The sequence below is a fragment of the Macaca mulatta genome, chromosome 17 (assembly GCF_049350105.2).
Source record: "Macaca mulatta isolate MMU2019108-1 chromosome 17, T2T-MMU8v2.0, whole genome shotgun sequence".
Taxonomy (NCBI): Eukaryota; Metazoa; Chordata; class Mammalia; order Primates; family Cercopithecidae; genus Macaca; species Macaca mulatta.
The window spans coordinates 93,472,770-93,887,202 of NC_133422.1; the positions used below are offsets into that span (position 1 = coordinate 93,472,770).

At 42.9% G+C, this 414,433-nt stretch overlaps 1 protein-coding gene, 2 long non-coding RNA genes, 1 other non-coding gene and 1 pseudogene across 30 annotated transcripts; 2 read left to right on the plus strand and 3 right to left on the minus strand.

Annotated features, from left to right (window-relative positions):
* Positions 1-241: 241 nt before the first annotated feature.
* LOC144336171 (uncharacterized) lies at positions 242-23,280 on the minus strand. Of its 2 annotated transcripts, none has more exons than XR_013407696.1 (4): positions 23,146-23,280; positions 22,149-22,610; positions 16,961-17,149; positions 242-375 (listed from the first exon to the last, which is right to left on the minus strand). It is a non-coding gene; the product is annotated as an uncharacterized LOC144336171 (long non-coding RNA). The 2 variants fall into 2 exon arrangements; XR_013407695.1 differs by having other exon boundaries at positions 23,118-23,259.
* Positions 23,281-30,080: 6,800 nt separating this feature from the next.
* DOCK9 (dedicator of cytokinesis 9) lies at positions 30,081-330,066 on the minus strand. Of its 26 annotated transcripts, none has more exons than XM_077973889.1 (55): positions 328,226-328,709; positions 194,110-194,226; positions 170,977-171,066; positions 166,691-166,773; positions 164,169-164,238; positions 162,407-162,502; positions 161,317-161,451; positions 155,330-155,504; positions 154,330-154,397; positions 144,767-144,841; positions 143,125-143,265; positions 142,436-142,639; positions 141,929-142,051; positions 138,337-138,419; positions 137,646-137,768; positions 127,913-127,992; positions 127,645-127,832; positions 127,439-127,504; positions 126,122-126,214; positions 125,294-125,417; positions 124,556-124,677; positions 123,401-123,487; positions 122,636-122,725; positions 121,478-121,593; positions 121,142-121,211; positions 120,133-120,258; positions 119,450-119,521; positions 107,930-108,076; positions 107,628-107,711; positions 107,110-107,221; positions 103,110-103,288; positions 102,762-102,875; positions 100,479-100,596; positions 95,835-95,968; positions 93,368-93,482; positions 89,737-89,803; positions 88,277-88,324; positions 85,610-85,746; positions 76,891-77,006; positions 71,102-71,239; positions 70,804-70,986; positions 68,993-69,106; positions 68,657-68,872; positions 65,610-65,667; positions 64,659-64,727; positions 63,196-63,302; positions 48,650-48,772; positions 47,828-47,941; positions 47,106-47,141; positions 46,114-46,260; positions 41,560-41,770; positions 36,890-37,080; positions 34,003-34,103; positions 33,729-33,867; positions 30,081-31,336 (listed from the first exon to the last, which is right to left on the minus strand). In XM_077973889.1, exons 1-55 carry the CDS (start codon positions 328,352-328,354, stop codon positions 31,214-31,216), a joined length of 6,387 nt encoding a protein of 2,128 aa, XP_077830015.1. In that variant the 5' UTR covers positions 328,355-328,709; the 3' UTR covers positions 30,081-31,213. The 26 variants fall into 26 exon arrangements, 25 of the variants coding, with proteins under 25 accessions (XP_077830015.1, XP_077830020.1, XP_077830018.1 ...); XM_077973894.1 differs by lacking the exons at positions 47,106-47,141; positions 85,610-85,746 and adding exons at positions 85,016-85,059; positions 124,929-125,021 and having other exon boundaries at positions 328,226-328,459; XM_077973892.1 differs by lacking the exon at positions 47,106-47,141 and adding an exon at positions 124,929-125,021 and having other exon boundaries at positions 85,610-85,677; positions 328,226-328,459.
* LOC144336172 (uncharacterized) lies at positions 171,006-195,784 on the plus strand. The gene is made up of 3 exons (XR_013407698.1): positions 171,006-171,097; positions 184,855-184,932; positions 195,652-195,784. It is a non-coding gene; the product is annotated as an uncharacterized LOC144336172 (long non-coding RNA).
* On the minus strand, positions 188,262-189,236 carry LOC106994352 (ribosomal protein uL30-like pseudogene; annotated as a pseudogene).
* Positions 265,671-265,774, plus strand: LOC114673664 (U6 spliceosomal RNA). The gene has a single exon (XR_003724427.1). It is a non-coding gene; the product is annotated as a U6 spliceosomal RNA (small nuclear RNA).
* Positions 330,067-414,433: the final 84,367 nt, after the last annotated feature.

Here is a 414,433-nt window from a genome sequence, read left to right on the forward strand (position 1 = left end):
GCTACTCAGGAGGCTGAGGCAGGATAATTGCTTGAACCCCAGAGGGGAAGGTTGCAGTGACTGAGATGGTGCCACTGCACTCCAGCCTGGGCGAAAGAGCAAGATTCTGTCTCAAAAAAGAAAAAAAAGAAAGAAAGAAAAGAAAGAAATATAGGCTGGGCATGATGGCTCACGCCTGTAATCTTAGCATTGGGAAGCCAAGGAAGGAGGATCACTTGAGCCCAGAAGTTTGAGACCAGCTAGGCAACTTAGGAGACCTTGTCTTTACATAAAGTGCACACAAAAAGTTACCTGGGTATGGTGGAGGTCAAGGCTTCACTGAGCCGTGATTGTGCCATTGCACTCCAGCCTAGGTGACAGAGCAAGACCTCGTCTCTAAAAGAAAAAATACAAAAAGAAATACAGACACAAATGTCCTGTTTATTCACTTCGGGTTTAATTATACAATACCAGAACATATCTGACAACCTGCTTTAGTCAAGTTCTATACATTTAAAATACTATAGGTGATGGAATTGGGAGTTATTGTGAATAAATATACATCTTCACACCTTATTACTCATGCACAATCACTCTATGTTTATTATCTAGAATTACAAAAGACACGATCTCTCCAAATGCCACAGCTGACAAAGATTTTAGAAAATTTAGGTATTTCTGTAACACACTGCTTAATTTGTCTTTCAAATTTTCTTCTTCTTTTTTTTTTTTTTTTTTGTAATGGAGTCTCGCTCTATTGCCCAAGCTGGAGTGCAGTGGTACAATCTCAGCTCACTGCAACATCTCAGCTCACTGCAACCTCCGCCTTCCTGGTTCAAGTGATTCTCCAGCCTTAGCCTCCCAAGTAGCTAGGATTACAGATGGCACCACCACACCTGGCTAATTTGTGCATTTTTAGTAGAGATGGGGTTTCACCTTATTGACCAGGCTGGTCTCAAACTCCTGACCTTAGGCGATCTGCCCAGCTCGGCCTCCCAAAGTGCTGCAATTACAGGCATGAGCCACTAGACCTGGCCATCTTTCAAATGTTCTACCACTCATATCTGTATTAAATAACTGGCAAAAATCATGAGGGTTTTTTTTTTTTTGAGGAAAGTTGTTCATTTTCTACTGGTACTGGAATAAATTATCACAAACTTAGTGGCTAAGACAACACAACGTGCTGACAGTTCTGGAGGGCAGAAGTCCAGAAAGGGTCTTATGGGGCTAACCTCAAGGTGTTGGCAATCTGCGTCCTTTCTGGAGGCCCTGGGGTAGAACCATTGCCTAGGCTTTTCCAGCTTCTAGAGGCCACCTGCATGCTGGATCGTGTAGCCTTCTCCTCCATCTTCAAAGCCAGCAGCATAGCATTTTCCAACATCTTCCTTGCTCTCTGCTGCTTCCACCATCACATCTTCTTCTCTAATCCTGACTTTCCTACCTCCCTCTCATTGAGGCAGAAATTTAAAGAAAAATACATACTGCATTTATTCACTCCAAGGAAAGTAAGGGTTAAGCGAAAACCACAAGTTTTCCTCTACTGCAGGCAAGGCTATAGACAGGTCATGGTGACCTGGCCTGCAGAAATGAGCGCCACACACCCCCGAACAAGGTTAACACAGGAACAACAAATTCCTTTACTGTCTGTCCTGTACTGAACTGTTAGTTACGACTATGTTTGCCAATGCTTACATTTAGTAAGATTTGCAAAGTTCCTGTTTTTTGTTTGTTTGTTTGTTTTGCAGCTGCCAGGCCACTAGCTATGCAAGGCCATAAGTTATGCCAAGTTAGCAGTTATGCTATAGATGATGTGACTTGTCATTGTAAAATTTACTGTCTTTGTTTTGCTCTTGTACGCTAGCCTATACAAGCTAAACTCTGTTCAATGCTCAGCTTTTTAGATGTGAATCCACTGAGTCAGTGAGTACCTTAAAATAAACATCCTCCTGTTTTCCCATATGGGTCTCTCTGGTCATCAGTTTACCACAACATTTTGGTGAACCAGCTAGGAGTGGAGATGGCAGGTTTACTGTCTCCTTTGCCTGTGGGGCTGAAGCCCCGGGTCAAGGGAAACCTGTGACCCCAGGTGCCGCCAGGAGAACTTCAGCCTGAAGGGGAAATCAGCTCTCCTGTGACCTGGCGCCCCTACCCAGCAGCGCAGTGGAACCTGAGAGGGGCTACAGGATGATTGCCAGGAACAGCACACTACTGGACCGTGGTGAGGTTTTGGGGCCCAAGGCAGGACCCATCCCATAAGGATGGAAGGGGAGCCTGATCACCTCCCATGGTGTAACTAGTAGTCTGACCCGGAGAGGTTGGGGGCGGCAAGAGTGGCTCACCAGTTTGGATGAAACTCACACCCCAACCAACAAAGGATGCAAGAGAAGCTTGCCACCCCAATTAGGGACACAGGAACTGGGAGTGGAGAGGTATGTGAAAGAGACAGTTCCAAGAGGAACCAATGCGGGGAGTGATGTGGGGAGTCACAGACCTCTTAGCATGGACTGTGTGCTCTGAGTGAAGTGTGGGGCCGACCTGGACTAGTGGCAAACCGCATACAGCTAATAGGAGCTGCCCCACGGCTCAGAACTGTGGTGGGAATAAAGACTTCTCCAAAGCCAAGCAGCATCTGAAAACTCCCATAATAGGAGACGGTCTGGTCAGTCCGAAACAAAAGGAAGAGTGAGTGCACTGCACCATAAAAGGAGGAAAACAGGAGGAAAGCCATCAAAACCTACTCTGTTAGAGTGCATGTTATTGAACTTTAAGAAAGGTTATGCAGGGGATTATAGAGTTAAGCTAACCACCCAGAGGTTGCCAACTCTCTGTGAATTAGAATGGGCTTCTTTGGTGTTGGATGGCCAACCGAAGGAATTATAGACAGGGAAATAATTGACCGTGTATTAAAGGTGGTGACAGGGGTCGGAGGACAGCCTGGGCATCCAGATCAATTTCCTTATATTGACTCTTGGTTAAACATAACACGGACAAGACTGGCATGGATCCAGCCCTGTTTAATCAGCTTATTGCAAAAACACTTGTGGCCTGAGCTGAGCCAAAAATGAAAGAGCAGCTTCTCCGGCAGATGCAGAGTTAAAGGGAAAGTCCCAGAGGGAGGAAGAGAGGCCAGTCTTACAGGAGCCACCAGAGGGAGCAGAGATTCCTCCTCCATTTGTCCCAGCTTACCCCGCTTTACCGATGCCAACAGCCTCCAGGAACCAAATTCAGGGGCTAGCATGCCCCAAGTCTCACCCTGAAGGGAAGGATCGGAGCCTCAAGAGGCCAGGGAAGGAAGTTAACATGGTCAAGCAGGCCATCTCAGATCTGGCTGTGCTTGAGCTATGCAAATGTCTCTCAGGGAGATGCAAGGACTCATTTATTATGATGACCAAGGCCAAGTCCAGGGCAGGCAATGGACTTTCATCTATCAGCCCTTTACAACCACCGATCTCTTAAACTGGAAACACCATACTCCCTCCTATGTGGAGAAGCCCCAGGCTCTTATAGATCTGATGCAGTTCATCTTTCTGACACACAATCCAATCTGGCCAGACTGCAGGCAGATTCTTCTCACACTGTTTAACACTGAGGAGCATCAGAGAGTAACACAGGCCGCCCTCCACTGGCTAGAAGCCCATGCACCAGCAGACACAGTGAATGCTCAGGCATAAGCTCAGGGCCAGTTCCCAGACCAAGATCCCAACTAGGACCCAGAATATGCTACCCAGCTTCAGCGTTTGCAGACGCACCAAGAGGCACTTCTGCAAGGGCTAAGGGATGGTAGAAAAAAGGCAATCAATATAAGAAAGATCTCAGAGGGGCTTCAGGGAAGTGATGAGAGCCCTAGCCAGTTTTATGAAAGACTCTGTGAGGCATACCAGCTTTTCACCCATTTGACCCTAAGGCTGCTGAAAATCAGTGTACGGTAAATACAACATTTGTAGGACAGGCCTAGGGTGATATTAAGCGAAAGCTTCAGAAACTTGAAGGTTTTGCAGGCATGAACGCCACTCAGCTTATAGAAGTAGCCACCAAGGTGTATGTTAACGGTGACTAGGAGGCAAAGAAGGAAGCAGAATGGAGGCTTAAAAAGAAGGCAGATCTGTTAGCGGTAGCCCTCATAGGAAGAGAAACTAGCAATGTGAGAGGACATAGACGTGGACATGGAAGAGGTCAGGTTAGACAGGGATTCGAGAGCTGACCAAGACTAGAGAAGGATCAATGTGCACGATGTAAAAAGAAGAGACACTGGAAAGATGAATGTCCAGAAGGCAATGAAGGAAATGGCCAACGCCACAAAACAAAGAGGTCACTGACCAGGGGCTGCTGTACCCTAGGAGAACCAGATACTGATCTAATCAGGCTGGCAAGGGCTGAAGGACATGAAGGTGAGGACAGACTGGGCTCCTTCTTACTGGGCCTCCAGGAGCCTGTGGTCACACAGGCTTTCCTTTAGAAGTTGGAGGCCAATTGATGGACTTTATGGTAGATACTGGGGCTGAATGCTCAGTAGTAACTTGACCCATAGGGCCTCTATCCAAGAATTGTACAACTATTGTAGGGACTACTGGAGTCTCAGAGAAGAGGCCATTCTTCCAGTCAAGGAGGTGTGTTATAGGAGGATGAAAAGTTCAGCCTGAATTCCTATACCTCCCAAATTGTCCAATTCCCTTGTTAGAGAGAGACCTACTTCAAAAACTGCAAGCACAGATTACTTTTGGCCTGCAGGGAGATACGACTTTAAATCTAACTCACCTGAAGGCCATGGTGTTAACCCTTACCATCCCACAGGCTGAGGAGTGCAGACTTTATAGAAAGAAACTACAGGCACCAGTGTAGCCTCGTATGCAGGATGAAGAGAAATTATTATTTCAGTTAGTCAGAGAAATTCCTAGCGCATGGGCTGAAGACAATCCACCTGGGTTCGCTGTCAATCATGCACCAGTAGTAGCAGAATTAAAACCAGGAGCAACTCCCGTTCAGGTTCGTCAGTACCCAGTTCCCCAAAAGGCTGTATGAGGCATCTGTAAACACTTAGAGTGACTGTATAAACATAGGATTTTAGTCCAATGCCAGTCATCCTGGAATACTCCACTTTTACCAGTACAAAAGCCACTGCCAAGACCAGGGCCTGATGAGTATAGACCAGTGCAGGACTTGCGTGTCATGAACAGGGCCATGGTAACCATCCATCCCGTGGTACCCAACCCATTTACTTTAATAGGACTCATTCCAGCAAGTGCTACCTGGTTTACAGTCTTGGACTTAAAGGACACTTTCTTTTGTATCTGCTTGGCACCAGTTAATCAGCCTATCTTTGCATTTCAGTAGGACAAAGAAGCTAACACAGCTCACCCGGACTAGGGTCCCAGGAAGGTTTAAAAACTCTCCCACGATCTTTAAGGAAGCATTGGCCTCAGACCTCAAGGCCTATACCCCGCCAAATGATAACTAACTCTACCTTATTGTGGCACGTGGATACCTTCTTTTGGTGGCCCCAACCTGAGAGGACTGTTATCAAGGAACCTGAGACCTCCTCCATCTCCTATGGAAAGCAGGTCACAAAGTATCTAAAAAGAAAGCCCAAATTTGCCATGAAGACTTTACATGTCTAGGTTTCATAGTGAGCCACAAGGAATGCCAGCTTGGCGATGAGTGAAAGCAAGCCATTTGCGTACTCCCAACTCCGACCACCCGACATCAAATAAGAGAATTTTTAGGGGCAGCAGGATTCTGCCACATAGGGATTCCAAATTTTTCACTGATGCCTAAGCTGTTATATGAAACCACAAGAGGAGAAAAAGAGCCCCTCCTTTGGGAAACTAATCAGGAAATAGCATTCAAACAGATCAAGGAAGCTTTAACTCAGGCCCCAGCCTTAGATATAACTAAGCCTTTATTTCTGTAAGTTCATGAATGAAAAAGAATGGCTATAGAGGTTCTGACTCAAGTTACAAGATTTTGGCATTGCCCAGTGGCATATTTATCTAAACAACTGGACTCCATGGCGCTAGGATGGCCTCTTTGCCTTAAGGCATTAGCCGCTACCATCTTGTTAACACAAGAAGCTAGCAAATTAACTCTGGGACAGTAGTTAACTGTCTGGGAGCCACACTCAGTTATAACTTTGATAGATCAAAGAGGGCATCATTCGTTGTCAAACCCCAAAATGACTCAGTACCAAGGGCTTCTATGTGAAAACACGTACATTATCTTAGAAACAGTGAACACCTTCAACCCGGCTACTCTGCTCCCTGTCGAACTGGGAGTTCCCCTCCATGACTGTGTCGAAACAGTAGATGAGGTATTCTCCAGTCGGAAAGATCTTACAGACTGACCCCTCAAAGACCCAGAGGTCGAGTACTTCACAGATGGAAGTAGTTTTGTGCTAGAAGAGGTTCGCACGTGCCAGGTATGTAGTAGTAACATTAGACTCAGTAGTAGAGGCTCAGCCTCTGCCTAACAGAACATCAGCTCAAAGGGCAGAATTAATAGGCCTGACAAGAGCACTGTTACTAGCAAAAGACAAGAAGGTTAATATTTACACTGATTCTAAGTATGCTTAAATACTTTTCCTTGTAATACTGTTTTTCTATTGTTCTGTCACTGTGCTCAACCTCCTCCCCTGGGTAAGGACCTCTTCTGTCCTTGCCAGATATGGATAGCTGTACATTGTTTTGCTGTTGTTACCCCCTTTAACCATGCTAAAAGAAGCACCCGTAGAAGGGTGTCCCCACTATACACATACTACATGGTCAAGGAACAGTACCACTAGAACCCCATTGTACCAGACCTATTATGAGTGTACTGGAACCCACCTAGGAACTTGTACTTACAATCAGACCACCTATTCAGTCTGTGACCCAGAGGATGGCCAGCCTTATGTATGAGGATGAAAACACAAAAATGGTACACGAATATTCATTGCAGGATTATGTATTATAGCCAAACAATGAACACCCCAAATGTCTATCAACTGATAGTTGGATAAAGAAAATGTGGTATATTCATAAAATGGAATATGATTTAGCATAAAACGAATAAAAACACTGATACATACTACAACACGGATGAACCTCAAAACATTCTGCTGAGTGTATGAAGCCAGACACAAAAGGCCGCGCATTGTATGGGTCTGTTTATCTAAATGCCCAGGATAGGCAAATCCATAGAGACAGAAAGGAGATTAATGACTGTCAGGGGCTATAGGACGGGGAAGGGGAAACGACTCTTACTAGTTACAGTTGTCTTTCGAGAGCTGAAAATATTTTGTGATTAGGTAGTGGTGAGAATTGTGCAACTTTGCAGCTATACTAAAAATGACTGAATTGTGTACTATAAAAGTTGAATTTTCAACTTTTTCATATAAAATTCAACTTTTTCATATAAAATCTTTCTAAAATGATTCAGAAAGGTTGCACTGGAAGTTCTCAGCAAATCCTAAGCAGATAGCATAAGGGATTTTCACGCAAGGGAGCACATCACATAACCATCACCTCAATAAAAACTAGAACATTCCCAGAGCCCCAGAGGCACCCCTGGAGCCCCCTCCCAGTCACTCAGTCACTACTGCCACCCAAAGAGTAACAAAAGATGAGTTTGGGTGGTTTCTGAACTTCGTGAAATCACATGGAATATACTTTCTTTACGCCTGGCTTCTTTCATCCAACATGGTGCTATGAGATTCGTGCACACGGTTGTGTGTGCATAGAGCATGTGCATCCCATTGTGGGACAGAATTCCATTTTGAGTTCCTCTGTTCCATGCCACGCTTTACTTTCTTATTCTACTGCAGATGGACTTTTCGATTTGTTTCTAGCTTTTGGCTATTAGTGTTGCGAACATTTTTGTGCATGTCTTTTGATATATGTACGTACAATATTCCTCCTGCATGTATTCTGCAGATTGCTGGGTTGTAAGATATGTGGACAATAAGGTTTAGTGTACAATGCCAAATACCTTTCCTAAGTGTCTATACCAGTTTATACTCCCAACTGCAAAATATCAGAGTTCCAGGGGAATGCTTTAAAGCAAAAGTATAAAAATATGTGGTCCTCAATATGTCAAGAAAGGCAGGACGGTGGCCATACATTTTATAAATGAAAATAAATGAAGCAAGACAGAAGACACAATCTCCCGGAGAAATGGAGACGGTGTAGTAGTCCGTTTGCAACACTGCTATAAAGAAATACCCAAGACTGGCCAATTTATAAAGGAAAGAGGTTCAATTGACTTACAGTTCCACATGACTGGGGAGGTATCAGGAAACTTACAATCATGGCTGAAGGTGAAGGGAAAGCAAGTACCTTCTTCACAGGGCGGCAAGAGAGAGACAGAGCAGGGGAAACTGCCACTTATAAAACCATCAGATCTTGTGAGAACTCATATCACAAGAACAGCATGGGAGAAACCATCTCCACGATCCAATCACCTCCCACCAGGTCCCTCCCTCGAGATGTGGGGATTACAGTGCGAGATGAGATTCGGGTGGGGACGCACAGCCAAACCACAGCAGACAGAGTGCCACCTGCATGGGCCGTGTGACCCACACCTGCATCCTTGCGGCCTCTGCAATGTATGGCCTCATTGTGAAGGCAGATTTCCAGCTGCTTCTCCTGCCATGAAATTTTCTTGTGTTAACTGTGTCGCCAGATAGAATTCATCTTCTGTGGAATACTCTTGCTGTGTTCAGTTAGTCCCCAGGTGTCTTGGGAGCTCTTATTTTGGTTTCGGTCCTGTGGTAGGAACTCTGCATGATCCAGGAGGCAGTCAGATGATGTCTGCATCCGGGGCTCCAGTGGCAAGCACTGGACAGTGGAGCTGGCAGAGATTAAACAAGCATCCGTGCACTGATATCTACCGATCTCACGTCCCATGTTTCTCAGGCTATAAGATGGAGAACAGGCATAAAATGTCCCACCAAACTCAGAGAGAAAACAGTAGGCCAGATTCACAGTCAGAGGAGCAACCTTTATCAATGTGCTCTGATCCTGTCTTTGAAAATTTCCTGGGAAGGAGATGTCCTTCTTCCCTTTCTTCCTTTGTTTCTCCCCTAGCCCCATGCAAAGCTGAAAAAGAAAAAATTCTTCTAATGTCTCTGCACCAACATTGGGTCATGGTTGGTTGAGAGTCCACCTGTGCCAGGTGCCATGACAAGTGGTTTCATGGACACTGTCACACAATCTGCCTGGGGCAGGAGTTCTCATCTCCATCCTATAGGTGAGGGGACAGAAGACAACGATTAGGACAACCCGTTGAGATTCCTCAAATGAAGACACTCAAACACACACTTCCAGCTCTATTAAGGGGAAATCTACACACAACAGAATTCATCCATTATTCATGTATAGTATGATGAGTTTTAGGGAATTTGGGCCTAGGCCTTCAGAATAACCTAAAACCATGTGCACTACTAAACATCGATTTCAGCCATTTCTAGGCAGAGAGGACCTTGGCAGTTGCATCTTGAATAAGTAGCTGACCTTGGGATAGTTGGGACTCCAAAGGAAATACCGGAAATGTGAAGTTTTCTTGAGGTCATCAGACATCTCCAAATGTAGGCACTGTTTATTATGATAATTGAACTAGGACCCTCTTGCTTTTACAGAATCATGTGGTTCAGGAACCCAGTGAATCCCCTGCATTCCACAGCCTCCAATTCCATTTTGCCTGTCATTGAAGACTTCTGTTCCAATACTTATGGATTTGCTACATTTCTCTTGCTGTAGCATTTTGGTAGCCTGATCCAAGACCTTTTGGTGACCTATTTGAGAAATTTAAAATATTTTAAGTGGAAAACTTAGGCCTCAGGTTTCAATTTCAACACAATGCAGAACTATTTCTTCACCTGACATTCACTTTGCATAATGAGAAATCTCTAGAACCCTAATGGGCACACAGAAGGATCAGTTCATCTGAAAATAACACACCCCCTAGAACAGGAGTTTCACTTGTTGACTGGCCATAATGTCTTTTGGGCTGTTGATTACAACTAAAAAACTTGTTGAAATGATGCAGCTGAACTGACTTACATACATGGTGGGTCTAGCCCTCGGCCTCTTCACAGCCCCACCTCTGCTGGGCTACTCCAGTTATTCTGCAGAACTCAGAGGTGATCATGTCTCCCTCTCTTCCTATCCCACTGCCATGACAAAACCTTCAGGGGATTCTCCCTGGCCACAGGTGTAAACCCCAAACTCTGAAGGTTGCACATAACACACTTCACACGGCAGTGCCAGCTTGGTTTCCAGCACCCATTCTTGTCACTTCAGACTCTGAGCATGATGCTCCCTCCAAATAACCAGGTTTTTAATATCTCAGAACTATGCACAGGCTGCAACGTCTGCCAGAAACACCCTCCCCTATTTTGAAGTGTCTGTCTTTGTTAAGTTGGCCTGACTTCCTGGTGTGGTGTACATTGTTCTGGTACAGACACTGATGACACAGTATTGTTATTAGGGGTCCCCACAGTGCAGAACAGGACATGGCCCATAGTGGGTGGCCAGCATATGTGACCATAAGAGGCAGGAGGACTTGGGGTGATCCCCGAGGCAATTGTGTGGTCAACATGTGGCCGTGCTAGTGTGGGTGGTTCCATTTCACTATGACCCAGGCCGTTTCCTTCTCCTGGTTTCCTCGTTTGCTTTGAGAGAGGGCAGTGGGAAGGGAGGACTGCCAGGTGGAATGAATTGGATGTAGGAGTGGTGGCTCTGGCCTTGAGCATAACATTAGACTTTTCCAAATGACTGATAATAATACAAACAGTTACTGAAAACACGGTCAGCTCCTGCTCATTAACAAGACGGCATGTTTCACAGCTGCCTGGGCAATCGTGTGCCACTCAAACAGAATGATTTGATGTGAAATGAGCTTACTTTCAAAGTCACAAATTCATTGTTTATGAAGACCCAGACTCTTGCCAGAGTTTTTACTGGGTTGTCGGTTGTTTATTCAAGACCAAGTAAACAGAAAGTTGTACGCAGGACCACATGCTGGGATGGTGTAGCCCAAATGCCAGGAGGTTCTGCCTAGAGGAATAACTGTTCAACAGAGTCCCAGATGTCAAGCAGCCAGGTGTAGGGTTTCCAGCGGGGAAGGAGGCCTCCAAGCAGAAAGGTCAGGTGGGTAAGAACCCAGCAGGGATGGGGAGCACTGGGCCCCAGAGCTGTCCAAGTCACCCTAGAGCTGCAGGGAAGAGGTTGGGGTGGAGGCTGGGGCCATCAGGGATGGGCATGAAGATGTGAGGAAGCTAAGAGCGTAGCTGACATTGTTGCACATTGTTTAAGGTTGTTAATATGGAATCTGCTTTTTTCAAAATAATCAAGAGACCACATGGTCATCTTCACCTCTCAGGGTCTTGCTCTGTCACCCAGACTGTAGTGCAGTGGCACGATCACGGCTCACTGCAGGCTTGAGCTCCTGGGCTCTTCACAGGAGCTTAGGAAATACTTGTTGAATGGCTAAATCATCTCACTCTTCACAGGAAAGTAAACTCATAAGTAGGTGCTCTTTCTACCTCCATTTCCTAGGGGGAGATAAGCTCATGGCTCCAAGGCATTACACTCCACACATGCAGAGCCAGAACTCCAGGCCCCTTGGCTGTGGAGGCTGTGTGTGAGCCAAGATGGTGCCACTGCACTCCAGCCTGGGCGACAACAGCAAAACTCCGTCTCAAGAAAAAAAGAAATCAATTAAAATAAAACGATGGAGAAGCCAAAGCATTCAGACTTGGTTTTCTGCAGGTGGGAAAGTACCGCACAGAGGCCAGACCCCTTCAGACGTGCCTGCCCACTTACACAGCCGGCTCGGGAGCTAGGTGGCCATTTTCCCATGTGAAGGAGAACATCTCCCTCCTCATTCGGGGCATCTGGGGTCAGAGACCAGGACCCCCCTCTCCCTGCTTTTCCTACGTCCATCTGTCCAATGGATGCCAAGCTTTGACTGGTTGTCAGGCACGGGGCTGGGCCCCAGGAGAACCGGAGTGAGGACCAGACCTCTTCTTTGTCCTGGTGAAGCTCTGTTCCTGGGCAGGTTAGTCAGGTACCAGGACACCACAGAGGGCAGTGGGTGGAGGGCTTCAAAGCCATGCCCCCTGTAACTGGCCAGCAAGTGTTGCCACCAAGAGCCGTAAGGGGGCTTCAAAACGCTGGCACCTGCTACTGACAGGTTTGTGGAATCTTCTTGAGATTAAAAATGAAAATGCTGCTGGCCTCTGTCTCCACACATTCTCCAGCGCCTCTGTGTCTTCATCAGGGCAGATCATTCTTTACAATCTTGAAGGTGCTCAATGAGCTGGCTAGTTAGAGCTTCTCTGAAGCCTTGTGTTCAGGTGGGACACTTGACTTTTGCTGTCAGGCCCCTCTTGGCAATGGAGTCAAAGGGAGCAGTGATTCTCACACCCTAATATGCAGAGGAATCCCCTGGGGCTTGTCGGAATGTAGACGTCACGCTCTGGGTGTGGACGAGGACCCTCTGCCCGCAAGCTCCTAAGTGCTTGTCTGTTCGTGGCTGCTGGGCTGCAGGTCACCCCTTGACCAACAAGCGCTTAGATGGAGGCTTCTCTGCTGTGGCTGTACTGCCATCCTGGACGGATCACTGTCTGTTGTGGGAGCTGTCCCGTGCACTGTGACATGTTCAGCAGCATCCCAGCCCTCCACCCACAGGATTACAGTAGCGCGTCCCAGCCCTCCACCCACAGGATTACAGTAGCACTCCCACCCTCAATCAGGACAACCAAAAATGTCCGCAGACATTTCTGTTTGCACCCCGTGGGGGGCTGGGGCATGGGAGCGGGGTGTTGAGAACCCCCAATTAGGAGACTTTCAAAGACTCTCCCACATCCAGTTTTTTTATGATCAAAAGTCCATATCAAATCCTCTTAGTTGGAAAGCACGCATCACTCTAAGGCTGAAAAAGATAACTCCACAGCTGAACTCTAAATGTCCTCTTAAAAATATAAAATCCCAGTTCAACCTGTCTTCACAACGGCCGCATGTAGCAGCCCCTCCACAAAGGCTGGGCACAGTGGCATTTGCATCCCCTAAGGGACCCTGGAGTGCAGCCTGACTGAGAGAGTGGATGGGGAGGGGATGCTGGGTCTCTGGCTCAGGTGTTTCATGTTGGGGAGCCCACCAGGTAGAACAAGTATCCTCCACCCAACTCAGCACCACAGCCTTCCTTGAAAGGCAAGAGGGCAATTCATCTTGTGCCTCAGCAGAATCGTCCCTTCCTTTACAAGGGGACTTTGCTCCATGATCTGACAGACCCGGGAAGTGTGTGAAGGTTTTACACGATGACTCAGTGCACATCAGAGTCAGACAGGACGGCCGAACACTGATTCCAGAGATAGGCATGTGGGCCCCGCCTGGGAAGGAGAGTTGCCTGGGAGATGGTAAGCCGCAGAGAGCACCCAGAGGGGTCAATTTGCACAAGGCCACTGCATACACTGGTGCATGCTTCCTTGAAAATGTGACATTAGTTTTCTTTGCTCTGAAAGAAGCAATGTTTCAACTGTTTCAACAGTTGGGTAAATTACTGTGCTTCCAGTAACAAAGACAGGTTTTCAGATGCAAAGTGACATGTACAGCTACTGTGGAGAAATGTCCATCAGGTGGAGTGCTAAGTGGGGACAGTGTGCCACCACTGAGCCAAGAATGGAGGAGATGAATGTGTGTATGATATGGAAACAAATGGAAGGAGAATTCAGAACCTTTCAAATTTGTTTTATATAAGGAGTAGAGAAGAATAATGAAAACAAGCACAAAAATTAGACTTTTTTTTTTCTTTTTCTTTTTTGTGTTAGGCTCTTGCTCCTTAGCCCAGGCTGGAGTGCAGTGTCACAATCATAGCTCACTGCAGCCTCCACCTCCCAGGCTCAATTGATCCTGCCACCTCAGCCTTCTGAGCAGCTGGGACTACAGGCACACAACACCTCACTTGGCTAATTTTTGTATTTTTTGGGGAGATGGGGTTTTGCCATTTTGCCCAGGCTGGTCTCCAACTCCTGGGCTCAAGCAATCCTCCTGCCTGAGCCTCCCAAAATGCTGAGATTACAGTCGTGAGCCACCACACCCAGCCTAGACTTTTTAACATCTGTTTTCTTGCATAATTGGTTTTGGGGTCATGAATTTATAAAAAAAATTAATAGAATTTGTTTTTGGTTTTTGAGAAGGAGTTTTGCTCTTTGTTGCCCAGGCTGGAGTGCAATGGCGTGATCTTGGCACACCGCAATCTCCACCTCCCAGGTTCAAGCGATTCTCTTGCCTCAGCCTCCCATGTAACTGAGATTACAGGTGCCTGCCACCATGCCCAGCTAATTTTTGTATTTTTAGTAGAGATGGGGTTTCACCATGTTGGCCAGGTTAGTCTTGAACTCCTGACCTCAGGTGATCCGCCCACCTCAGTCTCCCAAAGTGCTGGCATTACAGGCATGAGCCACTGCACCCGGCCAGAAGTACTTTACAGATCTGTATTTCCTAGCTCTTCCACTATAAAAGCTTAAAATCCATGACCAACCCTCAGCCATGTCCAGAGGGTGCCTTGCAAATTTCTAACTTAAAAAAAACTCTGGAATCCTTGGAGAATGAGCTGAGTCCATGTTTGGGCCAGGAAATGTATAAGATGAGCTGCAATATCATATGCAATAGCAAAGATGTTCTCAAAGACCGTGAGGGTCAAGACAACAGGGCCCAGGAGCAACCTGGAGAAGCACCCACTGGCCAAGATAAGACCATTTAAACATCAACAAAAATAACTCAGTGCAACACATTGGATATGTTTAAATCCATTAAGTTCATTCTGGCACAAAAGGGAAAAACAAACTGGTCGCTGCAGGAGATGCAGGGAACTGACTCATTGTTTTGCGAACTGGAAATTAAAGGAAAACACTTATAATTCATCCTGTGGTGGCTGTACTGGTGGCTGACCAAATGGTATAGATAAGGGGAACTTTTCCTCACCAGGAGTATTCCAGTTACTAGGTAGAGGCAGACATCACTATTTTGCAGCCTGTAATCATGGAATCAAACATCATAGCAGCCCCACAGGACATTATCTGCCTTTGGATGGAAGACTACAGCACCATCTACCAATATTATCAGTAATCTTGCCAAAAAAATCCAAATCTAAATTTGGTGAAGCCTCTAGATCCAATGATCCATTTATAGGAAATACAAAGGAGAGAGGAAAGTGTTAAGAGACAGACTCTGGCCAGGCGTGGTGGCTCACATCTGTAATCCCAGTACTTTGGGAGGCTGAGGTAGGTGGATCACTTGAGGTCAGGAGTTCAAGACCAGCCTGGGGAACATGGCGAAAACTCATCTCTACTAAAACTACAAAAAATTAGCCAGGTGTTGTGGTGTACGCCTGTAATCCCAGGTACTTGGGAGGCTGAGGGAGGAGAATTGCTTTAACCCAGGAGGCAGAGGTTTCTCAGAGTGAGCTGAGATCACACCACTGCACTCCAGCCTGGGGACAGTGTGAGACTGTCTACAAAGAGAAAAAGAGAGAGAGAGAGAGACACACACTCTAGAGATGCCATCTGAGAAACCCAGCAGGAAACCCCATAGGACAAACACCCCATTTTCTTCAACAAATACCTTTCAGGGAACTCGAAGGTGGAAGGGAAATTTATAGGTTAGAAAAGGCTTAAAAGAAATACCCATTCAAAATATGAGCACTGATGAGAAAACTGAAAAAAATTAGTATGCATCAAAAGACAATTGGAGAGAACACTGGCTGGAGGTTTGATGACATCAGGGGATAACTGTGAATTTTTAAAGTCTAGTGAGTATCCTGATCTCTTAGATATGCCTTGAAATATGAGGGGATGGAATGAGGTGATGTCTGGGGTAGGCTTCAAGTCACACAGCAGGGGACCTAGCTAAGCACTGAGTGTGGCTGAAGCTGGATGGTTCATGGGGAGGCATTGGACAGTTTTGTCTCTTTTTTGTTTATTTCATTATATTTATGTGTATATATACATATATAATACAGATACACATATATATACGTATATTATACATATACACACACACACACACATATATATATATATATTTTGAGACGGAGTCTCGCTCTGTTGCCCAGGCTAGAGTGCAGTGGTGCGATCTTGGCTCACCGCAACCTCTGCCTCCTGGGTTCAAGTGATTCTCCTGCCTCAGCCTCCTGAGTAGTTGGGATTATAGGTGCATACCACCACACCTGGCTAATTTTTGTATTTTTAGAGATGAGGTTTTGCTATGTTGTCCAGGCTGATCTTGAACTCCTGACCTCAAGTGATCTGCCTGCCTCAGCCTCCCAAAGTGCTGGGATTATAAGCATAAGTGCCATGCCCAGCCTTTCTTTTTCATATGTTTGAAGTTCTGTATAATAAAAAAATAGAGGAGGCCGGGCGTGGTGGCTCAAGCCTGTAATCCCAGCACTTTGGGAGGCCAAGACAGGCGGATCAAGAGGTCAGGAGATTGAGACCATCCTGGCTAACACGGTGAAACCCCATCTCTACTAAAAAATACAAAAAACTAGCCGGGCGAGGTGGCGGGCGCCTGTAGTCCCAGCTACTCAGGAGGCTGAGGCAGGAGAATGGCATAAACACGGGAGGCGGAGCTTGCAGTGAGCTGAGATCCGGCCACTGTACTCCAGCCTGGGCGACAGAGTGAGACTCCGTCTCAAATAAAAAAAAAAAAATAGAGAAACACATAGATCAGAGTCAAGCACATATAAGAATCTTCAGCTCCAGAAGAAGTGGTGTCTTGGCCTTTGTTTGAATTTCCTTTCTGGCTCTCTCAGTATGTACCAGTTTCGTGATTTATAACCAGGAACAGAAGCAGCAAGGAGTATTTAGGATGGCTTGAATTTGGAAGAATCATGCGATGGATACACATGCAGACTCTGAAGCCAAGCTCATAGTTTCAAACCCTGCCTCCTAGCTGTGTGACCTTGGTCCCACTGTATACAATTGTATAGCCAATTTTTTTCCACATACCTCATCCTTGTATGCTGGTGACATCAGCTGGGCCAAGAAAGGCTTCATTTGTTGAGTGCTTTGCTTTGGTGCATGTGGAATTTCAGATCTGAGTCCATTTTCAAGTGGAGTGATTAAGTAGACAGGAAGACGTAACAGTTCGGAGTTTCAAGAGGTCTGTGCCAGAGATGTGCATTTCAAATTCATCACCTAGATGATGGATGTCAACATATAGTTAGCATAGACATGGAGGGGGGTCATCACAGAGATGGCGAATGTAGTCATATAGTCGGCATACAGATGATGGATGTTGTCAACGTCATCACACAGATGATGGACATCACTCTGTCGCTCAGGATGTCATCACTGTCATCACATTGGTGATGATCATCATCATGTAGTCCACACATAGACAATGGACGTCATCACATAGATGACGGGTGTCATTATAGTCATCACAGAGATGAAGGACATCGTCATATGGTCAGCATATGAATGAGATCAGGCAAGCCACAAGAAGTGAGCACTGACCCCAGGGGACCCGGGAAACAAGATGCTGGACAGCAGCACAGGAGGAACAGCTGTGGTGTGAAGGAGGAAGGAGGGGTGTGCAGCCAAGTAAGGATGGTACACAGGGCGGAGCAAGCTTTGGCTCCCACACTGCTGCTGGTCAGGTGAGGCAAGCTCTGAGGACCAGGCTCTGGAAAACTTGGCAAGAGCATCATGGGTTGACGGGGGAATCTGTGCTCCATGCATGGCTTGTGATGGTTAGGGACATGGAGCTTTGTACAAGGACCCACTTTCTGTCAGAGGACAGTAGAGTTGAGGTCACAGCAGCATGGTCAGAACTGGGATATCTCAGAGCGGGCCCCTGAGACCAGATAGGCTAGCTTTCTGGGTGCCTTGTTGGGATTGAGGACCTCCCGCCAATCATGGCCACTGCCCCTCCCTAGAGGTACACGGGAGGCACAGGCACAGGCTGCTGTGGGGGCTGTGGGGAACGAAGGGACCCACCACCTGCCACACTGAGGTAGATGCTTCCTCTGACTCCAGGAGTCCCAAGCGCTGGCCCCAGGGAAGTGTGTGGTGGCCCAGGAAGAGCGAGCAACTGCCATGTGGACAACTCAGGAAATGGAGAGCAAGTTCCTTATGTCCCACATACACTCAAGGAAGGTGACCTGCTCAAGTGATGGAGGTTGGCGGAGAAGGGGGTTGAGAACCTGGACTCCACAGGCAGGGGGTCTACACTGGCACCGGTGAAGCAGGCAGAGCCTCAGGCACCTCCCACTGCATCATTGTGTCCCGGGGACCCAGCAACCCGAGGGGGCTCTGTGGACTTTCCTTGCAGAGCCGCACAGAGGATTTCTTCCCTCTACTCAGTTCTAAAATGATGTCCCTTGCTCCCTTAAGTATGGCGACCCCTCCCATGGCGCAGCTAATATGTGTGATGACACAATCCACACGAGATCCACGCAGCAGATTTCTCTTAGGATGGAATTTCTCAATGACACGTGTTAATGTGTGTGAACCTCCTTTGGTGGAATTTCACGGGGTGAAATAGAAAAGGACAAGGAAACTCTGAGAGGTGCAGGAGGCTTTTTTGGCATGGTGATGAGACATCTTTCTCAAAGCTCACCCTGTCTCCAGGTAAACACTCACTGAGACAGTAGGAATAATGGGTGAAGGAAGTTACAGTGGATCAAAACTACACTTCTCACTCCACCAGGGGCTCTTACCATCTGCAAAGTAGAGCTCACATAGGGGGGTGGTGCGAATTGGAGTGATATTCTGGACCAGCTGTGCAGCGCTCCTGTTGCAGAGACAGCTGTGGACCCAAGGCTCACGTGGGTGGACAGAGCAAAGACGGCAGAAACCTGTTGCTCAATTTTTATCTTAAGGAAAATGACCTCTGAGTCAGCTGAAGATCTGGTAATTCTAGGTGCTCCTACACAGTATTTACCAGGAACCAAAACTTCTAGAGTTGAGGCAACCTCAACTATGTGGGTCAAGAAACAACAGGAAACTCAGAAGACAGAGAAAACGTGGGAATGGAGCCTAGTGAAGAAGCATCGATGGCAGTTATCTGGAAGGGATGAGGGCTGGAGGACTGTGGATATTTAAATTCTCATTTCTATTTTTCAGTATTTTATACACGTTCTACTAGGAGCAAGTACTGCTTTTATAATTAGAAAAAAGTGCAGAGGCTATTTCCATAACGAGAGGAAGGGGAAAGTTTACTGGATTTGCCTAGAACATGAGATTGTGACTGGAGAGAGACAACAGTGATAAATTCCTCTATTTTAAGCTATACAAATCTAGGAAGTCTACAGCATCTAGAAATGTAGGAAATCTGAGTGTAGAGCCTGGCCGTGGATTCTGTTCTTCATGTTTGGAATGTACACATTGAAAGAAAATTATCATTTTAAATTCTGTACAATGTTTTACTTTAAAAGAAGACTGTATCTTCTAAACTTCAAACATTTTTTTACCTACTTTTGAAAGTGTTTCCCTTTTTCACTTGACTGCCAGGATGCTCAGAGCTAAATTTGGGGCTTAGTCTGTGTTGTTAAGGATAACAACCATCTCTTCCCTTCTTTCTTTAATGTCCATTATTTTATGCTTTCTTGAATGATTTTATTATGTCTTTATTACAAGCCCCTATAATCCTTTTGGCTGGAGGTATAGTAATAGTAAATGATATTATTTGACAGAGAAACTGTGAAGTCAAGAGGAACAGGGATTTTCCTCAGTCACGGGTATCAAAGCTGGAGCTCAGATGGTGCTGGACTCCACACTTGGGTCACTGAGCTAGAATCTAGCCTCTCAGACTCCTCATCCAGTGCTCCTTTCACGCTGCCAAGCTAAGCAGAGGACATTGGGTGGCTGTCTGTGACAGCTTATCATGGATGGTGACAGAGGGGTCATATTACCTCCCACTCACTTCTGGTCATGCCCACCTGGAAAGGTGGGAAGTCATTTACCAGGCAGTGTGGGCCCTGCTGTTTCCCCACTCCTGGAAGCACCGGCTCAGAACCAGCTGGACAGGGCTGCCACAGCCAACGGTGACAATGTTTCCCAATCTTGGTTTCAGAGCAAGGCTAGTTCCTCCAGAAACTTGCTGTCCTCATCCTGTCCTGGTTTGGTGATGTTTCTGTTCAAACATCTGTCTCTGAGGGCCCGAGTCTCCCGACATGTCCTGGCGCCATCGCCCTGCGCGGTGTGCGCTCTGGCCGTGTTAGTCCACTCGGCTGCCATGACACAGCTCCACAGCCTGCGGTTTAAGCAGCAGACGTCACTGCCTCGCAGTTCTGGAAGCCAAAGTCCAAGATTAAGGCGTCAGCAGGGGCAGCTTCTTCTGAGGGCCGTGAGGAAGGGATCCGTTCCAGGCCTCTCTCCTTGTCCTGTGGATGGCCATCTTCCCTGCGTCTTCACTCACCTTCCCTCTGTGTGAGTCTGTGTTCAACCTCCTCTTCTCACAAGGATACCAGTCCTGTTGGATTGGGTTCCACTCTATTGACCTCATGTTGACTTAATCACCTCTCTAAAGACCCTACTCCAAATCCAGTCACTTTCTGAGGCGCCGGGGGTTAGGACTTCAACACAGGAATTTGGTGGGGGCACAGTGGAGCCTGCAGGGCCTGCCCCCATCTCCGCAGAGGCCGGTGTGGCCTGGAGGTGCTGAGCACCTCGGCCGACCAGGCCCCAGGTCAGACGAATCTCCTCATGTACCATGTGACTACGCCAACTTTCCCCAGCTCTCTGCCCATGGTTTCTTCACAGGAAGCCGCTGCCCACCTGGCAGCATTGTTCTGAGGATTAAGGGCCATGCTGGAAAGTGCCGGCACCTGACAGGAGTGCAGGAAGGTGTGGTGAGTGTCCCTGACACAGAGGGATCAGCCTTTGTGAGGAGGAGGCCCTGCCTGCTCTCCTCCTGAGCTGGTGGGTCAGTCACACCAGGACAAAGGTCTGCCCGGGGCTGTGTGGGTTCCTCCTCCCTGAGCCTCACACCAGCGTCTATGGAGCACCTTCTGGAGCTCAGCTCAGTGTCTTGTCTGGAGACACTGACACCTTTGGCTTCTCAGCAACTCTTGGATCTGGATCTGGCTCTAACCTCAGTGGCAGTCCTGCCCATTTCTAGGGCCTCGCAATTCAGCCTCGTGTCTTTACCTGTGGCTCTTTTGCAAGGCTCAGAAAGCTCTAGGGTCAGTTCCAGGTGACTCCCGCCAGCATGCGAGTAGGAGCCACCACCCCCTCTCAGCCAGTGCCACCATATTCCAGGCAAATTCCAACTGACACAGACTTCAAGAAATGACTGTAGCCATTGTTCCTGCTTCTTCCAAATGGAAGAGCACATTATTGGGGTCCCCTCTAGCATGCATTTCATTCCCCACCTTGAGGCAGGGGATGCCTGGGCTTTCCCCTGACTTGCACGGGGAGATATCAGAGTGAAAATGAATCTGCCCAAATCACATGTGGACAAGAAGGTGCAAACTCCAGACTCCTGTGCTGCATCCTCATCCAATGTATGCGTAGCATGACAAGCCCGGACCGTCACCCGTCATCAAGCCAACCTGTGCCAGGCAACCTCGTACATCAAGGGTGCAGGCTCAGCCCACTGGGGTGGGCAACCTGTGCCCCTTCAATCACTGCGTCTGGCTAAGCTGGCAAGGAGCCTCCCAGGTGGGGCAGGTGATGGCTGCACCCCTGCTCCTGGCTGGAGTCGCTAACCCAGCACCCTTGGGAGCCACCGTCTGCCACCAGGGAGGAACCGCAGCCAAGGAGGGAGGACACAGGCCCCGTCTGTGTGATCTCTGGAGTATTTCTCAGACAGCATTTGTGGGACCCTGGCCGCGGGCCAGGCTCTAGAGGAGCAGGTGTGCCTGTCAGTGGATTTGGGGAAATAGTCGTCAGCAGGAACCTGTCTTGGAAGCAAAGTTCATCCAAGAGGCTTTGAGGGATACTAAAGGAGAAGCTGCTTAATCTAACTTACTACAATAAGGAAACCTAACCTCCTCTTAGTTTTTTGTCCCTCAATGTCCCTATTAACATCCCACGTCCTTGGAACTGGTAATGTTCCCTAGAACGCCTGGGGGAAAACATGGGTCAAAGAGAGTATTGAGCAAAAATTAATGCTGAATTCTCTCCTCTTATTTGTGCTGAGTTCTGGTTAAAAATATAATAATAATAATAACATTTGCTCAGGACTTACCATGAGCCAGTCAGCAGCGTTTAGCCCATTTCCTCCTCAGGACTGCTCCAGGTGCTGCAGACTATTACCATCTCATTTTATAGATGAGAGGACTGAGGCAAAGGAAAGTCGAATAACTTGCCCAAGGTGAAACAAGCAGTAAGCGTGGCATGAAGACACAACTCACCCTTGGTGGCTTAATTTCATTGTCTTTTTCTGTTTGCTCAAGTCTAAATAATATTGTCAAGCTGTACCAGGCAGATTCCACAGGCTGTGAGTGCAAAGTGCACGGTAACCAGAACATTCGTCAGAACACCTTCAAAGACCGCCACGAACCCAGTACAGATGCCAAGGATTAAAGGAGATGAAATAATGAGCTTTGCCGGTTCACTTGTTATTTTGTGGAGAGCAGTTTGGTGATGCTGGTCAAGTTTAAAATGTGCCTTCCCTTTGACCCAGCAATTCCGTTGCTAAGAATGTACCCTTTGGAGATAAAGAGACACATGTGCAAAGGTGAAAATGTAAGTCGTGCATGTCTTTTCTCTCTACACCTTGTCCCTCTCTCTCCTTTCTTTTAGTGGATGACCCTGCTTTTCATTTCCCAAAGAAAACAGAAGCAACCAGCAGAGAACCGCATACCCCTCAGCCTGTGTCCAGCAGAGCCTCCCTCCTTTCTTCGTCTCCAGACCCAGCTCTGGCGCCCCTGCCCTCTGGTGCCCAATCTCCTCCCTCCTGCCTGCTGGAAGACATCACTCTTTTTTTGCATGGTCAGTTTTCTCCCTTTCTACCGGGCTATTTTCATCCCTCTGTACACCTGCTGTCATTCTGCCATTGAAAAAACCTGAGTCCTCTCTTTACCTGACCTAAAACTTCCCTCAATACTGTTAAAGTCTCCACTCCTCTTTATAAAGCAAAACACGAAGTGCTCGTGCTCACACTCAGCGTTCCCATCCTTCCTGGAACCCACTCCCATCAGGCTTTGGTCCATACCACTCTGTCAAGGGCTCCCTCCAGTCACCTCCTGATATGGTTTGGCTTTGTGTCCTGACCCACATCTTTTTTCGAATTGTAATCCCTGCGTGTCAGGGAGGGGTCTGGTGGGAGGCGATTGAATCATGGGGGCAGATTTCCCCCTCGCTGTTCTCGTGATAGCGAGTGAGTTCTCACGAGATCTGGTGGTTTGAAAGTGTGTGGCACGTCCCCCCTTTGCTCTCTCTTCTGCCGCCATGTGAAGAAGGTCGTTGCTTCCCCTTTACCTTCCGCCATGCTTGTAAGTTTCCTGAGGCCTCCTCAGCCACGCTTCCTGTGCAGCCTGCAGAACTGTCAGTTAAACTTCTTTCCTCATAAATTACCCAGTCTCAGGTGGTTCTTTGTAGCAGTGTGAGAATGGACTAATACACCTCCACTTTGCCAAATCCAGCGGCAGATTCTTGGGCCTCATTTTATTCTCATTAGATTTATTGGGTCACTGCCTTTTTGAAATACTTTATTCACTTGGCTTTTGAACGCCCCTCTCTTGGCCCTTGCAGATCTCTGCTTCTCTCTCATGGTCTGCATTGTTGGTTCCTCCTCCTCTCTGTGGCCTCTCAACACTGCAGAACCCCCAGGCTCCACCATGGACCTCTCTGTCCGCACTCACCAGGGCCCCAGCTGGTCCTCATGGCTTTACTATCATCTACATAGTGGCGTCTCCTCCAGCCCAGACGCTCCCCTGACTTCAACTTCTAAATCCCCCGCTTTCCTGACGACGCCACTCTCAGAGCCCTCTCAACCTTAACATGCCCCCAAAAGGGGGCCTGCTCACATCACTGCACCCTCCCAGTCCTCCTTTTCACCTTCTCCATTCTTCCAGTGGTTGATCCAAAATTTTGCATCCCTGACTCCTGTCCCTCGCCTGTTCCTCTCCCCTAATCCAGTCCCCAGCATATCCTGGCAGCACTCCCTTCTGTGCATCTTCAGAATCTAGTCCTTCTTCAGCTCCTGCACACTTGTACCCAACCTCAGCCCCCACCCCCAGGCCACGGCCCCTGCTTCACCCCTTGCTCCCAGCAACCTCTTCTCCAGAGAAGCCAACTGATCTTTGAAAAACCCTAAGTCTGGTCATGTCAATTCTGTGTTCAAAACCTTCCAACTGCTTTCCATTTTCACATAAAATGCAGAGTCCTGCCCAGGCCACCAGGACCCTCTGGGGGGCACCTCCTGTTCCCTCTGTTCCCATGCCTCCCCTCCCCTGGCAGCTCTGTGAACAGCCAGCACCCACCTCTGTTCCCTCTGCTGAAACACCTTTCCCCTCAGATCCCCCAAGGGGCTTGGCTCTCAGTCATGTCCCTCTCCAGTGTCCCTGATCAGAGGCCTCCATGAACCCCCCACAGACTGGCCAATGGAAATCCCTAGAGGATCAAACATACATGACAAAGTTTATTTACAAGTGTACAGTTCTGAGGCGTTAAGTACATGCACTTCATTGTTGCACAACCATCACCACCACCCACTTCAGGACACTTTTCATCTAACCAACTGAAGCTCTGCACCCGTTTAATACACACTCCCCATTCCCCCTCCCCAGTGAGGAAGGAAAATAGGGTCTGGAGGCAGGGAACATAAGGCTGGCTGATTCACACTTCAGCTATGACAGGAAATATCCTCTCCATAGGGTGCATGCCGAGTCAGTGAATTTATAACTTTACTTCATCCTCTTCATTTACATAGGGCGTATGCCAAGTAGCCAGTGGAAACCCCTAGAGGGTATTTAAACACCCACGAATTCTGTAACTGGGCTCTTGAGCCCCTACCCTATGCTCAGGCCCGCTCCCACCCTGTGGAGTGTACTTTCAATAAATCTCTGCTGTTGTTGCTTCATTCTTTCCTTGCTCTGTTTGTGTGTTTTGTCCAATTCTTTGTTCAAGACACCAAGAACCTGGACACCCTCCACCGGTGACACCAGCAGCCCCCATTCTACTTTGTCTCTATGAATTTGCCTACTCTAGGTATCCATATAAGTGGAATCACATAATATCTATTCCTTGGTGTCTGGCTTATTTCACTTTGCGTAATATCTTCAAAGTTCACCCACGTTGTAGAATGTGTCGGAATTGTTTTCCTTTTAAAAAGCTGAATCATATAATAATTCCATTGTATTGAGACTCCTTTTTTTAAACCCATTGATCCATTGATGGACGCTTGGGTGACTTCTACCTTTTGACTACTGTGAATAATGCTATGAACATCCTGTCTCTGTTCAAGTCTCTGCTTTCAATTCTTTGGTATTTATACCCAGAAGTGGAATTGCTGAACCATAGGGCAATTGTTGAATGTTTTGAGGAACCTCCATGGCATTTTTCATAGCGGTAGCACTATTTCCCATTCCTATCAGCAGTGCATAGGGTTCCAGTTTCTCTACCTTCTCATCCATGCATTTTGCTTTGTTTTTAAAATAATAGCCATCATAATAGGTGTGAAGGGGTGTTGACCTTTTTTTGTCTTTGACCATTAGCATTTCCATGTGGTTAGTTTCTTTGGCTCCAAGTATAAGCATGTATGAAGCAAAAAGAAAACCAGAGGATTCACAACTCATCACTCTCTGGGCCCAAGGCCTCTAGTGGGTCTGCCTTCTTCACTCCTCCTTCCAGGATCTTCTGTTGATGCCTAGTGTGCAGGGATTTTAGCTGTACTTAGTGGAGACATAGGGAAAAGTGTGTCTACTTCATATTCCTAGATGGGGAGCCCCAAAGTCTTTTTTAATGCATGGGTTCCCTCTCCATCTCTTTTTTCTTGAAATTTGTTTATTGAAGAAACCAGCGTGTTTATCCTACAGAGCTTTCCACGGGATGGACTTTGCAGATTGCATTTCCCGCAGTGTCACTTAAGGTGTTCCTCTGTGCCTTGTGTGTCATGGGGAATTGGTAGGTAGAGTCAGAGGCTTGATCTGAGTCAGATGCAAGTTTTTGGCAAGACTGCGTCATAGGTGGTGGTGTGTACTTCTACCAGGAGACACAAGAACGCTTCTTCTTTCTTGGTAATGTCAGCTCCTTTAATGGTTACCAAGCAGTTTTTCTTTCATTTCTTCTGGCACCACTATGAACTCACAGACTTAATTACATACTTTCAGTCCGTTGCAGTTATTATTATTATCATTATTGTTATTATTTTGAGATGGGGTCTGGCTCTGTCACTTAGGCTGGAATGCAGTGGCACGATTACTCTCACTGCATTGCAGTTATTCTTACTGATGCCCATTGCGCACCTTGCTAGTGGGAGCTTCTTTAAAATCCTTCTCACATGACCCCAAGTATCCTTGCTGGCACCCTTGATATGCAGTATGAAAAGATGTTGGCCAGGTGTGGTGGCTCACACCTGTAATCCCAGCACTTTGGGAGGTCGAGGTGGGTGGATCACTAGAGGTCAGGAGTTCCAGACCAGCCTGGCCAACCCAGTGAAACCTGTCTCTACTAAAAATATAAAAATAAGCTGGGCGTGGTGGTACACACCTGTAATCCCAGCTACTTGGGAGTCTGAGGCAGGAGAACCGCCTGAACCTGGGAGGCAGAGGTTGTAGTGAGCCAAGATCATGCTACTGCACTCTAGCCTGGGCGACAGAGCAAGACCCTGTCTAAAAAAAAAAAAAAAAAAAGGCCGGGCGCGGTGGCTCAAGCCTGTAATCCCAGCACTTTGGGAGGCCGAGACGGGCGGATCATGAGGTCAGGAGATCGAGACCATCCTGGCTGACACGGTGAAACCCCGTCTCTACTAAAAAATACAAAAAACTAGCCGGGCGAGGTGGCGGGCGCCTGTAGTCCCAGATACTCGGGAGGCTGAGGCAGGAGAATGGCGTGAACCCGGGATGTGGAGCTTGCAGTGAGCCGAGATCTGGCCACTGCACTCCAGCCTGGGCGGCAGAGCGAGACTCCGTCTCAAAAAAAAAAAAAAAAAAAAAAAAAAAAAAAAAAAAAAAGTTCAAGTTGCCCTGGACATTTTCCTAAATCCAGAATCAGACCTTCTCCAGGGAGCCTGGTTCACAATTTGGGCACTAGTGGTGCTCGGTAGCTGCTGGGTTGGTCATTGTTTTTAGGTCTTTTCCAGTGAACCAAGTTAGGAAATAATTGTGTGTTTAAGACAAAATACATCATGAGTCCCAGTTGTTATTTCCATATCAAGTTCAGACTAAAGTGTTTTAATTTAACCCTGCTGGTCTTATAGACACATCTTTTCTTTTCCCATGTAAAAACCTGGTTCCCAATGATACCAGCATAAATACTCATTTACTCTCTCTGGCAATAAACATAAAACAGTCTCAGAATAAAAACCAATGCAACACTTTTTGATTACTGAAACTAGTTTTTATCAATCAACCATTTATTTATTGATTGCCACTCTTCTTGACCTGAGGGCATATCACACTAAGAAAGCACAGTAAAATTACTGTATTTTACAGTTTGAAATAATTCCTTTCTGTATGTTACCAACATTGTATTATATGGCTAGGTTCATTTATCACATTTTGCCTTCAATTTTCTAGAAATTTAAAAATTCATTTGATAATTATGTAAATATTTTCATGGTTCTAAAGCCAAATCTATAGAGCAAATGATATTAGACAAGTGTATCTCTTAGCCCTGTCCCCTGTACATCATTCCTTCTCCCTTGCTGTAGGTAACAACTGTAAAACGTGTTATTTGCCTATATACATTACTGTTATTGTGCACTGACAAATTTGTTAAGAGGGTTGATCTCATGTTAAGCGTCCTTACCACAAAATAAGGGGGGAGCACGAGGAAACTTCTTGAAGTGATGGATATATTTACTATGCTTTTTTACCTCAATTGTGGTGATGGTATCACAGGTGTATGCGTGTCTGCTCTCATCAAATTGTATACATTATTATTATTTTTTGAGACAGAGTCTCACTCGTCACCTAGGCTGGAGTGCAGTGGTGTGATTTCAGCTCACTGCAAACTGCTTCCCGGGTTCAAGTGATTCTAGTTCCTCAGTCTCCCAAGTAGCTGGATTACAGGCACCTGCTACCATGAGTGGCTAATTTTTGAATTTTTGGTAAAGACAGAGTTTCACCATGTTGGCCATGCTGGTCTCGAACTGACCTCAAGTGATCTGCCCACCTCGGCCTCCCAAAGTGCTGGGATTACAGGTGTGAGCCACTGTGCCCAGCCAACTTATATACATTAAATGAGCAGATTCTTACAGCTGCACAGTATTCCACTATCTGGATGTACCATGGTTTATACAAACGATCCCCCATGGATGGAGATCACATTTTCTTGGAATGGAGTCACTACTTTGAGTTATATGATTAAACCGTTCCGAATGGCTGCTTCTCATCTCTCAGGTTACCTTGCCATCTTGCAGTCTGCTCTCAGCAGCTGTCTTCTGTGCTAGGGGCTGGCTCTATTTGTTGCCACCTGGCTAATATCTCAGATAAGGTACTAACTAGAGTTTTAATTCCAGTGTCGCCTCAAAAGCAGTGTTGGGGGGGAGGGAAGGAAGTTCCTGTTTAATGAGTACTGAGTGTGAGTTTGGGAAGACGAATATCTGGAGACGGAGGGTGGTGATGGTTGCACAACAATGAGAATCTACTTGATGCCAATGAAACTTACACTTAAAAATGGTTAAACTGATACATTTTATGTATACTTTACCTCAATTAAAAGAAAGAATAAGTAGGACCTATGGGAAAACCACCCCCATTTACCGAAGACTAGCAATACAAATTCCCAAGAAAATGCTCCGCCAGTTTGTACATAACGAAGGGAAGATTTAATTGATGTGAATGTTTCCCTGCAGGATGTTCCCAACTTAGAGATGGCTCCCCTCTCCACTCCTGTCATCAGCAAGGGCTGGCTGCCTTCCAGACTTTCCTTTATCTGATATGGGCTCTTTCTAGACTTCTATTTATCTTACTACATGGTGACTTGAGTTTTATGGTTTCTAGATGAGGCGTTTATGACTAGACAGTCCAGCTCAGCACCAGGCTCTTCTCCCATACCTGCTGATGTTTGCCTTCAGGTTTATTAGGCTGGGCTGGGATGTCAGCAACATGGAACAAACGTATGCTGGGTGAGTCCCAGTGGCGTCATGAGTGCATAAGTGGGCTGTCGATTCGGATGGGTCATGGTGACCCTTTGCCCCCTCTTCATCTCTTCCCAAGACCTCTTGCCTTACCATTGGTAGGTAGCAAATGTTTCAGATGTCACAAGACCCTTGGCTTCTGGGTGCTCAAGGGGTGCACAGCACCCCACGTTTTCTTTCCTTAACTGGTCACATAAAAAGACAGCCTTTACAGCCCTTCAAGGCAAAACTCCAGCTATTTTATTTTGTTCAGTATTTTATGTAGTTCCATCAATGGAACCATATGGGGCTGAGTGACAAGGGGCTGACCTACCTGCTGGGGCCACCAGGCACACCAGAAACAGGAACAGCACCTGCAACTGGAGCCATCATGTGACCCGGTTCAGGGATCTTGACCATGTGGGGCACAGAGGGTGTGCCTGGCTGCCTATGCATTATCCCAGTGTTCTCATCTTGGAAGCCAGTAAGGGAGGGGATAAAGATGGACGTCTTGCTACAGCCGAAGGGGAAAAAGGAAGAGGTAGCAAGGTATCCACGTGAACTTGGGAGTAACTGGTATGATTTAGATCCTGACCACGGTCCAGTAAAGCATTCATCCAGGTCCTCTGAAGACGTGACCCCTGCTTGGGAAATTCGTATCATGGAAACTTCCACAAAAGCAGAGAAGCGGGTATCATGCTTCCCCATGCACCCAACTTCAGCCTCAACAATGACTAGCATTCTGGCAGTCCTGTGGTCTCTACTCACTCTTTTTTTCCCCGCTCAAGTATACTAAAGAAAATTTCAGACCCCGTGTGATTTCACCCTCGAGGATTTTGGTATCCTGTTCCCTTAGGACTGCTGAACAATAAACACCCAGCAGTCACTCCCAAATAGTCAGCAATGTCTTTTTAATACAGATGTGGTACAGAATGTTTAATTACAGCAGGGCAGTGATTCCAGTTAAATAAAATTAAAAACCTTTATTTTCCCAAATATAAAATTACTAAATTAATGTCTTAACAGAAAATATAACATGGTGACAGCTTTAAATTACACCACCATTCACCACAGGATTTATGATTTACCAATTACATACTCCACCGTTTTGGCAAAAGGATGAAATTCTTAAAACCGTTTATAAACCTAATATAGTAAAGACTGTATACATCTCCATATTGCACATTTTTATGTACAAGAATAAAACATTAAAGTGTATTGCATATACTGGAACAGCACAGATTTATCACAATTAAACTTAATGCAGAAGCTCATGTATTAAAAATGTAGAAATGTAATACATATATGTACAGAGTGGCAGGACTGTATTAACAATGATATGTACATAACAATATACTGTACTACTTTGTACTTTTCAGCATAGTTGTGTTTATTAATATAGGCCTTTGGTTCTAAACTGCTTGACTAGTTTTAAGCTCACATAATTCCTTAAGCTTTCATATTTTTTTAAATGCAAGGAAATGAGTATAAAAGCACTAAATCTCCTGGTTCACTGATACAAAAATTACAATGGTCAGTTCCCTTAGGTCATCAAAAACTAGTCACAAAAATAGTTCTTGTATTCAACCTGAATGTGCCACAGGAAAAAAAAAAATATTTTCAAGATTTTCCAGCTTAGCCTCGAGGCAAAAGGTCCCCCAGGCATCAATGTCAGTGCGGCCCTCCCTGCCATGTAGATCCCAGAACCTTTTTTTCTGTAGGCCATTTATTCCAACACTATTCTGCAAGGAAGAATAAAATCTAAGTCCAGCTCAGGAGTGTCTACCATACCTTTGTTAAGACACAATGAAAACTTTGAATATTGCCAGTGAGATTTAAAAAAATATGTGCACCTTCTTACAACTCCTATAGAAAATCTGTTAAGAAATAACATAGTTCTTTATTTCCTTTCTCTCCCCTTCCCCTTGGTTCTCCCTGTGCTCGGTCTCCCCAGTGATTGGCTTTGGAAAGCATCCTGAGTTTGCAAATGACAAAGCAAGTCCCCACAATCGGGCCATGAGGTGTAATCACACGACCGAAGACGAGCTGGTCATCCCGTGAACCATTGTGCTTGTTGGCGTCCCACTGATGGCATTGAAGATGTGAAGGGAATTCGGTAAGACGCTCGTCTTCTCCTCCAGGGGGCAGATCTCCAGGACAGAAACACAGTGTTACTGAGTGCAACACAATGTTGCCATGTGTGACACAGTGTTACCATATGCAATGCAATGTTGCCATGTGTGACACAATGTTACCAAATATAACACAATGTTTCAGAGTTTAAGGCAATGTTGCCATGTGCAACACAATGTTACTGAGTGTAAGGATGCAGCAGATATTTCTCAAAGTGTTGCACCCCACATCACACACACAAGTCTACACTCACTCCATCACGTGAGTGATGAGTGCCCGAAAAGCCTGGCTGCTGGTTTACAGAGGGAGTCTTGCAGCTTATCTAGTGAATGCCTGTTCTCGGGTGAGATTATTAGGAGAAAGTCAAGAACAGCACATTATGTTTCCTTTACAAAGCTAGCGAATGGAGAGCCTTCTAGGCTCACCAGATCATAAGGCAACGTGAGGTCTACCTACATGTGCTTGACTGGGACACAACCTAGCCTTGACCTTGAAAAAGCCTTTAAAAATAAATCTGGAGCATTTGTGTTTCTCTCCTGCCTCCTTTTCTCAGGGTCTTACAGATTTTGTCTTGGGAGAGGGTGGCTACTCCTCTGACCCTGAACAAGTATTTTTCCATGCCCAGTGGTGCCTAGAAGGATCTGAGTGTAGGTCTTGACCTCCAGCAGAGGCTCCCCTGGAAACACCAAAGCAGGTCTACCCCCACTACAGCCCTTCAGGGGTTCAAAGGGGCTCAGTCTTCACAGCTGTTGGCATAATGGAAAGTTCAAGGTGCAGTTGACAGCAAGTGCATTAAATATCCCCGTACTCTGGGAGTTTGACAGTTTCAGCCCATGATCTCTTACGACTTCCATCTTCTCTAGTGCCCAATGTCAGCACCCACTGACCAAACTCTCCATTCTATAGGAATCTGGAGGCTCCACAGAAAAGACCTCAAGTTTTCTCCAAAAATTGGTTCCCATGAGTCCCTCCTGTTCTGCTTAATTATTCAGACATTCCTTCCTCTAATTGTTTCCATTTTTTCTTTTTCTTTTCTTTTTCTTTTTTTTTTTTTTTTGAGATGGAGTCTCGTTCTGTTGCCCAGGCTGGAGGGCAGCGGCATAATCTTGGCTCACTGCAGCCTCCACCTCCTGGGTTCCAGCAATTCTCCTGCCTCAGCCTCCTGAGTAGCTGAGACTAGGGTGTGCACCACTACGCCCAGCTAATTTTCATATTTTTTAGTAAAGATGGTGTTTCACCATGTTGGCCAGGCTGGTCTCGAACTCCTGACCTCAGATGATCCACCTGCCTTGGCCTCCCAAAGTGCTGGGATTACAGGAGTGAGCCACCACGTCCGGCCTCTACTTTTTAACATGTCCAGAAGATGGTGCTTTCCTCTGCCCATGTACTGTCATTATGCCAATGTCTGCAGCTGCTCAAACTCAAAAAAGTAACAGCTTTTTCTGAGTCAGATTATCAGAAAAATAAAATTTAAAAATGACATTACCATCCCAGCTGAACATGTTAGCATGGAGGAGAAAAAAAGCAAGTGAGTTAAAGCTCACACACTGATGTTCGTTTCCTGCAATGAAAATGTCCTAACTAAACTGTCAGGGGATAGGATAACTCCACAAATGGCCCTGGCTTCCACTGTGCCAGACTGAAGGACGGTAATGGAGGGGCCAGACAGAGCAGTTCTGTGTTATCAAGGTGCTAATGTCAATTATAGAGAAAGGACAGTGACTGAGACAGACCCCTCACAAAAAAAAAGAAAAAAAACAAACAAAAAAACAATGTGGATGCTGCTCTAGGCATTCCCTGGGTACGGGTCACCATCTCCTCTGTGACAGCTGAGCTCACACACAGAATCCTACTGAAGAAACCCACAGGAAGGAGATAACAGCAAAATAATCAAGGAAGATGCCCGTAGTGACAAGGAACTTAAAGGAAGAATTCACAATGCTAAGGCCCACTGTACATCGTCAAAAATGGAATCGGTCTGTATTTTTAAATGGCAAAAACATTGAATGCAACAGATAATTCCTTAAACTAGGTTGGCAAGTCCTGCTTTTTCCAAAGGATTAAAGGAATAAAGTTGTCAGAACAGTATGGATATTTTCGTGTGAGTTTTTCCTTTTCTTTTTGGCTAGATGGGGTGGGGAGAGAGAAAGCTTAGGAAACATGGCCACCTCTTAGAGCCACGAGGAGGCGGGCCTGCTCTCCCCTGCTTGTCGTGGATAACAGCGTATGGGCAATCTGTTCGCTGTTCCCAAATGACCTGGTGCTAGAACATGGCAGGAGTGTGGTATGCCACATTCTCCTTCAGATGCCACGGTTCTGGAAGGATATCAGGTGGCCTAGGTCATGATAGGGTGTACCTCACACCCCTAACCAAGAACTCCAAGTTGTCGGAGCCAGCACGGCCCTTACCTGCTCATGCATGATTTCAGAAAGCTCCTTCGCCATTTCCCTGTAGTTGGCTTTCATTTCTTCCTGATACTCGAGCTGGTCTTCTTTAATCAGACGTTCGTTTACCGCTAAGGCTTGCCCGCAAGCTTCCACAAATTGCCTGGAATGGTACAGGCGGGAGAAACAAAGGCACGCAGAGGATAAGGCATGAGTCCGACCAGCAGCATCTCTCTCCCGAAGGAGCGCAGAAATGCTCAATACTTGAAGAGAAAAAGATGCTTTCAGTGTGCTTTACCTGAAAACTTCCTTAAGCAGCTTCACTTTATTGTCGGGATATCGCTTTGTGTTTGTGTCATCTAAGAAAGCTCGCGCATAGGCCAGGGGACCAGCATTGACCTAGACAAAGAGCAAAGGTTTTCAGTTGCATTCGGTGGAAGATTACCACGATAATCTGCTCAGTTTCAGTGTGCAGGCACTAAAAAGCCTGTCGGTGTGAGCTACTCACAATCCCTGCCTTCCAGGAACTTAAGCCCAAAAAGAAACCATGAAGCTCACTCTGTTGCACACCGCTTGATTCCATGATCTCAGCCATCTTCGGGGCACTTGTGGTGATGGTTTATTTTACGTAAGAAGAAACCAATGCTTGGAAAACTTAGGGGCCTGTTCAAGTTTGAACAGCCAATAAGCAAAACATCAGAGATCACAGCCCAGGTCTTCCAAATCCAGGTCAAGGATTCTTACTTCCAAGGTGTTTAGTCATGGGGATTTGTGCCGCACTACACGGAACTAACAGGCCAATCTGGTGAATTCAGTGAAAAACTGAAAAATACAGTAACTGTTCATTTCATTGGATTGTATAGACAGCCACGGGCAAACTGATGTGCTATGCTTGGATGAAGTGAGCATTTGCGGTGTGCTGGAGAGCCAGAGGTTAGGAGCAGACAGCAGGCGTGAGTGAAGCAGAACCCTGCATCATCCTTCCAAGCAGCTAAGAAGAGTCTGCGGATTTTGGATAAGTAAGGAAAGGTAAGAATGTGGTGAGAAAGAAGGCTGGACACACTGAGATGGGAAGAAGAATGTTCCAGGCGTCTGAGACAGCCTGGGAAAGAATGTGACTATGTGGTCACTGCATGATATTTCCCGGAAGGTCTGGTGAGCTTAGCAAGGAATTAGGGGAGCTGTCCGTGTGTGGTTCTGACCCATGGTAGGCAGGACTTGTCTAGCAATGGCAGGAAAACTGAGCCACAGGAACTCACACCAGACGTGGGGAGACAGGAGGGTTCCAGCCACAGTGGTCAGAGGGGGGCCTCGGAGCCAGGAGCAATGGGTGAACAGCCCAAGATGCGTGAGGGTGGAACTCAGCACCAGGCTGGTGTGTGGGGGGAACCGTATTAATCACCTGAAGATGACCCAAATGACTGATCATCTAAAATGATACAAGACGGTCCATATTTGAAGAAGATAGAAAGAGGAAGGCTGATGAGACTCCATAAGGTCTGATAACAAGATCCTGGAGTGAAATACCAAGAAGCTCCACAGACGGCTCTGCCCAGTAAAGCTGCAGCGCCAGTGAGCTGCTTGATGAAACAATTACAGAGATACGCAAATAAAACGATAAAGTTAATTTCCTCTGGCTGCAACTTTGTTGTTACTTTGGTAGGTATGAGTATAAACTTAATCTTCTCATTTCAACACGGAATTTCTTGCTTTTTAAGATGATTGGGAATTTAAAACGCTAAGGTTACCATCAAATTAGCAGGGCATATTTTGCCTTTTAGAAAGCTCAATGGTCCAGCCCTACCCTGGACTGGTGCCACAGCCGTCTAGTGGCCTTTCCATAGGGACTGGATGTTCCCAGATCATGTCGATTGAGTGGTTTTGTTTTTAGCGACAGAAAATTGTGGCCTCTGGACCTGTTACGTAATCACTCACATTGCCGGAATACTTATGTTCGCTTGCTAACTTATTTGGTGCATATGTCTTTGAGAGTATCAGGAAAGAGATTAAAAACATCTGTAAATGCTTTTGTGGTGAATGACACAAAGATGTCTATTGAATTGTATAGGCAACAACTCATGGTTTTTTAGTGTGGATCTGATGGGAAGTTGACAAAATACAATTTCAGAAAATGAACCAAAAAAAACCAAAACCTATGTATTATAATCTACATGTAACTTTCATAAACATACCCTTCTTGAAAGATAAAATAATAGGATATACAAATAAATATATATACACACACACACATATATACATATGAACAAACATGTGCTTCAACTATCTACACTTAAAAATACCAAGAAAGTAAAGAGTCATACTTGTTACTGGAGGGAAGTGATTTAACATTTACCAATTAACTAGGAAACCATGTAAGAAAGATAACTTTTTAAAAACCTCTTATTAAAGTATAATATACGAACGGAAAAGTGCATATATCACAAATATATAGCTTGATGAATTTTCACAAACTGAACATATATGTTAGTATCTAGATCGAAGATGATCTTTTCAATAAATTGTGTACATCACTTGGAAGGTCATATGGAAAAAATATATCCTGACCCTCACACTATAACATATACAAAAATCAGTTCCGGATGGACTGCAGACCTAATGCAGATGCTGAGCGAAGGAGGAAAACCTGGGAGAATATCTGTGAAATCTTGGAGTAGACACAGATTTCTTAAAGAGAACATAAAAATGCTACCAATAAAGAAAAAATTGATTGACTGGGCTATATTAAAATAGTGAATTCATTAATCAAAAGATACCATTAAGAGTAAAACTTAAGGTACTTTTTTGGATACAATTTTCACAGAAAACAGAAAACAACAGTTTTATAGGAAAAACTACTGCTCTCCACACTTCTTTGTATTTGGAAGAGTCTTGATGCTTCTAATCAGGCACCCAGAATTCCCCAAATACTGACAAATGAGGGTAGTGTATGGAGATCTGGCGCTTGTCCCCACAGTCAGTCAGTCCTCATGGGGCGGGGGGTGGGGATCATGAGTTTTCCTCCCCTTCTGATATCAGGAGAAATGTCATAGACGTTGGGGGAAGGGAGCAGGGATCACTTGGTAAACCGAGGCTCTCAAGTAGACCTTGTTGGTGGAAATGACTCGCAAGTCACCCAGGGGCAAGGGCTTCCCCTGCCGCCCTCCGGCCTGCTGTGCCTGGCTCACCTGAACACTCACGCTGCCCTGGAGCTTGAGCTGCAGTTTGATCATGTCCACCTCGGCCGAGGAGCACAGCTGCCGGAGCTCTGCCACCTTCTTACTCATCTCGTCAATCGCCACCTCGATGGGGTTCAGGTCAGTGTGGTGCTGGTACATGACAGGGATGCGCTTCTTCACGTAAGGAAAGCAGTGTATGGCTGCAGAGGATGAGCCCCAGAATTACTCCATGGCTTGCATGAGCTTTAGTGTTACTGAGGTGATTATTATCAGAAATGATTATTACAGATGTCATTATTCCTCACATTTTAAAACAAGGAACTCGAAGCTTGCCAAAGACACATACTAGTAATTGGTGGAGCTAGAATATTGTCTTCCTTTACAATCGTGTATCTCACAAAGTCAAGAGAGTTGGGTCCTTGTTATCCTTTTAATGTGACAAGCGCGTCTTTAAATAAATCAGGTTATCATTCCCCACTCAATTTTCTCACTCCAAATGCCCTACCTTCCTTGGAAGCTCTGAGGTCTGAATGAGTTAGTGGATATAAGACGACTTTCACAACATAAAGAAGACTAAACAATCTTGAGATACTACATAACAGATTAAGTCCAGGAAATAGTTCCATAAAAATATCCTTGAGAAAATTCATTTTTGTCCATAGAATAACTTTGAATCACATGCTAAATTTGCACAAATCTGAGAAATGAGTAGAATATAAGAAATAATAATATATTCCTAGGGTGGGCACGGTGCTCACGCCTGTAATCCTAGCACTTTGGGAGGCCGAGGCTGGTAGATCACATGAGCCCAGGAGTTCGAGACCAGCCTGGGCAGCATGGCAAAAACCTAATTTTTGTAATTTTTACAAAATTTTTACAAAATTACAAAAATTAGCTGGGTATGGTGGTGTATGCCTGTAGTCCCAGCTACTGGGGAAACTGACGTGGCTGGCTTGAGCCCGGGAGGTCAAGGCTGCAGTGAGCTGTGATTGCGCCACTGTACTCCAGCCTGGGCTACAGAGTGAGACCCTGTCTCAAAAAAGAAAACAAAAACCACTCCTCCAAAACCCAAACCAAAAAAACACAAAGAATAGACTCCTAAGCAAAGGATTTCATGAACCAGAAATTCACAAACTTTTGGAGCTGTCGTGCAAATAAAGGTATTTTGAAACTTACAGCAATGAATAAGAAAGAAAAATAAAAGTATTTACTTTTTCTTATATGTTTTTAAACCAAAATAACTGATTAACATTGTTTTCCTTTATCATAATGAGATACCTAAACATCAACACAAAGGAGTTAATTTAAAAATGAACAGAAAAGCAGCAGGTTGTGATTTGCTGTTTCACATTTCTTACTGCTCTGTATAATATAGAAATATCTAATATTCTCACTTGACATATATTTACTAATAGATAGTAGATATGTACTTAAAAGCTTATTTTCTTTTTGAACAAGCAAATATCAGACGGGAGTGGTCCTGGTCTCTAGTTAGCAAGTGGCTAGGGAAGAGTTTAATTGGGAAGGACTCATCACAGGACGGGAAACAGGGCCAGCCCCTGGGAAACACAGGGCTCCGATGGGCCGTCCAACATCCAGACAAAGGTGCAAAACATGTCCGCCCTGAGGCAGCCTCATTTGTCACATACGTACAGGCCTGCTGCCTTTTCACAATGTTTTATCAGTGAAAGGTGAAGGACTCCTGACTTGGTTTCACAGATTTTAAGTGGTAGCGCCGGGGATCCATAAAGCTCCCTGGTAGGATGGCGAGGACTCAGCCTCCCAGGGAGGGAGCGCTGGCAGAGGCCTGCTTGTACTTGGACAGAGGGCTGTGCTTCAGGGGAGGAGTGGGCTGCCTTCCTGTTTCTGAGGAAGGAGGTCAACTCTAGGTTCCCAGTCTCCTTTTGCTTTCTCTGGAATACAGATCACGTTCCACCAGAGGTATATTTACTCACCTGGGTACTGTTTATCGTCTGTCTCCTCTGGCTAGAATGCCAGCTGCACAGGCCCACAGATGTGTTTCATTAGCGTGCCAATGGGCACAGTGTCAGTGTGCAATACATTTTGTTGAATGAATGAATGCATTACTGCCCAAATGACTGCATGAGAGTCCAACCTGGCTCTGGAAGGTGGACAATTAGGTGACCGACTGAGCCAGCCCTTTAGAAAGGAGGACAGGGCAGGCCCAGTGATGAGTATGGTGACTGCTGGTTTGTGTGTCTTGAATAGAAGGTGGAGGGCCGGAGGCTAACCCAGGTTTGGAAGACTCTGGAATAGTGACTGGGAAGAAACTCCTTGGCAGAAGTTCCATGAAAGAAGGCAGGGAGGCATCTCCCCGCCCCCCTTCTTTGGGACAGGCTCGGAAATTTCCACTGAAGGAGGCTGGAGGGTGATCATGAGGTTTTTCAAATGATCGCACAGTTACAGTCAGCTGACTGCGAACTACCCAGGAAGGTGAGCCTTTTCCTGGTGCAGAGGGCAGGGAAGGCCTGGGCTCCCTTTGACCTTTGGAAGGCCAAAGGTTAGGTACGAAGCAATGCAATGGAAGAGGAACCTGAGGGGTTGATAAGTTGAGGGAAAACCCTCAGGTCCAGCCTTCAGAATGCCCTGGTGTGTGTATCTAGCTCAACAGCAGATGAAATCTAGCAAAAAATGAAGAACTTTCTTTCCTCTGCTGCTTACTGTTTACAAACTTATGACAATATAATGAGTGTTCTAACTCGCATTTTGCAGATGAGGCAACTAAGGCACAGAGAGGAAGCGTGACCTGCCCAAGGTCACACAGTGAGGCTGTGACCCAGGCCTACAGGACCCCCAGGACAGCGTCGCCGCTGTGTAGGCTGCCTCAACCCACAGCTGTGGACGGCAATCCCTAAGCCAGCAACACAGGTGTCTGCCCCGCCTCTCCCTGCAGCGCACTCTCTGTCCCCTTGTTCCTGCAGATACAGAGCGTTGCTCATGTGCTTTATCTAATCTAAAGTAGTCCCTAACAAAACGATGGAGAAATGTGCCCTGGGAAAACAGCCTATCGTCATGAACGTTTATGAATCAGTACACTGCCTTAACAATAACCAACCCAAAACTCCTGACCCTGACTCAGCAGTGAACTAGGTTTATTACAGGCAGCAGTTCTCTAATCTGAGCGTGCACCAGGATCACCGGGAGGGCTTGCTGAACACAAAGAGCTGGCCCCGCCCCCAGAGTTTCTGATCCAGCAGTTTCGGAGGTGGGGACCTGGAACTTCCATCTCTAACAAGTTCCCTGGGCGTGCTGATGCTGCTGGTCCTGGACCAACCTTTGGTAACCACTGACTTAGCGGGTCAGAAGGGAAGTCATCACAGCTGAGCCATAAACACTGTAAGCTGGTGATTCCCATAAAGTGATTCCGTCTCGAAGAGCAGTTATCTTGCTTAATGAGAATTTGCTACTAATGTGTGCCTTAAAAAAATAATTATTTGGGGTGGGGTGATGTTTGTGAGGATAATATCATTTGTGCTTTACATATGCTATCTTCTTAAAAGCAGGAGTAGGGACACTTTAAGAACACAGTTTTGTTTGTTTTGTTTTAACTTTTATCTCATTTCCCTCATAGGGAGTGTGAAAAGCTCCCTGCAATACGTTGTCCTGGGCTAATTCATAAAAACCTGTATTTTTTTTTTGATAACAGCTTTACTGAGATTTAAACCCCACGCCATCCAATCTGTCTTTTTAAAGCATACACTTTGCGGGTGAGAGCTGATAAGCCCCTGGGCGCGGCATCTCCACAGCTCCTTCCACTCATCATGATAGTGCATATTATTGCCCAGATGGAAACTCAACAACCCCAACTTCCGGGAAGCAGGCCCTTTCCTGGTCTGACTTAACTAGGGCCACTCTTTGGAAGACGTGTGGTGAAAACTGGCACACCTGGCATTCTGAACGGCCCTCCCACTGATATTGCTTGGTCAAGGAAGCATTTTATGTTAGGTTACCCCAGTGATGTCGCTGACCCTAACGAGGCATGGATGGGTCAAGCTCTCCCCCAGAAGGTAAAAATCACCCGAGGATGACTGGACACTTGCCAGGGGCTGGGAAATGATGCAAAACACATTTCCCAGAGTGGGTTGTCACTGGCTCAACAGTGCCAAAGGGATCAGTGAGAACTGCCTAAGCTGAAATTGTGGACAGCCACTGAATGCAGTGAGCTTCCTGGCGGAGGAGGCATTCAAGTGGCAGCTGGCCAGCCCCCAGGGGCAATGATGTGGGTGATCCGAGCTCACATCCCGTTTACTCACAGCCTGAGACTGCTGAGCAGGTCCATGCTAGAACCTGAGACAGGTGTGTGAGATGGGTCCCTCCAGGACTGGGTGTGGCTGCTGGACCTGGAGTCCATAAGTCACCTTAGACTGTGTGCAAAAGCATCTGGGCACATAAGGCCTGCCATTTTCATCAGACTCTCAGAAGGGTAAGTGACCTTCGATTGGATATGAACTTCTGGTCTTGTGGAAGAAGGAAGTGTCAACAGAAAAACATCCCAAGTATTCAAAAGGAAGCACTAGATAAATGGGAAACTGAAATGGGTGTGGTGGTGGCTAACTGAGCTCGAAAGGCCCTTCCAGTCCTGAAGCTTCTGAATCCCTCTGGACAGCTCTTCAGCGAGGCGTCCAGGCTGGTGTCCATGAGGCTTCTGGGGCCCATACCTGTCAGGATGGTGCGCCGTTTGCACTGCTCTTCCACCCCGCCCTGCCTCTTCCCGGTCTGCGTAAACGGCATCTCAAACATGAAGCGGCGGATGTTGTGGGATCTCTCAAACTCTGTTTTCCTTTCTTGCAACTCTTTTTCGTCAAAGAAGGGGATGACGTGAGTCACCTGGATGTAGGCATACTTGGAATCCAGATCCTTAGGGTTGACCTTTAATTGAAACAGCACAATGGAAGATTGGTACTCCGTGAAGGAACTGCTCAGTCCTTACCTACGTGGTATTTTCCAACATTTTATTAGTAAATATAATGGAGAAAAGAGTACAACAAACATCCACATATCCACCACTTGGATCAACAACTGCTAGCAGTTTGCTCTATTTGTCTCAAATATACATACACATACACCTGTGTACGCGCGCACACACACACATACAGACTTTTCTTTCCAGTGGAACCATTTCAAAGCAAGCAGAGCACATCAGGATACTACAGTCAGCTTCTCCTAAAACTGAGGGCGTTCGCTTCTACAACCACAATACGTTATCATGCCCACCCAAATTAACACTGATTCCCTAATACCATCCAATACCCAGTCTACATTACCATTTTCTCAAATGTCTCCAGAATGTTAGTTATAGATACCTGTGTTTGGATCAGAATCTAATCAACAATCACACTTTACATTTAGTTGTTATGTCCCTAGTCATGTTTAATTTAGAAGAATTCCCTATCATTCATTTTTCCCATAACATTGAATTAATTAATTATTTATTTTTATTTATTTATTTTTTTTTGAGACAGAGTTTCGCTCTTGTTGCCCAGGCTGGAGTGCAATGGCATGATCTCAGCTCACTGCAATGTCTGCCTCCTGTGTTCAAGTGATTCTCCTGCTTCAGCCTCCTGAGTAGGTGGGACTACAGGTGTGTGCCACCACGCCCGGCTAATTTTGTATTTTTAGTAGAGACAGGGTTTCTCCATGTTGGTCAGGCTGGTCTCGAACTCCCGACCTCAGGTGATCCGCCCGCCTTGGCCTCCCAAACTGCTGGTTTTCTTATTGAATGACCTCCAGTCTGGATTTCCCTGATTGTTTCTTAAACTGCATTTTTAGTATATTTGGCTTAGAGAGACAAATGTTTATTTTAGGAATAATGTTTGGAAGCTAGGCCTCCAAATTATCATTACTCTATAGACAGCTGAGATTAGATGCAAATAGCTACATATTAATTAATTTAATACAGGTACCGATTAATCTAGACTATTCTAATGATAAATTTAGTTTCTGTTCAACACATAAATGCTTTTAAAACCACATTGCTAGAATTGGTGGTACTCTCATTTCTGTGACATGATAGAGAATTAAACATAGGCATTTCCTATGCAGAAACAAAAGCTAATTCACTAGGAAGACAAATGAATTTTGCACATTTTAATGTGTTTAACCTTCTAGAGCAATAAAAAGGGACACAAAAGAAATGACTGCAGAGAACATGGAGCCATACTGGTGTAAGCAGGCAAACAAAAGAGAGCTGTTCTCAAAACAGAGATGACTGTGAAGAAGAATGAAAAACAGATGGAAAAGTGCCTGAAACTTTAGAAGAAAATACATAAAGTCATAGAAAGTTATTATTTGGGCCAGACTCGGTGGCTCACGCCTGTAATCCTAGCACTTTGGGAGGCTGACGCAGGCAGGTCACTTGAGGTCAGGAGTTGGAGAACAGCCTGGCCAACATGGTGAAACCCTGTCTCTCCAAAAATAAAAAAATTAGCCAGGTGTGGTGGCGCACTCCTGTAACCCCAGCTACTCGGGAGGCTGAGGCACGAGAATCTCTCGAACCTGGGAGGCAGAGATTGCAGTGAGCCAAGATCGCGCCACTGCACTCCAGCCTGGGTGACAGAGTGAGACTCCATCTCAAAAAATAAAAATAAAAAAAAGTTATTATTTGTATTTTAGAAAAAGCCATTTGGCCATTCATTCTAATTTTATCCAAACCTATTAAAACTTAACTTTCTTTTTTTTTTTTGAGACGGAGTCTCGCACTTTTGTCCAGGCTGGAGTGCAGTGGCGCGATCTCAGCTCACTGCAAGCTCCACCTCCCAGGTTCACGCCATTGTCCTGCCTCAGCCTCCTGAGTAGCTGGGACTACAGGTGCCCGCCGCCACGCCCGGCTAATCTTTTTGTATTTTTAGTAGAGACAGGGTTTCACCGTGTTAGCCAGGATGGTCTTGATCTCCTGATCTCGTGATCCACCCGCCTCGGCCTCCCAAAGTGCTGGAATTACAGGCGTGAGCCACCACGCCCAGCCCAAAACTTAACTTTCTTTAGCAGAAATAATTTAAAGCAGAAAGAATTTAAAGGCAGTGGGAGTGAAGCTGTCTTGCCCATGTTTCAGTGGTATTTCCCTACATTTCGCTTTCTGGGCTGGACATGTGAATCAGGACAGGAAGGGAGGACTGGTGATTGGTAGAACAGATGATCCAGTAACTCAGCTGCTGCCTCATATTTAAAGGGGAAGGAGAATGACTGAGAACCTGGAGAAAAGGCTGTCCCGTTAAAGCAACCACTTGATCCAGACAAAGGTTTCAGTTTCAGAGAAAGAGGCAAATCTATGAAGCAAGGGGGTCATAATAAGGTTGAGTTAGGGTTTCTGGTTAAAAATTGACCCATATGTGTTCATCCTTTTTCCTTTGTGCAACTCTTTAAAAGGACAGTTAGGAATTAACCTGCATGGATCCAGGGACGGGGACAGAAGACAGCAGCAGAGGAGACGTGTCAATGAATTTTTGGAGGACAGGCACATTGAGGCGTTCTACCCAACTCAGCAAAGCAGAGAAACCTAATCCATGTTCCAATGAGGTGGGTAACAGAAGTAAGTCAGTGCAGCCCCCAGAAGCCAGCGGAGGCTTACCCTTGAAGCAATTCGAGAGACTGAGTGAGATGGAGGGCACAAAATGGGGACAGTGGCCCGAAGTCTCCATCTGGAGTCGGAATTCCAGGTTCCCTTCCCTAGCTCCACCGCACAAGAGAGAAGAGGTCGTTCTCTGAAAAAACTGGGCTGGACAAACACTGAGTGGGTCTACTAGGCTCAGTGCAATGTAGGCAAGGTACCGAGTGGGCAAGGGCGGGTACTTCTGCATCTGGAATCCAGCAGTCAGATGTGTACTCCTCCCCTGGCGGTCCCCTCCCCAGATCCCTACCCAGCTGGGCAGGAGAACTGAGGATTCTTCTTGGGAGAAAATGATGGGTCCCAAAGAAACAGATTCCAGTACTGAGGACTCCAAAGGAGGGTTCAGGAAAGAAGTAAGACAGGAGGTCGGTAGGACTGGTTTTGCAAGGTATAGGTCACAAAGACCCCACTGATAAAATGAGATGTGGTAAAGAAGCCAGCCAAAACCCATCCAAATCAAGATGGCAATGAAAGCGACCTCTGGTTGTCCTCACTGCTCATTGTACACTAATTATAATGCATTACCATACTACAAGACACTCCCACTGGCGCCATGACAGTTTACAAACACCAAGCCAACACCTGGAAGTTCCTCTATATGCTCTGAAAGGGGGAGAACCCTCAGTTCTGGGAATTCCCTGCCTCTTTCCTAGAAAACTCATGAATAATCCACCCCATGTTTAGCATCTAATCAAGAAATAATCATAAGTTTACTCGGTCAAGCAGCCCATGCCACTGTTCTGCCTGTGGAGTAGTCATTCTTTTATTCCTTTACTTTCTTAATAAACTTCTTTTACTTTACTCTGTCAGCTTGCTCTTGAATTCCTTCTGTGCAAAGCCAAGAACCCCCAGGGCCTTCCAGGCTGAACCCCAATTTTGGAGTTCACCCTGTAACTAAAGGAACTAAGGATCTCTCTAAAATGGTGTCTTTAGGAAGAGGCAGGGCTCATCACTGGTGAGAGCGGAGGAGGAGGTGCATTTCTAACACAAAGAACGGGGGCACTATCTTTGCTTGAGGGAGACCAGACCTCCTGGAGATGTCCTGAGGAGGGTGGGACACACAAAGGTACAGGACAAAGGTGCAGGTTCCAAAAGGGTCTTCGTGAGAACAGAATGCCAAAGGACAGCCTCTCTAAGCAGAAAGTGATTACTGTTCCCACAGTCATGCTGCTGGTGAGTTCATTCCTTGGCCTGTCCATGTATCCATTTGCCCATCCACCCATCTGTTCACCTGTTCTTACATCCAGCCATCAGTGACAGAGTGGCAAGTCATGTGCTATATGCAGGGAGAGGTGCAGTGAGTAACAGAGCCGTGGGCCTCATTCTGTCAGAGTTTCTAAATAGCTGGACTAAAAATGGCGTATTCCATCAGATGTTAATTATTTTGTAAAATTAGATGTTTTAAAAATTAGGCGATAAAGATTTTTTAATGTCAAGCATGTAATGGAAAGCACTAAAGGTATTAGGAAGAAAATACACCTGCCACTCGCGGGCAACCATCCTTAATATTTTTCTTGAGTTTTTTCCTATATACATTTAAATATATATAATATGTAATCAATCACAGCATTACATTGCTATGAAACTTATCCAAACATGGTCGTACCTTGCCAGAATCCTGTATCATTTTGACATTTTCAGAACCAAATTTATCCGAGTACAGTTTAAGGAGTCTCTGAGAAATTTCCGACAGCGGTGTGAGTTTGGGTTCCTTGTAAATATACTCCTTTCCATCTTCATCTTCAAAGAATCCCTGTGACATAAAGCACAATTAGAGCTATCCCTGAATGTAAGCCCAAGGTTTACCACCTAGGAAGGGTTCTTTTGTTACAAGGGGGAAAAAAAAGGAATGAGTCTAAAGATCCTACTTAAACGGGTTTTCTGAATGAGAAAGGAAATGGTAATAACATGAAGTCTAGGTGCAAAGATAAAGGAAAAACACAAAGTTGCAAACTTATTCAAGAATGCGGTCATTAAGTGTTGAGTGAAATGAGAGATTTTGGATACAAGACTGTGCTGTTCCAGGGAAGTCTAATGGGTGTCAAGCCTGTTTCACTTTCCCAAGAAGCAGAACTCACTAGAAAATGATACGCAGCCCGCAACAGGCAGGCTCGGAAGTGGACATGCCTCCCTTCTCCTGACGGCTCCCATGCACACAGGATTTTATGGCATGACCTGAAGCGTTTCGGGCTCTGGAGTAGGTTTAGTAAAAGTTATGTAAAGCTTGTATAAATTGTATTTTGCTTTACCGATGAGAAAAAAATATTGAAGACCTGTAGCTCAATATCAGAAAATATTTTCATCTCACCAGTCATCATCTGTTTTAGCACCAATCATGTTTGACTACAAGGCTTAGAATTGCATGGGAAGTGAAAAAGGTTGAAAATTAAAAAGTCCAACTGGGGTTAATGTTTAAAAGAAAATTTTTAAAAGTTTCTCATCTAAATTAAGAGAGAGAAAATGGTGCACAAAACAGTAAAAAAAAAAAAAAAAAAAAATGCAGGCTAGCATGAAACAAAAAACATCCACATCAAACTAGGAGTTTAGATGCAGTAATTTCGCTATATTACTTGCTTTTTAGGCATTTACTGTAATTACCTCCACATCTGTTTCACTGTCTGTAAACTGGTATTGCTATAAAGTTATAAAAGACAATAACAGAATAAATTGAAGGTTATATAATGCTCATAGAAAACCACACGCCCTAAATACATGTATTATAATTTATACCATTTAATAATGTTAGAGACTTGAAGGTTAAGATTTAAGTTAAATTTAGATAAATCCTTTTCTATAGGGTTTCTGAAATACTGTAATTGTAAATATACTTGTGGAGATATGATATTACAAAAGATAAAGATGCACAGGCACAAAGGACACCAGAAAGTCTTAATTTTGGTTTAAAACATGCAATATAGATGTATACGAAAACAGGTGATTTATTTCTGTAAATGGAATAAAATGTTAATTTTTTTGGAGTTTGTAATGACTAGACAGATATACATACAGACTTGGAAAGGAAACTTGCAAACCACACTGAAGTACCAAAGATGTTGCTAAGAATGTCTTATGGAGGAAGAACTTACCGCTGCCTTAAGAAAGTAATAAAGAAAAGACAGGAAGAAAGAAAAAAAGCAGAAAGTTTACTACTGAGGAAGGTAAGAATCATACTAAATATGACAAATTCATCAAATTAGCATTTGCAGAAAACAGAGAATTTATAAGATATAACTTTATTATAGTTTTTTTTTTTTTTTTTTTTTTTTTTTTTTTTTTTCCTTAAAGGACTTAGGACACTGCAGAACGGACAGGAGGCTCACCTGCCCGAAGAAGGCTACCCGGAAGTAGGTCCCCAGCAGCCTGCGGCCTGAGTGCATGACCTCGGTCACTTTGCTGTAGGCCCGGTGCAGCGTGTCATACAGATGGGCCAGCCTCTGGAAAGCAGAACAAAGCCCATTTCTTCCCATGTGCAAACAGGAGAATCGATTTTAAAATAACAAATGTGATAATGGAGGTGAAAGTCCTCGAACTTGAATAAAAATACACTCACGCACATCCTGGCTGCGCTGCTTGTAGTGATCATTAATGAATGGTAACGCTTCCTACCCAAAGGCCAGCCCACATGTGAGGACCCATCACATTTCCACATTATAGTAAGCAAGCCCTGTTTTCAAGTTAAGGTGCGATGTCAGAGATGGTTCCCCAACGTGATTCTTGGCCTTTGCTTTTCCTGCTCCATTTGATATGCCTAGAGAAACTGGATGAACTCCCAAGGCCAGCATGGGCGGAAGGGACACCATCTTTCCACGCAGGTGGAGTAAGGAAGAGTTCTGAGAAAGGGGACGCCTGGTGATCACAAAACTCTGTTCATGGCAGCCTTTCAAAAGTGGAGTGCCAGGTGGTTACCCTGTACTTTGAGATGTGGGGGTCTCCACAGAGGCGGGGCCCAGGTCTGGGTGATACCCGATGACTATTTGGCGATGATGACTGGCCACCACCTTCAGCGTCACGTGGAGGGTCAGAGACTCCCCCGCTCATCACCGGCCTGTGACCTGCTTCCTCTCTTGCATATGTGCAGGTCTGGCTATATGTCACAGCGTCATGCTTTCAAATAGGAAAAAAACAAAAAGGCACTCCCATACCTCAAAATCCCTCCGCTTCTCATAAATGGGGATGATGAGTTTGTAGATGTCGGCGATGAGCTCATAGCGCTCGGCTTTCCAGAGTCCATCTGCGCACTGCTCAAGGAGCTCCATCAGCACGTCCTGATCAAAGAGGAGGGCCAGCAGCAAGAGAAGAGCGTTAGGGGGACTGCGACATGGCACCCCTTGCAGAATGCTAAATGCTAAGACTGCGAGGAGGAACTTTTCACAACAGACACTTACAACATTCTTTTTTAGGGAGGCGTTTCTTCATCACCGCAGTTTTTTTTAGGGAGGCATTTTTTCAATCATGGTCACAAGCAAAAACGAAAAAGGATCACCCTGCACAACTGCGTAATACATGGAAAAACTGACACTGATACCATCACAGGGGCTCTCAATTTTTGTTCCTAGTCTTAATAAATACCATCTAGCAATTTTCCTTTTCTGAGGAACAATGACAATGCTACGACATGGAGCGTTGCTAAGCATGACTTTAACACAAATTAGAGTGATTTAGTGATGGAGTGTGGTGGGCACCGTGCCTGCTTCACCTTGGAAATTTCTACCAATTGAAGTTTAGGTAGTTACTCTGCTTCCACTAAAGCACTTGAACTTTGGAGGAAGTTAACACTATCCATGGCTCAAGAACTGTGGCCTGATGCACACATATGTTTATTGCAGCACTATTCACAATAGCAAAGACTTGGAATAAACCCAAATGTCCATCAGTGACAGACTGGATTAAGAAAATGTGGCACATATACACCATGGAATACTACGCAGCCATAAAAAAGGATGAGTTAGTGTCCTTTGTAGGGACATGGATGCAGCTGGAAACCATCATTCTCAGCAAACTATCGCAAGAACAGAAAACCAAATACTGCATGTTCTCACTCATAGGTGGGAATTGAACAACGAGATCACTTGGACATGGGAAGGGGAACATCACACACCGGGGCCTATTGTGGGGAGAGGGGAGTGGGGAGGGATGGCATTGGGAGTTATACCTGATGTAAATGACAAGTTGATGGGTGCTGACAAGTTGATGGGTGCAGCACACCAACATGGCACATGTATACATATGTAACAAACCTGCATGTTGTGCACATGTACCCTAGAACTTAAAGCATAATAAAAAAAAAAAAAAATTGTGGCCTGGACTTACACTAATCAGCACAAATCTATTTCCTGGCCACAGGCATTGCTTCATCATGGGTGGATATGTGACCTAAGCAGGCCAATCAGGGTGAATTTTAAGACCCCAGCTTGGAATTTGAAGAAATGCTCCTACCAGACTGTAGCTTGGCTAAGCTGGCATTCCTCTCATGGCCATGGAAGGGGGCCCGTCTGCCTTATTAGCAGAGTGAAGGGCCTCCCTTCTGCTGCCCAGCAAAGTGATCGTGTCATGAATAAAAAGGTTTGGACTGATTGATGTTAATCTCTCCGTGGCATTTCCTAGTGGGATCCAATACTTGACCTCTAATGTTTAAGCCCATTTTAGAGGGGTTTCATTAATGATGCTGAATTAATTTTAATTTGTTGATTTGTTATATATAGCTTTGGTAAAGTGTCTATTCAAATCTTTTGCTCATTTTTCTACTGGATTGCTTATTTTATTATTGAATTTTGAGAGTTCTTTATATACTGTGGATAAAAGTCCTTTACCAGATATGTGATTTGTAACTATTTCTCCCAATCTGTGGTTTGTCTCTAGGTTTTTTTTTTTTTTAAATTTAAAATTTATTTTAGCTTTTTTTGAGACTGGGTCTTGCTCTGTTGCCTAGGCTGGGGTACAGCAGCATGATCTTGGCTCACTGTAACCTCTGCCTCCCCAGTAGCTGAGATTACAGGTGTGCACCACCACGCCCAACTAATTTTTTGTATTTTTAGTAGAGATGGGGTTTTGCCATGCTGGCAAGGCTGTTCTTGAACTCCTGCCCTCATGTGATTAGCCTCGGCCTCCAAAAGTGCTGGGATTACAGGCGTGTGCCATAGTGCCCAGCCTATGTCTAGGTCTTCTTAACAGTGTCCGTTAAAGAGCCAAGGTTTTTAATTTTACAAAGTTTGATGTATCGAGTTTTTACTTTCTGGATTGTGCTTTATATGTTATAGCTAAATATTTATCTAACCCAGGTTCACAAAGATTTTCTCTTATGTTTTCTTCCAGAAGTCTTATAGTTTTACATTTTACATTTTAGACTATGATCCATTTGGGGTTATTTTCTAATGAAGTGTCAAGGTTCTTTTGTGCATATGTATATCCAATTGTTTCAATACCATCTGATGAGAGACTATGCCTTCTCTTGGATTGCCTTTGAACCTCTGTCAAAAATCAACTGATAACAAGTGTGTGGGTCCATTTCTGGACTGTTTTGTTCTATTGATATATGTCTCCATCCTTGTGCCAAACCACAGGATATTTTTTATGCTACTGTAAATAGCACTGTTTTAAAATTTTCTTGATCATTTTAAAGGAAAGTGCTTTTTGGAATAAGATTAAATATCATCCAGCTTATTTGTTTCTCAAAATTATATTAAATAATCATGAACTATATAGTAAAACCATAGTATAAGAACGAAGAAGGTTAATTTTTGTATATGAATCTTATATCCTGTGATCTTGCTAAATTGACTTAACAGTTTTAGTAGCTTATTTTCCAAGTTCTTTGGGATCTTCTCCTTATAACTATGTCTTATGTGAATATGAAAAGATTTATTTCTTTTTCTTGCCTTACTACACTGGCTAGAACCTCCAGCATGATATTGAATAGTCAGTAAAGCAGGTATTATGGTCTTGTTCCCAATTTTAGGGCAAAGCCGTCAGTCTTTCACAATTAAATATGATGCTAGCTACAGGTTTTTTGTAGACAGTCTTTTTGTTTTCAGGCTAAGGAAGTTCCTTCTATTCCTAGTTATCTTTTTTTAATTATGAATAGATGTTGAAGGTTGTCAAATACTCTTTATGCATCTACTGACAAAATCATATGGTTTTTCCTATTTATTCTGTTGATATGATTAATTAATTTGATTGGCTTTTCAATGCAGAGCCAACTATGCACTCCCAGAATAAACCCTACGTGGTCATGATGCATTTATGTACTGCTAGATTCAATTTACATATATATATATATATATATTTTTTTTTTTTTTTTTTGAGACAGAGTTCCACTCTTGTTGCCTAGGCTGGAGTGCAACGGTGCAATCTCGGCTCACTGCAACCTCTGCCTCCCCGGTTCAAGCGATTCTCCTGCCTCAGCCTCCCAAGTAGCTGGGATTACAGGCATGCACCACCATGCCTGGCTACTTTTTTGTATTTTTAGTAGAGAGAGCGTTTCTCCATGTTGGTCAGGCTGGTCTTGAATTCCTGACCTCAGGTGATCCACCCACCTCAGCTTCTCAAAGTGCTGAGATTACAGGCGTGAGCCACCACGCCCAGCCTTCAATTTACTAATATTTTATTAAGGGTCTTATGGATGCTTTTGAAAATATGTATATCCTTCAGAATATTGTAAATGAAGGGCAAGGCCTGTGTTTTTCATTACCAGCCCTAATGCTTCACTACAGGACTAATGCCTACAAAGTTTACAGATTCAAGGTAAATACACATTTTTAAAGCAGTTGTGAATCAATTTACCAGGAAACGCTATCTAAGCAAGACCATTTACCTCCCATGTCATATTTATAGCACACGAGTCATAAAAGTGTCATTTGTGTGACCAAACTCTGTACCGGTACTTATTAAAAGGTCCATCAGTTTTCTCCTGCTTTTATTGCAGGTCTCATAAATCCAGATACATGTAGTAACCACCATAGCAGCAAAAGACACGAATAAATCAGAAACGGTTTTCACACCAACTCTTTTCCTTTGTATCTGTATTATAAAGATGTACGCTTTTTTTTTTTTTTGAGACAAAAGTCTCATTCTGTTGCCCAGACTGGAGTGCAGTGGTGTAATCTTGGCTCACTGCAACCTCCGCCTCCTGGATTCAAGTGATTCTCCTGCCTCAGCCTCCCAAGTAGCTGGGATTACAGGCGTGTGCCACCACACCCAGCTAATTTTTATATTTTTAGTACAGATGAGGTTTCATCATGTTGGCCAGGCTGGTCTCGAACTGCTAACCTCAAGTGATCCACCCACCTTGGCCTCCCAAAATGCTGGGACTACAGGCGTGAGCCACTACGCCTGGTCAGATGTATGCCATTCTTAGTTTTGTCTCAAATCTTTTCCAATGGAAAATCTATCCGTACTAACCATAACAAATTTTTATGATTCTTTTCATGCTTCTCTGATTATAAAAAGCTAGATAAAAGCATAAAAATTATCAATAAACATTATAAATATATGTATTTCTTCATATTTGTAAAACCAGGGAATGTATTACAGGTCTAACCTAAATTGATGTTTGTGAAGATCACATAAAACTTTACCAATCAAAATGGTCTGAAAACTGCAAATTCTGCATGTTAATTCACAGGCTAATAAGCCTGTTCTATTACAATCATCACTTTCTTTCTTTTCTTTTTTGAGAAGGTCTTGCTCTATTGCCCAGGCTGGAGTCCAGTGGCATGATGATCATGGTTCACTGCAGCCTTGACCTCCTAGGCTCAAGTGATCCTCCGGCCTCAGCCTCCTGGGTAGCTGGGACTACAGGTGCATGCCACCATGCCCAGCTAAGTTTGTTTTAAACTTTTTTTTTGTAGAGACAGGGTCTCCCTATGTTTCCCAGGCTGGTTTCAAACTCCTGGGCTCAAGCAATCCTCCAGTCTCTGCCTCCCAAAGTGTTGGGAGTACAGGTGTGAGCCACTGTGCCCGGCCACTATCATCACTTTCTACTTTGTATTAAGTTTTTTGAAAAACCTTAGGCCAGGCACAGTGGCTCACGCCTATAATCCCAGCACTTTGGGAAGGCAAGGTGGGCGGATTGCTTGAGCTCAGGAGTTCAAGACAAGCCTCGGCAACATAGTGAAACCCCATCTCTATAAAAAATACAAAAAAAATTAGCTGGGTGTGGTAGTGCATGCCTGTAGTCCCAGGTACTTGGGAGGCTGAGGTGGGAGAATGACTTCAGCCCAGGAGGAGGAGGTTGCAGTGAACTGAGATCGCACCACTGCAGTCCAGCCTGGGTGACAGTCAGATCCTGTCTCAAAATAAAATAAAATAAAATAAAATAACTTTAATTTTTACTAGGCTATATAATCTATGTAATCCCACAGTGTCTCATACACATTGGGTAGTCAGTATCCATTGGATGAGTGAGTCAATGTGTACTTTTCTTAGTAATATTAATGATATTTACTAGATAATAATAGCTATCCTTGTCTGTAAGGAAATATGCTAAGATTCCCTTTACCAAAGCCTTGCATTTCTGGCATATCTTAGGTCAAAGACACTGCCAGTGTGTATTTATTATCTTAACTCTCGGCGGTGTTGTGGGACTGCAGTAGAGATGGAAGAATTCCAAGAGGACCTAATTTCCCATGGGGAAGACATATTGTATAACAAGGCATCCTTCTGATAACGAAACCATCAAGGGCATGGAACTTTTCCCATTTTAAAACTATCCTTAGGTTTACTTACAGACTAATCATTTGGTCCCTTTGGTTCTCATCATTGGGCCTTTTCAAAGAGAAATGTAAAGTTATTTTGTTTGTTTGTTTTTGTTTTTTGGTTTTTGAGATGGAGTCTCACTCTGTTGCCCAGGCTGGAGTACAGTGGCACGATCTCGGCTCACTGCAAGCTCCGCCTCCTGGGTTCATGCCATTCTCCTGTCTCAGCCTCCTGAGTAGCTGGGACTACAGGCGCCCACCACCATGCCCAGCTAATCTTTTTTGTATTTTTAGTAGAGACAGGGTTTCACCATGTTAGCCAGGATGGTCTTGATCTCCTGACCTCGTGATCCGCCTGCCTTTAACTCCCAAAGTGCTGGGATTACAGGCATAAGCCAGCCGAGAAATGTAAAGTTTTTGTGGAAAACTATAACCATGTAACTTACTAGTTACTATAACTAGTAAGCCATGGTCCTCACACTAGATGTAAATCTACAATGACACCCTGTCCATTGTGAATCAGATCGGAGATGTAAAGAGTCTTAACTCCTCGCCATACCAGTTATAGCATAATAAGAATCTGAATCAATTTTAATGCAATCTCATTAAAAATGAAAACGTATTCTCAAAGAGTTACCAAAGTTATGACTATGCACCCTTACCACCACATCATTGAGTCATCCATCTAGTGTATCATTTGTTCAAATATTTTACCAAGCATCTACTACATGCAAGGCACACTGCTTGACACTGGGGTTGTAACACAAATCTATATAAATATGATTAAGTTTCTATAATTTATAAAAATTGCTCAACAGATTTTTTTCCAAATGTGAAGGGCAGGTTTTGGATGGTCTGTTAGGCTATGTGTCATGAATGAAATTTGCTTCCTGAAAGACACACACGGTCATCCTCAGAGCAGCCAGAACTGACATACTAGAGGCTCAAGACCACCAACCAGAAGAGACGTGATATACATGGCAAGACACGGAGGACAGAGGAAAACCCAATGAATTCAAATACATGCCCAAACTGCAAGTCGCAGGGGCAGGCACTCTGACTTGAGAGCAGTGGGTACTGATTCATTTAATGAGCAGTCAGTGAGTCCCTGGGTGGTAGTGAGGAGGTCAGCTGAAGAAAGATCAGTCAGTTGAAGAAACACTCCCTGTCTCTTAGACCCTGGAGTCTCATGTGGGAGCTAGGTCCAGGAAGAGATGGTAAAAGATGGCGGTGAGTGTACTGATAATGAAATGTGCAGGGAGGCAGGAAGGAGCAGCATCTGTCCAGCTGGGACAGGGGAGGGAAGGCGAGGCATGGAAAGCTGAGGAGAGTGATGACCGGCTCGGTCTGAAAAGAGCATCGGGATAGTCAGGTGAAAGTGAAAGGCAGGAGTGGGAATAAGAAGGAAAAGAGAGGAGACAGCTCAGGTTGCAGGAAAACAGCCCAAGCAAAGGCAAGAGGGTGAAGGCAGCACAGCACGGGAGGATTTACATGAAGTTTGAGGGCCTGGAATCTAAAATCTCAGAGTGGTAAGAAATGAGGCTGTGGAGGTGGGAAGGGGTATGTTCACTGAACTGGCACACTTGGAGCTTTCTCAGTCAAACATAAACAATCAAATGTAGATAATTTTATGAGACATAAAAACATATGTAGACATACATCAACTATCGTAACAGACAATAAGGTATTATATAAGGAAGATCTTATTATTTGGTTTTAAAATGATGGTTTGTGTATCCAAGCAAGATATCTGTATACAGCAGCCTTTCAGGTATATTTTAAGTAGCCCTAGATTTAGTCAGTTATTAAATATATGTCAAACAATTTATGGGTGGTTTCCTGAGTCAAATGTTTTTAACTGATAGACTAAGATTTGGGTTTTTTCTTTTTTGTTTTTGAGACAGGTCTTACATGTGAGACCCTTCACCTTCTGCCATGATTGTAAGTTTCCTGAGGCCTCCTAGCCATGCTTCCTGTTAAGCCTGCAGAACTGTGAGTCAATTAAACCTCTTTTCTTTATAAATTACCCATTCTCAGGTAGTTCTTTATAGCAGTGTGAGAACAGACTAATACACCCAGCTGATTTTTTTTTTTTTTTTGGTTGGGATAGGGTCTCACTACATTTCCGAGGCTGGTCTTGAACTCCTGGGTTCACGTGATCCTCCAGCCCCTGCCTTCCAACTGCTGGGGTAACAGGTGTGAGCCACCACATCTAGCCTAAACTATGATTTGAATACATGCTATTTTTACTCTTGTGTAGTCAAGTTATAAACAAGTGAATAGTTTAATAACAATGAAACCTGAATTTAAGTGGCATATAAGTATTGATATATATGTATGTACCATATGATACAGATAATTGAGTTCATTATGGGAGAATCTGTTATATTTGGTAAAAAAAAAAAAAAAAAAAAAAAAAAAAAAGATGGCTTCAACAAGGGAGAGTCCCCAGAATGGCTGGGAAATAGGGAAGTTTGATAAAGTGAATAGAGCTTAGTAAGTCATTATGAAATAAGTCTCACAATTTGATGGTTATCAAGAATTAGGAAATAACAAATCATTAAGTTTTATACTCTACTGAACATTATTTTTTCTTCTTTTCTGACTCAGAGGCAGTTCAAATTCTATAGTTGATCGGTCCAAATATCACTTATTATTGTAAATAAATGGTATTATATATTATAAAAGGCAGAGTTAGCACAGATTTTACCCAATAACAAACTAAAAATAGCTTTTATATTAAAAAATAAGTCAATCTCTCATAAAAGTAGAGTGTGGATTACTGAACATTAAATCCTAATTTAGTAAGCTTAATTATTCTAGTTAATGTCAACTCTATACCTAATCCTTTACAGCTTCTGCATCAAGTAACAATTCTTTGAATAGAAATAACTGGTAATCACCGGCAGTTAAGTTTGAGAGACCATACATCAATACAAAATTATAAGTCACAAAGACCAAGACACAATAACGAAACATTGGAATATATATGAATAACATTATCAGCAGAAATTCCAGTTATTAATGTACTTTAAATTCTCAGCAATCATTGCACCTGAAAACCAGAACAAACCCAGACAATGGTCAGATAGTGGTAACCTTACAGGGCAGTCATATGGAGTGCCTGATGGTTTTACTGCTTTGCTTACAATTTAAATTCCAAGATTTTTTTTTCCCATATTGTTGACATATACAAAGAACTGTTCAGTAATAATTGGTTGGGGAAATATTTTATAATATATTTATATTTTTAATATTATAAAACATGTTATAATAAAAGGAACTCAGCACAACAAGTTCATAAGCCATCAAGGACGCTTTTAAAAATGTAATTAGCCAGGCCCATTTTAGTGTGCCTCAGTGATGCAGTTGAAGGCACTGAGCATCTGTCTCTGGAAACAGCACATTAACACTGTGTGTGTGTGTGTGTGTGTGTGTGTGTGTGTGTACGCACATGTGCATGAAAATGCCTGCATGAGCCTATGTCTGTGCAGGGTTTAAACATTTTTTCACTGAGATACCATTTGCTCTATTTTAGGATGAATTTAACTAATCTTACCTATGAAGCTAGATGCCGTCAGTATTACCTACCATTTGGGAATAACTGCAAATGTGTGACCTGGCTTAGGCAACGGTGTGCTATCACAGCATAATGCGCATTTCTACTATATCATCATCTCTCAAGGTACAGTTGAGGACCACTTACATCAGAGTAATCACCTTGGATGCTTATTAAAACACAGATTCCTGGGCCCCACACCCACCCAACTAAATCTGGGTTTGGGGGATAAGGATGGGAATCTGTATTTGTAGTAGGGATCCAAGTAATTCCTAAGCACCCGAAAGCTTGAGGATTCTTGCACTGGGTGAAACTCTTTGAGGCAGGGACTTTCACTTACACATCCCTGAGCTAGCACATGGCACACGGCCAGTCTATGGAATTCATCAACATGTGTCAATCTAGAAATTTTCAAGTCATTAAGAATTCAGACAACTTCCAGTTCAGACTGAAGGGACTGTGGTTGAGGTGTTTCTCCTCAGAGGGCGGGAAGCTGCAGCAGGAGTGTAGGGTGCTATGGCAGGGACCACAGCTTGCTCACTTTCCGACCTCCGGCCCCCAGCTCAGTGCCAAGGAAGCCCAGTCCACATTTGCAAAATGAAGCAGGGCAGTGTGATGTGCTGGCATCCAGCAAAGGCAGAACAGCTACCCAAGCTCCACTGGCCAAGTTCCCTACTCACTGCTACTACTGTTGTGGAGAATCGTTGTAACAGTGAGGACGTGCCATGTGACTTTCACGGCTCCAGGAGCACTGTCAGTCAAGGGTAAAGTGGAGATGAGCTGGCTCTAAAGGTTTTACTGCCACGCTTGGATGAGATGTAAACAGGCATCCCTGAATGTGTTCTGTTGATGTCTCTATCTCCTAGGATAGTCTAAGGATGTAAACACTAAGTTTCTTACTGGCAACTATTCCTGAATAGAAACAATTTTGACTAATAGAAGCCAGAGACTGGCCTAGTGAAGTTCACATAACGTTTGTTACATTCAGCAGCAATTCTGCAATGGCGAGACCTGTAGTTCTGTAAAAAAACAGTTTTGTGTGCTAGGTAGAGTCAGTTCTCATCATCCGAGGTAGTTATGTTCTGTAACATCACTGTGAATTAGCAAACACTTGCCTGCCTCCCAAAGAAAATGCAAGGTTCAGTTCCTGGGAGCCTCTGGTTACAATATTTTCATTAACCAATCAATACCTACACTTGTTTTATGTGTTTTGTTTAAAGACACCTAACTAAATACATATTGTTGATTCATTAACATTAAATATATAGCCAACAGCACTAGAACTCACACCTGAACAAAGCTTATGTAACTCACACTTGGCAGTGTTCTTGCACTTAGGAACTCCAGACAGCACTTAAGCGCTTCCCTGGGGCCATTTTAAACAGCGAACCACCAACAAAATCCACACAAATGTGAAAAACATGGCACTAAGTAGACCACCAAAGGAGGCTTGTTCGTGGTGTTATAGGAAAGTGGTCGTGATCCAGGTCCCAAGAGAGGGTTCTTGGATCTCGTGTAAGAAAGAATTCAGGGCAAGTCCACAGTGCAAAGTAAAAGCAAGTTTATTAAGGAAGTAAAGTGGTGAAAGTGCAGCTACTCCATAGAGTCGGGTGTTCCTGAAAGTCAGAGGAGGAACACATCCACCCTAGGTACATTACTCATATACATGGGGAGATGTGCTCTGCTATGAGGATTTGTGATAAAGGAATAATTTTCTTAATTAATGTGTTTTGCAAAAATCAATATTATCTTTAAAGAAAAATCAGGAATGCCTTTCTTCTCCAGATATTGGGATATCTGGACACTCCCCAGCCTGGGTCTGTCTAGTAAACATTATTAATTTGACCCCTTAACCGTAAACATCTAGAGGCTCAGAATGCCTGACTTTCTGGGAAGGCAGCCCAGCAAGTCTCAGTCTCATTTTCCCAGCCCTCACTCAAGATGGCGTCAGTCTGGTTTGAACGCCTCTGACCATGGGATGAGAGCTGTGACAAGAAGCAGAGCGTTGCCTGGTTCGGCCTCAGCTAGAAACACAGTGGAGTGGTAAAATCTTTTGATGTTCTGTACATATCCCTGAACGACCACAAAAGTACCATGGAGTATTGATTTGGGGGCTACAAAGAAATTTCAGCAGATAGGTGGATAATGAGGATCCACCTATCTGTACCTCCTACTTTTCCCTCTGGAGCTCCTCTGGGCCCTGTTCTCCCGGGCTCTGCTCTGGGAAGCAGACACAGCAGGACTTCTGCATGGTGACTTCCTGTCCGGTTGCTGTTGAGTTTGGCCAACGGCAGGCCCCAGCAGGATGCTGGGGGGGCAGGAGGAGAGTGAGGTGGGCAGTTACTCCTTCCCTCCCTGTGTGGGTGCCCTGAGGAGTCCTTTACTAAAAAGCTCACAGGTCCTGCTAGGTGGTCCTTCTATGTAATTTTTCCCTTTCTCCCCCTTTATTTCTGAGGTTAAGGGGCGACACCCAGCTGCTGCTAACCTCGGGGCACTGTAACATTCCTTGTTGGCTTCCCTAAACCCTCTCTGAACTTTTAAAAACAGTCCCTTTCTTAGACTTTCTTCAATCTCCCAACTATGCTACCTGCATCCTTCCAGGACCTTGGTCCTGCGTTCGTTAACAGGGGAGGGATCTCAAAACTACATGGGCCACGGGGAATTCTGACACCACAGGAAACTCTGAATTCTTCAATCTACACAGGCTCAGTCTTGCGAAACAAAATTGTAAATAGGAATTGGAGGTTTCTCTTTATTAATGAAAAGCAGCTGGAAACAAGTCTGCTCTTTGGATCAGAGTCAAGGAAGGTGGAACTGGTGCCAGTAAAAACTCATTTGAGGCCTGCTGCTAAGAGAATTGAGTATTTTTAGGTAGTGTCCCTTAAAAAATCACTTTAGGAGAACATCTCAGGCATTTAATTATATCTAATAATGTAGATTAAAAGGGCAATGCTTTTTATTAAACTGTTACACACTTATTTCCCATCAGATTTTCCCCAAAGTCCTTCCTCTCTGGCAGAGATTTTCATCTCTCTTTTTCTCGCAACATCCTGGCAGCCAATGCAAAAACGTGCCTGGTAATTTCAGATGTCTTGCCTTTTAGAACACGTTAGTCTTTCCACTCCCCGTTAGTTTCAATCTGGATGTGCAAGGCTCGCTCAGGACTTTATAACCCTGCTGTGTCACATCCTAATCACCACAGATTGTCATGTACTATGGACCTTGTTAAAGATTTACTAAGTTTATGCTTCAAGGACAAGGTGACGAATCCATCTTCTGAAAATAGCTGATAAAGGGGTCCTTGTCACAGGCTTAGTTATTACTTAGAGGGGGCGCCATTCACTATTTCCCCAAGGCTGTCTGCACTTGATATCACAGGCTAATTCATTAGGCGCTAACATAATAACTATCTCAGCCTATTACTCAATCAGATGAACAAATGCAAGCTTCCTTTTATCAGCTCTGCAGGATAGGTCACTAAAAATGGTCTACTTTCCAATCTTTAATTGTTCCTGGCATCGTTGCTTTCCTTCTTGAATTCTGAACAAAATGGCACACTCCAGAGGTCTGACTTGGCAGCGGTGCCAGGGGTGTTTCTGCAAGGAGACAATGCAGTCACGCCTCCTCTCAGAGAAAAACTCAGTCGAAATTCGCCTGAAGTGAGGAGTTCAAAGCCAGGAGTATGTGGGCCTTGATCCTTCGGTGGCAGGTTCCATATTTGAGAGTCAAAAGTAAAACAAACAAAAAAGACCATCCACCCAGGCCTTTCAAGGTAAAGAAACAGCAGAACTGTTAATACCATGTAATAACCCATCTCTTTCTTTTTTTGTAGGATACCTAGAAAACTTTATTGGGGTTTAAATTATCTTAATATTTAAACATGAAGTATACTCAATATGTTATCCTTTTAATTCATGCTTAGTTTTTAATTTTGAGGGCCATTTGAGACTAGACAATTTACAACAGTGGTTCTTAAACTTTTTGAGCTCAAGACCCCTTTGTAGATTTTAAGATTTATGGAGGACCCCAAAGTTTATGTGAATGGTCTCCCTCAATATTTACAATACTAGATATGAAAACTGAAACAAAATTAAGATTTACTTATTAATTTAATGAAAACAATAAACCTATTCCATGTTTTAAAAATAGCATTTTTAAATAAAAAAGGATTTTTTCCCCCAAAAAAAAAAGAGTGACGAGTAGTACTATTTTCCATTTTTACAACTCTCTTTACTGTTTGATTTTGTAGGATAAGCCCGAATGTGCATCCATTCTGCACCCAGCCTCTTTGATAGGTCATTTGGGTCATTGCATACAAAGAAAACCCAGCCTCAGAGACCTTCAGTAGCAAGTGTACCGGCCTCAAAGACTCCCTGAAAGGTTCCAGGACCACGCTTAGAGAACCACTGAATTATGGCCTAGCTCATGTCATGAGGATGTGCGTTCAAGGGCCCACCTCCCTGGCATGAGAATGGTTAAAAGCCCCAGGATCAACCGTAGGCCGCACCACTGTGGCCCTGGAAGTCAGGATGGAGCAGGTGCAGCAGGGGCAGAGGAGACTGACTCCTTTCTTGGCTTGCTCCTCCACTCCATGGGACAAACTAGACAACTTCATTTTCCTTAAAACATGGGCAGGATTAAAAAGCTTTCCCTCAGCTGTTTCATTCTGCCCTGGGCTGAATGGAGGCAGGTGCACACAAAGAACCCTTCAGGCAGATAGGCATGGAAAAGGAAACAGAGTGAATGCCAGCGGAAAACTGGCATTTATTCAAATATCTAGTTTTATTTCAAAACTCTCCAGTTACAGATAAGTGGCTGCAAGGCTAATCTGTTTTAGCAAGAAACTAGAATTTGCAGAAATTGCTATGGTGATCTAATGTCAAACTTGCTGTTCTCTGTGGGGGGTGGGACAGGGTGGTCCTGTCTCCTAAGGGCCCATAGGACCTGGGCCACAGCACACAAGCAAGGCAGGGACCAAGGCCCTAGACAGGGGTTGCTATGACCAGAACCCAAGTCTGGCCTCTCATGCCTTTGAGTTTGGCCCTGGGGAGACGACTGGTGCTGGAGACATTAATTTAAAAGTCAGATTAAAACCAAGAAAACTCATGAGCCAGAGAAATTAACTGCTATAAAGAATGAGAAATTGTATGACCAATATATTGGAACTTTTACTGGATGCGTTCAAGTGCTGAGCCTCACTTCACTACAATCTAACCCCTCACAACCTCTTTCCAAAGAAAAGGAGGCACTCCTAGAAGAGGAGAACGGCAGAAGCTTTTGCTGCTCTGCATCAGTTTTCTGGAGAATCATCTCAGAACTACGTGTATAAGCAGCAGCTACAGGGAGGAAAAAGCCCTGGTCTGATGCACTAGCAATGCAAACAGCAGGCTCCCAGATACCCCAGTGCCTGAAAGCCCACCTGAGTCCAAGCACGCACCTCGTTGAAATGGACATCCTGCATCCCCACGTCTTCCATCATGGAGGCCTCCTCGTCGATGTTTGGGGTAATGACCCTGAAGGCGGTGCATCCTTGTCTAAACATGCCTAGGAAGAGAGGGAGGAGGGAGAGTCAGAGTTAGGAACCTGAACATGGGTGAACCTTGAGGGTTTTTCCCGCCCTGTGTGTTTCTGTGTTGAATGAAATAACGGATTTTGAACTCTCTTAGGCACCATGCCAGCATTCACGGGGGTACCTGTGTGCTTTTCGTCCCTATAGGGAACCCTCACCTCTTTCACTTTCTTCTCCTTATCCCTTTTTAATTTTTTATCTACCTGGATTAAAATGTATGCAATCTCTAAATATTAAACTGTAAATAAACTGAGGAATAGGTATTAAATTAATAGTAAAATAACAATATGTGAAAATTTGACTTGGTAGGACGACTTGTGCTGAGATAAGAAAAATGAAGGCAAAGCCAATACAAGAGAGATGTATGATTCAAAAAGACCTGTTTCCTTCAAGCTGCCACCTCACCCACTCTGGCCGGGGAAGAACACATGTCTCAGATGAGAGCTTCCCCACACAACCCAGGTGTAGCTCCATGGCCATAATGGTGAGCAGACAGGCTGCCTTAGCTGGTTCCCACCCCAACAGCCCTGGGGTAGGTGGCTGGCTGCATCAACAGAGCACATGGATGCCTGGGCACTCTGATTCTCCAACGGGAAAGGGTGTCAGCTTAGAGGCAGGATCACTGTCTGGGATAAGGATGTTTCTGAAGCAATGACCGCCCATTCAGGACCTTTCCTCATCTCACAGTCACTGGAAAACAGCTTTACGTCAGTTGGACCATGTCAGCTATGCAAAATATCAAGTGAAGAAGGGCATGAGATGTTCCACTACTCTATTTTGAGATAACTGTTCACAATAAAATAAAACGGAAGTAAAAACTTGAATTGAGACTTCTGCATTTAGGGAGAAAGAGGAACACAGGGCATTTTGAAATCAAGCCTTGAAAACGTAGATCCTAAAGTCAGAGATTTTTCTGCTGCACATGATCCCAGGTTTCCACACTATTCATGGATTACCTAGCATCTGCCACTATCCCCGTTTAGTTTTTATTTGTTATATGGAAACAAGAGTCCCCCATGAAAAGCGTTAATCTAGGGGCTTGAGGATACATTAACATACAAACTAGAAAATTAAAAACCAACCACACTGCTTTAGGCTACGGAGTACACTTCACCACTAACTCGGCGCCAGTGGAGTAACCAAAGTGGTGGCCAAGATGCTTTCCTCTTGTGCCCACGGGAATAGACCACCAGCCAACCAGAGAGCCACAGAGTCGGAGGGAAGGAGAGTGAAGTCTGTCCATGCAAAGTTGAAAGGGCAAATCCCCCACCACGGGAGGGCAGGTGACCAGGCAGGGGGTCCCCGGGGGCTGGGCTGATCCTCAGGCTCACCTCCCCGGCTCCTCCTCAGGCAGGCGCTATGGCTGTGGGGGAGAAGGGGCGGCTCCCACTGGACTGCTTCTAAACATGAGGAAATGCATCACCTGATAAAAGGTCTCGACAGGAAATAGTACTGGTATTAAATGAACATGGAGCCCTTTCCAAATTTTTCTCTTTGGGGCTCTGCTGTTTCATTCCGAATGGCCAGCTGCACCAGAAATATAGTTTGTGGCCTCGGCATCTTTGGTTTCACACGATTTCTCACTTCGTACGTCTATTCCTCGTTAGCCCAGATCTGGTGCTGCTGTTTCTCCCATGTAACTCATGCAGACTACCAGCTTTTCTAAGAACCTCAGTATTCCAAAAATAAATGTCACCATTTGGTGCTGTGCTGATTGTGGAGTGGAAATGTGCACCTGCTGTTTAACCACAGGGAACCTGTGAAAGACTTCACGGCCTGCTCATCTGGGAACAAACGCAGAGTGCACAAATGCAGCATCACGCCTTGCCCCCTCTCCGTCCTCTGGGAGACAAGGTTTCCACCAGAAAGGCTGCCTTCTCAGACAATCAAGCCAGCTGGGCTGCGTTGCAGAAATGCCGTCTGATCATCTCCCGTTACAACTTCTTGATTGCCTAATCGCTCCAGTGGGAACTATCTTAAGGGAAAAGTATCTTCTTAGCTCTAGATTTGGCCAGATGCAAAACTCATTAACTAGTTTTTGCAGAGTGAAGCTGTCAGAGGAGGTTACATGACAACATGTCATCTACTTTTCTGTCTGGTCCTGGAATTTCTGCTGTGCCCACCAATTCAAGCAAACATCAGGCCAGGGGATAAAACAATGAATACACTTCACAAACACACAAATTCCCACCTTCCAATCTTCCTGAATGGCTCTCACTTGTCTGCTGCTTTGTATGGTTTTATACTAATTAATGTCACAAAACATGGGAATAATTCCTTACCTTTCCGGGTGAGATATTCTGCCACCAGGGCTGTTACATGGACATAGCACATTGCTGCCTATAATAGAAGACACATGCCTCAGAATCATCATTCATAACAGCATGTCGTAATGTCCCACACAGACAGAAATCTAATCAATGTATGAACGTATATATTAGATCTCAATGCACCAGCTAGTGTTTCTAATAGCTGACATCTTCCCTTTTGAAAGGAGTGGAGCCACTCACAAAAGCTGAAAATTTGAAATTAATTGGGAGTTGAGATAAATGGCAGTAAATTTGCTAAAACTTGTTTCTATATAGAATTATTACATTTGTAAAGTAAAAGATAAAAGCAGCCTTTTCCAAATTTCAGGTGCTAATATATTTTTTGCTTGACTTAAAAATTAACAGCAAGTTATAATTGTTTCCAAACATAAAATTCTAAATAAAAATCATAATTTAACCTTAAATCAGTAACATTATACATATCTTAAATTGAAAGAAAAAAGAAATTATTTTCACCAAATTGCCATGGTGTTATAAAGATCAAAGACAGCTGTTGGAAGTGAACCTGCTGCAAGGTTCTAATGCGTGCGGTTCTGTGCCTGTCAGCGGGGTGAGTGCCACCGCGTGGTGCCCTCATCTAGACCCTCACCCCTAGCTAGCCAACAGACACCGGCGGAGGCTGCTCCACGTGCACGTGTGTCAACGAATGTCAGCAGTGTGGCATGCACTCTGATGTGTGCAGAGAGAAGTCTGTTGGAGAGTGGAGTTATGCACTGTCCAGTCCTCAGAGGCAGAGTTCATGCCTCCCACGTGTGTCCCTCTTGCAGTGCACAGCAGGGTCACATGCACTGAACAGGCAGGAAAGTACATGACGGGTTTCTGAGCACATACACAAAACCAGACACGGCAAGGGCAGTAAGAAGTCTTATAAATTAGCTGCTTTCGTCCCCTATTCACTGGGTATACTGGGTTGGGTGGTGTCCCCCCAAAATTTATGGCCTCCCTGAGACCTCACAATGTGATATTATTTGGAAACAGGCTCTGTGTGGGTGTAATTAGTTAAGATGAGGTCATACTGGTGTGTAGTGGGCCCTAAATTCAACATTACTGGTGTCACAGAAGAGGAGAGGAGACACAGGGACCCAGACACATGGGGGAGGATGCCACGAGACCACGGAGGCAGCGACTGGAGGGATGTGGCTACAAGCCGAGGAACATCAAGACTGCTGGCCACACAAAGAGCTCAGGGACAGGCATGGAACAGGTTCTCCCTGAGGACATTCGGAGATGCGACCCTGCTGCCACTGCAATCTTGGACTTCTGCCTCCAGAACTGTGAGAGGATACATTTCTGTGTGAAGCCACTCAGTCTGGGTACTTTGTTACGGCAGCCACGTAAAACTAATTCACAGAGGAACAGCTGAAGCTCAGTGAGTTCTTCCTTTCTTTTTTTTTTTTTTTTTTTTGAGACGGAGTCTCGCTCTGCCGCCCAGGCTGGAGTGCAGTGGCCAGATCTCAGCTCACTGCAAGCTCCGCCTCCCGGGTTCACGCCATTCTCCTGCCTCAGCCTCCCGAGTAGTTGGGACTACAGGCGCCCGCCACTGCGCCCGGCTAGTTTTTTGTATTTTTTAGTAGAGACGGGGTTTCACCGTGTTAGCCAGGATGGTCTCGATCTCCTGACCTCGTGATCCGCCCGTCTCGGCCTCCCAAAGTGCTGGGATTACAGGCTTGAGCCACCGCGCCCGGCCGCCTTTTTTTTTTTTTTCTTGAGACCTAGGCCACATAGGTCATTAAAGAATCTTAAATTCTTTTTTTTTTTTTTTTTTTTTTTTTTTTTTGAGACGGAGTCTCACTCTGTCCCCCTTGCTGGAGTGCAGTGGCCGGATCTCAGCTCACTGCAAGCTCCGCCTCCCGGGTTCAGGCCATTCTCCTGCCTCAGCCTCCTGAGTAGCTGGGACTACAGGCGCCCGCCACCTCGCCCGGCTAGTTTTTTTGTATTTTTTAGTAGAGATGGGGTTTCACTGTGTTAGCCAGGATGGTCTCGATCTCCTGACCTCGTGATCCACCCGTCTCGGCCTCCCAAAGTGCTGGGATTACAGGCTTGAGCCACCGCGCCCGGCCAAGAATCTTAAATTCTTAGAACCATAGAAAAATTACTTCTCTTAGTTATTCCTTTTTATTATGGCCAATGTGCGGTTTACATTAAATTTATAGTCAAACAAAACTGTCATGTTAATGTGTACTTTTTAGCATATTGAACTCCTTGAAAAATAAATATGTAAATATAGTTAAAATTTTCAGACTTAGAGTATGTTTATTAATTCAAACGGTTATACAAGTTTAAAAGTCAAAACTTGCTTGCTATAGTAATACCGTCCATCATACCTAAATATCTCAGGCACAGACATTGAATGAGTTCTCCTGGGAGCACAGACTGCTTTACAGCCAACTGTTTTCTCCAATTCCCCATTTTACAGATGATGTCATTGAGCAACAGAAGGGTTAAAAAACTGGCTCAATGTCAGAGTTAGTTAATATTGGATCTTGGATTCAAAGTCCAATATTACTTGCACTGGAGCCCACACACCCAACTCCCAGCCATACGGTCTACATATGGAAACACATCAGCTCTGCAGAGAAGGGAGTGCTGGAATACCTACTGCATCCACAAAAGGAAATGGACTACCTCACGCAGGAGAAAGCAACACCTGTCATGACCTTGAGTAACAGGAGGAATTCATTTTATCATAAAATAGCTGAATTTTAGAACTACAGAGGAGTTTTGATGTGTATTTTAATGAGCAGGAAACTGTATGAATAGGTTTAAGAGCTTAAACAATGCTCTTCAGTGGCAAAAATAACCTCTTACAATTTGTTTTAAATTATTAAAATGCTCAACTAACTATGAAGTCACCCTGAGTCTCATACTGTTTAAAGTTTTGCATATTTTTAATTGGTTTTTGATTCATGGGATAATTTTTCTCAAAACTGGCTTATTTTAGTGAATGGGGCCTCACTGTTTTTTTATCAAAAACCCGATCAAGCGGCTGGCAGGGCTACCTCTGAGAGATCGCCGTTTTTGACGTGGATCCTGGCCATGCTGTCGAGCCACGTCTTCCTGAGCTCAGGCGTGCTGGCATAGGATTTGGCCAGGCTGTACTGGAGGTCCACCAGCATCTCCGGGTCATTCTCGTGTTCCTTCATCTGGGCGGTGGCCATTAGCACCGTGCGTATCCTTTTGGTCAAGTCCTTCACATCGGAGGAGAAGCTGGTGTGCTAAAACAAGGGTGGAAGAAGAAAGGACACGTGGCTTCCTCTGTTTTCTGCCTGTCCATATGCACCTCAGGTGCTGAGGCAGAGTCTTGGGGTGAAACTAACATGGGCCAGGCTACCCACCTTGATGAGCCGGTCACTGTTGGCACAGTTGTTGATGATGGACAGGGACTGCTGGAATCTGGTTCCCCCAATGCCAACAACGTCTGCTATCAGCTGGCTGACGGATATGATGACCTTAGGGACACACAAACATGAGCAAATCAATTTGCCTTCAAATGACTGCCCAGGCTGGGCTTCTGTGTTCAGTCAGGATGTGCCTGAGGACAGGGGACAGTGGGGGCTGGGGGGGGTGCTTTGAGCAGGGGTCACTCCAGTGTGGGAAACAATGTCTGAGGTACTTTCTTCCCCTTTAAGAGTAATTCCAGAAAGTGATTCTGCTAGCCTTAAAAAACATTGTTTGCAAAGCAAAATGCCGATCAGGAGAGCAAAGGGAGGAGGAGAATGAGATAAGCCCATCCACTTACCTATTACCTTCTCCAACCAAGAGGGAGACATGATTTCTTTCTCAGTTTTCAGTTTGAACTTACATGTATTAAATATGCAATGGGTAGACTGTCCTTTGCAATACTTTATCAGAACATGGATATATTAACTATGCCATGGAGGGGCGCTGTGTTTTTTTGGCTCTATGAATAGCACTGCCTTTACCCAATTGCTTGAGCTAAAGCATGGAAGCCATCTTTATTTATCCTTTTCCTTCACCACACCCACGTACAATTGGTCACCAAATGTTGTCAACTCAATCTCCTCTTCCTTCTGACCTCACCATCCCTGGTCTAGGAGAGCATCCTCTCTGACCTAGCTTTGACAATGGTCTCCCTAGCTGAGGTCTAGACTAGCCTTGACCCATCACCAACACTGGAGTCCAGAAGATCTGTCCAAATACGCCACGATTTGGATATGCAACCATGGGTCCTCCTCAACTCCTTCTCACCCATATTCTAAACTCTGCAGTAAGGAACGTGTCTAGTTCCCCAGACGAGTGCTTCCCCGTGGTTTACTGTGGCCTGGAACACGCTCACCACTCTTCAACCATGAGCCCTATGCATCCTTCACATCCTCCAGGTGCCCCTCCTGATCCACTCAAGTTCCTCTACAACAGCAGTGGTCACACTTGTGTTCTAAGAGTTCCAGAGCTTGTCTGTGACCTCCATTAGACTACACTCCATGAGGGCTGGGAGAGGGTGGTTTTGTTCATGGTTGTATCCATGAATGCTACGTGGACCACAAATATTGTTTCCAAAAAAAAAGGGTAAAATGCAGAGATGGAAGAGGGATCCCTACCATGTGTTTGTAGAAAAAGAGAGTTTACAACAATACAGTAGTTTGGTCATTATCTTGGCTGGCTCTCAGAGCAGAGAATTTAGGATGCTTTAACTCTAGAGAGACAGCAGATGTGTCAGTAGATAGAGGACAGAAAAGAACCACTTCAGTTGGGCTTTTTGTTTCTTACCTAAAAGGTTTACTATTAAGCATCCTCACATAGGTTCTAATACCTATGTGAGTATTAGATAAGACAGAGCCCCCCCCGTGGCATAGTTAATATATCCATGTTCTGATAAAGTATTGCAAAGGACAGCCTACCCATTGCATATTTCATACAAGTTCAAACGAAAATGCAATGGAATTTTAATCAGTCCGATATTGATTCAATATTTAAATGTCAATTCACCAACAGAATGCATCTTGGGCCCAGATCTTATAGTAATGGAGCGTGAAGTAAACCAAGCCAGCAGATGTGGCTTCCCAGTTTTTCAGATCTTGCAGTATCTTTACGACAAGGGAAATTGGTCAATGTGATACTCAAAGTTTTCCTGATACAGCAGGATTGCACAGAGTAAATCCTTATTGGAAAGCTAAACCACACGCACTTGCAAATGTGTCCGGACAAAGGACTTCTTTCCAGTGTAATCGAAGTTGTTCCTCATCAGGAAGTAGAGCAGCTGGGAGGCCTCGGTCCTGATGGAGCTCAGCTTGGAGTTGCAGCACTTGAGAATCTCATAACACAGAGCCGCACACATGTCGGCTCTGCCTTCATAGAATGTTGAGGGAAACTAGACAGGATGAGAGGAAGCAGATAAACCACAGACAGGTCAGTGCTTGGTAATGTACCCTTCAATTCCGGGGGAAGGAGGAAAACTTCTAACCATCACCCATGAAGCAACTTACCTTATAAATTAAGGACCTTAAGGCAGTGAAGACATTTTTTAAAGCCGTTTCAGACTGATGTTTTTGAAGAAAACACAGGTAGACATCAAAAACTTTTTTCATGAGAGGATTATGTCCATGGTCAGCCAGGAGCTGGTTCTGAAAACAGACATCGACGGCTTTGTTAGACATACCAGTCACCTCTAGTAGGTTTCACGCAATTTCAGGCTCAAGAAGTACATTTTCTAAGTATTAAGACAACTTACACTTCTTTAAACAAACTCTGCCTTGAATCCTCTAGGAAAGTACAGAATTCTTTTGTAGAACGAACTATCAATACATTTATGTTTTGAGGCTAAGCCTCCCAGCAAATTATAATACAGTTGAAAGGAACACTTGCTTAGTACTGACTGGGCTTCTACTTATTAATATGTACTCATTTTTACTGTCTACTAGCAGCTGATACAGAGGTGTCATTTGTGACATCTTAATTCCAACAGGGAAGTGCCATCACAGGTATGCGTTAATTACAGATGGGGAAAAATACTCAAGTAAGGTATATGAACCAGGGCTTCGAAAAGGGAAAGGTGGTCTCCCCGGGCCTCTAAGGCACTCTGCTAAGTTATGAATAATCAGAGAGTTTGGGAAGGTGGAAAATGTACAGGCTTTGGTCAGGTACCACTTATTATGGGTGTGAATTTGCCAGGTAAACTGAGTCTCAGCATCCTCATCTGTAAAACGATGACCCTAAAACTGACCTTGAACAGTGACTGTGAAGACGTGAGATCAAGTGGAGAAACCATCTGATGCGTACTGTGGTCTAGCTCAGTAGGTGATATCTAGCACGGTTTTAACATTTGTGGATTTTACTTATCAAAGAAAAGAAGACTATAATCTGCTTCTAGTCACTCAAGATTTCCTCCTGTCAGTAGAAAATTCACACAAATTAAACACTTTGGAAGCCTGGTTGGCTACAACTCCCATCAACTGCAGAATATACATAGCAGCTAGAGGTGTGGCCCAGCAAGCAGCCAGGATGAGCTTCGTGTCTAAATGTGCATGACACTGAAGAGCACCGCTTTCCAACATGGACAAGCTGTCTGAACAAAGCTCTGCAGGGGAACGATATGTGTGTGCATTCTGCATAAGTAGGCAGATTTGACATTTATAAAGAAAAGAAAATGTCAAGAGGCCAGTATCTCAAACCAATCTTACAATTCGGCCAAATGAACAGGGGTAACTTACGTCCATATGATTTTGCTACATAGGAAATTATGCTTGCAGTCATAGTTTCAGAGCAACATCTACCTTGTCTTATTGGAGGGAAATTTTTCCTCAAGGAGTAAGTTTTTGTTTTTTTTAGGTCCAGTGAATTGTGGATATATCACAGCTGACAGAACACCTGGAATTCACAGTGATCTTTCTATCATGAAATACTACGGTACCATATTGAACTCCATCATGTGAAAGGGGAGCAATTTAATGAGCAGAAAGTACAACTATTTAAATGAATATGATCTAATTCTCAACTATGAGCAGCTGTTCACACACACACACAAAAGTGATTTCCAGTGTTTGAGGAACTGCTTACAAGTTTTATCTATGAACGCCATTTTCTCAGGAGCTGTAGTTTGAAAGCCTTGCTTTTCTCCAATGTATTTACATTCCTAATTATAACTGGATTAAGTTTTGGGTGGATCTGGAGGTGACCTTTCATTTTCTTAGCACTCTTTGCTATCCAGGAGATATGGTTTCTACAAAAATTCCCAAGCTTCACAGTTCTGCTATCTGAACTGGCCCATTTTTCTAATGTTTCTCTATTTTTCCCATGTTTCTCTACTTGAGTTCAATTTCTCCTCCTTTCCCTCTCTATGGTCATGGCCTTTACTTCTCATTTTCAGGATTTAGTCCTCTTCAGCTCTCATCTCAAAACTTGTTTGCAAGAATGGAGTTAAAGCTCATTTACATTATGTATCCCATAACCTGTTGTAAACCTCAAATACATACAATAAAATTTATTTTAAAAAAGACTTAAATAACCTCCATTTAAATGAATAAAGGACCTTTTGTCCCAGACAAAAGGGACAGTTTCCTAGCTACTTGCCTTTATTTTCCAGTCACTTTTCTTCCCTCTTTTTCTGTGTCTCCCTGCTGCTTTCTCATCAAATAGAAGGTAACATACACTAAATACAAACACATCTTTGAACATTCAGAAAGGCCCACAGGGGGCAAAAAGAGCAAAACAAAAATCACCCTTAACTGTTCCACTCAGAAATATCCACAGATAACAAGGCAGGGTATCTTATTTCTATCTTTTTATCCCTAGAGACTCTTGCTGAAGATGGGAAATTTTCACTTAGGAAATTAAATGATACATTAGAATAATATAAAGGCATGGCTTATTTCTAGCAATAAAGTGGAGACTGCTTCTCCAGGAATTCTCTGTCTTGGATTCAGGTTTGACCATTGTAACATGGTCTCTTATGGAGCTTAATCCAGGAGACGTGCCTTTCAGCAAATGAATGCTCAGCATCAGTAACTTCTAAAAGATCCAGGAACACAGAGGAAAACAAACCTTGGGTGTCCAAATGAGGTAACTGGAACAAAGTTAATTTAAGACAGCAAACTCTTCCCAGTCAGACAGCATTTATCATTATGTACACAATTATTGTAAAATAACATTAAAAAATCAGTTTGGAGAAGAGCCATTTCTGTTATAGATGCTTGCCAATCACTAAGATGACCTAAGCCCCATGTGTCTGCAGACCAGGCTCATGGTTGAGCAAAGCAGATCACAAGCTGCCTTGTAAGCCTCCGGCTGCCCATGTGCTCCTCCCTGTCTTGGTTCCTATTGCTCCTGATTATGTGTTAGTTCTCACTGCTCAGTTCAGATCAAGAAGAGGTACTAAATGGAACTGCTAAAAACACATTTACAGATTAAATCTGTGAACACATTAAAAATATCATAAACTACTTGAAGGCCAGCATTGGTTTGGGATTGTGTTAATAACAGACATTAGAAAAACCGTATTTTTCTGCATGTGACAATCTGTTTACAAAACAAACCCTTTTATGTACTAAGTGAGATAACATGTGTGAATGTGTCCAGATTTGTATATATCTGATATCTGCTAAGTGTTTGGTAATGTTTTTCTTCTGTCTGCATAAGAGATCATTCAAATACCTTGATCTTTACTCAACTCCATCTTTCTCTCACACACAAGCACACTCACACACATCTGACTTAGTGGAGAACAAGACCTTTGGACAGACCAGTTGTGTAGTGATCTTGGGCAAATTTCCTAATTTCTCCCAGCCACAATTTCCTCATCTATAAAATGTGGGATAATTCGATCTATCAGGCAGAGCTGTTATGAAGATTAATGCCTGAGGCACAGAAGGCACTCAGTACATAGCAGGAAGCTAATGTAATAATAATAACCAGAATTCTGGGCTTAAATCTTTCAAACATTTTATCTTACTAGGAAATTGAGTTCTGGATTGTCTTTGGCAATCTATTAGATGTAGCCAATTAAGAGAGTCAGTAACCACAGAGCTATACCTGTTAAAGATGACTTTCTTGAATTATGCCAGCTCACTCATTGTTCTATCTCTTCTGATATGGTCCAACTGATACCTCAACTGAGTAAATATTTGCAAAGAAAGATCCCAGTGGCTGTGGTGCTAATGAGCCTCTCGTATCTGTGAGTCTAAGCCAGGGAAGACTGTCTTACCACACGGCCCAACATCCAGTAATGCCACAGAGCGCACCATCCATTCGCCTACCTTCCAGTGTGTGTGTGTGGGGGGGTGCTGAGCTTTAAACCGGAAACATTTTTTGCATGCAGGCATATAAACCTGGACAGAGATCACCTTAGCTCTAGAAGCTCAATCTTCCTTGGGTGTCTCAGGGATCAGGCCCTTTGCCATAGGACCAGTGAGGAGCAAACACAGGTAAAAGTGCTTACTGTTAACCTGGAGTTCACATCTGAGCCCCTACTACCTTCCCATTCCCAGACTGGAGGCCAGATATTTAGAGTTCCAGGAATAGTGACAAATTCTCTTCTTTATCACTCTTTTTTTTTTTTTGAGACGGAGTCTTGCTCTGTCGCAAGGCTGGAGTGCAGTGGCGTGATCTTGGCTCACTGCAACCTCTGCCTCCTGGGTTCAAGCGATTCCCCTGACTTAGCCTCCCGTAGCTGGGACTACAGGCACACACCACCATGCCCGGCTACTTTTTTTGCATTTTAGTAGAGATGGGGTTTCACCATGTTGGCCAGAATGGTCTCGATCTCCTGACCTCGTGATCTGCCCTCCTTGGCTTCCCAAAGTGCTAGGATTACAGGCGTGAGCCACTTCACCAGGCCCCTCTTCTTTACTATTAAGTGAGAAACTTGAAGGGGGCTGAATTAGAACTGCAGGCTGTTGAGTAAGGAAACCGTCACTGTTCTCACAGGTGCACTCAGACTGCGCTTGTGCCCCGTGTGCCTGGAGCTCACCCCATGCTGCTCTGCAGCTCCAGAATTTCCTGCTTATTTACCTGGTGGGGCACAGGCAGAGAGGGGAAGAAGGTGTTGCCACTGCTGTTCTGAACTTAATGATTCATGTTCGAGACTGATACAGGTATGCATGGCCAGACATTTACTTTTAAAGCCTTCCTTGCCTATTTACTAAGAATTTTTAACTAAAAGTACCCGCAAGAAAAGAGAGGTTCCAAAGCCTCTTTCATGTTTCTAGTAGAGCCACTGTGATGTTCAGGTCTCATACCCAGAGTTTCTGATTCAGTGGGTCTGAGTAGTGGCCCAAGGATTTCCATTTCTGACACGCTCCCAGGGCTGCAGCGGCCGCTGGCCTGGACACCACAGTCTGAGAGCCCCCGTAGTAGAGGCTCCAGGTAACGAGGCACTCCTACCCCTGAGCTCACTTCATTCAAGCTCATTTCCCCATCTCTCAACTGGGCTCCTAGGAATGAGCTTCACGGGGACAAGAGTGGGATGGCGTCTGAAGAGAGTAAAGGTATATAATAATAAAGTGACACAATGTCAGGAAAACTATCATTATTCTTCCTAATAAAGGAATGTGCTTTAGGAGTAGTGGAGACAAGTAAAGCAGAGAATGACTTCGGTTCTATTTCCCAAATACCCTTGCAGATAAGCAAACTGTTCCAATATTTATGGTGTATAAACACTCGTTCAATTTCTCCTTTCTATGCTAGAAATGGAAGTAATCGTTTAGCAAGAATGAGAAGTATTCGGTTCCTAAAAACAGGAGTGGCTGAAGAGTCCATCTCCACCTACTTGAATATTACTTGCTAAAACTTAAAAACAATAAAAAAAAAAGTTTCATTTTCCATCTCTGAAACATTTTTATCATTTAATATAGTAACTGATAAAAAAACTGAAAATATGAATGTGTTTGTATTTATTGCTCCTTTCTACATAAAAATCTAATTTAAATGCTATAACATTTGGATATATTTAAAGATATTCAAGGTAGAAATGCCTGATTAGGTGCCTATATTCATAATCCTCAAGGTTTGAGCCAAAAGTTAACTGCCTCCAGAGATCATGTTTCCATCATGCCCAAGCACGCAGCACACACTGACCAGTTAAATTTTATTTCAGGGCATTCAAGCCATTCACTGTGGAATGATTTCATTAAATGAATTTAAAGATTAATGGTTTCCTTACAGGGGCAAAAAAAATTGCGGAAGTACAAATGCAACACAGTCAGTTTACGCTGGTTGAGCTTACCAAGCAGAATGAATGTGGAAGGTAAAACTCGACCACGTACAGCTGATTGATACAAACCTTAAACGCCAATGTAAATAGAGAGAGCGTGTCCAGAGCTGTCAGGCAAACCTCAGTAGCAATGTTGGCTTCAAGTAATGACTGGTGCAGAACATCTGCGTCCGAGTGGCCGTAGCCTGCATGAATTACAACACAAGATTACTGCCCAGTGGTTCAGAAGGCAAGGCTGGCAGGATGGGGTAGGCACAGTCAACTTTTGATTATTTACCAGAAGGCCCACTTTGGAAGCTTATCTCCGTGTTTGCCTTTTTTTGTGGGGGGGCGGTGGGGAGAGGGAAGGAAGGGAGAAAGTAGTAATAAGGTTTCAATTCAATTATAACTTTTTTCCCACTCTGAAAGGGCAATAACTGCAGCAAACATTTATTATGCACTTGCTGTATACCAGCCACGATTCTATGAACTTTACACATATTCTCTCATTTAATCCCTCAACAGCCCTATGAAGTATGAACATTGTTGAACCCTCGGTAGAGATAAGGAAATAAAGGCATAGGAAGGCTAAACTTGTCTAAAGTCATACAGGCAGTAAACAGTGGAGACAGGACTTGGACCAAGACAGGGGTCGATCGATTCTGCTATCCAGCAGGAGTGCTGGCGGAGGCTAAGATTTCCAAAGTTTCCCATGTAGACGGAGGCAGCAGCACAACACAGGTTAAGAAAATGAGCCTGAGATCAGGCTGCTGCTCACTGAGTCCCACTCTGCCACTCACCAGCTGTGTGGCCTTGGCAAGTTATTTGACCTCTTTATAACCTCAGTTGCCGCATCTGTAGAATGGGGATAATACAGTATCTACCTCAAAGGGTTGTGGTGAGGATTAAATTTGCTAATATTTGTGAAGTTCTTGGAACAGTGCCTGGCACACAGTGAGTGCTATGGAGGTGTTAAGTCAATAACATCAGGATCCGTTATCAGCAAGGCTCGTGAATGATAATCAAGAGTTGACTGTGCTGTGCATAGTATTCTACTTGCTTTAAGAAAAAGCATAAAAGCCAACATGTCTGAAAGAAATGCTTAGAAAAAGAAAAGGACTTGAAGAATCTGTCATTTAAATTTAGCTTAGTCACACATAATTTAAATACAAGCAGAAATCTTCTATATGTGGGAAAATCAATTTAGTGCTGATATAAATGCAACTTGACATACAAGTTGAGATATTAAATTATGAAATGGTATGCATTAGCAGAAATACATACAGGGATGCAAAGATGTTACAGTATTGATCTAGATTACAAAGAAAGATGGCAATATAATAAAACACCATGTAATGTCTTTCTCCAAGGAGCAAAAATAAAGCAACGCTTATTACTTAAGTAATTTTCCTAATACTCCAGAGAGGAGGACATTTTGTACACAGATCAAGAAAATGAAGTACAGAAAACCTAGGGAATGTTCTTGAGACCAGTAATGGGGGAAAACAACAACAACAACAACAAAAACCCAGAATCTACACTCCAAATTCCTCATCCAGGTCACTATATCATAGTACATATTATTGGGAGAAAATCAAGTAACTAGCATGACATCATTCTGACTTAAATGTCAGAATTATAGAGGGGTTTTTAAAAGGCTACAGAAGAGCTTTAAAAGCTACAGAAGTGCTTTTTAAAATATGATAGAAACGCTGTTGTGTGCTTTGATCCAATGCTGCTTTGCTTTGACCAAGGTGGTGCTGAGATCCTGTTTGCGGACCGCATCACTTCCACTCTGCAGCACGGCCAGCGCCTCTCCAGATTCAGTGAGGATCTGTCATACGTCTGGCACCGTGCTAGTTCTATTTCATGTTTTGCTTTTGGGGTATGAAATCTCCCAGAGAAAAGAGAGGTGGGTATGTTGGGGTACTAATATCACTTGAACTGCCATGATGGTAAGCCAAGGCATGACTTTATTCAGCAAGGTTTGTTTGGTAAGATACAGAGACAATGAAAGAGGAAAACAGGTCGATGATGACTGCTAAAGTGATCACATACTGTGGTAAGAGAGCACACACAAAAAATACAGCACCTGTTATCAGACCAACCAAAATGATCACACAGGTCCAAGGGATCCTTTCCTGAAGGCTACCATTTGCCCTGAATGAGTTTTCGTCTGGGTTCAATTTTAACAAGGAACTGGCTTTATTTTAATTTCTTTCTCTGCAAAGAACTGTCCTTTTCTCGGTCTAGATCACCAACAGGTGAAATGCATCTAGGGGATCGTTACCAATGAGATAGCCTGAAGAACTCCCATAGAATTTAACTACTCCTGGCTGAAAGCCTGAAACAATTAAAAATTAGAATTTGGCCATGTGCTGTTTTAAAACATATCATCAATAGACTATGCTAATTAAGTTATTATATAATTATGTATACACATACGGAAACATGGTACTGGGAAGTGTTATTACACCGTCTACTCTCCTTTAGAGTCAGATTCATGCAGAAATTGGTATGCTTGCCTGAGTCACACAGGAATCTAAAAGAAATGGCCCTTTTAGCCACATTTTGTTATGCTTTGCTTTTCCTTCAACTGTTTCATCTAAGAAATCAGCAGGATTCCTGAGCTAGTGCTATTTTTTTAAATCCCTAAAAATAATTGGCAGCATAGAGAGGCTGAAGCGGTCACAGAGGCTGAGACTGTCTCAAGGCCTGGAACAGAGCTGCGCAGGAGGAAGCCTTGAATCAACAATCACCGTGGTATAGACCAACACAGAAAAATGAAGCTGAGCTAGTAAATCCAAGAAGGGGCAGAGAAATTTCTTAAACTAAGGGTTGGCAACGTTTTGAAAGCTGATTAAGCAGCTTTTGACCCGGGCAAGTAAGCAGTACGGTGTGAAGCACACCGATTTCCACTAGGAGGCCGTGGTGCCTGGGGCACTGCACTGATTCCCTCCAGCCTGACTCTTCAGGGACAGAGCTGCGGGATTTCTGCATGGACGTGCTATCTCTGACACACATGCCCCGGCTGCTTTACGGTCCTTCAGATTCGCTGCTCAAATTTATACAATTTTCATTCTATTGTCATTCTGACGAGACTTATTCTAAAGTCCCCAAATCTTTCAAATACTCAGGGGCCACAGATGAAATGTGTCTACACTGAATTAACCTAACCCTGTTTTACGAACTCACATTACCTGCATGGTTCAAATGAAGAATGCTGACACATCGGTGAACCCCCTCCCTCCCCACCACCATGACATCAGAGGTAATGTGGTGGGCAGGACAGAAGCACGAGGCCACACGCCTTTCCTGAATACCAGAGGACGTTTGGGATAGAAGAGCAGGTCAGAGACATATTCCTACAGGGGGTGCTTCCATTTGATAGCCGCCTTCACTCTTTTTTTTTTTTTTTTTTTTTTTTTTTGAGACGGAGTCTCGCTCTGTCGCCCAGGCTGGAGTGCAGTGGCGCAATCTCGGCTCACTGCAAGCTCCGCCTCCCGGGTTCACGCCATTCTCCTGCCTCAGCCTCCCGAGTAGCTGGGACTACAGGCGCCCACAACCGCGCCCGGCTAATTTTTTGTATTTTTAGTAGAGGCGGGGTTTCACTGTGGTCTCGATCTCCTGACCTTGTGATCCGCCCGCCTCGGCCTCCCAAAGTGCTGGGATTACAGGCGTGAGCCACCGCGCCCGGCCTACTCTTTATGTAACCAAAATTCTTGTTTGTATTTTGACTTTTTCCCCCTCTAGCCCATAACGTGAATCCAGAAACATAGTAAGTTTTATGAGAAAATATAAATACCAAATAACAAGGAATTTTCTTGCTGAAAGAACTCTCAAATGTAGAAGACCTAGTCTCCTAGATATATATTAACTTATGGTGTATGGTTTTATTGAGTTCAAACATTTTTGCAAAATATCAAACTGGTCAACATCTACACAATCTATTATTCATTTCCATCCAATTTTTATTGCTAAAAAGGTTTTCCTCACAGACTGGCAAAGAGTAGAGAATAAATAGTAATACCCCAAGGCAAAATTTATATCATTTGATATCTGCCCTTTGATCCACAAAGAAAACAAATAAGCTCAGAATGCCTTGTGGAGACACAAGCTCTTAATCTAAGAGTTTATACTTCAGGAGGTGGGTGTCATACCATCAGCTTTCTCTTCCCTGTGGCTTTCTTAAACCTAATGTTGAGTTGCATCCGAAAATGGGACCTCATAGGAAGTAAAGGCCCCAAGTGAAAATACTTGGTTTAAACACACCACACATCTTAAAGTCCTCTGTAAGGATATTACAAATGACTGACTTTAAACGTACACTGTATCAGACCTGCTCAACTCTGAGACTCCATCAACTGCAAGAAACACCAATCAATGACAGACTACCATATCCAATGTAATGTGTAAGATCTACCCAACTTCAGAAATACTAGAAAATGTGCAAAAATGTGCCTCAGAATCAAGGAAACACATCTCAGAATCAAGGAAATAAGTGTTTTGTCTAAAACAAAATTTTTTTTTTTTTTTGAGATGAAGTCTCGCTTTGTCACCTAGGCTGGAGTGCAGTGGTGTGATCTTGGCTCACTGCAACCTCCACCTCCTGGGTTCAGGCGATTCTCCTGCCTCAGCCTCCTGAGTAGCTGGGATTACAGGCGTGTACCACCACCACACCCAGATGTTTTTGTATTATTATTATTATTATTATTTTAGTACAGACGGGATTTCACCATGTTGTCCAGGCTGGTTTCAAACTCCTGACTTCAAGTGATCTGCCTGTCTCGGCCTCCCAAAGTGCTGAGATTACAGGCATGAGCCACCGTGCCGGGCCACAAACATTTATTTACTATTTTGAGTATATTTTTAAAGCATCTAAGCACATTTTACCCAATTTTAAAGATATATTATCCATGCTTTAAAACTTTTGGAAAATATTTTAACTCAGAGATGTCTACATTCTCTGTATTTTTCATATTAATTCAATATGATGTACAGTAAAGGAATTTAATGATCGCCTACATTCATTTTCTTGCTTGTGCTTCATAGACAAAAAAGACATTTCAGAGTTAAATGGGGCCCGACAAGCCACGCCATCCAAGTCCTCATGGCATGTTTAAGTGACCTGGACAATACCCCAGCTGGGCCTCCTCCAGTCTGTTTGCACACCTCCAGCTGCAGGTGTCCACATGAACTTCACAGGCAGCTCAGCACATGCCACTCAAGGCCAGTTCAGTTAGAAAATACTTTCTGATTCTGATCTGAAATATTATCTGTAACCTGACCCAGTAATCTTTAATTGCCTTTTAGATCAAATTATAAGAAATCCAGATTTTCTTTACATGCTGCTACCTCTTGGCTGGTGTTACCTGCATTACACCAGTGGGACATATGAATTATGCAAATGAACTTGATGTATTCTTAGAACACGTGACATCAAAGTAAACATAGTGTTATTTTATATATATATTGCAAATGTACCACTTATTTGCAAACACATTTCACTAAGTTTTCACCTCATAATGTGGTTTATAGACATGCACATATATACACATATACATGTTCATGTACCTACAGTATACCCTCCCTTCTCTTTGTGGTTTTGTGCTATCACTCTCAATTTTTCATTTGACACAAATCTCTTCCACTGATACACAATGAGCACAAATCACACTAAATTTGTCAGTGCCTAAGTGTTCTAAAGTTTATTTTCCATACACCTGACTGATGGTCCAAACAACAAACCTGTCTTTTAAGGGTGTTTTTCAAATAGCTAAGACTACTTGGCCATCATGGGATTTGGGCATGGGGATTTGCTATCCTATTTCCTATCAAAATTAAAGAGTAAAGACAGGTTCTTGCTGGAGTTCCATGTGAAGTGCCTGTGGTGCCTTCTTCCATGGCCTGTTACCAGTGGTGATGGGGACAGACCCACAAAGTATTCCATTTCCCATGGGCCTCTGCTGCTCCCTGCTGGTCAAGCTGAGTTCTGACACAGCCTTTCCTACTCTATAGAAAGAGACGAAACGAATAATGCAGATGTACAGGGACTCTTCCTATCTTTATTCTCTTCCGAAATAAATTCATTTTGGATTCCTGGGGATCCCTGGCAACTTTCTCACATATTGGATCTATGTCATATTGGTTGGCCCAACAGAAGGTATTGTATTTGTTGTTAAATGGAATTTTTTTTTTAAAGACATATATGGTCATAAATTTCCCAAAAAATACCCAGGTAGAGATGTAAACAAACATGTACATATATATAACACACACACACATACATGTTCATGTACATACAGTATGCACTCCCTTCTCTGTGTTTTTTTGTCTGAATTGACTATTTGGAGCTCAAAGAGCTAGTGGAGGGAAAAGCTGAAGCAACTCAAACATATAATGAGAACTGGAGATATAAAAGAAGGCTGAGTTCTAGGAGATGCAACAACTTAGGAGATAACAGAACGAATTCGGGATGAACAGGAATTGTAGGAACACAGGCGAGGACTAGAAGAATCAGCTACACGTTATTTACTGGCAAAGCAGGAGAAATATGACTGAGGACAGTGTGCCACTGAAAACTGATGAAAGAGGAGGGAGACAGGAGGACAGCGCTCTGTGGGTAGCAGGAAGACAGAATGGAAATAAGCCATGTTAACAAGATGGCTTTTGGCAGCAGCAGCAGCACCAGGCCAGCTGTCTCTCTCCTCCAATTCAAGTTACCACCACAAAACCCATTTGCAGTGGGAAGAGCTGCTACATATTCGCATGGATTAAGGTTATTTATTCACATGTGGACGATTCATTTAATTTTTGTTTCCTGTGTTTCCTAAATGACTATCTTTGGAGGTGGAGCACTGGTGTACTTATGATTTTTTTAAAAGTGCTTCAAAGTTTAAGCATTTATTTCAACCAATAGTGAGTTAGCCTCTGTGTTATAGAAATTATCTGAGCAAAGGAGGTCCAGCAGATCCTGTTTATCAGTGGGGATTGAATTTCTGCTACAAAATGGCAAAGAAAAACTAAAAATAACAACACTCTTGGTTTTGTTTCAACTCCTTTTCTGCAGAGCTAGTCAAAGCCCCAACAGAAAAGATGTTAAAAAATCAAGTACTGTAGCCTTAAAGGTGTCACTCAATGTTCTACACAGCTAAGTGTAGAACTCAGAACTAGCATTTTATGGCTACCAACTCAGCATGTGGCAGACTGACATTATCTAAATTAAGCCTGGGATTTTATCAATAGAGACTATCTTCATAACATTTTTGATTTTTTTTTTTTTTTTCAAGATAGGGTCTTGTTCTGTCACCCAGGCTGCAGTGTAGTGGCTCAGTCTTGGCTCACCACAACCTCAGCCCCCCAGGTTCAAGCCATTCTCATGTCTCAGCCTCCCCAGTAGCTGGGATTACGTGTGTGTGTCAATAAGCCTGACTAGTTTTTGTATTTTTAGTAGAGATGGGGTTTCACCATGTTGGCCAGGCTGGTCTTGAACTCCTGGTCTCAAGTGATCCACCCGCCTTGGCCTCCCAGTGTTGGGATTACAGGCGTGAGCCATCACGCCCGGCCAATCTTCCTAACACTTAACCGCACCTGGACAATCTTTATAATGCCTACATTGCTGGGGCAGAGGTGTGGGAAGCTGCTTTGTTTTGATTCCTCAGGTGTCTTACTTTGAACTATTATTAATACAATGCATTGGGAACACTGCCTTTACTCTTGGCCTGTATTTTAAAAAAAGGTGTGAAAAATCACAGTGAATGGAATTTATTATTAGACATGATGGAAGGATATTAATAACCATGTATTAAAGACAGCACTTGGAATAACAAATAATTGTTGAGATAAAACAATAACTAGCTGTGTCATGCTTGGAGAAGAGATGGAACAATTTAGAGAACACAATGCTAGCAGAAATGAGATTTATTATAAATGATCTCATTAGTTTTTCAAGTGCTGTATGGTTGATATCTTTCAGGTGTTCCGCTCTGAGAAACCCTTAAGAAGATAAAACACTTAAATTACTAGAAACAGCACACGATGCCTTGTCCCCTCTGCTGATTGATAAAAGTAAATTAAAAATATGCTCCCCTGTTTTGGCAGAATCTCTACTGTGAAGTTAGAAAGCCCCAAAGTTAGGAAGGCAAGATGAACAAAAAGGTCTCGGCTTGCAAGTGAAGCGGCCTCGTAAGCAGACTTCAACCTGATTAAATCTTACCATTGTCTACAGAAATTCCAAGCACACTTGATATCTTTCTCACACTGAAAACACAGAAAAAGTCACTTTGTTATTGGATGCTTTTCCACACCCTCACAATTGATTCAAGGGCTTTATGTTTTCACAGCAGTGCAAGGATTAACATCCATTCAGAGCTGGAATGTCAAAATGTGGACGCTTGATCAATTACATGCACGGGATCAGGAGGGGTGAAAGAAATCCATCCCGAATGTTCTCAGAGTCGCAGGGGAAAGCCAACGTCAAGTTGGCTCCAGGTGATGAATCCAAACTTTATGTTTAGAATACTGGAGAACGGCTGGCTATGGACCCAGCTAAGTTTTGTTTTGGGGATGGGGAAAGGGTCAGGCACTTTTAGGTTTCGTGCTGTAGTTGAGCATGTTCCACATTGTGTCACTCCCAAATGCTGAGGACGCTCCTCCAAGGAAGGGAACTGTGCCATGAGCTCTTCATCCTACTTGCTTTGAGCTGGAAGAAATATCGAGTTGGTGATGTGATAGGTGTGGCCTGGGGCTCTCCCCTCTGAGATGGCACATGAGATGGCTGGCTGTTACGATGGCATGTCATGGGACTTACTGTGGTTAAAAGTGAGAGAGTTATCCAGGCTGCCCAGCTGCTGCAATCTGGCATGCATCATTCCTGTTCTGTTACGGGAAACAGGCAATGTCTGAGACTTTCGATCATGAACTATGGGTCCCAACCCCTCCTGGTTCCTGCAACATGAGTGAAATGGGATAGAAGCAAAAGTTAGACGTGTTACACCGCAGCGAGACGGGGAGCGTTAGTGAAGCCAGGACATGGCACGAGGGAGATGGCCATGCACTGACCGAGCGCGGTGGAGCAGCCAGAGACACAGGCAGGCGGCAGCTCCCACACACTTCACGGCAAAGCACCTGATGACCCAGGAGCAAAAATCAGGCCAAAGCAGGGACCTTCTTATTTTTAGAAAGTACTTTAGAGATGCTACTCTGAAAAAAGTAAGCATCACTCCAATGCAGTACTAATGGTTAGTGTTCTGACAACTGTCAAAATGTCACTCATCTTTTTGGATTATATATGTTCTGAAAGAGCAAAAGACATGTATTTTTTTTTAAATTAAAAAATGCATTGGAAGACACAGAGAACAAACATGCAATGGAAGGGATTATATGAGTTTTAACACCTTTATTCTTACCCAAGCAGGAAGGAGAAGAGCCACACACTTTGTTAAACTTGTCAGCAGTCAAGTAGAGAAAACAGAAGAGTGATTTGGGTTAGCAATCAAACAGCTAACTTCCTGCTGTGTACCATCACCAGAGCAGATGAAAATGAGACCAGGGCTGCAATGACACCTGTCCCCTGTCCCAGAGCCAACCGTCCCCCTCACTGTGTTATTGTGTGTAGGAGAACAGGGACATGCATGGACTATCATCGACTGCATGCTGCTGGGTGACTTCAAAGGGACAATAAGAAGGCACAGTGTTCATCAAACTGGACCACCGTGGATGGCAAACATGTACAAGGTTCACAGTCTAGTTCAGGATCTGTTTCACATGCAGCAGAGACCCATGGCAATTTTCATATAGAGCAGAGCATATCTTTCCACAGTGCATGGAGCAAAGTCACACCATCTCCACTCCCGTTTTCCTCGGCCCATCTATTTTTAAGGCAGTCCACACTTTTATATGCAAATATATACAGGGTGCTTATGAAGTAGGAAGATTTTCTTTAAAGAAGTTAAATTTATATCCACTGAAAAAAACTAAGTTAACCACTTCACAAAACCCGATTCTAAAACATTTTGTTGGGACAGAAATCTGCAGCTTCTCACATGCACCGTTTTAAGCTGTGAGGCATTTTATTCTACTTGGCACAATATTCTCCAAATGCCATCTTGTGATGTAGGTGTCACTGCAAAAACTGAAGCTAGCCCAGCACAGTGCCTTTCTGTGACAGAATTTATTGTTTGCCCATCTTCATGGCACAAAGTCAGGGAGAATCTAAGTCAAGGTAGAAGATGTTGCTGGTATAAGGACACCTTGTATATACTTGCATTTAGTGCTCCAAAACTCAAATATAAAATTACTGTTGTGATAAAAAATAATGCAGTTAATATTAGAGAACTTTAAGTGCTACCACATTTCAATGAAAAACAGAAAATATTAACAGGAGGAAAATGCAAAAATTCTAAATTTGCTTCTTTTAAAAAGAAAACATACATGTTTACTTCTTAACATAAAATGTAATTCTGAAAATTTCTCAAATATCCCCAGAAAAGAACAATGTTAACAGAAAAAGAAAATCTTCACAAAGAGCAAGTCTATTAAAAATCTCTGGCCTATTTCATCACTATAAGACAAAATTGTTGATATATAGAGAAACAAACCTCAATGACAACTACATTTTTAAGTTTTTCTTAAAACATATTTACTTATAATAAAGCTGTTAAAACAACAGTAAAAAAATATAATACTTAGACCAAGACCCCACTAATACACTAACAGAATGGCTCACAACACAGAGAACAAACACACACAGACATTCCTAATGGCAATGGGGCAGGAGCAAGAACTTGGTAAGGACAAGAGGTGCTGTGAAGAAACGCCCCCAAAGAAGGCGTGTCCAGCCACACAGCTGCAAGGAGTTTCTAGGAGGCTGGTTCTGGACAGGAAGGTGGGAGTGACGCGACTCACCAGGGAGTTCTGGCCAAGAACATGGAGCGCTTATCAACTAGTCAAGAGTAGGAAGACAAAAGGCTCCATTTTAGAGGTTTGTGGAAGTCCACACAAATTTGAGATGGACTGAAAACATTCTTTCATTAAGAAAGAAGAAGAGTGGTTAGTAAGATTTTAGTATCTTTGTAGCTGGGAGCAGGAACAGTCAAAATGACCTTGGAAAGTCAAACAGAGAAAAAGAAATCACTGAGGAAGGAACACAGGAAGAAGAACTGGGGAGAAGAGGAGGGGAAGGAGACAGAACAGAGAAGGAAGGGGAGCTTGGACCACAGGATGGAAGGGTCGCCACAGCCCGCTAAAGGAACACTTTCCAAGAGGTAACACGTAAGATGAAATGAGACTTCGCCTGTAAGAATGCAGACGAAAGACACTGCTGGGCTCTGCGGTGGCAATCCAAGGGCCTGCCATCGGTCCCCATGGCCGCTTCCATGAATCCCAACTGCCAGCCGCCACTGATGACCATTCCCACACAATCAGAGCCAGGCAACACAGAAAACAACACGTTTCGGATGAAAACGCCCCACAGTACCTGGCTATGTATCGCTTCCCCATGTACTGGAACTGGTGCAGGCAGACTCTGCAGGCAAGATGAAAAATTATTAGGGAAAAGTGAAGATAAAATTATTTTCAGGACGTTATTTATCCATTAACAATAACAAATTCAATAAGCATTATGTCTAGCACCAGCATATATCACATCCTCATTCATTCAGAATAGTTTTTGGCAGTCCTCTGGAAAGTCCCTTCAAGCCCAGAGAAATGTATTAACCTGTGAGGGAGGCCCCATCTTGTGCAGCTATCAGTGCCGTGGTGGCTGGCTAAAGCAACACAGTGCAGAAGCCCAGGACCGACAGGATCGTCCATCGACTCAGGGGTGATAATTCACTCCACAGCAGCGTGCCCGGGAAATCATGTTGAAGACCACGCACCCTGTTCCAAGTTACTTATTCATCCTCATTTACATCTATATAAGCAGCTCTCTCTTTGGCTCAAATATATGGATTATACACACCAAGTGTGTAGTTTTTAAAAATATATATCTAACAACATTGTTTTGTTTTGTTTTTTTAAATCATGTATTTAATGAGGTAGTTAAAACAATGTCGAGTGAGCTCCTCTGGTGTTGAACCTCATTTCACCATATAACTCCTGCCTTTTACTCAGCAGAGGTCAGGAGACGATGAGCCAAGTATCCACTGAGGGCCAGGCCCACAGTCTCTCATCTGTAGTTCCAAAATGCATGAAACTCTGAAAACCACTTTCCTCCTGAGTTCATGCAAATACATTTGGCACCAAAATGTGACCCAAAATAATAGACATAAAGCTACTTATAGTTATGATTTATCCAATTATTATGAACAATAATAGTACTGCTGAAATTTTTTATTTTTACTATAGAGAGATGCTGTTGAGATGTTATGGGATGTAGTCTATATGTGAATTTTTCAGAAACCCAAAAAGTTCTGAATTTGGAAATTTATCTGGCCCCAGCAGTTTTGGACAAGGGATTGTAGATTCACGTTGCTAAAAGTAAAGAGCTTAAAGGAAATCAGAAACTTATACTGATGAGCCAAAATGAGATAAAGATGCTACATAAGATTTCACTTTTACTTCTTATATTTTAAAATTATAGCAACTTTTCTGACTCAGTTTCCGCATCAGCTTAAGTTAGGCTCAACTTAGAAAAGCAGTATCTACCCAATTCAGCTAATAAATTTTGTGTTATTTTATTAAGATGACTTATACACATAAGCAGTTACCTCTCATGTAAAACAAGCACATATCTGTAATACGTTAAGGGTGACCACTGATCACTAGGTCACAAGCCCTGAAAATATGTTTTAGGGCCAAGTCCATGAGAAAGGGCTTAAGAAGTAAGTGAGGATGTGACATACATGACTCCCCTGGTTCAACCACATAGTATTCGTCAAGCCTCTTAATGATCCAGGAAAAAATCAAGAGGCAATGATCAAAGAGAAAGCTACTTACTCAGATATTGTAAAAAAATCCATAAGTTCAGATGTTGAAGCCTTGTTCCAATATGTAAACAAAGCATCTAGAAAATAAACATTTACTTAGAATCACAATATATATCATATACATTATGGAGAATCACCTGTCGTGAAAATGGGAAGGAACCTTGGAGTGTAGGCCTCTAAACCCTTTCCCTGCCCTCTTTTATAGCTGACCACTCTACACTGGATATCACACACCTGAGGCCTATTCACCTTCAACATGCTGTATTTGAACATTTGAACTGTAATTCCATCATGTCATCTCGTGCTACATTCTAGCATAATGCTCACTTAACTTATATGTAACATGCTCTTAAATAGACTAGAAAATTCTAAGAATACAAGTGTACATACAACCTAAAGCTGGGATCTCTTGTCTCCTACTACAGGATCTCTCCCGAACAGGGAATTTGTTGAAAATCTTTGCATATTACACACATAAGTTTGCTCTTTGAGTTTTAACTGAACAATATAGCTTGGATCTATCTCAAGTTTTTCTAAGTTGCATAATATTCCTCTATGTGGATAGACCATAATTGACTTAACTAGTCTCCTACTGATAGACAGTTACTGTTTCTGCCCCCTAACTTTTTGCTATTACAATTATGGTTCAATGAATATCCTCTTATGTGGGTCTTTGCATGCATGTCTAACTATACCTACAGGATAAGTTCTCTGAAGCAAAATAGCTGTACCGAATAGTATGTGCATTTAAACCTCTGTGTGAACCCTTAACAGTTTAGTATTACTGTCGTTTGAATTCTATCATCTAATAGCTAACCTTTTTTGCATTCTTATATTTCACACTGAGGTTGAGAAATAGGTAAAGAATTTTCTCTTAGGGAAAAAGCCAGAGTCTTTGTGGCCTGAGATGAGCAGAGAGGGTGGCTGTGGGGATGCTGATGGCTCATGAAGATGCATGGCCACAGGCTTTCACTCTACACTTGTCAAGAACAATGACAGGCAGGAATGACATGAGATATAGACTGAGAATCTGTTGTGTGCCAGACACTGTACTAGGTTCTCTCACAATTTCACATAGATTGTGCAATCTAATCCTCACCATAATCTGGGACAGAAGAAAGTTCTCATTTAGATGAGCTAACAGAGGCTCAGAGAAGTAAAGTAATTCTCCCATTCACCAGTCTGAAGAATCATGGCTGAGTGGGAATTCAAATCGTGTGCATCTGATTCTAAAGGTCGCTTGGCCTATTAGACCAGTAATAAGAGTGGGTCATGGGCTTCCATCTTTAGGGGTTTTGAGTTGAGATTCCAGAGGAACAGACTCTGGCTACTTGAGGCTGGCTATCAGGGTAGTAGGGTGAGCCCCCAGGGAGCTCAGTGCGTGCTGGAGAGCCTGGTGGGATCACCCTGCAGACCCCTGCGGCCACCCTCAGCACACACCAGACAAAGTGGCCAGCAGCATGGGCAACGATGCTGCCATTCCTTGCTCTGGGCTCCAGGTATGGTTGGGGAGAGTGGGAAGACAGAGATAAGCTCTGTGAAGAGGAAAATGGCACAAGAAGGACAGCGAGGAAGGGCCCAGCATGTAAAAGGTGCTCATTAAATGTGGAATAAATGAAAGAGTAGCTACACAGTTACACAACTGATTTTGGCTGTCCGTGTGTTAACTATCTCTGGAGGCAATTTCTCCCCCTAACTCATACGACACACAAAAGCCAATTGTAGGTAGATTTTTAGAGTTCAATGTGAAAATTTAAATAACACTGCTTTCAAAAAAAAAAAAAAAAAAGAAAATATGAGAATACCTTCATGACCCTGGAGGTCAGAGAAGATGTCTTAAATGGGATGCGCACACACACAAATTCTAATTATAAAGGGAAAACAATCGATAACTTGAAGAAAATTGAGAGAAAAATATATTCTGAAGAGGTGGTTGCATTTTTAAAATATGTGTATGACGTTAAAGAATAACTTTTACTGCCGGGCGCGGTGGCTCAAGCCTGTAATCCCAGCACTTTGGGAGGCCGAGATGGGCGGATCACGAGGTCAGGAGATCGAGACCATCCTGGCTAACACGGTGAAACTCTGTCTCTACTAAAAAATACAAAAAACTAGCCAGGCGAGGTGGCGGGCGCCAGTAGTCCCAGCTACTCAGGAGGCTGAGGCAGGAGAAGGGCGTAAACCCGGGAGGTGGAGCTTGCAGTGAGCTGTGATCCGGCCACTGCACTCCAGCCTGGGCGACAGAGCAAGACTCCGTCTCAAAAAAAAAAAAAAAAGAATAACTTTTACTTGAATTCAAATGTTCTTGTATATTTGTCTTTAAAAAGCAATTATGTTCCTATTACAGGTCATATTCAATATTTGAAATTTAAAATAATTTAAAGAAAACTTTAAACAAAGGAAAAACAGAATTATAATGCTTGCTAAACCTCATTATTACCATGAAGCAAAGTTTAGAACTTTTGACTTAAATGGGAAGACTTTCAACTTTGTAAACCCAAATATCAGACTAAGTGCCCTGTGCTAGCATATTTGGTCATCATTCAGGGAAAGTCTCGCTCATCTGTTCTTTTTTTTAAAAATAGCATTTTAAAGTAATGAATCAAGAGAAGAACGAATTACCCAGTCTTTCTTTTAAGGACAAGCAGGTTTTTCCTACCATCTGAGCTAAAAAGTCAGATTGTACCTTGGCTGGAGTTGGGGAAAAAAAAGTCAGGCTGTTAATGCTGCTGAAATGGAAGCTTGATATAAAAGAAATACTATTTTCAAGCACAAATTCCTTCCACTGGCTAGTTAGTACACACCTCCTGCCCCCAGATAAAAGCAGCACAAGAAGCCTTCAGGTTCTCAAAAAATGGCACTTTGTTTTCAGGAGAGTTCATCCTAATTCAATCACCTTAACGAAGTTCACAGCACACCTTTTAATTCGTTGTAGGAAAAATAAGATTTTTGCCCAGGATGAGAACTGTGACATTGTTTACCGGGATTGTTTATATTACACAGCCAGCTACACAGACGAGCTAACAGAGTTGAAACTGTCCTGTCATACACATTCGCGAGCCTTATGCGGTCCAGAGAGAGCATTCATAGTTCTGCTCATTCTTAGTTTAAAATGTGGTTGTCCAACCCTCAAACAGAAACATAATCTACTATGATACCATCATTTCCATTAGAAAACTAAACTAACGTCTCTCCCACTTTCAGCCAGGAATATACACACTCTGAATGGAAGGAATGCTTAGGTCCGCCCACAACATATATTCTAATTCCAGAGACTAGCACAGTTATTCAAGCTGACAGTAAGTTTCTTTGGACGAATAAAATTTTTTTTTAAAGTCAAAAGCTATTTTATGTATGTGCTTCTATCTCCTTCAGTTAACATGGTAGGTCCCAGTTTAATATACATCTAAGAAATAGGCCCATTCACATTTTAGAACTCATTTTCTAGAATAAAATTATTAAGGAAATGATTTTCCCACAATAAGATTCTTATTTCTATTGCATTTAGTCAATGAATATGCATTTTTAACAAGGAAGAAGATCCTTTGAAATCTTTGTATCCTTTCAACTTATTACAAGTTAAAAACAAACAAACCAAGTACTGAAACAGGCAAAACAGAAATCTCCATTTTTTAACCTACCATCAGACATGCTCTTTAAGATGTAGAGGAAACACATCAGCAGGCTCTTAATCTCAGACTGGTCAAGTTTATCACAGCGAACCACCGAATTTCCCAATGTGCTACCTTGTTGGTGCTAAAAAGAAAATACAGGTGATTTTTCTATTTAATTACGGGAGGAAAATGTGTTTCCCTTTTCTCCTGTGGAAGAGAAAGATTCTTAGAATCAAGTCAGATCATATACATTGGAAGGTGCAAGTAACTTGCTGACAATTAAACCACAGGCACCCTTTCACCCAAATATAACACACTCAGATGCTGCCCATGGAAGCCCTAGCTTGTCTCCTCAGCACGCCCTCCTAAGGGACAAGCAGAAGGCACAGACCTTTCACACTGGATAAACACAGCTTTAGCTGTGCCGAGTAAAACCTTCTGAGATGCCAAGTATATTGAAACCTCATGCAAGAAAGTATGTGTGCTAGGATCAAGAACAGAAACTATGACTCGGAAGACACTACACAACCAACCACCTCCTGACGACAACAGCGGTGGCTGAAACAGCAAGTGCCTGTGGTGCTGCTGTGAGCAAAGCACCCCAAAGCTTGCAACCCGGGCGCCGTCATCCAGGGTGCATCATGGGGCGTGCTGTGGGCACTGCTCAGGGAACACAATAGGCAGGTGCCTGCCTGGGACAAACAGCGACACGTCAGCACGGCATCACCAAAGGTCCTAAACTGATGAGGTCACTCCATCATCAGCTTAGCTTAACACTGCAAACGTCAGAAACCTTGGGGGAAACGAGAGGGCAATTTTGCCACTAGGCAGCAGGTTCTCACGGAAAAAAAGCAGCACAAGAATCTCACCATGTGATTGCAAACACAGGAGATTTAAAAACTCTCCCAGTTGAATTTCCAATTGAAATTTAAAATTTTTTTTTTGCCATATATCAAAGCAAAAACAATAGTGGAAAAAAAGGTGTTTTATTCAAGGTGCTGGTGGCCAATTGAAAATAAAATTATGTGTGTGTGAATATATATATACACACACACACATATATTAAATAGGCTTAATTAATAAAATATGTGAATATTTTTATTTACAGAAAAATACAGGGGCAATTAGTGGCAAAACTGGTATGGATGTACCCTCTGGCCTGCCCACTTGATCAGAGTCACTGGAGAACTCAGTACTTCCGGCCGTGGGAGAGAGGGTGTTGCGTGCATTGTCTCCTCTGGCAAAGGTGGAATCGTTAGAAGGGAAAAATCCACAGTGACCCGGTTTTTCCTGGCTGACTGGCAGCTCTCCTCCTCCTCTCCAGCACTGCGTATGACACAAGCAGAGTGCCTTCGGAGCAGCTTCTCCTTCTACACACGAAGGCATGTTGGGGTCAAGGGAAAAGTTCAATACGTCATGACACACCCAAACTGAGCTGCTCGCACTTCAACAGAGCTGCATTTAACAATAACCATGTCAATGCCGGCCATGGGATGCGTGACAAGATTATAAACCTGATGCTGAGGAAGGATGTTTTCTGGGTGTTTTTGGAGAACTAGGGATAAATCCCTAAATGGCTCAGCTGTTTATTGGGATGGGTGCTTGTCTGTAACTTGAAGTAACTTAGAAAATCTGTGCCCAAAGTGATACCAATCTACCATGGCTCCAGGTTTAAACCCACACTTTTATCCTTTCCTACAAAGTTCCAAATGGTCTGAGCATTTAGTAGTTTGAAGAAAAAAGGCTAAGTATGAGGAGGAAGTGCTGTGTTGTGGGTGGGTGCTGTGTGAATAAAGTGATTTCTTATCCCTGAATTACCTATATGATCAATTATTCTCTGGAGCTGGCTTCAGACCTAACACCCTTGTGGGTGGAGAGCTGTGTTGGTGACAGTGTCTCTGTTATAAAGACTACAGGGAATTGGTGGGGTGCAGTGGCTCACACCTGTAATCCCAGCACTTGGGAGGCCGAGGCGCTCAGGAGTTTGAGACCAGCCTGGCCAATATGGTGAAACTCCATCTCTACTAAAAATACAACAATTAGCCAGGCGTGGTGGCATGCGCCTGTGGTCCCAGCTGCTGGGGAGGCTGAGGCAGAGGAGTCGCCTGAACCCAGGAGGCAGAGGTTGCGGTGAGTTGAGATCGTGCCACTGTACTCCAGCCAGGGCGACAGAGCGAGACTCGTCTCAAAAAAAAAAAAGACTGCAGGGAATTGAGCTGGGCAGCATTTTGAGTCCCTCCATGTCCAACCCACCAGAGCCATTCACTCAAGATGCTCCACTGCAAACCCTGCCCAGGATCTGAGGTTGTGGAAATCAGAGCATTTCAAGGAATGGGCCCCGACCTTAAAGCTCTCATCACCTACTCCAGGTCAGCTGGGTGGTTTAGGATAAAACAAAAGGTCACACTTAAAAGGCACTAGAACATGAAGTACGTTTACTTTGGGCTAAATCCATTGATTACAAGAACACTTGTGTTGGGTGAAAAGCAATTACCTTATCCAGGGAATTGCTCTTCTCACTATTCCTTTCTGGAAGGCTGTTACCCGAATCTGTGCTTATGAGAGATCCTCTCGAATCAGCATTTCTCACACTGTTGATGTTTGGAGTTGATGTCGTATATGGAGAAGCTAAATGGAAATCAAGCCAAGAATAAAGTTTTATTAAGACAGAACAAAATGAAGATGAGTACTGAACTTTAAGGGATATTGCTTTTATTGCACTTATATTTTCTGTTAGGAAGTCGGCTCACGAGTTGCATTCCATTACTTCACCTTTAAAGAACCAGGTCATATACAATGAGATAAAAAGAAATTAGTCTGAAATATTCAGATGTAAATGTCAATTCACTTATTAGAAACCTCTTTGATCGCTAACAGTGCACACCTGTTTCAGAATGTGATAGAATGAAGACTTTAAAAAATTAAAAGATAAATCCACCTACAACTATCAAGTCACAAAATTAAACCATACAACAAACTCGTAGCATTCAAACTGATAATAAACACTGAGGAGCCTACCAAACTCTGAGGGGTGTCATGGGGTGTTTTAAATTTTCAAGAACACAGTGATCCGTGACCTTGGCCAGAAGCTGCCATTTCAGCAGCCAGTTGTGCTATGCTCCTTCTGAAGACATATTTGTGAAGCTGGGTATTTGGAGGGCTTCACAAATAAAAGGCAAGTAATCAGTGAGAGACAGGAAATGCGAATGGTGCTGGCCAATATGACCCAAAGGTTGAGAAGCTGTCAGTGTCCAGCAGGCACATACCACCCATTTGTAGTTAGTTGTGATTATTAAAAATAAAATTAAACTTTTTTCTTTAAATGTATGCATATTATTTCTTTTAAGTGCCTACTAAATTGTTAGAATGTAAGTACTTATTAAGTTATTTGGTTCTACGTACCTAATAAACAGAACTGTTGGGCGTGTCTTTTGGCCTAGGGATGCCATGAAGAAAAGTGACACTAAGGGTGCTGTGAATGGGGAATATTTGGGAATCTGCTATAAACAACTCTGAACAGAAAGGAAATCTAATGTATAAATAAAATTTGTGATGTCCATGAAAAAAACAGCATTTGAAGGCAGAAATCACTCCCCATCTTGGTACTATGGAATTTTAAGGTAATAGATTGACTTCCTGCTTAGATAAGATTTATTAAATAAATCACACAATTTAAAATGACTCTTTGGTCTGGTACATTCCGTGCTGAACCAAAAGGCGTGCCTGCAGCGGAAAGGCCTGGCTGGTTCGGCAGATGGCATCAGGAGATTTGGACTCTGTGTCTGGCAGCTGTGAGCACACATTCTCCCAGACCCAAGCTGAAGATGGCGTTACTTGGCACTTCACAACAGGCTGGTCGTTTTCAGACCTCAGGAGGCAAATGAGCTGCCATGGACTGGGATATTTCTAAGTCAAAAAATAAATTAACAACAATAAATATAGCCAGCCCCTAGGTTACACCAAAAGTATGTTTGAAAGTGACTTGGTTGTTGCCCTTCTAAATGTGATGGCTAATAGCATAAATTCATCATCTCTCAGGCAATGTCAAGATGGTCTTTAACTCTTTTGTTTGTTTGCTTGTTTTTTTTGAGACAGAGTCTCGCTCTTTCGGCCAGGCTAGAGTGCAATGGTATGATCCTGGCTCACTGCAACCTCAGCCTCCCGGGTTTAAGCAAGTTTCCTGCTTCAGCCTCCCAAGTAGCTGGGATTACAGGCGACCGCCACCAAGCCTGGCTAATTTTTTGATATTTCTAGTAGAGACGAGGTTTCACCATGTTGGTCAGGCTGGTGTCGAACTCCTGATCTCAGGTGATCTGCTCGCCTTGGCCTCCAAAAGTGCTGGAATTACAGGTGTGAGCCACCACTCCTGGCTGATCTTTAACTCTTTAACCTTAGAAGGAATACGTGTGACATCAAGGTCATAAATCCTTCCCTCTGTTGAACACTCAGATTTATTCATTGCTATTCCTGAAACTGATTCAGTGTTAAAGACCAAGAAAAGAAGAACCAGGGGAATTTGAAAATAGAAGCGGAGGCTTGAACATGTAGAACATTAAGCCTTATTGTCAGCCAGTGGCTGCATCTCCCCAGGAGAGAAACCATGTGAATGATCGTCACAAGGGACAGGTAAAAATCCTGTGAAAAAACTATGGCCTTTTTCTGTATTCAGATAAGAAACACATGCTATTACCAAATTATAATTTTTCTAATATAATCATATTTCATATTTAATGTAGAACAGCATTTGAAGAACACAGAAGTCAAGAAAAAGAACACAGAACTCAAGAGAAAGGTCCTCAGTAAAGTAAAATTAGATCCTAAGTTCTCAGAGTTTCCAGCTTGGTTCCAGAACTAGAGTCCTAATTTAAGGCAAACAGATGGAAATGCAATATATCAAAATCAATATGCTTAGTTTGTTCCTATTTTATATGTCTTTGTGTATGTGTTTGTATTTAATACCCTGGCCCAGAGCATAGCTTTTAAAGTCCTTAAATGACACTTGAGTAAAATGAAAAGAAGAGAAATTCACCCCTCCTCCCGTGGTACCACCGAGTAGGTGGAAAAAGAAACCCTGAGCCTCAGAACGCTTGCCTTTTAAAATGAATGTAATCTCAGAGTAGTTTTTATCCAGGCAGTGAATCACTTTTAAAACTCTCAGGCACCATGCTCCAAAGACATTAAAAAAACTGGGATGGCACATTCTCAGTATGCGTGGAAACAGGATTCTTCTAACAGAGATGTAAGGAGACTTTGCTCTTGAAGGAGAAGCACCAGGACTAAAATTAGCTAGAAACTCCCTGATGAACAGAGTTGCTAAAGCTGCCAGAAAAAAACTAGTAAACCCAGTTCAAAGATGAGGCTTCCCTGGAAGGTATTCCTAAAAGACAACAGGGATTTAAGTCTTCAAGAAAGGAGGCAATATAGATAGCCTGAGGATAATAAGCCTGTCGTGGTGAATTCCTATGAAACGTGGATTTGGATTTTAAAATTTAAGAGTGAAAAAGGATGAAGTCAGTCTCAAGTGCTTTCCATAGCTGCACCATCAACCTGGAGCAATTGGAGGCCATGATGCTAAAGATCCCCAATGGCCTATTTCCAAGTTCTAAAGAAGTCCCCAATCCTAACAAGGTGAATTCTGAATTGGAGAAGAGTCAAAAAAGTCAAACAGAAGCATTCAAACTTTGTGGAAATGATCAAGGTTACAGTCAAGTGATGTTTCCACTCATCTGGTTCCTCTCTGTCAAGCACCATACGCATCATACTAGCTCTTAATCCCTCTAACGACAGTTTTGAAGACGGTGTACGGAGGTCAAAAAAGATAGACAACATCCTGCCATGGCAACAAGCAAATGGTCGATTCCAGATCCAAGGCTGCATCTGTCTGGCTTTAAAGCTAGTGCTGTGAACCACTGCAGATCACACCCTCTGAGGAAGGTCCCCTCCTGCTTCTGGAGCAGTGGCTGGGAATGGGGCAGAGCAGGGCAGAGACAGAGCGAAGGCCCAGAAGAAAGGCAAAGGGAAATTCGTGACAGCAGCCGACATTTGCTGAGCATTTACCGTGTGCCAGGCTCTGTTCCAAGCATTTTGCATGAATTAACTCTTTTAATCTTTACAGTGTCAACTAAGGAGAGCATAACTGTGAAAAAGACACATAAGTATCAACCAGATTAAGGACTTGTATTATTATTGTAGGATAAATTTGGGCATTGGTGTGGGTTTTCTCATGTTAAATCCTACTCAGTTTCATCCCCTACCTGAAATAGCATATTAACACCACCACCACCGGCAAAGGTAAAGACATAATCTCAGAGCGGGCAAGTCCTTGAGTTAATCGGATGAAGGCTGCCATTTATTTTATCCCATGAATTAGTCCCGTTATTGGGTAGTCTAGCCACTAGCCATAGTAGGCTGCTTTCTTTATTCACAATGTGATAAAGAGAGGGAGAAATAAAGACTGAAGAAGTCTGTGAGCACCTGTGACAATTCTTGGAAGATATGTGTATATATATGTAAACTGCTATCTCTGAGAAAAAGCTAGCACAGAAGTTCAATTAGTCAGAATATTAACAAGTACATTATGTCTAGTATTTTCTTATGGAGAAACTATGAGAATTTTGATTTGTGTCATGTGTTTTTCTCTCAGAGGGGACTGCTCTTCTGTTATTTCACACAGAAAAAGTCTTGTGGGGCAGATTTTTGAAAACTGATTTTAGGATTGAATTCTAGCCATAAACTGCTATGTTCTTTAGGAATTACTATGTCACATTTCATCAAAATCACTAACACTACAAATCAGTGTTCCCCTCCCCCCACCACCTGCAAAAATATTCCTTAACAGTATACACAATCCAATTAAGATTTAAAATGAAAACTCAACAAATGTTGAACAAAAAGCAAACAGTGCAAGCCTGTGATTAACTGTATGATCCTGAGGAGTCACAGGCATCCGGGACCTTTATTTCAGGGCATGGCTGAGGGGTTTCAGTTGTTGACTATCACAAACAGGGAAAGAATACTCAGGGCAGAAACTCAGACTTCAAGGTCCTACCACACAAGTGTGACACGTTCACCAACCATCGGCTCCGAGACACTTTCAGAGTGATGGCAGAGAGAAGCCCACAGGAGCAGGGAGCATTACCAATGCCAGAGATGGCGCCCAGCAGGTCCTTGTGCAGGCTGTTGTCCAGGGTGCTGCCCTTCTGTGGTGTCACCAGCGGATTCACAGCTGGCAGAGCCAGGGATTCGTCCTTCACAGTCTGTCAAGGGGAGGAAAGCAGAAACAATCAAAGATGTCTGGAGAGGATTCCTCCCCTGTTCTTGGAAGTGCCAGGGCAAGTGCAGGACCAAGACAGCCTGATGCATTCAACGTGCCTGCCTGCATGGGAGAAGCAGCCTTGCCGTGTGGGCGAGGGAGGAGGGTGGGATGGGTCAGAGTGGGAACAGGGGGCGTGGGATACGGATGCTGGGTGGGGGTGGGGGAGAGAAATCACGTCCCATAAAATCTTGTTTCTCTCTCCCCAGCATTTCTAACACCTTTCCCTTTCCAGAGCTCTGATGCCCAACATTTCCTTAGATTATTCTTTTTTCTTTTCCTTCAGAGAAAACCTCCCCTGCTCTTTCTAACGGGAATGCTGGTTCTTATCTGTAATGCGGGGAATTACGACAGCACCAATGACAGTCTCTAGATGTTCGTAGCATCATGTGAACTTCAGTGGAGAAATCATACTAATTTTGAAGTTAGGTCAAAAAACGGGATTTTACTTTGGTGAAAGTGTTCATTTTTGTTAGGACTGAAACAGTTCAGAGAGGTCACATTCTACTCTGAATTACTCTGGTTTGAAAAACAGACAGGGTTAGAGAATACAGGTGTGAAATGCAATGTCGTACAGGGTGAGATAAGCGAGGTGCGCTTAGGATAGAGAGAGTTTATGTCCTTTAGAGCAGCCACACACGCACAAAACCTATACATACGGTTCATCTCAGTGTAATGTTATTTAGGAACGTAATTGGAGGTGAAGAGGTAGTGTAAAAATGGGACACTGCATCACTGTTGGGGTGGGAGGGAGGGACAGAAACATATATGAGACTCTGCAAGTGTACACCCATAATGACAAGGTGGGAAGATGAACAACCAAGCCAGTTCATGAGACCAGAGTACCAGGGAAAGGGGAAATGCTAAAATAACATGTGCTGAAATTCATAGCAGATAAGCCCTCTGAGGCCAAGACAGAATTAGAAAGAGAAGGAGTGCCGGTTTTAGATTGTAAAACTCTTATAAACTTTATTAATTAAAAATTGTTATAGGTTAACATTTAAAAAGTCTTTTGCAACTGAAATGTGACAAGAAATTTGATAGTGATAATGCTTTGAAAAAGCTGAATTGCAAGATGAGTCCAAGAATCCTTTTTAAAAAACAATCATATCAAAGGTACCAAAGACTGAGTAAAAAAAAGTAAAATCATCTCTAACCAAAAACTTTTGAGATAATTTCTGGGGTCATATCTCTGTTGACTCAATTTCATCAGGAGAACATGGTTTTTATACTTATTTTTTAACAAGAATTGAAGGTTTAGTGATTGACCCCATGTTAGCCAGAAATGCAAGAGTCGCACTGGCAAAATAAAGGGGGGTGTGTACTGGGTTGAGTAGTGTCCCCCAACAAATTCATGTCTACCTGGACTTCAGAATGTATCCTTATTTGGAAATAGGATCTTTCCATTATATATCTAAGATGTAAGTTAAGATGAGGTCATACTGGGTGGATCCTAAACCCAATCACTAGTGTCCTTATAAGAAGAGGAGATGGTGCCGGGTGTGGTGGCTCATGCCTGTAATCTCGGCACTTTGGGAGGCCAAGGCGGGCGGATTGAGAGGTCAGGAGTTCAAGACCAGTCTGGCCAACATGGTGAAACCCTGTCTCTACTAAAAATACAAAAAAATTAGCTGGATGTGGTGGTGGGTGCCTGTAGTCCCAGCTACTTGGGAAACTCAGGCAGGAGAATTGCTTAAACTCAGGAGGTGGAGGTTGCAGTGAGCCGAGATTGTGCCATGGCACTCCAGTCTGGGCAACAGAGCAAGACTCTATCTTGGAAAAGAAAGAAGAGGAGAGGGACACAGAGGCACAGATAAACACCATGGAGAAGGGACACCAAGTGAGGGTAGAGGCAGAGACTAGTGCGATGCCACCACAAGCCAGAGAGCACCCAGGATTGCCTGCAGCATCAGCAGCTGTGAGAGGAGCACGGCCCAGACTCCTCCCCAGGAGCCTCCAGTAGGAACCGACCCCACTGACACCTTGATTTTGGACTTCTGGCCTCCTGAATGGGAGAGGATAAACTGCTGCTGCTCTAGGCCACCCAGCTTATGGCGCTTTGTCCTGGGACCCAGTACAGGCTGAGTTGACGTGACCACATTTACGTACCATGCCGGCATTCACGGGGAAGGGTGATACATCCCTCACATTGATCCGCTGGACGTTTTCAATCAGCAGACCAAACAGAGGCAGGTAGAGGGTGGCTATCCTTGCCTGATGACTCTGAAAAGACACACATGGTAAGTATGACCCAGGATTCTGAGAACTGAACTAAGTTGTCACTGACCATCTCCTTTATTTGGCTCTTTCCTATAAAGACAGATATTTGATTTTAGTCCCAAAACAGAGCAAAGTCTTAGTGCTGTTACCATGAATTTTCTAATTGATTACTTTCTTTATACCACTTAAAATAAAGGACATTATCAATACACATTCCTTCCATTGGGGACCACTCACCCTTGAAGCATATCTGTCATCAAAAGAATGCTTTATCAGCAGGTTCTTGAGCACACTGATGGCGATCAGACGGACCTCCCGGAACTCCTGGAGGGCTGTCCCCACCTCCCTCAGTAACAGTCCCACCAAGAAGTGGTTTCTGCAGAACTCATCTGTTAATGAGTAGTCAAGCTGGAGGTCTGAAATGAGGATAGAAACTACTTGAGGTAGGAAAAATGCAATGCTCTTTGAATAAAAAAAACAAAACAAAACTAAGACCCATCCTCTGCATTCAGCCCACCCTGGGTGTCAAGAGATGATTAGACTTGGCTTCAAATGAGAAAGGTACAAGTCTGCTCTACTTCTTAGCACATGAGAATCTTAAATGAAAGCCAAATTTAAATACAATTAAGTGCACTGGATTTTGGAACATATTGCATCCTACATAATTAAATTAGTGAACAGTTTAAGTACCAATTTTTAGACTAGAGCACAGCATATGTTACATTAAAAATATAACTTTGTTAGCGACAAAGTTAAAACGTCACACTAGCTAACAGAATTGTATAAGAGCAGTTTGTGCATAACAAACATGTAATTAAACAATAAACATACATGGCTTATTAAAATGTTATTTACTATATGAGTTCATATATTCCTTTCCTGGTGATTAATGCCTATATATTCCATTAAAACCCAATGAATTTAAAATAAACAAATTAATACATAACCTACTTATTCTGCTATCTCTGAATGAAGAACTTATTTAACGCAGTATTTCCTAAGATTTTCTCCTAATATTTCTCCATCTCTGAAAACAAATATAAATTTAATATAAGCTAAAATTAAAATGGAGAAAGCATCAAACCAAACTGGTAAATCACCAGCAAGCTAAATGACAATGAGAGCTCTTCTGGAAAATAGATAGGAGTAAACATGAACTCTACTCTGGAAGGGTACATAAAAACAGCTGAACATCACTCTGAAGATGAAATACACATTTCAGGAAGCTGAAGCTACGTTGTGAATTGTCAGACTGACTCCATTATTAAAGGAAAGTCTATAGCTCTATCCCTTTGCCTTTTGTCCCGTATCAGATAGCTACTAACTAAATCTACCCAAAATACGGACACAAGTTCTACGAAACCCTTTAGTAGAAGGGGGAGAGTAGTCATTTTCTAGATTAATTATGTTCATTGTTTATGATTATTTCACCTAGTTTATCTAAACTATAAGTCATAGCTTGAGTTCACTTAAATCTCTTAGAAGAAACTACTTATGGTTTAACTGTGTGTGTGCTTACACATCTGTGCTTGTGTGTATGAATCTGCATGAGAAATTACATGGTCTGGATGTGTGTCCCCTCTGAATCTCATGTTGAAATTTGATACCCATTGTTGGAGGTGGGGCCTGGTGGGAGGTGTTCGGGTCATGGGGGTGAATCCCTCATGAATGGCTTGGTGCCCTCCTTGCCATAATGAGGGAGTTCTCACTCTGAGTTCACGCGAGATCTGGTTGTTTACAAGAGTGTGGCACCTCACTCCCCATCTCTCTTGCTCCCTCTCTCACCATGTGACCTGCTGGCTCCCTGCTCGCCCTCCACCATGATTGGAAACTTCCTGAGGTCTCACCAGAAGCCAATGTTGGCGTCATCCTTCTCGTACAGACTGCAAAACTGTGAGCCAAAATAAACCTCTTTTCTTATTTTTTTTGAGAGAGGGTCTTGCTCTGTTGTGCAGGCTGGAGTGCCATGGCATAATCTGCCTAGATTGCAGATTTCACTGCAATCTCTGCCTCCTGGGCTTAAGTCATCCTCCCACCTCAGCCTCCCACGTAGCTGAGACTACAGGTGTGTGCCAACATGCCAGGCTAATTTTTGTTTTCTTTTTTTTTTTGGTAGAGACGGGGTTTCATTATGTTTCCCAGGATGATCTTGAGCTCCTAGGCCAAGTGATGCTCCCAGCTCAGCCTCCCAAAGTGCTGGGATTATAAGTGCGAGCCACTGCACTGGCCCTCTTTTCTTTATAAATTACCCAGTCTCAGGCATTCCTTTAGAGCAACACGAATGGACTAACACAAGAAAGGAGGTGAAGGTGGGGGTGGGAGGTAAGTGAGGAGAAAGAAAATGAAAATTCTAAAAAACATTTATTCCTATCAGTGTAGTAAGGCAAATTACCCACACATGTTCCCCCACAACTGAGCGAAGCCCGTCTTGCTACCAAATACCCTAGAAGTCTATAAGAGCTTGTGCTGCCCTGCCGGGTCATAGTGAGACGGGCATCAGCACACATCCACTGCACAGCCACTGGGCAAAAAGAGCTCCCTGGGCTCTGTACCAGGTGGAGGGAAGGAGAGTCCCCAGGTACAGGAGACTGGCTGAGGCTGTGGTGAGGTTGGAGGCGCAGGGCAGGAGAGAGTGGTTAATTCCAGTTGGGGAACTGGAAGGGGGTGAGGAGACCCTGGGAGGCCCCATGCAGGAGGTATGCAGTGGCTGGCTTGGGGAGGAAAATGAGGATTCCACAGGCGGGAGCTATTTGAGGTGGAGGGGTGGCATGATGTGTCTGAGGAGCTGGGAGTCGGCAGGGATGCCTAGAATGTGTAGAATAAGGGGGTGTGAGACCACAGAGGTGGAAGGCCAGGGTTAGATCAGGGGACACTGAATACCTACCTGTTCTCTCAGCCCAGAAAAACTCTCCCCCAGATATGTGGGTGCTTGGCTCACCCTTCACCTTCTTCCAACTGTTATCTGGCCACTCTGTCTCAAATGTCACCCCTTTTCGTATCTCCTTTCCTTGCTTTGTTTGTTCTCCTTAGGATGCATCAGTGTCTGACATTCTATGTATTTTGTGTATGTAGAATAGCCGGGGATTATCATCCAGGTTGTACATAACTTATTCTGAAGCTCAACACAGTTGGTGCGGGGTAAATATTTGTTGAACACATGAATGCCAGCTCCAGGACCACAGTCCCCCCGCCTGATCCTTAAAAGGCAGTACCAGTCTGTTTAGGGGGAAGTTGTTTGTCTCTGAACGAATGCCTTAGTGTGTTTCTCTCGGAATTCAGAAGCAGTTAATTTAGGTGCCACTAGCAGTTTGGTGGCATCCTTCCACTTTTTCTCTCCTTTAGCACAAAATACCTGAGCACATACAAGGAACTAAGCTCAATAAATATTGCTTGACAGACCTGACAGACTGATTTGTTCAATTTGATTTACTCAGTGAAGACAAAGACATTTCTATGAGCTCAACTCTCTTCAAACTTAAAGATAATACAGGACATTAATAAAGACTCAACATACAAACATGAAAAGCATGTAAAAAAGCCACATTGCTTGTGATTTTGATTACTGCCACCACTACGGACAAGGGCTATGAAAATAGAATAATGAATTTTGGGGGTGAAGCAGGGATGTTTGTTTTACTTCTTAAAGAAACATCCTAGAGTACCCAGTGACTTCAGGAGCAAAAAACCAGATGCCTCCCTGGGATGTTACAGCAATGTCTTAGCTCCAGTGAAAAAATCACTAATTTATGGTCAGCTTAAAAAATTGATCAAATTATATAGGAAATGCTTAACAGAACAGCATATGGAAGCAGTTCAGCCATCACTTGCATTCTTTATTTTTTAGAGGAGGAAAATGCAAGAAAGCACGCGTCACACCCCACACCTACCTACAGGAGTGTCATTTGACTCCACAGTTGGTGAAAGAAAAGCTAATTCATAAGAAAAAAGGAAAAGTGAAACAAATAAAAATAAGCTATAGCAACTGAAATAGATTTCTTTTCTTTAAGCAAAGGGATTTTTCAATGAAATAGCCATACTGGCATGATCTGTAGTCTGATAAGTTTGCTGAAAAGTTCCCATATTTTATCAATATTTTTTGAAATAGAAATTTCTAAGAAAAAAATTAATCAATAAAAAATCAGAAAATTCAAATATCATGTTTGAATCAATTATCTTTTCTTATTGAAAATAAAAGTCTCTCTTTGTGAAAAGGTTAATGGATATAAAGATGGATTACCTTGGTATCTTTGAATCCTGCCTTTTCCAAACGGCATTGGTAAGTTCAATGGAATATAATGTTCATGGTTGCACACTACACGGAGAAATTCAAACTTGTATTCAAACAGGGTCTGCAGGAAGAAGTGTTTAGTTATAAATATCCAGCTGGATATTTTATACAGGATTCTAAAAAACCTATTAGCAATAGTATGTTAGAAATAGTCATTAGCTTCTTGACCTTCTTAGAACTGCATATTCTATTGCATTGTACAGATTTCAGGATGGCTGCAGGGATTGATTTGAAAACTAAGGACACATTTCATTAAACAATGTCTTCAACTGGTTTTTAGGGCATTTATTGTTTACGTTCCTCCTACTTCAATGAAGGATTTCAGGTAGCTTATAATTACAGACACAGGCTCAATACAATAAAAAAATTAGTAAGGCAGAGCTTTTAAAAAAAATAAAGGAAAAAGGTAATTCTACCAGAGAAAGCTACATGGTGACTTCTGTTACCAGTAACAATCCCCGCATTACCTTTGGGTCTCCAGGAGCAAAGCAGCTAATGTAGTTGTTGATCTGCTTGAAGACAAAGCCCCTGTCCATGAAGGTGAAACATCTCTGTGGAGGAAAACAAGCAAAAAGATATTTCAGGTCCAAACATTTCAGAAATTTGGATTCAAAGCAGCATTTATTGCTAATAAGTTTTTCCACTGACATAAAAAACATGCCATCAACACTGCCAGAGCACCTACTCTATTCTAGTCACTCTGCTAGACAGCTCGTAAAAAGCACATCTTTGTCCCATAACTGACATCCTCTTCCCTGCACGTCCCCACCTTGATGAAGACAGCAAGGCTATGATTTGCGTTCTTAGATGCCTCTGGATTATCTCGAAACTTCTGAGTGATGTGTGGCATCAGCATATTTACAACAGTTTCCACTGCATGATGATAGGATGCAGGAAATCTCTGGTTTCGCAGCAACTAAAAAGAATTCAGAGCAAACATTTATTATTAATAAGTTGCGATCACTTGGGAGGAAAAAAAACATCTCATCCCTGAGTCCATCTTAAAACACCCAGAGTTCCTTGCTGGGTGTGGTGGCTCACACTTGTAACCCCAGCACTTTGGGAGGCCAAGATGGGAGGATCACTTGAGCCCAGGGATTTAAGACCAGCCCAGGCAACATAGCAAGACTCCATCTGTACAAAAATTAGGTGGGTGTGGTGGTGTGCACCTGTAGTCCCAGTTACTCAGGAGGCTGAGGTGGTAGGATTGCTGGAGCCCAGCAGTCTAAGGCTGCAGTGAACCAGGATCAGCCACTGCACTCCAGCCAGGGTGACAAAGCAAGGCCCAGTCTCAAAAAACCTCATAAAACCTCAGAGTTCTAGTCTTGTTTATCTGAAATTAGAAAAAATGAATTAACCCTCCTTCTTTCAAAGTACCGTACAAGTGTTCAAATACTTCAAATAAGTGCTGTGGATTAAAACTGGAACCACAAGCTTCAGTGTAATAAAGATCACCTAAAAAATGTTTGTAAAAAGGTAGAGATTCTGCATCCATTCCCAAAGATTCTGAGTCAGGAGCCTGGCAGGGGGTGCAGGGGGAAGGGGCAAGAACCTGCATTTTTACTGAGCATCTTTGATGATTCTGGTGCCTGTACCTCTCAGAGATCTCTTTAGAAAGCACTGGCTTACATTTAAGCTCCAAATATTCAAACTGAAAATACACGTTTTGATGATTGTGCATGATTAGTTTAAACTGCTTGGCACCAGTCTTCTTACAATCAACTTTACATAGTAATCTTTCCCCAACAGGAACCTACAAAATTACTCAGATTACTTAGCAATTAGCTAACACTTACATATATCTTCTACATGTCAGACACTGTACTACATATTTGTATGAAATTTTTCATTCAATTCTTGTAATACTCCTATAAGTTTAATTCTCATTTGTTAAAGGGGTCAGAGAGGTTAGGTACATGTGTCCTTAGTCACACAACTAACAACAACGATTCAGACCCAGGTCTACCACGGAATCCAAAACTTGGGCACTTTCTGTTACATGAAGCCGCACTCCCCCTGTGTCTATAAATAGAATAATTTACTGAGAGCCTGAAGTAGGAAGGATGCTCCATTACTTTGATCCATTCATGCATTTAATTCTAACAGCCGCAAGAGGGGGTATTTTCATCCCCATTCTACAGACCGGAAAACTGAGGCTTGGAGAGCTCACTAAAAAGTACTAATTGATCTTTAATAAAACTGTTCTTGTCTTGTCTTCCCCCTTTTAGTAACAGAACAGTAACGGTTTTACAGGGGCACACGGCTGCCCAGCCAGACTACATTTTCCAGTCTAAACCACTAGGTATGAGCCACATGACCAAATTATGGAAGGGGTACGTGCCTTGTTCAGGCCATGCTCCTAAAAGGAGCCGCTGGCCTCCCTTGTTCCTTCCTGTGCCACTGCCTGGACTGCGCTGTGGCAGTGAGCCAGCTTCTCAGCCATGTGGATGAGGTTAACATCGCAGGCTGGATAACTGGATCGGAGGAGCTTGAGTCACTGAACGACCTTGGGGAACTAACTGCCCTGTTCTCCAAACTGCCTACCAGCTCATGATTGTCCAAGAGAAAAATGAACCTTCTGTCAAATTTAAACCACTATTATTATGGCCTGTTTTAGAGCACCAAACCAATGTCCCAATATCAACCAAACAGTATTTTCTAAAACTGGGAACTGGAACCTAGACATTTCTGACATGACAGCAGGCATTATCTTATGCATTAAATGCCAGAACCTATTAGGAATATTTGAAATACCAGCTTTTAACAATTTCAATTCTCAAACCAATAACGAGGAAATGTTTATAAACTTACATAGCGTCAAGAATCCAGTGAGGAAAGAAAGGATCAGTAATAAAAATGTGAAGTTCACCAACTTTAAAAAACAGAATGGCAAAATGTGAAACTCCAAAGGGATTTTGTTGCATATGTGCGACCAATAACTCTATATCCTGAGATGACAGCATCAATAGACGACCAATTTCCAAGACTGCAGGCAAGGCCAACTCTAACCCCAGGCATGACTGCTAGCTACCCAAGCTGGCTGCTCCTGAAAAAGAGGTCCCAAGAAAAGCTTGAGGCCTTCACGATGGGGCTGAGTCAATGGCTGCTAAAACCAGGAAAAGTAGGCGGAGAACTCTATCATGGACAGGTTGAGTGGGCACCATGTAAACCTATTAATCAACATTATTATAACTAAAAGTAGAACAGCTGGGCATATATGCCTCCTGATGTGACGTAATAGTAACAGCTATGAGGTATTCTTTGCCAGAAACAAAAAAAAATCAAACCTGAATCAAATTAAGTCTCTAGATCCAACCACAAGTTCACAGGGAACACGGGGGACAGAGAACCATGTATGTAACATGGTGAGGCTACCATCAGCCAAATCTAAACTGTGGGACATTGTGCTGGACACATGACCCACTTCTTCAACAAATACATTGCCAAAAAAAAAAAAAAAAAAAAAGGCCAAACGATGAAAAGAGAACAGTTTAAGAATCAAAGAAACTTCAGAAACACAGCAACTAAATGCAATGTGTGAACTTTGTTTAGATCCAGAAGCAGACAAACCCAACTATAGAATGACATTTTCGAGACACCTGGGGCAAACTGAATATAGACTGGGTGTTAGATGATAATAAAGAAGTTTTGCTAATTTTGTGTGGTGTGATAATGTTGGTGGTTATATCTTTTTTAAAGGCTTAGCTGTTAGAGATGACATGCTAAAGTGTCTAAGATGGAGTGAGAAAATATCTGGGAACGGCTTTAAAAACACTGTAAGGTAAACATGCGAGGGTGGGTATGTATCAAGCAAGGGCAGTAGAACATTGGCAAGTGGGGAGGCCAATCCCTCTCCTTCTGCACTTATTAGAAAACATAGTGAAATGTTTGTATTAAAAAGAAAGAATACATGGAGAAGAATGATGGATAATCTACATACCAACCCATCATTAGTGTTGTTCAGTGACTAGGCAATGACAACTCACGCCTTTGAAGGCTGAAATGAAGTTCTCCCTGCAGAGGCAAATAGCTATTGTGAAGAGTCCTAATTGGCAATAAAACAAACTAAAGCCTTTTTACGAGGTGTGATACACATTTCAAGGTAATAAAGACCTAAGCAATAGAATGTTTTTATGGAGATTACTGCAAACTGAAATAGAAGAGGAAAATCTAAGATGATGCTCAGGTAGTGAGTACCTGATAGGGGCCTGGAGAAGAGGATGCCGAGACACTAAGGGACTTCTCAGCCAAACCAGCCCCAACTCCCTGCCACGTCCTGCTGGAGGATCTCTTGCTGTGCGCTGCGCTGCACCACAGCGTCTCTTTCTGTTCTGGCACCACGTGACAGGTGCTGCCTGTGTGGGGTCAGCCTGCCCAGCACATGTCCTCACAAGATCAGCCTCTCCAGCCACATGCTGGGTGCCGTGCCCCCATCCTCTGCGAGCCACACTTCTGTGCTGCCCACTGGCTGCTCAGCGCCTACCAACTGGCTCCTTGACTGAACGGGATCTCCCTGAGGACCCACACCCAGCCTGGCTGTGGAGGCCCCCGTGGACGCTGCGGTTAACAGCCAGACCTTCACAGAGACCCAGGATGGGCTACTCCCTGCCCTACAGGTCATCTGCTCTCCCACAGCCGTGCTGCCCAATCATTGCTTCATGGGTGAGGACTTCAGAATGGTCTTCAAATGTTCATTTCTTTGTTCTGCACCGTGTTCTTCCACTCTCTGGTGTCGTTCAGAGGCCTCTTCTCTATGGGCTGTTTTACTGCTTTCCGAGGTAAATAAGACTTTTAATTAAGAAACTTCCTCTTTGGGGCTTAGCAAACAACAAAAGTAATAGGGCTGAGAAGAAATTTACCAATGACATTTCCCTGCATTCTGGTTACTCCCCTTTTATCAAGATCCCTATGTTATTTCCTCTTTCTCTCATTTTCTTCTACAATTTCTTTTTTGTTTTGTTTTTTGTGCTTTTTTGTTCTGTTTTGTTTTTGAGACAAGGTCTCAGTCTGTCACCCAGGCTGGAGTGCAGTGGCACAATCACAGCTCACTGTAGCCTCATCCTCCTGGGCTCAAGCGATCCTCTCACCTCAGTCTCCTGAGTAGCTGGGTAACAGGCATGTGTCACCATCCCCAGCTAATTTTGTTCACCTTTTGCAGAGGTGAGGTCTCACTATGTTGCTCAGGCTGGTCTTGAACTCCTGGGCTCAAGCGATTCTCCCAGCTGGGCCTCCCAAGTGCTGGGATTACAGATGTGAGCCATCGCACCCAGTCTACAAACTCCATTCTTCCTACCTCCTCATCATTTTCATCCCAAAGATCAGCATGTTTACCTCACTCTCTGCCCTGCTGGCACAATGAGAATGGCACCTTACATCTTCAGTTGCAGGTAACATAATTAACTCCTGGCCCCACCACTATGCTGTGGAATCTACAGCTGCATTTGTAACAAGGCCACCCGTGCCTCCATGCCTCACATGGCTGCTCCCTGCCAGTGACGAAGGGTGGCAAGGAAGCTGCAGCAGGCTTGCTGCTGGGGGATGTGGGACTCCATGATGATTGAGGAGGAGGCTTGAGGCCTCTCCAGTGCCTTGCTCACCTCTCTTACTTAGAGTTCCACTGTGGACCAAGATGCTTCCTTCCTTCTCTCTCTTCTCAACATTAGGTCACACACACACTTTTCCCCAGAGAAAAGCTTAGGCTTATGGTTTCAGCAGATTGGTACTCACAAATCTATTTCTTTAGTTCTGTCTGTTCTCTTCCCTGTCCAAGGCTGAGCCTTCACCTGCCAACTGGAAATGTGTTTGGCTGTGCCTCGGCCCCTTGTGGAACAATGGCTGGTGACTTCCCAGTATCTGTTCTCTCTTCCCTCTCATGGTAATAGAACCTCAACTTTTAACTAGGTTCATGGATACCCAAAGTAAAGACTACATTTACCAGCATCCCTTGCAGCTAGGTACAGTCATGGCTAACTCTAGCCAATACGATAGCAGTGGCAGTGATGTGGCAGTGCAAATTCTGGGTCATATCCTTAAAGGGAAAGGTGCATCTTCCCCTCCCTACTGGCTCCAGCATGGATGTGGTGGTGAACCCAGTTAGATCAAAAGGAGGAGCAGCACTCCAGGGGGCAAACAAGATGGAGGCCTCTCATAACTGTGGAACAGAAGCCTCTTATGAGCTTGGGTTTCTCAAGTAAAAAGAAATAAACTTTTACCTTCCTGTTTAACTCCCTGTTACTTCAGGTCTCTGTCATAGCCACTGAACCCACAGCCCTAAGCATATGACATCCCAAGCCGAACTCATAACCTTGCATCTTCCCTGGTAAACCGAGTCCTCTACTCTACTGCCTCTCTCAAAAGCTCCTTCTTCTATGATCTCACGCTGAATATCTAGGTGGCCTTTCTTCCCCCACTCAAATCTGACCTTACTGTGCTCTGTTTTGTTTCAGTTAGGTTTACTGAGGTATAATTTACATACCATAAAATCCCAACTTGGAAAGTCTACAGTTTGATGAGTCATGACAAGTGAATACGACTGTAACTATCACCACAGTCAAGAAGAGAAAGTACATCTGCTGTCCCCATCCCCACCTCCAGTCCTGGGCAACCACTGGGCTGCTCTGTGCTCTGTAGTTTTTCTTTTTCCATAACGTCACACACAGGATATGGACCCAAATGGTATGTAGTCTTTTGGGTCTAACTTCTCTCAGTTCACAGAATGCTTTTGAGATCCAACCATGCTATTGCATGACTCACTACTTTGTGCCGTTTTATTGCTAAGTAGCGTTCTATTGTGTGGAGTTATCACAATTTGTCTATACATTTACCAGCTGATGGACATTTGGGTTGTTTCTAGTTTTTGATTATTATGAATAAAGCTACTGTGGACATTTGCATTTAGGCCTTTACATGGATACATCTTTCATTTCTCTTCAGCAGATATTTAGAGGTGGCACTGCAGGGCTGAATGAATGGTTCTGTCTGAATAATCTCCCTTACTCATTCATAATGCTCTCCATCCTCATCCCCAATCCCACCTGATCCCCCCAATGCCAGATCTTCATCAGCATCACCATAAAATGCCATTTTATATTATTGCAGTTACAGAGCTAAAAAAAATAAAAATAAGTCATAATTTAAAATGTCTGGTGAATCTGTTCCATATGCTATTTATACTTCAGGGGATAAGCAGACTTATTGATATGAAAGCTTCCAAGCCACTCTGCTAATCTTTATACTCTCTGTCATCTTGCCACTCCTACTAAAGAACCTACTCTGCCTCTCTAGGTCTCTACCAATTCGTCTGCTGCTTGGCTGCACAGCTCCCCATAATCTCATCTTTGTTTCTGAGCTAACCTTGTTTTTTAATCTTTCCCCTCTAATCTCAATCTATCCAGCCTGAACTCTGCCCCAGAGGCCTTACCTGGGCCTGAGCTATTTCCTCTGCCTGGTACTCATTCTCCTATCCCTAGATTGTGGTATCCTGCAAGGCCCAGGTAAAGTTCCACCTGTATCCCCACATAAATCTATGATTGTTGAAGCTCACATATACACCTTCCTGCACTCTGCTCTAAATGTTCCAAGCTGAATGTCTTCTTTCTCCAATGACTAGGTCAGCTTCAAGGTTAAGGGTTCACTCTCAACTCCATTTGCATTTTTCCTCAATGCTTTGGACATTATAAACAACTGTTCAAAACACTCGAGGGTAACATATGCATATTAACATTCTACCTATCACATTCGTAGAGTGTTTACAAATTTGGTTAAGGGGAAGTTCAGACAGTCCATTTAGAATATGAGCCATACCCTCCTTCTTTCACTTTATTCTTTTCTTTTTCAATTAAGCTAGAAAATGGTCGGAGGTTAAACAAGCAATACTTAAGGGCATATATTCACCCTACCCTATGCTAGGTTTTCCAATCTCCTTTCTTCCAGTATACCTGTGGAATGCTAGCAACGTGCTTCACTCCGTGTGGGAGGAAAGGAAATGCAAAAGGAGTCTGCTGAAATTACAGCTGCTAAATATACATGGTGGAAAAGAAACACCGACAAACTGTTGACCATAGGGGCAGAGAGTGGGGAGAGGACTCCTCCACAGACCTTGACGATGTCTGCTTTACATTTTTCTCAAATGTCACCTGTAACTTCCAAGCACATGTCACCTATGAAACTAGAGTCTGGCACAGTCATACACAACGCATCCATACTCTGCAGGTCCATCTGCTGTAGTAAGAAAATTACTTATTTTAGATGCTAGTTCCAAGGGGCTCTGATTCACACCCTTCCTCAGTAATGTAACAATGTAGAGTTTGGTTGGCTGGGGACAAGAAGGTGGCCACTTCCACCTTCAGCAGGAGTGCAGCACTGGAAGTAAGCATACGCTGTGCCATGTCCCACCATGTAAATATGCATTGAATGGACTCACTCGATTACCACCAAGAAGGACACAAATTATACACTGAAAGCATCAGCTTAATACACAATATGCACGTGTAGATATCCTTGGGTAGAACACTTTAATCGGCACTGAAAGCATTATCTGGCTCTTATGAATCCAGGGCCCAGGTGCTCCTACAACACTGGTGTGTGCCTTGTCATGGCACTTTAAGAAAGACTCCCCGGCTGGGCGCGGTGGCTCACACTTGTAATCCCAGCACTTTAGGAGGCCAAGGTGGGTGGATCACCTGAAGTCAGGAGTTTGAGACCAGCCTGGCCAACATGGTGAAACCCTGTCTCTATTAAAAATATAAAATTGGCTGGGCGTGGTGACACATGCCTGTAATCTCAGCTACTTGGGAGGCTAAGGCAGGAGAAACGCTTGAACCCAGGAGGTGGAGGTTGCAGTGAGCCCAGATTGCACCACAGCACGCCAGCCTGGGCAACAAGAGCAAAAAATATTAAGGTCAGAATAAATTAATAATTTTGGCCTAAAAATATCAAAAACCCTAAGGGGATAAGACCAAAGTTTTGGAAATCACAAATGGTATAGGAATGGCGAATATTCATAAATTCAGAAGACTAAAACAAGGAATTAGGACATAAAATTCTTCAGATGTAAATAAGACAAACACAAAAACAACTAATTCAAACACAAAACTCATTACTCTTATGAGACACACTGAATGAAGGCTTTAGGAAAATGTCAGAGGAGCTCTCAGCTCAACAATGTGTGATGAAGGGAAAGAACAGCAGGGTGTCTGCAGGGCCAGGGAAGCAGAGGCCAGAGGGCAGGGCTCTCAAAGCGAAAATGTTGAACCCTCCAAGGTGGTAAGCAGGTGTTTGTGAATCTCTTTTTATAGTAAATTATGTTACGGTTAAGCTTTCTCCTTTGGGATACCAGTGTTTCCTCTTAAGCACTTTTAAAAAAAACTCTCTGAATATTGTTTTAGGGCCAAGATGTAATTAACTTAGAGAAAAGGTTGTACATGGTAGCATTTGGGTGGTTTGTGTTAAGTTCCAAAAACAAACCATTTCCCAGAGCAGAGGTGTTGACAAATCATGTTAAAAGGCCGGAAATGGCAGCACCCCTAGGAGAGGCCCATTGGGACTCTGCCACAAGTTCTTGGCTCTGCTCCATTGTGTGACCCTGGGCAGGTCACTTCACAGTCTACACTTCTGTCTCTACCTCTGTGAGGCAGGGGAGGAGCTGGAACAGAAGATACGTTTCAGGTCATGACCACCCTAAAAGAGCTGTGGTTTAATTTGACATCTTGAGAACAAACATATGCAAGTAAATTCCTTTACTTATTTTCTAATGCAATCCTCAGAAAGGTGTCATTGGCTCTTGATGTTGAATATCCTTCTTGTGAGTATTCCTGGAAGTGTTCGTGACCTCCTTGACCATCTCTCACGTGGTCTTCCTTGCAGTCATAAGGCAGAAAAGCCTTATGTTCATATAGTTCCCTGAACTGTGGTGCTGGGTCTCAAGCTTTTGCCAACACAACTCTCTCCACCTAGTCCTCATTCTTCTTCTTCACCTAGCCAACTCCTGTTTACTCATCAGAACCCACTGCAACGGACGCCTCTTCCAGGTGGTCTTCCCAGATTCCCCACACTCCTGAGCACGTTGTGCCTATCTCTTCAGAGCACTCGTCATGAGGTAGGGTAGCCGCTGAACGAAATGTACACTTTCCCACCTGAACTCCTGGAGAGCACAAATGATGATGCATTGAACTTTGTCATCCTTGGCACCTCAAACACAGTAGGGGCTCAATGAGTAGTTGCAGAATGAATTGGTTATATTTTGAATATAATCAAGTTACCACTGCTTTGAAGGGATGACATTTATTTAGATCCAAAAATAATTTAAAAATCCACTGGCACCTTGTTATAGGCTGAACTGTGCCCCCCTCAAATTCATGTGTTGAAGTCCTAACCCCTAATACTTCCAAATACGACTGCACTTTGGGCCGAGGTTTTAAAAGAGGTGATGAAGGTAATGTGAGGTCATTAGGGTAGTTCTTAATCCAGTAAGACTGGCGTCCGCATAAGAAGAGATTAGGACACAGACACGCACAGAAGGCGGCATCTACAAGCCAAGGAGAGAGGCCTCAGAAGAAACCAGCCACATGGACAGCTTGACCCAGGACTTTCAGCGTCTCAATTGTTATAAAATAAATTTCTATTGTTTAAGCCACTCAGTCTGTGGTACTTTATTATGGCAACCCTAGCAAACGAACACAGGCTATAATCCTATTCTGTATAGAACATAAAAATATATATATAATTTACCATTATTACTAAAGTGTACAGTTCAGTGATAATAAACACATTCATAATCTTTTTCTCCCCCATCACCTCCTCCCTTTCTTTCCCAGTCTCTGGTAACCACCAATCTATCTTCATCCAATCCACTTTTTTAGCTCCCACATATCAGTGAGACAACATTTTTTAACAGAAAAGTAATATATCTACATGATGTGTGTGTCTGTGTGCATGTGCACACACACTTAGCTGCGTACTGCCAAGCAGACAATCTGCTAGATTTTTCCTTGGCAGGCTGCTCTGGCATGATTTAGATGGAGCATTTCTCCACAGAAGGCAGGGCCCACTTCCATCTGGCATCTCCCTATGCACTAAAATCAGAAGCTTTAAACTGGATTCAAAAAGAGAGAGAGAAAAGAAAAGGAGAAACCACCTGGCCAGGCCCAGTGTCTGCTTTATGGAAGGAAAAGGAGGGCTTTAGGTCTGAACCATCAACCTTCTGCCAGCAAAATCTAGCATGCTTTCCAAGGCTTCCTCGGAGAACCCAGATCCCTTGTGCAGGAGGCCTAGATTCTGCCCCTCTCTCCCCCTCCCTATCCCCTCTCCTGCCTATGAGGATTGTAGCACAAGTGTTCATTGTGAGACAGTGCCCAGCACCACCCGCTCCCTGCACAAGCTCCTTCTGTAATACTTCAACCGGACCCTGCCTCCAAACAGCGACACTACTTCACTGTCACAAGAACAACTCCAGGACTCTGCAGGTCTCAGAGGAGCCCTGGAAACTTCAAAATGAGAAAGTGACATTGCCACTTCTGTTTACTGCATTGGAACTTTATAGAAACTTACCTACCTTGAGCCTCAGAGAGCCTGGGGTGGCCAACCACACCTCAACGGGCACCAGTCCCAACACAAGACTAGTTATCTCAGGGCTGAGCCCAGTGGGAACCAGGGAAAGCAGGGGGACCCACAGTCAGAAAGGAACACACGTCCAGGCTTCACCACAAGGGGACGCTGGGGCAGGGAAGAAATTTGAGGCTGTGCATTTGCCCCAATGAGATGGATGATCTCAGAGTCTATTGATTGATTGGTTTTGGAGAACATTAGATTGGTGAGATACTCCCATCTAAGACCCTGATAAATGTCTACGATGGTCCAGACACTTAATAAATGCTGGGTAATGACACTTTAAATTTATGCTGAAACCACAATTTACATTTCAACAAATGTGAAGATTTCTAAGCTAGTCAAAGGAAACGACATATTTTTCTTTGGGTTAATAACTAAGTGATTTCAGGAATACAGCCTTTGGGGCCAGACTGGACTCAAAACCTGGCTGCTCCACTCACTGGTAGCATGACCTTGAGCAAGTAACTCAAGCATGCTGGCCTCAGTTTCCCCATCTATAAAATAGGTAAGAACAGTACTTCCCTCACAGGGCTGTTATGAAGCTAAAATGATTTATTACTTGTAAAGCACTTAGAACAGTCCTGTAACTGGCACAGAGAAAGCATGAAGAAACGTTAGCTACAAACCAACGAAAGAGATTTTTTTTCCCCTAAGAACACAAGCTTCACTTGAAGTAACATACCTTAACTTTGGAGTTCTCTATCAAATGCTGAGCCATGGATTTGATCAGTACATCAAAGAAAAACCATGAATACTAAAAGAAAAAAGAACAGGACCCAGTAAGAAAAAAGAACAGGACCCAGTAAGAACAACAAATTAGTAGGTGAGACGTGAACTCTCTCAGGCTGACGATGTTACTGACAAAAACCAGGTGTGACCCTAAAACACAGCTGCACCTCTTGGGACATTACGATCAGAGCCAAGAGGAGAACGGCGGACGTCGTCTGCTTGCACAAGTTCAGCAACAGAGAGCTGCATCCTGCCGGGAAACTGGACGCCTGTGCGCAGCGTGGCACAACCAGCAAGAGGCTCTGCGGAGTTACGGGCGTCGTCTTTCCCCTTTACTGACCTCTGCTTGGTGACACCTGTCATTAGTATCTCTAAGTCAGTGACCTTCATCATTGACTTGAACATAATGACTATTAATCCTCAAGAGCCAATGAAACTCTGAACACAGTGATGCTTTGCAGCTCTTCTCTCAAGACACAATCAGAAAAGTTGGTATCAGAGAACAAACTCTGCTACCCCTTTTTAGGGGGTGGTGATTGTCTCTAAGAGCACTCAGAAAGGCTGTATGGATCAGGCTGTGGGGTGAATTCCTGTTAATCAGTTTCAATCGGAGCCACACTGACTCTCCTGACATACCTTCAGTAGTTTGTTGCTGGTGAGGAAATCAGCGGAAGGCTTGAGAATCGTGGTCATGGATTTGGTCAGTTCTTCATGCACTGTCTTGTATTCGGAGGCAACGTATGGTTCAGCCTTATACGCATACTGTGAAGAAAAGGGAAAGAGACTTTAATGCACTGGCTCTCCATGCTGGGCTGAAAGCTTGAGAGACTCCCAAGAATGGAAATCAGGGACTGAGGGACAATCTCATTTGTGGGAGAGGAAGGTGTGGATACAAAGATGGGAAGGGTGAGAGTCATGTGATAAAAAGGAGTCCACGATGTCTTCAAGAAACTACGTGAGTCATCCGACCCAGTCACATCAGTGACCAGCCAGCCCGTCACTCCACCTGTGCCAGGGGCTTCAAGGAATGTGTGGCACAGCAATAGATGACTGATATCCTCAAGGACCAGAACTTTACTTTTAAAATTATCACATAGTTGTAATTTACGAAGGTATTTAATACTAAACAGAATATGTACAACTGTTTAGAATAGTAACTGCCACTCTACTTACTGGATGTCATATATAAATAAATAACTTGTTGATGTTTATCCTAACAACATCTCTTGCTGCCCCACAGAGTCATCTGATTTGACTGTAGCCAGAGCTAACCTTCCTATCTGGGAGAAGCAGTTTTGCTGGAAATTTTAGGTGGGGGAAAAAAAAAATGAAGATAACTAACTTTACCGGAGGCCTAGGCAAGAACAACTTAAAATTCTTCTTTAAACTCCTGCATCGAGTCATATTATTTGGAAAACCCACTAAAAGAAACGTAATTGAAGGAATGGAATTAAGTAAATTAATGAATGGCTGCCCCTCTTTGTACCTCCCCTATTCAGGTACAAGCATTGGCTATGAGGAATAGAAGAGAAAACATAAGTTACAAGTACCTCCCCGAATAACCAGGCTTGTGAAAAAATAAGTCCTTAGAAGGAAAATTGGAGCGCCACAGATGTAAGTGATCAGAACAGTGTGTTTTACATACCTTAACATATGACCTCAAGTGGCTCTCCAATCCTTCCTCATGGCACTGGGCAACCACATGAATAATGACCCTACACACCACAGGAGTGAATAAAGCAATGAATATGTAAGAATGGAAACATTTCATTATTATCACAGCAGTAGTAGAACAATGATGATGCTATTGGCACTTAGGAAACAAGGAGACAAGGAATTAGATGGGGTCCTTACATACGAGATCAAAGACATTTCTTAAATATAATGTTCAGCACATAGTAGCATCCCAGCTAAGCATGACTGCTCCAGATGTGGACAGACTGGAAGTGAGGAAAAGCATCCAACCATCCACCTCCCTTACCGAGTCACGTTAACCGCGACTTCTTCCTGCGTGGCTCTGGTGAGGACGCGGAACAGCTGGTTTAGGATAGTGGGCAAGAAGGCGATCATCACGTGGCCTTCCATCGCGTGCAGACTCTATGGACACGGAATGGCACAGTTCATGTTATCCCTCTAAAAGTAAACCAGCCCAAAGTCCTTTCCACTCTGTTCCAAATAAGGATAGAAGAACTCCCTCTAAAACAAAGGGAAGGCTGTGGTGGGCAGAATGTCCCCAGAGGCGTCTGTGTCTCAGTCCACCTGTGAAGACGTCACATGGCCCAGAGGAGGTAAGGCTGCTAGTCAGGCCTCATGATAGGGATTATCCAGGTGGGCCCATGGAATTGCAAAGGGCCATAAGCTGGATGAGGGAGGCAGAAGGGGACAGGAGTCAGAGGCAGCTGGGATGGAGGAAGCAGGGTCAGAGAAACGCTGTGCAGGGTCAGAGAAATGGCTGTCTTTGAGATGGAGGGAGGGGCCACAAGCAATCACATATAAAAACTTCACTGTTTATGTGGATATGTATTCCATTTTCCTTCTCAAACCAAACAAATTTCTATCCCATTTCTCATATTTCTTGTTTTGTCCCCATGCCCTTTTAGCTATTTCCCCTTTCCAAAATGCTCCCCACAACCACGTTCTGGATGAAGCTCCCCTAGACAAACCCTGCCTGGCTCTTGCTGCTTAGACACTCCAGGAACCCCTTGCACAAAGCAGGACTGGTTCTGTGTATTATTTCTTTATTTGATTTGTCTGCCTAGCATGCAGTCCAAGTTTATAGTATCTCCTACAATGAACTAGAAGTTCCCTAAGGGTGAGGACTGAAGTCACTGCTTCTGTGCCCATCATTGTGCTTGGTACCCAGTGAGGTCCGTCTCAAGTGAGGGGTTTTCCATGCATGAGAAACAGTATGTTTTAGAGACCCTGCCTTGAGCAAAGGATACATGGGCCTAGGACACAGGCAGGAGTACTGCCGTTCCTAGGTCCACTCCTTGCCACTATCTAAACCTCACAGAAGCTACCCATGTGAGACATCCAGGTAAGAGCTTCCAAGGGGTGAGAACAACACTCATCACCAAAGAGAAAACCCAGCCTACACCAAACTCATTCAAAAGGGGATATTAAGAAAGCCATCTGATACCTTAAGGTACTTTACAAGTTCGTTTCCTAAGGCTTGGGCTCCAGATTCGGTTTTCTGACAGTACTGGAAGAAATTATGTAAATGCTGATCCTGCAGTGGGGAAAAAGGAAAAGAAGAAGAAAGTCTATTAGTATACACTCTGTGGAAATAAAAGCATTTGTTTCTTGCAGCATGCTTTTTTGCTGTTTTTGTTGTTGTTGTTGTTGCTGCTGTTTTTTAGAGACAGAGTCTTGCTCTGTCGCCCTGGCTGGGGTGCAGTGGCACGACCATGGCTCACTGCAGCCTTGACCTCCCAGCCTCCTGCAATCCCCCCACCTTAGCCTCCTAGGTAGCTGGGACTACAGGCACACATCACCATGCCTGGCTAATTTTTGTATTTTTGTAGAGACAAGGTTTTGCCATGTTGGCCAGACTGTTCTCAAACCCCTGGGCTCAAGTGATCTGCCCACCTTGGCCCTCCAAAATGCAAGGATTACAGGTGTGAGCCACTGTGCCCAGCTTCATCTTATTAAGACTAAAAATTGATCATGTACAAATAATAACATCAAGAAGATCCTCCCACAAAAGAGGAAATCTGTTGGAAAATGATGCTTGTTCTAGTCATTTATATGAATACATATGAGCACCTCAGTTGTACTTTCTTTAGAAAAAGAACTATAGAGTAAAAAAATAGTAATATAACACATTAGGATTTTTTCTTCTTGCAAAATGGTGCAAACTTAGTCACAGAGCAGCCACTGCTAATTTTGTTGAAGGAGCACGTACCTGAGTATACACTGTAGAAACCAGATGAGTGGAAATTTTCAGCAGTGGCTTGCCTCCATCTACCCATTTAATTTCCGGACCATAATGCTAAAAAAATATGGAGGGAACAATATCTCTACAGATTAGTTATTTTGGCTCTAACATGATTATCAATGAGGGTAATGACAAGGGACTGAAAGAGGGCCCAGAGAACTTTAGTGACTTGGCAACTGTGCCAGGCCCACAGCAGGAATGCAGATGATACACATTTCTGCCCCCTTTCTTCCCCCAAAGTACAATGCTTTTATTACTGGATTTTCTAAGTTATCGTTTCTGTTTCTTGCAGCTGTGTGAGTTATTGTTCATTTGAGAGGAAAAGAATCGTACTATACCAGTATCTGAACCCAACTTGAGCTCAGGATTCTGAAGGAGACAGTAAAAGGTGCCAGATAAAGCAAACAGCACAATATGCAGGCCTGGCATGGGCAAAGGGTCAATCGTCTGCTCACACTAACTTCAACTTTTGAAACCTCAGTTTTTCTGTCATGCTCAATTATACAAGTTATTCTTCTTGGGAAAATTTAACTATTTGTCTATAATATGAACTCAAATTTGGCATTATTTAAATGCAGACAAACATAAAAAGAACAGGCTTTATTTAAGCATGTTATAAAGCTGCAGTCTATAAAATTTAAGATGGCTAAAAAGAATGCAAAGCCAACAAAGCAACTGAAGAAATCTGGGGAAAATTAGGCTTTCACGAATCAGAAAGGTTTCAGAATGTGCAACCACGTGGGTGAGAGATTTGGCAAACTTGACTTACTTTAAGCTGGAGGAAAATTCCTAATAGTTTGCATGACCCTAAGAACTCATCTTTATTTGAGCATGGCCAGTTGGCAGAGACAGACCTTATCCCAAATCTCCAAGTCTCTATTTCTCTGCTGAGACACCACTAGTTCAGGGCTTACAAAATGCCCAAACTGTAACTCTGACATTGCGGTAGCTGCTAACAGCACTGCCTTCAATTGGCCAAAGTTCACTTGAAAATGAATAACTAAAATCAAAATGGTGGGAGAGCAAAAATACTGTGTGCTTTTTGTGTGTTATTGTTGTTGTAGTTGTTCTTTAACGTTTTCTGAAGAAACTGGGATGAACCGATCCTAAAATGTGACATACCCTGACCATTCCAAGCTCCTGGTAGCCAAGGTAGCCTGAAGGAAGGTTCGCCGAGACCGGGACGTGCTGCTCGCTCGTCACCACCCTTCCGTCTTTCAGGAGGGGAAGCCAGGAGTAGCCAACTGTTGAAAACAAAGAACAACGACAACAACAAAATACTGTGAGTGTATGAAAACTTATGAAAGAAAGCCAATGTAAAACTCTCTGATTTTTAAGAACTTTTTGTATCAATTAGAGTAAGAAATTTAAAAGGCCCTAAATGTAATCTCTGTAGAACATTGTCTACAATGTACTTGGGCCTCTTTGGGGTTAGAACTCTACAATCTTCTTTTATAAAAATATACATATGCAGGCTGGGCATGGTGGCTCACACCTGTAATCCCAGCACTTTGGGAGGCAGAGGTGGGCAGATTGCTTGAGCTCACGAGTTCGAGACCAGCCTGGGCAACATGGCGAAATCCCGTCTCTACAAAAAAATACAAAAATTAGCCAGGGGGCGGTGGTGCATGCCTATAGTCCCAGCTATTCAGGAGGCTGAGGTGGGAGGACAGCTTGAGCTCAAAAATTAAAAAAAAAAAAAAAATTACATATGCAACCCAGACATGCTACATATCCGTTACCTACAAAATTCATCTAAAGATCCCTTTGCAAACACATGGAAATTCAGAATCCTAATACAATTTAAGAACCTAATGTTTCAATTATTTAAAATCAAAGGAATGGTGAACCCCCCGCAACCTTGGGTTTCAACGACATCCCTCTTCTTCGTGCTTCCTTTACTTGAGTTGTCACAGCTGACATGGAAGAATGTGAGCAACAGGTGGTGCTTTTCATGCAGCTGAGTGGGTAACTCTATTTTAATCTGCAAGGAAGACAAAATAACAACCGAATATTCTAAAAACACAGAAATTCTCAGTGAAAGCAGAGACACTATGTGTTACCCAATGCACAAACGTGCACTTGTTCTCCGAGCGGATATTAACATTTGCACTCAAAGATACTGAGACTATAAATTATGCCAAGCAAGAAATGAATCCTGAATTCACCACTCAGAAACAGGAAGAGAGTTGATGGTATTTCTAGAAAGAATTGGAAAACACATGATAGTAACTACTACGCTAAGTTACCACAGCCAAGGCATTATGAAGAACCAGGATAGAACATTCCAAAGTAGCATGCATTCAGCGGTTTCAATGAATTACATTACAATTTTATGTAAACAAATCCAATGATAAGAAAGAAAGATTCTCAGGTCCAACAAATGTAACTAAAGTATGAATTTGAAAGGAAATAAACCAGAATATTAATTGTGGTAGTGATAGTGGGATTATGACTTTTTCTTTTCTGTATTATCTGCAGTTTCCAAGTTTCTATTTTTTTAATAATGAAAATGTTACCTTTACAATCAGAAAATAACATATAAAAGAAATACTTCAACATGCAGTCTATCTCTGTAATTTCAGGGTAATATGCAGCTTCTCTTGAGTTTTGCTTTACCAGGCAAATACATTAAAGTTTCCCTTAAAAACTGGTCAAATTGAGTTTTCCCTTGAATACATCACTTACCTCATCATAAAATTCTGGGTTTTGGTGATGGTGTAAAACTGCAGCAAAGGCGCTTCTTGTGAACACTGGCCCGCCAGGTCTGCCATAAATGCACTAAAATAAGAGTTACCAAAGGGAAACATCAGGGTTCGATTGAGTAAGAAATTAAACTCGGATATATTGTAAAGAAGGAGGCATTCCTACGGCATAGACTTAAAGTCGCCACTTCTGACAGACCCCAGGCCTGTGAACCCTGGACTGCTGGGTCCTGCCCACCTTCCAGCTTGCTTCAAAGCCCACCTGCCTGCTCCCCGTTCTGCCCTTCCAGGTCACAGCCCTGCATGACGCCTTGCTCACTGTTCCCTTTCACATTTCCATGCCTTTTCTTATGCAATTCTTCCGTCCAAATAACCTTTGCTTCTCTGTGCATCAAGAAAACACTCAAGCATTCTTCAAGAAATTGTCAACTGCTTCCATGTGTCCCCTCAGCATTTTTCTGTATTAATTTTCAGTTTTGTCCAAAATTCCATTTAGTACCATCTGTGCACCAAGATCTTTTTCTCCATGGCTGTTTTTCCCACTAGACTGAATTTCTTGAGGACAGAAACTATATATATATATATATTTTTTTTTTTTTTTTTTTTGCATCTTTGTCTCCTTCTTCTCTTAGGAAGTCACTTTCACATAGTCACAGTAAAACAATTTGGGTTACGGAGGCAGATTGCCTGGGTTTGAATCTTGATTCCACTAATGTTTTACCTGAGGCAATAAATTCTGCACTACTCCCCTCACCTGAAAAATATGGATAATAATAATACTTAATTCATCAAAAGACTGTTATGAGAACCAAAATAGTTAAACACACACTAGAGCAGTACCTGAAGTACAAACAGCTTTCAATAAACGTTACCCATAATCTACTGCTGTGATTATTACTATACTGTAGTAAACATTTAATAAAGATCATCGATTGTTGATCAGTTATTACTATTTCTATTATCAACATTATTCATATCATAATTCATAGCACTGACAGTATGAGCACTTGGCTCATAGTAGGTGGACAGTAAGTGTTTGCTGAATTGAGTATGTATAAGAAACTTTCATCCTTAAAGAGAATAAAAAAACAGTCAATTAGGAGCAAGAACCTAAATATTCCATATTCATTAAGATTCAGCATATATGTTTATACATCGTAACATTATCTATTTTTGATTTGTGTCAATTAAAATGTACTAAATTGTTTTAGTTGTATGGTATCACGAAAGTGCATTTTGAAAATGGAAAAATCAGAATAGGTAGGTGAACATACATTTAAAAAAAAAACAAAAAACAAACCTTAAGGGGCTGAGAGTCTTCCTCATCTGAATCTTTGAATTCAATGCAAATCGCAATATTTCTAGCCTGCAGCAATAGTTAAACAAAACAGAATAAGAAAAAAACCCAGAAAGTCAGACTATGTAAATATTTATAAAAGAACATGGGAAGCTGAATCTAAAGGGAGGGTTTGACATCAAGAATGAAACCCCCACGTTGACACTCACCTTGGCAAAAGACTTCTGACTGTCGTATTTCAAGTACTTAGGATAAACGTAAAGGTGATTGGTGTAGATAGTGTAAGGCTGAGTGTGTTTTGGTATGCAGGGCACAAATTCCTCCACTTCAAACGTGATGGGAGTTTTACTGCAGGTTTCAAATTGTTTTGTGGGAATGTATGATGAATTAACATAATCTGAAAAGATATTCAAAATAATTCAAACTGAAGTAAAAACTGAACTAACAAAAATTCTATTATGTAGAACTGACACTTACTAGGGAAGTCTGAGGAAACATTATCAATTGTAATGTCTAGATTGCCTAAAATCACTGGGAGCTTAGCCATCTTCTCAGGTCTGCAAACAAAAGAAGAGAAAAATCAAACATTTGTAAGTTAACTCTAAAACCAACACTCTAGAGCAGCACTTCCAAGAGAAACATAAACCAAGCCATAAAGACAATTTTAAACATTCTAGTAGCCTCATGCAAAATGGCAAACAGGAACTAATAACATTAATAATATACTTTATTCAACCAAATAGGTCCAAAATATTACCATTTCAGTATTTAATCAGTATAAAAAATGTGCACTCTAAGTCTTTAAAACCAGATGTGTATTACTGGTTTTATACTTAAAGCACATCTCAATTCAGACGTCCTGTATTTCACAGGACAGCCACACATGGCTAGTGGCTGCGCACTGCACAGTACAGGTCTAGATAAAGAATATCAGCAAAACAGTTATAGCTCAAGTGTTCCTGAACCACTCCAGCCTCACCATAAATATTTGGCTCATTTAGAATCATCACCATTTGGGGGAGCTAAGCTATGAGGATGCAAAGGCATCAGAATGATACAATGAACTGTGGCGACTTGGGGAAAAGGGTGGGAGTGGGGTGAGGGATAAAAGACTACAATTGGGTACAGTGTACACTGCTCAAGTGATGGGTGCACCAAAATCACAGAAATCACCACTAAACAACTTATTCATGTAAGGAAACATCACCTGTTCTCCAAAAACCTATTGAAATAAAAAATAAAATAAAAAATACAATCAGCACCATTAGGAATTAGAAATCATCTTAGGCTCCAGCGTCCAGCAAAATGCTGGGTACAGAGTCAAAGCTCACTGAAATTGTTGTATTAACATTTGTTCGGACTCAATCCAATATAGGAATCCCCTGTGACACTCCTGACAAGTGCTGCTATTGCCTCACCCTTCCTAGTGACAATGAGACTTCTGACCCAGCGGTTTTGACACTAGTCTGCTCTTCCTCATAGCATGGTGAAATTCACCTCCCTGAAACTTCTACTCACCAAGGGGTCTAGTGATGCTCCGCTGTCTTTCAGTCACCTATACCGCACATTCTGAAGCCCTCTATTCTCACACTTATGTACCTTGCCCCAGTGTCATTCTCTCCCAGAAGAACCTGCCAGTTACATTACGGTGCCTGGAACTGCATAAATCTGGCCAGTGTGGGTGCACAGGTGGGTGCACAGCCCCTGTCTGGTTTTCTACAATATACCTGTCTACTAACACAGCCCCAAAGCTATTACTTTTAGGTAGCCATACCATTCTAGTGACTCACAGGAAATGTAGTCACCTAAAATCCCTACATCTTTTTTCACATGCTAATTTCTTTGTCTTTTATTTATATAATTATATTTTTGGACCTCAGAAGAGAATTTAATTTTTGTCTTGCCAAAATTTCATATTATGTTTGAGTTATTTCTAGTTTATCAAAGTCCTCCTAGATCCAGATTCTAACATCTACTGCATTAGATATTCCTAATAGCTTTATGCCACAAAAATATTTAATCAGCATTTTATAGTCCCATAAAAGTCATTGGTAAAGATATTGCACAGAATATTGCCAAGAACAGGCTCCTTCCCAAGTCTCTGGAGGCCCATTTCCAGACTGACACTAGCTCATTAATCACCCTCCCTAGCATCTGGTTTTTCCAGCAGTTGAACAACTGCCCACTCACGTGTGCAGTGCTTCTCTCACTCGTTCACAGGCTACTATGGCACCCACATGTGGTAAAAACATTCTGCTGAAGGCTTTGCACTCCTCTACTACACCAGCTTAGCAGCGCAGTTACAAAGAGAAGAAATGCGGTTAGGATGACTAGTTCAACACAACGTGACTTAGTCTGAGGAAACAGAATGCCGCCTCACCGACCTTCCTAAGCCACCTGTTTCAGATTTCCTTTAGAACGCTGCCAAGGTTCACCAAAGCACGGGGACTGGCAGATTCAGCATTTGGTTTTGTTTCCATTTTTGACAAGTTCCTACCTCCTATTTTGCAAATTCCTTGGACATGACTGTTGTCTATTAAGCAGCCTCACGCGTCACTCCTCAGTACAACTTGGAACATTTTTCACCTGAATTAGGACTTCCCTAAAATTTCTAAATTCCTGCATCCTTAAGACTAGACACGATGTTGAGAAGATCCATCGTGGCCCATCGCCAGCTCTAAGTTGTTATTCTCTTTCTCCCAGGGTCCCTCCCTCTCATTTCCACTTGTCTTCTGTTTACACCTGAGTTTAAATGAACAGTTCCTGAAAGAGGTAATGGTCAGGAAGGTAAGTCAATGATTTTTCACACGATCTGCCTTCTGTTGAAAAGATTTCTGGCCAAGAGCTCTCCGGGTACAGCCGAGCACTCCCCTGCAGTTTTCCCCTGTGCCTGCGGTGTGAGCTGCTTCATACACACAAGATCCTTTTCTCCTGGTGGGAGGAGGGGCAGCAGCCCTCCCTCAAGGGTCAGTCATTTCCTGAAAGCTTTCCACTGACCGTCTCCCAAGCTCTGGGCACTCTCCTATAATGATATCTTGTGGGAGCCTCTCTGAGCTTCACACAGAGCTCTTCGGGGGCGTCAACCTTCAGACCAGTGGTTTTATGAAGGTATTGATTTTCTTGACATACGGTGCCTTGCTCACCTCTTCATTGGAGCAATTCAACACTACAACACATCACAAGACCCTGCATTCCCCAAATTTTAGAGACACCTATGAAGTTGTATCTGCTTCGAGTTAGAAATATTCTGTTTATTACAAATTATATTTTAAACGTAAGTAAGTATGCAAGAGTAACGGATTTCACCCCTCCTAATTATTTCCACCTATAAATGAACAGGCATCTTCATCACCAATTTTTTCTTTTTTTTTTTTTTGTGACGGAGTCTCGCTCTGTCACCCAGGCTGGAGTGGCCGGATCTCAGCTTACTGCAAGCTCCACCTCCCGGGTTTACGCCATTCTCCTGCCTCAGCCTCCTGAGTAGCTGGGACTACAGGCGCCCGCCACCTCGCCCGGCTAGTTTTTTTGTATTTTTTTAGTAGAGACGGGGTTTCACCGTGTTAGCCAGGATGGTCTCGATCTCCTGACCTCTTGATCCGCCCGTCTCGGCCTCCCAGAGTGCTGGGATTACAGGCTTGAGCCACCGTGCCCGGCCCATCACCATTTTTAAGATCACTCCAACATCCTCCACATATAAATTTTTGAGAGAGATGGAATACAATTAAAATATGTTTCTAAGTAACATATTTTAATTGAATGATCTTCACTGAAAATCTTCCTATAATGTATACTTCTGTGCCTAACTATAGTTATTTCTTATTCTATTTCCTCCCTCTGCTGAGAGATTTTACTTCTAGTTGCTGCTTCTGTAAAGGCATTCTTTCCATGTGTTTCCAAGCACATTTCTGAGTTTAGTTCCATATTATGTAGCACATGTACTTTAAAAAAAAATTTTTTTTTTTTTTTTTTTTTTTGCCAGCTTTAAGTTTTCAAAAACCCAATCTTGGCCGGGCGCGGTGGCTCAAGCCTGTAATCCCAGCACTTTGGGAGGCCGAGACGGGCGGATCACGAGGCCAGGAGATCGAGAGACGATCCCGGCTAACACGGTGAAACCCCGTCTCTACTAAAAAATACAAAAAAACTAGCCGGGCGAGGTGGCGGGCGCCTGTAGTCCCAGCTACTCGGGAGGCTGAGGCAGGAGAACGGCGTAAACCCGGGAGGCGGAGCTTGCAGTGAGCTGAGATCCGGCCACTGCACTCCAGCCTGGGTGACAGAGCAAGACTCCGTCTCAAAAAAAAAAAAAACCCAATCTTAAACCCATTTCAAAAGTTTACGGTTTTCGTTGAATCTGGTTTATTAGACATTAAACACTGACAGGCGGTAAAGATTTTACTGCCTTTTTATGCATTTCCAAAGTGGTGGGTGTGCGTGTTACACAGTGAATTATTTCATGACTGAGAATAGTTTTTGGTCTTTTTGCTTTGTTTTGCTAGAGAGTACCTATATTCTTTGCGAAATTTATAAAATAATACTTCAACATGAAAACTCATCTTAAAATTACACGAATTAAATAAGCATGCAATACAGACACTTGCAGGATGCCTGGCCTCTGGGAACTGCTCCTGTCTGTGCGTGAACATAGAAGTGAGGCTCAAACTGTCTCTGAGGAAAATTTTCCCTTCCCACTGCCCATCCATTCCTGCTGACTCAACAATTCCCACACAGGAAAGGAGAATGGTGTCACCAACTAGCAGTCCTCCCATGCCCGCAGACTTAGGGTCCTTATCTCAGTGTTTCTGCAGCCTGGTCCTCCCTTCCTGACTTCCTGTATTGGCTCATTAAAATGATTAGCTGGCAATACAGGTGTGTTTGGACTGCTGTTGGTGGTGATTTTAATCTTCTAACTGTGTTTTGTGGAAGGAAATATTCCCTAAAAGCTTTGGTGTCACTTAGAAAAAAAAAAAAAAAAACTATATATGATTGAAAGAAATTTGAGATATTTTTGTTTAAATAAAAATCACTGAATTTATGTCTATGAAGAAAATTCAATAAGCATTTATCAAGTGGTTAGGATATACTGCAATGTATGTACTCAGGACCATGGAGGAATGCAAACAAGATATGATTTCTCTCCTCAAGAAGCCAAAAGTCCAGTCGATACTGTAAGCTACTTACGGCATATGAGGGCAATTACTTTCACAGAGTATGTACGAACCACTACCAGAAGGCAGAGTATCTAGATCTAACGAGAGGGAATAAGGGATGATATCAGTATTCACGGTGGGAGAAATCACCTTAATGCCTTTTGCATCTATTCCCCACCATGGTTTTAGGGGGCAGGGGCCATTATTATCCACCCTTAGAAAGAGGAGGAGGCTCAGGCAGAGAAGCCAAGTAACCGCCTCCAGGTCTCCCAGCATGGAAGTGAGCTACAGACTGGGCTTTGAAAGATGAGTAGAGTTCCCTCAGAGAGACAAAGGAAAAGGGGAGGTGTGTATGCTGTGTGTGTGATTTATGTGCTGCTTGAGGAGGCAAGAAGAGGACACAATTTGGACAGAGAGAAAAGCATGGCAGAGGGAAGTCCACAGTGAGTTTAGAGAAAGCCAAGCAGCCCTACCTGGCTTGAGTGCAGTGTAACCAGGGCAAAATAGGGGTAAAGCTGTTAACACTTGGATGCAAAGAAAATGAGTGTACAAATAAACAGAGATACATTAAGTTGCGTATGCAAAACCTTAGGAGTATTATTACCTAAACTATCCAACGTAGTACCATTGAAAAGGTCTACATTTTAAAGAAAACATTCTATTTTTATACTTTGCCTTCATGCCTTCACATTTCCTGCAGAAGTTAAAAAAGATAAGATACCATCTTATCCAGGAGATACCACCATAAACAAATCAAATCGAAAATACTAAGTCTCTCTTCTTATAAAATGTCAGCAATATCATCTATCTGACAGAATCGCTTTCTTACTAAATCTTGGAACATATCCCTGGGTAATTATTGCAAGGGAAAAAGAAAAGTGGCTTATGAGCTTTGGCAGCTGTTTTGTAAAGACTGAGACAGTGTGAAGAAATTTTTCTCATGCATTATTAAATAACATTTTGAGATGATCATGGGAGTAGAAACAATAGCTTTGGATCCAAGCTGGTGCCCAGGCCACTGACATGAGATTATTTCCTGTAAAAAATAAAGAGGAAAGAAAAATAGCACTACAAAGTTTTTTTAAAAATGAAAAAGGAATCCTCCACTTCCCCTAACTCTGCTGTGAAGAATGCGGGGAGTGGGCACCAACGTTTCTTTGGATACTTATTGAGGAGAGTGGCCTCACTTACCCCGCTGCGTCTTCTCTGCTGTCAGCATTGGATCCCCGTTTTCAGGTTTCTGGGTCTCTAACTGGCCACCTGGAGCACACTCTTCACACCAACGCCCTCCCGCTGAGCACACGCATGAAGAAATGGTGTGCAGAAGAGAAGCCACATTGGTTTTCCCTGTGTTCTTTGCTGCCTGGCCATGGGCTTTCTGCTCCGATCACTTTCAGATTAGTGGCCATGTGAAGCCCCACTCCCCAGCCTCCACCGAAGACAGGCCCATGAGCAGGGGCTGCCCCTGAGGAGGGGAAGTGTCAGGCTAACCAGCCTAGGAAGTGACTTCTGAGACAGGGCTGCAACCTCCATCAATATAAAAAACTTCATTCTTTGTTTTGTCTGAATATAAAAGTGTTAGTGTTTTTTTTTAAAAAGTTCATATAAAAATGACAGAATGCTATAAAGTGGAAGGTGAAATATCACCCATCAACCCATCCCTCAGAGATAACCATGATTATTTGGCATATATCCTAAATAGCTATTTTTATGCCTATCGTTCCATCTAGACAACTACTTGCTTATCCACTTCTTTCATTTACATACAAAAGAAATATGTGATATTTTCTTTCAAAAAATGTAGTCATACAGATACATTTTTCTTCCTTAATAATGTAGTGTATTCACTTTCCTAAGTCCACACAGACCTACCTAGTGGTTATTCAGAGTTGCATGGTAGTTGAGTGAAAGAAAATATTGAAATCTATCCAACTAAAGGTGACTGGGTTTTGAAAACATTAGTAAGAATGAAATTTTCTTGAAACTCAAAAAAATGACAATAATTACTATATGATAATATAGTATGTATGATAATCTATTACCCACTACCAATAGAGAAGATTTTTTAAAGATTCTAACTGTGGCTTATAGCCATAATTCTGAAAAATCAGAAACACATTAAAAGTCAAAAAATGGCCAGGCATGGTGGCTCACACCTGTAATCCTAGCACTTTGGGAGGCTGAGGCAGGCGGATTGCCTGAAGTCAGGAGTTTGAGACCAGCCTGGGCAACATGATGAAACCCCATCTGTACTAAAATACAAAAAAAAAAAAAAAAAAAATTAGCTGGGTGTAGTAGGGGGTGCTTGCAGTCCCAGCTACTCAGGAGGCTGAGGCAGGAGAATTGCTTGAACCCGGAAGGCAGAGGTTGCAGTGAGCCAAGATGGTGCCATTGCCGTCCAGCCTGGCGACAGAGCAAGACTCCATCTCGGAAAAAAAAAAAAAGTCAAAAAATGGGGGAAGAGTTAAACAATCTATGATCTATCTCAATGGACTATTATAATACTTATGCATTAAAAATGATGTCTATAAAAATGTGTATATCACACTTTCAGAAAATACTTGAGTTATGCGGGGAAATATCACATATTTGGTATGATCATAGCTACATAAGATAAACTAAAATAAAATGTAAATAAATAAAATGTAAAAAAAATATTCCCAACCGGGCGCGGTGGCTCATGCCTGTAATCTCAGCACTTTGGGAGGCCCAGGTGGGTGGATCACCTGAGGTTGGGAGTTCAAGATCAGCCTGACCAACATGGAGAAACCCCATCTCTACTAAAAATACAAAATTAGCTGCGTGTGGTGGCACATATCTATAATCCCAGCTACCAGGGAGGCAGGAGAATTGCTTGAACCTGGGAGGTGGAGGTTGCGGTGAGCCGAGATCAGGCCATTGCACTCCAGCCTGGGCAACAAGAGTGAAACTCTGTCTCCAAAAAGAAAAAAAAAAAAAAAAAACCGTTCCCCCCTAGGCTGGGGGCAGTGGTTCACGCTTGTAATCCCAGCACTTTGGGAGGCCGAGGTGGGCAGATCACAAGGTCAGCAGTTCGATACCAGCCTGGCCAATATGGTGAAACCCCGTCACTACTAAAAATACAAAAATTAGCCAGGTGTGGTGGTGGGCGTCTGCAGTCCCAGCTACTCGGGAGGCTGAGGCAGGAGTGAGCCAAAATCGCGCTACTGCACTCCAGCCTGAGGGACAGAGCGAGACTCCATCGCAAAAAAAAAAAAAAAAAAATGTTCCCCAAAAGTTCATCATGAAGGGTAAAACTAGTAGTAAACCTTTTTTCATCCTTGTATTCTGTTTTTCTCAAAATTTCTAAAATGAACATATATTATGTTTGTAAATTAAAGACCCTCTATGATTTAAAAGTAAAAATAAGGTACTATTCTTTCATTTAGTCTTTCATGAATAACAGATTCATAGGGATCCAGGGGGCACTCCCTGGCCAAGACCTGTGTCCTTACCAGGTCATAAAACTGTCACATAGTGACTGGGAATTTGGGGCACCTGTACAGTTCAGGAACCCTGGAAGGCTAACCCAGCAGGCTTTGTCCTTCACCAGCATCCTCCTCTCCCCGTTCGCCAATTCCCTACATGAACTGGGAAAGGTTCATTCCAAATCAGCCCAGTGGGTATGCACTCTGCTTTGCTGAACAGGCTAACATCTGTCCAGGTAAGATTAGCTTGATGCTAGCAAAACTGAGGTTGCACTTCTCATTAAAGCTCCAAAAAGGTGAAACATCAAGACTGTCAAAAACTGTATCATCACATAACTGAAAGAGACCTTGAGAATCCTTTCTACCTTTTTGAGCCTCTTGACAAGGGATTTCACATCGCTGTGAAGGCTAAAGTCACCTGCTGACGTGGATGTGATTGGATTCTGATTAGGAATACATCGCTATGTTTTTAGAACTTACTGAGCCTGTTTCTATGACTCATATCTTTTCTATTCCTACTACTGAAGAGAGATAAGAAAATGGTAAAATGAGGTTAAAGAAAGCTAAACCACCATTCTTGAATTCTAGACAAACTGATAAGATTGTTATTTTGATATGCACAAAAAACAAACAAAACAAGGATATCTTTGGCATAGAATAGTTAGCATTTGGCTCTCAGCTATTCTTTTCATTTCACATCTTCTAGTGCCCTCAGCTCTTTCACATTCCCAGAATTTCCCCAGAAAAGTTCTAAGACCCATCTCCCTAGCAAAGAAAATCAGTTTCAAAGGCTCAGAAGTGAACTCTTTATGATGTAGCAGCAAAACAGCACAGAGGTTAAGGGCACAGACCCTCGGGCAAGACTGACTTGGGGAAGCTGCCAGCCCTGTGATGTTGCACACATTCCTTGCTCCCTCTATGGGTTGAATTGTGTCCTCCAAAAGCATGGTGAAGTCCTAACTCTTTGTACCTATAAACGGAACCTATTTGGAAACAGAGTCTCGGCCAACGCAATCAGTTAAGATGAGGTCACTAGGCTTGGCCCTGATCCTTTATCACTAGTGTTCTAAGAAGGGAATTTGGACAGAGACACACAGTAAGAGGACCATGTGAGGCCACAGGCAGAGTGGAGCAATGGTGCCATAAGCCAAGCAACAACTGGTGCAAGAAACTTCCAAGTTAGATACCTTGCAAGTTATTTATCTTAGACTATTACCACCCCAACACCCAACCAGGAAGCCAAGACCCAGTCATCGTATCTCTTTGACACGATTTGAATTTGTCCCCTTCTTCCTGTTTGCACTTGCAGTGGCTTTGCTGAGTCCTTTCTCAACTCTTGACAAGGTTCCTCAACTGTTTCCTTACCCCCTAGGCTCAACCCTATCCAACCCACCCTTCACAGCACCTCCCAAAACATCCTCTACAGAAGTCAAATTAACCAGTTATTCTTCTGATTTTCATCCCATCTTTCTTCTTAAGGGTTTGACGAAATGCTCCACGCTCATTTGCCATCCCGTCTGATGTCTAAATCCAGCAACGTAAATGACTGCTCCCCTGTTCCTCCCTCCTCACTACACAGCTTCTATCTTTCAGGTGTGGAAATAAGACCTTGAAACTCACTTCCGAAAGTCTGCAAGTAACTTGAGCATGTCATCATTGGATAGCTTATTGCTGTCTTGCCTGTAGATGGCAGAAAATCTGGCATTTTTGTCAAGATTTCCAGATGCATCCTTAAACAATGTCCTGAAATGGCAAAGCAACATTTCTAAACTGGGTTTCCAAAACACCAAAATCAATTCATTATTTAAATCTGGTTTCTATGAGAAGTCTAATTACTATTCCATTGGCTATAGCCAACAGAAATCTCACTATCTAAAAACATAGAAAACATTTACGGGGATGAGGACAACTAAATCAATTTACATAGAAAACAGTTCCAGTCAATGGCTTGTGCTTAGGAAACAACATACGTAAGTCAAATGCTTAACAAGTAGAGTCAAGAGATAAAGATCACCCCAGGCCACACTGGACTGCCCTGACTTCCAGCTGGAGGCACATGGTTGGGTCCTAGAATCCCAGCTCTGCAGCTAACACTCCCATGCACCCTGCCATCTCCAGGTAGCACCTCTCCAGACAGTGTCTTTCCTCTCTGTGACTCTACTAAATGATTTTTTCAAAATTTGGGCTTACGTATTTCTCAATTTTACACACTCAAATCCTCTTTGTCTCTGAACAACAAACAGAATAGGCCTATTGACCCATCCATGCATCTATCTATATCGATTTAAAAGGTATACAAGGTGTTCCTTACCTTGCTGCCCAAGCAAATGGCATTCTATACTGTCCTAGTCTTTGGCATGCCTGCTTGGCATTCTTCAGCACCTTCTGAGCCACCTTGAAGACATGAGAATAAAGCTATGAGATACTGTATCTCACTGAAAGAACTGTGACCTAAATAGCCATCCTTACACACTCACTAAATAAGTCCTTACCATAGCATCAGATGCATAGAAAAGCAAATCATACAGTAATGAATATGGCTGCACTCACACTCTGTGCAGAGTAGTTTATTTAAGCCATTCTCTAGCAGTGATTCTCAAAGAATACAGAATGAAGACTTTCCAAAATCCATGTCTCTTCTTTGGTCTTTACAGGCAACAAACACACTGTTTCAGAGGTTTTCATACATCTTTATGACTAAATACTACTTATTATAAGTCTACTGAGTTATTAATAATTACTATTTGGTATCCATACCAAAATATATCACATTATTAGGATTTAAATGAGAACATTAATTAAAATACTAAGCTTTCACAGCTCCTAATGTGCACTAGCTTATGCTGATTTCCACAATATAAGGGGTAAGATATTAAGATACTGACTTCAGTTAGGCCGAGGCTCTCAATGCTATATTCTTGCTTTCTAAATATGAATTACTGCTATTTCTACTTCCTAATGATTAATTTTGGTTTGTTGTAGATCGACTGATTAATTCAGAGTGTACAATAAAGCTTATTTGCTTTTAGCCTAAGGCAGGCCTATTATTAATCATCTATACCCCTATTGCTAAAAACGATAATGCTTAATTTTTCCAAATTAGTCTGTACTATGATAGTGCTTTGTCATCAGTGTAAAGTTTGATTGTCTCAGAGTCACAGTGAAGAGTCTTTTACATTACTTAATTTTTTATTTTATTTTTTTTACTGAAGGGTCTTTTACATAATTATATCAAAGTCAACCGATTTTGGGAAATGTGCTCCAAAGCCAAAGTATGCTACAGCATCAGCATCACTGTAGAAATGCAGAGTCTCAGGCCTTGCCCCAACCCTCCTGGATAAGAACTTGCATTCTGACAAGACCTCTGGTGATCTGTGTGCACCATCAGCCACAGGAAGGATCTAGAAGGATCCAGAAGGATCTAGACGACAAAGCTGTCTGTCTCTAAGTCACACTGAATCCAGCTGTCTGACTCTGTAGGCCATCAAATCTCTCTGGGCTCCACTATCCACACCTGAAAATGGGGGCTATACTTTTCATGATCCCTGCCAGTTGCGAAACTTTATAATCCTACCATGATCATGCTGTAGGAACTGCTGCCTTCATGAGTAACCTGGAAAATAAATCCTAATTGGAAGAGACGTCAGGGATTCATCTGGGACCTCCCCCATTTTCCAGTGAGGTATGTTCTTGCCTCCTTGGATGGGGTGACTTAGTGGGGTCTTAGGTGTATGAGTCTTAGGGTACAATGATCTGCCTAGCTGCAGGGTCAATTTACTCAAACATTCTCAGGTTCAAGATTTTTTGGTTCTAACAACGATGAATATGTTGTGGAGTAAAATGCAGTAATTTCATGAAATTTAAGGCTAAAACATAAGACATCAATAAACCTTTTCTGCAATGAATGAGGACTTAGCTCTCAGATATATGAAGGGTGCAAATAGAACACAGTATGTGTGAAAGTCAGAGTAAGAAACCTATTTTTGCCCTTTGGGCCTTTTCCCCCTTCTCTTTATTTTTAAAACATCTATTCACAGGAGATACCTACAGAGACTTTTCATAAAAATTTCCTCCAAAATGAAAATTTACTCTAAATGATGTTCTAGACCATCTTGGAAAACATGAAGAAACAACTTTGACAGACTGAAAAAAATCATCTCACTGTAACATTTCTGCCAAAACTGTGCTAAAGTAAGATGGTTGAGCCTTAAATCCTGCTTTAATTGAATGTTTTGGAGGTGGCAGGAAAGTAAATGCATGAATAATGTACACATGGATGAGCTTTACATTCCATAAATAATGAAGAAAAAGCAGACTTCAGCAGATGCTCAGTGGACATGGAGGAGTGTGCAGAGGTAAGTTTAGCCTACAGTGATATGTGATTTTTACACCAACATGAGCTGCCAAATTTCAAACTATGCATGCAGCAGGCAGAAGTAACAAAGTTGGTGTGGATGGGCCTTGGAAATGTGTTGCATACACAGTCGGGGGAGGAGATCTTATCTCGGGCCTTCATTGATTATTAATCAAAACATAAAAGAGCTAAAAGAGCTTCTTGTCCACGGTTTTACAGACTTGATTTAAAAAAATAAAACAGCTTCTCTCCAGAGACCAAACTTTACACAGCTTTCATCAGCCAAAAACGCTTACTGTTGGAAACAATGTGCCTGGGTAAATGGGCTTTTACTTGACTGGGGCTGTAATAAATGACGACGTCTTCTGGGCTTTCTGTGATTTATGGTGCCCACAGCACTGACTTGTCCATGATCTGTTTGATCCTAACACTGTCCCTATGAGGAAGGCAGAGGCAGGAAGTAACATCATCCTTCATGCACAGAAGGAACATCTGGAGGCCAGAGAGGTGATGTGATTTGTCCAAAGGACCCAGGTGAGTTAGGCATACAGCACCCAGGTTTCTGACTCCGAAACCCATTTCTCAATGGCCATCCTGCATCCTGTGGACACAGCTATGATGCATGAGTGCCCACAGAGGTGATGAAAGGAAACTCTGAATCCAACTTAGTAAACTTCACTCACAGCCTCTGGGGTATGCGGACCAGTCCTTGTCAGTGAATTCAGGCCTCTCAGATGACCACATAAATTAAAAAAAAAAAAAAAAAAAAAAGAACTAAAAATACATAAAACTGGCAAGGATAATAGCACTCAACAGATTACACTAACCAGGTAGCACAAGGTGCTACGAAGTGGCAGTCAAGTGCCCTCTGGCAGCTCCAGCTGTGAGACACTGAGCAGGTCACTAAGCCTTGGTGAGCCTCAGTGTCCTGAAATATGAAAGCATATCTTTTACTAGATGACCTCTAATATTTAATAATGCTATGGTATGTCCATGCCTAGGCACTTCCCGAGTAACAAACACTGCTTTGAAAAAAACCAAACATACATCACGTATGTTTTCTTTCCATCTTCCACCTAAAACTCTGCCCTCTCTAGCGAAAACCAAGTGGACCTGAATCACTGACACTACTGGCCAGGCCATCTGAGCCAAGGGCATCTCCTGGTCTCCAGCCTCATATATAAGTGTAAGTGGACCAAAATATAATTTCAGGACCCAAGAGGCACATTAACAAATATAAGGAACTTTATTTGAATATCATACATGTATTTTCTAACAGAGAAAGTTTACTATTAAGCTGGTAATTCCTTTGCAAATTATTTTAGGAGGTCAGAATTGTCTAGTCAAGTGGAGCATTTTATTTACACACAGGACTACATTTCCTTCACAATAACGACATAAAGTTCAGAGTAAATACATGTAGCATATTCTACGTCTTTTAGAGTATAAATATGGCTTACGTTTTATTTCATTAAGCATTTATAGTTTCACATAAAGGCCTCTGTTCAGACTGCTTTTTACCACCACAAAGTTTAAAAGCCATTCATACCTTAGAAGAGTCTGAACTTTTCATATATGGCTCAGCGCAATGTGTGATGCTCCCCTGAAGGACTTTTTCAATTCTGGCCACAAGAAATATATCTGGATGAGGACAAGTGACTGAAAATATTCCCTAGGAGACAAAGAATTTTCTTCAGTCAGCAGAATTCACAGCTGTGTTAAACAACTCCCATGAACATTAAACAGCAAAGAACAGTGAAACAGGACAACTAGTAAAAAGCACCCAGTGCCAAACTAGTTAGCTGACAAATAGTTCATCATCTGCTCAAAAAGTCTATTTGGTGAGGGAGGTAACTAGAACGTTTAGAAAGAAGAAACGAAATTAAAAGCCACTTATTTCTCAGCTTGCTTTTACTGTCTAATAATAAATACTATTAATTAAGAGTCTAACGACCCCACTTCTGCGTTACAAGGTCTAATTTGAGCATTTTTGGTGCATTTACATAGCATGCAAGGTGAGTCTGAGTAGTAGGAATGCTAGGCTCATATTCCCCACCTGCTTCGGATACTGCATGGCGGCTTCATGAAGGATGCCCTTGAGGACAGATGGGCTCTGCCCGCTGCCATTCATCAGCGCCGGGGACGTGGTGGCCAGCATTTGCCTCACTGAGAAATGGTTCAGGTCTACGTGGAAATCGGCAGAAATCTTTCGGTTGTATTTTATGTCAAACAGGGATAAAGTAACAAAGAAAGGTTCAACCTGAACAAAACAAAACAATCCAACGATCACTATGACTCAAACAGGGACAAAAGAATGTTGCTATCAAAAGAGAAATGACAAGACGTATTTAGGACTGTTGCCATAAATTACTACTAAAGATAAACAGTCTCATCCTTTAGAATACAGATAATTAGGTTATAAAACATTTTAGGAAACAAACAAAACAATTATTTTAGCTTTATGTGTTTTGCTACATAATGTCTGCTCCATAGAAAACACAGTTGCATTCCCCGAAGCATCTAAGATGAACTCTGTCTCCTAGAAAGCTGAGCACACACCTACCACCCTCATCTTTCAACACGAACATCCTGTCCTTGCAGGCTAAACAACCTCCATATCCTGATCCAAACACTGCACCTCTTTGATACCAGGGACTAGGATTTCTTATCCAAGCTGTACTGTAAAGGCACATTTGAAACTTCTGCCTCTATTTTTTTATCTTTATTTTTAAAAAGAAAAATTACATTTGTAGTGGGTCCTTCTTCATTTTCGGCAACGCAGCATTGCAAATTGAAAGATAAATCATTGCACTTGACAAGGATCCTTTTTCCAAACTTTTCTTCAAATGGCTTAACTTCTGGCTCAGCTGATGAGAAATCAAGCTTCTTTAAAAGAAAATGTAAACATATAAATAAGTTATGCTCTTATTTTTAAAAATCATCATAAATGCATCCAAAGAAAACAGAATAAAATATGGAAAAGCTATATACACTTATTTACTCACAATAGTATTGCTATTATATAATCAGTTTCTATGGTTTAGAGTAGTTACACACATAGTTGATAATAACGGTCAAAGACATGGGCGGGGTGTCGTGGCTCACGCCTGTAATGCCAGCATTTTGGGAGGCCGAGGCTGGTGGATCACAAGGTCAGGAGATCAAGACCATCCTGTCTTAACACAGTGAGACCCCGTCTCTACTAAAAATACAAAAAAATTAGCCAGGTGTGGTAGCGGGCACCTGGGGTCCCAGCTACTTGGGAGGCTGAGGCAGGAGAATGGCGTGAACCTGGGAGGCGGAGCTTGCAGTGAGCCAAGATTGCGCCACTGCACTCCAGCTGGGGCGACAGAGCAAGACTCCGTCTCAAAAAAAAAAAAAAAAAAAAAAAGACATGATGGTATGCCTACTCAATGGGTGAACTGAAAAAATACAGAGCTTGAAAATTATGATTATGAACAACACAACCAATGTCCATCCAGTATCCAACCAAGTGTCCATCAACAGATGTATAAGGATACATAAAATGTAGTATATACATACAATGGAATATTCGCCACAGAAAGGAAGGAAATTCTGACACATGCTGCAACATGGATTGACCTTGAAAACATTAAGTTTAAGAAGCCAGAAACAAAGGACAAATACTATATGATTCCATATTTATGAGGTTCCTAAAATAGGCAAGTTCACAGAGTAGAACGGAGGTTACCAGGGGATGGGGGAAGAAGGAAAGGAAGGTGATTATTTGGTACAAAGTTTCTGTGTGGGAAAATGAAGAAGTTCTGGAAAAGGATGGTGTTAATGGTTGTACAATAATGAGAATGTATTTAATGCCACTGAACTGTACACTTAAAAATGGTTAAAATGGTAAATTTTATATTATGTATATTTTTACCATGATAAACAAAAACTTCTTAAAAGCAGATAAAAATTATAGACATATAAACACACATACATATGATTATGAGGTCTGTGAGGAAACAGAGAAGTACTTATCATTGAAGTTAAATGGAAAAGCTTTGTATTTGAGCCTGAGCCTGGGCTACTTGGGAATTATCATTGACTCCCAGGCACCTGCAGTGATACCTGTTATTTTCTGATGGCTATTTTAACAGATAAATTAGATGTGCTTTGTGAACTTGAGAATGTCTTTCAATAAATCTCTCCCAATTTTCAAACATCTATTAAATATCAAATATTCACAATAGTAATGCTATGGTGATGAGATTATACATTTTTATTTTTCCTCTTTTCCCCGAATTTTCTATAGTTATTTTGCTTGTTGTTCCAAAATAAACAAAGCAAACAAATAAACAAATAAGCCCATCGATGATTTTCTCTCCCACACTTGGTTTTAAATATTAAACATTTAGATAGTTCTTACCTGGGCATCTGGGTCCAGATAAAAAAGTTTGACTCTGCTTTCACTTTTCAGTTTGATTTCTGCTTCTCTGGCACTCTGATAACAAGATAAATAAAAATTACATTTAACAAAATCCTTTCCTTGCAAAGATGCCCAAATACAGTTAAAAGCTGCCTAGTCCTGAAGGCTGAGGCTGCTGGAGAGCTCTGCCTCGTGCTGGAGAGCCGCTGTGTATGCCAGGGGGTGTGCAGCACACAAAGTAAGCACCAGGAGGAAAAAGAAGTGACGATGAGATTCCTGCCCTTCTGAAGCTCACAATCAGTGGTAGAGTCAAAGTCAACACAAAGAAAGCAAAAGAGAATAATTAAGCATCTGTGTGTCAGGAAAGTCTTCATAAAGTAATGGAATATGGGATAGACTTGGAATGAAGGGGCAGAATCGAGCTTAACACTCCTGGCTGAATGAAAAGGATGCACAGACACTGAAGATGGAAATGAGCACAGATGCTAGGAAAGATTTAACAGAGTCCAGTCTATGACTGGTTGCAAGAAGGGGAAGAGGAAGGAAAATATTTTGAATGATGAGATAGAGAAAATGATGGCTGATCTTGAAGGACAAGATGCTGATTAATTCAATAAATATTCATTAAGCACCTCTTATGAGCCAGGCCCTAGAGACATGTGAAATGTGAATGAAGGAAGTCCCTAGCCCCAAGGAACACCAGGTGGGGAGACAGCATATCAACAGGTAATAAGAGGACAAAAGAAAGTTTAAGGTAACAGTGGAAATCAACTTGGACTAGGGGATGGTAGTCAGAAACCACCTCCCAAGGGAAGGCCCATCTGGAAGGACAAGAACACTTGGCCAGGAAAGGAGAAAAGCACATTCTAGGAGAAGGCACAGCAGGTGCAAAGGGACAAGTCACACCTGAGCAATCACCAAGTCACTCATCATAACCAAAAGGCAGGGCATGATTTAAAAAAAAAAAAAAAGTTAAGAGAAATGAGTCTGGGATTTGCCTGCTAAGGATTGGGGACCTCCCCCTTGTTTAGCATATCATCAAGAAATAACCATAAAAATGGGCAACCAGCAGCCCTCAGGGCTGCTTTGCCAATGGCATAGCCATTCTTTATTCCTTTACTTTCTTAATAAACTTGCTTTCACTTAAAAAAAAAAGACTGGGGATTTCATTCAGAATCTAAAATATCCTGCAACATTTTAGGTAGGAGAATAAAACGAGCTCCACATTTCAGAAGCATCAATTGGGTAGAGCTGAGGCAACGGGTTAAAAAGGGTAAGACCCAGAGGCCCACAATGTCTTTCTTGGGTTATCACACCAGTCTCCCCATCTCACAGCAGGGCCGATTAACAAATCCCACATTTCTAGCTTGGGCAGCCTGATGAATGGTGAATCCATAAACAAGACAGAAAACTCAGGAAAAACAAATCTGCCAAAAAGATGGTAATATCCTTATCATCTTTGTGTAGAGATGCCTGGGTAGAGATGCCTGTGGAATTTCCAACTGGAAACATCCAATAGACAGCTAGAGGGATGAAACTTGAGCACAAGGCCGAGAGGAAGGCTGGAGTTCCAGACTTGGGAGTGGACAAGATGTCCTGAGGAAGAGGGTGGAAGTGGCTCTGAAGACAAAATCCTGGGGGCCCAACATTGAAGAGGTGGACAGAAGAGAAGCCACAGAAGAAAACAGACAGACGGAGGCAGAGACGGGGGCTGGAGATGTGGCATTTGGGAACAGAAAGAGAGAGAGGCTTTTCAGACATTCACAAGATAGAAGTCATCTCCATCTTTATGATTCTTCATGCCTGGTGCCTCTAAGTCTATATTCTGTTCTTCTTGTCTGTCAGAGCTCTTCATGACTCTCAGTCTCCACAGCTAAGTCTATGGAGTTGGAATAGAACGCACTCTCTCATCTGCTACTTTCCCCAGAGACATGTGTCACATCTCAGCACTCCGTGGGGCACTCACAGCCACAGCAGAAAAGGTGTCTTGTCTCTTCTGTTGGTGGCAGAGCAAAGTCTATTATTACATTTCCAATCATGGATAATGAGAAAACAAGCATCTGAATCTTCTTAGCCATGCGATTGTTGTATACAAAGGTCTTTAGTAATGATCCAAACTATCATGATCAGCTGTCTATGTTTAAATAAAATGGGCACCAGAATACTAGGAAACTGGGTTCTGGTTCTAGTTCAGTTAAGCAGCTGTGCAAGCTACGCAGCCTCTCTGGGTTCCATTTTAATTTCTGTGTAAACACGTTAAACAAGATGATGGCTCAAGTCTCTTGCCACACCAAGTTTATCTTGATGCTATCAGTGGGAGCCTGAAGGCTATGGAGGTGAAGGGGCATTACTGCAATCTTCTGTTTATGCTTCCAGGGCAAAACACTTGCCTGTGGTGGAGGCAGGTGCTCTCCATATGGGAGATGGGACCACTTCATTTTAGTCTATCCTGCCTGTCACCTTTCCTAATTTTTTACACCAAAAGAGCAAGAACATGTGCAAGTGGAATCTCCTTAACTGAACCCAAAGAATTTGCTTTACATTGTATACTGCCTGTGGTGTTTCCTAACAAAACCGTCAGTACTAGGTGCTGCAAGCCACCACCAACAGTTATCTATTCTACTTCTGAATCGTCCGCTTGAGCCCTTCAACAAAGGCAAATACTGTGTTATGTTCTCAAACGCGAGAGCAGAGGAGTGGGTTCTTAATGTAGATGCAATTCCTGATGCCTTTCTGAAAGATGCTTGTTGTCTCGAGTTGACTGTGCTAGAAGATAAGAAATAAAGCAAGAAAAACTGCTAATGAGCTCCGTATAATTAAAGAACAAATAAGAATGCAGACATAATAAAAGAAAAACAATTAACTACTAGCCAAAATAGACACAAAGCATTCTGATTTTGTCACTAACACCCAACAGATATATTCTTTACCACAGACATCATTTATTGGAAAAGAAGGGACAGCTTTAGATGTAAAAATAACTTAAAGGTTTGTAATCTACCTAATATATATCAATTGCTCTGCTATGAGATACACAAAAAGCAAATTTGGCTTCTTAAAGTTCCTCCTATCCCTCCTAAGGTCTAGGATGATGCATTAAACAGGGAGGATGCCCAACAGTGGCTGAAGGAATTACCAAATACAATCTAAGAGGTAGAAAAATGTGGTTCAGGGAGAGCAGGACTTTGCCCCAGAGTCAGGAAACAGTATCTGGAAGAATAGTAATGATAAGAGCTACTACTGATAACAGCCAATAACTACCTGCCAGATATGCCCTATGTGCCCATTTTAATTTTATACAACCTTAGGAGGCAGGTACTATTATTACCCCTGCTCATTAAAAGAGAAGACACTGAGGCATGAGTGTTAGGTACTTCGCCCAAAGACCTACATCATGAAATAGAGGCCTGGCTTCTAACTCAGTTTGCCTGGCTTCAGAGTCTATTACACTACACAAGAAAGAAGAAAAAAAGGTAAAGAATGTGAACAGGCGAGTCAGGAAGAAAAAACACAAGTGGCAAATAAATGTATGAAAATATGAAAAATATCACTAATAACCAGCAAAATGTAAATGAAAGCACAGTAAAATACCATTTTATACTCATCTGGTGAAGATGCAGAGAAACAGAAATGTGAATTGTTACAGCTTTTTGGGACAGTAATTTGGCAATGTTTAAAGCATTAAAAACACAATAAACTTTGACTTAAACTGAAAAAACCCTAAACGTTCATTAATAGGGAGATGGCTGAATGAAGTATACAGTAGCAACAGTGGAAATATCATGCAGCTTGCTGATATGCGTGTAAGAGGGAACCAGATCTTCTACTGGTCCAGAGGGACATCTATGAAATATTTTTAAGTGATTCAGTAAATTTCAGAATAATGTATATATTGTGAACACATTTTTATAAAAAAACTTAAAAACCTTACATATGTTTCTCTATATTTCTATGAGCAATCAGTTTGGTGAAAGGGGAATTGCAACTGGTTATTAACGTCAGTGTTCTCAGGAATGTGGGAATGGAGGATGAAGGGAAAAGGCGAACTTTTCTTTAAACAACTTTGGGTATTTTTACTTACTGTGACAAGCATACTTATTTTTAATTAAAATTTTAGTAAAGATAATAAAAAAATACTTGTAATATGTACTCTCACAATCTAAGAGTGGACAAAATACAGCTATAACAAATATCATCCCAAAGACTGCAGTTGAGCACTTCTCAGAGTGATGGAAACGAGCTCTGCTTTTAAAATAAACTATGGTCAGTCTATATTGTGATGGTAGGAAGAGCCAACTGGCTTTTCCCCAGACACCCTGTTGCCACTTTCCTGCCCAAAGCCCACTGACTACTCTGGGTTTCGTGGAGAAGAGAATGAGAGGAAAATGGAAACAGAGAAAGCACAATGGCAGAGCTATTCTCTGTAGAAACTGGTGTCTGCTGAGAAGATAAGGAAGAGAATGATTCATCTAAACCAAGGGCGATACCCCCACCCCACCCCATCCTGTAAACCCTACATTCAAGCACTAATGACACACCCTGACAAGGTTTTCTTCTTTATCTTAAGAAGTAGTTATGGACCAAACATTCAAGAGTTTCCAGAAAGTCTGCTGTAGGCTTTAGGCATATTGTGTGTCTTAAATTTATTTGCGAGTAGATAAAACAATTTAGAGACAAAGACTACAGTCAACAGCATCTTATTCTGAGGATGAATTACCAGAAACATTGTATTGACTGTTGGGTCATTTAAGCAGAATGGGTTGGAACAGGAGGACTTTGCAAAACGTTTTGAGGCCAAAATACATACTCTTTAATTTAAAGAGTTATCATGATCTATTTCCACTACTTCCAAGACACCTAACTTCTCAGGACAATCAGCTCATCCTCTTCACAAAGGAGGCCTAGAAATGCAAAGCCAGCTGACCCCACAGACACAAGCCTAGCCAGCTCGTTTGTATCATAGTGCAATGATATTGTTTTCTGGATTGGAATCTAGGGAAGAAAGCACTTATTACAGACTTGGTTTAAAAATTCAGAAAAAGTGTCTGTGAAAGCGCTGGGTTCTGACAAGTTCTGCTGAGCATGGCCCTTGATCCTCACTCCATCTCTATGAGACTAGAAAGTCTGAGACATCATACTTTCCCCTGCACGCAACTGTGGAAGATTTACCTGGAACAATAAGTTCATTTGCTTAAAACAAAGTTGAAAGGTAAAAGGGTGTGAGTAATTCTGGATTCAGATGAAATTCTACTTCTCTTTCAGAAACAAATGGGGAAACCAAAGTAAAAGTTGATGCTATTCTTTGAGTACAAAAATAAAAGCTCACAAACAGAAAAGCTGTGGAAGAAAACATAAGGTGGGTTTTCTTCACACTATCTTAAGGAGGTGACATATATGTTCTGATGTCACCTAAGATATAAATGTAACCCAAGAAATAAATTATTAAATAACTAGTAACAAAGTTTATAACCTGATTATGTTACTCCTTGACTTTCTAGGGAAGAAATCAATTAACTAACTTGAATTATGGTTTGTGTATCTAACTAAAATATTTAGAAGACTGAGGCTATACACTGTTATATTTATAATAAAAAATTGTTTGGCTCCATAGTAGACAATAGGAGGAAAAGAACCAGTTTGAGGGTAAATACAGTGTGTTCTCTAATAAGAAAACAATAAAGATGTTCAGTACTAAATGTACAGACATAAGTTCCAAGATTATACAAAATATTCTGAAAACCTAGGTTTACATCACTCATACTGTAAGTAATGAGCCCTTCCATAATATTCCAGAATGAGACAACAGTTATTTTTGCACTGAAACAACTTCCTGTCGGTCATATCCTGTTTGGCTATGTCTTAGTCACAGTGGAAAACAAAAGCCGGGGCAACAGGATGAAGGAGGTTAGAGGAGCTGATTAGACAAGGAACCTGCCATTAAATTACACCTTCAGCCACCTTCTGCCTACCCCCATTGTTCTAGGCCTTTCTCTGCAATCTGACTGAATTGTGGCCCAGCCACCCAGCCTGACCCTTTCTTGCACCTTCCTTCCCTGATACTGACCTCTTTACCTCTTCATCCCCTGAGTAAACACCTTACACAGTTCTCTCTCTCCACCCCTCCCCCTGTACACTTCAGCCTCTGATTCTGTAACCATGGAATCCATTCCTCCTAAAAATGGGATGACCAACAGTTACCAGATCAACTTCTTTGCCTTCTCAACCAGTGCAAATAATCCAGACACCCTGAAGGGGGATGATAAACAGCCAAAACTGCATTCTTGCTCAGGGCTGGGGACAGGAAACACAGGTCTCCCCTTAGTGCCTGGGCTGCTCACACTGACACCACTGAGCTGGGTTTTAAAAGGCAAAGCCCACAGATATCCACGTGCTAAGTGAATAACTCATCTCCATTTTCTTCATTCTTTTCCTCTTCAAAAAATTACTTTCCACCTTTTCTACCTTTTTCTGCCTTCCTATATAAAATTATTTTTAAAACACCTCAAAGCGAGGGGGAAAGAAAAAAACAGTAAAGTCCCTAACAAGGATGCATTTTTTTAGGTTTTGACCATGATTCCTAGTGAGAAATGTTTTAAATCCCCAACACAAAGATAAATGTTTGAGGTGATGGCTATCCCGATTATCCTGGTTTGACCATCACACATTGTATACAGATATCAAAATATCACACGAACCCCCAAAATAGGTACGTTATATACCAATGAAAGGAAATAAATATACATAATAGCACACTAAGAAAAACAAATATCTTTTATATCACTATGCAAGATACACACACTATATATATATAAATAGTACACAGCCCTTAATATGATACTATTTTATATAAAAAATGTTATTAAGGGCAGATATTATTTTATATAAAAAATAATGTTATTATTAAGGGCAGTGTACTTTCATATTCTCCATTCAATTCTATCACATTAAAAAAAAAAAAACAACTTTTTTTTTTTTTTTTTGGAGACACAGTCTTGCTCTGTCACCCAGACTAGAGTGCAGTGGCATGATCTCAGCTCACTGCAACCCCTGCCTCTTGCGTTCAAGTGACTCTCCTACCTTAGCCTCCCAAGTAGCTGGTATTACAGGCACCACGCCTGGCTAATTTTTGTATTTTTAGTAGAGACAGGGTTTCCCCATGTTGGCCAGGCTGGTCTTGAACTCCTAACCTCAAATGATCCACTCACCTCAGCCTCCCAAAATGCTGGGATTACAGGCATGAGCCACTATGCCCGACCTAAAAAAACTTTTTAAAGTGAGTCACATAATGTTTAGCTAAATAAGCCTGACACAAAGTGTACATGTATGAGTCCATTCACAGAAAGGTCTAGAAAAGTCAAAACTAATCTACAGTGATGGAGGTCAAAATAATGAGGGTCTCAGGTCCAAGCTAGCCTGAGGGCTGCTTACATCAGTGTACAAATGTGAACTCCAGTGAGCTCTACAATTCATGCTTGAGCATTCTGCTATTATAAATTACACCTCAATAAAAAGAATAAAAAACTAGACAGAAACAAAAAGAAGCAGGGGTTGAAATCAAACTGATTTCGCCAACTAAAATGGCTTAAGCTAACTTGTAACCCATGGTTTAAAAACAGTTCCAAATATTTTAAATGAAAAAAATATATAATTATACTTATAAAAATATAAGTATATATACATAAATGTACACATTTATATTAAATATATGTATATATTAAAAAATCTCCCTAGGTCTTGGGATCAAACAATACCGAATTATATTGGCTGGGTAGTAAGAGAAGGAGGGGACAGTTCCTGTATATCCTCATTGGGAAAAGTATAGATTTTTTATTAATCAACATTAAGCTCAAATAACATGAATCTTCTCCTAGGTATCCATTCTGTTCACCCAATAAGTGCAGAAGGTTACTTTCTGAATTCTAGATGGCATCACATATATTACCTGCTGCAACAAACTAAAACCCAAATGGGCACAAACATTTTGTTTTGAGAAATTATGAACTCCCAAACATCCAGAAACAAAAAAGCAAATCTCAATGCAAAATATGATACGCAGACATTCATAACACAAAAACACAAACACACAAGCCAAAACTCTTCCCGGACTAGGAGGTGGTTACAATGGTGGCACTAAAATTAGCTTTAATAGGCAGGTGCTAAAAAGATACTGTGGTAACAGTCAAGTCCTTAAAAAAAACAATGTTCTAAAGTCCTAGCCAGGGAGGGAGATTTTACACTTGAGAACAGCCATGTTGTCTTAAAATAAAGGTCAATGCTGAATGCTAGTCTATTTATAATCCTATATAGATAAACCATGTTTCTATTATAGTGTTTAAGATGTGGGTGTGGAGGGTCACCATTTCACTCTAGTATCAAAAAAAAAAAAAAGAATAGAAGGGCAGTAACAGAGTAAGTGTGCAAAGGGCTAGAGAAGACAAAGATATTTCTCTCATTTAAGAAAGAATCATTCAGATACACACAAGGACACAAGTACAAGCACAGTCATTGTAGCTTTGTTTATAATAGAAAAAATGAAAATAATAGAACCGCTAAAATTAAAAGTTATATAGTACAAATAAAAGGGGTAAATTTAAAAAAATTTTAAAGTGCAGAACAATATAGTATGTTAGCATTTATAAAACATTTTTAAACATACTGATATGTTTAAATTATAACATTATATCAGTATCTATCATAACACAGTATATATCATTATGATAGATTTATTTGTAAAGATATAAAGTGATATAATGATATAATGTTTAAATTATAACATTATATCAGTATCTATCATAATGATATAACACAGTATATATCATTATGATAGATTTGTAAAGATATAAAAATGAAAGTAAAACTTTTAATAGTGCTTGTTTCTGATTGGGGTTGTGGGAAAAGAAGAGAATGGGAATAAGGACAGTGTTTAAAAAGAACTTCAACTATAACTGATGTTTTATATCTTTTAAGAATGTGGAAGCTAAAAAGGCAACATCATCGTAGATATTTAATCTGGGAAGTAGCAGTATGGTTGGTTTGTTTTTCTTTGTGCTTTTCAGTAACTCTTAAATTTCTCAAAATTGTAGGATACAGGAATAGCTTATTTTTTTCCCATTGAGAGTGACCGAGAAACAATTTCCGTAACTCAGGCAACCCCTGGGTTTTGCGGCAAGATTACCAGGTCCTTCCTCTTTAGAACTGTGTCTATTAACCTGAGTAAGGGAGAGCACATGTATCAACATAGAAAGTACGATGCTATTATGAGAACACCTGCCTGCATATTTTGGTTATTTCTTCAGTACCTGTGATGCAGTGTTAAGCATTAGCAGGGGAAAAAAAACACTTAAAATAATAATAAAAGAATACTTTGCAGGGTACTTTTTGGAAGACAGACCTGAAATCATACTGCATGAGTACATGTCACCTTGTAATCAGGTCAGAAAAACAGAGAGGTAATCGCAATGTAATTGTTATGATTTCAACAGGTTCCATTCTGGACAAACCAGTGAAATGAGAAATACTTCAATAGCATTCAATGAAGAGCAGAAGATGTAAGATGATGTTACCTTGGCAAGTTCCGGCAGGTAGCTATCTAAACTGGAACCAGAACCTTCCAATTTGCTTTGTTCATCATCTAAAATGGCAAAACAGATTATTGGAGTCACTTGTATTCATAGCATTTCATTTGAAACAGGAGGAGGAAGGCCATTTCTCTTAGGTGCCTTCAAATGAACACAGTGGTTCCCCACTCTGGATGCTCCCGGGAAACACTTGGGGTGCTTTGAAAAAATACTGATGCACAGGTCCAGTGCTGAGAGTCAAAACATTGAGTAGCTGGTATAGCATGGACACTGTCCAATTAGACCTGACACTAGCTATGAACAACAGCCCACATGGACACATCCATGAGACCCCCTAAAAGTCAGACCTGCCCAGGCTCCACCCCAGGCCAACTAAATCAGAATCTCTTGTGGGATCAGGTAAATGGTATTTTTAAAAAGCTTCCAGGCACTTCTAAGGGGAAGCCAGGGTTGGGAACCACATAAGGGTTGAAGTAAAACATGAATTGTCAAGAACATAGCCAGTTTTTTCTCACCAATTTAATCTGAGGCTCCCATGCATTCTAATTATTACTAATATTTTATAATACAGTAAAAATTCTATGCCAGATACTTGAGATTCATTTTCTTATTTACTCTCCCATCTTCCCAGCAATTTTCATGTTTATTCCCATTTCACAGGTGAGTCAACTGAGGCTCAGAAAACATAAGTTGTTTACCCAAGGCTACACAGCTGAAATACAGTATTTATGGGACTCAAACCCAGGTCTTCCTTTCTGCTTCCAAAGCTTTGGTTCTTTCCATTACATGATTTCCACATACAAAATGTCAGGGAAGTAGGTTATAATGTGGCAAAACCTTTGCGGACAGGCTATTTGTAAAGAGCTCCTATCCATCCCACCTCTCATGTACTTGTGCAACACAAGTCTCCTTCCTATACCCACCTGGCAAAAATAAAGACACCCACAGAGTGTGTATGTGCCCGGGGGAAGCCAAGCCTGCCTACCTTCATGAGAGTCACCATTTCGCTTTTCTTGCATCGCGGCTTCAAAGTTGAGCTGGAGGATCTTATTTAGAATTGTGATCCATTCTTCCATTTCTACTTCGCTGTCTGCTGCCAAGAGATAACTACTTTTGTCCTGCATTTTGAGCTCAAAAGCAAAACGCCTGACTTTGTTGTTCTGAAATGAAAAAAGGATAAAGAGACATACTTTAAGAATTAGAACTGCTTTAAAATAATTTTTCTCTCTTATTTGTTGGTGAGTGTTATCTCATTGGCATTGAGAACCAATCTATTTTAAACTGCAAGCCCCCTCCTCATGAAATCCCATCACTGCCCACCTTCCCTGTTTCACTTCCTGCAAGCTTTATTTTTCCATCTGACTCATTACCTGCTGTACATACTCATTTGATTCATTGTGTGCCCCTGCAGTGGAATGAAAGCTCCTCAAAGCCCCCATTTTGTTCAGTGCTACACATCCTTAGTCTCTATGGACTCTACAGTGACTTGCACATAGTGAGTGTTTGAAAAATATTTGTTGAATAAAGGAAATTTCATGTAAAATTTTCATATTTCTTCAGCTCCTTTTTTTTTTTTTTTTTTTTTTTTTTTTTGAGATGGAGTCTTGCTCTGTCGCCCAGGCTGGAGTGCAGTGGCGCAATCTCGGCTCACTGCAAGCTCCGCCTCCTGGATTCATGCCATTCTTCTGCCTCAGCCTCCCTAGAAGCTGGGACTACAGGCGCCCGCCACCACGCCCGACTAATTTTTTTGTATTTTTAGTACAGACGGGGTTTTACCATGTTCGCCAGGATGGTCTTGATCTCCTGACCTCGTGATCCGCCCGCCTCGGCCTCCCAAAGTGCTGGGATTACAGGCGTGAGCCACCGCGCCGGCCCAGCTCCTATTTTTTTTTTAATGAAGTAGTGTATGGTATTATATTTTTAAAAGCCAACCATTATCTATTATGTTTAGCTTACTTATCTGGAACTTTCCCATCCTTTATGAATCCCAAAAAGTATTTGGACTCCCTGTCCGTGGCCTTGCCTCCTGCCTCCGGTTTTCACGCCTGCAGGAGGGTGACTGGCTCAAAGAATAAGAGTAGTCCCCGTGCAGTAGCAGACAGAAGATGAACATGCACTAGGCCAGGACTTCTCAGCCTCAGTATTACCGACACTTGGGCAGCCAATTCTTTGTTGTGAGGGGTTGGCCCGTGCATTGTACAATGATTAGCAAAATTTATGGTCTTAAGCCAACAGATGACAGTCTTCAGACATTGCAAGATGTCCTCCAGGGAGCAAAATCTCCCCAGGTTGGCTGCACTAGACAGAGGTTCAGCTCAGAGGAACACGGCACAAGATCCCCTGTAAGGACAGGCGAAGTGATATGAAATCGAACACTTCCACTAACCTGGGCCAGCAAGACAGCCTCCCGTATAGCCACTAAAATCCTAATGGGTTATCCACAGTCACTCTAAGAGTTCCTTGGTGGAGGTCTCAGGGACAGGGCAACCCTCCCAAAAGTCTCTGTGATTTTGCAGCACAGTTCTTAGAAATGCAAAGTCAAATGCTCCCCTTGGCAAAGTCACACACTCTTGTGCACAGACTGTCTGCTGTGGGCTCAGTAATTGCCACCTTGGCTTTCACTTAAACTTCAAGGCAAGAACCAGGGAAGAAGAGTCAAAGGCTAGAAACAACATGAGTTTTCTCTCCTCCTTTCCCTGTATACTCACAATCGTGAAAAGAGAAAGTTAAAAGTGGGGGGGAAAATACCATTAGGACTCAATTCTAAATAATTTCTGTTTCTGAGTCTCAGTTTCCTCATCTGCAAAATAAGTATAATACATTTCAAGGGTTCTAAAATACTCAAAAATTTTTAGTTTAGGCATTTTTTTTTAATTCACAGCACCAGTCAACTAATTTTTTAAATAACATCCATAAGTAATAATTTTTAAAAACACTTAAATCACAACTTTTGACTTTTAGTTTACAAACAGACATAGATAAAAACAAATTATTTTACTCTTTTGAAGGCTTGGATACACTTTATTAAATGAAAAACACCATCAGCTGCATCTGCAAAGACATTTTGAAGGAAGAGACTTCCATTGAAATCAGAATCTTAGATTTTGAAATGCACCCCAGAGACTAATGGATAGCTCAGGGCTGTTGTACTTATAGACAGCTGTCCCCTGGGCCAAAAACATGCAACAAAACTCTCTTATAAAACAAAAACAATTACTTCTTACTTTAAAAAATGAGGTTACCAAATATATTTAGGTTTGCTTTAACCTTCTTTTTAAAGTCAGTGCCAGAAAATTCAGCTAAAAAGTAACTTAACGGTCTTTTGACTAAAGAATACAAATAAAACTCCTACCTGGGAATCCCACCCAAGAAGTTAATTTACTATCATTGAAACATCACTCTGGCACTCCTTACTTCATAAACACTGTCAATAAACATCCTCTGATATAATGAGGTTGTTCATAGTGGTGGCTTTCAGTGGAGGCTGAATTGCCAGCTGAGAGACATCCACATTCGCTGTTGACTGAAAATAATTTTCAGTGAGCATTAAGCGGTGCTACACTCTTGATCTTGGGCCCAAATACACTTTCATGTATTTTACCTTTTTTTTTTCTTTTTTTCTTTTTTTCTTTTTTTCGGTGGGGTGGGGATACTACACAGCGGTGTTTTGTTTATTTGCTTTTTTGTAATCCTCTCAAATTACCTTTTCGTGTTTTTCGCTTATTTTTCAAAGTGGTTTTTAAAATTAGTTACCAATAATTGAAGTTACCAAAGTTTAATTCAAATTCTGTATTTCTCGCTTTTTGAGAAACCAGATGATCTGGCACCTTTGAGCTGGGGGTTCCTCCTGGCGGTACCAGCTGCAGATGGGCAGCAGATGCCCCCTTTAAATGGAGCACTGGGCTCCAGGTCACCCCAGCATTCCCTGTTGATTTGCAACCAGGCCTCTCTGTCACTTAATTTACCTCCTTGGTCCCTGCAGACATCTGATTCTGACCCCTCCCTTCCACAGCTGACTGTGAGGAAGAAACAGGATCTGGACTTACTCTCCCACCATCATTGGTAGAAAAGTGGACAAAATACATGAAATAACAGTTTTTAGATAGGGGGCAAAAGGCAGTGCAGCCCTTCCTTTGTAGAAGGGAAAGACATGAGGTGAGCCCCACATCGCCTCAGCTTTCTGCCTGGAGGCAGTATCTGAATTGCGGCACAGGAAGGGGAATCCAAACAGAGCCCTGCCATCTTGCTGAGGAGAAGACACTGACCAGACCTGGGGAAGACCAAGGTGGCCAGAATATGCAGGGCAGAGTCTCCAAAATGACAGGAAATAAAATAGCACAAAGGTAAGAGAGAGCAGAGCTCCAGAAAGATCCACCGAGTCACACATGCATTAGGTATATGTTTTCTATATGTTATACCTTATTTTCTATTTATATGTTATACCTTATTTTCTCTTTATATGTTATACCTTAACAAAAAAGCTTACCAAAACATAAAATAAAAATCAAGACACAACCACCAAAATTTTAGAACACTGAAGAGAAGACCACAAAGAACAGGGATTCAGAATAACATCAGAATCCTCCAAACAACAGTGGAAACTAGAAGGCAATGGGATACCCTTGAAATTCCAAGGTAAAATGATTTCACTTTGAACTTTATAACTAGCCAAACTATGAGTCAAGCGTGAATGCAAAAATAAAGATATGAACAGATACCCTCATTCTCAAAAAATTAACATCTCACACACAATTCCTTAGAAAGCTGCAGAAGATGTGCTTCTCCAAAATAAGAAAGTAGAACAAGAAAGAGGAAGGCATAAGGTTCTAGAAACAGGAAGCCCAACACAGGAAGACAGGCCGAATGTCTAGATGGCAGGTATGCGGGGCAGGGAAAGCAATTCATCCAGATTAGAGGCCAAAGGAGGGTGCCAGGAGCTAAAATCCTATCTACCAGCACAGAAGTCATGCAATGACGTCCAAAACCAATGAATGAAGAAACAGCAGTGAACACTTGTGATCTAGCACCACTACTATTTCAAGGGAATAGGATGTGAGTGGGTGAGGGTGATGCAGAGGTGAAGCATTGCCCTTCAGCACTGCTGGGCTTTTTTTTTTTTTTTTTTTTTTTGAGACAGAGTCTTGCTCTGTCGCCCAGGCTGGAGTGCAATGGCGCAATCTCAGCTCACTACAACCTCCACCTCCCAGGTTCAAGCGATTCTCTCGCCTCAGCTTCCTGAGTAGCTGGCATTACAGGCACCCGCCACCACACCTGGCTATTTTTTGTATTTTTAGTAGAGATGGGATTTCACCATGTTGGTCAGGCTGGTCTTGAACTCCTGATCTCAGGTAATCCACCCACCTCTGCCTCCCAAAGCGTTGAGATTACAGGCATGAGCCACTGTGCCCGGCTAGGCTGTTTCAATCGGACAAATGTATTCCTTGGAAGAAAATGCACTTTAATTTTGGGTAAACACGCAAATACATAACAAGTATACCTCTGGTCAAACCAGATAGCTGTGTAACACTGGCCCCACCAAACAATCTCCTTACAGAATCGAGCTACAGGCCGATGTGATCAGCCACCATGGAGTCATTTGAAGAGAGAATTATTTGATAATGGTGACTGAATCTTTTGTGAGGGGTTGTTAGGAAGATTGTTCATCAATCACAGAGTCTTCTGTCTGAGAGGGACCCTGAGAAAAACGCCTGAATGATCTTCATTCTGAGACTACTGGGGCAGCTTCTGACTAATTGAATTGTCTGTATCTTATATGCACTGTGAATTGTGCGACTGAACAGGTCTCCAAGTGAGAAGGCACAGAGCCCAGGTGGTGGCCCACCCATAGCAGGTGTTAGATCTTCAAAACATATGCTTTCTCCTTAACTCTATTTTCTCTCACCCTTATCCCAACCCCCTGTTCATCTTTCTGCTTTCACCCCCACTTTAAGTTTATGCTATCCCATGTCCTGTGTATGCTTGTAAGCTGCTGCCTTAAATCTTCCTTGAAAGTGGCAAAGCTGGATGAATGGAGGGGTGGACAGATGGATGGATGGACAGATGGACAGATGATGGACAGGGAAACTGAAAACTCTCTTCCAAAGACAATGCTAAAAAGCTACAGAAGGATGCACGCAAAACTGGTAGTAGCTCCCCTCAGAGAAGAGAGACTAAAGAGGGGAGAAGGCGTCCAGAAGGACTTTCACTTTATGTGTATTATCTGATTTTTCACAATAAAAATACATTCATGTATTATGTATAATTAACAAAAATTTTAAAGGATAAGTACATAAGCCCTATGATATAAAAGTACAACAGCCCTATGATTACAAAACTATCTAATATTGACCAAATGCTTACCATTTGTTGCCACTGTTCTAAGCTCTTTACATGTGTAATGAATTAACCCTCTCAGTAACCATATTTGGTACTGCCATTATCCTTATTTAACAAATGAAGAAACTGAGGTACAGAGAGGTTAAATAACATCTCCAAGGTTACAGCGCTGGTAAGTGGAGGAGCAGGGATTTGAACTCAATCTGCGCTGAAATCTAATCTCTTTACTGATCTACATGGCCAGTGGTACTATAATGCTAGCGACAAAAATCACCACTGAGATACTATGAAGTGTTTTAAATATTTTCCTGCACTGATTCATCCAATGTGCTCATTTGCCATATTAAAGAAACATTCTCATTATCTGAATTAAGTAGCCTGTTAAAGGTCACGCAGCTATAAAGTGGCCGAGCCAGAGTGCTCCTGCCTGCCACAGCATAATCTTGCCTCTACATTATCCCTTTCGTCTTCTATAATGATGAAAAACAAGACTTTCCTCATTTAAAGTTAGATGTTATATTTCTACCATGCGTATTGCCATTTTTAGAAGTGTTTGCTTAAATCTGCTATTTTTTATTTACACATAAGCACTACTGCAGATAAGAAAACTAACGGCAAAACTCTTTTCATATTTACCTGAACCACACCCATACAGGAATCCAGAAATATTGATCCTTTTGGTTCTTTGGAGATCTTTTCATCTTTATAAAAATTCAAATTATAGGATCCATCGCCAAGTTGAATCAGGTGGAAAAATCGTCTCTTAAATGACTGAGAGAAAAATATACACACAGCGATTCTTTCAAAATGAAGAGGGTCACAATCTCTATCAATAACCCACTTATGACTACACACATACATAACACCTGTTTCCGTTCTCACTCTAGCTGACGCTCCAGGTTACTGCGGGGTTAAGACTCCCCATCCCATCTAAGAAGCTCACTGCATCTCAGCTCTGAGGAGGTGGTTCCCCTAATATCCATGGGTCATTTTTCTCACCCACGGAATCGGAGATTTTACATAGCTACCCAAAAGCAGTGCAGGGACTTCCAATTTGGGATGCAGCACAGAAGGACAGAAACTTTCTCTAAAATCCCCAGGGTTTCTTGCTCAGAGAATGGGAACTATTTTTTGCCTCAAGACGCTGAATGATTTTCCAGCCTCAGGGTAATGACAGTCACATTTCCTCCTTAATTTTTATCTCCCTGACTCGCTTGTTTCTATTCCCTTTGTTATTAATCCTGATGTTTCTCTGGTCCCACTTTTCTCCTGAATAGCTTCTTCTATTGGTGTGACTTCTTTCTCTGCAACCTTCTCCTCTATGCAACTATTTTCTTTTTTCGTCCTCAATTTTTGCTTTACTTGTTGCAGTACACCTCCAAAGAAGTGCTCAGGATTGGCATGACAGATATGTCCCTTGGTGACATTCTGTGAGGTACTAAGGAACACTTTTCAGTTAGTATAGAGAAGAAAGCCTATTGTCAGTGACTGCACCTTCACACCAGCCGAGGGATGGTCTCCTTATGCTGGTGGTCAGAAGACAGTGAGGGAAAGTGGGTGGATGAGACTGCCAATTGGGGTGCTATCACCAGGGGAGCATCCTAGGAACCAGACAATGTCCCTTTTGTGGGGAAGAACAGCATGCACATTCATCTTGAGCATTGTTCTAGAGCTCTATGGAAGAAAGGGCTGTGAGAGGGGAGGGCAAAGTGATGCGCGTCCTCACCCTCATGGTCACGCTGATGGCACTGTTCATGTTGCCTTTGTACAGCCAGCCATGCTTGGTGATCCCACCCTTCTGGGAACCGAGGGAGGCAGCATCCTAGGAGAGAAGGAAAACACCACCAGTCAACCTCCCGTTATTACCTGGGTTACTTGCTGTGAGTTTGGTCAATGGGAAGGTCATTCCCTTTGTGCCAAGTTGTCCACTGCCCCTGTACTGAAGTACCCATTGACACCAATGCCTACAAGTCACATGAAAGTCCACTTAGTGGTAAAAGAGACCTGCCTACATTTCTGAAAACTTTATTCCATTAAAAGCAAAGCTAGCTCCTGTCCAAATTTTTATTTGTCAGTGTTTAATGAGCCACAGAAAGGACATACTTCAACTGACCACTCAAGTTGGAAGGTCTTGCCTGATTTCATGAAAAAATGTTTTCAAATTACACTCCCCTATAGTCAGAGGACAAAAGCACATTCCTGGAAACCTTCCCAGAGGCTTAGTTCAGGGAAAGGTGAATAAAGAAAGGGAGGAAATGCGAGGCAATACAGAAAGGAGAGATAAAAATGATGGAGAGAAAAAAGAAGGAGAGACAGGCAAGAATGCAAGCAGGGATAGAAAGGAAGAAAGGGGGAGTCAGAGAAGTGAAAGGAAAGAGCTGAGAGAAGTGAAGAGACCTGCTTTTTTAGCACAGACCCCCATGCCACAAGACCTGGGTTTAAGGAGAAGAGCATGGAGCTGCCACCTGCTGCTACAAATATGTTAAGCACACATTTGTATGTAGAATAGACAGACGAAAAATACACACACACACACACACAAAATCTGGCAAAGCTTTCGTAATCACACAGGCAATTGCAGAAAGACGCATCATATGCTTTGTCTTGGACCATCTCAACATTAATATTGGCGGTTTTAATATTTCTACTAACAGCATAATAGAAATAACTTACCATCTAGGATTTTACAGTTTAGTGCATGCCCTTACATGCTGTATTTCCATTGGTCCTCCTGTCACTATTCACGCTAATCAGCTCCAAGTTCCCAATATATTGTTCATTTTGAATGAGCAGTCATTTTTCTTAGAACTGTTTTAAAACTAGTTTCTAAAACAATCTGCTGCATGCACATTGCTTAATGAGTGGCTAATGTTATAGCTCAGCTGACACATTTTTTAAAAACGAAAAACCTGAACTCACAATGGGACACTTAACAACCAATGGGGAGGATAAGAAATGCAGAGATGGGCACTGTCTTCTTGTGAGGTTTCCCTCACTCGGTGGGCAGACTCACCTCAATGCCCCACTCCCTTTACATACTTCTTTAGCCATGAGTTTTCTCTAGGAATAGGGGGAGTGGGCTTGATAAAATCAGACTTCACTCACTAAAAGCAATCATTGAAGAAATAGCCATTTAAATCTACTGGCTGGCAGCTGTTTTGAGATCTGTTGAAAAACAACCTAAATTCAAGGTCTAAGTCATCTTGATATCTTTTAACAGTGTAGCCAGATCTGATCCAAGTCTTTGAAAATGATCTCAGAACAAATAAACACAACCAAGAGAACATGAAATGCTAAGCAGTAAAGTTGAAACAGAGACCTCATTCCAATCAATCAATAACATTTTTAAAAAATTATTCCGTTTCATGTAACACTCCAATGCCTATTTTGGCTAAATGTCGGTAATTTTCTAACTAATCTTTTAAGTCTGTAAAATTCATGTTTAAATCTAGAGTGAAAAGAGAAGCAACAGCAAGCAGGTATCCCACCTCATCTTTGTCGACCTCCTCATCAACTTCGTAGACATGAACTGGAAGTTTATCCAACTTGACCACTTTGCTATAAAAACAACAAAGAAAATTTGTTTTAGAAATGCCTAGTCAAAGAAGAGGCTTTGCATTTCCTCTTCCATCAGAGGGCCCAGCCTTTACTAAATCCAAAGATGGCCCAGCTTCTCTATTCAGACAAAGAATAAAACCATCTATGCCCGTGCTTCTCAAGGTGGGTAAGCCAAGAGACTGGAGTAACAAAGCTCCAAAAAGCTATGTGGAAAAGACAGCATAGCTTCTGGGGAGTCAGCAGGCATATTAAAAGTAAGAAAGTAATTAGTTTTTAATAAACAAAGACTTGGTAGAATAACTTTTAATACAAAGTTTATGAGGAAAAACAGGAAGATTGAGTTGTTGCATTGAAACTGATTAACAATGATGGTATTAACCACAACAAAAACAAGACACCAATATCAATAGCAGCTTGCATTTACTCAATGGGTATGAGGTGCCAGGCCCTGTGCACTTCTCATGTGCCCTCTCATTTAATCCTTTAATGATGGTGACTGTTGTTAAGGCCATTTAACAGATGAGGTAAATCAGGCTTACAGAGGGCAGAGTTGTCCAAGGCAGAACACAGAATCTGTGTTCTTCATCACTTTACAATTCTCCCTCTCTTTCTCGTCGCACATTTGGAAATGCTCATTAACGCCAATAGGGAAAATGTACCAGCAGTCTAATAGATAGTAAGTACACGACATCACATAGTCTGATATATTTCAACCCTTAGACTATGAACAACAGGATCAACAAAGATGGGCTAAGCCAATCCAATGGGAAGAATTAAAAAATCCCTAAGGGAGGATTGGGTAAATATAGAACTAAAGAGCACACCCATCTGGAGAAGATAATGCTAGGAGGGAGTGTTCCTGGCTGAGGTTTAAAAAGAGGCAATCAGGGAACTGGCCGAACACACTTAAGGAGTGGCAAAGCCACACACGGAGGAAAAACAAACAGCTAGGTCCACTAAGAACAGCATAAAAGGTTCCAGCTCAAAGATGTAACAAACACAAAGAAAAATACATTAATCAGGTCTCAAGTAATATTTTCATTGGTGATGGTTAGTTTTAAAACATAATCCATCACGATTTGCTTTCAATTTTCTCAAAATCAAGTACACTTCAATTTGCCAACTGCTATGGTTTGGATATGGTTTTTATTCCCACCAAAACTCAGATTGAAATTTGGTCCCCAGTGTTGCATTATTGGGCCTAGTGGGTCATGGGGCAGATCCATCATGAGAGGCTTGGTGCTATTCTCACAGTAATGAGTGAATTCTTGTTCCTGGCAAGATGGGATTGCTTGTTGCTGAAATGGATTAGTACCCAAGAGAATGGGTTGTTATAAAGTGAGGTTCCTCCTCCTCTTTGGTCTCTTTTCATAAGTGCCAACTTTCCCCTTTGACCTTTTCCATCATGTTTTGAAGCAGCACAAAAGTCTTCAACAGAAGCTGAGCAGAAGCCAGTGCTATCCTTCTTGTACAACCTGCAGAACTATGAGTGAAATAAATCTCTTTTCTTGGCCAGTCAAGGTGGCTAACACTTGTAATCCCAGCAGTTTGGGAGGCAGAGGCAGGTGGATCACCTGAGGTCAGGAGTTTGAGACCAGCCTGGACAACATGGTGAAACCCCGTCTCTACTAAAAACACAAAATTAGCCGGGCGTGGTGGCACATGGCTGTAATCCCAGCTACTCAGGAGGCTGAGGTGGGAGAAGTTGGGAGGTGGAGGTTGCAGTGACCCGAGATCGTGCCATTGCATTCCAGCCTGGGTGACAGAGTGAGACTCTGTCTCAAAAATAAATAAATAAATAAATAAATAAATAAATAAATAAATAAATCTCTTTTCTTTATAAACTACCCAGCCTCAGGTATTCCTTTAAAGCAATACAAAATGGACCCTTTTTAACAGATAGTCTGTCAAGGCAATACCTGATTCACTTTAGCCACCACTATTCAATCTAAATACACTTGCTTTTGGTACAGTCTAGAATAAGTTAATACTTTAAAGGAGGTAAAAAAAAAAATTTTAACTGGGAAAATGCTTGTTTCTTGATTTACTTTTTTTTAAAACATAAAATTTATTCAATGTAAAATGCTCTTTATAATTATCTTCCTCAAAATATTCTTTTCAAGGAAAAAATACACTGCAGCATATTTCAGTACACTTACATTTTCTTTGTGTTATATTTCATAGTGAAAAAATTTCACCTATTATCAGTGGTACCCTGAAAAGAACCACTGGACATAATTAAACCACCCACACGTTTATTACTACCTAGCAATACCAAAGCAGCATGTTTGAGTCTTACAATCAAAGGCCCTGTAAACAATAGTTATACCACATACACATAAACCATCCAGAAATGTTTTCCCCAATTACTCTGATTGCATAGGAAGTTACATACCTCCCCGCAAGCATTTCAAGTACACTTTTCCCTATGTGTATAATATAGTTTACTCACTTCGGAAGCTGTCGAAACTCTCCTGAGTAATCTTCATATTTATAGTTCACAAGATGCCAGTCAGAGTTATAGGTTTTGATGCACTATTGAAGGGGGATTTGAAAAATAGAAAGTAAAAAACAGAGAGGTATGTGACGACTTTTGGAAAACACTTGGGAAAGATTGTGAAGGCATACCCATACAAACATCAAAAAAAAAATCTTTCCCATCAACCAGCTAATGCCTGAAATTCCACCACCAGAGATTCCTGTGAAGCTTGGGACTTTGAACCACTGAAACATTACCCTTGGGGGCAGTATCACTTTAAGTTATCATCATTAATGATCTGAGAGCAGGTTTTACAAGTAGACAACTTCATCTAACCTTATGACATTTACCTAACAATGGACTATTTCAGACTAAGCACCTGGTGCTTAAAAAGCCATGTGGCCTCTACTATGACATGAAAGTGAACAGGATGCGTGAACTTAAAGACGCATTCATGGTATTTACTAATACTAGAAGTAGCTAGCTCTGTTAGTTAATATTCTCATGTAAATTTGCCCTCAGTTTTTCTTTCCATTCATAAGGAAAAGAGTGAAATAATTAGGAAGAAAGGTTTAGATTCCAATTAATGTTAACATGATGACATTTTCATCTCTGTGTGTGTACAGAATGTTTAATGTAGTCCTGCACTACCAAGGATTCTATTAGTAACCTAACCTACACAGACCTCATTCAAACTACCTCGCCACATGACAGATTCAATGGGCCAGCCTGGTGTCTGTCGTTCATCTACCCATGAAGATCCTCCAGTAGTGCATAAAGCCTAAGATTTTAATGCCACATCCACCAGATCTTCAAATATGAATGAGTCAAAATCAAAAACTATAGAATTTTAGTTAAAATCAGCTTAGTTCAAATGATCTTCTGTACAGTCAGTACTTGACTATATATGTGCAGACTTCAGCGTGGGGGGAAAGAAAGCAGGAGTGAATCCATGAAAATATAGGTAGATCAATGTATTTATGCCTTATCTAGTTTATTTGACTCCGGCTGTAACTAACATGAACAACATCTCTATTCTGCTTCTTTCACTTCATCGTTTCTACTGTCAACCTTTCCATCTGTGTCATAGGCCATGCCTGAAGGCTTTCTGAAGCAAATCCCTCCACCTCAAAATCATGAAAATAAAAATTGCAACAGCAGTAAATGCTGATTTTGTGCCAGGCTCTACAATAAGCACTCTACTGGCAAGGGTGTGATGTGAAGGTAATGTAAGTTTTTAAAATCGTTCTGAGAGGTGGAACAAATAGCAGAGAAGGGCTAAGCGCAGAGTCACATTTTGGAGCTGGCCAACTCTTCCATTTTTTTACTCTGTAGACACGAATATTTTAAAATGCTACTTTATCCTTGAAAATGATTGTTTTTAGATTTCTCAAAGCATTTTCACATTTAAAGTATTATACACTCAAAATTGCATTCCAAAACCAATCAGATTTCATAATAATCCATAGTTTTGGATTTTCCCACTACTGCCTCTAGGTCCACTGGCACAGTTAAGTAGTCAGGCCTGACTACGTATGACACGGTCTCGTAGGCGTGATCCTATTCTCTTCAAAGAGCCACAGCGGTTTTTCAACAAGCACTGGAACTAAAGTTGTACCACCAAGTCTCCTGCAGGACATTAAAACTATTCTGAAGTATAAAATGTACCTGCCCAATTAAAAACTAAATAAACCAGCATGAAATGCATTTATGAAGAGAGCCCAGATTTTTTTTTTTTTTTGAGATGGAATCTTGCTCTGTCACCCAGGCTGGAGTGCAGTGGCATAATCTCGGCTCACTGCAACCTCTGCCTCCCGGGTTCAAGCGATTCTCCTACCTCAGCCTCCTGAGTAGCTGGGATTACAGGCGCACACCACCATGCCCGGCTACTTTTTGTATTTTTAGTATGTACGGGGTTTCATCATGTTGGTCAGGCTGGTCTCAAACTCCTGACCTCGTGATCCACCCGCCTCAGCCTCCCAAAGTGCTGGGATTACAGGCGTGAGCCACCACGCCTGGCCAAGATTTTAATACCTTAGGCAAAATGGGGAAAATAATTACACTTTATTATGTTCAAATATTTATAATTATAAGGAATTGCACATACAAAAAAAAAAAAAAAAACTCCACAGTGAATCTGGCTAAGTATTTAGAGATCCATTGATTTAACAAGCCAGTGTTGACTATCTACATAGCAGGCATTGGCTAAATTCCAAAGCAGAAGCACAGAATGAGGCAAGAAACCCCCACTCCTCCGGGGATGTAGAAAGTCTAGGAGATAAGGAGTCCAGAAATCCAGATCTGGAGAACTGTACCTCCAAAAAGACAGGAATGTGACTGACTGATTACATGATTAACATTTCAAACCTGTGAAATTCAATAATATTTTGAAGTTACACTGAAAAGTTTTTGAAGTTTTTTTCTGCTTTGTTTTGCTTTGTTTTAAGCCATTAGGTCATTCTCTGGATCAGAGGATGAAGAGGAAGTGATGTTCACTCCACCCAAGTGGAAGGGTCCCAAAAGTGTTTAGTTATGTTGGCTCCAGCAGCATAGGATGAAGCAGCTATTGCTCAACCTGCAGTGATTAAATAACTTAATGGAGAATTCTCCCTCAAAAAACCATATTTTTTTAATCAACTGGGAGAACTGAGTTAGCAATTAATAATTTTGCCACATGCTTTAAAACATGGGTCAACAAACTTTATGTGCAAAAGGCAAGATCATAAATATTTTCAGCTTTGAGGGTCATATGATCTCTGTTACAACAACTTAACTTTGAGTTGCACAGTGACAGTAGCCATAGGCAATATGTAAACAAATGTGCTTGGCTGCTTTACAATAAAACTTTATTTACAAAAATAGGCTACAGGCTAGATTTTGCTTGTAGGTAATAGTTTGCCACTACCTGCCTTAAAAAGACATTTATAACTACATTCACAAACACATCTGGCTGTATTTGTCTGGAATTAAGTTTACTAATATAGTGGCAAAGGAGGTAAGAAAGGAAGTTACTTTCTCAGAAAGATGAGAGAACACACTTAAAATTTTTTTAATTTTATATTTAATTTTTAAAAAATCTCAATGGAAATTAAATATTGTTATTTAATTGGTCTTTATTTATAAGAGTATATATAGCTTCCTTATATAAGCTATATAAAAATCAGTTTCATTGATGGGCATATTTATGATCTAAATATCAACTAGAAAAACCAGGATTTAAAAAATCATTATTTTTAAAGAAACTTAAAGAAACAAAACTAAAACATCTGATTAATCCTTCCTACCAAAAATTACCTGAAGGAAAAAAGAAACACTCCAAGGGGGAAAACTGAAGCAAACAACCTAAATTATAATAATTTCTCTTTCTGGCTAGGCACAGTGGCTCATGCCAGTAATCCCAGCATTTTGGGAGGCCAAGGTAGGCAGATCACTTGAGGTCAGGAGTCTGAGACCAGCCTGGCCAACAGGGTGAAACCCTGTCCATACTAAAAATACAAAGGTTAGCCAGGCGTGGTAGTGTACACCTGTAATCCCAGCTACTCGGGAGGCTGAGGCAGGAGAACCACTTGAGGCAGAGGTTGCAGTGAGCCGAGATTGCTCCACAGCACTCTAGCCTAGACAACAGAGCAAGACTCTGTCTCAAAAAATAAAAATAAAACCGTAAATAATTTCTCTTTCCTCCATAATTTTATTTGTATTTTCAAACAAAAGTAATATTAATCAATGTATCTTGATCAGGAATATATAAAGTAATCAATATATATAATAATATATATTGACTAGTAATAGATCTCGCTTATTATCAGCTAGTACTTCATGAATACTAAACTAGTCGAAAATAACTTGCAAATATTTTGTATAAATGAAATAAATGATACATAAGTGTGTGTGTCACCCTTAAAAACAGTATCAATAACAAGGCCTCCCACAGATTTCCAGTGAATTCATTTATAAGTTACTGCTTATTTTAAGCCCATGAGATAAATTCTGTGGAATTCACTTTTTGAAATCAGATATAGCCCCCTCCAACTAAGTAAAATTTTAAAAATAATAAAAATATAAAAAAGAAATAGCCCCTGTGGACATTTCTGTCCAAGTTTCAGAGTCTGAAAATTTCACATTATTCTCGTATTCAAACATCCATCATAGAAATATAATTACCCTTTGACACTTTCTTGACAATTTTGAAATTTAAAGAAAAAGAGGCAGTTAGGGGGAAATGACTTTAAAATGTAAATTAATACAGGAAAGAGCCTTACCTCTGTAACAAACAAGCTCTGTGCTTCCTCTTCCGCCTTCGCAGGCACTGTTGAGCATATGTATCGACCCTGTCGTCTCAGGATGGCCGTCTGGAAACAAAAACAGGAGGAAAAGCCTTGGGTAAGTGAAGGAGGCAGGTGCCAGCCTCAGAGTGCAGCTGTGTGCCCTGCAGCTGGGCCTGGCACCCACAGAGTCCCTCCAATTTCCCCCATCCAGTGCAGCTGCCTCCTTCGGTCACACACAACAGATTCCATTTGGCAACCTCAAGTTCCAAGGCCAGGCTGGGTCACAGCTCCTGCTTCTTTCTGGATCAGGCGCCCACAGATCCCTCCAGCCAGCCCTTCCTGCAGGGTAGAGGCCCCTTTCAAAGTCCCTAACATCCCACCCCCAAGTGCTTGATCTAGTCCCATGACATAGCGTCTTACTTGCCTTAACTGCTTTTATTGTGGTAAAATATACATAAATTTACCATTTTAAACATTTTGAAGTATACAGTGGCTTTAAGTATATTCATGCAATTGTGCAACCATCACCACCACCCATCTCTTGTCATTTACATCTGTTCTTGTTCACTGCCACATCCCCAGTGCCTAAGAGCATAGATAACTAGACACACAGAAGATCCTCAATTAGTAATTGCTAAACAAATCTATGAACTGGGAAACCTCCCCTCCAAGGGACATTAGAACTGTTCTTGTTCATTAGGCTTAAATGCTTCTTTTAAATAAAATGACAAGGCAGGGGTAGCATCCTGTCTACCTCAATAACTGAGCTTAAGGTTTCATTTTCTTTTTCTTTTTAATTAATTTATTTATTTATTTATTTATTTATTTATTTTTTGAGACAGAGTCTCACTCTGTCGCCCAGGCTGGAGTGCAGTGGCGCGATCTCGGCTCACTGCAAGCCCTGCCTCCTGGGTTCATGCCATTCTTCTGCCTCAGCCTCCCAATTAGCTAGGACTACAGGCACCTGCTACCACACCCGGCTAATTTTTTGTATTTTTAGTAGAGACAGGGTTTCCCCTTGTTAGCCAGGAGGCACAGTCCGTCTCCCCTCTCCCTAAATCTGGGCTGGCTTTCACCAACAAAATGAGATAGAAGGAATGATCATCAGTTCTAAGCCTAGCCTTTGTTGGTGGTGGTGTTTTTTGAGACAATATCTCACTCAGTCACCCAGGATGGAGTGCAGTGGGGCAATCACAGCTCAGTGCAACCTCACCCTCCTGAGCTCAAGTGATCCTCCCACCTCAGCCTCCCAAGTAGCTGGGACCACAGGCATGAACCACCATGCCTGGCTAATTTTTATATTTTTTATAGAGATGGGGGTCTCACCATTTTGTCCAGACTGGTCTTGAACTCCTGGGTTCAAGCAATCCTCCCACCTTGGCCTCCCAAAGTGCTGGGATAATAGGCATGAGCCACCGCACCGCACCCAAACCTAGCCTTCAGAAAAACTGGGAGCTTCCACTACCTCCTTCTTGGAAGCCAGTCACCATATAAGAAGTTCTATCATCTTGAGACCACCATGGTAACAGGAAGTACAAGCTACCCATAAAGAGAGGATATATACAAGATGCCCCACCATCCCCCAGCTGGTCTCAGCCACCCCAGGCGAGATACCACAATATGAGCAAGGAAATATCTTGGACATTCCAGTTCCTACAGTGTAAAACAGAAGAACCACCCAGCTGAGCCTTGACCAGATTTTAGAATTGCAAAAAATAATAAATTATTGTCTTAAGTTACTAGGCTTTGGGGTGGTTTGTTACTAAACAACAGAAAACCAAAACAAGATTGTAAGACACTAGGAATACCTCCAAGTTATAGTACTGAAGAATACTGCCATTTTCATGAAAATGGATTTCAAATACTAGCTACACTACAGAGTTACGACAGAAGCACTGAGGAGATACACTATGCTGCAATCTCGTTTCCACAGTCTCCCTTCTACTCAATGCCACGAAAGAGGTCAAGTAAGATGCAGTAAATGCCTGTTGGATCTTGAGAGTAGTTTGTAGTGTCTTATGAAAAATATTCTACTGATCATTTAAGGACTCAGCATAAATATTACTTTATCCATCCATCCATCTATCCATCCATCTATCCACACCTTACTGGGTCCCTACCTTCTTCCAGACACTGAGCTAGAAGCTGCAGACACAAACTTTAATAAAATATAGTTGCTATTCTTTTAAAACTTACAGTCTGATGAAAGAGAATGATGAGGAAATAATTATTAGAGTATGGTAAGTACAGAAGAGTATAGAGAAAAGAGCACAGAAGCACAGGATATGAGAGAGAAAATAGGGGAGTCTAAATTCAATAAGGTAGAGAAGAGGACATCGAGAAAAGGTACACTGAGGGAAAGCTAAAATTAGCTTAAGCTACATTGTAAAGGATGAGCACAAGTTATATTCAGTACAAAACTAAGAGAAACATGGAGATAAACTTGCCCTTGGGAAGTTCAAAGCACAAAATTGAGATATAATGAATGAGATTAACTCTTTGCCAATAAATAAATAAATAAATAAATAAATCTATTAAATCCTAGAACTAAAAACTTAAGTCAAAGGAAAAACTGCCTAGAATTCTCACTGACCTTGAACTAAACAGCACTAAAATTCCATATCTGGGATAAGAATAGGCCAACAGAAAGAACCAGGCTTCCATGGCTAGAGGAATTCTGTCAGTGTCTCTATCACTGTTTAAGAGAAAGGTTGGAGCTGGGCACGGTGGCTCACACCTGTAATCCCAGCACTTTGTGGGGGCCAAGGCAGGCAGATCACTTGAGATCAGGAGTTCAAGACCAGCCTAGCCAACATGGTGAAACCCCATCTCTACCAAAAAATCAGGCAGCGTGATGGCGCACGCCTGCAGTCTCAGCTACTTCAGAGGCTGAGGCATGAGAATCGCTTGAACTCAGGAGGTGGAGGTCACAGTGCGCCAAGACCATGCCACTGCACTCTAGACTGGGTGACGGAATGAGAACCTGTCTCAAAAAATAAATAAATAAATAATAAAGGAAAGGCTGGAACCTATTAGGCTGGACCCATGGGGGAGGGGAGGACTACTAGGCTTGGCACCAATGGGGCCGTCAATGTTTGATACCATCAGCTGCTAAGGTCTTCTAATTCATTGCCCTTGCTCTGAGTACAGTCTCACCGAGCCACTTATTTATAATATGCTTCCCATTTAGACTTTCCTACTGGGAGAAAATACACAGCCAATATAATATTCTGATCTGCTTGTGAATTCTAGTTCTCAATGCATATTAATAAAATAAAATGACATTCTGGTTTGTGCTCTTCTGGGGTTGCCTGCAACAAGTCAGTTCCCGAGCCTGAAACACTCTGGGTGACCAAATTCCATCTCTGGACTTGCAAACCCGAGGTCTGATCCTGCACCATGGTGACCTTATAAACCACTCTGAGACCCGTCTGAACAGTTAGTCAACCCTAACCCCATTATCTAAAACTCTCCTGTACCCACATGCCCTTCTTTACCCCATCAGATTGCAAATTCCTTTGAGAACAGGAGATACGTCTTACTATTTCTAGCTATGTGCTAAATACTCAATAAATGTTTCAAGAATGAGCAAATACACTTTGGGAGGCCGAGGTGGGAGGATCACTTGAAACCAGGAGTTCGAGACCAACCTGGGCAACATAACGAGACCCTGTCTCTACTAAAAATAAAAAAATTACCCAGGCATGGTATCATGCGCCTGGAGTCCCAGCTACACAGGAGGCTGCAATGGGAGGATCTCTTGAGACCAAAAGTTCGAGGCTGCAGTGAGCTGTGACCAGGCCACTGCACTACAGCCTGGGTGATGGAGCGAGACCCAGTCTCAACAAAAGAAAAGAAAGAAAAGAAAGAAAAAGAAAGAAAAGAAAGAGAAAGAAAGAAAGAAAGAAAGAAAGAAAGAAAGAAAGAAAGAAAGAAAGAAAGAAAGAAAGAGAGAGAGAGAGAGAGAGAGAGAGAGGGAGGGAGGGAGGGAGGGAGGGAGGGAGGGAAAAGAAAAGAATGAATAAAACAGTCAATGGAGACAGAACTAGGAATCTACCAATAACAACCATTACTTGCATGTAAGTTTTTTTCCCCTATTATTACAAAAAGTTATCTGGTCCATTATAGAAACTGACAAGGGAAGACTATAGCATGAGTGAACGCTCTGTTTTAATTTCTCCACAGATTTTATGTATTAAAAGTCATATTCAGATAATCATCTACTTTATGCCAAACTGATTCACATTAAATTTCTATAGTTTTATTTATTTGGCTTACAGACAAGTCCAAGTCAATACTAAGAGATTTATACTCCAAAAGCACTAAAGCGCTTCTCAATAATAAGCCAAGTTTTCTTTTTCATAGCTGTGGTATTCTTTTCTACTTTTCTATCAGTTAAAACCATATTTCTGCTAAAAGATGGGTTTATATCCTTTATATCCACTTTATATAAATCAACATCAAGGTGGGTATTCAAAGCATACCAGTCCTATTTCTGTGTCTGGAAACAAACCATTTCCATTCTGCTAAGAAATCTGTACATTTGAAAAGGGAAGGGGGAAAAAAACATTTCACACCATAATTAGTGTAATATGTGTCTGAAAATTAAACCTAAACATTGCTAGCATCTCAGATAACTATTGGGATAGAAATCTCACAGCATAAACATAATTTCAAAATAAAAGCCCTTTACCAAGGTATGCACCGGCAAGAAAGAAAAGGAAAAAGAAAAAAGAAAAAAAGAAAGGCAGATAGATAGATAGATGATCAACAGATAGAAAGATAGATAGATAAAAGCTCTTTCCTAGCTATTATAATAGAAGGCAAATTATTTTCAGTCAGTATCATTACTTAGGTTAAACATGTGGCCTTTGACACTAAGAAATTCTTAGTTACCTTCAGCAAATATGGACAGGAGTCTTACAGGAAGTTCCACAAAATCACAGGCATAATTAAAAAGGAAGAAAAAGGGGTGACATCCTTTCCCAAAGTTCTTATATGAGGATGCACAGACACCTGAGAGCCCCAGTCTCAATATTTATGGGACAGTTTGTTTTTCTTTTTCTTTTTCTTTTTTTTTAACAGAATGAGCTAGAAAAGCACAGAGTTGCTCCCAGAATAAAAAGAGTGAAATTTACAACTTTCTCCAAGTCTAGTTTGGAATGACAAATTTCAAATAGATCCTTTTTACTTAAAAAAAAAAAAAAAAAAAAAAAAAAGGCCAGGCGCGGTAGCTCAAGCCTGTAATCCCAGCACTTTGGGAGGCCGAGATGGGCGGATCATGAGGTCAGGAGATCGAGACCATCCTGGCTAACACGGTGAAACCCCGTCTCTACTAAAAAACAAAAAAAAACTAGCCGGGCGAGGTGACGGGCACCTGTAGTCCCAGCTACTCGGGAGGCTGAGGCAGGAAAATGGCGTGAACCCGGGAGGCGGAGCTTGCAGTGAGCTGAGATCCGGTCACTGCACTCCACCCTGGGCGACAGAGCGAGACTCCGTCTCAAAAAAAAAAAAAAGTTTTTTCCTCTTAGTTGAAATGATCCCCGCCAAACACTGGGGTTACTGTGATGTTTCTGAGCCACTGTGGGAAGCCACTTAGCCCTGGGCAGCAGGGCAGGCCCACCTAAAGGGAGTGAGTGGAGGTACCTGTTTCCTCACCTGGGCCGACCCCTAGGGCCTCTGGCGTTTCTTGCTTCTATCATCACTCACTGCTGTCTCTGCAGCTTAAATGTGGAATCTCTCCCTCCTAACTACGTTCCTGACCCCAACCTGGCCGGGGCTCTGTGTGGCCTCCATCGGTGGCAGCCAACACGTTACCCTGGCCCCACTGAAGCTGAAGATTCTGAGAAGCTAATGTTTCAAACTACAAGAAATGTGAAGTGAATCGTTTCAGTCAACTTCCGATGTTAGAATTTGAGAAATGATATTGGAAAGAGATTTGAGTTGAGAGCCAGGAAACCTGAGTCCTTACCCCAGCTCTGCCTCTAATTAGCTGTGCAGTCTTGGGGGATATTTGAACTTTCCACATCCACAGAACACTCTTCTAGGATCTCTAGGTTTCCTTTGTGGTTTAAAAATCCCACAGTTCTATGAGTATGGAATTCTAAGTCTGTTCCTCTCAAATGGTTTATCTGAGTGCTGGAAATTGCTTTGTAAGAAACTAAAACATAAAAGGCATCCAGAAAAAAGAAAAAAGATGAATACCATATTTGCTTTGAATCACGGTTGCATTACCTTAATTATTTTTCTTTATGGAAAGAATTGTTGGGTAAAAAGGAGGGAAGATTCACTACGTAGATTTAAATAAATATAACAGTGAGTATTAACAAAGACGTATCTTATTTTTCTAACCTTCTCAACTCATGGCACTGGATTTTTTATTAACTACTTTACAATGGGCTTAAACTATAACAAAATAGCCCTCTTAATTCCTGGTGGGAAGTATGCAAATCCATGGGATATTTAAAACATCATATTTTATAAAATTTTAATTAAAAGACCAACAATAGGCCCACCCTTGCCCTGGGACCATGAGCTAAAGACAATCTCCCAAAGAAGCGGGTGGGCTGTAACCTGAGCCAGCTGCTGGAACCGGTGACAGAGTGTCTCCACATCTCTGCTGTTCAAAGGAGCAGAGAGCTGGGAGTTTCCTCCCTCAACAGAGAAACAAACATCAGGGACAGTCCAAAAGGGGAGCACAGGCTCTGAGGCAGGAAGAGATGGGGAGTACCCAGCAGCCTCCCAGGTAGTTCTCGAGAGCCAACCCGAAGAAAGGGGAGACCACCGCACTCCAACTGAGACACTGAGTCAGGAGAGGGGAAGACGCTTCTCTTTAGGAGTGAACTGTCAGTGAGAGCAGGACTGCAAACCGAGGGAGCTGGAGGGGCATTTCAGGGTACCTGGGGTCCTGCCTCTAAGACGGTCTATTCTCTGAGGACTGAGGATGACCTAAAATCCGAGAGAAGGAATCCCGGGGTCCACAGTGACCACCTGTTACAGAAGCTCAGCAGGCCTCAGACCCCATCAATTCCAGTCTACCCTTAGGCTTAACTGTGGAGCCATCAATCCTCTCTCCTCTTTGTAATCTCATGTAAAGCATCCGTGCTTGTGCTTATTTTTGTGCTTGTTTTCATTTACTTAGAACTATCCCTTCAAACACCTGAGGACTTCATGCATTTGTCAGAGAAACAGTACTTGAATCTGCTGAAGGAAGGGCAGCTCTTAGGGTGGGCCTGGGGCGGGGGCAGGGCTCAGGAGATGGGGGGACCTGGATGCAGCCAAAAAGCAAAGCCCAGGAGGTCCAAGCCAAGACTGAGCTCTTCAGGAGCATTCCCTGGGCCTGGCCTATCTCCCTCACTGAGTTAACCCTGGGTTCAATTTTTATTGTTCTCAGCTGGGCCAAATGGATAGCGTCCACATCCATGTTCTAAAGTTATCTCTGATTGCAAGCTACTCCCTCTTAGATGGCTCACAAGAGCTCCTTCCTTTTGTCTCTAGGCCTCAGCCAAACTGCATGGTGCCTCACGTCTCTGCAGAATTATGTCCCTCTGGTATCTGCTGGAAACCCCACATGGTTGCACTGGTCTGTACATTAAATATTTTGTATCGAGTGCAGTATCAAACATTACTATTCAACAACTCTGCGAACATCGCTGAAACTTGCTGAGCGCAGAGGTGATGAAACCTTTCCAAGTATCTGGCAGATGCATTTGTTTCAGAGCATATGACTTGCTTTTTCAGAGGATTCAGTACCAAGCTAGACTGGAAACTAAAATTTACACAGGGCGTTCCCACATTTTACCTCACGGTTCATGTCTTGGCAGTTAACCCACGACGTTCTATTAACGTCAGACAAATTCCATATTCAGGGAACAGCTGCCTAAAGAGCCTCCATGTTTAATTCGCTAATAATTAAGAAAATGAGCAAAGCATAGGACAGAGAGGCTGAAGAAGGAATTCCATTTAGGTTTCTGGAAGGAGTTTAATGAAAGCCAATTCCCAAGGAACACATTTAAAACATTACAAGGGCTGAGTTTTTTTTGTTGTTGTTGCTTTTTAAGACATAGGGTCTTGCTCTGTTGCCCAGGCTGGAGTGCAGTGGTGTGATCGTGGCTCACTGCAGCCTTGACCTCCTAGGCTCAAGCAGTTGTCCCACCTTGGCCCCCTAAAGTGCTAGGATTACAGGCGTGACTCACCGCAGGGGCTGGGCTGAGTCTTGATACGAGCAGAGAATTACACATTTCTCATGGACTATTTGAGCCTAAGCTCTCCTAACACAGATTCTATAATCCATCTTTTTGGTGGTCTTGAGGTGGGGGGGCCTTCTCTGCCTCTTTAACTGCTCCTCTTCACGGGCACCTGCATGGTCCCCCATTTCTTTCTCTGGTCCTTCAACAGAGCCACCCTTCACTCTGCCTGATGTCAAAGTACAGAGTACAAAGTACAAAAATGCACAAACCACAGTGCAGCACCCTAACCAGTAGGCCCATCTTCCCTCTATCATCTCTCTTATCTATTCTCTGCACAGCTGCCATTTGTCTTTCTAAATCTCTCATCTGACAGCATCGTGCCTCCGCTGAAATTCTTTCAATGACGCCTCATTGCCACCAGAATAAAATCCAAACTCCTCAGCATGACCTAAGACCTTTTGTGACCAACCATACTAACTTTGCTGGATTCTTCTGCCCTTCTCCAACCATCCAGCAACATGGACTATTTCTGATTCCCTAATGCACCAGGCCCCTCTGACTGGCACCAAGTTGCTCAGACCGGTCTCAGGCACACGTACCATTCTGCTGAGATTACTCAAAGATACTTCTGTGTCTCCTGCCAGACTTGAGAATCTGACCATGTTATTCATCTTTAATTCTCCAATACCCAGCAGAACACCTGACACAAGATGAATGTTGCTGAGTAAATGTGAAGTTGGGACTTCAAAAGAGGGACTGCACAATTTAATTGTGAGATCACATGAGGTTCCAAATGAAACAGCGTCTCAGCAACACGTGAGACGTCAGACAGTTCCTTTCACCAAATAATGTACTGCTTCCTAAAAAGTCAGATTTCAGTAGACCTTTGAGGGTCATATGAATTTCATTCTGCTACCTTCTCAAATCCCTCAAATGGAAGAGCACACACGATTGTTTATTAAAATGCAGTAAACTAAGTAACATAAATGTTCAGAAGCCTTAATAACTAGTTATCAATTAAGTGCATTTTTGTAAAGAATCGTATTTTTTTTGGTCTTACAAAGAAGCAATTTTAAAATCACTTCCTAAGTACTACTGCACAGCTGAGGACAGGAGAGTTACCCAGAAAACCAGGAGTAGCCTTGTGGTCATTCGGGGCCCAAGTGGCATGTCTGGCTTCCCGTTTAGTAAGGGATTCAGCCTGCTGAACAACTAAAGTTGAGGGTGGCAACTAAAAACAGCCACCCTCAAAAATAAAATGACATTCCCTAGAGGAGAGAATAGAGGTTGTAATAAGCTCCCTGGTAACCCAGCGTCTCCCCACCAATGGAAGGGCAGCAGCAAGGGCATGCAGAGGTCTCCTGGATGGTGGTATCTCTTTGGATTCTCAAACATCTGTGAGGACCAAATTTTAGGGGAAATGTCATCACTGAATTACAGATTAAGAAAACTGAGTTTTAGGAAGGTTTATAACTTATGAAAGGATCAGAGTAATAAGAGACAGACCTGAGTGAAAACCCCTGTGGACACATGACTACATCTTGGGTCCCGTCACTACCTCTAGCGTCTAGAGCACCTACCAACTCTTTCACGCGCATTCCACTCAACCTTGAGGTAGGTGTAAGTAAGTGTACTTTCTTTTGTTTTCCAGTTGTCTGCATGTGTCTCTGGTTGTCTTTTTTTTTTTTTTTTTTTTTTTTTTTTTTTTGAGACAGTCTCGCTCTGTCACCCAGGCTGGAGTGCAGTGGCGTGATCTCAGCTCACTGCAAGCTCCGCCTACCAGGCTCACGCCATTCTCCTGCCTCAGCCTCCCGAGTAGCTGCTACTCGGGTAGGTGCCCGCCACCACGCCCGGCTAACTTTTTGTATTTTTAGTAGGGACGGGGTTTCATCGTGTTAGCCAGTATGGTCTCGATCTCCTGACCTCATGATCCACCTGCCTCGGCCTCCCAAAGTGCTGGGATTATAGGCGTGAGCCACCGCGCCCGGCCGGTTGTCTTTCTTTAGAATTCTATTTTAGTTGCTAAAAGGACCATAATTTTGTGTGGACATCTAGCACGGTGGATAAGCTTCAAGTTAAAACATGTCCATCATAGTTATGTGTTGCATAACTCTGGAGATACATTCTGAGAAATGCATCATTAGGTGACTTTCTCCTTGTGCAGACGTGATAAAGTGTACTCACAAACCTAGATGGTATAGCCTACCACGCACGTAGGCTACAGGGTATAGCCTATTACTCCTAGGCCACAAACCTGTACAGCATGGGACTGTGCTGACTACTGCAGGGAGACGTAACACAATGGAAGTATGTGTGTACCTAAACATATCTAAACACAGAAAAGGTATGGTAAAATACAGCATTATAATTTGATGGGACCACCATTGTTGACTGAAAGGTCATTATGCAGTGCATGACTGTATTTACACATCTTGACACACCAATGAACTTTCCTTCAGGACTTGTCTTAGGAAGACATACTCCCTAATGTGCCACCCATCATCCCTATGTAAGGTTTCACTTATGCACGGAGTATAATTTCACTCAGATCCCTCTGAGTTGACCAGCGCCACGCTGCTCCTATCAGAGCAGCATTTCAGCTCCTGGGCTGTCATCCAGAGTCTTACTTCAAACACAGCGCAGAGTCAGCTTTGTAGATATAATGCTAAGCAGATGGGGAAGGCACTCTGACTCTAGGACTTCTGACATCAGGGGACTTTGATGAACTCACTGAATCTGTCCTCTTTGGATCTCGTGCACACACTCGAGAGTGTTGCTCAAACCCATGTGGGACACACTCAATATTATCTAGGTTCTTCCAGGCAACCCTGGTAGAAAAAGGCAGAGATACAGACATAGCAGGACTTATTTTTGTTTTAGAAGCCATAGAGAATTTTGTGCCTGGTAATATGTTAAATGACATCTAGGAATTCTGAGACCAAAACCTGGATTTCCATTTCCTTTAAAGACTCTTGGTTTGTGTGTGTTTGTTTTTGCATGAAAACATACTGTGGCTCCTTTTCTTCTGCTCCCATGATTTGCCACCTTGAGATACGCTCTAATGACCTCAAAGGCCACTGGTGCCAAGTTCTCATATCCATCCATTTGTGTAATACCCCTTAAGTGCCTACTATGGATAAAATACTGTTGTAGGAATGTTGGCTAATGTAAACATGAATTTTCAAAAAACTATGGTTTATAATTTTTTTTTTTTAATTATGGCTTTCTATTCTCATGGAGGCTTTATTTTCTATTTAGGGGAAAAATAAGCAGTTTCATAGTTACAAATAATCATAATAAAGAGGGATAGCAATGAATGCTGGAGACACAGTGTATACTTCATAAATTTCCATTTGATTAGGCTACCCCAATGGAAGATGATATCCTTAGTTCAAATCTTCCTCTATCCATGCCTGTTGATCTTCTTTAGTATCCTAAGACATATACACTAATCACATGGATAAAATTGTCCTTCTATCCCTTATTGGTTTACAAATATGGTCTGCATTTATCCAGTTCCACCAATTGTAGAATTTCACCATTCTCTCTGACATATTTAAAATGTCAGCTAAATGTCATTTTAAAAAGAAAAGAAGAATGTGACCTCTCATGAGGAACACAAACATACAATAATGGACTAATGGGTTCATCAATAACCTTCATTCAGGATAAGAGAATAACATCTTACATTCACTTGATGTATACCGGTGGTATTTCATACGTGTGTGCTTTTATCTAGTTACATATGTAGTTAATGTCCCTACTTGATCCTAGGTTTTCCTGACCACAACATGGAACAAAAATCATGTCACAGTGTCCACTATATGAAGGAAAAAAAAAAAAAAAAAAAGCTACTACCCTCAGCAGGCTGAGGAAAAAAAATAAAGAAAATGATAAAATACTTTGTAAACATAAAAATCAACACACTGATCTTGTACCCTAATTGTTTCAGCAGGAGGCATCACGGTTCCGCTGAGTTCTCTGGCTCCTGAGGGCACCGCTACACTGTGTTCCGTGTGCGTGCCCTGCTCCCGCGTAACATGTTCAATCACATCCCCTACGGTCCTATGCCAGGGCACATGGGGACACAGCCGCCCACACACCCTCCCCTGCCTGTAACAGCGCATGGGGCTGCAGAGGGATACCCTTGGAGCGGTGAGGAAGACGGGAGAACCCTGTGAGGTGCCAATCAGCTGAACCTCACTCAAGGATGGCGGGGTCATGGCCAGATCATCCTCCTACCCTATCAGACCTCCACCTTCATTTAGAAAGGCTGGTACAAATACCAAGTTAATTGTGCTTCCCCAATATGCTTCTGTGGTTGCTGATACGGACTCTAGCATAGAAGTTGTTTTTCAGAAGCAATTTTCATCCTTAACACTTCCTTCAGTTTAGGAAAATAACACTGAATTTGCACAGTCAAATGCTGATATTCTTGAAGTTTGGTGAGCTAAGCAAGATGGTTTTAAACAAATTAAAGAACAAATGAATCAGTCAAGGAAACAATGATTCTAAATGTTCGTAAATCACTTCCTTTTCCTGCAATATTTCTAATGAGAAAGCTTGTAACATACATCTTCCAGGGACCTGGGAATCCAGCTCAAGCTTAAATGCTCAAAATAGCCACTTGAAGAGCTCTACCCTTAACTTCTTACTTCAATTAGATTTGATATCTGATTGATGTTTAGTAGGCCTGGTAGTTGGGCTGAATGCACATCTACGATTTTCTGGATTTCTTCCAAATGATTTAATGCTTTGTTACATGCTGATTCTCCTCACCCAAGAGCTGTCTAAAGTCTCAGCCATGGTCCATGTTATCACCACACCCTCCTCTCGTGAGCTCTCAGACACTGACACGTCCCTTCCCTGAGTGTGCCCTGGTACCCCTCCAACTACCCCACACCAAGTATTTTTGCTCCTTCATCCTCTGGGCCCTCTGGTATCTTCTTTTCCCAGTCCAGGGTCCACCTCCAAAGACTCTCCAGCGTCGACTCCCTGGGAGGTCATTTTAGGACCTTGGGTCACTCACTCTCACCCACGTCCTGCCACCATCACGGCCATCCATCCTTTCTCTTCTCTATTCCCAGGTGCCTGACGTTTCCAACAAGGCTAATGGTTTTCATTGAAATCTTCAGTGGAAAGACCCCCCTCTTGGTTGATAATTCATTTGTTTAATTCTACAAATATTTATTGAATATCTACCACTTGTTCCACATGCTTAAAAACTAAGATCCCTGCCTCCTGAAGTCTACGTAAGAAACAAGAACATATACCAGTGTGAGAAGTTCGTAAGAGACAGGGAGAGAAAAAAGAAATCAGAGCAAGGTAGAGAGGACCAGCAAGGCCAAAGCAGGATGGAGGTGCAGCAGTTAGCAACAGCCTCACTGCAAAGGTTAGATTTGGAAAAAGGTTTGCAGGGGGCAAGAGATAGCCAGGTAAAGAATTTGCAGGGAGAGGATAGGTCCCAAGCCAGAAGCCTGCCTCGGGAGGGAGACAGGAGCCCAAGGAGGCCAGTGTGGCTGCAGACAGACAGCGGGTGGTGGGAGAGGCGAGCTGGGAGAAGGCCTGGGAGTAAATGGGAAACAAGGTCACAGGGACCCTTGGGCCACTGTAAGGCCTTTGCTGGGGGATTCTGAACACAGGAATGATATCCTCTGACTCACTTTTTAAACAACCTCTCCAGCTACACTGTTAGGACCCACTGGAAGAGGGCAAGGAGAGAACCCAGAAGACTTGAGAGAAGTCTCTCGCATTAATCCAGGTAAGAGGGACAGACAAAGGCTGTGGTGATGGTTCCAGCAGGGGGAGAACAAGCTGATGACACTTGCTGCTCCCCCTGCCCCTCCTCATGGTCTGCTTTCCAAACCCTTACTCGCCCAAGCTCCCCCTGCCCCAGGCCAGCTTGACATTAGCTCCCTCAGCACCATCTGCCACTACACTTTTCAATACCCAATCCTCTCCTTCTATTTGGAGCTGGCAGTATCTCTCCTTCCTCAACTCTTCCCCTAAAAAACCCTTAATTCCCTCCCCTGAGACCCCGTGAAAGGCCCTGCTTCAAAACTCAGACCACATTATCCTGTATCTTCCATCTCTTCTCCATGCCTAGCTTTCACCCTTCTCAGCTGACTTTTGCTTTCCCAATCCTGGTAAAACCTCCCGCAGACCTTGTCACTGCTCTGAGTCACTCTGATTCCTTTTTCTGTTTCCAGCTTACTCTAACCTGTTTCTCCCCACTCACTTCTTTACCCCTGCCCGGTCACCAACTCCACTGCCCTTTCTCAGGACCTCCCTAGCCGCGGAGAGACTGTCTGCCCACTCTGCCTGCCTTCTTCCAACTCTTCTCCTCCATTTCCTGGTTCTTAGCCTAACTTCTGTCTCTGCTTCCCCTGCTGTTTCCTAAATGAAGGCACTAGCCCAGGCTTCAGTCCGTCATGCTCTCAGCCCCTTTCTTGCCTGTCTCACTTTTCTGTGGATGAATCCAGATCTTCCTTTTTAAACACAACTTCTCTCAGCGCTGGACTTCCGCGTTTCCAGCCACTTCAAGAGCTCCCAGCACCTGGGTGTTCCACTAAGCTCTCAAACAATACTTCCACAATAGATTCCCATGGGACTAGATTTATGTCATGACACGGGTCCTAGTCCCCTGCTTATTAATATTAAGACACACCTTTATCTCCTCTCCTAAGTTATGAGCATTTTAAAAGCAAGGATCCTAGCTTATCTTCATGGTTCCAAGTACCTCACAAAGCGGAGTCCTTTCACAAGTTGTTTAAGAATAAACATAAGTTAAATAAATATACCCTTAAGCTCAGCTGATCAGTGCTACCTGAAAAGTAAGCTTTTATTTTTAAGGACTATGTGATGATAATTTAAAAAAACAAAAAAAAACAAAACAACAACAACAACAAAAAACAGCGATCACTATTTCCTGTAAAAGGCATTACTTGAACTAGAATTAAAATTCTCATCTCCTGGAGGTTTAGAAGTGTCTATTCAGAATTTTTTTTTTTTTTTTTGAGACGGACTTTGGCTCTCATTGCCTAGGCTGGAGTGCAGTGGCGCAATCTTGGCTCACTGTAACCTCTGCCTCCTGAGTTCAAGCGATTCTCCTGCCTCAGCCTCCCGAGTAGCTGGGATTACTGGCACCCGCCATCACGCTTGGCTAATTTTTATATTTTTGGTAGAGATGGGGTTTCACCATCTTGGCCAGGCTGGTCTCGAACTCCTGACCTCAGGTAATCTGCCTGCCTCAGCCTCCCAAAGTGCTGGGATTACAGGCGTGAGCCACCGCGCCCGGCCCAGAAACATAATTTATCCAGATTTTTCAGTTAGGTCTAAGCCTAGACATGAACTAATATCCCAGAAACCACAATGCTCACAGAAAGTTACACTATTGGCCACTGAATTCTAACTGATAAAAATTTCAAGGAATTTATGAAAGAACACTTTTCAATAAAAAGCCAAAAACAAAGTATTGAGGTGTTTTTTTTTTTTCTTTTGGCTGTATATAATAAAAAAGTGAGGACAAAACATCGTGAAAATAAGTTTTTTTCTTTTCAAAAGGACAGATGGGAAATGAGATCAGGGACTTCCAGGCCTTTGTAAGCAGCAGGCACGGCTTCCTCTCCATTTCAGTGATTTGTAGATCATTATCAGTCTCATGTAAGTAGAAGAGGAAAAGAACCAGAGGAAAAATAAAACTCAGGATGTTATTGAAAGGGAAATGGAGCAAGCACATTTTTCTATACAATGCTGAGAACATTCTAGGATTCTCTTGTATTCAAACATTTCCAAAAAGTAAAATTTCTAGGATTGTCAATTATGAATAATCTTTGGTCTGCACTCCTATCCTTTCTTTTCAGTTCTCTTGCTAAGACATTTATATAGGTAATACACCATGAGTATCAGTGGGAAAAGCACCTAAGGACTCACTCCTTGACCTGATTTTGCAAACAGTTCTAAGGATGACAACAGTTTCCCACCCATAAATATAGCACAGAAATCCTATAATGAAATCCTATGCTTTTAAAAAATCGTTATTTTTAAATACATAAAACATAAAATATACCATCTTAACCATTTTTAAGTGTACAGTTCAGTGGCATTAAGTACATTCTCATTTTTCAACCATCACCACCATCCATCTCCAAAATTCTTTTCATGTTTCCAACTGTGTCTCTGTTCTCATTGAACAATAACTCCCCATTGCTCCCCACCTCCATCCCTAGTAACCATCATTCTACTTTCTGCCTCTGATGAATCTGATTCTTTAGGGACGTTATGTATATGGAATTGAACATATTTGTCCTTCTGTGACTGGCTTATCCACTGAGCATAACACCCTCAGGGTCCATCCATATTGTAACATGGGACAGGAGTTGCTTCCCTTTTCAGGCTGAATAATATTCCATTGGATGTAAATCCCACATTTTGTTTCTCCATTTATCCCTTGACGGACACTTGGGTTGCTTCCCCCTCTCGGCTACTGTAAATAATGCTGATCTCAATAGGGGTGAACAAATCTCTCTTTGAGTCCGTGCTTCCAAGTCTTCGGGGCATATATCCAGAAGTGGGATACAACGTGCTTTTGAGACAGGGTCTCACTCTGTCACCCAGGCCAGACCACAGAAGCACAATCATGGCTCACTGCAGCCTCAAACTGTTAGGCTCAAGTGATCCTCCCACCTCAGCCTCCCGAGTAGCTGGGACCACAGGCGTGCGTCACCATGCCCAGCTATTTTTTTTTTTTCCCACAGACAACTCAGTATTTATTTTTGTGCCTTCCTTCCTATGTATTTCAAGTCTTCAAAACAAGGCTCCAGGAACCTCCAGACTCAATTATGCCCCTGGGCTTGGTCCACTGTTACAGGAGTCTTAGGGAGCCTTGTACATAAGCTTGAGTTACTCATTCACAATATTAAACCCCAAGACAGAAGATGCAACTAAGCAGAACTCCCTCCTCTATTCCTCCATGGCAAATGCTGATTTCAGATGAGGCAGCAGCCAATGTCAAAAACGCTGGAATTTTTCCTTGGAACTGGACTGTGATGAGAGGTGCCTGCCACGAACATAAGTGACTGTCTTTTCTTTGACCCTTCCTTTCCGGTTTTTGAAGATTAAGCAGGAAATAATCTTTTCTGAAGATACTTGGTAATAATTCCCAAAAAACCCAAAACATGTGCTTCCACTACACTGTGCTTTCAGATATTCTGGATCGGGTTCAGCTGGTGGCTGAGCTGATTGATGTGTTCACCCCAATAACGAGGTGAGCCCATCTCCTTGAGGAAGCCCACTCTATTCTTGGTAGCATGATGGGCCACCGAGAAGTGGGAAGGGCACAAGACCCATGAGATCTCCTGGAAATACTTCCCTGGGAAGGCAATTTCATGAGTGAGGTCTCCCAGGCAAATGACACCAAACTCCCCCAGGTGCTCCTCAATCACTGTGTTGTCTGTCAGAGGGATGGTCTCATTCTCGACCTTGGCTTGTCCATGTTTCAAAATGAGTTCTTGGACAGACTTCAGATTGGAAATCCCCAGGTCACATAAGGTTCTACTATAAGCAGCATTTTTAGGCTCTGGGGGGATGACTTTTACAAAGATACCACTGAAAATTATCTCCAGGCAAAGTCTTGTAATGGTTCTCTGCACCAGTAAAGTCACACCATGAATTCTTTAGATGCGTAAAACAAAGGCCAAGGAATGTTTATCTGGCAATTCCAAGGCATGAGGTTTCACTTCTAGTTGTCCGAGATGCACCTTGTTGCATTTCTGCCGCTGGGAATCATGTAGGAATGATTCCAGTCACTTAAACATGAACCTTTTCCTTTCTTCTGCTCCTTCTTTGCTAAAAGTGCCTGCTTTACCTGAGTGGCTTTCAGGGCTTGATAAGCCTTCCTCTTTTTCAGATTTTCTGGAACCAAAGGGATTTTTCTTTGCTCTTGCTCTGCCATCTTTCCAGTATCTAATATTTTTTAAATTTATTTTTCGTAGAGACGAGGTCTTGCTGTGCTGTCCAGGGTGGTCTTGAACTCCTAGGCTCAAGCAATCCTCCCACCTTGGTCACCCAAAGTGCTGCAGTTACAGACACGTTACAGCCAACGAACCCGGCCCAACATGCTCTTTTTATCCTTCCATACAAGCTCTATCCTCTGTTTGTTTACACCAAACACCAAAGTCTAATTTTTATGAAATATGAATGGTAGCATAAATTTCTTCCAACAGTCTTACTAATCACTACTTTTCTCATATTCTATCACTTTACACAGTTGCACAAGCATTAGTAAGCTGTGTAACAAGTCAGGATACAAGGAGCTTAAAAGTCAGATGAAGATTCAGTGGGTTAATCACAGGGTTAACAATGTCCCCACCAACAGGACCATCAGGTAAAAATACTTCCACTTGAAGGAGAATCGTCACTGGAAATCAATAGTCAGCTGCCACCCAAATCCCATGTCTTTGATGGAAAAGGCAGGCGTCCTGGGCTTGACTTTCAGTTAAACAGAGGCTCATCATGTCTTAAGCGACAAGTCAACTTATACAGCTTGACCTAAAGCCTTTCAATCTAAAAACCATTACCTCTGTCTAACTGCTTGTTAAAGTTTACCTCTAACTTTGCTCATGGAAAAAGTAAGTTCTCAGATTCATGCCAAATAAACTGGGTAAGATGACAAAACAATAAGAAAATAAAGGTTTATTAATCACTGGAAAAAAATATACTCTCCAGTCCCTGTTTTACCTGCACTTTTTAATTTTAGAAATTACCTCCTTCTGCCAAACCGAATCATTGATCCTGCAAACACTTTTACAAATCTAGTCACTGGGACTGCCACATGTTCCAAACAGTATTAATATTTACTTGATGAATCAAAGAAAAATAACCTAATTCTTGTAAAAATTTTACTAATTAGTAAGGTAAGCAATGGGTATTCAACCCTAGCACCTAGCAAGGAAGGCATTTTGTGCATGTGGAGGTGGGCAGGTGGGTGGGAGGACAGAGGCTCAAAGCCAAACCTTCTCAGGACCACAGCACGGGGTGGGGGGACACCTGCAGCACGCAAGAAGCCTAAGAAGCAGGCTGTGAAGGGCCAAGACCACATACTCAAGTGTTTATGTGCACAGTGCAGACAGGCAGTAGGAAAGGAACTGAGAGAGTAGGGTAAAAAGTTTCTGTGGACTTAAATAGCTTCAGACAATATGGGATTTCAAGTGGTCTCTAAAGGGTAGGAAAGATCTAGAAGAGAAGATCCTGCTGGCAAGGAGAACCATGAAGCCAAAGCAGAGATGGCAGAGATCCCCCAAGCAACAGGATCTGATTCTGCAAAAAGAAGGGCCATCAGCTAGCGATGGCTGCAGGCCCCTTGGTGTTCCTGTCCCTGGCCATGGCGATCACATATACTTTACTTCATTAATATTCCCTTTTTTTTTTTTTTTTTTTTTTTTTTTGAGATGGAGTTTTCCTCTTGTCACCCAGGCTGGAGTGCAATGGCACGATCTTTGCTCACTGCAACCTCCACCTCCCAGGTTCAAGCGATTATCTTGCCTCAGCCTCCCAAGTAGCTGGAATTATAGGTGCCTGCCACCACACCTGGCTAATTTTTGTATTTTTAGTAGAGATAGGGTTTTGCCATGTTGGCCAGGCTGGTCTCCAACACCTGACCTCAGGTGATCCACCCGCCTCGGACTCCCAACGTGCTGGGATTACAGGCATGAGCCACCGTGCCTGGCCTACTTCATCAATATCCTGATGGCTGGGAAGTATTATTTTGATTTTTTTCATTTGTTTGTTTGTTTTGAGATGGAGTCTCGCTTTGTCACCCAGGCTGGAGTGCAGTGACGCGATCTTGGCTCACTGCAACCTCCGCCTCCCGGTTTCAAGCGATTCTTCTGCCTCAGCCTCCTGAGCAGCTGGGATTACAGGCATGCATCACCATGCCCGGCTAATTTTTGTATTTTTTAGTAGAGATGGGGTTTCACCATATTGGCCAGGCTGGTCTCGAACTCCTGACCTCGTGATCTGCCCGCCTCAGCCTCCCAAAGCGCTGGGATTACAGGCGTGAGCCACTGCACCTGGCCTATTCTTTTGATTTTTAAAAATTCACGTTTACTTCATGTCTCTCTTCTTTGCTGTTGTTGTAGCAAATGCTCTTCGGTCATCCTCAGGCAACTACATGCAACCTGCAAATCTTTTCTTGACACAACTTATTTTCCCAGAATATGTAGATGCCTTTAGGATCGGACCAGTAAAGGCTCAAGATCAACATGTGCCTACTTGAAAAATGTACACGAGCATCACCACTATCCATGCTTATATTTTAGTAAATTGTCATTTCAAATATATTTGGCAGAAATGTACACCAAGTTCTAGTATTTTAATAGTTAACTTATATTGCTTAATTATTTAATTGCAGTAAATCACCCCTCTGCATGCGTTTTGCTGCTGCCATTTCCTAACCAACTTGGTATTAGTTTTCCATATGAAATAAAACACTTTTCCCGATCTAATTTGTTCCCTCTGCCTCTAATAATACAATTATTCTGCTCTTATTCTGCCTAAGAAAACAGAGAGAGAAGGAATCTGTGGCACTGCTAAGACCTTTCACTCATCCAGCTAATTAGACAGTTAATAACACCACTGAGACAATTTAACTAGAAAGTACAGAGTACACGGCCTTACCTGATGAGAAAGCGAGAGTCTAGAAGAAAACAAATAATTGTACCCAAACTTCACTGGGGCCCATCACAATTCCTGTGATGAGAATCAAAGCTCAAATTCAAGCTCCTAAATCTCTAGGAAAACTTCCCCCCAAACAGAAAATAATATTTGCTCATCTCCTTAGCCCACAAAATGCTAGTGAGTTCTTTGCCGTTCCTAGAATATTTGCATCTGGTATCACCAGAGTAGTTATAAGCAAAGGGGACACAGTAGTTTTCTCAAAGTTTAAACTGTCTGATTCTGCAACTCCTTAAACATCCAGGTATCCTGTTCCCTTGGGATAAGATGATACTCAACTAACTGTATCTTGTTTCTTTGGTTTGTTTCTTAAGCAATTTTATCTCAGTCATACAAAGAGAATTTTTCATTCTAGGTTGCAAACTCAAAAAAGTTGTTACTCTAATTAATACCAAGAAGAACACATACTTCATGTTCGGAGAAATTTGAGATAACCTTTAGCTTCCTCAGACAACACTACAGGAAAATCTTGTCAACATGGAGTATAATTTATAATCATTTGATTTTGCTTTTCATTTGTTGCCAAATCACAGGCAAAAGCCATCATTCAGAGGTTCCCATTTATTTATCCGTTCCTGTGCAGTTTAGTCATGTAATGAAGTACGCAAAGCATGATATTTTTTGGCATGACCTCAACCCATTTACCAGTTACTTTGGCAGCAACACCACATGAATAGTCAATTTCATTCCCATGGGCATTCCTTTTCTGTAGGACAGAGCTAAACAATAATCATTTTGGGGCCCATGTATCTCTAACAAGTTAGAAAGAGTGAACATTTGTGAAAATTCTCACCTCTGTTGTAAGCTGGAGTCTCTTAAATTTGGTGGGGGAAAAAAACTTCAAGGATCATAATTTAACAATTGCTATTAACATGGAAGTTTCTAAAGACAATGAAGTATGCACAGAGCTGTATACAGTAAGTTATGTTCTGTGGGGTGGGATTAGAAAGAAGGTGTGGGGAGGCTTTTCATGTCAATTATTTCAATTTTCCCTCTCATTTATCTTTTTGTACATGGATATAACACTTTTGGAATCAAACAACAAAGAATCAGTGAAGCTTAAAACAATATAAGGCAGCTCGATTCACAAAAGACAGGGCTTAAATGGTAACAGCATCAGGTAGAGAAGCATCCGACTAAGAGCATCAAAGGAGAGAAGAAAGAAGTGCCAGGATTAGGTCCCAGGAGAGCAAGGAAAGCAACCAGAACCTCCAAATGGACCAAGGTGACTCGCTGCAAGGCATTCTTCCTGGAGGAAGAATGTCCTTCTCACTCCTCAGCAGCCTCACAGCTTCTTGTTAGTCTCTCAACCACAGGCCAAAAGAGCAGCACACAGCAGGAGCTGTGCTGAGTCCTCCACATTTCTTCCAAGGAATAGCACCCACATTACACTAGAGAGGTAAACTTCAGGACATTCCTGGCTAACCTTGAACCCTTTGCTGGGAGTCCACACACAGTGCACGGCCTCTGAAGGCAGGCTCCCAAAGTGCCATCCTAAAAAAATGCATGACAAAATCTCCCACTGCTCCCCAGCAAAGCCCATCATTAAGATTCTAAGGTACTTGGCCAAAAAATCTAAATCAAAACAAGTCTCAAAAGACACAAAGGCACTTGTGCCCACTAAATCAGCCCGGACAGAGTATAGCACTTTTATTCAAGACACACACACACACACATTTTTGCATACTTACAATTAATATGCAAAACTAATACCACTAAAAATTATCAACTCATGAAGGATGCTTGGAAGAATATAAAATAACTTTTCTTTCTTAAATAACATTTATTTTCATCTTTTAAAAATCATAGTTAGGCCGGGCACGGTGGCTCGTGCCTGTAATCCCAGCACTTTGAGAGGCCAAGGCAGATAGATCACTTAAGGCCAGGAGTTCGGGACAAGCCTGGCCACCATGGCAAAACCCTGTCTCTACTAAAAATACAAAAATTAGCCGTGCATGGTGGCACATGCCTGTAATCCCAGTTACTTGAGAGGCTGAGGCAGGAGAATTGCTTGAACCCAGGAGGCGGAGGTTGCAGTGGGCCGAGATGGCACCACTGCACTCAAGCCTGGGTGACAGAGCAAGACTGTGTCTTAAAAAAAAAAAAAATCATAATTAACTAACCAAATAATAATCAATACATAGAAAAATACTGTTTGTTAACATCAAACACATGGTTCTATGGATAGAAACATAACGTTACTTACCTGAAAGTCATCGTAAGGGAAGAGCAGCATCTCCCGTAAACAGTCATTCAGGATCTGAGTCTTCTTCTGGACGATGACATTTTCATAGTCGAGTGGCTCAATTAGCTTTGGCTTTGCCTGGAAGGTGAAAAGATAAGCAAGACATTCTCATAAACAAATGCCATTTCTTAAGATAAAGAACTTAATATGCTCTACTCTATGTTTTGTATTTTCTACAATTAGAGTATGCTAGTTTTGCTATCAGAAAGAAACAGAAATAAGAGTTGTTTCCAAAGGGACAAAAAAATGCTGGATGGTGTCCTGCTACACAGAGTGATGCTTGTTCAGTTATTTAAACACAAAGGAAGCTCTGCATTCTGGTGGAGCTTCCAATCATTTCTTGGGTCATCCCTGACTAGGTATGTCCCCTTCCAAGCCTTAGAGTCTGCCAGAGCTGCCCTGATTAGGTGTCCAGCCACGGCCTGGCAGTCAAGGTCAGATGCCCAGAATGGCTCCAGCCACAATACCATCCCTTCTTGGCCCAGGGCCTAAACGTATGCACAGGACTCATTATTTCAGATAAGGCTCCAAGACACCCTTCTCTGAGTCTCAAAATATCCCCCCTATCCCCAGATACCTATACTTAATATGTAATACCCAAAGGTAGAAAGATAATGAGCTGAGCCCAAACCAGGCAAGCAGCTGGGTCAGAGCCAGGGGGGCAGGTACTACTTAAACCGGGGCTCATGGGCGAATCCTAGGGGATGGGGACGTCCATCCCTAGCATGCACTGAGCATGAGAAAGAGGTAACGAGTAAGTAGGGAAGAAGAGAATATATATGGCTTTCCTAGCTATTTCCAAAGTTAGATCTCTTGGTTAAAACCCCTTTATCTATCGCAGTCACTGCCACCTTGTTTATGGCTCACTTTCCACATACGAGGCATTGACTGGGCTAGGTCAGGGATAAAGAGGCATATTCAACTAACTATATTATAGTATGCCCAATGCTAAAATAGGCATATAGAAGATGTTATCAGAAGTAACTAAGTCCAGGGCAAGCGCAGTGTCTCACGCCTGTAATCCCAACACTTTGAGAGGCCGAGATGGGTGGATCACCTGAGGTTAGGAGTTAGAGACCAGCCTGGCCAACATGGTAAAACCCTTTCACTACAAAAAGTATAAAAATTAGCCATGCGTGGTGGCACATGCTTGTAATTCCAGCTACTAGGGAGGCCAAGGCACAAGAATTGCTTGAACTGGGGAGGCGGAGGTTGCTGTGAGCTGAGATCACGCCACTGCACTCCAGCCTGGGTGACAGAGTAAGACTCCATCTCAAAAAAAAAAAAAAAGTAACTAAGTCCATTATATCAACAGTTACTAGAAGATTATTTTTGAAACTATAATCACCTGATATACACAATCTCAATAAATGCTTCATGTATTAAAAACGACAATTTGTATAGAAGAAGTATATTAAAGATATTTGGTATGTGGCATCTAAATTGGCAATTGTGACTGAGGCTTGCTATTTGTTTCCAAAACCTGTCTCCTTTCCAATACAGGTGAACCACATTTCCCAGCCTCCTCATGGTTTGGTGTGCCCACGTGACTGTCTTCTAACCAATTGTATTCGAGTAGAAAAGATGTGGCCGCTGCCTCATCTGGGCCCACAAAAGGCTTCCACGTGGTCCCTCCCCCTTCCCTCTGCAGCCACGCACACAGGATCCAACACTGAACTGGGTGGCCTGAGGAAAGGATGGAGCCTAAGATGGAAAGAGTCTGGGTCCTGAATCACCTTACAGAAGACCGCCTGCTCCAACAGGCACTGAAATGCCCCAGGAGCAAGAACTGAAACACCTACTGTGTTCAGCTGCTGAGATTCTGGAGTTGTCTGAAGTAGCAGTCAACTTGCTTTGCCTGTTATACAGATACATGCTCATACTTAACTCCAATTACTTGATTTAACGAGACTCTACAAAGATGTTTTGACATGCTAAGAAAAAAAGCAATGCCCAAACGAGTATGCAATTATTATAATTAAGTAAAATACATGTTATGTGGACAGAGACTAAAACTATGCAAAGCCCAAAAAATTAAAGCTATATAGTAAAATGCTGGTAATGGTAAACTGTTTTTACATTCAAAAAAGACCAAAAAAACTTTATACAAATTATTTTTAAATAAGAATTGCCCAGAAAATATTTTTCAAACTATTTTAACTTAAAAAAAAGATTCACTCTTTTGTCACACTGCACAGAGTAACCAGTCAATAAATGCTTGTTGGCAAAATGAATGGATGTCGTGATTAATAACATTTTCCCTAGGAACTGTAACCATATTCCTAATAAACCCAAATATGCACATAACTTTCTAAAATTCCATTACAAAGAGGTCAGGTGGACCAACACTGCAGACTGGGTAGACACCATGTTCTCCCTGGCTTACATGGTGGCTACCCCATAACCACGGGCCAGGGGGACTCTTTCATGACAGCCCCAGCTGCCTGCCCAGGCACAGGCACAGGCACAGGCTGGGCAGGGCTGAATCCTCAGCTGGGTACAGCCCCCTTTGCACAGGGCCCTTGGCTCCACTCCCCCCAGGTAAGGCCCATGATTCTTCAGACTGTCGGAAGGCAGAGGTGCATTGTGAGTCCTGGACAGGGAGGGGCGTGGAGGGACACTGCTGAGAATGGGCTATTCCCAGGTGCCAATGCTGTTAGGTTTGGGGTTTTGTTTGACTTTGTTCCTACAGCAGGGCAGTCAGGTGGCTTTCTACAAAGGGCATGCCCTCCAAGAAGCTGGACTGGCATCCATGTGGGCAGCCATCTAAAGAGCCCTGCTGCCACCGCTTCAGCAGCTTCCCCCCAGTGGGTGGCTCCCTGCCCACCAGCTCCAGCCCACAGCACCTCAGCAACCTTAGCCACCAGCCACCATCCCTGGGCCACAACCACACTCTCCAGCGAGGCCCGAATCTCTGCCTTGGGTAGGGATGACAGGCTCTTCCCAGTTTGCTCCTTCCTTGGGGATCTCTGTTCCCGCATTTACTCTTCTTGTATCCTTACAGCAGGAGTCGGAAACTCTTTGTGTAAAGGACTTTGCCAGCCTTACAGTTTCTGTCACAACTGGTAAACTCTGCCATTGTGGCACAAAAGCAGCCACAGACAATAAGTACATACATGGGCATGGCAGTATTACAATAAAACTTTATTTATAAAAACAGGCAGCAGCCAGATTTTGCCCAAGGGCACAGCCTGATTTAGAGTTAACTTTACCCCCAACAGAGTTAATCCCCTTTCACCAATTTAGTAATTCTTTATATTAATTTTCCATGTTCAATTACTGATGTGTTTCCTGTCTCTGGACATATAAGATACATACATGTTTACAACTCTTAACGTATTTAATGATTTTTTCGCACCTATCTGAATAAACTTGGGTTGCTTAAAATGTTTGATAATAAAAATATTCATGGGTCAGTTTCATGTATTTAGGGCACCAAATAATACTTTAATTAGATGAATTTCTGTATCCCCCCAAGGTGTATCTTGGGGGTATCTAATGAAAGGATGCAACGTTGTGGCTACTATCTTGCTTTTGTGTGACAAAGTGTAACTTTCAAGGTGTTTTCACTGATCACAATTACCACTCAACAACTGAGACTGGAAACTGAGGATCCCAAGTTGAGCTAATTGCCCACCAAGTACCCAGCAGAACTGGACTGGGACAGGACGCAGTCTTCTGTTAAACATAACTCTTTCTTCTCCTATACTAGGCTACCCTTTGAACAATGTGTGCTTAGCAATACTCAACCATAGTAAATGTGTGAAGGGGAGTTTATAAGCCAACATTTCTGTAAAGACTGGTCATGCAGTACTATGACCAGGAAAACTCATGGTACTGATTGAACAATAAGAGAAATCTCATGAAGGATTAACATGTATCAGGGACTGCGAAAATTTTCAACTTGTACAAACCCTAACTCGGGTCACTTAATGAAAGAACTCCTAGTGACCTCATAGGGCAGAGGTCTTTAGCAGCTGCTGGAAGCACTTCCGGGACACATGACTGATTCCAGGACACATGACTCACTCCCTAGCATGGGAGTGGTCGCATGCTGCCTGAGTTACGAACAAGGCAAAAAGACCAGGCACAATGCCTCCCTTCTACAGGTGTCCTTTGATGGCAAAAAGAAAGAAACCATCAGAGGAGAAAGGCTGGAGAATGGAAACTGGTGAGGGAGAGAGGCAAAGGGAACAGAAGGAGATGCAGGGGAGGAAAAGGAAAAGAGAGGCAGGGATGGAGGCACCCTGGGGAGGAAACCAAAGACAGAAATGGCAGAAGAAAGGGACTTAGGAGACTTGGAGGTGGATCTGTGGGAAGTCACACCACTGCATCCACTAAATTGTGGGTTAAGAGGATAATCGCCTATTTTCAACTCTTTTTAAACTATGATTCACTGGTGGCAGCTGTTCACTGTTCTTCAGCCCTGCTAAGCTTTTCCAGGTGCTGGTGGGGCATGGAGGCGGGGACAGCCCACAAGCATAAGGAACTGATTGGCCTGCGACATGATTAGTGACAAGAACGTCACACTAACGGCAAAATGATGTAGGCTAATTACCAGACTGCCGGTTCCTGCTATTATTTGTAAGAACGAGGCTTGGCACAGATCTGGCACACAGCCTTGGTTTTAAAGCTATCACAACATGCTCAAGTTCAATTCTTCCCCTGGTGACAGACTTCCAAGGGAGAAGTTCTTAATTTTCTATCTTCAAAAGAAAACCAGAATTACCCAAATTGACCATGGTTGTTGGTGGAGCTGCTCTGGAGCCATCAGCACCATCGTGTTTTGAAACCCTGAGAAGTCATCAGTTTGAACTGTGAATATTTCAGGATGCTGTTTCTCCCTAAGCATGGTGGGGCCTGGCTGACTCCCAAGCCCACGACATTCAGAGCATACACACTGATGACTGCTGCTTTTACAGTGTATAAAATTCTAACTCGGTCTATACACAAGTCCTTCAGCTTTCCGCGTCATGTGGAGGCGCAAGTCCTTATCTATGAACATTCATTCCTCAGGCTTCCTGTGAAATCAGAAAGGGAGAGGGCGGTAGTACTTTCAGTCCACAAATAGTCCACAACAGTGGTTCTGAAAGTGGGCTCCCAGGAACTGGTGATTCAGCATCGCCTGGGAACTGGTTACAAATGCAAATTCTGAGGCCCCAGTCCAGAGCCGAGTCAGGAGCTCCAGGAGCAGGGACCAGTTACCTATGCTTGAACAGGGGATTCTGGAAAATCCCTGATCAATCATGATGCCCCAGGAACGACATTAGAATTTTCAATTTCAGGGAGGAAGAAGAAACAAGGCCGGTCCTGAGCCTCCTCAAGGTTACAGACCCCTTTGAGAGCCTGGATCCTCTCCCCACGAAAACTGTATACATTCTTTGCTTTCTATGATTGTATACACAGCTTTGAGGGGAGGGCTGTAATTCCCTGGAAAGTGGTCACGTGGAACTGAGTCGAAGAAGCCCTGGGCTAGTGGAAGAGCCAGGCCTGTAAATATTTAGCTCAATGTAAAGAGAGGTACTGGGAGAAGTGAAATGCAGAGCTAAGGCCAAGCCCATTGCCCTCCATGGCCTGTGAAGTTTCTTCGCTTTACTAAGGAAGGAATGCTTGGAGAGAGCAAAGAAGAATGAGAATTCTTCAGGTGGACAAAAGCCTACCCTGAGAACAGAGCCCCGCCTTAGCTAGGCAGATGCAAGGTTTCTGGTCTCATGGTAAGCCGGGGGCCCAGCAAAGAGGCAATGCTGCATCCACTGCTTCTGACACGAGCCAGCTCCAGTCACTCCCTCTACAGGCATAATGTGCCCCTCCCACCTCTACACCTGTCGCAGTCCTACAGCCCCTTGGCCGACGGTCTACGAAGAAAGCAAATGTGGCAATGTGGCAAAAAAGTTAAAGCAGAGCTGCTCTAGTCCCAGGCAGGCATATAGCACTTCACACAGAACTGGGGCACTACCTCCCTCCTCCCCACAAAGGTGGCCTTTGGCGCCTTGCTGCCACATCCTTACTTAGCAGCAGTCCTGGGATGCCTCTCATGACAGTCCTTGGCTTGCTGTGACCTGCGAACACTCAGCTCCACTATCAGTGCCTCAGGGCAGGGCTGAGTCTTGTTATCTTTGCCACCCTCAGCATCCCACTCAGGCCCCAGGGACACGTCCTATGGGGCTAACAGAGCTTGCCAGTGGTTCTTGTACAGTTCCATTGTTGCTGGGCACCTTGGCTTAGAAGATTTCCAGGAACGTGCCTGCTGTGTCCACCCAATGTCATGACACAGAGAATGGGAGGCGATGTCACCTTGTTCTAAGGTATGTGGCCCCAGGACTACTTAGCGGTATGTAAGATTAGCCATTGCACAAACTAAGAATGCCCCCAAACTGCATTGCTTACATACAAAAGAAACCTAACAGAAGCTTTTCCAATCCTAAAAATTCCTGTGACATTCCCAGATGTTGTGGAACTAGAAGAAACTTTTCTAAACTCTCAATAATAAAATATAAATTTGGACTAATCACGCCAAGGGAGACACTGATCTGTTCTTGTGATGAAGAATGATGATACAAAATCATGATCATTTGAAGAGGCAATAAAAGAATATGAAGCCCCAAAACTGTAGGGAAGAAGTATGGAGGTGTATTAAGAGGTTCATTGATAAAAATGTGTTGTTTCCCTGGATTTCTGGTGTTTATGGCTTGGGTTAGCTTTTTAAAATTTATTTCTTTTTAAATTCTAAATAAATGTTCACCTCCATGCCTTATTTTGTTTTCAAATGTTGAATTACTTTTCAACATTTGGTCCCTCAAATGTTGAAAGGTCCCTCACAAAACCTTATTCTGCCCTGATAGGGTCATGTGTCCACATGAATGCTGAAGAGGATGGTAGCATGGTAAGGAAAGCCGAGCTGTGCAGTCACCTGGGGCTGTGGCTGGACTCAACTAGGTCAATGCATGGAAAAGGCAGAACCTTGCAAACTGTAAACACATAATAAATTGAGTTATTCATATTATTAAATATGTTGCTGCATGACAGGTTTTTTGTTTTTTTAATTTTTTTTATTTTTTATTTTTTTCAGACGGAGTCTCGCTCTGTTGCCCAGGCTGAGGTGCAGTGGCACAATCTCGGCTCACTGCAAGCTCCGCCTTCTGGGTTCATGCCATTCTCCTGCCTCAGCCTCCCGAGTAGCGGGACTACAGGGGCCCGCCACCTCGCCCGGCTAATTTTTTTTTTTAGTAGAGATGGGGTCTCACAGTGTTAGCCAGGATGGTCTCGATCTCCTGACCTCGTGATCTGCCCACCTCAGCCTCCCAAAGTGCTGGGATTACAGGCATGAGCCACCACGCCCAGCGCATGACAGGTTTTTTAAAGAAAAAAAAAAAAACTTTCCTCGACCTCCAGAAACATACAAAATAAAATAGGCAATAATGGTAGGGACATGCACAAAGGAAGACAAATAATGACCCAACATAGAGAAAACTGCATCGCAGACACTGAAATTCGGGGGCTGAGCCCAAAGGAAACAGACAGCTGCTTATACTGTAGACGGGACTGAGTATTGCTACGGTGTGTGCCAGCGGAGAAGAACCACAGCTGCGGGTGGGCGACAGAGGAAAGCACTCCTGACCCCCTCCCATTAGCGCAGCTCCATGACAGCAGCAGGATCTTGGATTGTGAGGAAGAGAGCAGGCAGGCAGGACACCCCATGGGACACTGCTCACAGAGTTATGTGGCATCATCAGAGTGGTTGGGGAGAAAGAGCTCCTCATCTCAAGGGACAACATGGACACAGGTGAGCCACTGATACCAAGGCCCTGCCAGTCCCCATGGCAGCGGGCAGCATGGCGCACCTCTAGCAATCACACTTCCCTACACCACCCATGGGGGCCAGAAAGCAGGACTCCACAAGGCCCCACCATGACCCCCCCACCCTTCAATCTCTCGGAACTCCCTCCCTCCCACAGCATTTGCTGCTTAGGGTCTGGCAGCCCAACATCATGCAAATTGAAATTCCAGATCAAAAGGCAATCAGAAGCAGGAAATGTTCTCAGCGCCAGGAAAATGAGATTCCTCTGGATCCAGCAGACCTGCACAATGTGAGCCCACAAACTGAGTTCAGTTCTGGCCAAACATGTACAAAACCTCAAAAACCATGGGAAGAGCTAAGCTCCAAAGAGCAAAGCAATTTCACTGCTCTTGCCTCAGACGTGATAGCTTCAAATGAACTTTCCAGTCATTTCTTGTCCTTGAGTCTCTGGTGATTAAATGTTAACAAGAGCTGAAATCCCAAATGCCACTTCTTGAAATAGCAAACTAAATGGCAACTCTTGGAGCTATTTTAAGAAATGAGAAATTTGTCATTTCTGCTTATAAAGAATTTAGGACTTCCTTGATTTATCTGCATGGCTATAAAAGCTACTTGATAGGCTGAGATAAAGTTGGTCCATTTTCAAAGCGCTTCTCGACGTTGCCACCAGGACACCAGTACTGTTGCTGGGGATGGGAATGGGGAGATGGCAGCTTGCAACAGAACGGGGCTTCTGAAGCCACAGGCTCACAGGTTTGGGCCATACAAGCTTTCCTGCACTCCCGTCGTGCACACGACTCTCACTACTTAACCCCACCAGGAACTTCTTGAAGTTGTCAAATTTGCAGGAAGGATCCTCATTTTCCTATAAGTAGAGTGGGCACAGGAAAATAACAGCCGCCTCCCTTCCTTGTGTACACATGGGATGAGCAGTATGAGTTCCCTCTCTCCACAGGTATTCACTGAGCTGGTTCACATGCACTGTGCCAGAGACATCCAGATAAAAAGAACACAGCCCCACCCCAGGGAGCTGACAGTCAGAGGGAAGGCACATGTGTGAACAATCAGCAGAATGAATGACAGCAGCAGGGACTAGGACTGGCATCTGGCCCACTAGAAGGAACCCAACCTCTGCTCAGCTAGATTATAAGCTCCATGAGGGCAAGACAGCCCTATTGTATTCACTGCTGTCTCCAGCATAGCAGAAGCGTTCAATAACTGTGTTGGATGACCCTGGTGATGTGGGATGCTTCTTAAAGGAGGTTCCTGGAGCTGATCAATGAGATGAACAAGCCAGCCAGGATTCCGGGCAGATTGAGGATTCCCTGCAGAGAAAATTGAGACACCAGGGAGCATGTGTCTGGATGGAAGTAGATTCTGTAGGGCCTGAAACATGTACAATTACAGTGAGGTAAAAAAAAAAAAAATACAAACTAATAGATATAAAATTGCTGGAATCTCTTCCAGTGCCTTGAAAGGGATCCTGAAACTTAAGCTTCATGCGCTTCATGCTAAATTCTCCCTGAGCATGGTGAGTTCTGTAAGCAGCGAGGAGTTTGGAATAGCTGGATAAGGGTGCATAAAGGGGGCTTGGGGTCCCAGCTCCACAGGTGCTCTAGCACCACTGGAAATCCAAGGTCATGGGGAAAACTATACTTAGGAGAAAGCCCTTCTGAAAACAGACTCCACACAGTTGCTACTTGAGGTGAGCAGCGGGCCTCCCAGATGGACGTGCTCAAGGAGCACCGGATGGGCCAGTGCCCTCCCACTCTGCTTCCTCTGCAAGGGTGGATAACACTGGAGCAACACTCCTCACAAAGACCCCTGCTCCACCTTCGCCCATACAGCCCTCAGTCTCTCCTCTAAAGTAGCAAATATTGGAATAGTGTTCTTTGAGCTAATCAATGATTAGCTCACGTGGGGCACCTACGTGTGCCAAAGCCTGCAGGGAGAGACGAGGCCAGAGTGGCAGGTAGAGCCACAGTAGGAAGGGCCCTCAGGAAGCCAGCAAACAGGAGGAGGAGCGGAGAGACACAGAGGTAGGTCCCACGTCCTCCTGCAGTGGAAGGAAGATGCCCTCCATTAGCTTGTCACAGACATGCTCTTCTGTCCCTAACTCAGGACATTACAACTAGGAGATGGTGATCATCAAGATAGAATCCCACTCTCATTTAGTAGTGTATGTTCTTCTCCAGATGCTCATGAGTGTCTGTAGGAACAATGATCTAGAAGCTGTTTGAAAGCATGCTTTTTAAAAGGTACTACAGGTTCAGTAATACAGCTTAAAAGCTTTTATCTAGCACTATAAGCTTGTGCAAACATCAGAACCTGAGATTATCCAGTCCAGTCTTCTCATTTTACACATTGGGAAACCCAGGAGCCTGGGAGTTTAGGGACTGTCCTGGGGTCCCAGGAGTAACCTCCTGAGCCCTGGCCCAGGATCTTGTCTCAGCCCCTACTAAAACGATGCCTACATTTTAATTTTGCACTTTCACTGACAATGTGTATACACATGTAATCTAAATACTGGAGGAAAAAGGAAACCTTACCTAAACTTAGATTTAGAAATAAGCTCAAAAGCAGTTAATGCTTTGGAGGATATTTGGAAGAATGCATAAGAAACACCAAACTCCCAGACATCTAAATATATTTTTCATGCTCCAATGTGGTGTTATCCTAAGAACAGACTAATACCAACAATTAGACATTTGTGAATTCAGTTTTTTATATTATAAACACTAACACAATGTTGTTAAACAGCAGTTACACAGATTTGACAAATCTGACAAAATCTGATTTTGTCAAATCAATAGCACCTGAAATGGGTAAGAGAAACATGATAATAGAAAAGGAAATAATAAGAAAGACAGGAATAATAATACCAATTAAGGAAAACCTACACAACTCCTCAACAGCCTGCCATCAGCTGTGCTCGCTGGGGATGCTGCCGAGAATGTCAATGAGGAGAGGAAGACAAGACAGGAATTTAGGAGACTTCTCCATGTCCTGTGCCCAGGGAGTCACATGAGGAGAGAGCTAGGTGGGACGGGAGCAGCTCCCTTGCAAGTGCAGTGTTTCACGTGTCTTCTCCCTACCCTGATACTGGCATGGGCCAACTCCAGGCCCGGAAGGGTGAAAAGGGAACAGGTAGGGCGCCTGCGGTGGGCCCAGCATGTATCTCTCACACACATATAGTAGTCTTGGCTTCTAATTCTGCCTATTTTTTTCACATGTGAAAAGAAATAAAATCAAAAAAGAAAAAGATGTGCTATCATAGTTCTATAAATAATTCTATCTCAAATCTAGACTGTAGACTCTTCCAGGAATTTTTCTTCCTTTTTTAGCATTATGACCTAAAATTGTTAATTCTTCCTAGGTCAATAAAAACTATTTTTGGAATTCTGAAATGAAGAGGGCCAGTAATTAAGCTAAAAGGCTCTAAAAGCCAGATTTAGTCAGATTTCAAAACAACTTACTTTAAGCTACTTATTTTATGATATTGGGGATAGGGAATGGAATATTCATAACAAATAGTTCACAAAACAGTTTCTGCAAACTCCACTGCCAGGCAGGCAGTATAGACACCAGTAAAGGGCAGGTGATGGGAGTTAGAGTTTCAATCCTAGTCCCAAAAATGTGAATTAGCGCCAGAGGTGGTGACAGGTATACAGGGGTTCATTACATCAGTACAATGGTTCTCTAAGTTTGGTCCTGGGCCAGCATCAGCATCACCTGGAACATGTTAGAAACACACATTCTGGCTCAAGCCTGTAATCTCTGCACTTTGGGAGGCCGAGACAGGCGGATCATGAGGTCAGGAGATCGAGACCATCCTGGCTAACACAGTGAAACCCCGTCTCTACTAAAAAAAATACAAAAAAACTAGCCGGGCAAGGTGACGGGCGCCTGTAGTCCCAGCTACTCGGGAGGCTGAGGCAGGAGAAGCGTAAACCCGGGAAGCGGAACTTGCAGTGAGCCGAGATCCGGCCACTGTACTCCAGCCTGGGCGACAGAGAGAGACTCTGTCTCAAAAAAAAAAAAAAAAAAGAAACACACATTCACCCCAGGCCCAAGGAGTCAGAAGCTCTGGGGTTGGGGCCTCAGTCTGTGCTAACCAGCCCTTCAGATGATTCTGGTGCCCATTCATGTTTGAGAACCACCACTAGTCCATCTACTTTTGTGTATGTTTGAGAATTTCATATTAAAACGTATTCTCAAAAAAATCCTGGCTTCACTGCCTATTGGCTATGTGGCCTTTGGACAAGTTGCTTATTTAACCTTTTAATCTCCATACTGGCATCTAAAGATGGGAAAAGTAATAATTTCTGTTATCATTATCACCAGGTTATTGACAGGGTTCAATATGTAGTGTCTGGACAGAGCACGAACTCACCAAATGGTGGTGGTGAGGACCATACACAGTTATGTGTAGTTCACATTCAATAGAATTTTAGCCCCTATAATATACATACTTTTGCAGAATTACTCGCATACTGTCTCATTAAACCTTCCCACCACTGTATGGTTGCATCAACGCCATTTCACTGATGAGGAAACTGTCGCTTAGAGGAATTAGATGGTTTACTGAAGGTCACACAGATGGTGATCCTTGCGTCTCCTGGCCGCAAGACCAGGACCTTCCCCATCACACATGAACAGTAAGCATGATGGAATTTCAGATTTCTAGAACCAGAAGTGCCTCTCCAGTGCTTCTGTTCCTCTTTATATGAGAAATGCTGAACATGGTTCCACACGGGGATGCTTCAGGCGCCACGTCACCAGGGAGGAGGGAAATTCTCCCTGCTCTGAGATCTGCCAGGCACTGAACTACCCAGGCTTTACAATCTCACTACAGCAGAGATAAAACACAGAGTCCCTTCCAGGAAAAAGTCATTTTCCACTTCAAAAATATAAAAAAATCATACTCCAAAATACTAAATCTTTCCAAAGAACCGGGTTTAAATGCCTTGACACATATTAATGCCATTAAGTAGTATGTAATATATATTACCATCAAATATTTCAAGGCATGACCTTTGTAAGGAAAACTCACATTTAAATCATGTAATTTTTTTCCTACAGAAAAAAAAATCACAAATATTTTTCCTTATCCAGTGACTCCCCCACAAAATGACAGCTTTTTGGTTTGAGGTTTTTAAGCTAAAGAATGTGTAAGTATAAACCTGCACTGAACAATGTGGTAGCTACTAGCCACAGGTGACTACTGAGCACTTAAAATGTGACGATTCTGGCTGGGCGCAGTGGCTCACGCCTGTAATCCCAGCACTTTGGGAGGCCGAGGCAGGCGGATCACAAGGTCAGGAGATCGAGACCACGGTGAAACCCTGTCTCTACTAAAAATACAAAAAATTAGCCGGGCGCGGTAGTGGGCGCCTGTAGTCCCAGCTACTCAGGAGGCTGAGGCAGGAGAATGGTGTGAACCCAGGAAGCGAAGCTTGCAGTGAGCCGAGATCGTGCCACTGCACTCCAGCCTGGGGGACACAGCGAGACTCCGTCTCAAAAAAAAAAAAAAAGTGACGATTGCAAATTCAGATGTGCTACAGGCATAAAACAGACACCAAATGTCAATGACATCTGATAAATGAAATATAAAATACCTTGATTTTTTCCATAAAAATTCAAAATTGAAATAGTAATATTTTGGAAATATTGGGTTAAAATTATATTACTAAAATTAGTTACACCTGTTTCTTTTTACTTTAACTTGGCTACTAGAAAATTTTAAATTTGGTCGGGTGTGGTGGCTGCATATAATCCCAGCACTTTGGGAGGTTGAGGCGGGGTGGGGGGGATCACTTGAGGCCAGGAGTTCAAGACCAGCCTGGCCAACATGGTTCACCCCGTCTCTACCAAAAATACAAAAACCAGCCAGGTGTGGTGGCACACACCTGTAATCTCAGCTACTCAGGAGGCTGAGGCATGAGAATTGCTTGAACCCGGGAGGCCTGGGTTGCAGTGAGCTGAGATCACTCCACTGCACTGCAGCCTGGGTGACAGAGCGAGACTCTGCCTCAAAAACTAACAGAGAAGAAATTATAGATATTGTTCATGTTATATTTCTACTAGACAGCACTACTACAGACTGTAAGAAATTTTAATATACAGGTAATTTTTTAAACTTCATGGCAAAACAAAGGACAGTCCACTTCCTGAAATTTTCACTTGGGCAGACAAGAGTTAGGAAAAAATACCACATGAGAGATAGAAGTTAGGTCTAGTCTTGGTTCTATGAAGCAGTGGACCACACTCTCCTGTGACTTCAATAGGCCCCACCTTTCTGAACTCTTTCTCCCTGGAAGAGCCATCTTCTTTGCCTGTATCTTGTGGATCTCCACCTTTTCCAGATATAATCAATTTACTGAGAAGCTGTTGTGATAATGTCACACGGTGATTTTTCCAAGTGTACTATGACCATCAAAGATGATGTTAGGGTTTCAGGTACGGTTGCCAGGAAGAAGAGGTACTGATAACAGAAAGGGGTGCTGGCTAAGAGAGGAACAAGAAGGAGTTTGACTCTGGGAACCTATGTTTGCACTTCTGTACCCAAAAGTACTCTGATAAAATGTTCACCAACTTTTTAATAGAGATCAAAATCACAGATGCACAGGAGAGTAAAGGGGCACGATACCCACATCACATGTAAGTCAAGCAAGTTCCTCTACTTGCATCCCTTTCTAGTTTTTGGCAATTCAAGACATTTGGTTATTGGTGGCTAAACCTTTGCAGGTGGAAGAGAGGCGAATGAAAATGTGAATGATTTTCAGATCTAGTCTTTCCTGTAGGCCCTTTCTGCAACCTTTTTTTGCCTACACATTCCCCAAAGAGTCACCAGGACTATGCTGAGAAGCAGGAGGAAAAAACAACAACGACAACAAAACCTTTCACATTATATCAGAGATCGAATACAAAGAAAACAAAACCACTCGGGTGGTTCCTGTTAGGCAGAAGCCTTGTTAGTGAGGGAGAGTGGAGTACAAACCTTCACCACAACAAAGCAGAGATGCCTGACAGCAGGCTGGAATGACGATGCCACGATGGGCTACAGGAGCACACAGTCTTCTGGGAAATGTGTGGAGAGGGTTTGTAAAGGTTTCCCAAGGAAGCTGGCACGTGAGCTGGGGCTTGAAGCATAAATGAGGATTTTATCCTTTTATCCAGTGCAGTGCATGCCAGGCAAAGGCAGAGCTGTGCCCAGGTGTGAAAGCACCCCAGGCGGAAGGAAGGCTGGAAAGCCAGGGTGAGGGCACATTTTGGAGGCTGCAGGAGATAAGGTTAGCAGGCAAATTCAGGGTCAGCCTCTGTGAATCAAGGAAGCCATGCTTTGCTTTCTCTGTAAAGGAAGAGTCAGAGAAGGCTTTTAAGCAGATAATTAACAACTATCTCTGTGGGCTGTGTTGTTTTGTATTTTGTTTTTGAGACAGTTTCGCTCTGATGCCCAGGCTGGAGTGCAGTAGCTCCACCATAGCTCACTGTAACCTTGAACTCCTAGGTTCAAGCAATCTTCCCACCTCATCTTCCCAAATAGCTAGGCCTACAGGTCTGCCCCACTAAGCCAGGTTAATTTTTTTTTATTTTTTATTTGTGTAAAGACAGTGTCTTGCTATGTTACCCAGGCTGGTCTCAAACTCCATGCCTCGAGCAATTCTCTCACCTCAGCCTTGCAAAGTACTGGGATGACAGGTGTGAGCTACCACGCCCCACCTGTCTCTGCATTTTAGAAAGAGTGGTCTGATAGCACGATGCAGCATGGCTCAGTGTAAGAAAAGACAGAACGTGGTAGTGGAACAGGCAGTCCAGAGAACCTTCAGAGATGGGGGATCTGGAGGGCAGCCGCTGCTACAACCTCTGTCTGATATGCAATGCAGTCCTGGCTTAGAAATGCCAAGTGAGCCTCCTGTGAGTGAGTGCTGGTTCTCTGCACCACTTGCTGCTGCCTTTCCCTTGGCAGTGACAACTCTCCATATTAAGGAGATCCCAAAGCAGAATACGAGACTGGCTCCTCCCCAGGAACCTGGCAGAGCCCTTGAGACCCACTGGTAAGTGGCACTTACACTTGTCAGGAAAGGGAGCGCTGAAAATTTCCAAAGCCTCAAAATGTCATTCTAAAAGAGACTTAGCACTAGTATATCACATTACAGGGTATTTCAAACTTCTGGAAAGTTGGGGGAAAACTATAATTTCCAATCCTTCTTGGTTCTAAAAGTATCCTCACAGTCATATGCTATCTGTAGGCTGAAGCCGGGTTGTCTTGTTATCTCCTGCCTAGAGTGCCCTGCTAACTCCAAATTTTTGATTCATTTCCAGGTGGCCAACCCATTCCCTTGGTCTTACTTCTTACAGTAGGTGGAATTCCAAGATCCCATTTTGTAGCTCCAACAACCAAAAGCCAAACAATTTTGAATAAACAAAGCTTAAAACCTGAAACTAAAACTCCACAGTCCTAAACCTGACTCCCTCCCAGGTTATTGTGAGATCAAAGATGCTAACACTGGAACCTGAGTCCCAGACCTTAGAGATTATGTATGACAGGCTCCTCATTTTACAGACAAGAAAACTGAAGCCCAGGAGGGTGGCGATCTGCAGAGATTGAGAGGCAGATGCAGGATCAAAATTAGGTCTCTGGTCTCTTGGCCCACCCGTGCCACCAGCCAGATGGACATTGTTCTGCAGTCTCGTGTTTAGCCACTACCTTTCCAAGAGTAGAGCACACCTGCACAAATGGCAGCCTCTGCAAACACTATGGGGACCACAGTACCCATTTTGCTAATTAGGGAGTAAACATTTCAGGATTAACCTGGGTCATGCTATACATTTTTTAAAAAGGAAAATAGGGAGGAAAACAGGATGCCTCCAGACTTTTAGACCCTCGCCAGTCTATGCTCCTATGTAACTTTCTGGGAAGATAATAAAATGTAACACCCAAGATAAGAGGGACTCCTGAGGGCAGCTCTACTTCATTCATATTTCTGAGCTCTTCACATGACCACCATTGTCTTCATACTATTCAACCAACCACTGTTGGTTGTCACTTGCAAACTGGCCTTTCTCTAACAATTGTTAAGTTTTTAAGGGCAGTGTGTTTTTCCTTTCTTGTTCATCGTTACAGTCTCAATGCTAAGCTCAAGTGAATATGTTCTTTTTTGTTCATGAATCATGCATATGTGTCCAGGTATGGATTTTAGAAAACCTGACCCAAAGTCTACAATCTTGGCTCCGCCATTTATTGAATGTGTAACTTTGAGCAAGTTGCCTAACTTCTCTGTGCTCAGTTTCCTCTTCTGAAAAAGAATAGAGCCTGCATTCTAGAGTTGTGAGGATTAATTGAATAACATTTCGCAGGCGTAAAACAGTTCCTGGCACAGAGCGGGGCACCATATAAGTAGTGGCTATTTTTATTATTACATGACTATTGGCATTACCTTGCTATAAAAAAACAGTCGCCAGCCATTCTCCCTCCATGCTGATGATAGGTCATGAGAAAAGAAACGCCGGAGCTGGGTGGATTTTAGTTTTTAGTTTTCTATACAAGTGATTTTAGTTTTCTATACACTGCTACCCAGCAGGTAGCTGTGACTTGGCATGGCAATGAGGTAGGGAACAAGCTGTGGAAGCCCCACGTCTGAGATCATTTCCCAGGCCTGGCATGTGAATTAGATTCACTCGGACCCTTTCTAAGCATGCACTCCCCAAAGATTCCTTCCACCGACCGCTCCACAAAATAGGTGTGCAGCAGCAGGAGCCTCATGTAACACTGTTTACGTGAACAGACAGGGGTTCGGCCTGCGCCTTCTGCAAAGCCGGGCTTTGCGTACATTAGCTGCTAAAAAATCTGAAGCACGTCCTTCCTGGAGCTGCTGATGGTTTAAGTGTTGTCTGCTTAAGTGTCTGGAAAGGACAGGGTGGCGTTAACACTCACTGTGCCTGATAAAGATCACATGAAAGCATTCCAGAGGAATGAACCCCTTCCTTCCTCATGCCTTGCTGCCTGGGGAGAGGAAGGGTTTTGATCTCATTCACCTCCATGCACTGTCCAATAAGACTGGCAAGTCTCCATTCTTGTAAATGTGGGTTGAATGAATTAATGAATAAACAAATGAAACACAGAGAGCATTGTAGTGAACGTGTATGGCTTTGAATAAGTAAAATTTCCTGTTCTTGTCACTAGGAATAGGTCACTATATAAATCTTTTGGGAACATCTTTCTTTCACCATCCAATATTTTAAAAACAAGGAAACTACTTATTAAATATTATTGATGTAATACCATTAATTATTTTTTTCTAAAGTTGTCTCTAAGGATGCAGGAAAACCTATAGGGCAGAAAGGCTTATTGTCTAAGTACAATTTAATTAACTCAATCACAGTCACCTAAAGTCTAATTGAAAATTAACAACCTGATCATCGCCCATAAGCTTATACTTCACTTAGTCTGCTATTTCTAGAGCAAACCGAACTTCAGGGATAGGGAAGATTTTCTCGTCTCATTCCTCCTCTGTCTGGGGGACAGAAGAGTTCCCAGGTAATGTGCTGGTGTGTCCAACCAGAAGCCAAGTCCTTCTACTACTTGTAGTACTTGTGCTGCCTTCTCACAGAGTTATTTAGCTAAAGTAATCGTGAGGTCATTCAAACATTAAAATAAGAACTAAAATTCTGCTTTTAACACTTGAGGATCCCAGGAAAATATGAGCCACCCAAAAGGTGTCTCTGAAAAGAAACTTTTATTTTCTTTGAGACAGGGTCTTACTCTGTCGCCCAGCCTGGAGTCCGGTGGTGTGATCTCTGCTCACTGTAGCCTCAACTCCCCCAGACCCAAACAATCCTCCCACCTCAGCCTCTTGAGAAGCTGGGACTACAAGTGCATGCCACCTCGTCTGGCTAATTTTTGTACTTTTTGTAGAGACGGAGTTTCACCATGTTGCCCAAACTGGTCTTGAACTCCCGAGATCAAGCAATGCCCACCTTGGCCTCCTAAACTGCTGGGACTATAGGCTTGAGTCACAGTGCCCGCTGATCCTTTTCAAAAAGTACCTAATGAGTACACCTAACAGGACAATTCAGCTATTCTCAATCTTCACATCCTTCGACCTTAAAAATTCCCAGAATAAGACCTGTGCTGCAGTCCCTACCATCCTCACAAAAGTAACCCAATGAAAGGGCTGCGTAAATGACATAGAACCCAGCCTTTTTCGGCACTTTGAAGCCACACCTTTTTCCTCTAAACTGTTGAGCAGTAACAATTAGAATAAATTGTTTCCAGGAACTATGTTAGAGCTGGGGGGGTAGGGGGTAAAAATAGGTATTCAAATGTGAGCAGGGAAACTAACATGCAGACATCAAGAATATCCTGCCTGTTCCCCTGGTAGTGATTTCTAGCCCCCAAAGCCATTTCTCAGTGGGTTTGGCAGTAAGCCTGGATAGAAATGGGGAAGTTTCACCATGTGCTTCCTCCCTCACTTACTGTCACAATGCAGGGGACAAGACCCACCCATGTAGGTACCTGTAAAGTTGAACCTTGCAGCCTCTGAAACTTTATAATGTCCAAACACATATTCTCTTGGAAACACTAACTTTTAGCCAGTCGCAGGGGCTCACGCCTATAATCCCAGCACTTTGGGAGGCCAAGGCGGGTGGATCACCTGGGGTCAGGAGTTCGAGACCAGCCTGACCAATATGATGAAACCACGTCTCTACTAAAATTACAAAAATTAGTTGGGCGTGGTGGTGCATGCCTGTAATCCCAGCTACTCAGGAGGCTGAAACAGGAGAATCGCTTGAACTAGGGAGGCGTAGGTTGCAGTGAGCCAATATTGAGCCACTGCACTCCAGCCTGGGGAACAAGAGAAACTCCATCTCAAAAGAAAAAAAAAAAAGAACTCCATCTCCAAAAAAAAAAAGAGAAAGGAAAAGAAACACTAACTTTCCGTAACACTAAACAAGCAACCACTGCTAAGGGAACCCTTCAAGGTGGCCCCGGCAGAGGAGAAAAAACATTACCACCAATCATAAGGGCAGGAGGGAACTTCTGATAGAAAGTTTCTAGAACAAATACTGGCTTGCCTACATGCTTTAAGATCTACTTACGGGTACCTTTATGGTAGCCTCGTTACTAATGCAAACAATTAGAGACAAATTGAAAAACCATCATCCAGTGATAGTATAGACCTAAAATGAGATAATATGCAGCCCTTAAAATAATGGCATAGGCCAGGTGCGGTGGCTCACGCCTGTAATCGCAGCACTTTGGGAGGCTGAGGCAGGCGGATCACCTGAGGTCAGGAGTTCGAGACTGGCCGGACCAACATGATGAAACCCTGTCCCTACTAAAAATACAAAAATTAGCTGGGCATGGTGGTGGGCACCTATAATCCTAGCTACTTGGGAGGCTGAGGCAGAAGAATCACTTGAACCCAGGAGACAGAGGTTGCAGTGGGCCGAGATCGTACCACTGCACTGCAACCTGGGTGACAGAGTAACACTCTGTCTCAAAAAAAAAAAAAAAAAAAGGCATAAATCCACATATGGTGACAAAAGATGTTACTGACATGTTCTGGGAGAAAATTAACCCAGAAATCTACTATAATAGTACATCCTCTAAACACACACACGAGTTATACTGTTCTAGGCACAGGAGAAAGTCTGGCAGTATATGCACTGAATTATTAATAGTGGTCACCACTGGAGACTCAAAACAAGGACACTGTTTTTCCTACTGCTACACTATTTGCATTTCTTGTTTTTCCTACTTCTATACTACATGCATTAATTAATTTTGTCCTTTTCAACTTAGGTAATATTTTTCCCCAAGGACTGTTTCTGTACATAACTCAAAACAGCAAAACTTTATTTCAAAATGCTACCTCCTGAATAAAGCATGTTACCTACATTTAAACGTCTCTAGGTAGAATTCATTCAAATGATAGACAGTCTTGGGGATTCTCACCAAGCCCGTGGGCCCCTGACATTGTAACAATGAATAGTACTGCCACAAACAGGTTGCACATGGTGTCTGCCTCCTTCTGAAAAATCATCTTGAGAAAGAAGTTGTCTTCCCAGCAGTCTGTTGAACTCCTGTTTGCCGGTGGGCAGCAACAGCCACAGGTAAGAGATCTGCCCCTGGGCAAAGGCCCTGCTGAAATATCCTTGCTTCTCTGATCTGACATCAGCTCTTTTTATCTTGTTTAACCTGCTGGAAGAAGAGAAACACTGCCCGATAAGAAAAAACTCCTGGTATCACTATTGACTTCCTCCCTCCCTCACGCCTCTCTGCAGGTGCGCAGAGCTGAGGTCTCCATGCTGCCAGAAGCTGCTGGGCCGTGACAAGTGTTCCCACCAACTGCAGCTGTAGGCAGCACAGCCTCATCCACCGCAGTGGAAAAGGACCCCCAGTGGAACTGCCTGGAGTGAGATTTACCTAAACAAATAGCTGGGACATACATGGCAAATTTCTTGAGCACTAGAAAGAGAAGTAAGTTTAAAAAGTCATTTGTGTGCTTAAAAAAAAAAAATGCACAGCATCTTTCTACAGTGTATTCAGTCCTGTAGACAAATATTTCTACACAGCTGGAGAATCACTGACAGAAGATTTTTAAGAATATTCACAAGGGAACCTAAACCACACAACTTCCTCCAAGAAATCATAAGTTACATCAGCTGCTTTAAGCAGTGAAACCCATTCAGCCTGCGAGCAACCTAACAGACAAGCCAGATATTACATTGGCAGCGGGGAATCCAGAACAATGAATTACATTTCTAAACAACGTAGCAGAGGGTGAAGAGAAGAAACCTAAATCTCTAAGATGAAAATCTGCAGTGAAAAAGACCATGATATTTTACTAACTTTTTCAGTTCAGGGTTAGTAATATAGTTTTCAAGGCAATACAATATACGGCAGTCTCACAAATCACAAAGAAAGAAACTCAGTTCAAATCAAATCTGTTATAGGAAAGTTTAAGTTCAGATTCTTAGACATTAATTGAAAATTAAGTAAATTAGTAAGCAGACACCTCATGGTAACATCAACTGAACCTCCAGATTAAAGGAAAAAAAAATCACTAAATAAAATCACTACATATTAGTATAACAATCTCTTGAGCAGATAATTTGAAAGGCTCAATTGTCCCCCCTCTGCAGGGCATGTTAGTGGTTTTGTGCAGCTTGCTTAAAAAATTATGTGCCTTTATTGTACTGAAGAAATTCCGAGAGAGAAGCACAACCTACTCACTGATGATAACAACACAACCATTTTTCACATTCCTCCCCTACAAAGTCCACCAAAGCACTTGGCTCTACCCAAATGCTGAGAGTTTAGCTGATGTTAAGAACAGAGACGTTTCTATCAGCTGGTTCACAGTTTAGGTTCTTCCCTACTTTATTCAAGGCAAACCTCCTGGTAAAATGCGTGAGAAGAACATATGTAATTTTATCCTTTCTAAACTATGTCATATTTCCAACAGCTATGTTCCTTAAAACCCCCCCATGGGACCTGCCTCATTTTCTCAATAGCATAAATAACGTAGAAAAGGTTTTAATTTTGCAAAGCACATCTTTTTTCAACCCTATAGTTGCTATTAAAATATGCTTCCCTGGGTTTACATTTGCAAACACTGCAGCTAGGTGGGATATAATTGTGAACAATACATAATTGTTCCATACAAAGAAACCTCCTAGAAACCACATTCACCCACAAAATGTCAACATTTCTTTCTTCACAAAGAAGAATCAAAGGGGAATCAAAGTCATATTACAGGGAAAGAGAGGAGTTCACAAGGAACAAGCAGAGCAAGTTTTGAAATCAAAGACAGGCAACAGGCGTCAACCCCGTCCACACGCACAATAAGACCCCAGCATGGGGTAGATACAGCAACACTGTATGAGACCCTCTTACCGGCACAGGGCCCGGGTTCTCTGCTTCCACTTCGCCCTGAGCTGCATCCTTGTATTGCAGGGGGGACTCAATCACCAGCTCCTTTTTGACACTTCTACTACTTGTCCTGCATTTATCAGCCTGCATTCTCGGCTGAAAACGCAAGTCAGAAAGTCTGCAACTGGAACAGCTGCGAGTCCCCGGCCGTGCAAGGCACAGGCATGCCAGTGGTCCAAGGAAGGAAAGGAAACTGGCTTCCCAGGCACAAGTGGTCAGCCCCTCTGGCTGGGTCTGCAGAGCGTGTGGGGTGGGAAGGCATGATAGCGAAGGCCAGCCTCCAGGGGTGTTACTACTCCACGCAAAAGGGGAGGCTCCCACTTGCTGGCCAAAGGAAAACAAACTCCAAGTTGAACAATACACAGTGTACTGCCTCTCTGATAAAGACCGGCTTTATTGTGTCTGTTCCACACAGCGTGGGCCAAATCAATCGGAATCAAAATAGTGCGGTGTTGAAAAGAAAACCAGTCACAGTTAGACTCCTTCATAACTACCTTAAATCTGAAGCTCATGGAGCTTAAGAGACAGCAAGGTTGTCTAGTTGTTCTAAAATTCTTCCAGTTTTGGAATGCTTTCATTTGTGTTATGGCTAAACACCAAATGCCTGGCTGATGATTAAAGCAGGGAAGAGCTACCAGCAAGCATGTTCCCATAGCCTGCACCTCGTGGGTACAGGTGGAGGAAATGAGTTTCAACCCGCATGACAGACTGCAGCATGAAACACTTAATTTATCTACTATTTGATGCCAGAAAGATGAGGTCATCAAAACAGTTTCATGAGATACCACATATCATAGTAAATGCATTTATTAAATAGAATATTACTTTAAGTCCAGATGTGGGCACCAGAAAGTACCTCCAGTACTGAGAGGATCATAGTGAAAGTATAAGGTAGAGTATCTCTGCCTTCAAGGAACTTCACATCTAGCTGGGAAGGCAAGATGAACAGACATCATAAATGACAAATTAATAAAATTAAGAGAGATACACAAAAGCACGAGAAAATAGCTGGATCACCAACCTAGGGTTCAATGGTGGTTTAGTAGCACCCAAAATATGTGTTCCTAAAAGTCTTGTTTTTTTATTATTTCCTGACATTTAACAGTGGAGTCATTTTTTTTTTATCTCTTGGGAAAAATTAAAACAGACATATTAAGGGATTTATCTGAAAGTTATGTAGAAATGAACATTAAAGAGGGGATCAAATATTACTCTGTACTTCACGGATACCACAGAGCTTCTCCTAGTTACTCTGAGTATTTCCCTGACATCAGGGAAGATTTAGTAACAGTAGACAACACGCAGCAGCAGCAGTAGCAGTAGCAGTAATAGTAGTAGCAGTAGCAGTAATAATAGTAGCAGTAGCAGTAGTGGTATTCAGTCAGTCAACAACAAGAGTAGTTATCACATAGCAACAATAGGTGCCAGAGGTACTCTACCCAGGGAAATAACACAAACTATTATACAAGTCACAGGTACAAATCTCCCACTTTCCAAAGGAACGCAGCCAGAACAGCTCAAAGGAGGCAGTGGGGAGAACTGAGACGCCACTCAGTCCCCGCATGGCCGCCTCCTTCTCCCAGCACCTGCTGCAGCTGCTGTACTTCAAGAGTGAAGCTGAAACTGAGTCTGCCACTTGAACACCAGGAACCCTTCTGAGTGTGAATATCAATTATGTAATGATCTCAAGGGATCAATGAGTCCATCAAATAAATTAATGGCTTCTATAATTTTTTTTAAACTACCCAATCCCTCAACCTTGGATTGTCTTTCAGGGTTAATATAAGTCCTCCTACCAAATCTGTGTTCCAAAATAATATTATCTATAAATTTTAAAAATCTTGCTTTGTAAAGTTACAACAGGAAAATCCCAGAGTCTCAGTTATGTCTAGAGTTGAAATTACAGTAAAGTAAAAACTTAGCAATGTCCTACAAATCAGAGAAGAAAGGATGAAGCCACAAGCACAAAACAGACTAAATGAGCCTTAGTAAAGGACAGCCCAACCAACAACTCAAAAACCTTTTTGAAATGGTTCAAGAAGCTCTAAATAGTCCAGTTCTTCCTCAAATCCCCATTGCCATTAAGCCATCAGAATTTCTGGGCATTAATAAGAGAAACCTGATTTTATTTGTTATTGTTGTTGTTGAGACAGGGTCTTGCTCTGCAGTCCCGGCTGAGTGCAGTGGCACGATCGTGGCTCACAGAAGTCTTGACCTCCTGGAGTCAAGGATATCTTCCTGCCTAAACCCCTCAAGTAGCAGGAACCAGAGGTGTGAGTCACTGTGTTCAGCCTACCCTATTTGTTGGGTCAAAATACTCTGGTATTCTGTAAGGAATGAGAAATGAACTTTAAGATAGTTATTTGACAAACACTGTAAGTGCTGTCTGTGACCCATGACCTGTTCAAGCCCCGCAAAGATTGTTTATTTAATCTTCATAATAACACTATGTAATACTGTTATCCCCATTTGACAGATGAGGAAACTGATGCCCAGAGAGGTTAAATACTTGCAGAACATTATACAGACAGCAGTGGCAGTATGGATCCAGCGTACACACGCTTAACCATGATACTATGCTCAACTGCTAAACGGCACAATACCAATCACCAGTCAGCAACGAAAGACAGCAGCATCTGGCTTTAACCCTACCATGTGAGTGAACAGGTAAAAAGGTCTTTAGATGGTCTTTAAGTGCCTTGTACAAAGCAGGTATTCATTTAACAGTAACTACTGTACTGTTATTGTTCTCATTCCAACCTGAAGAAATTAATTTTAGTCTTAAACTCAGGGCTTTCGCTGCATGATCTAAAACGACAATTCCACCAATCGTGTTGCTGTAACACATTACAAAGCACTTAAGCAACTTAATATCAACCATTCTTCCCTCTCTGTGGCTTGATTATGACAGCTGCCTTCAAATACTCATCTTGAACCCCACATGTTCACGTCATGAGCCAGGTCTTCTTCTTGAGGCTTTTGTATATTTTTCAAAATGTTTAGCAATGACTTTATTTTTGTTTTATAATCAAGGAAAATACTTTTAATTGGCTCTGAGCTTCCAAGTAGCCAGGACAAAAGGGAAAACATGATCAGTTCCATAATTTATATCATCAAAAGGAGAAAATATACCAAGTTGTAAAGCAAGTTATTTGTTTGCTTTTTTTCTTTGTTTTTCAAGGCAGGGTTTGGCTCTGTTGCCTAGGCTGGAGTGCAGTCGTGCAATCTCAGCTCACTGCAACCTCCACCGCCCAGGCTCAAGCAATCCTCCCATCTCAGCCTCCCGAGTAGCTGGGACACAGGCGCATGCCACCACACCTGGCTAATTTTTGTATTTTCTGTAGAGACTGGTTTTCACCATGTTGCCCAAGCTGGTCTCAAACTCCTGGGCTCAAGTGATCCTCCCAGGCCGGCCTCCCAAAGTGTGGGGATTATAGATGTGAGCTACCATGCCTGGCCCAAGCAAGTAAACATTTTTTTAAATGCCTCACACAGAGATTTATGTAAAGGGGGACCATCAATGTACAACGTACAAGGTTGGCAAGGTGTTTATAGGAAATGCAGCAACAAAATTCAGATAGCTTTTTCCTACTCCCATCTCAGAGCAATATACTGAAATCCCAGATTGAGAACAGCAATTCTGAGAGCAAGGCAGTCATCTGAGTCCACCACCTTCCAGTTGGCCCATCTTATGAAAGAAGCAAACCCTGGCGAAGAAACTGCGGTCAGCTTTCCCATCACACAACTTCTCAAGCGGTGCTGGCGCTCTCCCCTGCTCGCTTAGGACAGACCAACACTTTTGGAATCTGACTGTCAAGGAGAATCACACGGCACAGGGTTTAACCTCAGATCCCAAGCCTCCAAATGGGATGTGGTTTCTCCAAAGGGCTCATGAGATTGATGTGTGAGGACATGAGGATGACATCCGGTTGATGCGGCCACTAGAGGAAACACCATTTTACCAGGACAGGAAGTAGGTGGCTACACTTTTCTTTACAACATTTGAAACAACAAGGTGTATGTCTGACCCCCGATTCAACTTCCGCAAACCTGCACTGAGCTCCTACCATCTAATAACCTTGAGTTCCTTCACATGCCAGCTTGTTTAACCCACAACAAACACATCTATGAACACGGATGAAAGGCATAGCGTTTCACTGTTAAAAGAGAATGTTGTAAACCCTATGGGGAAGAGGAAGGCTTCAGAAGCAGGATGGAATGAATGCTTCTGTAATGGGGTTCAGGTCTCAAATTTTAGTTACGTACACAAATTTATTATACAGCTTGGGTACTCAAAACCATGAAAACCTCACAGGAAATTTAACAAATGTTCCAAGGGCAATTTGTGACTCAAAGGAAAGCTAACTTTAAATTCCAAACTTCATCTTCCTCTTCCACCCATAAGATGGACTTCCATCACACTCCGATTAGTGGAAGGAGTGATTGTCTCTGTAGAGGGAACTGCTACCCATGCCCAAGACCCAGTTTCAATACCACCTTCCCCATGAACCCCTCCAGCCAGACTGAATCGGCTCCTTCTAATTTAACCCTCTGAGCACTACTTTTACCTCTATTATGAAGCTTTTCAGAGTTTACCTTTTATTAAGTTTGCCCCTTCAGTGAGACTGCTAATTCACTGGGGGCAGGGACTGCGTCTTAACCACCTCTGAGTGGCCTTAGGGGCGAAACTGTATCTTAACCAGCTCTGAGTGGCCTTAGGGGCAAAACTGTATCTTAACCAGCTCTGAGTGGCCTTAGGGGGGAAAAGCACTCGCAATGTATTTGCTGAACTGAATGCTGATAGCAGTTTCTCATCTTTGGCCCTAAAGTGAAATGGTATATTTGTAAAAATATGCAAACATGTTCATTTGTTAAGGGCCCAAATTAAGGCAGAAGCTTTCGATTGCTCAAAAATAAAAACCCAACAATAGTTTATTCATAAATCAAAACCCAACAATTTTCACTACAACTTACTAAAAATAAAAACGTTCCTTTCTTCCAGGTAAGAAAATTTTATTCTGTAAAATTTGCTAGACGTTTTTTGAGACCAAGTGTATTTGAAAACAGTAAAACTAAAGTTTTAAAATGTACAAATAAACGTGTTTTTAGCAATAAATCTATATAAATTTTGAAACTGTAGATGCTGTAGCTAAACATAGCTAATAACCATATAAGAAATAACAATACAAGGAATAAATCAATTATCTCAACCTAACAGAAGTTATTTACTCTCTTTATTAGAGGTTCTTGGCATATCAGAAGGATACTTAAAATATAACAATAAAGGCAAAAGAAAAATAAGTATACATATACAAACGTATACCTATATTACTTATATACATGTACTTGTGTATACTCCAAAGTTATCATTCCTTTTCTCTTGTTCTGGGGAAACAGAAACAATAAGTAGAAATTAAGAAAAAATGTGAAAGAAAACAAGTGACTAAAGATTTTCCACAGTATACTGTTGCTGGTCAGCTTGCTGGCCAAAGAAAAGAAAAGGTGGCATGAAAATGATCTGCCCTTCTGAGAAAGACAAAAGCATGGTAGACGGCAAGAGAGGCAGCAAAACAGAGAAGAGAACAGCACTGCAGGCAACTGATTCAGGGAGTGAGGCAGGAAAGAGCCAGCGAGGGAGGAGAGAAGGCAACAGCAAGAGAAGATGCCGCGGCAGCCAGTGGTGGGAGAGGGAGAGAGAGTTTCTCCACCACAACCCTCGGGGCCTCTTAGAAGAGTTAATATAGGAAAAGATACTTCTGATATAAAGTCTCATGCCCTCCTCAATTATTATTATTATATATATATATTTTTTTGAGGCGGAGTCTCACTGTGTCACCCAGGTTGGAGTGCAGTGGCATGACCTCGGCTCACTGCAACCTCTGCCTCCTAGGTTCAAGTGATTCTCCATCCTCAACCTCCCAAGTATCTGAGATTATAGGTGCCCACCACCACGCCTGGGTAATTTTTGTATTTTCAGTAGAGACAGAGTTTCACCATGTTTGCCAGGCTGGTCTCGAACTCCTGACCTCAGGTGATCCACCCGCCTCGGCCTCCCAAAGTGCTGGGATTACAGGCGTGAGCCACCGTGCCCGGCTTCCTCAATTATTTTTTATCATTACAGACTTAATCAAACAGTCACAGAAATGTAATCCACATTATCACCTAGTCTAGTGTTTCTTAGCCCAGAATCCAAGGCTGAATGTTAGGGAAGGTAGTCCACAAACCCTCTAAAATTACATATGAAATTGTGTGTCTGTGAGTTTCCTAAAGAGAGGCCAAGGGAGTTCACCTAGTTCTCAGAAAAGGGACCAGTGGAAGGTCCTTCACTCATAGAACAAGGAGACGGAGGCCTGGAGTGAGGAGCTAGAGAGCCAACCAAAGTCCTGTGGTGCAAACCTCTTCCCATGGGCAGGTTCACATTCTATTTAAGGAGGGGTAACAACAGGCATTTAAACATCAGGCATGAGGTAAACAAAAAACCAGTGGATGCCAATCAGCAGTGTCAACATGTGCACAGTCTACTCATTTGTTGACGCAAGTCAATAAATGGATTATTTGAAGCCTGATGCCTGTTGGACAACTCGAAGTCAATAGTTGTATCTCCAAAACAGGGCAAATAACATAACCAATAAAAACTGTTTTCTAAGAACTGTTTTCTAAGAACTAAGGACATTGAGAAAATGCTCACACTATCATACACACACACAAGATTTTAAAAATTACAACAGAGTGTAACAACTGATTACCTCTGGTATATGGTACTATTAGTGATTCTTTTTCTCTCTAAAGTCTTCTATATTCTGCAAGTTTTCTTTAAAAAAACTTTCATCAGTTCTTTAGTCAGAAATCAGTGAGCTGGATTATGAGATAATGGTATAGAGGAAGCTCACGCTGGGGTTCTAGCCCCTCACTATGCCCCACAACAGCTGTGTGACATTAGAAAAAGTCACTTCACCTCTCCGGGTCCCACGAGCTTTACCTGTAAAATGAAGGACTGACACCAAAAAATCTTTCCAGCTCTATCTATATATCTATAATATTAAGTATGAGAACTTTCCTTATTGATATCTGGGGAAAAACAACCACTCACTGGAATGCATTGACCTACTATATACACAAGAAAAACACAAAGACAAAAAAGTGGGTGTCTTTCTAAACATGTCAGATTCTCATTTCCAACAGAGCAGGGGCTGAGCCAAGGAGCCAGCAGACAACAAGAACTGTAACAGAACTATAACGTGCTATCAGTGAAGAAGACTATGGGGGTGGCGGGGAGGGCAGGTTGGGGGGGCCCTGCACTCCCAGCTTTGGGAAAACCCACAGTACTGGCACAGCAGGGGGCAGTCCCTACAGAAACCTCTGTTTCCAGATGAGGAAGCTAAGATGGGAGAGTCAGGCTGACGAAGGACACACCCCACTGTTTAGAGAAGACTGCCTGTGGCCATGGAAGGTTTAAGAAGCTTCTCAGTAAAGAAAGCCCCACCCCCACCTGTAACATCCTCCCCCATTTCCCCGCCTTCATTTTTCCATAGGCTCTGTGCCATCTGGCATCCTATTCCACTTTTCTTATTTAATGTGTGTCTAACCTTCCCTACCCCCAGGTAGAAAGCTCCATGAGGGCAGCAATTTTGCCTGTTTTGTTCATTGCTGTGTCCCCAGGTCCTAAAACACTACAGGTGCTGAGAAAATATACATTGAATGAATTTACTGAAGGGTCAGGATCCTCTCAGTTTGGAAATGGAGCTATTAAGCTCTGGACACCAACGGTTTTTCTGTAAACTATCAATTTATTTTGATCAAGATAACAATAATTCAATTAGCTAATGTCAATAATTTATTTTAGAGATGGAAACTTACAAAGGCAAGAGAAACAATGGGCCTGGGATTTTTCTCAGGAAACTAAACTCCTGGTATGGGGTTACCAAAACCTGGCCTCAACCTTGTTTCACGTGATCTGTGACTGTTTTATCTCCCTTCCTCAGCTTTGAACACTGGGTGAAGAGGGCAGGGGGCTAACCCCCTACCCCACCCCAGCGCAGTATTGTATACACAGTAGGCAATCCATAAATGTTTGCTTCTAGAATAAGTGATGAAGCCGCCTCACTTTGGTATGATTTATCACAGGAGTTCACAAGCTAGAATTTTCTCATTTTCCTCACTACATCACACATGCTGAGGTTAAGGGCCAGAGAATGTATTCTTTGTGAAAAACATGATCAAAACATTTTTAAAAGCACTCAAGTTTTCCTTTATAAATAAAATGCATCATTCATGTATAACTAAAAGACAAATGTTCTTTTGTTCACTTCTCCCCTGTACAGCTCCCAAAGCACCCTAGTGGAAAACACAAATTGCCACCCTTCAAGTTCATTGGTTTTGTAGACCTTATATTTGTACATTAAACTTACTTAAAGCAAGTTCCTTCAGTGCTTAGAAGGTGCAAAGCTGGTAGACCATCTCAATTTATAGATGATGGAGATGGACCAAGCTGGCAGGAGTCACAGAGTCACAGTTCACAGCAATCAGCTATCTAGCATGGGGGGTAGAGGGGACAGGCCGCCAGGCCAACTCTAGACTCCTACTTCTGCAAAAACGAACATACTCTCAGGTTACAAGGGGAAAGTCCACCATGTGGAAACTTTACAAAGGGAATTGTAGCGTTTCCCCAAGAACTTCTGGCTGAATTTAGCATGAATTTAGAAGACAATGACCACGTATAGTAATAACAGCTCCCCAACAATAATCTGGAAGTCCCCTCTTTTAAAAAGCAGTAGGTTATATCACTTCCATAAAATAATATCAGCAGCAAAGACGATGTATCCCTTTCTCATCCTGCTGCCTAGAGGAGGGCCTTCTATTTCCTCCAAGCTCATTGTAACTGATTTCCTATGTGAACTTAAGAGACCGCCAAGAAATAGCAAACACTGCCAGACAGTTTTAGGGGCTCACACGTTGTTATTCCTGGGCCACACGTCCTAAGAAGGCAAACTTTTCCCCCTGAGTGCTTGTAAAATATGTAAGTAAACTAAACTAAATTAAATTTATTCACAGGTAGATATGCTACAAATAAAGTTGTCTCTAGTTGGAGATAGAAACCTAGCAGGTGAGGAGGGTGAATGCTAAGGAAGGCTATCAAAGCCTCCCTTCTCTCTGCTGCCAAATCAAAGCACACATCACATAACTTAGAAGTAATCTTAGAATGTTCAGCGGCTTTCTTAAAAGACCAAAGGTCGCTGCAGCACCATCACCATCTTCACAACCTTCACCACCACCACCACCACCACCACCAGCACCACCAGCACCACCACCAGCACCACCAGCACCACCACCAGCACCACCAGCATCAATGGGTTTCTGTTACATTTCCAAATTGCTTAAAGATTTGATTTTAAATGTTCTCATCACAAAAAAATTGATCAAAGTGTCAGGCGATAAATACTAGCTTGATATCATCACCACAATGTAAACATGTATCAAAACATCACTTTGTACCCCATAAATATATACAATTATTTGTCAATTAACATAAAATTGTAAAAAGAATTATACATGCAACACAATGGGTTTCATCTTTCCCCTCTCAAACAAAGAAAAAAACTCTTCCAAGAAAAGTGTGGTTAAGAAAGACAGGGAGATGTTTAATCAAACTCTGAAAACTGGAACATCGATGGATATGAACATTCCACTGGCCCATCTACAAAGAAGAGCCAGGTCTTAAGCCTTTCTGTTGTTTCAAAAACAGGAGGTTAAATACAAAACAAGTGAGGTTTACAATGTTACATAAGCATTTAAGAACTCTCCAGACACACTCTTCCATTTATGCTTTGCCAAGACCTAAAGTTAGAAGTCACTACTTTTTTATTATAACTGTGCCACAGGTGAGCAAGAAAAACATTTAAGGAACCCCGCCCCCTTGCACACATACTTGACATACATCCTTATTCAACTGAGTTCAATTTAACCCTTGATGCTCTTATGAATTTTTTTTTTCTTTTTTTTTTTTTTGAGACAGAGTCTTGCTCTGTCACCCAGGCTGGAGTGCAGTGGCCGGATCTCAGCTCATTGCAAGCTCCGACTCCCGGGTTTACGCCATTCTCCTGCCTCAGCCACTTGAGTAGCTGAGACTACAGGCGCCCACCACCTCGCCCGGCTAGTTTTTTTTGTATTTTTTAGTAGAGACGGGGTTTCACCATGTTAGCCAGGATGGTCTCCTGACCTCCTGATCCGCCCGTCTCGGCCTCCCAAAGTGCTGGGATTACAGGTTTGAGCCACCGCGCCCGGCCCATGCTCTTATGAATTAAATAGCTTATCAAAAGTTCACATAGTTACTATGCTTTGGAGTTATGTTCCAAAATTAGCATAACTGGTAAATAATAGATCCGGATATTTTTATGTTTTATTTCAAACACAATTTTGTCTCCTTTTTGAGCATGTATCTCCTTTGGGGGAGCCACAAAAAATATTGGAGAGTTGTCTAAGGCCTGAAACTATTAGACGATAACAGCATATAAAAAAAATTTTTTTAATTTAAAAAATAAAAACATTAAACAAATTTAATGTTAACAGTAGTGTGTCTGAAATGTGGAACAAATGGCTTTTATTTTCCCTTCTTTCTACTTATCTGCATTTTTAAAATTTTCCTTTAAAAGTATAAATTACTTTAGGCACTTAAAAAAATTTTAAAGCTATCTATTACCACTTGGGAAATATTTTAAAATAATGTCCAGGAAAGTAGCTAATGCTTACAGGGTGCTTTCTTCCGAGCTGGGACCAGAGGTATGCAAGCGAGGTATTCATTTCGGGAACAAAATTTATAAGAGCATTAAAAACTCAGTAATTAAGATACTATTTTAATGAAATACTTAAATTTAAAAATAATACCTTCCAAAAGCCATGATAAACAGTCAAAACTTGAAATAAAAATAGGAACAGTATTCCAGGTTATTTTCTTTTGCCTCAAGTTCCAGTGGTACTGGGATAAGCACTATATCTGGTCCTCTGTCCACCCTGAGACAGGTCTCTTATTTTACAAAGGAGGAGAGCGAGACACAGAAGTTAAAGAACCTGTTCAAGGCCAGAGCTGTACGTGGCAAAACTATTTTAAACAGATTCTTTAGAGGTAATTTTTACATTCCTTGACCAGAGAGACAAAATCAACACTCATTTTCAAAGGTACAAGTGACCAGATTTTCAAATACCATCCACTGTAACTGTAAAGACTTAAAACTCAAGCTCAATGTTCTTCTTCTTTAGACGATAGTAATACAGGGCAATCTAGGCAAAGGACCCAAACCCTACTGTATTGAAACCTTTTTTATTTTATGTTTTTGTGCACACATAAATGAAGTTCCTCATGGTTGCAAAGTATTGAACCGAGGGAGGAAAAGAGGAAATGCAGAAGCAAGAGCAGGGATTCCTCCTCCCACATTAATTCCCCCGTGGAAAGAAGTGGGGAAGGAATCTGGAGATCTTGCTCCGGGGTAGGACAGCATCCCATGTGCTGAACGGCAACCACTGGCCCGGGGCCACCCTTCAGCCAGTGTCTTCAGGGCTGACACACCCTGGCCCTTCCTCACCACTCCCTGCTCAAACCTTTGCAGTAAGAACACCATGTTGCCTCCTGAAGCCTCACCTCATGTCTCCAGAAATGCTGCCAATCTGCAATGTTCGCCCACCTCTTCCTGATTTTAACCTGTCAAATGCCTACTCACCTTGGAAGGTCGTCCTCTTTCATGAAGCCCTACAGAATATTCCATCCCAAAGAATATTTTCCTCCTTGGTACTCCAGCAAAAGTAAGGTGAAGCCAAGACCCCTGTCTTGTAAGGGTTACCAAACCTAGTTCTGCCTCAAGTCATTTTGGGAGCTTGAAAATAATGATGATGATAATAATAATAATACAGATTCCAGGACCTCACCCACAACTTCTGAATCAGAATCCTGAGCTGAGGCTCAAGGATCTGAATTTTGCACAACTCCCCAGATGAGACCTATGCTACAGGCTATTACCCACCCATGTTTCGGAATCACTGGTCTTAATACAACTTAAGGTACAGGAGGAACACCCACAATGTTTAAACACAGATCCAAGACAAGGAAACACAAATGGGTTCCCAGAAATATCTCTGCACAGATATGACCCATATGAGGGTATTTGGCTGAAAGTGTGAGGTGGAGTCGGGTAGAGATTGAAGTCAAAAGTTTACCATCCTCCGCAGGACAGAACACACACCTTAGCCTTATTCCAAATGCCATGGTATTTGGAACACTCATTAATGACTGATCATTTTCTATTTAACTGACTTTTTTAGAAAAAAGAAAACTTTGTATAGGGTTCACGCTATACAAAGTCTTAGAATCACCACTCCTCCTCTTCCCCTCCTCCGCCTTCTACCCTCAAGTAAAATGCCTTTCCATTTCAAACCAACAAAAAAGGGCCTACAGAGCAGTACAATATTCACACATCTTTCAAATATTTGTAATTGTGTGATCACATATCGAAACACTTGCTTAGCAGTATACTTTCCTAGAACAAAACCAACCCTAGTGTTTTGCTGCCTACAATTCAGTCACAAACGCCTTACTTGCTCACAGGCTCAGTTACAAGCTCTGACTCAAGTTCAAATGTGTGACCATCATAGGATGGTAACTAAAAGCAATGAACCAATCTGTTTAGAGAAGAGTAAAGGCATTTCTAGGCTTTCCTTTGTCTCCACCATAACAGAAAAAAAATGCAGAAGTCACGTCTTCCGTATGCATTCTTCACAATTCACTGCAATGAAAATAATGCCCCATCCAGTGTTCAGGCTTCATGTACTATTAGTTTCCTTTTAAACAGAATCTGTTACTCAGACACTGTATTGATATAACTTTCATGAGCTTGTCTATTCCCTGGTGTAAGACTTGAAGAAAAGACAGTAAAATAAAAAATTTAAGCAAGTTTTGTTTGGCAGCATTTTAAAATCGAGACTATGTTAAATAACACATTCCCCAACAACTCATTTTGAAATAACTGCAGCATATATGACTATAGCTTATAGCGATTCATTAATTCGGGGAAAAACATGAGACTTCTAGATTAATTGCAGGAGAGTTAAGGAGACCACTGGATTTGCTCCCCAAGGCTGGTGTGCCACCTCCATGTTTCCACTTATCTCAGGGACACACATCCACAAAAATGAGGACAGACAATCCCATGGCCAAGTTCTTTTCACCTCAAACTCTCTGCAATTCAGCCATACATATGAGCACCACAGTTAATGGGCTCACTTTATCCTTCTACTATGATACTAATTTTGTCACATTCTGTGCGACTCAGCACTTATCACAAAAGAGGACACCTTAGGACTCTCACGAAAGTAGTCAAATGAACCAAAAGGAATGCTCTCCCATATTTACTCATTAATTCATTCATTAATGGATGGATTCATGCATTAAATTCCTTCCCTGCTTAATCACTCAGCAAGCGTTTCTTAACCACAGAGCGCTGCACAAGGATGGGAAATAAGGAACACACAATCTAGTCCAGGAGTACGATGTCTGAAAGTGGACAAAAAGGGATGCAAACAAGTAGTTTCAATAACAAGTGTGACAGGAGTAGCTAGACCTGTGCTGGTCAATATGGTAGCCACTAGCCACACGGGGCTACTTGACATTTACCTAGTTGAACCTGGATGTGCTATACACACTGGGTTTCAAAGACGGTGTGACAAAAAAAATGTAAAATATCTTGAGTTTTTTTATTGATTACTTATTGAACAATATTTGAATATACTGGGTTAAAATATGTTAGTAAAATTGATTTTATCTGTTTCTTTTGCGGTTTTTAATATAGCTAGCAGAAAATATAAAATTATATATAAAAATATAAATTACATATATACATATATTAAAATATTATATTTTTAGTGAAGAGTGTTGGACTAGACAATCCCCAATCCTGTCTCTTCTTCCTAGGCAGTCGACTTTCCAATCTCCTTGGCAGTTAGGCTGAAACAATGTCACTAGGTTCTGGCCTAAGAAAAAAAGTAAAAAATAATAATAATAAGGTCGCAGAGTCTAGGCACAGTCACGAAACATGCTGCTTGATCATCCTTGCTTTCTCTCCACCTGTGGGGCCACTGGAGGCAGGGACTCGGGAGGAGCCTGAGGCCCTGGCTACACAGGAGCCACAGATAGAAGCAGCCAGGCTGCTTAATCATCGCATGCAAGGCCACGGCATGTAAACCCAGTGGGATCATGTCACACACGAGAAATAAACCCATACAGTGCGAGGCTACAGCAGTTAGCCTACCCTGCCTAACTAACACAGTGAAAAAAAAAAAGTATGTCTTTTTACATTCCTTGACCAGAGAGACAAAATCAACACTCATTTTCAAAGATACAAGTGACCAGATTTTTAAATACGATTTTCAAATATCAAAAGGAATGTAAAAAAAGGATGGCTGACTACCTGTCGAGGAGTTATCAGGATAAGCTTCAGGAGATGAAGTGCTATTTGAACGGTGTCTAAAAGGTGGTGGTTCGATCATGTCAGGATCATTTAGAGAGCTTGCTAAAACAGCCTACTGGGCGCTCTTCTGATTCTCTCAGAAGATCCAGCTCAGGCGGTCTATGTGGGAGTGTCAGCTCCTTAAGGGCACTCCGATCTCCCCCAGCCCCTCCTCGGAGCTACCATGAGCCTCCCCTTCCAGCTTTCCTTCAGTTGGGTAGGTCTACTCAGTAGGTCTAGAATGCAGCTGATATGGTTTGGCTCTGCGTCCGAACCCAAATCTCACCTTGAATTGTAATAATCCTCATGTGTCATGGGAGAGATCCGGTGGGAGGTAAGAGAATCAAGGGGCCAGGTTTTTCCCCTGCTGTTCTCATGAATTAGTCTCATGAGATCTGATGGTTTAATAAAGGGGAGTTCCCCCAGCATACCCCTCTTACTTGCCACCACATAAGACGTGCCTTTGCTCTTCCTTCGCCTTCCACCATGATCGTGAGGCTTCCCCAGCCATGTGGAACCGTGAGTCCATTAAACCTCTTTCCTTGATAAATTACAGTCTCAGGTATGTCTTTATTAACAGCATGAGAATGGACTAATACAGCAACTGAGAAGCCACAGCTCTCCTGATGCTGCTGGCCCAGGGAGCAAACTTGAAAAAGCAAAGTCTTAAAGGATAAGCAAGATGTTCTGAAGCAGTGAAGAGAGTAAAAGGTGTTCAAGCAAAAAGGAAGTACATATCCAGAAAGGTGTGGGAGTCTGAAAGAGCATGGTGTGTTTCGGACAAACAGCAAGACTTTAGGTGAAGCAGCACCCCCAGCATGGGAAAGCAGGAGAAAAAGCCAGAAAGGTAGGTGGAATCAGAATGAAGACAGCTGCAATCTGTAGTCAGGAGTTTGGACTCTGCCTCCTCAATGAGAAGTGTAAAACACAGCCTCTTTTCCACAGCATACGCAGTAACAGAAATAATTACTCTAAAGTAAACATGGGTATCTGGTAGTTAATACTTCAATTATCAGCATAATTCTTGGGTAAATGACAGGGGCATAATATGGTAACTTGATCATTACGGACCCCGTATGAGACTCCAAATTTCTAATTCTCAGATTCTCTACCCATATATTGTTATCTCATTATGTGACATGAGAAACAATTTAAGCAGAGTAACATTTGCCTTCAAATCTACTTCACAGCAGCCTTTGAGAGGCAGGAAATTTTTAAAATTGTTCCTAGAAAGAGCTGTATAATTTACTGAGAGTGTCTATTATTTTAGGTGGCTGTCTTGGAGAGAAGCAATCAGAAATAACAACCCACGATAAAGGAAGGAAGACTGATGGGCTTGTGATCAGTGAAGGAAGGCAGTAACTATGGAAAACAACATGTCTTCACTAGGAGTACTTTCCAGTAGTTCAATTCCCGCTATTCAGGACAGACCAAAAACAAAAAAAGGATTTCCCAACTCACCAAAAGGATTAAAAGTCAGATGTTAGTATTCCCTGAGTATCTGTGAAATACAGCAGTGGGCTAGAAAATCTCTAAGATCACCGCAAACAACATTCTACAAGGCACAGCCTAGTTTATGACTACACCAGATTTCCATGTCCACCACAAGTGTGTGAACAGACAGGCAACATAACAACCAAATGGCTGGAAGGGACAGCTAAGTGCAAGATACTGACACAAGCTGTTAGTGCTGCGTCCAAGTGAATGCTGGGGAAAGATTATAGGAAGTGTTTTTGTCTCTAAAAATGCTAAGAGGAAAAGTTTTCTTTGAGCTAAGTATATTATTCACTCCATATAGAAATCTAATAGTCCCTTTTGATCATTTAGAGGGAAAAAAATAATTAAAAGTTTATTTTGGCCAGGCACAGTGGCTCACTCCTGTAATCCCAGCACTTTGGGAGGCTGAGGCAGGCGGATCATGAGGTCAGGAGATGGAGACCATCCTAACTTGGAGAAACCCCATCTCTACTGAAAATGCAAAAAATTAGCTGGGAGTGGTGGCGGGTACCTGTCGTCCCTGGTACTTAGGAGGCTGAGGCAGGAGAATGGCGTGAACCCAGGAGGCAGAGCTTGCAGTGAGCTGAGATTGTGCCACTGCACTCCAGGATGGGCAACAGAGTGAGACTCTGTCTCAAATAAATAAATAAATAAACAACAAATAAATAAAAAGTTTGGTTTTTAAAGTTTATTAAATATTTTCTCTCACTGTAGTTAGAATCATCTGTCTAATACGTGAAATTTGCTTATGTTGAAAATTCAAGGAAGTAAATAAGTTGTACTTCAAAGAGAAAAAAATATTATGCCATTACTTTCAACAATATACCTTAATATCATCAAGTTGCAACGTGAGATTGTGAGCAATCCACAGGAGTAAATGGGTGATTGAAGGAAGAGCTCCTTGCAAAGCTGGGTTTGGGATGATCCTTAAAGAACAAGAAATATATTAAAATAAAAATGCTTTAAAATAAAAAAATTAATCAATGGACTACACTTTATCCACTTTAGAAAAGTCTACTACAGGTGAAGGGCTGTTGGCGTGAGTCTCAACAGAAGCTGGGGTGCCCACCATCTCCTAGGATGGAAGCTGTTCTGCCCAATTGGGCTTGTTTTGAGGACTTCTCCTTTGAAACCTGAAGCATCAGGTATTCTAATCTAGTGGTTCCCCACTGGGGGTGATTTTACCCTCCTGCAGGGAATTTGGCACTATCTGGAAGCATTTTTGGCTGTCATGACTTGCAAAAGGGAGGGTTGTACTGCCATATACTGGGTAGGGCCAAGGATGCTGCCAAACATGGTATAATACAGAAACCGGCCCCCTCAACAAAGAATTATCCAGCCCGAAATGTCAACAGTGCTAAGGCTGAGAAATGCAGCGCCAATCCTACCAGGAAAATTACTTTTCAAATGTGAATTTTCTTCTGTGACAAAGGAATGAGTGTCCAGAGAGTTCAGTGTATTCATCCTATATTCACATATAATTGTGTTACTCATACATAATGAGATATGAGTGTATATATTATGTAATTATATATCTAATATATAATTATATCCCTGATCAAGATCAATTAATTCATTGTTCCTTCCTCTTAACTGTGCTCCTAGTAAAATGTTTTTGTCTGTATATCAAGTGGTAGTTCCTCTTCCCCTTTCTTTCCATACATTCTTTTGTATGACTTCTACAAAAAAATTAGGAACATACATATGGTAACCAATTCTTTGTGTCAAATATATAATTATTACATATTAAAATATTCTAGAAGCTCAAAAATATTAAACACTTAAGTTTTACTTTTCTGTTCACTTTAAATTGTAAACAAGTGAAAAATTCTAAGTTAGCGAGGTATGGTTATTACCCTCTGACAAACAGGAAATTGCATAAACAACTCAGGTGCTCTAAAGAAATGTACACATGGGAAAAAAATCACTAGGATGTGAATTGTGCTGTTAGACGTGTATCTGCTAGACAGACACATGCGTAGGTCCATCAGTCACTACGGACTCCAAGTCACACCATGACAAACAAAACACTGTTCCTGAGGAACTTTGTTTGCAGATTGTTGCTATTAATTTATTTCACTCAAGAAAAGCTAATGCTGGGGTGCTGTGTGAAGTAATAACATTACAGTGGGTCATCACATACACCAGCAAGCAGGCTGTAGGGAAAGCGTAATGGGAGATGTGCTGACCAGGCTTTCTACAAACATACCAAGAGACCACAATGAAATCAACCAGTAAACAACTAGCAACACAATTACTAGTTTATTTACAACTGTGTTAAGTGCAATGAAAGAAAAGTACAAGATGTTTACCTAGTCTCAGGTTAAATAAGCCTCCTTTGAGGAAGATACTTTTAAACATGGCTAGGAAGAGGGAATTCTGAACAGTGGCTGAGTTAGTGCAAATTGAGGGGTGGGGAAATAGCATGTGCAAAGGCCCTGAAGTGCAGAATAGTTTGCCCTCTTTGAGGAGCTGAACAGTGGCCCATGAGGTTTCAGTGCAGTGGTCCAGGGGAGAACAGCACACGATGAGCCTGGTGGGGTAAGGACGGTGCAGATCATACTGGGCCTTGTTGGTCGTGATAGGCGTATTGAGGATTGTGTATTTCAACCTGAGCTAAATGGAAAGCCACCAAAGGGCTTTAAATAGCAGAAGGCATATGGACATATACACACTGGGATGAGGTATAGGCCTTCAGATGCAAGCAGAGATGACCACATACAGGCAGGTGGTGGCTAAAACAATGAAAGCAAACGACATCACCTAAAAAGAGTATGCTGGCCAACGACGGAGCCCTCAGTAATACAAGTGCTGCTGGTAATTACCACAACCCATCCTTCTCACTCACACTGTGTCCACGGCACAAAGCAGAACACAACTAAGACAGTGGTCACACATCTTTTTCCAGACCCCAAGTAGTACTAACAGCAATTAATCACTAGCTGACTTATGTTATACCTTGTAAGCCATCTAGAGCTAAGATCAATACTAGTATTACATAACTATTTAACTCTTCGCAAATACATATTTCACATTCCAACTGGACTGTGCCTTACAAGGCCTTACAATTACCCATATATTCTAATAATCGATTTCAAAATCAAAGAATTTCTGACCTGGAGGGGATAATCTAATCCAAGCTTGTCCAGCCCACGGCCTGGGGCCATATGTGGCCCAGGATGGCTTTGAATGCAGCCCAACAAATTTGTAAACTTTCACTTTCTTAAAACATTACGAGTTTTGCCATTTTTTTAAAAGCTCATCAGCTATCATTAGTGTTAGTGTGTTTTATGTGTGGCCCAAGACAGTTCTTCTTCTTCCAGTGAGGCCCAGGTAAGCCAAAAGATTAGACACCCCTGATCTAATCCTTTCCCTTCCTTGGTTTTATTGTTTATATTTTTTATTATAACAGCTTGGAATTAGGTTGCTCTGCCAATGGTAAAGCAAACAGCATAGTTTTACCCCAAAAATGCGGGTCTTCTGAAATCCAAAGAAACTCCAATCGGTTCCCATTCCTCAGCTGGTGTAACAGAAAGAAGACAAGAAAAGACACGTACTCCCCTCCCACAACCTGAATGGGATAGGAGTATTGGGAGATGTGCTGACTATCCAGGTTTCTACAAGAGGACAGTGGAAAAGAAGGAAAAGAGGGCTTCTCAAATGTTTGGTCAATGTGTGCAGCAGACGCTCACAGGGCACCTACCCTAGAATACGCTGCTTCACAGGGCACCCGCTCCTGCTGCCTGCAGACCCACACCGCTCAGGAACTAAAGTGAACACTGTAAAATCGCCGAGCTGCAGCCCTCTGTGGATCACCTCACTTTCCTCTGGTTATTCAGGCAGGGTTCGCCCACCCCACGCCCAGACGCAAACAACACGAAAACTTGGAGTAAAAAAGAACTTACCAATTCAGCTCAAAGTTCTAACTAAAGCCTTTTCTTTGACCAGCTCAGTCCTGCTGAGCCCCGCACCGCAGAGTTGCTTTGCCTAAACATCTGTAAAGAAGACCTCTGTCAAGGGCATGACGGCAAGTCTCCTGGCTGACCACTAGATTCCTATTTGCCACATGTGAAAGAAGACCAGACCAGCAGCGATGTGAAACGAGGTTTGTCTTCAAAACACCCACTGTGTTGACATCCTTCGTTGGTCTCTCAACACTTCCCTCCCTCACTCCATCCACATCAGACTATTTCCAGGGATTGCCATGGGCAGCCTTCATGGTTCTTCGTGGGAATTGTTTTCCTGTCTCTGTGCATTGCTGGCTTGCAATTGCAGCCCTGGCTGGTCAGGAATACTCCAGCCGCCCCCTGACTTTGTGCGTCTTTGTTATACAATAGAAAACACTTCCATGTGGGGATTATGGGAGAATAACTGAGAAACATGCTGCTTTCCAGCCCCGTAGCTAAGGAGGGGTCTGTTCTGCCAAAGTGTGGCACTGGCCCAGCCCCACCCTTGACCAACACAGCAAATTCTGCTAAGTCCCCAGGATCATCTCTGTAAAAGCCCTGAGGATTTTCTCAGACCAGGGCTGAGGCCATTCTGCTCTTCCAAGATTTGCTGCAAACCACAGAAACATCTCCACGGTGATGGTGAGGGTGTCACGCATGTGACACCTACCATTCTCCTCAGCTTTTCCTCTGTACTTGGTGGACCTCTGTGAATGAGTCACGGATGAGAACAGCTGAGGTGGGGCCAGGATAGACGGTGGAGCCTTGGGGCAAGGGTGATGGCAGCTGGCAGGCATGCATCATCAGTGAAGCCAGACAGGGGGCAGCAAGCTCCGGGCACCCAGACACCCAACACCGACAGTGCACATGTCTCAATTCACTAAATGAAGTGGAAGCCCCTGAAGGTAGGACCCACCCTCCCCTCAAGATGCAAACTATTCTCACCCTCTGGATATCCACTAAGATTTAGGCATAGAGACAAATGGGAAACACCTGGCACGAATTATGTGTGGAGCACTCGACAATCCTTTTTAACCTCGGATGCACTTACAGCACTCCCGGCCTTGGTTTCCATCTGAATCATCCAGGCAGAGTCCCATACCAAGCTGCCAAAACTCTTTTAAGAATTTCCGAACCAAGAGACTTGGTGAAATCCATGAATGAGGAAGACTTGTGGTACAGGAAACACGGTCCAGGTCAGCCCCCTACCCTACCCACATGGCCTCTTCCAATCCATCACCCACCCAGGCACAGAGGAGCAACACTGTCAAATGGGGCTGAGATTAGGCCGCACGGCCCCTAATCGTCCAACTGCTAAAGTAGGCACAGACTCGTTGGGACCCCTCAGCTCACCCTCCAATGATTATCAAACAGTCATGGAGAGAGGTGAAGGCACAGACAATCCAAGGCCTTCCAGATTTCCCTGTGGGTCTGAGCAACCAGGCTCATCTTCCTAACAGTGTTTCACTTTGGGCTACTGTCAAAATTAGTTTGCAATCCCAAACTCACAGTAAGTGGGTGGCAGAGGAAGCCAACCATAGTGTCCTTGGGGTTGGAGAAAGCGAAGCAAGCTTGGCTCACACTTTTGCTTCGTGAATCACCTAACCACAGATAACAGGGTAACAGGAAGTCAATTATTCATATCAACTCCCCCTTTAACTCTTGTGATAAAAAGACCTAACCCTAACTTCAGAGAGTCACTGGCAATGGAGGCTAAGACACTGCAGAAGTGGGGAATAAAAGCCCGGTGGGGCGATTCCCTGAGTTCCTTGAATAGTCTTTCCAAATAATTAATCTTCTTGTTCACATGTTCAGAGGGTGAGTGTGTGACCTGGAACACAGGTCATAGGAGCAACTTATGAACAGATGTGCACACGCGCACACATGCGTGCACACACACACACACCCCCCACACTCTGGAAGGTGACTAATGTGAGGATACCAAAACAACCTTTTTAAACAAGAAAACCAAAAATAGTTTTAAATTGGCTTTTAAAATTTCATTTCCTAATAGAAGGAATTCTTGAACGATGATTTCCCTTGCTTGTTTCCAGATCATCTGGCCTTCTCCTGAATTCTCTGATTGCCTGCTTTGAGCCAAGTCCTACGTGTCTGGGGTTGCAGGACAGACAACATAAACAGTACTAAAACTTATCCTCAATGTTTCTTTCTTTTAATGCTTCTTTTCTAACAGAGAGAGGGTGATTCGAAATTATACAAATGAAAAAGGGTTTACATTCCTGATGCAAAGAGAGGTTGTTTTCAAAATTAAGACCATTCCTGCAGACTTTGCCTTTGGATGGGGTCCAGCGTTTTTCAGATAAACATGCATCTGCACAAACTATCAGAGTTTCCACTTGTTTTACAAAACTGGTCACAAAGAGTATGATTTGGACAGAAGCCTGTATCCTTCTGTAACACAACAGTCCAGTCCAAAAGGTGGCTGAATGCTAAGGGTGAAAAGTGAAAACGGAAATTCAGTATCAAATCTCTTGCACCAAAGTTCCCAGGCACCATGACCACTCCCCTGGCTTGTTATGTGGCAAAGAACTGGTTACAAAAAAAAAAAAAAAAAAGCAACAATAAGACAATGATGTACACTTCTGGGGAGTAGCTAAAATGTTTAGGGCTCTGCCTGCTTTAATACCCAACCTACCTGACCTCCTAAATCAGCTTGGTAAAGGCAAGATGACCTGATCTGACTCTGGGATCTGTGAGAAAATACACGCAGAAGGGGCTCCTACCACCAACTCTCATTATAGATATGCCACCATCCTTTTCACAGCCCTTCTCTGAGTCTTCTCCTGCCCTGATGTGTCCTTCTGAAGATGCAGCACTCAGTTCTGGACAGAATCCAGAACCCCAGCAGGTCATGCATCTGACTGAGAAAGCAGTATCTTCCTGTCCTCTCCTTACAAGGCCCCAGGATGTTAGGACCAGCAGTGCAATGTGCTGATGTGTTCAACTCCTTTCAAAGCAAGACGCTAGATTCCCAAACTTCTCCTCCTGAGGGCTTGGCAGAGCAGCTTAGTAGAAGGTGGCTTGCAGGTGGCAAGATACAGCAGGGTAGGCCACCATTAAAAATCCCATGCCCTCCGCACTTAAACATTTGAAATTTGCTCCAGAAAACTGTCACATACTTGAAAAAAGAAAGAAGAAAAATGAGGTAAAAGCATTCTCCTCCTCACTCGCAATAAAAACTGAAACTCACGCACAGAGATGGGCTGGCATACAGACTCCATTTGTTCTGCAACTTGGAAATGAATGACAAAATGCCCCAAAACCTTCCATACTCACCTCCAGTGCCACCCTCAGTTAACAAACTCCCCTCCAAAATGCAAATACCCTTTAGCAGATATAAGTCTATTAGCTATTTATACCATAGTGTGATTTTTTTTTTTTTTTTTTTTTTTTTTTTTTTGAGACAGAGTCTTGCTCTGCCGCCCAGGCTGGAGTGCAGTGGCCGGATCTCAGCTCACTGCAGGCTCCGCCTCCCGGGTTCACGCAATTCTCCTGCCTCAGCCTCCCCAGTAGCTGGGACTACAGGCGCCCGCCACCTCGCCCGGCTAGTTTTTTGTATTTTTTAGTAGAGACGGGGTTTCACCGTGTCAGCCAGGATGGTCTCGATCTCCTGACCTCGTGATCCGCCCGCCTCGGCCTCCCAAAGTGCTGGGATTACAGGCTTGAGCCACCGCGCCCGGCCCCATAGTGTGATTTTTAAAAATCAGATAGGAACCTAACATCTAGCTGAGGTCATTCACACGCAGAAACTGTTAAGTTCTGACAGTGAAAAAAGACGAGTGGGGGTGGAGCTCAGGAGCACCTAGGGTGGGAGGGTGAGGCTCTGCAGTGGAGGGTTCCAGAGGCCAAGGCGCAACAGGAGAAAAGAGAACAAGAAAGGACAAGAAGGGGCTTCTGTGCATTTCCCCAAATATACCCTTACGCCTGGTGGCATCGGCACATACCTCTCAGCAAGGACAGGCCTTCAGCCTGAGCTGTGAAAGATGCAGACTAAACAATGATTCTAAGGTTCCCTTCTCCACTCCTATCTACAGAACTCACTTCGTAAGTAGTAGTGGGATAATTATTTAAACATACTGCCTCACGTTTACTTGCTGGTATGAAACCACTTGTAATCTCTATTCAGAAACCACTTAAATTTGGTTTAAAATTTTTGTTCTCAGTGAGGGACTTTAGGTAAACTAGTTCCCCAGAACTCCTTCATAACAGGAAAAGCTGGAAGTGCTATGTCCGTTATATACACAGCCACCAAGTCCTGTTGACAATCTAAATGGAGAGAGTATCTTTTCACCCTCTTTCTACCATGGGTAGTGCTCACAGACTGGAGCCCTCATCCCACACAAGCCCTTTGTGGCTTCTTCTTTCAGTTTCTCTTGTGTGTTAGAAGAGGTAGCGGGGTAACTTTTTCTGTGGGAAAATCAGAAGGCACGCTGTAAGTGTATGGGTCTTTCCAGACATCACACTAAGGTAACCCTTGGATTAACTTAATTAGCTCTCACAGTCAAAACAAGATGATGACCAGCCTATGGCTGAGAGAGGAGGACTTGGGGCCTTTCTGACACCAAGGAAAACACAGCATGGAGATATGAGAGAGGACAGGACAGCCTGAGATATCTGCCATGAGGCAGGAGCAGGTTGGGAAGTTATCGAAGCTCAAGCGTCCGCAAGCTCCCTTGCAGGGGCTCCCCTCTATGGTCCCATACTTCACTTGGTATTTGCAATTTTCTGTTCGTTTTCTTAAAGAGGAACTTCCAACTGGCAAGAACATTGGGGCTCTACAAAAGCTGGATCTGTCCTTGACCTGAAAGTTCCTCAAGCACTCGAACTTAGCGAGACCAAGAGTGAGCTCCTGACCTCTCCGCTCCACTCCCCACCTACGCTTACATCCGTCCTTCCTCTGCACTTGCATCTGCTCAAGGGCACCACTACCTGGGAGTCAGAAGATGGAGCGCTGTTACCCCTGCTCCCTCATTCACTTCCAGTGTGCATCAGTTAAGTAAATTCTAGTAAAAAGTAAATCCATGAAAATTCTTCCAGTTTGACCCTTTTCCTTCCTCCCCTTGGTCGCAGGGTTTGTGTGGGGGCTCAGAGCTTTCACTGCTGCTCCCCGTCTTTCCCTTTCTGATTCTGATCCCACTCTGATGAGAGAGGAGGATCTAATACCACCCCTCAGGGGCCTGCAGGCCTCCAGGCTTGAACACAAATTTATCACCCACATGTGCAGCTCTGCACAAATTGGCCAGAGCATTCCAAAGGCTGAGCTTCTCAGGCGTCCTGGAGCATCACAGAACACACTACTCCCTTCGGGGCAACGTCCTCCCCACCCACATCCACACTCTAACCTCCTAGGCATCTGTGTTCATCTTTCAAACCCAGCTCAGGTGTCACCTTCTCTTCTATCCTTCTCCACGGTCCCTGGTCAGTGGGTTCACACAGCCTTTGGTTGCTCATGGAATTCAGCAAGTTTTTTCTATTAATGTTACCTTTGCTTCCAAGCTAGTCCAGGCTCCCCATTCAACTTTGTCTCATCCTTTTCTCACTCTCGCACTGTCGTGGGGTTCGCTCATTTCTGAGAACTTTTCCACGCCCTGTCCTGACTTCACCTGTCTGCTAAGCTCAGCTGACATGCAGGACTCTGTGGTAGGAAGAGAAACAGCACACAGGGCTCTGGAACTAAGTGACAGGTTTGAATCCTGGCCCGTCCTACTCACTTGCTGTGTGACTTCAAACAGCATTTACCCTTTTCTTTGTTCCTTGGCTTCCACATCTATAAAATAAAGGTGACCACAGTTTCTACATCAGGGGGGTTGTCATAAGGATGGAACGAGTAAATAGACAGAAAGAGCTGGAACACTGCCTAACTAGTTAACAATAAAAGTCTGCTTTTCTGATGGAGGGAGGGGAGGGGGAAGAAGAAGAAAATGGCTTTATTCAATGATCAATTCTTTCCCCAATCTACTACATAAGCCCCTTCGAGGCTGAGGGGATACCTTGAAATTCTGTTGTGCCTAAAAGGATGGTGTGCACATAACATATTTTGTTAAATGTTCCTGTGGATAGTAAAGACGACGGTCTTGGTGAACTAGAGGCAAGAGGCTTAAACAAACACGCTCAGACAGAGTTCTTCAAGCTGTAGGCATTTATTTCTTTAGCTAAGATTCTGTTTCCAGATGCACAGCAGGCTCTCCTTTCCCTGAGCATTCAGCTCCAGGTCCTTTCCTAGCTCCTTCTCCTGTCCCTTCCAGGGCCCTTGGAACACTGCGTGGTAACTTTTACCTTCTGAACATGGTCACCAGGAGACCTCGGCCCCATCCATCCTTCATTACCAGACATCTGTCCATGCTGGGATCCACACTCTAGCTATGGTCCTACTAGTCGCATCCCACTGGTTTACACGTTGTGAAATACTAAACCTCAAACTCAAGATGTCTGGAACTGAAATCCTCCTTTTCCAATTCTTCCTGATCCATTCCTTCAGTGCTCGCAGCTCAGCAGGTGGCTCCCTGGAGGTGCCCAGGGCACAAATATGAACACTCTTGACTCTTTCTTCTCTTATTTAACTGCCAAATCTCTCATTTAGCACTCTCTTAAATCTTCCATCTCCTCCACCACCTGCTTCAGGCCACCATCACCTGTGACCCTCCAATGACCTCCTCACTGGTATTCCTATCTTGAGACCTCTCCTTTCTCTAAGCCGTTATCCACCCTGCAGGATAAGGACAGTATGAGATTCATTAAAAACAAGAACATGTTTCTTTAAAACCTTCACTAAATGGCTTCCCTCTAATAAGGAATAAAGTTCCAACAAGACCCACCATGATATGGCCCCTGCTTACCTCTCCAGCCTCACTGGTCACCCCCATACTCCCACCATTGTCCTCCAGCCTGATAAGCCCCCTCCAGCACTGTGGAATTACTAGCAGCTCCAAGGAGCCCTCAGCTCTCCCTCCTTGGGACTTTGCTCCCTCTGCAGAAATGTCCCTCTCCTTCTCCTTCACCTGGTTAAATCCTTCTACAAGGAGCTCCTCGTAGGTGCTTGCGGTACCTGTGCTTACCCCCATCATGGCCCCATATCCCATTTGGGAGCCCTACAGGCCCTCTGAGAGCAGAGATTATGGTTCTGTCATATCATACCACCCTGTAATTGGCAAGCAACCAATGGATGTTTGAGAACTGAAGAAAATATGGGAGGTTGGGGGAGAAGAAGGAAAAGACCTCAGGATTCTCTTCCAGTTGTTCTTCAACAATAAAGAAAGCACAGGGAAATAATAAGTTACAAGACTGAGTCTTTGATAATGTTGTTACCTGTTTCATAAGCCTAGAAAACATACAGGGAATACGAAACATCCATAAAACTATTTAGCATATAAGACTGCATCTGAGAATCCCATAAACACTCTCACTAGAGACTCTGCAAAGGCAGAACCTACTCAAGAAGCAGAGAAAACACCTATCATCGGCAACTGGCTCCAAGTGGTCCCTCTGCTTCAGTTCACAAGCCATTTCTACTTTGAGTCTCCTAGGATATGTGTTTTTCCTTGGCAGAGAAACAAATGCTGATTGAAACGTATCCTAGGATGAGGTCATTCATTGTTCATTGACATTTGAAAAATAGTAAAATACACCTTTATCCAATATTCTAGTACTGAATTGAAAACTATACACACACACACACACACACAGTCACACACACACACACACAGTCACATGTACTTCACACACACATATTCATATCCAAACCTTCATATACACTATAAAATCTAGTTAAGGAGGGAAACTAATTATCCTTAGAATTTGTATAATGTATAAAAGGAAAACCAGAATGTACTCTTCATCTATAAACATACAGATATATTTCCTGCAGACATGAATAGACTTTGTTTGGAAACTCTGCTAGCACCTTTGCTTATATTTTGCTGGGACTCCTTTTGTTAGCAAAGCCCGGATATACAAAAAAAAAAAAAAAAAAGTAGATTCAAATCAAGGTTACTTGAGGATGCAGCTGCCACATTGGAATTTTTCTTTCATCAAAATACCCCCAGAGAGTCCATATAAAGACAAGCTTGATCTATTTTACGAACAGGCTATTTACTGAGGAAACAAACCTACAAATATAATTAACTGTACACTTAAACCTTAACCCTTAGCTCCTGAATCTTAACCAATATGTTTCATAAGACTACTTAATTCAGGAACTTATGCAGTATGGTCTGTTTATTCTATCTTTAAATTATAGAATTTATGTCTCTCCCCAAATTTCTTGTTTTCATTTTTCCTGAATTGCAATTAAACTGACAGCTGGATAAGAACCTTGCTTCTGTAGTGCACAGAGAATACTAAAGAAAAAATGGGGAGTAGGAGGAAAAGGAAAAGTCTTTAGAGTTTTCTTCCAATTGTTGCACAACTTAGTACATCCAGCCTGGGTGACAGAGCGAGACTCCATCTCAAAAAAAAAAAAAAAAAAAAAAAGAATGTAAAATATAATAAAAGCAGTATCACAAACCACTGAGTAAGGAATGGATTATTCAACATGGGACTGGGAAAAATGGGTATTGAGGTTGAGGAGGAAATTAAATTAGGATCTCAACTAAACTATATATCCAAATAAATTCTAAATCCACTAAAACAGGGAACAGCAAACTTTTTGCAAGGGGCCAGCTAGTAAATATTTCAGGTCAGCTGATAATATTTATCAGGTGACTTTATCAGCTGACTTAAATAAGTCTCTGTCCTAATGACTCAAGTCTGGCACCATTAAAGCAGGCCTGGACAAAATAAAAAAAACAAGTGTGGCTATGTGGCAATAAAACTTTATTTACAAAAACAGATGGCAGGCCAGATTTGCCCGTAGACTTAGTCTGCTAACCCTGAGGGGAAAAGACAAACGGTAAATAAACAAACAAACAAATTTCAAAAGAAAATACTGGTGAATATCTGATCTCAGATAGGCAAGAATTTCTAAGCATAAAAGTAATGGAAGAAACCACAGAGGAAAAGATGGTTATGTATACCATTTACGTTCAAACTTCAGTTAGAAAAATAAGTACCATAAAGAAATTAAACAAAATTAAAAGGCAAATGACAAAACAGAGAAACACCTGATGAATATAACGAAGGACTTAGAGTTTGAAAGGTGTATCTTTTGTTTCTCAAACTGGCAAAAAATGATGCTAGCCATGATCATATATTTAAAAAGCACTAATAGTCACTGCTGCTAGGAGTGTCACTTGGATCAATCATCACACAATAAAACAATATGCCTTAATAGGCCTTTAAAAAATTCATTCTTGCCTTCGCAAGTTCACTTTTATAAATCTAGCCTACAAAAATAATTATAGATCCACACAGATTTTTGGGTAACGATGTCTTCTGTAATCTCAATTTATAGCAACCTAAATACTGAACAACAGAGAAGCATTTAAATAAATTCCAGTACATATATTACAATGGAATACTACACATATGTTAAATCATGTTTTAGCAGAACTTTATGGGCATAAGAAAATGCTCATAATAAAATATGGTAAGTTAAAAATGCATCAGAAACATTTATGGACAATTATCCCATTTTTAATATTTGCATAAGCAAAGAAAAAATCAGAAAACATATACCACAAATCAAGCAGCTTTAGTTTCTGGGCTGTGAGTTATGGGTGATTTTTGTTTTCCTCTTATTCTTCTTTGTAGGCTCTAAATTTTCTACAGTACTTATGGATTCTAAATATGAAAGACAACAAATGTTACTTTTAAAAAGCAAAAAGCATGGTGGAGTGTGGTGGCTCACACCTGTAATCCCAGCACTTTAGGAGGCCAAGGTGGGCGAGTCACTTGAGTTCAGGAGTTCGAGACCAGCCTGACAACAAGGTGAAACCCCATCTCTACAAGAAATACAAAGTTAGCTAGGCGTGGTGGTGCTTGCCTGTAGTCCCAATTACTCAGGAGGCTTAGGTGGCAGGACGGTTTAAGCCCAGGAGGCGGAGGCTTTAGTGAGCCAAGATTCTGCCACTGTACACCAACCTGGGTGACAGGGCCAGACCCTGTCTCAAAAAAAGAAAAAAAATGTAGGCCAGGTACAGTGGCTCACGCCTGTAATCCCAGCACTTTGAGAAGCAGAGGCGGGTAGATCACGAGGTCAGGAGATCGAGACCATCCTGGCCAACATGGTGAAACCCTGTCTCTACTAAAAATACAAAAATTAGCTGGCTGTGGTGGCACGTGCCTATAATCCCAGCTACTCGGGAGGCTGAGGCACAAGAACTGCTTGAACCCAGGAAGGGGAGGTTGCAGTGAGCTGAGATCTCACCACTGCACTCAAGCCTGGTGACAGAAGGAGACTCTGTCTCAAAAATAACATAATATAACATAACATAACATAACATAACATAACATAACATAACATAACAACATAAAATTTAAAAATTAAAAAATAAAAAACGAAAAAGTCATTGCTTCTCACTAAGGCCACGGGAGAAATAGAAATTGACTTGAGCAAAGCAGTAGCAGCTTTATTCATCTGTTTCTACTCAGTATTTCTGCTGCTCTTTACTACTGAATATCCATGAAACAGCTATATCAACTCTCAAAGGGTGAAGACCTCTGAGAACAAACACATTCCAGCCCCCACAATGGAACATTTCAGAACTCTCCTGGGATGTTTAAGAATGCTCATGATCATGCTTCCAGAAGTAGAGGCAAAATTAGTGCTAATTTGAACCCTGATATGACTGTGTTACTTGCCTAAGTGTACAGCAATCTAAGACACTGTATTCTGTTCAGCAGGTAGCCCCATCATCAGCTTCATAAATAGCAATGATGAAAACAAACTGCTTGAAGTCAGAAGAGGTGAACATAAACTTTCTTATCTTGAATTTTTAAAAATCTCAAAATAATCTTTCTGGAGGGCAGTCTGGCTACACATACCAAAATCCTTTAACAAGTAAATATATTTTGACCTAGCTACTCCAGATCTGGAAATCTGCTAAGAAAACAACCGGACAAATGTTTAAAGTACATATGCATAGATATTTATCACATTTGTAATTGGAAAGGAAAATGGAACAGAGGGTATAGGTTAAATAAAATATGTTACATCCATAAAATGAAATGACACCATTAAGAATGAGACATAAATATCCATTCATTGACATGAACAGATGTTTATGATATATTGTGCTCTGTGTGTGTGTGTGTGTGTGTGTGTGTGTGTATATATATATATATATATATATATATATTTTTTTTTTTTTTTTTTTTTTTTTGAGATGAAGTCTCGTTCTCGTCCCCCAGGCTAGAGTGCAATGGCGTGATCTTGACTCACTGCAACCTCCACCTCCTGGGGTTCAAGCAATTCTCCTGCCTCAGCCTCCTGAGTAGCTGGGATTATAGGCACCTGCCACCACACCCAGCTAATTTTTGTATTTTTAGTAGAGACAGGGTTTCACCATGTCGGCCAGGCTGGTCTCAATCTCCTGACCTCAGGTGATCCGCTCGCCTTGGCTTCCCAAAGTGCTGGGATTATAGGCATGAGCCACTGCGCCCGGCCCATGTGGAGTGTCTTTAAAGCAAGATACAAGAAAGACTATACAACATAACAATATTCTTCTTATACTCTACTTGTATCTAAGTCAGCTAAAGCTGCTATAACAAAATACTATAGACTGGGTGGCTAAGCAATCAGAAATGTATTTTCTCGCCATTCTAAGACTGGAAGTCTGAGATCAGGATGCCAGTATGGTCAGGGGCCTGGTGAAGGCTATCTTGGCTTCTTCCAGTGTCCTCACTTGAGTTGGGGGGGGTGCCAGGAGGATCACTTCCTCTTTAAGGTCACAGTACTAAAAGATTAGAGCCCCACCTTTATGACTTCACGTAACCTTAATTACATCCTAAAGACCCTATTGCCAAGCATAGTCCCATTAGGAGTTAGAGCTTCAACATATGAATTAGGGAGGTAGGGGACACAATTCAGTCTATTGCAACTTGTTACATATTTTTTTAAGAATAGTGGTATACGTGAATGAAATCTGGAAAGGTTGTGTCTCAAAATGTTTAAAACAGCAGTTGTCTCTGTGTTCCTGGACACTGGCATGCTTAGTTTCTACAATAAGTGTGTATTACTGGTTTATAGTTTAATAAATATTAAAGCAAAGGAACCCCAATGATAAATAAGACAGTATATTTTAGCAAAGCACTGGGGAAAGGTCTGGTCCTCTCTCGCGCTCACACACATTGGCTGCACTCACAAAAAGCAGCCACAATAGAGCAGGGCAATCTTAGTTACGACACAGGAAATGGATCGAGGAATCAGAGCAGACTGTTCCTTGAAAACATCAGCCCAGTTTACTGTTGTGATCAAAACAGACAACAAAATCCACCGGGCATCATTAGGAAAAATATTAGAAATAAAATGGAAAACACAGCCTACCCAAACCATGGTGCTGTGACCAGACTTGGAGCCAAGGAGTACTCTGGCATCAGAAGGCTGCCAAGCAGGCTCCGGGCCTTCATGACACCTCGAGGCAGATAAAACCGATATAAATGTACAAGAAAAAGCCATGAGAACACCTAAGATAATCAAGATCTGGCCTCTACTTTCCCCACCTGCCTCCAGCTGACACGTATTATTATTCCATTTTCACATACCTTGTCCCTGATTATTCACTCACCTCTCAGCCAGCCCCTGAGATCCCACCTGTCCCCACCCCCAAACACACAGACAAGCAGGATGGGGGCTCTCAGGAGCCAGAGGCCATATCATCTTCAACTCTGCTGTCTGCACAGTGCACACATTCAACAAATGACTGTTAAATAAGTACACGATCAATTAAAGGATTTGTTTCATAGCCGGTAGGTTTTTCTCATTAGAAAAGACTGTTTAGTCCTTCGGGACTGTTTGGGGAAATTAAAGTGGTCTGATAAAAGTTTATACAGCACTAAAGACTGAAGACATGTTGAAGACATTTAGGAAATCTTGTAATGGTAGAGACATGAAAGACTTCAAGGTTTTAAAGCCATAAGGCAAAAAAAAAAAAAAAGAGAGAGAGAAATATTAATTAGCAATGGGAAAAATTACAGCTGCATTATCCCAACATGTCACAAAAGAAACTGAAGACAGGTTCGTTTTCTCCTCTTGTGACAAGAGCTTTGCCTGTATTACTGCTCTTTATTAAGCGGCTGACAGGGTCCTAGCTGCTGCTAAAGTTCTAGCCGAGCAAGTTCTTCCGCTTCAGTTATAATTGGCAAAAACAGAACATGTTGAGAATAATCCAACAGCTCTTCAATTCTTCCACAGCTACTTGACGTGGAATATGATATTAGTAGCTATGAGTAAAATAGGTCAATCCTAGCCAATAAGGCTAGGCCTATCACAAACTTGCCCAGACAAGGAAAAATGGAATTAACAATGTGTTTTGTTTCAGCTCAAGCTTCCTTCCCAACCTCCAGTGGAGATTCTAGGCTGAGCCATCCCTTCCTGTCCTCAAACAGTACCTGCATGTCCCACGTGTCAGCGTCCCCATCATTTTTTGTACACTCAGTACAAATAAGCAATCGAGACTGTTTCCTAAATGAGTTGAACTAACACAGTCAATTAATCAGAAAAGGGGAAATGCTTTAGGAAAAATCTATACTCAGGAATAAAATCTTCCCAAATCAGTCTTGTCCCTCAACTGTGGTAGAATTACTAGTCAAAACGTAGGTGTCTATACTTGAAATTCAGCCTGTCCACAACTGCCAGATAAGGACATCTCCTAATGTAGCACCCACCATGCGGCTGATTCACTGTTTAAATATAAATTCCAGTAGGAGCCTGAACAGCCCCAGCCTTACAAAGCTAAATCCTGCACGCAAGACATCTGTTTGTTACTTCAGAGCCGTCCTTAGTGATGGTAAAAAGGCTTTTTCTTCACTATATGCTTCTCTCTTACCCTTTTTACCTTTTTGAGTCAGGGTCTCACCCAGTCGCCCAGGCTGGAGTGCAATGGCACAATCTCAGCTCATTGCAACCTCCACCTCCCAGGCTCAAGCCACACTCCTGCCTCACCTCCTGAGTAGATGGGATTACAGGCACGTGCTACCACACCCGGCTAATTTTTGTATTTTCAGTAGAGACAAGGTTTCACCATGTTGGCCAGGCTGGTCTTGAACTCCTGACCTCAAGTGATCCACCCACTTTGGCCTCCCAAAGTGCTGGGACTACAGGCGTGTGCCACTGCGCCCGGCCTTACCTTTTAATTTATATTGTAACTTATTCCAAAAGGATTTAAAGTTATTTACATATATATGTAATAAAATTTTAAAGTATTTTAATAAGCAGATGAGAAAAAGGCTGATAAAATGGCAGGTAATACAAAAAATAAGCAAAGTTGAAGGCCAATATAAAAGTCATTTTGAAAAAGCCTAGGACCTGCTAGAATTTGGTCATATGTTTGGAAATCAGCTTTAACAGTTAACTGATGACTTGGCTGGGATCAGTTACATGAACCATACTGTACATAAAATAAAAACAAAGCAGTTACTCATGAAAAGCACAAACCATTCATATTATGAAGGGAAGAAATTTATTCCAGGGCTCCTCATAAAAGGAACACCAAAAAACAGAAAGGACAATGATTATAATAGCTAACCATTAGCACTTATGTACAAGACACTGACCTAGGAACTTTAGACATACTCACTCATTTAATAGCCCTGTGAGGCAAGTACCATTATTAACTACAAACAGCAGATAAGGAAACTGAGGAACAGAGTGGTTAAGTAAATTGCCCAAAGTCATACAACTATTAAGTTGTGAATTTAAGAGGATTCAAACCCCAAAGCCTGGCTCCAGTATCAGCATTCTGTTTTTGTTTGTTTGTTTGTTTGTTTGTTTGTTTGAGACAGGGTCTCCTTCTGTCAACAGGGCTTGAGTGCAGTGGTGTAATCACAGCTCACTGTAGCCTCAACCACCAGGACTCAAGTGATCCTCCAGCCTCAGCATCCCAAGTAGCTGGGGCTACAGGCATGCACCAACACACCCAGCTAATCTTTGTATTTTTTGTAGTGATGGGGTTTCACCATGTTGCTCAGGCTGATCTCCAACTTCCGGGCCCAGGCTATCCACCCACCTTAGCCTCCTGAAGTGCTGGCTGGGACTACAGGTGTGAGCCACAGCACCTAGTCCAGAGTCAGTACTCTTAGCCACCATACTACAGAGCCTCTTGCCATTCCAATAGCAAGTAAGCAATGCCTTCAATAACATCCTTATAGTTGATTCCACTTTCTTAAGTATGTTTCTTATCATGTGTTTCAGTATAGGCCAAGAAAAAAAACACAAAGCTTAGATCAGGAACAGAAACTCCACTGAAAACAAATGAGGCAGACCAGGCATGTGGTTCTCTGACAGATGGATAGATATTTGGGACATTCAGGGTCTTCAGAAGAATGCGTGGCCTCGAGCCCTTTAGGCCATCCTTCATGAACGTTACATTCCCTCCACAAAGGCTTGGTGCACACTGAGTAGCTGAAGTCGGGGTTATGCTTTCTGAGGGCAGGTGAAATACAGCTCTAACCTGATGACAGTTAAGGCAGAATCACAGGCTGGAGTCACCACCTGAGCTGGAGGTAGGACAGACATCCTACACAAGCTGAGAACCCTGACGCAAACCCATATATGAAGATAAAGTCAGCCTATCTTTGCATGGGGGTGACCCAGGGAAGTACCAATGGGCAGGGCTCCCTTAAGAAATGGGTCATCAATAGAGGTAGTCTGGACAATATCCAATTGTCAGTCATTACCACTGCAAGCCCAGGGAACATTCAGTCATGAACCACACAACTTCTTGGTGTGGTGCCATGACAGAAGGGTTAGAAGCACACATCTAGGGACTGAAATGGTCAACAGGCTCGGAGAGATCATTAACAGAGAGCCAGTTACTGTTTGGGGGAAACTAAAAATTTAAAAAATATATACATTTTGGCTTTATTCTTATACATTAGAATAAGTGATTTTAACTAATCTTCTCAGTAGTTTCTCCAAGTTCAAGTTCAGGACCGTAAAACCATTTCATCAGTATTCCCTCACTGACTGAGCATTTACTATAGAGCCAGGCACTGTTCTAGCTGTTGGGAGCAGAGCACTGAATAAAGCACACAAAATCCCAGCCATCATGGATCTGATTTTTTTTTTTTTTTTTTTTGAGACGGAGTCTGGCTCTGTCGCCCAGGCTGGAGTGTAGTGGCCGGATCTCAGCTCACTGCAAGCTCCGCCTCCCGGGTTCCCGCCATTCTCCTGCCTCAGCCTCCCGAGTAGCTGGGACTACAGGCGCCCGCCACCACGCCCAGCTAATTTTTTTTTTTTTTTTTAGTAGAGACGGCGTTTCACTGTGTTAGCCAGGATGGTCTCGATCTCCTGACCTCGTGATCCGCCCGCCTCGGCCTCCCAAAGTGCGGGGATTACAGGCGTGAGCCACCGCGCCCGGCCTGATTTTTTTTTTTTTTAAAGCAATAGGACCTTGCTTTGTTTCCCAGGTTGGGGTGCAGTGGTGCATTCACAGCTCACTGTAAACTTGAACTTCTAGGCTCAAGTGACCCTCCACTTCAGCCTCCTGAGTAGCTGGGACAACATATGTCAACATACGTCTGGCTAATATTTTTGTTATTGTTGGTAGAAATGAGATCTTGCTATGTTGTCCAGGCTGGTCTTGAACTCATGGCCTTAAGCAATCCTCCTGCCTTGGCCTCCCAAAGCACTGAGATTACAGGCATGAGCCACCACATACCTGGCCATGAATCTTGTTCTTGTTGTACTGTAAGTGTACTCTTAAGTAACACTTACTACTAATTACTATTACTACACTTATGCTGTTGTTCTGGACAAAGAGGACATCAGGTAAAGAAGAAACTATACAGGGTCTGGGGAAAGGTGTGCTGGGGCATTTTAGGATTAAGCAGAGAGTCCTAGGAGACTCACTGAGAAGGGGGTCTGAGCAAAGGCCAAGCAATGAATGGTGCAATCCCTGGTGGAGATATCCTGGGAAGTGGAAACAGAAAGGCAGCCTGGGTGCCCAGAGTGAGGTGAGGAACGAGCAGGAAAGAGGCACACAGGTGAACAGAAGGAGGAAGTGCTAGGCAGTGCTGGAGATGAGGCTGCAGGCCGCTGTAAGGATTCTTCATTTGACCCTGAGCTGAAGGTCCAGAGCAGAGGAGTGACATGGCCTGACTCCTTTTCAGAGGGCCACTCTGCTGCATGCAGAAGAGGCCACAGAGGGCAAGGACACCAACAGAGAGACAAGTGTGGAGTGAGAGGGCGCATCTTTCCATCTCGCAGCACCTCTGCCACATGCACAGACGGCCTGCTGGTGCAGGCAAGGGTGGTGGGCAGAAAGCAGCGGACATGATGCATGACAGCAGCGTTCTAGAATCCCAGACCCAGAGCTCTGACAGAGCCCCTGGCAGGTTACTCTCCCCGCAGGCAATAAAAGAGAAAAGAAAAACAAGCAGAATCTCTTAAAGTCAGGTTAACCAAAGACAAGTCAGTCTGGCCTGAGGGACAGAAGCTTGCCGCATGGGAGGGGCATGGCCATTACTGGCCCAAGCAGGTCCCGGGCTGTCGGGTTATGGATACACTAATGGAAGAGAGCGCTAGAAGGAGCTAGTCCTTCTAATCTCCGATACCAGTTATTCACAAAAGCATATTCCAAAATACCTCAGAGCTTAAAATATTTAACAGTTAATACAGCACCACTTAAATTCCAGCTATACATAACACTGACTTGCAAAATGCATCTGATGCATTGAGTGATGCTCTCCTTTCTTCCTCCCACATATTGCAAGTGCTAACATAAGACCCTCCATAAAATGCATCCTCTCTCTGGGTTCCCACAGGTTGGGACCACCCGATCTGATCACAAGGGCATACGGCATGCCAATACCCCCTTCTCAGTCTCAGATGGTAGCCTCACCAGCCGGGAAGGTCTCAGCATTTCTGCATGCTTCGCTGTACCAAGCAGCTGCTGGCAAGACACACACAGAAACTCTGAGATATATTTGTCCCCACTCATTTTGACAAAAGCTGTGATAAGAACAGAAGGAAAAATGGCAAGGCATCCTGAGGGAGGAGGAGACCCATATGCGGCTCCTCACAAGCCTGGTGCTGGTGGGAAGGCCACAGAGGCACACCCATCTGTGACTTGACACCTCTTCATGCCTGATAAAGGGACAGAACACAGAAGTGTCATGTCAAACTGCACTTCCTCTCACTCTCAAGACCCTTCGCCCCAAAACATGTTAAGTAGCTGGATTTTTTTAAAAAATAAAACTATAAATATTTGTCTCATACCCATCATAGTTTTCTTTCATGCTCCCTTTAAATTTCTCCCCCCGCATCAAAGACTGACCATAAGCCATTAGTAAGAAAAACCTGGCCAACTAGAAGACTGGGATGTAAAGGGGCTACATAATTCATTATCGCTGGGAGAGGGTTCACATATATAATACCCTAAATATACACTTTACCACATATTATTTCTAGGACTATACTAAGAATGTGTAAGCTGATAACGCTACATTAGAAAATTATTCTTTAATAAAATATCTTACTTCTCTGTACGTATTTAGCTTTGATGAATACATGGCATTCTCACACAAACACTCACTTCATAATTTAAACTTAAGGCCACTAATTACCCATTTATACACACAGACTACATACATATAAGTACACTGAAATAAATATATTTGCTTTAGAAGTAAAGACTAGTTTATTCTAACACCATTAAACTACTTGTTAATTAAGCAAGATAGTATTTACCAGCCAGGAGGAGATCAATAGTTCTGAATCTTCTTTTGTCCAATTGTATGCTGTATATTCAAGGGCATTATTCTCTCCTTGCTGTTTGCACATATAAGCACAGTTTCTTTCAAAAACGGTGCGGATGCCTTTAAACAGAATCACACTAGTAGTGCAACCCATCCCCAAGGTGTGGATGTTCAGTTTTTTAGCAATCTCTACTCCATTTCCACATCCTCTTCCTTGGCTCTTCCGAAACAGGCTCCCACTGTACCATCTTCATGACAAGCAGTCACCGGTACCGGAACAGAAGGGAAGCTCTGAGCTGCCGTACTAGAATCCGCTCCTGCTCAACAGCCTGACAAAAAATCCAGGCTCGAGTGTAAAACAGGAGGGGTGGTGCAAACATAAGAGGACACACCTCGGATGCACCAAAACCTTTAAAGTATTGTTTTTCTAGCTGATTGCTTCACTCTTAATACCAAAGAACAAATAAGCAGGAGATTTACATGTGGCTACTGGAAAACTGCCGGCTCCTGTGATTTGCTTGGGATTGTTCTGAATCTCAGAACCTGCCCAAAATGAAAAAGACAGTGCCAGACAGCCACACTGCTGCAGATGCTGCTGGGAGGCACAAAGAATGTTCATCTGCTGCAAGAAATCCGTCTCCCAGAATGCTTAGCCTAGCATCTATATTAGCAAACATCTCTTTCCTTGACCTAAATATGCTATTTATTTAATCCTGCATCAGCGGGAAACAGAGAAGCAAAGGAAAAAAAAGTCCAAAAAACGAGTGAAATCGCTAAGATGACTGCTGCTATGGAAACACGTGCAAGCCCACTTCAAACAACCTTTTGCACGTATGGGTAACAGCTTGCTGACAGCAAACCACAAGGGAACACAACATTGCAGTGTCGATCTTGACTTTAGCCCACCTCTACTCTTTGCTAGAGAGGGCTAGCAAGATTGCACTGCTTAAAAGGATTCTCCCATCCCTGGTACCCAAAGATGCAAATGAGAACATGAATAAAGGGCTACCCAGTCTGGCTAGATGCATGCCTTCTGAAGCAGCACTCCAGTATTCAATGGGAAATACATGCTGAGGTCTCACAGCCACCATGATTATGTTTGGTGTGTAAGTAATCCAACTCCTTCTACTGTAGACTGAACTCAGTGACACTACACTACCTCAAGTGAATCTTTGGGAATGGCAAACAGGGAAGCTTGTCGGTGATATGATACCAAGTTGACTCTTGCCATTTTCCTTCCTCAACAAGGAAAGGCTAACTATATAAAAAAGACCATGCTGCACACACAGGAAAACCTTTCCCAGCCACAATATGTAACTAGGAAAAAAGTTATCAGTCTTTTAAAATCTGCTCTGATATTCTTATTTCACAAGGCAACAGATAGTTTCATTTTCTCTCTATATATTTGAAAGTTAGAGTGAATTATACTGACTGAGTACCTGGGGGCTGTGTAAACCCGTGCATGTAGTAAAATCACACCTGTAGGGAATACCATCCAGGCACATGATCCCACAATGTCTGTTTTCTATAAGTAGTTTAGTCATTGGGCCCCACAGAAAAGCAAAAATCCAGGTTTATTCTCTCTTCTGTATTTTTATGCAAAGTGTGTCAAATAGCTGTACAAGATCAAAGACGGGGAGATGTTGGTCACATGCAAAAAACAGGATGACCTGTGGGGTCTAGAGCATTCCACTTCCAAAGGGTGATTCTGTTAAAACAGAGCTATAGGGTTCAAGATTACATCCAAGTTGTGACATTAGGAGAGTCTTCATGCGAAATCACAATGCTGACAGGTGAACAACTGGAAACTCACCTACCCAGAATCTGAATACTGGAGACTATAAAACACTAAACGCATAATTTAAATGTCAGTTTTGAGAATTCAGCAAATCTACAATTAACCTGACTCCTAAACAGCAAGAGAAATATCTTTAAAAGCAATAGTTCATTCAATAGAAATAAAGAGTACCTCGAAATTTAAAATTAATTTGTTATTGTTATTACAAATTTTAGACATCCTGCCTGCAGAAGCCAGGGAATATTATTTGAGATATAAAAGATTATGTTTGAACTTTACCAAGAATTATAAATGATAACCAAGCAAATTGGAAGCTGCTGGTATATGCTGTTTGATTTACTTTTAGAACCCTCAGTTCGTGTTTAAAACAAGAGTCTAAACTAGGGGTGTCCAATCTTTTGGCTTCCCTGGACCACACTGGAAGAGGAAGAATTGTCTTGGGCCACACATAAAATATACTAACACTAATGATAGCTGATGAGCTTAAAAAAAAAAATCACAAAAAATCTCATAATGTTTTAAGAAAGTTTATGAATTTGTGTTGGATCATATTCCCAGCCACCCTGGGCCACATGCGGCCTGAGGGCTGTGGGCAGGACAAGCTTGGTTTAAATGGTCTCACCACAAAAAAGTATAGAAAAAAGGTAACTAAGTGAGGTGATAGGTGTGTTAGCTAACTAAGCTAACTCAATTGCAGTAATCATTTCATAATGTATATCAAATCATCATATTGTATACCTTAAATTTACATAATTTTGCCAATCATACCTCAATAAAACTAAAAAAGATAAATAAAAGTAAAAGCTAAATTTTAAAAAAAACAATAAGAGAGAATGAAACAATTCCCTAACTCATTCAAAAGAAAAAGCAATGTTTTCTGGCAATAAACTAATAAAATGTTGCCGTTTGAATGTGTCCCACAAAGTTCATGAGTTAGAAACTTAATCCCCAATGGACAGTGCCAGGAAGCGGGACCTTCCAGGAGTGATTAGGGCAGAACCTCACTGATTAATGGTGTTCTCAAGAGTGGGTTCCTGATAAAAGAATGACGCCAGCCCCCTTTCTCTCTCTCACTCTTTCATGTTCTCTTTTCCTTCCAACTTTCACCTTCCACCATAGGATGATGTGGTATGAAGACTATCCAGCTGCAGCCGCCGTGCTCTTACATCTTCCAGACTCTAGAACAGTGGCACGAATAAATTTCTGCTCATTATAAATTACCCTGCTTGTGGTATTCTGTTATAGCAGCAGAAAATGGACTAAGACATATACACACGGAAGCAACTTGTGCCAAATTTTAAGTATTAATCATTTTCCAACCAACAAAATTACTGGGCTCTTGAAAAGCAACAGAAAATATTTAGAGTGAAGTACTCAAAAACAGGTCTCATGATAATAGAAGCAAGACAAAATGAGTAATTCAAAAGGTATGTTTGGTTTCACTGACTTTTCTGTATCAGAATGAACTTGAGTTGTTCTAAATTGAAAATTACCATGAATTTCATCAGAGGACATGAATAGATGGATGGTATCTATTGGCAACCAGTGCAGCCACCTAAAAGAGTATATATTTCAATTTGGAGATCACATTTACTCTCCCATCTTTAAATGTCACTTCTAATTTATACAGCTCCTAAGACTAAATGTCTGCCTTTGAATCCCTTTTGAGATGCAGGCCCATGTCTTCCTTTCCTGCTAATACTGACACCTGACTTTCCTACCATCTCACCCTCAGATGTTCCAAATGAATCATCCTTTAATGTGACAAACTCGTATGGCACATCCACACAATGGAGTATCATTCAATCACAGGCAGGAACAAAGTCCTGATGCATGCCACTACACAAACGGCCTGAACACCATTATGTGAAGTGAAAGAAGCCAGGCACCAAAGACCCCATATTGTATTACTGAAATGAAATGTCCAGAGCAGACAAATCCAGAGAGATAGAAAGCAGATTAGTGATTATGGAGGGCTAGGCAGACCAGGAAATATGGGGTCATTGCTAGTGAGTATGAGGTTTCTTTTTAGGGTAATGAAAATGTTCAGAAATTAGACAGTGTTTCCAATATATATTCTCAAATGTATATATAATCGACACACACATATAGTCTGTGACTACTGAATTGAACACATTTATGGCATGTGAATGTAATTTTTAAAAAGTGACTACACTTGTGATACTTTGAAGCCTCATTCCCCCTTCATCCCTCTCTGTCCACATCTGGGCAGGCAAGAGAGGAAAGTCCAAATGGCTCCCTCTTATGACAGCAGCAGTAAATTCAAACCCTTCAATGGGAACCCTCACTCCACACCATCCCCCATAACCATCACAAAAAAAATGCCAAGCCAGTCTCCTTTCCCTGCTCTCTCAAGCCATTTTAGGACCTCTTGGGAGCTGTCCTGTTCTCCCCAGAAAGCCTCATTATATGAATAATAAACCTTTTCACACCCTCTCGGGGTGGGTGTGATGTCAGCTGACTCAATATCTAAAGCAACTGTGGCCAAGTGGAGGAGATCCATCCTGTTTCTGTGGAGTGGCCCCAACAGTGAATTCTATCTCAAAGCTGCTATTAAGAATGTGGGTGGGGAGGCCAGGCGCAGTGGCTCACACCTGTAATCCCAGCACTTTGGGAAGCCGAGGCAGGCGGATCACCTGAGGTCAGGAGTTCGAGACCAGCCTGAGCAACATGATGAAACTCCAACCCTACTAAATACAAAAAAAACTGGCCAGGCAATGTGGTGTGCACCTGTAGACCCAGCTACTAGGGAGGCTGAGGCAGGAGAATCGCTTGAACCTGGGAGATGGAGGTTGCAGTGAGCTGAGAGGGCGCCACTGCACTTCAGCCTGGGTGACAGAGTGAGACTCAGTCTCAAAAAATTAAAAAAAAAGTTAAGAATGGGGGTGGGGCCGGGTGCGGTGGCTCATTCCTGTAATCCCAGCACTTTGGGAGGCTGAGGCGGGCAGATCACGAGGTCAGGAGATCAAGACCATCCTGGCTAACACGGTGAAACCCCATCTCTACTAAAAATACAAAAAAATTAGCCATGCGTGGGGGTGGGTGCCTGTAGTCCCAGCTACTCGGGAGGCTGAGGCAGGAGAATCACTTGAACCCGGGAGGCGGAGCTTCCAGTGAGCCGAGATCACGCCACTGCACTCCAGCCTGGGCAACACAGGGAGACTCTGTCTCAAAAAAAAATAAAAAGAATGGGGGTGGTGAGAATGGCAGCTACTCTGCCCATCCTATAGGTTGTCAAATTCAAATAAGGTAACAGGAGTGAACTCAACCAAGAAATTGCTAGAAATATGTAAGTACCTATTAGGTTACTGTGTAACCTAAAACAGCACCTTGCTTGATAAATTCAACAATTTCTGAACGTTGTTTTGGTCCCACTTCTCAGGAATATACTAACCCCATTAACATGGGAGGTGGCTGGGGCTACCCTTAGGGTGTGCATTTTAGACCTGGGAAAGGGGCTCCAGGCTATACAACCCCCCAGAAAGCCTGCGCAGAAAATAAGTTCAGGTTAAGGCCTGCCAGCCCACTTGGTGGTCACAGCAAACCTCAGTCATGCAGCCAGAGACCATAGCAAACAGGTCCCAAGCTTTGAGCTCCTGCAAAGCTTAAGCATCTGGAGCTGCTGTTCCCACCTACGGCTCTCTCTTTGCCAACTTTCCGTTTTAAATGTATTCTAACAGACAAATTAGTTTGATTGGTAGATGTATTTACTACGCTCCTAGAAACATGAATAAAGAGGAATCTAGAGTGACACCTTAAAAATCCAGAACTATAAACTGGAATTAATATTGTATTTCAAACAGATATAAGTCTTCTACTTATATATCAGACCTCAGGTCTATCTTAGGAGGCCAGGAAGGGAGACGAATTCTCTCCATTCTGCAGTGGCTGAAAGGAAGATCTCACATAATGATAATACCTCATACATGATCCAGCACACTTCACCAAACCTAAGTAAAGGGAGGACGGATAGAATTCAGTCTAACACATCATTCATTCTACTTAAATGCCATTGTGAAAGCCAGTCCATTTGAAAAGTTTATTTCCATATCTGACAGTCCATATTTCATACATCAAGGCAGTGAATTCTGCTAAGCAAAGAAACCTTATGTGAGTTGGTCTCTCAATGCCTCATTCCTTTTATAACCAATCAATATAATCAAATGTAATTAGAGTATCTGGCACAGAGCCTAGTATATACCACATGCTCAATAAATGCTGGTCTCTCTTCTTTTTTTGTCCCAAATTAAATGGTTTTCTTCCCTGATAATGAGACTAAAAGTAGGGTAATTCTTCTAAAAATACAAGCATCTCATACAAAATTCAAATATGTGAGAATTTCAGATCTAGCAAATTCAAACAACAAATTTTATTTTTGTTGAAAAAATGATTTAAAGAGGGAAGGCTGGGCATGGTGGCTCACACCTGTAGTCTCAGCACTTTGGGAGGCCAAGGTGGGTAGATCACGAGGTCAGGAGATCGAGACCATCCTGGCTAACACGGTGAAACCCTCTCTGTACTAAAAATACAAAAAATTAGCCAGGCGTGGTGGCGGGCACCTGTAGTCCCCGCTACTCAGGAGGCTGAGACAGGAGAATGGCGTGAACCTGGAAGGCACAGCTTGCAGCGAGCCGAGATCATGCCACTGTACTCCTGGGTGACAGAGCGAGACTCCGTCTCAAAAAAAAAAAAAAAAAAAAAAAAAAAAAGGAGGGAAATGGGGATGTTGAAACATGAAAAAAGAGTTGAGATAAGGAGTGGAGCTTTCAGCAATGACCATCAGAGAAAGGTTTTTCTCCAAACACCGCATGTTCTCATACATAAGTAGGAGTTGAACACCGGGGCCTGTCGAGGGGTGGCGGGAAAGGGGAGGGAGAGCATTAGGACAAACACCTAATGCATGTGGGGCTTAAAATCTAGATGACAGGTTGACAGGTGCAGCAAACCACCATGGCACACGTATACCTCTGTAACAAACCTGCACATTCTGCACATGTATCCCAGAACTTAAAATTAAAAAAAAAAAAGACTTTAAATAATGAAAATTAAGAAAGTATTATTAAATAAGGACCTTTTAAATAAAAGTGTGAACTCTTACCATTGCGCATTTCAGGAACATAATCCTCAAAATTTAGACTTACTGCATATTTACATTTATCCATCATCTATTACGCCCATCTCAATACACAGGAGAGTTAGAACACTTTGAGATGTCTAATACCAGTTACCTTGAAGTGAACAAAGGTGACGGGCAGGGCCAGAGGGCACAGTGTGGACAGTTGTTGGACCCCTGTGAGAGTTCAGGGCTGTACTCCTTCTGCCTGGACCACTGTGAAGTACATTATTTTTGCTAAAAATATATCCCTAAAGTTATGATCACATAAAACATTGGAGTCAGGTCTGTTGCTAATAGTGTTATTTAAATGTTCTCAAAAGTAGAGAATGCAAAATAACACAGGTTTCTCCATGTTGGTGCTGGAATGTCAGGGTGGCAAACAGTCCCTGTGGGCAGCTCTGAACAAATGGCAAGCTCGATGAGTGGCCAAGTGAAAGGAAGTGGAAACGACCAGGGCTAGCTCCAGGGGGCAAGGGTCCGGGGGGTGACCGGAGGGGTCTTTCAGAGACCACAGTCACTCAAAAGAAATGAGAAAATCTTCCTTTTTCTGGTAGGAGACCAAGTTAAATAGCTTTCAAAACAACACAGGTCAGCCAGAAATGCTGGCACCTATAATTCCAGCACTTTTGGAGTCTGAGGCAGGAGGATCGCTTGAGCCCAGGAGTTCAGGACCAGCCTGAACAACATAGCGAGACCCCCAGTCTATACAAAAAAATTAAAAAATTAGCTGGATGTGATGTCACAAGCCTGTAGGCCTGGCTACTTAGGAGGTTGAGGCGAGAAAAGTCACTTGAGCCCAGGAATTGAAGGCCACATTGAGCTATGACTGTGGCACCGCACTCCAGCCTGAGAGATAGAGAGAGACCCTGTATCTAAAAATCAATCCATCAATCAGGTCTTCAAAGGGAAGAAACGTTTAAGAAAAACAGCTTATTTGCTGGTAGGAATGTAAAATAGTGCAGCTGTTATGGAAAGCAGTATGGCAATTCCTCAAAAAATAAAACATAATTACTATATGATCCAACAATTTCACCTTTGGGAATAGACACAAAAGAAATGAAAGCAAGACTTGAAGACAGATGTGCACACCCACGTTCAGAGCAGCATTATCCACGACAGCCAAGGGGCGAAAGCAACTGAAGTGTCCATCAGTGGATGAATAGATAAGCAAAATGTGGTTTCTACACACACAATGGAATATTATTCAGCCTTAAAATGCAAGAAATTTTACATACAGCATGGATGAAACCTGTGGACTCTATACAAAAGGACAAATATTGCACAATTCCACTTGAAGTATTTAGAATAGACAAATTCATAGAAACAGAAAGTAGCATGGTAGATGCCAGGGGCTGGGAGAAGGGAAATGAGGGGTTAGTGCTTAATGGGGTCAGAGTTACAGTTTGGGAAGATGAAAAAGTTCTGAAATGAATGGTGATGATGGCTGCACAGCAATGTGAATGTACCAAGTATCACTGATGTGTACACTTAAAAATAGTTAAGATGATACATTTTATGTTACAGATATCTTACAATACTTTTTAAAAATAGAAAACCAACTTGCTGGGCATTGTTTTCCTATCACTTCTAGAAACAGGTGAGGTGTAAGACCAGAAAAACGAGGAGGGTGACTGGTCTTTTCTCCGTCTCTCTCCCTGGGCCTGCCAGCCCCTCACAAAGGGAAGATAAGCTACAGGACCTATCCCTGTTGTTAAGCAATGAATGACTGCATTGCACTTCCTCGAAAAACCCTTCCAACTGTAGAGCATCAGAGAAAAAAGATGGCTGAGATTTAAATTTCTGATTCGTAGACAACTTCCACTACTTTCACTGAGAGCCATGAAATGAATGAACAAATACAATGTACACAGGTCCAACTGACTCCTCAGCTCAGGAAACTGCCAGAAGTGGCAACTTAAATTACTGTTACAGGAGGTCATGGAGCAAAACCATGGTTTCTGAGGGAGCTCAGTTCTTTAAAGAAAAACCAATAAATCCATAAATGCTGATGCTATATTAAATATAAAAAGCTGCCAAAGAGCATGCCTATTGGTAAAGTCGTTGAGTATCTGCAAGGGCTGACGGCACCAAGGATCATACAGCGCAGGAAGCACTCAGCCCCACCGTAAATTAGGCACTGGATGAAGAACAAGGAAGCAGGACAAACTCAATGGCATAATGAAGTCAGAACTCGGGGACCTCTTCTTGGCCTTCACCAGCCATTCCCAAGGAAATTCTATTTTACGCAGACACCTGAAAAGATCACTTAACGGCAGGGTATACTAACTTTAAACAGTAAAAGAAATATAAAGTATAACTCGCATACAAATGCACCCTTGAAACTGTTCATGCTCTTCATGTATGGAGTTACAGCTGTTGAAAAGTTGTTCCGACACGTGAAGAGACTAAAATTCAGATTCTACATACACCAATCACTTGTATCTTACATTTTAGCAGCTGACTGTTTTAAGTCTTTTCTGTCATTGTGGCAGTATAGAAATGCTGTCTCAACATGAAGAAATATTCCTTGAGGGAAAAGAGGAAAACATAAAACATATGTAAGATTTGAATTTGACTTTTTAAAAACTATTGCATTTTGGTGAGATTTTCAATTAATCAAAAGTAATAATGATACTAATGGGGTTACCTCTAAAATATAGGAGGGAAAGTACAATTTTTCAAAATAGTCCTATTTTTTTAAAAGCAGTATAAAAAGACACAAAATAAAATAAAAAAGTTCCATTTAACCTGGCTTATAGTCAGGTTAAATGGAACTAGACATTCCATATTTCCCTGTTTATAGAAGCTCATAAAACTTTACATTCTTTAGCTGACTCCTTACAAGGTTTTAATTTCTTTTCACAAAGACACAAAATTCTGAACCTTCTCAAGACTCTCTTTTATATACAGCCAGTTGGGTTATGACTTGACTTTAACTATGTTTTAAAAGAGTGTTACTTCAATCCAATATTCCCTGATCTTTATGTAAATTTAGGTCAAAGAAGTGGGGAAATTTAGGAGAAACTATCCCCCACATAAGAACTGGATAGATTACAGTTATCACTATCCTTCCTTGTCAATTAAAAACAAATAGGTGCTTGCTTCGGCATCACACATACTATTATAAAATTGGAATGATACAGAGAAGACTGGCAGGGTCCCTGCACAAGGATGACACACAAATTCATGAAGCATTCCATATTAAAAAGAAAACAAAAACAAAAACAAAACAAAACAGATAGGACAAAAAAAAAAAAAGATGGCCAATAAGCAAGTGAAGAATCACTGGGGAAATGCAAATCAAAACTACAATGAGCTTTCACTTCACACTCACTAGATGGCTAAAATCAAAAAGACAAGTACTGGTGTAGCAATTGGATTGGTATACCAATTCGACTGGTTTTGCTAATCAAAATAACAGGTATCGGTGAGGATGTGTTGAAACTAGAACCCTGGCACACTGCTGGTGGGAATGCAAAACAGGGCAGCTGCTATGGAAAATAGTCCGGCTGTTCCTCAAATGGTTAAACCCAGGTTACCGTATGATCCAGCAATTCCACTCCTAGATGCCCAAGGTTGAAAATATATGTTCCCACAAAAACTTGTACATGAATGCTCTTAGCAGCACTGTTCATAATAAACAAAAATTGGAAAAATACAAATGTCCATCAACTGATAAATGGATAAACAACTGTAGAATACAAAGAAATACTACATACCAATTTTTTAAAAATGAAGTACGATCCATGCCACAGCATGGGTGACTCTTAAAAACATGCTAAATGAAAGAAGCCAGGCATGAGGATCACATAGAGCATGAATCCACTGCTGTGAAATGTTCAGAAAAGGCAAATCTCTAGAGACAGAAAGCAGACTAACAGTTCCCTAGGGCTAGGGGGTTGGATGGGGCAGAGTTCCAGGGTGATGGCTAAGGGGTCCAGTGTTCTTTGGGGAAATAATAAAGATGTTCTAAAATTGACTATGGTGATGGATGCACAACTCTGAATATACTGAACACCACTGAACATTTTAAATGGATGAATATGATGTATGAATCATATCCTGATAAAGGTGCGTCTTTAAAAACAAGACAGCACATATCAGAAGGTACATCAATCCAAAGTTGAATTTCTCTTGAAAGTACCCTAATTTCAATACAGTTATCTTTCCAAAACATATCACTACCCCTAACATAGCAAATGCCCAAAAGCACACCCAGCACTGCATATGCAGAAGAGAGGACAGCTAAGAATGGTAAGATGATTTCTTCATCAAGGGCCCGTTAAAGCTATTCTGCTTTAAAATTAAAGAGCACTTAAGGGAAACCTTTTATCTGGTCAATAACTTTGGTTCATTCATTATGTTAGGCAAGGTCTGGACCCAAGGGCCAAGCCATCTATCCCAATTCATTCAAAGAAATTTATTTTGCAGATGTTTTCCCACAAAATTTTTGTCTCTGCTTTAACCACAAAGTTCTCAAGATCCAAGAAAAAAATACCAATTGGAGAAAAAAATCAGAGGAGGATGGAAAAAGGTTAACAGGGGATATGAAGTGTTATTCATATTTAAAAATCGGCTCTATTTAGGCCAGTGTAGTCATCTCAACAATATAGGAGATTTAAATTTTAAATGTAAAACCTAGATAAACATTACAGAAAGAGCACGGGGCAGAGTACCTCTTGGTTTAACAGTGTGTTACACAGGAATGAATTCCTGCTGTATTCCAAATACTAAGCACAGAACTGAGTCACATGGTCTCATTTAATCTTGTTGTTGCTGTTGTTGTTGTTGTCATTGTCAAGATGGAGTCTCACTCTGTCGCCAAGGCTGGAGTGCCGTGGCGCAATCTCGGCTCACTGCAAGCTCTGCCTCCCAGGTTCAAGTGATTCTCCTACCTCAGCCTCCCGAGTAGCTGGGACTACCGGTGCCTGCCACCATGTCCAGCTAGTTTTTGTATTTTTTAGTACAGACAGGATTTCACCATATTGTCCAGGCTGGTGTCGAACTCCTAACTTCGTGATCCACCCACCTTGGCCTCCCAAAGTGATGGGATTACAGGCGTGAGCCACCACACCCGGCCTCATTTAATCTTTTAAACAACCCTAAAAGTTGAGTTGTACATGTGTTCGCACTCATAATGTCCATCTTTGGACCTTGTTTCAAGGAAACAAGATTTCAACAGAAGCCCATCCTCATGCTCAGGCCCACTGAAGGGCTGCAGCCAATGTGAATACCACCTGGAGTGCTATTAAGAAACCAACGCATTAAACCACCAGAGGCTGGGGATAAGGGAACTGCAAGGTCAAATGTCTCTTTAGACCTCTAGCTTTCAAAGTACTGTCACCATGAATCATATTGAGAAATTCATTGTAAGTCATGATACAGTAAATGCGTGTAAAAAATATTTCCAAAAATACAACTGCAATTACAACCTGTGTCATACAATATTATTTGCTATTCCAGCCTCTCTGAAGAGAGGGAGGGAGGAAAGTGGTATAGCTCACGGAACTGTTTTCAGGACCACTCGTGGCTCATGGCCTGCAATGTGAAAAACTACTGAATGTGCCAGTTCTGAACATCTCTCAGCACTTGTAATTCACCAGTCTCACTACATATCCCATCATCTATAAGCAGGTGACCCAGCGGAAGAATGGCACAGCCTACTGAAGACAACAGTTGTAAGGCAACATTCTGAAAGATGGAGTTCTGTCTCACACAACACAGTACATGCTTTGACTCACCTGTCTCACCAAAGTAAGAAGACATTGGTCCAGGAATCAATAGAAGAAGTAGGAGTGGCCCCTCTCACTATTACCCTAATACCCCACTCTAAAAATTTTTGGCTTTCATCCCTGCTAATACAGAGGTCCTGATTTTAAGGGAGCTATTAAAGGGAGGCAGCAATGTTTCCAGTGAACCGGCAGGAGAGACTGCCACTGAGTCATTCGGGGCTCCTCAAGCCACTTAGCCAAGAGGCCAATGGGGAGGATACACTACCAGTGGGGGTGAGAGGACCCTGGGTTGCTGCCTCCCAAAGAGTCAGGAAGGATCATGGCTTCCTTAATCAGGGCAGCTCTTAGTACTTCTATCTCCAACAGTAAAAGTTAATGGAAAACCACAGCAATCCAAAAAAAGGCAGGACCACTGAGAATTCAGACCTTCAGGTACAGAAACCTAATCAGTTGAAGTCCTGGCTGAGTGCAAACGAAACACGGAACAGGTAACAGGAGAAGAAAGATACAAATCTCAACTACTGCCAAGTGGCAGATAAGCATATTTCCTTCTTGCTTTTGGAGAGAGACAGAGAGACAGACACAGAGAGAGGGGGGGGGGGGGGAGAGAGAGAGAGAGAACTAGAACCAATTTCTTCTCCTTCTTCTTGCATTATTTTATACAAACATTGTTGAAACTTACCTCTACAATTTAACTCTGGATAACACAACATTCAAGCAGAACTTTAACTAAATTTAAGGAGGAATTCACAAAGCTCAGCAATAGGTAATGTGACTACCTCCCACAGATGGATACACTAATGAGACTTTGTGACACCGCATTTTAGGGAGCTGGTGAGAACATCTTCATTTGTGTGAGAATGTTTATATTCTGTTAGACAAAAAGAAAGTAGTTTTTGTTGTGTGGAAGTTAAAATATGTTTAGGAGGATAGGTCTAGATACTGAATATTCAAAGGGGTGGGCTGGCCAATTATACAGGTATTCTCTCCCAGCTCCAACCATACTCTTCCAAACTCAGCTTTGTAACTCTGAAACCATTTCTGTTTTACCAGTTGGCTCCCTGTTAGGGTCTGCTACCAGGGGACACTAGAGGGAGACTAGCTCCTTCCCCTCTGCTTCCCGCTGGCTTTAGCTCCCAGTGTCACCCCAGCAACACTTCTTCACCAGGGCAGCAGCAGTTCCTCCTAGTGCAGCAGCAGTTCCTCCTAGTGCAGCAGCAGTTCCTCCTAGGGCAGCAGCTGAATCTGGCCTGCAGTTTTTCAGCACTTACAGAACCAGCCTTGTTACACTCCCCTCAGAAACAGGTGCACCATCACCCACACCTCAGAGGTCTGGGTTTCAGCTCTGTGGGGCCTCTCCTCTAAGCTTCTAAATATTTAATAAAGATTTAACCCTATTTGCCCCCAGCCCAGCTCTACAGTTGATGGCTGCTTCCTACAGCCACTACCTCTATGATATCATAGCATTTGCTTTTTATCTTTTCAGTTACCTACTTATTAACAACTTTATACCTAATAACAATTCTTTATATTTAATTATCTCTGTTAAAATAAGTGGAATAACTTTTGTTTCCACGCTGGACACTGACTTTGTATGACATTAGGTTATAAACAATTTTTAAAAACTAGGATCATCAAAGAAGATATGAAAATGGCCATGAACACATAAAAAGATGTTCAATATCATTAGTCTTTAGGAAAATGTGAATTAAAACTACAATGACATCCTACTACATATCTATTAGGATGGCTAAAATTTAAAAAGACTGACATAGTGAGTGTTGGCAAGGATGCAGAGTAGGTGAAACCCTCATACATTGCTGACAAAGCCACTTTGGGAAACAGCTACCACCTGACCTAGCAATTCCACTCCTAGGTATCCACCCAAGAAAAATGAAAACACATGTCCACACAAAGACTTGTATACAAATGTTCACAGCAGCATTATTCATGACAGCCAAAAACTGAAAACAAACCAAATGTCTATCAACTGGTAAATGGATAAACAAAATGTGGTTTATCCGGACAACAGAATGGAATACACTATTTGGCAATAAACAGGAATGAAGTACTGACACATGCTGCAAACATAGATAAATCTCAAAAGGGACCAGATGCAAAAGCTACATATTGAGTGATTCCATTTATATAAAATGTTCAGAAAAGGCAAATCTATAGAGACAGATGAGTGGTTGCCTGGATTTGGGGGTACAGAGAAACTGCTAATGGGCATGAGACTTCTTTCAAGAGTAATTGAAATGTTCTGAAACTAGATCATGGTGATGATTGCAAAAACGTACAAATTTACTAAAACTCATTGAATTTTACATTTAAAATTCAGAGTGCTGTAAAATAAAAGACTAGGAAAAATATTTCAAGAATATCTAATGTCATAGGCATATGAAATAAATCATAAGAAACCACAATGTACTGACATGCAAAAATGGAACATTTGTGTCTGTACATATATATAATTGCATGTAATAAATACAGCAAGCCTAAGAACAAACCATGTTAGCAAATGATGAAAGAACAGGTTTCAAATGCTTAAAGATAGGTTTGGTAAGAGACATTAAAGAAATGTCCAGCTTAAGGGAAAGATGGTTTCACTGCTTCAAAACAGAACAGATGGGATAGTACCAGCATTCAGATCTAGCTAACATCATTAAAGATAAAGATAACATTTTTAAGTTGAGAAAATTCTCTCTTGCGAAGAAATAGGCTTTTCATTTTTTTCTTTAGGAATGCCTCTTAATAGTGACACTGCCAAGGAAGACAGACTAATGATGCCTCATTATAAAACCACAAAGCCTAACTGACCATTGGCATCAAATGCAACCAAAGACATCAAGTATATCACTGAAATTGTGCTTGACTTTGAAAACAAATGTGACTTTGAACTCAGGTATCATCACAATGTACAAGTAAGGGAACTCTGAAGATGGAACCACTCCTCACACTTACTTTACCATTCAAAAACATGCAAATTCTTTTTTTTTAATGACTGACTCCGATTTTGAATTCATTTGATTGCTGGATGATGATAAACGTTCATGCTTGCTACAGAGTTCAACAGGAAAAGAACTAATCTTTAGCCCAAAGTTCAATGCATTCATATTTTAAGAAGATTTTTCTCCAAAAACCCATGTAAATTACCTCAGAAAAAATTAACAATGTAGACTTTATAATAAGTATCTTATTTTCCGTAATTGATGTTTTCAAAAAAATAAGTATCCTTATCACTTTTAAAAATTAATTTCTGGTGCTTTTATAGCATAAAATTATTTTCTGCAATAGAATCCCAATTTGTAACATTGCCAAGGAAATGTCTATGAACTTAACAGAGATCACTTCAAATGTTATCCAGGAACTAATTAAGCCATGAGACATGGGTCACCTGAACACTCTTCCATTACAGATGAAGTCTCAGAGAAATAAGCTAACTTGATCAAAGTCACCCAGCTGGTATCTGAAATATGAGCCAGGGCTCTCTGGCTCCAACGTCCTTGCTCCTTCCAGCATGCCACATTAAATCCTGTTAACAATAATGAGGATAATATAAGGAAGAATTAAAAATCATACAGTATTTATACACATAAGATTCTGAAGAATATGAACTTACAGTTCTTTACGTAGTTACATTGGTTCCTTAATATAGATGTGGTCCTCTATTTGAGAAACCTAAAGCTAAGCTAGGTCTTTTATCATCATCGGAAAGGGGCAGTATAAAACCACAAAGACAAAGAGCACCGATGAAAATGTTCAATTAGGGGCCAGGTGTCACTATTACTATCCCAGGTCCCCTAGCAAAACTTCTAAAACAGCAAAGGTGGTTCATGCATAGCCAATGTAAAGCTTTTGTTTTCAGGCTTGCTTCATTCCACTTTCTTCCATGGAAGTTGAGGAATTATTCCTACTGTTCCTGATGAGAACCAGAGTAAATTCAAGGGCTGATGTCACAGCAGCCTGCTTAGGGCGTTCCAAAACACACCTCTGAAGAGAGGGAGAGATCTGATTCCTCCAGCTTCCACAAATGAATACACACAAGTACACTTCTGGGAAGATATGATTCTTGATTTCATAACAGCCAGTACCTGGGTTAAATCTATTATGTAACCAAAGAAACATCCTGATAATTCAAATTTCCTGGGGAGAACTAATGATAACCCATCAGAGTCACCAATGTGGGTCACTGGAGGTCACCAGGAGATCAAGGTACAGGAAAAGAACTAATCTTTAGCCCAAAGTTCAATGCATCCATATTTTAAGAAGATTTTTCTCCAAAAACCCATGTAAATTACCTCAAAAAAAATTAACAACATAGACTTTATAATATCTTATTTCATGCTAATGCTAATTGGCTTCAGTCCAAGAAGTGCCAATGAGATTATACACTGTTAAAACTGATTCCAAGCTGAGTGCGGTGGCTCACGCCTGTAATCCTAGCACTTTGGGAGGCTGAGGCGGGCCGATTGTCTGAGCTCAGGAGTTCGAAACCAGCCTGGGCAACATGGTGAAACCCCATCTCTACTAAAAATACAAAAAAAGTTAGCCGGAAATGGCGGTGTGCGCCTGTAGTCCCAGCAACTTGGGAGGCTGAGGGAGGAGACTTGCTTGAACCCAGGAGGCAGAGGTTGCAGTGAGTCGAGATTTTGCCACTGCACTCCACACTCCAGCCTGGGCAACAGAGCGAGACTCCATCTGAAAAAAAAAAACTGATTCCAAAATTCAAATATACGCACCCCTAAAACCCCTCTTTGGAAAAGATAAGGCTAAGGCTAGGTCCTTTTCCTCAACTGAAAGGGAAAGTACTATAAATTTATTAATTTATATGACATAAATTAAAACAGAGTTGGTGTTTTGTAGATTTCCACTGGAAATACCAAATCTGTACAGTTTAAAAGGAATTCTTGAAGAGTCTGTTTCCAAATATCACAAATTCTTGTATTTGGCAAACAGCAAGAATGTCAACCTATGTGAAAGTCTTTAATTTAGCAGATGTTTATTTAATTAAAAATTAACAGAAATCAGGAGTAGTGAGGTTACACATTGCCATAGTTCAAAGCTACCTAAAAATGAAAGTTTTAATTTCACTTCATTAAACACTTAGGAGCAGATTCCAGTAGTCGAAGTAAGACACCACTGGCTTGTAGGAACAAATGTGTCAACAACTGTTAAAGAAGAGTTCCTTGTTATGAAACCTTAAAATTCTAGGACATATGATGTTTTAAGACATCTGAATACAGATAACAGATTTAAACATACATAGCCACCTTGCTATCCATCAGGTGAGAACTAGAAACTAAAAAGCACTTTGATAACATGTTTAATTTCTTATATGTCATTTCATTCGGCCAGAACCAGTAGTACAGAAGGCAAAAAAACAAATATTCCACCTTAGTTCTAAACCAGAACATCTGAATATGAAAGACGGATAAGATTACAAGACTCGGACTGCTCTGGAAGGGTCAACCAGGAGCAATAAGTAAAAACTCTAATAACCAGTGTTGCCCTAAAATAGGATAAACCATTTGTGAGGGAATGAAACTACTGCCCCAAGGAGGTGTTCACACATGAGCAGGAATGCCCGTGGGTGACAGAAGTATCACAAAGGCAAATGAACTAATGCCATCAACAATCCCTCCAGTCTTCAGTGGGATGGATTTTCCACATTGTAGATACTGGCAGTGAGTGCAGTTTCAGCCAGGCAAAATGGAAGCTCGCGCATCTCTGTGCAGGTGGTCTGAAGGGATGGCACAGAGGCCCAATATACCTAACTTGTAGAGGGTACATCTCACATCTCACCTATTGCAGCAGTGATACAAGATGGTTAAAGACCAAAGTCACAGAGAACTGAGTGTCTGAACTAGGACTTCTACTCTCACATCCCCAGACTTCAGATTCGAATTATTTCCACTCTACCACGATGGTTTTCTGTCAGGTCCCAGAAGAACCTCAAATGCTCCCTACACATACATGTGCTGAGTAAATAAAAGTTTTATATTTAGAGAGGAAAAAATAGAGATCAAAATGCCTGGCCAACTCCAAGGGGTCTGTGACATGGCTCTGATAGGAAGACCATGTCTTTTCTTCCAACTTCTAATCGTGAAATATATTCAAACCAGCTGCTCCATCTAGTGGATTAATGGAAGATCCTCAGGATGAGAGAAAAGCACATTTTTAAACTGTTCAGCTCACACAACCCTAAAGCATTCATTTGCTATCCCATACTCATATCCAAAATAGCAACACTAGAAAAGAGATTAAGAAGACTACAAGCTTTCAGGAGTCAAGGATGAATTCATTCCAACTGGTTAAAACTATATTCCAAATTTGCTTCCTCCCTCATTTCCCCAGTTACCCCCAGTAAGTACAGAGTCAGCAAGGCAGGTCACATCACAAGTAACTGAGGTAAAAGCTCTCCAGTAGCACACCCAGGAGGTGTAACTCCAACCTGATGCTGAAGCTCCCAGAGATTCCACAACCCCTTGATATACTGTGGTTACTAATCATGTTAAGCCTAAGACCTTCTTTCCAAAGAGAACAATATGTGGTGGGAAAAATCTAGGCTCAGAAGTCAGCCAAAATTCCTGGTTCTGTCAGTTTCTGACTGTTGTAACCTTGAGTCAGTCATTAAACTTCTGCCTCAGCAATTCATCTGCAAAACATGGATAATGGCATATCCCTCAGGGGTGCCATGAAGATGGAGAGGTGACAAAAAGAACACACCTAGCACACTTCCTGAAACACCACAGCACTCAAAGAACAGCAGAGACAGATAGGTGGACCTGAGTAGGCTCCAATTTAAGGGCCCTTTATCTCCTTTCCTTAATCTTCAAATTTCTACTTTAAAAAGGTAACAAAAATGGTGAGCAGAGTTGCTAGAAGACATAGAGATGCGTAATAATAAGGAACAGCAAAGGAATCATTATCGGTGTGGCCAGAACACAGGCAGTAAAGGTGGATGCCAGGAGTTGAGGTGAAGCAGACAGGCAGTTCCTTGTAAGCCATATGGATGCATTTGGATGTCATCCAGCAACCAATGTGGAACCACCAGATTATCTTCCCATTACCCCAATCTGTCATATTCTAACACTGCTCCAAAACTTTCACTGTCACCTACTTACTCAAGAATGAAGTGGAACAGTCTTAACGAGGTGGGTTTCTGAATCTGTGTTCCTGTCTTCTGCCTCAGCTTCCCATTTGGTATGTCAACTTTCATGTGCAGGTTTGCTCAAGACACGTGCTTTAAGTGCAGAAGAAAGGTCAAATTCAATAACATCAATTATGAAACTCAAGTTGTGTCATAACTCTCAATCTCTCAAATCTGAATGAGCAGATTTAATATTAGCAAACATCTTGAACTCCACTCAAACGTAATGCAACACAAAACATGAATGAACAGTACCAGAGACTGATGAATACCTCCCTCACCCCAACATCTATCCTTCCCTTTTGATACAGTAATAGCAGTGTTGGTGGGCTTCTGGCTACCCAGCCAAAGACTACATTTCTCAGCCTCTCTTGCACTGAAGTGTGTCTACCGGACTGGGTTCCAGCTAATGGGATGTACGCATTAAGTGATGTGTGCAATTCTAAAGTCATGCACTTAAATCGGAAGTACACCATTCCCTTACCATCTCCCTTTTCTGCTACAAGGAAGTACTATGTGGAAAAGGGCAGAGTAACAAGATAGAAGGAGCATGGGGCCCTAAAATAGTAGAGTCATCAATCAACCCTGAACTGTTTACACTTGGACTAAGAGGAAACCTAACTTCCATCCTTTATAAGGCATTGTTTTTTGATCTTTGTTAAAGTATATCCTAACTGTGATGGTTTCTTTTATGTGTCAACTTGGCTAGGCCACAGTACCCAGATATTTGGTCAAACACATGTGGATACTTCTGTGAAGGTAATTTTTAGATGAGATTAACATTAAATCAAGAGACTGAGTAAAACAGATTGCCCTCCATAATCTGGGAGGGCCTAATCCAAGCAGTGAAAGACCTTAAGAAAAGGACTGACCTCTCCTGTGGAGGAAGAAATTCAGACAACAGAGTCACTTTGAACTCCAGTTGCAACATCAGCTCTTCTCTGGGTCTCCAGCCTGTCAGCCTTCCAGCCTGCCTGCCTGCCTAGCCTAGCCTAGCAATTTTGGACTTTTAAGCCTCCATGATTGTTTAAGCCAATTCCTTAAAATAGAAAGACAGAAAGAAACATATGGATACATGGATATATAATATATACACACATACACATCTTATTGATTCTGTTTCACTAGAGAACCCTATTACACCGTTACAAACTACATATTTGTGCTCCCTACCCCACCAAATTCTTACATTGAAATGCTAATCCCAACGTGATGGTATTTGAAGGTGGGAACTTTGGGAGGTAATTAGGTCATGAAAGTGAAGCCCTCATGAATGGGTAGGTTTAGTGCCCTTATAAAGAAAAGGCCTGAGAGCTTGCTAGCTCTCTTTCTGCTATGTGAGAATACAATAGAAGTCACCCATCTGCAACATGGAAGAGGGTCCTCATCAGAACCCAACTATACTGGCACCATGATCTTGAACTTCCAGCCTCCAGAACTGTGAGAAATAAATCACTGTAGTTAGTAAGCCACCTGGTTTCTGTTTTGTTTTGTTTTGTTTTTGAGACAGAGTCTGGCTCTATCACCAGGCAGGAGTGCAGTGGCGCGATCTCGGCTCACTACAACCTCCAGCTCCCTGATTCAAGTGATTCTCCTGCCTCAGCCTCCCGAGTAACTGGGATTACAGGCGCCTGCCACCACAGCCGGCTACTTTTTGTATTTTTAGTAGAGACAGGATTTCATCATGTTGGCCAGGATAGTCTTGATCTCCTGACCTCGTGATCTGCCCACCTCGGCCTCCCAAAGTGCTGGGATTACAGGCGTGAGCCACTGCACCCAGCCAGTGGTACTTTTTTATAGCAGCTGGAGCTAAGACACTAACACTGAAACAACTAAGAAATCTGAAAACAAACATTTTGTCTATTCAACAAATATTTGGACCTAATATGTGCCAAGCATAGTATAGGCTCTGCAAATATAATGGAGAATAAGATATAGTTTCTGCCCTTACAGAGCTCAGACTCTGATGGGCTTTTTATGACTTCAGACTACAGTATTTTTTTAAAAGACAACAACATGAATGTACTTAATGCCATTGATCTCTACACTTAAAAGTGGTTAAAATAGTAAATTTTATTATGGATATTTCATTACAATAAAAAATTGCAAAAGCAGAAGAAAATTATTCAAAAGAAACAAAATTTAATTCAGTGATTTAAGGTTTTCAAATCACATACCTGATTAAAGATTTGTATCCAGATATATAAAGAACTTTCAAATCTCAATAAGAAAACCAATAAAAAATACAAAAAAGATTGGAACACTTTGCCAAAAAAAAAATACACAGAAAGCAATACATAAAAGATGCTCAGAATTATTACTAATCAGAGATATTAAATTTAAAACTGAATGACATACTCCTCCTACCTACTTATTAAACGACTACAATTAAAGACTGGCCATACAAAGTGTTGGCAAGGATGTGGAGCAAATGAACTCTCATACTCTCCTGGTGGAAATATAAAATGGTATAACTACCTTGGAAAACAATCTTGCAGTTTTGTAAAAAGAATACATTTACCAGCTATACAACCCAAACATTCCACTGCTATTATATTTACCCAAGAGAAATTAAAGCACATATCTATACAAAAATTTGTACACAAATATTCATGGCAAGTTTATTGGTAATAATCAAAATCTGGAATAAACCCAAATTTCCATCAACAAACTGACTGATAAATTATGGTATACAGCCACATAATCAAATGAATTCATCAATATAAAGAAATGAGCTACTGATACATACAACAACATGGATGCATCTCAAATTATGTGAAGAAGACAAAAAAGTAGAGTTCATACTCTGATTCCATTTTTATAAAAACTAATTCAAAGTAACAGAAAGCAGATCAGTATTAGATTACCTAAGGATGAGGAAAGAACAGGAAGGACAGATCATAAAAGGCACAAGGAGACTTTTGGGGGTGATGAATATGTACATCATCCTGAATGTGGTAACGTTTTTACAGATGTGTATATAGTTAAAACTTATCAAACTGTATATTGTAAATATGTACAGTTTAATGTACATCAATTATCATCAATAAAGTGATTTGAGGGGAAAACTGTCTTTAAGGTAGTATTTTCACACAACAGCTTCTCAGATTTACGCTTACTTGTTTTAGCTTGAATCTATTCAGACTCTAAAGTTCTCAAAATATCTTAGTCTTTATAATTAACTGGAAATAATATTAAGCTGAAAAACTGGCTTTATGCCACCTGTTATTTTATTTTATTTATTTTTTTAGATAAGAGTCTCACTCCTGTTGCCCAGGCTGGAGTGCAACAGCATGACCTCGGCTCACTGCAACCTCTGCCTCCCAGATTCAAGGGATTCTCCTGCCTCAGCCTCCCGAGTAGCTGGGATTACAGGCATCCACCACCAGCTAATTTTCTGTATTTTTAGTAGAGATGGAGTTTCATCACGTTGGCCAGGCTGGTCTCTAACTCCTGACGTCAGGTGATCCACCCACCTCAGCCTCCCAAAGTGCTTGGATTATAGGCATGAGCCACTACGCCCGGCTTATGCCACTTTCAACTCAAAACTAGCTTCTGATAAAAGGGAAGAAGAACTCGTATTTCACACTCTGTCCCTTGAAAAAACAAAAGGATTTCAGTTTTCCCATGTGCCATTTGTGGCGTCTGTCTTGGGAAAGCACATTTACACTCAGCCTGTGCACATGTGTATTCTTTGAAGAGGGATTACGAAAGGGAAGGATAAGTAGTACCTAGAAGTTATTGAGCATTTGGGGATAAGCCAAAGTCCTCCTAATTCCACTATAAGAATTCCTTAAAGTGCAATGAAAAACTCACAAATACAAGATCTAACGGATGTCTTGGAAGCTATGCATGTTTGCTGCATGACATTCATTATTCCACATCATCTGCTGAGTGTAAAACATTAAATAACTTAACTATTTAATCCACTTGATTTATATCCGCCCACTTTCCTAGGGAATTTCTAAACAAAACTCTGTGCTATTGCATTTACTATATCCGGCACAGAGTACAAAAGCTGTCAGAAAACATCTTTTATGGATTAATTTTTTAAGGCACTATTCTAAAAACATCTGTTTGGGTAATAGGTCCAGTAAATAAAATACTTTTTGAAGTTAGAAAATTTATGGTTTTGTATACAAAATAATTATGTTCACAAACTACAATACATAAGGCAGGAGTCTTAAAAGTCATGGCACTCCAGCTCACAAAATAAAACCTATAATTGATGGGTGTGAAAATGGCTCTACAATCTAACTTTTAAGTACACTATTGCCAACCATGACTCATGGAAGAAAACCATTCTTTCCTTTCTTAATACTTGAAAGTTACTTTATTTTTTAGTACTAAAAGAAAATCCTGCTCTTATATGAAACTGTGGGAAAATGTTACAGAGAAGAAAATATGTTAGAAAGTCATGTGTGTAATATTTTAATTTAATATCAATAATAATAAAAAAACATCGTGGCTATTCTCTGCAAAATGATGCCATCGGGTTACCATTCTCTCAACAAGCACTGTGCTAGGTGGTATAAATACAGTGAATTCATTCCCATAGGGATCTCTGTCTAGTAGAGAAGTTTTCTATAAGAGGTGAAGAGGAGCCCATTCTTGGGAACGGATTGAGTGCTTCCCTTTGCTCAACCATCAATGCAGTAACACCATTAAGGGGTGAGTACCATTATACCTTGAACACAAAATCCTATCTGGACTGTCCTATGGAGTTAAAAATTTCTGATAGCACTGAGGGTGGACAGCCCTGATTTGAGGAGTTACAGCTCCACTTCTTACTGGCATGTGATCCTGAACAAGTTACTTAACTCCTCTAAGACTCAGTTTTCTCATCTGTCAAATGAGGACAGTAACAGTACCTACCTCTAGCATATTAACTAATGTGAGCTATTGCCATACAGTTCCCCTATGAAGTGAATGCTGTGTTTCCCCAAAACTCATATGTTGAAATCTAATCCCCAATGTAATATTTGGAGACAGGGCCTTTGGGAGGTGACTAAGCCCTGGGAATAGTGCCCTTACAAGAAGAGGCAAGAGAGCGTTTGCTTCATCTCTCCCCCACCCCACCCCATGTACGGATACAATGAGAAGTCACCATCTTCAAACCAGCAAGAAAGCCCTCACCAGGCACCAGATCTGCAGGTACCTTGATTTTAAACTTCCAGCCACCAGAACTGTGAGAAACAAAGTTTGTGTTTAAACCATCCAGCATATGGCATTTTGTTACAGCAGGCCAAACTAAGGCAAGTCCTTTTTATAACACAGTCAACAGGAGCAATAATCTATCAGTACTGCTAAGACCCAAATGGAAACTGGAAAAAAAAAAAAAAAAAAAAAAAAACCTCATGCTCACTTTCTGAGAAACCAATAATATCAGTCAGAAATATGTAAATTTTAAAAATATTTGTACATGGTTGTACATGGTGATTACAAAAATAAAGCATTCTACTTTAAAACTCAATCCAAATATTATACCAGATTTAGTGACAGCATAAATCATTCATGGATCCCCAGAATTCAAAATGTCATTCACCAGACATCTATGGAGCACTTCCACTGTGCGCCAGACAAGGGAGAGGATACACAGAGACAAGAGCTGTCCCATCCTACAGGAGTCCATGACAACAGAGGGTGGAAAAATTAGGAGGGAAGGAGGACACAGATCATAATAGGATGTATTTGACCAACCCGTTCCTGACTCCTGCTCCACCCAGGACCCCCCAGAGCATGGTTAATGAGACTATTCCCTAAGTCAGCAACGTAACAAAAGATGGCTTTATTCCACTAAAAGCAAACAAAATGAAAACTGGTTTGGCAGCCCACACACATGTTTGAAGAGTTGGTTTTCTGGTTCCTAGTCATTCTACTAATACCCAAAGTGGGCCCTGCAGAACCTTTTATCCAGAGGTGTCTAAGAGTCATCAGTTAACAGTGTGGAGCTACTGTGTATAGGGCCACTGGACATGTGTGGCCAGAGCACCTATGAAAGGAATACTGGGGGCATGAAGAAGTTCAAGCAGGACAGTGGGTAGAAATAAGACGCTTTCTCCTCCTACTCTGCCAAAGAGAACATGAAATGGCAAGCAGATGCATTTTTCCCCCTCATTTCTTTACACTCTCCTGTACTTTTAAAATGTTCTACTGGCCAAGCACAGTGGCTCACACCTGTAGTCCCAGTACTTTGGGAGGCCAAACAGGTGGATGGCTTGAGCCCAGGTGTTCAAGACCAGCCTAGGCAACATGGTGAAACCCTTTCTCTACAAAAAATAGAAAAATTAGCCAGATGTGATGTCATGTCCCTGTGGTCCCAGCTACTTAGGAAGTTGAGGCAGAGAATCGCTTGAGCCCTGGAGGTCGAGGCTGCAGTGAGCTATGATCAGGCTATGACATTCTAGCCTGGGCAACAGAGTAAGACTGTCTCAAAAAAAAAGAAAAGAAAAAGTTTTACCACAAGCTAAGAATGAACTACACTGTCTAAAACCATCACTCCCTAGAGATAGACAGCTAGCGCAGGCCACAGGGTGCCTGAAGTACACTTCTTACCATTAGGATACAGATGGAGACTGCAGTAGGTTAGATGGTGTTCCCCAAAAAGGTTATGTCCACATCCTAACCACCAGAATTTGTGAATGTGACCTTATTTGAAAAAAGAATCTTTGCAGATACAATGAAGGATCTTGAAATAATATCATCCTGAATTACCCAGGTGAACCCTAACTCCAATGACACGTATGCTAATAATTTATGACAGAGATGCAGAGAAGGCCACGTGAAGACAGAGGCAGAGATTGGGGTGACATGGCCACCAGCCAAGAACCACCTCCAGAATCTGGAGGAGGCAAAGAAGAATTCTCTCCTTAAGTCCCCAGGGAGAGAACAGCCCTGCCAAGCTTCAGACTTCTGGTCTCTTAGAAGTGTGAGAGAATAAATTTCTGCTGTTTTCAGCCACCAGGTTCGTGATAATTTGTTACGGCAACCCTAGGAAGCAACTACTGAGACCAATATGATTACCATGGGACCAATATGGTTAATACGGGAAACTTTGTGGTTGGAAGAATTTTCTGGTGGCCTTTAACTGGCAGCCTGCGATAAGTCAAGCCCCTTTACAAATTCTGTTACAGACAATAATTCTAACAATTCAATTCTAACAGGTATTACCTCTTTGCTACAAATAGTCACTGATGCACCAAAAGTTAACTGCCTTGAGATCAGGCAGCAAGATGTGGCAGGGTAGCATGTTGTGAGATTCCTGTGAATCTGGTCTTCTTCATTCCCTTCCATGCCTTCTGTCCAAAACACGTCCAGCGCAAGTACACTGTCCAGCCTCCTCTTCCTGCACACCAGCTGCCTCCCGTCAGTCCTGCTGAATGGGGATGCTTCCCAGATTTCTAAATGGGGGACATGAGTCCCAGTGTCTGTTGGGATGTCAGGGAAGATGGTATTGCTAGCATCCCAGACAGAGCAGGTTTAGGGGCAATGACTGACTTTAGTTTAGGACATGGATTGGAGGTGCCTAAGGGACATCTGGTGTAGGGGCCAGCAATCTCCCGTCAAGAGACGAAAGAACGTGAAAATATTTTTAAACTTTGATTGAAATATGTTAACACCAATGAGTTACTATTCCCCAGGCGTTTACATTTTTAGACATTTTACTTTCAACTGTGGAACAGTAAGATTTGTCACAGTTATATAAATGGGCCAAAGAGTGTCCCTAGGTAGTTTATTTCTTCACTGCAGGTGGAGACCAGTTAGCACAAAAGCCCTCTAGCGTCAAACTCAAATTTTTATACATCCAATTATTTTAAAAATAGCCCACAACAGGCAGATCTTTTGCCATGTATCCTGCTTCACATACCCATTGAAATCTTGCCTGACAACTGTCACCCACTGACAAGAGGCCTCGGGCAGCTATGGCCCTTCTGAGCTCTCTGACGCAGAGACTCCCACAGCACTGCTGAGTGACATCATCTAGGCACATGGCACCACCTAGACACAGCCCCTTATGAGTGGTGGCCCCAGATGGCCTCAGCCCGTGAGGGACATCCCCTCTCAAGCAACCCTGTCCCACCGCCATCCAATAAAGCTCATGGGCCACTGCCTCTCAGGGTCACATCTTCTTCCCTGGTCAGCTCCAAATCCCTGGAAGCCCCTACAGTGACCTCAGTAGGACTTTTAGGCAAAAGGAAGAAACTGGGGAAGATATCATCAGTCTGTTCCTTGCCTCAGAAATCAAACGTCTCTTCCAGCTGGCCCTGAAGAGAGCCCACCCTCAGTGAACAGCTGTAGGCTGCCTGAAGCCTGGGCGTCTGTGGGGAATCCACCCATCCCAGAGCACCCCTGCCCCAGCCCAGAAATCCCAGGCAGGCTGTCTTCTCCCTGCCTAGAGAAGGGGCAGCCCATCTGCTTCTCTATGGTCTCGTGTCCTGGGAAGTCAGCCCCTCTAGCTTTCCATCCATTGCCATGCAGAACCCAGGAGCAGAGGACTCAGACACTTGCAGGTAGGTCGGGTAGACAGAGAGGCTGCCAGACAGGTCCACAAACAGGACCCAAGAACAAGATGAGATGCATCGAAGTGCAGCTGCCAAGGCCATCTATTTTCCTGTCCACCACGGGAAGGGAAGGGACCGAGGACACCCCAGAAGGAACATGGGGTCTAAAGTAATTGCTAATAATGAAGGATAACTTATTCCTTTACCCTGCCTCATCTCACCCACATCCTTTCCACAGCAGCCCACCCCCTCGTTGAGGGCCTCCACGATGGGATGGCCAGCTTCAGTGTTTGCTTGTCCCTGCCCACTGCCCTACATATGCCACTACTGTAGGCAGGACAATACTGGTGTGACCATCCCTCCACGCCAGCCTCAGAAGAGCACCTCATACACTGCCTGGCGCCAGAGGCCTCTAATAAAAGTTTGCTGAATGAATGAATGAATGTGAGTCACTCACTTACCATTTGTATTTAATCACCATGTAACCCAATTGTGATTCTTATTTATATGGCAGATTAGCTCTGCTCTAAAGTTATCTGCTAACAATAGCTCACGGAGGCTCAGCCATGGTTTGCAGCTTACAAGGCAAGTTCAACTGCTCATGCGACATTGTTGAATGTTCATAACAGGAAAGCCTGGGCCAACCCTGTGTATTCACTGCCCTGAGTTTTATTAAGCAAATTAATCTTAAACACAGACATTGAGGAAGCCACCAGCCAGCCTCCTGTAATTGATTCTGGTGGAATCACCGAATCAAAAACACTGCAGGCAGTGGGTCTTATTCATGTTTGTTCCCTCAGCAACCAGTAGGATGCCTGGTATACAGTAGGGCATCAACAAATGCTCATTGTGAAGTTCTTGAAGCAGCAGATGCTTCCTATAGCTGAAGTATTTTTCAGCCTCTAGAGACCACAGATGTCTGCCACCTGAGCAACCCAACCAGACCCACACCAATAAGGACCGCTACACGGTGGCAACTAGAAAGGAACACCAGATTATTATGTATGAACACCAGGACTGTTTCCTAGCTCTTATTTTGAAGTGATACAGACTACTCACTAACACTTTATAAATGTACAAATTTTGCCACCAAAAACAAATGAATTTGGAAATACAAAAGTTTAGAACAAAAAGCTACTGAGCTAACTTAAAAGACACATACTTTGGGCTCCCTTATTAACAATGTGTTGAAGACAAGAGCAATCATTCTCCCCAAACTACAATACAGTGCTTAAAGCCATAAGTAAAAGAAAAACCAAAAGGACTGTCACCTGACTGTACAGCCAGGTTTTTCCATCACATACACAAGCTCCTCCATTCCTTCCTACCCATGTTTCTCAGGAGCAGGACAGGATTTTACCATACTGAGAACAAAGGGGAACTCCTGCCACAATTCCAGCCCATAGACATATTCACCCACAAACCATTCAGTAGTATCCAAGTTGACAGACCTTCTTCCAGAGATGTCTCACTAAGAGGATGTGGCGGAAAGGGAATCCCTGCATGCTGTTTGTGGGACTGTAAATTAGTGAAGTCACTATGGAAAACAGTGTGGAGGTTCCTTAAAAGATTAAAAATAGGACTAGCATATGATCCAGCAATCCTACTACTGGGTACTTGCCCAAAGAAAATGAAATCGGAGTGTCAAAGCAACAGCTGCACTCCCATGTTCACGGCAGCACTATTCCCAACAGCTAAGATGTAGAATCAACCTAAGTAGCCATCAGTGGATACATGGAGAAGGAAAATGTGGTGTATATACACAATGGAATATTATTCAGGCGCAAAAAAGAAAGAAATCCTGTCATCTGCAACATGAACATAGAGGACATCATGTTAAATGAAGCAAGCCAGGCAAAGAAAGGCTAATACCACATGACCTCACTTAGATGTAGACTCTAAAAAAGTCAAACTTACAGAAGCAGAGAGTAGAATAGATGGTTACCAGGGATTGGGGATGGGGTTTGGAGAGATGTTGATCAAAAGATACAAAATTTCAGTTAGCTAGGGGGAATACAGTATAAACATGGTGACTACAGTAAATAAATAGCTGAGAGGAGATTTGAGTTCTCACTGCAGAAAATGTTATGTGAAGTACTGCATATGTTACTTAGCTTGATTGAACCATTCCAATTTTAAAACATCATGTTGTATACCCTAAATATATGAAATTTTTGTCAATCAAAAAAATGTATATATAAAAAGAGATGCCTCACTAGCTTAATCACCTTAAAAAAAAAAAAAAAAAACACACACACAGCAGCTGGTGCGGTGGCTCACATCTGTAATCCCAGCACTTTGGGAGACCGAGGAGGGCAGATCACGAGGTCAGGAGATCAAGACCATCCTGGCTAACATGGTGAAACCCTGTCTCTATTAAAAATATTTTTTTAAAAAATTAGTCAGGCGTGGTGGCGGGCGCCTGTAATCCCAGCTACTTGGGAGGCTGAGGCAGGAGAATGGGGTGAATCCTGGAGGCAGAGTTTACAGTGACCTGAGATTCTGCCACTGCACTCCAGCCTGGGTGACTGAGCGAGACTCTGTCTCCAAAAAAAAAAAAGCATCACTGTTTCTGAAATTCACAAGACAACCAGGAAATATCTTAAGCAAAGGCGGAAAAGGCAGAAGTGTATGCCCCAACACTGAGCCCAGGCTCAGCACAGGGCAGAACAAGCCGAGTGACCTCCCATCTGGCATATCTTCACCTGGAAGGTGGGACGCACACCAACAGGTTTTGCTGGAATGATGCCCTCCTGCTTTGAGTAGGAGGATCCTTAACTCCAGGGCCATAACACATTGCACAACCAAGGGCTTGGCCTGGGCCTTGCCACTCATCCATCAGAGATTAACAGAGGAAGTAGTTTGTTGGTTTTGAGGTTTCCAAAAGGAGGAAGGATTTTGCACCCAGTATGCTAACCTCCTTAGCTGCGCTCCGGAAAACAGCACTTAAAGGGTTGCCCAACCTGTGGGACTTGTCTTGACAGTAAACACCTCATAGAACATGCCTGGTTATGAGGGGGTACACCTGACAGGAAAGTCCAGGACTCACAGATGGGGGGCCTTGAAGAGCCACTGTGAATCACTGCTGAGTTATCACATACTGTGTGTACGTGCATGTGTGTAAAATAAACACACAACAGCCCGAAAACCTATTTTATTCAGACTATAAGCTCAGATACCAACATCTTTCTCTGCCTAGATCTATATCACTTACTTTATTTTCATTCTTACATCTAACTCCTGACCTCTTAACTCTCCTGAAGACATCACCAGAAATGTCTCATACTTCATGCCTACGTTTAAGGTACAAAGTGTAGCTTTGGGTAGGTTTTTAAAAGGTTTCTGTTCAGGTTATGCTCCAAAGGAAAGCCCATCCTGATATTTCCTCTCCCGTAAGAATGAGCGTGAAGAGAGCCAAAGTTGGTGAGTCCAAGTTTAATCTCCTCTCTCTAATGATTAAAAGACAAAATATTTATGTAAAACACTGCCAAACAGCCAGTGACATCTGTGCAATTTTCGGTGGCTATATTGGACATATCCATGGGGGTCAAATAAATAAAAATGGCCAAGCCTATGAGTAAACTTTTCCTCATGGTAAAGTTTCCCAAGATGATGTGCTAATTGAAATACATGCCAGCTAATCCTAGAAGTAGGGCCTACTTACAAAATTTAAAAAGTACTTCTTTTTTATTTCCTCAGAAACACAGCCTTTTCTGTGTACAGGTTCAGGCTCTCTCTGGATGGGGCAGAGAACCACAGGCGGAGAAGTATGAGCTGCCATTGCAGCACACAGCACGTCTGTTACCGTCAGGGTCCCCAGGTTAGCATAAGGAAATTGTCTTTCTACTTTTAAACCTTTGGGGCCTAAGAACATCTTCTCGGTCTCATTTATTTTCACTCCTTAGGTGTTGTCTGAAAATTATCAAAGTCAAGTCAAACTTTTTCTGAGAATCAGTGGTTCTAATCTTTTTTTTTTTTTTTTTTTTTTTTTTGAGACAGAGTCTCGCCCAATCGCCCAGGCTGGAGCGCAGTGGTGCAATCCTGGCTCACTGCAACCTCTGCCTCCCACAATCAAGCCATTCTCCTGCCTCAGCCTTCTGAGTACTGGGACTACAGGTGCACACCACCACACGCGGCTAATTGTTTTGAATTTTTAGTAGAGACAGGGTTTCACCATGTTGGCCAGGCCAGTCTTGAACTCCTGACTTCAGGCGATCCATCCACCTCGGCCTCCCAAAGTGCTGGGATTACAGGCAGGAGCCACTGCGCCTGGCCCTAATCTTGAAGCACCAGCCTCAAGGAACCACCTTTCCAGAAAAGGGTCCCTGGATACAAACTCAAAGTACTGTTCTCCCTCCCTTTCACTCACCTTTTACAACTCAACTCAGTTCCTGCCCTCCTGTATAATACTCACAGCAGAGCTCCTAGGAGTCAGATCATGGGCTCTGACACAAAGTTGCACCCTGGGCAGGCCTCCAGTTTGGGGGCATCACCAGGGACCGCAATGGCAGCAAAATCATGAATCAAATACTGATGTCCGATGACAGTTCTCACTGAGAACATATTCCATTGTATTTCGAGGTTCTGGAAAATCTTCATATGCTGTTTAAAAGTGTTCATGTGCTGTTTCTTGGTTTATGGTTTTATCTATTTGTTTTGTTTTGTTTCTGCCGGCTCAAAGCCAACAGCAGGATTTTCACCAAGTTCCCAGTTTTGGAGTAAGAAGCACGCCTGAAGACAGCCAACCTGGAGACAGCCTGCATGCACCCCAGCTGCGGAGCTGCCGCAGCTCCCATTCCGCTCTGCTACTGCTCAGCTTCTCACCACTCTTATTTGTCCCTACTCTAGAAAAGAAAATAAGAAGGAATTTTGAATAATGCATGCTCTGTGTTCATCAGTGTTCATCAACGTAACAAGCACATAACTAAAAATACAATAATAGGGCTTATCATGGAAAGCAAGGGTGGCCTGGCTCACACACTCCACTCCCAGCCCTGCTCCTCGGAGGCAATTCCCTTCCATATTTTGGTGTTTCTTCGACAGTGTTCACTCCCCTCCTGCTGCCCCCATAACGCTAACGTACAGATTTCTCAATTGTATCCTTTGAGATATCTTCAACTGACTTTCTGCTATGACACATGGGGACAGCTCACATGCAACACTCCCATCCTCACAGTGCCACTATTTTTCATTCTCTGCAGTTCTCTTTGTAACTGTAAGCACTAATATACTTGTATCTTTATTATTCCATCACTGACCACTCACTGCTCAGGACTTCCTACTTTGTTTTTTTGTTTGTTTGGTTTGTTTGTTTGTTTTGAGACGGAGTCTCTCTGTCGCCCAGGCTGGAGTGCAGTGGCACGATCGCAGCTCACTGCAAGCTCCGCCTCCCGGGTTCATGCCATTCTCCTGCCTCAGCCTCCCGAGTAGCTGGGACTACAGGCGCCCGCCACTACATCTGGCTAATTTTTTTATTTTTTTTAGTAGAGAGGGGGTTTCAAGGTGTTAGCCAGGATGGTCTCAATTTCCTGACCTCGTGATCCGCCCGCCTCGGCCTCCCAAAGTGCTGGGATTACAGGCGTGAGCCACTGTGCCCGGCCAGGACTTCCCACTTTGTAAGGTAAAGACATCAGCACCAAAAAGTGAAATTCAAATCCCTGACATTAAGCTCTGCTACAGCAGAGCTTAATAAACAGTAAAGCTTAATAAGCTGAATAATCATAGCTAAATAATACAAACAATGAATATAATAATAATAAACAGCTGAATAAGTCTGACTGTGTTTGTGTTTAATTGTTTGTTTGGTTATTTTCTGTATGGCTGAGAATGGAAAGAAAATGAATAGTTAAAAATATGATTTGGCATTGTACAGATTTCAATCAATCACTGTTTTCTGGACCCAACAGAATCATCAATGACTACCCTTACTCAATTCTTTCATTACTCAAGAAGTTTGGAGATGAAACCCAACTATGAAACGAAAATTCTTAAATGGTAATACTGAGTTCATCTGAGTATGTTTACAGTACTTCTGAAACCACATACCTTACCAGCCCTCAGCTTCCAACCTCAGAATATCTGGCTAAAAGGAGGTAGCAGGCAATGCTGCAGGCTGCTCCTTGGACAGGGGCAATGTGGTCAGCCTTGTTGTCGGGAGGCATGGTGTGGCCATGGAGTAAGGACATCTTAGAAAAAGACAACTCTAGCTAGGCACAGTGGCAAACACCTGTAGTTCCAGCTACAAAAAAGAAAAAAGGAAAGAAAAGAAAAAGACAAATCTGGACTGAGGGAGTGTGTTAAAGGCTACTGATATAACAGCTAAATTTTCTTTTTTTTTTTTTTTAAACAGGGTCTTGCTCTGTTACCCAGGTTGGAGTGCAAAAGCGCGATCATGGCTTGCTGCAGCCTCAACCTCTAGGCTCAAGTAATTCTCCTACCTCAGCCTCCCAAGTAGCTGGGACCACAGGTGTGCACCACGGCATTCAGCTAATTTTTTACAATTTTTTGTAGAGACAGGGTTTCACCATGTTGCCCAGGCTAGTCTTGAATGCCTGGACTCCAGAGATACTCCCACCTCAGTCTCCTAAAGTGTTGGGATTACAGGAACAAGCTGCCACACCCAGCCAACAGCTAAATTTTTGAAAACAGGACACATGCTGTATTATCAGATAATGATCCCTAACACACAAAACTGGATTTCATTAGGAAATGATTGATCTTTCCAGATAATCAATGCCTCAGGTTCTTTCCTGGCCAATATCTTCATCACATCTAAAAATACAAGAAGCAATTATCCTATAGATTTAAAAAACTGTAATAAGATATGTGAAAATATTGAAAATAACCTATGGAGCTGTCAAAGTTTATGAAGGATATTTAGGTTTCAACATGTAAGATGACACCTGCTTGCATGTTGGATCCTGTCTAAAATCTCAAGTCATGGACAGCAAGTAAAAACAAATCAAAAATGGAAAGACACATAGCATGTGTAGTTTACCATGTAACAGAGCAAAAATAACACTTCGGTAATGCTTTATTTAAAATCAACTACCTAGAGTTCATTCCATATTTCAGGCCTGTAGGAGAAAAATAAGCAAAGCCACTTCCCCTTGCAGTGATACACGCATGGAAATATCTGAGACAGCGAAACCTGAATCAGCTACAAACAGTGTGACCCTGCATGACTAACTTATTCTCCCATTCAATCAACATGTCATGGCCTGGCGTGGCGGCTCACACCTGTAATCCCAGCACTTTGGGAGGCCAAGGTGGACGGATCACGAGGTCAGGAGTTCGAGACCAGCCTGGCCAACATAGTGAAACCCCGTCTCTACTAAAAATACAAAAAATTAGCCGGACCTGGTGGCGGGCGCCTGTAATCGCAGCTACTTGGGAGGCTTAGGCAGGAGAATCGCTTGAATGTGGGAGGCAGAGGTTGCAGTGAGCTCTCGCACCACTGCACTCCAGCCCAGGCAACAGTGCGAGACTCTGTCTCTAAGTAAATAAATAAAAAATAAACATGTCATAAGCACCCACCATGTTTTAGACACTAACAACAAGTCCCACAAACTATCTCCATCTAGCCCCTAGAGCAGCTGTAGCTCAGCCCACTTTAAGGTGTCGTTGCTCTAAACCAGCCTCTACTTCATATACATGGCCTCCCCAAGTGTTAGTAACCCTTGGATCTAAAGACGTCTGACTCTCAAAATCAAAAATCAAAACTTTTCAGAGATAGCTGCCAGGACGTAAGGCCAAGCACAATCAGCTCATCCTGCAGAGGTGGACGTAAGAAGGATGAAGAACTCAGTGGGAGACTTCTTCTCCATCACCTGCCCACCCAGCTTCCCAGCCCACCTCTGCGAGGACCCCTCCCCTCTCTATCCAGCAATAAAGGGCTGTGTGAGCCACTGTGTTCTGTGCAACTTCCAGTTCCTCCACTGTCACCTGAAGCAATGCGGGAGGGAAGAGGAGGTAATAGTGGCCTTGAAAGGCTAAAGGGAAGCCTCTGGTGTGTTCTTTGCCTAGGAGGCAGCTCAGTGCTTCCTTTGACACTGTGAGCTCTTCAGGCTCCCCATTTCCCGCCAACTCCCCATGTCCAAAGCTCAGTTCTTGCTCTTTGCTTCACTGATTTCTGCACGAGCCCACAATGCAGGCACAACACACCTGCAACTTCCTGAAAGTCCGTAAAGCAGACAGAGCCTGAGGAGGCACAACTTCTTCACCCAGGACTTGGGGCCGAGTCCCAAGCAAGGACTTTTCATTCATTCCTCTCCCTTCTCTCTTGAATCCCGCAATGGAAACATGAGGTCTGCAGCTTTTATACCAACGAAAATTTCACCCAAACAGGAAAGAAAAATACATCTTTTCAATACCCAGAATTTAAGGCTATCCGAATGCTCTACAGGTCATTCACTGATAGTGATACAAGCAAACCAAGCAAAGCAGGAATATGAATGAAGAACACGACCTGCAGAGGACTTGACTCAGCTGAGGAAATTAGACCTCACCACCACTACACTCATCCTTTTCACCTGCAGTTACTTCAAACCCCAGACAAAAGTGGTCCCAGTTGCTCAGGATGATCCACAAAGCACGTACACCCTATCAAAATTCAACCAATAAAAACTACATTTGGAGATAAAGAACATGTTCCACTAGTGACTTAAAAAAAAAAAATCAGAACTCACAATCTGCTGAATTTCCTCATAATAAATTTGTTCACAAAAACACCAGAACCACAGGAAACACCAAATACGAAAGAGAAATCAGATGGCTTCTTGAAAATAAAGAAGACATGCAATGAGCAACAGAAGCCAAACTGATATTCAGCCAAGTACCATTCCTGTTTAAAGATCCAAAACATCCTTAATAACCGTAAGTCATTAGCTCTCAGCATGACCAATTTTCCCCATGGAAATGCTTGACTATCAGAGCTGGGGGCTTCTAGTGGGGATGATGGGCACAGCTCCACAGCCCCTAGGGAAACATGAAGGCCCTGCAGGAGGCAGTGGATATGCAGCAAAGGTAGGAGTGTGCCCTGTCAGCATCCTGTGCTTCCACAGGGACCCCCACTCCTGGCCCACTACTCGCTGCCTGGCCATGGAGTAGGATGGAAGGATCTCCTGGTAAACAAATGCCAGTACACAGCTTACTTCTCCCTGACTTCACTTCCGCATCTCCCTAGATTCCACAAAATATTCTGCTATCCTAAATGATTTCAAAGTACAGTCCATGCTCCGTATTCAAGGGTTCCATGGTATGAGGTGGTATCTCATTGTGGTTTTAATTTGCATTTCCCTGATGATTACTTATGTTGAGCATTTTTCCATATACCTGTTGGCCACTTGTATGTCTTCTTTTGAAAAATGGCTATTGCCCTTTTTTTTTTTTTTGGCGGAGTGGGGGGAGACAGGGTCTCACTCTGTCACCTAGGCTGGAGTACAATGCAGTGGTGCAATCATGGTTCACTGCAGCCTCAAACTCCTGGGCTCAAGTGGTACTCCCACCTCAGATTCCTAAGTAACTGGGACTATAGGCACATGCCACCATGCCAGGCCTTTTTTTTTTAAGACACGGTCTCACTATGTTGCCCAGGCTCTTTGCCCATTTTTTTTAACTGAGTTATTTGTTTTCTCACTTTGAGTTGAGTTCTTTATATGTTTTGGATATTAATCCCTTATCAGATGTACGATTTGCAAATATATCTTCCCATTCCATTGGCTATCTCTCCACTCTATCGATGCTAATGAATTTCTAATGGTAGGTTTTTCAGGCCTCAGTAGGGATTCTCCGTTGGGATGAAGTCTTTCCCATTACTCCTTTGGTCAAACCACTTCCAGTTCCCTATTTCTTGGTTGTCTCCAGGAGCCCAATTCCTAAACACACCTGAAAATAAAACAGATTACCACTAACATCACTCCTACGCCCTCTCCCATCTGCCACAGTGTTCACATCCCTACTGTCCTTTTCTATTGAAATCGGATAAGAATTATGTCCACAATAACTTAAGCCACAGAGATTTCAAGAGCTTTGTTAAATGATGAAATTTCCTAAGCCTATACAAATTTGCAGAAGGAGAGCAAAGAAGATAAATTTTGTCACTCTTGTTCAGAATTCCAACAAGCTACTATAAATGATTTCCCACGCAAATCACGTTTTGTGGCAGGAGGAAAAAACCAGCAACCTTAATACATATTTTTAAAATATCTCATTATGCTTCTAAGAAAAAAACTTAGAATATAAATTTAATTATTCAAATTCAATATAATTTAATTAAATGTAATTGAATTAAATTACTTTCTAAGATATTCTTTCTGTAAGCCCCTTGAACCAAGAAAGCCACCTGGTTTTATTTAAAGCCAATGGCAAGAACTTTCTGAGACAAGGAGAAACCTCTGTAACTCAGACCCTTGTGAAAAAGAATTAAAGAAATTAAAACAGGGAACCAGGTTTCAGTAACTGCAGGAGGGTTCTCCTTCCTGCCATGGCCTGGAGTGAGGATCAGTTACTGTAACCAAGAAACCTCAGACTGTTACCTGGTCCCCAGTGATAGTACAACATGTGGCCTGAGCCCATCAGATAGCACACACTTGAGGGTGATTACAAGAGGAACGAAGCACCCCACACCTTCCACCTCCCCTCACTCACCCTCCTGCTCCCAAGAAAATACCAGGAGGTTTTGGAAGCAGGGTTAATTTTGCATTGAAAAAAAACACACAAAGCAGATGGGGCTGAGTTAGTCTGACTACCACATCTCAAAGATTATCTGCCTAACATGGTACGCAAGAAAGGAGAGTCATGCAGAAATCAAAAGCCAAAACCAGAGGCGAATTTCTGCATAGATCATTTTTCGCTCTCTTCCTTTACCACTGTAAGACACAGCAATGCTTTGCCACATCTCTTCTGGTGGCTCACTCTAAAATCTACTTCATGGGGATTACTCAGGCATATTTATAAACCCAATGGCTGCAAAATTACAAATATTAGTGCTCTCACTTAGAAAAAAACCAGCCTCAGTCTAGAGTAATTAAAACATAAAAACGTTACTCTCCATGCTCTGAGCCCCTTAATGGGGTAATGTGTGGCCCTGCCAAAAATTTGAAAGGTGGGCTTCCATGGCCCACTGTAACCTAGAGCTCCAGACCAACATAGCCTCACCCAGAATCTTCATACATCCTAACAACCAGACACAGATGCTGAGCTCACAATGGCAGAAATAACAGCAATGGTAATAAAGCAGGTTTTACAGAATAGCTGGGAAAGCCACACAAGTCCACATAAAGCAGTTAAGTCCCTAACTGTGATAAATCTAAAAACTTGGTTTGCGGTTAGTTGTTGGTTGGTTGGACGGGGTTTGAGGGCAAGTAAGAGGGAAGGCATAAGCCCAGAATCACATCTAAGTTCTTCCATTGCTACTGCCCTGCCCCAGGCATAAAGCACAGTAGTTTGATGAAAACTGCTCCTCTATTTTTACCTTTGCCATGTTAAGTTCTCTCTCCTAAGCTAGGAGATTCTTAACTACACCAGTATCGCCAGCAAATCAAGCACTAGCACAAGCAACATCAGGCTGAAGTTCAGGGATGAGGCTGAGCCTTATACCACCTTCCATCTGTGCTTGCCTTTACTATGAGAAAAATTTAAGATGCATATCCCACAGAGAAGACAAAAAAGATGGTACCTCAGTTTTAAAGTGCCTTCTTCACTTACTTTCCTAACTTAGGAGAGGTTTTCAGCCATCTATTTCACAAACCAAGGAGCTAAATCAGTCATGAATTGCTAATAGTAGAAATGAAGCAGGAAAGTAATTGTCTCATGCACTTTTCTGCACAAAGGTTCTGCTATGAAATTTTCTTGAATGAACATATGAATGAATGGCCCATTACTCTACTATTATTGATTAGTAAAAAATAATTCGAAACAACTGGGGTATCTAGTTAAAGGGTACACCTGGACTTCCTTATACTATTCTTGACTTTTTATATAAGTCTGAAAAAGTTCCAAAAAAAACACAATGGGAAGAAAATAACCTGCCCTCTGTGTAGGGTAGGGTTCCATTGGAGATCAGCACTAAAGGAACTTTCTACAAACTTTCAAAAACAGAATCTGTGTCCCCATGCAGTAGTAGGAAAAGGGGACTCCCTGTGAGAAATGAAAAAGGAAGAGGCCATTCTGTGTGACCAGGAGGTGGGAACGTCTGCGTTGGCTGGGCAGGCTCCAGTGCGGTGAAGGGATCATCGCACCTAATAGAAAGCGAGCCGGTGCTTAACTGTGGAGGGGATGGCAATGGGAGAAATTAGAAGAGAGGAGAAGCCAGGCGCACAGGGTCAGTTGTGCAGGGCAGAAGAGGAAGAGAGGCATGTGGAATGTGGACTGGGATTTTAATGGAAAACTATATGCAGTTCTTTGTGGCCTAAGCTGCATGAATCAATTACATTGATAATATTAACTACATTGATATTACTAAGTTAACACTATTACCATAATATTGCACACAGTTGTTAACTGTTCTCTAGGTTCCTAACAGCTGTGCCTAATAAGCCTGTACAGCCTTTCTCCAACCTTAAATGAAGACAGACACTAGATACAGGCTAAGACAGCTTTTAACATATACTAGCAGTCTGCGGTGACTAGACCCAGGATCTGAGGCCCATGATAAATTCCTAGGCAAAAAAACCTGGGCTTTTCTCCAGAAATCAGCCAAGCTTTCCAAAAGCACTGTCAGAACCAAATATCAGCTGCACTAAGCATCACAGGGACGTGGAATGGTAACAACAAAAGTGCCTTTGTAGCTGAATGAAACAGAACCTGGTCTGGTTACTGTATTCCATATCAAAGGCTTTGAAGATGACAAATTTAAATTCCACAAGGTCTTCCAGTTTAGTGAACATAGAGAGTTTCCCTGGAAATTTTTTTTTTTTTCCTGTAAAGGGAGTGCCAAATGTTTTGATCATTTTTACAATATACGTGTAAAAAATACTTTTGCAAGTGCAATTGTGAGATGTTTTGCCATACAAACTAATAACAGGCAATTCAGCTTCCCTGGATATGCAATCACTGCTTGTTTGACATTGTTTGGGCACATTAAATGGTGCTGATAAAGTTGTTTGAGAGTTTGTCTTTTAAAACAACAAATCTTACTGGAAAACATTATCAAAGTAAGAGTTACATATTAAATATGCAAACGTATTATAAAGATACATTAATATCTTTATAAAAGTAATATTATTTTATACACTAACTAAGGGGGAAAAAGATATTGTCTGTAATGATTCAACTAGGTGTGGCCCAGACTTCGCTATAAAACCAGCTCCCAGTCACCCAGAGCAAAGAAATGAGCAACCCAAAAGTCATTTCTGGATGGATTTATGTTTGGGGGCAACAAACTCCTCCCCCACCAATTCTATTTTCTCAGCTAAAATAAACTGAATGGAGAGGACATCTGCTGAGGAGGCTGCCCGGCACCTCCCTTTCCCTGGAACGTGTTGTTTTTCTGAGATGTCCTCTTTCCCTTCCCCCAGTGGCAATCAGGGTCATTCATGCCAGGACTGCTGCAAGGCCCCCAGGACAGGCCTTCCCTAGAGGCCAAGGAGCAGCTCCTCACCCTGAGGAAAGACAGTGGCCCTGAGGAGCCATGAGTACATCAGCGGGGCTCTGAGAAGCCACATTCCTACAGATGACCCCATGGCTTGGTATTGCACCCAATGTGGGGATTAGAGTGAGGCGTGAGAGAAGGACCAGTTTCTTGCCAAGTAGCTGGTCTCTCAGAGAGCAAATTCCCACCATGTAGACTGGAAGGAAAGAAAGTCAATCTCTAGGCAGAAGACCGAAAAACTCTAGAGAGCAGCCGAGATGAGAGAGTATCCTGAAGGCTGGGATCCCTCAGTACACTCAGCTGGACCCCCACCCTTTAGTTCTTGGAGACACACTGTGTCCTTGTAACATATATCCCTTTTTTCCTTTAATTACTTGGAATGAGTTTCTGTCACTTACAACCAAGAGTCCAAATTAACACAGGTAATTCCTAGCACACACACAAGAAAAAGTAAGTAGTAGTGTCAAAATGTTACAAGTTGACATATTAGGCCTGAAATCTTACAGCACAAAACAGATAACCCCTGAATAGGGGCAAAATGGTATTCTTAAATCTTAATTTTGAGACAATTACCCTGCCACTAAGGCAGGGTAGGTCCTGGGTGAGCTGAGAACTAGATCTTCATTGCACCTCTGGTTTCTTTACTAAGCCACTGACTCAGGGACAACCTTGCATTTGGGGGATTTCCACATCTTGCTGTTGTGCAATATTACCCAAATAAAAGAATAATATTTATTTTAACACCTAAAGGTTTCCATAACACTGATTTGTTGCCTTAAAAGAGAGAAAAGCAAATGCAACTTATAAAAATCAAAAATACAAATTATAAATTTATAAGTGGAACAGCTTCAAAGCTCTTTGAAACAATAACAATCCCCTCCTTAAAGAAAAGCAATTTTAAAAACATAGATAAGCAGTCTGGGAGTGCCACACCAGCTTACAACACAGACATCAGCAGGCACTCGCCTTGGACAGTAAACTAACTGACACACATTTAACTGAGTTTGAATATACTGTCGTTCCCATTTATTTTTCTTCTACTGATAATACACTGTAATAATACACTGTAATTCTGTTATGTTGAAAACTGATTGTATACTGATTGAGACCTAGATTTACAATCCTAGAATAATTACATAACTTTTATTAGACAGTATTTCAAGGCAAAAGACTGCCAAAACAGAGGGGGAAGGGTATTTATACAATCTCTCTCTCAAACTGCACACGACCAATAAACCGAGAAAAATATGAAATGCCCCAACTTCAAAAAACCCAGGCCTGGGTGGGGTGATTCTGACCCACAGCGTACTAACAGTACTTGATATCTTTTTTTTTTTCCTTTTTTTTTTTGAGATGGAGTCTCGCTCTGTCACCCAGGCTAGAGTGCAGTAGCACCACCTCGGCTCACTGCAACCTCTGTCACCCAGGTTCAAGCGATTCTCCTGCCTCAGCCTCCTGAGTAGCTAGGATTACAGGCATACGCCCCTATGCCCAGTCAATTTTTGTATTTTTAGTAGAGGTGTTTCACCATGTTGGCCAGGCTGGTCTTGAACTCCTGACCTCAAGGGATCCACCTGCCTCGGCCTCCCAAAGTGCTGGGATTATGGGCATGAGCCACCGTACCTGGCCAATAGTACTTGATATCTTGATACAAACAGTGCCAGGGGCCACAGAGCCCAGTGAAGAACCAGATGGGACATCTGCTTGTGTCAGCAGGTCCCACAACCCCCTGCCCTAATGCTGCACCTCTTCCCTCATCCTGCTCTATGTGTCCCATAGAGCCGGGGCCATTCACCAAGGGTTCCCCCCATCCACCCTCACCCAGTGGAGGCCTGGAAGTACCTAGTATGCTCAAATGAGGCCACTACAATGTGGCAACAGAGCCACTTGTGCTGCCCTTCAAGCACTATAAGGACTCTACCCCCTAGAGGACTCACAGGGCACATGCAGCAGCCACACACGAGCCCTGCTTTAGGGACATCTCTGCAGCATCCACGGACCTTACCAAAGCCATCACTTTACTGGTGAATCCAGTGCAAACTCTGCATGTATAACCCACCTCACCTCTCAGAAGGTTGTGGCACCCCAGGATGCCTCCTGGCTTTGGAAACACTCTTCCCTTGGCTTCCCTGACACCTGACCTCCTGGAGGCTTCTTATCTCTCTGGCCTTGGACCAGTCTCCTGTGAGGTTCTCTCTCCACTACCCATCCTATAAATGGTGAGGGAGCCACTCCTCATCTCCTCTACACACTCTCCACTGGAAATCACACACACCACTGTGGCTTCAAGGCAGGCCATGGTAAATACACCAAGACCAGAGATCCTGGCTCAAATGTCTGCAGTGGAGTCCAAGAATTTGCATTTTTAGCAAGCCCCTGAGATGCTGGGTTCCTGAGCCCCGTATCAGCTGCCTACTCAACATCTCAGTGGGCCTGGTCCAGGGACACTCCATGGGTCCAGCTGTGGCATGCCGAGGTCACCTTTCTTCCCTCACCTGCTTGTTCCTCCACACATGGATTCAGCTGGGCATACAGGCATCATTCCTGATTCCTCTCCCCTCCCTCCTACATCTAATCAATTACACAACCCCACTGAGTTTTAGATTTTGAACCTGTCTACTTCCTGTCATTTCCACAGCTATTTCCCAATGTTCCTCATCTGTATTACTCTAACAGCCCGTTCCAAGCCAATTCTTCACTGCAGCCAGAATGATCTTCCTAACATACAAACGCAACCATGTCACTGTCCTGTTTAAAATCCTTCAGAGGCTCTCAACCAACCTCAGGACAAAATTCAAACTTGTTTTGTGATATAATTCACACACCACAAAATTCATTCAAAGTATACAATTCAGTGATTTTAGTATATATCCACAATCATGGAATCATCATAACAATCTAATTTTCACCACTCCAAAAGAAAGCTCACACCATCAGCAGTCACTCTCCATGCCCCTCCCTCCAGTCCCTGGCAACCACTCATCTACTTTCTCTCCCTATGCTATTCTGGACATCGCGTATAAATGGAATCCAACAATATATGGCCTTTTATGTCTGGCTTCTTTCACTTCACATAATGTTATCAAGATTCATCCATGTTGTAGCATGTGTCAGTTCTCCACTCCTTTGAATGGCTGAATAATATTCTATTGGATGGATGTACTATACATCAGTTATAGACATTTGACTGGTTTGTTGTTGTTGTTGTTGTTTTGAGTCAGAGTCTCACTCTGTCTCCCAGGCTGGAGTGCAGTGGCGTGATCTCAGCTCACTGCAAGCTCTGCCTCCGGGGTTCACGCCATTCTCCTGCCTCAGCCTCCTGAGTAGCTGGGACTACAGGCGTCCCCCACCATGCCGCCCGGCTAATTTTTTTTGTATTTTTTTTTTAGTAGAGACGGGGTTTCACCATGTTAGCCAGGATGGTCTCGATCTCCTGACCTCATGATCCACCTGTCTCGGCCCCCCAAAGTGCTGGGATTATAGGCGTGAGCCACTGTGCCTGGTTTGATTGTTTCTACTTTTTGGCTATTATCCATAATACTACTAAGAACATGCAAGTACATGTTTTTATGTGAACATATTTTCAATTATTTTGGAAATATAACTAGGAGTGGAACTGCTGGGTCATAGAACTAGGTCAAATAACTCTATATTTAACTTTTTGAAGAAGTGCCAAACTGTTTTCCAAAGTGCCTGCACCATTTAACACCAGTAATGTATGAGGGTTCAAATATCTCCATGTCCTTACCAACATGACAGTAACAGACATGGTATCTTATAATATCTGTCTTTATAAGATGTCATTCCTCACGTCCAGAGCAGGTACCTCTCTCATATCATCACAGGGCACCCCACACATCGGCAGTATCCTGTCTGGGGTATCATTGGATCCCTGATCCCACTATACTGGAACTGTCTGATCAGCTACTTAGGTCCTGACCAGACTGTAAGGTCTGCAAGGTCAGGGCCTGAGTCTGTCCCATTTACAGCTCTATCCTCAGGGTCTGGCAAAGTGGTTATTCAGTGAATACATGTTAAATAAACAAGTTACCAAAATCGACAGATTATCCAGCCTGAGCCTTCACTTTCCCTTTACATGTTAATCCTACATTACCTATAATAAAATAACTAGTGGATTTGAGAGTAAATATGTTTTCACAGATACAAAAAAGCTCAAGGCAGTTTAATCCCTTGCCTTTTAAGGATCTATCTTTATAAGCTAAAGCTGACTGAAAGTATACTCTACTGACAGCTGCTCTGTAAATGTTTACTGAGATAAAACAGTGAGCCCAAGCTTCTTCATTCCACAGAACACCTAAGCATTTGTCAATATGGCAAGACACTGAGGGAACATGAGGGTCAAAAAGACAATGAAGGGTGGCAAGGGCTGCTATAAACTTTCTCCTCCCCTAAAAAGACATTTTATTTTACTTTTCTGCATCTTTTAAAAAATATTGGAAAACAGTATGGCGATTCCTCAAGGATCTAGAACTAGATGTACCATATGACCCAGCCATCCCATTACTGGGTATATACCGAAAGGATTATAAATTATGCTGCTATAAAGACACATGCACACGTATGTTTATTGCAGCACTATTCACAATAGCAAAGACTTGGATTAACCCAAATGTCCATCAGTGACAGATTGGATTAAGAAAATGTGGCACATATACACCATGGAATACTATGCAGCCATCAAAAATGATGAGTTTGTGTCCTTTGTAGGGACATGGATGCAGCTGGAAACCATCATTCTTAGCAAACTATCACAAGAACAGAAAACCAAACACCGCATGTTCTCACTCATAGGTGGGAACTGAACAATGGGATCACTTGGACTCAGGAAGGGGAACATCACACACCGGGGCCTATCATGGGGAGGGGGGAGGGGGGAGGGATTGCATTGGGAGTTATACCTGATGTAAATGATGAGTTGATGGGTGCAGCACACCAACATGGCACAAGTATACATATGTAACAAACCTGCACGTTATGCACATGTACCCTACAACTTAAAGTATAATAATAATAAATAAATTTTTAAAAAAATGAACTCAAAAAAAATATATATATATATTATCTATCTCCCTTACAGCCAAGATTCTCAGAGAGTCACACACACAGCACTCCCTCACTGCTAGAAATCTCCCTGTCTTAGAGACCCTCCTTGCCTAGCACTCCCTCCCTGTGGTTAACAAGATGTGAGATGCACCGAATCAACTAGTCTTGCAACTTGCCATTAGTTTTCTAGTGCCAAGCAAATCTGGAACGATCAGTCCAGACCCATGGCAGACTGGGGAAGCCAGCGTCAAAGGGTACAAAGTCAAACAGAAGGTGTGGTATCAAAGCGAGGCAGATTCCCAGGAAGGGGAGCTCACTGGGGCCCTGAGTATCCCAGTGAGGTTGCCCGGGCCCTCTCCCCACCCCCACTGCTCCCAGGCGACCTTCCTTTTCCCTCTCACCACACCACTCTCATTTTCCACCTCCATGCCTTTCTATCCAATTCCGGTACTGTCTGGTTGCCTGTAAATGTTTTCTAATTTTCCTATAATAAACATGTATTGCTCACGTTATAACAGAGGAAAAAGCTTTTTTTTAAATAGCTTACTGCAGCCTCTAACTCCTAAGCTCAAGTGATCCTCTCACCTCAGCCTCCAAATTAGCTGGAATCACAGTTGCCATGCCACTATGCCTGGTTAATTTTTTTATGTTTTGTAGAGACGAGCTCTCGCTCTTGCTGAGGCTGGTCTCAAACTCCCGGGCCCAAGTGATCCTCCCACCTTGGTCTCTGAAAGTGCTGGAATTGCAGGCATGAGCCACCATGGCTGTCCCTGGTTCATTTTAAAATGTACCAAAGAATGGTCCCCTAAGAGCATCTGACAAGCCAACTTCTTAGAGATCTAACTCAGTAGGAATTTTACCATCTTTAAGTGATTTTAAACTTAAAAATAAATAAAACTTGTATAAAGTTTACATTTACTTTTACAGTTCACTGCCCCCTCCCAAGCAAACTTCGAATGACCTCATGGGAAACAAACAAGAAAAACAAACCCCACCAATCTATTTCATTTTTCTCGTTTGTCATGTGTTACAGATCTCTGGTCTGACAAGTTTTTAAATCACAAAGCATCCACTTATGACCTCCTTATTAAGCACCATAAATAAAAGGAAAACCATTTGGATGTGGCCTGCAGAGTAACCGATTTCCCTCCCATCTTCTGGCTTTCCTTAAAGACACGGAAAGAATGAGGGGCACTTGTCTGCATTCGCTCCCGCAAGCCTTCTACAACAGGATATCGCCATCCGCTGCCTGCTTTTCTGCTTTTTGTTCACTGCTCGTAACAGGAAAACTCGCTTTCCTGCTTTCTCAATACCAAATGGGTTACTCCTGCGAGGGAAAACATCCCTTCAGAATCCACCCCAGGGCTCCACAGAAGGCAAGAGAAACAAAAGCTGCACCATTCTCTCCCCAAATATTCCATTGGCAGGCAGCCCAGGACCGCGCCAGCTCAGTGGTTTAATATCCTGTCTCTTTGGCAGAAAAGGGAGAGAGAATTATGGAGCTGCCGGCCCAGGGTCCCCAAATCTACTCTGCGGGTGTTACCATTTGCTGGGCATCCATCGTGACACCATCTTTCGCAAAAAGATAAACCAGCCACTGTCCGATAAGGGACAGAATTAGGAAAAGATCCATGTGAAGGTGCAAGACTCAGAATACAAGAGGTCCAGGAAAGCCAGCAACAGAAGGAATCACTCTCTGTGTCAGAATATTAGAGAAGGATTTAAGAAACAAAGGAAAAGAACCAACAGGAAGGCTTGTGCAGTAAGTCTAGACAGAGGTAAGGTAGAAAAGAACAGGGGCAAACGAACGATGAAAAGCAAGCCTAGGGCATACTGAAAGATGTCACACTCTATTCATGGCCAGTGAGCCAAAACGACACTGCTGGTGACAGCCCTATAGCCCTACTCAGACTGTGGGGAACCCTTCCCAGCCTAGAAGGCCTCACCCAGCAGAGAATACACACATTCCTACCAAATGTTGGGGCTAGGCCTCACCTGGGTGTGGGTACCCAGGGGGCCAAACACCTTCCTCCACCCTGCAACTCCCACAAGTCACCAGACACCATGTCATCAGGGCTCCCTTTGCCTCGGGTGAGCATCCATATGCCTCCCAACCTGACACCCCTTGGTTTCTGGGGCCCAAACCAACCACTTCAACAGAAACATCCTCCAACTACCATCTTCACCTGCCTACAACAGGGCCTCTCAAACCATGTGTGGTGAGGGTCCTCTTTCTCCTCCAAGCCACTGGGGGCCAATACTTTTATAAAATACAAATAATCATGACAATTACTAATAAATGAAATAAAAAACAAAGACATACAAAATGTAAGCCCCAAATTTTTGCTAGATTCAACAGATTTAAAGATACCCTGTCGATTTGTTAAAAGTTTCTAAACACAAATTCTCAACTATTTTTTTTTTCCCACTCATCTTCAAGCACAACTCATCTTGTCACAGGTCAGTTATAAACAGTTCACAGACCGACCCGTCCGCAGGTTTCACGCTGAGGAGCACTCCCTTCCAACGTGAAACGGAGGCTCAACACCTTCACGGCCTCACCTCCTACTATGCTTCTCTATTCTGAAGCCTTCTACTAAGACCTGTAGATCTTCTTCCATTTGAAGTAAACTCTCCTTTATCCTCCACCTTTTTCTCTCATCTTCTCTCTTCACCAGCTAGCTTTCTCCTGACCCTTACAGATGTCTTGGTCAAAGATGTAAATCAAGACTTAGGAATGAGTCACTGGAACACAGGCAGTAGCTCAACTGTGTTGAAAGTGAAAGGAGAACAGCAGGTCCCCATTTTCTAGGGGATGGCCACAATAGGAAGCTGAAAGGGAAAATAATGAAACAGAGAGAAGGATGCAAAGAAAGCCTTATCATTATAACTGCCGTAACTATATTGATAAATAACAGGTGGCAGTGACAGTATTTGGGTATCAAAGGAAGGTGGAGTTTCAAAGAGAAGAAAGATCTATGGTCACATGAAGCAAAGAAATCTAAGAGGAGGAAAACTGAGAGCAGTTTTCCATCTATAATTTATCAATCCATGCAGTGACTGAGCTTTTATTTGGAAATGTGAAAGAAGTTCACATCTAAAAATGAACCAGGGCCCCCGTTGCACATTTATTTTCTCTCACCTGGAAAAAGTAAACTACAAAAATGTTCAAAAGAGCGTAACAAAATAAATTACCTAACTTTATATCCTCTCTCTAAATAACTATTTATGAGCTTACCATTTTTAAAGGCTTCATTTTTCCCATCAACGGGGAATGTGGAAAGGACATTCCTGAAAACTGGTATGAAGTCAAAATGTCAGCTTTGAAGACACAGTGATGGAGAAGACAGCTGGTCGGGGGCCTCATGATTAAGCACACTGATTATGACTGAGTATTTTAAAGAGGACAAGATAAATGGTTTTAAAAGCTGTATGTTCTACCCTAAACACTCGCTAAAAAATGAAGGCCCCCTAATAGCTCACTGCTAATCCGTTTCTCTCCTCGTGGTTTATAAAGGGAGATGAGATTTTCATCTGTCTGCAATGGTTTATCTGAAATTATCTGAAAGCGAAGGACCAGATAAATTCTACACTCTCCTCAAGGCCTGTGTAACGGGCTGGGTGTCCTCAGGTTTCTGCATCACCACACTCCCAGCCATGGTCAGACATGGCTGAAACCTAAGGCTACAGTTAATGCCTCTTGCTTCTTGACCTCACCTAGCCAGGGAGCTCCAAGCTCACTGTGTGGTGGGAGGAAGGAGGATTATTAATCAAAATGCATTGAATAAATATATGTCCTAATCTAATCAGGTTCAAATACACATCAGCTTAATCCCAAAATACTTCTTACACATAACTTACACATTACTTCATGCCCTCATTACCTCCTGCCTAAATTATGGCAGAAGTCTCCTGAGTAACACCTCAACCCCCAGCTTTCTAACCCCGCCCATTCCCCAGCAACTAAGCTCTGACAACACAGTCACTGTATTCCCATGGCAAAGTTCTAATCTTGGGGCCTTCCCGCTGAAAAACCCACAACAAAGAATCAAGTCAACACTCCACAGCCTGGCCTTGTCCACCCTCCTCACTCCCTGGGTGACCAGAATCTGTGTACCTCTAACCCTCCTTACATGTCATCAGACTCAGCTACTCACTGTTTCCCAAGTACACCCCAAGATTTCCTTTCTCGAGGCCAGCACTCCTATAGGTCCCTCTATCTAGAATAATTTGTATCTCTCACATTTCCTTCTTTACCCTTTTTCTGATTCCCTCCACTGGAGGTAATCTCTCTCCTCAGGCCTCTTTAACGCTTTACTTATAACTCCAATGATACAATCTTCTATTAGGTGTACATGAAGCTAATTTTGCAATCTTCTCTCTCCTATTAGTCAGTCGGCAAGATGGGACAGGATCTGTCTCGCTCATCCTGATTCCTCAAAGCACCTAGCACAGTGCTTGGCACATAGTTCGGACTCAACAAATGTGTTCCCTTAATTGATGCATGTGTGAAATTTAAAATTTATCAGTTCAGACATATGTGGGAAACAGTTTTCAAGCATCTATAAAATACATGTGCATGCTTATTTATTTGCCAATCAAATAAATACTTGCTCATTTCTTTACCCAGGAGATTAACATGACCCACACATGTCCTGAATGGCAAAAGTAAAAAAGATAAAACTAAACAAAGATCAAGGCTAACACAAGTGTACGCATCTTTACCTAAGAACCAACTTTAGTACTTTAGCATGTTTCTTAGCACTCAAAAAGTGGTGTTTTTCTAGAAACAATGACCATTAGCCCCACTGCAAATCAGTAGAATGTCACCTTGTTTCCAAAAGCCCCCAAGCTAAGTATTCAGCATCTTTTACAATCACTAAAACCCCAAGGAATGGTGCCATGCAAATTTGTGTTCTACGGAGCTTTAAACAAGATTGAATTTTCTTTTCATGCCCAGTACACACAATCATTTCAGATTATTTTTAATCTAGAACTCCATAAAAACTGATTTCATTTTCAATTCTAATGAAAACTGGTTTCATTTACAATTCTGTATCAACTATGATAGACAAAGAACTATAATAATATACTATGTTACTTAACATAAATTTAATATGTTTATATACTATTTTATTCAACAAGCTTAACATGGCTTCTGGGGTTAATTAACGACATCATCAAGATCCAAATCCTTGCATATTTTGGGGATCTATGCACCTACAGAACGTATTCTAAATGCCAAGAGAAATAAATCTCTTAAACGCCCTGTTTTCCCAGTTAGCTTAAAAGGAAATTACCTGCATACAGCTACAAAATACTAATTTTAGGAGTCCTTAGGATGTTAATAGCTACATTACCATAAAAATAAAAGACCTCCCATCCCATCTCTCTAGCCTGTTCCTTGGAGTCCTGGCCCACAATTCTCACTGCATGCATCTCATTCATGGTCACCTCTTCTGCCACTACCCAGAATATTTACAAGAGAAATATCCTATCATTACTCCCACAAGTAACAGCCATATTAAATGTCGTTTCTGACATGCGAAAGGAGTGTAATAGATAAGTAGGTCCCAGTATGTTTCTACTACCCAGAAGGCTGACTTCAGTCTTGACACCTTCCTACAAACTCCATCTGCACTGCCCACAACCTTCCTTGTTCCTTCCAGGAGCAAAATAGCCAAGAGGCAGAGGACCCTCAAAGAGGACCTCAACACCAAAGCTCCCTGGGTCCCATCTGTGTTCCTTTGTCCACTCCAGATTCCATGCTCCTTGAGGACAAGGATAGTGTCTTCACCAAATGTTTACCTTTCTTTAGTGTTTGTTGAGTCAATGAATTATCAGTGACAACCTGAGACCTACTCAACACTAAGGTATGACAGCTTTAAAAACTTCAAACAGCACTGCATTTCTCTCTGCTAACATCATCATTAAGAACTCAAAAATGACTCAAGATCTGCTAAGATCCTCAACTAAAAGAGGACACTGAATCCTCTCCAAATTCCAGGGAAAGATGCCCTGGCCTGAGAATGTGGAAAAAGATCACAAGGGAAGCCTGCAGCAGAGAAGACTGGATTCCATCCTGGCCTCTGCCCCCTCCTCTCCCAAAGGTCACAGAAGATGGAAGTGAGCTCCAAGTCTGCACCAGGCCAGACTCAAAACCAAATGATTTGGTCAGAAAGGAATCAGCTCTGCAGCTTAAATCAACTCCAGGCTGGCCAGTGACTTCTCCATTGTGCAGGTGCCACCCATAGGCACCAGACCAAGACCATAAAGGAGTAAGTAGTACGGGCAAAATCCCGTTTTCCTGACCTGAACTGCAGTGTCACTGGAATATGCGGATTCTCCCAATAAGTTGCCCAGGAGATTGTGAGGTAGGGCTGCTTTGGGGCCCATTGCCCAGGGTGGAGGATATCCAAGATGCCAAGACTCCACACTGTGAGGACAGAAGATTTTTTTTTTTTTTTTCCTCAATGTCTAACAACTGAAGCCATGAAAAACACATCTGTAGTTCTCTCAAATTCTGGGAGCTATTCTGAAACTCTCCCCCCTCAAATGGAGTTCCGTAAGCCTACAGAAAGAACCCACCCCCCAATACCCCACATGTGGTTCTCCACAGCCCATAATCCTCAACTCCCCACCTCCCACCCCAGCACTGACACTCTAGACCAGGATATGGAATCACCAACTATGACTATCCTCAATTCAAGAAACCCTCATCCGCTATTGGTGATCCTTTTTCTCTCACGCCACCTCTTACACATGACGGAAATCTTAACACCAATGTGTTGAGTAACTTCCAGGAGAAACCAACACTGTCAGGAATCTCTGCCCCTCTGAGTTTTCAGTGAAGAACTAATAAAGTCCCTTTAAAAACGTAATACCCTGGCCGGGCGTGGTGGCTTAACCTGCAATCCCAGCACTTTGGGAGGCCCAGGCGGGCAGATCACCTGAGGTCAGAAGTTCGAAACCAGCCTGGCCAACATGGAGAAACCTCGTCTCTACTAAAATTACAAAAATTAGCCAGGCACAGTGGTGGGCGCCTGTAATCCCAGGTACTGGGGAGGCTGAAGCAGAATCACTTGAACCCAGGAGGCGGAGGTTGCAGTGAGCCGAGATCGCACCACTGCACTCCAGCCTGGGCGACAGAGGGAGACTCCATCTCAAAAAAAACAAAACAAACAAACCAAAAAAAACCCTAATACCTCAATCAGTTTTTCACAAACTCCACAGAAATTAGTTAAGCATGTACATCCTTCAGTTTAAAAAAAAAAAAATTATTTAACAGCAGTTACTTTCAATCTTTTAGGAAAAAAATAACATAGAAGATTCTTAAAAGAACAGTGAAGGAAAATAAAAATGGCAAAATGAACACAGCAAAAGCCTGGGAAGGAAAAAGTTAACCTAAGAGATTAAATATCCTGTAAATTCTAGCTAGTATAATAGTTTACAGATGAACCAACTATAAATATTATGGCACCTCTGCTATCACCATAGGAACTCTGCTTTCTACTTAATAAAACAACAATATGTTAGAATGACAGATTAAATAAGTCCTCTAAACAATCTTAGAAATGCAACTCTTTCTATAACAATACAGTTTGAACAAAATTGTCATTTACAGCTGAATATTTATTTTAGCCAACGCAATGCAGCCTGAAATGTAAAATGACCTAGATTAACAGAGCTTATTCTACACTAACAAATTTTAGGTTAATGGGCCCAGGAAGGTTTTTTCTCAAGCCACATCATAATTTTAACCAAAGTACATGTAAAACTGTGATATTCTGTCCCTTCAATAACATTGACTACTAAATTAGTTCTTCCTTCATGAATAAGTTACTACTGAGACCTTTTTTAGATTAATTTTGTAATTTTTGCTTTTTCTTTCTTTCTCCCTTTCATCCTAATACCCCTTAAACAGAAATGCAGAACTCCTTTCTTGGCTTGCAGAAACATGAGTGTCAATTTCACCAACAAACTAGCTTGGACTAATGAAATATACAAGCAGGGAGGAGATCCATGGTGCAAATAGATGTTTCATAGTCTCCTATTATCTGATTACCAACAACACTTGACAACACACAAGTGTAAACAAAGTAATGTGATTATTTTCTATAGTCACCGGAAAATTCACTGGACCAGGAGTCGGCAAACTCGATTCTTGTCTCTATAACTAGCTGTATGATCACAAAGGCTTATCCATGGCTGACCTCATCTTCCTCATCTGCAAAATTAGGAAGTTGAACCAGACGACCTCCAAAGATAACTTTCATCTCCAAAAGAATATTATTTCACTTTCATGTCATGCATTTCTATAAACCCAGAGAATTAGTGGTACTTTCCAAAAAATATGTTTAATGATTCGAGTTAATCACTTGAAAGTTTTCAAGAAACTCCAACTTCAAAATTATATCTTAAAATGTTTTGACATTTTTAGACAATCTCTGCCATCTTGCCAGGAAAAGGGTTAAGGATAGCTAGGTGACCTTAATTAAGCAAGTCACTTGATTTCTCTGGTCTTTAATTCCTCATTAAGAAACGGAAATAATAAAACTATCCCTGTCTATCTGACCAGATTTTCCAGAGGCCAAAGATAAGACTTTTTTTAAAAAAAAAAAGAACTTTATAAAACAGTCAAATGCAAAGTTTCATTGTTTCACAGGGGCATCCCGCCTCTATGAGCATTAAATGCAAGGCTCTTAACTGTTGACAATATTTTTGCTTCCAACATGCATGTGTGTGCCCTCACTTCGGGAACATATTTTACATCACAATGCCCATGTGTACAAGCACTAAGATATGCAAGTGTAATTTTCAAGCATACCAATTTGAATATCTTACACATAGTACAAACTTTCCTTCCAATATTCAATGTATTTGCTTTTTCTTAACAGATTATTACCTATTCACTTAAGAAAGTAAAACAGGTGGGAAATCCTAGAATATATAAAGAACAAATCATATTCCTATCTTTTCATGTGTTTCCTTCCAACATTTTCTTATACATAAAGTTTTTACACAATTGTGACCACACACACTTCTGCTTGTTTTTTTTTTTTTTTTTTTTTTTTTTGCTCAACAATATAATTTTCCTGTGTTACAAATTCTCCTCAAGCAGCACTTTAAAGGGTTATACGGTATTTCTTTAGCTTGCCCCCATAAATAACCACAGCTTGCACTTAGTATTTACTGTGTGCCAGGCCCTATTCTAAGTGCTTTATATGCAATTGCTCACTTAAGTACAAAGATCTGTGGGGTAAGTGCTATTAAAATGTCCACTCTCTGGGTGAAGAAACTGAGAAGGCAGAACTAGTAGATGGAAGAGCTGGGGCTGAAGCCTCCTGAGCCCAAGTTCTCATGCACCATATCCTACTGCCATCCATGGCAAGAACTATCCCCCTAGTAACAGAAACTTGGTTATACAACTGCATTTCTATGTTTATAACTGAGGGAATAAACATTTGATATTTAACTTATTCTTGAAACAAAAGAGAATGGCTTACTTTAGAATCTGTAAGATCATAAAACTTTTTTCCATGAACAAAATATTGCTTTTTCTTTCACAAAAAAGTAAATAGTTCTGTATATTACAGTTAACTCTTGAACAATGCAGGAGTTAGATATACAAATACCCTGCACAGTCAAAAATCTACCTACAACTTTTGACTCCCCAAAAACTGGCTAATAGCCTACAATTGACTAGAAGCCTTAGTGATAAAATAAACAATTAACACATATTTTGTGTGTGATATATATTATACTGGTTTTATTGTGGTTTTTTTTTTTTTTTTTTTGAGACGGAGTCTCACTCTGTCACCCCAGGCTGGAGTGCAGTGGTGTGAACACAGCTCACTGCAGCCTCAACCTCCCAGGCTCAAGCCATCCTCCCACTTCAGCCTCCCGAGTAGCTGGAACTACATGTGCATGCCACCATGCCTGGCTTTTTTTTTTTTTTTTTTTTTTTTTGCCATGTTGCCCAGGCTGGCCTTGAACTTCTGGATTCAAGCTATCCATCCACCTTGGCCTTCCAAAGTGCTGCAATTGCAGGCGTCACTGTGCCCTGCTATTATACTCTATTCTTATAATCAAGTATGCTAAAGAAAAGAAAACATTATTAATCATAAAGAAGAGAAAATATATTTACTATTTGTTAAATGGAAGTGGATCATCATAAAGGACTTCATCGTCTTCATACTGAGTTGAGTAAGGAAGAGGATGAGGAGGGACTGGTCTTGCTGTCTCAGGGGTGGCACAGGCAGAAGAGGTGGAGGAGGTGGAACAGGAGGCAAGAGAGGCAGGCACACTAGGTGTAACTGTACAGAAATACATAATTTCTGTCTCGCTTTTTAGTTAATTTCTCTAAATATGTTTCTATATAGTACCAATCCTTCCACCATTTACTTTAGTTTCAGTGCCCGTATCTTAAAGGGATTCATGCCATAAAAGAAGTCAAAAGCACTCTTGAATAATTAGAATGCTTCTGCCAGACTGTCTGACGTCAACTTCTTTTCTGGCAGTGCTTCTTCTTCTACGTCTTCTTCCTCATCATGGGGCAGTAGTTCTGAAGCACCAGTCTCCACCACTCTTTTGTTAGTTGCTCTGGTGTGGTGTCTGTTAGCGCTTGAATTTCTCCAAGATCTTTATCTTGAAACCCTTCACCCCAGCCCCACCTTTTCTGCTATATCCACAATCTCTTTCATGATTTCCCTGATTGGCTCTGTCATAAATCCTGTGAAGTCATGCACAACATCTGGACACAGTTTTCTCCAGCAGAAATGTGTTTCAGACTTGATGGCTTTCACTGCTTTTTGTATAACAATGACGGTATCCTTCAATGATACACTCCTTCCAGACTTTCACAGTGTTCTATTTGGGTTGTCTTCCAAAGCGCTACGATCCTCTCCATAAAGTACAGTGTCCACTGAGCCTTAAAGGTCCTTATAGTCCCTGATTTAGAGGGTGAAGTAGGACATTGTGTTTGGGAACAAGTAGACCACTTCAATGTCTTTGGTATTGAACTCATGTGTTCTGGGTGGCCAGGGGCATTGTACAATATCAAAAGAACTTTAAAAGGCATTCTCTTGTTACCAAGGTCCTTCCTGACTTCAGGGACAAAGCACTGATGAAACTGAGGGAAACTAAAGATGGGGTTTGGCATCAGCTCACCCCCACCAGAGCATTCTTTCATGCATCCCCAGTGATCACAAAACCCATACCACTACCTCGCTGATGCTATCTATACCCACTAAGCCTGAGGCTTTAGTCATACAAAGAAAACAGCCATTCTAAATTGTTCTTCTGTGCTCTCAGAATGTTTAACCATGCCTTTTACTTAAAGAATTCCAAGGGCCAGGCATGGTGGCCCACACACGTAATCCCAGCACTTGGGACGCCAAGGTAGGAAGATCACTTGAACTCGAGTTTGAGACTAGCCTGGGCAACATGGCAAAACCCCATCTCTACAAAAAACACAAAATTGAGCTAGGCATCATGGCACACACTTATAATCCCAGCTACTTGCAAGGCTGAGATGGGAGGATTGATTGCTTGAGCCCGGGAGGTCAAGGCTTCAGTGAGCCAAAATCACACCACTGCACTCCAGCCTGGGTAACAGACCCTGTCTCAAAAAAAGAAAAGAATTCCAGGAATTGGCCATAAGAGGTCCAAAATATGGAACCAAGGTTGCAGAGTGTCTGACCTCAGGAAGGAATGCTGACCAACTGATTTAAAGCCTTGTTGCCACCGGCCAGACCACCAGGTGGCCCATCACTCAAGATAACCATCGCAACCAGATATTCTGACCAACCAGATATTCTGACCCGCATACCCTACCATGTGCTTTGCCCAGCCCACCCTGCATATCCTACCCCAATGTCAATACCCACACTTTGCCTAATAAAAAATCCCTACAGGCTCAGAGAGTTGGCCAAGGAATTCTCTCTCTCTCTCTTGTTCTGCCTCCCTTATGCTCAGGCATAAGCTCCAATGAAGGCTTTTCTTTAGGCCTCATGTCAATTTCTATTGCATTGAGGGCCCAAGAACCCATGGCTGGTAACAAAACCAATCCAGAAAAAGGGTTCTCCCTGCCCAGGTCTTCTTATACAATGAAAAGACTGGCAGCTAGCATTGATCTTTTCCCTTCAAGACTTGGGGGTTGGCAGCTTTATAGAAAAGGGCAGTCCTGATCATAAACCTGATTACATTTACACAAAACAGTAGAGTTGGCCTAAGCCTTCCTGCCTTCAATCCTGGTGCTCACTTTTCTTCCTTACTAAAAAATGTCCTTTGTGGCATTTTTTCCAGAATAGGGCACTTTAATCTGTATTAAAACCCTGTTCAGGCAGATATCCTTTCTCCTCAATGATATTCTTTTTTTTTTTTTTTTTTTTTTGAGACGGAGTCTCGCTCTGTCGCCCAGGCTGGAGTGCAGTGGCCAGATCTCAGCTCACTGCAAGCTCCGCCTCCCGGGTTCCCGCCATTCTCCTGCCTCAGCCTCCCGAGTAGCTGGGACCACAGGCGCCGCCACCTCGCCCGGCTAATTTTTTGTGTTTTTAGTAGAGACGGGGTTTCGCCGTGTTAGCCAGGATCGTCTCGATCTCCTGACCTTGTGATCCGCCCGTCTCGGCCTCCCAAAGTGCTGGGATTACAGGCTTGAGCCACCGCGCCCGGCCGGCATCTGGGAGTCTGTACGCTGCCTCTTGGTTGGCAGAACTGCTTCTCCTGTTATCTTGATATTTTTAAAGCCAAAACTCTTTCTAGAATTATCAAACCATCCTTTGCTGGCATTAGATTCTCCAGCTTCAGATCTTTCACATTCCTTTTGCTTTAAGTTGTCATATAACGACTTCACTTTTTCTCAAGTCATTAGTCTATAGGTATTCCTTTCTAGAGCAATCCTGTGCCCACATAAAAGTTGCATTTTCACTACAAGATAAAAAGGTATTTTGCAAGAAGTACAAGGTTTTTATGCATGCTGATGCAGCTACAGAAACAGCTCACAAATTTCCTTTTCTTTTTTCACAATGGTCCTTAAACTGGATTAATTTATCTTAAAATGGCAGGTAACTGCAGCTGCAGACCACAGTCTACAAAATATATCAAGTAATTCAACTATTTCTTGTAATGTCATGACTTCTCTGTTTCCTAGGAGCACTTCCAGGATCTTTGTAAGGGCTGGCACTTTGTAAGGGTCCAATGGTGTAGTTCGATGTCTATGGTATTGCACTAAACATGATATACAAGAAGGCAAGAGATCACTTTTTACTGCAATAAGCAATTTACTAGAGAGAAAAGAAAAATAGCTTGGAGCAGTCTGAGCTATGTGAACTATGCAGGCCCAGAGAAGAGACATGAGTATGGGACTTCAGGTCACCCCACTCTATGCCCAAGGGCAACTGTTTAAAGTCATTTGGTTCCTGACTAGCTGCCTCCTCCATTATCTTCATGTTCTCAGAATGTGTAATACAAAGAACAAAAGATAGCCAATCAATAGCTCATGTTGTTTTCATGTGAATTCTTGATAAACAACTCAGAAACTGCCTCTTCTTTTCCTTTAAAAATCCCTTGTAACTACTGTTAATCAGAGTGTATATTCAGGGCAATTTGAACCTTTGCTCCTGAGTTGCAGCAAACTTGGCCCAAATAAACTCTCTACTTACGTTAAATTTTGCCTCCTCTTCTTCTTTTTGGGTTCTCTTTTATGGAAAGAGGAACTGCTCACATGGAGATGACTGGTGTCACACAGTGTTTTAAGTGGATATTCACAACACAACACTCACCACAATAGCTACAGGAGGTGGCTATGAAATCATTACAGTAGTACAATATGTACTGTAGTTAATTTTATGTAGTTATGATTTAATGTTGCATCTTTATATTCATTTCTCTGGACTGTAAATGGCACCATGTATGGTCTGTGTTTGTGTGCATAAGTTTTAACAATTTTTACTTTTTATAATAGATTTGTGTATCATTTACAGTAGTAAATGATAAAATAGACTAGTATCTACACATTATTTTATGTATTAATGATATACCTTTTCCTTAATTTCTTCAACGGCCATGCAGTTCATCCGTGAGTTTTTTCAAATTGGTGCACATCTCCAAAAATGTTTACTATACACTTATTTTTCTAACCGGCATATAAGTGGACCTGTGCAGTTCAAACCCATGTTGTTCAAAGGCCAGCTGTAGTATTCTTTTTGGTTTTTTTTTGAGACAGTCTCGCTTTCACCCAGGCTAGAGTGCAGTGACTCAATGATAGCTCACCGCAGTCACGACTTCCTGGGCTTAAGCGATCCTCTCATCTCAGCCTCCTGAGTAGCTAGGGACTACAGGCGTGTGCCACCACACCCAGCTATTTTTTCTTTTCTTTTTTTTTTTTTTTTTTTTTTTTAGAGATGGGTTCTCACTTTGTTGCCCAGGCTGGTCTCAAACTCCTGGGCTCAAGTGTTGCCCCACCTCAGCCTCCCAAAGTGCTGGGATTACAGGTGTTAGCCACTGCACCTGGCCAATGGCACTATTTATCACTTTATTTTTTTAACTTAGCATGGTAAACATCTTTCCTTAGAATATTTGCCTATCTGTATGACTGAACATCTACTTTGTTAAGACAAAATGTTTAAAAAATAGACTACATGAATCTCAATTTGAATTTCAATCTATTTTAAGAGTTTTAAAATAAACTTCATGGGCTTAATAGAGACCCTGGGTAGTTCATGACCATCTGCTTTCAGATTCACTTTCAGATTAACATTCAATAGAGTGGGGAAGTCTCTACCACAGGCCCTGGCCCAGCCTGTCTTCCAATGTCACCACACCCAAGCACTATCTTAACTGTATTTATCCCTGTCAACCTCCAAGAAAGAGAGGCAGGAAGATTCAAAGTTCTGATCAGATAGTACATCTCGCTGCTACCAGTTCACCAATAAAGAGTCAAGAAAGAAATAGAAAGTAAAAGTATAAAATAAGATAAATTCACTGGTAAGGAGTCAAAAAAGCAACAGAAAATAAAGGTGTAAACAATATAATGTCACCACCCACGTGCTCCTTGCAAAACTCATTATTCAGTGAATGAACAGCACTCCCAGTGATATTTATTCCTTGTATTTTTGTTTTGTTTTGCTTTCTTTCAGACAAATGAGTTACTAAATATTTAACACAAGAGCTAGATCAGTGTCTTCTTTTACACACTGGAGTTCTATGGAATCGGTGAAAACAAATGGTCCTAACAAAGGAAATTAATCTCTAACATTTTGTACCAAGATGTGTGGCTGCTTTAAAATCCTATGCAAAGATCACACGGATTTACTGACAATCTGAACAGCTTTTCCTAAACGAAAACAAACAATGAACCAGCCTCAAAGTGATACACATTCTGATGTGCAAGAATATCAGCAAATTTGTCATATGTAGCAATAAGAAACTCATGGTATGATAGAGCCTGTGCATTAGGAAAATTAATCTGGCAGCAGGAGGAAAACTGGGATGAAATAAACAGAAATAGGTGCAGGGAAGGGAAAGTAGAGGTAATAGGAAATAAGAAAAGGATAAAATTAAGATACACAGTCAGATGTAGCGTTTTCAGGGTTTGTTCATTCATCCAAAAAATATGACTGAGCCCCTGCTATGTATCAGGCCCTGGAAAAACCATGGTGAACCAACAGTACAGGGAGGGAAAAAGACATTAAGCAAATGCACAAAAATAAATAAATAAATAAATAAATATTGATAAGTGGTCAAAAGAAAGGAACAGGCAGTGCATGTTTTAGTTTGGGTGGATAGGCCAGGACATATGAGTACAGTTTCAAAGGCCAGAGAGAGTGGCCTGGCAACTGAGAAGGGTGGCCAAGGGTCATTATTATCCCAGGCAGAAGTGAGAGCTTCTTACCTCCTGAAGTATGAGAGAGGCTGGAATACATGAGGATCTAAAAGCCCAGCCAGTGAGTAATGGGAGGGTGGTGTCTGGTAAGGAGAGAGCCTTATGGTCCAAGGGAAAGAGTTTGTATCCCAAGGGCAATGGCAAATACTAACGTCTTCAGGATTCAGAACTGAACCTATAAGGATGGAATAATTATAGTAGCAAAGAAACCAGGTAAGAAGGATCCTATCCCCTATGATATGGTTTGGCTCTGTGTCCCCACCCAAATCCCCAGTGTTGGAGGAGGGGCAGACTTCCCCCTTGCTGTTCTCGTGATAGAGTTCTCATGAGATCTGGTTGTTTAAAAGTGTGTAGCACCTCTCCCTTTGCTCTTCCTCTTTCTTACCAGCCATGTGTAGATGTGCCTGTTTCCCCTTCGCCTTCTGCCATGATTGTAAGTTTCCTGAGGCCTCTCCAGAAGCAGAAGCCTGTATAGCCTGCAGAACCGTAAGTCAATTAAACCTCTTTTCTTTATAAATTACCCAATCTCAGGTATGTCTTTATCACAGTGCAAAAATGGACTAATACACCCTACTACTGCACAAACCAGGAAAGAAAGGAGACAGGAAAGGGGACGCCAGGTTGCAGCAGGCATCAGTGCTGCTCACCAAAGATGTGAGCTCTCCTTGCAGATACACAGAAAGGATTGTACTTCCCTGCCCCTGGAGTTCAGTGTTGCCATGTGATTTGCTTTTGCCACACAAACCTGCCACATTCAAGATGGGGGCTGTCCCATCAACTGAGGTCCCAGGACAATATGGAATTAGGCTCCCAGCCCACACTCAATGGAGAGGTAGCGTGCGGAAGACATAAACCTTTCTGTTCTAAGCCACTGAGATCTGGGAGTCCTTGGCCCATAACGACTGATTCATGACAGAACGTAATGAATGTAGTGGTTCTTGAATGAGGAAGGCAAAGGAGATAAACAGAAGAGACACAGGAGGAGTTACAGGTTTCAAAGCTGGTGATGAACACAGACACTCCCCACTAAGACAAGAATGTAAAAAGGACAACCTAACTTGGGATATAAAGTGGCAATTTATGTTTCATAGATGCGGAACTTAAGGAGCTGGTAGGACAGCCAAGAAGAGTCAGGCAGGAAAACAGAAAAGCAGGTCTAGGGTGGGGCAGGGTGGGGCAAAGCGTGTGGTATAAGGGGGAGAATCAGAACTGGAGATAAAACTGTGGAAATTGCAATGAGATGGTGCCCCCCTTCGGAATAAAGGGAAAAAATTAAATTCTATAAACCAGTGGTGGAGAAGAGACCCTTTAGAAATGTCCCTGTGTGGTGACTGCAGGAAAAAGAGTGAAGAAGACACAGGAACAGACATCAGAGAGGAAGGGGGAGACGCAGGAGAATCCTGTTCCACGGAAGGGAAGAGGGTGCTGAGTGGTATGGGGTGAGCACTGAGAGGCCGCCCCACACTAAGGACACGAGCAGGTCACGGCGATAGGGAGCTGCGGACGGTGAGGAAGCAGAGGCAGACCAAACAGCCAGTGTAGAAGTAAAGACAAGAGCTGGGTCAGTAGAGCCAAGAAGCCCCAGGCCAGGGAACAGCCTAGGGAAGAGCCCGTGACAAATAGCCTCCGGCATCTCAGAAACTCCCAGCCCTCCCTCTCTCCACCACTTGCTAAATTCTGAGCAACTTTTTAAAATTGCAGAAGCTCAAATACATGACAGGAAGAAAAAGAACTATCTCTTAGAATTAAGTGGCCTTGCCCTGAGGGCTCCAATTATCACAGCACATTCTCAAAATCATTTCTCCTGTCAATATTGACCAAAGTAATAAAAGCAATACATGTCAACTGTAGAAATCTGGGGAGGACAGAAAATTGGAAGAAAAAAAGTGAACTTCCCATCATCCCACATCCAGAGATAACCACTGTTAACATTCTGCATTCTGGTTCATGTTAAAGACTAAACACAGATAGGTCAGGCCGATAGCCAGTCAACGAATGTACATGAGAGATTTATGCTAAAGAAAAACAATTTTATGACAGGTACACTTTTAAAACCTCATGCTTATCAAACCTACATTCCATACTGTACAGTACAGCTTATGCCCATGTGAATGTGGCCCTGGAGTTACAGAATGGGGTAGCCCTCCAAGCAAAAGGTTTAACTTAAGACTGTGACCGAGAGATCTCTAAAGACAAATAGCTACAGGGCAAATATTGTTTCTAAGCTTACTGTTTGACTTTTACCAGTATGGTACTTACAGAGACAGACGTTTAGTGTTAACATGGGGAGGCAACAGGCAGAGTGGCTAGGAGTTCAGGGTGTGAAGTTATAGTGCTCAGCTTCAAGACCCAGCCCCCGTACCTACACCTGTGACCTTTAGGGGACTTAACCTGTGTGTGAAGTCCTTGGATGCATTCTAGGGCATCATAGATGGGTCAATAAATGCTGGCTCCAGAAATATTCAGTCAAGATAATCAATCTTTTCCTTTAGTAACATAATAAGAGCTTGCATTTGCTAAGCACTCACTATTAACTACTTTACATGCATTTTCTTACTTAATCTTTACTTTTAAAAAACTCTCTAAGATAATAATACCTACCAATCCCAATTCTCAGATGAGCAAACTAAGGCTCGGGCAATGTACGTTGCTCGAAGTCCTCAGCCAATCAGTGGCAAAGCCAAGGCTCACTTCCAAAGCCCAGGTCCAGCTGGTTTCTTCCTGAACTTTCATACTTTAAAAATCCCTCTCCAGGCCGGGCATGGTGGCTCATGCCTGTAATCCCAGCACTCTGGGAGGCTGAAGTGGGTGAATCACTTGAGGTCAGGAGTTCAAGACCAGCCTGGCCAACATGGTGAAACCCCGTTTCTACTAAAAATACAAACATAAGCCGGGTGTGGCGGCACATGCCTGTAATTCCAACTACCTGGGAGGTCGAGGCAGGAGAATCACTTGAGCCCAGGTGGCAGAAGTTGCAGTGAGCCAAGATTGCACCACTGCACTCCAGCCTGGGTGACAGAGTGAGACTCCATCTCAAATAAATAAATAAATACATAAATATCCCTCTCCACTCTTACATGATTATGCGCCCATGTTTTATGTGGTTTCTTTTATTTTACAAATAACTCTTGTATTTCACTATTATTGATTTCAGTATGTGCTATAAGGTACGGGTCCAACATTATTATTTGTAATACCATTTACTGAATGGTAACTCACCATATCCGACTACTACTCTCATGATACCTAAGTGCCTACACACACAGGCCTGCTACTGGATTTTCCCTGCCATGTCACACCTCCCATCCCAGCCTTGGGCCTGCCTGACAGAAAACAGTCACATTATTTACTCTCAGGCTTACACTTAGGGCAGGTCTCTCTAGGAAGCATATGTTCATGGCTGGTTTGAACTTCTTTCCTGAAATAGGTTTCAAAAAGACAAATGAAAAAATCTATTTCAGGACGTGTTCTCAGCCAATCAATGAAATTGTTCCCAAAGTTGGCAACTGTATTTGTCAAAACTTCTCTCCCTTCCTCCAAAAAACTTGCTCTTCTTTGCCCAAGCTGCGCTGCTCCTTCTTGGTCCTACCTGGGCATACTAAGCATTTGTTCGATTTCTTTTTTTTTTTTTTTTGAGACGGAGTCTTGCTCTTTCGCCCAGGCTGGAGTGCAGTGGCGCGATCCTGGCTCACTGCAAGTTCTGCCGCCTCCTGGGTTCAAGCCATTCTCCTGCCTCAGCCTCCCTGGAAGCTGGGACTACAGGCGCCCGCCATCACACCCGGCTAATTTTTTTGTATTCTTAGTAGAGACGGGGTTTCACTGTGTTCGCCAGGATGGTCTTGATCTCCTGACCTCATGATCCGCCCTCCTCGGCCTCTCAAAGTGCTGGGATTACAGGCTTGAGCCACCGCGCCCGGCCTCGATTTCTTATTCTTTCTTAGAAAAAAAAGAATAAAAGTCTCCCTTATCTCTGCATCTTCCGCTCACTGCAAGCTCCGCCTCCTGGGTTCACGCCATTCTCCTGCCCCAGCCTCCTGAGTAGCTGGGACTACAGACACCCGCCACCTCGCCCGGCTAATCTTTTGTATTTTTAGTAGAGACGGTTTTCACTGTGTTAGCCGGAATGGCCTCGATCTCCCGACCTTGTGATCCACCCCCCTCGGCTTCCCAAAGTGCTGGGATTACAGGCGTGAGCCACCGTGCCGGGCTGGTCCAGTTTAACTCTTAATAAATTCTTTCCCGAATACACTGGTTCTGTGCTTTCATCTTCCTGTGGTCTCTGAACCACACGTTTGACTCTTTCCATAGTGCGCCTTGGTACTGTTAGTCACCTTAGTGTAGGTGACTGACCCGCCCACCTGTTTAGATCATAAACCCTGCATGGGCAATGGCCTACTCTCATGTGGTATCATGTTCTTAGCACCCAGCAGAGAGCCCTGCCCCAGAGTCCGCCCTCAGTAAATGCGGACAGTGATTTTTCACAGTTCCTTCCCTCCCTGTTCAAACTCAAGGCCTCACTAATGTCCTCCTGACTACTAATAGTCAAATGGACTAAAAAGCAAAGGAGTGGAACCTTCTGTTAATTATCTAATCCGATATGTGCCTCCACCCTGCTTCCTGTATTTTGGGACATTTCTGTTTTCTCCACTGAGGGGTGGAGAAAAACAGTGCAGAGAAGCTCTGGCCAGTTATCAGCTTACTGACATCTGATTTTAAATTATAGCCAAAAACGAGATTTTACCTTTCTTGAGAATTTCAAAGAACAACATTACCGGGGTCTCACGTTACCTCTGATAGCACTGGAATCTTGAGCTGAATAAACGGGGCAGTGCAGGAAGCCTCAGGCAGACTCAGGGACATTACTACCCCATACTTCCTGTCTGCCCTCCTCCAGTAACAGCCAAGCGAAATTTAGCAACGACCTGACTTGGTTTCATTTGTATTGTTGGAACTCAAAGGGGTGTGGAGTGGCATCGCTGGCAAGGGCTTGACATCGAAGAAGAGTCTGAAGCTGAACATGATGAGATAAGATCAGTACGGAAGCCGGGCAGCCCGAAGACTTGTGTATTAATACCCAAGTGCAGGACAGTCAGCACACCCATGCAAAGGGATGTGACCTGAGAGTCACACAAATCTTTCAGAGAAAAGACACTTGTAGGCCTTGAGTGGTATTAATACATCCTCTTAGATCTAGGCCATTATGATGCCATCTTTAATACATCTGAAAGACCTGAGGTAAAATCCTGTCCGGAGCTCCAAAAGTAATCATAACTCAATCCTGCTCAGGGAATTCTTTCTAGCGTTTCTTCTGAGCTTGCATACGTTCTGAACATGCCACCTTCCTGACTATTCTAAATTATGGAAAGCTAATTCTGAAATTGTGAGGATTCTTCCTTCATTACCAAAAATCATAAATTACTTTTCCTACAGTTAAAAACGTTCCTAGTAGTACCTCCACTACTTTTATAAAAGCAGCTTAGGGTTGGGTATGCTGACTTGCACCTGCAATCCCAGGAGTTTGGAATTGCTTGCGCCCAGCTCGAGACCAGCCTAGACAACAGGGCAAAACCCCATCTCTACAAAAAATACAAAAATCAGGCAGGCATGGTGGTGCATGCCTGTAGTCCCAGTGACTCTGGAGGCAGAGGTGAGAGGATTGCATGTACCCAGGAGTTCAAAGGCTGCAGCAAGCCATGATTGTGCCACTATACTCCAGCCTGGGTGACAGATAAAAACTGTCTCTAAAACAATAATAAACAAGGCCAGGCGCAGTGGCTCACCCCTGTAATCCCAACACCTTGGGAGGCCAAGGTGGGTGGATCACCAGAGGTAAGGAGTTCGAAACCAGCCTGGCCAAATTGGCGAAACCCCGTCTCTACTAAAAATACAAAAAATTAGCCGGGCATAGTGGCAGGCACCTGTAATCCCAGCTATGCAGGAGAACCACTTGAGCCTGGGCGATGGAGGCTGCGGTAAGTCAAGATCATGCCACTGCACTCCAGCCTGGGTGACAAGAGCAAGACCCCGTCTCAAAATAAATAAATAAATAAATAATAAATAAAAACAGCTTCAAATAGAAGCCCATTGGTGGAATAAGGGACTCTAGAAAAAAACAAGTATGTCTCTTATTTAACAGAGCAGGAACCCTGAAGTTCAGAGACATTAAGCAACAGTCCAAAGGGACTTAAGTAGCTGGTAGAATATACGCCAGCCACTGGCTAAGAGCTTCACCCACATAGCTCAATTAATCCTTCCAACTACAATACAAGGAAAGTATGATTATTATCTCCAATCTACAGATGAGGAAACTGAGCCCCAACAAGGTTAAGTTATATACCTAAGACGGTACAGCTGGTGAGGCATGGAACCAGGTTTACAACCCATGCTCTGAACTACCAAACCTCTAACATTAAAACCCAGAAGTCCTGACCCCATGGAGGGTTCTCTCCATTATAAAAAATTCTGGCTGGGCGCGGTGGGTCGCTCACTCCTGTAATCCCTGCACTTTGGGAGGCCGAGGCAGGCGGATCACCTGAGGTCAGGAGTTTGAGACCAGCCTGGCCAACATGATGAAACCCTGTCTCTACTAAAAATACAAAAATTATCTGGGCATGGTAGAACACACCTGTAATCCCAGCTACTCGGGAGGCTGAGATAGAAGAATCACTCAAATCTGGGAGGCAGAGAATGCAGTAAGCCAAGATCGCACCACTGCACTCCAGCCTGGCAACAAGGCGAGACTCCATCTCAGAAAAAAAAAAAAAAAAAAGAATTCTAAAGCTCGTGAAAGAGCTAACCATGTCTGACAAGGCCTGCAAAGCTTTTTTAGGCCCTGATTAGAACAAACTAACAATCAAAGATTTTTTAAAATAATCTGGGAAATGGGAAGAGCATACTAACAAGTTGTTAATTTATCATAATGACATTATAGTTATGTAAGAATAGACCCTATTTTTAAGTAATGTATACTAGTTATATAGAGGTGAAATGATACAAGGCCTGGGATTCACAATCACACATGAAAAAGAATAGGAAGAAGAGACATATGAAGCAAGTTTGGCAAAATCTTGATAATTATTCAATCTGAATGATGAAACATGAAGGTTCATTATACTATTCTCTCTACTTTTTGTATGTTTATTTTCAAGCTTTTCAAACAAATTAACACAAAATCATTCATAAAGGTCCACGAACCTGAACCCATGAAAAATGAGCTATTGAACAATGAAAAATGAGTAAGCCCATGTTATGTTTACATTTTAAAGCTTGTTTTTAATGGCAGCCTTTATCATCCGCTGAACTATTTAATTTCATTGTTTCTGATCTTATGACCATCCACTCATCAATACTTGAAGCGTGGGAAGAGCTATTGAATGCATACATAGTTTAATTTTTTAAAATCCATCTGCAGAACTGCTTTATTAGTCAGCTAGTTAAGAATATTTATTGAGCATTTATGTTGTGAGCATTGTATTAGTGCTGACCCAAGTTATCAGACACAGAGCAGAGTAATTACTTCCATCTAAGGACAGATTCACAGACCATGGGTTGCTGCTCTGCCTCCTGAGAAGTCCAGGGTTACCTTACCTCACCTCTCAGACCTTCATACAACGAAGCCGGGCCAGAACTTATGTGGCAGGTGCACCTGCTGTGGCTCCCTGACACTGGAGCCATGAGAGGAAGTAGGCAGTGGCAGAGTACCAGGCAGGAGATGGGGGGATGAGGTGTGTGGGTAATTTTTAGTATCTGTAGGCCCTCCCGGATTCTTCCTTCTGCAATTCAGAACCATCACAATGCATTTCCTATTTCCCATTCAGTCAGGCGCCCTCACATGCCAGAGCAAGCCCACCCGCTTCCCTGCATTTTGTATCTGTTCCATCACAGGTTTTGTCAGACAAGTGACTACAGACAGACAAGACTAAGAGTTAAGACAACAGCCAGGCCATCTGGCTCTTCATGCATAAGGGTGTCCAGGGAAAACGGATGTACTACTAAAGTATCATGACATAACACAGTTGGCAGGCCGTCACATGTGGGAATGGACACTCCTAGGTCACCATTAGTAGGCCATCCTCCGACAGGAAGGGGATATTCGGGGACCACTGCACATCAGCAGTGTTGTGTCTGCACCGGCACTCCTGGGCTCCACCAGCACGGCTTATTAAACCAGTACCTGCAGCACCTTGGAAATCATGGCACACTAGCACACTTTATTTACTCTTGTTCTGCCTAAAATCCCTGATGACCACGGCAGGCCCCAGATAAAGGAACCAAGTTCTGTGTGAGAACAGAAAGGATGCCAAAGAAGTTGCAGGCTTTATCCTTAACATGCACTGGCAAAAGTCAGGAAGATGCAGGAAGCCATACAGAAGTTAGCTGCTTATGGAAGAGATGGCCAGGTTCTGGTCTATTCCCAACTCCTGCTCTACTCCTTACCTAATCGACTTCCCTAAAATAGAAAAATTAAATCCCTCTTTACTACGGATCAAACTGGAGTTTGAGAAATCTGGAGTGAGTTGGCAGAGCTAGCAATCGAGAGAAAATTCAAACTGAGCAAATTGGACACAGAAATCAGCGAAGTTTCATCTCCAATCTCCACAAACGTCATTCACGCAATTTTGTGTCTGCCCATGAAGGGCATCGATCTGCCACCAAAATGATGCATCCGCCCCTGTGTTAAGGGGCCCGGCACTCTGCCCCGACACTCCCCAACACACCGCGCCACAAAGCCCAGACAACCACTTCCAAGGCCCATCTTCTTGCACTGTTCCAACAAACACCACAAGTCACACCCACCCACAAACAAGCCCGTTTCAAGAAAACAAATGCCGGCGGCAACGCAAGGGGCTGCTAAAAGTTTCCAGCTGCCCGGCAGAGCTCGCTCCTGCTCAAACGTCGCTCCACTCCCGCACCATCCAGGTGAACCTGACTATTCTAAATTATTGCAGTGCGTTTCCAAATACAGCAGAACCAGCACTGGCTGTGAAAAACTTAAGAGAAAACTTCATCTTCCTCACACCCAGAGGCCTATTCTCTAAAGACGTTCTGCCACGTGCAGATTCATTTTGGGTTGCTTGCTTTGCTTGCTTCGAACCCCCAAAGGTCACAGAAATTTGCACCAATGCTAAATTAGCGAGGGTTCCCATCATGCCCCCCAAGCTTCCCTAAAAGGCGGCCAAACTTCAGGATACCGGCTTGGGGAGGGGGGACGGGGCGCAGGAGAGAATGCCGAAGCCCTTCCCTCCTGGAGTTCAGCCCACTCAAAGTGTTCGCAGGGGCATCTCCCACCCTGAGCGCAGACTGGATGAGGAAGCCCCATCTCAATTCCCCTGCGCCCCTCCAAAACACTGGAGGAGAGGGAGGCTGGGGGAGGGATGCGGGGGAGGGGGGAGAGTGTAATTTCCCAGTTGACAGAAAGCAGGTAAATTGGGAGAAAGCGGGGTGAAAAGAGGGAGAGGGCGACGTCACTCCGCGGAAATTTCCCAGGAGGAAGGGGGCAGCTATGGGGACAGAATTTTGGGTGGCCGAGAGGGGTCTGGGAGTTGCAGCCCCTCCAGGACCTTCTCTTCTTCCCTGTCCAGCCCCCTCCCGCCCGCCCCACCTCTTGATTCCGCGGACCCAGCACGGTCTGCCGCTCCGCCTCAGCCCTGCCGACTAAGAGGCGCCCGGCCCGGGCCCGCAGCTGCCTGGGCCCCCTCCTCCCTCCCCCGGCCCGCGGTCGTCCCGCACTCACCAGGAGCACGGAGCCGCGCACCACCTCAGACACGCTCTGCCGCAGCTCGGCCGCCGTGCCCGGCTTACTCAGCGCCCGGGTGAACTTCCGAGTCTCCGCCGAGGCGGGGAGCAGCGGCGGCTGCGACATCCTCCGGCCCCCGCCGCCTCTGCCTCCGCCTCCGCCTCCGCCTGCTCCCGCGGCCCGGCCCGGCCGCGCAGCAGCCAGGTGCGCCCTCGGCGCCCGGCCCGCTCCGCCTGCCGCTCCCGGCGCCGCCGCCGCCCGCTCCCCCGGCTGCTCTCCGCGCTTCGGGCCGCCGCCGCCCGGGCCGCGCCCTCCGCGCCGTGTCACGCCCCGAGGCGCCCCCCTCGGCGTCCGCGGCCCCCCGCGATCGCAGCAGTGCCCGGGCTCGCTCGGGGTGACCGTGCGTGTGGCGGCGGCGGCTCCCCCATGCCACCAGCCTCCCTCGGCGACCGCTCGCCGGGCCGCCTCCTCGGGGCGGGGTGTCCGGCGCGGCGCGGGCGGGGCGGGGCGCCCAGAGGGCGGAGGAGGGGCCGGCGCGGCGGGACGGCGGGCCAGGCAGGTCGGCGCGGCCCGGCGCTGGAGCTAGGCTGCCAGACTGGCAGGGGTGGCGTTTCGCGCGAGACCCTCAGCGGGGAAGGTGGGGGGGTCGGGGTTGCCTCCGCTTCGGGTCGCACGTCCTAAGACCCGAGAAGGGGACTGCGCACGCCACCAAGAGGGCGCACAGCCGAGGCTGGACGATGCGCGGTCTCAGAGCCGGGTTTCCTGCCCAGGGAGCCAGGCTGCGCTCGAGGGGACCCCGATGTCACCGGGAGGGTCTGGGCTCGGTGCACCACGCCCCCCTCTGCTCCCGGGGCCTCTGCGGGGACGGAGGTCTCAGGAAAGTAGCCTTTACGCGGCACCGATCGACACCCCCAGCCGGCCGGGCGGACCTGGACGGAGCGTCCCTGCTCGGGACCTGGCGCGGAGCGCCGCGCGCTCGTGGTGGCGCCTCGGCCTCCCCACCGTTCGGTCCCCGGAGGCACGGAGCTCCCGGCGGGAGAATGACGGCTGGGCCGGGCCAGGCGTGGGAGACTCCCAGACTCCGACCTGCCGGGACGGCCAGCTGCTTCACCTTGGACGTGGGCAAAACTTCGGAGCCTCGATTATGTCGCCTGTAACCTGAGGACAACGGCCTGGAAGGGGCTCAGGTGACACGGCAGCCCTCACAGGGGCCGATTTAACCGGTCTGCCGCCCCTCCGCGCCGGACCGCCAGGCGGGGTGCCAAGGAAACCGGGATGCGCCGGCTTGCGAGCCCACCGTGACGCAGAGCTGGCGGCCGCTAGCGACAGCCACCCTGTGAGGGACTTTCCCCCCAACACCCTAACCGCTTTCCCGTCCCGAAGGGTCCCCTGCCGCCCCGGCTCCCTCTCTGTCTCTCTGAGGAAGCCCGGCGCAGCCTAACCCTCCCGGGGCCGCGGAGAGGGCGCGCCAGGCGAGGATTTGCGCCAGGCCGGCGGCGCATGCTCAGTGGTTGGGGACTGGGCGGGTACCCCGGGCGGGGAGCCTGACTGAAGGGCGGCTCTGCTGATTGGTCGGGCTGCTCACGCCACGCCCGTTGCTTCCCGGTGGACAGTTCCTTACCTGCGGGGTCGGCCTCCGTAGAGCGCGGTAGCCTTGAAAACCCAGTTTTGGGAGAATCCCTGCCGCGTCTCCGGCCCCAGTACCCAGAGGTTTCATAGCCGCCATCACTGCGGTGGAGGAGGCCGCCTGTAGCTTCCCACCCCACCAGAAAGCCTAACACTGGCCTGAAGCGTAATCTTAAAGTGGTAGGGGAAAATACCGATCTAGCGCGGAAAGCAAAACACCTCCCTTCTTGGTTTAATGGGCAGGTCTGGAGGTGAGGCATGCCGTCAGCATTCAGTAATTGCTTGCAGGATCGGATTGTTTCCCCAGTGGGTGGGGACTGGTGGGGACTGCAGGATGTAGCATTGAGTGAGCCTGACAGATTAGAAGATAAAACAAGTGTGATAATAAAAACAATTACACACTAACCCATTTCCTCCTCTGTGAAATGAGGAATGGCCTAGACGTTTTCCAGACCTCTTCTGTCCTAAGAGTGGAGCTGGGTGACAGAGCAGGTGCAAGCCAGCCTTTCCCTGCCTCCCCGGGGAACGCACTGTTCAAGAGCAACTCAGCTCGCATTGACGCCTTTCAGCTGCAGGAGTGTGGCCGCTCAGTTCTCATCTGAACTGTTGACAACAGTTGTCTTCTGAGAATCATAAATCAGAGCCTCCCTTTAGGCTTCTGACTCCCTCAAAGGTACCAGACAACACAAACTTTTCCCCTTTTGTTACCTTGGCTCTCTAAGCTGTATCTACTTCTATACAAGTCGAACAATTTTGTCTTTTTAAATTAAAAACAACAAAAGCACCTAAGGTTGTAGGTTTTTATATTCTTTTTTCTTTTCTTCTTTTCTTTTTTAAAGAGCTATATGATGAGAGTGTGTTTGTGTAGTCTAAAGAACAAAATTTCAACAAATGGTTTTAAAGATCTGATTGGCTTCTAGTAGCAATTCATGAGCCAGGCAGCATTCTGACTACAAATTAGACAGGAGCTCTGTGAGAATGGAAGAACAGCTGGGTTTTATTAAGGTAACTTAAGCAGGAACAAGGGAAAAGTATAGTGCAGAAAGCACATTAGGTAACATCAGGTTACTCTCCTTTATGGGTTAAAGCAGAGGGGGCTGCCGTAGCTGGCTCACGCTGACTGGGCCCCGTTTGCTATGAATCTCCTGGTTTTTGGAAAACTGGCCCTTTTTGGGATTTTCCTGTTTTTTAAAGTCTCTGTTTAGTTATGTAGCACTTAATACTGTGGCTTCATTTTAGTTTGGTCTGTTGGGGCCTAGTTCAGGAGCTCAGTCCAAAACAATGGCCTACCATAAATTTTATTTAAATGTATATATATCTGGAAAGTGAGGAATTCCCCAAACCTACCAATTTTATCCATATCTCTACCACTCCTAAATTCTGTACTTGCTTGCTGATTCAGTATATTCTAGAATTGGCAGATTTTCATTTAGGAAGCAGAGAACAACACACAATGTGCCAACAGTAGTCATTGGCGATGTCTAACCAAGCACAGGTTCTGACAGACAAGGAGGCATGGAAACGCGAACTAAACCCAGGAAGATGGATTCACCCAGCAACCCAGAGTGGAGCCTCTTCTTCCTGGTGAAGTGTTATTGGTAACAAATGGGACATTTCTAGTGTTAAAGTTTCAGCAGAAACTTGGTCCCTACTGTTCTGGGTTGAATTGTACTCCCCCAAAAGATATATTGAAGTTCCAAACCCAGTACCTGTGAATGTGGCCTTATTGGGAAATAGGTCTTTGCAGATGTAACTAACTTAAGTTGAGGTCCTACTGGAATAGGTGGGCCCTAATTCAATATGAATGGTGTGTGTGTGTGTGTGTGTGTGTTTGTTTGTTTTGACGGAGCCTCTGTTGCCCAGGCTGGAGTGCCATGGTGCAGTCCCGACTCACTGCAGCCTCTGCCTCCCAGGAGGTTGGGATTACAGGCACCTGTCACCACACCTGGCTAATTTTTTGTATTTTTAGTAGAAACGGGGGTTTCACTATGTTGGCCAGGCTGGTCTCAAACTCCTGACCTCAGGTGATCTGCCCACCTCAGCTTCCCAAAGTAGTGGGATTACAGGCGTGAGCCACCACGCCCGGCCTGAATGATGTCTTTATAAGAAAAGACACAAATACATACACAAAGGAAAAATACTATGTGACAACAAAGGTAGGAAGGAGAATACTGCACACCTGCAAGCCACAGAACAGCAAGGATCACTGGGAACCACCAGAAGCTGGAAGAGGCAAGGAATGATCCTTCCCTAAAGTTGCAGAGGGAGCATGGCCTGCTGACACCTTGATTTCAGACTTCTAGCCTCTAGAACGGTGATAGAAGCAATTCTGTTGTTCTAAGTCACCGAGTTTGTGGAGCTTTGTTACAGCAGTCCTGAGAAACCAACATGCTGGCCAAAGGCTATTTTTAAAATTTCCACCAGAGTGGGCCTGGAATTGTGTGAGTTCTTTTGGCATCACTATTTCTCGGAGAGAAGTCATACCTACAGAGGGACAGAGCATCAGCCCAAAAGAGGGTGCTACCTGTCTACCTGGGATGAGGCTGACCTCTGGCTGGGCTGGGTGGATGATGTCTCAGATATGGTAGAAGATACACCCACCTACATTAGCTTGATGGAGTAACCTCATCTTTGTTTTTCCAAACTATAGGAAGAAAGCTTTTCTTTCTGTTGAAAATGAAACTAGTAGGTAGTGGAGATTGAATATAATTGCAGCCAGTTCTGAAATTTGCATATAAATGACTGCTACACGCAAATTTATAATTCAAGTGTTACCCATGCTTAATGATAACCTCTTACTACATCATTTCCTTGTTAAGTTTGCTTTAGGATTTGTATGTGTCTTAATAACATATAATTAGTTTAAAATCTCTTCCAGTCATATCTTGAAAGAGCATGTCTGTTTTTAGCAAAAATAACAAGTGACCCATAAAAAGGAGGCACTCCTGTGCACTGTCACATACAGGGAAGTGTGAAAGGGGACTTTCGCTCTTTATTTTATCCTTGCATTGTTTGAATTTTAATTTTTTTTTTTTTTTTTTTGAGACAGATTCTTGCTCTGTTGCCCAGGAAGGAGAGCAGTGGTGCCATCACAGCTCACTGCAGCCTGGAACTCCTGGGCTCAAGCAATCCTCCCAGCTCACCCTCCCAAGTAGCTCAGAGGACAGGTGCATGCCGCCATGCCCACCTAATTTTTTTACCATTTGTCAAGACAGGGTCTCACTATGTTGCCCAGGCTGGTCTCAAACTTCTGAGCTCAAGTAATCCTCCTACCTTGACCTCCCAAAGTTCTGGGAATATAGGTGTGAGCCACTGTGCCCGGCCTGACTGAATTTTTTAATGAATATTCACTGCCTTTATACGTCATTTATTAGGGTGATGCAAAAGTAATTGCGTCTTTTATTTCAGTGGCAAAAACTGCAATTACTTTTGCACCAACCTAAAAACTCTTTTTTTTTTTTTTTTTTTTTTTACAAATTTGTTTATTCCACTAGATAAGCAGAAAACACAACCTTTCAAGGCAGAGCATCTGGGAAAGGTATTACAATTAATCTAACACATATGTTTCCAGATACCACTTAGGGTTCATGTTACTGGAGAAATGTAATCCCCTCTTTCACTTCTGTTTTACTCAGGAGACATTCCTAGAGGAAATGGAATATGAGGTCTTTAAGACATAGCTGAGACCAGGGCATGTCACACTTTATTATGTGTGTAAGTCACCTGTGGATCTTGTTAAAATGCAGGTTCTAATTGAGACGGTCAGGTGTGGTGCCCAAGATCCTACAGGGCTAACAAATTCCAGGTGATGTCAAGCTCCTAAATCAGATGCTGCTCACCCACAGAGCACACCTGGAGTAGCAGACACTTTGACTTCACTGTAGGCTCTTGAAGATTCTCCTGCTGACTTTCAAAATTTAAGCAGGAAGGTGGCCAAACACTCAATAGGAAAATGGGCAAAACTCATTACCAAACAATTCACAGAAAAGATATAAAATGTCTAGTAAACATATGAAAAGGTGTTTGACCTCATTTATGATGTAAGAAATGCAAATGAAAACTACACTGATATACAATTTCTCACCAAATTGGAAAAATTGTAAGGTATCACACTTCATGTGGAAAGGCTTTTGGGAAACAGGCACTGTCACACATCGCTGGTAGAGATGGAAGGCGACACAACTGCTATGCAGTGGCATATGGCAATATCTGACAACACAATGTATGCATTTGCCATTTGTGCCAGCAATCCCACTACTGGGAGTTTTCTGTGAAAATACACCTTAAACAAAAACAAAATATTATGCACCGGGTTATTCATTGAAGCATTATTTATAATGGCAAAATATTGGCAAATATCTAAATACCCAAATATTGGAAATAGAGCAAAAGTGGTGCATACACATAAAGAGATATTATTCAACTGAGAAAATGAATGAGAAAGATTAATATATGTGAAATGATTTTCAGGATATGTTGTTTTAAAAAGAAAAAAAAAGCAACTGAACTATGCTGTCTTTGGGTAAAAAATAGGGGAAAGTATGCTAGTATCTGCTTATTTCTACCAAAATCCCCCAACCCACACAGGAAGGATAGCTAGAGATCACTAAATTTGTCACCTTCAAACGTTAGGTGGGAACAAAGCAGAAAGAAAAGGAGGAATGGGGAACAAAGGGTGAGTAATACTTCTCTGAATACACTTTTCTGTACAATTCTAACTTTTTGATATTAATGTTTTACATATTCAAAAACATAAGGCAGAACATAAAATTAACAATGAAGAAAACTCAGCCAGGCGCGGTGGCTCATGCCTGTAATCCCAACATTTTGGGAAGTGGAGGCAGGCAGATCACAAGGTCAAGAGATCAAGACCATCCCGACCAACATGGTGAAACCCTGTCTCTACTAAAAATACAAAAATTGGGTGGACGTGGTGGCACACACCTGTAATCCCAGCTTCTTGAGAGGCTGAGGCAGGAGAATCACTTGAACCCGGAAGGCGGAGGTTGCAGTGAGCCGAGAACGGGCCATTGCACTCCAGCCTGGCGACAGAGCAAGACTCCATCTCAAGGAAAAAAAAAAAAAGAAAACTCTAAAATGGAATACAAACAAACACATAGACCTATATAATGAATAATGTAACCACACTAAGGTCAAAACATTTTTTAAAGAACAAACCCCAGTAAGTTTGAACAAAGCGTATGAACTATATGCCATTAGATCTTTAACCTAAAGAACTCAAGAGAGTATTGAACTCTGGTAAGCTGGCTGTTTTTGTTTGTTTGTTTAATTTGCAAATGTATGAACTAGACATTCTGAAATGAATTTCTGTATATTTCAAGACTGAGAAAATAAGTAATATATTCTTGATAATGGGAAGTGGGTTTCTCACTGTCAGAGAAAGGATTTAAAAATATGGAAGGAAGAAGGAAAGAATAAACCCTGTGGTGTTGGATTGGCTTTGCGGATATCAGTATAAACTCATGAGTTTTAATAGATAGATGACAGAGAGAAAGAGAGATAGGTCCATACATATCACATCAGTGGTATACCACTGGCCTGTACCAGCTCAGTTTTCAAGTATTTTGCAGCAGGCTGATATTAAACTGACTTTTAGATTGACAAAGATGGGAGTATTATCACCAAGGAAATTGGTAAATGCTACAAATCAGGGATTTATTTTTCCCCAGAGAGCCAACTGTTGAACATTCATCAGCACACTACTCTGTGTGTGTGTGTGTGTGTGTACACACATGTAATTTCTAGTTCTATCCACTAAAGTGTCCTACAAGCAGTCACTTTCATAGTAATGAGCACATCTAGCACCTAGAACTTGCTTTCCAAGTAGCAGTCTTCAGTAAAAGGAGCCAAGGCTTCCCAAACAAAGAGTTGATTTCAGAAAGTTCAAGACAATCCTGCAACATCTTAGCCAAACATGCTGGGACACAGCCTGGGCAGGTGTCCAGACTGTGCTAAGTCTGGTGCTTCCCAGAATGCATGGCCCTGCCCCATGACTCCCCAGAGGGCTCTTGTATGCTCTCAGTGAAGCTGAAGCCCATCGTGACCCAGAGACTCTGTTTAGCTTGTTTGCTCCTAGGACCCTCCATCTAAGAGTGCCAGTATTGCCCGACACAGCTCAGTGCGTGCTCCCTACTCCATCTTTAGAATAATCACTATTAAGATACATTTATATGTAAATAGTTCTTGACAAAAGAAAATCTTTCATTGAGAAAATTCAACAAACAGGTTAAAATCAGAGTGGGGCAGCTAAAGAAAGAACTAGTAAAAATAAAAGATCAGAAGGAATAATGCATGGGTAGATGCAGAGGTTCACCACCTAGGTCCCCCTGCAAGGAAAAGCTTGTTGCCCAGGAAGTAAAAAGGACAACCTCGACTGCCAGCTCCATCAGGGTCTGCCTCTGCTTCTGCTGCAGAAAGCACCTCACCAGTAATCACATACTTGCCAGGGAAACTCACACTGCGTGAAGGAATAAAGTAGGAGCTGAAAGTTGCGGCGGTTTCGGGCTGATGTGGGAAAACTCTGATAGACGATTTGATTCCAAAGCTCTCTGGTGGGTGGGCAAGTGCTTGGTCAAGCCTGCATCACTGTTCAACTTCTCTCTCTGCACACACCTGGATCCTCCTCTTTCCCTTCACAGGTGTTGATTCCTAATAAACATCACCCCAAACTTGCACCCCAAACTTCATCTCAGCATCTGTTTATGGAGTACCCAGTCTGCAACAATCCAGAATGCAGGACAGAGAATCAGATGGAAGATATGAGGAAAGAGTGGAAAGAAATGGAGGAAAAGTGAAAAAAATCTAACATGAAATAGTAAGAGAGAGAAATAAGAGGAAATCCATACCTAGATGCATCATAATGAATCTGCAGAACCAAAGAGAAGATCATGAATGTAAACACAGACTGCTCACAAAGATGAATGACAGACAGCTCAACATCAGTGAAAGCTAGAAAACAACGGAATAGGCCAGGCGCAGTGTGGTTCATGCCTGTAATCCCAGCACTTTGGGAGGCTGAGGCAGGCAGATCACCTGAGGTCAGGAGTTTGAGACCAGCCTGGCTAACATGGTGAAACCCTGTTTCTACTAAAAATACACAAAATTAGCCAGGCGTGGTGGCGCGCGACTATAATCCTAGCTACTTGGGAGGCTGAGGCAGGAGAATCGCTTGAACCTGGGAGGTGGAGGTTGCAGTGAGCCAAAATTGGGTCATTGCACTCCAGCTTGGGCAACAAGAGGGAAACTCTGTCTTAAAAAAAAAAAAGAAAGTGAGAAAACCCACAGAATGGGAGAAAAATATTTGCTAATCATGTATCTGATAAGGGTCTAATATCCAGAATACATAAAAACCTCTTGCACTTCAATAATAAAAAGTAAAATAACCAAATTTTAAGATGGATAAGTCATCTGAGCAGACATTTCTCCAAAGATACACAAATGGCCAATAAACACATGAAAAGATGCTCAATATCATTAGTGATTGAAAAATGCAGATTAAAACCATGAGATACCACTTCACGTGCTCTAGGATGGCCATAATGAAAGACAAACAGGCTGGGTGTGGTGGCTCATACCTGAATCCCAGCACTTTGGGAGGCGGAGGCAGATGGATCACAAGGTCAGGAGTTCGAGACCAGCCTGGCCAACATGGTGAAACCCCCGTCTCTACTACAAATAAAGAAAAATTAGCCAGGCATGGTGGTGCATGCCTGTAATCCCAGCTACTCAGGGGGCTAAGGCAGGAGAATCGCTTGAACTCAGGAGGCGGAGGTTGCAGTGAGCCAAGATTACGCTATTGCACTCCAACCTGGGCAACAAGAGCGAAACTCTGTCTCAAAAAAAGACAAACAAAAACAAACATGGGTGAGGATATGCAGAAATTAGAACTCATATACATTGGAGGTTGCATTGTAAAATGCAGCAGCCACTTTGGAAACAGTTTAATAATTCCTCCAAAAATTAAACATAGAGTTATCATATGACTCAATAATTCTACTCCTAGGTGCATACCCAAGAGAACTGAAACACACATGTTCACACAAAAACTTGTACATAAGTTTTGTTTACATGTTTATAGCAGCATTATTCATAACAGCCAAAATGTGGAGATAACCCATATGCCCATTGATAAATGGTTAAACAAAATGTGGTAGACTCAGCCGGGTGCAGTGTCTCACGCCTGTAATCCTAGCACTTTGTGAGGCGAAGGCAGGCAGATTATCTGAGCTCAGGAGTTCGAGGCCACCCTGGGCAACATGGGGAAACCCCATCTACTAAAAATATAAAAATTTAGCTGGGCATGGTGATGCATGCCTGTAATCCCAGCTACTCAGGAGGCTGAGGCAGGACAATTGCTTGAACCCAGGAGGCAGAGGTTGCAGTGAACCAACATCACGCCACCACACTCCAACCTGGGCAACAGAGCGAGACTCCATCTCAAAAAAAAAAAAAAAAGTGGTGGACTCATACAATGGAATATTATTCAGGTATAAAAAGGGGATAAAAAGGGGTGTGTATTGATTTATGCCATAACATGTATGAACTTTAAAAACATTAAATGAAAGCAGCCAAACACAAAAGGCCACTTATTGTACGTCTGTATTTACGTAAAAGCCCAGAATAAACAAATCCATAAAGACAGAAAGTAGGTTTGTAGTGTCAGAGGCTGGAGGGAGGGAAATGTAGGAAATATCTGCTAACAGGCACGGGGTTTCTTACTGGGGTGAGGAAAACGACAGCAAAAGAGTGAACAGTGTGGCTTGTTGCATTTATCTATCTATAATGTATAATCCAGAACACCATTCATACTCACAGTAACAATTTATACTGCAAACCCTAAGCCTGCCATTTCATCATTTCTTTTTTATTTTGCTTTTATGCATTTGTGTATGTATGTATTTATTTATTTATTTTGAGACAGAGTCTCACTCTGTCACCCAGGCTGGAGTGCAATGGCACAGTCTCGGCTCACTGCAGCCTCTGCCTTCAGGGTTCAAGTGATTCTCCCGCCTCAGCCTTCTGAGTAGCTGGGATTACAGGCGACCACCACCACACTCAGCTAATTTTTTTATTTTTAGTAGAGACTGGGTTTCACTATGGTGGCCAGGCTGGTCTTGAACTCCTGACCTCAAGTGAACCGCCCACCTCAGCCTCTCAAAATGCTAGAATTACAGGCATGAGCCATGGCGCCCGGCCATGTCATCATTTCATAAAAGATTTGGTTAGTGATGTTGAGTGAAAATTATCTTTAACATCATTAAATATCAACAATCTCTTCTTATTTCTGTAGTACATACAATCACGTAATGATCAGACATAATAACAGTGAATGCATAATCACAAAAATAATAGCTTAAAGTGCTGTTATGTAAATGATTTTTACCTTATGAAATGAGTTCCCACAATATTCTTGCCGGGTGCGGTGGCTCAAGCCTGTAATCCCAGCACTTTGGGAGGCCGAGACGGGCGGATCACGAGGTCAGGAGATCGAGACCATCCTGGCTAACATGGTGAAACCCCGTCTCTACTAAAAAATACAAAAAAACTAGCCGGGCGAGGTGACGGGCGCCTGTAGTCCCAGCTACTCGGCAGGCTGAGGCAGGAGAATGGCGTAAACCCGGGAGGCGGAGCTTGCAGTGAGCTGAGATCCGGCCACTGCAGTCCAGCCTGGGCGACAGAGCCAGACTCCGTCTCAAAAATATATATATATATATTCTTGTAAGATAAGTTGGCCGGGCACGGTGGCTCACGCCTGTAATCCCAGCACTTTGGGAGGCTGAGGCGGGTGGATCACGAGGTCAGGAGATCAAGACCATCCTGGCTAACATGGTGAAACCCCGTCTCTACTAAAAATACAAAAAATTAGTCGGGCGTGATGGCGGGTGCCTGTAGTCCCAGTTACTCAGGAGGCTGAGGCAGGAGAATGGCGTGAACCTGGGAGGTGGAGCTTACAGTGAGCCAAGATTGCACCACTGTACTCCAGCCTGGGCGACAGACTAAGACTTCGTCTCCAAAAAAAAAAAAAAAAAAAAAATGAAGTGTACAAACACCAATCGAAATATGTCCCTAAGTAACTTGAAATCTCTTGGAAACGGCTAAAATGGGACTTGGGTGTTGTATTAGTCAAGGTTCTACAGAGAAACAGAAATATACATAGATATCTATATATAGAGAGAGAATGGAATTTATTAGGCTGTCCCATAATCTGCCATCTGTGTGCCAGAGACCCAGAAAAGCTGATGAGGTAGTTCAAAGGCCTGCAAGTAGGAAAGCCAATGGTATAGGTCTGAGAACCAGTAGCACTGAGGGTGGAAGACAAATGTTCCCACTCAGACAGTCAGGCCAAGAGACTGACCTACACTGGGCTACCTGCTCTCCTCAGTTCACCCATTCACATACTCATCTCTTCCAGAAAGACCCTCACAACCACACCCGGAAATCATGTTTAACTAGCTTCCTGGCATCCTGTGGCCCAGTCATGTCGACGCATAAAATTAACCATCACAGGGCCTGGCACGGTAGCTCGTGCTTATAATCCCAGCACTTTGAGATGCCAAAGTGGGCAGATAACCTGAGGTCAGGAGTTCGAGACCAGCCTGGCCAACATGGCAAAACCATGTCTCTACTAAAAATACAAAAATTAGCTGGGCATGATGGCAGGCACCTGTGGTCCCAGCTACTTAGGAGACTGAGGCACGAGAATTACTTGAACCCCGGAGGCAGAGGTTGCAGTGAGCCAAGATCTCACCACTGTACTCCAGCCTGAGCAACAGAGCAAGACTCTGTCTCAAAAAAACGAAAACAAAAAAAACCCATCACAGATAAGAAGGCTATGTCTGAGGAAGTAACTAAAGCTTTCTTCTTAATTATTTCCACTGTAGATACATCTTTCCAATGAACCAATAGAGCAGAAATTGGGCAAAAATTACACATGATTTAAAAATAAATGTCTTCCTAAGTTGACTGGGTGAAACAGGACTCAAAGCCCGTTTCCTTTAGAAAACATTTATTTAACAAAACTCACACAATTTTTTTCTAGAAAACACAGTAGTAAAAATAAAAATATAAAGTTTAAATAGATGGGGGCCATCTTCAACAACACAAGAAATGAGAATCAGAAAAAAATTGAACAGTCATAAAAAGACAAATAGTATATAATTCCACTTTATGGGATACCTAGAATAGTCAAATTCAGAGAGACAGAAAGTAGCATGGTGGTTTCCAGAGGCTGGAGGGAGAGGAGAATTGAGAGCTGTTGTTTAATGGGTACAGAGCTTCCGTTTTGCAAGATGAAAATAGTTGTGTGGATGGATGCTGGTGACGGTTCCAAAATAGTGTGAATGTATTTAATGCCACTAACTATACATTAAAAAAAAAAAAATAGTTAAGGTTGCAAATTGTATGTGTATTGACCACAATTAAAAATTATAAAACTATATATATGCATATATACACATCTCCAAGAAGGGAATAGCAGAAAAGTTGAGAGCATGAAAGTCACTGAGTGTGAAGAGGGGCTGTTCTTAAGGCAGGACACCTAGAAATTTATGAGAATGGGCAAATCCTGTGTCAAGTGGCCTGAATCATATGCAATTTCTCGGGGTCCTCCTGAAAAAACACAAAGTTTTAAATATCAACTAGAGTACAAAAGTAGATATTTAGTATAAGAAAAATCATGTAAATGACAATTTTTTTTTTTTTTGAGACGGAGTCTCACTCTGTTGCCCAGGCTGAAGCTCAGTGGTGCGATCTTGGCTCACTGCAAGCTCCACCTCCCAGGTTCACACCATTCACCTGCCTCAGCCTCCCAAGTAGCTGGGACTACAGGCGCTGGCCACCACACCTAGCTAATTTTTTGTATTTTTAGTAGAGGCCGAGTTTCACCATGTTAGCCAGCATGGTCTCGATCTCCTGACCTCATGATCCGCCTGCCTTGGCCTCCCAAAGTGCTGGGATTACAGGGGTGAGCCACCGTGCCTGACCGTAAATTATAATTTTTAAGCTACTTAATACCACACACATCACATAATCCTTAAAAATAGTATTTTTATAAACTAATTTTCTCAATCATCTCTAAAATGCTTTTTTCCTTATAATTTTTGTCTGCAGACATTCTGATAGCCTCTTCAAAAGACAATGGTTTTGTAATATTTTGTTTGGAAAGAATAGAAAGAAAATTATCTTTACTTACGTGTTGGTAGTTGACATTTTAAAATGACTGATAGTTTAGAAATGCTTCTTTCTACTTCTATCAAAGTAACTAGTTGTTGGTAACGTCTTGTAACTTTCTTAGATTTTGTCAAATTTGAGGAAAGCACTAACAAATTTATTTTATGTATGAGCTGTAATATTTTAGGATACTTTCAGTTTTTCTGTGTCTGTGTCCTCAAATTGTCAATATTCATTACCTAGTCTGTCGTCCTCATTGTATTGGAATATTAAGAGTTTTATGGAGGCCAGGCATAATGGCTCACACCTGTAATCCCAGCACTTTGGGAAGCCAAGGCAGAAGGATTGCTAGAGTTCAGGAGTTTGAGACCAGTCTGAGCAACAAAAAATTAGCGAGGCATGGTGGTGCATGCCAGTGGTTCCAGTTACTTTGGAGGGTGAGGCGTGAAGATACCCTGAGCCCAGGAGTTCAAGACTGTGGTGAGCAATGATCTGGACACTGCTCTCCAGCCTGGGCAACTGTGTTAGTCCATTCTCACGCTGCTAATAAAGACATATCCAAGACTGGGTAATTTATAAAGGAAAGAGGTTTAATTGACTCATAGTTCAGCATGGCTGGGGAGGCCTCAGGAAATTTACAGTCATCGCAGAAGGAAAGGCAAACACATCCTTCTTCACATGGCCGCAGCAAGAAGAAGAATGAGAGCTGAGCGAAGGAGGAAGCCCCTTATATAACCATCAGATCTCATGAGAACTCACTATCACGAGAACAGCATGAGGGAAACCACCCCCATGAGTCAATTACCTCCCACCAGGTCCCTCCCACAACATGTGGGGATTATGCGAACTACAATTCAAGATGAGATTTGGATAGGGACACAGCCAAACCATATCAGCAACCGAGCAAGACCCTGTGTCTCAATTAAAAAAAAATATTTTTAGAGTTTTATGTTCTCCTTACCAATGTCAATATTTCATGTTTAACCCACATATATTTTAAATTAGTTTTCTTTATCTTTTTTTCTTAAGACAGAGCCTCGTGCTGTTGCCCAGGCTGCAGTGCAGTAGCGTGATCATGGCTCACTGCAGCCTTGGCCTCCTGTACTCAAGTAATCCTCCCACCTCAGCCTCCTGGGTAGCTGGGACTACAGGCACATGACACCACACACGACTAATTTTTTTATTTTTCATAGAAACAGGGTCTTGCTGTATTGCCCAGGCTGATCTCAAACTCCTAAGATCAAGCAATCCTCCCACCTTGGCCTCCTGAAGTGCTGGGATTACAGGCATGAGCCACCATGCCAGGCTTAATTCTGTGTGAGTTCATATAATTCACAATGCTTTATTACTCAGATTTCAAATAATCTCACCATTCATTTCTCCTAACAGAATCTCCCTTCTTCGTAATGAAGGATTGGTTTTGGTATGATCTGAAAGTTTTGTGTTATACTTTCCTTCTCAGTGTCAGAATAACTCCTGACTTAATCACTCATCTTAACTGTTTTGTTCCATATCCTACTAAATTTTACCTAATTTTTCTCTCCCTTCTTTAATAAATAAATATAAGGATTGTAAAATAAGCTATATTTGCGTATGTCTAAATAGGACTCTATTGGCTGGGCGCCCTGGCTCATGCCTGTAATCCCAGCACTTTTGGAGGCCGAGGCGGGTGGATCACCTGAGGACAGGAGTTTGAGACAGCCTGACCAACATGGTGAAACCCTGTCTCTACTAAAAATACAAAAAATTAGCTGGGCCTGGTGACGGGCACCTGTAATCCCAGCTACTTGGGAGGCTGAAGCAGGAGGATCGCTTGAACAGATCCTCGGCAGAGGTTGCAGTGAGCCGAGATTGTGCCACTGCACTCCGGCCTGGGCAACAGAGCCAGATTCTGTATCAAAAGAAAAAAAATAGGACTTTATGGTTTCTCATGTGCTTTTATTGAAATGTCCCAAAACATCTTTGTAAAGTGCAGTTAATAAATATGGTGCCTTCCTAACTCAACTTCCCCTTAACTAACCCCAAAACTCTCCTTGAGGGAAGCCGAGGTGGAAAGACACAGTAGGCTTAACTGACGGCAGTTATGATATTTTCCTTCCACAGATTTTGTAAAAACTTCAGACCATCGGAACCCATTGCCAGCGCCCCTCCCAGGGTGAAGAGGGACCCTAAGGCACATTGACGTCTACCACAGCCCCAGCAGAAGCTGCTCCCCGGGAGAAATGTTCCGGGAACAAAGTCAGCAGTTTGCCAATTGTTGAACCATACTTTAACTGTTTTCTTTTGTTTCATGACCACCCCTCCTGCCAAACTCCTCCTACTCCTGCTATAATTGGTATAATTATGAATTCTTTGTTTCTTCCTCCTCCCCTCCTCCCTTCTTTCTTCTTGGCCGCTTTTCCGCTCCTCTTGCATTCTGGGAGGACAGGCTCTGGATCCCCTGCTGTTGCTGACAGGTTTCATTAGCCTGATGGAAACGTTTCTCCTTCTCAGCCCCTCCTTTGGCAGCTGCTGAATTTCTCCCATCTTCTCAGCGTGCTGAGTCTCAGCTTAGATCTACACCGACAACCCTGAGCTGCTACAGCTGAAGTTGTCCGTGTGACACGGATTAGTGGGTGGCAGTCAGTGGAAATCCAATCACAGATCTCCCTTTCATTCATACGAAGAAGGAATAGAGTTTAACCGATGAAAATAATAATATAACTTTTAAAGCCCCAACTTTGATCTCTGTCCTTTGATCACTCTTTGCCGTTTCACATGTCTTTGACGGTACATGAGTGAACTGAAGATTCAGGGGCCTGCAGGCTTTAAAATAAGGTGATATCCAACTGTCAGGTGCATTATCAACACCACATAATCACAGTTTTTAGCACATGCAAAAGAGAATTCTACTCTCAATGCCAGAAAGTAATGGTTTCTGTAGACAGTCTGCTCTTAGCAAAGCTCCGATTTTCTTGATAGGCTTCAACTTGAGAGTCCTGAAGGGCATGGGGGAACATTCTCTGAACAGAGTTGACAAACTCCTAACGGGAACTCACTCTAGAAAATAATAAAATATTGGGCCGGGCACGGTGGCTCACGCCTGTAATCCCAGCACTTTGGGAGGCCGAGACAGGCAGATCACGAGGTCAAGAGATCGAGACCATGGTGAAACCGCGTCTCTACTAAAAATACAAAAAAATTAGCCGGGCGTGGTGGCGGGCGCGTGTAGTCCTAGCTACTGCGGAGGCTGAGGCAGGGGAATGGCATGAACCCGGGAGGCAGAGCTTGCAGTGAGCCGAGATCGCGCCACTGCACTCCAGCCTGGGCGACAGAGCGAGACTCCGTCTTAAAAACAAACAAACAAACAAACAAAATTATCTGTTACTGGTGGAGGGTGTCCAGGTTCTTGGCGTTTTGAACAAAGAATGGACAAAATGCACAAACAAAGCAAGGAAAGAATGAAGCAACAAAAGCAGAGATTTATTGAAAACAAAAGTACACTCCACAGGGTGGGAGCAGTCTGAGCATAGGTTCTCAAGAGCCCCTTTACAGAATCTTCTGGGATTTAAATACCCTCTAGAGGTTTCCCATTGGTTATTTGGTGTACACCTATGTACTAGCAGCCTATCATCAGTCTGATTGGTTGTGGAAAGCAACCAATCAGAGGCTGAAGTGAAGTTACAAAGTTACACTTCTGGCCGGGCGCGGTGGCTCACGCCTGCAATCCCAGCACTTTCGGAGGCCGAGGCGGGCAGATCACGAGGTCAGGAGATCGAGACCATCCTGGCTAACACGGTGAAACCCGTCTCTACTAAAAAATACCAAAAAATTAGCTGGGCATGGTGGCGGGTGCCTGTAGTCTCAGCTACTCGGGAGGCTGAGGCAGGAGAATGGCGTGAACCCGGGAGGCAGAGCTTGCAGTGAGCCGAGATTGCACCACTGTACTCCAGCCTGGGCGACAGAGCAAGACTCCATCTCAAAAAAAAAAAAAAAAAAAAAAAAAGTTACACTTCTATGCAAACGTTGGTTTGCAACTAGAGCTATATTCAATTTTCCATCTACCATGCAGAAAAAAAGAGAGGGGAATTTTGCAAAGAGGGTAGCCTCAGGTCCTTTTGTTACTTAGTTGTGGAACTTTTGGGTTTTTTTCTTTTGATTTAGTTCTAGGATGTCAGCCTGAATCAGCCTTAGGTTCCCCGCTTCAAGACCCGATTCTCCTGCTTCATTATCTATTGGAGTATGAGTGTATATCTTATATAACTGTCTAACGATAGGAAGGTTGTCAAAAGACTGCAAGATGATAGTCAGATGCTGTGTAATTTCTGAGAAGACTTCCTGAATCACACTTTCCTCACCTGTAAAAATGAAAGGATTGTTAAGCTCCCTCCACCTCTAATATTTGAACTCTATACTGTTTTATTAATGCCCACAGAGTTCATCTTTTCCCTCTTCATCTTCCTTCTTGCCACATGCATTTCCAGCCACTCTCTTTCTACATTTACATACCACACTAGAAAAAAATTTAAAAACCAAGTTCCATCAGGTCTAAACATAGCACAAGAACCCCTTGAATAGGAGGAAAAATTCCAGCCCTAGATTATAGTTCTAGGGTTTGATTTTGATTGGACTTTCAGGAGATAATTATTCAGCCTTTGCCATTGTCTAGAGCAAGGGTCAGCAAACTTTCTGGAAAGGACCAGTTAGTAAATACTGTAGGCTTTGCAGGGCAAAATGTCTCTATTGCAACTGCTCCACTCTGCTGCTGTGGTGCTAAAGCAGCCATAGGTGATACAAAAAATGACAAGCATGGCTGTGTTCCAATGAAATTCTATACGCATGGAAATTTGAACTTTGTATAATTTTCACTTGACATGAAATATTATTCTTCTTTGGACATTTTTTTCAACAATTTCAAAACGTAAACCGTTTTGAGTTTATGACCAATGCAAAAACAGGTAGCAGTAGAGATTCAACACAATGCCTATCAAAATTTCAACTACCTTCTTTGTGGAAATTGACAAACTGACCCTAAAATTCATATGGAAATCCACGGTCCCCAGAATAGCCAAACTAACCTTGAAAACAGCAAAGCTGGCAATTCACATTTCCTGATTTCAAAAATAACTATAAAGTTTCAGTAATCAAGACTGTGGTACTGGCATAAGGATAGACATATAAATCAGTGGAGTATAATTTAAAATCTGGAAATAAGCCCATGAATTTATGGTTAATTGATTTTTGACAAAAGTGCAGATAAAATTAATGGGAAAAAAATAGTCTTTCAAGAAATTGTCCTGGGACACCTTGATATCCTCATGCAAAAGAATAATATTGGAACCTTACCTTAAACCATATGTAAAAATTAACTTAAAATAGATCAAAAACCTAAATATAACAGCTAAAACTATAAAATTCTTACATGAAAATATAGGCATAAATCTTCACAACCTTGGGTTAGACAGTGGTTTCTCAGACACAACACCCAAAGCTCAAGCAACCAAAGAAAAATTATATAAATTGGATTTCCTCAAAATGAAAAACATTCGTGTTTCAAAGGACACTATTAATAACACGAAAAGATATCTCATCAAATAGGGTAAAATTTTTACAAATCATATAACTGATGAGACTTGTATTTAAGACACATAAAGAACACCTATAATTCAATTAAAAGATAAATGACCCAATTAAAAGTGGACAAAGAACCTAATTAGACATCCTCAAAGAAGATATATAAATAGCCAATAAGCACATGCTCAACATTATTAGCCATTAGGAAAATACAAATCAAAGACATGAAAAACTATTCATAGCTAGGCACAGTGGCATGCTTGTAATCCCAGCACTTTGGGAGGTCAAGGCAGAAGGATCACTTGATGCTAGGAGTTCACGAGCAGCCCAGGCAACATAGCAAGATGCCAGTTTCTACCAAAAAAAAAAAAAAAATTAATTAGCCGAGTACAGTGTTGTATGCCTGTGGTTCCGGGCTGAGGCAGGAGGATGACTTGAGTCCAGAAGGTTGAGGCTGCAATAAGCTGTGATCATGCCACTGCACTCCAACCTGGGTGATGGAGCAAGACCCTGTCTCAAAAAAAAAAAAAAAAAGTAAAACCATTCATACTTATTAGTATAGCCATAATTTAAAAGAGAGATAATAAGTATTGGTGAGGATGTGGAGAAATTAAAACCCCCACACACTGCTGATGGGTATATAAAATGGTGCACCTGCCTTGGAAAACAGTTTGGCAACTCCTCAAATGATTGAACATAGAGTTGCCATATGACCAAGCACATCCTCTCCTAATTATATATCCAAGAGAGCTGAAACCATGTATTCACACACAAGCTTGTATACACATGTTTATAGCGACATTAGTCATAATATCAAAAAATGGAAGCAACCCAAATGTCCATCAACTGGTGAACAGACAAATAAAATGTATTTTAACCATACAATTGAATGCTATTCAGCCATAAAAAGGAATGAAGTATTAAAACCTGCTACAACATGTATGAGCCTTGAAAACTTATGCTAAGTGAAAGAAGCCGGTCACAAAAGACCACATATCATATAATTCCATTTATATGAAATGTCCACAGTAGGCAAGGAGATAGAGACAGGAAGTAGATCAGCAATTGCCTAGGACAGTGAGTAGGGTAGAAAGACTGAGGGCGACAAATAAGAGGTGCAAGCTGTCTTTTTAGGGTAATGAAAATGGCTCTAAAATTGATCATGATGACAGATGTGCAAATTGAATTTTGAATAAAAGCCATTGAATTTTTTTAAAAAAGAAAAAGATCTCAAATTAGCAACGTAATCTTCCATGTTAAGATACTGGAAAAAGAAGATTATCCAAAACAAACCTTAAGAAAGATGAAAGAATTAAGCCCGGGCATGGTGGCTCATGCCTCTAATCCTAGCACTTTGGGAGGTCAAGGCAGATGCATCGCTTGAGCCTAGGAGTGCGAGACCAGCTTGGGCAACAGAGGGAGACCCTACCTCTCCAAAAAGTACAAAAAGTAGCCAAGTGTGGTGGCACATGTCTGTAGTTCCAGCTACTGGAGGTCGAGGCTGCTGTGGGCAGTGATTACACTGTTGCACTCCAGCCTGGGCAACAGAGTGAGAATCTGAAGGAGGGAGGGAGGGAGGGAGGAAGGAAAGAAGGAGGGGAGGAAGGGAGAAAGAAAGGGAGAAGGGAGAAAGAAAGTGGAAGGGAAGGGAGAAAGGAAGGAAGAAGGAAGGAAGAAGGAAGAAAGGGAGGGAGGGAGGAAGGAAGGGAGGAAGGGGAAGGAAAGGGAGGGAAGAAAGGGAAGGGAAGGGGAGGGAAGGGAGAAGGAAGGAAGGAAAGAAGGAAAGAAGGAAAGAAGGAAAGAAGGAAAGAAAGAAAGAAAGAAAGAAAGAAAGAAAGAAAGAAAGAAAGACCGAGAAAGAGAGAGAGGGAGGGAGGGAGGGAAAGAGAAAGAAAGAAAGAAAGAAAGAAAGAAAGAAAGAAAAGATTAAAATCATACGTAGTGTGTTCTCTGATTACAGTGGAATCAAACCAGAAATTAGTCACTCGGAAATTAAACAACACACTTCTAAATAGTTCAGGGGCCAGAGATGAGGTCTCAAGGGAAATTGAAAAAAAATTACATTAAGTTGAATGAAAATGAAAATATAACATATCAAAACTTATAGGACAAAGCAATTCTAAGAGGGAAATATGTAAGTACTGTACCAAGTGCATATATTTTTATAGAGAAAAACCCCTAAAATCAGTAATTTAGCATTCCACCTTAAGAGCTAGAAATAAAGAGCAAAATATAGGCTGGGCACCGCACACCTGTAATCTGAGCACTTTGAGAAGCCATAGGTCACTTGAGCTCAGGAGTTCAAGACCAGCTGAGTAACAAGACAAAACCTGTCTCTACAAAAAATACAAAAATTAGCCAGGCATGGTGGCACACACCTGTGGTCCCAGCTACTCAGGAGGCTGAGGTGGGGGCACCACTTGAGCCCAGGCAGTCAAGGTTGTGATGAGCCAAGATCATGCCTCGGCACTCCAGCCTGAGTGACAAAGACAGATCCTGTCTAAAAAAAAAAAAAAAAACTTGTTTTAAAGAGCAAAATAAACTCAAAGCAAGTAGAAGGAAAGAAATTAAGATAAGAGCAGAAATCAGCAACACTGAAAATAGAAAAACAATAGAGAAGAATTAATGAAACAAAAAAGTGGTTCTTTGAAAAGATCAATAAAATTGACAAACCTTTAGCAAGACTTAGAAAAAAAGAGATAAGACATAAATTATCAATATCAGGAATGAAAGAAAAGACATCATTACAGACTCTGCAGACATAAAAAGATAACGAGGAAACACTATTAATAACGCTACCTACATACATTTGACAAATTAAAAGACATTGACCAATTTCTTAAAAAACAAAAAGGACTACAGTTCATCCAATATGAAAAACATCATTTGAATGGTCCTATGCATAAAGGAAGCTTAATTTACAATTTTAAAATTTCCAAAAGGGAAATCTGCAGGCCCTAATGGTTTTCCTGGACAATTCTACTAATGTTTGAAGAAGAATTAACACTGATTCTATACACTCTCTTCAGAAGAATAAAAGAGGAAGGAACAATTCCCAGGTTTTTAAATGAAGGCAGTATTCTCATTTTATCTTTACTGAAACTATTTGATGATTACAGGCTCATGCCTGTAATCCCAGCACTTTGGGAGGCCAAGGTGGGAGGATTGCTTGAGGCCAGGTGTTTGAGACCAGACTGGGTAATATAGCAAGACCCTGTTTCCAAAAAAAAAAAAAAAGTTGGGTGTGGTGATGTGCACCTGTAGTCTGAGCTACTCAGGAGGCTGAAATAGGTGGATCATTTGAGCCCAAGAGTTGGAGGTTACAGTGAGCTATGATTGTGCCAGTATATTCCAGCCTGGGCAACAATCCTTCTCTAAAAAGAAGGGAAAAAGAAAGCAGAGAAAAGGAAAAATCTTTGGGGCCTAGGACTAGGCAGAGTTCTTGGAATCTTCATCAAGAGCATGATCCATAAAAGGAAAATGTAATAAATTGGGTTTCCCGCATCCATTGCTGACACTTTCCTGATATTATCAGAAGGTATCAATGGAATGTTTTCTTTTTTTTTTTTTTTTTTTTTGAGACGGAGTCTGGCTCTGTTGCCCAGGCTGGAGTGCAATGGCACGATCTCAGCTCACTGCAAGCTCCGCCTCCCGGGTTTACGCCATTCTCCTGCCTCCTGCCTCAGCCTCCCGAGTAGCTGGGACTACAGGCGCCCGCCACCTTGCCCGGCTAGTTTTTTGTATTTTTTAGTAGAGATGGGGTTTCACCGGATTAGCCAGGATGGTCTCGATCTTCTGACCTCGTGATCCGCCCGTCTCGGCCTCCCAAAGTGCTGGGATTACAGGCTTGAGCCACCGCCCCCGGCCTCAATGGAATGTTTTCTGACAGCACCAGGACTCATATTCTTCCCACATATGGATCTTAAATGGTTTATTGATTAAATACCAGGGATTTCGGTTGTCCAGTTATTCAACTATGAATAACAACCAAGGTCATATGTTCACAGGCAATGACCATTATCTATGGTCACTCTGTCAATAATGATTATAATGCTACCAATTTTAAGACAGATCCACATTTCTGTGGTGTAAAAATGTGGGAGGGATATGTGCACCACAGTTTCTATTGCTATTTGGGTCTAGTGAACCTTTTTTAAAGCATGATGAATGCTATAAAATGCATTTGAAGGCACTTTAGGAGATCCTAAGTAGAATATTTCCTCTCACTCCCATTCAGCCATCCAGGGAGGGTTCCTATCTCATGAATAAAGTATGTAGTTTTCCATAAAACACAGATTATCACATAAAAGGAATACTTAAATCTAAGTTATAATTATAAATAATTATATGGAACAAATATGTATAAATGTGTATTTTACATACACTTTATTATTATTGATTTACAAGGTTGTGATTACTTTGTTGGGGTTGCTATAGTAGTAAACTTATTAAATAGAGAAATACTTTCATTTCTCAGCATTAAAAATGAATAATCAACCATTGGACCTAATACATCCCACACTTAGTTATCTGCAATTATCAAAGATTAGTTGACCTTTGAAGATGATATACAATAGCAGCTTCTGGAAGAGAGGAGAAAAAGATTTCCCAAGGTGGTAGGACCACCACTACTGGAGGTGAGGAATGTGGTTTGTGGGAGAGTGCAATGGTTCCTTCCCTACTCCTCCTTTCCTACTCAAAACAATATCTTCTATTGGCCTAAAACTCTGTTTATTCATTAAGGTGATGGCATTTGCCTATAGGAAATCTCAGCTTGCTCCTGCTATAGCTTTTACAAATTCCATTTATCAAAAGCACGCTACATGCCAAGCTCTGGGCTTGGTGTTTTACACATAAAGCACACATTATCTACAAAAAACGCTTAAAATGAGTTAATTCAAGGAACAGCTTTCTAACTTAACTAGTTCTGTACAAAACCCTCTGGACCAAGATAGCTGTTCTCAGGGGGAGATCTTTTTTGCTTTTTGTTTTTGTTTTTAAGATGGAGTTTCGCTCTTGTCGTCCAGGTTGGAGTGCAATGGCGTAATCTCAGCTCACTGCAACCTTCGCCTCCCGGGTTCAAGCAATTCTCCTGCCTCAGCCTCCCGAGTAGCTGGGATTACAGGTGCCCGCCACCATGCCCAGCTAATTTTTGTATTTTTTGTAGAAATGGGTTTTCACCATGTTGGCCAGGCTGGTCTCCAACTCCTGGCCTTGGCCTCCCAAAGTGCTGGGATTACAGGCGAGAGCCACCGCAGCCAGCCTCAAGGGGAGATCTGAAGGACATATGGGGAAATCGTGGAGCGTCAAATTTGTTTGTTTGTTTTGACATAAGGATTGGGGCTGCTGCTGGCATTTTGAAGTCAGGAGCCAGGGATGCTAGATTTAGGGCTCCCCCCACGTAGTTGTTAATTTTTGTACCCACAAAAGCACTCAGCAAGGGAGTGAGCGGGGCTGAAAGTCAGCCCTTGTTCCACTTGCCAAGAAGAAAGCTGCATCCATTTTGGTGAAGGGCTCCATGTTGGAAATCTTCCATCCAAAGGGGACGCCTTTTTTTGATTTGTCGCCCTGAGAAGGTGCACTTTTACAATTCATATACAGCTGCCCACGCGTGCTACCTGCAGCCCTGGCTACACATGCTGCGATGAGACAGGAAAGCACAACGATCCCTTAATTCCATCCAACTTTTAAATTTCTCACTGGTCATTCCTGTAGGTAAACAAAATAAAAAATAAAAAAAAGTTTAAAAATTATCTAAAAATATAAGTAAATAAAATAAAATTACCTAAGCCTAGACTCTAACCCTGTTTTACATATAAACAAAAGGTATCTTTCTATCTTGTTTTTTAAATTAACAATAGAATGACATTTTGGGGTGCAGTTTTCACACATATATAGATGTTTGTATGTGTAATTACTTCCACAGCCAGGCTACAGGACAGTTACCTTACCACTAAACGCCCCCTCTGCTTATCTATCTGCAGTCATCCTCCCGTGACCCCAAATCCCAAACCTGGCAATGACTGATCTGCTCTCCCTTACGATGGTCTTGTCTTTTTGAGAATACTGTATATATTGAAATCATACAGAATGTAGCCTTTTCAGAGTAGCTTCTTTTACTCAGCATAATGCCTCTGAGATTCACACAAGTTATTGCAAGAATGAATGCTTCATTTCTATTATTTCTTTTTTTTTTTTTTTTTTTTTTGAGTCTCACTCTGTTGCCCAGGCTGGAGTGCAGTGGCACGATCTCGGCTCACTGCAAGCTCCGCCTCCCAGGTTTACACCATTCTCCTGCCTCAGCCTCCCGAATAGCTGAGACTACAGGCGCCCGCCACCTCTCCCGGCTAGTGTTTTGTATTTTTTAGTAGAGATGGAGTTTCACCGTGTTAGCCAGGATGGTCTCAATCTCCTGACCTCGTGATCTGCCCGTCTCGGCCTCCCAAAGTGCTGGGATTACAGGTTTGAGCCCATTTCTATTATTTTTGAGTTACAGTTCGTTGTATGGACGAATCACAGTTTGTTTATCCATTCATCCCTTGAAGGGTATTTGGATTATTTCCAGGTTTTGCCAGTTATGAATACAGCTACAGTGAAATGTTCATATATCAGTGTTATGAGCCAAAATTTTTGCTTTTCTAGAGTAACTGCCTGGGAGTGGGACTGCTGGGTCAGTCGGAAATTGTATGTTTAATTTTATAAAAATCTGCTAGACTATTTTCTGGAGTGACTATACCATTTTGCATTCCCACCAGCAACATACGAGGGTTCTAATTGATCCACATATTTGCCAGTACTCAGGACTGACAGTGTTTTTAAATTTAGCCATCCCAGCAGGGGTGCATCGGTATCTCATTGTGCCTTTCCCTTGATTTCCTTAATGGCTAATGCTGTTGAACATCTTTTCACTTGCTTATTTGCCATCTGCACATCCTCTCTAGCGGAGTGTTAAGTCTTTTTATGCATTTTCAAATTGGGTTATTTGTTTTCTTACTGTTAAGTTTGGAAGAGGTTTTTGTTTGTCTGTTTGTTGGTTTTTTGAGACCGAGTCTCGCTCTGTCGCCCAAGCTGGAGTGCAGTGGTGCGATCTCGGCTCACTGCAACCTCTGCCTCCTGGGTTCAAGCGATTCTCCTGTTTCACCCTCCCGAGTAGCTGGGACTACAGGCACGAGCCACCGCACCTAGCTAAATTTTTGTATTTTTAGTAGAGATGGGGTTTCACCATGTTAGCCAGGATGGTCTCGATCTACTGACCTCGTGATCCGCCCGCCTCAGCCTCCCAAAGTGCTGGGATTACAGGTGTGAGCCACTGTGCCTTGCTAGAAGAGTTTTTTTAATATTCTGAATATAAGTCCTTTGTTGGATATGCAATTTGAAAATGACTTGCTCTAAGTCTTCAGCCTCTTTTCATTCTCTTAATAGTGACTTGCTGGGCATGTGGCTCATACCTATAATCCCAGCACTTTGGGAGGCCACGGTGGGAGGATCGCCTGAGCCCAGGAGTCAGAGACCAGCCTGGGCAACAAAGTGAGACCTCGCCTTTACAAAAAATACAAAAATTAACCAGGTGTGGTGGCATATGCCTGTAGTCCCAGCTACTTCAGTGGGTGAGGTGGGAGAATAACTTGAGCCCAGGAGGTTGAGGCTGCAGTGAGCCAATGTCACACCACTGCACTCCAGCCTGGGTGAAAGAGACTGTCTCAAACAAAAAGAAAAAAGAAATGGTGCCTTTTCTAGAGCAAAATTTTTAATTTTGATGCCACTGTACTCCAGTCTGGGCGACAGAGACCCTGTCTCAAACAAAAAGAAAGAAGAAGAAAGCAAAATTTTTAAATTTTGATCAAGTCTAATTTATTTTTTCCGGCTGGGCATGGTGGCTCACCCTTGTAATTCCAGCACCTTGGGAGGCCGAGGTGGGTGGATCACCTGAGTCAGGAGTTCGAGACAGGCCTGGCCAACATAGTGAAACCCATCTCTACTAAAAAGTACAAAAAGTAGCCAGGCATGGTGGCGCACACCTGTAATCCCAGCTACTAGAGAGGCTAAGGCAGGACAATTGCTTCAACCAGGAAGATGGAGATTGCAGTGAGCCGAGATCATGTCATTGTACTCCAGCCTGGGCGACAGAGCAAGACTCCATCTCGAAGAAAAAAAATTACTTTGTGTTTCTGATGTCAGGTAAAATAAGTCTCTGCGTAACACATCTAAGATTTTCACCATTTTGTGTTTTACATTTAGATCTATAATTTATTTTGAGTTAATTTTGGTATAAATCATAAAGTTTTCTTTTCTTTTTTTTTTTTTTTTTTTTTTTGCCTGTGGATGACCAATGGTCCCAACACCAATTACTAAAACTATCTTTCTCCATTGACTTGGCTGTGCATCTTTGTTGAAAATCAAATGACCATAATTGCCTGAAGGCTTGGGATCCAGAGAATAAAGAAAAGAAGAGGGGGGGGGGGGGCGGGGAAGAGAAATGGTAATTTACTCCAAACTCTCTGTTAACAATTCTCCTTTTTTGGATGGAGCTGGAGGCCATTATTCTAAGTGAAGTAACTCAGGAATGGAAAACCAAATACCCTATATTCTCACTCATAATTGGGAGCTAAGCTATGGATCTGCAATGGCAAAAACATAGTGATATAAGGAACCATGGAGACTGGGGGGAAGAGGGGGGATAAAAAACTACCTATTGGGTACGATGTATACTCCTTGGGTGATGCTGCACTAAAATCTCAAACTTCATCACTATACAATTTATCCATGTAACCAAAAACCACTTATACCCCCAAAGCTATTAAAATACAAGAATATTTTTTAAAAATCAAACAAACTCTGTGAAAGGGCAAAGCAAGCTATCTTATCCGTGGAGGAAATTATAGTGGAACATTTGCCTACTCAACAATGTCAAACTATGTCAGATGGGCAGTGATACACTGAGGAAATATTTGTAGCAAATGTACCAAAAGTATTTATTGTATGTTATTGAAGATCTTTTGCCCATGAAAAACAAAGCAAGTTACAGAATAGAAAAGAAAAATCATATTTTACCCTAAACTCTGTGACTGTTAGGAATCCCCTTCTCAGTTGTTATAGCCAGAACTACAGCGCTTTCCCTGGAGCTCTTTCTGTCCATGAGTGGGACCCACTTCTGGGTTTAGTACTGCCGTGGGGCCAGGTCTGGGGAATGCTGGAAAGGGCAGTACTGGAAAGAGCAAAACCAGGAAACTCTCCTCTAGTTTGAGCTCCAAGAAAAGCTCTCTAGTTCTGGCTATAGCAACTGAAAGGGGGATTCCTAAATTCTGGCCTTTTTAACCAATCCATCTGCTACTATTTACTTTTAAGAGTCCTCAAACAGCTATTCCATGCAGATTTTATAAATGCCTTCAGTGAGTAAGTCAGGATAGGACATGCTTTCTCCACCTTACCCAGGTCCGGAACTCCTAAACACAGGGCATTTGTTTACACTGATTTAATATAGACTAAAATTTTCAGAAATGTACCTAACATGTACAATCAGGAGATATTCTATTTTATTTTGTTTTGAACCATGCAAAACTGTGGTCTTCATCTTCTAAAGTCACCAAAGGCAGTATCATCCATGGCATTTGGGTTGCTAGCAAAACACACCCATTTGAACGTGCATTTGTAGTTTCTATTTTCTAGAAATGGTAAATATACACTCTTTTTTTTTTTTTTTTTTTTTTTTTGAGATGGAGTCTCACTATGTCGCCAAGGCTGGAGTGCAGTGGCGCGATCTCAGCTCACTGCAAGCTCCACCTCCTGGGTTCAAGCGATTCTCCTGCCTCAGCTTCCCAAGTAGCTGGGACTACAGGCACCCGCCACCATGCCCGGCTAATTTTTTGTATTTTTAGTAGAGACGGAGTTTCACTGTGTTAGCCAAGTTGGTCTCCATCTCCTGACCTCGTGATCTGCCCACCTCAGCCTCCCAAAGTGCTAGGATTACAGGCGTGAGCCACCGCGCCTGGCCAATTTTTGAATTTTTAGTAGAGATGACGTTTCAACATGTTGGCCAGGCTGGTCTCGAATTCCTGACCTTAAGTGATCCACCCGCCTCAGCCTCCCAAGCCTTTTTTTTTTTTTTTTTTTTTTTGAAAAGGAGTCTCACTCTTTTGCCCAGGCTGGAGTGCAGTGGTGCCATCTCAGCTTACTGCAACCTCTGCCTCCTAGATTAAAGTAATTCTCCTGCCTCAGCCCCCGCAGTAGCTGGGATCACAGGCATGCACTACCACGCCCTGCTAATTTTTGTATTTTTAGTAGAGACAGGGTTTCATCACTTTGGCCAGGCTGGTCTCAAATACCTGACCTGAGGTGCCTGCCCACCTCGGCCTCCCAAAGAGCTAGGATTACAGGCATGAGCCACCACACCCAGCCAGAATTCTTTATGACTAATACTTTGTTTTGCCTGAGGCATCAAAATATTGAAATATATATTATTATAAATTACTTAACTTTTATTTTCCTTTGTGTTATACATCAGGCATCATCTTGATATTTTTGAAATGATGTGTTTTAGCAGATTAAAGATGGCTTTAGATCTTTTGACACTCAACCTTCTAGGAGGTGCTCTGGGAGGTGGCCAGGCATCTCATTCTTCATGCAATTTCAGGGACTCCTCATGTGTTCTCTCAGGCAGGGTGACCTCAGGGTAGTTGGACTTCCACCCGGCAGCTCAAGGCCAGGAGTGTTCCCAGAACTCCAAATGGCAGCTGCAGGAATTCTTACAACCTGGCATTCGGGGTCTCAAAACCACATTCTCTTGATCAAGCAAGTCACTAAGGAACATTCTAGAATTAGGGGAGGTTAAGGACAGTAGCTGCTCAGAAAGGGCTGATACCAGGAATGGCTTGTGGATAGGACAATGATCTGGAGGGCCAAGGATCCCCAGACTCCAATTAATGAACAAAATGCTTTGCACTGGGTGATTCTTGATAATTCATAAAACAAATGGAGAAAAGTCCCTTTCGTTGGGTGAATTTGCATGCAGTGTCCTTGGTATATCTCTTGACCTTGAGCAGAGCTGCCAGGGATTTCCCCTGAATGCCTATATGCACAGAGCAAGTACATATTTATTCAGTATCGCAGTGCTAAGCATTATGAGTAATAGAGTTATTCTTGTCCCTGCCCTTGAAGGCTACAATGCTATTGTAAAAACAGGTATACCAATATTTGTAAATCAAGCCATATGCAAAAGTTGCCGTGAGAAAGAGTTGAAGAGCTGTATGAACCCAGAAGAAAGAAATATCTCTTTTCATGTCTAACCATCTCTCTGGGATTTCAACGCTTGCATCCCATTGGAATCACCTGGGGAGTGTTTTAAACATAATAATGGCCCTCATCAGATTCTGATTTAACTGAGGGGTGGGCTCAAGCATCAGTATTTATGCTCTTCAGATGATTCTCATAAGACAAGGTTTTGAACAAAGCACAGCAGGCCCCTGCTTTCCTGATGATAAGACTCAACTTAGCACAACTGTGAATGGCGTTTTTTTCCCCTGAAGACAGGGATTCAACAGGTCTGAGAAGGACCAAGTATTTGTTGTTTTAGTAGTTGCCCAGGTGATTCTTATCATCAGGAAAGTTTAGTTAACCCTGCTGATACGGTTTGGCTGTGTCCTTACCCAACTCTCTCCTGTAATTCCCATGTGTTGTGGGAGGGACCCGATGAGAGGTAATTGAATCATGGGGGCGGTTTCCCCCATACTGTTCTCATGATAGTGAATAAGTCTTAAGAGATCTGATGGTTTTATAAGGGGAAACCCCTTTCTCTTGGTTCTCATCTTCTCTCTTGCCTTCTGCCTGCCATCATGATTGTGAGGCCTACCAAGCCACGAGAAACTGTGAGTCCATTAAACCTCTCTCTTCTTTTTTTCTTTTCTGAGACTGACTCTGTCCCCGCAGGCTGGAGTGCAGTGGCGCTATCTTGGCTCACTGCAAGCTCAGCCTCCTGGGTTCACGTCATTCTCCTGCCTCAGCCTCCCAAGTAGGTGGGACTACAGGCGCCCGCCACCGCGTCCGGCTAATTTTTTGTATTTTTAGTAGAGATGGGATTTCACCGTGTTAGCCAGGATGGTCTCGATCTCCTGACCTTGTGATCTGCCTGCCTCGGCCTCCCAAAGTGCTGGGATTACAGGCGTGAGCCACCGCGCCCGGCCAAACCTCTCTTTCTTTATAAATTACCTGATAAGGTATATCCTTATCAGCAGTGTAAGAATGGACTAATACAACTGCCTTGCTCCAACCCCTCCCCAGTACTTAATACAAACTCCACTCCAAGTGAACCTCTATTTTAATTGCAAATATAGAGGCAATCCGTACCCCAAACCTTCAATAAAATCCTAATTCTAACACCAGCCTTTAGTTAAATCCAAACCCAAGTTTTACTTTGATTCCCACCCTAACAACTACTTCCAATTTTAACTCCGAAGCCCATTCACTCACACCTCGGAGAAAAAGCCTTATTTTAAACCATATTTCTTCCTTTTCTCCATCCTTCTATCTCTATCAGCTTGTTGACTTCAACATAGGAGTTATTTGGTACTTTAGCTTTAGAGATAGGCAGACCTCCGCTTCCAACTCTAGTTCCACTTTTAGCATTGTTTAAGGCTCACCATTCTTATTTGTAAAGTACGTGCCTTATAGAATTTTTTGAAAGAATTAAAAAAGTAGCCGGGCATGGTGGCTCACGCCTGTAATCCCAGCACTTTGGGAGGCCAAGGCAGGCAGATCACCTGAGGTCAGGAGTTTAAGACCAGCCTGGCCAACATAGTGAAACCCCTGTCTCTACTAAAAATGCAAAAATTAGCTGGGCGTGGTGGTGGGTGCCTATAATTCCAGCTACTCGGGAGGCTGAGACAGGAGAATCACTTGAACCCGGGAGAAGGGGTTTGCAGTGAGCCGAGATGGCGCACTGCACTCCAGCTTGGGCAACAGAGACTCAAAAACAAACAAACAAAAACAAAAACAAAAAATCCCTAGAACATAAGGTATAATAAAAAAAAAAAAAAGAAGAAAGTAATGCCTGAGAGGAAGTTAGGGTTAATAGATGCAATTAACATTCTTGTAACCTCTATGGTGATTCCATGCCAGGCTTCAGTCACACAAACATCAGTCTACACTCCTGCTTTAGAAAATCTAAATAAGATGTATTTGGCAGTGTTGTGAAGGTGGAAGAAAAATCTTGCCTTAAAAAGAGAAAAATTATGACATAAGAATGATTTGCTGATTTTTCTGGTCCTTTTCCTTTCAACCTATCAATGAAAATTCAGAAAGCACGTTTGAAAAATGTAGACCTTAATTTGGAAATTAAAAAACTGTTATCAAGAGATGTTTCATATTCTCCTCTTTCGACCTCACTTCTAAATCTACCATCATTTGCTCTGTTTATTTTTTAAAATGGCTTGTTTTTCCTTTTAATTTGTCATTACCTTTCCTCTAAGCTTTAGGTTTCATCATAAATTCACATTTCTCTACTCTAAAGGAAACAAAATCGTGTATATAGAGGACTTCAGAAAATAATTTTTTTTTTTTTTTTTTTAATGAAAACTCCCTTTCATATCTTCCTCGTCTTGCACGGGCCCTCTTGTAGAAGTAGGACATAACCTACTTTTATGTCAGTTAGTAAGAAGTATTAAAAGAATGGGAAAAAATACCCTTCACCTAACTTTAAAAGTGGTTTCCTTTTTAGTAGGATAGAAATTAATGCAACAGAGTTCCCGATGAAAATGGGAAAAGACGACTAATCATTTAGAAAAGAAATATATTCACATTAAATACACATATCAGATTCAGGGGCCACAATACTAAGGAAAATAAGTGTTTTATTGAAACAGATATCTATATCTATTTATCTTGGAGAATGTGTGTAAATTATCCAGATGTAAGTTTTAAAACTATATTAATGAAAGTTATGATTAAAAATTCATTCCTGAAAAATCTTACGTTATTAGAACACTAGTGAAATGAATGAGAGCTGGGGACAACCACATGTAAAAAAGAAAGGGCTATTATCCCCCATGCTGGGAAAGCCCCATTCTAACTCTTTATTATAGGCAAGAAAAATAATCTTATTCTTCCCTTTGAGTTTCTTTTTTGTGGAATTCTCATTCTTGTTCTTTTCTTTTGGATGTGGCTTGCTGTTTCCTTCCCTTTGGTGTGGGTGCCAGCTATAACAAGAACACATGATTTTTAATTTCTCAGGACCTCATATACATGAAACTAAAATGAGATAGAAAATGCTTCACTTCCAAGGCACAAGGTCTTTCAGTCAAACTTTTCAATTCCTTGCTGGAACTTCTAGGTTTATCTAATTATCTCCACTCGTTGGTTGTGCTTTAACATTGGGGTGGTGCTTCAGAGCAGAGTGAACAATAAAAGGCTTGTTTCCATCTGAGAAAAAGCAATGTTCCAAATCCTGATTGGAATGTAAGAATATCATTTATACAAATTCGCCAAACTACAAGGGGGCAGACTTGCCAATATGTGAGTATCATGTTATTCATTCTTAGAGATGCTGTTTTGGCTAAACAAACAAAAGGTTGTTTTCCTTTTGATTTTGGGTAGAATGCCAGCTTTGAGTTTTGTTATTGTGCTTTGTCGCCTAAAATGCAGAGCATTTCAGTCTAAACATTTCCTATGCTTTAAGTTTCAGTTAACATGAAATGAATGAAAGTCCTCCTCCTCCTCTTCTTCTTCAACAGGGTCTGGCCCTCTTACCCGGGCTGGAGTGCAGTGGTGTGATCATAGCCCACTGTAGCCTCTACCTTCTGTACTCAAGCGATCCTCCTGCCTCAGCCTCCCAAGTAGCTAGAACTACAAGCACATGCTATTTTAATTTTAATTTTGTAGAGATAGGGTTTTGCCATGTTTCCCAGGCTGGTCTCGAACTCCTGGCCTCAAGCTATCCTCCTGCCTCCGCCTCCCAAAGTTCTGAGATTATAGGGGTGAGTCACCATGACCAGCTGAAAGCTCTTCTTTGTCAATATGACAGGTTCACAGTGTGGTAAAATATGGGTTTTTCAATGAGAGAGAACCCAAGTAAATGTTGAGTCCATTTAAAATCCTTTAAGAAGGGTGGACACCACAACACGGGTAAAGCCTGGTGGTGAGTATGGAACGGCAAAGCCAAGGAAAAGCAGAAAGGCATTTCTGCTGGAACCAGTGCCTGGCATTGTGAACCTGAGATGGGAAGTCAAAGGGCAAGGATGAGGAGCTCGGCAGGAACACACTACACACCCTACGTGTATCCAGGTCAGAGTTGTTTTCCTGGAAATATATGGACTAGAAGTTAGCTTGAAACCAGGGAAACAAAAACGTTAGTTACATCATCACAAACCACAAACACCTGTTCAAAAGGGAATCTTTATCAGCAGCATGGGCCAGGTGCTAGTATTGTCAAAACTTTCCTGGGACTCATCAGGGCATTCCAAAGGGCAGCAGTAGAACCAAGGGAAAGTTCAAGGGAGGTAGACTTCAGTCCACCTAAAGAAGAACATCCCAACCAATTGGAGCACTGGCTCCAAACTGCCTTACTGTGGAAAGTCCCTTCCACCTGCCCTAGCACGCCACAGACCCCACTAATGATTTCTGACTTTTTCTAGGCTTAGCCCTGCCTAGTTTCATAACCCAAACAACCTACAGCCAGTGGGGCATGAGCTCCCCCTCCCCACAAGCAAGTGGCCTTAGGCTGGCCTGGGTGACAGGCACTGAACAGTACCAGGTCTGCTGAAAGCATGGCTGTGAAGCCTTTGCACTTCCACACCTCTGCGGTTAGCCTGCCTTGCTGGCCCTCCTGCCAGGCTCCCTATACTCATGTCAACTAGTTCTCCCCAGGGAAGGAGGAGAAACTGGCAGCTCTGCCCAGATCACCTGCTTCCTTCCAACCATTGGCCCAAGGTTTCCCATTTCCCTGGGGAGAGCCAGACAACTGTGGAAGGCTGGTATTTCCATGTCATTCCTGAAACCTCCTGTGGCAACTGATGACTAATCATGGCCTGATGTCATCTAGAGTTGTTCTTCTCCCTGCTCATCTGCACACTGAGTTAACCCAGGTTTTGCACATGTTTGTTCAAACTCATTGCCTCTATTGCTCCAGGCTTTCCCCTTTCCCCTGTACCCTCCTCAGCTGGATTCCACTAGATTCAAGGAGCAAATGTCCCTGTGTGCTCCTTCAGATCAAAAGTAGGGAGGAGAGCTTAATTCTCTGTCTTCCTGAGCGTAGCAGATGCTATCAGTGGCCCCCCAGCCCACTGGCATTCACTTCTACTTATAGCTGACCCCTGAAAATCTCCACTCGAAGGCTTTTTTTTCTGACCTTGAAAACACACTGTGCCCATGCGTGGAGAAGCCAGTCATGCTGGAAAGTTCATTCCCCTGAAAGTAGCCTGAACGCATGACAGATGGAGAATTGGTGGATTAACACCCCCGATCCCTAGCCCCCTGCTTGGATGAATTCTGAGCCGCAGTTTTCAGAATTCTCTAGTGTGATCGAGCTCTATCTGCCCATGGTGGTAATTTGCTTGATAATGTGCATCCTTTATTGGCTTTCTTGTCTTCTCTGTCTCGTGTCCACTATTTCCAGTGTTTTCCGGGACCTTCTCTCAAATTCCTGGCACTTGAATTCTTATCTCTGGGTCTGCCATTGTTTGAGGCTCAGCACAATGCCTAGCTATCACATAGTAGGCACTCAATTAATTCATCCTTGGCAGGTCATTGACCAATATTGCAGATGGGATTTCCGCCTTGGGAGAGAGGCGACACTATATGACCATGAAGGATTCTTTCAGGTGCAACAACCTTCCCACATAGAACTCAATGTCTTTCCTAGGAGACCTAGAAAAGGAGCTGCGAGGTGGAAACATACGAAAAAAAAAATTTTCTCCCCTCTGTGCCAATGTGCTTTCAGATGTGAAGGAGGAAGTGAGGCTGACAGGTTGGTTATGAAATCATTCAATTTCAATTTCTTGAGCCAGCATATCGCCTTTTATGGATACCGCAGCCAAGGGTGCTGTGCAGGGAGTGATTTTCCATCACGTTCTATATAGTTCACAGCAGAGCCAAAAATAAGATATTCAAACCCTAGAGTACTATATTACAAATAAATATGGTCAAATCATATACCAAATACAATTATGATTACTCCATGACCAGAACTCTCATAACACTTCTTTATGGTTGGTTGACACTGCATTTATATTTCTGTGTCTCAAGTGAGGAAACGAGTCACCAAAACTAAAAAAAACCAAGTGCTGAAAACTGGCTGCTGTCTGAAGAGAGCTGGAAGAAAATGTTCCTGGCCCCCCCTCCTCATATGCTCGGGCTGATGGGGGCTTAATCACAGTCCCAGACTCTCAAATCTTTCTGACATATTTTCATAAGAGAATAAAACACTGTAGTTAATGAGCTATGTAAAGTCCATTTGTGAAGGGGAGTTTGATGAAATTATACATTGTAGAGGTAAAATGAGAATGTGGAAAACAGGGTTTTTTTTTTGTCCTAACAACTGAGTGTTTAATATGGTTGAGCAAAATCAGGTTTTAATATAGTTGAGCACGTGCCCAATGAGGTCTCCACCTCCAAGGAGCTTCCTTGCTGGGAAGTCTGTAAAGTTCACATCCTTTTTAGCAGAACCGGAGTTGATGGAACAGGACAGTCAGGGAGGGGTCTGCACCTGGAGTCTAGACATGCTTGTGGGTGAAAACGGTTGCTTGGAGGGAAGAGACCCCCACACAGGCAGCGGATCACCTGCAGAAAGGACCATGCCTGGCAGAGGACTGAGTTGTGCCCAGCACTTTGGAAGTCTAGAAAATAAGTAGTATATGGGCGTAGTGCAGACTGAGGCCTGGCAGCAGGGAGCAAGTAACACGTGATGATCCAAACAGACAAGCACTAAAAACTAAAAGTTGGCCGGGTGCGGTGGCTCACACCTGTTATCTCAGCACTTTGGGAGGCCAAGGCAGGCAGATCACAAGGTCAAGAAATTGAGACCATCCTGGCTAACATGGTGAAACCCTGTCTCTACTAAAAATACAAAAATTAGCCGGGCGTGGTGGTGCACACCTGTAGTCCCAGCTACTCGGGAGATTGAGGCAGGAGAATCACTTGAACCTGAGAGGTGGAACTTGCAGTGAGCCGAGATTGCGCTACCGCACTCCAGCCTGGTGACAGAGTGAGACTCTGTCTCAAAACAAAAAACACACACAAAAAAAAGAAAAACTAAAAGTAGATCTTCCATTAAAGAACTAAAAGTAGAACTACCATTTGATCCAGCAATCCCACTACCAGGAATCTACCCAAAGGGAAATAAGTCATTATATGAAAAAGACACATGCACACACTTGTTCATAGCCGCAAGATTTCCAATTGCAAAGATATAGAACCAACCTAAGTGCCCACCAACAAGTAAGAAAAAGAACATGTGGTATATATATACACCATGGAATACTACTCAGTCATGAAAAGGAATGAAATGTCTTATGCAGCAACCTGGATGGTGTTGGAGGCCATTATTCTAAGTGAAGTGACTCAGGAATGGAAAACCAAATATCGTATGTTCTCACTCAAAAGAGGGGGCTAAGCTATGAGGATGCAAAAACGTATAGAGTGATGCAATGGACTTCAGGGACGCAAGGAAAGAAGTTGGCAGCAAGGTGAGAGATAAAAGACTGCTCAGGTGATGGTACATTAAAATCTCAGAATTCACCACTAAAGAACTCATCCATGTAACCAAAAGCCACCTGTACCCCCAAAGCCATTGAAATTTTTAAAAAACTGAAACAAACAAACAAAAAACAGAAGCAATGATGTCTGGAAGCCCCAGTACTGGCTAAAGGAACAGTTACTTGCCAGGCTCCAAAAGTAAGTCTGGAAGATTTTGGAACTGTATACTTAGTGGCAGTGAGGAACTCAGTCACTAGAACTAGAACTAGAACCGTGGTTCAAGAAAAAACAGCAACACAACAGATTTGGTGAGGACTCACTTCATCTACTGAACTAAGCTTTTAAATGTCCCTGCAGCTAAAGCCAGAACTGGCCCGAAAGCTAAGCATGGGAAGTTTAAATTGCTGAGCTGGTAGTGGGGTGCATATTAGTCCATTAGGAGGTGGCTGGGCAGGTCCAGGGGCAGGAGATCTGGCAGGTCACACTATGAGTAACCCTGAGGAAGAACATCCATTTCTAAGAAGTAAAGGGAGGGAGGGACCCCTCTGTTTAAAACTGAGACCTATGACGAAAGGGACACCAAGTTTCCTAAAGTAAAACTGGAACAAAAGTAAATTTAATTTCCTATTTTTAAAAATAGGATCTTAGAAAAATGAGAGACTAAGATAGAAAATTCGTTGTATCCTAAACTAAAGAAGTAGTTTCTGGGATGTATCCATGGCTCATACCTTTTTTATGTTTTTGTCATTTCATTGGGTGAAGATATAAGATGCAAAGTTATCAAAGGAGAGCATGATAAAATTCTGTAAAGAGAGCAAAACTCTGGATTATAAAACTGAACTCAAAAAGAATCCTGAGAAACTTAAAAACATAATACCATTTATATTAGCACCAATAAATTAAATACTCAAGTATAAATATAGCAAAATATGGGCCAGGCGTGGTGGCTCATGCCTGTAATCCCAGCACTTTGGGAGGCCTAGGCAGGTGGATCACCTGAGGTCAGGAGTTCGAGACCAGTCTTGTCAATACGGTGAAACCCCATCTTTACTAAAAATACAAAAATATGGGCCAGGCGTGGTGGCTTACGCCTGTAATCCCAGAACTTTGGGAGGCCAAGGTGGGTGGATCACGAGGTCAGGGGTTCAAGACCAGCCTGACCAACATAGTGAAACCCCGTCTTTACTAAAAATACAAAAATTAGCTGGGCATGGTGGCGCGTTGCCTGTAATCCCAGCTACTCAGGAGACTAAGGCAGGAAAATCGCTTGAACCCAGGAGGCAGAGGTTGGAGTGAGCCAAGATCGCGCCACTGCACTCCAGCCTGGGTGACAGAGCGAGACTCCGTCTCAAAAAAACAAAAACAAAAAAGAGCCAGGCATGGTGGCGGACACCTGTAATCCCAGCTACTCTGGAGGCTGAGGGGGAAGAATCACTTGAACCCAGGCGGCAGAGGTTGCAGTGAGCCAAGATCGTGCCACTGCACTCTAGCCTGGGCGACAAGAGCAAAACTCCATCTTAAAAAATAAATAAATAAATAAAAGTACAAGATCTATATGAAGAAAACTACAAAACTGATGAAATAAATCAAAGAAGATTTAAAGAAGTAGAGAGATATTCCAGTCTCATGGATAGGAAGACTCAATATTGTCAATATGTCAGTCCTTCCCAATTCGATCTATAGATTCAATGCGATAGTTTCAAAATCCCAGCAAATTCTTTTATGGCTATCAATAAATTGGTTCTAAAGTTTATTTGGAGAGGCAAAAGACCCAGAATAGCCAACAAAATATTGAAGGAGAGGAACAAAGTTGGAGGACTGACACTACCTGACAAGACTTACCATAAAGCTCCCGTAACCAAGACAGCGTGGTATTGACAAAATAATAGACAAATAAATTCCTGGGACAGAATAGAGAGCCCAGAAATAGACCCACATAAAATCAGTCAACTGATCTTTGAAAAAGAATCAAAGGCAATACAATGGAGGGAAGAGTCTTTTTTAACAAAGGGTGCTGGAATGACTGGACATCCACATGCTGAAAAAGGAATCTAGACACAGACCTTAGACCTTTCACAAAATGAACTCAAAATGGACCACAGACCTTAATGTAAAGCAAAATCCTAGAATATATAAAACTTAGAATGTAACATAGGAGAAAACCTAGGTGACCTTGGGTTTGTGATGTTTGCGATGGCTTTTTAGATACAACACTAAAGACACAATTCATGAAAGAAAGAATTGATAAGCTGGACTTTACTAAAATTAAAAATTTCTGCTGTGTGTGAAACATTGTCAAGAGAATGAAAAGATAAGCCAGAGACTGGGAGAAAATGTTTGCAAAAGACATCTCTGATAAAGGACTATGATCAAAAATATACAAAGAACTCTTAAAACTCAACTGTAAGAAAACAACATGAATAAAAAATGGACCAAAGACCTTAACACACTTCTCACCACAGAACATATACAGATGGTAAAGAAGCATAAGTCAAGATGTTCCCACCAGCTGTGGTGGCTCACACCTGTAATCTCAGCACTTGGGAGGTTGAGGCAGGTGGATCACCTGAGGTCATGAGTTCAAGACCAACCTGGTCAATGTGGCGAAACCCCATCTCTACTAAAAATACCAAAAAGAAAAAAAAAATAGCTGGGCTTGGTGGCACATCTCTGCAGTCCCAGCTACTTGGGAGGCTGAGACACAAGAATCACTTGAACCTGGGAGGTAGAGGTTGCAGTGAGCTGAGATCGTGCCATTACACTCCAGCCTGGCGACAGAGCGAGACTCCATCTCAAAAAAAAAAAAAAAAAAGGCTGTTCCACAACATGTTTCATTAGGGAAACGCAAATTGAAAGAACACTGAGATACCACTGCACACCTATTAGGTTAGCCTTAATCCAGAACACTGACAACACCAAATACTGGCAAAGATGTGGAGCAACAGGATCTCTCAGGCACTACGGCATTGCTGGTGGGAATGCAAAATGGTACACCTACTTTGGAAGGCAGTTTGGCAGTTTCTTAAAAAACGAAACATAATCTCTACCATACAATCCAGCAATTGCACTATTTGATATTTACCGAGAGGAGTTGAAACTTACGTTCACACAAACACCTGCACAAGGATATTTATAGCAGTTTTATTTATAATGACAAAATGTGCAAGCAAACAAGCTGTACTTTAGTAAGTAAATGGATAAGCAAACTGTGGTACATCCAGGCAATGGCATATTATTAAATGCTGAAAAGAAATGAGCTATCAAACCATGAAAAGACATGGAGGAAACATAAATGCATATTACTAAGTGAAAGAAACAAATCTGAAAAGATTATACACTCTCTGATTCCAACTACATGAAATTTTGGAAATGACAAACAATGGATACAAAAAAAGATCGATACCGTTGATCCTCGAACAACAACAAGGTTAGGGATGCCAACCTTCCATGCAGTAGAAAATCCACGTATAACTTTTGACTCCCCCAAACTTAACTATGGATAGCTTACTGTTGGCCAGAAGACGTACTGATAACATAGTCAATTAACACATATTTTGTGTGTTGTATACTGCATTACAATAAAGAAAGCTAGAGAAAAGAAAATGTTACTAAGGTAATCATAAGGAAGAGAAAATATACTTAGTATTCATTAAATGAAAGTGGGACATCATAAGGGACTTCATCTTTGACGTCTTCACACTGAGTGGGCTGAGGAGGAGGAGGAAGGGGAGGACTTGTCTTGCTGTCTCAGGAGTAGCAGAGGTGGCAAGGTAGAGGAGGTGGAAGGGAAGGCAGGCATACTTAGTGCAAATTTTATTGAAAAAAAAAATGCATATAATTGGGCCCGTGCTGTTCAAACCCATGTTGTTCAAGAATCAATTCTAGTTTCCAGAGGTTTGAGAGAGGAAGGGGAGCACAGAGGATTTTTGGGGCAGTGAAACTACTCTGTGTGACACAATAATGGTGGAGGCATGCCATTGTACATTTTTCCACACCCACAGAATGCACAGCACCAAGAGTGAATCCTGATGTCAACTATGGGCTTTGGGCGATGATGATGTGTCAATGTAGGCTCATCAGTTGTAGCAAATATACCACTCTGGTAGGGGAATGTTAAAAACGGGGAGGGCTATGCATGTGTAGGGGGCAGGGGGCATATGGGAAATCTCTGTGTCTTTGTCTCAAGTAAACCTAAAACTGCTCTAAAAAATAAAGTCAATTCAAAATAAGAAGAATCTTAAGAGAAACTTTGGAGAAAAGGTGTCTTCAATATCCCGATGTTCTGCTTCTTCTGAACTCCTGTCAACTCCAGAAGAACCTGGAGGACAGAAGGGGGCCTTGAGGTCTGCCACCATTCTGTTAGAGTCGGCCTGGACCTTCCCCCTGCTGGATCGGAGGGGTGCTGCTGACCAGCAGCAAAGCGCTGGGGTAAGATCAGAGAAGCCTTCTTGGAGAGAGTTTGGTCTGTAAGATCCACGAACCCCATATTAGTCAGCGTTCTCCAGAGAAACAGAACCAATGGTTCACCAAGGAATTGGCTCATGCAATTGTGGGGGGCTGGCAAGTCTGGAATGTGCAGGGCAGGCTGAAGACCCAGGGAAGACCTGCTGTTGCCGCTCTGGTCTGAAGACAGCCTGGAGACAGAATTCCCTCAATGTTTTTCTTTTTTCTTTTCTTTTTTTTGGGACAGAGTCTCGCTCTGTCGCCCAGGCTGGAGTTCAGTGGTGCGATCTTGGCTCACTGCAAGCTCCACCTCCTGGGTTCACGCCATTCTCCTGCCTCAGCCTCCCGAGTAGCTGGGACTACAGGCGCCCGCCACCATGCCTGGCTAATTTTTTGTATTTTTTAGTATAGATGGGATTTCACCGTATTAGCCACGATGGTCTCGATCTCCTGACCTCGTGATCTGCCCACCTCGGCCTCCCAAAGTGCTGGGATTACAGGCATGAGCCACGGCATCTGGCCCCCTCAATGTTTTTCTTAAGGCCTTTCACTGATTAGATGAAGCCCACCCAGGTTATGGTGGGTAACCTGCTTTACTTAGAGTCTACTGATTTAAATGCTAATGTCATCTAAAAAATACATGCGTATCACATCTAGACTGGCATTTAACCAAGTATTTGGGTACCATGGCCAAGTCAAGTTGACATAAAATTAACTATCACAGACCCCTACAAGAAGAAGAATAATTCTGGTCCCTTACAGGCATCTTGGGGAGAGCCTACTGGTCTCCATGAATTCCAATAAGCCGGAGAAGAAGGGAAGGAAGGAGATTGTTGCCACTTTCCTGATGAGGCTGAGGACATGAGCCCACATAGCTCAGAGAATGAGTGGTTAGGGCGTCTTCCCCACAGCATCACAATAGAGAACTGATTTTATGTCACCTGTCACATTATAGGTCAACAGGGCAGACACTCTTGCTTTCATCATTCACAGGATGGCCTCCATTTAAGTACTGGGATAGACTGATAACACCACCCCAACAATGTCCACATCTTAATCTCTGGAACCCATGAATGTATTACCTTCTATGACAAAAGGCACTTTGCAGATATAACTTTAAATCTTGAGATAGGAGATTGGTCTAAATAATCCAGGTCAGCCCTAAGTGTAATCATAAGGTCCTTATAAGAGAGGACTAGGAAGGTCAGAGTCAAAGACGGAAATGCGACAACAGAAGCAGAGGTTGGGGTGAGTGCTTTGAAGGTGGAGGAAGGGACTGCATGCCGAGGAAAGCAGGTAATCTCTAGAAGCTGAAGACAGCAGGGAAATGGATTCTCCCCTAGAGTCTCCAGGAGGAATGCAATTCTGCTGACATCTTGATTTTAGGACTTCTGATCTCCAGAATCATGAGACAATGAATTTGTGTCATTTGAAGTCACAAAGTTGTAATATTTTACAGCAGCCATAGGAAACGAATACAAATAACTTAAGGGGACACAGTAGCAACAGAGAAAACATAATCAGAATACCCATAATAGGCTGGACACGGTGGCTCATGCCTGTAATCCCAGCACTTTGGGAGGCCAAGGTTTGCAGATCACCTGAGGTCAGGAGTTGAAGACCAGCCTGGCCAACATGGTGAAAGCTCGTTGCTACTGAAAATACAAAAATTAGCTAGGCGTGGTGGTGCATGCCTATAATTCCAGGTACTGGGGAGGCTGAGGCAGGAGAATCACTGGAACCCAGGAGTTGGAGGCTACAATGAGCCAAGATGATACCACTGTCACTGCACTGCAGTCTGGGTGACAGAGGGAGACTCCATCTCAAAAACAACAGAAAAGAATACCCATGATAGTTAGGTTTTAGGGAAATAAAATTGTTGGAGAAGATAAAAACTTCAATTAAAATATAAGAGCTCATAACAGAATTTCACTATAGCGCGCACACACACACACACACACACACACACACACACACACTTTCTGGAGCTAGAAAAGGTTTAACTAAAAGATTAAAAGACAAAATGATGGTATAGAAGACAAATAGAAAAAAGTCTTAAAAGACAGAAAATATACAAAGAAATGCCAATCATGAGGGGAAAAATGAGAAAGACATAATGAGGATAAATAACAGGATCCAGAAGCATAAAAAGAGATGGGTTTGCTAGAAAATAGAATCAAATCTGATGCACTAACAGGTCAATGGGGAGTGTGGTCTCCAGGAAGCAGTTTGAAGGGAGGGAGTCTGAAGCAGGGAGGAGGGAGAGCAGGCACAGAGGCCCAGCCAGCTGGCTGCAGCTTCCTAAGAAGCACAGCTGAATGCTTGGTCTCCTGGGATGTGTTCAGACAGGTGGTGTAGACCACTGGACCTCAGAAAGTCCTTCAGAAGGAGTAGTATGTGCTCTCCAGCTTCCACTGGTCAAAGGTCAGGGACGCCAGTGACATGGATGTCACTGTTACATTTGTTACAGCCCCACTGGTCCCTGAGGCTCTGTTCCTTTTTTTGTTCCAGTCTATTTTCTCTCTGTCTTGCTGTCTGATCTTCAAATGCACATTTCGTGGCTGATGCCCATTGTGCCTGTTATCAAACCATCGTTTGATTATGTAACTGTCCTTATTTGTACTTCAGTGTTTTAAAAGAATCTAGCCTTAGAGAAATGAGCCACAGACAAAATACACAAATGCTCCAAACAGCCAGTGTCTAAATAAATAAATATTAGACTGAAAATTAAAGCTGGTCCCTAGGAGGTACGTGATACATATCCATCATTAAAAACCAAATCTTTACTGAGTTGATTAACACAATTCATTAAAATATTAACAAGAGGGCTAGGAAGGTAGCCTAAAAGTCGCAGACTGATATAACAAATAATAGCTTGGAAATATCTATTTTTGCTGTTGTTCTATCTTCTATAACACTTTCCAGGGAAGATGGAACAAGTTTGGCTAAGCCATAACATCTAAAATATCCCGCAAGAAACTGCACATACTTTTTGCCAGTTTGCTCAGTTTGATCATATGAAGTTCAATAATAACTGTAGGTCTCCTGGCTCTCAAGCCAGAGGAGGCTTGGAGTGTGACGTGTGACACACTGACCTGCTGCCACCTCTTCTTCCTATAATGCCCTCTCAGAAGACAGTGCTGGAAAACTCAGAAAGCAGAATGAAAAGAAGGGCGCCAGAAGAAGTAAAATTTTCCCAGCCAAAAGGCAGAGGAGCACTTCTGGCTAAATTAAAAGGGTGATTGGGGCAAAGAGAAATGAAGGGTGCTATGTTGTTTCATAAGAAGGAAGAGCTGTGAACTGTGTTTACTCATTTTTTTCAGTTTACTGGATTTTTTCATTGCTGCTTGTCCTTTTGGCCTTATCACCAAAGCAGTGAGGTAGAAGTCTGAGTAAGGAAGGAGAAATATCAGTGCTGTGAAGAATATGAAATTCAATCGGGTGGGTTTTAACCAACTCAGAAATTCACTGGGACGGTTGTATGGGGAGAAGATATAACAGAACAGGGGGAAAGTACCAGATTTTGTTTGTTTTCCAGAAAACTGTCAGCTCTAATTCTTATCATGGGGTCAGGGCCAACGCAAAATTTTCAAGCCTTAGAGCTGGCCAGGCACGAAGGGCTCCTGAGCACGGAGCTGGAGGAGCTGCAATGAGCTCCCTGGGCTTAGGCAAGGGGCAGGGAAGAGGCAACAATGAGACCCAGCTGAGGACTGGGCCATTTCAACCAGAGCCATGCTTGGAAAATCAAGCAAGTAAGCTGATGTGTTACAGAGGATAATGTGTGTGCAAAAGGGCATGTGTGTGTGTGTTTGTAGATGCGTGAAGGTTTTCGTGTGAATGTAGAAAGCAGGCTTGGCCATGGCTAGTTGGAGGTCACCAAAGTATAAAAATCCTTCATGGGCATCGGTCTAAGATTTTAAAAAATGAGACTGGAGAAGAGGCCAGCCAATGGAAAACGGGCTCCAAAATGAGGGAGAAAGTAGATTCCACCCCTCTGGCTGAGACACAGGGGACAATGCCCCTTAGGGTACTGCAACGCTGAGGGCACATTAGCTCCAATGTGAGACATATACTCTGATAAGAATGCTTGGAAATGTGTTCTTTCCAGAAAATCCAGGACCTATGGTTGCTGTATCAGCAGGGTTTTTCAGCCTTGGCACTGGTGACATTTGGAGCCAGACAATTCTTTGTTGTGGGAGGTGCTGTCCCCTGCATTGCATAATGTGTCCCCTGACTCCTCCCTTTTCACTGCCTACTCTTTCTCAGTCACCCCCAGGCAGGTAGAGTCCTAGCACCTCTCCATTTTTTTTTTTTTTGGATCATTTAATCTGATCTCATGACAGCTCCCTCAAAGTACCTAACTCCCCAGGTACCTAGCTCCCAAGGTGGTATTCAAAACAATTGGCTCCTAGAAGAGAGCAGGCATTGGCTGGGGCACTGGCGCCATGAAATAAGCTCTACGTCTAGCCTGCAAATCGACTTCTTTGTCCCAGAACCTGCCTCCGAATTTCACACTCACACTTCTGAATTCTTGCTCAGCAATTCCGTGTTGATTTCCCTCACTCTGGCTCTCAAGCCAGAGGAGGCTTGGACTGTGACAGGTGACACATTGGCCTGCGGCCACCCCCTTCCTCTAAAGCCTGCTCTGAAGACAGGTAGTGCTGGAAAACTCGGAATGAAAGGAATGTCCAGAAAGCATTTCCCCTCCTGCTCCAGAATGTGCTCCCTGTCTTTGTTGATGGGAGTAGGGTCTTTGTCTTCTTCCTGAAACAGGCAAGAAGACAAAGACTTGAAACTTGGTCCTCAAGTCTGAATCATCCTCTCTGCGATGAGTGCATTTGATTCTACTTCTGTGGTGTCCCCAGATCCATGCCTCCTTCCCACACCACCAGTACTGGCCAGATCCTCTTCCTCTTTCACCCGGGTCCCTTCCTCTCCACCCACCTCCGTCTTCTCCCAATACCCATCTTTCCTACACACTGATGCTAGTCCATCCTCCATTTTGGTCCTCCATTGCTCAAAAGTATCTTCACTGACTATAGTAAAACGTCCAAACTCTTTATTTTGGTGTTCAAGACTTTCTGCACTTAGACTTTGTGGCCAACAGACCCTTGGGTGGCCCTCATGTTTGTGCCCCGTATAGTCCTCTCCACATGGGCGTGAGTGGGACTTGAGACTTCCTCCTGATAGAGTATGGCAAAGGTGAAGGGATGTCATTCCTGTGAGTTTATATGTACAGTGTGTGTGTGTGCATCTTCAAATAAATATATAATGTTTTTGACTTGCTAGCACATGCTAGATACTCTTTCCACTGCTGGTTTAGAAGAAGCAAAGTAGGCCACACATGGTGGCTCACGCCCGTAATCCCAGCACTTTGGGAGGCTGAGGCGGGTCAGGAGTGTGAGGCCAGCCTGGCCAACATGGTAAAACCCTGTCTCTACTAAAAATGCAAAAATTAGTCAGGCATGGTGGTGGGCGCCTGTGATCCCACCTACTTGGGAGGCTGAGGCATGAGAATTGCTTGAACCCAGGAGGCGGAGGTTGCAGTGAGCTGAGATCGTGCCACTGCACTCCAACCTGGGCAATAGAGTAAGACTATCTCAAAAAAAAAAAAAAAAAAAAGAAGCAAAGTAGCCTGGCATGGTGGCGTGTGCCTGTACTCTCAGCTACTTGGGAGGCGGCAGCAGAAGGATTGCTTGAGCCCAGGGATTTGAGGCTACAGAGAATTATGACTGTGCCACTGTACTCCAGCAAGGGCAACAGAGTGAGATCCTGCCTCTAAGCATAAAAAATAAATAAAAGAAAAAGCAGCAGCTGCCATGCGGTGAGGGGCACACGGAGGGGGTCAGCGGCACGGGGCTGCCAGAGGGCTGCAGGAGCCGAGAGCAGCACCCGACCAACAGCCAGCAAGGAAACCTCCTTCCTGTGGAGTAGGACTCCTCGGGAGGATGAAGTCTTCCAACAACCCGAGGGAGCTTGGAAGAAAATCTTCCCCCAGTCACGCCTCTGAGGGCCTGTAGTCCTGGCCAACACCTGGATTGCAGCCTGGTGAGATCTTAAGCAAGAATTCACATATGCCGTTCCCAGACTTCAGACCCACACAGGCTGTGAGAAGGTTCTTCTGTGTTGTTTCGAGCAGTTCCGTTTGTGCAGCTACACAGCAATGCCAAATTCACACATGGCTCAATGCCTGTCAGACCTCAGCCCCTAAATTTGTATTAAGTGGAAAAAATTTATGGATGAAGGAAAGTGGCCTGGGGTCAGTGCTATGTTCCAGAAGTTGCAGGATAAGCAGAGGTTAGCACCTGAGAACGAACAATTGTCCAGAGGCTTGGGAACCAGTGCAAAGGTTTACCATCTCCATGGGCCACATTGCACATTATGTTGCCAGGAATGGGCTCTGTGCTGGGAAGGGAGGCCTGGCAGGGTCACTCTACGTTGCCTAGGCTGGTCTTGAACTCCTGTGGGCTCAAGTAATCCTCCCACCTCGACCTCCCAAAGTGCTGGGATTACAGGTAAGAGCCACCACACCTAGCCAGAAAGGACCCTTGAAAGCAGCATTCTTCAAACTGGGTTATCTGTCTTTGAGGGACACATGGGTAAGCTGTGGCTCAAACACATGGGCTAAGTGTAAGGGAATCACTTCCCAGGGTCTCCGCTTCCTTTCTGAGGTCAGGATCTCCTTTCTCAGCTCTTCTCTGTCAGTCCCTTCTCCACTTACTGAAGAATGGGAGCATCTCACCATCCTGAACCTTCCTATGGTGCCTTGCCAGGGGTGAAATAACTTCTGGGGCATTAAATAAAGGGATTTTTGAAATGCTAATTGGTATTAAAAGAGGAATGATTCTATTGATGTGGTTGAAAAAAATCATTATGTCAGGTAATTTCTTTTTCTTTGCATACAACCAAATTAAAGGAAGATCAAATCAAATTTTCAGCTGATAAATCATTAAAAATTATTTTAGATGATAAACATTGGTGTGGTGGGGGACATAACTCAGAAGGGGTTCAATGAATTGAAGGTCAAGGCTATGGCAAAATGCTTCCTTTCCCATCTACTTAATTAATGTCTATATGTTTTCTCAGTGCTTACATTTAAAAAATAATCGGCATGTAATTGGTGCTAAACCTAGTGTTATGTCTACCAAGAATTAATATTCTCTGGATACATGAACTGGTTGAGAAATTCCCACTCATCTCAGTAAGAGATGCATTTTCTTTTTTTTTTTTTTTTTTTTTTTTTTTTTTGAGACGGAGTCTTGCTGTGTCTCCCAGGCTGGAGTGCAGTGGCCTGATCTCGGCTCACTGCAAGCTCCGTCTCCTGGGTTCACACCATTCTCCCGCCTCAGCCTCCCAAGTAGCTGGGACTACAGGCGCCCGCCACCACGCCCTGCTAGTTTTTTGTATTTTTAGTAGAGACGGGGTTTCACCATGTTAGCCAGGATAGTCTCGATCTCCTGACCTCGTGATCCACCCGCCTCGGCCTCCCAAAGTGCTGGGATTACAGGCTTGAGCCACCGCGCCCGGCCGAGATGCATTTTCAATAAAAGTTTTTCTAATTTCTTATTATGAAAAATTTCAAACTGTTGATGAAAAGAGAGTCAAACCCTGTAAAATATTTGAAGAGATGTGTTCTGAGCCATGTGACACAGCCCTCAGAAGATCCTGAGACCATGTACCCAAGGTGGTCGGGCCACAGATTGGTTTTATACATTTTAGGGAGACACGAAGCTTCAATTGATACATGTAAGATGTACATTGGTTTGGTCCAGAAAGGCAGGACAACTGGAAGCAGAGGCTTCCAGGTCATAAGTACATTCAAGGATTTTCTGATTGGCAACTGATTGAGAGTTAAGTTATTGTCTAAAGACTGAGAATCAATAGAAAGAAATGTCTGGGTTAAGATAAGGGGTTGTGGAGACCAAAATTTGTTTGTTTGTTTGTTTGTTTTGTTTTGTTTTGTTTTCTTGAGACAGAGTCTTGCTCTGTCACCCAGACTGGAGTGCAGTGGCATGATCTCGGCTCACTGCAAACTCCACCTCCTGGGTTAACGTCATTCTCCTGCCTCAGCCTCCTGAGTAGCTGGTACTACAGGTGCCCGCCACCACGCCTGACTAATTTTCTTTTTGTATTTTTAATAGAGACAGGGTTTCACTGGGTTAGCTAGGATGGTCTCGATCTCCTGACCTCGTGATCTGCCCGCCTCAGCCTCCCAAAGTGCTGAGATTACAGGCATGAGACACCGCGCCCGGCCTGGAGACCAAAGTTTTAACATGCAGGTGAAGCCTCCAGGTAGCAGGCTTCAGAGACAATAGATTATAAATATTTCTTATCAGACTTAAAGAGTCTGTTGTGTCAGTAATTACAAAAGGGAGGAGGGAATAATGAGACATGCCCGGTTCCCTCTTCCCATCATGGCCTGACCTTGTTTTTCAGGTTAACTTTGGAATATCTTTGCTGAGACAAGGTGTCCATTCAGATGGGTGCGGGCTTAGAGTTTTATTTTTGGTTTACATTCTCCCCCTTCTGGCCAAGATTTGCCAGAGGCAACATTAATGGTCACCAAGCTTTTATTTTGTCCCGTAGCGTTGCTGGGGTGGCATGGCTGCCTGCCCCAAGTCCATCGTGTCTTCTGTGTGATGCCCTTGTCCATGGCCAATGGGCTTAGAGCCATAATAGCCAATTATACGTTCTAGGCCAGATAGGAAAGGACATGGACAGGCATTCATTACCTCTTAACAATTTTAAAGTAATATAAAAGCCAAAAAACATAAAACCAAAAGTGAGTTTACAAAATTGACTTTATCTATCTTTAAATTCTATATGTTGAGCTACTGTAATCATGGTTTTTGTTACAGACTCATAGCAATTAGCTATTCAACACATAAGCACTGTTAGAATCATTTAGGCTAAGGAATTTAGAGATTTTTGTTGCATCACAATGCTTTTTGGGGTCTTTTAATAATTTGTCCTAAGGTGGCTGAAAAAAACTTTTTTTTTTTTTTAGATAGAGTCTTGCTCTGTCCCCCAGGCTGGAGTGCAGTGGTGCAGTCTCGGCTCCCTACAACCTCCACCTCCCGGGTTCAAGTGATTCTCAGCCTCCCGAGTAGCTGGGACTACAGGCGCATGCCACCAGGCCCAGCTAATTTTTGTAATTTTAGTAGAGATGGGGTTTCACCATATTGGTCAGGCTGGTCCCTGACCTCAGGTGATCCACCCACCTCGGCCTCCCAAAGTGCTGGGATTACAGGTGTGAGCCACTGTGCCCGGATGAAAAAAAATTTTTTAAATGCGTATCTTCTTCATAAATCTCATAAGTAGGAGTATTATTTGCAGGAGGTTTTGTCATGAGGTATCCTTATATCCTCTCAGTAATAATTTTATTTTAATTCTATGTGAAGCAGAAAATTCTTCATGGTTGGGATGGGTGAAAAGGTGCCACACATGTAAAAATTCAGGAGGCAAAGTCTTACTTAGACATCTGTGTACCCATCCTTGATGTGGAGGGTCTGAACTAATTCTGTCCCTCAAAACCAGCCCTTACAATCTCATGTACCCACCTTTTCCATGATAGTCCCTGGGCCCAGAGGGAGGGTGCCTGTATAGTTTTAGCAGCTGGGCATTTGCAGATCAGGCCAAGTAGAATTCCAAGTAAAGGAGACTCACAGGCTTTGTCAAATCATCCCTAGTCTTCAGAAGATCATGATTCTGGTTTTCTTGCATGAAGTAAAACTATCAGAGATAAGTAATGTTAATAATTTGACAACTAAAAGAGAATGTGTGTGTCAGAACAGAAAAAGGAATCTATTCCATTAGGGTGCCAACTACAAACATGAAGAAAATTATAACCTGGATTCTTGTAGCCAGAAATAATTCATGATTCAATCTGTACTCAAAAACAAAACCCAGGGCTGGAATCTCGTAATAGGTGTTATAGTTTTCCTTTGAAACAATTTCTGTCTTTCCAGCCCTCCTTTTCTACTAAAGAAAAATTATAGGAAGACCAACATTTACTATGGCCTGAGTAAGTCATATTCAGTGGGAGAATATCTGAAATTTATTTAAAGGTTTTATATAAATGGTGAAATGTTCACATCTTAAGTGGGCCATTTAGACAACTTCAGTCACCTGTGTAACCCAAATTCTGGGTGCAGAGGTGATACACAGCACATTACCATCACCCAAAAAGTTCCCTGAAGCCTTTTTTTTTTTTTTTTTGAGACAGAGTTTCACTATTGTTGCCCAGGCTGGAGTGTAATGGCATGATCTCAGCTCACTGCAACCTCTGTCCCCCAGGTTCAAGAGATTCTCCTGCCTCAGCCTCCCAAGTAGCTGGGATTACAGGCAGTTGCCACCACACCTGTGTTGCAGGAAGTCAGGGACCCCAAACGGAGGGACCAGCTGAAGCTGAGGCAGAAGAACATAAATTGTGAAGATTTCATGGATATTTATTAGTTCCCAAAATTAATACTTTTATAATTTCTTACACCTGTCTTTACTGCAATCTCTGAACATAAATTGTGAAGATTTCATGGACATTTATTAGTTCCCAAAATGAATACTTTTATAATTTCTTACACCTGTCTTAGTTTAATCTCTTAATCCCATCATCTTCGTAAGCGGAGGATGTGTGTCATCTCAGGACCCTGTGATGATTGCGTTAACTGTACAAATTGTTTGTGAAATGTGCGTTTGAACAATATGAAATCAGTGCACCCTGAAAAAGAACAGAATAACAGCGATTTTCAGGGAACAAGGGAAGATAACCATAAGGTCTGACTGCCTGCGGGGTCAGGCAGAATGGAGCCATATTTTTCTTCTTGCAGAAAGTCTATAGACGGGTGTGCAAGTAGGAGAGATATCACTGAATTCTTTTCCCAGGAAGGAATATTAATAATTGAGACCTTGGGGAAGGAATGCATTCCTGGGGGTAGGCCTCTCTGGGAGTGTGTGTCTTATGTGGTTGAGATAAGGATTGATATCTGCCCTGGTCTCCTGCAGTGCCCACAGGCTTACTAGGATTGGGAAATTCCAGCCTGGTGAATTCTAGTCAGACCAGTTGTCTGCTCTTGAACCCCGTTTTCTGTTAAGATGTTTGTCAAGACAGTGCGTGCACAGCGGGACACAGACCCTCATCAGTAATTCTAATTTTGCCTTCGCCTTGTGATCATTATGGCCGTTTGAAGCATGTGATCCTTGTGACTTACTCCCTGTTCGTACACCCCTCCCCTTTTAAAATCCCTAATAAAAACTTGCTGGTTTTGCAACTTGAGGTCACCATCACAGTCCTACCAATATGTGATGATACCCCTGGAGGCCCAGCTGTAAAATTTCTGTCTTTGTACTATTTCTCTTTATTTCTCAGACTGGCTGACACTTAGGGAAAACAGAAAGAACCTACATGAAATATTGGGGGCTGGTTCCCCTGACAACCTGGCTAATTTTTGTATTTTTAATAGAGATGGGGTTTCACCATCTTGGCCAGGCTGGTCTCGAACTCCTGACTTCAAGTGATCCACCTGCTTCAGGCTCCCAAAGTGCTGGGATTACAGGTGGGAGCCTTAGCACCAGGCCTCTGATGCCATTTTTGAGTTACTCCTCGCTCCTACTCCTCCCCAGAGGCAACCACTATCTGGTATTCTTATCCCTTAGATTAGTTCGCCTGTTTTTGAACTTCATATATGTGGAATTGTACCATATGTACTCTCTTGTGTCTGGATGCTTTTGATCAAAATGTTTCCAAGATTTATCTGTGTTATTTCATGTATAAGTAATTTGTTCCTTTCTATCACTGAGTAGAATTCTACTGTATGAATATACCACGGTCCTTTTATCCATTCTCCTACTGATGGACACCTAGGGTGTTTCAGTTTTGGGCTACATTTTCAATCAAATTATGCCTTTAAAAATTGTCATTTATTGGCTGGGTGTGGTGGCTCATGCCTGTAAACCCAGCACTTTGGGAGGTTGAGGCAGGTGGATCACCTGAAGTCAGGAGTTCGAGACCAGCCTGGGCAACATGGTGAAACCCCCATTTCTACTAAAAATACAAAAAAATTAGCCAGGAGTGGTGGCAGGTGCCTGTAATCCCAGCTACTCTGGAGGCTGAGGCAGGAGAATCGCTTGAACATGGGAAGTGGAGGTTGTAGTGAGCTGAGATCATGCCACTGTGCTCCAGCCTAGGGAACAAGAGCAAAACTTACATAAACAGTTTAAGCATCAAACCATCAATATTTATAATATTCCAGAATTGGCCAATGTAGGATGAAAAAAATTAGATGTCAACATAAAAATAAGTGAAGAGGTTCATAGTTGTCCTAAATTATTTTAGGGAATAGATAAGAAAAATTATTTGAACACTGTTGAAGATGATTTCTTTGGAGTCTCTAGTCCTATTCTTTCTGTTACAATTGCGGTGTAACAAATTACCCCAGAATTTGTGGCTTAAAACAACACTATTTTATTTATGCTCAGATACTGGGGGCCAGGAAGTCAGACAGTGGGAGTAACTTGTCTCTGCTCCACAACATCTGGAACCTTGACTGGGAAGACTCAAATGCAGAGTGACCTGAAGGCAGGGCTGGAATCACCTGAAGGCTTCTTCACACACATGTGTCACCCAGGCCTGGCAGGACTTGAGGGCCTGAGCTGCTGACCCCAGGCAGCCAGGTGGCCTCTCTCACTGGCTGAACTCCATGTGTGGCCGCTTGAGTCTCTGAGTGAGAAGGTGGCAGTGAGCAAGGACAAAGAGGCATCACCTTTTTGACCTGCCCTTGGGAGTCCCCCAGTGCCACTTTTGCTCATTTTATAGGTTGAAGCAATCTCAGCTTGTAAAGGGATGAATCATGTCCCCTACAAAGACATGTCGAAGTTCTAACCCCGGGTCCCTGTGAATGTGATTTCTTTGGAAATAGCCTGTGCAGGTGCAATCAAGTGAAGATGAATGCACTCAGATGAATCCACCCCCTAACCCAGGATGACTGATGTCCTTATAAGAGAAGGAAATTTGGACACAGAGACAAAGACACAGGAAGAACGCCATGTGAAGATCAGAGATCAGAGACAGAGATCGGAGGCAGAGATTAGAGTGAGGCGTCTATAAGCCAAGGGGTGGGGAATGAGATTTCCTCCAGAGCCTCCAGAAGGAACCAATCCTTCCAGAACCATGAGAAGATATGTAAAGCCACCCCTAGTTTGTGCTTGCTTGTTGAGGTAGGCCTAGGAAATGAACACACATCCCACTGAGATATAAGGAGAGAGGCTCTAGACCCCACCTCCCCATGAGAGCAGCGTCCAAGAGTTGTAAACTCTACAGTTCCCGTAGAAAAAAAAATGAGCTACTGTATTTCAAGCACTTATATTGCTACTCATTGGATAACTCATAATTAAATATAGGTGAAAACAAATCTTTTGTACATAAAACAATTCAAAAGTCCATTTAAAATGCCAGGAAGAGGTCAGGCACTGTGGCTTATGCCTGTAATCCCAATACTTTGGGACACTGAGGCTGGAGAACCACTTGAGGCCAGGAGTTCAAGACTAGCTTGGGCAACATAGTAAGACCCCTGTCTCTACAAAACGACTAAACAATTAGCTGAGTGTGGTGGCACACACTTGTAATCCCAACTAATGAGAAGGCTGAGGTGGGAGGACTGCTTGAGCCCAGGAGGTCAAGGTGGCAGTGAGCCATGATTACTCCACTGCACTCAGCCTGGGCGTGAGACCATGTCTTACAAAAACAAAAAAAGAAAGAAAGAGAAAAAATCAGGAAAAGAAAAATATGAATCTCTTTCCCAATAGCTATTATTTATTATCCTTAATTGAGTCTTAGGCTCTAGTTAATTATTCTGTAGTGGCAATTGTCATCCATGGATCTCAGTGTGTTTTGAGAACACCATCAATTAGGCAATCATCTTGGATAGATTTGGGTCATATCTTGTATCTCAGAAAATTGAAACTAAAGTAATCAGTTTGGACCAACTGCAACCCAGATGGTCAATCAGTGTGGTTTCATTAAAATGTCATTGTCCTGTCTGTGGTCAAACTCTAACCCCAAAGAGTAACTGAATTGGCTTTTCAAAGCCTTCCTCGGGGAAGAATGCCAGTCTCGCACCAACGTCTCTTCCCTTTTTCCACCAATGTGGCTTGGAACACACCTAAGAGTATCCTTAGTGTCTTCACATTGGTTCATTGATTTTTTCATCTGAAAAAAGTCTCTTTTTGCAGAAACTAACATGCCACAGATCCTGTTACAGAAAATAGGCAGTACAGAATTTTACAAGTTCCTGGCATATTATCAAAAGAGCTCATTAATTTGTGAAAAATGTGGTAAAAGTGTGGAGACTTGCCCGACAAAACCACTGACCGATGAATTTTTCTTTTTCTTTTTCCTTTTTTTTTTTTTGAGACAGAGTCTCACTCTGTTGCCCAGGCTGGAGTGCAATGGCGTGATCTTGGCTCACTGCAACCTCTGCCTCCTGTGTTCAAGCGATTCTCCTGCCTCAACCTCCTGAGTAGCTGGGATTACAGGCACACACCACCACGCCCGGCTAATTTTTGTATTTTTAGTAGAGACGGGGTTTCGCCATGTTGGCCAGGCTTGTCTCAAACTCCTGACCTTGTGATCCACCTGCCTCAGCCTCCCAAAGTGCTGAGATTACAGGCGTGAGCCACCGCGCCCAGCCTGAATTTTTAATTTGGATATCCTGGAGCCTCACCGAAACCTAAGGGTCATAGGTGAACCCAACCATTGGGGAAAGGGGGAGGTAAGTACTGTACCCTTGTGTAATATTTTTATAATTGTTCTTCTAGAAAATGTTCATGTTTTACATGTCAGGATAGCAGAGTGTAGCACATAATTATTGCTAGCTATTTAATCTGTATTTGTTTTCTCCTCAATTGAGTTATAAGCCTCTTGAAGGCAGGAAATGTTTTTTTGCTTTTGTTTTTTTCTGTTGCTCACAGTTCCATCACTGGACTAGGTACATAACAGGTACTTAACCTGGGGGTGACAGTCAAAATCTTTAGCAACTGACCAATTAGAAAGAGCACTGGCCATAGCACTAAGAGCCCCCCAGCTGTGCCAGGCACTCTAGTTACTGGATTATAGGAAAGTCCAAGGAAATTCCAGGGAAGGAACCAAAGCAGTGGAAAATATCTGGGGGCCCTGGGGTGGTGGCTGTTTACCACGCAGTACAGGACCATTTATATAGTTTGACAATCAATATGTAGCTATAGCAGTAAATACAAGCTGAATATCAGACCAGAAAAGTGAACATTTTCTTTAAAAAGAAAAAACATGCAGGCCGGGTGCAGTGGCTCACTCCTGTAATCCCAGTACTTTGGGAGGCTGAAGTGGGCAAATAACTTGAGGTCAGGAGTTTGAGATCAACCTGACCAATATGGCAAAACCCATCTCTACTAAAAATACAAAAATTAGCCAGGCACGGTGGCAAGCACCTGTAGTCCCAGCTACTCAGGAGGCTGAGGCAGGAGAATCACTTTGAGCCTCAGAGGCAGAGGTTGCAGTGAGCCAAGATCGAGCCACTGCACTCCAGCCTGAGAGACAGATGAGAGACTCCATCTCAAAAAAAAAAAAAAAACCAAAAACCCTACAAAACTGTTATTATTATCTCCTTTTACCAGAAGAGTTCACTGAGGTCCGAGATACAACGTTATGCTCTCAGAATTACCCCAATAAGTTAACCGCAGGACAGGAAACCAGCAACTAGTGTCCTTGGCTCCAAATTTCACTGACCGGACAATCGGATGTATTGGGTGATATTATGGCTCTGCCTCTGTTCCCTCGGGTCCCTTTCTACTGTTTTTGTAGAATCTCTTCGGGATTCCATTGATTTTCAAAAGTGATATGTGCTGCTCTTCTGTGGAGAACCACCATCTAGTACTGGGGGGAGTCTAAAACCTGTGACTTGACCAATGGGGTGCTGGGGCAGGAAGCCCAGCGCCCTCGCCTGGGGTGCCCACTCTATGTTGCTGGCTGTGGGACTTGGCCTAGCTGGCCCCTTCCGAGGCTTCCTCTGCTTCTCTGTCCGCCTCCCTAGTCCCTTGGTGGCTCCAACGGTGGGCACCCCCTTAGGAAGTCACTCCCACGCCAATCGAATTCTAGGGAATCCCCTGCACAGGCTGGGTGGCTTCAAACCACAGAAATGTATTCTCTCCCAGTTCTGCAGGCTTGGAGTCCCGCAGGAAGTTGTCCGGCAGGCCAGCCTCCCTCTGAAGGCTCTAGGGGAGAAGCTGTTCCAGGCCTTTCTCTTGTTTCTGGTGTTGCCGTCAGTCTTTGGCTTTCCTTGGCTTCTAGAAGCGTCCCTCCCACCTCTGCCTCTGTCTTCCCATGGTATTTTTCCTGTGTCCTGATTCCTGTTTTTATAAGAACACCTGCCATATTGGATTCACGGCCTAACTCTAATGAGTATGACCTCATCTTTGCTTGATGACATCTGCAAAGGCCCTGTTTCCAAATAAGGCCACAGTCACAGGTGCAGGGGCAGGTATTGGCTAGGGCTGGGAGGGGAAAATCTGTTCCAGGTCCCTCTCCCCTTGGCCATCTTCTCTCTATGTCTCTTCACATCGCCTTCCCTCTGTGCATGTCTGTCTCTGTGTCCAAATGTTCCCTTTTTCTAAGGACACCAGTCATCGTGGATTGAGGCCCACTCTAATGACCTCACTCTAATTTGATTGCCTCTGTAAAGAGTATTTACAAATAAGGTGACATTCTGAGGTATTGGGGGTTCAACATATGAATGGGGGGGCACAATTTAACCCATAACAGCAACCTAAGCCATTTTATGTATTAATATTTCATGAAGATCAAGAATATAAACACAAAAAATAGCATGCACTATACAGAACACAGTAGTCATAGTTGCCAATTGTTATTCAAATATCTTAAAATAATTTTTGTTTTTTTGAGATAGAGTCTCATTCTGTCACCTAGGCTGGAGTGCGGTGACATGATCTTGGCTCACTGCAATCTCTGCCTCCTGGGTTCAAGTGATTCTCCTGACTCAGCCTTCCAGGTAGCTAATTTTTGTATTTTGAGTAGAGACGGGGTTTCACCATGTTGGCCAGGCTGGTCTCAAACTCCTGACCTCAGGTGTCCGTCTACCTCGGCCTCCCAAAGTGCTGGAATTACAGACGTGAGCCACCATGCTTGGCCTACATATCTCAAAATAATTTTTTTAAAATTTCTCTGAATCATTGGCCATAAAATCAGAAATGTTATTACAGCTTTATTTATGGGACTTATGGATTTTACGACATTTGTGCTTTTATTTTCTATAGTTAAGTTTAGATTCTATTTCTGCTAAGTACCTGTTTTGAATTGGAAATCATATGCCCTTAAGTATTGTTTTAAAAGAAACAAATGACTCACTAATAACACCATAAGTAACCCATACAATGGGCAATCATGTGAGCTCTGACATCAGAGTGCTTAGATTTGCATCCTGGCTCTGTAACTTACTAGCTGTGTGACCTTAAGGTAAGCCCATTAAACTATGACTTTCATTTCTTCATCTTTAATGAAGAGATGAGGGCAGTACTGTTGTTGTTACTATTATTAGTAGTTAGAAACAAGGTCTCTCTCACTCTGTTGCTCAAGCTGGAGTGCAATAGCTCTATAATAACTCACTGCAACCTGAATTCCTGAGCTGAAGCAACCTGCCTGCTTCAGCCTCCTGAGTAGCTAAGACTGTAGACATGCACCACCATGCCTGGCTAATTTTTAATTTTTTTTTTTTTAAGAGAAAAGGTCTTACTATGTTACCCAGGTTGGCTTCAAACTTTTGGCCTCAAGTGATCCTCCTGCCTCAGCCTCCCAAGGTGCTGAAATTACAGGCATAAGCCACTGTGCCTGGGCTAGTACTGTTATTTTGAAGCACTTTGCACAGTACTTGCTCAGAATAAACACCCACCAAATATTAGCTATTATTTTGTCTGCAGTATGGGTATGTATGTGTTTGTTTAGTAAGAGACGGAGTCTCACTCTGTCGCCCAGGCTGGAGTGCAGTGGCGCAATCTTGGCTCACTGCAACCTCCACCTCCCGGGTTCACACCATTCTCCTGCTTCAGCCTCCCAGGTAGCTGGGACTACAGGTGCCCAACACCATGCCTGGCTAATTTTTGTATTTTTAGTAGAGACTGGGTTTCTCCATGTTGGCTGGGCTTGAAGTATTAGCTTATACACAATAATTCTGAAAAGGAAAAGATGTAATAGATGTGGAATTTTTACAATCTCTCTAAGTAAAACCTTACATTTTCTAGAAAAGTATTACTAATATTTTCCTTTAAAATGACCTTATATAATCAGTTCTTTTCTTTCTTTCTTTCTTTTTTTTTTTTTTTTTGAGATGGAGTCTTACTCTTTCACCCAGGCTAGAATGCAGTGGTATGATCTTGGCTCACTGCAACCTCTGCCTCCTGGGTTCAAGGGATTCTCCTGCCTCAGCCTCCTGAATAGCTGGGATTACAGGTGTACCCCGCTACGTCTGGCTAATTTTTGTACTTTTAGTAGAGATGGGATTTCACCATGTTGGCCAGGCTGGTCTTGAACTCCTGACCTCAAGTGATCCACCCACCTCAGCCTCCCATGGTGCTGGATTACAGGTGTGAGCCACTGCGCCTGGCCAACCAGTTCTTTTCTCTTTGTCTTAACAGTTTGGTAAAAATAGGTCATTCTTAAATATGGTACAAATTAAAACATCATAAAAGGAAATACTGGAAACAGTAAATTTCTTCTCCTTTATTCCAAATTCTCACATCCCCTTTCCAGAGACAACCACTTACATATCTTCCGAGAAACAATTTCTGCATATGCAAGCAATAGCTCTAATGTATGTGCGTAAGTCCCTACCCACATTTGTATATGATAGCATCTTGTATCTTCTGCATGTTGCTTTTTATAATTAATGATACATCTAGAAAATTTATCTTATCCATACCAAGTAATATCGTTTCATTCTTTTCACTGCTGCATTGTCTACTCTATGGACGTACCAGAATTTACTTACCCAGCCCCTACCAATGGGCATTTGGCTGCTTTCTTTTGTTGCTGCAATGTGCATTTGCATCTTCATGTTCATGTGCAAATATATCTGTAAGATACATTCCTAGATGTAGAACTGCCAAATCAATGAGCATATGCCTGTTAAAATTTGGTTGGTGCTTTTTAAATTGTCCTCTAAAGAGGATGAACCAATGGCACCAGGCCCCCTCATCACCATCCAGGCATTTTTACACTTTTTGAATTTTTCCAATTTTCTAAGTGTCAACTGCATCTCATTCAACTTTGAATTTGTATTTTTCTTATTAGAGTGAGACTGAGCATCTTTTCATTTGTTTAGAAAGACTTAGCTGGCACGGTGGCTCACGCCTATAATCTCAGCACTTTGAGAGGCCCAGGCAGGTGGATCACTTGAGGTCAGGAGATCGAGACCAGCCTGACCAACATGGTAAAACCCTGTCTCTATTAAAAACACAAAAATTAGCCGGATGTGGTGGCAGGAGCCTGTAATCCCAGCTACTCGGGAGGCTGAGGCAGGAGAATTGCTTGAACCCGGGAGGTGGAGGTTGCAGTGAGCCGAGATCGCACCACTACACTCCAGCCTGGGTGACAGAGTGAGATTCAGTCTCAAAAAAAAAAAAAAACGAAACAAATAAACAAACAAAAAAACAACGAAATGCTTTATACTTTATTATGAACTATTCAAAATTGGCCCATTTTCTCTTTGAATATTATTTTTTCTAATAATCTGTATTAGCCCTTTTTATATTAATGAGTCTAACCTTGAGCAGGTCTGTTGTGATATTTTTCCTGTTTAATAATTCATTGTTGATTTTGTTACTGTCTTTTTTGTCTGGTAGACATTTTTAATTCTTTTTTTCTTCTTTGGTTACATGTATTAGTAAGCCAGGAGATCACTGCAGTTCTCCACGTGGGAGGGTGAGTTGGCTTGGGGTGGAGTGAGGCTGGTGGGTGCGGAGAGAAATGATAGGTTTGAGGATGTAGATACTGTGTTTCTGGAACCGACAAGCTTGGCTGATTTATTAAATATGGCGGTAGGGAGAGGTGGGGCGGATGAGGTGGGAGAAAGAGAGGTTGACTCTGAGGCTTCAGGGCTAAGTAACCATGTGGACAATGATGTAACTGACAGATGGGCAAGATTTTAGGAAGAGCCAGTCTCCAACCTGTTTTGGAAACCTGCTTCCACATGCCTGGTTTCAAGACACCATACACGTTCGGGTCTTGTTCACTCATGGTCGACTGAGGTTCTTTCCATCAAAGTGAGATGTTGAGTCAGATATGCACTGAGAGTGTCTGAAACCGTCATTACTATGTTGCATATATTCCTAGGTAATGACTTAGAGATCAAGAGCACTGACACAATGCCTGCCATGTTGTGGCCTCACCCTGGGTCTGCTTTTGATCTCTTCTGGGGACTTCAGCACACCATGCAATAAATGGGGACACACTGACCCACCTCTGTGTCTGGGCCTGAGTTAAATAAATTTGATCAGATTTCCCTGAGTTCACAAGTATTTGATGAATAAAGTCCATTTAGCAACTTGGCCTGGCAAGCCAGGAGCAAACAAAAACAGACTCGTCTGTGCGTGCCCTCAGGGCCATGGTCTGTGAGCACTGTGGGTGAAGGCAGAGGAGAGGGTTGACTTTTTAAAGAGGCTTTGAAAATATAAAATTCCACATGGATGACTAATATTTCTATGCAGCATAATAGGTGTTGGCAACCAATGTGAAGAAATTCTTGTTGAAAGAGAAAAAAACAATGTTATGGAATAATCTCCTCTGGGAACTAAAGCCAATTACAAGGAAATACTTAAAAGTCTATTTTAATTCCTATCTTATTCATGTGTTCCTTTGACAGTAAGTGAAGTGCATAGCACTATGGGACATGTCTAAAATCAGCTGCTAACTATTCATTTGGCTCAACTGCTGAGGCCAATTATCAATTCCTTGTGCTATATTGTATTGCCTGGAACCTGGTTTTGCTCATGTGTATTGTATTGTGTTGTATCGTATTGTATTGTATTATATTGCATCGTATCGTATCGTATTTATCGTATCGTATCATATCGTATTGTATCGTATCGATCTATTTGCTTGTTTCTGTAGAGCTGGAGTCTCACCATTTTGCCCAAGCTGGTCTCAAACTCCTGGGCTCAAGCAATCCTCCCACCTCAGCCTCTGGAAGTTCTGGGGTTACAGGCATGAGCCACCACACCGGGCCATGTCTATTTTATTCTTGACACGTGGCCATATTTGCAGTGAGATTAAGTATGGGAGTGGCCATGTGACTCAGCGGAGTGAAGAGACCAGAGCAGCAAGACCTACTCAAGGTAGACAGAGCAAGTGGTCCCCTGCAGGTGCAGCATTGTCTTGATGGCTTCTAAGACTTTCTTTCCCTGGGCTGAATGGTCACATCACTGGAATTATTCTCTGGCATGACAGTGTTATATCTTGATGGCTACTGTTCAAATGCTTTCTTTTAACCTGGAAGTTAAAAAGACCTGTTAAGTCACAATATCGACGTAAATGGATTAGCTAGAATTGACTCACCTTACCAAACAGGTGTATAGGACTCCAAAGGGGCCCAGGAGACATACAGAACCACTAACTGCCAGTTCCAGGTGGGGATTTCTAGCCAGCAAAGTGGGAAGTGCACACAGCCTCTGCCAGACTCAAGGGCCCCAAGGAGAGGGCCCATGGCCGCTTTGTCCATCCAGATACCCTTGCCAGTTAAAGCCATATGTGGAACACAGCAGTGGCCATTCTTGAAGCCTGTGTTGATGAAGGAATATGTGAACTGGCTACAGGGAGGGGAGTCAGGCTCCATAAAGAGGCAGGGATGCCAGGGGCTGCTTGACATCAGCTCCCCTATCCCGAATCTTCCACAAGACCCGGCCCAGGCACAGTGATAGCTCCTGAGAAGATGAAAAGAAACAAAATGACATATTCTGCAAACAATTTTTTGTCTAATTTTTTAAAATTTAAAAAAATCAGGAAAAAAGTCATCTGCAAGAAAAAAATAACACTCTTTTAAATTTTTTTTTTACTTTTAGAGGTAAGATATACTCACAGAGCAATGCACACCAATCTGAACTGAACAGCTCTACGAAAACTATTCCAAGTGACTTTGCGTGCTTTCTCACTTGCTTCCTGAATTTTGTAAAATTTCAAGTGAAACACTTGACTTGCTTTGTCCAAGAGAATGTGGTAGAAGTGACACTCTGGGACTTCTGAGGACGGGTCACAATATGCCTTGCAGCTTCTGCTTAGGAATCTTGGATCTCTTGCCCTTGGAATGCTCCCTCTGCGAGCCCAGATATCATGCTGTGAAAGCTACATGGTGAGGCTGAGTGGGAGTGCTGTGAGGGACAGACCCAGCTGAACTTCCAGCCAGTAGCCAACTTCAATGCACATCATGAGAGTGGGCTCCCATGGATGTTCAGCCCAGCCGAGTCTTCAGAGGACTGAAGGCCCAGTTGACATTTCATTGCAACTGCATGACAGACCCCAAAGGAGAACTTCCCAACTGAGCTCAGCCAACCCACAGGACTGTGGGTGGCTTGGTATGTAGGAAGAGATGACGGAACTGCCTGCCATTCTGGGTGAAATCAGGGTCAGGAAAAATAAAATCAATAAACATATGTTGAACATAAGACTCTGGAAGATACAAAGAATATGTATATAGCTGAGATGGGGAGAAAGGACGTTTGTATAAGAGAGTGACAGAAGGTTCAAGGTAGCACACGACTCCTAAATACAGGTGTGCAGGGGACAAAAAGATCCGTGAAGTCTAGAAAGTCTCTATGGAGAGGAGAGATTTGAAATGAGAATGAAAAGATAGGGGAGTAGACTCAGGCAGAGAGGAAGCATGAGGCATAGGTTCAAGCGTGGTTTTAGAAATGGGCCTAAATTGAAAGATCAAAGAGATGGACTTGGCTGGAACACAGAATTTGCAAACTCATGTAGTGGATGATAAAGTTGGATGGACCCTGAATAACAAGGAAACCTGCTTTTCACGAGAAAGGTTAGGGCAAGAGTTTTAGATTGAAGGCTGTCCGTGCTTAAGTGAGGGTAAGGCCATGGAGGAGAAGGTGTCCAAAAAATGAGCTTCAAAATAACTTGTAGGAAGAATATAATCATTTAAACCCATCACTTCTTTTTTTATAAAATCCAGTTTCCTCAAAAGCAACTCCACACTGAATAGCAGGAAAAAGGGGGGCCATGCAAAGAGGGACCCGCTCAAAATTCTCAGCATTAAAGAGGACAGCTGCAATCATGAGCAGTTTCATCCCAACAAAGGAGAAATGTGGGGTCAAGAGTAATCTGATTGAGCTGGGTGTGGTGGCTCATGCCTGTAATCCCAGCACTTTGGGAGGCCAAGGCAAGTGGATCACCTGAGGTCGGGAGTTCGAGACCAGCCTGGCCAACACAGTGTAACCCTGTCTCTACTAAAAATAAAAAAAGTAGCAGGGTGTGGTCGCACATGCCTGTAGTCCCAGGTACTCAGGAGGCTGAGGCACGAGAATCACTTGAACCCAGGAGGCAGAGGTTGCAGTGAGCTGAGATCACGCCACTGCACTCCAGCCTGAGTGATAGAGTGAGACGGTCTCAAAAACAAAACACGACAGAAACAACAACAATAACAAAATGCGAAAAGGAATCTAATTGAAGCTGAGGCCACTGATACCAGAGAGTAAGGACAGGGCCATTGCAGATATCTCAGTTACTCGTGAAGCCAGTTTCAGGAAGGGGCCACATCCTCTTCAGCCAAGTACTCCAGGCTTAGGGTTTTGCAACGCCGTCATAGGGTAGGTGCTCTGAAAGCAGACGCTGAGATGGAATTTGGGGTGTGACATACTTATCAGGGGCCAGGAATGGTGGCTCACACCTGTAATACCAGCAATTTGGGAGGCTGAGGGTGGGCAGATCACTTGAGGTCAGGAGTTCAAGACCAGCCTGGCCAGCAGGCTTTACTAAAAATACAAAAATTAGCTCGATGTGGTGGCGCACACGTGTAGTCCCAGCTACTGTGGTGGATGAGGCACGAGAATTGCTTGAACTCTGGCGGGGGAGGTTGCAGTGAGCCAAGATTATACCACTGCACTCCAGCCTAGGTAACAGAGTAAGACCCGGTCTCAAAAAAAAAAAAAAAAAAAAAAGAAAAAGAAAAAGAAAAAGAAAAGAAAAGAAATCAGATCAACATCCTTAAAGAAAAGTGGTTCCTAGCACTTTGAGAGGCCAAAGTGGGAGGATCGCTTGAGCCTGGGAGTTTGTGACCAGCCTGCGCAACAGTACGATACCTTTTCTCTACAAAAAACAAACAAACAACAAACAAACCCATAGTCTTAGCTATTCAAGAGGCTGAGGCGAAAGCGTTGCTTGAACCCAGGAGTTCGAGGTTGCAGTGAGTTATGATTGCACCACTGCATTCCAGCTAGGTTACGGAGTGAGACTGCTTCTAAAAAATAATAAAGGACAGTGGGAAAAATTAAGAATATGTAGAGGTCAGGCATGGTGGCTCACACCTGTAATCCCAGCACTTTGGGAGGCTGAGGTGGGCGGATCACGAGGTCAGGAGATCGAGACCATCCCGGCTAACATGGTGAAACTCCGTCCCTACTAAAAATACAAAAAATTAGCCGGGCGTGGTGGCGGGCGCCTGCAGTCCCAGCTACTCAGGAGGCTGAGGCAGGAGAATTGCTTGAACCCCAGGAGGCAGAGGTTGCAGTGAGCTGAGCTCACACCACTGCACTCCAGCCTGGGTGACAAAGCGAGACTTTGTCTCAGGAAAAAAAAAAAAAAAAGAATAGGTAGAGGTGAAGACGTCGAAATGCAATGCAGACCTAACAAAGTCTTGGCCAACCCAGTGAGGAGCTTTGGAGTGAATATTGCCCGTTGGAGATGTATTGCCTTGGCCTGCAATGACTGGATCTTTATACCCACAACTTACTCACCAGATGTGAGTTGCCCCAGGAAGGGCATGACCCCAGGTGGGGTGACCCCCTGTGTTTGAGACAGACCCTAACAGAGCTGCTGTGTGGGGGCTGCCTGCTCACCATGCCCCACCACAGCTGGGCATCCAGTGCTTCCGAGGAGCAGAGTCCTCGGTCCCCACCCACCCAAAGTCCATATTGGACTGTGGCTCTTTTGGACAAGCCAGTGAGAGTTGGGTGTTGTACATTACAGTAGCAAGCCTCTCCTGACTGATACACACCACACCTCTTAGATTCTGATGAAATTGCCAGTGACTTCATAAGTGACACCTATCCTGTGTCTGTACCCTGGGTCTGCAGAGCACAGGACACAACTGCTGCTCTTGGATATCTAACACTGGAGCCACTCTTTTTTAAAAATCAGCAAGTAAAAAATCGTCTATATTTATGATGTATAACATGGAGTTCTGACATATGTATATATTGTGGAATGGCTAAATCAAGCTATTTAAAATATGCATTACTTCATACACTTATCTTTTTTTGTAATGAGAACATTTCAAATCCACTCTCTTAGCTAGTTTGGTACACAATATATTATTCTAAACTGTGGTCATCACAATGTACAGTAGATCTCAAGGCCAGGCATGGTGGCTCATGTCTGTAATCCTTGCACTTTGGGAGGCCTAGGCGGGAGGATTGCTTGAGGCCAGGAATTCAAGACCAGTCAGGGCAATATAGCCAGAAGTTGTCTCTACATATAATAATAATAATAATTAGTCAGGCATAGTGGCACATGCCTGTAGTCCTAGCTGAGGCAAGAAGATTGCTTGAACCCAGGAGTTCAAGTCTGCAGTGAGCCAAGTTTGCACCACTGCACTCCAGTCTGGATGACAGAGCAAGACCCTGTCTCTGAAAAATAAAAAAGAGATGTATTGAACTTATTCCTCCTGTCTAGCTGATAGTATGTATCCTTTGGTCAACATTTCCCCAATATCCCTAACCCCAGCCTCTTGTAATCACCATTTTATTTTGTTTCTATAAGTTGCGACTTCTTTAGATTCCATGTAAGTGAGATTATGTGGCATGTGTTTTTCTGTGCCTGGCTTATTTCACTGAATATAGCAGTCCCCAATCTTTTTGGCACCAGGGACCAGTTTTGTGGAAGACAATTTTTCCACGGACAGGGCAAGTGGGGTGGTTTGGGAATGATTCAAGCACTTGACTTTTATTGTGCACTTTATTTCTATTATTACTATATCATCATATATAATGAAATAATTATACAACTCACCATAATGTAGAATCAGTGGGAGACCTGAGCTTGTTTTCGTGCAATTAGATGGTCCCATCTGGGGGTGCTGGAATACAGTGAGAGATGATCAGGCACTGGATTCTCATAAAGAGTGCACAACTTAGATCCCTTGTGTGCGCAGTTCCCAATAGGGTTTGTGCTCCTATGAGAATCTAATGCTGCCGCTGATCTGACAGGAGGCGGAGCTCGGCCAGTAATGAGAGTGATGGGGAGCGGCTGTAAATACAGATGAAGCTTCACTCACTTGCCCACTGCTCACCTCCTGCTGTGTGGCCCAATTCCTAACAGGTCACAGATCACTACTGATTCTTAGCTCAGGAATTAGGGATCTGACTTAACACAATGTCCTCCAGGTTCATCCATGTTGTCATAAATGACAGAATTTCCTTCTTTTTAAAGGCTGAATAGTATTCCCTTGTGTATATATACCACGTTTTATCAGTTATCTTTGTTGTGTGTGTGTTTTTGTTGTTGTTGTTGGTTTTGTTTGTTTGTTTGAGAGAGAGGGTCTCACTCTGTTGCCCAGGCTGGAATGCAGTGGCACTATTACAACTCATTGCAGCCTCAACCTCCTGGGCTTAAGAGGATCCTCCCACTTCAGCCTCCCAAGTGGCTGGGACTACAAATGTGCACCACCACACCTGGCTAAGTTTTGAATTTTTCTGTAGAGATGGGGTCTCACTACATTGCCCAGGCTGGCCTCAATCTTCTGGGCTGAAGCCATCCTCCTGCCTCAGCTTCCCAAGTGCTGGGATTGCAGGTGTGAGCCACTGCTCTGAGTCTCATTTATCTGTTGATGGATACTTAGTTTGATTCCATATCCCAACTACTGAGAATAGTGATGCAGTAAAGATGGGAATGCAAATATCTCTTTGACATACTGATTTCATGTCCTGCAGATATACCCAGAAGTGGGATTGCTGAATCTATGTTTATTTTTTTGAGGGGACCGCCATACTGTTTTCCATAATGGTTGTACTAACTTACATTCCCACGAACAAGGATTCCCTTTTCTCCACATTCTCACCCACACTTGTTATCTTTTATCTTTTTTATAATAACCATCCTAACAGGTTTGAGGTGATACCCTGTTGTGGTTTTAATTTTCATTTCCCTGATGATTAGTGATACTGAGCATTTTCTCATATACCATTTGGATATTTATATGTCTTATTTTCAGAAGTATCTATTTAGGTCCTTTGCCTACTTTTAAACTGGGTGATTTGTCTTCTTTCTATTTTTTTTTTTCTTTTTGAGACGAAGTCTCACTCTATTGCCCAGGCTAGAGTGCAGTGGTGCAGTCTTGGCTCACCGCAACCTCCGCCTCTTGGGTTCAAGCGATTCTCCTGCCTCCACCTCCCAAGTAGCTGGGATTACAGGCGCCCATCAACATGACTGGCTATTTTTGTATTTTTAGTAGAGACAGGTTTTCACCATGTTGACCAGGCTGGTCTTGAACTCCAGACTTCAAGTGATCCACCTGCCTTGGCCTGCCAAAGTGCTGGGATTACAGGCGTGAGCCACTGTGCCTGGTCTGTTTTCTTTCTATTGAGTTGTTTAATTCCTTACATATTTTAGATATATTATTCTTATCAGATCTATGATTTGCAAACACTTTCTCCCGTGCTGCAGGCTGTCTCAGTCTATTGATTGTGCCCTTTGCTGTGCAGAAGCTTTTTAGTTTGATCTAATCCCATTTGTCTATTTTTGCTTTTGTTGCCCGTGCCCTTGGAGTCATATCCAAAGAAATGCCCAGACCAGTATCACGTAGCTTTTCCCCTGCTTTTTCCTAGCAGTTTTGCAGTTTCAGGTCTCTGGTTTGTCTTTAGTCCAGTTGGGGTTGATTTTGGGTATGGTCTGTGCTATGCTCCTTTGGGCCCCAGGCGAGCCCCTCCAGATGCCCTTGTTATTTCACTGTTCATCAGTGTCCATCAGCGAAGCTGCCTTAACAGGCCATTTCCCCGAGGGCAGTTAGCCCTGTCTCTCAGAAGAGGCTCTGACGTCCAGCGCTCCCTGCTTTACTGATGCGTCACCTCTGCCTCCTACAACTCTGTTAACAGGCCTTTGAGCTTCACTGCCCCCTGGAAAGTGCCCAGAATCTCTCCCACATTTTCTTGAATGTGTACTTTGAGATTAGGAGCTGTCTCTACACAACAGAGCCTGACCCACAGTGCGGAAGCTTTCAATGACATGACCGGCCCACTGGGTTCCCAGAGAAGTAGAAATTGATTTTCATATTCCCCTCCAGTTGTCTTTTGTGTTCCCAGAGAGAGAGAGATACACAGATTCATTCCATTTTTTGCTGTAGAATGAGTCAGAGTATAAACCAATCATTTGAACACAACTGACCACATTTTCATGTATTAAGCTCAGAAGCCCTCAGTAGATTTAGTAAATGAATGGATTTCTCTGGCTTCTCATACTTGCCAAACGTGTGTTTCAATCGTCTTGGCTTCACAGATTTTACCGACTCAGCAATACAAGGTGGAAAGAGGTCTGGATACTGTTGTCTGTCTCCTGGAGGTGCCTTGACGCTAGATGACCCCATGTGTAGATGTGGGCTGTGATTCGAGGAGTTAGCGCTGACAGTGCTGATGAGTGAAAATGTTTTGTAGTATTTTGCTTCTGGAAAAAAAAAATACATTTATGGTGGTATGAAAATCAGCCTAAAGGCCGGGCACGGTGGCTCAAGCCTGTAATCCCAGCATTTTGGGAGGCCGAGGCGGGCGGATCACGAGGTCAGGAGATCGAGACCATCCTGGCTAACACGGTGAAACCCCGTCTCTACTAAAAATACAAAAAGAAATTAGCCGGGCGTGGTGGCGGGCACCTGTAGTCCCAGCTACTCCGGAGGCTGAGGCAGGAGAATGGCGTGAACCCAGGAGGCGGAGCTTGCAGTGAGCCGAGATCGCGCCACTGCGCTCCAGTCTGGGCGACAGAGCGAGACTCCGTCTCAAAAAAAAAAAAAAGAAAATCAGCCTAGGCCCATGGGCATGTATTTTTGCTGAAAAGAAACAATTGAGAATCTCTGATCTAAATAGCCCTGGATATCTTCAGGCTTAGCACGCAAACACCTTTGTCCTTTGTATTAATCTGAATTGCTTGTCATATTATCAGAACTACATTCCTTTTATGTGAAACATCCGAGTGACAGATGGCTCAAAGTTATCATAGAGACATTACAGTTCAATCTCCTCAAGTGACCGTCACAGATCTAATAATGCACAGAACTGGGAAGAAAATCAAAGGTTCTGAGGCAGAAATTTCAAGAAGCTTCCAAAGAAGGAGATGTCATTACTCTGACATTCACAAATGTAGGCAAATTCAGGCCTCTGAGGAGTAAACTGATGCTAGAAGGAATATGATTACACGTAAAAGAACTCCATATGCTATAAAGTACTCTATTAAATGAAGGTTATCATTGCCTCTTTTATTATAAACATTTATTGAGCATCCGTAATATGCCAGGCTCTGTTCTTAGCCATTTAGATTCATCGGCAATCAATTCAAAGTCTGTGAAGCATGAGCTCTAGTTCAGGACACATAATTTAGAACTGATTTCTCATATAAGATCAGGAGGTAACTGACGATACTTTGCTATAGAATAAAGCAAGTCAGTGTGTAGACAGGGACAGGTGCTGCTATTTTACATGGTGTGGTCAGGGAAGGCCTCGCCAAGAAGGCAACACCGGAGTGGAGGCTTAAGTGGTGGGAAGCAGTGAGCCATGAGGAGACCCAAAGGGAGAGGGGAAAGAAGGGGAAAGACATGAACATGATACGCTCAGCATACAGCTGTGGCTTCCAGCCATGGGCTGGGATGAGGGTACCCAGAGAGAGAAGATTGAGAGGATCTGCACAGATGAGAGAGGAAGGGCACTCCCAGGTCACTCCATCACTCAGACAGTACAAAGAGGGGAAGAGCCATCAATGGAAGTGAAGAAGTAGCAACAAGTCAGCAGGGGCAAAACCTGGAGTCAGATGGGAGACGTTCCTGAAGTCAAGTGAAGAAGCTGCCTCAGAAGGAGACGAGCAAGTGCTGGTCCATATAGCAACAAATGTTACCATTAGATCCTCACCTTCCCTGACACACAAAACAGGCCCCCCTTGGATGAAAAACCTAACTGTAAAGGGCAAAACAAAAAACAACTTTTTGAAGGAGATATAGAGGCAGATATTTTTGTGACCTCAACGAATGAAAGCATGTCTTTAAAAAGACATAAATAGCTCATGCCACAAAAGGGGAAAAGTAATACATTTTAAAATTCGACACATCCAGAAACACTATGACCCATGTGTGGTGGTGTGTGCCTATTCGGGAAGTTGGGGGGGCAGGATTACTTGGTCCCAGGAGTTCTGAGCTGTAGTGTGCTGTGCTGATCGAGTGTGCACACCATGTTCAGCATTAATATGGTGACCTTTCAAGAGCATGGGGCTACCAGGTTGCCGAAGGAGGAGTGTATTAGTCTGTTTGTTCTCACACTGCTAATAAAGACACCTGAGACTGGGTAATTTACAAAGGAGAGAAGTTTAATGGACTCACAGTTCCACATGGCTGGGGAGGCCTCACAATCATGATGGCAGGTAAACGAGGTGTAAAATCATGTTTTACATGGCGGCAGGCGACACAGCTTGTGCAGGAGAACTGCACTTTATAAAACCATCAGATCTTGTGAGACTTATTCACTATCATGAGAACAGCATGGGAAAGACCCATCCCCATGATTCAATTACCTCCCACTGGGTCCCTCCCACAACACGTGGGAATTATGAGAGCTACAATTCAAAATGAGATTTGGATGGGGACGCAGCCAAACTATATCAAGGGGTGAATTGGCTCAGGTTAGAACCAGAGAAGGTCAAAACTCCCATTCTAGTTAATAGTGGAATCACACCTGTGAATAGCCACTGCACTCCAGCCTGGGCAACATAGTGAGACCCTGTCTCTATAAAAAAAATTTTTTTTTAATTAGCCAAGCATGGTGGCACACGCCTGCAGTCCTGGCTACTCAGGAGGCTGGGGTGGGAGGATCAATTGAGCCTGGGAGGTTGAGGCTGCAGTAAGCTGCAAGTGAGGCTCTGTCTCAAAAAAAAAAAAAAAAAAAAAAGGAAGAAGAAGAAAAGAAAATATACTCAAAGACAAACAATGAGAAGTGCTACTAAAAACAACAGGTATAGGAAACAACAGAGATAGGATATTAAAGAGAAGAGTGCATTATACATACATGTGTAGAAAAAGCATTATCCTCCTAACAGCACTAAGGGTTTGAAATGAAATATTGGTAGCCTGATTCTTTTGTTTTCAAAGTCTAATCCACTGTCCTTAAATCTAGTTTGGAAGTAAGAAGCCTCTTCTTTTACATCAAGAGCCTCTACTTCATACAAATCATTCTGCATTCTCCAAATCAGTTTTGAGGCACTAGAAATATTTTGCTGGTTCTATGGCATTTCAAAAGGATTTTCTTATTATCTTTCCCATACTTTGCTCTTTTATCTGTGTTGCTTCCAATTTCATCTAACTAGAATGTGTTCCAGTGTCCTAAAGTAAAACAAGGTCAGTCCACGTAAAGGTTTTGTACTAACACTTTCTACTCTTGTTCTATTGGGGGAGGGGGAGTTGCAAATGTGGGAATCTGTGACCTGGTGGTGTTTTTTTTCGATCTTGTTTTTATGTCATAGGTCAGAAACTCTAGCATTTTTCTGCCTCTGAGCCAGCAAGAAGAAAGAAAAATGTAACATGAGTTTGGTGCCAACTGCCTCCAGTGATGGACAGGGCCGTTTCCTGACCCCAAAGTGTATCTGGTCATATTCCTTCAAAGTGTCCTCTGCTTTGAAATAGAGAAGAGATAACCATGGACAGGTGTGAGGGTGGTGATGATGTTCGGCAGCAGAGCGGAGGGAGGGGGGAGCAGAATTCCAAGCAGAGCGCCCGGACTGGCCACCCATGCTGCAGCCTGCACCCGGCAGGGCCAAGGCCCTTCTGTGTGAATTCAGGTTAATTGCTGCTAAAATTATACTGGATTTTTTTTCACTCTTTATTAGTCATAAGAAAAAAATCTAGGAAATTCTGTAATTAACTGCTCAGTGGAAGAAATACAATTAGGAAGGCTTTAACTTTTGTCCTAAGCCAGCACTGTGAAAGTGAATTCTCTTGCCTTGCAGACTCAGGCCTGCCCCATTTTGGAGCTGATGTTTATGAAGGCATAAGTGCATCTGTGTATCTTTCCTCACTTCCCACACCATCACTACCAGTTCAGGCAAAAACTTGTTGTGAGGCCGGACATGGTGGCTCACACCTATAATCCCAGCAGCTTATGAGGCTGAGGTGAGAGGATCACTTGAGGCCAAGAGTTCAAGACCAGCCTGGGAAATATAGCAAGACCCTGTATCTACAAAAAAATGTAAAAATGAGCCAGGTGTTGTGGCTACTTTGGGAGGCCAAGGTGGGAGGATTGCTTGACTCCAGAAGTTGGAGGCTGCAGTGAGCCAAGATCATGCCACTGCACTCCAGCCTGGGTGACACGGTGAGACCCTGTCTCAAAAAAAAAATATATATATATACCATATGTTGATGCTCTAACTCTCAGTACTTCAGAATGTGACTGTTTTTGGAGACAGGGTCATTAAAGAGGTAATTAAGGTTAAATGAGGACATTGGGGTGGGCTATGATCCAATCTGACTGGTGTCCTAATAAGAAAAGATTTTGACACAGACACACACACAGACAAAGCTTGTGAAGACACAGGGAGAAGACAGCCTTGGTCAGGCAAGGAGAAAGGCCTCGGAAGAAAACCAGCCCTGCCGGTACCTGATCTCTGACTTTGGCCTCCAGAACTGTGAGGAAACAAATTTCTGTTGTTGAAACCAGTCAGTCTGTGGTCCTTTGTTATGGCAGCCCTAACAAACCAGTATAGGTCCCAAACATTTGGTCCCACCAAGTAACAGCTTCTCCTCTATCCTCTCCATTCACCAGCCCATGAATGGGCTTCTGTTTGGAGCTGTCCTGAACCCATCCCTTAATGAACAGCCAATAAACGTTTTCTGTAGACAGTAAATATTTTAGACTCTGAATGCCAAGAGGCAAGAGAAAAATGTTCTGTCAGCATTTCTGTGAGCATTGAGAAAGGTTACCTGCGTATTCTTGTGCTCCCATGTTCATTACAGCACTATCTACAATAGCCAGAGGTGCAAACACTCTAAGTGTCCATCAACAGATGGATGAGAAGAGCAAAAAGTGGTAGAGGCATACTATGGAATAGTATTCAGCCTTAAAAAGGAAGGAAATTCTGCCAGGCACAGTGGCTCACACCTGTAATCCCAGCATTTTGGGAAGCTGAGGTGGACGGATCACCTGATGTTGGGAGTTCGAGACCAGCCTGACCAATAGAGTGAAACCCCGTCTCTACTAAAAATACAAAAGTTAGCTGGGTTGTGGTGGTGCACACCTGTAATCCCAGCTACTCAGGAAGCAGAGGTGGGAGAGTCATTTGAACCTGGGAGGCAGAGTTTGCAGTGAGCCCACATTACACCACCACACTCCAGCCTGGGTGACAGAGTAAGAGCGAGAGCGAGACCCTGTCTCAAAAAAAAGTAAGGAAATTCTAGGCCGGGCGCGGTGGCTCAAGCCTGTAATCCCAGCACTTTGGGAGGCCGAGATGGGCGAATCATGAGGTCAGGAGATCGAGACCATCCTGGCTAACACAGTGAAACCCCGTCTCTACTAAAAAATACAAAAAAAACTAGCCGGGCGAGGTGGCGGGCGCCTGTAGTCCCAGCTACTCGGGAGGCTGAGGCAGGAGAATGGCGTGAACCCGGGAGGCAGAGCTTGCAGTGAGCCGAGATCCGGCCACTGCACTCCAGCCTGGGCGGCAGAGCGAGACTCTGTTTCAAAAAAAAAAAAAAAAAAAGGTCAGGAAATTCTAGCACAGGCCACCACATGGATGTACCTTGAAAACATTAAGCAAAATGTTTGACTAAGTAAAGTGAAAAAAGCCAGATACAAAAGAACAAATACTGGGTAATTCCACTTATATGAGGTTCCTAGAATAGGCAAATTGTAGAGACAGAAAGAATAGTGGTCAGCAAGGGCCAGGTAGGGAAGGAATGATTGTTTAATGGATACAGAGCCTCAGTTTGGGATGATTAAAAGTTATGGAAATAGTGATGATGGCTGCACAACATTATGAATGTACTTAATGCCACTAAACTGTACACTTTGAAATGGTCAAAATGGTAAATTTTATGTTATATATAGTTTACCACAATAAAAAAATGCTATTTGTAAGAATGTATCCATTAAAAAATGTAACCATGGGAGGCCAAGGCGGGCAGATCACTTAAGGTTAGGTGTGCAAGGCCAGCCTGGCCATCATGGTGAAACCTCTTCTCTACTGAAAATACAAACATCAGCCAGGTGTGGTGGCATGTACTTAGAGTCCCAGCTACTCGGGAGGCTGAGGCAGCAGAATCACTTGAACCCAGGAGGCAGAGGTTGCAGTGAGCTGAGATCACGCCACTGCACTCCAGCCTGAATGACATTGGCCTATGAACTTCAGTTTGTCACCCCCTGCCGTAAATAGGGACTTAATTTTCCCTTAGCAAAGAGCGAGAGAGCTTCTTCAAAACGGAACACATGTAACTGCGCCACCGTCATCGGAGTGTTGTAACCACTGTAACTACCGTCTGGAAGGACCTCTCACTTTGCCCCTTCTAGCTTGCATGCTTTGGGTATTAAATCAAGCCTGAATTTCTCAGCTTCTCCAGACCTTCTTGGTTGTTCACTTCTGGGGATAACCCTGCACCTGGGGGGTTGCCCAACACCAGGCCTTCTGGGCCCGTTTTGTCTCTTTCCCCACCAGTTTGCAAGGGTGAGGTCTCTGTATGCATTGGGGCCTAATCCATGGAGGCTATATGCATGGAGATGGCTGAAGGCTTTGCTGGGGGAATGACTTATTCAAGTCATTAAATGTAACATTTAAGTTACAAACAAGTTAAAGGATATGATTTTGGTTTGATTGTAACAGAAAAACCACTTAATACCTGAAATAAGGAAACAAAGCTGAATGTATTGTTTCTCATAGGAAAGGAGAGCTATGCTGGTTACACTCCATCTCTCTGAGCAGAGTATTAACTTATATAGGGTGTTGGAGGGTGTGGAGCTCAGGGGTTGGAGGCCTTCCAGAGGCACGAGGTGGGTGGCAGCCTCCCTGGAAGTGTGGTTGCTGCCCGAGCTATTGTTGATTGTTTGGCTCCCACGGATGCGTTTAAGTGAGCCAGTCGCTGATTGGCTGACCTTCAGAAGATGATTGGTTAGCTTGTGGAAGGTCACCAAGTCCTCACTGATGGATTGAACGAGTAGGAAACTGGTTCTGGTGACCACTTGTTACCACGGCTAGGGAATAATCCATTTTTAAAATTAATACTTTAAGTTCTAGGGTACACGTGCACAACGTGCAGGTTCGATACATAGATATACATGTGACATGTTGGTTTGCTGCACCCATCAACTCGTCATTTACATTAGGTATTTCTCCTAATGCTATCCCTCCCCTTGTCCCCCAGTCTCCAACAGGCCCTGGTGTGTGATGTTCCCCGCCCTGTGTCCAAGTGATCTCATTGTTCAATTCCCACCTATGAGTGAGAACATGCAGTGTGTGGTTTTCTGTCCTTGTGATAGTTTGCTGAGAGTGATGGTTTCCAGCTTCATCCATGTCCCTGCAAAGGACATGAACTCATCCTTTTTTATGGCTGCATAGTATTCCATGGTGTATATGTGCCACATTTTCTTTCTTTCTCCTTCTTTCTTTCCCTCCTTCCTTCCTTCTTTCCTCCCTTCCTTCCTTCCTTCCTTCCTTCCTTCCTTCCTTCCTTCCTTCCTTCCTTCCTTCTTTTCTTCCTTCCTTCCTTCCTCTCTCTCTCTCTCTTTCTTTCTTTCTCTCTCTTGAGATGGAGTCTCACTCTATCGCCCAGGCTGGAGTGCAGTGGTGCGATCTCGGCTCACTGCAAACTCCGCCTCCTGGGTTCACGCCATTCTCCTGCCTCAGCCTCCTGAGTAGCTGGGACTACAGGTGCCTGCTACTGCGCCTGGCTAATTTTTTTGTTTGTATTTTTAGTAGAGATGGGGTTTCACAGTGTTAGCCAGGATGGTCTCAATCTTCTGACCTCGTGATCTGCCCACCTCGGCCTCCCAAAGTGCTGGGTTTACAGGCATGAGCCACCACGCCTGGCCTACATTTTCTTAATCCAGTCTATCATTGATGGACATTTGGAGTGGTTCCAAGTCTTTGCTACTGTGAATAGTACCGCAATAAACATATGTGTACATGTGTCTTTATAGCAGTATGATTTATAATCCTTTGGGTATATACCCAGTAATGGGATTGCTGGGTCAAATGGTATTTTTAGTCCTAGATCCTTGATGAATTGCCACACTGTCTTCCACAATGGTTGAACTAATTTACACTCCCACCAACAGTGTAAAAGCGTTCCTATTACTCCACATCCTCTCCAGCATCTGTTGTTTCCTGACTTTTTAATTCTTGCCATTCTAACTGGTGTGAGACGGTATCTCATTGTGGTTTTGATTTGCATTTATCTGATGACCAGTGATGATGAGCATTTTTTCATGTGTCCATTGGCTGCATAGATGTCTTCTTTTGAAAGGTGTCTGTTGATATTCTTTGCCCACTTTTTGATGGGGTTGTTTGTTTTTTTCTTGTAAATTTGTTTGAGTTCTTTGTAGATTCTGGATATTAGCCCTTTGTCAGAAAGATGGGTAGATTGCAAAAATTTTCTCCCATTCTGTAGGTTTAGTCTTGGGAGCCTGTTCACTCTGATGGTAGTTTCTTTTGCTGTGCAGAAGTTCTTTAGTTTAATTAGATCCCATTTGTCTATTTTGGCTTTTGTTGCCATTGCTGTTGGTGTTTTAGTCATGAAGTCCTTGCCCATGCCTGTGTTCTGAATGGTATTGCCTGGGTTTTCTTCTAGGGTTTTTATGGTTTTATGTTTAACATTTAAGTCTTTAATCCAGCTTGAATTAATTTTTGTATAAGTGTAAGGAAGGGATCCAGTTTCAGCTTTCTACATATGGCTAGCCAGTTTTCCCAGCACCATTTATTAAATAGCGAATCCTTTCCCCATTTCTTGTTTTTGTCAGGTTTGTCAAAGAGCAGATGGTTGTAGATGTGTGGTGTTATTTCTGTGGCCTCTGCTCTGTTCCATTGGTCTATCTCTCTGTTTTGGTACCACTACCATGCTGTTTTGGTTACTGTAGCCTTGTAGTGTAATTTGAAATCAGGTAGTGTGATGCCTCCAGCTTTGTTCTTTTTGCTTAGGATTGTCTTGGCAATGTGGGCTCTTTTTTGATTCCATATGAACTTTAAAGTATTTTTTTTTTTCAATTCTGTGAAGAAAGTCGTTGGTAGCTTGATGGGAATGGCATTGAATCTACAAATTACCTTGGGCAGTATGGCCATTTTCACGATATTGATTGTTCCTATCCATGAGCATGGAATGTTCTTCCATTTGTTTGTGTCCTCTTTTATTTCATCAAGCAGTGGTTTGTAGTTCTCCTTGAAGAGGTCCTTCACATCCCTTGTAAGTTGGATTCCTAGGTATTTATTCTCTTTGCAGCAATTGTGAATGGGAGTTCACTCATGATTTGGCTCTGTTATTGCTATATAGGAATGCTTGTGATTTTTGCACATTGATTTTGTATCCTGAGACTTTGCTGAAGTTGCTTACCAGCTTAAGGAGATTTTGGGCTGAGACAATGGGGTTTTCTAAATATACAATCATGTCATCTGCAAACAGGTACAATTTGACTTCCTCTTTTCCTAATTGAATACCCTTTATTTCTTTCTCTTGCCTGATTGCTGTGGCCAGAACTTCCAACACTATGTTGAATAGGAGTGGTGAGAGAGGGCATCCTTGTCTTGTACTGGTTTTCAAAGGGAATGCTTCCAGTTTTTGCCCATTCAGTATGATATTGGCTGTGGGTTTGTCATGAATAGCTCTTATTATTTTGAGATGCATTCCATCAATACCTGGTTTATTGAGAGTTTTTAGCATGAAGGCTGTTGAATTTTGTCAAAGACCTTTCCTGCATCTATTGAGATAATAATGTGGTTTTTGTCGTTGGTTCTGTTTATGTGATGGATTACGTTTATTGATTTGTGTATGTTGAACCAGCCTTGCTTCCCAGGGATGAAGCCAACCTGATCGTGGTGGATAAGCTTTTTGATGTGCTGCTGGATTTGGTTTGCCAGTATTTTATTGAGGATTTTTGCATTGATGTTCATCAGGGATGTTGGTCTAAAATTCCCTTTTTGTGTTGTGTCTCTGCCAGGCTTTGGTATCAGGATGATGTCAGCCTCATAAAATGAGTTAGGAGGATTCCCTCTTTTTCTTTTGATTGGAATAGTTTCAGAGGGAATGGTATCAGCTCCTCTTTATACCTCTGGTAGAATTCGACTGTGAATCCGTCTGGTCCTGTACTTTTTTTGATTGGTAGGCTATTAATTATTGCCTCAATTTCAGAGCCTGTTATTGGTCTATTCAGAGATTCAACTTCTTCCTGGTTTAGTCTTGGGAGGGTGTATGTGTCCAGGAATTTATTCATTTCTTCTAGATTTTCTAGTTTATTTGTGTAGAGGTATTTATAGTATTCTCTGATGGTAGTTTGTATTTCTGTGGGATCAGTGGTGATATTCTGTTTATCATTTTTTATTGTGTCCATTTGATTCTTGTCTCTTTTCTGCTTTATTAGTCTTGCTAGTGGTCTATCAATTTTGTTGATCTTTTCAAAAAACCAGCTCCTGGATTCATTGATTTTCTTGAAGGGTTTTTCATGTCTCTATCTCTTTCAGTTCTGCTCTGATCTTAGTTATTTCTTGCCTTCTGCTAGCTTTTGAATTTGTTTGCTCTTGCTTCTCTAGTTCTTTTAGTTGTGATGTTAGGGTGTTGATTTTAGATCTTTCCTGCTTTCTCTTGTGGGCATTTAGTGCTATAAATTTCCATCTACACACTGCTTTAAATGTGTCCCAGAGTTTCTGGTATGTTGTGTCTTTGTTCTCATTCGTTTCAAAGAACACCTTTATTTCTGCCTTCATTTTGTTATTTACCCAGTAGTCATTCAGGAGCAGGTTGTTCAGTTTCCATGTAGTTGTGCAGTTTTGAGTGAGTTTCTTAATCCTGAGTTCTAATTTCATTGCACTGTGGTCTGAGAGGCAGTTTGTTGTGATTTCTGTTCTTTTACATTTGCTGAGGAGTGCTTTACTTCCAATTATGTGGTCAATTTTAAAATAAGTGCGACGTGGTGCTGAGAAGAATGTATATTCTGTTGATTTGGAGTGGAGAGTTCTGTAGATGTCTATTAGGTCTTCTTGGTGCAGAGCTGAGTTCAAGTCCTGGGTATCCTTGTTAACCTTTTGTCTTGTTGATCTAATATTGACAGTGGGGTGTTAAAGTCTCCCATTATTATTGTGTGGGAGTCTAAGTCTGTTTGTAGGTCTCTAAGGACTTGCTTTATGAATCTGGGTGCTCCTGTATTGGGTGCATATATATTTAGGATAGTTAGCTCTTCTTGTTGAATTGATCCCTTTACCATTTCGTAATGACCTTGTCTCTTTTGATCTTTGTTGGTTTAAAGTCTGTTTTATCAGAGACTAGGATTGCAAACCCTGCTTTTTTTTTTTTTTTTTTTTTTTGCTTTCCATTTGCTTGGTAGATCTTACTCCATCCCTTTATTTTGAGCCTATGTGCGTCTTTGCATGTGAGATGGGTCTCCTGAATACAGCATGCTGATGGGTCTTGACTCTTTATCCAACTTGCCAGTCCATGTCTTTTAATTGGGGCATTTATCCCATTTACATTTCAGGTTAATATTGTTATGTGTGAATTTGATCCTGTCATTATGATGTTTGCTGGTTATTTTGTCTGTTAATTGATGCAGTTTCTTCATAGCATTGATGGTCTTTACAATTTGGCATGTTTTTTGCAGTGACTGGTACCAGTTGTTTCTTTCCATCTTTAGTGCTTCCTTCAGGAGCTCTTGTAAGGGAGGCCTGGTGGTGACAAAATCTCTCAGCATTTGCTTGTCTATAAAGGATTTTATTTATCCTTTATTTATGAATCTTAGTTTGACTAGATATGAAATTCTGGGTTGAAAATTCTTTTCTTTAAGAATGTTGAATATTGGCCCCCACTCTCTTCTGGCTTGTGGGGTTTCTGCCAAGAGATCCACTGTTAGTCTGATGGGCTTCTCTTTGTGGGTAACCCGACCTTTCTCTCTGGCTGCCCTTAACATTTTTTCCTTCATTTCAACCTTGGTGAATCTGACAATTATGTGTCTTGGGGTTGCTCTTCTCAAGGAGTATTTTTGTGGTGTTCTTTGTATTTCCTGAATTTGAATGTTGGCCTGCCTTGCTAGGTTGGGGAAGTTCTCCTGGATAATATGCTGCAGAGTGTTTTCCAACTTGGTTCCATTCTCCCTGTCACTTTTAGGTACACCAATCAAACGTAGATTTGGTCTTTTCACATAGTCCCATATTTCTTGGAAGCTTTGTTCATTTCTTTTTACTGTTTTTTTCTCTAACATTGTCTTCTTGCTTTATGTCATTAATTTGATCTTCAATCACTGATATCCTTTCTTCCATTTGATCAAATCAGCTATTGAAGCTGTGTGTCACAAAGTTCCTGTGCCATGGTTTTCAGCTCCATCAGGTCATTTAAGGTCTTCTCTACACTGTTTATTCTAGTTAGCCATTCATCTAATCTTTTTTCAAAGTTTTTAGCTTCCTTGTAATGGGTTTGAACATGCTCCTTTAGCTCGGAGAAGTTTGTTATTACCGACCTTCTGAAGCCTACTTCTGTCAACTCGTCAAAGTCATTCTCCGTCCAGCTTTGTTCCATTGCTAGCGAGGAGCTGCGATCCTTTGGAAGAGAAGAGGTGCTCTGATTTTTAGAATTTTCAGCTTTTCTGCTCTGGTTTCTCCCCATCTTTGTGGTTTTATCTACCTTTGGTCTTTGGTGTTGGTGAACTACAGATGGGGTTTTGGTGTAGTTGTCCTTTTCATTGATGTTGATGCTATTGCTTTCTGTTTGTCAGTTTTCCTTCTAACAGTCAGGTCCCTCAGCTGCAGGTCTTTTGGAGTTTGCTGGAGGTCCACTTCAGACACTGTTTGCCTGGGTATCACCAGCGGAGGCTGCAGAACAGCAAATATTGCAGAACCGCAAATATTGCCGCCTGATCCTTCCTGTGGAAGCTTCATCCCAGAGGGGCACCCACCTATAGGAGGTGTCTGTCGGCCCCTATTGGAAGGTGTCACCCAGTTAGGCTACACTGGGGTCAGGGACCCACTTGGGGAGGCAGTCTGTCTGTTCTCAGAGCTCAAACACCGTGTTGGGAGAACCACTGCTCTCTTCAGAGCTGTCAGACAGGGATGTTTAAGTCTGCAGAAGTTGTCTGCTGTCTTTTGTTCAGCTAAGCCCTGCCCACAGAGGTGGAGTCTAGAGGCAGTAGGCCTTGCTGAGTTGTGTTGTGCTGCACCCAGTTTGAGCTTCCCAGCTGCTTTGTCTACCTACTCAAGCCTCAGCAGTGGCAGACGCCTCTCCCCCAGCCAGGCTGCTGCCTCGCAGTTCAATCTCAGACTGCCGCGCTAGCAGTGAGCAAGGCTCTGTGGGCATGGGACCCACTAAGCCAGGCATGGGACAGAATCTCCTTGTCTGCTGGTTGCTAAGATCTTGGGAAAAGCTCAGTATTGGGGCAGGAGTGTCCCATTTTTCCAGATAGTCTGTCACGGCTTTGCTTGGTTAGGAAAGGGAAATCCCCTGACCTCTTGTGCTTCCCGGGTAAGGTGATGCCCCACCCTGCTTCAGCTCACCCTCTGTGGGCTGCACCCACTGTCCAACCAGTCCCAATGAGATGAACCAGGTACCTCAATTGGAAATGCAGAAATCACCCGTCTTCTGTGTCAGTCATGCTGGGAGCTACAGACCGGAGCTGTTCATATTCGGCCATCTTGGAACAGATCTCAGGAATAATCAATGTTTTAATGGCTTGTGGGAACTTTTAAACTCTGATATAATCTGTGTAGCTGTCCTGCTAGCCATCAAAAATCTATCTTTTCTTTCTCGTGGGGACTTGGAGGTGATCAGCTGTTTCAAAATGAAGCTGATCTTCCCAGCCACCGGCTGCCAGGAGCTCATTGAAGTGGATGATGAGCACGAACTTTGGACCTATTATGACAAGCGTATTCTGATGCTCTGGGTGAAAAGAAAGGAAGGGTTATGTGGTCCAGGACAGTGATGGGAACAACAAACAAGTCTCCCCCAAGAAGCAGGATGTCCTGACCATGGCCATGCCCATGTGCCATTGCATAAGGGGCATTCTTGTTAGAGACCAAGGAGAACTGGAGAAAAGAGGCACAAGTCTGCTGGGTGTGGTGGCTCTCGTCTGTGGTCCCAGCTACTGGGGAAACTGAGGTAAGAGGATTGCTTGAACCCAGGCGTTCAAGGCTGCAATGAGCTGTGATCACACTACTGCACTTGGTCCTGGGTGACAGAGTGAGACTTTGTATCTTAAAAAAAATTTTAAAGAAAATTCAAGTCTGTTCTGGATTGCACGATGGATGCCAATCTGAGTGTTTTCAACTTAACTATTGGCCAAAAAGGAGAGGAGGATATTCCTGGACTGACGGATGCTACTGGGCCTCTGTCCTGGGGCTCAGAACAGATAGCAGAATCCACAAACATTTCCATCTTTCCAAAGAAGATCATGAACACCAGTGTTTTGTGAGAAAGCCCCTAAACAAAGAAAGTAAGAGACCTGGGAGTAAAGCACCCAAGATTCAGTCTTGTTATTCCATGTGCCCAGCAACACAAATGTAGGCCTATTGCTCTGAAGAAACAGCATATTTAGGAAAACAAGAGGTTGCAGAGCAGAACATGCTGAACTTTTGGTCAAGAGAATGCAGGAGGTAAAAAAAAAAAATGCCAAGAACAGATAGCCAAGAGACAGAGCTGTCCTCTCTGAGAAATTCTACCTCCAAGTTTAAGTGTTGTCAAAACAAACAAACAAACAAAGATTCTTCTAAGAATAACAAACAATAAGATCACACATCAAGAAACAAAACAAACCCCAATCTGCCTTATTCTTCAGGGCAAAGACTGCCAGTTGCCTACCTAATATCCATTCTCTCTTTCTTCCTTTCTAGAAGAACCATGTTTTTCTCAGGGTGGCGATGCTCCTCACAACTGCATTTCCCAATCATACATGTTGGGTTCAGCAAGCGACTCAGTCCCAACCAATGCGGTGTGAGTAGAATCATTGGGTGCCACCCTGTGAAAGCTTTTTAAAAGGGGATCAGGGCAGTTGGCGTGCCCCTTTCCTCCTCCCTATCTGGAAGGGGTCCCAACGTCTGGGGGGGCA

Excerpts from the sequence above, each read along its gene's own strand:
- DOCK9 (XM_077973888.1), bottom strand. The coding sequence starts at position 328,354 with ATGTCGCAGCCGCCGCTGCTCCCCGCCTCGGCGGAGACTCGGAAGTTC. Across the intron at positions 126,215-127,438 it reads AAGACTCTCAGCCCCTTAAG|TGCATTTATGGCAGACCTGG; the intron begins GTTTGTTTTTTG and ends CTCTTATTTTAG. Across the intron at positions 121,212-121,477 it reads GTCGCGGTTAACGTGACTCG|GGTCATTATTCATGTGGTTG; the intron begins GTAAGGGAGGTG and ends TGTGGTGTGTAG.